Source organism: Anoplopoma fimbria, chromosome 4 (assembly GCF_027596085.1).
Source record: "Anoplopoma fimbria isolate UVic2021 breed Golden Eagle Sablefish chromosome 4, Afim_UVic_2022, whole genome shotgun sequence".
NCBI classification, from domain to species: domain Eukaryota; kingdom Metazoa; phylum Chordata; class Actinopteri; order Perciformes; family Anoplopomatidae; genus Anoplopoma; species Anoplopoma fimbria.
Genome location: NC_072452.1, coordinates 18,882,208 through 19,458,923, shown reverse-complemented (window position 1 = coordinate 19,458,923; position 576,716 = coordinate 18,882,208). Strand labels below are relative to the sequence as shown.

At 38.9% G+C, this 576,716-nt stretch overlaps 14 protein-coding genes and 1 pseudogene across 19 annotated transcripts; 11 read left to right on the top strand and 4 right to left on the bottom strand.

Annotated features, from left to right (window-relative positions):
* The first annotated feature begins 111,714 nt into the window (after positions 1-111,714).
* On the top strand, positions 111,715-114,244 carry hs3st1 (heparan sulfate (glucosamine) 3-O-sulfotransferase 1). The gene is made up of 2 exons (XM_054597863.1): positions 111,715-111,872; positions 112,629-114,244. Exon 2 carries the CDS (start codon positions 112,776-112,778, stop codon positions 113,688-113,690), a length of 915 nt encoding a protein of 304 aa, XP_054453838.1. The 5' UTR covers positions 111,715-111,872; positions 112,629-112,775; the 3' UTR covers positions 113,691-114,244.
* Positions 114,245-142,928: 28,684 nt separating this feature from the next.
* LOC129090161 (cytokine-dependent hematopoietic cell linker) lies at positions 142,929-153,971 on the top strand. Its single transcript, XM_054597700.1, has 17 exons — positions 142,929-143,080; positions 145,482-145,535; positions 147,614-147,767; positions 148,706-148,758; positions 148,856-148,898; positions 149,751-149,807; positions 149,888-149,922; positions 150,040-150,050; positions 150,140-150,214; positions 150,461-150,482; positions 150,668-150,692; positions 150,776-150,860; positions 150,945-150,961; positions 151,038-151,129; positions 151,748-151,825; positions 152,942-153,097; positions 153,185-153,971. The coding sequence occupies exons 2-17, from the start codon at positions 145,533-145,535 to the stop codon at positions 153,335-153,337; spliced, it is 1,059 nt and encodes a 352-aa protein (XP_054453675.1). The 5' UTR covers positions 142,929-143,080; positions 145,482-145,532; the 3' UTR covers positions 153,338-153,971.
* Positions 153,972-154,781: 810 nt separating this feature from the next.
* LOC129089745 (uncharacterized) lies at positions 154,782-160,242 on the bottom strand. The gene is made up of 2 exons (XM_054597103.1): positions 160,128-160,242; positions 154,782-159,705 (listed from the first exon to the last, which is right to left on the bottom strand). The coding sequence occupies exon 2, from the start codon at positions 159,608-159,610 to the stop codon at positions 157,160-157,162; it is 2,451 nt and encodes an 816-aa protein (XP_054453078.1). The 5' UTR covers positions 159,611-159,705; positions 160,128-160,242; the 3' UTR covers positions 154,782-157,159.
* A 3,372-nt stretch (positions 160,243-163,614) lies between these two features.
* On the top strand, positions 163,615-173,910 carry gsr (glutathione reductase). Of its 2 annotated transcripts, XM_054597104.1 has the most exons (13): positions 163,615-163,758; positions 164,161-164,362; positions 166,029-166,055; positions 166,162-166,250; positions 167,723-167,792; positions 167,995-168,142; positions 168,633-168,687; positions 168,769-168,868; positions 168,974-169,228; positions 170,218-170,329; positions 171,700-171,831; positions 171,964-172,097; positions 173,305-173,910. In XM_054597104.1, the coding sequence occupies exons 1-13, from the start codon at positions 163,703-163,705 to the stop codon at positions 173,452-173,454; spliced, it is 1,530 nt and encodes a 509-aa protein (XP_054453079.1). In that variant the 5' UTR covers positions 163,615-163,702; the 3' UTR covers positions 173,455-173,910. The 2 variants fall into 2 exon arrangements, with proteins under 2 accessions (XP_054453079.1, XP_054453080.1); XM_054597105.1 differs by lacking the exon at positions 163,615-163,758 and having other exon boundaries at positions 164,310-164,354.
* Positions 173,911-175,131: 1,221 nt separating this feature from the next.
* Positions 175,132-184,209, top strand: slc30a9 (solute carrier family 30 member 9). 2 transcript variants are annotated; one of them, XM_054597423.1, is made up of 19 exons: positions 175,132-175,229; positions 175,408-175,539; positions 175,627-175,815; positions 175,921-175,938; positions 176,034-176,081; positions 176,277-176,376; positions 176,645-176,737; positions 176,858-176,940; positions 177,699-177,757; positions 178,179-178,246; positions 179,593-179,751; positions 179,881-180,016; positions 180,099-180,138; positions 180,227-180,298; positions 181,063-181,170; positions 181,343-181,508; positions 181,642-181,771; positions 183,563-183,676; positions 183,828-184,209. In XM_054597423.1, the coding sequence occupies exons 2-19, from the start codon at positions 175,431-175,433 to the stop codon at positions 183,870-183,872; spliced, it is 1,737 nt and encodes a 578-aa protein (XP_054453398.1). In that variant the 5' UTR covers positions 175,132-175,229; positions 175,408-175,430; the 3' UTR covers positions 183,873-184,209. The 2 variants fall into 2 exon arrangements, with proteins under 2 accessions (XP_054453398.1, XP_054453399.1); XM_054597424.1 differs by lacking the exon at positions 175,921-175,938.
* Positions 184,210-188,160: 3,951 nt separating this feature from the next.
* grxcr1a (glutaredoxin and cysteine rich domain containing 1 a) lies at positions 188,161-191,742 on the bottom strand. Its single transcript, XM_054598101.1, has 4 exons — positions 191,344-191,742; positions 190,103-190,342; positions 189,948-190,013; positions 188,161-188,427 (listed from the first exon to the last, which is right to left on the bottom strand). Exons 1-4 carry the CDS (start codon positions 191,740-191,742, stop codon positions 188,248-188,250), a joined length of 885 nt encoding a protein of 294 aa, XP_054454076.1. The 3' UTR covers positions 188,161-188,247.
* An 8,733-nt stretch (positions 191,743-200,475) lies between these two features.
* On the top strand, positions 200,476-303,779 carry atp8a1 (ATPase phospholipid transporting 8A1). Of its 2 annotated transcripts, XM_054597203.1 has the most exons (37): positions 200,476-200,823; positions 216,828-216,942; positions 225,013-225,112; positions 226,757-226,855; positions 231,828-231,873; positions 232,093-232,133; positions 234,797-234,870; positions 236,327-236,396; positions 236,536-236,663; positions 237,673-237,784; positions 238,194-238,359; positions 241,469-241,596; positions 242,559-242,636; positions 242,721-242,809; positions 246,106-246,150; positions 248,876-248,948; positions 253,172-253,277; positions 255,374-255,456; positions 256,338-256,387; positions 256,752-256,821; positions 257,712-257,796; positions 259,345-259,484; positions 261,425-261,563; positions 264,330-264,394; positions 268,402-268,574; positions 270,929-271,112; positions 273,307-273,417; positions 279,380-279,454; positions 281,135-281,257; positions 285,587-285,665; positions 286,881-286,942; positions 287,212-287,268; positions 287,622-287,729; positions 296,193-296,281; positions 296,643-296,735; positions 298,578-298,669; positions 301,211-303,779. In XM_054597203.1, exons 1-37 carry the CDS (start codon positions 200,775-200,777, stop codon positions 301,306-301,308), a joined length of 3,495 nt encoding a protein of 1,164 aa, XP_054453178.1. In that variant the 5' UTR covers positions 200,476-200,774; the 3' UTR covers positions 301,309-303,779. The 2 variants fall into 2 exon arrangements, with proteins under 2 accessions (XP_054453178.1, XP_054453179.1); XM_054597204.1 differs by lacking the exon at positions 246,106-246,150.
* A 1,112-nt stretch (positions 303,780-304,891) lies between these two features.
* Positions 304,892-308,918, bottom strand: shisa3 (shisa family member 3). The gene is made up of 2 exons (XM_054597997.1): positions 308,286-308,918; positions 304,892-306,364 (listed from the first exon to the last, which is right to left on the bottom strand). The coding sequence occupies exons 1-2, from the start codon at positions 308,554-308,556 to the stop codon at positions 305,784-305,786; spliced, it is 852 nt and encodes a 283-aa protein (XP_054453972.1). The 5' UTR covers positions 308,557-308,918; the 3' UTR covers positions 304,892-305,783.
* A 1,972-nt stretch (positions 308,919-310,890) lies between these two features.
* LOC129090515 (BEN domain-containing protein 4) lies at positions 310,891-318,557 on the top strand. Its single transcript, XM_054598162.1, has 6 exons — positions 310,891-311,367; positions 314,372-314,968; positions 316,245-316,336; positions 316,519-316,545; positions 316,820-317,060; positions 318,325-318,557. The coding sequence occupies exons 1-6, from the start codon at positions 310,920-310,922 to the stop codon at positions 318,555-318,557; spliced, it is 1,638 nt and encodes a 545-aa protein (XP_054454137.1). The 5' UTR covers positions 310,891-310,919.
* Positions 318,558-322,140: 3,583 nt separating this feature from the next.
* Positions 322,141-334,256, top strand: LOC129090327 (rab11 family-interacting protein 1). Its single transcript, XM_054597944.1, is given in 7 exon segments — positions 322,141-322,520; positions 324,673-324,917; positions 324,920-325,204; positions 326,062-326,653; positions 327,311-329,749; positions 331,008-331,140; positions 332,990-334,256. Coding segments are annotated over 7 exon segments (4,335 nt in total). The 3' UTR covers positions 333,251-334,256.
* Positions 334,257-335,869: 1,613 nt separating this feature from the next.
* Positions 335,870-345,851, top strand: sfxn5b (sideroflexin 5b). The gene is made up of 14 exons (XM_054597356.1): positions 335,870-335,999; positions 338,947-339,015; positions 339,510-339,587; positions 339,810-339,836; positions 339,952-340,006; positions 340,113-340,138; positions 340,281-340,334; positions 340,632-340,688; positions 340,870-340,935; positions 341,360-341,450; positions 341,758-341,873; positions 342,111-342,196; positions 343,518-343,635; positions 343,974-345,851. The coding sequence occupies exons 1-14, from the start codon at positions 335,943-335,945 to the stop codon at positions 344,049-344,051; spliced, it is 978 nt and encodes a 325-aa protein (XP_054453331.1). The 5' UTR covers positions 335,870-335,942; the 3' UTR covers positions 344,052-345,851.
* Positions 345,852-346,837: 986 nt separating this feature from the next.
* smyd5 (SMYD family member 5) lies at positions 346,838-376,017 on the top strand. The gene is made up of 13 exons (XM_054597563.1): positions 346,838-346,999; positions 347,874-347,982; positions 348,997-349,136; positions 350,425-350,546; positions 350,653-350,722; positions 351,315-351,419; positions 371,156-371,218; positions 372,046-372,116; positions 372,216-372,322; positions 372,489-372,545; positions 372,651-372,745; positions 373,122-373,192; positions 374,080-376,017. Exons 1-13 carry the CDS (start codon positions 346,907-346,909, stop codon positions 374,228-374,230), a joined length of 1,254 nt encoding a protein of 417 aa, XP_054453538.1. The 5' UTR covers positions 346,838-346,906; the 3' UTR covers positions 374,231-376,017.
* Positions 376,018-376,356: 339 nt separating this feature from the next.
* On the top strand, positions 376,357-437,288 carry gfra4b (GDNF family receptor alpha 4b). Its single transcript, XM_054597129.1, has 10 exons — positions 376,357-376,633; positions 396,962-397,085; positions 398,242-398,432; positions 428,051-428,326; positions 428,647-428,727; positions 430,216-430,561; positions 431,309-431,418; positions 432,203-432,337; positions 435,371-435,537; positions 437,145-437,288. The coding sequence occupies exons 1-10, from the start codon at positions 376,357-376,359 to the stop codon at positions 437,286-437,288; spliced, it is 1,851 nt and encodes a 616-aa protein (XP_054453104.1).
* A 19,734-nt stretch (positions 437,289-457,022) lies between these two features.
* Positions 457,023-480,069, top strand: LOC129089862 (solute carrier family 4 member 11-like). 3 transcript variants are annotated; one of them, XM_054597254.1, is made up of 20 exons: positions 457,023-457,249; positions 466,980-467,030; positions 467,805-467,900; positions 468,268-468,302; positions 468,667-468,886; positions 469,005-469,086; positions 469,344-469,467; positions 469,954-470,163; positions 471,863-471,947; positions 472,123-472,248; positions 472,336-472,449; positions 472,702-472,834; positions 473,153-473,226; positions 474,165-474,432; positions 475,795-475,901; positions 476,252-476,417; positions 476,612-476,785; positions 477,641-477,836; positions 478,805-478,974; positions 479,358-480,069. In XM_054597254.1, the coding sequence occupies exons 1-20, from the start codon at positions 457,189-457,191 to the stop codon at positions 479,422-479,424; spliced, it is 2,559 nt and encodes an 852-aa protein (XP_054453229.1). In that variant the 5' UTR covers positions 457,023-457,188; the 3' UTR covers positions 479,425-480,069. The 3 variants fall into 3 exon arrangements, with proteins under 3 accessions (XP_054453229.1, XP_054453231.1, XP_054453230.1); XM_054597256.1 differs by lacking the exon at positions 457,023-457,249 and adding an exon at positions 460,703-460,778; XM_054597255.1 differs by lacking the exon at positions 457,023-457,249 and adding an exon at positions 462,134-462,339.
* A 1,388-nt stretch (positions 480,070-481,457) lies between these two features.
* Positions 481,458-576,329, bottom strand: LOC129089766 (ecto-NOX disulfide-thiol exchanger 2-like; annotated as a pseudogene).
* Positions 576,330-576,716: the final 387 nt, after the last annotated feature.

The following is a 576,716-nucleotide window of genomic DNA, read 5'->3' as shown; positions in this document are numbered from 1 at the left end:
AATGTGTAATAAATATTGATCATGTCTGATCCGATCAGGTTCGTCCCAAATACACTTGTGGATCAAAACGGTGCAGAAAATATCCCAAACTACAAACTCTGTGAACTGATTTCTTAATGTGAAGTAACAGCCCAAGGTTGATGTATAAAGAGACAAAAACTTATCGGGTGATTGTACACGTTATGTTCAAATTTGAGTACTTAAAAGATTTCTTGTCTGAGTTTCAAAGTTCAGTCTTGACCTCGGAAACACCAGTTGACTGAATAATGTCACCACAAGGTTCATTTAGTAGCAGTTACGTGTTCTGCTTGTAGTTGAGCAAATAGAGGCTGTCCTCTCTCAGCTGTGTGACGTAAATACGTTGCCACTAAACATCAGGACGAGGTTCTGGCAGATGATTGGGGCGTACAAAGCGTGTGACTACGTCGCTGGAGACTGTGGTTCTACCGAGAGTAAACATTGGTTTCTTTTAACCGTGAGGGTGATCTTTTTCCTAACTTTAACCAAGTAGATTATATTGCTTAAATTTAACCATACATTAACCAAAGGAGTGGCAGAGCAGAAAACCTCCATATGAATAATTTTGTAAGGAACTGAGTACATCTTCCAAAATACATCACATTCATATCTTCTGTGCCAAGCAGTTATGATTTCAATCAAGACAAATGTAGGACGTTTTGAAGAATTTTGAACATTCAGACCCTTTGCCAAGCGCAATAAGTCTGAATGAATCCTGATGACTCATTACACATGACAATAAACATCATGTCCTAAAACCCTGCTGACAACCACAGTCGTCCTCAGTCTGAAGACGGCGTATGATATTCATTAACCCACATCATGTTTTCCATATGCAGCGTTCGACTCTGTGATTCCACATCAAGCAAGCCTGTTTTAAGCACGAGACGTCATTAAAGTCACAATGTAGTCATCATGATTTACATCTGAAGAGCAGTCATGGTAGATATAACAAAAGCATAACTGACACATGCAAAAAAGGGCTGATTATCTCCTACATTAACCCTCCGTGTAACACTGAAACAAAAAAAAAGGCATTTCTCTTTTGGGTGTACATCAGAGAGGGAAATCAACCTTTCCCCACTCCATTCTGAGGTTATTTATCACCCCTGACGGTCGGGCGCCAGCCCACAGGAAGTGAAGCGTAAGTGCAACAGGAAGAGGAGAAGGTGGACGGTCTGATCCCCAGCATGTAAATCAAGATTATTTTTTTTTTATGAGCGCCGGCCACCCTGGAAGATGAAGTGCTCTTGTTGTGAGAGAAAACAGTGGAGCGGTACACATGTCATAACATTGACACCTCGGAGGGGGTCGGCTGGGATCCATCCTCAGGCCACGGCTCCCATGTGCCCTCTTGGCCTGAAACACCACCGACCAACCCCGCCTCCAAAACCCCTAAAAGTCATTCTTCTCTGCTCACACACTCTTACACCCCTCTTTTTCACTGTCCCCTGCTTTCTAACTCCAGATCTGCCTCGATCGGTTACCTACGACACATTTAAGAGCGGTGCCCGGCTTCTGTCCACCAAAACACTTTCTCAAACAATAAACAGAGGACCTAGGTGGTCCTGTCAGAGCTGCTGTCTTCATAGAATAACCAGCTACCACAAGAATCTCCTCCCCTGCACTCCATGGACGCCTTGCAAACTCGTACATGCACTCTGAACGTGTACTCAATTGTCAAAACCTCCTTTAGAGTGTTTGGCCACAAATGTCACAGCGCTAATGACTGCTAATTGGATTTAGTCCACACATTAGAGGAAGACACACTAACAAAATGTTACCCTGTATTAATTGTTAGGCACATTGCCAGAGGTCAGACCTGTCTCCTAGAAATGTTAATATGCTACAAATGTATTTTACCAGTTGTGTTTAGAGCAGGGCTGGGTTAACCGGAAAGGTGGCCCCAGGGCAAAAACTGTACAGTGGGCCCCTATTGACCCCCCTTTGTTCCTAAACTTGAATATTTACAATGTAAGAATACAGTAACATCAAATTAAATAATAAAACATGAGTTAGAGACAGGACTCTTCTTCTAGACAGAGCCTCAAGATTATGAGCAAATGCAGGAACTGAAAAAATACCCCTATACATTTTAGTTTATATTAATCAATTAAACAATTTAACTAATTGCCACACTGTGAACCGAAGGTCTATGGGGCTCCTGAGGGTCTGATGCCCATTTTGCTCTGTTGGTAATCTAGCTCTATTTACAAAATAAATGCACTTGCTGCTTGGATTATGTAGCATATGTATGTATTTATTTTTGAACAAAGAACTTTGGTTAGGTTTAGCAAAGAACAGGGTTTCCGTTAACGTGTTACGTGTTGCAAGTCACTGTTGACTTTTTCAATTTTAAACCATATACTAATAATAATATTAAATGATCATGACCTTAATCTCAACCAAATGCTTTGAGTTTCCTAAATATAACCCTGAATACATTTAATCATGTTTCAGTTACTACAAGCCGATATTGTACAGAAAGGGATTGAAAGACATCAGTGAATATTGTGAATATGTTCAGTATAAGGATTTTGTGACTCGCCAGATACATTAATTAAAAATATCTCCCCATTAAGTAGTCAAAAGACCAAAATAATTACATTATGTTTTCCTTAAAAATGTATTTGCTGTTGCAAACTGGTTGCATATAAACATAATTTGTACGAGACAAAGTTGCAGAAGTAAATGTCAGTTTGGAAAAACTTAACTTTTTGGTATTTTGTTTTTTCCGCTTCACAGGAATCCACTCGTCTCATACTGGTGCGCTGGATCACGTCAATAACATGCGTGTGTGTCGGTGGGAACACCTTGGTGTTTGTGTGGAAACAGTTTGTCACATCTCATTAGTTCAGGTCCACCCCTTTGCAAGGTGCTCACCGAGGTTACATCTACCCTCAGTGAGGCTCTGATACAAATATCACAGACGCACTTTATCCACTGACCTTTTCACTGTAGATTATTTGACGTTGTGTGATCGGAAATTTTAGTTTTCATCGCCACTTGCTGCGGAGCCGGTAAGATTTAGAGCTGTTGTGGCTGATCTAATTGCAAGAGCAACAGAAGTATTTTTGCAGGAAGCTCTGTGTTTACCTCGAGTGTGTGACAGGAGCCGAGGAGATGGCTGGCATAATGGGGTTTATTTACGTTCACACTCACTTACACTGCCCAGTGTCTGGCACTCTAACCAGGGGGACACATTCCTGCAGAGAGACGTCATTGGTGCCGCTGCACATAGAAACTGTGTTCACGGGCCACGGGGTCAGTGAATGACCAGGTCTTATGAGACTGCAGTTCAGATATGTAACAGGTTATATTAAATCAAAATCAAGCTAACGTTCAACTAGCCAGCTGCTAAATGAGCTGTGTTGTGATTGTAATGCTACACAGTGGTATCTGAGAAAGTAGAATAAACTGTGTGTTGAGAGAATAAATAGAGAGATTTATTTTATGACATGGACTGTTTCCAAAGGTCGACTCTATCTCAGAATTGGCCTTTCAAGATTAGGGCTGATTAAAAACAGTAGACGATGTTATGAGCAATTTTCAAACATGAAAGGCCAATTTTTATGAATTTGAAAAGAAATGGAATCATTAGCATCAGCATTGATGTGTTTCATCACACCACAGTGATGTTGTTTAGTCTAGAGGTATCAATATTTGCAGCCCTAAAAATAACCCTTTTATATAAAATTATTGATTAATAATGCAGATTCTTTTTTTGATTATTTGTCCAGTTGGTTTTCCTAAAAGACAAAAGGCAAGCAGCAAATTCTTACATTTTTGTCCCAAATAATGAATCTATTATCAAATTAGTTGCTCATCAATTTAACGTCCCCTGACAAATTCATTAATCCTTTAAGCTCTTTTTGTTGAATAAAGTTAAACAAATAAATGAAATGTAGAAGCTGTAATAAGTACAAGATATTGAGTTACTAAGCAAGAACAACAAAAAAAATTATTTAAGGATGAATCATTTCACTTTTACAAATACAAAAGGCTGAGGCACAAAGGTTTGACATATCACAACAATTCTGTTATTAAATTCAAATGTTAAGTATGGTAACGATAAGTACATGAGTCAATCTAATATTTCAAAGCATTTGTAAAATTAAAAAACTATTTAGTGATATCAAATGACAAATTACCATGTTATTTGCATGCGTAGTCTAAGAATATTTTGAGACGTCCCAGTAGTTTGAAATAGACTTGCACAGACGAGCAGTATTTGAATATGAAGCCACCAGTATATTTGGAGTCCCTGTATATTTATGCTGGACTGTTTAGCTTGGCATCTCTCCGCTGATAATTTATGACACATCTGGTGTCAATCTGCCATCACCTTCCTCATAAAAGGTCCCCAAATCATGAATATATTCTTTAGATGGCAAGAAATGCTCGTTATGAGCCGGGTCTTGATTTGTGGAGTCTATCTTTTTCACAGTTGACTGGATATTTGGGTACGAATCAATGTGCCTCAGAGCGAGTTAGTGAATTTATATACTCGGGAGTGTCTCCACGGCCGGAGAAACGGCCAAGTGTGGGACACATGCGGCACCACAACGGAAACCAGGGAAACGGCATTAATTGAGGAGGGGGGGGAATGAAAAACATCACATGTGAACTTCTTCTCCTGCAGTAATTCAGCATCATGAAATCCTAGACTTCCCCTTTCCATGCAGAAATATGTTGAGGCAAGTGCTAACCAACTCAGAGGCCACAAAACTGAAAATGAAACCCTCATTCGACAGCGTTTCTGATAAACTTCAAGGGACATTATTCTTGTCTGTGTTGCCAAAAAAGGTTACTTGTGTGATGTTATTTTCTTTAGAGCATTTAAAGTCTCAACACCTGAAAAATTACTGTCACAGCAGGAGAGATATATAAAGAGCAGTTTTATTCCCACTGCAGTCTACATGGTTAGTGTCAACACACTTCAAGGAAACAAAGACCATTTACTGGATTTTTCTTCTCTGCTTTTCTCTAACCTCCAGTCACAAATGCATTTTGAAAGCACATGAACAAACACTCCTCTACATGGATTACAAAAACAAAGAAAAGGAGTGAGCAAGTCAAGTGTTTTTCTTCCCATATCTTGCCATGTTGCTCTGGCACGGCCTAAGCTGGACTGTTATAACAACTCGCAGAAAGGTTTCAGTCAGAATATCCTCGATGGAAGCGACACGAGAGAGGAGGCTGGAAAAGAGGGCCGGTCAAGTGAATGTTTCATTATATCTAATGTTGCCTTCCCTGAAGCACTCTCCAAAGTAAGCGGGCTGCGTGAGCCGAGGGCTCGAAAAACGCTCAACCCCCTTGTGACCACTTGGAGCAAAGCAACTCCACACTTTCTCAAAACGAGAGCCTCTGCATGGATTATGTGTTTGAACACAGTGGTGCTTTTTATTTAACTGGATTTTTTCGCTCGCATGTTTGAAAGCTCAGGGTTTTCGCTCCCTGAGAAGGGGGGGTGGGCTTGACATGATTAGGAAAAGGGGCAATATATTTAAGGACGATAAACAGGCAAAGTGAAACAAATATTTTTACAAGGGACACTGCCATCATAAACGTATTTAAAGTGAATGTTTTGGAGATGAGTTGATAAGATTTTTGTGCTCTAGTTTTGTTAATTTTCATGGAAGAAGTCAATCAAACCTGCTAATGAGATAAAGCTAATTCCATAAATGTTAAAACAGAATTGGAAGACTACAGACGTAGTTCATGTGGGGGAAAAAAGTAAATTATTTGAATACATTTTTCACCAAAAATGTGTAAAGATGACACGAACAGTTGTAAAAGTCAGAGTGCTACTGCTTACTGATCCTCCCTCCAAAAAATCAAGACTGATCTTAATTGCCTCCATTATTTCCCTAAATGGTTAATGACAGTGATTTAATGCACACAGAGCTGTTTGAGTGAGTGTGTGTGTGTGTGTGTGTGTGTGTGTGTGTGTGTGTGTGTGTGTGTGTGTGTGTGTGTGTGCACCCGCTAACAGCCGTGTGTGTGTCGTGGTGCTCAGCCGGCAGCCGAGGCCTTTGCTTTGATTTCTCTGCTCCGGCATGTGCGAGGACTTAGCGGGCCGCGCTCCCAGACATCTGTTGAATATTAGGGGCAATAACAGCTGGGCGGACCTCAAACATGGTCACCCACTTCACCTCGCCGTGTCTCTGAGGATAACCCCAGCTGCCTCGCACTCCAGATGACAAGTGCCAGTTCACCGGCCCGCGGAGTTTTTCTGGGGCCGTGCCGATGGGCCATGCGCCATCGCTTCTAAGACAATCCATAAGAAAAAGCCTCTCCTCTTTCTGTCTCTGACTTTCCCTCTGACTTTCTCCCGCTGAGCATGGGAACAAAGTGGGTGGTATAAAGTGATTTCACCGTGATAACATCCCACCGTGTTTGATTTCCCATAATCTGTCGGCTTGTTGTTGAAATAAATTTTGGCTCTGCGGCGGTTGTCCGTCAAGCGCTCTCCCGTGGCTTTCCTCCTCCGAAAGATCGAGAAAAAGAACGAAGGAGGTCACTCATTCAGACAGATGTGGAGGTCACGCTTTTAGAAATTTACAAGAAATGTTCCTTCGAACTCCAGTAGCGCTTGTTTCACTAGATTCAAGAGTACATTCTTCCTCTTACAAATACCATTTTGTATTTATCAGCAATAAAAGGCAACATTGCTCAGGTCAATGCACTCACTGGTTCTTCACCTAAAGCCTCACTTGGTTATGGTGTGAGCATTAGCTTACCGTGGCTAACGTTAGCAAACACTGTGGATAACCTTTTAACTGGCATTACAGAGTCAGTTTGAAGACTTAATGACTTTTCTCCGCTTGTGGTTCTGTAACACTACATTTTAACGGATTGTGAGTAAAATTTGGAGGAAAATATCTTACGATACAGTCACTTTGTGACTACAACTTTGATTGATCTGTTATGATGAACATGATGGCTCATATACGCAGACATTAGGTAGATATTGTGTGTGCATTGTGTAACTGATGTTTGTGAATGATTTTGCTGTCTCTACTTACTGTCTCTGCATTTCCAATTGCCACTCAGTAGCATGGTTAGCTTCAAGGCGACATTAGTCACGAAAAGGATGAAACACATGTTAAAATATCTCTTATTAACCAAAGTCATCAGTTTTCTCCTAAAGGAAACCATGTAGGTCAGACTTTTTTGTCCAGATGACTCTTCAAATAAAGGTTTGCCAGTTGAACCAACTGTTAAAAATATAAATCAAGTCTTTACTAAGTCTAGATTCATACATCACTAAATTAAAAGTTTGCACTACATTTACTATTTGTTATGTAGAAATCAGTTTGTGCTAAATATTTACAATCACTAAATGCCTAATGTAAATGTTATAAATAACTAACTACCCAATTGAATGTCCTTGTTTTAGGATCAATAAAGTTATTTTCTATCATATCTATATAACTGACAAAGCTAATGTTAGCTTATTAATATATTGATGTGAGGTGTTAAAGAGGTAATGGCATAATTTTGTCATATCTGAGTTAATAAAAATGTTTCCCCAAATGACAAAAAATGCTATTAACACTTTACTTATGTAGGTTACATTAGCATACATTTATATCTCCCTCTCATTCTGAACCGAATAAATACTTTTATCTCTGAAACTCTTATTTCTCCCATAATGCATATGTGAACAAAACAAAGACATAACTACATTCAAAGGATTGGAATTAAAGTTTTGCCAAGCTGAAACATATTCTAAAACTGTAGTTTTGGTTGTTTGGCAACTATATATTGTTTCAGCTTGTGATGCTACAGTAACTTCATGTTTACATGATGGCGATACTGATGTTTTCTATCTATAATTTATACATAACAAAATTCTTTACTGACTAAGGCAAGTTTTGTTGGTGCAACCACAAGTTTGAAACTCGTAGTTACTTAAAACTTGAAAATGAATTATACACAAAAATAATAACGGATTTAAGAACAGCCGGTGCAACACAATCCTGACCTGCAGGTATGCAAGGTCAGACTTTTTCGAAAAAGTTACCTAGTTATTTAAACGTATTAATAATAACTAAATCAGTAATAGCATTCATATATAACTGCAGTCACTTGCTGGCGCACTGCTTCACTTGGTCCAACATTTTAAGGCTCTGCATTCTGGGTGTCGTTATGGAGTCACATTTTATGACCTTGTGATTAGTGTTTTTATGGCGGTAGGGAGGTCTGCAGATGGTCTATGTAAACTTGTCACACTGAGGGGCTCTTGTCAGGCGGTGAGGGAGAGAAGGAGAGCTCTGTTAAACCCACAGGAACATAAACAGAGACAGAGTGCCCTCTACTGGAGGCCTTTTCATTTTACACTGTGGATGATTATACATCACTGGTCGTCCAGGAGGGATTTTAACTGGCGTGATATTGTGAAAAGTTCAAATTTCTGTGAGTGTGATTGTAACAGAAGCACATCAGTGTTAAAGAAGTGGAGAAAACGTTATACTTTATCAATGAATAATATAAGCCCTTATTGATCCCCAGAGGAGAAATTCAGTTGTTGCCGCACAAAGAAAAAATTATTAAATAAATACAAACAAATTGAGAACATAAATGTGTAGTAAGAGGTATATATATATAAAGCAAAAAAAGAAGTAAAAATATAAATATAAGTGGTCCGATATCACTTATAGCAGCAAAGTCTGTAGTATATGACAACTGCATTTATATAACAGTATTGATCTTTTTTTTTATTAATAAGTAAAGTCCATATTAATATCGAAATATAATAGAAATATAATATAGAAGAGTATATAATGTAATAAAAACATAACATAATGTAGTATAAAATACAGTGTAAATAATTTTAAGTGTAAAAATTTGCCAAAAGCCCAAAGTTCATGTTAGAAATCAATAGTTTTGTTTGACCAACAGTTAAAAATGCTTAAATGTTTCAGTTTATTATCATAGAAAACGAAGAAAACCAAAACATATTTACATTTGAGAAGCTGAAACCAGTGACTTCTTTTGGCAATTGTGCTAAAAATCTGATGTTCACTATGAAAATTATTGATTAATCGTATCAGCTCTATATTTCCTCAACAGAAAGTAGTTACAATAATAACTGTTCACAGTGAGATTGGAAAAGTATTATGGGTGAACTAATCCATTAAGGTTAGATGCAGACATATTATTACTTTATTTTGTCTGAATTGTCTTCAAAACAATATATATCTTTGCAGAAATATGGAACATTTAGCCTTGACAGTAACTGCTTAAGTTATTGAAACTGTCATTATGTGAGGTGCATCCACTTATTAAAATGCACTGTGTAAAATAAAAAAGACTCCTCTGAATGTGTTCTCAGATCTGATGACTAGTTTTAAACAGCGCTGCTGGTATGACAGAGGTCCTGTTGTCTTGGAGACACTGATGACCCTTACATCCTGTTAAGAGTTTTACACATTATGTGTTAACCGTTTCACACATTCTTCAACTTTCAGGCTCGAGTTTCACACATTCGGTCTTTGTCTTTAACGAGAAGAAGAGCAACAAAGGAGAAGTGCTTTGACGTGGAAGTTAGACACTTGAATCACTTTATATTTTGTATTTTTTTTTAATATTGTCAATTGATTTCTTTTGTATGTTATTACACAATGACTTAGGGGCTCATATCCGTGTTGAACTTTTGACCAAAATTAGGTGCAGTTTTTTACTTTGTTCAACTGAAATCTTTGTAGTCGAGATGTATTATTATTTGTATATCCTCTTTTTTCACCTTTGTCTCATATCAGTTTTGTTGATTATTTGTATATCCTCTTTTTTCACCTTTGTCTCATATCAGTTTTGTTGATTTTTTAATTCTTAAAGCTGTCTCCACAAACTGCTGCACACAAAAAAATCAACAAAAACAAATGATGCTTGAGTACTTTTGTGCACTATTTAATCAAGAAAAAAAATCCAAGAACATTTCTCATTTTCAAAGACAATTTTAGGTTTTTGTCACTGTCCTATGGAAACCTTGTACCTCTAAAATTCTCTATAATTTCAGGAGATTCGAGATCCACTTTGTGCAAATCCATTTTAAATTAATCCACTGTTTTTTTTTTACACATTTTATTTTGGTTAAGAAATAGGACACTCAACCCATAAAGGAGCACCTTTTACCTGAAAAATTCAAAGCTCATTTTGGAAATACACTGGGCAGCAAAAATTACTGTATGAAGCAGCATTGGTTCATACTTTTTGCTATATTCCTGAATGTAATGCATTTAATTTATTTCTATTCAAAACTGAGACAATCAGCGCATTTTTTACGACTGCTGCCTCATTTATGAAAACAGTGTTTATACGAGTTCATAAAACTGTTAAAGCATTGATATGCTGAATCAAATTTCATTTCACAATTCATTACTCTCAGCTCCCGCTGTTTCACCTCGCAGCCCGAGCAAAACATGTCGATGAAGATGTAATGAAGTTTGAGGGACAGACGGGACGTGTAAAATGGAAAGTATGTAACAAGTAGCATGAAACTGCTCCATTGTGAGCTAGATGGGAGTGAAATACTTTTGTGGATGGGGCTTTCTCTAAATGACGCAGACACAAATGGTGGATTAATGGAACTTCAAACATGTTTTTCTTTGTAATGCATCATTATGAAGCAGTGAATCTGTCAGCGGGGGGAATCCGTGCGCTTTGGTCACCGAGCTGGTCCTGTAATTATTACAGAAGTCCTTTTACTGTGGGCGCAGGGACATATGGAGAAAAGATTGACCAAATAAAAGTCAGGCAGCAGGTGTTTTACTGCAGTTTTTGACCACTTTTACATGCACTTTTAGCATGTTAACTTCTTTTTGGTAAATTTTGATGAAAGTTTAGGTTACCGTGTTGAAAAATAATAATTTAATAGATTTGTTTTATGCTGCACCACAATTGCTAACCCTGAGATTTTAGTTCCACAATACCAAGGACTTTGAAGGAACAATTCAATATTTTGAGAATTATTCTTATTTGCTATCTGCTGAGAGATAGCTGCCGTTCGCAGGTCTGTATGAAGCTTAGCTCAGCATGAACACTGGAAACAGGAGCGAATAGTTAAAAGTTAACGTTGAGGCTTTACAGATGTTATGTGTTGGACTATCTTTGTGCTAAGAGCAGTAGTCTGCAACTTCACATTTTTACACTTAAAAAATCAATACATTTTTTATTTAGGGACCTTTAGAGGTTCTGGTGGGCGGATTTGTGACCTAAGAGAAGTTAGGCTAACTGTTTCCACTTCAAAAAGTATATATATATATGAAAAAGTATAAAAGAGTAAGGGCAACCATCTGCAAAGTCTCATCGAGTTCACTGAACTTTAGGATTTTCCGTTTAAGAGTAATTCATATTTTTAATCAAACACCTGTGTTAGCATTTACTTAAAAATACTAAATAACGAGTTTAGATAACTTGAAAGTTTGAAAGAAGAGAAACTTAAAAGCAAATGTTTAGTTGTATTGTCAAGAGTTTCTAGTTGTGACAGGATGTATTATCCCATGCACCACACTATTTAATAAATACAGTTGTTGCTAACAGTCTTATTGAACAATTGAACAATGAAACAACAGTTGTTGAAGTACGTTTCAAAGCTGTTTCCAGTCTTTATGCTAAACTAAGCTAACTGGCTGTAGCTTCATATTAAGCATACGGACGTGAGAGTAATATTGATTTTGTCAGCAAACTAAGCAGATTTCCCGAAATGTCAAACTTTTCCATTAAATTGTAAGGATAATTACAGTAGTTTGCATGTTGAAGATGAAGCAGCTTCTTTTGCACAGATCCAGGTTTTTACACAACCACAGTGCACGTCAAAATGTCTCCGTATTTAGAGAAGGTCAGATTATTCAGAAATCTGCCCATGTGCTTCTGTTTTCTGTCCGTTAACTGAGCCACTGTGGGATTTTCCTGAACTCACCAGCGATCCACCTCTGCCCATTTTGGCCACATCTGAGCTCGGCTTCCTCTGTTACCCACTAAATGCTTAAAAGAAACCTGTTGGGCTTGTCCAGCAGCTTTCAAGCTGCCAATCACAGCAGCAGCTCTCAATGTGCCCAAACTAATTAACGATGGCATTAGTCTCTGATAAATGCACATTTAAGAGCTTTGTTTCAAATGTCGCTGTCATGCCACTCTCATACATCCCCCCTCTCCCTTTTTACGATCACTCTCTGTGGTAGCCATCCCGTAAGAAAGACATCTTTAATTTGTTTGGATTCAGCTGGAAGGGAGGGATATTACATCTATATTTAACTCCGCGGTGCCTCCGCTTGGACAAGACGCCGGAGGTTAGCTTATTTTTTCAGGTGCTTGTACTTTGGAGAACGGTGAGCCACAACCTTGGAGATTTCCACTAAGCGAAGCCGATGCTCTCTCCAGAGCAAAGACTTCTGGGAAGGGCAGCGTGTGTGTCATCAGGGCTTTGGCGATAGATGATAATGATGCATCAATTAATCATGATATGGTCCGTCGATGGTGCAGGGCCGGAGAGAGTGTAGGACATGGACGATGGCAGGATTTATATAAACATGGACACATGTGGACTCCTGATTTACAGTGGCACATTAACACCTGTGAGGTCATCAAGTGCCCTGTCATTCACTCTAACTTTCATTCATTAAAATTGGTGTGTTACTCACACCTTTCTTGCTTCTGCTTCTACTTTGACAGGATGCCCTGCTCTTAATGGACAAATTAGCTGTTGCCCAAATGACAAACTGCAATATCACAGTATGGTCTCTGAAATGACTGAATTACAGAAAATAACATTTCCATTTTCCCAACATACGCCTTTCTTCTGCAGAACACATAAAGTTAACAATGATGCTAAATGACAACTCAGAGACCGCATATAAAGGTCAGAGGATAAGCAAAGAAACAAGAGTAGAAATCAAAGCAACCATAGACTGTTGTAAGAAGTGATCATAGTCATTGTGACGTCACACACTGGTTTGTGGTCTGCTGTTATGAAGCCTTGAGTTCGGCCTAGGCTATTCACCAGAATTGACAAGAGGTCAAGAGGTAAGTGACTAAAATGTTATGACCAAAAGAAATGGCAAAAATTACCCAAAAAATCTCTAAAATATATATATATATAAAACAAAAAAATGGCAGCAATAAAAAAAGTCCATGTTGTTCCCTGTAAACAGGTAAATCAATAAGGTCTAAATTTACCTTCAGAGGCCCTCTGTTGTTTCAATGAGGACTCGATAACTACAGTCTGGTTTGTGTCCACATGATGAATTATAAACTCCATTTACTCTTTTTTAGCTCCGTTTTGGTCTCTACCAACTCCTGCAGATAAAGATCTGGCTCTTCAGCTGCTAAATATGCAAATATAAATAGGGTTTCTAGAGCTTTTTCGCTTAAAATAGTTATCTGCTTTGGCTAAAGATGACGCTATGAGAGCGATGAGACTGAACTAAAACAGTAAGCTTGTAGCCGGACAGCTAAACAATGAGGTGAAACTTGTTATGAGGTTCTGGAAAGCCGAGAGGAGCTGCAGATTCAGATGATCATTTTCTTTAGGTTCATCATTGTGAATGACCCCTTGTCACATTGTCATTCTAAAAATATAGATCATAGCGCATTTTAAAGGTCATAGTTTTGTAAACATTTGATTAAATTTGAAACAACTCAGTTTTACAAGTTTTTAAGTTCCTTTACACACAGTACTACTGAACAGTACAGTGTAGACAGTGTACTTTGTAGTGTGTGTGTGAGTGTGTAGAGGAAACAAACTGCAAACACAACATTCGTGCTCAGAAAACTTTTCCTTAATTATGAATGAATAAAACCAATAAATACAAAATAATAATAGTTAAATGATTTATCAGTAAACCAAAAATGAGAATTACAATAGACTGCAGCCACACTTATCATTTCTTTCTGCCTTTCATTACTTCATCTGTGTTCCTCTGATATAAAAACAAACAGCGAGACCTTCCAAACAAACAGCGGTGCCACTCGACCCTCCACTCCTGCACTTTAGTAAACATCTGGGCACTCATAAAAGGTGTATGACAAGAGAAAAGCCAGACAAGCTTTCAATCTGTGTTACTTTTCTTGGTTTTTACCTTCCTAGACATATTGCCTGAGTGAGAGACAGAAATTAACAGAAGAAGACCTGATAAGGAAGGAAAGGAGGGACAGACAGTGATGTGACAAACGGAGAATGCAGAACACGGACAGACAGAAATAAAAGGTGAAACAGAGAAAGAGAGAGCGACAGCCGCGGTGTGGCAGCGTGTTTGTACAGCTGAACACAAGCTGAAGAAGCCCAGGCCCCTCTCTCACACTCCATTAGGCCCTAAGCTCCACGGAGTGCTGCACTCAACACATAAACAGCCTCCTGGAAAAGCTTTGGGATGTATGGGAGAGGCAGGGGGGACGCCAGGCTGGCCGGCAAGAAACAACAACTGCCTTTTCACATCAGCACAATGCCTCCAAATTACAGAGAGAGACAAGAGAAAAAGTCCAGAGGCCTCATCTGCCAAAGTTTCGTATGATTCGATTTCACACTTACAGCGTGAACCGAACTAAAGACAAAGATACAAATCTTTAAGGGAGATTAATTTACTAGATTTTCTGAGATCATATCTAAATCCAAACTCAAGAAGTCACTGTATTTCATGAATTTCAACATGTCAAATTTCTAAGAAAAATCCAAGAAAAAGAGCAATGTTTTTTTTTTTTGACATTTTCCATTGAAATCCAGGATAAAGTTAAATATTTGGACGTTGCAAGCGTCACAAATCTGGTGCATAAGAATTACAATCTGTATCGCCAAGTTTGGACTTTGTTTCCCAGACACAATGACAGCAATCCACTGGGAATGTAAAAAATATACCAAAAATATGTCTACAGATTGTTCATACTTTAGTATAAATGTGGATCTCTACTGACCACAATGTAAACCAAAGAAATGAGAAGGAGAAATGAAACAATCTTTCAATTGGAGCGGTGTTTCTGATACTCCCTCTCTTTTAGCTCTATTGTGGTCTCTACCAACTCCTGAGGGAATTATCAGGCTCTTTAACTGCTTTAAATGCTCCACTATGTTCACCAGCTATATCATGTATCTGTCTGCTGTCTGGTGCTGAGCAGGTGAAGCCCTGTCAGATTTTAGAGCTTTGTCCTGCGAGACCCTACGGATGAGAGAGTCAGGTGATAATTCCCCGTAGGTTCATTACTAGGACGGACCTCTTTCACAGCGTCACGTTATTTTCAAAGCAGCTACTTTAACTTTTTCATTCCAAAACTTTTTGGGTCATTTTACATCTTTATTTGATAGTCCATAGTGGACAGATTACAGGAAATGAGGGGAGAAATAGATTGGGAACGACATGCAACATAAGTACATGGCTGTACACAAACCACTGACGTAGTAGTGGTTCATGGTCGGCTCCTTAACCCGCGGCCAACAAGACACACCAACTTTTAACTGTTGGGAAAAAAAACATTTCAACATGACCGGAAATCCATCATGTATTATCACACACACACACACACACACACACACACACACACACACACACACACACACACACACACACACACACACACACACACACACAAACACACACATAAACACAGATACACTTTAGAAACTCAAGGAAGCACACACTTGACCTGAGTGGATACATGCCGTGTATGTGTAAACACAATAGTGTACTTATTGTATAAGCAAGCACACTCTACATTAATGCACACTCACAAACATGCCTCCTGTTGCAAACACTCACACATGTAACCCACCACAGTCCTGTCAAAGTGGCAGGCCGTGTAAACAATGTGAGCCGATGTAAACAAGCATCGTTTAAGACAAGATGTAGGTCGTTCAGGTTCAGGGAGCTGTGAAGTTTCAGGTCCAACCTGGCAACACATTTCAGGTTTTCAGCGTAACATCAGAGCCTCACTAGTGGGAAAGTTTTACACTGAATTTAAATCAATGTACAATACTCAACAAAGTGACTTAATAGTAATTTTGTCTGATTTGGAGAAAGTCACTCCACAGTGCCGGTTTAATTCATACGTTTTTAGGTTGTTGTTTTTTTTTATAGGCAGAGTTTAAGCGATTGTCTTCTAGTAGTTTTTTTGCCTGTATACAAAAATTGAGAGATTTACTGTACTTTTGACTTGTCATAAACTTACATTTTCTCTTCCTGTATGAATATTTACCAATGGTACAAACTGTGATGAGACCCAGAAGTCTGTAGTCTTCTTTTCTTCTTAGTCTGACGAATAATGATGTTTAGTGTTTGGTTTAAAATGATTGAAAACATTCTCTGATATCTGACTGGACTTTAATATCAAATCACTTCCTTACAAATGAGGTTATGAAAAAATTACAAAAAAATTAGCAAACCTTTGATATCATGAGGAGAACAATGTTAATTTGACACTTTTCCCATTTTCAAGGTTGCTGGCAATTTTGCTTCACCAAAAACGAAAGCAGTCCCGATGTTCTAGATCTCAAAATAATTAGTCACAATGACTATGATCACTTCTTACAACAGTCTATGGTTGCTTTGATTTCTACTCTTGTTTCTTTGCTTATCCTCTGACCTGTATATGCGGTCTGTGAGTTGTCATTTAGCATCATTGTTTTTCTTAACTTTATGTGTTCTGCAGAAGAAAGGCGTATGTTGGGAAAATGGAAATGCTATTTTCTGTAATTCAGTCATTTCAGAGACCATACTGTGATATTGCAGTTTGTCATTTGGGCAACAGCTACTTTGTCCATTAAGAGCAGGGCATCCTGTCACACTAAGTATATGTAGATTTTTCCTATCTATATTCATCTAAAAGTCCTTCATATGAAACAAGCACAACTCCTGTCCACACTGAGGTCATAATCTGCAACACAAACACACTAACACGGCTTCATTTTCAAGCGAAAAAATGTTGTGAATCCGTGTTTTAGATGAAGGATAAGCTTTCAAGTTTCAAGCCTTTGCAGGTTGATATTCAAAAGTACAAAAATAAATAGAAGCCAGTGGCTGCCTGGAAAGTGGACAAACGCATTGAAATTCTTTGGAAAATGCTCAGCACTAATATAAAGTTTATGTGATTTCTAGTAAATGAGCTAAAATATGCATAAACCCAGATGATCACTTTTACTGTGGGTATAATATTTCACGATCTTGTGCATTGATTCTTAGTCTGGTTGATCTCGAACCTACAGGAGCCGCGTTACAACTCAACCGACCGCCCCGCTCCTCCACCACAGATGAGCTCCCCTGCTTCTGGGTCAAGTGATGGGAGGGAGCAGATAAGTTTTGGGCCGGTGCAGGGAGAGACTAAACACTCGCAGAGGGGAATGTCATTGTTTTGGAGATCCTCAGGAAGGTTTTTATGTACTCAGCTGCTCTCTGGCTGCCGCGCAGCATCAGCGCTGGATCCCAGTTCCACGCCATTTACTGCTTTTCTGCATGATCAGGTCTACGCCACACACGCCGACATAAAACTGAGATTTTGATGGATGTCAGTCGGTCCAACGCTACTGCACTCTTAAGTCTCTTATGGCCTTTTTTTCTTTTGTGAATATTTATCCTTATTAGGAGATTCATTTTATGTGAAATAAAAACTGTTGTTGCATTTCTATTGCCAGATATAGACACATCCAAACTAGAAGAGAAAAGCATCATATTTGTGCAACCCCATAAGAACAAAGATTATTTAGTTATGAGGCAAAAATAATGCTCATTATTGTTTCAAATATTTGACAAATAATCTTGAAAGTGAACATGCTTCATACACAATGGACATTTGACCTCAACAAGATTCATTATGCATTTTTTTTCAAGCATGCTAGCGTCTTTTCCTCCAAGTATGGCAATCTCCATTTGCAGGTCAGTGTAGAATGAACTATTTAAACACCTTTTTTACAACTTACCGAATATATTGGAGATTAATCCTAATTATTTTGGTGATCCTGTTGCTTTTTCTAAAGCATCACCATGATGCTCATATTTGTGGCTTTGAGTGAAATTTTTCAACATCTATTCGATGGATTGCCAAGACAATAGTGAATATTTTAGTGTCTCCTTAACTTTTCATCATTTAGCCCAATAGGGCAATATCTGTAGAATTAATGACAGTCCCATCAGTCTCAGCTGTACTTTGTTATTAAGTGCTTGTTAGCAAATGTTATTATGTTAATAAGCTAAACTAAGATAATGAACATAGCAACATTAAACCTATTAAACATCAGCATGCTAGCATTGTCATGTGGCTGTAGACTCTCAAAAGCAAAGTAAAAACTGGGCTTTAGGTTTTTTCCTATTTTCTGACAATGTTAGTACCAAACAAAGTGATTAATTGAGAAAATAAATCAGCAGATTAACCGATAGTGGAAATAATTGTTAGTTGCAGCCCTATCCAAACTGTCATAGAAACTGCCACGAAAAATACAGCCCCCTTAGCAGTGGCAAAGAACAAAAAATTGTAATGAATTCTACCTAATCCTAGTGTTAAAAAAAAAAAAAAAAAAAAGGGAAACTTTCTCAGTGGCTTAAATACCGTCTTTTTTCATATGACCAAAGGATATCAAAAGGTGCCATCTTCCTTTCCCTAAAAGGCAGAGCAGGAGTAATCATGAGGAACAGGGTGACAATGGTTAGTTGTTAAAAATCACAAACAGACCAAGTGCTTCTTTCACCACAGTGGGTATCATATTTTAAAAGGCATTCCATTAGGAGCTGGCACCCTCTCAATCTCAATACACGCAAGGCACATCTGCTAAAAAACACATATCTATCACCGCATGGAGGCTTTCTATATACGGGACCCGCATTAACCCACCCAAAGAATATTGCCTGATTTGTTCTGGGTGTACGTGCAGGCGGAGGCAGTTGTACTTAGCAGTTTGAGTCAAACAATGGCTCCTTCACACTTTTCTCATGATGTAGCCTTTCTGATAAATGTTGTCCCTTTGCCACGGCGAATGCAGATATGTTTTAAAATGTGTGCTTAGCATGCGAGGTATGCGTACAGAAGCTCCTCCACTTGCAGTGTAAAGACACCTGAAACACACCTGCCCATGTTTTAGCCAATAAATCAATGAAATCCAACACAAAGAGATGTTTCAACTTCAGACATCAAGTGTCCTGATTGAAGCTATATGATGAAGATGTCAGTTACCCCGTTGACCCCTACATTCCCCCCCTCCCTTCTCTTCTCCTCAGGACGCCTCCACAACAAGAGTCCGGCACTTCCAACACCAGAGCCAGACATGTGATGTGCCACAGCACTGTGACGAGGGGAGCGTCGCTCAAGTGTGACGGCCAGAGAGATGACTGTTTTCCAGCGGCGTTGGTGGAGTTTTGTTTTTTTCAAACGAGGACCACACAGAAGAAGTGGCTCCTCGCCACCGGCCGACTGATGATTAAGCGAGACGTAGTGTATTTTCCTATGGCTCCATAAAAGACAAGCTGGGGGAGCCGTAAAAAAACGGTGCAGAAAGACAATCGTCTGGAAATAAATAAACCGGAGTGGGAATAGAGGGGCGAACACTTTGCTTCTCACCAATAAAAATCCCCAAACTGGCCACCGTCTGCATTTTTTTTGTGTGCTTATTTGTTCTAAATGCCTAAGCTTGTTCGTCATCCTTAGGTCACTAGAACTCAGCTTGAAAATGACCTACGAATAATTGCATTAATCCCTCCAGCCCCTGGGACTGAAATCAATGAGTAATAATACAAGGATTATGTTTAAAGGATAACAAGCTTTCCTTTAGATATCCCAGCGATGCTACAGTGTAGTGAGATATAATGCACCCCTATGAGCCAGCTCCTTCCAGTTCTTCTTCAGATTAATGGGCCGTGTTGGGAAAAGTGTGCAGCGAGGCATGGAGCATAAATAAGGTCTTTAAGTAGGCAGCCATGGCGGCTGTGGGCTCGGTGGACGGCTCTGTCTGCACACAGACAAAGACCGAGCTGTGATTTACTGGTCCTACATTACAGCTCGCCTCATACAGATAAAAGGGAGACGATAAGAATGCGGTCCGTGACTGCATGCGATCTTACAAAGTTACAGAAACCCGTGAGTGGTGTCAATGGAAAAGTTTCACCTCAAAGTCACAGGAGCACTTGGAGAAAGTTTTGATGCTTGTCCAGACAGTGTTTTCCTTTTTTGTTTTCTGCAGCTCACAACTAGAAACAGGGTCATGAATCCTGTAAAGTGGCTGCTTTACTAGTCGGATGATGAAAGCTGTCTGGGTCAGAGTTTGGCCTCAGATGTAACCCAATCTTAACCCGTATTTTTACTTTCATTTCAGTGCAGATGTTCAACTTAAACCAGCTGTAACGTTAAAAAAAAAAGAAAAAAAGGCACAACTTTCCCCCCAATACAACATACATTAACTCCCCTGCAACCGCAACTTTTGATCTTACCGTAGTAATCGCTGAAGAAGCGTTGCCTTGATATTATTATTAATTTATCATTTTTGGTTCATGAAAAATCTGACTCGGAAGAGGAAGGATATAAAGGACGTTAAAAATGAATGACTGGCCTTAAAATAAATCTTCTTTTGTTAATATTATGTTGAAAATAAATTCATCAGTTTGTCTCATCTTATTTGTCCTGAAATGCTAATATATATATTTTTTTTCTTAAATTAACAGTGATGAAACGTTATTTAACAACTGGCAAGTCACAAATGCTGACACTGAACATTTAAGTAAAATGTTCAAGTAGTTTTCTAACTTATGGTATTTATTTCTGTTTTTGAACTTTGTTGCTAGCTATTTGACAATAATAATTTATAGGACTAAGTTTGAATTTCATACTGTTAATTAAAAGAGTAAAGGTAAAAGTACATTTCTGATTCTACATTATTAACCGTCCAGACATTTTAGATGATGTGATGCAGCATATATCTCGAAGGAACTCCCAGAAAACTTTGAAGTCTGAACCAACTTTTCGTTTTTTTATAAATAGAGGGATAAAACTTTTCCATTTGGCAACGATATTTTACTAAATTAAATTAGGGACTTTTCATTCATATCTTGCAAAGAACTTTAACTTTTTTCTTTGCTTCCGTTAATTACATTTAAAACATCTCAAATCAATTCAACTTCTTCGATCACCTTGTGTTTCTTTTATATCTTGTTTTATTGCCTTTTTATAACTTTTATAAAACACTCAAATCGCCTTGCTGTTGAAAGTTGCTGCACACTTGCCTTGCTTCATTGTGATTATGCAAGACGCACAAATTGATTGTATACAGAGGCAACTTAGATGTAGATCACGGCCCAATACATATATACCAATATATATTATATTTGAGCTGTCGTCCACTCAGACAAGACAAGAACAAACAGTTAACCATAGTCGCAGCAAGAAAGACTTACATTATCCCACTGAGGAATAAGCGCCTTTAGTCTGTTAAAGCTGTTGAACAGAAGTCAATCCCAGTGACTTTTAGAAAACTGGACATAATCAGTTTATTTAGAGCTCATTTAAAGAAATGGTCCATTAGCACTCACCTCTGTCAACACTAAAACTCAATTGCACTTTAATGTCCTCAGTCCTTGCGTACCTGCATTTATTATGTTGCTTAATTTAATTTGTAATGCTTGTTTAAATTAGTGATAATGCAGCTCTTATTTCTATTTTAATATCCCTGATTTTATTGCTTTGTCTCGTATTATATGGCGCATGTTTTAAATAGTAGCCTACAATGTGGTACAATGTTGTCCAGTAAGATATTTTTTTCTTTTTTAACCAACATTAATATTCTTTTTTAATTAATTAATTATTGCTCTGCATGTTTGTAAAATCCGTTTTAGAGTGACTTTATAACATCTGTCCAGGGAATACAGATGAAAAATAGCCTCTTAACAAAGGGCGCCTTAACAGCAATGTTTATGAGTTTGCACCGTCTCTGTTAAATACACCAATAAATAAAGTGAATGTGGGAACCCTGAGATAATGTTTTGTTTATAGCGTTTCTTAACTGTGCCAATACGGGCAACACCAACTGCAAGAAAGTTATCGGGGGAGAAAATACAAAAGTTTTCTGGAAAAGACATTTCATCTGTGGTTATGTTTGTGACTCATCTTTCTGATGATCGGACACAAACAGAAACTCATGAGTGATTCCTCTGTGGATTCCCTAAGAAGAAGGTGGAGCACAGAGCAGTTAATTTAGCATTAAGAGCATTTCAAGTAACCTGAAACAGTGAGAGCAGATGTTTACAGCCTCAGCAGCTGGGTGCTGAATACTGCGGAGACGTTAAGAGGTGGAGGGTTGACTGTATTGTAACATACAGCTGTGGACAGGAGTTGATCCATGAATTTAAGGGCTGAACAGTGAATACCACCCACTGAATACCACACACAGCTGTGGTGTTGCTGGGGAAAGGCTGACGCACCAACATGCCTTCACCAGTGGAGTGATAACAGATGGACAGGTTGAGATACTGGAGTGAGAGCTCCTAATCCAGAGGTGTTATATGCTGGTGTTGAATTTACGTAACCTTTCACACAGCACAAGAAGAAGAAGAAGAAGAAGAAGAAGAAGAAGAAGAAGAAGAAGAAGAAGAAGAAGAAGAAGAAGAAGAAGAAGAAGAAGTCTTATCCCCTCTTCATATGGTAAAATATATCACTGCACTTATATGGAGCAGGTTTCTACACAAACATCATCAGCGCTGTGTGATGGCACAAAAACAGAAAGTCCTTCAATCAAATTGATCACAAGAGTATTGAAATGTTGACTGTGTACAGGGAGATGGTTAGCTTAGCTTAGCATAAAGAAGGAGGCCAGAGCTTCAAGATGTGAAATGGTCCCGCACATAACCGCTCTCAAAATCAAAACAAGCAAGATATAACTTGTGAATTAGATATAAGAGCTGCAGGTAGGTGGATTTAGTTGCCTTTGGACTGAGCAAGGCTAGCTGGTCCCACCCGTTTCCAGTCTTTGTGCTAAGCTAAGCTAACATGCTGCTAAATGTAGCAGCTTCATATTTGCCGTACAAACACAGTGGTAGCAACTCCCAGGAAAAAAACAGATTTCGCAAGATGTCAGACTATTTCTTTAAAAACTAAAGACCACTTTCTGTGCTTTTAGGTAAGTAAACCTTCTCCAGAGTGATATCCTGTGACACGCCCAGGGTATATCTGCTTATATTTAAGTAAAACATTGCTGTAATTCTTGGCTGTAAAACGCCAGAAATGAACCTGCTCTCCTACTCCGATTTCATTTTGAAGAGCGATGTCGAAGAATCAGTCATCGGCACCACAGAAGAAGAGATCTGCCAACTGAAAGAGGCCTTGATTTAGTAATCAACTGAAATAACAATGGAGGGCCAAACAGATCCCCTTGTTGATGGATCACTTTAGCGAGCGCCATGATAAATGAATACGCTGATGAATGCCGTTAAACTTTGCTGTGATCGGTTGCAGATCGACTCTGCTGTTACAAATGACCTCACTTTTCGAGGGGCAAATGTTATCTTTTCGAAAGTGGAATGCTTACAGTGCAGCAGCAGAGGAGAGCCTCTCCCGCTAACTGTGTTTTCTTTACAAAAGGCTTTGTTAGCAGAACGACTTGAGGTGAATTCTGATTGATTTTGTGATGAAACAGAATATTTTTGTAGATATGGAGAGACTGAAGGTACTGAATGGTTTGAAAAGCTGGTGTTCAGTTAAAAGCTGCAATGGTGAAGGCCTTGAATTTTTTTAATATGAGAAACAGAAGAAGACAAAAGGTCAAAAAAAGCCATAAAATATTCCCCTTGCCTTTGTTTTGTATCATCTTATTACAGGTACTCAACATTATCTTATCCTACAATGAAATAAATAAACAAATAAATCCAAATATGAATATAAATAAAAACAAACATAAAAAAGCATTATATTCGATGAAGCTGATGTACTTGCATGGTTTTTGGGGTTGTACCCATATTGTTGAATAAACTCATTGTAAGTAGTTTTGGATAATAATAAAAAAAAACAGCTAATTAAACGTAGTGTAATATTGTAATACGATCTACAGCTGCTATCTGATGATAAAAAACAAATGAATGTTGTTGTTTTAAATGTTAAAACATTAAAAGGAAATTAAGGCAAGTCCACGTTTTGAGGACAGTGATACATTATTGCATGTAAAGTTTTTTTATTACTTATTCATTCATGTTTAAACAGCATTTGGATGTTGTAGCTTGTTAAGTTGAAGCTTATTTCAACAAATTCCTATTCTTCATAGGACATTATACGTTTTATACCTTGTATACCGTTTGCTTGTTTCTTGTATAGCAATGATATGAGCTTTTTGTGTATAAACTATGAATATGTAATGGGGTGCAAGTATAAATTAAATGAAGATATTTAAGCATGTGAGTAAATATAATATAAATATTTACACTGTTGCATTTACAGTCCCGCTGTACAAAGGAAAGCTTTGTCCATCATTGGTACATTTAATAACAGAGTACAGAGTGTCCCTGGAAAACAAAAATATCTATCTGACGTCTTTTTTTTCTAGTGCAATAAAACACATGAATAAACTGCATTGACCTGCACTCTTCCGCAATGAATGTATTACTTGCTCCATTACTTGATGTATAATTTTTGTAACGTTATGACATTTGCTGTGATGTAATGTGATGTTTTTATTGTGTCTGGTGAGACTCAGATTTTACGGCCTTGGCTGGACAATAAACAGAAAGTCGTATTCTATTCTATTTGAGGCAGATAAAACACGAGGAGCATAAAATATGAAAATACATCCTTAGTCCCCTGTAATGTATTATATCTGTTCGCTCAACTTTATTCAGTCTTTAAACAACGTCACCTGTCAGCCCTCCTGTCAATGTGGATTGACAGAAATAGTACACATTACAGTGTGCACGTTGTTAAAAATGACCAAAATTGTTTTTTAAATTATCTTTTAATGTCGTAGACAAGAAGCACAGGATGAATATACAAAAGGTTCATTATAAGAGAAGCCAGGAGAGCATAGCAGTGAAGCCTGTCGTCTGTATGCAGACATTTATGATGCAGTTATGCTGAGCTGAAAGTCTTCCAACTGCTTTTTTACGTGTCTTCATGTATTTTTATGTCTGAGCCTATTTGGGAGCCTTATTTTCCCATTTGATGCAGTGTATATACTTTTAGAGAACGATGTTATAGTAGCAACATTAAATGTACACATATGAGATTGTTAATGGCCAGTAACTTGAAATACTTTAAAAGGGGAAATAAGAAAACTTGTGCAAGTTGGTATTTCTTTAATGGTTTACTCCCTGAATGGGTTTTTATAATTGGTTAAAGATCAGCACTGTGGCCTCCCTGATGATCATCACTGGTCTTTTTTAACTTGTTATCAGTTCTCTGGATTCAAAGAGATACACTATGGAGTTACATGAACTGTAAAAGAAGCACATTTTCTGGTAGGGATTAATTATAAGAAGATGTGTTGCAATACAAGTCTCTATTAGGTTCAAAGCACATGCAGTATTTTATAACTAAACCCACAGAGAGATTGTGCTTTAATCTTGTGGGCAGTGTACCCGAAATGTGTAATGTAGCCTCAAGAGGGGGCCAAGTACTCAGATTAGTGCTCACATGAAACCAGAGTGGGAAATTCACATTTTTCTTCATCCGATTCCAAAACCTACCACTCAATAAATTACATTAGACACCGTTTTTTAAATATTTGTTTGTTTGTTTTACCAGCAATTGGCTGGTGGTTGGTGGTTATTTACGACCCTGCATGAAACACAAAAAAACACAAAACAGTTTTTTCACATGGAATATAAAAATGTGTAGAGAGAGTCTGGAAAACAGTTTTTCATATATGCAGTTCTAGTTGTTGGAGATTTAACACTGTTTTCTGTGCTCATACTGTCTATAAACAAAAATATAGCTGGATGATTTGACAGACACTGCCAGGTGGACTTCATTCAATAATTTAGGAGGAAGGTACTTTTCCCAACAGTAGAGGGAGACATCAGCTGACAGCAGATTCAGTCAGTTTAAGAGACGAAGATCAAGTCAACATTAAAACTGAAAAAATGAATTGTTCTGTAGACACAGATCTGTTTGATTTAATGTGGAACCAATGCCTTATTATGTATTTGTATTGTGTGTTGTTCTGAATGATTTTTATTGAGCACTGGTTTCTTTTGAAAAATAAATCTTGATCTCAGTGACACAACTTGTTTAAATTAAGGATTAACTCTCTATTGATTATTCACAACTCAATATATCAACCTGAATCTGCTCCTGCAACTACTGGTACTACAAACACTACTACTACTACTACTACTATTGTTCTGTACCTCCAGTAATACATTTTTACTAACATTGAGACAACTACCAATACTAATAAAAGTGTATATTATGCTGCTACTGTACACAGCAACCACTACTACACATGCAGGTACTACGTCTACAACAACTAATATTAATAGTAGTTGCTAGTATTGCTGTTACTGCTACAACTGCTGAACTAATATGTATTCTCTTTATCACTAATGTGATGTGAGATTGGAGATAACATTGATTTTACGTTTTATTGTCACATAACTAACTAGCACTACTGCTATCATAGCGGCTATGGTGCTACACATTTTTGTACTGCTGCTGTACTATTGTTCTTTAACTTACTTGCCAATAATACTACTACAGTTATTGGTTGAACTACTTCTACTTTAAAGGGCATTACTTATTAAGATACAAGGTTTACAGCTCCCAAAACTATCAAACCAATGCTGATTACAGATCATAAAATGTAAATACTCATACATTTAAAGTAAAGATAAAAACAATATTCCATCCACAGGCAATGCTTATGAACCTTACAGATATTTCATAACAGCCTGGGCAGTAATAGTGATTTTAATTATACAAAATGCTTTTTTAAGCTCAGCAAAGACAGAACCGGCAGTGACGTCTGTTAATCTGAAATTAGAACGATAGGAGAGGGAGAGTGGTTTAATAGGTGATTAAATCTGACTCATGTGTAAATGTGTTACACGTCATCTCAGCCATCTCCATGTCACTCTGCGCTGTATCATTACACACTAATCACACAGAAATATCACAACAATGATCTAAAAAAAAAAAAACTACATTTGCTGTGAGTACTGATATATAAGTGGCAGAAACACTTGCCTCGTACGTAGGCAGACAGAAGTCCCTGTTCTGCATACAGATCAGATAAATGAGGGATCTGCAGATTAATACAAAGAGTTTAAGAACTAACCCCAAATGAGGTCGTCTCAAAGCCTCCTCACCACGGGACGCCGCGGGCAAAGAGTTGCCTGAAGTCGAGAGAGACGCAGAGTGGAGTTAAACAAAAATGTAACAGATTAAATTCACCTTGTAGAGTATAATATGGACCTTTTTTGGATTGAGATCTACTGACATTATAGATCATTGTTTATCTTCCGATTTGGTCACAAATTTTAATTATTATTACCTGTGCACTTAAACAGCATTTAATAAGAAGTGGATAACACTTATACATTTTATATTAAAACAATAAGCTATAATGTATATGTAAGTGCATGTACATTTTTAAAGGAATATTTTGACATTTTGGGATTTATGCTTATCCATTCCCCTTCCAAGAGTTAGGTGAGAATATTGATGCCACTCTCATATCTGTACGTTAGATATGAAGCTGAAGCCAGGAGACAGTCAGCTTAGCCTAGCACAAAGACTAGAAACAGGGGGAAACAGCCAGCCTGGCTCCAACCCCAAAAATAAAAACAAAATATGGAAACCAGGTCCCAAAAATCACTAATTAACACGTTCCATCTCATTGTTTTACCTGTGTAAAAAAAAGTGTAAAAACAGCAATTTGCAGATTTGGCAGGCAGTCATATGCCTGGCCGTGATCAGTTGCTAGGTAACCAGCGAATACATAGGACCGGCAATAACTTCTGTAAAACAGCAAATTGTCCTGTTCACACTTTTGTTTTGTACAGATTAAAGTAACTTGATATATAACGCGATAATCAGTTGAGCTTTAGATTACGATAGGGGGATTTTGTTGCTTTTGGAGTTTATTTACATTACATTTATTAATGGAGTGCCCAACTATTATAGTGTAGCTTCTCCTCTGAATCCACATGTATCCTCAACTGCTGTTTAAACAGATAAAGAATGATTGATAACACAATATGAAATAGCTGAAATCATAAACAATGAAGTATGATTACATACAATGTATTATAAAGTATTCATAACTGTTAATAAAATGTTATAAGTCATTCTGGGATGGGTTTAAATTTAAATACGATCCATAAATGTGTGGAAAACTAATTTAGACATGTTTGATTGTGGAAATAGTTTGACCACAAACAAGTAATTAGTCTGGGGAAAATTCACTTTTGTCTGAATGCGGGAATTTGCCACCTTTTTTTCATCAAACATCCAACTGGATATCTCTTCCTCACTATGTTCTGAAATTTTTAAGACCAAACAGTTAATTAACTGATAATGAAAATAATCAGGAGTTGCAGCCCAATCTGCTCGGCTTGCAACTACAACAGAGTATGCAATAAATAATTTATTAATCATTTAAAGACCAGTACTAGAGAAAGTCAAAATAAAGTGTTACCCTTATGACTTCTCCTAGTCAAAGAAACTGCAGTTACTGTACACTTAATAGTAATACATACAACAGTCTGGACACTGTTTTCAGTCAGTTAAATTGTTGGGAACCCAATTATTATCTGGCATCAACACTGTCGAGCACAAGCATGCCAAAAAAAAGTGTAAAAAGCTAAATTTTTGCTCATTTGATGATATAAATTTTACAGCCTCATCTTCTGTGCAAGTAATTAGTTTTAACATGCAAACACAGCTCCAGTGTTTCGACAGGGCGTTAATGTAACCAATGTAATTGCTGTATTTGCTGCTAAAAGCTCAACACAGGTACTTGTCTCTGTTTATTGGAAGCAACTTCAACGCTTGTGATTGATTTTGGCTGTCGGCTGCCAATTTCATCAATAAAAATGAGCATTTTCTCTGCATTTCCACATTACTCTGCTCTGTTCTACCTGCAGTGGCTGGACTCCAACAGAAAAAACGCAGAGCTTATCGGCACGTTCCTCCAGCTGCCTCCCAGTCAAGTACATATTCCTCAGCGCCAACAAACCATTTAGTTCTTTCCTCGAGTGACAATGTTCGTTTTTTTTCCCTCTGAGCTTCTATTGTTGTGATATGCAGCGAACAGATAAGTGAAACTTATTTGCATCACCACACTAGATATTTTTGATGGAGGGCCATTTCTCTTTTGTCTTCCGTCTCCAGGAGGATTAGGTTTCAAGGAATTTTTCGTGAAACACCATTTAAGCGCGGCTGATAAGACCTCCTTTGGAATGAGATAAGAGCCTATCCACACACATTATTGATCTTTTTCTGACCCGTTTGTGGAGGAAAAGCTGGAAGGGGTGAAGCACTTGTCAAACAGAGGGAACTTTACCCGGGAGAAATGAGGTGCTGATAGAGCTGAAGCTTATGTGAAAATACAGACGAGATAATAGATGGAAAAAGGTGAGAGGTACTATTTGTATCAAATGATTGTTAAACACTTATGGTGTACATGTGTGAGCTTTTTCCCCTTTTTTTAACAGCAACATTACTCTACAACTGAATCATTTTCATTATTGATTCATCTGCAGTTATTTCTAATTAATGATTTAATCATTTTGTTTATAAGGAGTCAGAATATATTTCAAAAATCCCAAAGGGGCATATTCAATTTTTTTATTTTATCCAACGAACAGTATTAAACCTGCAAATATATGCTTTATTATCATGAATGACAAATAAAAGCATCATATTTTGACATTTAACAAGCTGGAACCAGTGAATATTTTTCCTTTTTGGCATATTTCGCTTGAAAAGTAAGTAAAGCGATTACTTAATTCTCTGTAGATTCGACTTTTCAATAAATCTATTGCAACTTCACTGTGGCACATGATATATTTTAGCCAAGAAATGCAGATTTTGCAAAGATGTTTGTTTATTTATACATGAATCATTCTTACATTTATTTTGAATGCAAATTATTTACATAACTTAAGAATGCTATATTAAACAGTGACAACTATAACTTCAGTGCCCTCTGTTCATAACAGTTTCTGATCAGTTTGTGTCTCCATTGAAAAATATTTGGTATGATCGTTGCAGACACATATCAGAGTGTCTCCCCCAGCGAGCTTTTCTCCTTAAGCTACACACTCAGTCCTGCTTTCATACCATAAGCCTTAAAATATATAATAATCCAACATCTGTCGGACAAGTTAAGCTAAATTGCATGTGTCCCGAGCCCATCATAAGCATGCCTCCAGCTCGATGCACAAAACAATGAAATTGGCCCGTGGCGATTCGCTGAGGGGAAAAAAAGCGATGTCGTGGCACGCCAACAGTGCACCCTTGCTGCGTGCTAGATGGCAGACGCACAATGGGGGCTGATGCACATGACCTTCTGCTATCAGAGCAGACGTGCTCATTTATCACTCGCAACCTTGAATCATTGTTTTACTCAGCTTGAGCCCTTATGCTTCTGCTCACGCAAAAAATAGAATAGAGTGCATTTTGGTTTGAGGCAAGAACAGAGTCAGGAAGCAGAATGCCTCTCCCTCAGTTAAACCACCTCTGTTACTGAAATCCTCTCCGTGCACCATGTCCACAAAATGTGCTTCGATTTCTTTGCTCTTGCATCTTTTTTTAACGAGGAAACTTCACACCTAGGAGGCTCCCTTTCGCATTGTTTTGAGGAGATTTGGTTATTTATGATGCAGTAGGGTTACAGCTCATAAACCTAATGAGGATTCTTGGTTTGTGTGTGTGTGTTTTTTACTATCTGTGTGTGTGTGTGTGTGTGTGTCTGCCTGTGCACTGCTTCCCAGACAAAAGACTTGGAAGGGTCTTTAAAGGAACAAGCTGGCAGATCCCCCACTGTTTTACAGATCTGCCATAGAGTGGCAGAGCAAAGAGGAACAAAGCGGAGCTGATAGTGAGGACAGGCCAGTGGCATTCTGTATGAAGTAGATGGAAACAAGATTTGGTGTGTAGCAAGTAAAAAGGCCAAAGATACATTTGTAGGAATGGAGCCATATCATCCATGAGAGACAAGAGACACAGAAGCATTAAGTATATTTTTAGATCTTATTTAGTAAGAGTAATGGAAACTCAAAACTTTCTCAATTTTTTTTACTTTACCTGATAAATTTTGGATAAAGTAAACGCCACCTGCACTAATTCCATTAGTTAAACCATAATCAAATAATACTCATCACTTTGCTACCCTCTTAAAATGAAATACTGCTTTCGTTAATTATTTCCTGTTGCTTCATTCTCCATTTTTCCAGTACTTCAGTCAGGCAAATTAAACATTTCCTGCACCAGTGTTTCACATTAAAAGCCTCTGCCTTAGCTCAAAGGGCACATACCTTCTGGTCCTGGTAGACTTTTGATTTTAATCATGAGAGGAAGGTGTTGCATTTAATTGACTAACTTTTTGCAGATAGAAAACAAGCAGCAAAGAATTATTCAGGATAAAATTGTGATTAAGCTGAAAGTGCATTAAAAAAGAGACTTCTTTGGATCAACGATGGGTACTATTTATGTATATTATTTATCATTTAGAATACTTCATTTAGACATTTTCGACTATGAACACTTTGGAATTAATTAAAGAATTAGGTCACTGCTAGAATGTCTTGTCAAGTCTCAGCTGTGTCTGAAACTGCCCTTTGGCCTCACTAAAAACACACTGAAACCAAAATGAAACAGGCCAACATGGTAATCAATAACATCGTGGCTCGACATAACATCAACTGTGTTTTCTGTCCTGTTTTAATTCACAGGCCTTTGAGGAGTCTGACAGGCAGAGTGAGGCAAAGTTTAACAACTCAATGATTAATAGTGTAGCCTGTGAAAATGTATTTCAGTGTCAGCTGAGTGGACATAAAATGATTGCGCTGCCTCACTCTTTCGATTGCGACTGACAAAACAACGCACTTCAACCAATCACACCCACTTCCTGTATAACGCTCCAATTTGAGCACATGATTCCCTCAACCCCACAACAACTGGAAAATGCAGAAATGATATTCAAGGTTGCAGTTTGGCATGTAAAATGAAAAGGTTTAGTGTCTGGTGGGACAGGAGAGGCAGAACTGGGAGAAGGGAGAGAGAGAGGTGATGGATAGTCCAACTTCCTGCCGGAGAAAGGTTTGATTTATGGCCGTCCACGCGGCAAAACACACCAGCTGTGAGGGGAGATAAGTACCAATACAAAGAGCAAATTACTGTCTGTACTGTAATAATTAACCTCGGAGACCAGCACACACAGGAAGTACGGTTTCTCTTCCAAACAGCCTCATTTCCTCTATCTCACAACAAAAAAAAACACAAAAAAAGTCTCTTTTAGAGTGAATCCTTGTTTCAGCTCCAGGATTTAAGGCTTTTTTTATGGCTGCGTGAGCTGTTCCCAAAGATGAACGGGCAAATTACAAGCTGGAGTTATTTGAAAAGAGGGAGTCCATTGTGGGAAAGACTGTCAACACACTGCTGCCAAGCTCATCCCCCGCTGCAGAATGAGTATCCAAACAGTCTTCAGTGAGATATATGGAGTGGAATAATTGCTTGCCGCGCAGTAGGCAGGAAGGGATACAAATAAACCATCTTGTTAAGGTTTTGGACTCGTTGTTGTTGTTGGGCTTAAGTGTTTGTAAAAGTTGAGATCCAGCTGGAAGAGCTGGAGATGTGTTATGTAAAGGGTGAACACATGCTGCAAAAAAAGTTTACTTCTGTGTGATGACGTTGTAACCAAAATATTTGACCAGCCTGTAGAAAATACAAGTTTGAGCAGAAAAGCAGAAGGCATTCCACCTGCCTGAACCCACTCACCGTGAATGTACGTAATTATTCTTCATGCCTGGAGTTCTCAGTGGGTTTTAAACTCATAAGCCCCCCCGAGTCTCCAAACACTAAACTTAGTCTTTGATAACGTCTAATGACTGTGACGGTGAATTCCTCAACCATAATATTATTTGAACCCGAGCTGATTAGAAGCATGTGCCCGAGTGTTGGAGTGTCAGAACGATTTATGGGTCTCTCGCTGATGACCTTTCCACTCACTGTATACACTCGTGTCTTACATCACTCCGACGGACTCCCCGCCGAGAGCTCGCCTCAATTTTTCTACAACACAGCTCAGACACACACAGCTCAGTTACTTCCAGTTGTTTTGGTTTGAACGTATGCTAACAGAGAGTGTGTGTAGTTACATACCGATTCAAGAATGTATTATGTAACACGGAGAAAAATGTGCAATGAAAAGTCAATAACCTTTCCTACTGGGGAGGAAAACATGGCGCCTCCTTCCATTAAATCACAGAACTTCCACGTGTGATAGTAAGTATACCGTTTATCAAACCCTGTTAAATTCCTTCCTTGTACATACGGTAAAACAAGAGACATAATGAATCATGGATTAAACAGAACTTTAATGTTTCATTTTCTTTATTGAGACATTTGTTCATACATATAAATTTTCTTTATTTAATGTTTTATTATCTTTATTTAATGTTTTATTTTCTTTATTTAGTGTTTCATTTTCTTTATTTAATGTTTCATTTTCTTTATTGAGACATTTGTTCATACATATAAATAAATTTTATTATCTTTATTTAATGTTTTATTTTCTTTATTTAATGTTTCATTCTCAAATTTGCTTTATATATAAGGACAAAGATATGTACTGGGACGGGATATACGACAATCTTAATCAAGATGAAAAACATGGAAGTTACAGGTAAAGACACCTTGTAGAGTTTTTGTCCACAAATGGTGCTGTGGAGTAATGCACAAAGGTGCACATGCAGAGGAGCATGCAGACGGCCTATAAAAGTTCCTGCTGTTGGTTTCATGACCATAAATGTAATAATGTGGGACTCAAGGATATAGACCATGCGTTTTGGTGTGCAACAATGAATGTAAACAGATATCCTTCCCAGAGCACCTTTCAATTAATCTAACGAACACGAGGAAAATTTTGTTAACTTCACTTGAAATGTAATAACTATTAGTCACGAGAGAAACAGAATCAGAAACTAGAACTACAGCATCACAGTTGTTTGCCTCCGCCTATCAGTCATTGTTGCTTCCTGCTGCACAAATGTGAGGATTTGCTGCTGCTCTGTGGTTACTATTATTTTGGGTTTTGGTTGGACAAAATAAGCAACTTTAAGATTCTACATGGGCCTAAAATGTTGTAGACTAAAGACAAAAAAGTAATTGACTATCAAAAATGAGAATTATTTGCCGCCTTAATGTATTACAATTTAAATTTAAAATCTGACAACTGTATATGCGGGTACTCAAGTCCTCGTCATAAGCAGATACTGGCCTAACCAGTATCTACATAAAAAGTAGCAGATATCTCTGGGTAACAAAATAAAAACATAACATGTTGCGTCTGACATTTTCAGTATAAATTCCGCCATTTCAAGTCAATCCTGTTGTATTAATAATTTACAAGAAGAAAGTCATTAAATTCAAAAACGCAGCCAAGCAGGAGAATGGCTGTAGCACGTTGTACAATATACTTTTTATCACCAACAAACTGGAGAAAATAATTGAAGTAATAGATTTTGAATTGGATTTTCATAGCGGAACATGGCTTTGGCGATAAACACACCCCGTTTCATCAAAAATACTTTAAAATGGCAACAACAAAGGCATATTTCTGAAATGAGAGATTGTTTGGAGTGGTCGGCCGATGGAAGAAAAACAATGATTGCGAGACTATCTGGCTCTAACATATTGCCGGCTGAACCGCAGGGAGACGTGGACGTAAAACAGAGCCGCGTGCATATTGTGAAGCCGGATGTTTGAAGTGGCAAAGACCTCTCGCACTCGCTCTTAACGCCTGACCTTTACTGCAGCCCACCAACTGCTCCACGTAGACCCAGTTTCCGTCTGCGTTTATAGAGATAATCACCTCGCAAACATGTGTCCAAGCCTCAGCAGACGGCCTCTTTAGGATCACACCCGTGGCACTCACATGTGATGAATGATAGGCCTCATTTCACTTTATTAGCCCACCATGAGACTGGTAGGACAATTATTTATTTTTTTACTTATTCTTGTGTTTACTGTAGTTTTTCCCTCACCTCTGATTGGGCAGTGGGTGTGACTGTGGGAGCTGGTGGGGAGGGAGGCCGCTGTGCTCTTCATGCTGGTTTCCTCACAGTCCTCTCTTATTGATGAGGGCCTCTAAACAGCTGCCTTAGCAGGAGGGAAATAGAGTTCAGCGATGCCCCAGCAACTCTCAACAGCTTTCTATCAAGAAAAAAGAAACAAGGCAAATGGAGATAAAGGAAAGGCATTAAAACTAAAAATAGAGTCACGTCTTTTTCCCAATGTGAGGGAAAATTGTGTTTTAGTGCTGCATGGAGAACACTGCAGTGACAACGCATGAATACTGAGAAATATACAAGTGGTGTTACGGACATATATCAATACGGATCACCGTACTTGTAACGCAGATTAATTACACAGTTCAACGTTAACCAACGCATTGATAAATAAAGTTTTACTGACCATCGTTATCCGTCGATATAGAGTAAAATGTGCGATCGGGCATTTATGTTATTTGGTCACTGATCTTTGTTAATTTTACATGTAATCAAACAATCTGTGTGTAAATTGACAGAACGTTTGATCCATTCGGTTTTGGGCGAAGGTAAATTATAACGTTATCATGATGTGTCCACATGTAATCTCGTAAACTCTAGGTGAGAAACTTTAATAAATCCAGTTGTATGAAGGAGATGTTTTCACAACATCATAAATAGATATTAGAGATGAACTATGACCCGTTTATACTAGCTCTAAGCAGATTATAATACATCATTAAAACTGCTAATGAGAAAATTTGTTTTAATCTATTAAAAGACAAACCTTTATCATTTGAATTGTGAGTTTTTAATGACGGAAATAAACACAACAGGTAAAGTGAAAGTAACATTTAGAAAAATGTTTTTCCCAGGCTGCTGTAATCAAACAACAATATATATCAGCAGGATAGCAAGATCCGTGATACGATCAGAACCGTTAGTTCTATGATCCATTACACTAATAATATGAATAAAAAAAGTAATTGTTGCTAAACGTTCAGCTGTATGTTGATCCGAGGAGTTATTTCAGAGGGGCCGGCAGAAGTCGGAGCCTGTAACAGCACAACGGAGGCTCAGAGCAGAGATGTCCCTTTGTTTGTTTAAAGGGCAGGAGGATCGATGGCCTTGTTTTTTGAGGCATGGCTCTGACCTCTCGCGGTGGCACCTGTATCAATCACGGGCCGGCTCCGTTCTCTGCCTCACTGCTCGTCACATTTGTCTTTGGTGCTCGCGACCCGTGGAAGGAGGCTGTCTATCTACTCTCAAATGTCAGTCTTCACTTCATGCCGGCTGTCAGCCGACACCGAGCAATACATAAACAGCTTTAAAAAATGTGACGAGAACAACTCTCGAGGAGAAATTTATTGAAGGAAGAAATTGATTTTTTGAGAAAGATTTAAGTGTTTTGCTGTGAGACTGTGAAGCAAGCCCTGATAAAAATGAGAAGCCAGGCCTCACTTTGTTGAATAAATATGAAGTCATTTAATAATATTCTGACAGCTCTTTTAGCTGAAATTCAAAGGATCTCAAAAGGTACATTTATTCAGGTGTGGTATTGTTTCTGTTATCTTGGGAAATGCAGGAAATTCATTGGTTTTGTAGAATGAAAATTCAAGAATCACTTGTTCATATTGATCTGCAAGTCTTAATGAGGTTGGAACACCTGCAAATAAAAAACAGCTGACAGATGTTTGCATAAATGTTTCCATCTACTAAACTCAATTATACTCCAAAGTGATATTTTTTGACACATTCATTTCACTGGTTCAAAAGTCGCCTAAAAGGCAATTAAAGCACATTGACATTTTTTTGTTACATATTAGGAATTACAACCACATGGTTTAAAAGTATGAAATTGTTTTGTGGCTGAACAGAAATTTTGGGGGGGGATTAGTGTAAATTAACACATCGAAGACAGAAAGTTCCCTCCTAAAACTTTCTCACCCAACTCTCAGGCTGCAGCCGTTTTAAGGCTGTTGAATATGCATTACCATATGTAAGTGCCAGTTTCACAGACACGCCAGAGTCTAGACAAAATCGTCCAAGGGGGCATTTCGATGGAATTGCATGCTATTTTACCGCAGTAACAACCAGCTCTCTGTTTTGATGGATTGGACCAACATTAATCTGTATGTATGGCCGAGCCTTATGAGGCCACATTGTAATCACCCAGCCAGTTCTCAGCAAATCCAGGACTCCTGTCTTGTGTTGAAAGAGAGGGATGATTCCCATTATGGAGTAATTAGTCTTGTTGTCACCACCGGACCTTGACAGTGAAGCCACTTGGCGGGGCTCTAAAGGGATCGGGGTGTTTGCGACTGCTGAATCTCAATCAGTTTTGCCTTTACTTGCCAAGGATGAAGCCTTCAACTTTTCACTGCACAGCACAGACGTCATGGTTGACAGCTGTAACGAGTACTGTGAGCCAAAGTTTTCTGCTGTAGTGTCATTCTTATTATCTCTCTTGTGGTACTTTTTAACTTTTTTGGCATACCAGTACACTGCGAGAATTGTCGGCTGATTAACGCTTAAAGTTTGCAGCAGGTTGATGGAACTGGCAATTTGAACAGCTTTAATTTAGTTAGTCTTGTTATTATGTTCCTTAGTTTGATGACAGGATGCATCTGCTTTCATATATTATATTATATATTACTTGTAGGAACTGAACGTGTGCTCCTGAACGGTCCATCAGTCATGATAGTCTCAATATGTTTGACTGAATCTGGCAGGGATGAGGACATAATGAGCTTAGTTAAAGACTGTTGTTTTACATTAAAGAAACATTGAGATAAAAGTTCACTTTTTGTGTCTATGCCTTTATTGTTCAGTTCTTAGTCAATATATTAAAAAAACATTAACTGTTAGAGTTTTTATGAATCAATCTGGTTCCTGTTAAATGTTATAACCACTTTAACACAAAATCAAACACATGCTGGGATGTTGATCATTTTTTTGCTAGGCTAGATCAAGTGTTGAAAAATAAAAGAGATTGAACAGAGCTCATATTCATAAAAGGTGGTGCATAATTAAATATTGATCAGTTACCGTGGACATGTGAGGAATATTATCGTTGCCAAGAAATATTGTATTGAACAATAATCTTGTTATATCAAAGCATTATACAGCGTTACAATTAGACAAATGAATGCAGGAATAAATATTGCCAAGGCTAAAGAAGCCCCAACTACCTGGCTACCATTTTAGTGTCTTTAATGTAAAACGTAAACTAGAGTTCTATTATTAAGTTAGATAGGGCTCTACCCTGGAGTCTTTGTGCTTTCTCGCCTGGCAGGTTTCCATGAATCGTTGTGGTACCTGGACCGTGGTCGTGCCTCCTGCCGTGACCCGGCTAACACCCACTGCTACTTCCATTGTTACTATTAGTCACATTACTATTACTATTCCCTATATCATTATTATAATTCTACTATAGTCATTGCTGCTGTTATTATAAGTAGTCTTAATTTTTTCCTTCGTTACTCTGCTTACTACTCTTATTATATGAATAATTTGTCATATACATTGAATGTGTTGTTATGATGTTATGATGTTCATTCTGTACACATGACATCTTGCATTTCTGTCCATCCTGGGAGAAGGATCCCTCCTCTGTTGCTCTCCCATAGGTTTCTGCACTTAAGTTGATATAATGATATTGTAAGCAATCAGTTGCTTATTTACACATCCAGCAGTTACAGAGCAGCATGATTATTTATTTACAGTTGTGATTCTGTCCATCTGACAAATGTAAGTGCAATATTTTTAGCTCTGCTTTTGGTCTCCACCAACTCCTGAGGTAGGTATCTTTCTCTTTAGCTGCTAAATGCTCCACTATCTTTACCAGCTAGTTGTGAACTATGAATGCCTGTAGTTTGGTGCTAAGCAGGTAGTGTGCGGTGGTCTTTTTTAGAGTTCTTTCACGAAAAACAGCTGCCTGTTGATGTTAACAACACTGAGAGCAATGAGAGTGAACCAAAATAAAAAGTTGCAGGCTGGACAGATAATCAATGACTGAGATTCCCCATAAAGCTGTGTAAAGCTGAGGGGAGCTGCAGAGTCGGGTTAGAATTCTCTCATCACTACAATTGAACTCTTTCACATTGTTTTTTTTGTCTTTTTCACTTGAATTCACATATCCAATATATCGTAGTTATACGCTTCAATTCAGAATACACGTGAGATACATAATAAGAGCCAGTCTGTGGTCAAATCCATTAATTATACCATATACTAACAAAGGTGACTATAGCTCTTAGATAAAAGAAAATATTTTCTCTTAGAACGAGCCCCTAAAAAAAGACCGAAACCTCGTCCTCAAATCTCCAGGGTTCAAATCAGTCTGAGACCCTTGTCTTTTTATTCCAACCTCTCCAGTCTCTTTGTTCCGTGTCTGTCAAGTGACGGGAAAATGCCAGGAACTGACTCCTTTGTTTCACTTCTGCAGATGTATAATTGATATTGAACTTTTCCTTTCTTTTTATCAATTGGCAAAGTCTAATAAGAGAGCTCAAAATGAAACCCTCACTCAATGATGTAGCTTAATTAAATGATGTTGCTTTAAATTACAGTAACATTTTCTAAATTATCCCAATTGTACACATGTTTGCCTATATTTAAATTTCCATCTTCTTGTAGCTATTTTTGCAGTGTCAGTACATCTTAGAAGCTGCAGAATATCAAGGGAGAGTCGGGTCAATTATTTTCACAGCTCTTATTGAAGACTCCAGCTCTCGCCTGTAAATGGCTGTAATTGCCACATTTAAGGTGCAAAGTAATATTTGAGATTATGCCTCTCTGAGGATGAAGTCAATTTCCCTACAGGGTCGTCACAGAGTTGAGATAAGGATTTTTGCAGCGGGAATACTTTACAGCTAACGTACTGTAGTTTCTAGTTTCACCTCTGTAATTCTCGTATTGATTTCAACTTAATTATTCCCTTCCTATGAGACAAAATCCATCTGGTGCTTAATGAGAGCGCTTCATGTGCAAATGGGCTCTGAGACGGCCGTGTGAGTAGGGATTTCACATAAAACTGTAAATGTCTATGGAGAAGTTCCCAACAATGTTATCAAGAGGTAGAAAACTAACCAGAACTAGTGAGAGCTTATGCCAAAAATCAACACTGTTGTCTTTTCTGTGTGAAAACTCTGCACAAGTTGCAAAGGTAATTCATGTAAATTGTTATTATACAGCTTACTGTTAAATCCCGTATTGACATAGTTTCTTTGGTGGGCTTTTAACTAATTCCTAGTTTGGGAAACAGACGGTGTCAGTTCTTACTGCAAAATCTAAAGCTGGAGTCATATTCCCGCGTCTGCAAGTAAGCGAGGGTCCGCTAGCAGTGTTTCCCCTACTAAGTAAAAGCTTTTAAATAACAAAATAACGGGGGAATTGATGAATGGCCTTTATTTTTTCAATAAATCCAAGTGCACTAATACTCCCTGAACCAACCCCCTGTGCACAGCAGTCCCCTCAAAACAGCTAACCGAGCTTACCTAACCGAGTGAAGGGGAAACATTTCATCATGCGACGCTGTACGTGAAGGCTCTGTGCGGATGTACGGGTATCGCCAATTTGTTGTGACCGCAGAGACTTTCTGGACTTGTCTGCGTGGCAACTAAGATACAAGTGGTAGTGTAGGAATCTATTTCACACTTGTAGATGCTCCTGCCCCAAGCAGACAATATAAACTGAACTAAGACGCCTCTGTGCTGTCCTCAGCTGTCGTATCTGGTCTGTTTAGGCATATAACCTAGGCCGTACTTTGTCTTGTCTGGGTTCATCACTGCTGCTAGCTGCCATTTTTTGCTTTAATTCCGAGGGTTAGCTAGACAAAATGTGGCACGTCATAAACCAGTCTTGATCCAGGAGACAAAGTCAGATGCTCTAACTGGCTCTAAACTGAGACTCTGGCTTGATACTAATACTGCTGTCTTCACGCTTGTCTGAAGTAATATCTGTGTTTGCTGAGGGAGAAGATGAATGATAAAGAAATGAGCATCCAGGCGAAACACATAATTATTCAGTAAATGTAAACAAATATTTAAAAAGTTGTTCAACATATGTGGCAAAGCAATGGCGCAATGCTCATTTTTTTCCAGGATGAACTAAATCAAAGCTGTAGCATGCAGCAGTAATTGCAACTGAATGGCAGCGCAGCATAAAACACCTCCTTTGAGCTGATGTATTGTATTTCAACATATCACTCATTGTTGCAGCAGTTCTTTCTGCTGAAGCTGCTCGTTCTGTACAAAGCGTGGCGGCCTTGAGGTGACAGAAAGTGCTGACTTTTCCAGGCCATGTTTACTTGATCCTCATCAAAAAAGAAATCCAGCTGCACCGAAAAGTAGTCTAGCTTTTGACAGATATTTCATGGCCTAATCGACAAGTCACAAGCTCAGATTTAAGACTCTCCTTAAGCGTCTTAATGTCTCTCGAAAGAGAAAATAACTTCAAGATAACTAAAAAACAATGACGCCTGCTGGATGTCAGAATCAATACAGTTTGTTTCAACAAGTTGAAATGATTGTGTGGGGGTCATTGATTCCCAATAGGTGCAGAACTCACTACAGTTGCTCCTGGGTGTAGCCTTCACTTCTCTCTAATTGTCTCTCTAGCTGCTACTTGATAAGCATAGCCATCTGTCCTTTTGAATTAGCTTGGAAGTGCGTGTAGAAAAATGACACAAAAACATAAGCTTGTCACCCCAGAGACCATCCGCGTTAACACATCAACATGCCCATCAATAGTCCATTGGCAAACTCTCTTAGATCATTGACTTCACTGGTACGATGCAGCTGATGAAGACTGACAGTGGCTCGACACATCAATAGGTTTTTACTGGCCGTCAGCTCCAGTCAATAGAATATCGAAAGTGGGAAGATGTATTGTGCAGCGAATATGCTGCGAAAGCCGCATTAACACTGGAGCTGCTGGTCGGTGAAACTTTCTTTTCTCCAATATCAACTAAAGATCATTTTTGAGTTTGTTGAATGGAGCTTTGAAACGTTTTCATCAGCTTGAGTTAGAATCATGCGGAATTAATTCAACCCCAGTGAAAACTCTACAGTTACACAGTTGTCACATACTAGAGCATATTATAGCTGAAAGTGTGTTTTAACAGTAAATTAACTGCATTATCAGTGTTTGATCAGGGTTATGTAATAAAAGGAAATATGGGTATTTGTTTTCTTTCAAAGAGTTATAGCAGAAGATTGATATTACTCTCTTATGTGTGTTTAATATGGAGCTTGTTTAGTTAAGTGTGATGACTATTCTTACTGAATAGCAGCTCGTTGCAGTGACTTCCTGTCCGGTCTTGCTGTCACTGTGAGTTTGCCAGGGAAACAAATAAACTGTTTTTTAAAGTAGTTAAACCATACTCCCTCCAGGACAGAAATGTAAAATAATGTTTAACTATTCAAGTGAGTAAGGCAGGATTTGGTAGTTTGTGTCATTTTGTGGCTTCTCATTTTCATTACTATATAATGCCGAAAAGGTGAATTAGGTGATAAAAGACACATTCTTGCCATAACTTGGCTGAGAGACAGGACGAACTACACGTTGATACCTGACAAAACGCAGCTTACCGTCTTTCATTACCTGCGTGATGTCACCTGTAAACAATCCCCTGAAATATATTTTGCACATTTCTGCACAAAAAACCACAGAGTTCTTAAACTGTTCAGCTTGTTAATTTAAAACAGATATATAGATCAGTATTATAGTATTTTCATGTTTTTATAATAATTTGTTCTAATATATAATTAAACACTCAACTTTTTTAGTGCTTGCTTATATTTTAATGTTTTATTATGTTAACTGTTAGATATGTAAATAAACCAATACACCAAAGCAAACTCCTTGTATGCAAGAACCTATTTGGCAATAAACCGGATTCTGTTTCTGAAGAAAACAAAAGACAAGGAAGTTCCATGTCATTTGTCTTCCTCTGTGATACACTTTTTCTTTCCCGACGCCACTCATCTGTTGGGTTCAGCCATTATTGCGTTGACATCATGTAGTCTGAACTCTTTGTAAAGGGCAGTAGATGTTTGGTACTGGTAACGTGTGACAGACGTGATGAGCAGTGCAAGAATTAAAGAAGGCTGTCCAACAGACAAAAAGGTGATCAAAAACAACCTTAAAGGTGAAGCAAAGTCAACAAATAAAAGCCCAGGATCCCACAGAAATCTGGAACCGGTCAACAGAGACTGGTATTTAACCTTCTCCACCTCAACTAAACTGTAACCTACCATCTGCTCAGGTAATCACACACACAGGGGTTTATTAGACAGCTGAAAGCTTTAAAAGACTACACAACATTTAAAAAAAAACATTACTTAAAATACTTATATTACTAATGATATCCAAAGTAAACTGTGAACACACAAGCTTTAATAATACCAGCTGCTGTACAGCAAAGCACACTTGTTTCTGCCATTACTTAACGAGACAAACACACAATGTGGACATATAATAACTTTGTCCATCTAAAAAAATGAGAATTTTCTGACATGAAATTAATGATTTAACATTTAAACCCAATAAAACTGAGGCACAAGGTCTCACTAAAAAGGCAACATGCTGTAGCACTGCTCTGTACTGTATTTTGGCATGCTATAAATTAATGAGGCAAAATTTAATTAAAATAGCATCAGCAGCAAGAGAGGATTTACCAGATCGTTTTTCTTTCCCCACTCAAATATTTCTGCAGTTTGCTGCCTTTTAGTGTTCCTGTCTCCTTCAAAGCAGCTGCTTCTTTGTAGCGTTAATTGTGTCCCTCGCGTCTTACCGAGTCGTCCCTCTCTCGATCTCAGTGTTTTTGTGTGTGTGTGTGTGTGTGTTGTTCGTCTAATGCTCTTTTAATTATTGCTGGTTCCTCTGGATTTGATCTTTCATATATTAAAAGACAATTTACAGAGAATATAAATGCATTAAACAGGCACAGCTATTAATTTATTCACTTTATAAAGAGGAGAAGGGAGCATAAGCAAAGCTCTTTTTCTAGAGTGAAGTGTACATACAAAAGCAAAACTATTATCTTAAGAGTAATGTGCAAAAGGCTCCTTCAGTATGGAAACATAAAATCACCCTCCAGTTTCAACTTTGATTTTAGTTCAGATGTGCTGCTGGATACAGTATTTCTGAAGACACTGGAGCAGCCTGTTGGCACTTTATTAATAAAACAAAAAATTCACCTGATCACAGCCATTTCATCTTTAATAAGAGAGAAGAAGAAGGACAAGCTGGCACAGTGGAAGATAAAAGACAAAGACGAAAATGGGCCTCGTCACAGCAGGAAGCACAGGAAAGGTTCTAAGGGGGTGGAAGCGGGAAATGTGATGAGATGGTTCTCAAAAAAACAGAAGATGATCAAACCTGCAGCAAGTTCATGGAAGATTTTACTCTACGGTTATTGTTCCGTGGAGACGCCCAATGACCAATTGGTTTTTCTAAGGAGAACTGTTAGGACGAACAGGAAACGGGCGTTTTGCGTCTTTGGCAGCACACATGAGGGGGAAAAATCTGGATAAACTGATTTCAAAGACACCAAAGCAGCCTCCCTTTGGCATTAAAAATGTTGCCAAAACACAATGGACTCACTGATAACCACCATGGGTGATCCAAACACAAACATAGATGATCACCTCACCACTGAAACGAGACAAAGAACTGGAACCTGCCAAGTCTCCCTTGACGATTATGTTGATGTAAAACAAAACAAAAATGTAAATTATGATCGACTGTAAAAAAAAAAAATACGACAACACTTGTTAATGAAAAATTGGGACAAATCTACAGCATACAGTCTGGTTAAATATGAACTGAAAAAATCTTATTTGTGTGAGCAATTGTCCAACAGTAAGTTTGACCTTGATGTTAGTACAAGAAAAGACACAAAGGTCCAATAGAATCAGTGAAAACTGGATGAAACAAGGCTAGAAGTCTATTATTATGTTTTATTTAGTGTAGATACCATGATTGTAGATACCATGGTGATGGCTCTGTGAGGCTACTAAGGCACAGTGGTGCTTTGAGCTAAACGCTAACGTCAGCATGCCACCGTGCTTATGATAACAGCGCTAACAGACTTAGGTTTACCCGATATAACAATTACCATTTGAACAATGTTAGTTAAGCGTGTAAGCATGCTAAAACTACTAAATACAGGGGCAGTACAGCTGAGACTCATGATAACATCGTTAATATTTCAGGTATATCATTTTTCAATCCTTTATTTTATTATTAATTAATCATATACAGGTTTTAAATTAATATGAATAGTTGGAAATAGTTCTACCATATTTTTTCTGACATATTTCATGATTCTTTCCAACACAGAGATTTGACAACACTTCAAAATATAAATATCAGCAAAGTATGATCTAATTTTAAGTTTAACAACTAAGTGTCTGAAATACGTCCTGTTACAAACAAATTATCAAATTATATCTGACATTACTGCCATATTTAAGGGGTTCTATATTTTATAGAATGTGTGACCTTTTAGGTCATCTCTTGATCTATAACAGGAAATTATTTACCAGTTAGACTGAAGATGAACCACCAGCATGTAATACAACATAAAACAGTTAGTTATACCAAGTCTAAAGTGTTCAACCCATTCAAACTGTACAGATTTTTAGACTTTTAATAAAGTAGATATTTGTTGTATTTATTCAGCTATCCATCTATCTTTGTCCATTTAGACAACCAGTTTAGACTGGAGAAGCTTTATCTGCTTGTACTGGGATAATCCCAAAGAGAGTCTGGTTGTTTGAGCTCAGTGATAAACGCCCTACATCCAGATAGATGATCTTATATTGTGTCATATGACTGTAAATTACACCCGCTTTAAATTCTTTGTCCTTATTTTATTTCCTATTAAACCATTATCTGTCCCATGCAGTCCAAACCTGAAGTAGAAAACAGGAGAAGTTGCTCATCATGTGTGACTTTTGTCAAGGTGTCTCTGATTAAATGGTTAAAGAGCACAAAAGACAACCGCGCTGCATGCGTTCACCAGGTTTTAGAGGGATGTGCGAGGTTATATTACCGCTGTCAAGGTCAGCAGTTTGAAAGGCGACAAAGTGCATTATGCACACCTCCATTTGGCCCTTTCCCATGAGATCTGTGAAAATAAAATGACCTAACGTCTCAGATTGTGGCATTCATCAAAAATGCCCTTGTGCAGGCATTTATTCAAGCATTTACTCTCGGATGCATATTCGAAAAGGTCAAAAGGGGGATTTCCTTTTCTTTCTTTTTGTCTCTGTGGATGTGTTTAGGTGTCTGTTTTCCTTCAGTGATGAGAGCACAAACCTCGCTGTGATAGAGGGCAAAGTAAAGTGCGATTTTTCACTTAAAGCACTCAGACGGGCATTTTCTCTCTGTGGTGCAGAAGTTGTGTTCGCCCCTGTTTAGCTTATCATTCATGTAGAGCTGTTTCAGATAAAGGCATAAATCTCACAGCGGCACAGAGGCAACAAAACAAAACTGGAAGGTCACAAGAAAAGCATTTTAATGTTTAATGCACTCCTGACATTCCCTTTGTTAAGCTGCTTTTGACAGTTTTGAAAAGACTCCCATGCACACACATTCCTATTTCAAAAATCCACATTTAATTTTTAATACACATCTACATTTTTCAACCTGAAGGTCACTTGAATGGATTTCAATCCAAGCAAAAGACCTCCTCAGTCATACCAGTTAACATTTGACAGCTGATTTCCGATCTATTCAGTCCACGATTAGTATTTCTAATGTTCTGGTTTCTGCATAAAGGCTTTCAGATTTATGAAACGGGTGAACTTTTGTCTAATTTGTGGCAAATGTCTAGTCGATTCCATTTCCAGCTTTATTGAGTTTCGGTAGTGGACATCCTTCCCCAGCACTTTGCTCCTACTTGGATTTCAAACCAGTCGCTCATTCAACAGAAGCTGCGGTTCACAGGTTGTGGCCACACGCTGGGCGTCTTTGGTGCCCATGTGGCAGTGAAAGATCACTTTTTATTCTTCCACATCCAAGAAAAGAGACATTGTCCTGGATCTCAAATACTCTCAGGCTTCACATTTCTCACCATGGTGATAATGTGGTTAAACGTGGTCTTTATGCGTTTCCTTTGCTTATATAAAAGGAACTTGCTGTTTTAGATTTAAAGACCAGAACTCACCAAATTATTTTTTCCACTACCCAACTGTTGTTGTAAATGAAGGTGGAGTACAAAAGGAAAATATGAAGATGATGCAATTTTTAAAAAGAGTAATTCTTGGCAGGAGCACTCTCTCATGATACTGCACCCAAAAATGACATGTTGTTTAGTCCCGCACACACCAACGTTAACAAGAGAAGGCGTTTATTTTTAGAGGTACACATCACAATGTTTGGGAATAATTCATCTTTGCATTCTGTAAAACTTCAAAAACGCTCACTTATTCCCTCTCTTGCAGAGAGTAAGTTTAGAAGATTGAGATCAAACACATGTCGGTACAGTTAACATGAAGCTACAAGCTGTTGCTTAGCACAAAGACTGGAAACATCAGGAAACGAATAGTTTGGCTCTGACCAAAGGCAATGAAATCCACCTACCAGCAACTCTAAAGCTCACTAGTGAAGGTTGTAAATGAAGGTAGAGAGCGAAAGGGAAATATGTAGGTGATGCAATTTCAAATGAGTAATTTTTGGTAATGCCACCCAACATTCACTCTCCTTAAACAAGAGTAGATGCTCTTTTTATTATTATTCCTAGAGGTAAACAGCTGTCAAACTCCACATACGCAAGCAAACAACATATTGGCAGTCAGTGTCTATCTTCTTAAAGTACTTTCATTTAAAATCTTTTATATATCTTATTTGCTGCTACAGAATGGAGGACAAAAATTCTCCCAGTTTTTAATTACTAACAACAACAACTGTATTTATTTTCATACAGTATATGTGAAACAGACATGAATTCAATATTACTGCTACATGCTGCAGCTACATGTAATTTATAGTTTAAACAGCCATATGTTTGTTCAAATGAACATGAGCGATTTGGTTGAATAGTCAAAGATCAACAAACGTCATTAACTGCACAATTATCTTTCTGTTAATGTGTGATTGCAGACAGAACTTTACTGGACAGACCAGCTGAAACCATGACCATCAGCAACACCACAACAACTGAGCACTGGTGAACCTAAAAGTGAAGTTTGATTGAACTGATTAATAATAAATATGGACTTTAGAAGAGGTAGAACCATTATTAAGGCCCAACTCTTTTCTCTAGCTGGTTGATAGTCATTATGAAGCCCAATGGCAGATGAAACTGTTTTTACTATCCCAAATTATATTGTATTTGTATAATTGTATCCATAACTTTTGATTTTCATGCCTTTTATATGATTTTTTTATTGTTTTTTATTATTACTTTCATGTTTTCATCCCTACTGACATCGGCCCATTAACACAAGCAAACTGCTCAAATTCTAGCCAACATGTGAAAATCTGTCTTAATTATGAATCCGCCTCGAATGCTGTCTGAAGTTAGATCAACACTAGCTTCAGATCAACACTAGCTTCAGAGCACACAGCTAACTGCATATCTGGGGTTTGAGTCCACATCAGGATTCACCCATGGTCTGAGCGAGCCTCACTCGTCTCTTTTTACTTTGAATTGTTCAAGAAATGCCACAAAAGTTTCCATTTCAGTGCGGGAAATTAATCAAAGGATTTGTCTTCCAAAATATGAAAGAAGTTTAAAGAGCTAAATGAGTTATGTTTCAACCAACTGCCCAAGTTTCCAGTCATTTTCTTTTCTTCTTTTTTTTTACTCAAATATCCTCAAGTTGTCTCAGACAGGAAAACAAAACTTCTGTTTAGTTATTAGACTATGATTTTCAGTAAGCTCGAAATGAGTTTCTCGCTTTTTTTGTTTAGAGCATTTTTAAGCTTTTTGATTTCTTCATCAAGCCGTTCTGCAGCAGGGCTATTGTGTCAGCCGCCACTTACACAGACAAAACTTCACATCACCGCCCTTTCTTTTGCTCCTTTCAATCTCCCAGAATCTCCAACTGTCAGTCTTTCATTGTCCGCCTCTTGCCGTCACCGAAATGAGGCATTTAATGATCTCAAGGTGAATGATCACAGTATCTAAAGTGTGCTTTCCAATTGTACTGAAGACTTTTTATTGTAAATGTAATTTGCCAAAGATCCAAATGCCATTTTCTGGTGGGTGTATGTGAAATTGCTTCCTCTTTATTTTACAATGAATGTTTTCCCAAAGGGGCAGATTCGTCAATTTTGGGGGTTTGAATAGATGTATGCTATTAAGGCTGCAGCAGGTATTCATGTGCACGACACAATAGTCCACCATCATCACACAGAACAGAAAAGATGAGCCCACATAGAGCGTCATTCATCCTCCAACTGCTTTCTTTGAAAAGGTTAGACTTGAGAGATAAGAGGTGTGTAGATCGGTTGTTATTGTTATAAAGTGAGACAGTGTTTGTTATAGTTTTTCAAAAACTTGATGAAAAAAAACTTGGTTAAATTATTGTTGTTGTTGTCAGTATATTACATCAAAATTCTCTATGAACTATAACATGTATTTATCCTTATTTCAGTTATTTGTTGTGCTGCAGCCTGCAGTTAAGTTGAATACTGTTGAAAGAAAATCACACTCATCCTCCTAATATATTTCAAATACTTGCTTATTTAATATTTGCTGTTAATTTCATTTCAGCTCATTCATACCATATATGAACTATCACTGCCAATGATTGGCTTAATGTCCTCCAGCAACCACTTCTATATAAAGAAAAGAAAAGGATTCGCAGCACCCAATGTGATTGCGTATTCATTGTATAGGGGGGTTTAGCACTGGTCACAGTGATTATGTTCACCTCTTATAGAATGTGCGTCAGATAAACAGGGCATTCACAGGAAATGCTGCATGTAATCAACCTTAACTGTTTTTAATTAAATCACGGTTTGCAGTTCACTCCCCTACAGCTGTATCAGAGGTTTCTTTTTAGTGCAGCTCCTTCTAAAAGCAAAATATGAGGTGGCTTTCATAGTGAAGCAGACACAAGAAATACATTTTTCAGAGGTTAGCGATGACTTCAACCTTCCATCCATCCTTCTGCCTTTGCTGCACTGTAACCAGATTAAAATATGTCTCCTCTTCAGTTAAGCTAGTTGAATCTAGAAGTAACCCTTACTTTGCTGTTACCATGGTAACCCCACAGGTGTCCCCCAAATCAACCAGGCCTAAAATATTAAGATCACAACTTCAATGGACAGCTACTTATGTATAACTGTTTGAAGTCATGCTACATATATCATAGTATATACTTAAAGATTTCCATGTGGTTTAAATGTTTCATCAATAATTGTGAGATGCTGATCGAAGTCTTAGATGTTTACAATACTGTACATACAAGACATCCATCAGTATTTCTTTGGCTCAGTAGAGAGCGGGTCGTCTTTCAAACAGGGGATTGCTAGTTCGATCCCCGGCTCCGCTAATCAATGTCGATGTGTCCTTGAGTCTGTGACACTTAAATTAATTGGTATGAAAGATAGATCGTTCTGGTAGCCCCTGTCATCAGTGTATGAATGGGTTTGAATTGGTGAATGACATGGAAGACTAATCGTAATGCAAGTACAAGTCCTTTTCCCATTTACTAAGTGTTTTATCACTGCAACTTCAATATGTCAGCAATAAGCACCAAAAAAATGATAATAGAGACAGAAATAGAAAGAAATGACCATTTCAGTGGCCTCCATGAAGGCTGTGATGGGTGAAATTCTGCTAACGTTTTGGTTAAATGCTAGAGAATTATCAAATTTAATGCTGGATATTTTTCACTAAGACTGCTTAGTACTTGGAGAAATTGGACAAATCCAAGCTGAATGTGAATCCTGAGCAAGAATGAATACATTATCTCGACTGTAGACTATACGACGGTATTGCAGAACTCCGTTTCTCTCAGTGAAACACTCATCTTCTTATCCCACTAATTGGAGAATATGAGAAGGGGAAAATGTTTCCAAATGAAATTGCTCATTTGCAAGAAACAGGAAGAAAATTATTGAAGGAATTGCTTAAAAAGGTTAAACCATTATATCGTATTCTCATTACGTCTTTATAATGTATGCTGGAGAGAAAAAAAATAAATGTACTGGAAACATGTTCTCTGGAAGTTCTGCTCAGAATAAACCTAAACTACTTGAAGTTATATATGAGGCAGTGACACTGTTTATGAACTATAAATGGAGCACATTATACTTAAACTAAGAGATACCTCAGAGTTGACAAACTACTGTGAGCCTGCATAGGTCCATTTAATTCATATAGTGGAAGACTCAGACCCGGGAGAAATAATGCCAGCACAACTGATTTATTTGCTGGTTTTTTTGGACCTTTGGCAACAACTACAGCAGCATGTTGGCGCCATTGTAGATTTTTGACATTGTTGAGTTAAGCATAAACCCTTAAGTCTGAGGTTAAAAGGAGCTTCGGTCTAATAAAATCAAGAAAGAAAGCATCATGGTTGGTTTAACAATGGAGTACTATATTGTATGAATGGATTTGTGTTGGACAAGCAGTAAGGCTGGTGCCGAACACATCAAACTCTATTTTTACCTCTGTTATGAGTAGAATCCTGAAGGGGTAGAAAACACTGAATATGTTAAAAACATTAACAAATAGCTGTCATCTAGCGTCACGACAAGTCTGATCTTCGGTTGAATGCATAATACAAGACGGACTCCATAACTGATTGGTTTTTGACTGTGGGGACCTCGTACAGAATCCTAAAACAATTGCAGTGCAATTTACCCAACCTGAATGACTCACAATGCATGAGGCTGCTCTCTTATTTAAGGAAGCTGGAAATGATGGTGGAGTTATATTTAGCACGCAGGGCCCATTTTTCACTTCAGTGCTTCAGCATGGGGATACATATGGCTGCATTACTGTTTAGAAGTCTTTAATAAAACAGTCATGAATAAAGTCACAATATGATGTACTTAATATAACAACAATTCCTCCACTATCTGGACAGAAATAACAAGTTAAATACAAACACAAGTCTAACATGGTGCAGATGTTTAGAATCCTTAATTCTGTAGAAAAGTTGGGGACAGTATAAGAGAAAACAGGATGCAGACTGTATGCAAAGCAGGTTTAGTGCATGGAATTGAACACTTTATGGCCGCTACACTCGATTGTCACAAGATACATTGGCAATCAAGGGCTAACAGTGGAGACACCCCCTGCAATATCAATCTTGATTTGCACAAGATGTGTCCTCTACCTACTAAATTGTGTCCCCACTGGAGTGCATATTGTGTTAGCAACAACTAGGCAGGTGGATTTGTTTCTCACCTTTTCCACTTAATGGCATGTGAAGTAAGCCGATTCAATTCCCAGTGCCCACACCTAGCCGAGAACACGCACAGAAGGACAGTGCTAAAAGATTTATTATACAAGAGCGTCTATGTGAAAGTTTGCCGGTGGCTTGATGTAAAACATTTAAGGCAAACTGGCAGAAAGTACATACAAGGTGAAACAAAAGAGAATTGAGCTACAGTGTTTTTGGTTAAAATGTTGCAAAAATCTAAAGTTATGTTATTAAAAAAAGAGACTAAATCAACATATTACAGTATAATTTATGAACACTGACAGCTGGTGTGATAAATTAAATACCTTTGAAATTGTTTTCACAGCTGGAAAATCAGTTAACTGTGAACAGAAACATGTCACGCGTGTCAATCCCACCTAATTGGATCTCCATATATTAAGGAACTGATTGATTGGCTGCCAATCGAAACCGGACGTTTTTCAGCTGATAAACCATGACTGGTGATCGACTATTTTGACTCATGTATCAGATAACATTTACACACATGTGCGGCATGATACTTATACGTGCACACAACACAGACAGCAACGTCACAACCAGACAAAAAACACAACATCCATGAGGAAGTTCTTCAACATGAGTGAAGAAGACAGAAAGTTCACAGTTTGTCCAAACTAAGCCGTGAGGGAACAACCTTAACAACAACGTAATTAGATATTATATTGTAATTAATTCCCATACTGCTCAGAGTAACTGCAGTGAACAGGGTGTCTCTCTACCACAGTCCTGCTTATAACGAATAATCGGGAAATTTTAACAGAGGTTACGTTTACCTGCATTGTGGTGCATTCGAGCTCTACTCAGTAAAAATGACTAATGGCCAAATGTGAATTATAACGCTGTCATAATGACTTCAAATGTAATCTTGTAAAACTTACTTTTGGTTAAGAAAAACATGAATAAATACAGTGGTGTGAAGGAGATGATTTCACAACGATTTGAAATAGGTATAAGAGATAAATAATGCTCTGTTGAACTTCCTAGCACTAGCTCTAAGTAGCACTAGCTCTAAGTAGCTTAAATATTATTCAATTAAAACAATATTATAATAATTTGTTTCCTTATCATTTGACCACTATAGATGCCAATTACAAAGTAAAAAGCATTTTTGACTGTTTACGTTGACTTTGGGATGGTTGAAATTTTCTTTTCTTTTATGTTTTTGGGGAGGGGGTACTGTTTTGGGACGGTTGTGAACAAGAGGTTAGTCTGGAGCCTTGTCGTAATATTCATTACTTCTAGTTGTCTCTGCAAGTCTTAAAATTCTAAATAAACTGCTGTATTATAGATGTGGTAAAAAAAAAATGATGACGCAGTTTGCTTCACTTACTAATAATGGACTTTAAGAAGCATTTAACAGTCATTTATACTTCCCCTCCACACAAATCGAGGGGAGCCAGAGAAATGACAGCAGCGTCGGAAATGTGCTCTGTGATGATTAACAGTCCTCCTGATTCAAGCCGATGTCTATGCCACTGTGATGAACTCTCGGTTGCCATGTCTCATTATCCCCCAACCCGCTAATGGAAGGAAGAGACAAATAATTCATCTGCCCTGACGGTGACGTGGAGCGTAACAGGTCTCCTCGGGGGGACGCTGAACAGCTTGACAGTCGGAGGATGGAAGATGAGAAAACAAGATAATCCCAGCTGTCAAACACAGGTTAAGTTCAAACTGCTGTGTACGGTTCTTCTTATTAAATTTCTGAGTTATCAATATACGGTACACTTTTCACCTCCCAGTTTCAAAGTCATTCAGAAAATGGACAGAAAAAAGTACTTTGAGGGTCATCTTCAAGCTGAATTTGTCTTTTTAGGTGTCAACTATGCAACAGTCAACAGTCGTGTTTTTTTGTTGTTGTGTTTGAGTCACATTTTAATTCTGTATGTTGCAAATTGCTGAAATCTTAATGCTTTGTGGGCTTCGGAAGGAACAGCTGTTACCTGTGCAGCAGACAATGGTGGAACAAAATAAATAATAAACTGGAGGGAGATGCAGCAGCTCTCAAATTGGCTGAGGTACAGACACTTACATAAAGAGGGGGAAGTAATTGGAGAATAACTGAATAATTAGGAGTTCACACTTATACAACACTCACACAACACTCACAGATCACTGTGTTCTCAAATTACCAGTTAAACAAATAGAGACGGCTGTTTCTGTGTATCAAAATATGTTTATTTTATTTCATCTGCTTGAAAATTATTATTCAACACTTGACTGAGGGAGAGCTGCACTGAAACAATACTAGAAATAATCTCACTGGTTTCGGTTTAAACTATAAATATATCCTTTAAAGATGCTGGTGCAGCAAACCAAGCAAGTACAGAGTGAAACTGTATTCAGCTTACTTTCCAAAACACATTCAGATTCACAAAACTATACTTTTAAAAAAGTCTCCAAACTGCACTTCTGTCAAATGTCACCATAGAATAAGAAAGTATTCACCACTTAACTTAAAAGTGAAAGTCAAGAGAAATGCAGCCTCCAGACCTAACAAAGTCTTACTTATGTATTAACAAAGGCTGCATGTTGCTCAAGTTACAAAATATATTTACAGTATATATATAGTAATCTTTAGATCAAAGTGAGGATTTTTCAACTATATTCTAGAAAAACTCCACAGATTATTAAAAATATATAAATATTGAAAACATAGCTGGCTATCTCACTATCGTAGGATAGCTGAGCAGCACCCAGACATTTGGTAAATTATTCTATTTATTCAAATATACAACCACTTGTTATCACATGATGCATGGCTTCATAGTAACTACTCAGACTACTGGGAAAACTCCCTGAGATCCAGTTGAAAACGTCTGTGAACAAATCTGAGCATTTGAAGTTATAGTGATTCAGTCTTAGGTATGCTAGAAAATAACTAGATGTAGGACTTGTTTTCCACCCAGCGAGGTTTACGGAGCTGTTCGACTGAACCATGTGTAATTTATCTTTTACCAGATGTAAAGTATGATGCACACAGTAGCGATACACAAAAGAGCAGCTCAGTTTACAGATGGAAAAGAAGCCAATGTAATTCATTAGCTGTGTAATTAGACGAGAACAGAAAAGAGTTAGCTTTGATTCTCGCTGGCTGAACTTTTAAAGTAGGACTTGTTAATGCGGCTGGATGCGCCCACGTCACGTGTCAAACCTAAGCGGTTATTATATTTGTTCTTCTGAAGCAGCGCCGCGTGACTGGATAGGAGAAGGATGCACACGCTCTGTCACTAAAGTGCTTTTCTCTTTAGACTGTGAACGTTTCCACCGCTGAATGAGCTAATTTATTTTTACAGGCTAAAAGACAATTGCTTCCTGAGCTCAGCGTCATCTAGGTTGTTCTGCTGTGTGTGTGTTGTGTGTGTGTGTGTGTGTGTGTGTGTGTGTGTGTGTGTGTGTGTGTGTGTGTGTGTGTGTGTACACTTAATTTGCTTCAGTTTAAGATTGTGTGTAAAGGTATCTTTCTGTACATGAAAGCGTAAATTGAGGATAAAATGGTTATATTGAATTGTTGTACATAAGCAACACACCTGCGCAAATTCATTGGCAATCAATTGTTGGGCTGACGATGGTCGGTTGGGAAACTGAAACGTAACGCCTGAACCTAGTATGCAGTCCCCTGTCTTGGCAGTTGCACGGTGAATTTCATTTGTGAAATCAATGGTGCTTGAAGCTTGGTGATATTCATGCAAACTCATGGCTGTGTAAACTTAACAGACAGTAAAAGTAAACAGTTAATTTGAGGGAAGGAATTTTGTGTGTTTGCTTCCTGTCTCACGACTGACAGCAGAGGATGCTCCAAATGCCTTTAGAGCAGTTCATTCTCTGGCATATAAGGGTTTTTATATTAGAACTAGATGGTACAACACAATGTATATAACAACTTCCATTATGAACCCTCAGATTTTCCCCGATAACATAAAAGTCAGCACTGTCATCTGAGTTGGAAAGCTGATAGTGGTGACATTGACACAAACATCATTTTGCCGCTATAAATGCTGGTTTATGTCTCACCGTAATTGAGCTAAATTCACCTCGGAAGCTTTTACTTCAGCTTTCACAATCAGACAGGAGGAAAAAGAAAACTGATCCATCTCATAGGCATTGGTATCAACCACTGCAGGGATCTGTTCTGAGAGAATAAGCTCTGGAAACCCACTGCACACTTTGTGCTCAGCAGCAAACAGCAGGCAGACACAGTTAGAGACTAGCTGCTGAACAAAGTGGAGCATTTAGCTGCTAAAGAGTCAGATATTTCCCTCAGGAGTTGGTTGAGATCAAACAAAGAGCCAAAAAAACGTAGTATTGGAGTTGTAAGTTGCCAGAAAAGACCCTGGATTAATGATACCGTTGCTCCGTAAATGCTGGATGTGCAAATAAGTCACTGCTTGCTTGGACGTTAGTTGTATTAAATTAAAGAGTGATAATATAATAATGTTTTATTTCCAAGGGCAAAATAAATAGTTATTGCATGTTTAATATAAAAGCATACTTCTTTTAATTGTAGAGTGACATTAAAGTGTACTTTCCAAAGGCTGGAACCTAAGTGGAGAGGCTTTCTACTACGCGTATTAAATGATCAGGCTTTGAATCGCCTTGACCCTTTTAGATTTCCTTGTAGCCTTCCTTTTTTAAAAGGAAGAGGTATGAGGTGTTTCTACATGAGCGGTGCTCTAAATAGGGCACAGCGTGAGGCCTTTTAAGTTTTACCTCATCTGGATTATCAGGGGAGACTCACTACACATTGCTGCACAACATAAAAAAAAAGAAAAGAGAAAATGTGAAGCATGAACCTGGTTATTTGGATTTGGGACGGATGTTTGTAGACCTCGGGGTTTTAAAACCTCGGGGATAAAGAGACGAGGTTTGTCGTTTCCTCCCTGCGGTTCCGCTGCGTGCTCTGCTAGCTTTCATGCTAATTAAACCGCATGTAATTCACCTGATAATAATCGGTGAGAGGCGTTTAAGGAATAAAGCGGCATTATCTCTCCCCTGGGTGTAAGAAGAGATTTCCCGAAAAATATGAAGGGTAGTAGATGGCTGTCCTTATAAAAACACAACTGCAGGAAGAGATAAGAATGGATGTTAAGAGTGGCGGGGTGTAGGAGGAAGCTGTAATGAGACAAAGGAGAGGATGGGCGAGAAAATAAATTGCTGTGTTACCGTTATGTTGCTGATGAAGTTTTAATTCAATGCCATCTGAGAAAACTGCATCTGGAGCTGAAAGTACAGCTGTCTTGTCTCAATCTAATTATTCTCCAACGCCTGCCATATGTTATTAGATTTTTTTAACCTTTACTCAGCTTTTGTTTTTATTAAAACTAATGGATTTTTTTTTCTTTGCTGCTTCAACATCATTACAGCGTTAGTAGCAAGCTAACTCACATTCACAACTTGGAGTGGGGTAAGGTGCAAAACAAGTGGACATTATTTACAAAGAAGAATAAATTCAGTTTAAGTCATATTTAACTCATTTAAATGTGAATATCCTATTTTTTTTTTTATCATAATAGATGCATAATAGATGATATATAAACATTTGCATATTGTCAATGAAATTGAGAGACTGACCTTGCACAGAAGTTCATATGTGGAGCTCAAGTGATTGTGTGAATTATGAGTCTTATCCGGCAGAAAATGGCAGGACGCAAAGTGATCTTGTTATCAAGTCACAAAACCTCGGAGGTATAAGCAGGATGGTTGAGTCATCAACTGTGTGACTTGTACAGTTCATTTTTCCTTTCTTAACGACAGTTAATATTGTTTTCTTTTCACCATAACTGTATTCTTTGTTCAACGTCAACGTTTAGGGCCGATACTAAGCCAAACTTTAACCTTAATGGCGGTAAAAAGGTCGAAAAGATTTCTTTTGGAATTATGTAACTGGTTTTGAAACCAACTAATAATTATGGAGATCTTTGGCCATCTCGTGATCCAATACAGAACCGCTTTTATTGGCATCTTTTTTATTGTATATAATTTGTTGACTTGGGGACATTGAAGTTGAGCAACTGTCAGTGTAACGTCGTATTTGATAAATTTGATGTGAAAGTGAGTTTTGACAATTCTGATTATACACACTGTATAATGTTACAAAGTCTTCCCTGTATGGTATCGTAACGCGTGATTAAAGATAACTCCAATCCAAAATGGGTTTTGTTAAAATCAGGTGCAAAAGGAATATTCCACTGCATAGTAGGAACAACTGGGTTTTAAGATCCAGGAAACCTGTTCAGATTTTTTAAATAATGGTTATTATTTGAAAATATGTATATGTTTTTGTTTTTTTAAATATGGCTTTTATAGTTAATCCCTGACCAGTTATCTACACACACAGCAGTGTTTCAATACATTATGCATTACATGTACTAGACAATGTAAATAAATCTATTGCCTAATGCCTAAAATCGGTTTCAATTAGGCTCTATTCATCTGTAAGCATTACAGTGATGAATGTGTGTGCCATGAACTGGACAATGATCACGAGGCACATCTGCGCTGTGACTTCTTCAAACCCATATGGGAATGTCATTTGTTACACCTGACCGGAGCAGTTCAGTCGGTATCATCTGTAGCACAGACTGTGTGAACATTCAGGGATCGCCCGTCACTGACCTCATGGAAATAATGACCACAGCCTGTTTGATTTACAGCCGTCGCCACCCTGCTTTAGACTCAGGGTTGAGACATCGCCTGTCGATGTAGTTAGAATAAATAATAACGGCCTTGGCAGTTTTTTATTCCTTTGTTGTGACTTAATTTGCTGTATTTTGTAGGTGCACTGCAACATATCACAACTGAGCTGAATTATTTCTTCTACACACAATAACATGGATGAATCAATGACTGTAAGAAAAAAAAGGGATGAGGCAAAGTTTGCTCCATTTGTCACCAATTCATGTGAACAGATTTAAAAGTGGAATACAAAATTTAGAGCAACGAGACAAAAGACAACTGGAATGCAAATTACATAATTCTTCAAGTTGGTGATGCAATTCAAGGCCTGGATATTTTCCACTTGCTAATTTTTTTGGCGGAAAAGAAAATCTTTGTTTCTTCCAACCAATGACCAACAACAAACCGTCTTCACCATGCTGATCTTTGAGGAAACGTTGAAATCATAATGAATGAAGCTTCTGATCGAACTACTGTAACTTATTAGCTTTGGAAACCAAGATTACATTTTGCCAAATGTATTGATTAAATAAATGTGCAACAATAACTATCCTTAATCCTATAATCACTGATTTTTAATTGTTTTTTAAATGTCTAATTTGAGCCATTAGTTAAGTTAGAATTGTAAATTTCAAGCAAACAGGCCAGGCCCTGCAGAGGTGATGAACAAAATTGTTCCTTATTCAATTCAATTTATACAAGAAACAGAACAGATGTTACCTTTTTTCACACTGTTTTTTCATCAATTTAAAATCCCCTTGTTGTTAAACATTGCATGAAACACTGCCGGCTTCTCGTGGCTGGAAACTGATTTAGAGAAGAAACAGTAGTGAGGAAAAACTCCAGCTGGAGCTGATGTTTACTTTGCTGGGCTGTCTTTGGTGCATCCGTGACTTTGCAATAAACCAAGCACATATTGCTCTAAAGGTAAAAATAGAGAGAACATCTCTGAGGGATGCCGAGAGTAAAAAGAAAAAAGAAAACCAAATATTCTTTTAAGCTTGGAAACTCTGTCCAGATTCATGCTGATCTTTGACTGAAATATATATGAAATAGTTTCTTGGTTTTATTTCTGATGGTTTCAAAATGAAATGAAATGTTTACATTTGTAAGCTTGTGTTCCCATTTTTAAGGAAAAGTAAACAATACATTTTCATAAATATTTTCAAAAATTGTGAATCATTGCAACCATAAGAGGTCCTTGAGCATAAAAATGATCCGGCTGGTTGGTCAGTATTATCAAACATTAGTTGTGGACAGATGCAGACACACAACCAACTCATGAACATCATCTGACAGGCAACGCTGAGGGCTCAAAGCCCCACAGCAAGAGCATGTCAAGTGTCATGGTGAACCACACGGCAGGGCATTGCTTCTCCCACACAGTCACATCTCACTTTGAAGTGATCATAACCTGTAGGTAAATTCAAATTTTCAATTCAATTTATTTATACAGAAGTTATCACAAGCAACTTTTTATATAGAGGTAATTGTACTCTATAGTTAAGTCAACGCTTTTTACTTTGTTACGACGAAATAGTAAGTGCTTGTAAATTGCAAAGATCTATTTATTTGTATTTTGATAGTCAATTTGAAAGACAGCGTTATGTGGTTCATTTGAATTGAAGGAACTTTTGTGGCACTTTCTTAATGTAGGGGCTATTTTCAAGGTATTCCTAAACTTGATTGTGTAGTATAACATTAGGTGTCAAATCTTGCCTCCATGGCCTCCGGCATCTGTAGATATCTGGTGCTCCTGACAAGAATTTGCCCCCCATCTGATTCCCTCCAGCCCACCTCTGCAAACCTGCTGCAGAACTTGGCGTCGGAACTACAACACGAGCCCCAGTCAGTGAACTGTAGTTATTGATTGTTCAGGGACCACTGCAGGCGTGTGGTGGGTAATTGCATGATGGGCTTCTGTGCCTGCAGGGACGGACAGAGGCCAGAAGAGAAATGGTCACATTGTGTCCTTAATGAACACCAGCAGGACGCCTCACAACTTCGATAGCACAGAGCGGTGCAGTGGTAGACCTGGGCGCTTTGATGAGGGATTTAAAAAGGAGCTGTATTTAACATTCTGATCATTAATATAGAAGTGAACAACTGTTCCCTTTGTAATGGCTACCTGAGCAAAGAATGAAGTCACTCTCCCTCTATGCGAGTTGTCATCTAAGCTTCTCCCTGCTTTGTGTGACATGGTGCAGTAGACGGCACATGCTTTAAGTGCATTTTTTGTGCATGTGAGCGTGCCCCAGTTAGCTCCTGGCTGCTGCTCTGCACTGCTCTCACATTCTCGATTACAGCTTATAACGCCGTCTTGATCGACAGCAGTGTCGTGGAAGTAAAGCAACCATCCTCCTGTTCCCCGTAAGGTAAAACACTAAGCATTGTCAGCACTTTCGCCGTAGTTTGCACTGTTCGATCTGTTAGCTTTGAGACACCACCATGTTAAGAGCCAGTGAGAGGCAATCGAAGAGCTCCCATCTCTGATCTTTCACCTTTAAAGAGTCTCTCCTGAATGTTTATTAGACCGAATAAAATAATACAGGTTTAAATTTCAGTATGCAGTCAGACTTCAGACTTGGGTCCCTGCCTTCTGAGTGAGAAAGTTGATTTGATTTGTGATCAGTTGAGGATTTTGTTACTTGAGGCTGGCGGCATACTCCAAACGTAATTGAATTTGGCAACTTCTCAAAGGCTGTCAAATTGCTGTCAAATAACGGCACCGCAAGCATATGAGAGTATACTCACTGCGACTCGAGTCTGGTTTGTTTGGCAACGTCCACGCCGAAATGGAGGAGCTGGCAGTGAGAGGAGACGCAGTGGGAAACATGCAGCTCAGAGCAGAGTAGAGTGTTGAAATGTATGTACAACACAACCAGTCACATGATGCTGATGCCAAAACGCAGGCAATAATAAAGTACAGGGAGGCAGCGAAACTTGAGAAAATAGTCATCAAGTTGAACAAAAACCCTCCATTTCCTCACGCCAACACAGCAAGTTTCAAGAGGTAGTGAATCCAGCTGACAATCTGCCAAAGATGTATCTGTTAAATGAGCAAACAGTTTAGTGCAAAGGAATCAATGACACTTTGTTTGCTTCAGTCTTTATCTTTGTCTTAACGACATCTAGAAAAGGGAGACAAAAAGTAAGTTCTTTTTAAAAAAGTTTTTTTTTTTTCTGCTAAGGGAACACTTTCTGCACAGCTCAGGATTTCTCCCATAACCAGCAGATTAGCTTTTTCCGCTGGGTGATTTTTCTTTCATCTAATCTACTTTGAAGGAGAAAAGAGCCGAGGCAAACTGCCACCTCTGCATTGTCTCTGTAGATATGAGGGGTTTGTGGCCTTTGTCTCGTGGAAATGCTGAGGCCGGTTAATGAGTGTCTCCCCGCAGGCCGAAGGTGGCACGTCCCGTCTCAAGGACTGACCACTGTGAGGGAATAGTAGTTTATTTCAGACCTTGACATGGCTGTCATTAAACAAATCCAAAATGATGAAACACGATAAACTGAATTTCCTTTGAGGTACTAATGCTGGAAGATGGTTTAAAGTTGCTTGACTTCAAGTTTTTTTTTACAGATTTTGCTACTCCTGACCAAAATCCCATTAAAAACACAAATGGGTAGCATTACAAAACCCAGCCTCCTTATACTATGTTCATATCAAATTAATTTGTGTTAGCAAATACTTTCAATTTAGTAGGAAATATAATTCCTTCTAAATTACATTTTCAACATAACAAGAAAATGCTTTGATTGAAAGAATCTGCAAATATTCAGACTAAACTCGTGCAAATTGTTAAATGCCAAAAAACAACATATTATCAGACCAAGCTTTAGACAGCGCATATGTATAAAAACAAGGACTTTGTCTCTCTTTTTTTCATTGCTCTTAATGTACTTTGCAAAAAAACAGACTTAACAGGTAAGAACAATGACAAAAGGTAAAGAATAGACAGAACTATTAGATCCAGTCTATTGTCTGATATTCATGAAGTACGTGGTTTAACAAAAGCTCTGAGCTGCCACAACAAAAATCATGCTGTAGTTACCAGGAGAAGATATTTTAAGAAGATTGCAGGTATGTTTAATATACAGATTTTCTTGTCATAGTACTAAAAAAGAAAAACAGAATATTATTTAAAACAAAAGATTTTTGCTAAAGCAAATTAGTTGCATACGGACATCATTTTATTTATTTATTACTTTTAAAAAAGATGATTGAAAAAAATGAATGAATCCAATGAAAAACAGAGTGACCTCCTTTTTGACAAACGCTTGTTCCATTTTTTTCATCTCTATAATACCTCAAAGCTCCAAACACAAAGGCCATCCTGAACTCTTGTTTGTGCTCAGGAATATCATCATTTAGCATTGACCCCAACGATGCACACGCTCTGATGTCAGCGAACGAGACAGATGGACTCTGTGAGTGGGGGTTGTTTGAGAGAAGTAAACTAACCTGTGATTTGGGATTTGATGGTTGAAAGGATCTTTGGTTGAATCAGTCAGGAGAGAAGTTAACAGAGGCATGAACTGCATGAGCAATAAACTGGAAGAATGGGAGCAGTCGAGTACTCCCGTGTCCGACAGAAACCTTCAGAATTAAACTCGAACTGGCCGACTGTACTCCGTTTCATTTAAAAACTGAGGAACATTTGCTCTTCGTATACAGTTCCTGAACGTCCTCCTTTTTGTTGTCCCACTAATCCCTAAAAAGCTTGTTAAAAAGTATTTAATCCCTGATTTATAATGGAATTTCAGATACTAATCAGATTTACAAGCATATATCAAATTTATGGAGCATTTCCAAGAGGCATTAGACCAAATGTGAAGGGACATTTGCTCTGTAGACTTTTATTAATGTTTGTATATCTTGGTATTTATGTACAAATCATCTATGAATGCATGTTTAGTATTTGTTTAGTCGTGTCCAGATGGCGTTCTGAGACTGGCAGTTTGTTTGTACATTCTGTTGCTATGGAAACTCCTACTAGCAAAGATCCATAGCAGTTGGAGTTTAACTGACATTGTCAAATCTACCGTTTAGTCAGATCTGTGTCAAAGCAAATATTGACTATTGCGTCTCTCATCCACCCCTGTACTTGATTGTAATTGGAGATATCAGATTTGTTTTGTCATTGTTTTCCGTGCAGTCAGTGGCGTAGTTCACGATGGCCTTACTATTGTTTATGGTATGTCATCTGTTCCTGATTTGTCTCACCGTCAGTAACTTTGTTGAGCTTTGAATCCAAAACTATCTTCATCATTTTTTAAATTGCTTCCAGAAAAAACGTTAAAAAAACCCAATTCCGTCTTCAAAGTGTTTTTAGCTCGCTGAATAACTGCATCTACATGCAAAGTGAGGGATAGAAGAATTTCTTGTAATTCCTATTCCAAATATGTAATTGATAGTATAGTTTCACTCCTTACCACCAAAATAATCATAGCACCCATGGTCACAGAAAAAGTTTTGTGGCACGACATCTATAGTATAACATTGCTTTATAATGTGGATAAACCAAAATGTCAATGATTATTGCATTACTTTTACTTTTATGCATTTATGGAAAATCCCATGCAGCTGACATTTAACCTTTATGAGAGCTTAGATTCAGGCAGAAGCTAATGTACTGTACAATACATCTGAAAATGTTTCTAGGCAGTGTGCTGATATCTTTTGAAAAAGCAAATGAGGCGGAGTAAAAACCGTGTTAAAATGATATCGATGGAAGATCCAGCCCGCAGCCAAGAGAACATTATGAGCAGTTAAATGGTTTTGATAGATTCCCTCTCGCTCCATACCTCTTGTTTTACAGATTTCTGCAGGTGCACATGCACACATGCATGAACACAAGCCCGCTGGACCATTAACACACAAACACACACACACCTGAGAGTTTAAGCATGGCGCAGGAAGCTACATCATGCTTGTATTCAAAATGTGGCAGAAGTGAAACTAAACAACATGATTACATCAATAAGGACGAGAATGGACAATCCTGGCCTCAAACTAGAAACGGACACTTCGGCAGAACACAAACTTAAGACTCATCGATGCTTTCTTTCTTTTAAAGCAAATTTTCACAAAGGTCTTGAGTGACTGACAATTCCTGTTGATTATCTAGCTGTCCTGTGAATTTAGGTTCCTGAGATCGTGTTTATTTTCTTTGTGTACAGACCCAGAACAAAAGCCCCCATGATGAAATATTGGCTATAACGCTCTCACTGGTGATGTATCTGTTCTCATCATATGCGCTACCCTTGACACCTATATCTATGGATATTCTCTGACGGGAAAGCGTTGTGAAGGACCTCATAAATCACACGCAACATTTCCCAAAGGCACAAAGTTTGAGGCCTGTTAGGTAGACACCACGTTTTCCCTATGGCCCATGTTACAGTGCAAAACTTTGTCACAAACTTAGTAGTCCCCTTATTTAGAAAAAGTGACCTTTTTAAAAATGATGGATGCTTTGACATGAAAGTTTTAGTCGCATTTTCAGTTTTTTTGTACACCAAAGCTTTTTTATATATGACATAAATAATCTGTACAGTTTTTTTGTGATGATTTCTGTGTTGCTCTCTACAAAAAATGCACACACAGCATATCGGTAAGAGCTTCATGAGCTTCCATTTCACCATCTCTGAGAGCCAGAAGTTTCAGTGTCACACACAAAAATCCCTGCAGTGAAAGTTAATTATTGCCAGAAGGACTGAGCTCAGTGCACACCAAGCATTTGTTCTGCCTCTTCATCTCTGTCCAAAAAGCTCTGAGCCTCATGTCCTCACGGTACAGTTCTTTGTGACCAACAGACAGGAAGCGGCCATTTACTTAAAGGCAATGTCATCTTGCAGTCTCAAGGCAGTGGCACCTTCTTAGTTTGCAACGCCACGCCGAAAAATATTAAATTTGCTTGTAATTATAAATCAGAAAGAAAACAATGGCATCAAGATATGATAATCAGTTTTAATGTTTGTGTTTTTAAGTTGTGATTCATTTAAGTTGCTTTTCATCTGCACAAAAGGTTTCTGCTGTAAGATCTGCTGATCGCTGTACTTTTAAGTAAATGATCTTCGAATGATCGTCTGGTAATAGAAAGCAAAGAGAGCTTGAAAAATAAATAAAATAATTAGCTGGCGATTTTACACCAGAGTCCCCTCAAGTAATTGCATAAAAAAACAAAACTGTTAAAGAAAACCTGTTAAACTCAGAGCGGTTGCTTTAAACTCCACATTTGTGTGAGATTTTTCCCCTTTTTAATTAACCCTAAATATATTAAACACAAGCTCGGGGAAATTGTTTCATTTCAGCCATCTGCAATAAAGAAAACAAATTATCTCTAAGTAGGAAGGAAATTAAAATGTAAAACATGTCCCTCTTGTGCTGTGAGAGTTTTGACAGTATTTATCAATCTACTGTCTTCTGCAGACTGAACAATGTCTGTACCAGCAGCTGTGAGAAACCCTGGAGGCAAACCTCCATCATGACTGACTTACAGCACCTGTTCTGTTTGGGATGGACATTATTTGTCTAGAGAACAAGTTTATGCTCCACCAACAAGTCCTCGCACTCATTCATTCCATCATCACACCAAAACTGACACAACACTACGGTCAGAGTAACCCGAGGAGCAACAAACTTCTTCCCACAAGCTACTTTTTGCATAAGTTTATTCGGTTTCTCATTTATTCAAGCTGCCATCTGGTAAATCGCCATTTTCCAGCCACCACTTGGCCGCTGCAGAGATCGCGACCTTCATCCAAGAATCCCAACTGAATTCTGCGTGCACCAAACATACAGTGTGGCTTGTTTTTTGTGACCTGCTGTGAATGGATGGCATGAAGAGGAGGAGTACTCTTCACCTCATTATATGATCCATTTAAATAACCTGAGAGCAGATGCTCCGGGAGGCTGATTAAATGATGGCTGATGTCCTCAGCCAATGTGCTTCTCCCCCATGAGAAGACACCTGTGCCACTCTGAGTTGCAGCAGATACTCATATTTAATCCTCACTGGTTTAGTCTTCTGCATGGCTGTGGGTCGCTTTTAGGAGCTACGCTGGAGGGATGATGCAAGTTTCACAGTTTAAAAATGTACTTTGATGTCGTTTTCAGGGACAGTTCAAATTCTATAGCTTAAGTGAGAATTGGTCGATAATGTGTCTTTCTTATGGTCCTTTTTAGACCAAACGTGAATCGGATGCCGATAAAAACAAACCAAACAGTCCTCTTTGACAAATAAAATGGAGATTATAAAGAGAACAACCATCGTCGTCAAGGTAACGTAAAGAGAACCATACATTTCCAAATGCCTTAGTTTAAGTTTTACTACGGACAGTGTCAGAAATAACATGTCGATCTTTGAATAATGATTGAATAGTTCCAATTGACTATTGAATAGTATTTTTGCTTAAAATGCTCATCCATCTAAATACATGTGATAGTAATGACTTTCTCATCAGTAGAACTCTGTGTTCAGTGCCAGAACATTGCCATAGTAGCATGCTAACAATCTAAACTAAAATGATGAAGATTTTAAACATCATCAGCCCAGCAAACTCAAGTGGAATGAAAAAGATGATTGAGATTTACCAAGGCAGAGCACAAAACAGTAACACTGATGAATATAACTTGTTTTATTGCAATTATTTCAAACCCAAACACTAGTGTGACTTATATCTCTAATTAACCTTTTCATTCTGTCAGTTGATTTAAAGTGGTAGACAATATCACAGACTGTATATTCTGTTCCAGCTTGTTTGTACATATTTTATTTCCCAATATTTTAATATGTGTGGTATCTCTGGAAATTAAAGCAATGTTCTAAAAAAGTAGGGTTGAACAATGCTTGGATACACATCATTAGTGGTAAGAGGTTAAAGATACCAGTTTTAAAATTTAAAATGCATGTGTAGCAGAATTAATCGTTTAGAGAATAAATACAGCTCAGTCTGAGGCTTCTCTGTATGTGTGTAGTGGCTGGAAAGTTACAATATTTTGAGTGAAAACAATGAAAATATTCACTTACTGTTTCAAAACTATTAAACATTTTGATTTTCCCTGTTTGGGAAGAAAGCATCAAATCACATGAGAAAAAGAGTGAATCCGAGGGTTTAACATGAATACGCAGGATGATGAGCTTCACTCCAAAGAGACACATTAATAATAAAACTACATATCGGGAACGTAAGATCTTAAAAGCTTTGTGACACAGAGTGCTGTAGGAGTCACATCGCACGCGTTAACACTCAGCTTAAGTGATTAAAAAGCTGTTCCGTCTGTGTATCTCCCCAGCAACAGAACTCTCATGAAGGAGAATCTCATTATTGCTGCCATTATGTGACACCAAAGCAGATGCTTCTTTGAGGAAATTATTGCCATTTAGAAAACTGGTTTTAATGGATAGACTGTCATCACTTCAGAGCAACTCTTTGGAGCACGAGGGGAACAAGGCAGAGTGACAAACTCAATTAATCACACTCTGGCTTGTTCACCGCAGGCTCAAGATGGTGGCTTTGTACCTGGATGCTCATTATACTGTAGCTGGCTTTCTTGATGTATGGAACAGGAATGGCACACTCAATGTTTTGGGCTTTCTGTTTAGGGCTCGTCTATGTTCAGCCATTCATCATGTAAATTGACTCTCCCCACTTTGTTGTGCTGATTTGGTCTTTTTAAAAGCCATTTGTCATGTCATACCTGAGTCCCTTTAATAGCGTCTTCACGGAGGAACATTTTTAAAAAGCAGAGTGGGTTCAACAAATCATTAGGAACCAAACAATAACTACGTGTGTTCGCAGCTGATGAGAATGCGGTTTTACGGATGATTAATGTAAAGCTTTGCACAATGAAACAACCTTTATTATACCAGAAGACATGCCTTAATGGCTGTCTGCGTGTCTCAATTTATATTCCATTTCTTTTCCACTTTTCTTTTTTATTTTGTTCATTACAAAGCAGAGCAATGCACAAAATAAAGGATGCAGATTATTTATATATAGAGCTGAAACGGATAAAAAGAAAAGGAGGGAAAGTGGTTTAAAAAAAGGGAATGTGGCAAATATGAACAGCTTTTTGATACGTTTCATATCAAGTGTATTCTTACGAGAATATAACAAAGAACAACAATTCCCAATAAGGGTAATTAAGCAAGATACAGTAGTTAAAAGAAAAAAGAAAGAATAATAACTTATTTGAAAAGTTTCCTCCGTATTTCATACTTTTCATTTTCTAGGTCTATAAAAATCCTTCAAATGAGACAATTAGATACAGAAAGTGGCCGTCCATAATAAGGCTGTAACCACTGACAATATAAGTAGAAATTGTTAAAAAAAAATTAAAGAATTTAAACCACTGATTTACAATACTTATTTTAACGGATTATTCTTTCAATCTGCATGATTTTTGCCATCCATCAGACTTTTTCTTTCTTTCAGCCTCTCTGGTGCTTCTGCACCGCTGAGTTGATGTCAGAACCAGGCTGCTTTGCTCGCTCCCATTTGCTCCTGAAGCATTCAGAGAGCTCAGTGTGGATGTGAGACCCAGGTGTGACGGGCTCACAGCTGTGCGCCTGCATCTGCTGCCGCTGCGTGGACTCAAGAGGGCGGGAGGCTGCGCTCCACAACAGACACCGACAAACACGCTGCATTAGTGTCATCTGGCAGAGAGGGGGAAGCATCTTTCTCTGTCTCTATTAATAATCTACATGTGATGCACTTTATTCAATATTGCAACTATAATGCTTCCTCAGCTAAAACTCAAATTCCCTCATTACCCGGAAGACTTAACTTTAATTACTTAAGTCTTTTCAGTCCCCCTCCACTCAAATAACAAAAAGGAAAAATGTGTTTTGTCTTTTGTTATGTAATTTGGATATTTGCCCTTCACTTTGCAGATGTTCAAAATTAATCTGCAGAGGGGAGAACGTTTCCTTAAATCTCAGTTTAAGACATGCAAGTACGAGCAGAATTTTGTGATATCGTAATTGAAAGGTCCTTTTTTTCCTCTTCACATACACAATAAAGGAGGAGACAGATTGTGTGCACATAAACTTTTGAAGCTAGACATATTTGCATATTCACAGATTATGGCGTTAATGTCATTTTGCAATTTTTGGACGAGGGAATTTAACTTTTTTAGTGGAAAAAACATTTCCGACCCAAATTATTATTCAAAGCAGATTATTTTTTTAGTCGAGTTAAACTTCACGTTTGTTCCATCACATTATTTAAGATACAGTATATCATACAAATACTTAATTAAAAATACATTATGACATTTCTAGCTGTTTTTCGCCCAACAAAGAATACGTATAATCACGTTATTTTTTGAATTTGTACATTCAGATGCTTCAGACAAGAGTCACACTCTTTTTAAATGTTTAATGGCTGCAACAATATATCCTATGCAAAACTTGCATTATTATATGCAGATCTCATGGGATTTTTGCCCGACATGTTTAGCGTGAAAACTCAACGAGCACATTTATGCTATAGGGAGGAGCACGAGACATATGGCTCCAAGATGATTTGTTGTGTATCCGCTTTCTCATTTTAATGCCATTTTGTCCTCTGCATTCCATCTAGATATATTCTATTAGACTTTAGTCAGTGGTCTTCTGTACTGTTTAGGCTCTGGAAAGTAAAAAATGTCTCAGCCATACGGAGTGCAGCCTAATGTGGAGATGATCTGGCCTCTGTAAACCTGAGGCGATAAACCACAGCTACTCCTTCATGCAAAACCCTGGAGATCCCTGTCAGATTGGATTTGTATGAGACCATCAGACTGTAACATGAGAAAGGGAGCATCTTTTATGTGCATTATGTCCACAATAGGACTCAGATCTACCTTGTTCAAGCTATGGCGTTGGCACGGATCTTTTGCTCTGGTCCTAAATAATTAAAAGCACTTAGTGTGTCAGCGTCATTGGGGACTCTGTCCACACGTTTGACCTGCCTGATGGGGTCAAAAGAAGACAATGCAGGAGTCTCCTGGAATTAATGACAAATCTTTGTAAGAAATGTCTCCCAGGGCTGTTAGAGGAAAATAGCCAAGTTAGATTGTTTCCTTTTTTTTGTACTATTTTGGCAGGAGGCATCCAAACATTCATAAAAGCTAATCCCCGACAGACTGAATCTGTGTTTTTCCCTCACCATCTACACAGGTTAATCAAAAGGTCAGCTAACAAATAGTAGCTCGGCGAGATTTGTTTTTACATTGATGTGACCCTTAATCTCTGGATACAAGATAGAAGAGCTATCCAAGAAAGGAGACAGAAATGTGTGCAACATTGTGATTCAAAACAAGAATATTCCTTAGTGAATGATGAGTGGCATTCATGCATCATAAAGTACGGATCATTTAGGAGCCTAAACCATGTAAAGGGCCTTCCACACCACCAGGGAACAGATCAAGTCCATATCAAAGAAATATCAGAAATGATCTGCTTTTATCAGTAGCTTATTTGTGGCAGTCATGTTCTCAGATTGTATTGTAATGCAGTAATCATGTTCTACATAGTCTGCTAGAACTTTTGTATCTCATAAAGTTGGAAAGAAGTTGATTAAACATAAAAATTTAATTTAACAAACTTATTTATTTCCCTTATATTTCGCCGGTAGAAATAGACGCTAACTGACGTAGTTGCAGTACAAGATGGTGTTCAGGCACACATATATATCTATATATATAAATATACATATACAAATAAACGCCAGCTGGCAACATATTAAAACATCGAACAGCATGTTCCATATTTGTGATCGCGGGATGTTTAGTTTTTGCAGTGGTTGCAAAGCTGTTAAGAGTAAACACTGTGACCGGTGGTGTTATTTCATCAGTCAGTCAGTGACAGACTTAATCGTTTATAGGGCTGGCTCCCAATTTTGCTGCAGTTCAGCCAAAAGCAGACGTCTCTTTTCTTCCACTTTGACAGTTCTGGCAGAGGCTTTCTCCGTTACGATACAGCACTACCATATTGGTTTAATGCTGCTGTAGTAACATGACAGAAAAACAACCCTGCAAAGTTTGTTAGAAAATATTGTTTCCCATGAAGACATGATATCTGCACCATTAGAGTTTAGTCGAAAACTGGATAAAAAAAACTCTGTATGCAGGAAAAAAACCCTGGTACTTCCAGAAACATGGCTCCACCTGTTTCGTTTCTACGTGAAAACCTGTGGAGCTAACATCAACAGAGCTCATTAGCACAACATTAACTAGCGTTAGCTGCACAAGCTACGGGAGGTATACTGGATGTAAACACATGCTGCTTTTGCTTTTTAATGATTGTAACAGGGAATTTACTGGAACAGTGTTGCTCCTTATTTTCAGCTTGGTGCCAATTGGTTCTTATAAAACGGGTCAGGTTGGTTTGTGTATCAGAAATGAGACAGACAAAAGCGTTGACTGATGGCAAATTTGCATAGTAATTGGGGAGAGAGAGCCTTATTTCTAAAATCCCCTAAATTAAATGTTAAATTGTTGAAAACCAGACAGGAATGTACAGCAAATTAAATACTCGTCAAATGAAGGTACTTTCATCACAATGATGCAAAACTCCTCTAACCATCCCATTAATTAAGGAATCCTGTTTTTATGCCCCCCCGCTTACAATTGCCTTATAAATCCAGATAGCTACCTCTGTATATTTGGTTAACAGCTTTTAACCATCTCACAGGTATATATAATCACAACATTTAGTTCTCATGAGGGGAGAAGCTCTCTGTTGTCCCATCATACCGAGTGTCATGCTGATTCAGCACTATTAAGTGTAGATATGCAGACAGCAATCTGACCCACTCCATCCGCTCTAATGCTGGGGCCGTATCGATTCACTAAGCCGCTTGCGGATAGATTCTGTGCGATTTGTTGCTTGAAACCAATTTATGAGCCCCACCCTCCGCTGCTGAGGATAAGAGGAGGTTTTTCTGTGTTGCCGATTGGTTGATGTGGCTGAAGATTACCTTTCTCCTCGGAGTGCAGACCAAGAGTTGAGTGGCCTTTGGCAGTTCATTTTGAGGTGCAGACATGGGGCTTTAACTTGTTTTTGTTACTCTCAGCTGAAGAGGATGAAGAGAAATGTTGTTATCAGCACAGTTTTGTTTCCTGTGAAGTACTTTGATCTCGACCTTCACTCCACTCACCTCTTGATAGGAGAGAGGTCTGAGAAGATGAAGAGTGAAAATCTAACTCAAAATGCAGCCTTCACTGTCTGCAGCGATTCTCAACATGACCCTATGTCTGTTTCATGCAAGCTATCTTCCTTGATGCTTTGTGAAGAAATCGGAGCCGTTAATATGTTCTGGCAAATGACAGACAGCAGATGTGAGAGAAATTGGCGCCTGAAAATTAGTGACATGTTTTAGGGGCAAAACATCAAACATGCTGTATTGAAGAGGCTTCAAAGCTGTAGTTGTTTTGTCATTAGACGTGTAGTACTAGCTATTTGACACCTCCTTAGGGCACGATGTATTTTTAAACTGTTTATCATGGATGTAAATAAAATTTCAATCTGCATGTCCACAGCGGCGTGTATTCATGGATCATTTGAAACTTCTTTCACTCTTTGCTGCTGGCAAATCCTTATTTGACATTGAATTCGCCACTAATTCTCTTCCCAGAGTTAAAAACCAATTTCGCCATGCTTGTAATCCCTGTAGAATAGCCACACTACATATACAATAATCCCGGAATACAAGATGAAATATATCCATCCTCGGGTCTTTTCATTCACTGGAGCATGTCTGAAGAAGACACGCTGAAGCAATCATTAAGTTGTTTTGTGTCATGAAACATTCGGGCTGTATCGTGCTGGTCAGACAGGAGTTAAAGTCCACAGAAAGGTCATTTAAACCCATTTTTCCCCATCACAGTCACTGGGAATTAACCCGGGGCTTGAAATCAGCCTTTGAGCTTTGTGTACTTCAGGTGGATTAGGACTGCTTTCGGTCTTTGTTTCTATTTTTCATTAAAGCTTTTATAACTTTGTGATTCAGGTAAACAGCCACAACTGGGGGATTTTCTTTTCTGGCTTTGTTTTGTTCAGATTTTATTTTGCCTGAGGTCACGCAGTGTAAACTGAACCATCTCAACTGCATTTTAACTGAAAAACATTGCCACAGACCGAGTGGAAATAGTGCATGCCGCTCAGGTCCAAAGTCCCAGCATCCCCCATGTACATCTGTTCACGTCCAGCTGGGTCCACAGATTCATTCAGGCCCAACAGCAACTTTGTTTGCAGCACAATGTCCTCCCAATGTTAATGTGCCATGTTGTATATCAAACTCCAAGCGCCTGTGACATAAATTATAGACAGGTATATGTATATATTATTTGTTATAGTTCAGAGAGAAGGGAGGAAATGTAGGAAAGGTCTCAGTAGAATCTCTCAACAATACTTGTAGGTAACAAGAGCACAGATTCGAATAACCTTTTTCCATGCAGTTAAAAGTTAAATCTGTAAGAGGAAGTAGGAGGAGTTAGAGTGAAAAATGTGTTGGAAATGAGGCCCATGCTGCATGAATAAAAGGCAATTTTCTACCTTATAATTACCATTGGAAATTGCAGCCAATTTCTTTGTCATGTCTCCATCAGGCAATGCTATGCGCATTACTTGCATTTTAAAGAGTTCATTTCATTATAATGGTAATATGAGCCAACCCAATTTACTTTGAAATATGAGACTTGTACGAGCTTCCACTGAATATTTCTCTTTCAGTATTGTTAAATTTATCTGAAACAACATTATGGACAAAAGCACAATTTATATTGATAATATAATAATACAAATTTAGACAAACATCATTTAAATGAACAGTCTGCAGCCTCAATTATACCGTTTTCTTAGCTGTCAGGAATTCTTGGCTCATTGGAGTTATGTCATGTATGTGATATTGTATTGATCATCCACCTGAAACTTAATCATTTCTTCTAAGCCCAAGTCAAATTATGTAGCGTGTGCTGAAATGCAAGGCATTATCGATAAGTCACTAAAATGTTCCAATTTACAATGATACAGTAAATATTTATCCATCTTGTAAATTGGTAATTTTTTGAGAAGGCTACTCTCAATTACTCTTTTCAGTTACCGGAATAAATTGCGAAAATACATCTGTTGTACTGCCATGACATATTGACAGTTTCATTTCAACTGAACAAGAATAATTGATTACCAAGATGAACTCAAGGAACTCGTCTATTAGAGAATAAAATATTCATCGAACCGAATACAAAGTTCTCACATTAGTCATTTTTGATTTTCCATCAAAGAGAGAACTTCTCATTTACAGCTCCCTTCAGCTGCTTTCCTTTTCCTGAAACAAGTAATCACCTCCCAACAGCTTCTTAACAGTATTATCCTTTGGAAGGTAATTAGTATGATACTGTATTTATTTTAGGAAAACAATGTGTTCTAATGCAACGGCAGAGAAAGACAGGTTTAATGACCTCTAAAATCGTAAACGTATAAAACATATTGTGGGAAATAACGTCAAAGAATGAACCCATTCACACTCGCAAGCTATCACTCTCACAATAACAAGGCTAAACTTTTTGATGTTTTACGGCTACAATGTTTACCATGGTAAACACTTAAGTTTAGCCTGTCATCATTCTAACATTTACTAATTATCCCTAAACAAAGAACAGCTGAGGCTGATGGGATTTAGCGGTGTGGAAATGTCTCCATTCTTAGACTCATCAAGAAGCAGATTTTGAAGATTCTGTGTTGATATAGTTACGGAACAAGATCTGACGTTTGGAGATTCATTTCAGCGTTTGGCTGTCAATCCCTGCCGCGATTGGATTTCTCTCCTCTCCTTTGATCTCTGTGTTTCACCAAAGGCGGTTCTTAGCACCAGAGAGACAGGATTCAAACATTCGGCAGACCGCTAACTTGTTGCTCCCGCTACAGATATCAGCTGCTCTGTTGAATGAATGAATGCAAGTTGAAATTCAACCGTGTCGTTGGGCTGTCGGGAGACGCAGCGACTTAAACCAGGTAAGATTTGAAGAGCTGGGAGTAAGGAAAGGTCCTCTAGCCATAAGGCTTATCCATGCAGTTCTAAATGCCATAGACATTCAGGAAGTGCCCTGTTTTAGAGCTGCAGTGTGAAAACCTTATTTTTGAAGATTACAGAAGGATCTATGTTGTTCTTGTAATGTTTATATACTGATCTGATTTATACAGATAAGGGTGATAAACATTACATTACAGTCATTTGGCAGATGCTTTTATCCAAAGCGACTTACAATAAGTGTATTCAACATAGGTATTCAAGAGAACTACTAGTCACCAGAAGTCATAAGTGCATCTCCTTTCTTAAATAGCATCTAAAAGCATAAACCAGAGCAAAAGTATAGTGCAGAAACAAACTAATACGAATACAATAAGTGCAACAAACTAATATGAATACAATAAGTGCAGTGAACTGATACAAATACAATAAGTGCAACAAACTAATACGAATACAATAAGTGCTACGAGGAAGGCTCAGGGTAGTACTTCATGAAGAGGTGAGTTTTCAGCCTGCGCCTAAAGATGGGCAGCGACTCTGCTGTCCTGACGTCAGTGGGGAGTTCATTCCACCACTGAGGGGCCAGGACAGAAAAAAGCTGTGACCGGGTCGATCGCCTGCAGGGACCTCTGAGTGAAAAATATTTTTGCAAATATTTTAAATTAATTAAAGGATGGGAATATTTTTTACCTGATCATGGCACTAGACAAAAGGTTTGTGTATTCGTTTCCATCCTTCAAAACCAAAGCAATACACCTTAGGATTGGTCTAAAGGACAAGTCTGAGGACCATCAACACCAAGGGGTGAATATGGTCTAAAAAACAGACTTTACTACATGGACACACATCTGATGTTGAGTAAGATCCATTTTCAGCTTCATGCAGATGGTCTGCTGGCACAATCACAGTCACACGGATGGGGAAATTAAACTTCAATGGGATTCATCCACTTGGGACCATGAATGTTCCTACCAAATTAAATTTCCATTCAATGATTGAAGACATATTTCAGTATGACTAAAGTGGTGGACACCAATAGTTACCATAAACAAAAAACAACTATGATTTGACCAATTTATTGATGAACTGTAAACCTGTGATTAACCCAATTTTTCATTGACTCGCACTTTACAATTTGTTTACGAGAGTAATGACAATCTGAATTTTAAAGTAATTAGGATTCTCCAAATGAATGTTGCTGGACAATCAAAATCTTCACAAAAACCTACCTGGTCCAAAAATATCAGACTGCATTTATTCATGCTGTAAAGCCTAACCATCAGGACCAATTTATGTGCAACCTTTCAGCTGACAGTATGTCAGATAACATTTTACTTGCTGTTACAAGACTGTCGGAGAAATTTTCTGTTGGTGAGGTGAAGAGCATTTCAACAGTGATGAATTTATTCTGTCAAATATTTGACTTGTAACATTTACTTTTATTCGCTATTCTACTGTAAACACATCCTTGATGCCAGTAAGTATTTGCTATCAAAGGCACCACCCGGGGTGCCCTTAAAAGGTGCTAAGTGGGATTGTTTTTCAAAATTCAGGCTGTATCTCATGAGAATGCTCATCTAAAGTTCATCTAAGGGAAACATTTAAAAATACTCATCTGAGGAAGACTTAAAAGTTGACAGCAACTATTATTGCCCGACATGAGCGGATTACAAGATCCCAGGATGCTCGGATCAAAGCGCTGGCAGATAGAGATCAAGCGAGAAGCAGTTAGAGGCTTGGATCAGCCTACAGGACGTGCTGAGTGTTCGGCTTCTCCATAGCAATCAGTCAAGAAAGTATGTTTAGGAGCACTTAAGAAAGAGGGCTGCAACAGACGAGATTACAGTCTGAGAGGGTTTCAGACTCAAATATGAACCTTATCAACAATCTGTCATTTCCACAAATGTATCTACTAAGAACCCCCCCCCCCAAACATCGTGGCTGATGATGAGTTATTTTGACAACATGATTGTGATGCCTGCAGCCTTCATGAAACCGCACAAACAGGATTCGGAGGCCGGCTGACAGATTTGCAGGAGTTCAACCTTTACGAGTTAGTTTATACTTTCTTCGTCACAATGTCACCTTGTTGACTTGCTATTTCGTTCAGTCCCCAAATTCATAAAGTCCTCCAAATTAAAGCTGGGGTAAGCAGTACATTTTTGGCATCATTAGGCAAAAATTCCATAAGCAACTCTTGGCTCCGTTTACAGGCTTTAGTGTGATTTAGGTTAATCACATGTGAAAATAGCTCATTCCCACTATGAATATAGTGTTAATACTGTAAATATGAGATGAGACTGTGTACATTTTGACCATGGAGTGAACTTCTCTGAAGCAGCTCTCTCTGAGCTGAAAATGGAAAACAAGAAGAAATAGAACGGCAAATGAGAAGGAGTTTATTTTATTGCTACTTTAAGGAGGTCGCTTATTTCTTCTTGAGAAATGAAGAGATGAAAAAAATATATTTTTGGAGAGAGACACTGTTAAATCTTACCTGCTGAGGCACGAGGTGATAATAAATTGGCTGAAATGAGAATAATTCAATTGAGTTCATGAGTTCACTACCTAAAAAAAAAAATCTCATCCATCCCGATAATCTCATGGTTGTCAATTTTCTTATCTGATCTTTTGGTTTAGTTTGTGGTTCCAACTTCATAGCTGCCTGAAAAATCTGTAAAGCAGCGTTAAGAAAGAGACATGGGACAAGAGCAGAGGATGGTAATCGGAGAACCCACATCTTTCAGTCTCATTGGACCCGTTTGTGCGGGTGTGTGTTCCTGATAAGGGCCGCGTTGAAAGGTCCCGGCCGATCACTCCCACCAGCCTGCACAGCACTCCAGACACACACATACACATTCCCACAAAAAATAAACCTAAGCACACGCACGCACACACGCACGCACGCACGCCAACATACAAAACAAACACTCCGTTACATTCCAAAGCTGCTCTGACTGATATCCCTCGTCAACATTAGGCATCATTTTAATATGAAATGAACAAGGTGGTTTCACAGTAAAGTGATGATCCACTTTCCATTTGCACTTCTGCTTTGATAGAAAATAAAACATGGCCGACCAACATTCTGCAGTGCTTAGTGGGAATTTAAAATGATCTTACGCATCGAGTTTTTCTGACAGGCAAGAAGATCAAGCAGCATTTACTGACATTGCATGTAGATTTTAAAATATGTGACACGCCACACACGCCATTAAAAACATGAAACACAAATTCAATCCAAGGCGAGTGCTGCTTTGACACATCCTAAAAGCTTAAAGGCTAACTTCATTATTTTTCAACCTTATCTTCTCTTGTCTGTGTGTCTAACAGGGACAGCTCTTTTAAAACTGGTCCAGTATTGAGTGAGTACAGGCGGCAGTCGCCTAACAGAATCAATTTAAACATATCGAGCAATTTCACACCGTCAATTTCTAGTAAAAGTGCTTGTTTTTGCCACTGACAGGCTCAGATTGTTATTATGTGTCTGACAACATTATGGAAAGAACAGAGCAATAAAAAAATAATTGCTTGACATTTTTTTTTCTGCTGGTTATTGTGACTTGAGACGAGTGCAACGGGACACTGTTTTTTCCAGAGTTTGTTGTGTTGGAGTACAGAACGCGTAGCTTAGTGTTATGTAAATAAATAAATGTGCACGCTTCAGGAGATATCAGAACGAGACTTTGCCGAGCAAACAGACAGACCAGATAAAGTGAAAGGTAAAGAAAAGGTTTTATTTCATCTGTAGGGTCCTTTACATAATGTGTTAAGACAACTATAATAATCTGAGTGTGTCAGTAGCAAAAGAAAAGCACTGTTAGGAGACTGAAATGGACGGTGAACAACTGTAAGAAGTACATTGCAGTTCATTTAGCTACTGCTGTCTGAAGCATTCTCCTTCAATACTGGACCAATTTCAAAAGACGTCCTCACTTACAGACAAAAACATGAGAAAATAGGGACCAGGTGGTAAAATATCAAAGTTACCCATTAAATGCTGGAATATGAAAATGTGCTACATCTCTCCTCATGAAGAAATGAAAAAAGAGGTATGATATGCATTTACTCAGAAGTTTTTGGCAAAGGTGCTCCATATCCTTCCTTGGCCGTCAGGCAAGGATTAGTGCATAACAGGATCTCAGTTCTCAAAGCTTTCTCTCACACAAGTTAAATCTTCATGAGGAAAGCTGCAGATGATATAAACACAGGTTTGAGTTCAATTGTAATGGAAAAACAGTTATTAAATAGATTCATGTGCCACCACATTTTGTTTGATCATACAAACGGGCAGCTCAAGTATGATTCGGCAGTTCTAAATATTCTGCTACATCGACTCATCTCTTCATGCCAATAGCTCTTTAAAGGTCCACCGAGTGTGAATAATGCAGTTAGTGTGTGACACGGCAGATAAGACACAGTCTGCTTTGTAAAATAGGATAATTGAGCTAAAAGGCAACTATGTTAACATTTCATCAAAATGAATGCTGCAACTATGAATCATTTTCATCATAAAAGGAATCAAATTATATTTTTAATTGATTATTGATTCAGTCAGAAAAATAATGAAAAGTGCCTGACAGAATATCCACCAGCCCAAAGTGACGTGTGTTAAATAGTTTGTTTTGTCAGATCAACAAAAACACAAAGACGATGATTTATAGTGATAAAAAAAAAAAAGGCGAAAAAAAAATATTTTCATCCCAAGACATGACACAAGTGTGGCCCAAAAAAGCATTAGCTACTCTTCTTATCAATATGTCAGACCAGGGTAATGTTTCATCAGGAAATGATCATTATGATCCGATAATTATCAGTGAATTGCACTCTAAGCTTTACTTGTGTATTCTCAATTTTCTTACATGCATTGAACTTGCAAACATAAGCCATCTGTTTTTCCAAAGAAGAAAAAACCAACACTGAGAATGAACAGAAAATACTGTTTGACTTCCCATCTGGTCAATAGCTAGTGAGTTAGATAAGACCAGACAGAGATGCTGAAACAACACTATGGTAAGCAGTTAGAGAGGAAAAAAACATCGACAATCCACCGCCGTCGATCGAAAAACTCGGTCATTACTACTCTTTCTTTGTGAGGAATTATTTCCCATTGTCTGTCAGAGCTACCTTACTAGTGTTGAAAAACAAATTATGATTAAAAGGGTGTTGAAAGCTTACAGGAAAGTGTTCACATCTTCTTCACTGTTTTCTTACAAAAGGAAATGTGCTGAGTGACCTCTGGCATGACCTCATCAGTGGGACTACAGACATTGGCTTTTAAAAAAGGATGCAGAGAGATATCTTTCCATTTGTTTTCTCATCACCTTTTTTCCCCCTCACAGCACTAACTCTATACAGATTGACTTGTTTTTTAGCCGTAGGTGTAAGTAAACTAATTCAATTAGCAGAAAAACTTACCTCCACAGGCTTTAAAGTTACTGTCGAGCGAACACGAGATGAAGCCATTAAGGACACCTTGAAAACACTCTCCCTCCCACCCTGCGCTTGCTCTTAGTGCTCGGAGTATAAATAACACTGCGACTGTTATTTAATGGTTTACAGTCTGCCACCATGGTGATATGAGATACAATAATGTGCCAAAGGTGTTTCCATTAGTCAAGATGTATTGGTGGTGAAAAGCTTGATACACTGAGCCCACTTTACTTTGTCTGTGCAGTACCTTGACCCTGCATCGGAGGACACAGTCTGATATATAATGCAATCACTCAAAAATATCTGAAACAAATGAGAAAGCCATCACTCTCGAAGTCTGCGGATTTTCTAAAGCTCAGCTTGATATAATTCACCTTCTCCACTCATTTACAGAAGCTCTGTGGATGAATGGTTTTGAGCAGAATGCCATCAACAACTTGCAAGCTTTTAAAAGAAACATTTCAAAGTCGCAGCACAAATGAAATCCTTCAGTCTAAAAACTGTACCCGAGGAACAACGTTGTGTTTGACGTGAGGAAGCCGAGCTATGCACAGGATAGGTGTATTCGTAAACATCCTCTGGTGGACTCGAGCCATCAGCACTGAAAACAACACTTTCCAGTAACAATCGAAGAACTTTTGCCAACTTGTACTTATGGTATATAATCACAAAGAGGCTGAGCTGGAGAGCAACAGAGGGAAATTATGTTTACTGGCTGATATGAGCAAAGGAAATATGAGGAATGTTTAACAAAGGAAGTTTTATGATGCTTGGTCTAAATTCTTTAATGTATATAAAGAAAGAAACATAACAGGAAGTAAATATTCCTTTAATTTAAATTATGGAAATGCTACCTTATTTTTGTTTGTGCCCCGTAAATATATAGGGCACCTGTATAACAATATAACAAAGTACAAGTACTTGCATTTTTGCTACGTCATGTTCCTGATTAACTATTCATATATTCCTTCTTGTGTTGCATTATGTTATTAGTTTCAGGAATAAAAAGGATAACTAGGCTAGGCTGTGTATTGACAAGAATCAGTGGATACATGATGATTATGATACAGGGGTTATGATTGAATATATTGAGATGTATTGCATTATTTTAAATTTAATTTAAAATGTCATAGTATGAAGAACACAGCAACGTATAATGAGAAATAAAAGTTGACTAATGCAATCAGAGCCGTGGGATCTGCATTTGCATTCATCACAGTCCCTGTAACATCAAACATCATGCACTACTTTAAGAAGGCACACAGAACGTAGATATCTTTGCAAATTATAAAGTATTGACTTGGTTCATTTTTGCACGGAAATTATTAATTAATCATCGGTCTTCGAAGCCTACGGCTGAACCCAAAGAGGTATGAGGAGAGGAGAAGCGGATCACAGGCAGAGGCGTGTGTGCACTGTCCACACAAGGTGTAAAAAACAGGAATCGCAAACTCATCATAAAAAAATATCCTTTGAAAAAAACACGTGTTGGTGAGTGAGCGACAGGTAATGTACTGCTTCAATGACATCAGGCCGTGCTGCCTGATACCGAGGAGTTAAAGCACTCCTTCGGTCACAGCGGTCCCACAGGAACCGCGAGAGTCGAAGCGCCGGAGCCCGAGAAAACGGTGGGGACAATCACAGATTATGCTACTGTGACATGACAAAATAGGTATTGAGCATTAACTCAGACGTTAACTGATTGAAGTCTACTCATGTACAGGAAGGTGTAAATGATCAACCTGTGATAAATGAATAGTATTTTTTTTCCTTCTCTGAAAGCTAGTTAATGGCATACAGACTTGAAAATGAGGGTGCCATTAAAAAAAAAAAAAAAAAAAAAAGGTGTTGCATTATGACAGTTTCCCCAAAGTTAAAATGAAGACCTTTGAATTATGATGAATTATCACACCAAGATGTCTTCCACAACCACAAGGACCGAAGGAAATCTTTGAAATGTTGGATAAAAAAGAAAAAAGAAAAAGGTCCTTTTCAACTTTGTGTGATCTTTCTTCGAATCATTAGTGGGAGAAGAGAGGCAGTGACAAGGTGTTTCCGCTGCTTTAAAACCCTTTTTTATCCACTTCATGTCCACCTTGTCTCACTTTGCGGCCTTTCATTAATGAGTAGCGGTCACGGTACAACACTAAGTAATTACAGCAGGTGTTGTTTGGTCGACCTGTTTACTATAAAAAGAGATCACAGAGGAGGTGATGAAGAATATAATGAGAGGTCACCAAGATGTCTTCCTCAACCCCAGGAACATCAGAGATCTTTGAAAAAAGGTGTTATGCATTATGACAGCCTCCTAAAGATCAAATAAAGACCTTTGAATTATGATGAATTATTACAGCAAGATGTCTTCTTCAGGAATATATGAAATGTGTTGGGGTTTTTTTTCCAAGTTTGTGTGATCTTTGTTGGAATCATTAGCAGGTAAAGAACAGCACTGTTGAGGTGTTTCTGTTGCCTTCAAACTTATGCGTAAAGCGGTCAGGTACCACACGCGGTAATTACAGCAGGTGTTGTTTGTTCGACCTGTTTACTATAAAAAGATCACAGAGGATCTGATGATGAATATATTGTTGAGGTCTGTTTTAGATGTAAATTACCTGATTATGGCTGATCAAGTCAGGTCTATGCATGTGTATGTGAAGTTCTTTATGAAGCTCTGCATCATTTGATATCAATGTAATAGTATGGACTCGTTTTATGGTACCGTATTATCTGCCTGAGCACAAAGCTAATGGTGATGTACTTTCCAACATACATAAGTACTTAAGTGATGCCAAATGATATTTCTCATTTCTTACAGCGCATACCAGTCTTATCCTATTGTAGATTGTTTTTTATTTAAAATTATCTTGGCTCTAAAACATTTTTTTTATTATATTTACAGAAATGTGTTTCCTTTGCACTGTGTCTTTTGTCTGTTGATGTTTTATGTAAAGTGCTTTGAATTACCATGTTGCTGAAACGTGCTATATAAATAAACCTGCCCTGCCTGTGCCCTATTATTTTGGATTATTTTGGAGTTTTTCCTACATTGAAACACCAACGCTGTACTTGAAGGGAACTTGGAGGCATACGGCGACCCAACAGCACATTTCTGGCCAAAACAGGTTAATGTGGACATGGTGCACACTTAAAATGCCCAAACATAGCTTACTATCAATAATGAAATACTTTAATTGGTTAAGAATAGATATATGAATATGCATATTTTGATGGATCAAATGTATACTTCTAAAATCCTACAAAGGGATAAAAAAGGTTGTGTCATGAGCAGCATATTCCCTCTCTGACTGTTTACATTATAAAATGAGAAAAATATGTTTAAAAAGGTCACAGATCTCTGAAATGGAAGATTCTAGTGAAGCCTAATTTCAGAAATTAAAGAGAAGAAGCTCAAATTGGTGACAAATGGAAGAGCATTTGCTTCTCTAACTTCATGACAGCGAGTGAAAATGATAGCAGGCTTTTTATAGAACTGGCTTCTTGAATAATAAGTGGGTTGTAGGTAATTATTGGGATTGTCTTTTCGCAGCGTTTCATTATAGATTTTAGACTCACAGCGCTCTGTTCGAGGGCAAAGGCTAGACAGATCGGCCTAATAGTCACACACATTGTAAAAAGAACAGAAGTAGAACTAACTTTGAAACAAATTAAAAACACTTGGTTGTGTTCTACAGACCTTACAAAATCTTACTAAGGCTGTTTGTGTCATGAGCGGCACAATTAATCTTTAGTCGCACGTCATTTGTAGATACTTAAAACAGGTTTTTACACAGGTTACTGTTATTCATGTACCTCGAGTATGAGCACTAAAACAATGGAGGTTAAATGGAACTTGTATTCCCAGGTGCATTTAACGAGGTCAGCTGAGCACAGCACCAAAGCTTATTAAATTCATATTTTTGGGCACAGTTAGGGCTGCAAAATTGAATCTTAAGAAAACACACCTGGTGAGTCATTTCTGCAGAGGGTGACAGTTACAGGAAAAGCAAGTTCAGTGAAATGAGAAGTTTCTGTTTCATGTTGCTTTCTAACATTTATTAGTTTAGGTGTGTGTATATATATATATAAGGATAATGATTACAACATAAAGTGGCTCCAGCAGCAGTTTGTCTTCCAACAAAGAGACACAAGCTTTTATGCACAAACAGATGGCAGCATCCCAGGCGATGCACTGCAGAAGTACTGCAGCTTGTCTGCAACCTGTTTAGTGGCGTCTCTATAGGGAGACAAATGAGCATGTGTCATGCAATAGTCTCCATGTGGAGCTGTGACACGTTTATTGTGTTTATTTTTTAAGTATGTAACACAAACTGCCCATTTAAAGTTTTAAATACGACACATTGCACCAACTGAATTTAAATGGATCTATGATTGCAGCCGTTTACTCCAGCGTTGCATTTATACTGTGTGTAGCAGTGCAGCGTCTTGAATTTACAAAGTGGCACAAAATTATAACCTGCTTATAATTCTTGTAAATGTCAAAGCTGGTTACAATTGATCTTTAAATAATTTGGAGAGAAATGCAGAGGGACATGAGGGAAATGACAAAGACAGGGTTTTGCCCATATAAAAAAATGTATAGTAAAAATGTTTAAGAAAAAGGTGCATCTGTTTCTGCTGCTGGGCACTCTACCTAAATCTACACTAACCATCTTAAGGAAGTAAAAGGAAAGCTTCTGACAAAGCAATCTCAACCCAAGGTGACGGTATTAGCTTGTTCTGGAGCTTTCTATCTAAAATCACACTGTCGTCATCAAAGTCCACAGTGAAACACCAAACCTCAACTTTAATGCCAACAAGGACGTAGAGGTGAGAAGAATCATGGAAATCTACATTTACACTAGTTTTTCTCAAACTAGTAAATAGACCTTAAGTCGACGTTGTTCTGTCAGCTACAAACTAAGGAATGACCGGTCAACAAATTGGCAGGCAGATATGTGGAACAGTGAAGCCATTAAATATATTTTTCTTCAGAGAGTTTATTTTCACACTGTAAATCTTTAAATTAAGGGAGCAGTCTAGAAGAGAACAATATCTGTAATGTTTACTGTGAAGAGATTTAATTGCTATGTGTGTACAGCATAATCGCCTGAACCATGCTCATGAGATTCAGCTGTCAACTGGAAGTGTGAAATTCTATATTTGACGCTGTTATTCATTTCATAACATTACATACTTTTTGAGCCAGCATGAACGGAAATCTGAAGAAAGTCTGAAGTATAAAAATGCCAAAGACTTCTTCAAAGCTAAACTTCAATACCAACATGGAAGCAATTTATCGTCCAGCAACCACGGTTACCACACAGTTTGTTGGAAGTCTTTAAGTTTCCATGTTGCCCTTCTCACCCAGAGCTATTATGTGTAGACTGCTGGAGCTACTTTCACTGAGAGTCACAGTTGTCTTGTTGTTAACCATGTTGCTAACACTGTAACTGTAGGAACAGTGTAGTTTAACTCTGTTGTAATTGTCCACATCTATTCACAAAGGAAGATTTCAGCCAAACGGCTCAAAGTGTCCTTTGGTGGTCAGAAATTGCAAACATACTGAAATAGCTGAATTCAATAAAGGTTCTTTGTTTCCTTGGCCACAATGAAAGCAATCACAGAGTGTCTTTCAGCAGTCATACTGTTTTTTAGAGTTGAGAGGAAACTGCAGTTAAAAACACTTCAAAAGATTCAAAAGATCCAAACCCCAAATATTTGTGTCTGTCTTTTTTGGCTGATGGAAAACATATTTTCCTGTACATAGAGACATAGTCTAAACAGAGCGCAAACTGAAGATGGTTTTTTTTTTGTAAACATAAATGCAACACTCGCCAAATTAAACAAGTGCTGGGGGTTTTGAGGATTATGCAATTTGTGAGGAGTAGTTTCCTTTCATCTGGGTGATGAGAAAAGGCAGTAACTCTTAAACAATCTAATATCATTTGAGAGGAATATTTTACCTCATTACAGCAACACAAGATGGTCAAATCTTTTTCATCATATAGTGCATGGGTCTGTGTGACATGCGTCTCCAAGGATCCTTCTGCCAATGTAAACAGGGTATACAATCAAATGCAGTAAGAAGAACGAGTCTCTTCCAACATCAGCAGTTTGTCAGTTACGAGCAATTATTTTGAAAATGATCATTAATAAGAGGTCTTTGATATCTTATGAAATACAAAGCGTTTCATTAAGTTTTTCATGTGCTGTGTGATTTATGTCTGGATTTTGCAGCAAACAAATAAAACAGCTTTGAGCCATGACATTGTTCTATTGCAGGCGTTATTGTCTGGTCCGGTTTACTCTTTCGATCCCTTCGGAGAGATGTCATATTCCTAAAATCAGCCTGCAATTATTCCTGTGCTGTAAAAGTTTATAGTCTCTAACACGTCTTTAATCAGAGACGAGCGGTGCAGCTCGTAAAAAAACACAGTGTGCCCTCCTGTGCATAAAAGGGTCTGTTTTATATCAACACCCACAATAAACAGACGTATTATCACGCCTCCACAATATCCATAAAACGACTTGATTTAAAGCCAACGCCACTCATCCCTGACATGCCCCCATGGAAACACAGGTGATGGTCCGACATAGATATACATCCGCTGATGAGGACCTCTTATTTACATGGTTAGTGGTATCTTCTCTGCAGAAACAGCCTCCCGCTGTGAGCAAAATGCCTCCCTTGTGTTTGTGCAGCCTCATAAGCACATCTATCCAAAACACGGACGGTCTATCATCCCTTTATCTTCCAAGGGAGGAAACGGCTGCCTCTGCAGAGAAGTCTGAATTGCTCTGTAGTTATCCGGTTGCTCCTCAGCTCCTTACCCCCTCTCGCTGGGTAGTTTTTTTGATTTCAGATGTCTTTGTTGAACAACAGAAGACACGTTGAGCGCATAGGCGAGTCGCTCAGGGTACGTACTGCTTTTCATCTTGTTCACTCACACGCACAAATTTGTGGTGATCATTTCTGCAAGCGCGTAGATATATCCAAGTTCTAACAATGAGAACAATATGAAAAATGTCCCCTTTGTCTGCAGCTAGAATTATGGGTGTTTGTGTAAAATGCCTTCCCACTTTTCCTTGTATCCACTTACGTTTTATTCTTTTGTAACTATTCAAGGTCTCCGCTTATTTCTAGGGCTGGAAGATGCAACTGAAATCTGGTGCTGGGCAATATGGCCAAAACCCTCTAACACAAAATGATTCGCCTATGTTGATATACTCACACTTCTGGGTGAATTAATTACTTAATTAAGTGTTTTCAAATATAATTCAGAACTTTAGTGCAAAATGAAGATAAACATTTCAAGAAAAACTAAACAAATATTTCCAGCTATACAGTGACTTTGTCTACATGCATGCACAAATACAGAATATTCAGTTTAAGACAATAGTTTGATTTAACCGAGTTTGATCAGATTTTCTGAGATATTGGAGTTAATATGCGCTTGTTGTATCAATTTAAACAACGTCATTTATCAACATATTGTCATATATGACGTTATCACGATACGATTCCAACAAAAGACGATTTGCAATTTTTGGCTGCTTTGAAAGTTTAAATTAAAAAAAATAGTGGTTGTATATTCTAGATCTGGGCACAAAGAGGATCGATTGCAGGTCTCCTTTGACTGAAGAAGATTTGATAACACTTGGTTCTAGGTTATTCAGGTCTACACCTTAAATGTAAAGACTACTGATACCCGGGTCTATTGGATACCGAACAGCAGAGTGTGACTGTGTGGATCCCTCCTGGGTATTGCTGCGATAGCTCTTCTCTCTGGTATACAACACTCCCCCACTGTGAAATGATGCACCAGTTCAGCTTCTGATGAGGCTCTGTCTTAAATTAGCATGAACTGTCTTGCAGTTCCCTCCTCGAGCGAGGGATGTAACGCAATGGCAGGCAAAGTTTTGCTGTAAATGAGCAGGAAAATACCTTCGGCAAGAATGGATAGCCAATTTATTATTTCTTGGCCATTGCCCACCGAGTGCAGCACTAAGCAATAGCACATGTCATTATAAACCCCACTGCCAAGTGATTTCCCCTTGCGTCATGAGGACTTCTGGTGTGGAAGCCGTGAACAGATTCCACAGGTGCAGCACATGCGGAATGTGGAGCAGATAAAGTGTTTGCCTGGACATGCAAAAGCTGCAATTTGCACACGGCCAGCTGTTTTGTTGTTGTTTTGCTCCGGAGTGGTGCTTAGAGATCTGGAAAACCATTTCCCCTTTCAATTTTTCTGTATGCACTTATAATCAGAATCAGTCTCCATTTACTGTGGAAATCACTTCTTGAAAGAAAGACAGACTGAACGGTCAAAACAGGGGCTGATGATTGAAGATGATGGCGTTAGCGTTGAAGATGACGATAATAACAGTGAGGGTGGTGACTAAAGTAATTACTGACTGTGTTGGCAGATGAGACGAAAAGCAACTGTTGACAGTTCAGAGTGAGCCGTCAGCAAAATGAGTAAAGCTGATGTGATGCCCGTGGACGAGCCCTTAGCGGGAGCATCCATCCTGAATGCCTCGGCACTGCCGCCTCTCACAGAATAAAACAGGAGCGAGAGTAAAGGAACAATAACTCAGATTAAAAAAAAAAACAGAGTGGATTGAGGAAGGGATCACAAAGACTAAGAGTTTGAAGAGGAGAAAAAAATAAAAAAGATGACAAAAACACAGACTGACTGAGAAACCGAGCCACTCAGCCAAACACCACTGTGAAAAACCACCACTCTGCCAAAATCCTCCCTTTTGATCCTATTCCACATATTTCATCCGTCTATGAAACGATACTCGCCGGGCGTCCAACCCCCACCCTCCCCTGAGACAACTTTTCACAAATCCCTGGATGCTTGTGTGAAGGCTCGCACACCCCCCCTCTGTCTGAGCTGTGATTATTTGGCTGGGGCTCTGCCACATCAAAACCCCGGCCGGCTAAAGATTCCCCAGAGGAAAAAGCAGAAAGAGAGATCTGCACCACCACCCACCTATGCGGGGGCCAAAGATAGGAATAGACCAAATGGCCCACCCCACAGGATGCTGCCATCTGCTAGTGGACACCCCTCAAAAGACACCATCACAGGGTTTTTTTCTAAACAGCCGCGAGTCAACCCCAAACTGAGAAAAGTGAGGATTTTTTTTTTTTTTTTCCTCCCCGCAAAGTCCAATCCTGCTTCAGCAGCATGCTCTAATCTCTCAGATGAGGTGACCGGCCTGGCCTTATAGGGGACATATGGACCGTTTGAAGCAGAGCGGTTGTCATGCTCTGTGTGTGTCGGGGCTGATGAGGTCTGAACAAGGTCCTGAGGATTGCAAGATCAGGAGTTTTTAGAGAAGCAGTTTAAGGAGTCGAGTTGCTCTCCGGTTAACCTGCTATCTCTCGTGTCTGAACACTACGCTAATGCATTTTAATAATGTTAGGCTGCAGGAATGCCTTTCTAGTAAAAGGCATATTTTCCTTTTGTACTAGTTAGTTGAATATTTAGGTCCCCCGCTCTAATGATACTTCTAATGATCACAATACATTCTGTTGATCACCAGCTCTACATTCGTGCAGCAGCCTCTGCTCTTTATGTTTAATTCTGTTTGGGGTTTTCATAAGGAGAATATGAAATAATAAGAACTCCACAACCAGTGTGAACGAGCTGAGCGTCTCGCTTGAAATAAACAGCAACTGGTCAGAAACAATGCGTCATCCTCATTTACTTTGAATAGAAGAATCTCCCTAAAAGGCAGAGACGCATGTTAGGATTTGGGCGGGACAACTGATCGACGACTCAAGTCTTGGTGCTTTGGTGTTGACATTAAAAAGATAAAAGCCACGCACACTGTAGGATTTTAACATTTCCAATTATTTGCCATATCCTTCTAATCATTAAAAATGTTTTGCATGTTTGACGTTCCAGTCTGGAGTCCACTGCGAGTGAAAGATAATTTAATAATCCGAATATGAATCTGATTCTTTAACACTCAAAATGAGCACTAAAAAACATTAATTTAATTTAATTATTTTTCTTGAAGAAAATGCCAATCACAATTTTTGTGCAACTTAATAACATTTTCATTTAGCCATAAGCAGAGGAAATCAGCAAATATTGCCATCTGAGAAGTTTAGTGTGATAGAAGACGAAGAAAACAAGCAAATAGTTTGGGGAATTTTGCTTAAAAATGACTTAACGATTAACCCATTACCTAAATTACTGTCAGGTAATTGATTGATAGACTAATTGTTTCAGCTCTAGTCAAATTTAGAAAAACATCAGATGTGTTATACCGATCCCGCTGTGCGTTCGAGATCAAATTGGAGACGTAACAACTTAAAAGATGGGTCAGTTGTACTTGCTATCTTCCGATGTTTCTTCCAAAACATAAAACATATTTATATATTTATATCACAGAACAAGTTATATGTGTTTCTTTTTTAATCAAGTGAATCTTGGGTGAGATTTATCTTCACTCGTCTTCTCTTTTCATCTCATTCACACACAAGTGACAATAAGCTTAAATAATGAGGCACGTCCCGCTGGGCTCTGTTGCCAGATATCATCTCACCCTGCATTCACAGATTTTTTTTCACTTGTTAATATGGATTTATAGGAATAAGCAATTTGTTAATTTTAAACAAAGGGGAGATACAGTCGCGTGTGAACCATGGGATCGACAGTGTGATGAATTTCCAGAAAGTTTCCAGAAAACAAGTTTATATCTGAGCTTGCAGTAAATTATTGTCTGTAAATCTTTCTATCCAGAGGCATCACAATAAAACAGTAATATATAGTTTTCCTCTGGGCCAGACATTATTCGGCGAAGTCTTGTCAAATCATAGCAGCAGTGAGATTTCTGTGTCAAAGGGTTGTCTTCCAGGCACTTGAAAAAAATAATCAATTTTGACAGGGTAAATAAAAAAAAAAAGAAGAAAAAAAGAGAAATAGCTGACAGCTTTTCTGATGGATACATCAGCGACACGTTGGCAGAAGTGGGTAAACGTTGATTCAGCCAGGAATCACAGGCAATCATCTCATTCCTGCCTGTCATTCCTGTCGTCGTAAGCAATCCACTCTGTGGTAACAGTCTGTGTTTAACCCCACCGGGTGATCGAACGCTTCTCATTCAGAGCACTTGAAGAGGCCTCCTGGTGCAGAAGGGGATCAATACGGGGAACATTACATCTAATCAGGCGCTGATTACTTTCTCAACGTTGATTGCAATTGGCTAGCGTGTCATTTCGTTTTGTCAAGCGTGTTTGGGTGCCATAGATTTAAATGATCACCCAACAGACACTGACCTCTGCTTTTCCCCGAGAGCTCCGTCACTTTAACTCAGACAGATCACATGCAGCGTCACAGCCCACTGCTACTCGCTTTGTTAAAAATAACATGATTAGAGCAGGGCTTTTGTCATCTTGTTACGTCTGTGTGCTTAACAAAATACTCATGATACAGCAATGCAATTCCATCAAGAACGCTTGATGCAATACTTAATGTGTGGGGCTTTGGCTTTGACCTTAAAAAAGTGTTTTTATATATTCAGTCAAACAAGCATGTTGCTATTATCACTAATGTTCCGCATGGTGACAGACTTTTGCAGCTTTGTTTTCTTTTAATTTACTGACTGCAGTCAAGGTGAGGTCAGTAGTACATTCTTCTGTGGTGCAGTAATCACAATCTCTGCAGCTCTGAATCTCTAGAGAGAGGAATGTGAGATAATCCAACCACATACATAATGCATGCATGTTTTTACATGAAGTATTGTATCATAATGTATCCGCCACTAAAGAGACTACTGGCTCAGATAAGGTCTTTGACTTAGTAGATACACAAATATGAAACCACTGTTTTCTTTCAAAAACTGTGTTTATATGGTCAGATTTGGGGATATGATCATGTAAACAATGAATCACGTGTATATATATATATATATATATATATATATATATATATATTTCTAGCTTTCAGGCAAAAACTGTAGCTATGGGCGGCTGTGGCTCAGGAGATGAAGCGGGTCGTCCACTAATCAGACAGGTGACAGTTTGATCCCTGGCTCCTCCTGACCACATAATAGAATGTCCTTGGGAAAGACACTGAACTCCTGACAGGCAGGATTGTACCTCTTTCATTTCAAGTTGTTCAGTGCTTTTTCTATATGGTAGAAGCACTTTGTAGGTGCATTTCTACAGCGATACTCTTCTGACCACTTAAAACGCTGTTGACTACATGTCAGCACACACACATTCTTAGACTGATGGCAGAGGTTACCATGAATATAATGCCCATCCTAAACTAAGTCACATTCACACACCGATGGCCTTCGGGAGCAATTTGGTCAGTGTCAAATCAGTGTCTTGCCCAAGGACTCTTGGACATATAGGAGCCTCCCCATTAGTCATCATAACATGCATATGCTGGAATAACCAAAAACTGAGCAAAAACTGTAGTTATATATATATAAATCTAAATGATTAGACGATAAGTCAATGACAGTAAAATAAAATAGTCAGCTATTGTTTTTTCTTCAAAGCTGTTAAGTCTTTGTTTAAAGTCTAATGTAAATCTTAGTTTTGCTGTGGTGAGGTTAAAAAAAACAACAATAACACACTAGTAAATAATAAACGTTCATTCTAAAATGTTCTTTTAGGCAGAGTTCCAGGTTGCTCAGCAATACAGATCACTCTCAACTTAAAACAACAGCGTGGCTGTTACTACCGACTTGTGTAGAGAAACTTAGGAGGTTCCGATAATACTGATGTTTCGTAATAAAATGACATATACCCTGTTATTGGAATGCATCCGTATCATCCACCATGACCACAAATACTCAGAAAAAAAAAAATCTGATTATAACCAAGTAGTGCTTATGTAAACACTAAATTCTTGTCTTCCATTCTACACATTAACTACAAACATACCTTATGAAAAAACTACAGGTTGAGTTAAAACATGTCCACTCTTCTTCTAGTCTTTTGAAAATGTTCTTTGAGGTTTCTAAATTGTTTGAATATGCCTTTCCTCCTGAACTCTTCTGCACATACATGACAGCACAGCGAGCCTCCCATAATGAGACAGCAGACGTCGGCTGTGCGAGGACGTGATGAAATCCCGAGCTGGTTTTCTGCTGCGTTCAGACTTCACATCTCTGACCATGACTGTTTGATCTGGCATGTTTGCTCAGAGCCATCACATCTCGGCTCTGGTAGCAATTTCTGTAAATGATACAATTTCAACCTGTCACTTTGATCTTACAGAGAAGTCTGTCACTTGAGATTATGCAGTTCTCCACTGTGTGCATTTCATTTGGAAATACTCTTTTCTGATTAGATTGTGTTGCGTTTCTTAACCATATAATGCATTTAACTCCTGACTATTCATTTGAATTGTGTTTACAGACGTTCACTGAATATAGAAAGTATTTCCACCAATTCAACACATGCTTTTCAGCACAAAGTGTCAATTAAATTTCAAGTATTTGGGGAATAAAAGGGGTGCAGGTAAGTAAACAAGCACTTGTGAATTAACCTTGAAAAAAATTCAATAAAGCAAACATTGCAATAAAAACAGCAATAAGCTGTGAAAAGTTTGCTGGGAGCTTTCAAATTTATTGCGTTTTTCTCTCGCCTGCGGGTCAACCTTTCACGGTAACCTTTTCAACACTTTCCAGCAAATATTTTCTTTTCGACAAATCGTTGCGATAAACTCCTGCTGCCGCGTTCTGAAGTATAGCTGTTGGCAGTGCAGAGAGTTTGTGTCATCAGACGGAACAGAAGTCAAGGAAACAACTGTTTCCTGGCATGCCTGGACCTCAACTGGTTAGAGGGGTCCAATGATTTATTGCCAGCGCCCAGTTCACTCTGGGAACATGGGCAGTCCTCTTTATCTTGGGTGTGATTAAAAAAACAACCAAGAGTCACTGGTACCCCCGCCATTTATCTGTTTTTTTAGGGTCAAACTGAAATATAAATTCATTTTTATAAAAGGACTAGTAGTTTCTTTGAGTTTTTAAAGTCTGGTCATTTGTCAAAACATCTGGACGTATGAAAAAGACAGCCAACACTAGCTAAACCATTTCTCTTTTTAGACAGCTGAAGTCTTCATCACATCTGGGCTAATCTTTGTTCCACTAGATTCTGTGCAATCTTTTCTGTCTTTCATCTGCCTTTCTGAAATATCTTGGTTGTCTAAAAACATGTGCATCGTTCAGTCCTCTCTGTTATTACAGTTTTGTCTAAAAAAGTCGTGTCCCCTTAACTCACCGATGGACTTATGGATGATGGTGCTCATTAAAGGCTGTTAAAAACAGAAATATTGGATGAACAATATCAAATTGTTAAAAAAATATATTGTCATTAGTCGAGAAAACCCTGAAGCGACTCACCTTTTTTGAACGCAGGATAACAGAACGGCAGGTTGTAGACTTTAACAAACGTAACTACAAAACTTAATGTGACGGAAATTGAGGAAAGCGTGACGCAGAGCAGCAGGATTCATTTTTGTTTGCTAGTCCAACGCTCTGAGCTCTGGTGCCAAATGTTAGCAAAGGCGGCTAAAGTAGTTTTGAACCAGATGCTGGTACAACTTGCTCCATCGTTCAGTAGGATTGAGTCTGTCAGTGATGTCAGCAGCCATGCAGGATGTTAGAACTGAACTGTGACCAGGATGGACCCTTTTATTTCTTTATGTTTTCATTTCAGAGATGACAAAAGACACAAGATCGTGCATCAACCTTAAATGCAGACTGATCCGGGCATAGCCCTATCATCTGGAAACATGGAGTTAACCTCACAACAAACTGCTGAGAAAGACTCTGTTCCAAGGCTGGATTTTGAATTATTTGCGTCATCAAAATGTCGGCTCTCTATAAGAAAGTGACGACAGCTTAAATTGCTCACAGCTGAGGGTCAACGCTTTGAAAAAAAGTCATGTATTGACATTCATTTTCTACACAGTATGATGTGCACCAGTCAATAGTGAACCATAGAAGTTCACAGCACATCTTGAGTGACAAGTTGGGTCTAAAATGTCTAAAATTGCTTGGAAGGGGGACACCTAGCCAGAGGTCGTTTCCACATACACAATATGTCCAAAGACATTTGTCTTCTTTAAAAAAAAGAGAGAAAAATGCACAAAAGCTGAAGTTTGAATGTAGTTTTCTTCCAGAAAAGGTCATTTTCATTTTTAGATATATTTCTTTAATTTAATGCAAAAAGAGAAGCATTAGAGATTGAGGTGTAGTGGATGAAATCATGCTTAAGGCACTTTTTTTCACCCCGCAAACCACTTAAGAATGTTTGTAACACACAATCAATACAGGAATAAAAAAACAACCCCCATCAACCAAACACTCAAATGAAGCAGCCATTTCATATGCATTGGTCGTGTTTAGGAGTCAGGTAGGGGCCCCCGTGGTAGAGCAACAATATCACCGAGCCAGCTCTCATTAATTGGAACCACCAGCTCCCCAAGCTATCCCATTACACCAGCCAGGTCGGGGTCGCCAGGTCAGAGTATAAGAAAACTCCCATGTGTAATTTATGGCGCTCTTACCTCAGATAATCCATACATATAAGCTGTGGGGTTATGAAGCTGCGGACCCCCTACCCATCTGCAGCCAATTTGGCCGTTGCACAATGCTGCTTAAATCACACAAAAGCTCCCAGACGTCGCTGACTGAACTATACAGGAGGCAGAAGAGTCCTTTTTCATTTGAATTCCCTCCGCATTTTCCTTCCTAGTAGATTTAAGGCGAAAAAAAGAGACTGTGGGCATTAACTAACTGAACTAGTGATCCTCCGTAAAAGCCCACACCCTCCGTTTTTCCTCCCACAGCAGTAAATTGCAAAGGAATGTGCCCCCAGCACCAGATCAATAAAGCTTCTTTGCAATTTAACAAGAACAGATGTTAGCAATCCTACTAGGTATGCCTTGCTACATTTTAAGTGAGATAACCATGAACGTTTGTGCCGGTGTTTCAGGAAGGCTTCTTCTGTAACCAGCCCGTTAGCTCGGGCATCAAACGTGTGATCCCCTCTATCTGTGAGATTATGAACGCTTAATCACTGTGAAGATTTACCTTATCAGAAATCACATTTCTTCACACAGTTTAATTCATTAGGACAAACTCTGGGAGTTGGAGTAGGGTGGCTCTGAAGATAAAAACAGCTGATTGGTACAAGTGAACAGAGATGCCTGTTGGCTGTTTTCCAGCTGCGTTAACATCTTATCATCTGAAAATCATCTTTAAAAAAGAGGAGCACTGCTCGGCGTGAGGGCGGGGGAACTTTCATCTACGCGTTCGTTGAGTTGTGATGGTTTCTCATCATCGTCATTATTACTTGGTAACAGCAGGCGAATTAAGTGAGAAACAACACTGCAGAAGGATGTTCAGGATTTCCTTTTCATCACAGTTTTTGCCATGTTACCCTTGATTTCCATTAACATTCAATAGTCTGTATGGTAAAACCTACACTAGCTATGTATTTTTGCGAGGACGTGGCTCTCCTTTTTGCAAAACGAAAGCCATCTCTGAGACATTTTGCAACACAAATGTTTGCAGTATTGTAGGGATGTCGGGATGAACCGGTTTTACCATTACAGTGGGAACAATTTCATAACTGTAAGAAGAATTGAAGAAGCTACGATATCTACGGTGTCCTGAATCATGCCTTGTTTACCTTTGAAAACAAGACTTGCACGACATTGATGCATTTAACTTTAAAATCTAGCTCACAAAAATGAGGGTAAATATTCCTGCAGCTTTCATTTCTCAATATATATATATTGCAGAAAATTGTAGGGGTACTCCTTTTAATTGTAACAATTTTGTAACCATTAGAGTGTTTTTTACCTCACGAGGAATTAAGTCTTTCAGTGGTCTGTTTTGTGAAAGTTGATATCACTTTCCCCATCTTATAAAAAAAACATTCCCAAGCTGCAGCCATTTAAATAAAGTATCCTACATTATTGAATACTAACACAGTAAATCTCAAATCATGTTAGGAAGCTTATGTATAACACAAGTGCAGCTCTGAGATATCTGAAGAGGCTCCAAGGGGTGGAACAGTAATTCAATTAGACGCAATGAAAAGCACACAGCATCCCTCACAGGGACTGCTGGATGCCTTCCATCCATTGTTCTACACTTTATTAGATCCAGTTGTTGTAAATTAGATTCTTGCTCAGTGGATTCAAATCATGCGCACTGAGAATGTTGAATTTTTTCTGCAAAAAAGGTCAGCAGCCATCCTTCCACCAGTGACCTCACTGAGGGGCAGGTTTGTTGTGGGATCGGATCAGAATTGGCATGCAGTACTGCAGAGAACATATTGAAGTTAGTGTGTAAACACTATCATGTGAGGTGAGACAGAGGAATGGGCTCACTGAGCCAGGTCTGACAGCATTATCCTGGCTATTGGTAACAGTGGAGGGGACTATGTAAACAGCTTTCTCTCCCAGATGCCGATAAATCCAGAGCCATTACAGGCAGGAGAGAAGCATCGGTTTGCATGCTAACAGCAAGTTTCTATAGAGAAGCTCACGCACACACACACAAACGCTCTCATGTATGCATACACATGCATGCGCACACCATATGCACAAACACACACACACACACACAAATTGTGGGACAGAACAAACAAAGTACAGATATCTGCTTCTGTTGCTAGGATACCAGTTCTGCCGGCTCCTAAGTAAGTCAGGGTGGCGGAGATGGCTGTGAAAAATTAACACAAGCTGAGGTAACAAAGTAAAAGTAATTTCCAACTTAATTCAAAGGGAAACCACTTCGGTTCAGCTGGTTTCAGTTCAAAAAAGGATGAGTTTTTCCAAGTCAGTGACCAATGTGAACATTGAAGCAGGTTTTAAGACATCAGTGATCTGAGTTAGATAGATCAAGTCTACTTAAGTTACAATTGTGAGGCAAAAGTGAGAAATCTGTCTTTCAGGAACACATTTAGCAGAAACAGAGAGGATTTTTGGAACTAAAAAGACTGGATTTTGGCATGGAAGTGCATTAGAATGGATCACTAAATGGCTCATTTACTTAAGTAGCTGGACCACAGTATAGAAATAGTCCATTACAAGTTAAAGACAGAAGAATTAGCAACAAAATATATATATCAAAAGTATTTATATTGAGAGTAGCCACTGTCAGCTTCATATTGTTATATGTTGTTATATATTGTTGGATCGTTATCATTTATGTATTTATATGTAAGCAGTAGTGCTTTAATGTTGCAAAATGGCGCCAATCGTAACTACTTCATATGCATAAATCTGTGACAATGGAAAAACTCAAGTACCACAAATTTGTTTTTAAGAACAGTACTCGAGTATATACTTAGTAGTACTTAGGTACTTTCCATCACTGGAAAATAAGGAGTGATTACAGGAAGCAGACCAAGTTCCAATGTTGATTAGAGCTGCAACTATTAATCGATTAGCTATCAACTACTTTGATAATTAGTTCATCTGTTTGAGCATCTTTTTTTAAAGACTAAAAAGTAAATATGTGCGTATTTCATCTTTTATGTTCATATTTCTGGTTTCTTCACTCTTCTGTGTCAGTAAACCGAATATCTTTGATTTGTAGACAAAACAAGACATTTGAAGACGTCATCTTGGGCTTTGGGAAAAAACGTATCAACATTTTTCAGCATTTTCTGACATTCTATAGACCAAAAAACTAAACATGAATGTTCAAAACTGTGAGTCATCTTTAAATGGAGACGTGGTGGTTGTGGTTGCGTACTCGACATGTAAAGTACAGCAATGCAAACTGCACTGGTACACTGAGGAAATACACTCCTTCTCTCTTGCCGTGTCTGCTGTGACCCCATGTGCTTCCTCCCCATACCTCCATTGTCGTACTGTTATTGAGCAATTATGGACATTGATTTTCTCTCTCTTCTCAACACACCTCTGTATGACAGCTGGCCTTTGTAAGTGGCCTCACTGGACTCTAACTGTTGCCCTCTGTGGCCGCGCTATTTGCTCTAAGATTTGGCCAATTCCACTCTATTCCAGCCACGTCGCCTCGAGGTGTACAGTAAAGCTCTATAAAAATAGCATAACTTCTCATCCTGTGTGTGTGTGTTTTCATACATAATCCACATCGCATTCAAAATTCATCTTTTTGCGACTTTGCCACAGAAAACACGTTTTTGTTTTTTATTGCTGACATTTCCACTTATCCCCTAAAAATTTCAACCCACCTACGTCCCATCACTTCAAACGACAACACGTCAAGAACTTTATTATTCAGAGCCGCTTCACCTTCAGCTGTTCGCAGGATCCTTTTCAGTTATCAATCAAAATGCCACACTGACTGACATGTTTGACAATCCAAGGCTATAATTCATCTTTGCACAGTCTGCCAAGCTGCTTTCATGCACAGAAAAAAAAGAAGCTTTTTGTTTCATTCAGGCGTTATGTTTTGAAACTGTGAGCCGAGTCAAAACACATCATACGAACATAGTTTGTGTTGACGCCGGTAGCCAGAGGCTTGCTGTATCACTCATGTTATGCAAACAGCAATTAGACGTCCCTTTCTGTTGTTCTGTGTCTTTTCTTCTCTTCATACACTTCCCTCCTACATCACAACATATCGATGCATTTTAGCACAAATTGCAACACAGTGAACTGAACCTCCAGCTCTGGCAGTTCCAACCAAGTGAGCTACTCGGCAAGAACAAACAGCAAGAATGAACATTGCAATTGACAGACTGAGACACAGGCCATTAGCACAAAGCAGTGTGAAACAGCTTGATACCATTACTATAAAGTGGAGGAGTTTTAACAAAGCAAGCAAGCCCAAAATACTGCTTCTCTCATTGTTTGAATTTTAAACTTTCCACACGATCATTACGGGTCAGTACTGTGTTAGTTTAAGTAATTTTTAAGCATAATGGTCACCCCATTACTTGTCAAACATAATTACTTAAGTTATTAAGCAGAAATATGAAAGAATGGATGGATGGAAGAAAGGACTGATTAGCTAAGGAATGCACATGTGAAGTGATAGAAATTCAAAGCAGAAGAGAGTTACATAACAGCAATCCACCTGATATGCAGCAGCAGGCAAAGACACGTCAGCTATGTAGCAGATCATTATTGCCTTACACTATTATATTTTTTTATTATTCAAAACAATACAGGCCCACTATCTTGTTTCCCGTGAAAGGTGATTCAGCCTTGATATGCATCAGATAACCATCAGCACATAAATAAAGTGGTTCCACAGTAAGCTCAGTGTGTAATTATGATATGAGGAGTAATAAAGCAAGCTGTCACATACTACTATGTTATCTTGGGTGGATTTTTTCCTACACTGCTTAGCTGTAAGTGCGTGCGTAATTCAAAAACATGGGCCTACGTGAGCCGCACCTCATGCCAAGTTACCCATGCCTCGGGCTGGGCGATATGGCTGAAATCAATACCAATATTATTACAAATATCATTCCAAAATCAATATTTACAATGCAATGGTATTTGTCCATAATCTTTTGATAATAATCACACGCCTGTTCAGGGCAATCGACTGTCACGCTGACAAAACTCTTCACGAATGAATAACAGAATAATTCACTATGTGGATTTTTCTTATGATTAGCTTTGTTGGTTCTTATAATAACATGCCATGATTGAATTTGAATAATAGTTTTACACTTTAGACCTTACAAACTGACATGGGTTGAACACAGGAGGGCTCTACGGCAGGATGTTAACACCGACCAGCACATCATTGGTGTTAATCTAACAAGCATCAGTGATATTTGTGAGGAGAGGTGCCTCAAAGCATATAAAAAAGACAATACCCACCCCAGCCACATTCTGTTCCCCAACCAGCCATCCAACAAGAGATACCGAAGTACCCGCTATCTTACCACCAGACTTTAGGGCAGCTTCTTTCCTCACGCTGTAATGCTACTATACTTATCCTCAACCCTCAAGGTATAACATAGCTTTGCATTTTTTTGGTGTGTTTCTCTTATTTAGCAAAATGGGACTATACATTTTGTTGCACATAACTCAAACCTTGAACCTTAATTAATGTACCTTTAACTTATAGAAGTATAATAATCAATAATGTTACAATAAAGTATGAAAAACTCTGGCTCTTTGTTGCCAATACTTCTTTTATTCTGAAATTCTGAGTACAGGCCTTTCAGTGTAAAGGTTTATTTCCACACTAAATGATTTTCATAGTACTGCCCTCACTTCATATTGCCCAACCCTACCATGAAACTAGTATTATATGCAGGATATGGTGAATATGAGCAAGATAACAGTTACATCTGTACAGCCAGAAGCCTTCACAGTGCATCACACACACACACACACACACACACACACACACACACACACACACACACACACACACACACACACACACACACACACACACACACACACACACACACACACACACACACACACAGTACTTGGCTCTATTTCAACACATTGCAAATCCAAAGGCAAATGGCATGAAAGCAGCAAACGTATCTCAGCGCTTACCTGTGTTAGGTAAGAGCGGGCGGGGTATAAGCGTCAGGGAAACTCCACCTTGGCACCATGACGGGGCCATGGCAGGTACCAGGTGAGCTTGATTAGTTGCAGGAGATGAAAACGGTGGGCGGGGCCTCGGTGATTTGAATACACAGACACTGATGATACCACAGCAGTGCGCGTCCACACATCTTTCTTTTCTAGTGATCTATTTGACATGCACGACATGTCAACAGTGCTCATTAAATATGTATACAACGAAAATCACGCAAGTAAAAACACAATGATCCAAGACATAAAATACTGCAAGGAAAAATATACGGATGAAATATTATATATATATATATATATATATATATATATATATATATATATATATATATATATATATATATATATATATATATATATATGAAATATAAACATAATATAAATTTGTTTTAATGTGTATACAATAATTGAAAAATAAATAAACTGAATGTAAACATGAATGTAGTTAATGCATATGCAAAATGAAAAGAAATTACTATATTTAGCATATGCAAAATGAAAATAAATTACGTATAAAGAGATGTAAACAAGTGATTAAAAAAGTAAATAAAGTATAAGAAAGTATATAAAGGTAAAGTGAGCAATACCACAGTGTAGAAATACTACGATTAAAAGTCATGCGTTCAAACTTTATTTGTAAAGGTACAAGGGTATGGCATCAAAATATACTTAAGTACCAAAAGTAAAAGCAATCATTAGGCTAAATAATGTTCTTTGATTATTATTACTTTTATTTTCCAGCTGGTAAAGGTGAGGATAATTGTAACTACTTAGTATACTTTATTTATTTATTAGAGATCAATGTTTTTTTAAATAATCTATATATAATATAATATTTTGTTATTATATTTTATATAATTAATCTGAACATGCAAAGTAACTAAAGGTAAACAAAACATGTAATGGAGTGAAAAAGTACAATATTGGCTTCTAAAATGTATTGAAGTAGAAGCATTCAGTGTCAGAAAATGGAAACATTCAAGTAGGCTACAAGTACTTCAAAATTGTATCTAATTACATTACATGAGTAAATGTACTGAGCTGCTTTCCTCCACTGAATAACTGATATAAAACGAGGAAAATAAAAGCATGAACTAAGTGTCGAGTAGCAACAACACAATGTCTAAACTATAAAACTATTAAGAGTAATGTGGATAGGCCAATTTACAAACCTGCCTTGAACACATTTTCAGGCTAATTATCATTTTGATATGTCCTTAGATGACCTTTATTTCTCCTCAGATGACCTCATGACATCATTATCTGAGATGCTGGTAGAAGGACAACACACACAGCTAATTATTTTTAATTTGGTCCACATTTTTTTCCATCTTTTCACTGTCTGCTTCGCACACATCATGACTGGTATTTTCCCGATCACACACCTTTAAAGAGGCCTGTGTTTTTACAGCAGATGAGTCCTCCCAATGTAACCATATTTGTGATTATCTGTGTCTACTGTTGTTGCAATATTTATATATAAGGTTTACTACTATCTAGTATGCCAGAAAAAAAGTATTTCCCCATACATAGTACGTCAATCATGCAGTTTGCCAAAAACACTAGGATGTTCGACTACAACCTGTGCCAATTTGTAGTGTGAAAGCCAGGATGCGTTTCTGCTTATTCTGTCCCACAATCCTTAGCACAGCACATATGTGAGCAAGTAGAATGTCCCGATACATACTGCATGCAACAGTATGTACTTTGGGAAGGCAGCTGCAGTATGTACTAAAAGTTTTTTTTTAAAGCAATTTGGATGGCAGCTCAGGTTTATATTTCAGACAGATGGTGTTTCATTCAAGTTTTATGGAATATTTACACTTATATTACACTTATATATACACTTATATATTAACTACAAAAATGTGCAGTTTCAACACACAACAATGAACAGGAAAAAGAGAAGAAAATACTACAGACAGGTCAATTTATATTGATTATAAGGGTAGACTGGGTATAATGGCTTTGGGTACAAATTCCCGCAGCCTGTCCAGTCTGTGTTTGCATGAACAGCACTGAACAGAAGGGGTTCTCTTTACAGTATTATAAAACTCAGGGGCTTTTATATTCATATTAAATGAAACAAACACAGTAAATAAATCACATAGCAGACCGTATTCAATTTGCTCACCATGGTGCCATTTTAGATTTTAAAGGGAGCCACTTCAAGTGTGTGTGCTTTCATCCATGCTGCTATTTTCGCTGTTTGTCAGACAGCAACTAACTGTGTTGTGGCTGCTGATGGTCAAAGCCTCTCATGAGAGTAATAAAAAACATTCATAATCATATGTTGTCGTTGTTTTCCACATTTTTTCCACACAGATGGGTTTCTTGAAGCCACCTCAACATCTGACTCTTGAATTCAACATCTGGTCTGTGTTCAACCTGACAGGTCAGCTCAAGTTTTCAGGTATTTACAGTGTAAATAAAACCACCTGAACACACTTTTACAAGAGCCTTAAATCTACCTTAAACTCATCCCCAAATACTAAATTTCCTTTTGAGAGGACTAGAGTTTGTTTCAGTTTCCTTCCCAACATTTATTTACTCTAAAGCCACTGTTAGTTTCAGTTGGATTATTAAAATTCATAGCAAAATATTGCGATATTGTCTTGCCAAAATGAACAAGGTGTTATTCTATTCAAAAGTTATTTTTTGTTGTGAGTACAAACCTTCATCCTGAAACTTTTAATTGAGACAGCACATTCTCCCGGGTCAAAGATTTTTATTTTAATGAACACATAACATGCTCAGAACTTGATATGAAATAGAAAATGCTTTCACTGCTTTCAGTACCACCAGATGCCCAGATGCAGGACCTGCTATTTGAATTTTCCTTTTCTTGTGATTGGGGAGACTTTTCAAATGCACTCAAGTGGATTTTTCCAAAACATTTTTCACACGAAACAGCAGCTAATCCTTCTTTTCATACACTTGAAAACGTACTTTTTGAATAGAAAGAGCCGGCTGATTCAGACCTCTTAGTAAACCTTGGTCTGACTTTGAGATGAGAGGGGAAGCATAAATACCAGAAAAAAAAACATGAAAGAAGATGAAAAAAATAAATTTAAAAGGTGCAAACACGCGCAACACTCACATTCACATACAAACACATCCAGCTCCCTTTTTTTAAGGTGTAGATGGGGGTAAGGGCTGATTGCAATGTAGTAAAATATTTCAGCTGCAGCTGTGTCAGAAGTTTCTCCACTAATCTCCTGAGTTGGAGTTCTTTTGAGTGGGAAACTACATATCTGTGTCTGAGACCTGTCACACAGCGACGCATCACAGGATGATCAAAAAACCCTTCGGCAAGCTTTTCTTGTTGTCTGAGAGATGGGGCTCTTTTGAGAAACGAGGGATGGGGGGAGGCAGGGGGAGGCATTGGAGGGAGGGCTTGGAGGAAGAGGAGCAAAGAGAGTGGGGAGCAGGGTTAATCCCACGCTGTCATTATCCTCACTTCTTAGCCACAGTCTGCGAGCTCTCCCCGTAATGAAGGCCATTTCCAAGGATTTGCACCTGGCACAGATGCCATATTCTGCAGTAATTACCGATACAGAGAGATGCCTCTTACCTTTAGCCTTTCTGCGGGGTTATAAATAGTAATCCCTCGTCATTCTGCAGAACTGTGAACCCGCACAATATGCAGCATCTTCTGCACTTCAGCTCCTGACTGAAAATGATGTTTACTGCTACAGAACAACGGCTTCCTCTCCGCCTTTGTGCATAAACGTCAACAAACAGAAGATGTTTGTTTCAACTCGTTTTATGATCTATTTGTTTAATTGTTAATGATTTGCCTGAGGAGATGAAATAATAAATGCAAACACAGTGTTATCCAATAAATAAAGTCAACCCGAGCGAAGACACTCAGGAAAAAGAGCTTTGCATGAAAGCTATGATTATGTTTATCAAAAATGCTTGTCAGAGACAGCAAACTGAATCTACAGTTAATAAGATAATATTTATGCTGATCACGTCAAACACTTCAGTTCCCAGAGAAAAAGGTGAAAAGAGAAACACTCCCGTTTCCCGTGCTCCTCCACTGGTGCTTTCCCATGACTTTACGTCACTGTGCGTGCCCGGGCATGGTGATCGTGTTTCACGCATTATGATGCACCAACTGATGCATAATGACAACACTAGAAAGGAAGTCATTGAACGTGACACAGCACAGTGAGCATCAGTTTTACTCACTTTCCTTTTGTTTGTTGCGTCAGTTGGGACTTTATTTCATCAGTTAGTGTTAGTGTTCGTGTTCTTCAGTTTGCATGCTACTGGTTTGGCAGATTTCTGGAAAAAGACAGTGTGATCTTAATAACTTTATCCTAAACACCAGCTGACGTATTTCATCTGTAACTCTTATTCCTGTCGACTCAGCTCAACCGGCCAGACACCCAGACTGGTGCTTTAGTTTTAGGAGATAGGTCTGGCTCTCTCATAAAAGTAACAACAAAAGTTAATGGCACAACATTCCTACTAAACATATCGGCAATAAGTTTATTGCCAAAGTAGTTTGAAGATATGTCCAAGTCGAACAAAGTCCAGAAATGATCATATTGTAGTTGTAATGTTTTCGTGAATTCATGAATGTGGTTTGCTTTGTCTTGTTCTTTTGGTTTTTTTTTGGTCAATTGTCTTTCTGTACGGTGCAGTACTGATAATTGTATATTCATTTTTTCTTTAATCTGTCCCTGTTGTTTTGTATTTATGGTGATGTATGTAACTTTTCCCTGGACTTTATAAACATCCAACTTTTTCCAGCACTGGTTCTAGTCTCAGTATTGCAAATTGGTTGTGTATGAGCATAAATTAGTATTATACAGAGTGTCTGGGTGGCACTTTGAGCACAGGTGTTCTTGAGCAAGAAACAAAGTGCTGAGCAGCTGCAGGGTCGCTAGGTTGTTGTTTCCTAAAACGAAGAATTAAACGGCACAAAGTTATCTGATCACAAAACCAGAATAAAAGGGATCTTTGATCTCCATGGGATGAACCTGGTTAAAAATAGGCTAATTAACTGATACATATTAAAACATCTGTTATTACCGCTACAAGATTTAAGCCTGGGAACAGTCACTTCTGAGTTGAACCAATCTGGCCACATGTATTGATGATAACACGACTTGAGAACAGATGCCACATTCATCATTGTGAATTGTTTCATGATAGTTTCCATGTGCTCATTCTTTGCCCAGTTTATTCAAGGATGATTTTATATTCCTGCTACAGAACAGCCCACTTAATTACATCCACAGTACAAAAGCCCTACAAAGATTGATAAACTTTTTGACCAAACAGTCCCAGCTCAAGTGGTTTTTATTGGAGCTATATGCTAAATGCTAAGCTCAGTAGCTGTTATGATTTCAGCCAAAGCATTTTAAACACTTCTCTTCTATGTTGGCATGAAAGTTCAACTTGACCTTTGAAAAAGTGAATTGACTAAACTATCTCAACTAAAGGTCCACTTGCTAGCTTTTTTCAAGAGCTTTCAACAGTATCACGATCTTCATCAGCTGATGGACTTTGCTCAGTTTTCATGGAGATACAAGCTTAAAAAATAAAACATTACCTTTAAGTATAAAGGTAAAGGTGTTTTCCTTTTACGAAATCAGTTGAAGGAAATAAGTTGTTTTCTTCTTACTAATTATTTCACAGTTAGCAGTATTCAACTTCCATTATCTTTGTGTTGAAACTGGCTTCATCTGCCAACTTTTGCAGGAAAACAAAGTTAAACAATTGTGTTTTTTAAAAAAAATTGTAAATTTTTGAGAAACTTTACGCAACAAAGAAAACAATTGAATCTGCAGATGTTTGTTTGTAAATCTATTTGAGAAACTTTTTTGACTTTGTTATTGTGTAAGAAGTGTAAGAATAACTGTTGTTCCTCCTCAAGTGTTTAGCATGACAAAGAAGCATACTGTATTGAATATTCATGAATAAAAATGAGAAAAATAACCGAATGAGCATCACAAGAAATTCAAATTTCCGACTCAAGATTATTAATTTGGAGAATAGAAGGCGAACAATTATACCGTTTGTAGCCTGAAGGTGTAGCTACTCGTTGAATAGAAAATTAATAATAAGAAAGTAGATGGAAAACGAGAATATGAAGTGGAAAAGAAAGGCTGATGTTACACCAGTAAAGCCTGCAGGATTGTCAAAGCTTTACCTCTGTGTCCATAAAAGAAATGTATCAGCGATTCTTTCCTGAATAGAAATATTTGAGGCACAAAGTCGTCCATGCGTGGCTTTGTGTGTATTTATGTGTTAGACAGCAATAAATTCAAACTAAATATGATCACAGCTCGGTTTCTAATAAGAGGAAGTTGGTCATGAATAAGAGAATAACAGCAGTTTAGAATATCCTCAAAAACATATGAGTAGTGGGATTAAACATGTTGTTGTGTGAGTTTGTGAAACGTACATTTAACACACGTTTTCAGTTCTTACAGTATTTTCCCAAGACGGATTAGTATCAGAGCTGTGACACACACACAGCAGGCATATCGTTTATGTACCCATAACAATCTGCATAGACATTTGGAATCTGTTAAACCTGCCAGAGCCAGGTTAAACCTGTTTTTAATGATGAACACAGCACCAAAGAACATATTTTCAAGCGTGCTGATCACTGTAAGATTTGTCTGTTTGGGTGATACACTTAATTATTCTGTCAAGTCGTTAAACCATGTGTTTAGTAAGAAGGAGTCTTTAAGCACTCTAAAGATGAAACATGCAGTAGATGTGACACCCATTAAAGCACCGAGGAGCTATTTTCTGTTATTTATTTCCTCCTGTTTAGAGCTGAGGGTGAGGGAAGTGGCTGAGGTGGCGCTGAGGGTATTTATGGTCTGTGAATACGTACTATTGTCATGTTAATGCAGTCGGACGCTTCTGATGATCCTCAAAGCGGGGTTATATTGTACGAGCCGGCTCCACGACTCCGCTGAATTTACATTTCTCCAGGAGACACGAGGGCAGAATGTGAGGATTACTAAACTGCATCTAAAAATCAATGTGGGGGTGAAACTCATGGCCGAATCAGCATAAGTAAAGAGCACGCGTTTGCTTTCTTATCTGCAGGAAAGGATGTATTTAAGAAGTGGGGTTGAACTTTTGCACTGGCCACAAACATCCTGCTTCTTGCACACGTTGAGCGTTGCTTTAATGTGTGTACTGGTCTTCACTTAAATCACTTCACATCATCAATTATTTTGCAGAGATGGGCAAAATCTCATTGACATCCATATTTAATTAGAGAAACCCTTAAGTCTTCCATGCTTTAAGCTTTATATCAGCATGGGAAACAGACTATACTTCACTCTCAGGCCGATTGCAGCTAAAATGTAGTATTCACTTGAACACAGCATGAATGTGAACAAATGTACTCACCACAAACTTGTATCTCACGTCACTGATGTGACACTGACTCATGGACTCCGTGGAGTCACTTAAACTGGCTCATGCTTAGTGTACATACAAATTTGTGACTCAGAGGAAATTGCGAAACACATAAGTGCTTTATGTTCAACAGCAGTAAATCTGCACTTTGGATATAACCTGCTTTTGCTAGAAGCATTCGGACGTCTCCACTTAAAAATAAAAATGTTTTTTAAAAATGCAGCTTAACAGGTGGTGAGATTTGGCAACTTGGACTCTGTGACTACCCGCAGATGCACTTGTACTGTGGACAAAAGAGGGGAAGAATGCCAGGGATGAATAACTGGTCTGTCTCTTTCATTGATTTCCCCTGAAAGCAGAGCGAAGGGAGGACTCCTGGAGGCTCCGCTGAAAAGACTTTTTCAACCCCAAATCCTGGGAAGGCGCAGGCTCTCTATGGGCGACAAATTTCTACAAAGAGCAAGTCAGACTGCTTGATTTGAATATGTTGGGCTTCTCGGTAAATAGTCTCTAATCTGAGCTACGGTTAACAAAAGATCTCCCAGTCATTTTCTGCTGCTCTATATCAAGCGATCACATCATGCTGTTGTTCTTTTCTCCACTTTCTTTCTGTCTTTCTGTCTCTGTTCTCGTAGTAATTTGCCTCTGCACTATACTTTTGCTCTGGTTTATGCTTTAAGATGCTTGTTTAAGAAAGGAGATGCACTTATGACTTCTAGTGACTAGCAGTTCTCTTGAATACCTACGTTGAATACACTTCCTGTAAGTCGCTTTGGATAAAAGCGTCTGCTAAATGACTGTAATGTAATGTAATGTAATGTCTTTGGTCACATCTCTACACCACACACACCACCTCCTCCTCCTCACACCAACCCTACCAGCAGCGTTTGCTCTGACAAATACCATAACATTATAACAACGTGAGTCACAGGAGGGGGCGTGGTCGTGCAGACGTAATGTAGGCGTCAGCATCTGACCCCCCCCACCACCTAAAGAAAAACTAAGCCTTGAGGACGGTCAGTGTCGGAAGCAGAACTCAGCAGAGGCGCTCAGGTGAAGCTGTCTCTGCGCTTGGATGAGACCGGAGGGACCATAGGGAGGGACGGGCAGAGCTGGAAGCACCGGAGCTCCGAGCTGGGTGCACGAAATGAAACCGGTGTCGAGTCGAGAGGCTTTGAGTTAAGAAAAAGGTAAGAGATCAGCGGGACTTGGTGGGATTCTCGGTCAGGAAGCAGAGCAGACAAAACTAAGACTGTCATTTTCAACACACACTGAACAAAAACATGACAGTGGCCGGAAAAACAGACGCTATATTTTGTATTTATATTGTATATGTATATATAGATATATTATATTATCATCGTCCAGCCTTTAAATATGCAATAATCACCACACCTGCGTCTTTCCTGTAGGCTGTAAATATCTCCGAGCTCTGATTCAGTCTTGAATACGCATTAACTAAAGTAAATATTAACATTATGTATCACGTTTAATAATTCAATATAATAAAGCAGTAGTTCAGAGATTCAACCCAGATAAACTCAGTTTCTGTACAGTAAGAAAGACAGTTTTTCAAGGTGATCTGTGTTTTTATGCTATAAATGCATTGGATGTGTTGTTCTAGTTTTATAAATGACAAGTAAAACATGTTTGTTTCTAAGGACACGAAGCAAAGATAATTATTAAATTAACATTTTTTTCTTATTTAAAACGTTCATTATTTATTGTTTTTTGTCTTGCAGATATTGCTGGGTGGAGTTTAAAGTTTAATCACCTCAATATATTTTTTATTGTGCAAATGTTGGTCCCTTTGAGTCATAACACTGTGACGATCAGAGGTTGTTTGTATGTGTGGGATGGATTGTGTATTTTCCAGAAGTGTTTTTGTCCCTCTGCCAGATGTTTTCCAGGTATTTTCTAATCACAGCTGTTTTTCTCCTTTGCAGTTACTGCTGCTGGCAGAGAAGAGGCATTTTTTTTTTTTTTTTGCTTTTTCAATTGGACCATTGTGCTCAGGCAGCTGCTCTTTCAATGTGGGATACAGTTTTGGTGCTTTCGCCAGGCTGAAATCCTCCAGGGTCAGGACCTCCCTCATGGCAGCCGTACTCCTCGGGCTGCTGCTCTTTGCGATGCAGTCTCCCCCCATCCCCTCCAGGCCCATGGCCGATGAGGGGCCACCTATACCTCCCACCTCGTCGCCCGCCGACAACGCCACCGGCCACCCGAACGGCACCCTCCAGCAGCTTCCTCAGATCATAATCATTGGCGTGAGGAAGGGGGGCACGCGGGCACTGATAGAGATGCTCAGTCTGCACAGTGCGGTGGCGGCGGCTCAGAACGAGGTGCACTTCTTCGACTGGGAGAGCCACTTTCAGAAGGGCTTGCCTTGGTATCTCAGCCAGATGCCGTACGCCTTCCCCGACCAGCTGACGGTAGAGAAGACGCCGGCCTACTTCACCTCCAGCAAAGTCCCCAAACGCATCCACCAGGTGAACCCTGACATCAAGCTGCTGCTCATCCTCAGAGACCCCACGGAGCGGGTGCTGTCGGACTACACCCAGGTCTTCTACAACCGCCTCCAGAAGCACAAGCTCTTCCAACCCATCGAGTCCGTTCTGGTGAAGGACGGCGAGATCAACCTGGGATACAAGGCTCTCAATCGAAGCCTGTACTATGTTCACATGCAGAACTGGCTGCGGTACTTCCCGCTGGAGAGCATCCACGTGGTGGACGGGGACGAGTTGATCAGGGACCCCTTCCCCGAGATGAAAAAGGTGGAGCGATTCTTAAAGCTGGAGCCCCAGATAAACGCTTCAAATTTCTACTTCAATAAAACAAAGGGATTTTACTGTTTGAGGGACCACGGGCGAGAACGGTGTTTACACGACTCCAAGGGCAGGGCTCACCCTCACGTGGCGCCCGCCATCCTGCAGAAACTCTACCAGTTCTTTCACGAACCCAACAAGAAGTTCTTTGAGCTGGTGGGCCGAACGTTCAACTGGAAATGAACGTCTGAGTCTCGTGGTTTGGCGTAGAGCCGCTTGGGGGATAATCTGTTTCCCTCACTAACAATGTAAATGAAGAGAAAACACTAATGTAAATTTAAACCAGGTCTATTTTTGTACTAGTATGTTTGTTACAGGAGTATGATCGAGCCAAATATCAGGGCGGACTGGTGCATGTTTGTTTTTGTTTTTCCTAGTCACACATGCATTTTCACTGTGTACTGTTATAAAAACTCACTACTGTTCAAAGACGTACAATGACATTCAGACTTTAGACTGCGCCAGTTAATGTATTGCATAAAGATAAGTACCAGGCAGTTTAATATTGTCATACCCTCACGTTCTGCTTCATATACTATGACACTATTGACGTCTAACTGCATTAAATGCTCTGAAGGACCTTTACCTGCTGCTATGATTTTCTCAGTCACGGGCCAGTTTTTCATTTTTTGTTCCTCAAAATGTTTCTTTATGTAAGACTTAAGATATAAAAATGCTCTGGGCATATCATATATTTGCCGATCATTGCGGTGTACTGTAAATAGTTTTTTCAAAAAGTGAAGAATTAATACTGTAATAAAGATGTATTTTATTTTTAGCACGTCTGATGTTTTTTTTTTTCTTCTTCTTTGATTATCTATTTTTATTCATCCATTATGTATCTGTCTGCTTTTGCAGTATGTCCTCAGATCTTTACAAGCAAAGAAGACTTGAGTCATGATTTCCGCTCAGTTAACAGGCATGAGCATGTGTCTGTGTATAGGCTGCACCCATCTCTGTGGATTACTGGAACACACTGTTTTCTGAATGCATTTACATTTATTGACAAGTTGTTTTGAACATACGTGCTGTTACATAAATCAACTGTCTTGAACTTCCTGTTTACTCCTCACCCTCTGTCAGCCTGGTGTCGACCACTACGAAATATTTGAAACAAATAGTTGAGCTGCTGGGAAGCTGGCTTAACTCCCGTCCTCCAACCACAAATACTTGCTTTACTGTGGGTTTTTTAAACAAATATTTAGAGTAACTTTTACTATGATAAATTAGGATACGGGCATTGAGAGTGGGCAGATAGGTAAAGTCAGATTCAAGCACAATCCGAACCATGAGAAATCAAAAGATGAAGTTGTTTATGCCCAAGGGCGCGATCTTCTTACTCAGTTTTTTTTTTTTAGAGAGGGATTATTTATTCAAATCTTATTGCTACTTTGAAAACATCAGCAGCACCGTCTCAAAGACATTAAGCTCCAAAAAAAAAAACCTACAGTGGCTGTTTCATATTTGAATGTGGCCTAGATTAACTCGGGGGGCTTACTGGGACTCTGCAGACAAGATGTTAACCTCATTGCCCCTTAAATGCAGACCAAAGCAATATTTCTTTCTTTCTGTCTCTCTTGTTCTTTTTGCCCTCAGAGAGCAGGAATGCTTTTCCTTGATCTGCCTGCAGTTAGTTAGTTTTTAATAGTGACAGTGTTGAGTAAGACTATCAACGACCATAAGCAGAACAGGTTTGGCTGCAGGCACGTGAAAGGTTGATATCTGCTGTAAGATTATCGGAAGGCTGCTTGCATCATTTGGATTGTGCAGCGATAACACACAACTGGCATGTTCTGCCTTTTGGTGCTGCTTTGAAGGCGTCAGGTCTCCAGATCAGAGCCGTCACATCTGGAGGAACTCAGAAAATGCAGTTTTCTTCACTTCAAATCAAGTATACAGAGAGGCAGCGTGGACGTCACGTTTTCTCTGGGTCGAACAAGGTCTGATGCAATTTCCAGTAAACCTGTTCTAATCTCAACACCAAATACTGCAAGGTCACTTATTTGAAGAGGAAGAGGAAGTAAACATACTTTGGAATAATGTTAGGCTTTAGAACTAGTGCTGGAAAGTACCTAAGTACTTTTTGTTGGGTACAGTTTTGAGGTATTTGTACTTTACTTTCTGCTTCTTTATTACTTCACCTACCTAAATTAATCAGTAGCCAAGGCCTCTTATTGTTTCTATTGTCTATGAGTTGTGATCAGATCTACTAAAGAGACATTTATGCACAATAAACGACAAAAATATGATCCCAGATTTTTCCAGCAGAACTTTATAAACTCCATCTTGAGTTACAGATTGCTGCTTTTAAAGTCTACCAAACACTTTGCAATACAAAGGCTGGATTTGAATCTCTGAAAAGTTATCACTGGAACAACTGTTTAATCTTTCATCGCAAGAAACCAGCAGGCGTTCTTCTTTTAAATGTCACTGGCCAATTTTAAATGTAAAGAATACATTTACATTTGATACTTTAAGTAAATTTCGCTACAACTACACTTATTTCACTTTAAGTAGGATTTTGAATGCAGTACATTTACTTGTAATTAGGTATTAGTACTTTTACTTAGTAAAGCTCTGCAAGCAAGTCACTAGCTATTGTTCGTGTACAGTTTGTGCCGGAGCTGGAAATGTTTTGTACAGTCCGGTTTTAGAGCCTTTTTGTTTAAAACTGCTGCAACACAGATGAACGAAAGACAAAAAATGCCATAAAACCAAACAACATAAAAGTTGAATGAAGCTGAAAAGCTCTGTTTGATACTGCAAAGTCGGGTTGGTTCGTCACTATGACCGGTCAAATATTATGATCCAATGTTAATAGAAAAATATTGATTATATATATCTTTTGAAATCAAAAGGGGATAAAGATGTTCTTGGAAATAATATGAAGCCTAAGCTCAAGCTTGTGCAGGTTTTCCGAGACGAAACATAGATCCTTCAGCGAGGACACATCTTCTCTGCTCTCTCTGTTTCTGTCTCTAGTTTTCTGGCTGTCTCTCTGCGCTCCACTTACACACTACTCACCATCAGAGTAGCATCTATTAAGAGTTCATGAACGCCCCATTAGTCTAGTCAGCTGTGCAGCCCTCGAATGTTTTACAGTCACAGATTTCCCTTAACATCTCCTAATTAATCTCAGCCACATAATTAATTTGCCTCCTCGCCCCACATGCAGTAGGAGCGGTAAACCGGGGCTACAACCAGAATTAATGGACTTGCCTTCCTCCCGGGCCCCATGCCCGCTATGCCTCCCTCCAACTTAGCTGTAACACTATTTGCTGAGGAACTTTCTGGACTAACTTGGAGCCAGACTGCCACCCACCCCCATCCTGCTGCCAGGGCCTCAGGAGCCGTTCTTGAAGGGCCCTGCTTCCCTTCAAACCACAATCAGCCAGTCTTGGGTCTTTTTTTTCAAAGGATGATGTGATTCGATGGAGCACAGCCCCTTCTGCAGTCACAGAGGCTGCAGCTCGCTTTAATTGGAATAGATTGTTCGTCCACTCAATGTGTGAAGCCCGGCAGAAATAACACATGCACCCACTCTTATTGAATTGAATTTAACTCTCCTTCTTTTGCATGCAAACAAAGAAATAGGATTGCATGCACGCACACACACAGTGTTTGCTTGTTAGTCGAGCCTTTACATTTCAGTCATAGAGGTGGGCGTCCAAATGTTCTAAAGATATACACCCAGTTATATTTAAATAACCTTCACAGTTACTGCTATTCTGAATTTCCAAAATCCTCAAGGACTCTTCTAACAAGCTGGAGGAAAAAATATGCCAACAGTTGCTTGATAAAGACAATTTCCAGCTTCTCAAGTTGTACAATCTTATCCGTAATATTACTGCATATAAATGATGCTTTCCAATATTGTCATAAAATGATTAATATTTTCCATGTGTTTCTACAAAAACAGCAAGGATACATGACATTTAAAGCTACATGGATTACAAATACCATCGGTTTTATTATCCTGCAAAACTGAGAATTTTCTTCCATTCAGATGGTTAGAAGAGTTTTTGGAAAAGAGGGATTTTGGAAAAACCTTCACAACAGCAGTGAGTTTTTGCTCGATGACCTTCAGGGTTTTTCAGATATTGCAGCGTAATCATTTTTTAAGGGAATTCAGGGGGCTACTATGTTGGCCCACTTAAATCTGTAGGCAGGGTTTGTAAAAGGAAAACATATTGGACATCGCCTACAGTGTGCCTAAATTTTGGATGAATTACTTTTTCATGGTACGGTAAAGGATTTTCTGTGTCCCTTACATTTTCAGTCAAGTATATCTGGTCGGCATCTGGTTTATCACACCACAAAGGCACTGAATGACACTCTAGGTGTCACCCACAGCTATAAAAGACCAAACAGACGAGAATAACAGATCACACTTTTGTACTGCATTTTGCAGGAAGCTTTTTATTCAATGTAGACATGCACTCCAACCCAGAGATGCTTTACGATGCAGCTAACCTTGAAACAAGGACATACCAGGCAAATAAAAAGATATTCAGAAACCTGTACGTCTTATCTGCAGCCCTGACAAGCATCTTTGATTAAATCAGACAAAAGAGAATGTATCATTAAATCAAAGTGCTGGTTTCCAAAAGGCGAACTGAATTTTTTTGAATTGCAGGTGGTTTTGAGTAGCTTTGGTCTTGGCTGAGTCTCACCATTAAGAGGTGTATTCATGACAACATCTAAAGGCTTTTGAATCTGAATAAAGGTGCGTCCGATAATGAACAGCTGGCAAACCATTCCAACCTGTTATGATCAAAAGTCACCATGGTCACCATATTTACTGTGGGCTAAACATATACGAAAGTTAGCCGTACTTTCATTTAATCATTTTACAGAGCCAAAGATAAATGTATCTCGATAGTGTTTGTGTTAATGCTCTGTTTTATTGAGCTGTGTAGCAGCTACGACTACCTTCCACCTTACTGGACGTTAGCTAGGCGCTAGTTATTGTTGCTACTGCTGTCAAGACTACAACTTGAATTCAAAGGTTTATTTTTACACAATTGGTCCTTGATTTCAGACAGATATTGGAAGTTTAAATTAAGGTTCTCATTTCTATCGATTTCTCTCCTGTCACAGGCTGTAGTTAGCTAGTTAAGCTAATTAAACTAACATTAGTTTCATGAGTTGGTGGAAAAAGATGAAGCCAGCTGACTTGTTAATCAAAGGGAATCTTTAATATTATGTAATTATGTTGAACTGTGTTACTACATTGTCTACTATACTATATTATTTGCATATTTTCGTAATCATAGGAGAAATTGCCGCTATTAACCACACCAACTCCCTCTACCTTCTAACTTTGTTTTTAATCGCTCATGTTCAGTTCATAGTTTTACTTCTTTTTGTATACTAGCTGTATAGCCAATACCTCATTTAATTATTTACTTGTCCTATGTCCTTATGGTGCTGCATCACCTGAATTGAATCAATAAAAGCTTATCTTATCTTATGTTTGACTTGGAAAACAAAACAAAGAGTCATTAGGCAAAGTTGTAAGAGACAAGAAAGGATCTTCTAAGGTAACTAAGTGTGGTACTGTTCTATAGACTAGTGACACTAGTCTATAGTACAATAGGTAGTAAGCCTGTTAGCCTGACTAATGATTGAATTTGAAGTACTATAAACACACAGTCAGTTCTATTCCTTACACTTTTGTTTTTGTATTTCTGGAGTTAGAAAGACTAATAACAAAAACATCCACCCCTCCAAAATTGAAAATTTGCTACTTCCTCTTTGCTTGATAGTATTTATTAATTATCCAATAAACAAAAAGTTGACTATGTTTCATATGATGCTCTCAGTTTGACAGATTGACTGAAAGCTGACAAACACATTTTAAATAACCAGTGGAAGATGGTAACTACATTTACTCAAGTCCTATAGGTACTTCTTTAATTTAGTTAGGGTTTTTTTAATACTCCTGGTCCTTCAGCTGTCAAGAAATGTGAAGGATTTCCAGACCCTTCCCATTTCCCCATGCACAAACAGAAAGCAGTAGATGGTAGTAGATGACGACATCACAGTGAATAAATTGGATCACTGCAATTAAATACCACATCACATGACTCAAAGTTATGCTTCTCTCTCGTACGATCACACAAATCATCAATTTCCCTCCATGCTTATTATATCTATGAGCTTTTTCATTTTGCAGCTTGACGTTGCAACAAATAATGTCCAACATATTAGATCAGAAAAAAATTGGATTTTACCTCTGAGTGGACTGCTTCCTCAATCCTGTTTACCCTTTCAGAGCTAATGGAACGTAAATATGTGTCATTAGGCGGGAGGGCCCGAGCTGTACTGTATGATGTATACACACATATTTCCCATCATTCCTTCATCTCTGCCCAGGTCTACATGTACTGCTGCTGTGCGAGCTGTGCTCTGTTATCAGTCATTTCCTGGCATGGCCTCCCCTGGCAGAGGAGTAAGCCTCCATGGCCAATGATAACTCCCACTGCTAACAGACACCTCTGCATGGGTGAAGCATGACTGGGCCCACAGATAGCTCTCACTCCCTCTGTGAGTGTGTAAGCAAACTTGCGTGTGTGTGTGTGTGTGTGTGTGTGTGTGTGAGTGTGACATGCATGCTGGGTTTATGACTTGCTTTGTGTTTTTCTGTGCTTGTGTGTATGTGCAAACGTGGAATTCTGCATCTGTCCATGCAAGCACATTGTGTTTGGGATTATATGTTTTCATAGGCAGCATATGGATTTTGATGCAGAGCAGCAGGATTTTCAAAACATCGAGCTCCAGACCCAGACCCTCCCCAAAGAGTGAAAACCCAAGAATAGCTCTGAATGGGTTCTGTTACTTTTAAACAGTCCCATTTGACGTCACTGATGAGCTTATTCAGCTGCTTCTAACACTTGAGTTATATTGCAGCAGGACTCTGCTTGTAAGAGAACATTGTCTCTTTTGCCAAAAAGACATAAAAAACATTGGTTCTGCAGACACACAACAAATGTTCTCCGTGTACAATCTGCACATGGTTTGAATTAAAGCTAAACGTCATGTGCAGATCACTCGAGTATCACGTTACAACATAACAGAGTTTCGTCTGTGTCTGTGTATGTTGTCTTGATTAAAATGAGTAGAGCTGCCGCATATTGAAACCATGTGTTGGCTCGTCCCCTGGTGTAGTGGTGTCATGCTGCTTGCACACTCCTGTTCCAGGTCAATGGAAAACGAAACACAAATTAATGATATTCTAATTAAGCTGAGGGTCCTTCTTAAGGGCTGGGACGGGGCCCCCTGGTGCACCACCTATCAGAGTGATATAATATTTTGCTTGTTTGTATCAGAGCCTCTGTGTGAGATCACCATATCTTGTTGGAAAAGCCAATTACAGAGAAGAAAGTCAAAAATGAGGCAAAACAACCGTAAAATGATTCAAAAACAACTACAAAGAGACTCAAACAGGCCACAAAATGACACAAAGAACTACAAAAACACACAAAATGACCACAAAGTAATGCAATATAAATACAAAAATGACCACAAAATGATTACAAAGAGACACAAAATGATTACAAAGAGACGCAAAACATCCACAAAGAGACAAAAGACAAAACAAAATTCCAGTCTGAGGGTCTTGCTCTTACAGTATGTAGAAGGCGTTGGGAGGACTGTTGGCTGTAGGCTTTTAAGAGTTACAAATCTCATCTATTTATTGATATGATTTCATATAAGAATATTTGAAGGTGTTTATTTGGCATTCATTTATGACTGTACAAATATTTTAACTAGCAATAGTGTGCAGCTTATTATTGCCAAGCCAGCACTTTAAATGTGAGTCTTACTGTGTGAATCTCATATCTAAAAATGTGCCCCAGTTCAAAAAAATTTAAACCCTGGATTGAGTGTCAGTGATTACAGAAACACAGTTGAATGCATTGAAGAAAAGTTTTTTTTTACACATAGAGACTAATTTGATTTGACATTCAGCACACTTCAAATATCTCTCCATATAATCTCCTCATAACACTCCAGTAACACTTATCACAGGAATTGCTCTCCTCCAAGTTTTTTTTAATACTGTTTTTATTTTTTACTCAAGCATTTCACAAACGTATCTCATATCCCCAAATGTCAACCCAAAGAGAATAGAAAACAGGTGGTAAGTGTGCTTGCTGCGTAAAGACAAAATTACATTCAATCAGTGTTCCCAGGGAGGGGAATTTCCCTCTGCCTTTTTGCCAAGTGCTGCAAATAAAGGTAGGAAAATCAATCGGTTGTTTCATGATTGACCAAATCCCTTCACCCATGAGTCCTGAAATCCAATGACCTGCACGGCTGATGTATTGCTTCTCACCTGGTGAATGATAATGCGATCTATCCACTAATTGAAACATGGCCATTTAAAGTCCCTTCTCATTCTGTTTTGTTCTCTCTTTTTTGTTATCAGCTGAGAAGTCACAGCCACAAATTCACACCTATCTTGTTTTTGTTTTTTTGAAATTTTGTTGGTTTTATACTCTGGTACTGAAGAGGCAAACTTAACTGTATTTGTTTACAGTTAAATAAATGTGAAACTCATAAACTTGAGCTATTCAGTTATATTCAGCATGGGTATGCTTACATCTTCCTGATTGGACATTGAAATATATTCAAGGGAACATTCAAAGTATGTAGCTTTTTTTTTTTTTAAATAGCTGAAATATTAAAGCAACTACTGAATGGATTGCCATGAAATTTTACACAGCATTTTAGGATACACAGAGGATGAATCCCAATAACGTAAGTGATCCTTGAGGTTGAAATTTACTTTTGTTTATGACCAAATACCTGCAAAATAAATGACATTTCAGCCTCACCTGTAGTTAAATTGTGCTGAAATGTCAACCATACACTGTATAACATGTCTCAATATTCAGGAAAGATAAAGTGTGTATTTAACATTTCTTTTTTCCATCTTTGCTCACTCTCCGCTAACATAACATCTCATATTATGACCTTTCTGTTTTTCTAAATTCTCACACAAATTATGTCATACTGTGAAACACATCTCTTTACACTTCTATGGTCACAATCCATCCTGATATAAGTTGCAAATACCTTTATTGCAACACCAACCTCAAGCCACAATTACTACAACTGCATAAATCTAACATTTTATTTTTCTTCACAGTGGGGGTTACGTCCGCACAGAGCCGCTAGTCTGGCTTTAGACTCTCAGTCTTGTTTCAGGACAAGACTGCAGACTGTGCACATCTAAAAAAAAAAACTCCAGGCTTCCAGTACAGTATTGACTAATTTATGAAGTTATTTTAGATCAAAACTTTTCTCTGTTAAATTAAATTGTTGCAGTTGATATAGTAAAATGACCCACATGTGGATTACTCTGTAAATAGAAATTAAGCACGTACCTGTATTAAAATTAAATAAAAATATACTAAACATAAGAATATGATTGTTAGAGTTTATTGATCACTCATCAAACTCCTCTGTGACTCTCAGCTTCAGGCCTGACAGATTTTTCACCACAGCAGAAATGAAACACTGACATTATGTTGTTCCCATTGTCGGTCAGGGTTTTTTGATCCGGCACGCTTTTCCTTATGAAATTCAGAATCGCCAATCATCCAGAGAGATTCAATCAGATATTTTCAACCGCTGACCTTGGTCACAGAACATAAAGGCAGCGCGTTAATACCATGAATACTAAATGTGTCTCTCATAGCTATAGAAACGTAATGCTGCATCTATGAAGGATCTTCCACGTAACAGAATCTCCCTATTTCTTACATTCCCTTTTGAAGTCGGAGAAGGAATATACAACACCAGCTGAAACCTTGGTTTGCCATCCTCCAATCTGGCAGATCAAACACTCTCACCAACAATCCTGAGGAGCCTCTCAGAACACTTTCTCACACATCTGTTGACGTTTTTCAGGTGCTCCCCCGCCTCCCCGGCAAGAACAAGTTTGAGCATTAAAAGTCCCCCAGAGAGACGTGAAAGGAGAAAAAACAAAAACAAGGACATTGATCTGGTTGTGTAACACGGTGCAGTTTGCCATAGGTCAATGAAATCCCATCAGCTTTTTCCCCTTTTGGTCAATAACCATTTGAAGAGGCTCTGCAGACATTGTCTTCCCTCAGCCCTCAGCCGCTTGCATTCATCTTCAGCCAGATTGCAACAGGAAGGATTGAGGAAATACAAAAACACTTGATGAGCACGGCACACTCCAGAGAAATAAGACAGCAGAGTGTATTTCCTGCTGCACTCTTCTGTTTTTTTGTGTTGAAATCTGGATTCTGAAATACCACCATGATCATTTTGATCTCTTAAAGAATAAGTACACAACAAAGCCCTTTTTCCCAAGTTGACGCTGTTAACTGCAGCCTCAACATGGGATCCTCACTACTTTGCATTTGTTTATGTATTGTTGCTCCCTCTAGTGGTTTCTTGAGTCCCCTTGGACTTAAAGTTAAAAATATATCAATGATAATAAAATGATCTTCTTCTAATTGGTCTTCAAATCATTTACTTTATCAAATAACCAAAAATACTCAATTTAAAGTCCAGCATTTATCAAGAAGTAGTGTTTTGATACTATACATGACATTAGTGGAGTATTATTACTGATGCACAGCGTTGGGCAATATGACCAAAGTAATTGTACGTTGAATATATCTGGTTGCATTTGACCTACATAAACAGGATTTTTTGCATCGATGTGATGACATACATGTATCTATTTCACTGGATTAGCAAAAAACGGACACTGATCTGGTTAATTTATCTGCCTACGGTTACCCTGAATCTTAAATTTACTGCATAGCGATATATTTATATCAATATCATAATATAAGATTATATTCACTTTTATACTTTTTATCATCCCAATACTGATGCATAAATGTGTAAAAAAGCATTTTAATGTTATAGCTGCTCGAGGTGACGTTAGTTTTAATTACCTTATTCAAAGGCTTCATGTTTATACTAAAACAGGTTTTTCTCTGCAAAATCTTCATCCTCAAAGTAGCTTTAACTATAGCTAGTAGAAGAATCTAGTAGGCTAAGAAGTACAAAATTTCCCTCTAAAATGTGAAACTATTAAAAAAAACCTAACTAAATTAAAGAAGTACCTATAGGACTTGAGTAAATGTAGTTACCATCTTCCACTGGTTATTTAAAATGTGTTTGTCAGCTTTCAGTCAATCTGTCAAACTGAGAGCATCATATGAAACATAGTCAACTTTTTGTTTATTGGATAATTAATAAATACTATCAAGCAAAGAGGAAGTAGCAAAGTATATTTCAGTCACCAGGATACGGTACGCTTCTCCAGCCTCCATTTTGAAGGTGGTTCTCATAGTTCAACGTGTAAGACAATGAGACTGTTTTGCATATTACCTTGGCAACTGACGTTTTTATCATTAGGCCGTTGTTCCGAATTTCCTTAATAGCAGTTTCATTCTAACCCAGACATTTGGTATGGAAATGTGACTCCTCCCTGCTTTGACAAAACAAGGCTCTCAGCAGAAAGGATTTTGTTTCTGACTCAAAAACAAGACCTGAATTAACATATCAAGAAGCTGGAAAAAAAAAGATATTCAAAACATCTTCCCAGTAGATGTCTAGGATGGCTGGTTATATTGGGAGTTGTTGTCGTAATATGATGTATTTCTGTGATTTCTGTGTGTTTTTTGTTTGTCATAAATTCAGCTTCTTATGTTTATGGCACAAACTGTAATTATTTGTCATCATTTCCATATATATAAAGAAAAAACACCCTCAAAAAAAACCTCATCTTGCAGAAAGCAGATTGTAACAATCTGACATGTGGCTGCATGCAAAATGTGTTTACACTTCCATCACTGCAGGTTGAAATAAACCTGTAACATAAACATAAACAGACGTTCCAGAAAACTCTGTGTCGTTTTTACGTTAAAGTTGTCAAAGAAGGTCACTGTGTCTGTTTTTTTTTTTTATTTAGAGGCGCAGACGACAAGAAGTGGAGCTGGGGTTGCTGCTGGTGTGTGATAGCAGTGTGTGGGGGCTCCAGGGGGTGCATTAGCCGCTGTCTGGCGTCTGAGAGGGTGAAGGGGAAGTGGGAGAGAGGCTTAATGTCTGTCTACTTCTATTTCCCTCTTAATTTCACACACTGTTGAGTCAGCCTATTGACTGACTGCTTATGGTGATGCTGGCGGTCCACCAACACTGCAGAGGAGGCAGTGCATATAACTCCTGCTCACTGCTCCATTTCACCATATAGGCCCCTCCGCTTATTTAATAAGGCCCATTCTTGTCCATGCGTGTGTGTGTGTGTGTGTGTGTGTGTGTGTGTGTGTGTGTGTGTGTGTGTGTGTGTGTGTGTGTGTGTGTGTGTGTGTGTGTGTGTGTGTGTAACCTGCCTTCTACATGGGAGTGTGTTCATGGTGCACTTATCAGGTTGTAGTTGTGGGCGTCCCCGCAAGACTGCGTGCAACATTTTAGTGTCGGAGACGAGAAGAGAGTGATCCTACATGCACTCTGAAGGCTCTTAGCACCTTTGTGTCCCATGTGTGCTCAGCCTTCAAATCAATACTCTTTTACTCTCTTTTTTTCCCAAAACTTTTTTAGATTTCACACAGAGAGTGTCCAGAACACAGAAGATAAAAGAAACTACCCACTGAAAAGCCTCATTATCTATAAAATAATAAACTTCAACGTCTCCAGTCTAAGCCATTCTAGGTAGCCGGATTATAGGTTCAGCAAAGGCTGCTGTATGTTATTATTGAAAGGGAAATTCTTATTCTTATAATTGTGCCCATTCTGGTTCAATCTTACCACCATCTCCATTGTAAAGTTTCTCCAGCAGAAAGACTCTCCAAATGACAAACACTTGTTTCTGTGTCCAGATACAAAAATTCAGAAAGTGTCCCTCTGGATTAGCTAAATGCAAAGGGACCCAAAACCTGTCTATTTAGGTGCATTAAAAGTGGCCATCAAAGTTAAATTACTCATAATTTATATTCTGTAGTTAACGCAGGATATAAATAATTTTTGGACCCTGTTTGAATTACACATATTATGTTTGTAAATTCAAAAGATAGTAATAAAGTTGTATTTTTTGTGGACTCTTATTAGGAAGAGAAAGTGTACATCCTGGTACGAATAACACAGTAGCTCCATTGAAAGACGTTTAGACAAAATGGGAATTTCTTGACGTGGAAATTATCTTTTAAATTAGGAAACATCACGTGTTATTCTTGGAAAAATTCAAACAGGATAAAAAAAATATTTGTCTCTCGCCATTGACCACCTAACTTACCTTACCTTACCTACCTTAGTTCTTTCCGTAAATAAACCTCTTACCGAACACCGATTGTCTGTGTGCATGGGGCAAGTAAGAGTGATACCTGGCATTTAAAGAGTTCAGAGGGTGGTGTCTTTTCTGTCTTCTTTCTAAAACAAAAAACATAACAGCAATTGTGAGGAGTGGATAAAAAAACAGCAATTTGATCTGCTCTGATGTAAACTGTAAACATTAACGGGCTTGGCTAACTAGCAGTAGTAACAGAGCATTGCTTCGGAGCACATCGATAAATAACTTTGCTATTTTAGTTTGTGGGGTTACAGGTTAAAAAAAGCCCAGTTCAAGACAAGCGTCTTCAACTGTGTAGTATTTTGCCAATATGTAGAAGCTGGTTCTGGATGCTATCAAGAGTAACGTTATCCGTGCTCTCCTGCTATTTATTAGATTTAGGAAAGTTTACATTCCCAAGACAACATTACCTAACCTTACTGCTTGTATGTAGCTAGCAAGTGCATATTTAAGATTCTTGTTTTGAAAAAAACTCTGCTGGAAACACAAGCTGCTTTTGTGTACATCAGTCTGAGATCATTAAAAATGTACTTTGGTAATGGGAACGCCATTAATGTTTAAACTGCTGATGTGCCGTGTTTGAATGGAGAGCTTGACTTAGCAATAGTTGCTAAGGGCCATGGAGAACAGCTAGCAATCAGTTGGTTATTGGTTTCTTGTTTTTCCCTCTTAATTTCCAGATAAGACAATCAATTAAACAAATCTTCTCTCATTTGCTACTACTTTTAATCACTAAAATTGTCAGCCAGTTACAGCTTTACATGTGTCCAGCGAGGATAAGTAGATCCATAAGAAGCTACAACAGCTAATCCAGGGGGCTAATTTATGTATTTACTTTTTGTGTGACTCAGAGAAAAGCATTCGAAATTATTCATGTGACACTGAAGTTTATAATGGAAAGCTTTAGGAGTTGATTCCCCAGATAAACAATGTTTTGCCAGACTTGCGTTCCCGAATCTCTACATGATGAAAAATAAGACCTGGGGTTAAGCATACTATCTGTAGATGTCAACAAAACAGAAATTACATGCAATCCAGGTCAGCACAGAGCCATAATGTTGTAAAAATTGGTTTTCTTCGAATGCTGTGAATCTTATCCCCTTCAATCTGCAAGCTAATCTTTTCTTCAAATCACAGGAAAGTTGCTTGAACAATTCTTGGGAAGAAGATTCAATAAAACACATCAGACAGTAAATCAGGTCTGTCTGCAGTGGAGCAGCAACGTATACCGAAATTGGTCTGCTTTTCTAGGTCACAGGAACGAATAAGGTAAATCACCAGCTTGTAATCTGGCTGCTGTCACCTTGTTCCACGACTAAAGGCTTCTTATCAGCGGCGACAGTGCCGGAGCCATTTTGTTTGCAGGGTGTAAATAACGTTACATTGGTCGTGAGGCGAGATAAGGTGTTTCGTGAAATGTGAGCCACCTTAACAAAATTTTGACAGGTAGCTGATATTCCTTGGGAGTTAATGTGGTTTCGAGGGAGGAGAACATAAGAAATGAGATACGGGAAAATGTGCAGAAGCTGTGAGATATCAGAGCTAAATGGGGCTGTGCATTTTCCCTGATGATGCTGAGGGTGTATTGTGTGAACAGCAGGGCATCATTACTGTTTCACATGGTAATATGTGTAATTTAACAAGACTATTATCAGCAGAGAAGAAAGGAGAAAAGAGTGGTTTTCACATGTTTGGAGGTAAAGTTCCCTTCATTTGTCCTCTCCCCTCTCTTCACAAATAAACCCCTGGTGTTACAGTCTCTGTGAAGGAAGCTTCTAGCAATAGCCTTTCTTTAACAGGAGAGAGAGAGAGCCACGTCTGCCACCGTGATTTGTTATTCAGTGAACCGCATCTCTGGAGAAATGGATTTACTGGTGTGCCCTCTGCAGAGGAATAAAGGTCGGCCCCTACCTCGGAGATGCCATTTGCCGCGCGATGCAATTGTTAATACGCAGCTTTGAGAAAAAGCGGGCGGAAAAACATTCATACCCATTTGGAATTCCAGTGATGAAGAGAGATGAAAAGAGGGAGGTGGAGGGATTAGGAGGGCAGAGGCAGAGCCGGTCTTGTGGTTTCTTTCTCTCTGAGCGGTGCTCCACTGTTTCTTACACTTGCTGCTACAACCTTCTGCTGCTTTGGGGGAGAAATGTCACAACTATAGCTGCAGTCGACACGCAAACATTCCTGTTAGCTCGCATAGCTTGTAGGAACATTTTTCACCTTTGACCCTGAGAATATGTGAGGCATCACAGTGAGAGTGAAGGTGTGTTTGTTTTTACACCTGGCTGGGCTACACCTTTATTTGCATGTAAAGTACATATGGCGTGCTGCATATTGTTGAAAAGGTATATTTGACTGAGATATTACTGAGGCTTTCTTTACAAATGAAAATGACCACCAAATACACACTGAACAAACCAACCTATTATGAGCTATGAAGTATGAATAATGTGGGTGTTAATGTTAAGCTGAAAAAAACCAAAGAGACCAATCACTGAAGCTTCTTCAAATTAAAACCTAAACAAGTCCTTTCTGACAGCTCCCATTATTGCAGAAAATAAGCTCTGTGACAAACAAACGTTTATGATGTTTACACATTTTGTTTGGGAAGATAATCTCCACAAATGAACACCACTTTTATGTTTTATGAAGAGTAAATGTGATTGCAGGAAGTAAAAACCTAACATTAGGCTTTAAATTAACTACACCATTGTAGTATCACGGCTTACTGACATTTAGTTGTCTGATTTAGCCACTACATTTTACACATTTACTACATTTTAATGTAGAACAAATCGTTTATATCGCTTAAGCTTGTTTTGTTAACCACAAAAATATAATTGAGGCATCTATTACCAAAAACATATTTAAAGAAACCCATGACTTTGAGCCAAAAGAACCGGACGTGCAAAACTAATTTCTGGGTTTTAGGACTCATTCCTGCAGCACTGCTTAACACTACTCTGCATGTGAGTGTGATTGGACTGACTAATGTGCACACTTCCTTTAACAAACAAGGGTGCCTTTCCCCGCCCCGCACAATAGATATGATGATCTAAAACAAAAGCAAAACCGTGGCGAAAAATGAAAGACAATCCAGATTTCTTAACGCTAGTCCATATCTCAAATGAGCTCCTATTTCTATGACTATTTACTGAGCTTTATAGATGCTTTTTACTTTTGGACAGAGCCAGGCTAGCTGTTTCATCCTGCTTTTTCAGTGTTTATGCTAAGCTATGCTAACTGTCTGCCAGCTTTAGCTTAATATTTAACAACATTTACTGAGTACTGACATGAAAATAAATTCAATCTTCCCATCTGTTTCTCTGGTAGAAGAAGTATATTTTAACAAAATGTTGACGCATTCCCTCTAATCCAAGCAGGAATAAGAATAAAAGCTCCCCGATGTCTCAGTTTGATGTAATAATTTCATCGCCTTGCTCAGAGCGGTTTCGAATATGTAGGACAGAGTTTTCGTAAGGAAAACTTCTCGATGCTGTCAGCTTCAAAAACTTGTTCTTCTTCAGCTTGTCATGTGCAGATGAAGCCATTGTAGCACTGCCAATGTTTTTTATATGATTGCTGCTCTTTTTCCTTCAGTCCCAAGAGGGGACAGTTGGGGAACTCGTGAAGTATTAATCCAGGAGCAATGTAAAGTGCAGGGAGTTAATGTTTCTAAAAATCGTACGAAAGAAACATCAATTTCATTTGAGCATTGAGCAAAATACCCAGTTCTGTCATCAGATTCCTTTTTAAGAGTCTGTATCTGTGCTGTAATTTAAGCATCTCCTCACGCTCCTTTTCTGCTTTGGTCCATAAATTTTCCCTCCCACTCCTCCTCCTCTCTTCACTGAAGTATTTCCCTCGAGGAGAAGGTGGCTTAAACCTGATCGATCTCATTGTTTGCTGTCCTCAAGACGTTACCTATCCTCAATGACAGGAAGTTGTATTCTCTCCGTGCTGCATCGTACGTGACCTAAAGAGCTTTGAGAAATTCATAAATCAGGCTGGATGGTTTGTAAAGTTTGGGGTTTTTAAAATGTCCTGCTGCAGACTCTGATACTACTATTGGTGCTTTATCATATTATGGTCCATCCGTTTATTTTATTTGAACATTATACATTAAAGGAATAGTTAAAGATTTGGTCTTATATCCTTAAACATTTTATAATAATAATAATTTAGCTTAGCATAAAGACTGTAAACAGAGGGAAACCGCTAGCCTGACTTACTGCGGAGGTAACAATATCTGCTTATAAGCAAACCTCAACTTTTTAGACACTAAACAAATTAACACACAAAATATAATGTGTTGTTGGCAGATGGATTTGCTGGTTTGCTGTTCCCCTGTTTACAGTTTTTTTGCTAAACTTTGCTAAACTAAGCTAAGCCAAGCTAACTGTCTGCTGGTTGAGTTATCTGTTAACAATCATCTCATCTAACTGATTTTATGTTCTATTGTCCTATAAAACTGGGAACCACGTAATTATGTTTTCAGTAAGATAAATACAAAAACTTTTTTTTTTTTTTTAAATCTGGATTATGCAGAGTGTTGCACTTTTTAGGAAACACTTTAGGCCTGGGAGATTTATTTTTGCCTGCTTTTTGGTGGACAATTTATAAGAAAATGTGCAGATAAACAATTCGTATTTGAAGGTATTCAGAATCATATTTCATAATTGATCTTTCTCTTTTGTTTTTTGTTTGTGTTATAATCTTAAATATCTTTATTTTATGTTTTTCCCTTTTTTGATCTATAATGTCTTTGAGTGTGTCCACATAAGCCACTTTCACTCTTGAAGCCAAATAATGTCATGGCTAAAATTCATTTAAGAGGAACATGTCTTTGAGTCAATGAAATGTTTGTTTTCAGGTAGAACTTCTCCAGCATAAAAGAAAATATTTTCACTGAGTCCTTTCATAGTAAAATGCCCACAGCGACTGTTAGAATTAAGACTTGTGATCAGTGACCTGGTAATATAATCAGACAGGTCAGTCACAGCTTTTTTACATCCTCAGCTTGTGAATAGAAACACAAGAGGCTTCGGCGAACAAAATAACTGAAACACTGCAACCTTTCCAATTTAGAGGCACTAGACCTGAAATACCAAACCTGCCTCAAAATCTGTGTCTTTGTGTATGTGTGTGTGAATGTTTGTGTGTGCTTTACTCGGGGGAAGGAAAGCCTCATCTTGCCACAGCAGACAAGTTCAAAGATGTTCTCTTTTCCTAAAGGTGGAGGAGTCTCACAGTTGCTCCTCTTCAAAGACGATAAAAACAAAGTTTGTGGACCAAACTCTCTTAATAAAACATTTTAGTTTTTGGTACTGGATCACCTGGGACCATAGTTGTTTTCTTATCACACCGAGAGAGCAATTAAAGAACAGAAAAAGTATAACTAATACTTTAACCACCGACATGGTGCCCCTATTCTCTCTTCTTGCATGCATGTGTGTTTTTATAAAATGGCTGTTGATCTTTCAGTTGTTAAAAGATAAATACAAGCTTTTATTCTTTTGTTATATTTTCCACCTTGATATTCCACAATACCTTTTTAATAATCAGGTAATTCCACCTCAAAATCTAATAACAAATTGTTACTGAATACATTTATTGAGTCCACCAGAAACATTATAGATTTATGATTGCTGGCACCACCAAGTGGTGACTGCAAAAACACAAACATCTCATTTACTACACAATGGGAGTAAGTAAACACAACTCAAGTATAACTGTAATACTGTGAGTTAAAGAATCAGTGGTTCAGCTGGTTAAGTTTACATCAAGATTTAAAGGAGCCAAAAATACTGATCCAGAACTCAGAGTTTGTGAGATATTTTGGTCAACCTCATGAGAAGTTGTCTACTGTATGCATTGTTTTACATTTCCTCTAAGACTTCCTCTGTAAACTACAACAACCTACAATCAATCTTACTACATACAACATGAAAAATACAAAGAAATGTAGATAAACGAGCAGGATAAGAACGTGTTTGATCACAGTACTGTTCACAGCATCGACCTCCACCACGTTACGAAAGAAGACCACAGCTCGGATAATTAAATGCAGCCCCTTTTATAATGTTGCTGCACTTTTATGAACATTTTTGATTTGAACTAAATAGAGCTGAGTTTAATAAAACATACAGGAAAAGGATGTTGCTTTCAGTTTCTCAGAAAACAAATTCAGGAAATAAATTGTTTAAATATCCTAAAAAAAGGAGACTTTATTAGTTAGTTGGTTAGATAATCTTTTATTTAATAGATATGTTGATATTCTACATTGTTGTATTGTTAACGAATCCCACAAAAAGACCAAAACCAACGATTGCTGAGTATTGTTTTTGTATAATTCCTCCATACTATAGAGCTGTTGTACCATGTGTTGTTTTTTTTATTAATGATAGACATCGGCAATGTAGAGAAACCAACATTCACTGTCCTACCAATAATGATCAATAATGAGTATGTGTTATTCAGCAGCTGAAAATAGACCTCAACAAATGCATTCTTCACTGCTGCTTAAATAACTTGTGCTAAAAAACTACAAAGCTGTTTAAGGAAATATTTGCTTTAAAAAAAAAAAAAGTATAAATTTGTGAGCTGTCTTTAAAAGTGTTCAGTAGGAGCAAATAAGCTCGGGGTTGAGAACCACAGACAATGTGGGGGAGTCAAAGTATATTATTGAGAAACACACTAACATGTGGGTCTTTTTTTAAATAGTGTCAAACTCAACCTTTAAACAGGAAGTCTCATTGAGATTACCATCATTTCGTGTACAGGAAACATACTCGAAACTAAAAAAAACTTTTTAAAAGATTAAGAAGCAAAATTCAAACATAATTCACAAACACAAGTGAAAACATGAGAAGAAACAGTTACAAGTGGCATTTAGAAGGTGTGAATATCATGTTTTGTTTTTTTTATTCAATCTATTAGTAAGGATTAAAGTATGTTAGACTCCCTCTGCACATTATTACCAATTTTGCACTTTATTTAAAATATATTATATGTTTTCTCCATACTGTTGCTATTATTGTCTACTCTGTACGTGCACGTTTGTCTGGGTTTTACTTTTTGTCCTCTTAAAGGGTATTTTTGAGAGTTTTTCTTAATCTGATACAATTGTCTAGGGATGAAGGGTGTGACAACCTTCATCCTTAGACAATTGATTGGATGAAGGGTCTCATACGTTGAACGGATTGTGACCTTAGATTACGATATTGGATTATATGAACAAAACTAACTTTACTTAGCTTGACTCAGATTGGACATGTGCTCCATCTAAGGTAAAGAAGGTCATACAGGGTATAGGAATAGGTTTTTAATAAGCCTCGACAGGACCTGCTGGTTCCATTATTATGTCAACAACACATCAGGTGAGCATTCTCAGTATATTGTCATCCATTATTTGCATGGACGGCACATCTCCAGTAAGCAGCCGTGTTAAATAGCATTCCCTAATTGCAGTCTTTGGATCTCACATAGTTTGCAGAGGATCTCATGATGGTTTTCACTCTCACACTGGGATCAAGTCATTAAACCCAATCGCACAGTCAATTAACTTCCACCCTCTGCCCCGTTGTGTCCTTTAAACCACTTGAACCTGGGCAGAGCACATTGAGATCCATGGATTATATGAATGGAGTGGCTGTCTAGCTCAGACACTGTAAGGCAATGAGGATGAAATAGGCTGCACCTGCTCGAAGCTAATGGGGATGGATTGTGCCGGGGGGTGATGTAGAGCCACATTTACTGGAAGCCCGCAGCCGGAGTGAGGACCTGAACTGTGAGCCTGCTGAACTACGTCAGCAACAGGCAGACTGATGCCTGCACTCCAAACAGGCCATTACACATGTGACCGGAGCAGAGGTGGCCGGAAAGTAAGGACCGGGATTCAAATGTCGAGAGGTTCCAGTAATTAGACTTGACCGTGCTGCTGCTCATCCATTATTCCTGGTCCCAGTGTTGCTCATTTGGAATTGCCAGAGAAATGCCTTGCTCCCCACTTAGTATAGTGTACGCGTGTGTGCGTGTGTACGCTTACCTGCATGCACACAATATTTGAGTAGCTCTTTTTAAAAGTCAGCCCCTTAACTAACTAATTGTTATGGTCCAGAAGGTAAAAGTCATGGGACCGCTCTAGTTTCCGCAAAGTTTTCTAAAGTTGTGACTCATCTTGGCTTTTTGTACCAGAGTCTGCAGCCTCTTCTCATTCCCAGTGCGTCAAATACCTACAATTTGTCACGTCCCAATGTGACGGCATGACCATTGTAAGCAATTTGTCTGTCCTCCCTTGTTTGTCTCTCTCTCCGTGTCTAGTTTCATCTGTGTGTGCTGCCGTGCAGGGCGTTGTCTCCCTTCCTCGTTCTCCAGACTCCCAGCTCGGCTCATCAAGCTCACCTGTCTGCAGTCAGCTCATCAAGCTCACCTGTCTGCAGTCAGCTCATCAAGCACACCTGTCTGCAGTCAGCTCATCAAGCACACCTGTCTGCAATCAGCTCATCAAGCACACCTGTCTGCAATCAGCTCATCAAGCACACCTGTCTCTCTTCAGCTCAGCCGTGTTGTCTCTACCAAACTATGTATTGTTAATTCTTAGTGTTTGCTTCCTTCTGTTCTAACCTGTTTTAGGATCACCACTTTACTGCATACCAGCTTCTCCTTGCTGCTTTTCATGCTTCACCTCATTATCTGCACACGCCAGCTTCAGCTCTGCCGTCATCATTCCTCTTTAGTTTATCAGTTTCATGTCCTCATCCTTTGTGGCAATAAGAGTTTTTGTTTTTTTACTCCACCAACATGTCTGTGTCCAACGCTTGGGTCAGACTCATGTTCATAACAGACCCACTGCCACAGCCAATTTTTATCTAATTATAATTTATTATTATGATTATGCTCCTTTTTACATTTTATGTTCAGTATATACCAATCCTACCCAGTTATTTTTATTTATTCTTCTCCTCTCACAAAGGTTAATAAGCAGCGCTGAAGCCAGATATTTTGAACTTTAAAGTTATGTTATTTAAATTGTATTTGTTGAAATGTTTTCATTTGGTTAAATTTTCATGAATATACTTTATTCAAGTAATTTGTAGTATGGCTGTCTAAATGCCACCTTCTCCACATCATGGTGGGGACAAACTGACAACTTAACAGAGTTTGTGTTGGCCTTGAAGTAGTAAAATCGGTGTAGTTTGAGTCAAAATACTTGAATCATTCTATAAAATACCCAACACATATTTGTTTTTAGGTAACAGAATGTAACAGAATGTTAGCAAGAGCCCTGTACTGTATCAAAGTATCTAATTGACTTACATATAATTGTAAATAACTAATAGAATTCATTAAGAACAGATTAATGTGCTGCTTTTAATTAAGTAATGGAAAAGACTGCTGATAACTCCGAGCAAAGCAAGCGTCCTCTAAATGCCAAATCAAACTAGCTTTTATTAAAAGAACAGAAGGAGCCATTTTTTTTGGCTCTTAGCGATTCAATAGACAGCAGATGCTTTGATCTTTGTAATTTTCTGTGAGTTTGAATTTGACGAATACTGTGTTTACTTGTTTTACACACGCTGATGGTATCTGTGTTTCTCACCACAGGCAGATGGAGCATTGATGAGAGCTGCACGCCAGTGAGCCACCACATTAAAAAGGAAATGAATGCATGAGGTACGATTCTTGGGAAATAAATTTTAATCAGACTTTTTGTTGCATAGATGCCTGTGTAGAAAAACTATGTTCAGGAAATGATATCAAGATGTTTCTTGTGAACATGTGGGTGGTTCTGTGTCTTGAATTGTATCTAATATAGATGGTAAATCTGAATAACAAAATCAGAAACTACCTGCAACTAATCCCATTAAGTCTTTAATTCACTGTATATCATGGTGAGAGAAACGATGACCAGCTGCTGAAACATGTTGCATGTAGCTCATACATGTATTTAGATGTATTGCTTTTAAAAATAAGCATTGAACATCATAAGTTATTCAAATCTGGCATTGCTTTAAACTTTAGTCTCTTTTCCTTTTGAATTAAACTCTTGCTCAGGTTTAACACGTTTTGGAGTCAATGCTGTAAATGCCCCTATTATGCAAACACTTAAGATCAAATAAATTTGACTTCACAGTCAGGTCTGTAAGTCTTTTATCATTGTTTTCAAATGTTACATTTTTCCCAATACTGTAAGACGAAATACCAGCACTAACGACATTCCCATCAGCCTCAGCATAATTGGTGTTTAGTGCTAAATCGCGAATGTTAGCATGCTATCACGCTAAACCTTAGAGGTCAATGTTAGGTTAATTCGAGATGAGCCAGTCCTGCGCAGAATCGATCACCGGTGATCGCCTCACAATGCATGTCGGTTAGATTTGTGTCCGACTTGAGCCCGACTTGCTCTGACGCCATGAACACGTGGGCAACGATAACCTCACAAGAGCGAGGCGGCCGCAGGTTTTAGAGCCAGGCATCGCAGTTGCTCTCCACAGACTGCATGACCCCGAGCATGATGGGAAACACCTGGCTGTTTCCTGATCAAAGAGCTGATTGGCTCTTAGTTTTGACAACAAACACCACGTTTTGTAGAAAATTCTTATTTTCTGTGTAATTGTAAGATTTGACACTAGAGCCACACTGACTTGGCTAGTGGACTCATGTTGTGCAATGATGTGGCTGATAATAATAATAATAATAATAATAATAATAATAATAATAATAATAATAATAATAATATTTAAGGTTATTTATTTAGTATCTGTAAATAAAGATATTTATTGAGAAAGCCTAATTCCATCTTGTTGAACTTGAAAAAAAATTCAGTCAGAGAACAGGAATGTGTGAAGTCCATAGATTAACGATTGTGAAACATCAGAAACCATTTTAAAAGGAGAGCACAAATGTCACTAGACACGCTATGACACGCCATATAACCCAAACGTAGTCTGCAAACTACAGGTAGCCTACAAATGTAACCAACAGGATGTAAACATTTCAATGATTTCCTGTGTTTTCATTGAAACTGAATTGAAGGTGGCTGAAAACTTGACTGCAGTTTTTTTTCAACGCCCAATGCTGCTGCCGCCTGCTCTCGTCCATTTCCGAGGCAAGGCGCAGTAAATTTAACCAAGTAGTTGATGCCTAAACTCAGTTTCCTGTGAAGAAAGTTTATTTACAAAAGATCGTATGCATGTTATGAGTGGAAATTGACACGTGTTGCTGGACTTTCGTAGGATAACGCACGAAAAATTAGGAAAAACTTTTCCTTAGATATCAAACAAACTTTTGTATGAGGATGCGTCTACCTGCTAAACAACAGCATGTTAGTATTGTCAATGTGAGCATGTTGTGAGCAAAGCCTGTGCTGAGCTGCTAGCAGTGCTGCAGACTCTTTTTTTTTTCTTGTATATGCAGATGACAGTCATTAAAAACTGTTACACTGCAAGCACCCACACATTTTTGAGAACCAAAATGTTGAATCTCATCTCTCAGCATGTGAGTCTTTTAGTGGATGCACATTGGGTCATTTTAATAACGTAAACAAGACAATAAACTCCTCCACATTAGCTTTACTAGCTTGCATTATTGGTTTGAAATAAGATGCTGGGCTGCTGATGATTTGATGTTTCCTCTGAGTGGGCTGAAGCGCAGCTCCTAGCCTGCTAACGATCCGCTCTCAGCTCATCATTAGCCCCGGCTCCTCTCATTCAAGGCACACATCTTCCTGAGACTCCACACCACAGCAGGGGGAATGACTGGGATAAATAAGGAATAATCAAGGAAACGTTCTGGCTGCGAGTTGACCTGAATATGGGGTTCCTTGCCGTCATGGAGGCTCCGCCGACACACTGCTACCATTATAATGAACGGACTGAGAGCGAGAGAGAGAGAGCTACAGTACCATCACACTAATGCTCAGGGAAGAGGAGGACGCTCCTTTGTGGTTCAGTTCATGCTGAGGCTTGTTTCAGTGCAACTTTTGCATGCTGTGACGGCTACCTCCTATATTTGGAGCAGCATCATTTGCCAGACAAACAAAGATGAATCTTTGTTTTTATAAACTCATGAATAACAATGGTCAGCAGTTGTGGTTGCTTGCAGAGGACTGGTTCTCAAAAATAACACATCCTCATTCACAGTCACAGCTGACTGAGTCTGTATGCAGCAAATATGAAAGACACAAAGAACAAAGAACAATGTAGGGGAGAAAAAAAAAGATTGTGTTAGCGTGAGGCTTCGAACGGCAGCACACAAACAGAGACACAGGTGTAATTATAATGAATCATTTGATGTTTAAAAAAAGTCAAATGGTACATTTTTGCATTTGAAAGGGTTCTCATGTGGCTGAACATCATCAGTATGCCTCCTCTGCCTATAAAAAGTTGTTCTCTTTCTTTTAAACCTCCCAATGTTCATTTTAAGTTCACTGAGCCATGACACATTGCTGCAGTATCAGATCAGGTATCTTCTTCCATGAGGATAATATTTCATGTACAGGACATTCGTTTTCTAGTCAACTTCAGCGGTGAGCCACCGACGGTCTCTGTCCATCCATCATCACCTGACCTTCAGCTCTGTGCCCTGACGGCCGCCCGGGGCACGACGAGAGTGACTAATGTCGTCTCGACCGCCACCTCCCCGCACCAAAGGCCCCTGATATCCGTCCAGTATTATCCGACCCTGGCGTCTACAGATTTCTATCACTGCTCCCAGCTTTAATTATTCACGCTGCTGCATCACACTCTCACCAGACGGGCCGGACTGCTTGCCCTCTCCCTCTCTCTCTGATCTTATCTATCTGGCTGTATGACACTATAGTCATCTTTCTCTTTTTATACTGGAGATTAGAAAAGACAACTGCTGGGCTTGAAAGCCTGCTGGTGACCAACGAAAGTATACAGTCTATAATTAAGCCAAGACAAGTGTGACTGTGTAAGTTTAGGGTTCAGAAGTGGAGAGTACACAATGAAGTCAGCTAAAAGCAAAAACCACATCCTAAAATTATGCCCTGTCTTTATATTTAGCGTTTGGATAAATGTTATGACACATTCTGGTGAAACTACTTATTATGCCTGCCATAATAAAGATTTTAGTCAAACAGTTAAGAAAGGTTTTGTAAATGTACACTTCAACCGAAGTGCTTAGAAGGTCAAACAGCGTCTGAAACTTTTTCCCTGTGACTGTTTTTTAATTATCCACACTGATACTGTCATCACTTTTCATATGTCAAAAGGATTATGAATGCATTTGATGAAAGTTATTTGTCTGAAAGTGTGATCAGTTATGGTAATATTTGAACAATTATCAAGCTTCAACCTCCTCTGAGTGCTGACTTTTCACCCCACTTTTGCTTATCATAAACTGTCCTGGAATCACTTTTTGTTTCATTTCTATATTGAATTTGCACCTTTTTTTTCGGTTGCCTCTAATCCTGTTACAATTACACCGGAAATATTATAGCTTCAAACTTGTTCTCCCAGAGTTTGAGACATAAGTTCTACGTGGCTCTGTTGAGACAAAAATTATTCATATTAAAAACCTAGATAATTCTTTGGTAGGAAACGTCTACCCACATTCTTAACATCACTTTGTGGTTCTTCTGTGTACAGGCGGGCCTCCTGATTCTGACTACCTCTGCAGCTGTTCTTAATATCGGGCTTAATGTGGTTAGTCATGATCACATGCATGCTTCCTGTGGAGCTGGGAATCTACCATCATAACTTTAACTGCAGTGAAATGCCTGTGAATGCATGAAGGAGGATGAAACACACCCTCACATGCACACACCTCACCCATATTCAACCTCTGTGTTCCTCACCCCCCACCAGGCTGGGACCACGGATCTTATTTCTTTGTGACAGGTCCAGGACAGAGGAGGGGAGGTCGGTTCATTTTTTGGCTGCTGGAAGGAGGACGAGGAGGGGGGGGTTTGAGGACACAGGAAGAGCTGCCAGATTGACAGGCCGATGGGGCTGTCGCTCGGGGCCAAGGTGTAGAGATGTTCAGGGAGTTGGCGTTTGTGGCTCAAAAGATAAGCATCAGTGAGAATATGAGAGGCTAGATGGTAATCTTTCACAGGAAGTCAGGCTATACCGTTGCAGAAGAAACCACAGGAGAGAGGCTGACCTTGTGCGCCTGTGCTCAGCTGCATCGCCTTTTTTTGGAGGAGGCCGGGCCGCCAACCCCCACTTCAGACAGGAAGAGTTTGTGTGCTGATCAAAGAGAAGTCGCCCCTCAACTTGTGAATGATCGCTGCACCATGGCAGCATGAATAACCAAAAATGTTTTAGCAGTTTGAGAGTTGCTGCACAACATTTATCACGGCCTTCAGTGATTTTAGTTTAAATGACACTTAAAACTGCTTTAAAATATTGATCCTCACTCAATCTAAAGTTCTGTAGAGCTGAATTGTTCAATCTCTCTAGATTTTTTATTTAATTACACATAATAATTAACATCGTTATTGTTATGTATTGATATTCATTGGGGTTCACAAATATATAAGTAAAATATATTTGTTTTGCCTCCGTAAGAAAAAACTAAACTTGAGTTTTGCTTAGTAGCTCTGCCATCGGTTCTATTGGTTATGATAGTAGTAATAATACTCACCAAGCTAATTGTGGCATTCTTGGAATGTGGTGACATTGTTTAAAAACAGGTGAGATTGGTCATGAGCAGTTAAGTGAAACTTATTTGGAGAGCAGCACAAGCGGCGAAATTATGACCTAAAATCTGTCTAACGGCAGCTTACTGACCGACTTTCTGGTTCAACATTGACTTAGAGTTCAGTTATGGTTCTACTTTGAGGGACTTTCAGCAAAAGTACAGGTTAACAACACGATCGTCTGAATGCTCAAGTCTGTTGACCTATTTTCCGCTATGACGCCGTGTTCCGAGATTTCAGCATTATACAGGTGACCACAATGTTACCACCACAAATGTAGACGACTGGAGCTAGAAATCTAAAAACAATGTTACAACAGACAAGAGATTTCCTTTAGCCGTGTTATCTTTGACCTGAGCGACCCAAAAAAGTTATTCACTTCCCTTAGGGTTAGAAAGTGAGTTTTGCAAATAATGGTTACAGCATCCGGATTTTTATCAAGATACCACCCATGTAATTTCCTGGACAAGCAGCCAGGTTTTAAATAAAACTGAGTAATGCTCACCCCTAAATATATCTCTACCTACTGTCAGTGTGCCCTGTACACGGGCCAATAAAACCCAGCTTCACGGCCGGTGTTCAAATATTCTCAGCATGATTCAGCAGATTTTTCTGCCTCATTTCAGCTGTTATATGACAACTATTAATAATAGAGTTTAATGCCTCTCACTGTCAGAAATGGGGTTAATCTGTTAACCAGCCTGCTGGTACTAATCCATGTTGTAACTGGACATTTATAAGAGTCCTTAAAGTATAGCTGAAGTGGCAGTAGACTCTCCATTAAGTGTTTATGCTATTTACTTTAAGTATTACACTAAAGTGAAATATCACTTTGAAATGGCATGAATAGAATTTAGTAATTTGGGTTCACCTTCTTCTTCTGTTTGATATAAAAATGATGATCTGATGGAAAGAGTAAATGTCACCTTGCTTCCTTTTGCACTTGACAGAGCAAATGTTGAAATGTCACCATGTTCCTGCTCAAATTAGGTGAGAAATACCCGTAGCACTGGCAGATTAATTTAACCTAGTCCCAGACCATTTACAAAAGGTCTGGGAGTGGTTTTCAGATGTGTGTTGCATGAAGAAAATATCTCACACTGCACCACAAAAGCTAACAACGCCAAGGCTGAAGCTCTTCATCAAACCTTCAATACCTTTTCATATATATTAGAAGTTTGATGCAGAAATGTATTGTCAAGACACATTTAAAAAAACATAATACCCATATCATAAACAATGTTTCCGCAAATACTCTGAAATCAGGGCATAGGTGCAGAAGACGAAGCCCTCCACAAAGAAACCTTTCACTGTCTAAAACAAGTGAAGACCTCGGGTTATAGGCCAGTTTTTCACCACACAGGAAGTCATTTTGGGTTACTGCAGTGGGCTGCTTAACTCCGACAGTCAGACTTGAAGCAGCCCAGGGTTTTTCTGAAGGTGTGTTGCGAGGGAAATAAAAACTGCAGACTCTTTCTGGAACCAAATACATTTAACCAAATAGCCCAAAATTTGCCGGACACCCACTGTGGCAGGTGTGCTTGTTGTACAAGTCTTCTGAAAAAGGTAAGTAACTGCTGAATTTGTGAGTTCGTAGAAAAGCTGTTTAAAGTCGCTCTGCTGTAAAAATAGATGAAAAGTAATGGGCTATAAAGACGAGACAAGCTTTGAAACGCAATATTTCCTGCTTTGATTAAAATTCAACAAGTCTTAATTTGGTCTAAGATTTTTTGTAATTTATGAAGGGCAGGGGTGATCTCATTTTATAAGGAAATGGGGTGTGTGAATTAAGTGTTGGGGAGACGCTTAGTCACAGCGCTTTTACAAAAAAAAGGAGCAAACTCATCGTTATAGTTGCACATAACACTGATTATACATTTAAACTATCTTGTATTCACTTTAAATAATAGCTTTTACAGCTTTACAACAAAAAATGTCTCGTAGTTAAAATAAGGCGCTGCATGTTTACTGCAAAAGAACCACACTTATGTTGTTAATTTTAGAACCTAAATATTTGCACAAAAACTGAACACATCTGGTCGTGGCTTTTTTTTAAAGAACTGTTCAACAGCAACAAGAATGTTGTGTTCCAGTTTGGTTTCTGTTGATATTGTTTCCCTCCTCACACTGAGCTCTTCCTCGCTCTCTGCAGTTGATACTTTCTTGATGCCCGTAAAAAAGCCAGGTCACAAATCCTTAAGTCGTCTGGTGGTATGAGTTGCCACAAATCCTCTGCACCCAATTTCCATGGGGCAGAAGTTTATTCTCCAGACTAACCGCTCAACCTCAGACGCTAGCTCCAAGTATCTAATCTGCTTTCCTTTTCGGACGTCTCCTCCAACACCACTTCTCATGGCCCAGTAAGCTCTGCAAAGTAGACAGCCTGCCCCGCTGAGTGTTGGACCACACTGCCAAATCCAATACTGAGTTTGATTCTCCCTTTTGGGACTGTGAGTTGGTAGCCTGTAATGTCTCCTGGCATTATCACAATCCCTAAGCCTCGCTTCTATTTTGGTTTAGGTTTCCTTCCTGCTTCCTGTTTTGTTTTCCTTCACAGCCAAAAGGATTCAAAGATAAAAACCTGTCAATCAAGGAGTGATTGATTGGTGCTGACCCTTTGGTTATCTCTCTCTTCTTGCCTATTTTGGTGGAAACATGATTTTAAAAATGATAATATATCTTAAAAAGTGTGACAAAGACCCACATCAGTTTCAGTCCTCTTTTTGCCATCCAGATTCAGATCACAACAACGTCTCTCCTTCTGGCTCTGTGATATTCATGACACTGTTGAGCACAAAAAGGTCTGGCACTTTGTTAGCACTATCCAAAAATAACACAATATATGTCTGAAACCAGCCCTGCTGATGAACACTCAGACACTTCTAATAAATACCAAGGTGCTACCTGCTTAAATTAAGTGAAACATTTAATAATGTTGCTCTGTATGCATCTTAGTACTGTCATTTTTATTTACAAATAATAGTGGTACTTGTGAAAGCTTTAACTGAATTTGTTGTGTAATATGTAACATAGTTTGCAGATAGAGCGACTTTTTTTCTGCACTATGCTGATGACACCAGACTTTACCTCTTGGCAAGCAATATAATATTATATAGAATTATTCTTGTTTTAATTGGCCGCTCTGCTCTGTGTATGTGAAACTATGTATATTTTGCTGAACAGCAGTCACTGTGACCACAAGTGACACACGAGATGGTGGTGTTAAGTAATGTCAGTCACACTGCTTTATCTCCCCAAACATTAGCAACCGTAAGCTACTTTTCAAAACCTCAGACTTTTCTTGTATTTTTTTGTGTTTATTAAACACCCTTATATTTTGAAAGAGGAACTCTGTGTTATTTTTCCTTTCAATTGTCTTTCTTTCTTCTTTCTTTCTTTCTTTCTTTCTTTCTTTCTTTCTTTCTTTCTTTCTTTCTTTCTTTCTTTCTTTCTTTCTTTCTGTCAAAGTCTCACTTTAAGTACTGGGTGATATATATAAATACATACTATAAAAAAATTGACAAAACTATAATAATCACTACAAATAGAACAAACTAATCCGTATATCTTTAGGGATGTTATTATTTAATTATATAGTTATTATAAATAAATTGATTATATTTAAGGTTTACATATTTTAAAAGTAATAAATAGTGTTTTCCAAGTATATTATCATTATATATATATATATATATTAAGTGATTTCATGAAAAGCTGTAAAAGCGAAAGCCTGATTAAAAAATGAATGTAAATATTTTGTTTCAGGGAAGTTTTTTAGTGTTTACCTTAAATCAGAATTTACTGCTGTTCTACTTAATATAGAGACATACATGATGTTGCAAAGAATAATCAAATATATCAGATCATACCATGTTCTTTTGCATGTGTAACTGTTGAGGAGGAAATATCCAAGGACACATTCTTTAGCAGAACACCAAACTAATGATGTTTTTCATTTTTGTTTCAGGCCCTCGTTAGCTGCAGAGAGAGAGGGAACAGCCATGCGTCTGCTGTTATAATGGTGAGTTATGGCGCCCGACCCGTATCACAGCGTTTCCCCGATGGTTCCACATGAATGTTCCCAGGAGAAGCTTTGAGAGCCTGCAGCCCCCCTGTGTGATTACCTTTTAGCACGGAAATGAGGAAAGAATGAGACTGCTCTGTTAGTGCTCAGCAAAAAGATCAGCAATGTGGATTAGGATTAATAACGTTTGTCTTGCATTCATATTCCTTTTGAAGTTAAATTATTAAAAATATTTAAATGTATTTAGTTTTACTAATAAAAACTATAATCTACTCTCAAATTAATGAAAGCCCAAAAGATTTATAATTAATTAATGTCATTTGAGGGAGTCATTTGAATACATCTATAAAAAAGAGGAAACAACATTATTATCCTAATGTTTAATTGTGGTTATGAATGCTTTATGTGCATATTTACTGTAAACAGTGACATTGATAACAGTAATGAAACACAGTAACAGACTGTGTTAGCTGTTCTATTTTTGGGAAACCTGCCATCATGTTCTGATGCTTTTTATGATGTACTTTCTATACGTCGTTGGCTAATGATGCTATTTTAGAAATGCAGCACAGAGAAACTGCACAAGGTGTGAAATGTTTTCTTTGAGATCATGTTTCTGGTTTTAGGCTTCCAAAATCACATGAACTCTTCTCAGGTTGTCCCTTTCACCCCTCTGTCTTTACCATGATGGTGCTCATCACAAATGGAAATTAAGGAAGTCATTAACGCAGTAATGCTAATACTGCAGAGTCTGTACTGGGTTTAAAGAGGATGATGACAGCTTTCCCTTGTAGTTGATTAGATCCCTGTAGCCACCTGAAGACTGCAAGTGTGCCTCTTACATCTGCAGCCTCTAAACAGAGAGATGAGTTTGACATGTTCAGCACACTTTTCCTCAATGCGAGTCAACAAGGGCTGAGGCATATTTTAATTAAATTGTTTGTGGAAAGTTATATGTTGGCTTAACTGGAAAATAAACATTATAATACGATATCATAATGAATTAACCTGCAACAGAGGACAGTATGCTTAAAATGCAGGTATAGGCGCGCCTGTAGTTATACCACATGTAGTCTGAGTCAGCGGATTTAGAATTTGGGTATAAGCCTGCCATTGGCCGCAAATTCATCGTGGCATTCTCCTCTCCTTCTGCTATCTGAACTATCTATTTTTGAGGCTGCCTACTCTGCATCCTGGGCTTAGCGCCTCCCTAGACGATGTGATCGGTTTAAATAAATATAAACAACTCACAGCGTTTTCCCCACTATAGCAGAATGATAAGACCTTTCTTTAGCGCTGACATAGAGCTGTGAAGATCGGTCTGGCTATGCGAGATTACAGCACATGCCATATAACAACAATGTCCCGGATACGATTATAGCCGTGGGACTTTTTTTGCATGTCATACCAACCCAATTTGTCCTCTCTAAAATAAAAGTAAAAAACGCAATATTATATATATATATATATATATATATATATATACAGTCACATTGCCTCCATTAATTAACAGAAACATTTTTTATTTTAACCAGATCGGCTATAAATGTGTGCATGTTAGTGTCTGGCTGTACAGAGTGAAGCTTTAAAAAGGAAATCCCTCAGAGGGTTGTGTTGCTACACCTTATTATAACTTCCTGTGCTTATCAGTGCTGTGTAAAATCTAACACTGTCGGCTCACAATATTTTACTGTGTGATGGTTGATGTAATGAGCGAGACACAAAAGTGAACAGGTTTACTGATTTCATTTTGTTATACCAGATTAGTATACTTGTTTCCAGTAAATCAATGGATGCAGAATGAGATTATCATATTGTTATTGTTATGACTTCTGGTGACTAGTAGTTCTCTTGAATACCTATGTTGAATACACTTACTGTAAGTCGCTTTGGATAAAAGCGTCTGCTAAATGACTGTAATGTAATGTAATGTATCAAAGGCATTCTTTCTTGTATTAAATCTTGGTGACACACACACAATTTCTAACAGCTCTGTGTTACAAGACCAAGATAGAGCTTGTCTATCGTACACTTAGTATCTCCAATTTCAAGAAACTGCTATTTCTTTCCCACAGGATCGCAACAGGACAGGCATGAACAGAAATGAAAGATACCGCCACTATAAAAATGTGGAGGAGCATGAGTACGACGTGGTGGATGACCAGGCGGAAGTGATTCGTGTGCACATACTTCCTGCAAGACCCATAAATGAAGAGAGAGAGTATGCAGGTAGAGAAGAAAAATCAATGACTTGTTATTCTCATACACATTCACCGTGCTCTAAAAAAAAAGCGTGGCTGTAGTGTCATTCAGTCCTCACAAATGTCTAGTTTAAGTTTTGTTTTGTAACCTTGAACTGTCAAAACAGAGAATGTCGTCTTCGTGAGCTCAGTGGGTTGAGTAATTCTGTCAGTGTGTAGGAGTGAATCTGACCTTTTATATTTGCCACCACACTTCTTACTCTCATCATTCCTGTCTGCCTTAAAAGTATTAAAATATAGCAACTAAATAGTTCATAAACCTATATCCAAAAACCTAAGAATGAACTCAAAGTCTTAGTGTTTGCATTGCGACACAATGAGAGAGAGTTTATTTCACTTTTCTACAAAGAAAAGCTCTGGTGAACATAATTAGAGTGAAGCTGAATGAAGTGAAATAACAGCTCCACCATAAAGTGTGCTGAGAATGAAAGCAGTGTGTATCTGAGAGAGCGAGAGAGCGAGAGAGAGAGAGCTCAAGCTGAGTGATCATGATCTGCCGGTGGGTCTCCAGGGCCATCTGTTGGCTGAGGCAGACTGCGGGAGATTACAATTATCCAGCAGCCAAAGGGGGGGAGAAGGAGAGGGAAGCCTGTAGAGTGAATAGACTCCCTTTACTCTCCTGCGTGGATGTGGCCCACAGCCAGGGGCCTCGCAGCTGCACGTCTACAACTTCACACCGAACATGGCTTTTAAATTTTGTTCACACTCCGAGTGTTTTCTCCATCTGTAATCAATACACAGTCTGCTGCTGCTGTGAGCCGCTGGGACCGGCAGCGACCGAGTTACAACAATGATACAAACTCATTTGAAGTGTCTGCTAACACTGGAACTACTGAAAGTACTAAAACTACTGCCATTACTGTCACTGATAAGAGAGAGGGCATCTCAACTTCTTTTGCTTTTAAGACAGGGTTCTCCCAAGGTCATCGTCGGCTCAGAGCCTCTCATCACCCTGCACTGTAAGCTTTCTGTTATGATTTATACAGATTAATGCTCCGTTACAACTGTGCTGCTGTAAATGTCTGCTTATACTCTGTGTGCTCTCTTCTTCATCAGGGTAACTTCAACATCCTCCCAAGAGAAATCCCACCTACTTCAGGTAAAGTGACATCATCTGAAGTTTGATGAGATACAGACATTTCTTGGATCCAGTAAAGTGTAGCTTAGTGTGGCTGATATTAGCTGATGTTGGCAACTTTATGACTTTTTTGCTACTTGGCGACCGGCTGCTGCTCAGCAAAAGCTACACAGGGTCACTTAAACCGCATTATTTAAGATTTAATATTAAATCAAATGGCTCTCTAGGATGTAAAAGGTCGCTCATAGAACTGAAAACACTGAAAACAGACACAAAACCACCTCTGCAGAGCTTTTCAGTCTCTTTTAGCTCATTGTATTGTTTGTATTGTGTTCTTACTGCATGGCTTGGACTGTTTTTCAAGAAAATAGCTCTGATTTAATCCCCTGTACACTACAAGAGGCAGACTGTTAAATTGGCAACTATAGCTAATGAACATAGTCAAGCACCCACCAGCTAAAGATCCAGATATTTGTCGCAGTTCAGGGTATCTGCACACGTTTTTTTTTTAAAAATCTCATTTAATGTTTTTAATACCTTTTGGAATGTGTGTTTGTAATGAAAATCAACAAAATGTCGAATCAAAGTTTTTTAAAGGGGTTAAATTTGATATTCAGAGCATTAATAAAGCACCTTTCCAACAGTGTTTCAGATCCTGACCTTGATAGTTTTAGGAGCATGTTATACTTCAGTTGATGGCTTTTGAGTCAGCTGATGCATTCAATGTTTCAATTTAAATTAAACTTTAGCTCTTGCAGTTTACGGAAAAAGGTAAAATTTCCCCATGAGATAAAGTACCAGAACTCAAATTATACTTCAAAGCACCATTTAAGTACTTTACATTATTTCTCTCTGATATTTCATTTTTCTTAGTCAGCAGACCTGCAATAAATAGAGACCTGAAGCCCGGCAGAAGAAAGATCAAATCAGGTAAGACAATTTAATGAACTTTTTTTTCACCGTCCTCTGGCCCCAGAAGCATCTCACACATTCACATGTTGCTCTTACAGATAAGAAGTTCACACCTGTGCTGCCAGGAGAGCAGGTAAACACCTCACCATACATACAGTACATATTGTTGACTCTGTTTCTGTGTCAAAAAACTGTGTTTAATGCAAATCATAAAAGAGGTGATGATTTTTCTCTCTTTCTAATGTCACAGCGCCCACGCAGGTAATTTGCTCCGTTACTATTCAAGTAATTCATTGTTGGGTTTAAATGAGTTGTGAATGGATTTGCAGCTGAAGTCTGTGTACTTCCAGGCGATCTCCATCACCTCCAAAAGAGATAATGAATCACCTGCCTGGTCTGACTATAGGCGAATCCTGCAGGAGAGCGTGAGAAACAGTTTTTACCATCACTTGTTTTATTTTTTCGTAGTTGACTTTGACCCTGTGTGACCTCGTTCCTATGTGTGAATGGTGGAAAGTGAAGGGAAGTCCTCTACGTTTACAGTTTGCACAGTGTGGCAGTGACGCCATCTGCTGGTTAGAAACATAATCACAGAAGAATAACGTTGGTCAAGCATATTTTGATTGATGTTTAAATAATAATATTTAAATAATGCCTTTTTTTCATTTAAGTGGACAGAGAGCAACTAAAAAAGTAAGTAGTCAAACATGCTGCATTACTACAAGTAAAGTTTCAGATTCCAGCACTTTAAGCTATGCTATTTTAATTATAATTATGTGAATTATATTTTATTCTGCACAATTAAACTTACCTGACTAGAAACGACTCCTTAACTATCTGTTTTTTTAATCTAATTGTCCTTTTAACACTTCTAATAGGTGGAATTACGTTCACATATCAAAGGTAAGAGCTAAATAAGAGTGAATGTAACATTTTTTGGTTAAAAAACGTCTTGCCAGTGGTAAACATGTTGAATGTGTTTTTAGGTCTACAGCGTGCTGAGAGTGTTTCATCCCTGCATACCAATCTAAGACATTCTCTGGATTTGGAAACTCATAATTTAGAAACAAGGTGTGTGTTTCATCTCTCAGGCATTTCCGGGCAATTATGTTGTGTTAGGTCATGTTTGATTTGTTCTTTTGTTCCTTTATTTAGGTCACAACAAAACCTAGGTAAGTAGTGTTATAAATCATTGGTATTATTATATAGTTATTGAATAAATGAGTCAACACTAACGTCTATTTAAAGAAAGGGTGCCATCAAAACGTCATCATGAGTGGCCTCAGACCAAAGAAGACTGTGACCAACATGACTTTGTTCCAAAGGAAAAGCCTCAACAGGTAAACTCGCTGCTACTTAATACAGTAAATAAATAGTCTATTACTCAATAAACTCTATAATATTCAGTGGTGGATTTTAACTAAGTATATTATCTCAAATACTTAAGCACAACTTTGGTATTGTGCTTTCTATTTTATGGTACTTTTTTACTTTAACTCTATATTTTGAAGACAAACTGTTTTCTACTCTACATTTATTTGACTGATTCAGTTCCTTGAAGCTGATTTAGTTTTTTCAGATTTAGATAATTAATATGAAACATGAGTCAACTATTCAAATGATGATGTATTGTTATAGGTTACACAACCCAGAAATATAAAAAATAATTAAAAATTAGCCTCATCTGTAGCAGCTGCAACACTAAAGCGATGTACTTATTAATGCATAGCTAATTATAATCCGCTGATGTAATATATATTTTACTTTATTTTATGAAAAGGGCTATTCTGCATACTTTTACTTTTGGTGCTTTAAGTATATTTTGATGCTAATATTTTTCTTGAGATTAAGATTATAAAATGCAGGACTTTTACTTGTAACAGTGTATTTTAAGCTTACTACTTTTACTTGAGTAAAGAATCTGAGTTCTTCTTCCTCCATCTACTAATGTTTGGCAGACGTACAGTGAAGAAGACTGGTATGTTGGGGCTTGTTCTCGAGCTGATGCCGAGCACGCCTTGCACCTGGTGAACAAGGTAATGTTTCTCCTCTTTGTTTCAACAATACACGTATTGTATTTTCTTACTTTCCACAAGGAGAATGATAATAAAACCAACATTAAAGCAATAGTAACAGACACTTTCTAGCTTTCCATAATCTTTTGCTAGCTACAGTGGTTTTCTACTTGAGAGGCCCAAAATCAAAGACACTGGATCCAGTATTTCAAACCAATATTTCTGTCCATTACAACATTACCATCGGCAATATGTTTTATGTATGAATCTAAACTGGGTTGCTTTTTTGCGAGTACAGATAGATATCTTTATTGCGTAACTCCAAATGTCTTCCCATGTCTCCTCATCAATAGTCACAGTTCCTTCTCCGACACACCTTGAATCCTTTGTGTAGAAGTAGTATACATGCCACTCATTACATCGTAAAATCCACTATGAGACACCTTCCCTGGCTGTAGAAACAGCATTCCTCACTCTAGGTGATCTTGAACTGTCGTACACATTGTAATTATTATCTTTTTAAACGATATGAGATTGTTATCTAAATTTAATCCACCCATTTGATTACACATTTCTTATCCCATTGCCGGAAGCCAGAATCCAACATTCCAACAAGTTATGGTGGGAAATGTGGAGGTTTATTTAAATCTCCCTTCAAGACGGCGGGTTGATTGCCATGCCTTGAGAGCATTGATTGTTATCGGATTGGCACAATTATCTCTTAAAAAATAGTAATTCTACATTTTGATAATGATGATTCAATATTGCCAAATAGAGAAAGTTTTGTTATTTTTACGCATTCAGATATTGACCTCAAGTCTGCACATGTATACTTTGATATTTGACAAATCTAAGCCTCCCATTGAACCTGGCTGCTGCTGTACTGTCATTTTAAATATAGGTCTGTATTCAATATGAATGAACTGAGCCACCTATTCTAACCTTTTGAGACCCTATTTGAATCACTTGAATGGGATAAACTAATCTAAATAACCGTGCATTTGTATTATTGCTATTCTTCTAACCAGGAAACAGGAAGACACAGTATCTCCTCTAATATGAGATTAAAATATATATATATATATCTTAAAACATCTAAAGTTTAACTACTTTTGTTTCCCACATAAACCCCTTTAGGACGGAGCCTTTTTGGTACGAGACTGCTCCGTCAACACCAACAGGGAGCCCTTGGTGTTGGTTGTGTATCACGAGAAGAAGGTTTACAATATAAAAATCAGATTCATTGAGACCTCCGGAAAGTACGCCCTGGGAACGGGACAACGATCAAATGATGTGAGTGGCCTTATATCTCAAAAATACATTTAATCAAGCGCTCTCTTTGTTATATTTACTGAAATCTCACATCTTATTTCTCCTCAGATGTTTGACTCTGTCGCAGATATCATCAAGATTCACACCATATTCCCAATATTACTCATCAGCGGGAGAACCATGCCCGGAGGCAAATGTCCAGATAACTGTGTGCTGACTTATCCCTTAACAAAAAGGGATGTTAACCAGCTGCTGCAATAAACTGTGAAACATCCCAGCAAAGAAAATCTGACATGGAAACTTCAGCTCAGCCAAGAAATCTTTAGGACCTCCAAGACGTTAATAATTATTTTTTTAAATGTTAATAAAAACACACTGGATTGACATAATATATTTACTGTGTGTAGAGTAATACATAAAACCCAGAGCCGCTTCAGAGCATTTACCACCTATTTTCATTAATTTGTGAATATTTAAAAAGCCAGTATGTAACCATGCTTGTTTTTCTATGTCATAAGCACATTTTTCTGGTAATATTTTCCACTATTATTAAGAATACATTTATGCCCCAGTGGCCTTGCTCTTTATTTTGACCTGATTCAGATAAAAGCTATGAGCTCATGCTGTACCTATCCGTGCAATAACCGGCTGGGTCTCCTGTCAAGCTTGACTCAACACAATATGTGAACCACACTCCAACACATCTCCAACATTCATTTCTTGGCAATGTACATTAGTTACACAGAGTATAATCTTCAGAAAAGTTCACCACAAACACCATCTGGTTGGAACCCAAAACACCCACTCAAGGACATGATAAGCGTGTTGGGTAAAAGCTGTCTGAGTATGCAAAAATTGTGAAAAGTGTTTGCTTGTGCCAATAAAAAAAATGTCTGCACCCTTAAAAAAGAATTTCATTATCAATTCATCTGTTGCTTATTTTATTTTCATTATGTTTTGTTTTTTTTCATGTACCAACAGTCCAAAAACACAATGATAATCACTTTAATGGCACAACACAGAGAGAAGCACAAACTCTCATGTGACAAACTGGAAGCAGAAACTATTTGCCATTTTTGATTGATAACGTTTAAAGTATTGATCGACTAACTAAATAGTTTAATGAATTTTTCTCTGATCGTGAGATTTTGGCTTCGAGTTCCAAATTATGACTCAATCCGTCAACATTGTTGGAAAGTGGTGGAAAGTTTAGGTAAGTTCATTTTCTCACGTACTGTACTTAGGAAGGCTACAGTTTAGAGGTACTTCCATTTTGTGTTAACCTTCTTAATACTTCTACTCTTTGAAATTTTAGTGGTTTACTCCCCTTCATTTATTTTGACATATTTAATTAGGTTTCATCTTAACATAATAAGATTATTAATACAAAATATAAATCAACTAATAAATCATTTTATATTATTTTAGGGTAAGCTACCCAGCAGTGTATTAAGTAAATAAAATAAGCCCCACCTTTCCAAGCTACAACATTAAAGTGATTTATACATCGATCAGTGTCTCTACACATTTTCCATTTAAAATTCCCTCTTTTTAAATTTGACATATAGTACAGATAACTAGATGTTAATTATGCAAAATAAATGGTTGGTACGGTGCTTTTCCTCCTGCATGGGGTCTATAAATAGGCAGACGCTATTAGCACCCAGGTAAAACAGAAAGGACCTTAAGTCAACACCAGGTCAAGGCTTCATGTACTTTTTCACAACAAGGACTTTAACTGAGTGTTTCCTCTACCAATGCGTTGAACAGAAGGGAATAGAGAATACAAATTGTGATCACGTTTTAATAGAAAAAAGAGGAGTTACATAATTGTTATTATAAAAGCATGGAATACGATAATAAACAAAAAGAGTAAACCAAAATTAGCTTGAGCACAAATGAGAGGTGAATGGAAGGCAAAGTAAAACATTCAGAGGGAGCTGTCACGCCCTTAAACACCTTTAAAATAATAATAATATATATTTATATAACAAACAATAAAGTACGTCAGCTTCTGACTCCGCAGTGTTCAGAAAGTAAAAGCACAACATAACTGCTTTCGCTGAAGAGGCTGTGGAACGTCAACCATTCCCTCTACGGAGTATTAACAACAACTATCACATTTTATATTTATAGGTATGTACACAATAAAATCTGTGGGTGATCAAAACGTATATACAGAATAGAAACTGGGCAACCAAAACCTATTAACTGATAGGTCTAGCACCTCATACATCATGGTTACTGATGATAAACACACACATGTCGTAATGCCGTCACAAGAGGAGAAACAGTTCTGCAGAGCATCAGGAAAGAAGATTGTGTCCTTTTGATGGTCTTAACAGGTGAACCACAGTCACTTAGTATGTACATAAAAACAAATAAACAGTAATAAACCAGTTGGGGGATGCTTTCATCGGTTCCATTTTGCACCAGTGTTTAAGGAGCTGCAAAGGAGGCTTCACATGGAAGTCGCATGGCACAAGGAGTAAATATGATCCAAGATGGCGCTAACACTTGCTTCAAATAAGTTAATCACAAAATATCTCTTACAAATAGAAAATTCATGATAAAAAACAAATGTGATAAGAATAACAAAAAACAGAGTCTGAAAACGTGAATAAAAATGCAGAATGCTTCTTACAGACTTCACTTTTCTTCTCAATCTGGACCATAAGGAGTAGTCATAATTACAGCCGTTCGCTCTGGCCTCACAGCCTAACAGACGTCAAGACTCGTGGTGCATTCAGGCACTCCTCGTCAACTGGTAAAGTCAGAAACATTAAGGTTTTATCATCGAGAAAAAGGCCAGCGGAGTGGTAAATACTGGAGAGAAACTGGGGCACATTCTAAGTTTACAGTACAACTGAAACATTTCACCTCACACGACACATGAAGGACGACTGGCAAACATAACGCCCGTTTCTCTGCAACACCCAGTGATTAAAAACACATCCAAACCGGTAACAAGAACAAAGAGTAGTGTGTCTATGCCCAGCTTTCATTATTTACAACTTATAGTGTTTTTTTGGTTTTTTTCCCAATGGTCCAGTTCACTTGGATGAATTTACTGTGACTGTTGACCAAATAAATACGACACGGTCACGCAATATTTCCCCAAATTTCAGAGATTGTGAAGAGTGCCTGAATGCACCACTACACTACACTACACTGACCCATACTGAATAAACATGATGACACTGGCTGTGATCTCTAAGGGACCCGGTTTTCTCAGGCCAAATATGGAGGAGCTTTTTTGCCTTATTGTTGTATCGTGTTAAATTGGCTTTTTGGATGCAACTGAATTGTCAACACAACTTCATCAAAGTAAACAAAAGAAAGAAAAAGTGCTTGGTCCGTATACGAAGACTGGAAACCGATTTGTTTTCTTTGCCTCGGACAGTTCTCTTAATATGAGCATTTAAAAAGAGAAACATGGACATTCATACTTGAATAAGACATTTTTTCATTGTATATTATTTGTGCTAAATGTTGCACGAGGCTTTACCCAAAATTAATCTCACATAATTGGGTTTCAAAACTTTCTGCATTACTTAATGTCGATTTTTTTGGGGAGATGTGCATGTTCTGTATCTTCATGACATTGTTTGGACTCTAAGTGGGTTCTCACACAAAGGTTTCATTGTCTCAGGTTGTATCTTAGAGGAGCCAGATAAAAAGCAAAACACTACTGATGAAAACTAAAAAAGAAATAAATACAGTATGTTATGCTTTTAAAGTAAACAGCATGCATTTATGCCTCAACTCTGACAGATCTACTGGTCTCCCAAACATCTGTTAACAGTACTTAACATCTGTGTATTCGTGACTGAAATCTACTAAAGCAGATGTTCCATGACGACTCAAAGCAGTCAAACGCATTGCACTTGAATATTCCACATTCCATGCCTTTAAACAACATACGTGTAACACAATGATAATCACATGTCCATTGTTTTGTTTTTTTAAATCTTACGCTCCGTAATATTTTCTCTTTCTTTAAGTCAACATCTCCCCCGTTGTAATACTCGTTATTTTCTCATAAACTAACACTTCTGTACAGTGATACATCGTCTGATGAATTCATGGAAAGACGCCGACCGTGCAGCCCATCACCTCGTACTTCTGCCCCATCACTTTGCTCAGCCTCATTTTTAAGATTTGGCACTTTGGGGCCACCTCGGACTCCCCCTTGTCCGCCACAGTGTCTGCTCTCGGGCCCTGGACGGAGGCCCGGGGCTTCGGGTGATTGAGCACCACCACGGGCTGGTAGGGGCCCGGCCGCTTCACCAGCTGGTCCACCTTCAGCGGCATCGGGTAAATGACCGCGCAGTCAGTTAGAGCGCCGATAGGCACCCGAGTCTTGTATTTGGATATCCTAAGTTTCAGCGCCTTCTTGTTTTTTTTCCACAGGCCCACTTGAACCCGTTTCAGAGAGACAGTCAGGAACTTTGAGATGTCGTGCTCACTCTTTGCCATTTGCTGTAGAGGCTCCGCAGCCACGTGCGCAGCAATTTTGGAAACAGATTCCTCATCTGTTGAAGATTTTAAAACGTGCGTTTTCTTATCGTCCGTTTTCGTAGTGCCATTTTGTTTCTCCTTGATGTGGTTTTGGGTCAGTGCAGAAGGGTGCTGAACACCTCTATCCTCCACTTTGATAGTCTCGCTGGTGATCAGCTCTGTGGATAAAAGCTTGTGGATGATGGATGCTTCTTTTGTGGCCACCTGAGCGCAGGGCCTCAGCGCCTCCTCCGCCCGCTCTGCCACCGTGATGTGATCTTGAGTTGTGCCACCAGGACTGTTGCTTTTATCCATCACTATGCCTCGCAGAGCCATGACCAGCGGTTGCATGGAGCCTTGGACGTCCTCCGGTTGTTGACTCAGTGAAAACACAGAGGAGATGACGGGGAAACCCTCTGGCTCCAGCGTGTCCCCGTCTCCTGCTCTCTCATTGGATCTGACTGCCTGGGACCAAGCCGACATCTTTGGACCTTTGCGGTTGGAGAGCACAAACGCTTTGACCGGCGAGGACTCATTTAGACTTCTGGGGATCGAAAAAGACGGACTTAAAACTTTATCCTTACAAACTAGAACCGCCGGAGGTCTCACTTGGGCAGATGCAGCCAAGAGGGCGCTCAAGGAAGGAGAGGAAGAACTTTGCGGGTTCAATCCCACCGGCTCTTTCTTTATTTGTGGAGAGGCGTCGTTCTTGAGGCGGGTCTCTCCGGGTTCCAGCTTAACAGCCACCGAAACATCTTGAGGAGAGATTTTTGCGTCGCTTGCCCTCCTGGATGAGATATTCCTGGAATGCTCTTGAATTAAATTCTTCCTCTCGTCCACGGCTCTCTGAGAAACACATGCTCCCATGTTCTCCGGATGCAGGCCGCTCGTCGACCTTTGGCCGACCCGGTTGCAGATAACAGAAGACAGAGCGGCGTTGTGGTTCACCGGTTCACCCTGCGTCACTTTGATCCCACCGTTTCCTTCTCTTACGTGATTGATGATGCTTTTGGGAACCTTGTTTGGAACGACCGTGTGACTCTCCAAGTTGATTATCTCGTGCGATGCTCTTTTGAATCCAGCTTTTTCTTTGTTTGGTTGATTTGGGAGGTTTTTGGAAATGTTCCCTTGAAAAACAGCAGGACGCTCCACGTTCACAGTCTTTGTTTCACACTGTTTCCTGTTCACTGTGCACATCCCCATGCTCATGGACTTGACTGTGTTCTGGTGGTTTAACGAGGATGAGAAAGACTTTCCCAGTGCACTGTTTTGAGAGACTGTGGTCCTCGTCTCTTTTATCACGGACTCGTTCTCTTGTTGAGAGACGAGCCTCAGCTTCAGCTCCTTCGTCCCGTTGACAGTCTTCACCTCCACGAGCTCGACCAAACAGCCGGCGGGGATCGTTACTTCCTCTGGGAGGGAAACCGTCAGAGCCCTGTTGTGATGAATGAGTCCATTCCAAGGGTTCAAAAGATCCGCGTTACCGTTAGCGCCGTTTGATACGTCCGAGTCCAGTGTTTTCCCTCTTAGTTCATCTTTACCCTGCCTGACTGCAGGCGTGCTCGAGGCGGGCACCGTCACTCGAACAGCTGGTCGGAGTGACGCTGGATCAGCAGTGGGCACACTTGATAAGGCACTGGAGACGGGAGCGTGTGGACTTTTGGTCGTTCCAGGCTTAGCCGGTCCTTGACTTATGTTTTTATTATGCAAACGATCAATGTGCTTAACAAGGCACAACCTCCTCATGTAGCCCTGCCCACAGTGAGGACATTTAAAGGGGTACGTGGAGCTGTGCTGCTTCATGTGAGCGTTCAGCTCCGCCTCGCTGAATGACACCTTGTTGCAGTAGAAGCAGTAATACCTCGTCCCTCTGTGCTCCAGCATGTGCCTCTTCAGCTCTGCAGCGTCCTTAGAGGAAAAGCCACACTTCTGACAGTACTTCACGTTGGAGGAGCCCAGAACCCGATCCAGGACCAGACTGGGGTGTCCCCCGTTCACAGAGGACAGCATGCTCTGATAGCTGACAGGATTCATGATGAGGTGTGAGGTCCGCTGGTCAACTGGCAGCAGGTCCCACCAAAACCACTACCTGCAGGCATACAGGGGGGGCAGCACCAGACGTCTTCCCACTGTGGAAATGAAACAGGAAGGAAAAGACAATAAATCACAGAGAAATCACAGACCCCATACCCCCCCACCCTCATATGAAGGGTTTGATTTCAGCCTGCAGCCGTCTGATTGAAAGCAACACACACACACACACACACACACATATATACACACACACACACACACACACACACACACACACAAACACACACACACACACACACACACACACACACACACACACATACACACACACACACATCACTAAGTGGCTGTTTTGGTTTTTTTCCCCTCTGCTGCTGCTGTTCGAGGCTATCCTCCTCTGAAACACAAGGGAGGAAAAAAAGGCCCAAATCACACCACAACAAGGGGGGGTCGCACCGACGACGGGCCGCTTTACAGCCGTCTGTGTCGCGACAGAGTCAACCCTCCCACAACGTACCGTAAAGCAGAGCGTTGTTTTGATCTGCTGTGTGTTTTGAAATCAACAAATCCTCCCCGTGGACGTGATATTAGACGTTTTGTCAACGGGACCAACCGAGCCGCTTCGCGTTAGCTTCTCGTTAGCTACCTGTGGCTAGCTGACACACTTCCGGAAAAAGGTTGTGCTCGCCTTCAAAATAAAAGTGGAGAATACAAATCAGAGTTTTCAGGATTAATACTCCCTATATGTTTTATTTGGACTTTTTGGGGAATTATTTACGACATGTCAAAACAAGTTTGGACACACCTTCTCATTAAATGTTTTTTCTTTATTTCAATTTTTTTTTACTATATATTTAATTTGTTATTTTTTTTGGCTGAGTGCATATTTATAAAATATATTCGGTGCATGCTGTTATTCAATGTTTTAATATTATTTACGACGTACAGTACCAGTCAAAAGTTTGGACACACCTTCTCATTCAATGGTTTTTCTTTATTTATTTTTTTTATTTTTTTCTACATTGTAGATTAATATTGAAGACATCCAAACTATGAAGGAACACATATGGAATTATGTGGTAAACAAACAAATGCTCAACAAACCAGAATATGTTTTATATTTTAGATTCTTCAAAGTAGTTGAATGAGAAGGTGTGTCCAAACTTTTGACTGGTACTGTAAATATCTTCAGGTAAAATAAAACTGCTTTTATTATTGTTAATTGCACTTCGCATATACATTTGTTACATTTATTTACTCTTCCTGTTTTCATATTTACATTACATGCATTTATATTGTCATATTATCGTGCATACGTTTGTTATTGCACAATTAGTTACTTCCCTGTCTTGTGTCTTGATCTGTAGTCGTCTTTGTACCTTGTTATTTGTTGTGTATCTTAATTCATTCATTCTTCTGTTTGCATTGGGACCACGGAAACACAATTTCGTTCCTTTACATACTGCTTTTGCACTGCATATATATGGATGACAATTAAATTCTCTTATATCTTATCTTATCTCTCTATATTATTTATGTATGTATGTTTGTATCTATGTATGTATGCATTTATGTAGATAGATAGATAGATAGATAGATAGATAGATAGATAGATAGATAGATAGATAGATAGATAGATAGATAGATAGATAGATAGATAGATAGATAGATAGATAGTTGGCTTATAGCACCCCTTCTGTTTTACTCTAATAGGCTGGGCCTGTTGGTGTACTGAGGCACTGAATGATTTATCAAAGGGATCCTCAGTCACTGCTGTCAGGATCAGTGCCAGGTGGAAACTCAGTCTGCAATAGAGCATATCAGATTGCATGCTATTAGAAGCTCGTACTGTTTTTGTTGATGGGCTGTGGCGGGGTTTTTGTGGTGTCTCACTCTTTACTTTTTCTCGTACGCTCAATGTCAGATCAAGATAACTGCTAACACTTTCACACACCACAGCAACAAATACTCTTCCTGTGATCTGTCTTAAAATATAGTGTATTAATAACAAATCGTTTTTGCATTAACTCCTTCAATCGATACCGTAAGCGCAATGAAATATCCGCCAGTAAAAATCCAATATTTCATAAATCCATTAGTTAAACAAGCATGAACATGTAAACAAAAGCAAAACCTAATTAAAATGGCTCTGTCTGCAGTCTCTCATCCACTGCTGCTTTGTTTACACAAGCACAGCACGCACGATCGTCCAGAAGCCTTTTTACACAAACAAGCTAAAACAAAAACTGTCTGTCTGAAGTCTGTTTATTTTAGTTTGTTCTTGTAAACTTCCCTGCTGGCTGAGACAAAGCAGACATGAACACAGAGGACAATAGGAATGACTGATACTATATGTTCTTTATTATAGATTATTATCATTTATAAACTTCACTCATGAATGTGATTCATTTTATTAACATTTTTAATTTGTTTCCAAACGAGTTATTAATGACTTTACATAGTGACATTCTGTTGTAAACATTACTGTCTCTGCTCTAGAAACAATATTTTGTTATATCTAAATTATAAATGTTGTGAATTAAATATATGTTTTTAAAAGCAATCATTTAGTAGAAGTACAGGGGTATTACTCATTTTAGTAATCAAATTTTAAAGATGACTATCCCTAGATAAAGGACACCATAGATCTCCGACCTCCGACCTCCTTGGAAAGGGAGGGATGAACAGAGTGGTGCGGCTGTGGCGTAGTGGAGAGCAAGGTAGTTCTCCAATCAGAGGGTCGGTGGTTCGATACCCGGCTTCAGCAGTCGATGTGTCCTTGGGCAAGACACTTTACCCCAAGTTGCTCCCAAAGGCTTGCCATCGGTGTGGACTGGATGTTGCATGAATGTTAGTTAGAGTCTGATGGTGGCACCTTGCATGGTAGCCTGTCATCAGTGTGTGAATGGGTGAATGATATGTAATATACTACTGATTGTAAGTCGCTTTGGATAAAAGCGTCTGCTAAATGACTGTAATGTAATGTAATGTGTGTGTGTTGCTTACAATCTGCAACCTCACCACTAGATGCCACTAAATCTCACACACTGTTATTTTTAAGATAAAATAAGATAATCCTTTATTAGTCCCGCAGCGGGGAAATTTACAGGATTACAGCAGCATAGGTTATAGTGCAAACAAGAGACATAGTAAAAGAAAAACAAGATAAAAAAAAACTATAATAAATAAGCAATAAAAACAGTAAAGAATCCACAATAACTGAAATATTATATATACAGACAGAAAACTATTATAACTATAATTGCACAGTGTATTTATATTGTATAAACAAGGGAACTTTAGCCTAAAATACAGAACCAGTCAAAAGTTTGGACACACCTTCTCATTCAACTACTTTGAAGAATCTAAAATATAAAACATATTCTGGTTTGTTGAGCATTTGTTTGTTTACCACATAATTCCATATGTGTTCCTTCATAGTTTGGATGTCTTCAATATTATACAATGTAGAAAAAAATAAAAAAGAAAGAAAGAAAAACCATTGAATGAGAAGGTGTGTCCAAACTTTTGACTGGTACTGTATATACATACATACATATATATATATATATATGTGGTATTGCCTGTTTTACCTAACTCAAAAATCACTGGGTACTTTAACCAAATATATTTTTTAATTATTTAAAATCCAATTAACTTTTAACAGTTTTTATGAACGGAATATGATTTAGTTTGATGACAGTGTCAAAAACAGAAAAAAAAAAAAAAAAAAAAAGACCTTGTTTGGTTTACAGGATATCGCGATACTAGACGACGTCATTAAAAATACAGACCAAAAAACCATTGAATGAGAAGGTGTGTCCAAACTTTTGACTGGTTCTGTAATTACATTTTCTCCACTAAGTTCAGTTAATTTACTCCTTGTATGTGTCAAACACTTACTTTGCAATCAACTGTATTCTGACTGTGAGGAGAGTGAAGTTTTATTGTGAAAGCTGTGGTCGGAAGTTTACGTTTTTCTTTTCCTTTACAGCTGGCGGATCATGTGCAGCGTAGAGGCTATTCATGAAGGAATGCTGCGCAGATCTCCTCTATGTCCTGTGGTCATTTACACGTCCCCTATGATAAACCATGCTGCTTATGAGGCTCAGAAAGCTGCTCCCTACTGTGTCACTGGCTCTACCCAGGTGAGTAACAAAGTACATCTCCATTAAGGGCTGTCTTGGCTTACATAATTTAATAATAAAGTATTTAAACATATAAGAGTTGCATGAGTGTGTGAGTGCCTGTTGTTGCAGCCCAGCTCATGTGAGGCTCACCATGACTATTGTGAAAATACTTTCTGGGATTTACACACCATTGTTGCAATTCATAATGACACAGCAGTGGCTTTCACTTGACCCTCCCATTCACACGCACACACACACACACACACACACACACACACACACACACACACACACACACACACACACACACATAAGCGCGCCCCCGAGCTTCCTGGTTATGGCACTATCAACCAGTCTAACCCGGACGCGCGCCCCGTCCTGGTTCATCCTCGGAGCGCGTCTCTTCTCGTCCTTTCCCAGGCACGGAGCGCTCATCCGCCGCAGCAGCATGGCCTCAGACCCGGCGGCCACGGAGACCACCACCACCACCACCACCACCACCACCCGGTTCGACCTTCTGGTGATCGGCGGCGGGTCCGGTGGTCTGGCCGGTGCTCGGAGGGCGTCGGAGCTCGGAGCGGCCACCGCGGTGATCGAGAGCCACAAACTCGGAGGTACCTGCGTGAGTAACAAAAAACAACAAAAAACAACAAACAAAACAACAAACACTGTGTGTGTGTGTGTGTGTGTGTGTGTGTGTGTGTGTGTGTGTGTGTGTGTGTGTGTGTGTGTGTGTGTGTGTGCCGTCCTGGTACCAGTCAAAAGTTTATAGAGACATAGTAAAAGAAAAACAAGATAAAAAAAAACCAAGTATTATAAATAAGCAATAAAAACAGTAAAGAATCCACAATAACTGAAATATTATATATACAGACAGAAAACTATTATAACTATAATTGCACAGTGTATTTATATTGTATAAACAAGGGAACTTTAGCCTAAAATACAGAACCAGTCAAAAGTTTGGACACACCTTCTCATTCAACTACTTTGAAGAATGTAAAATATAAAACATATTCTGGTTTGTTGAGCATTTGTTTGTTTACCACATAATTCCATATGTGTTCCTTCATAGTGTGTGTGTGTGTGTGTGTGTGTGTGTGTGTGTGTGTGTGTGTGTGTGTGTGTGTGTGTGTGTGTGTGTGTGTGTGTGTGTGTGTGTGTGAGAGTGTGTGTGCTGCAGCTTTTCACACACAGGTTCACTGCGAAGCCTCCGGACTCCTTTTGTGGAGTTGGAAACACAAAACACAAAACAGCCATTGAATACAACTTTTGGACAATGTCTTAACGTGTATGTTTTAAAAGGGTTAACCGTGGTGAAAGAAACAAAAAAACACCACACATTGGTTCTGTCATTGAATACAAATAGTCATTAAAGCTGTAAGCTTTGAGGCATGTGTTTATACACAAGGGCTTCATGCAGATTTACTTATTATTATTATTATTATTATTATTATGAGGCTATTGTAATAGAAGGCTTTCCACATTGTAAGTGGTCACATTATTGTGTTCACCCACTTCTTTGATTTTTCATTTGGTATACATTACCAGTCAAAAGTTTGGACACACCTTCTCATTTAATGTTTTTTCTTTATTTTTATTTTCATTCTTTTCTACATTGTAGATTAATATTGAAGACATCCAAACTATGAAGGAACACATATGGAATTATGTGGTAAACAAACAAATGCTCAACAAACCAGAATATGTTTTATATTTTACATTCTTCAAAGTAGTTGAATGAGAAGGTGTGTCCAAACTTTTGACTGGTACTGTACATAAGGGCTTCATGCAGCTTTACTTATTATTATTATTATTATTATTATTATTATTATTATTATTATTATTACTTGTAATGGAAGGCTTTCCACATTGTAAGTGGTCACATTATTGTGTTCACCCACTTCCTTTATTTTTCATTTGATATAGACGGGAAGTTGATATTACAACACATTGCTGCAGTTGTGTCCTAAACCACATTCTGATTGCACAAGGCGACACAGTTGGTCCTGTTAGTTTCCAAATTTTAGTAATAATTAGTAGATACAAACAAACCATATAACAAGGGACTGTAGTATGATTCAATCTAGCCAAACGAAAGTCGGGAACCTACTACTTTTTGTTCATATTCATTTAATCATTAATGGACTTCCAGTTGCATCATAATCATATCATGATGATATGGTGCCGTGTTATTGTTTGGAAAAACTATATTAAGCATTTGAATTTTGGCAGGCGGTTTCATCGAGCTGGCGTTGAACTATTTTCTCTGTTTGAATGTTTTTCAGGTCAATGTTGGCTGTGTCCCGAAGAAGGTACACTTTTCTTTCTACTCTTGTTGCAATAGGCCGAGTTTTAACTCTGAGACATAATCTTTTTTGATCAAAAATTTACTAGATGTCTAACCCGTTGCCTTCACAGGTTATGTGGAATGCAGCAGTTCATGCTGAGTATCTCCACGATCACAGCGATTACGGCTTTGACGTTGGAAATGTTCGTTTCAGTTGGGAGTAAGTTACAGTGTCTTTTTTTTTTTTCACCTTGCTTTGTGCAACTACAATGAGCTCTTATGAAACAGGCAGTGATTGTTCCTGTAACAAAGAGGATGTCCATTTCACAGCACAAGTCTCAGTCTGTCGTTGTCCTTTGTTGCTTCCCTTCAGCCCACTTCTGTGTGTTTGTGAGTAATTTATGTCAAGTCATGGTGATATTCAAAGATAAGCCTCTGGAAGGCGTGGCTGCCCGCAACACAAGGAAACATTAGCAAAGGGACACAAAACACTAACGTCCCTCAGGGCTAGAAGTTCAGTTAAGGTTTGCCTGCATGTGTTCATCTAAAGGTGTGTCCAACTGTCAAGACATTGTTGAAAAAGTTCATGTTAAAATACAAGAAACATGTTCAATGTAACAGAATCTTTTCATACAGCACATCGTCTTTAATGTTTTAACTTTTTTGAAACTATGTCTGAATGTTTCAACTTTACAGCAGGCTGTAGTTTGTGATGTTGTGTTGGGTTGTTCGTGTTATTTTGTCCTTTCCATGTATGTTGCAGCAACAGGAGACCATAGTTTTCATAAAATATTTAAATCCCATCAGATTACCAATATTTTCATACGACTCAAATTATACAAGGTATATTTTTGTAGTCTCCACTAGCTGTAACATAAGAAATGAGTTATCAGTGGCATATTAAGTATAAAGAAGTACTCTTAGTGTTTACTTGTTTAGCCACACAAAGTCATAACATTTTTGCAAATGGCAACAGAAGTATTTTAGTACAACACAACTGTTTATGATAATGGAGTGTCTGTTTGTACCCGCGTGAGAATAGTCAGCTGTTTGACTTTCTTTACTCGGCCAAGTTGAATTATGCAAAAGTTAGCTAGCCGAAAGGCTTCTGGCAGAGAGATCTTGTAGTAGTAATGTAGCAAAAGTATTAGTATTAGTATGAAGAGCAATGAAGTATGTGTAGGGAGTAGGTTTGTGGTAGATGAATAGGTCAAACTCAGGATTTTCACCTAGGTTTGAGTCTCATGAGAAGTCTATTTCAAGACTCTATAGCCTTATTATTTTCTGTTTTTGTTATTTTTACAATACAATAGAGATTGTTAGAAAGTTTTAATGTCAAACCTTTATCTAAACTCCCCACTGTAATTTTTTTACTGTAGTAATCTAGAATAGTTTCATGCCAGTATTGTATACCTTCCTCATAATATAAGTGAACCTACTGTATCTCTGTCCGGGTTATAAACTTAACGTGTATTTTGGAGCATATTCAACCGTGTGAAATGCTTGTTTGAAAGGCTGTTGTTCTCAGCATTTATTTGAGTGTATGCTCTATTTATTTTGATTTATGATTTTTAAGAAGTGTTTGAGTTCGATTATCATCTGACCGTAAGTCTGTCTTGAATGAATGTGGGTTTAACAAACAAACAAACAAACAAACAACCTCTTATCTTGGATCGTTTTCTGTGTTTGCAGAGCTCTCAAGGCCAAAAGGGACGCTTATGTCAGTCACCTAAACCGCATTTATCGCAACAACCTTGACAAAGTAAGTTCACATTTATATCTTCTATATTATTTCAGTGTGTCTGTTGTTCTTCCCTATTTATACAGCTATATTTACTTCAGGTTAACATAATGACTGAAAGGTTTTCACTGGATTAATAATTATTTGACTTGTTTTGTTTGTTTATGTCGTTCTAAAGAAGAAAGTTATTGCAGGAGAAATAATGACATCTGATCCATTACAGGCTAAAGTCCAAACTATTCTAGGCCATGCCAGGTTTACAAATGATCCTGAGCCGACTGTGGAGGTCAATGGAAGAAAATATACAGCGCCTCACATCCTCATCACCACCGGAGGGCAGCCTACCGTTTTGACTGATAATGACGTTCCAGGTAGGACTTAATGTGCTCAGGTTTTACCTGGAACAGTTTATTTAATCCAGGGGTCGGCAACCTTTCTGATATGAAGTGCCATTTTTTTGATTTTCTTGTTATTCAGTGTTCCATTTCAACATTAAGTTTAAGTTGAATTTAAGTTTATTTGACACCAAATAAAATTCCACCAGGTCACAAGGCATCATGCATATCAACATTAAAAAATAACCAAACATTTTTCCCATAATCAGGAGTCAGGACAGGAGTGTAAAAGAACAATTAAAACTACTGTAAATAACTGTCCGCATAACTGCCAATAGTGTACTTTAAATAAAAGAATAACGTTTTCCCGAACACTAGTGTGCCATTGGTTAAGTTATCAATTGACAACGGCGTACCTAAGGATGCCTACCCATGATTTAATCCATTAGTTAACAAGAGGAGTTTTATAAAAAAAATTGAATACAAATAACATTGTGCAAAATATTGTGTTTATTTGTAATTTCAGGGGGAAGTCTGGGCATAACCAGTGATGGCTTTTTTGATCTTGAAACTCTGCCAAAGTAAGCTAACGTATAATCTCTTTAGTGTTCATACCACGTGTAAAGTTTGTGCATATAATAAAGTTTTGTTATCCCCAACAGGCGCACTGTGATTGTGGGTGCAGGATATATTGCAGTGGAGATGGCGGGCATCCTGTCCACCCTCGGGTCCAAAACATCCCTCATTATTCGACAGACGGGAGTAAGAAACCCACAGAATCACAACTTAATACTTAAATTATGATTTTCAAACTGTGTGAAATAATGCAAATACATGTAACTCCATGTTCTCAAACTCTTTTTGTAGGTTTTGAGGAACTTCGACAGCTTCATAAGCACAAACTGCACCAAAGAGCTGCAAAACTCTGGTGTGGATCTGTGGAAGAACTCTCAGGTGAAGTCTGTGTGTAAAACGGAAAGAGGACTGGAGGTGACGCTCGTCACCAAAGACCCAGAGAAGAAGAACGACGAGGAGAAGATCAGCACCATAGAGGAAGTGGACTGCCTTCTCTGGGCCATCGGCAGGCAGCCCAACACTTCTGGACTGAACATCGGCGCCATGGTAACAGTCTGTTTATGATGTAAACAGGATGCTGCACAGAAATGTGCAGAGGAAACAACATCTTAGCTCAGAGGGGAAATAGACAGATTTAACTGAACATCTTTATCGTCCTTATTGAGGGACGATGCATTTTTTGCAGCTGGAAACGCATGCAACACCCCAGAATAAAATGGTAAAGGTACATTTAAAACAGAAGACTACCTCTTATCATTATCTGTCTGCAAAGGGAATTAATTAGTGTTTGCCGTAGTTTTTCCTTATCACCCTTATTTAACTGCATAACTGTCCTCTTAGATTAAAGCAGCACTGCAGATCATTATGAAGTGTTTGTTTTATTAACGTACAGCTTTGTGAAATAACTGAAGTCAATGACACACTATATCGTCTCTTAATGTCACAGCTGTTTTATATAATAAGAGCCCAAAATAAACCAGGCATGGGAACACCTTAAATCGTCAATTAGGGATAATCCGGGAGCAAGACTAGACAACAGTCACTGAGCAGTCTTTGTTATGTTGTTTGTGAGAGGTGAAGAGTGAAATGCTTTGTAGCCCAGTTTTAACAGATTATATTACAGTTTGTTTACCTTCTATTTAAGGTACTTAAACATCCAGTAACATTGGGAATGTGTGCCATCACAATTTCAATTGAAAGGAAAGTTTCTTGTATTTAGAAAGCATGAAACTAAATGAAGTAAAAACAGAAAATGATGTGCTCTGTCATTGTCATTTTAGTTAATATTCATACCTGGTTTAAGAGAGAGGGCAGAGATTTGTCTTTGTTGAAATTTAAAAAACCAAGTTAAACAGTAATCTGTTGCTCCTGCTCTGTGTATTCTGGTTTATATTTAATGCTCAGAGTCTCCACAGTAGGATGAGTTGCTGTTGTTTCTTGCTGTAGACGGAAACAAAACTTTGTTGCTCACATTTTATTTTAAAGCTTAAGCTTATTTATAATAATTGCATAATAGTATTTCTCTCTGTTTGCAGGGTGTGGATACGGATGAGAGAGGACATATTGTTGTGGATGAGTTTCAGAACACCAGCAGACCGGGGATCTACGCTGTCGGGGACGTTTGTGGCAAAGCTCTTCTCACACCTGGTAGGAAGTTGCACTAACAAGTCAAATCATTTTGCAGACGTTGAAAACTACACAGTCGTGATTACATTCTTGCTTGGCCAGTGTGGTCTTTGAAAGGCTGATAGACTAAAGGCTTCAGTAGGGTTTGGTTGGCATGTTGAATATCTCTACATTTGTTTTTTATGCAGAAAAGGTATTTTAGTATCCGTTCACAGGAGACATATTAAGACGTCTTCAGTTGAACTTCAGGAGTTAAGGTCACTTTGTTTGAGCAGGTGAGGACTCTAATTCTATTTAGTGTCTATTAGACGAAAGACCTGCTTTAGATAAAATCACATTTAAACAAAAGGGGCTCAAAGTAACTGCACTGGAATTGTCAGAAAATGTCCTCGCCCATTAAAATTCTGTTATGGTTTTGAGTGAGAATATCATATATATGTGATGATTACAGGAAGCAAATGTTTTTGTCAGGTTGCCCTGTTAACAAGCTCTTGGTGTAACTTCTAAAAAAAGAAAAGGTGCAAAAACACGACAAAGAGAGCTTTTCAGCTGCAGATCAGGTTCAACAAAACGTGGTGGTGTGGTTGAACTTCCGAAAAGACATTCAGACAAAGATTTGAGTTCTAAAAACTAAACCTATTGTCTTTAAACAAGGCTTTAGGGAGCAGAAATAACTGATCATATCTAGTTACTGTTTACTTCTCCCTGCTTCATGCACTGTTGAAGTAGGTGCAGTGCCGCCCGACCACTTCGCTCTGCTGCCTCGGGGCGACTGGTTTCCCCGTCGCTCAGAGGTCCCTGCGGCCGATCCACCCGGTCACAGCTTTTTTCTGTCCTGGCCCCTCAGTGGTGGAATGAACTCCCCACTGACGTCAGGACAGCAGAGTCGCTGCCCATCTTTAGGCGCAGGCTGAAAACTCACCTCTTCAAGAAGTACTACCCTGAGCCTTCCTCGTAGCACTTATTGTATTCGTATTAGTTGTTGCACTTACTGTATTCGTATCAGTTCGCTGCACTTATTGAATTCGTATTCGTTTACTGCACTTATCCTATTCGTAGTAGTTTGTAGCACTTATTATATTCGTATTAGTCTGTTGCAATTATTGTTTTCGTAGTAATTTGCCTCTGCACTGTACTTTTGCTCTGGTTTATGCTTTAAGATGCTTGTTTAAGAAAGGAGATGCACTTATGACTTCTGGTGACTAGTAGTTCTCTTGAATACCTATGTTGAATACACTTCCTGTAAGTCGCTTTGGATAAAAGCGTCTGCTAAATGACTGTAATGTAATGTAATGTAATACTCGTTTTTCTGCTTTCAGAATGAAGCGTTTTACCTGAAATGTTTTCTTAGCACATGTACTGATGTTGTGTTGTGTTGTGTGTCGGGGCAGTTGCCATAGCTGCAGGCAGAAAGCTGGCACACAGACTGTTTGAGGGCAAGAAGGACTCCAAGTTGGACTACTCCACTATCCCCACCGTGGTGTTCAGCCACCCCCCCATCGGGACGGTGGGCCTCACAGAAGGTGAGCAGTAGTTTCACTATCAAACTTAAACTTTCACATGATTTACAATGCCTGTATGTCCAGTGTTTTTCATCCTTTGTAGTACTCATGAGGACAAGAATTCAAAATGCTTAATTTTTGTTACTGTCCCAGAGGAGGCCATTAAATCTAGAGGAAAGGAGAACGTGAAGATCTACAAGACGTCTTTCACTCCGATGTATCACGCCATCACGAGCCGGAAGAGTCAGTGCATCATGAAGCTGGTGTGTGAAGGCAAAGAGGAGAAGGTAGGAGTCATCTGTTATTTACAGGTGGTGAAAAAATATAAACAATACTTTTAGAGATAAGGAGTTATTTATTTAAGTCATTCAAATAATTGTAACGGTTATGATTGGTATTAATCAAAACACAATTAACTCATTGTTTCTTCAGGTACACGTCGTTCAGACTTATCTCATATGAAAATCTGAAAACTGCTTAAAACTTAAAAGTTGTACCTGTGAATTCATTATTGAGGGATTAGTACTCTAAACGATTTCAACAAGAAAAACACATGACTTCATCCTTAGGTTATGTCTGGTTAAAAACCTTATTCAAGACAATTAAATAAATATGACCTACTGCATTATGAAAACACACCTACTGGTATCAGAACACTTTACTTCATCAGTGACTCAATGAACACATGCTAATTAGTCTAAGTGAACCAGGTACCAGCAAGCACACATTAGACTCTTCAAAGAATGTCAAATCATGTGGAAAAAATAAAAGTAACAGCTATTAATAGGTTTAATTGTTGTTGTTTGGTGTACTTGTTTTCTCTCATAAGCAGCCAGACGTAGACAAGTTGAGTCCGAGTTTGAAGTATGACTTCACCTGCAAATGGGAAATGCAGAGGCTTCTGTCTCCGTGCACCAATCCTGTAATCATGCAGAGAGGGATCCATCTATTATGTTTAAATTATTGGGTGTGTCTCTTGCCTTTCTCTAAAGACGGATTACCTCTCCTGCTCTGACTATGTTGAAATCACAATGTTTTCTCCACCTTCACATGCTGTTTAAGCCACAGCTGACGTCAACATGTTACACACCCAATCTCTGCAGATTCTTTTCATTTGGGAATTCTTTGAAGTCATTTTATTGAAGTAGAAGTAGAAGAGGCAGGTTAAGGAAAACGCTTAACACTAAATTCTAATGCATAAGATAAGTGGGGAAATTTGCAGGATTACAGCAGCAGGGTGGATAGTGCAAACAAAAAAATTAGAGACATAATTAAAAAAAAAAAAAAGATCAAAACAAGTATAATAAATAAGTTAAAAAACATTAAAAAAACAACAATAACTCAAATATTATATAAACAGACAGAATTATTTTTAATATTGCACAGATTTAACCTTTATGTTTGTGACTTTATTTTTTTTATTTTTTGTCTCTTTTAAACACCAACTTCTGCAGTGATTTTCAGAGGCTGACGTGTCTCTTTGTTTTTCCTCAGGTGGTGGGTCTGCACATGCAGGGTCTGGGCTGTGACGAGATGCTGCAAGGCTTCGCCGTGGCCATCAAAATGGGTGCTACCAAAGCAGACTTCGACAAGACTATCGCCATCCACCCCACCTCGTCCGAGGAGTTTGTCACAATGCGTTAATCCCGATACGACCAGCAACCCAGACAAGCACACCAGGACAGAGTCGCTCATCAACTTGACTACTTGCTTTCTAAAACGACATACTTACATTTTCTTTCATTTAAGTTATATTACTCGTGCGCAGTGTTTCATCTTTTTTAAACTTCTTCCTAAATGGACCAAGACCGAGTTATGGCTTCCTAAAACTGTACTGTGGGTCTTGATTATTGATTGATTATTCTGGGTTCCATTTTTAATGATTGTGAAATGAATGAATGGATCTGCAGGTATTGTTGTCAAGTGATTGCATGGGTAATCAAAAAAAGACCTTTCCTAGTGTATGTGTTTGATTTGTTAGTCAATTGTCAGATGAATATTACAAACACTGCTAGGCACATATTTACTTCTTATGCAAGGCCATAACATATCTACTGTACTGTTCTAAAGTTTCAATAAACACACAGGTTTTTTTCTTAACTGTTGTGATTCTCTCTCTTCATTATGTGACTATGAGTGTTTATTTTTTTATTTTGGTGTTGAGTTTCATCACTCTTCCCCACCAGTGCCCTTCCCTGTTTGTGTTTACAGTTGGCTTTGGTTGAGTAATGAATGAAGTTCTGTACATGTTTAGACAGAGGGAGCTGCAATCCTTCTCATACCTAAGAGGGACTCTCTAGCACACACTTTCTTCACAAAAAAAGCAGAATGATTACCCTGCTATGTACTACCCAGAAGTTACGTGACACGAACTGTACATTCATACTGTCCAGATGCAATAGCGTGGTGGATCTATTTCCCTTTTCTGTCTTTATATTGTACTCGTATACAGATAAAAAGATGATTGTATTTTTTACTACATTTCTTTGACAACCAAAGTTATTAGATGCTTAACAGTTTATGATTTCCACATTCAAAACACATAATATAAACATATAACTAAGATTAAACTTCCTAGCACGATGTAAAGTAATTCAAATGTACTCCATGTCAACCATTTACACAAGAATAAATGTATGTTTAGATGTTAATAAATCAATAATATTTGATAGATATAATACTACCCTGACAGAGTCCATTCTGCTGCATAAGGATGAGTATTTTTACTTTTGGTACTTATTGTGGATTTTGCTGACAACACTTAAGTACTATTACAACAATAAGATTTACAGTGTTGTATATATACATATACAGTACCAGTCAAAAGTTTGGACACACCTTCTCATTCAACTACTTTGAAGAATCTAAAATATAAAACATATTCTGGTTTGTTGAGCATTTGTTTGTTTACCACATAATTCCATATGTGTTCCTTCATAGTTTGGATGTCTTCAATATTAATCTACAATGTAGAAAAGAATAAAAATAAAAATAAAAATAAAGAAAAACCATTGAATGAGAAGGTGTGTCCAAACTTTTGACTGGTACTGTATATATATATATATATTATGGTATTGCCTGTTTTACCTGACTTAACAATCACTGGGTACTTTAACCAAATATTTTTTTAAATTATTTAAAATCCAATTAACTTTGAACAGTTTTTTATGAACAGAATATAATTTAGTTTGATGACAGTGTCAAAAACAGAACTGAAAAAAATAAATGACCTTGTTTGTTTTTACAGAATATCGCGATACTAGACGACGTCACTAAAATAAAACCACACTCTCGCGAGAACGAAGTCGTCGACGTCACCGCTGCGTCACAGGTCACGTCCACAGCGGCGTTACAGTCAGGTTGACCATAGATTCTCAAAATGGATCCAGATTATGCAGAACAAACTTCACAATAAAAAGGTAATGGCTGTTTTAAAAACCCACCTCCTCTCTACATGAACGCGCTGCTCGGTCACGTCGCTTATAGCCACGCTGACGTGACGCGTGCATTGAATGTTGCTGTGTCTTTGCCTTAATCTGTCTGATTTGCGCTAAGCTAACATGCTAACACAACAGTGACTGTGTGACATTTGTGCAGAGAGTTCCTGCACGTCAGAGAGGATGTTCCCCGGCCTGGCCCACAGACCATGGCACGTCTTCTTCAGGGTCTCCTTGCAGGGCAGGGCTCCCTTCTCCCAGAGGTCTCCCAGGCTCCCCCAGCTGTGCACCGGTGAGGACTGGTGTAACTCATCCCACCATGGCTGACTGTGCAGTAGAAGACTTAACACATGTTGTCATGCTTTGTGTTGTTGCACAGGAGGCGTGAATGGCTTGTGGTTCAGCCTTCCAGACTGCCGTGTTGCCTCTTCAGGGCTGCTGGGTAAAGTGCAGTACTACTCTACCTCTGGCAGCAGTGATGATGGTCCCCCAAAACCAGCACCTGGTGATGCTCCATCAGCAGAAAACGTCCTGTCTGCTGCAGCAAAAGCCACCCCAGCTACAGCAGGTGATGTTTCAGAAATACTGCAGTAGTCGTTGTACATTCGTATTCACGATTTGTCCTTGTTCTAACTGTTAAAACTGTCGTTATTGCACGCCTTCACACCCTCAGCACCGGGAAATGTTGCTGGTAAGTTGAGATGTGTAGGACAATTCAATATTCCCTCCCTGTCATTTCTTTCTCAGTTTACATCTTTGATTCCATTTAAATGTTTGCTCTCGTAGGTCCATTATCTCAGGGGCTGACAAAAGCTGAGACAATCCAAGTGAAAGGTACTGAACAATATTTGTGCATGCCTCACGTGAATCAGATTCTTTATGCAAGACTCGTTGCCTTACTCTCGATTCACTTTGTATGTTTAGCATCTTCAGAATGTGGATGTGATTTGTGTCCTGCATAAGAATGAGGACTAGTGAATGTATGGATGAAAACCCTGTGTCATAGTTTCCTTCTGTTGTAACATGCAGTTCGGGCAGTCCTGAAGAAAAGGGAATATGGAGCCAAGTACACTCAGAACAACTTTATCACAGCAGTCAGAGCCATGAACGAGTTCTGCCTCAAACCAAGGTAACTCCTGATCCCCACACTGACTGTGTTTCATTTATTTGATATATGCAACACTAAACTGCATGTCTCCATGGCGAGGCTGAATTATTACTGAATGCTCCTCTGTTCTTTGTAGACATGTTCAGGGCTAGCTGAGATCTGAGATACATTCCTTTGAGTTAATAAGTAAACATGCTGTGTTAATGAAATGATATAAGACTGCCTAACACTGTTTAACTCAGGTCTTCCCGAATCTTTTTCTTTCCCCCTTCCCATTATGTGTTCACAGTGATCTGGAAAATCTTCGAAAGATCAGAAGACGCAGCCCCCACGACGACACAGAGGCGTTCACTGTCTTTCTGCGGTCAGACGTGGAGGCCAAGTTAGTTATACACCCTTTAGCTTTCGAGATATTAACAATACAACTCTATATGTCTTCCAACAAATTATCAAATCACTGACTGTTGATTTTTATTTATTTTTTTATCTCTGTGACAATTAGAGCGCTGGAGGTTTGGGGAAGCCAAGAGGCTCTAGCCCGAGAGAGAAATCTCAGGAAAGAAGTGGAGAGAGAGTACCAAGAGAGTAAGTTTTTATTTTTCCCTGGCTGGTTGTGAATCTTTGTGAACATGCAGTAATACCCAATATTTTGTCTCAATGCAAAAGTTCAACATTTTGCGGAATTCGTCTTTTCCCTTTCTGCCACAGAGTTTGATGAGAAGATCAATAACACTTTCATATTATATAACAGCCGGTCTGCTTAGCAGGAAGTCTGGAAACAGCCAGCCTGAGTTCACTAATAAACAAATGTAATATCTTGTTCCCATTCAGATAAATAGATAGATATCTTTATTTGTCGTGTCATGCACAAATAGTGCCCAACCCTCATGGGTTTATAAGACACCAAAAATACAGCTGCAGTGGACACACATTTCATTAAGTTACATTCAATTACAAAATTACAGGTTGCTTCACTGCTAGATCCTAAACAAAACATTCTGCTTTTTCTAGCGACTATTTTTTGTCAGGTGCCGGACTATTTCTTGGCTCTGAGTAGTTTCTACACAAACAGCTCAGTTAAGTCACTGCTTGCTGACAAAAAATAGTCCCACACATCACCTCCTTTATAACATGATAATGACTGAGCTATCGTGGTGCTGGTAGGCAGATTTTGTCATTTTGAACAGAACCAGGCTAACTGATTCCCCCTTCTTTCAATGTTAAAACTGAGCCCAATTCAGTCAATGTGTGAATATTTGTACAAATTGTTTCACAGCTGTTATTAATTATTTGGTCTGTTTGACGTTTTCTTTTATTTGTGTCTCTTGTTTGTTGGACTCCAGATATTTTTCGTAATCAACAGCTGTTGAAGGAATACAAAGACTTTTGGGGAAACACTAAGGTGAGCCTCTCATCTTGTTTGATTAGATGATCAATTCTTTGCGTCATGTTTTATATGTGAAAGAGAAAGTAATGTGGCTATTAGTGGTGTATTAATGTGACCTTTGTCTTTGTAACAGAGGTCACTGCGTCTTTGTGTCCGTTTCATTTTCTGTTGTCGTTCATGAAGTGCCCTTCTTTAGTGAACAGTGATGTTTTTTGAATGACTATACTATACTGCTCTACAGCCTCTCTTGTGCTTCATTGTATATTCTGTACTCTGCTGGTTTGTTTTTCCAGAGTAATCCCACAGTATTCATGCAATAACATCAACTGTATCATTTTGTCATGTAATCAACAGAGCTGTAAATTCCCATTCATGTATTTGATAAATCAATGGCCAGTTGTGAAATTTCACTTTGCTTTCTCTTTGTACCACGAAGCCCCGATCAGGCCCGAGGGCGACTTTCCTACAAGGGCCGGGGAAGGTGGTCATGGTCGCTATTTGCATGTAAGTTTTGATTCTCTCGGCCTGGTTTCTGACTGCTGATGGGTTTTTGTTGGGATGTTGTTCTGTACTTGAGAGGGATGCCATGGTGAGGACATTTTCACCCATTGCAAAATCCTCAAACCTTGTTGCCGGTCAACTCTCCTCACTCTTGTCACCTGATAAGTGAAATCTGTCTATTGTGTCTCCGCTGCTGTATGGAGCAGACTTTAGTTTATAATTGTAGCACTCTAAGAATTGATAACCCAGTTAGTGTTTTACAAATTAGAGTTTTTTTATTTGATAAACGTGGGGGCTGATATGTGGAAAAGAACTTTATGGATTTTATTGTTTTTTTGGGGTGTTGTTAAATTATAATACTGCCTAACACTGACTACAGCGTGACGTCTTGAACTCAGTGACTTTACTAAGCTGTAGCACAAACAGTGGGAGGTAATGGATTAGAGATGAACCATAAGTCTGCTCTCAACAGGGTTACTACGTTCAGTTTGTCGGGTGAATATCTGAGCGAACATTTGGAAAAATGAACAAAAATACGTACTACATTTGAGATGTTTTGTTCTAAAAAATACCCTGCACTGTAGAGTTTTTTGCACTTATTAGTAAAGACTTGAAATCTGAATTGGCAACTGCATGGGCTCTTGTCTCACATGTCCTGTAGCCAATTCGATTAGGATGATTGTGTTAGAGGACGTGCAGTCACATGAATTCTTTACTTCACTTAGTTTGGACTCACGAGATTCAAAAGTTATGTCCCAAATAGAGGAGAGGTCTAATTAAAGTGTAAATTCTGTGTTTCAGGAGCAGCAAAACAGAAAAAGTTAAAATACTTTGCAATAAGCAGAAAATATTTGAGCATGGGAAAATGGAAGTAATTGTATGTTTTTATTCAGTTTAACTTTAATCTCCAGCCAATTTCATTTGCCTACACTATTATCAGTCAGCTAACTATGGTTTTGTTTCCAGCTTCCTGATTAATATGTAGACCACCTCAGTCAGAGCTGCTGTAAACCATTAAATTATCTATTAGATTCTAAACAGATTATAATAAATCATCTCTTTAAAATCCCTTCTTAAAACTTTATTTATTCATTAAAATGTTTCACTTTGTTCCTATTGTATCGGTTTCATCGTTTCATCTTTTGTGCTATTTTCTCAGTGTTTGAATTTTACCGTAGTGTTTCTTGCTTTTTTTGCGCCTTATTGTTTTATTTATTTGCTTTGTCTGTCAGAACACTTTGTAAACTCTGTTTTTAAAGGTTCTTTAAAATGTAAAGTTATTATTATTTACAATTTTATTGCCTTTTGAGTGCTTTATCTAATTTTCTTTTTCTTTTTTTTTTTCTCAGCAACGGGCTGAATTTCTTCTTCAAGCTCCTGGCTTGGGTCTACACTGGATCAGCCAGCATGTTCTCCGAGGCCATCCACTCTCTGGCCGACACCTGCAACCAGGCCCTCCTCGCCCTGGGAATCAGCCAGTCTGTCCGCAACCCTGACGCCGGCCACCCGTAAGCACCACCGTAACGTTATAACACCGACAAAACTATGGTGGCTTAAATGTTGTTGAAGGGAGAAAACTAGTCCTGGTTGTGTTAAAATGACCGTCAGCTGTAATAGAGACCCTTCGTCTTGTCCAGGTACGGCTTCACCAACATGCGCTACATCGCCTCCCTCATCAGTGGAGTGGGTATCTTTATGATGGGAGCAGGCCTCTCCTGGTACCATGGCATCATGGGATTGCTGCACCCAGCGCCCATGGAGTCTTTGTTATGGGTGAGTGTCTGTTTTGACCCATTTATGTAATATCAGATATATAAAGGATAACGATCCAACACGTCACGTTTCTGTGTTACAGGCTTACTGTATTTTGGCGGGCTCTCTGGTGTCTGAAGGAGGTAGTTATATAAAAAATGAAACTTTGATTACATTTAAAAATGACGTAGCTTTTTGTACTGAAACATGTCTTTGTATATTTTTTCCCAGCCACGTTACTAGTAGCTGTCAATGAGATAAAGAGGAGCGCCCAACTACATGAAGTATCATTTTATGAATATGGTATGTACAACGGAAATTTCATTAATTATAATGACAAATAATTGATGATGCACCTGGCTTTACAATGAATCTGTCGAGGTCAGACAACAGTATCTACCTAAAACTGCAGGTAACATGTCCTTAAGATAAAGGTGAGGCAAATTAATTCTGATTTAAGTGAATTTGATGAAATCACATACGACCGTGTTTTGTGTTAGACTGTGACTCCAAAGTTGCAAAGTTTAAATTGTAATGTGTTTTCAAATCCACATAAACTGTATGCTCTCTCTAGTAACCAGAGGAATTGCTCGAGGTTTTGATCTGAGCAAACGTGAGGTCAGGCACATCTTGGATTGGGTTTTATCTACCAGTAAATAGCCAAACTTCACAAATGTTTCTCAAGGCGTTTCACAATCTGTTTAACATTAGACACCCTCTGTCCTTAGACCCCTGCTTTGGATCAGGAAAAGCTCCCCTGAAATAAAACAAGTTAAAAAAAAATGGAAGAAACTCTCCTTGGAAGGAAAGACTTGCAATAAATGTCTTGTGCGCAGAATAAACAAATGTAATGAAATTACTGTTTAGAAAATCAGGATGAATGATCCTTGCCCCAGGATCAGTTTAATAAGGAGCAGTCTTACCTCTCTAGTTGAATGAAACCAGCTGTTTTCTGTCATTGCACACAGACTGTGTCATTCAAGTTTATTTGCTTATGGTGAAGGAAAGAAGGAAAATCCAAAACTCAAAGTGTAAGCGGGGTCTTGTGTTGTTTTTAATGTGTGCAGTAATGCAGAGTCGCGACCCCAGTACCAACGTGGTGCTGCTGGAGGACGCTGCCGCTGTGTTAGGAGTCATCATGGCTGCCGGCTGCATGGGGCTCACCTCACTCACAGGTAAACACAGAGGCATGGAGACACTGTTGGATTATTGGAGTCATTCAGTTTCAATCTATTCTATTGTGCTAAGTCTCTGCTGTCAGTGTTGGCAATGCTCTAGATTCCTAAAGTTTAACAGATACTCTTTCTTTTTCTCCTCCTTTGTCCCTCTCTCCCCGTGGCGTCCCAGGTAACCCTTACTACGACAGCCTGGGCTCTCTCGGCGTGGGCACATTGCTGGGCTCCGTCTCCGCCTTCCTCATCTACACTAACACGGAGGCTCTGCTGGGTCGCTCCATACAGCCCGAGCGTGTACAGAAGCTCACCGAGTTCCTGGAGAACGACCCTGCAGTGAGGTCAGCTAATGAACACACGCGCACACTTCCACGGCTGTAAAACACGAACCGGTTATAGAATCATTCATGGGAATCCCCCAAAATACAATGTTTTGTTGTCTGACTACGTTAATATTTATTTTATTTTGAGCAGGGCCATCCACGATGTGAAGGCCACTGATCTGGGAATGAGCAAAGTGCGCTTCAAGGCTGAGGTTGACTTTGATGGCCGAGTGGTGACACGGTCGTATCTGGAAAAACAAGACATTGACCAAATCCTCAATGTAAGTTATTTTCACTCCTTTTGGTATTAATATTTTCTTCATGTGTTACATTACATTACATTACAGTCATTTAGCAGATGCTTTTATCCAAAGCGACTTACAGGAAGTGTTTTCAACATAGGTATTCAAGAGAACTACTAGTCACCAGAAGTCATAAGTGCATCTCCTTTCTTAAACAAGCATCTTAAAGCATAAACCAGAGCAAAAGCATAGTGCAGAGGCAAATTACTACGAAAACAATAATTGCAACAGACTAATACGAATATAATAAGTGCTACAAACTACTACGAATAGGATAAGTGCAGTAAACGAATACGAATACAATAAGTGCAGTGAACTGATACGAATACAGTAAGTGCAACAACTAATATGAATACAATAAGTGCTACGAGGAAGGCTCAGGGTAGTACTTCTTGAAGAGGTGAGTTTTCAGCCTGCGCCTAAAGATGGGCAGCGACTCTGCTGTCCTGACGTCAGTGGGGAGTTCATTCCACCACTGAGGGGCCAGGACAGAAAAAAGCTGTGACCGGGTGGATCGCCCGCAGGGACCTCTGAGCGACGGGCAACCAGTCGCCCCGAGGCAGCAGAGCGAAGTGGTCGGGCGGGGGTGTAGGGCTTGACCAAGGCCTGGAGATAGGAAGGAGCTGTTCCTTTCACTGCCCTGTAGGCTAGCACCAGAGTCTTAAACTGGATGCGAGCTCTTACAGGGAGCCAGTGTAGAGAACGGAGAAGGGAAGTTGTGTGAGAGAACTTGGGGCGATTGAACACCAGACGTGCTGCAGCTTTCTGGACGAGCTCCAGGGTCTGATGGCCGACGCCGGGGCTCCAGCAAGTAGTGAGTTGCAGTAGTCCAGGCGGGAGATGACCAGAGCCTGGATGAGCACCTGCGCCGTCTCCTCAGTGAGGAAGGGGCGAATCCTCCTGATGTTGTAGAGGAGGAATCTGCAGGAGCGTGTGACCGATGCAATGTTTGCTGAGAACGACAGTTGGTCGTCCAGGGTCACACCCAGATTCCTCACAGTCCGAGTTGGCGTCACCACGGCATCATCAATGGTGATGGACAGGTCTCGGTGCGGGCAGCCCTTCCCCGGGAGTTCTTTAAAGCAGCATCCCTTTTCTTTAATATTTCTGCTTTAAATCTTGATCTCAACTTTTCAATACTGTGATGTATGGCAGGCAATAAATGTGTCTTTAGAACTGCATTATGAAGCCTTCTGTATCTGCTTATTGTTGACAACCGTCAAAGATTTTTCAGACATTAAAGGACGATTCAAGTTTTTTTTTTCTACAGAGTGAACAAAATGTTTAATGTGGAAGCTCGGATGCACATCACACAAGTAAACGTTTTAACATTACAGCCCTTCCACTGCAGCTAACACAGCTACTTTTAATAACAGAAACTGATCATTTACGGGACGTTTTAGGTTAAACTTCAGTGATTTCCAGTTTCCTTTTGCTAATTGTTGGTTCCCTGCTCCCATTCTGACACATTTGAAGAAGTATTTATTAAAAACATGCATTGTTTTACTTACAGTATACACAGTACTACTATAGCGGGTCACATAGGTACTCTCCGTATGATCTTGCAGCATGCAGACGTTTATAAGTCCAAAGATTTAGATTTCTCTTGCAACAGGAATCTGGAAGAACCAGAACTTGATTTCATGAATTTGTCACTCTTAAAATATGTGATATATTTTTGTCTTCTGCTGTATCCAACATGCTAATCTACATTGCTTATCTTTATCTTCACTTACTTATTTAAGTGTGTGTGCTTTTGTGTTTCTGCAGGAAATCCAGCTGGTGAAGACCCCCGAGGAGCTGGAGAGCTTCATGCTGAAACACGGGGAGAACATCATAGACACTCTGGGGGCCGAGGTGGACCGCTTGGAGAAAGAACTCAAGGTTATTGAACATTAAACTTGTCCTAATTGTACAACAAACCTAGAAACTCCAGTTTCTACTACTTCAGGATGGTATTATTATATTTATTTACTGGGATTAATCCGAACAGCAAAGACAGACTTGTATGTAACCTCGTTTTGTTCCTCTGCAGCATCGTAACCCGGAGGTTCGTCATGTAGACTTGGAGATACTATAATGGCGGACGGGTCTCCGCTGAGGGAACATCCTAGTGTAAAAAGAAGAGGAAAAAAGACGAAGGGATGGCCAAGCCTGCCTCCGCTATCTGCCTCCTATCCTGACCACCATAAAACAAACCTCAGTCTCCGCACAACTCATCAAGTCTTACTGTAGAATAGTCCACAACTGTAGTGGAGGACAGCGTTTGGGCAAAGATCATGCTTTCTCTTATTTGCTTGAACTTCAGTTAGCTGAGATCCACTTTGACATTCAAGTGTGAGTGTTTCTGGCTGAAGACTAAGAACTGTCATTAGTCGCCTGAAATCGTAAGAGAAATATAAACCTCTGGTCACATACATATATGACAGTTTGGTCTTGTGGTTGTTTTGAACTCACATTCCTGCATGAATGTGTTTGGGTTCCTTTGAAAACATGACAACAACAAAATCAGCAAACAGGACCAGTATCATTTACTAGACGTGTACTTTACTTTAATGTGATGCTTGAACCACAGTGACAGGTTTCCTCCGTTAGTGCAAAGGAAACCTGAGAGCTACATATTCAAAACAGATTTAACTGCTAGTCAATATTAGATGTTTTTTTTCTTCTTTTATTGTAAAAACGGAGGAACCGAAGACGGCACGATGCTGCTGCAGGTCCTCTTATAAGAGTTTATGAGAAATAGATTTTATTGCACTGACAGGGTAAAAAAAAAAAAGCAAATTAAAAGGTTTTATTAAGACTTTTCATTTGATTGTATGCTGGAGTTTAACAGTGAATGAAGGTTAAATACAGTTGCACTTATTCAGAATCAGCTTATGCAAAAAAATAGATATTAGAAAACAGGGTGTTGTCATGTTAAATATATCCCTGCGATATTATGAAGACCAGTTGAAAGTCTAACTAACAAATGTACTAGTTAACCATTTATTTGACATGTTGCTCTTTATTCAAAGTGGCATCCCTCTCTTTCACTTCACATTTCTCTCTCTGTCAGCTTCACACTCCAAACTTTGATATTCTCCAAATTTAGTACCTTTGTCTCGTGAGGTTTGGCAGCTGATCAGCAGGTGACTGATGGTACTGATCCAAAGATGAAAAACAGGATGGTTTTCAAGCCCCCGGTGTAAATAAGATGTCCATGATAATGACTGGACCAGCCCCGTCTCAAAACAGGTTTTTAATCAGTCAGGATGTCAGCCTGTACAGTGTGTGTATCAAATGATCAAATGATCAAGTGAATTATCTCTTCCTTGGTGTTTCTGCTGAATAATCAGTGTCAAACTGAGCTTTTTTTTTGGTTTTACATTCTACATTTCCTTTAGTCAGCCACAGCTGGAGCACTGCTGCCTGTTTAACATGTTAAATGCTTCAGGAGGAGTTGGGGGGGCGGGGTGGGGAGCGGAGTTATTTGGGAGGTTAAGATATATATTTTTGAAGGTGTTAATAGTGTAATAATATGTTCCCGGTCGGTTGTAACAATGTTGCCGCTGCTGAAGGAGTTGGAATAAATTTGAAATAATTTATTAAATTATTTTTGCTTTTTTTTTTCCTTTTCTGTTCTTGTGGTCTGATTTCATGTTCAAAACTGCTTCATGTGAAGTCTGTGAGCAACACTTACTGAGGACAATAAACCCCCAAAGAAGGACTCCTGGATGCACCTAAAAGCACCTGGAACAATAAAGAGGAATATGTCTCCATCCTTTCTTCCAGATTGAAGACCTGTTTCCTGTTGAAAGCTCAGATGGTTGACTGGAATGTTAACTCGAGTCCATTAGATGGTGCAGTTGTGTGGAGGAGAGGGAGGAGGGAGGAGGGGGCAGCAGGCTGCACGCTGACGTCAATAAAAACATCATTTCCAAGCAGTCTGCGCATTGACCGACCGTTCAAAACATTACGCACAGCGCCGCGGCCGGACTCGACTACTCGACTGAAATAATCCGTGTTGGAGCCCGGAGAGCGGAGACAATGCGGACAAAACGCCACTGCAGGTTTTTAAGACCATTCAATGTTGTCTTTAACATTTTTTTTTTGGGTGTTGCGCTCGTATCGTATCGGTGTCATGTCTCATCATATATCATCCCCAAGTCACTTGTGCCAGAGCCGCTGCCCATCTTGTTTCCTCTTCATGTCTCCCCTCCGCAGAGAAAAGAAAAGGGGGTCGATTGTGCACGTTGATTAAACAGAAAAAAAAAAAAAAGAAAGAAGATTTTGGCTCATTATTAGATATAAAAAAACCAAGATGCTTGGAGACGCGCCTGTCTGGAGATCACCAAAACACATCCAGCCCTCCTGCAGCCTCCTGCACACCACACCGTCTCTCTCACTGTCATTCATTGGTGGATTTAAAGCAAATGTTTCTGTTTTTTGGGGATAATATTCGATGCATCCTGTCTTAATATGTTCGTCCCCGGCAGCCCCACAGAAGGGGGCGCAGTAAACCTGCACAGTTGGGGTCTCAGATTTTCATCCATGTAACCTCCTCCTCCTCCTCCTCCTCCCTCCTTCATCACCACAAGCCTGCGGTTATAAAATCCCAAAAAAACCCCCCCATTACTCTTCGGTGCGGAATTGAATTAAAGAAATGAGATTTCGTGCAGCAATGTAATCATCTCCCATTAGCCATGCAGAAAAAACTCATCAACCCTTTTTTCTTTTTGGCTTTTACGCACCGTTTGTTTGTTTGTTTGTTTCCTATTTTTTTTTTTTTTTTTTTCTCCTAAATAATCGATTTTCTTGCTGTTTCAATCACAGGTGCAGGAGCATCTAGAAGGAGCCAGGTAGTGTTTGATGGCAGCAAAGGTCTTCCTCATCATCATCCTCATCATCATGAACATCACACTGCTCTACGCTTTTAGCCTCTTTACAGTGCTGCCTTGTCTAATCATGTTCAAGCAGCATTGTACAGGGCTATGACAGCATAGAGAGCTGGGCTGCTCGGGCGATGCGTTTCTCCTTCTCCGACCCTTTGGATGGCAGCCAACAAATGACATCATCTGTAAAAAAAAAACAACAACAACTAAATGGCGAGGATTGCATGTGAGGATTGTTGTCGAAAGAGTGATTTGTATTGATTGTCATGCTCATGTCGTCAAAAACTGGAATGCATTTTTAAGGTTGAAGAAAACTGGAGCACATAGAGTTCTCTTTGGGTTGAATTATTCAATGCAAAGCTAAATCCCTTTGCAGCCAATACATTATTGAACCAATTAGTCACAATGCATTGTGCTGCTTCTGGATTAACCCATCTGTACTCTGAGCTAGGCATCCCGGTTATTCCTATGAAAATCTTTGAAAAAAACCTACTGCTGTTCTGTATATATTTCCAGATTTGTTTTAGACTCTAACCGTCTTGATGAAAATGTTCATTTTGCAGCAGGATAACAAAGGTTTTTAACAGGAGAGGCAAAAACTCTGTCTTTCTTCTGAAAAAGGTCGTTGTTTGGGAACTATGAGTGTACCGACCTTGAACAAGACACTTTTTTCATTATCGATTAATCTATAAAATCTCCAGGAAAAACGTTCTTTAAGTGCCCCAAATGTGACATCTTCAAATGCCTTTTTTGTCCAACAATCAATTGGGGAAATTCAGTTTACTATCACAAACAAGAGACAAAGAAAATCAGCAAATTCTCACAGTTGAGAAACTGAAACTGGATTATTTTTGCTTGAAAAATGTCTTCAACTATTAATCTATCAACAGAATAGTTGCCTTTTTTTCAATTAATTTATTGTTTCAGCTCTTATGTAGCACCAGAAATATATTGTGTACTATTAAAAAAGTTTGAACATGTTTGATTCCCTTGATTTATTTGTAGTTCAATTTGTCTTTTTCATTCTTTCCTATAAATAATCAGTTGACAGTATATTATACCTCATACACCAAAAACTAATCTCAAAGTTTTATATGAGGTTTAAATGATGTTTGGTGCTCCATCGTGAGAAAAGGTCAAGTTTCACGCCCTCTACCGGCTGAGAATTGAGCCCTTTTACTTTCCCTCTGTGTCCTGTGTCTCCTCCATCCTTAACTCTGTCTGATATTGGATTAGTAAAGAAAGCATTGTTGATGAAGGAGCCTCCTCACCCACTGAATAACAAGCTTAAGTTTACCTCAGGTAAAACTAGTTCACGGCTCCTTGGTGGGCAGACGTGTTTACAGAAACCTATCAATAAGAATTATGCAATAAGCTCATAAAAAATGAACACATTCTTGTCATGAATTATAGAGATTTACCAGACCAACAACACCAGATCCACAAATTCACATGTTTTATTACAAATGTTTCTCTAGTAACAATGGCCATGGAGGAAGAGTCCTGCTGTGTTTCATCTCACTGCCTGTGTTACAGTTGAATGTCCTGCGTAAAGGATGTTGGGTCAGGCACGTAACATCCTCAGTGGCTGCAGCTCACGCAGGGCTGCAGGCCGTTCTCGTTGCAGGAAGTGCACTTGAGGGCTTTGAAGGAATCCGTGAAGCAGTTGCGAAACACGGACATCTTGCTGCCATGGCACATTGGGCACGGGATGAAGGCGTAGCCCCCACAGGTCTGGCACGTCTGGGGCTGCTGTACCCTCTAGATACATGGAGAGATACATATTTACTTTCCAATAAGATAGCCAACATTTGATACTGACACCATAAATATCTACAATCCTTGTGAAAAAAAAAAGGACTGGTTTCTTTTTCTTCCTAAAGCCCACATTTTTGGAGATACAACATGTTAAATGAGCTTAATTTGGAACAAATGACTTAAAACTTTAAAGGATTCACCACTACATTAGCCAAGCTTAGCATAAAGACTGGAAAGGTTAAAACACTTAGTCTGACTCTGTCCAAAGTTAGAAAAATCCATGTACCAACACCTCTAAAGCTCACTCATCAACACAACATACATCATTTGTATTATTTGTACAAAAAAGAATCGTAAAAACAATAAGTGGTGGTTTCAGGAGAAGTAATGTAACAGAATATTTATTTGCCGAGTACAGGAGAGACTCCAAGGTCACTGCCCTAAACAAAAGACTGGCACATATGCTGTTTTTACGTCTTATCATTTATATGATAACTAGGAGCAACCTAGTCGCTATAACAGTTCACGTCATATTCATGGTTGTAATCTGAGTAGACGATATTGGTAATTTCAAATAGTGTAGTATCTTGCAAATTGCAAATTTCCCCGCTGCGGGACTAATAAAGGATTATCTTATCTTATCTTATCTTATCTCAAACTTGGTTAAAAAAATAAATGGCTGCAAAGGCACCATTGCTGCTATTTTCTTTAAATCCAAAACAGTCAACATCAATGATTCATCTGTATTAAAAGGATCAATCTTCTCATCTAACTATCGGCAAGAAAGTATATTTCCCAAAATGTGTAACTATACCTCTAATCCCAACTTCCTTTCCAAAAACTCTGCAGATGTCAACACAATAAACACAATAAAGCCACGTTGCAGGCCAGTTCTGTACTGATTAGTCTATGCGTGACCTTTCAGAGCTGCATGTTGTTTTATTAATAGCCCGCAGTGACTGGAAAGCAAGACTTAAATGTCATAACACTGCTTTGTATTCGCTTATGAAGAGTCTTGTTGTGTCCAAATTACAAAAGAAGCCTGAGAAAATGCCAGTGCTTGTGGGACAGACGTGTCTGCAGCTCCGTGAGAAACAGAAGTACCTTACACAATCTTACTTTGTAACGACGAGCGATGTGCTACGCGTTGGTGTGTTCGGACAAATGTGTTGGAGGGCAGAATCAATAACACACCCTCCATTATTGATGGCCACTTATTGATGTGCATGCATCTTTCACATTGCAGTTTGCTCATGATTTTTTGATGACACAACTGGTGAAGGGGGAAATAAATGCTCCTGTTTGCACAGTGTTCATCACAGCGACTTTGGGCGAACACAAAGCGTTAATTCATAATGACTTTATGATTAACTTATGCTTTAACATATGTGCTACAAGTGAAACACGGGATCAATTCAAGACCTCGTGTCAAATCAAGATGTTGACTTATCCTAAATCCCAGGAAAATCATCTATTTTACTTCCATCAATTATTCATTTCCAGGGCAAACACTGAAAACCAACCTCGATTTTTGTCAGAAGATCTTGAAGCTCTCCTGATTCGTTCATGCCTAGTATTTTCTCAGCACCCTGAAAACATGATAAAATATTTAATGAGCTCGGTGTGTGAATGTACAAGATATTGACCTCAGATGTCATAAGCAAGAATTAGAGCTGACCCCAAGGTAGTGTCCGTCAATGAACACAACAGGTAACGAGGGAAGTTCTCCCACACGTCTGCACCGCTCCTCCAGCTCCTTCCCATACTCGATGTCCAGGGCGATGTTTTTCTCCACAAACTTCACCCTGTGGTTCTGGAAGATCTTCCGGACCAGCTCGCAGCGCTCAAATGTTGTCCTCACCACACGGAAACTCGTAGTGTAGATCACTATTCGCCCAAATTCAAGAGATAACTCCATCTAAGAGGAGATAAAAATCCTAAGTGTTAGTTTTTTATTTCAAAAGGATCAAATTAACCATGTAGAGGTTGAAACATGCCTCACAGCTGATAATAAAGATTTTTAACTTCAGGATATGTTCTTCAGATATAGTTGTGTGAAAAGTTGTGGCCAATAATCAACAACAACTTTCTAACTGCCTAAATGCCAAACAGAAAGGATAAACACCAGACTAGGGGATATTTTTATCGGATGGTAACCCAAAAGTTGCTCATAATAATGACTTATAATAAGACTCTTTGTAAAAATGTTTTGAACCCAGTCGTGATCCTAGGCTCTTCTTAAAGAGAACTCTTCAAGGTTTAGTATCAAAAAGTCAGAATTAGTCAAAATAACACCGAACCATTATCTTAAGCACAAATATACAAATTTTCATTTTAAAAAAGGTTAAAAAAAAGAAGATTTTAGTGTTGTGTTTTGTATGCAGCCCTGTTACAATTTAAGCAACTATTGTCATCTTAAAATGCTTCACATTATCAAGGATTGTGAGACTGTGTGCTTTAAAATGATGTACAGTTTGACAAGGTGAAGCCAGGATTTCACCAAAGGAGATCCCAAATATGGCAACCAATCCCCTCCTAGACGCTGTTTGATCACCAAATACCACTAAGCAGAGAAACGGCCTCTTCGATATGACCCTCCACGTCACCTTTGCATCAGCACACGAGCCGAAAAGAGTTACCTCAGAATACAAGAACACGTCTTCCTGCAGGATACGAGAAAGTGCCTTGAATTCATTAACCTGATTAGTTTCTCTTGAAACACTTAACGAAATGCATCATTAATCTTTAATTGGTCTGTGAGCTTGTCCTCTATTGTGAGCTTGTATCCCAGACTTACACCTCCAAGTAGCTCCTACCTGTAACTAGACTTGAGGACGGACACTATTGGGAACTGGTGGTTTTATATTTTAGATTGTATCAAACAATAAGATGAACCTGGGCCCTGTCAGATGTACTTACACTGTTGGAATTGGGAAGGTTTTCAAACAGCGTCTGACCTGCGCTGACTTTGTGCTTGACCCCTCTCACAGTCCCATTTTTACTGAGTATGTTGACCCTCTTGGTGGTGAACGTCCAGTCCTTGGTGGCCCCCGCGTACATGAGCAGCTCGTCCGGCTCGCACTCGCTGTCGTCCAGCTCGGAGCCCAGGTATCCATAAAAGTGTCCTTCTCCACTGGTAGAAGGGGTGCTGGCCCGTTCTGCGTCAGAGCTGCTGGTACAGTCTGAATCCAGGGAGTCTGAAAGCCCCTCATCCTTGAACATCTCCTTCAGCACCCGGCCGCTGTTCCCTGAAGCCACGCGGAACCTCACCCGCTTCTGTGGCTTCTCCTGCCCAGCCATCAGCATCGTCCCCTCCATTGTAAACCTCCTGCCACATTACATGGTCCACGACGCCGCTGTGTAGCTCCTCACTGCTCATTCGGAGGTAGACGAGCAGCTCGGACTAGTTTGTCCCACATGGATTACTACCACTTAATCCTCACTGTTTGAACAGGTCTAAAAACGACTGAGAGCCCGTAAGCTGCCTTACAGTCAGACTCACACAGCCGGTAAATAATACATGCATCTCTACCATGGCAACCCAGCAAGCTTATCTCAAGTAAAATGATAGTTGTCTTTGAATTATTCATTACAGTTTACACAGTTTTCACCAAAGCTTTGACAGAAGACTTTTAATGGCCTGACTTTGTGTGCTTTAATCAAACAAACAAAAATGTTTTCCCTCTTGGGATCAAATGACACCCGACACTGAGAGGCAACAGCAGCTTCTGCATCAGTTACATGATTCACTACAGTTATGATAGTAATTTATTTAAAACAAAGACAGTGTTTTAAGAGCTTTACTGCTGAAAACAATGCACCTGTTGGTCAGGTGGTCTGCCATTTTTGTTTAGACTGAACTATTTCAACAGCTTGATGGATTGATATGCAATTTAAGCAAGAAATCCCTGGCTCCTCAGATAATGAATCCTAATCACTTTAACGATACCCTGGGTTTTTATCTACATGTAGCGACTAAACACTTAAAAAACTAACAGTATTCCCATCAGCCTCAGCAGAAGGCTACTTTGTGTTCAGTCAGTGCTAGCTAAATTAAACCATTCTAACTTGTAAACTAGCATGTAAGTGTGTTAAAACTATCGAAACGAACTATTAGCGTGTAAGCTAACCAGTTGTGCTTCTGTTTAATCTTAGTTAACTTATAGTTTAGTTCAGCAAACATTATACTAATATTAGCATTGTCATTGCGAGCATGTAAGCATGCTGACATTAGCTTTTAGCTCAAAGAACCGCTGTGCCCTCAGTCTCACAAAGCTGCTAGCATTCATGTTCTGTGTCTCAATTTGCATACTTCTGTACTTACACTTGCCAATACAATGACAAGTATGGCAAAATGCAGTACACTATGAGTACCCAGAAGGTGTACTCATACATGGATGGATGTATAAAGAGAGCTGGATACAGTGTTGGAGGCGGCGCCCCCTTCATTCTTATGAATGTTGCTCATTGTTGCGTTTTTCGCTGAGTTGCAGAAGTTTCTTTCTTAATGTTAGTCAAGGGAAAAAAGTTTTAGGCCCAATGGCATCACCTGACGGACCCAATAATTGTTTTTCCAAAAAATTACTTTGGAAGCCCAGCACTCTTCCTGGGGGCTTGCTCTCACCGGTTCTCACTCCCAACAGTTGCCATCTTTGTCATCACAGTAGCATTAGAATTGTATCATACAGTTATGCGCAAAGACGAGAGGCAATGTGTTTCGTGTTTGTAGCAAAACGCCAATTTACTCCTGTCCATGATTTGGGCACTACAAACGATTCATCATCATTTCCAGAACATTACAACAGCCCTGTACGACTTGAAACAACACTAACCTGTCGAAATTCAAGCAATACGTAAGTATAAGTACATAGTGTACACAGTGCCAACTTGCTGCTTTTATGTTTTCCTAGATTTTTGACAATTTATACATTTTAAGTGATTTTATGACAAATTAATTTGAGCCTAAAATTAGATCAAATAATTTGCAAATTTAGTAAAACCTAAGCAAATGGATTTTAGTTTTGAAGTGCAGGTTCCTCATTTGCTCTGAAAACTGTTATATTGTAGAATCCTTTTTCATTGTGACATCTTAACTGTCTTTATTGTTATTTGCTATGTAATGTAAAGTTATAAAGTAAAGTCAAAGTTACAGTGACATCTTTCAAACACAATTGGATATTTATTCACAGCTTACTGCCTTACACCCAAAGTGGGAGTGCAGGTGTTCACTGGGCATCCACACAGAGCAGAACATATAATATGTCACAGTGACACAATACAGCATCGTGTCCATAGAGACGCCTCGGCCAGTGTTTTTTTATGTCACAGGTGATGAAGCAGCTCCCTGGAGATGTGAGGCTTCAGCTCATAGTGGTGACAGCGCCACTCTGTTTGAGTGGTGCAGTTTGGCCCCTGAGGTAGGAGATGCACACACACAAACACACACAAACCACACACACACACACACACACACACAACCACACACAAACAGCATATCACCACCTGTTTGTGTCACTCACATCGTGCTGATCGTGAAAGAAAATCCCTCTGTGTCAATCTGACAATCTGCGATTCAGTGACATCCTGAGATTCTGATTCTGACTCTGGTTCCAGGTCTTATTGATCTCATAAGGACGTCACAACAACTATTACGATATGGCCTGTAAAGGCTCGTTGTATATTATTGCTCCTGATAGCCAGTACTAGATACCATTAGGTTGTCTAGACTTTGAAATGACCGCCTGAGGAGCTGAGGGTGGCTAAATCACTTATTTTTCTAAATCTCTCTGTTTTTTCTTCTGTTCAATTTAATGATAGAGTCCGTTACTTCAGTCTTCAACAGCCCTCAAACTCACCGATGGCTGATCGTTGTGTTTACTTATGCAGAGCGGTAAAGCTAAAGGTGCTCAGTGGAGTTTTCTTTATTAGTTTTCTTGTAAACAAGCAACGTTTCTGTTTAAAATCAATGTTACTCACCAGAAAGCATTGTGTGTGTATCCTTGAGGTCTAAACATATTGAGTGCATTTACTTCCCAAGAAAATATTCAGAAAGTCAAACATATTGAACATTTTGACCCTAGACCTTTTAAATCCATGTGCAGTCCTCTTCTGCGCTGCATTTCTGCTGCATTTTTTTTGCATTTTCTTGGTGCCTGTAGATAAGTGGATTAGTGTGAAACAGGAGTATGTTGGCAGGAATATATTATGTGAGTATCTGCATCCTTGCGCGGGATCCACCCAAAAAACATTGCTCAATAGCACTATGAGGGTATCTTTAAATCACACACACACACACACATACACACGTAAAAACACACACCGGGCTGTTGAAAGGGAATAAGTGAGTTTTTAGATAAGAATGTACATATATAATACTTCAAACATTTACCATGAAGGTTGCTTATAGTAAAACATTTTCACCTTCATAAAAGGCAAATAAATAAAATATAATAAAATAATATTTTTTGTGCATAGAACAAGATTAAAATGAAAGATGCTGAATACTAAATGATTGTATTGCATTGTTTTATATTATTTTATATTATATTATATTATTTTATATACATTGCATTATATTATATTATATTATATTATATTATATTATATTATGTTATATTATATTATATTATATTATATTATATAGCCCTGGTGATAGGTTTTGACTTTGGCAGTCAATGTGTGAATAAAGCTGCTTATATGACTCTGCCTGCCAGTTGAACATACTGTTCTTATAATTGGAATAAATTACTCATGGTCTTAACATATCATTTATATTTGAATTATTTTTTTTCACATCATTGAAAAGCAGTATCTCAATCATCCCTCCCCCATACAGTTTCAGTTTAAACCTCTTAGGCTGTTTTATTCCAGAATAAGACTTTACAGTAGATGAATTAAGATAAGACACTATGTGAAAACAAGTGTACCATGTTGTTTAGACCTCCTGTAAAGACAGGACGGGACATGCTTATCTAGAGTTCAATGAAAAACACACCCATGCCATGTTGAGCCAGGCAGCCATTTTATCTCATTTCAGCACATTTAGACAAGAGACCACTGAGATGGTGATATAGTCTATTCAACCTGAAGAGCTTATCTCTCAGCCCTCCTCATCAGTAGCTAATGTAGCCTCACCACCCACCTCCACTGCTATTAAAAAAAAAAGCAATTTGAAAAGATTAATACTGTAACGCTCTTTAATTTCACTGCTGTCCGCTGGCTCGGCTGTGACTGAGTGGAAGAAGTCAAACGGTGCAGAGTGATAAATGGTTTTAATCTTGTGCAGATGAATAAACAGATGTATTCATGGATTGCCAGCATGATTTTTATGGTAACTTCATAATATGACAGATTTTTCAGTTGGTGTAATAAAGCAGAAACAGACTGATCTCCACATCTAGAGAAAGCGGTATTTAATGCAACGCTCACCTCTTATGGACGATGAAATGTGTCTCTGTGCAGGTTTGACAAGATCTGCATACGTTAATCGACTATTGTGAACAGGGTTTCAGGGAAAATGACTCTGCAGGGACTCGCCATTTATGATTGGTTGGCCATCACACCACCTCACCGTCGTTGACTACGGATCAGCGTCCACAAGGGGGCAGAGTGCAATTCAATTACAGCAAAATGTCAAGCTGCCCAATCGTTCCCTCCAGAGCTGTAGGCGAGGAATGAAGGATGCAGCTGCATGCCCTAATGGCTGCATCCGCCAGCTCAGTTTGATCAGTCTTAAGAGAAGGAGCAATGATTGATGATAAAATCAATAACACAATCCTTCAACCCGAGTGAGCAGGATTAATGTAACCTGAAGAGATTGAGACACAATTTTCAGGGTAATGATCTAGAAACTGAAAATTAATTTGCAGCCATGGGTGAAATTAACACATTTTTTTTTTTGGAGAATATCAAAGCAATTCTTGAGTCAAAAAGCACTGAAAAGGAGAAATGGTCTTGTCCTGTCTTCATTTTCTAGCTTAAGTGCTGTGGTGAGCATAAAAGACCAAATTAATGTGTCCATAAAATACAATTAATGCATGAATCACGCTGTTTTAATCAAGATTTTACTTTTTAAAATGCTAAATCACTTCAAATTGTTAGGACCAAAGCATCAAGGTTACACTCACGAGAAGTTTAACAATAGCACTTTCCAGTATGGGAAATAGCCGGTATTTAATCCTCTATAGTCAACTGGATACCCTTTTAAAAGCATCTGGGATAGGATCCAGTAAGCTGGTGCAGGATTTAAGCTGCATTACTTCTTTCTTTAGTATTTCCTCTATCAACAGCAGCGAAGTGGCTCAAAGTATTTTCCTGCAGAGGCAGAAGGGCTCCCAGACAGCAGCTTACAAACATCATCATTTATTATTCAGACAGACTTTTCTCTGAAGGACACGGCAAACTTGCCATAGTTTGATGTAGAGAAGGTGACCGTGAGGGTGTTCAAGGCCGGTTGATGAGGCTGTTTGCAGCTTAGAGGAGGTTCAAGGACCATGCTCATTATCGTATTTTCAGACTGTTTTGATTGATTGAAGTTATGAGCCAGACTTTACTTCGATGAGCCCTTTTGAACATGAGGCTACAAACCAATGTGGAGACACAGCTCACTCCCTGTTTCTGCCTCATTGCTGCCAATTTAATGATTCATTACAATTTATACATTTACAGGACTGTCAGGACAATCCATCCAATAGTTGTTGAGATATTTCACAAAAAAAACAACAACAAGTAATCAAGTAGTTGTAACAAGTAGTACATCAAGGAAATACAATTTGTATTGATACATAAAAAAGAGAATTGCCATCCAAACCCTGAGTTAAAAAATTGGTCTGATGATGGCAGTTAATTGGGATTTTGTACTGACCTAAATATGTTTCTGCATTTCTGGAACTGATCTCAATCAGTTATTCCAGTTATCAATAGCTATTTCAAGCTTTGGAAAAAAGATCAAATGAAAAGGACTTGATTGTAGAGTTACGTCACTGGTATATTTTGTGCTGGATCTTTTATTTGCATTTCAATCACAACCTGCCAAAATGTATATTTACTCTGCAATAGCGTATCAAAGTGAAATCTTTTTAGGTCATTGTGATAAAGATTAAAAAATAAATAATAAACTGATAAAACCATGCTGTTTTTAATTGACACAGATTTTGACAGTGGTAGAAATTGCTACGGCTTGTTGAATGACTCATTGTTTGGACTGGATCTGCTGTAAAATACAAAAACCAGCACACACACACACAGACACATAATCGAAGAGGCAGGCTTTCTTGTCACTGTTGCTTAGCAACCGTGGGAGCTGTACCAACCAAATCCCCGTGGTGGCAAGCTGATGCTGAATTAGGTGGAGTGGGAGAAAGAAAGGAAATCTTTGGGAAAGATGTGTCTCTAGCAGGCACAGGAGGAGGCGTAGATGTTCAGGTGTTCATTTCTTATTTTTGGATCCTGAGTTCTTATGTAACTCAATATCTCTGTGTTTTTGTTTTGGCTTTTTCTGGCTGTGGAGAATAGGACTGACTGTTGAATTTAACAGAAAATAACATATTTTTATTATTTTTATTGACATACCTGAATCTTAAGATGTTGAATCTTATTTTTTTTAAAGAGATGTGAACTCAAGAATCTACACTGCTCATACAGGAAGCATAATCTCATTTCCCTCTAATCCCCACAACAGTAAATGCATTTACATTTTACAGGGAGAATAGATCTAAATAGTGGACTAAATCACTCCCAATGAAGTTTCATATTATATGAAAATATGCAAGTTTGGCAGCAATAACTACAATTAAAAAAAAAACATTCATATAAGCAGGATATTCAGCATTTAAAAAATACTGCCTGTGCAATGAGACAACTAGTGTGTCTGTAACACTGCAGTTCTCTCAGGCAACTGCAGTGGTGCTGCTGCTGCACAAATGCTGTCTCTGGTGTGATTTGCATTTCGACTGCAGTGACAATGAGAACACACTTTGATTGACTGTACAGCCAGGCAGACGCAGCAGAGACGGCGTTGTTGCAGCTTTTTTCTTTTTATTTGCAGTTATTGTTTGTGTTATGTGTCCTTATTTTGAGGGTCTGTGTTAGAACAGATTTGTGACAGGAGACTGACACACTGATGATGGATTTAAAGGAGGCTGTAAAATGTCCACCTGGATTAGATCCTATGCTGAGTTTGTCTCTGGACAATAATCACATAATAACACGGTGACTGATACAAGTGTTTGCTTACAACTGCTTTTATTCCATCATTGTGGTCCGTAGCTGTCCAGGATTTTATTTTTGACATGTTCATGGGTTTAGTTTCCCTGTTTATGGACAGGAATAATCCCTTGATTAGTTTGTCTTATGAGAGAAATTGCTGTGCAATGTTTTAGTTTTTGTCTCAGTCACATGGCCTGTCAAAGTGTCCATCTAGATGAAACTGAACAGCATATTTAAAAAAAAGTCCAGTGCTCAAAGTGAGGAACTGGAATTGGAAATTTTTGTGGTTCCCCCATGAACAAAAGTCAGGTGATTCCTGGATGTATTGATGACAGGCTGGGTGGGTGATGGGTGTATTATTTTTCCATTTTTAATGGCTAGTGAAGTTCAACTGTGTCCAGTTGTGTCCGGTTGCTAAACAGTTGATGAAATCTCCACTCTCCATACTTCTTGCATACAGATGTAGTATGATTAACGATATCAATCTTATTGCCATACTCTTCACTCTTTAATTATGAAGTTAAACCAGATGGCTCTCCAATATCCTTAATGATGATTGGCTATCCGCCTGGTCGTAGTAGGGATCTTTATACTTTGACTGTATTTTTAAATGTGTATTGTTTTCTATTCTTTTGTATGGAAGTACAATATCATTTTGAGGACTCCAAGAATGAAGAATAAAAAGCCTTATATTACATGTGTATGGTGCCATTCTGCTGTGTTGTAATAGGTTTATTTATCTTTAAAATAAAAAAATGTAAATACAGAAATATAAGAAACTTTAAGGCACTCTAATGCTAGTGACTAAAGTAGATACAAATAGTTGAGAAACAAAATAGTAAATGAAAACCATTCCAACATATATTTCAATACAATAGTTATAATAGTTTCTGTATAATATTTCAGTTACTGTGGTTTCTTTATTGTTCTTTACTGTTTTTTTTTTTTATTGCTCATTTGCTTATTTATAATACTTATTTTGATCTTGTTTTTTTTTATTTACTATGTCTCTTGTTTGCACTATCCTCTCTGCTGCTGTAATCCTGTAAATTTCCCCTCTGCAGGACCAATAAAGGATTACCTTATCTTATCTTATGTCTGGACATGGCATTGCATTACGCCACATACTTTATATTTCCAAAATATTGGACTGTTCTTTTAATAAATTAGTCTGATGCTCTGCAGTCTGGTTTGTGGTTAAACTGCACAGAGCCTTCCTTGTTAATAACTAAAAGACAAAAACAAGGTAAGAAAGTAAAGGGTATTCATCAACCAAATAGGGATTCATTGTTATCATGAATCCCTATATTCAGTTTCAATTCAGTTTATTTTGTAAAGCCCAGAATCACAAATTTGCCTCAGAGGGCTTTATATGGTTGTTCATGTGTCAGGGGGGGTCATTTGCTGACAGTGCAATTACTATTAATACATTAATAAAGAGAATTTAAACAAAAACAAGGGAGGATTGTGATCAGCAAACTCCCACCCAGTGTACTATTGTTATGTCTTCAAGCTGTGAACAACATCTACTGCAGAGGGGGGAGGCGTCCACACCAACGAACCATCTGTGGGCCGATGTTAAATACGTATCCGTGTCATAATCATTATTCACCCTCCAGATTATATCCCATCACTTTATCTTGTTTTATATCCCCGTAAAAATACATTTTTATACACATATACGGCCTAAACCGCAGTGAAATCAGAGTTGTTATGCTCATGCACACCCCTCCCACTGCGGGTGATTGTGGTACGGTCCATAATGTGAAGCGGCACCGTCCCCCTCAAGTCAGTTTATGGTAAACCCATGTCCACTGCTGCGTTACGGAGGAAGGCTATCGTCTTTATAGTCAGACGTGTGAACGGGGATGCTGGGGGATCCATGAAGCCGGGGGCTCCTGGACATGGTTCCGTCACTACCGGACAATGAGTGTCACAACTCGGCTGCATTTTATTATTAAACAGTAAAGACGGCTTCTTCAGTTGAATTCTAGCCGTTTTTTTTTTTTTTTTTTTAAATTCTTTGACGGTTGGGAAGAAGCAACCGCCGCAGCCAGAGGGAGCAGAACTAAGAAGCCGCGGCCGCTTGACAGGTGCCGTCGACCCCGGGGGCTCTCTCTGTGTGTGTGTGTGGGGGGAGAGAGATGCCGCCCGTCCGGAGAACTATGTCGGATCTTCGTACCCGGTCGGAGGGTATGTAAAACCCGGTCCACGGCGGTGTCATTGTTACCGAAAAGCAGGTCAACCGGTAACAGTTGACGTTAGAGATCTGGAAGCGCAGAACAGGGGTCAGGGAAACCCCGGGGGGCCTTGAGAGTTTACTGAGGAAACCCCGGGGGGCCTTGAGAGTTTACTGAAGGAGTGTCCCAAACAGGGGTCAAGGAAACCCCGGGGGGCCTGTGCCCCAAACAGGGGTCAAGGAAACCCCGTGGGCCTTGAGAGTTTACTGAAGGAGTCTACAGGCAAATTGCTTAAAGAATACAACTTTTTCCAATAAAAAAGAGTCTGCTGTCATTTCTATTATGCATATAAAACATGGAGAAATGTCCTAGACATATGATGTATCTGTTAGGTTAGTCTGCATGAAGCCTCTTCTGCGTTAAATGAAACTAACATACCTGACTTGACCCAGCAAACCTAGCACCCATCCAGACTGGGACCCCCCCTCTCTCCCTCCCTATCTTTGTCCTGCCCAACACTAAAGTACCATTATCTGAGAAAGCAGGACAAATGATAAGGACTACTGCAGTTGATGCATAGTGAGTCTTGCAGCACAATACCAAGTCTTGTACAGTAGCGTGGGTCTGATAATACAGCCATTGTAATTCAACTGGGACCCTCACTCCCTCACTGCACCAGTAGCTTTCCACTGCACCTCAGGTGTGTTTGCCAGGGAGAGAGGATGCGGATACATACGCATTACTCAAGTCATTTGAATGCTCTATTTGTTTACGTTAAGGCCCCTAAAGGCTGCTTTAGTATCTTTGGGTGTTAATGTTTGATTGTTTATCCAGGAGAGCACATAGAGGCTTATTACTGGCTGCAGATGCACTGTCCTGTAGGTTTCCCCCCCCATCGCTTATTTGTGGCTCTTCCTGACCTCTGACCTCTCTGGACTGGGGCTGAAGTCATCTGCAGGGATCGATACCATATTGTATTGTTATTATTTATGATACTTACTGCAGTTTGTGTTTCTCCTCGTCGCACATGGGATCGCTTTGGTTTGATTTATGATTGTAGATTCAGACTAATATCTTTATCTGAGTTACTGCTGTTGAGAGTAGTTTGTTGGATGCATACCTAATATGTGCTTCTCATTAAAGCTATTAATAAAACGTCTATGATAATGCAGCGGGCCTTCTCATTTACCATCAGTAGTGCAGTTTCATTTTCTGAGTCTGTGGGGGTAATCATGTGATCCTGGAGACACTTACTGTAGTGTGAACTATGATAGCGGTTTTGAGTATTTTGCAACGTGTGTGTCTCCGTCAGTCTGTAGAAAGATTTTGTCGCAGTAGCACCACAACCGTAGATGTAGTTTCACAACTTTACAGCCCTTCAGTTGAGATCAGAGATGGGTGTGGTCTGAGCATGGACGCAGGAAGAAGGGGGCAGTAAGTGTGGAAGGGATCGTTAGTAGTCCTGTGTTTATGTTTACCTTTATTCAGTATGTCTGCGTATGTGCTTGTAACTTGAGAGCAACTTACTTGGCCATTAAAGTTGATTCCGGCTTTTGGTCCCTGGCCCGATTTGGAGACGCAGCTGGTGTGATGTCATCGCAAGATGGTCTCTAGTTCAGTATGTGTTTACACAGGAAGTATTTCTGTCCTAGGTAGCTAAGACTGTGGGAAATGCATTTCTTGATATCATTAACATTTGTACACTGCAAAGTAGACAGTGGACAGGTCATCATATTGACGCAGAATGAACAATATTGGTAGAAATATTGTCCTAAATGACCATTATTGCTTATCAAAGATCGTTCTAACTCATAAATGATTATTTCCGATACAAGCAAAAATCGTGCCGGCAAGTGAAAATAGGTAATAACTGACTCTGTATTCATAAACAGATGGCCTTGATGTTACCATTTCTATTTCTTCCAATCATAAAAAAATACAGCAATGATTTAATAGATGTCATTAAAAACCGATTTCTGTGCTGTTTTAAAATTCCACCTAAGTGCTGGTCATTTTAAAGCAATTGTCATCCTTTGCAACGCATAAAAAAATAAAGTGATATACCACTAGGGCCCCGTGCATCCTACTGGAACAAATCTAAATAATTCAATTCTAGTATAGATTCCATAGAAAAGTGTTGACCAATGTGGCTCCTGCAGTCACCAGATCAAACAGATGAATTATGCATCAGCTATCACTGTCACCCCCAACCCCCAACTACCACGCACAATACCTTTTTTTAGGTTACAAAGAGCAACCAATTTTGCTGTTTTTCACCTGACTCCCCATAGCACTAAGGATACACTATCACCCTCTTTCTTCAGTGAAGACAGTATCACGTTTCTTTTGCAACCATCTTCCTGAATGTAGGATTTGATCAGCTCCTGTACCGAGCCAGGTCGACAACCTATTATGCTGCTCCAACACCAACATCTCCAGCCCTCATGGCTCCATATCTAGTGAGGTATTTTGCTCAATCACGCCTCTGTTCCGCAACATTTCTTTTCGGCTGCTTTTATGGGAGCCTAAGCACACTCCCCACCCTTCAGTTTTATTTTTTAATCACCACACTGCATCAGGCAGACTTCCATCTAGAAAGGGCAGCCCCTCTGCCAGGCTTACAACCTAATCCATCAGCGGCCTGTCCGTCAGCTCTCCTTCCCGCACACTCCCGAGTCTGGCCCACCACGTGCCGCTCCTCTCCTTGTCACTCTCCTCCGCTGTGCTGTGGAAACATCCGGCATCGCTGCCAGCCTGTGCCTGGATGTGTTGCCAAAATAATCTTATCTAGGACACTTGGGGTACAGGTGACGTCATCAGCTATCAGCGTATTTAATGTTGGATCCTGGCTTGACAGGCAGGCACCTTTTAGACGTTGATCTTTTCAATACAAATTTCCATGATAGGCGGCAAGGTGCTTAATACCTGCTTCCACTGTCTAGATGGGATATTTGACTGACTGAATCCACGCAAGTTAAGATTAAAGAAATGGCAAAGAGCATCCTGTTTGCCGTCTTAGCTTGCATGCCTATCTGCAGACGGACCAAATCCTCTCTCACAATTGATACTTACGGGGGAGACGGGCAGGTAAGCCCGTCCTGTGACGATGAATCTATCAAAACACCAAATGCTTGTCTCTTTGCGTCAGCTGATTCACATGATAGACGGTGCTCTTCAGCATCTGGTTGCCCCAAATAGTAGTTGTGAAAGACACAAAGTAGTCTGCTTCTTCTTTAAGCATTATATCTCTACCTTTCTGTCATTCTCAGGGATTTTTTTTTCATGTGTGAGAGAAGCAGGATGTTCCCCCCCCCCCCGTAGCATTTCAATAACACCAGCTAAGCCTCGGTCTGTGTGAATAGTGGGAACAGCATGGGGAGGGAGACTGGAGGGGGATAGACTGCTCCCTTCTGAAGGGATAGAGAGCTGCCCATGTGCCTGGCGGATCACTGGCTGATAATAATGTGGCACAAAAGCCCAACACGCCACCAAATCCTCTGTCTGGGGCCGCTGGTGTGTCATATCAAGTCCCCTCAGGCCTCTCCACTCTATGTGTCGGAATGGGACAGCTCCTCCGCTGTAGTTTTCACTTAATGTCCTGCCTTCATCACTTACAGTCTCGTATGTGTTTCTTCAGGTGTACTTTCCCCACATCAATGGCTCTCCAATGTCTGCAGAGCAAGTGGATGTGGTGGGTGATGAGGGGGGAGATGTGAAAATGCTCATGTGCATATGTCCAGACAGAGACGGATGTAGAGACGCAGAACCTGCTGTAATGTTTGCACATGTACGTCTTCCTATTGACATAAAGCCTATGAGCTGATGAGTGAGATCTTTACAGACAGTGTCACGAGGATTGTCCGTTAAGAAACCGCATTCTCCAATTTAGGGTCGCAACTAAGGATTATCCTTATTTTAACTTAATCTGGGGATTGTTTGTTTGATTGAATGAATAATTGTGGAGCTCCATGGAGGTTATGGGTTACAGACAGAAATGCAACATCCCTCGTTTGCGTTGGCTAAGGACCTTTGAAACATGTGCTTCCTAATCTCTTTCTCTCCTTATTCATTTCTGTTGCTTAGGCAATAAAGGCATACAATGCCCCCCCACATTATAATGATAAAGATAAAAACAACAATTGTTTAATAGAAAAAAAAATATGAAAAGAAATAGGAGATGTGCCCATTACGTGTCCGACATCAATTATATCTGACAAAGGTGGCATCTTCAAATTTCTTATTATGCCAGAACCGAAAAATATTCAATATTCAGCAGGAAGTCTTTACTTTGAGAGGCTGGAACCAGATAATATTTACATTTTTTGCTTGATTAAACAGCTTTTGAGATTAAATGATAATCAAAATTGTTGCAGGATAATTTTCTGTTGCTCAATTCATCAATTTATTTTTCCGGTTCTAACAAAATGTATTGCTGTACTGGACAGATAAATGATCTTCCTAGGGTCTGCAGAGAGCGTCATAAATAGTAACAATGTTAGGGCTCTGTGGTTCTTTTGCTGTTAATTATAGAACGATTTTGTCTATGTGCTATAAAATGACAGTCTTTCTTCTTTTTACATCTAAAAAATGTGAATATCGTTGCAGTTATTAAGCTAGAAAAGGGAAATAAACTCTGACAATTGAAGTATCTTTTGCTGCTTTTACGACCGGAAAAAAGCAGTCTCACACCATCTAGTCACATTTACAGTCCTGACATACGTTCCTTTTTTATAATAATAATTTGGCTATTGTGAATCAGTCTACAAAAATAGTGAGAACATTTAAAAGAAACTTCAGACTATAGTTGTGCAGCCATGAACTTATTTACTGTTATGCCTTAATGTCCTGAATGGGGCAAGAGTCCTTAAACTATCAATTTTCTATGATTTATTAGAGCCTCTGATCTGCAGGTCAGCAGGAAATTTCTCAGATTGAACCTTATTTATGAGTCACTGAAAACCTGCCCTGTGAACAACCACGTAGGGAGATAAATCCTCCATTATCCTCACTCAGTCATCAGCTCATAAGATCTACAGTAGCTCTGTTCTCACCTCCTGTTCTCAAACACTAAATAATTAATGAAAGCAGCATTAGACAGTGTGAAAGAGGCCCTAAAATGTATCCGCAATCATATATATATTTTTCCGCTGGTGCCTTGCTTTTAGCCTGGCTGTGTTTGTCTTTGTGATGCACACACATATGAACAGCCGGGAAAAGCAGCGAGCCTCCACTATCAGGAGTTAGTCAATATGATCCTGTCACAGCGGGGTGACAAGGTCAGATGGAAATGTGTCGGCAGGCGCTCCACAGGGAAGCGACACCGTCAATGGCTGGGAAGATAAAACTCCTGCTGCCCTTGACCTCAAGATCTCAAGCTTTTTATGGCCTCGTTCCTGTATCAAAACTTTATGTCCAAATAGGCCACAGTGCTGCTTCCACTAAAAATACACATTCAGGACTTCCACATTTCACAGCAGTATTTACTGTGTAATAGGGCACCCTTATTGAGATAACGGTCTTAAGATGATACTTGAGAGTTTCTTGTTCTTGACATTAGTGGACATCAGGTGGACATTAGTGATCTGGGACTAATGTAAAGGCAAAGTCTACTCAGCAGGTACAATAGAAAGTTTAATCTCCATTTCTGTGCGTGTTACTTCTTTACATCTCACCTACTCAGTAAGCCTTTACTGTTTGACATATTCTTGAGATGATTGTGCAAAAAAACCAATAACGTTCCATCTCTTTCATTAATGCATTCATAAAAGAGATGGAACGTTATCGTTTTTTTTCACTGCATTAAAGCATTAGTGTAATTGATCCAGTTATAAATAGATACTGTCTGAAAACATTAATGCTGTTGTAGACCGACGCCTGAATCAATGATAGACCAGGATGTCGTCCAGTTGGTTATTTCCTCTCAAGAGCTGAGAGGGTTATAGTCTGTGTTGTGCACATGAGTTACTTCCTCTGTTGTTCTGGGCGGGCCACTTCTTTCTTGTTAAACTAGCACATGATTGTGTCACATCAGGTCATTGAGCATCACTGAAACACTGGGATGGATTCATTGTCATTGCTCAGCCATTTTGATATTACAGCTATTTTAACAAAATAAATTACAGAAATGAGTAAGGAACTTATGATTATTTGTCCTTATTAAATATCCAAATACTGAGTTTTGTTTGACTTTCCTACCAAGAACAGCTGCACATTGCACCCTCGTGCAAAATAGGCCAAACTAGTGAAGCTAGTTCAGTTTGAATTTATTTGACAGAAGAAACAAATAGAGAACCACCACCGTAGTTAAGGTATGTTCAAGTGTAGGCAACTAAAGTACTTGGTCAAGGCTAGATAGCTTTCATAGTCACGGAAACAATTTTTGACTGTTTGTAGAGGGAAATAAGCTGATCTCCACAACCTTACTTTCCCTTTCACAATAAGAATGTCCCATGATTTTCTGCTCTGACAGTTAACATAAACATGACTAAGCAGTGTGAATAAAACAGCCGGTTACGTCATTCATCTTCAGGAGATTTTTGGTAAACCTGTCAGACAGGGGACAACTTCCCTGTTATCTCAAACAATCCATCTGGCCATAAACCAGAGACAGAAAAAAACAAACAATTGTCACATACCATCGTGGCCTGTTGTTTCCTGTTGGTTTTACAACTAAGAAGCTGTGCAGCACGAAGCGGTTGATAGCAATGTTGATTTACACAGTGAATGGAAATCCTCTAAATGCTCAAAATGTGTGTTCTGGAAATTAAAAACATTACGGCTGTTTACGAAATCACTGCCTTCTGGCTATATAGTGGACTCTATAGTGAGTTCACCTTTGTGTAGTGCTGCGCAAATCTATAGTGAGAATTATTATGTGCGACATCAAAGACATAGTTAACGGTGCAGAGAAAGTGACCTGAGTATTGTCCAAAAAGTGCCTTTTCCTTTTGCAGAGGAGCTCAATATATAGTCCTCTACATCGTCCTCTACAGTGAATTCCCTGGAGAGTGAGTAGGTAGTAGTGAATGAGTGAATCATTTGGGACACAGTGTGGGTTTCAGGTTCTTACAGTGGTTACAGTACATTTGTAAACTGAATACAGGAACAAGAAGGGCCCAGGTGATTTCAGGTGCCACAGTTTCTAAACAGATTTTAACCCTCAAACTTAGTCAGGATGCATAATGATACCTGATTGAAACTTAGGATCTTTTTCATTGTTGGAAGTTTCACTGATGAATCTTTTTTGTCCATTATACGTCAGAACATAGTAGATAATCACAGCTGTCTATAGTTCAGACATTAGTTAATCATCTCAACTAACTGTATGAAACAGAGAAAGGTGGCAAAGCCTCACATTTGCAGATGTCACAGCGTGACCGTCAGTTTGTTGGTCAGTCCACCACTTTGGTATCTCAACAGCTATTGGAGCCACTGCCATGAAATGTTATACAGATACTCACAGCCCTCTAAGGTTGAACGCTTTGGACTTTGATGACACTGTTTATTTTGGTCTAGCAACAGAAGAAATATCTGAACCATTATTGTAGAGATTGCTTTTAAAGTTGCTACTTCTGATAACTTTGGTGATCCTTTAACTTTTCATTTAGTGTCTTGCTGATGTTAAAATGTAGCTCAAGTACAGCCTCACAGAGCCGCTAGCATAGCATTAGACTCTTAGTTTGGCTGCTTGATGAATAACCTTAATGATGGATTGATTTAGTTTTTTTTTGCTATGTTTTGATTTATAGATTCATTTACACTTTCCCCAGCACTGCTGAGGTTGTCTCTCCAACAGCTGTGGAGGAACCTCAAGCAAAAGTAAAAAAATGCAACAGTAGCTTGAACTCAGGCATAACGCTGACACAACACGATAACTGGCATTCACAAGGTCTATTTCCTGTTTCAGATCTTTGACTTGTGCGCCATAAGCCCTTCCCTTTTACCATTCATAAAGTCGCACACAGTGGAAAGGTTTCTGCCCCTGTAGATCCCTTGCTGAGCTAATCCAGGCCATCCCTGTGATGTCACAGCGAGCCCCAGCTGCCCATGTTGTCCCTGGACTGTCAGTCCCACCGTAACCCGCCTGAGCCTTTGAGGAGCCAGGCGGTGACAGGCAGGGAGGGGGATTAATTCTGCAGCTGCCCTGTTGTCTTTGGTTATGAGTGATGGTTACAGCGTTGTGATCTGATAAGGGACTTATGGATGTTACCGTTGCTTAAAATCGAGGCAATATCTTTATGCCCCTCCAGCTCTTTCCCCCCCAATTCACAAATGGTTTCATCTCTGGGACTTTGACTCCCATGAGTAGACTGTGACTGCTCTGTCTACTGAAAGTCTTATCCGGCATAAATTAATCATGAACACATCTTTCTTTGGTGATGAGCGGATATGAATGGCACATTAGGCTCAGTGGGTTGAAAAATCCCAAACGCCCCGGGGGTTTGGAACTAATTTGACCCTAATAACAATGGTAGATACACCCTCACCTTCTTTTTATGACTTGTTACATGGTGGTCTATGTGTGTAAAACATTTCTACAGGAGACAAGTAACTCGTCATTCCTCTGGATTGTCCGTCTGATGCAGTTTTTCTTCACGAAGCCTCTTGACTGTGGCTTGGCTGCCATTCATTTGTTCTTGTTAGATCAATGTCAGTAGCCCCAAGCTGCCTGCCCCCGCCCACCCTGGCATTATTGAACGAATCGGGTGGGAGCTTAGTTGTGGCCAGGTCACGTGGCGCCTCATCTCCACTTTATTGACCAGCCTACAACTCTCCCAGGCTCATTAGTGCTTGTTCAGTATCTCAACAGTTAGATTGGACTCTGCCTGGACCTATTTCTGGAAGAACAAAAAGCTTTTTATTTTTTTTTACAATTTAATTTGCCTCCAGATGGATGTTAGAGCCCCGGTGATTCACTCATGGGCCCCTCTGAAGAATCTCAAGGCTTAGTCATGGAGCCAACTGACTCATCACTGTGTAATCATAGACATAGTAGGTGACCGAGGAAGTTGTAAAATGCTGCCAGCGTGTGACATGATATCTCTTAAGATTTGTTCTAAAGGCTCTATTTGAGGTCAAACATGAACAGCCGGAATAAGATACGGTTGCTCAAAAATATATCAATTATATCAACCTCCTATTTTGAAAACAAGGATTAGTGTTATTACTGTGACAATAGGGAGCCGATATAATTATCAGATAAGTATTTTAAACTATCGGCCAGTTGTTTGTTGTGATCTTTAATATCTAACCCCGAGTGTTATGAGGTGCTGTGCTCGGTCATACGATTGAGTATCAAGTCATTATTGTTCCTGTCGTTGCTGCTATCAAATGCATTTAATCTTGTTTGTGTTGACAGTCATGGCAGCAATAATATCCCACCCCCACCGCTTCTGCCTGACCTGAGCAAAAATAATTACCACTCAGGATATCATAAATCTGTAGAGGATGGTTTTGTCTTTAACCTGTTTTATTTCTGAACATTATATTAGCATTAGTATATTATAATATTAGTAGCGACGGAAAATACAGTATTTGTTATCAGATTTAAGTGTAATCAAGTGTGTTAAAATTGGGTGTTTCTGTTTAACTATATTGTAATTGTAGTTATTAAGAGACTAAGCTGACCAGGCGCAGATATACACAAATTAGCATCGATGAAAACATTTTGCTGGTCAGATTGACATCATTTAAGTATCTTAAAAAAATCTCTCAGGTATCAGCGATGTTTTTTTCCATGCCCAATGGTTGCAGAGAGTCTCTGTAACCCACAACACTCAGCGAGGAATAAAAAGACAGACCGGGGGAAGACCAGCTCGCCTTGGCCAATGCCAAGCACGCTGGGCCGAGTTTTTCCCACTGGGCTCCGTCTCCAAAATACGTGCCCCCTTGTGACTATTGTTCCACCCGTCTGTCTGTTGGCCGGCACAAGCAATAATCCCGACATCTGGCCTGCTTCCAAACTCATTACGACACTTGATGGCATTGATCCTTCCTCTGGAGGCTTCCCCTCCAGAGCTGCATGCTTCTACTCTTTACTTCCGCTGAGCTTTATTTGGCTCCTTGGTACTCTTTTCTCTCTTGTCTTTCAATGCCTCTTACATTGTTTTTGTACCGCCAGCTAGTATGGGTAATATGCCGGCCCCGTTAACAGATGAAAGGAGTTGTTATGAAGCTTAATATAACACAGATTAAGAGGCATGTTCCCAGTGAGTATCCCAGTATCTCCTTCTTGCTCTCTTTATTGATGTCAGGGTAGTTGAGCCGTGACATGCCTGCAGTTAATGAAATTAGTGCTTAGAAAATGCACAGTGTCCACCGGGGAATATTAAGAGCAGTTCCCATCGGGACATCTGTGGTAGTGGCTGAGTACATTACCCACACAGTGTGGTGTGAGCTAGAGAAATGAGCTGGATATGGGGGGAGGTAGTGAATGGCTATTTTCATTATGGAAACTCCTTCACCTCTCACCCCCAGACTCTTGGACTGGGGTGTTGCTACTTTTAAAATTGGTGGAGGCCACAGTTACAGTCAGGGTGCACGTGAATGTCGAACTGGTTTCTATTGTTACTTTTGGTACATGAACTGTAACAGCTGTGTATTTTGACCTCAAACTGTGCTGATATGAGTTGTTACTGTAAAACGATTCATCAAACTGAAACAGTGGAATAGACTATTAGACCTGTGTTTCTCTGGCAACTCCTCAAGCCCAGCTGATCACTTTCTGGCTTTAGCTTTACTTTTGCTCTTCTAATCCAATCAAAGTGTTTAATATGGAGCCTTTAATTGGATCCTGTGTGTGAGAATAGTAGCTGTAGAGGAGATCAGGTAGCTTTTGGAGGGTTGAGAGGCAAAACTCCTACTGGTCAAAAGACAAATTTGACATAAAAATACATACATATGTGTTTAATAAGGCATACTCAACAGGAAAAAAGTGATGAAAACAAGTCCAGTATGGGACAAATATGTGCACTGTCACAACCTTGGTCTATTCCTATCTATTTAATGCCCCATTTATTCACTTAAACTGCTGCCTTGTAAAATTTAGAAAAAGACAAAGAATAAAGCGTTGTTAATAGTGCTATATATGAGGGTTGTAACTGTAAACCAGTATCACATTATACCTCGGTATTTAAATTGACATCCGGCTGTGTACATTTGCTTATCTAAAAAAATTGACATAAGTGAGTGTTTGTGTAAGTTAAAGGTCAGCCAGGAGAAGTCTGGCTGTGCTGTTTTGCACCTAAAGTATGTTGATTGTTAATAATCATAGGACATTATCTTAAAAACTCAGTGCTTATCTTATTTTTCTTTTAGTTGTTCATTTAACATGCTAGTCCTGCTAACATGTAAACTAACACGCTTCAGTTCATAGAACATGTTCTGATCTCAATCCTATTATTGTAACAGAAGATGATGATAACATAATAATGTATTGCTATACGCCGTGATACTGTAAAACTCTGATCTTTCCTGTGATGGTCATCCTACAATGACAATCTTATGCCGTATCAACCCTACAATGTATTCACACCTTTGTTTGTAACCAAACCAGCATGCTATACAAATACATAATACTTGTATGTTCAACATAATCCAACAGGTTGTGTTGTGTGCAGCTTTTATTTAAACTCTGTGTGGAACCCCTTGTGTCAAAGCTGCTCGAAGGACAGAGCAAAAAGTAAGTTAAGCAGTAGCAGTACCAGCTGCAACTGGTGCATTGCAGCACCTGGCCCACCACAGCACACAGGCTCCTGCTGCGAGCGCTCGTTCAGAGCACAGAGACCCAACATCAATCACAGCCGCTCAGCCGGCTCCTCTGGCCTGCTATTTCACACAGGCCTTATGCTGCAGTCACCAGCTACGCCAGCCCCCTGTTTCCATTTGTCATTGTAGACACTAATTCTATGATCGCCCAAGCTCCTTAAAGATTGACTTTGTTAGCTTCCTTTGTTTGCCGGCTTTGTTCCTTTTGATGTGCCAGCTGCGTGGCGCTTTGATATGTAATTATTACCATTCGAGGAGCCCATCACTTAAACACTGGTCATATATTACTGCTGCTGCTGCAAAAAAAGATGAGAATCTAACTCAAAATTGAAATCCAGATTTTCTCTGAGACATTGTATGCCTTCATTAGACGGTGTACAGTAGAGGTGGACACAAACCTGTGATGTTATGATTCATGGCGGTTTTCTGTGACATTGATACTATATTTGTGTTGACATTACAGATGGTCTCACAACTCATGGTGTTATTCTCCGGTGCTTCAACGATGGCACAATATCGCTCGCAGAATTTCTGCTGTACTTAAATTGTCAAATTATAAACCTAAAAATGCCTTAAATGCACGGACATAGTTCTGTTACCTATAGATAATAATACATGACAAAATAATGGGATTATGTAGCTCTGTCCTCTTCCAGTCCAGACTCAGTGAGGCAGCATGCCCTTTGAGTAATGTCCTTTCCCTCACCTTTACTCAGGGCTGTTACTCATTCCCAACCACCTGTCTTCCTGTGTCACCAGGTGAGCTCTTGGGGGCAAATCCTGTTTTAATTTCAGATAAAAGAGGCTAGGCCTAGAGGCAAGAGTAGGGAAGTAACCTCCTCTCAAGGAGGGACCTCATACCAACATGGTGATGTAGGATCAGTGGATCAACTCTTCAGGAATACTAAGTGCTGCTGTGGTTACACCCGGCCATTACATTTCACATCTTGTCCTAATATGAAACACCCGTTACAATGTGTGCACGTTTCAGAGCAGTGTTTATTAAATTGATTTTAGTGTCTCACTATCTTGCATGCACTCTAAAATTAAAAAAAACAACAACATCTGTGTTACTTTCTAGACCGCCCTCTTCTAACACAAAAAATAGAACTGTTATTTACTACAAGGACTCACTAGTTGACTACATCATATTGAGGACGCCATGCATTGAGCCTATATTGGTCCTTTTAAACAGTACAAGTGATAATCAAAGGCGTCATGGCAGGAAGTCTCCCTACTCAGGCACGAGGCACCACTCTTTAATCTTCCGCCTGGATCCACACACCCTTTTGCCACCACGCTAATCCAATAAACCTCCTACGCTGATCTGACATCTTGCGTAACAGGACTGGGATAACCTACCCATGTTTCCCCCTAAGTGACCACATGACTACAGGGGACCAGTTATTTTTAGCCCCAGAGGCGCATGCTAAGGAGAGAAATGGTAGATGATGGTGGTGGGGGGGTGGGGAGAGAGTTTTGGCAGTCACTCCTCCGGTTATCCTCAATGTGACGCCGAAGTGGATCATTAAAATAACAAGACCTGTAATTTAAGATACAGGTTTTGTGTAACATGAGGGAGAAAGTGGCGAGAGTAAAGGTAAGAATGAAGAGGGGAAGTGAGGGCAGAGAAAGTTACACATTTGACTTTGAAGTATTGTGGCAGCCTTTTGTTTCCTCTTCACATGACTTGAAAAAACACTGTAGGCAGAGGGATGGCACGCAGGTTGCACCTGTGGCATATCCGGTATGGGGCTCTGGTTACAGGACCTCATGACTCTGCCTTTTCTTGTTGTTGTTGATGTTTCACGCAGCCAGCTTCCCTCACTTGTGTCCTCCTCCCTCCATGCCTCAGAATGATCCTCCTTTCCTTTTTTTAAACTCCAGGATTTGTCTGTAGTTGAGGAAGCTATGCTATTCCTGCCCTTACCTCATGACCTCAAACACCACCACTACTACTGTATGCTAGGGAAGGCCGTGCAGCAGCCACCGGATCACATGCATGCAACTTGAGAGTCCGAGGACTGTTGACTTAAGTGCTTTACTGTAGTGCTTGATTAGCAGTGCTGAGGCCACTAATCTAGACCTCTACATTAAAACACAAGGGTAGGGAAATGTGAACCTCAGGAATCTTGATTTGATGACTATTTCTAAGCTTACCATTAAGATGATCCCTGATTCCAGCTCTCGAGTGGGCCATCAGTTTGGCAGAACATTTGTTTTCCGGCATGACCACTGACACAGAAGTTAAGGACAAAAACAGTCGTAAACATGTACTGCAGAAACTACAACATGCATCGAGTACAAACTAGTAATTATCCACATCATTGATTCATTATTTGATTATGAAATTTCTGTAAATACTATAAAAAAAGTCTAAGAACAGTGTCTTGTTCTGTTCGACCAATGGTCCAAGACCCAAACACATTCAGCCCACTATTATATATAAGAAATTAAAGCACTAAATCATTCCATTTGAGTAGCTGCAGGGTTAACATTTAAAGCCTTTCATTACCTTTATTTACCTGAAATGGCATTTAGTAAAGTACAGATTTCCGAGGGATGATCAAAAGAAGACAGGCCTAAACAGGGCATAAGGAGGAAGTCATGCATCTTTTTATAGATAAGGTAAACTGGATGTACAGATTGGAAAGTCCTTGTACATATTTGTCCTTCTTTGCGAGTCACTCTCTGTCCAACATTGAGATCCTTTTGTGTGTTTACTATTTGCTGTCCTGCACTGCAGTAAGCAGCTTCGAGCCAGAGGCTTGAGATATTCCCGCAAAATCCCCAGACATCTTTTTTTCATGACGCAGCACCTGTCTCCAGCACAGAACGCATGCATGTTAACTGTCCAGTGATGCTATTTTAGACCGTGCCTACTGAGGCAAAGTAAGACACACACATTTGTGTGTGGTTTAAAAAAAATACATAAACATCCCTGTTACCCACGTACAGCCCTCATTTGATGTGTCGATAAAGCCTACTTTGCTCCATCCCACTTTGTTGAACCTAGTGGGAGCAGAGCAGTGCCGACTCTAGCAAAGATGTCGAGAAAAAGAGAGTTAACAACCAAAGAAGAGGGTTTGTTGATTTTATTTCAGCAGTGGCCTCTGGCAATTAAACATTTGTTATTTTCATTTAATGGTCAAGAAGGCGGAATATTTGAGTAAGGAAGGAATGAGTTCTGTAAGCTGTACTTTTATTTTGAGTGGCACTGGGTATCAGTGTCAATAATGACATAGTGTCAGTAATATACAAATAAATATTCAAAAGTACAGATGGATCAAAGCCTTGCCTTATCAGTACCTCTAGTATACTGTAAATATATGACACCACATTACTGTAGCTGATCCTCATCTTGACAGGAAATTCCCATCTCTAAAAGTTGTCAGAAGCTTTTGCTGGAATGTCACTTACGTAATCGGACGATGGACATTTCCTGAATGCTCGGGGCATGTCGCAATCATCTATGACAAAGGCTTTTAGCTTTGGCCAGGGTTTAAACATGCACATCCAAATTGAGGAAGATGCTAGTCTCCTAAAACAGACAAAATGTTGCTTTCTTTCATAAAGTGGATGTATGTTGCTTTGCCTTTAACATAAAGCAGATCTTTCCCTCTGTTATTATACAACAGGGGTTTTTCTCCAAGCTGTCCTTTCACTGTGGAGGTGGTAATGAGAGATGTATTGTCAGTGACATGTCATTTTGAAATCCCACTGTTATCTTTTCAAAAGCGCCTTCTCACTCCATTAAGATAATAATTTGAGCAATACACTGTTATTAGATTTAGATTATTGCTCCTGATCTTTGTATCATACGGAGAATTACAAAAGTCTCTATGTATTGCGTAGGCTGCAGTGATTGTGGGCTACTACAATGACTAATACATCCTTGTGTACTTATATGTGCATCATATACAATATAATAGAAGTGTTGTTATGTAGTTGGACACTCTTTTCAAAAGTGTTACTATGAGACATTTTACAAGGCCAACATCCATCACAGCACCAATAACGTATGTATGTAAGGCCTCGAAAGAGTCACGGTCGACTGCAGTCTCTGTAGTTTTCACTCTCCGCTGAAATCGTTGACTTACCTTTCACAGACTCCAAAAACGTCCTTTTGGGATTTTTTGAGGTGCACCAACTTAAACACTTGAAAGCACCTTTTCATCTCACTTTTTGTATTTGTGCTCAAGGCAGATTTCGTTTCTTATAGGATGTCTTTTTCTTTCTCCCACGCTGCAGGTTATGCAAAGACGGAGGACACTTCAGAAAAGACGTCCTTGGCTGACCAAGAAGACGCCCGACTGATATACCTCAACCTGCCGCAGTTCACCAAGTTTTGCAACAATCGAGTCAGGTAAGGAGATATTGATTTTTTGGGGATTTGCATTGAATATGATGAGAAATATTTAATTAACCCCTTATTGCCTGAATTTATTTACAATTATACAATGTGTTTTTGCTGTCATGCAGATGCTAAATTAAGTGGCGATTGTTAATTTCAATATAGCACATACAATAGATATACATTTTGGTATGAGGCAAATTCGCGATTAATTTGAAGAGCGACAATAGTCTACAAGGGGTTAAGAGCTATTGTATGACGTTATTAATTTGATTTTAGTGTAGCACCGTAACCAAGAGGGAAATGTTGGTGCAAGCTCGGGTGCTGTCAATAGACCTACAAAACAGCTGTGACCCTTTTCTGGGGTCTAACATGTAGCATTACCACTTCTTGGGTGGTGGGAACTTAATACTCGGGTAGTAGTAATGCTTCACTACATTAACCCTGGAGTGCCACCCAAGCAGTGGTATTGCTAAAGGGATGTAGGACTGTGGTGGTCTGTTTGATACCCCTTCAAAGTAAAATGCATAGCTGCTTGTCGTCTTGTACGCCTCCTTTACTATGCATTAAACAGGGCATAGTGTTGCTTTTTATTCTGTGCCGGGAAACCAAATGTTGTCTGTAGGTCTGCTACACTATGTCCACTTACCTCCAGAGTTTAAGTCTACACGGACTAGTTTTACCTACTAAGCTGAGGAAGCGTGAAACTCGGAAGAAATATTTAATGTATCCTCTGTGGGATTCACAACAGAAGATGAAGACCATGATGAACATGAAGATATTATTGTTTAGGTATAATGTTCAGCTCATGAGTTTAGTCCTCTGTCTTTGTTTGCTGTGGAAATAAGGCTTTATATCGCTCACACAAACGTTGTCTTCTATCACTTATCGTTCAGCATTTACAGTGTGATTATGTAAGGTGCTTTGGAGATGCTTTCCCCCATGTCACTTGAAATTAAATTGCATCCCAGCTGCTATAAAATTCACACTCAAAGTTGTTTTCTCTCAAGGATTATTGCTGTTTGTGCTATTTTTTGACTTGGCAATGGCAACCCAGAGGCCATCAGCACTTTTAAGTTTTCATGGTGACCCGCAGCACAACTTGCCACTTTGCCTTTAACCCCACATTAACCTTCGGAGTCACAAGTAAAACAGTTGAATTAAAGCATGCCTAGACTGTGTGGCTGCTACTTAAATGTCAGCCTGGGGAGAATGTCCTGATAGCAAGCGAGCTTGACAATTCAGAATCCATTTAAAGCATCCATTTGAGCATATGTTGAGAACATTTTGTCACAAAGAGAAACGATGTATGATACTTTGAAGACTCTACTCTGCCCTTCTCCGGTGAGACTTGTAAGTAGGATATATTTTACCCTAAAAACTTTGTATTCAACCTTAAGATGACTTTTCAATACAAGCCCAGTAGTTAAAACCGTAGACAGAGCAGTGATTTTGATGTGAGGAGTCACTACTGAAGTGCAACAACAGAAAGTGCTGTTCTACAGGTACCATGGCACCATAAGCCGTATGATATTTCATTGGTACCTCCAAGATTTCTATCTCCAGTGGCATCGTAGTCCAGATGAACCACACTGGCCCCTTTTATCCTGTTGTTCCTGTTGGAGGAGTGCAGTGCTTTAGCATTAAAGGTCAGGCTTGTTGGGTCACGCCGTCCTCTGTCAGGGAATATTACTGTTAGCATTCATGCTGCATGAGCAACTTGAGATATGTATGTGCTTACACAGACACAGCTATAAAATGAAGTGGAATAATAAATGAACAATGCTGCTTGTGGTTATGCCATTTGTTAGGTCAGCTTCATGAATTGGCATGATAAATAACATACGCAAGAAACGGCAAGTTTATTTTTTAATTACTCAACTGTAAGAAAATAGATGCAATAGAAGTCCACTTACTTTAGCAGTTAAGCTTTTTTAGTAGTTAGTTATGTAGTATTCCTAGTGTCACCTATCATTGTTTGAGTTTAATATGTGGTTTGGTTATTAATTATTAACAGACCCAGGCCAATGGGCATTTGTAATCGAGACTTAGCAATATTAACATGTTTGGATTGTAGCGACCAACTGTCAGAATGACATCACCGCCCACATGTCAAGAGTTCATTCACGTTTCCCACGGATAATTGATGGTTGCATCATATTTCCTCAGGGACGTTTAAGTAGTATGACCTTTTCTGTGGAAGGGCACCTCTGCATATTTAAAAAAAAAAAAAAAAAAAAAAAAAGAAAGTTTATTACATTTCTGTGTCCTTACTGGAGGCGCTCATTAATTCAGCAGGCGACCTGCATCGCTGAAAAATCCAGGAAAATATCACATCCTTACCCTTTCGGCTGAAGCTCATGCTGTTAACACACTAACACTTTGGTCAACATGAGGCAGATAAAATGTTCAAGGTTAAATCAAGGCTGATCTGAAGTATGACTAAAGCTATGCACCTCCCCGTTTAATCATATTCAGAATCACTTGGTTTCTATATGACTGACATTTAATCCAATACTGATACTGTAAATTAAAAGCAGGTCTAGTGATGAACCGGTATAAAGATAAGAGTGTTTTTTAGCATACTTATTAGAGATACAAATGTCAACAGCCTTTCTCTAAGTACATAAGTGAACTGGATGGCAGCTTGCATGTTAATGCTCGTTCAAACCGCCTTTGTTTCAGACCCAGCACTTTTGGATCCGACTGTAATGAATCCAAGTTGTGTCTTGTCAAACGATTTCTGAGCTTAAGTGCTGCTGTATTATTTGAACAGTGACGTGTATAGCTTGCAGTGGGTCTTTGTTGAACATTTCTAAAGGCCTAGTGTTTTTGAATTGAATATGTGCCCAAAAAATTCACCTCAAGCCCTGAAGGCCCATCAGTATTTAAACTGTTTTAAAGATCAACTTTGTTAAAGAGGATTGGTTGCTGTCTCATAGAGACGTGTAGAAACACTTACAGGAGCCGCATCTGTGATAAATGGTGAGTCTAATCTTAGGAGCAGCTCTCACAGGTTTCTTTGCTTCCACTTGCTCTCATTCTACCTCTGCAGCGTCACAGATACCTGCAGAATATGTCACAGCTCACCATCACACAGATACACACATATGTGACTCCTGCCTCATATAACAGAAAAGGGGCCGTGTTCTCTCTTATATGCATGAGGATTGTTGTCGATTGTTTATTCAGCTGAACCAGCTACTGGCAAGTCTGGTTGTAATGTAGAAGTGATTAATTGCTTGTTGACAACTCATCCAATGGCAAACAGGAGGGGCTGAACAAACCATTTATCCATGAAATGCTTTAATTGCACGTCTTGTGTGGAGAACAAGGGACAATTGTGACATGCATAGACACAGACAGACGTGGACACAAACACACAATGCGCACATTGACTACAAAAAATGTTGTATAGTTGTCTGAGTAATAGAGTACCTCATTTTACTTACTCACCTAACCACATGACCATCTTCATCAACTTTCTCTGTGTCTGTTTATCATTAAACTGAACTTGAATATATATTTAACTGGTGATGCAATACTACTTGTATTCAAAGTTACAACTTCAATAGCAGCACATCTAAAACGATATTAAACAAGAGATCATTCATCCATACAGGATTTTGGCCCCGCCAGCTGTTTGACTTTATGCCAGTTCTGTCCACAGATGTTGTTTGATAACTAAATGTGCTGGACAAGGAGAGGCCTATATCATCATTCTTTACGCCAAGTCAGACATTATCTAACCAGCAGTCCGACCAGACAATCACCATATATATATTCTTTGTAGATTTCGATCCATGCAAAGTTGATAATAAACCAAAACTCTGGTTCATAAAAAGGATTCTGCAAATGAATTGTCTGAATTTGTTTATAAATCCTTCAGTGGCTAGCTGACGGCCTTGGCTGATTTGGCTATCTCTTTTGTGGTTGAATATATGCTGGTGAGCTTTTCCGCCTCAGCAGTGGACTGTGTAACACGTTTGCAACAAGCCATTAGTTTTAACACTTTTTTTTTGTTTGTTAGCACATTATTTAATACATTTTTGTGGACATGAAAGTTCAATCCGGGAAGTTTTTGATGTTGAATTTTTTTTAATTTACAAATGATAAAAGATCATCAATTTATCGTTTAAATCTTAAGTCATGTTTTCTGTTGCATAAAACAAGTAAACGATTTCAGCTTCCCCAAATGAAATGACTATGATTTGCTGTGAAGTTGACCTTTTTTAAAATGCTTCCCTCATAGAAGACCCCATTGCATAATAAATCAAGCGCTGCCTAAACCAACAGCCAGCCACCAGACGGAACATGCAATAAAAATATTTCTGTGATAAATAATCAAGATTTCAATATTGAAAAACCAATCATTATTATTATTCATGATCAAAAATACTGATAAGCCTCTTAAATATGTGGAAACTCCAACCCATAAGTCAAGTGCTACTGCATTAAGTGTTTTTTATTGTGATAAGTGCTTACACAAAAATAAACAATTCCCCAATTACAAAATGTGAAACTATATTTTGATTAAAATCAAAGTGCATTGCAGCAGTAAAACAACTTAAACCAAACTACGTGACTTTTTTTTTAACCTTACATTTGAGCTGAATGAAAGAATAAATAACGTTGAAATGTGAAACTAACACAGAGATCTATGCAGCGAGTTTCTAACTTATTCACTGTGATAGTTTTCATCTGGCAACAGCTGGCTAACATTTGTTTCTATCCGTGGCCCCTGGCAGCCCGTTTAGAGTCTCCCATGGCCTGAGGGTGGGTCATGAACCAGTCATTTAAACAACATCATTTTCTGTCGATACCAATCATGGAAGTTTTGCAAGTCATGATGCAGAACATCCTCATCACCTGTTAATCTGGATCTCTGTCAGTGAGCGGTATGGAGGAGGTGATTCCCTCATGTCGTCTTGATCCTCAGGCTACTGCCAGGAAATAAAATGTAAGATCCATAATCATCCATTAAGCAGAGTGTTGGATGAGATCTTTATCTTGCCCTGCCTCAGTGGAGGAAGGAAGATAGTGTACAGGAGTAACTAGAGAATAGGACCCACCGTGCTTTAGAGTACTACCTCATGAGATCAGAGGGATGGATAGAAGAAAGAGAGACAAGATGACCGATGCAATGAAATAGAGAAATGATGCAGCCAGGGCCTTTAGGCTAACACTGCAGCTTCACCAGCAAATATTTCTGTGTATTTCGGTTTATTGTCTGAAACAGAAGAGAACAAACCAAACCTGAACTCGGACCATGTTGCTGCCGTTAGTGAAACTGTTTAATGACACTCTGTGACACAGGGATTGTAGCTGAAGGTGCCTGGTGCACAATTCGTTAATGATTGATCTGAAATGCAGTAAATCATATATGCTGATTTTAGTTATTTTATCTTATCTTTTGCATTTTCTTTGATGCATTAGTTTTCTCCAGTTATTCAGGCTGGATCTAAAACCTGTCAAAAAAAAGTTACATTAATAAAAACAACGATGCTCTTTTTATGGCAGTACTATATAGCGGTCAGTCAGTGCGGCCCAGAGTTGAATCCATATGTGGTGAAATGGTGTTTTCAGCTATCCTGTAAAGAAAACTGTAGCCATTTATTTACACTGAACTATAGACTGTTCTCTTCTCCACAGCTTTTAATCAATCAATATTATGAGATTCTTATATTCTTATATTAATTTGGTTTCAAACTAAACTTTCATTTTACAAAACTACTCTGTACCTTTTCCCCTATCTTATTTTATAACTATCTTAGTAACTTCTCTCTGCCTTTAAAGCACTCTGTATGACCTCTCTGTATGATAAGGTGCTATATAGATAAACTTCCGTTGTCTTGCTTATCTCGAGGGATAAACTGAAGCTGTAACTATGAATTACCTTAACAGGCTCTATCTCTCTGATATCCAGTGGGGTTACATGTACTACATATAATTGCACTCATGGTGTTGTTGTTTGCTTTGGATGATGTTTGCCAGGTTGAATGCTACTGTACTTAAACTGTGACTTTACTGAACATTAAAATGATTTACTCATATTTACATCAGAATTAATAGAGAAAAGAAAACCAGATCACCAACTTTGTTTTCCTGAAATGTGTTTTGGAAATTACAAAAATGCTGCAAATGCTAATAATAGCCTTAGAGGAGTATGCATTATGTCTCACACACAAACACAAACAGACACACACACTCTCTCACTGACACACAAAACGACTCACATACTGTATCTTTGTTTGCTTTAACATATTTTACTTCCTGGTATTTGTATATCTCTCTCAACTTTGCATTGGCTTTCCTGTTTATGATGGAAAACTTTGAACTTCCTCTTATGATGATAAACTGATAAACACATTTTATGATATCGAACAATCCAGTTTCAATACTGCTTCCATGTAATGTGATAGCTGCCTGTACATGGATGTGTTTAAATGACCGAACCTAGCATTCATTTCTTGTGTTACAAGGATCTGTCATTAACACCCAAATAGGTTCAAATCAAGGGCATGGGTTTGTCTTTTAAAATGATAACATAAAGATTACTACACATCACAGTACATATTTGTATTCTCTAAAAACTATGGTAGACTGGGAGGATATCAATTTTAAAAGCAACTAAATGCACAAAATATACATACTGCAGAATTGAAATGTTTTACTTTGAAAACAATCCATCTGAATTTATTTGTTTTGAATGTATTCTTAATTTCAAGTTGTGCATTTTTAAGATAAAGTGGCTCAAATTGGATTGTGGACATTTTGACACCAAAAATGATGAAGAGAAAATATGTAGTCCTGACCATTTTGCCAGCGAGGATAAGCAATCGAGTCTGAATGGAATCGATCAAAGAAAGAAGTTCAGATCAGTGACTGGAAACCTTGCACACTTGAACTTTCCTTCTGAATTTGTGAACCTGAAGAGTTGAAAAGTTTTTGAAAATGTTTAAAGGAGATGAGGGAATATAATCTTTGCTGCCATTTCAATATATTTATTTAACACGGCTCAGTAAATCTCTCTGAAACGATGTAGCTCTACAGATGAACTGGAGATCTTTTCACAGAAACTGAAATAACTAGATTAGACTGAGGACTGGACTTTGTTGAATCAACAAAGCTGACCCTTTCTTGACCCTTGTGCTGACGAGGCTCTTAATCAGCCTCCTCTGTGAGTCTGGTACTACACTGTACTGCTGTCAGAACAATGCCTCCCTCTTACTCACTCCCTCTATCCCTCTCGCTCACTTTGGACAGCTCCACAGTACCAGGCGGTCAGGATGACAGTGAATGTTTTTTATTTATTTTTTTATTACATTTTTTATCAATTCAATGCTGCCTCCTTTTCCCCCATAACTTTGCATTGCGCTCGTGGACGTGCTACAAGTGAAAAATGCTGCAAACGTGCCAGTCAAACATGATTCAGCCTAACAGGAGTGTAACAGTGATATCACTGATGTTTACTGCCATATGCTTAACCCCCTTTAGAAGAGTTGGAGGCTGCACTCTCTGGTATTGAGCTTGTATGTTTGTGACGGCTTTCGTGTGTGCGTGAGCAAGCAAATCCTTGCCAGTGGCATGGCATATATGTACTCCCAAAGTAGCTGCTCTGACTGGCCCTTTAACACAGCTGTAAATCAGACTGCCGGTAGCCTGACTCTCAGGCTGTTGAAGGCTCCACCAGCCTCAACATACCACCGTCACCGCCAGCTCCCTCTTACTCCACCCAAAACCAAACCCCACTGCAGCACAAGCAGCATAGCTCATATCTGCCAGGAGCTCTTTGCACCCCCTCTACCAGCTCCCTTCTTACTCCCAATTATTCTTTCTGATTATTGACTCCACCGGTCTTTGCTGTTCATCACACGTTCCTCTCTCTACAGCAGAAAGGACTTCTTGAACGGGTGGGGAAAGGTGTTAATTGTATGAGATATATCATTTGTTACATCTAACCATTTGTCTCTTTTTCTCATCTCTCTCTCTCTCTCTCTCTCTCTCTCTCTCTCTCTCTCTCTCTCTCTCTCTCTCGCTCCCTCACCCACGGCCATGTTCGCTGCCTGGTGCCGTCTTCAGCACAGCCAAATACAATGTCCTCACCTTCCTCCCCCGGTTCCTCTACTCCCAGTTCAGGCGGGCAGCCAATGCCTTCTTTCTCTTCATTGCACTGTTGCAGGTAAGGTATGGTGTTGCTGTGCTCCTGTGACATAGATTTACAGACACAAATAACTGTTAAACTACCGTATAATGTTAAATCACTGCTCTTCTCATCAGTGTGTCAGTTTTTTTTTTTTTTTTTTTTTTTTTACTGTTCGCTACGACCTAGACACAATCACCAAAGGTCATGGCTGTAATTCCATATACACACAGTGCTCTCACAAAAACACACACACACACACACACACACACACACACACACACACACACACACACACACACACAGGCGCAGTTCTTTATATATCTTGATAATGAATAATACATGTAATATGTCTTACTCCTTTAAAGGGAAAGTAGATTCGCTTGCAGGCTTAAGGCGCTATAATGTATATTACGGGCCTCGGAAATGCATGAGGTGCCATGGACTGTTCCTTCACTGTTACCCTTACTGCTACACTGCAGTAAAGAACTGCACTGTGCTTTACTTGGTGTGACATGGGACTTGGGCAACACGCTTAAATAGTCCAACTGATGTGGAGCCACGATTAGCATTATCTTTGTTTAAGAAATGAGAGAGCAGAGAGCAGAGAGCAGAGAGCAGCTTTTTATTTGCTCTGCTTGCGTTTTGATCACTGCCCAACAATAGCCACAGATCATAGTAGTACTGGTTCTGTTTTAATTAAGGTACTAAACAGAACAAAGACAAAATACAATGTCCTAAACGTCCTCCCCCGAACTGCTTTGAGGAAGTCTGCAGTGGTTTGCCTGCATACTGTAAATCATTAATCCCTTTTATGAGCACTTAAAGCCTCAACCAACACAATTACTACATGATTAAAAGGAGTCAAAATTCATGTCCCAGTTGTTCAAAGTTTCGTAGAAAAGATTAAATAAAGAGAGAGGGAAGACTGCATTGAACTGAGATTCTGTCTTTACCTATATATGTTGACAGACTACCCGTTAATGAGAGCTTTGAGGACAGGATAGGGCTCTATCCTGTGACCTTGAAGTAGCTGCTTTGAATAACAGCCAGTGTGAATCTTCATTACCTGCCCTGTCGATGTTGTGACCTTGAATAAAACATCTATGCACAAAAGGGAGACAGGAGATCTATTCCCTTCAAGTTTCCTTCCAGCTGCATAACTTTGACGATCTCCTGTGGCCCTCGCTGGGCTTTAATTACGCTGGTGTTTCACTGTTAATAGCTAAATCATTAACAGTCAGTGGTTAGACGAGCATTTTAATTGTACTAAGGAAGTTGTCTGTGATGGATAAACCTAATTTTAAAATAGGAGTTTGCATTTATTTTGGAAATTAAGCTGTAAAATTCTGGCTACAAAATGTGTGATGTTGATGGAGATTCATAGGCCTATTGGTGACACCAGCAACTGTGTGTCTGTCTTAAGATAATTATTAATAACCATGTTTATAGTGCAAATTAGCTTCAAGACCATTCATTAAATTCAGGTAAAACAATAGTGTGTAGAGAAGGTAAAACTTTAACTGTGGGCCGCGGAAATCCTATAAAGAGGCGCGCAAATGTATCAGGCAGGGTGGGTGGCTTTGGGGCAGGGGTTGGTGGAAGTTTTGAGCCATGAAAGTACGTTGAAATTGTTGTTTGCCTTTGCAATATTTTTATTTTCTTTTAAAATGTCTCTTTTAGCAAATCCCAGATGTGTCTCCCACTGGACGCTGGACAACGCTGGTGCCGCTGCTTTTCATCCTGGTGGTGGCTGCTGTCAAGGAGTTCATTGAGGATCTGGTAAGACAAACCTCAGATATAATTCAATACTAGTTCTGGTGTTTGTTTTCACCCTGTCAAAACCCTGAGAAAAAGTTGTACTTGTATTGTACTTTAAAACAATACAGGGAATGTTCAGATTAGTTTTCCAGCTTCAATATGTACAGTATGATATATCCTCTTACAAAAGGGTTTGTCATAGGATGTTATCTTGAACCTGACATTACCTGAGAGCCGTTATCTGGTCTAGAAAAACGTCATTACTGCAGTAATTTAGACACGTACACATCAGCGTGATCCCTCAGTCAGCAGCTATAAAAAGGCATTCAAATTTTTTTGGAAGGTTCAATTTTGCATAAAGTTTAAAGCAACTTTTGCGTCACACCTTTCACATGGTGGTCCTTAACGAATGCAGACAGTATGGAGACAAATATATGGCCATATGTATTAGAATTTAATAAAAATAGTGTTTGTAAATTCTCATTTTGTCTGTGCAATATAAATAATATTTTATCCATATATTCCTTTAATATTCTAAACAGCAAAACACTGTTAACAATACCTATCAAAAGACTATACCTTTTTATTTGTATACTTTATCTACATTGTCAAATACATAAAGTAAAATCTTAATTCTGTGAAAATGTTTCATGTTACCTTATGATAAAGTAGATCAATAGCTCTCTTAACTTGAAGAGACTCGTCCTGTTTGGGCTCTTGTTTTGTCTACAGTATGTCATATATGTCGTAAACATGTATGGTTATGCATCCGACCACAGCAGGATACTCCCCAACATATAGACTCACCATCAGACTTACACATGCATACTAACACATTCACTTCAGAGGTCACAGCTGTGCCTACTGCACCCACAGTACTCATTGAGTCAATTAACCTAGATACTGAATGCTCATGCACAAAGACAGTACTAACAAAACAAAACAACTGTCTGCCCTCGAGCAAGTCAGAACTCTTGAACAGATACTGGAGAAAAAGGTCATGCGACCTATTTAATATGAAATGTTGATTTCACTATTTTGTTTTGTTTTAATCTTTTTGTTGTATGAATTCTTGTTTGCTGGGAAAGTTAAAGGCTTCAAAATATATGTGTGTGATGGTGTTGGCGAGTAATTCACTCAAGTCCTTCTGAACTAAGTGAGGGAATGTTGCATTGTACTCTATTGCAGTGACCCTGCAATGCGATCCTCTATGCAGGTCCCCGTGGACAGTTACTCTATACTATTAGCCTCCATCTAGCACTGAGGGGACCAGCGCAGCACTTTCTCGCTCGGCCTGTTGTGAAAAACATGGGAATGGAGTGGTGATGACTCTGTGTTTATGGTGAAGGTCACCTGCAGACACACACACACACACACACACACACACACACACACACACACACGTCTGTTCCCTGCACTGCGCTGTCCCTCACAGGTTGACCTGACAGGGCAACATCGACCCCTAACTTCATGAATCATGCACTATGGACACACACTGCACAGCACATATCTTACCTTGTTGCTGGCTGTCTTGGCTGCAGAGGACTCGGGCTGTTGGTTCTGAGTAGTTGAACTATGTTTCAGCTTAAAATGCTTCTGTAAACACTGTTAACCACAATGGTGTGCGATGCACTTTTACATAGTAACATTTATGTCACTCTGTAATTTTTCCAGCCAAACAGAAATGGGGAAAAAAAGCTGTTGAAAGACCAACAGCTTTTTGGTGGTTAAAGGTACTATATACAAGATTATAAGCATTTGTATTGCTTCACAACGGCTCTTAATGTGATGATGGCTGAGCTGGTGTCTCGCAGCTAACAGTTTCAACAGTGCCAACAGTGCTAATTACGGCAAAAGTGCTGACAGAGTTAACAGTGTTTACCTGGTTGAATGGTGCTGTAGGGACCACCGTCGTAACTGATCTGTACATGCAGTATGAGCACAGTGCAGACCGGCATCTGTGAGCTAGCAAGTGGGGCAAACTCATGTACACTAGAAGCATGTACAACAAACACCCGCACTGCTCAGGTAGAAATGTCTCCACTAACTCTATATTCATGCTCTGAGCCCTGTGTTTTACCACATTCAAACCCCCTTCACTACTGCATCACATCGGTTGAAGCCATATTAGCAGGTGAATGAAGGTAACAATGCAGATGCTCCACCCCTTCATCTTTTGCTGCTTTCAGATTTCCCCCCCTTTAGCTGAAGTCTTCAGAGGCCTGATTCTGCAGTATTTACGCATAACCTCTGCATGCTACACACATCATCTCAATACAGTACATCTTCTTTTCTCTTGGGACAGAAGGAGCGAGAGAGGAATAGGTAGAGAGAGAGAATATGAGAGGTGGGGAAATGCAGGATAGGTTGTGGAGTAACGTATATAAATACAGATTCACTCCTACTACACTTTTATGAATTGAGGTGGGTCTGTACAATGGACTGTATATAAGAAGTGGACGTTCTCATCATGACGTCACCCACAGCTAGTGCATGCACCGCCGTTACCAAAGAACCAGCAAATGAACATCACACTGTATTGAAAAAGACGTGAAACTATCGATTGAAACCATAAACTCGTGTTTACAATGTTTACTGAGGTAATAAATCAAGTAGAAGTACAGTCATTTTGTCATAGACTTCCATAGAATCTGACTTTTTGCAACCAGACAAGTCGCCCCCCTGCTGGTCAGTAGAGAGAATGCAAGTTTTAAGACACTTCTGTCGGCTTCACTCGGCAGAACCGGAGGTTGCCAATTGTTATTTACAGGACAGAACAGTTAGTGTGGATGAATGAAAATAGCTGACACCTCTTGCACAGGTGATGTTCAATAAGCATTGTGAAGATCTCTACTAGCAAACTTTTTTGTCTTACATCCAGCAGCTCGTAAAAGACAGACACAGCCAGCAGATTCATGAGACACCACAGCATGTCGCAGGGATATTAAAACAGATTTGATTTAGTCGGGTGGTGGACGAAGGAGAGGAGAAGAGTTGAAGTATAAGAAACACACTAAAATATAAGATCAGAGAGAAGGACTTGAACAAGTGGGTCGAACAAAAGCGCAAGAGAGCAGATATCAGTTTATATGAAGCTTTAAGTGGTTGTTGTTGTTCAGAGGGACTATATATAATATAGGTTTTGCTATGACTGGGTTATAGCAGCTGTAGTATAACACGGATGCATTTTGGACTATAAGGTTGCTCGCTTTGGTCCACAGGTCATTGGAGAAATCTGGCTAAGGAGAGAGAATTTCCTCCATAAGCAGCCGTGTATTGATGCAACAAACCTTCAGCTGCTCTAAGTTCTCAGTCAGCAGCAATAACTCTTTTATCCCCTCCTGATATGTACAGTACAGTGAGCCAAATTACCCAAGTTAGCTTTTAATTGAATTAGAATTAGACCAAATTAGAATGGATCTTCAAAGCAAACAGATTATTAGCGGGTACATGAGTGGAATTGTCCTCTCCTCACTAATCAAGTACAGCACATGTTGCTTTGAGGAGCCACATTGTGAAACACAGTGATTATTTCTGTGAGACGGACTCAGCAACACATTATTACTCAGCGTGATGCTAGTTGACAAGCTGTCCCTTGGAATCAGTTGTTGAAGTCACAGCTGATTGCGTGACTGTTCAGCAGACAAGACAGACATGAGGGGAAGTAATCCTGCTGATTGGTATTGTGATGCAGTCACAAACGGCACATATAGGAAAGTTTGTTAAGTTTGTATGTCGATGCTACTTCAATGTCAAAGCTGCACAATGTGACAAACTTTCCATCACAGCTTTAATCACACTTCTTCCTCCTACTGGACAGTCATGTTACGCTTAATGAGTAGATGGAAAGAAATAATCTCACAACAAGGTCCATTTAGGTCGAGAAGATGGGGTTTGACCCGTTGTCATGGAATTGTAGATGTTCAAATTTCCTTTTTTTTTGAGCACTTAAAGGTGTTCTTGTCCACAGTGGCACTTAATCTGAAGTGCCATGGCAAAAAAAGCAGATTTTGGACACTGCTTTTTGCACATTGTATTTACTGTTGATGTGCAAAGTTTCAATTCATCAGATCTTCTTCAGACACAAACAGCATAAAAAACAATCACATTATACAGACGCACATCTCAAAATGATGAACAGGTGACCAAACTCAAAGGCCTGACTATTTATCATATTGTTTTACATTCCAAATGTTAACAACTGTGATAGATAACCACTTTATTTTAGGTTCATTTGTTTTCTGATCCATGTTTGCCTGGAGTTACAGTTTATGATCAGTTTGGTCATCTGTTTTAGATCATGTGGCCATCATTTCATCATTTTTAGATCTAGATACTGTGTGTATATAAACACACACATCTATGTATATGAATTAATGCTGTATTCCTCTGTGGGAGATCTGATTGATCAACAGATTTTACAGCCACAGGAAGAAAAGACCACTGCAGATTTTACAATTAGCAATAATGTCTCTGCTCGGTCCAGTGCCTGCTGGATAGGCTTACTGTTTATTCTCTGTGTTAGCCGTTACAAAGGTTTGAGTTAATCATCAACATTACCAAGATTATTGGATTCTTATTTGGACCGCGAGGGCAAAAACTCTGTGCCGTCATGGTACTGTTTGGGGGAGTTGGACATTGGCATTACTCAAATGCCATACTGCATAATATGAGTCTGTGTCTATGTCTGTGTAGTCCAAGTGAGTATATTCACATAAACTCCACAGTTAGTGCAAATGTGTAATCTCTCTTCACCTTGTAACTGAAGACTGAATCGCTCTCCCTCTCTCTCACTGTAGCTATTCAGAGGTGCTATAAAGCGTCAGCCTCTTCAGGCCATTTCCTCCTGTTCAATCTGAGAAATTGAGGCTTTTGTAATCCAGGATAGTTTGTCTATCAATTAGTTTCTTTTTTTCTCCCTTATTTGTTTGTCGTGACTTTTTAATGAATGTAAATTCAGAGGATAATATGTTTGTTCTTTTCTTCCTTACAGAAACGCCACAATGCTGACGGTGTTGTCAACAAAAAGGAATGTCAAGGTACGGAAAACCATTTCTTCAGTTTTTTGAATAGGAAAGCCAATGAGTTGATGGTTTTGCTAAAAAAACATACTATTGTATTTTGTGTCGAAGTGTTTACACTGTCAACCAGCAAGTAAGCCTTAAAACCCTGACGTTTGCATTGTACTATGGCTCTTTTTTTACTTCCTCCTTCTCTCTCGCTGTAACTTCCTCCATGACTCTCATTTCTCACCACAGTACTGAGGAACGGTGCCTGGGAGATCGTGCACTGGGAGAAGGTATGTCATTACAAGTCCTTTCCACCAGCTCACATTCCATTCAACTGGTGCAGATTTTGCCATCTTTGGTGCTGTTGTCAATTAGAGAAATCTCTCACATTCTGCACACACACACACACACACACACACACACACACACACACACACACACACACACACACACACACACACACACACACACACACACACACACACACACACACAGGCGTTCACCCCCCTGACCCCTTTAGTATCCGGTCGCTAATTAATCCAGTGCTTCCATGTGGATGGTCATTAGAAGGCAATGCTGCAGGACAAAGAGAGGCCTCCTCTGTTCCCTCATAATGAAACTGTTTGGCTCACTGTGACTGGAACATTTTCTGTAAAAGCAGTTAAAACACCAGGGAGCACATAAAAGAGTTAGATTTAGATTGTTTGGTAATTTGTAATACTTCCTCATCCATTAAAGGGTACATTCAGAATGTAGCAGTGCAATAAAAGATTAATCTCTCTTTTTGCACTTGTGGAAACGAGACAGACAAGATATAATGATTGATTTATTACTCAAAGTATTTGTTGATTTGTTCTTAATAATTAAATTAACAGCAGGAGATATATTGTCTGTGTGAACATGGTGCCATCTCCAATCCTAGTCTAATAATTTCACATTATTATCACAGCAATAGAAATGTAATATATTAAGATGAGACGAAAATGACCAGCAAAGAGATGGTAGTGTTATCCGCAGGTAAATCAATTACATCACATATTTGCTTGATAAATGTTGAAGGGTGGTGTTAAAGAAGTACACAAGACAAGATGAAATGAAAGTTAAATGACTATTAAATCGATATTTCCTGCATCAAAGTGATGTGATGGCACTGCGTGTTTCTGTGACTAAGATATTGCCTAACAAAGTATTTGATTTACGCATTAACTCGGTTCATGCAGGGAGAAAACACTGCGTTTCTTGCTGGTATGTGACCGCCCCTCCCCTTTATACACACAGAAATCCTCTCTAAAATGGAGAGCTTTAAATAATTGATGCGTTTTACATCTTCATCATGCATATTGTAAAAGCAGCTTCTCTCACAAATTTCAGTTTGGTCTCCAAACTCTTTAAACTCGTAACTTTTTTCAGGGCAGCTTGAATGAGGCCAAAATTATCTCTTGTTTTTTTTGTCTATTTTTTTCGCCAAATATACCCAGGTCACATTTTTGTTCATACTGTAGTAGACAATATATTTGAGTATTGCTAATTTATTCTTGTTTTCTCATAATTAGATGTGTTGCCTTGTTGTTATTTTTTTCATATGGTAATTCTGATTTGACTGACATGTTAAACCTGAAAAGTTGTAGACAGTTCCCATTTAAATTCCCATCTTATTCACCGTGACAAAATAAATGATACTGTCATTCTCTATTAATCTTTAACGTTGTAACTAATCAGTGTTTTGGTTGCTGCGTCGATTGATAATTCATTTACTTTTTTTAAAATTTATTTACAACATTGGTGGCCAAAAAATACGTTCAATTATGAATGCAACAAACATTTTTTGCAGCCACGAGGAACTTGTTCGGTGAAATGCATGGTTCATTTCAGTTTTTTTAGGGTTGAAAATATTGATAAATACAGTTTCCTTTCCTCCTGAAGAAGAATGCACTTGTTATGCAAAGTTTAGTAATAATAGAAGGAAGACTCCAGCTGTTTCTGTACTCTGTTTACTGCTTTAATGTCCTTTTCCTTTTTTATTCACCGGCTGTGCATTTTTCTCCTGATGTGGAACTCATGTTCTTTATTGTTTTTTAGGCATTGCACAGCAGTAACCAGTTTATTTTCACAGGTTGAAGTTGGCAATATTGTAAGAGTAAATTGCAGAGATTTCGTTCCTGCGGATTCTGTCATTTTGTCATCCAGGTATAGGAGTCCAACCTGCTGCCAAACTCTGTGGAATTTCTCCCTTCCTTCTTCTTCTTGCTCTCCCTCGGCTCTCCCTAAAGAAGTGATGGTTAAATAATAAATAGAGCCAATATAAAGGGGGCTATTGATTTTTAATTGTGATGTAAATTATGTTTAGTAATGCATAACTTAAAGTGCCAAGTAAAGCGATGTGAGACCTTTGTATCAAGTTGTGACAGCCATCACTTCTCTAGGTGGGACAGTGGTAATGTGACATTGGATTAGGACCATGTCAACATACCTACCTCCTTCACCTTTTCAAAAAACACATTTGGATTTTTTTAGATTCTTTTTTTTATATAAATTCTTCACAATGTATTTTAAGATTTTTCTAAAAATGCACACACAAAAAAAAAAATCTTCTACGGGCAAGATTTCAAACACAATTTCCCACGTTTTTTTTCAGAATATGATTTTAAATGTAACACGTTTGAGTAACTGTATTATCAACTTTACCGTCTCATGTTTTTCTAAATGGTTTTGTGAAAAGGGGAACAGATGACCAACCGGCTCCGTCTGATCATAGATGACTGATCATTGTGCTCTTCTCATTTCTCTCTTCCCTTTATGTGTTTGCTTATTGTCTGTGTATTATTTAATCCTCTCCATCCCTCCCCTTCTTTTCTTTTTTTTACCTCATCTTCTCCTCTCCTGCCCCTCTGTGCGAAAACAACTGCCACACCTCCTCTCTCGCCTCCTGCTGGTGCGTGGTTGGTAATATCAGGTGGCTGTTGGGGAAGTAGTCAGAGCTGCAAATGGGGATCACCTCCCGGCTGACCTCGTCATACTGTCGTCCAGGTCAGAAAAACAAGCATCACTACCAACAAAACAGCGATGGGAGAGAAAGGGGCTGTGTGTACCAGCTGGGACGAGACATTTTAGCACCTCTCTCACTCCTGACACAAAAGGGAAATAGTTTAGCTGACACACTTAAGGAAGAAAAGGGCCTTTTGATTATTCTGGCAACAATCAGATATTGTCACAGTGCCACAGTCGATATCTTTTTTCTACTTTTCCTCTCCATTATGGTTTGGCAGCCATAATAGTGGCCGCTTATACAGTCATTTTATAATGTGGTATTTTGTCTTGCACCATAACTCGTCCAGTAGACCTTTTTCAATGTTTGGCTGACACATCTAATGCTACTCAGAGTGAATGGAGACATCATGTATTACATACAGCACAGGAGCACATGCTCCTTCTATGACCTATGTTGTTATTGGGTGTGTATTTATTTTTGCCCTCTGCATGGCTTGTTTGGCACCCTGAATGCAACAATTTCATTTAATGAGTCAGTTTGCATGCAGTCACATTCCAAGATGTGACATTGAAAAACATCTTTGTATTCTAGTTTTGCTCACATGTTACCACCATTGAATCGAGCCTATGCGTAGTTCACTAATTCACAATCAGTATTAAAGCAGTATTTCGCTCTTTTATGAATAACTCCCAAGTATAAGTATTCACTTCCCGGCCATCTCCTTCCATGAAGCAAAGCTCTCATGTAATGTCTAAAAGCAGCTGATTCCAAACCTCTCATTGCTTGTGGTTGGGCATCAGTGCCGGGATATCTTTTTTGATTTTCCCTTCCACCCCGTGCGTGTGTGTGTGTGTGTGTGTTTGGACCGGCCTTCAGTGTGAATACATCACTCCATAAAAAGAGTAGCTAACCAGCGACCCAGCTCACCTCCAGCAGCGGCATGCTCTCTCTCTCTGTCCCCGTGCCCAGAGTCTGTCAGAGGTCCATTTGTCTGCTCTGATTGTTGTGCTCGGCATGCCTGCCCGCTCAGATATCCCTACCCTGTGTGTGTTTCCTCCCTCTCCTACCCCCTGTCCCTTTGCAGTGTATTTAAGAAAGTTAAGCTCTGTTACATCTGTCTTAAGGACATTGACTGTACGTTAAGTGGGGTAACGTCCACTCAGTAAAACTTTGCAGTTTTATTTGGCCTTTATGCTGATATGCAGCATCTTTGTTTGCAGAGATCTAGTCATATATTATGCTTCTGTTGAAGACCCTTTTTTAATAATCATATTTAGTTTATAGATAATTGAGACTTTAAAATTGACATTGAAAGTGAAAAGTTAATATTAGTAAATTATCATTACCCCTTTTGCTTATTGGTTTATAATATATAATTATAATCATATAAATGAATGAACAGTTGAGGTTAGAAATACTGTAATGTATGAATGAATAGCAGTTGTCATATGATTTTACTACTACAAGTCTCTATATCCTCTCCTTCCACTACAGTGAACCACAGGGTATGTGCTACATCGAAACATCTAACCTGGATGGAGAAACAAACCTGAAAATCAGACAGGTGATTGTCTTATTTTAATTATTTCTTTATACAAGTTACTGTCCATACAATGAGATCTTCTGCAAGTCTTCAAAAGAAATTGATAAAACCAGCAACAATGGAAACCACTGCTGTAACGTTGCTGTAACGACATCCACAGGGTCTCCAGATGACCGCAGACATAAAGGACATCGACAGCCTGATGCGTCTCTCCGGTCGGATGGAGTGTGAAAGCCCAAACCGCCATCTGTATGAGTTTGTTGGAAACCTCCGTCTGGATGGACACAGGTGGGCTCAGTTGTGGAGCTCCATGCCCGACTCGCTGCCCCTCTTACCAACTTAATAGCCCATTAGCCGGGAGCAGAGCCAGTATCAGTGCATTATGAGGTTTTAGGGATTATTTAATCTTTCTCCTGAATAAATGGAAGCACCTGCGTCAGTTAAATTTAATTAGATATTTGTTTGGAGGCTTTGCCATTGTAGAGAAAATGCAATTTGTGCTGTATGCCTGCTTTTATGATATCATGGCTTGATTCTAGGAGTTTGGGACAATAAAGCTCTCCTGAATAAGCATTGTTACCAGGAGCTATACTTAGCTTTTGGTGGGTGTATAGTTTGATGGGCTGTTTTCCATTATGATGGAAATATTAGTAAAGTAAAGACTTTTATCCATTATTCAGTTTTATCAGCTCTCAACTTAAGACATCACACCCTTTAAGGCTTGGATGCATTTTAGTATAAACACCACTGTTACATCTCGTTTCAGGACCAACTGTTTACAATATAAAGTGCATGCACATGTATTATCTGATTTATAAGTGAGAGTTTATTTACTTGTTGATGAAATTTAATTAATTTGAAGTAGGGGCCAATTTAATACTGACTGTGTTTTATGAATATTTATGTGAAAAAGTCTTTCATAGCACCTCAAAACTCTTATATTCTAGTTTGTGTTGTTATGTAATGTCCTTGTGATAGACCTGTCAGGAAAGCTTATTCAGTGTTGTAATATTGATTCATTGTCATTGTTAGTATTGATAAGGAATCGGACTCGCTCATGTAAAACCAGTGATTGATTGTCAGGTCAAACCTCATTGATTTAGGGTGATATTGTAAAGGCTTGAAGTGGAGTGTTTTAAACAAATGTCTTTAGATTCAAAATATAATAATAGATTGTTTAATGAGTCAGCCATTACTGTCAACCCCAAAAATATTTTACCAACTTGTTAGAAACTGTGTTAGCCTGTTATTCTGTAAGTATCCATAATGTACTCATGACTGATGTTTCTTACTACAGCACGATGCCACTGAGTCCAGACCAGATCCTACTGAGAGGAGCCCAGCTGAGGAACACCCAGTGGGTGCATGGTGTGGTGGTCTACACTGGACATGACACAAAGCTCATGCAGGTAAAGAATATTGCCCCAATATTTTTTTTTACAGTTACAAATCAAAAGCTCAGTCTATTGAACTGGTAAAGTAATAATGACATTTTTTTAAAACATATTTCATAGTTTTGTTTTTTTATTAAATGTGCTGTTTTACTGTTTTATTCAACCAAATCTGTTTACCAACACATAACATACAGTATTTAAAACATGTCAGACTGCATGTATGTCACCAAACCTCATTGTTTTTTGATCTTAATTTGGATCTTCAGACATCTCATGCTCTTTAGCAGCTTGTTACAAATGTCTAGTTACCCTGATGGTGTTTTATCTTGCCCTTCTTGTCAGAGGCACAGTTAGAGAGCATCACATTTGGTCATACTTCTTCATTTTTCGGTTTACCACAACTATCTTTTCCTGTGTTACCCAGAATTCCACTCGGCCTCCTCTGAAGCTGTCCAACGTGGAGCGTATCACCAACTTTCAGATCCTTGTGCTCTTTGGCTGCCTGCTGGCCATCTCTCTGGTCTGCTCCATTGGCCAAACCATCTGGAAGTACCAGTACGGCAATGATGCCTGGTACATGGATCTCAACTGTAAGAGTCCCAACAGCCCACGCTGCTCCTCTTATTCCACATATTTTGTCTCACTTGTCCATATCAGCTTATTTCTTTGTCATTTTAAGTTCCTAAATGCTGGTATGTGTTGTGTCGTTTTTATGTTGCCTCAGTTAAACTATGTTTCGCAATACAAGTGAAATATGTGGCAATGTGGGAATAAGTGAATTCCCTGTTAACTGAGAAAAGACAGCTGTGACATGCATAGATGTGTTGTGAATGAGTTTGAGTGAAAAAAAGAAATGGTTGAATATCACTGCGCTGCTGTACTTTTTTGTTCCTTTCTAATGTTCTGTTTGATTTTGTTGTTTTCTTTGTTGTCGTTTTTTTAACAGCTCCAGGTAACAACCATTTAAAAGCCTTGGCCATCCGTGAATGACCTTCCCTTACTAACCCTTTACTGAAGCTCTGCCTTTGCTAAGCAAATGAAGCCCCCTACCCTCGCCCCCTATATGGTTGCCCTACTTTGTATGGGCCCATGCCATGGACAAGCACATACCAGGGATCCAACAATAGGTTTTTCCCCTCCAGCTCTCTTATACTTTCGTCTAGTTATTTTCAGTGCCTGATGCACACAGTGTCTCACTTTTCCTCCATTTTTTTTTGTGCCACGTTAAACACTTTGCAGTTCCCAAGCTTCAGACCCTCATCTTGTGTATATATATATATATATATATATATATATATATTTCCCCCCCTCAATTCTTTACAATAAATGAATAGCAGCATTTACTTTGACTGCCAGGGAGATGAGGTTGTACTCAGGAAGCTTTTCATAGCCAGAAGCTTATACGTGTTTATTGCTCAACACAACATGCTGTGCCACCCAAGGGGCATGAGCTGACATTTTCTAAATGCCTCTGCCGCCTTCTTACATTGTGTGAATTTTCAAAGGACAGAGAGAGAGAGAGAGAGAGGGGGGGAGGGAGGGAGGGGAAGCTGTGAAAACCCATTTAGTTTTTTACATGTGTTCTCAAGCCCTTATAGAAAACTGTAAGCTACCATTACACACATTAACACAACACAAAAAAAAAAGCTCTTTTTCCACGGCAGGTGGTCTGTTGTGATGAAGCTCTGAACCTAGTATGCAAAGTGATTATCGTGACACTCTGGCCATTACTCTGTTCCCCGATAGGCCTTTGTAGGAGAGGTTGTGCCCTGGTCAATCTAAGCTTGCACTACGACTTACACTGTCCCTTTTTAGGAAAATGTTGCATTGGCTTCCATTGGTTTTGAAAGGGTTTCAACATTTTGCCGTCAGTGGCACAAAAGCCCACATCTAAAACGCCCTATATCACTCTGATAAGGGGAGTGTAAGTCATAAGGCAGACGTCCATCTTGAGACTGATTGTACTTCCATAAGGAGTAGTTGAGACTCTGTCCAGTGCACATTATCCAACCAGTGACAAAAGAGAGAGGTGGGGAGATTGTCAAATTTTTAACATTCTGTTTACTTACATGACTGTATTTTCCTAAATTATTGTAATTTCACTCACTTACCAACATTCGGAAGTTAAATGCAGACAGGAACAGAAGAGTCTACGATAGCCCGCTACGCTCCACACAGGCTTGTATCTCACAGAGGCTCGCGATTATGCATGCCTGGTGAGTAATCCGTGTGACTTTGACCCGCTGCAGAGTGCTGACACAGGTCGTCCCCGGCATTAAGCCTATACATTCTGACAACTTAACTTAATGCAGATTGAGCGCAAAAAATTGTAATTTGTTATGCATTCATGCCACCTGCTACTGTTTACTCAGTCAGTTTCTGTAGGTAGCTGTGCATTTATCACCATATCATTGACTTTCTGCTGACTGTCTCTGTTAGTAAACTGCTGATGTCTTATCTGACGGCATGATAATGTGTTTTTATTTTTTTTTGTCCTTCTTCTGCTTTTGGCATCATGTCGAGGAGGTGTGGTCTTCTCACTGTAATGTACATGTGCCACACCAAACAAAATACAGTTTTTCTCCGAATAGTTCAACCCCAACAATTTCTTTTTACTCCAGCTCCTGCAACAACTTCCTTTGAATTAATCATAAAATATATTTTTATTTTGCTTGATTAGAACATCTTATATTCATATTGCTCCTACATTACAGTGACATATTTAAGATAAGGCATCTAGTCTACTTTTGCACTTGTGTGACTGGTGCATGTCCTGGTTTGTTATGGTTTGATTTGGATTTTTTTCAAATGACTCTCTACTGATCCAACACAGAATCCCTGTCTCACCTGATAGCAGAAAAATTGCTCAGCATCACAAAACAAGCTGGCTACTAGAAATGAGTGACATGCGGTGATGTAGTGATCATCATTAACTCCCAAACGTTTTCGCTGGCATAATCCACCCCCTCTTTTCCACTCCTTGTTGGTTGAGAATGTGCTATGGACTGAATCTCCCTCCTTTGTCTTGAGAGCATCCAATACGTTTGTCTTCCTCCCCACTTCTGAAAAAAAAGTATCCCCTCCTATATGTGTTGTTGTAGCAGTAGCTTCCATTCTGCCATCCAGTTTTTTGCTTTGCAATCGTTCTTTCATGGGGAAGGGCTGTCACTCTCAACCGCAATGCTAAGATCAAGGCTTGGGTTAAGGAAGGTAACATTTGCAACCTCCTGCAAGCTGAGGAAAGGTAAATCACATCCCTCCTGTTTTCATGTTTGGTGTCAGTGGGGTTACATGTTGATCCTTGCCAATTGTTTGGGGCTTTCGGGGGGGGGACCAGCATCATTTTGCATAGTGCTTTGTGGAATTCATTGCCTGGATCATGCTGGATGCCAAGGCTGCTGCTGTGACACTAATGACATTCAAGATACTTCAGTCCCCGTTCGCTACTTTGAATCCTTGGGACATTAAATTGGACTGTTAATCGGTTGAGTCGTAAGAGGATGAGGTTGGGTGGAAGAAATGGTTAATTCCAGCTAATGCACGACGTTAGCCCAAAACATCCTCTGGATTGGGATAAAATTGATCATTGGCTGGAAGTAGCTTTGGGCATTTTCATTAAACTAACGTGTATTTATGAACCAGCACTGATGAGCCTCCTTTGTATCACTTCCTTTTGTCCAAAACTCGTCCCTTAATTAGATGGCGGGGCGGCTAACTTTGGCCTCAACTTCCTCACCTTCATCATCCTCTTCAACAACCTGATCCCCATCAGTCTCCTGGTCACACTGGAGGTTATCAAGTTCATCCAAGCCTTCTTCATCAACTGGGTGAGTTAAGCAATGTTGGCAACTAAACTAACTGATAGATGCAGTATTTCCTAATCGGGTTGACTTCAAAGAGGAAATGAACTTTGTCATGTACCTGCTAAACACCAAATCGAAATCCTATAAAGTTAGCGGCTAACTTATGAACATAGTGAAGCATTTAAGCGGATAAACAGCCAAATAGTTTTGTAAGGAGCTGGTAGAGACCAAAACAGAGCTAAAAGAAGAGTAAATATTGAACTTAAATTTGTCAGGTTCTTACAAACACAACTCCAAATCGATGCTGATGTTGCCCTGTGTCCGCTCGATGTGTGAAGAAGCCCACTGTTTGCTCTTCCATTTACCATATCACCTTTCTAAGGTGTTTATAGCCTGATGCATTTCCCCCAAGTAGACAAAAAACGATTTTTAAGGTTTAAGAACCGGGTGTCAACATTGATGTATCAAAGTCAAATGTTGAACAAGTAACATAGCTAGCATAATTTGCATAACATTTTTATGAAAACACAACATGTATTGAAATCTGTTAAAACCACTGCGAAGCAGAAAAACTGAGAAACCTTACTGACGTGAAATATCTGAGAGAGCACCTAGAATATTTTGTTCCTATATGTTTAGCAACTGGGTCAACCCCACCAAATATCTCCGCTTACGAAACGTACTGTTTCTTTTTTGGCCTGAAGTTATTCTGAGCCCCTTTTATTCATTAAATTTTAAAATGAAAATCCTAGCAAGGAATTTTTAGCAACATTTATGGCAGCTCTCAGTTGGCCTCTATTTCCGCAGCCCCAGTTGGTTCAGTATTTTATGGAGAGGAAAAAAGACTGAGTGGACTGAGTGTTTATTTTTTTGAGAGAGGGGGGATTTTTTATTTCACTGCTGCTCTGAGGTTTAATTTGTATTGTTACCAAAGATGTTTTGTCTTTAGAGAATGTACTCTTACAGTTCTTTGTTATTGCTTTCAGGACACTGATATGCTTTATGAGCCCACAAACACACCTGCCATGGCTCGCACCTCCAACCTGAATGAAGAACTCGGACAGGTAAACTATGCAGCTCAAATGATACTTAATCTTTTTCTGCTAATGCTCATCTAAAAGGTATATCTCTGACTCTACCCAAAACAGGTGAAATACATTTTCACTGACAAGACGGGGACCCTGACCTGCAACGTGATGCAGTTCAAGAAGTGCACCATCGCTGGCGTGGCCTACGGGTAACGTTCAGCTTCCTTTGTTGATTTTCCCTGCTCCCCTCTTTGCATCCTCCGTTACCTTCCCCCATCACCTTCATTAAATGCCGAGTGGGCATCACAGTACAGCTGGCGTCTCTCTCTCCTCCCTCGCCTTCTCATTAGCAGCTGCATCGGTGCTCCTCTCAACGTAAACTATAAATAAAAGGCAGACGGACATCTGCAAGCAAAAGCACTTTACTCCCTACCTCATAGGCTTATGTATATTGTTTGTCGTGTTTTTGAAAACTGGCAATACTTTTTACTTTTTTCCCTACAATGTCCAAAGTTTGACACAAGTCAGACACAAGATTATTTGTAGTTTACAGTATCTTCTTGTAAATGTAGGGATTTAGTCAAAAATTCGCTGCCCACATGAATTACCATTTTTCCCTCCGCTCCACTGACATAAAAGCATATTCTATTATATTTTAACATTTCATTAAATGAGCACTTACTGTTATTTCCCCTGAATATACTCTCATTTCATTTGAATGCATAGATAATTAGCCTCAGTGGATGCAAAACAAGTGGGAGAGCAGATCTTCACAGACCCAAAGCAAGTGCAGGCGTGACGGTACATGTTTAATACCATTAGGATTCAATTAAGTAGTATAGGAGTTTTCTGTACCAAAGCTCTCATTATGATATGATGTCTTGCCCCAACGTCTCATTGTCGATCCCCGGGTAGCAAACATAAAGTCTATTTAGGTAGTGATCATGTTCATGTTCATGTTCATGATGTGATACCTAAAGGATCATTGCTGATATCTACATATTTAAACTATTGCTGATTAAAGGCACTGGTTTCCCTTTTGGGATGTTTTGGTTTCGAGGATGTCCTTTTTTTCTGGTTATATAAGTTGGTCAAGCCTGCTGGTCATCAGGGACGGACACTCCTCCCTGAAAAGGCTGAAGTTTGGCAGCAGTCTCTCTCTCCTTCATCCCAAGTAGAGATGTTTTCCTTTGATTCTCTGAAACGAGGACTCCCTCTTATGCAACTGATAAATATGGATGAGTGTTTCATAGCAGGAGAGAAAAAAAGCAGGTTCTAATGAGGCGAGGCTGTTTTGACGATGCTATCGTTTGGCCTGCTCCTCTTCCGCTTCGAGGTTACAAAAATAAGAGTTGGGAGGGTTAGAATCTAAAACTGCAGGTTATTGTTTTGTATTTCTAATTCACTAGACAATAACGATGTGACCTGAGAGTTTAATTTAATCCGTTTTTATTGAGTTCATGACACCACACACATAAATGGCAATCTGTGTTTTAGAGCCTAAAATTATTGAAGAAGTGCTGCTCCAAATAAATGATCTGTTCTCTCATTTACCATGCTGCGGAACGGGGGTTGATGTTACTACATCATCGTTAAAAGTTCTTAATTAAGTTTGGGCTTTTACAGTTTATACGTAATATATATTTAATGATATAAACACATAATGAATTAATGATTCGCATTTTCCCAACAGTGAAAGGCCTTTAATCTGTTTGCACATTGTTATAAACAGTGGAGTTTGAAGACTGGTACTTCCTTCCTGTCGTAACAGTAGATGTCTTAGATGACTGCATTCAGTCTGCTTGTCTATCATGAAAGATGGATGAAAGTAGTTGTGCAGCAATTTGATTCTCTATATTCTCTGTGTTGAGAGAGTAACATGTCTCTAAGTCTGGAAATAAAATACTTAAATGCTTCTTCAACACATTTTAAATTCACTTTTTGTACAAGGACAGATTTCAGAATATATGACTTCACTTCAGAATCTAGTCGTATGTTCTTGTGCAGAAAATTTGAGTAAAAATTAGGATTTAATATTTCATATTTTAATACAGATGCACATGAATAGCACCTACTCTGTGGCGTGACTTGTAATTTGGTGCCAGCACACACCATAAATGAAGTTCTGCTGTAATTAATAAAGCCACCCCCAAGGGTGTAGCCATTAATTATTTCCACTGGATTGGAGTCCAAATCTCAAGGAGAGATACTGTTTAGGCTAGAAAAGCTCCCAGAATCCTCCTGGGTGTTATTAGATGGTGTTGAGTGAGGGCATGTCGGTTTTAAATGTACTAAACTGACAAAAAAAAGGCAAATATGTTTTGATTTTCTTTTAAAGGCTTTGGAAGATGCGTGACTGTAAAGGTTAACCCAGTTGACATTTACATTTCATACAGTTGTTGCACTTGTCTAATACTGAACATTAGCCCTCGTGCAGACGGATTGGTTTGTTAATGCAGATATCCACAATGTTGCCCTTCTGAAGGTGCAAGAGTGAACAGGCTCACAGCATGAATCAAACCGAGTCGGAATCAAACATGGAGAGCCGTAATGTTCAGTGGAGCATGTCGTCTGGTCGGCTCCACTCTCCACAGTTAACAAAACGCTGCACTGCAGTTAGTCTGCCAGAGCAGAGATGTCAAAATAATTTGTAGCCTCATTTTGGAGCAGTGTGCACTCTGACCACATTTAGTTTCAAACATTGTTGTTTTCATGGCTGCGTTCTTTGGTGGCCTTTGAAATATTCACAGGGTGCTCACATTCAGCTACAGTCCCTGCTGCTGCCTGATGACGATGAACGAGAGCAAAAGACTTCTAACTATAAGAACATTATTTTCATTCACTTGCTCCAACCTTGCAAAGTGAAACCTTAACAAAAAACACAGAGCATTTTTTTTTATTATTTACTTTCGCAAATTTAAGACTTAATAATCTTAAAGAATTATCAAATTGTCCTCCTTTCCGAAATCAGTCATCATTTTTTTGCTTATTATTATTATTATTACTGTTGCTCAGATTTAGCAACTATAACCTGCCAGCACCACTGGTATATAATATGCTATTAAAGACAAATGTATTTTGCGTAATTCGTAAAAAACAAAATTGTAAAAACAATGTGCTGGAATATTTTTCTGCTACATTCACCGAGGTTTAAACCCTTTGTTTTTTTTTGTACAATTAAACAAACAATATGTAACAATGTTATGTGTTCATAACTGAGCTGTAGAGATGTTTTTTAACATTTGAATAGAGTCAGATTAGCCGTTTCCCCGTCTTTGCGCTAAGCTAACCAGCTCCTAGCATACAGACATGAGAGTAGTATCATCCACAAATGAAAAGAGAGCCTGCTGTAATCACTGCTCACAAACTGTAACACCTCAGCCATCATACTCTAACACCTGCCAACCCATAACCAAACCCATCTTTAATCCAATCCTGGCGTCTGCACATTCCCATAACATGTTAACAATAGACTTTGTAAACAAGGTAATTCTTTCTCCAACAGCCACGTCCCTGAGGCTGAGGAGGGTAGTTTTGCAGAGGAAGACTGGTAAGATGACTGGGTGTGAAATAGTGATCGTATACATTCTCTCTCCTCGCTTCTGTGATGTAGTAGTGCTGCCTTGCCTTGTGGATATCGTGACTTTTCAATCAGTACCTTAGTATGTGTTAATACCGTTGTTTTTCTTTGTGCGTTGAGTACTCTCTGGACGTGTTGTATGTGATTCACTGTGCATATCCGTTGATGTGAAACAACGGCCTGAAACAAATGTTCTGTCATATGTTGACAGTGCTGGAATTCATATTGAATTCTGGGTGGTGATGTTTTGTGGCTTCGCAACAGGCACTCGTACATTCAGCAGGTTTGAACGACCAAGCCTTTAGTGTCTGTTGTGTTGAGGCTGAAGCTGTGCAGCACATTCTCCTTTTCCCCCGACATCAAACTCACTTAGGAGGTGGTAGATACACTCCTACTTATTTTCTCTCTCTCTCACTCACTCACTCACTCACTCACTCACACACACACACACACACTCACACACACACACACACACACACACACACACACACACACACACACACACACACACACACACAAACACACACACACAGTCCTTCTGAGATCCATCTGCTACATTGTTGAGATCTGCAGTAACAGCATGGGTGTGTCTCATCCATTTTGCATGGGGGTTTGTTAACGCCTATTATGCCAAATTGTTGAATCTTGCTGCTTTAAAGAAAGTTGCCGGCTTCCACCAGGGCATGTCTCTTTTTGCTGCTTTTTTTTTCTCACTGAAACCACTGAGTTAGAGGATTTATTTGTACACAAAATAGAATGCAGGAACAAGGAGGAATGAATGCTTGATGATAGATGTATAACAAAAAACCCAAAATAAAAGCAGCACCGGATAGGTCTTCATCTCATTGTTCTCTTTTTAAATGGAGGTTAATTTAAAATCCAAGCCTATCTGTGTATTTTTTGTTTCCAGGACAGCATGTGTGTCAAAGGTTTGATCAGGAACCGGTCTCCGGCTATTGACTGTGAACAGCCAGCACCCTTGTTTCCATAGTGACAGGAACTCTGTGTGCTGGCAGATAATCAATAACCTCCACACCCAACCCCGTGCCTCAGACATTTCATCAAGACAATCGACAATACTGCTGCACTAGAGAAAAGCTTAGGGCTTCCTGTCCAAGGGTTAGAAACAGTAATAATGACTCCATAGATTTTCATTTCAAGGTACTGTAGTTGTTCACTCTCTGCAGAATCTTTTTTTTTTATTTCACATGAATTCATGAGGCTTTATAAATGTATAAATATATCTCAAACATGTATCTTAATAAAGCCTGCGAGTGTGATGCATTTCCATTACCTCCAGTGCATCTGCGTAGGTGTAATGCAGTATTGACTCCAGCCCGGCTGTTTGATGGCTTCGCTGGGTTTTCCCCATATTTCTTTTTCCGCCAAAACCTCAATTTGCGGTGCAGTAGATGGGAGTTTTGCTGTTTTGGCTCTTAGGAATCGTAACATTGTATCCTGTGGGATTAGAAATACTTATTGGTTGCTAATGGCAGCCTCAGTAACATTTCTATCAAGCCCCAGTGCCACGGACAAAGCTGCTGTCTACCTGATCTATACGGCTCCATTTATCACAGAATAATGAATTGATCCCTGCTGGACAGCCAGAGAGAGGCTGGTAGCTACATACAAAATCACCATTTTCATTTTTATCAAATGAAAATGTCTTCTCTGCAATCCTAGATATCGTGCTTTTGCAGTTCAGCATGTTTTTTCTGTTGATTATGAAAGATTGTACTATTATTTTTTTCTTTTGCTATATACCTAATGGAATGAAATATATTGATCTGTTTTGCATCTTGCCACTAACAAAATGCATTTGGGGTACAAGTATGAGAGACTCATTGTGCTTCCAGTAATTTCTTAGGGTTTTGCTTTGATTAGTTTGTGAGTAATATATCTTCATTTAGCTGATTCTGACAGCATGGACTAAATCACCACACATTAATATTGTACATCACGTTGCTTAAGCCCAGGGGACCTGCATTTGCATTCTGTCTGCATTGCATTTGATACTTTTTCTTAACAAATGTCAATACTGTCACAAAGCACTGGTTGTGTCAGAACCAGTTCCCAGATCTGTTTTGTGCATCCAGTCTCAGCAAACATTAGTTTTATATAGAGCTGAAAGGATCCGTTGATTAATTGGTCATTTGATCAACAGAGAATTATTTGGCAACTATTTTGATAATCAATAAAGAGTTTCCTTCATGCTAAATATCAACTGGTTCAAGCTTTTGATTTGATGTTTTTCTTATTATATATTTAAGTTTGGGTTTGGGTTTTTTTGGTCAGATCAAACAAGCAGTTTGAGTACATGTCCAAATAGGCGGACTAATCGACAGTGATTATAATTGTTAGTTGCAGTTTTAGTAGCAGTTGTTCTTTAGGTTGTGGCAAGAATACTGTGTTTTAAATGTGATGGAAATCATAGTGTGTCCTATGCAGTCTAACTTTTGCTGTTGGTACATAAGTAAATCTTTCGTCACGCTTATCGTTGTCATTATTTGTCAATTGTTAGTAGAAAGTTGTACTTTCATGTGAACTCCTTCTGTCATAAGCGTTGTTGTCAGAATATGCTCTGATGATGATGCAAACTGATTATAAGTGCTTTCCTAATCAATGACAACATGTTCTAGTATGGCTGTCAGTGGGAGTATTACAGTGTGTTCTGTCTTTCTCTTCTTCTTTCCAGCCACAGCACACACTCATCCGAGGAGGAGGGATTTAATGACCTGAGCTTACTGGAAAACCTCCAAAGTAATCACGTAAGTAATGTCAGGGTTCCCCGCCGCTCGCCTGCAGTGACGGCTGCTGTTTAGGACAAAACTAAGAATTTTGAATCTATTTGTACGTGGTTGTATGAGTTTTTCTTGCCATTATAAGTGGATACAATGAAGTGGTAAACTGGTGAGAAGGTTACAATGTTTCATGGCGTGTTTTTGGGTTGTTTTGTTTGGACCAAAATGTTGACCGACAAATTGACTGAATTCACTTTAATATTACATTACATTACATTACATCATTTAGCAGACGCTTTTATCCAAAGCGACTTACAGGAAGTGTATTCAACATAGGTATTCAAGAGAACTACTAGTCACCAGAAGTCATAAGTGCATCTCCTTTCTTAAACAAGCATCTTAAAGCATAAACCAGAGCAAAAGTACAGTGCAGAGGCAAATTACTACGAATACAATAATTGCAACAGACTAATACGAATATAATAAGTGCTACAAACTACTACGAATAGGATAAGTGCAGTAAACGAATATCCGTTTAATTAAACTCTTGCTGAGGGATTGATAACTATCTAGTACTCAGGACATTCTAAACACAGGTAGGGAAACAACGTAACTCGCTCGTTGCGAAAGGATGAAGACCTGCTCATTTGCTTATTCACTGTAGGGAACTGAACTGCGGTAGTGTGATTGCATTAGTGTGAACTTATGGATATGAAGATTGCCCAAAAAGTACATAAGAAAATCAAATATTTAGTAGTTATGCCTTTGTCTCAAAATATGGACTCGTTCACAGGACTCCAGAGGGAGCAGTAAAGGCCACCTGTGGTAACGAAATGGGTGAAAACTGTGATTGATCGTCTGGTTGAGTCACTCAGCTGCAGAACAGCGTGGGGGAGGCAGAATGTCACATCTAATTACGTAGAGCAGCACCGCCCAGGGAAAGTAGTAATCCCACTGTGATGTTTGCTTTGTTATGACAGCAGAATCTCTCCACACATTGAGTTTGTCTAGGATCTGCTTTAGTTCCTTATTGATAGCCCCGCGTCCACTGCTAATTATAGTGCAGAACCAACCGCTGTTTAGAAACCACAGTCGCTCTGAATCTCCGGTAATGATTTGGCTTACGATCTATCCATTGTGTTGTATACGCTCCAATGATTTGTTGATGGCGGATGTGTTAGCACTTTTATGAGTCATAGTTTTTCCCTCTCCTCGTCACCTTTTATTATCTGACAAGACTCCTCTAATGATGCTGACATGTATTTTGAAGGTTTTGAATTTGATTGCAGGTTAACTCTCAACAGTGGCAGCCGCTACCTAAAGGAATATCTTTTGAAATGCGCTTATTTGCTCGATGATATGATCGGTCCACTTTAATGTTTGTTTGGTAAACATAAAGCTACAGCCAGCAGCTGCTAAATACTAAAAACGGGAAGAAACAGCTAACTGGCTGCTGGCTGTAGCTTCATATTTACTTCGCTGACGTGTGGGTGCTATTCATCTTCTCATCAGCATGAGAAAGATTCAGAATGTCCCACTATCTTTTGAATCTACAAGAGAAACCTTAACCTTCAGGCCGTCAGTGCTTCCCCCTCTCTCGTCTGACGCATAGATGTTAAATGAAACGATACATTTCATTTAACACCTTATGCTCTCACAGTTCAAACACTTTGTCCTCATGGCCATCACCATGCTTCTTACTTAAACATTACTAATCCTTATCATTAACAACACTTTTGCGTCGCTGCAGGCTATTTGTAGGAGTAGTGTTGATACAGTGTTGAGGGGGATGGCAGACTAGAGGAGAGGGAAATTAACAGTGCTGACGAAAATAAACATCCCCTCTGGTGCTTTTCATGTTCTCTTGAGTCACTGGACATGTTCTCCGCCCGCGGAGCCTCGGCAGCCTTCGTGGGTGTTTGTTTGCTCGTTCGCTCATCTGGGGCGCTCTGCTTCATTTCTCTCTTGACCCTTCAACTTTTTCCACACTGGCCACGTCTGAAGTGATGAGTGTCCGTCACTGCTGTCGTGACACAGATTACCCAGGAGTCAGTGGGGGCGGTAGCTGGCAGCGCAGTATTAGCTGTCACTTCTAATTGTGCCGTCAGAGCAAAGCTCACAATGTGCCCTGTACTCTCTGCCACCCTGGATAGCAAACACACGTTTATAGGTCTATGCTTGTGAGGACCCTCATTGACATAATGCTTCCCTCGGCTTAGACTATAAACCTACCCTCAAAGGAATATTTGACACATTTGGAAATATCTTAACTTGAATTCTTGCTGTTAGTTAGAAAATAAATAAATACCAGTCTCATATTTGTCCATTTCATATAAAGTTGGAGCCAAGAGATGGTAGTTTAGCTTAGCATAAGAGAAGCAGCAAACCTGGCTTTGTCCAAGGGGGAAAAAAATACCTGCCTACCAGCAGCTCTGTATATCTATATAAACTGGACTGTTCATTGGCTCAGTGACTTCGGGAGTCTTGTCTTAGCCGTTAAGTTGCCAGGCAAAAAAAAGCTATGCCCAACCCCATCACAACCAAAACTTCATATTAACCAAAACCCTGTTACCAGGTTTAAAACCTCAAACAGCCCAATGTTGTTTCTTTCCAATAAATGTCCTTACTCAGTGTCTAAAACTCCACTGGCTCCTCACAAAGATATAAATATAAGAGCCCCCACACACATGCACACACACTGACATGTCCTTCAGAGGATACCTGTCAACCCAGACCAGATTAGCATGCTGCTAGGAGGCAGAGGGGCTCTCACAGCCACCTGGACTGTAATAGACTCTGTGTACTTTCATTTACAAGAGGCCCTTTGATTTGCCCTCCCCCCTCCTTTCATTTTTTTCCTTTGTTCCCTGTAAAACGTCTCTCATCAGAGTTGCCATGGTCAACAGAAAGCGCAAATTTAACAAAGCCGTGTGTGTACAGAGCTTTATGTTGAGAAGGGAGGAGAACAGCAGATGTTTTTGTGTAATAAGCAGTCAGCAACGCACAGCAGGGCATGTTTTGTTACATCTGCTGTAGTGTCTCTTTGTTACCGTAGGTTCATTGGTTGTTTGTAAGGTTGCTAGATAATATCTTCATCCTATTCTGCTATTGAACTCATTTTTTAACAACCATCCGCCACTTGATAACGATTTACTGTATGATTCAGGCCCGGCGTAGCCCTGAAGGTAGCTGATATCTCTGCCTCACTGACTAGAAGCTGGTGGTCCTGCAGCCTCAGACAGGAGCCTCAGCAGATGCCTGTCCGAGTGTAGCCCTCGGCTTGTTAGTCATACGTTTCCCCTCATTAATGTAGAATGCCCTCAGTTTATAGGGTAGGCCTGATTTCATTAACTAGAAGAAGTTTGTATTGCATGCACATGCACACACCATTAGTGCGGCCGGACCTGACTAGAGAATACTGGTGCCACATATGTGTTTCAGACACAAACAAACCCAAAGTTGTTTTTTTTCACTACTGAACGTCAGAGCAACATATTTGTTACAGAGAAGTGAGGTTTAAGTCATTCATATGAGTTTTGAAATGTTGTTTTTATCGAATTAACAACAAATTCACGAGTGGACAAAAGCCAAATCAGTTATTTAAACAGTTGTGCTTCGTAAAAAGTGAAATATGTTGTTGCCCAATCTGTTAAGCTGTTCTCTCCTTTTCTACTAATAATTAAATATTGATTTCTGGTCAACAATTTGTAGTTGCTATTTTTTCTGGTGCGTATCTCCACCAGCCGTGTGTCCCACCAGCCTGATGGACAACACTAATGATGACATGGCATGTTTAATGGTCATACAGCTTTACATTTCATGCATTTGTGGTTTGGTTCTCTGCAACAGTAAATATAAATGATTGACTGTAAAGAAAGTCAGTATTTAGCTAAACATTGTTTCCAAACAGTTCTTAATGTTTGATTTGTTGCCTACTTGCTGTTCTAGATTGGTTGAACTGAACCGTCCTGATTTAGCAAACATCACGCCATAAGAAAACACAATTCAAATGTTAATGAAGAGAAGTCGACTGTAAACACGGCTACACACTCAACGCAATCAATAACTGTCTGTCGTGGCAGGTTGTGTTTGTCATCTCATCAGAGTGTGTCAAACTGTGCACTCTCTGTCTTTGCTCTCTCTTCCTTCACTGTCATCGGTGTCTTTCTAGTTGTTTTGTTTCTGTTTTGTTGTGACATGTTTTATTAAAGAACATTAAAAGTCAAAGATGCCCTTTCTACTTTCTGTAGCCTACAGCTGCTGTCATCCTGGAGTTCATGACCATGATGGCCATCTGTCACACTGCAGTCCCTGAGCGCATAGATGGAAAAATAACCTACCAGGCTGCATCCCCAGGTAGCTCACACCTTCATCAACACAGCTAGTGGAATACAGATTCTGGATTTACAGTGTGCTGCCCTGGTATTATTCCGTTATATGATGTGTGTGTGTGTACGCATTATAATTTCGGACCTTTTTTATTGCCCAGACTTTGTCTAGTGTCAGGGGGCTCAAAAGAGAAAAACAAAAAACATTAATAATATCAGGATGGCAAACAAGTCATCCTGTGTGATTCTTTAGGAGCTCATGATCATGACTAGATATTTTGGAAGCACATCATCAAAAGGGCTTCTTAAGTCCAAACTTGTACATTTTAGTTTGGGACACTGAACATTACAACGTGTTAGTTGCATCGTTGTTCAGTTACTGTCAGACCGGTTCCAAACTTACCACCCTTTGCCACCTATAGGAAAGGAATATAGTAGCATCAGGCTAGACATTGAGATGTAAAAATGATAGATTCTGCACTTTACCATTGTAGTAACCACTGCAGTGGACATACTCACTAGTCCAGAACTTACTATTTTAACAATAAAGTACAGATACATTTATTATATTAATGATAGCCAGGATAGTTATGAATATATTTAGCAAAAACAATCAAGTTAGGACCCCCACCCTCTGCTAATCGATGGACACAATGACTCACTGTCAGCTTAGTATTCATCCTAATATTTTTAAAAAGCATTGCTCCAAGAAGGAAAACTTTCATTTTGGGCATTGAAAATAGAAAATAAATGTAGCACTCGCAACGCTCATTGTCTTCAGGTGGCAAAAGTATCGACTCTGCAGAAACGCCTACTTTCCTTGCCTGAAGATGGTGCTCAGCATCACAAACTGCTGCAGCTGTTTCTTGCTGCTAGTCGGCACAAGTTGAACTGAAAATGAATTTGCAAGTGCTGCGGGTGATACTGCCTGGACCTGGTTCCAGGTGCTCTCCATCAGCGAGGCTGTGCCCTTAGATATTTAATTTTCCATCTAGTGACCTTTGTGTCTTTGCAACTGGAACAAACCACTACAGCCTCCAGGTAGCAGTATTTCATAAAGACATTTATATAATCATCAGTGCAGAAGAGAGCTAAGAATCCTATTATAAAATAAAATATCCTGTTTACAGAATGCGTGGTGAATGGCCCTCTGTCTATCACATTCACAGCAGTGATGAAACACCCACCAATCAAGAAAACATGCCCTTAAACGTGATTCTTTTTAACTCCACAAAACCACTGCAATTAGATGAAAAGAAAATGAACTACTGAGACTCTAAAAATGTTGTGCCTTTTTGTATTTTTACAAGAATGACTGCAGCTTAAAGCGTTTGCTCAATGGTTTACCCTCTTAGACACAGTGGTTGCCCCTAACAGCACTATGTAAATTGCCTGAAAATAAGGACCATCCTAATGAACTCTGAGCTTAAAGGATCAAAGCCGTGATTCAAATATAAACTAATATGTAGCTCTCATGGGGAAAACATTAATAACACAGAAGCTTATGTTATTGCCAATTTGATTGACAAGCCTTTCGGTTTATTAACAAACACTAAGCTGCAACTAAATGAGAGGTGTTTCCTGATGTTTCAGACTACCAGTTATGTTAGTAGACACAGAAGTAAAACCCTATATTCAGTTCAATATTCAGTTCATAACACATAATGGACACATATGTATTTGCTAAAGGTGTTTCATAATAACTGTATTAGGCAATGCTGATGCTTTTACATCTCACATTTTGCTCTTGATAAAAGAGATGACCTTTTTTTTTGCCTGATTGCTTAAAAACAATCATGGTCCCATGGAGCTTTGGGGTTTGAAGCAAAGCGGGGAGTCGCTGCAGAGAGAAGGGTAGTTAAGTGAACTGTAAAAAACAAGCAGAGAGCTTTTTCTCGCCCTGCAGCATCCTCATGCAAGCTGTAGCATCAGCTACCTGATCCACAGCTCTCAGTCACTGGCCTCGTTGTGAAAATGTGACGATGAACTAGTTTCTACGTACAAAATGTGAACATGGTTTTATAATTAATGTCAGGTTTAAGTTCCAGGTTTTCTTGAGACAGCACTGTTTTTTTTTTATCTGTGTTTATCTGTAACACATTTCTTATTTTTTTTGCTTTCAAGATGAAGGAGCTCTGGTGAGAGCAGCACAAAGCCTTGGCTTTGTGTTTTCTGGTAGAACCCCGGACAGCGTCATTGTGGAAATGGTAAGTTGGACAAGACGTTTTGTGAAAGGCGTGCAAGCTATTGTACTGATGAATGGATCCACTACACTACCACACATTTACTGGTACCCTGCAAGAGTTTTGACCTTTTTTTGTGGTTATTTATCAAAGGAATGGTTAAAAAGTTTGGAAATACGCTCGTTTTCTCTATAAGCGATACATAAGCATATGTAAGGTTAAGTGACAGTGGCATGAGCGGATTCATGCATGTGTACTGTACAGACATGAGTGATGTTGAGCTACTCCTTTAACCACATTGCACATCCCAATTCTATTTTATGAAGTTGTGGTGTCTCTTCAATCTGTAGAAATATATCTTTTGCAGTTACTTCATCATTCATTTTCTTTATTTGGCAGTCCTTGGATTTAACTGCTATAATACCAAAGAGAACTCAGCCTTTATATCCAGAGCTGAGGCAGAGTGTGTCCTCTCTAAAGCCCGGGTCACTCATCCTGTTGTCCCTTTAATTGGCTAACCTGAAGATTGCACTCTAATAGGCGGAGGCAGAAAGGCCAAAACCATTTTCAAATGATGTTTTCCTCTGCTGAGGACATCTTGTCTCCAAGACGTTTGTCCAATTTCTTAACCTTTATTAGGCCTTCTAAAGCTCTCTGCATCTATTTAATCACTCTGTCTTGTGCTTCGAGGTCTCAACAATTAAGGAAGTTAATTGAATTTTACCTTGTTATTCTCCCGCCACCAGCAGCTCAATGCTGGCAACTGATAAACACATTTAAAGTCAAATTAAGGCTGTTTTGAGGAGGGTGGCTTGAGCTACTTAAGATAAGTTGTCTCTCAGAAGACGTCTGGTGGAGATTTGTCATTTTGCAGGACGTTAACAAGTCTGTCTCTTTGGATTTAGCCTGGAACAGAGGAGAAGTACGAACTACTTCATGTGCTGGAGTTTACAAGGTAAGCTACTGATAACAGCATTATTATTTTAATTGGTTATTATGTGTACTGGTTATTATGTTTTGTACTGTAATTTGTTGGTAATAGATATATAATAAGTACATGCATTATTATATTTGCTCTATGAACCTCAATAGCATTGTATTATATTAGAGTTCATCATCTTCCTGTGTCCCTTATGATTTGCACTAATTGGTTGTGTTACCAGGTGTGATGTCTTGTTAAAGCCACCTCTGTGATTTCTACTTTTAGCAGACATATGCTTGTACTTGATAATTTGCTATAGCGACTGTACCACCTTGTAATGTGATTTCTCTCACTTGCTTTCTCTCCTGATTACATTTCTTTCCTTTTTCTCTCACAGCACGAGGAAGAGGATGTCAGTCATCATGCGCACCCCATCTGGGAAGATCCGCCTCTACTGCAAAGGAGCTGTGAGTGTCTGTCTCTCTCCATGGCAACGCATGACAGCTCGTCACCATCATCGCAGCACACACACACAGTGTTGAATGCTCTCCTCCCTTTATTGCCTCTCGCTCTTGTCAGGATATTTCTTTTTCAATGAGCAGCAGCAGCATAAAGCGAGATCGCCATAATTCACATATGTATCTCCGCAAATTACAGGTTAGACAAAGATAATATTTCACAGGAAGGCAGTCCGCTACCAAACCAGCCTCATTCCACAGTCACATAAGTACATTCAGTAGAAAATGATTGGGGAACATGTTTTTCTAAATTATACTATGAGTTAGCCTTGTAAGGCTTTTCTTAACGTTTTTGTTGTTTCAGTTCAAGAGCTTCACAAAGACATGAAAAAACATATATATATAAATACCAAACACATGTTGACATTTTCCTTATTTTTCTCAATGCAGGATTTTTGCTTATGTTTCTTTTTTCCTATTTGTTTTTATTTTCATTTGGCACTATTTTTGTTTTGTGATAATATCGACAAGGATATTTGTTAAATGCACAAAAAAGCTATTGGCAGGATTAGTACTAATGTTTGATTTTAGTTGATGCTAAACTCCTGAATGATTGGGCTTTCTAAGGTTACTGACAAGATAATTTATCCATTACAGGATCCAGATACATTTGTAATAGGTTTATTAATTCCCCTGTAAGTAACTGCTTTTCAAGCGTATGATAACTTCAGTACGAAAAGCTTTTTGGGCGAATCGGAGTAGAAACACAAAGGGCAACAGACAACCGAAAGGGCTGGATTTGTCCTGAGAACACCTTTTTGTGCAGCAGCCCAAGTCCAGGAGGTTCCTTTCTTTCCACTCTGGGTGTCAATAACCAATGCGTGTTTGTTTCCCTTCAGGACACAGTGATCTATGACCGCTTGGCAGACAGCTCTAGGTACAAAGAGATCACATTGAAGCACCTGGAACAGTTTGCCACCGAGGGTGAGTGGACAAACATTGCCCCCTGTCTGCCAATAGAAAAACATCTCTTAGGATGCCTCAAATCTAAGTGCTTGCAGCATTTCTGTCTGGTCATCATCACCACTTGATCATCACAAGCTGCAGCAGAAGAAGTAGTTTTTCTTTCCCTTAGAGCTTATCCTCATGCGTCATTACTTGATGAACAGTCACTTCTTATACGAGTCTGTTGAAGTTTTATTAATCTAACGCAGTGGAGCTGAAAGAAACTGCATCAGAGACTCTCCTTTAAGTTCTGTGTTCATACTGCCCCCTTGTGAGACACCAGCAAAATGATGTCATTTGGAATATTTGATGTGGTCTAAATATAGCTTTAGTGACAGATTGTGAAGATCCTCAGTCACTGTCATTTGGAGAGGCATGAATAAAATATAACATCCTTTATCCTTCTGACAAGAAGAATGACCTATTAATAAAGACATATTTGATCTTTCTTGAATTTAATTTGCATTGAAAGACAGTCTTAATTCTATTCAGATATTTTAACTTCCAACTAAAACCACAATTACTAATATGATACACTCCACAGACATTATATTAATGTTATTAAATCCAGGTATTTATCTGGCTTAGAATACAAGTCATATATATAATCCTAGGTGGGTGGGTAATAAGTCTCCCTCAAAAATAGTATCAAATGCCATATCATTTCAAAATGGCCAGAAATGTAAAGAAAAGCTTAAGGAGGTATTTTTGTAAAGTGTGGTTGTGTGAGGTACTTATCCATAATCAGTGCATTACCTCCAGTCATTGGCTGTGGGCACGCCCCCTCAGAGAAACAGACTAATGTACCAGAACGAGTGCACAGTAATGTACTGCTGTGGACGGACACGTCGGCTAAATTTAAGTTAGCTACCTGAAAAATCCATATAAGTTTTAAGTGTTAAGTTTTGCAGCTGTCCTCTTCCACAGCTATCTCTAACCCTAATGAAAAGCCGTCATTGGAAACTGGCAGGCACTTTAAAATAATTCTTGGCTGGCGATTACCATTACCATCTGTCAGTCAAATTCTTGCCAAAAGAAGAGCGAAAAACATCATTCCCATAAAGAAAAGCATTAATTGTCATTCTTTGTTCTTCTGTCAATGAATAAATACTCTCTAGTTCTGATAAAACTCACCTCCTAGCTAACCTCTTCAGGAGCGGCCATTGTTGTTAATAATGAACAGTAGCCTCTCTGTGTCGTCTCGTACAGACCTAAGCCACGCCTGTAGCTGCCAGTATCTCCTCACATTACGCTGATTGGTTGTTGTTCTGGCTTACCGCTCACAAACGCATTCAAGAATACTGACAAGATGCATTTTCATGTAATATGTGATGCTGCAATTCTTGGATGATCTCATGATATCGTGAGAATCCAGGTCCCGTCCACAGCAGTACATTACTTTGCTCCTGTGCTTGTACTCATGTCTGCCTCTCCAAACTTTGGGCGTGCTGACTGACATCTTCTGTAGGTGATGCACTGACTATGGGCGTTTTGGACCAGGTGTTGATGCTGTTTTTCCTCTTCCAGGGCTTCGCACTCTGTGCTTTGCAGTGGCAGACGTCAGTGAGTCGTCCTATCAGCACTGGCTGGAGATCCACCACAGAGCCTGCACCTCCCTGCAGAACAGATCCCTGAAACTGGAGGAGAGCTATGAGCTGATAGAAAAGGTTTGCATTTTGAAAAAAAAAGATGTTTTTGTGTGGTTTTCGGTTCCTGATGCCACGAGTTCCTGTTATGTTCCCTAAAGTAGTCCTGCCATCACATATTTCATTGTTAAATGTGAGTGAGAGGAAATCTTTCTTTATCTGGTTACATTTACTTAATGTACAAGGTTTCATTCAAAACAGTTTTTTGATAGGCGTCTATTCGTTTGCAGAAAAATCATCCTGGGCATAAACTCAAGGCCTCCTGTGTAACGAATGGGGGTCATTGCAATTGCACCTGGAAAAGTGAAAAAAAGTAACCAAAAAAATGTTTGTGTGAGTGATATTCGTGGTTTCACTAGCAGGTAGATTTGGTTTTCTGTGAGGTTGGTCTGTGTGGAAAGCTAGTCAAACACAGGAAGCCACAGTCGTAAATCAACCACTTGGCGTGTTCTTCATGGCTGCCCAAAACAAATGGAGGCAATAAATCAAGAAATAAACATAAAAGCTTTCGGAGGGAAAAATGTAATGTGCATTGCTTAATGGGCAGAGTGTGGCACCGACGCTGCCAAGGTTTGGGGTTCACTGCTGTTCAAGGCCACCCATGTTAATAAACTACACTCAGCAACGCCACAAGGGGGCACAATGGAGTCGCAGTGAAACTTAAGAGACATTCCAACACTGTGTGAGATCAGTCATCTGTAGTTACTCCTTCATCGCCTCACAAACAAAATGCTCCAGTGTTATTACTTATTGTGTAAGAAAATGTTAAGATGTGATAAACTGCATATTATTCAGCCTTGATAGGAGCTAGTTAGTGATCTTTTATTATTGCGTTCTGAATTTCCTAATCTCATATTACTATAGTGTGTTCCAGAGTGCGTACGTGAAAAGTAAACGGTTCCAGGCTTTGCAGAAACATTTATTCTGAACTTTACTTATTGGTTTAAGCTTGAATTCATTATTTCTGGACGACTTGCACTTCAGCTTAACCAACTGCTCCTAAAGACCATCAGGAGGCCAGTGTTAAATGCAACAGATTAATAGTCTCCTACACTGCAGCCTCATTTTGCAGAGTTATAACTTCTCCTATTCTTAAACATAAGGGGCAGAGTAGGAAAGCACTGAGTCTCCAAAGCGTCTAGTGAATTCAGAGGTTAAAAGACCCTCAGATTATCGCTCTACAATCTACCGGTGTTTGGCTTTTCACTGGTGTTACGGTCCCGCCCTAGCTTGGGGGTTGAAATCCTGATCCAAGAGGTTCTTGTATCACAATCCACAAAGAGTGCCTGGAACAACAGAACAATTCACATGAAACCTGGAAATGAGGACTCATCAGCTGTAGTGATGTTCTTCCCCAGGCACAGGTTTACCATGCTGTGTGGTTAAAAAAAAAAAAAAAAAAAAAAAAAAAAAAAAGAAGTGATTAGAGAGGACGGAGCTACAGATGTATAGGCAGCAGGGCTCAGGTCACAACTTAAAGAGCTTCCCCTGCCTTTCCTCTGCCGCTGGCTCCTGGCTCCAATCAACCTCTGGGTCTGTCAAACCTATGGCCCTGTGATGGTACCATATGAGCTCACAACCAGCTCCTAACTACCACCAAGGTTCCTGGGAAAAATTTCTTGTGGGAGAGATCGTGTCTGCAGATGTACACACACACACACACACACACACACACACACACACACACACACACACACACACACACACTCACACTCACACACACGCACACACGCACACACACACACGCACACAGGCACAGTAACTGATCCAAAACCTCTCAGGCCTGTGGTGGTTTTTCTGGGTGATAAACAAGAGCAGCTGATGAAGGGAAAACCACGTCTGAGTGAGTGACACAATCCTGGCCCACATGTTTCTCTGACACATGACGTTGTAAAGGCCTTCCTCTGTTGGGACCGCCACTTGCTGACTTTTTTTCTGTCTTTTTCTCTTTTCTGGTGTAGAACCTGCAGCTGCTCGGGGCCACAGCGATAGAGGACAAGCTCCAGGATAAAGTTCCTGAGACCATTGAGACTTTAATGAAGGCGGACATCAAGATCTGGATCCTGACAGGGGACAAACAGGAAACAGCCATTAACATTGGTAAGAATCAGGCATGCAAAGTTAGGAGACTTTTTTTAGTCTCTAGTATGCTCCAAAAACATGTCATATAATACAACTTAGCTAAATGATCATTAGACCCCTCCTGCCACCTAAATGCCCTCTTCTTTTAAACCCCACACCTCCAGTCGGTAAAGCAGGCTGAAATTCTCAAATGCTAAACCTAGATTTAGTCCTCGTGATCAGTAAACTGTGCTTCATGTGTAAAATTGGTGGTGTGGCCCTTTAACGTATGGTGCTGCCCCTTTAATGTAAAATCTTTTGCATTAAAGACCGCCTGCACCACCATACTCCCATTAATATTTGTGCACCACAACATGCCCTGCTTGAGCACACTCGGTCTCACACCAAGTGGAAAGTCACTGGTGAACCTGATCTGCGTTGCGATGAATAGCACGCCAGCCTCTTACAGGTACTCGTTCTACACCCAGCAAGACAAACTACTGACAAGCTGAATGCTTCTCTGTCACACATATCAAGCAAAAGCATCTGTCGCAGAATGCCAGATGATGTATGAGCTCACTGCACTGACGTGAAATAAATAACATCGCATATGTACACAAGGCGGCAGCTCTCAGGTATCTGGTTCCTCCAGAGGTTTTTTAGCCTCGCAGATGTTATCAGAGTGGTGAATGAGTGAAAATGTCTGGTCCGCTAGTTTCAGTTCAGTTTCCATAAATTGCTGCTGGTTTTGGAGTTCTTATACTACAAACGGATCTACCATGAATACAGCAAATATTTAAACACGGAGCCCAGAAAAATAGATATGAAAAGTACCTCCGTTTGTGGCTAAACCTACCACTGTGGCCGGACTGAATCAGCCCTTTGTGCCCACCGTGCCCAGATGTGAGGGAGCCCCGCAGAAGCACATGCTCACTAGAAGTATTTTTACAGGACCGCTGTTTAACTATGTTGCTCTGTAAAATCTCTGCTCAATATTGACTTTGTTTTTTTACTATTTTCCTCTCTGAAAGACGATCCCCATTGCCAGGGTTAATTGTGCAGGTTTCGCCACATTTGACTGATGAATTTGGCCCATTACATTTAGGTGTTTCAAGGTGGCCTGAACCACCCAAATGCCACACTTGGCACAGGATTTTGGGCTTAAATGCAGTGGAGGTCACTTATTTTCACAAATTAACAGTATTTAAACACAGCAGATCCGTTAGAGATGAAGCTGTAAAGACTGTCATTGTTTCAGTTTTGATCCTAGTACCTAGTAACGCTCATGACTTAATAAGGTACAGTAAGTGCTGGCCGCCTGAGGAAAGAGCCATGTTTGTTCTGGGACACGCTCCCAGTGCTGTTTGTTGTTTGTTGAGGGGATTTAAAACGTACGCAATGCCAAGGACAGGTCAGAACCAGAATTCAATGAAAGGAAAGTACCTGCTCTTCAGTTTTTGGGGAAATACAAATACACACACTTTGATGAAGGTATTGCAAATAAAAGCACATAAACAATGAGCAAAGACACACAACCCCTTATCTCTCTACAGAAATATACCGTCCCAACTTCTTCACTATTCACCCTCATTATTATCAGGTCCCCATTCTTTCTTCTCCCCAAAATTTAGAGTTCCTTCTGTAGCTAAACATTTTATCTATACTTTTAATGTCGCTCCCGTTGCAACAATTGAGATTACTGTGACTCGAGTGTCCCTGTTACACATTCCTCGAGTCCTGTGGGACCGGTGTTGACTTCCGCCTGAGATGGAGAAAGGCCAGGAATCCAACTTTCTCTGGTGAAATAGAAAAAAGGGCAGTATGGCCGCAGCCAAATGAGCTTAAGGTAAACACATTAAGCGGAAGGGCTGTGGCAGGAACTGAAAAGGGGGGAAGGGAGTGGGGACAGTATTGAGATAGGGAGACATTTTCCTCACATTGGCAAATTTCTGGACGTTTGCACCTTTGCACTTAAGAAAACAATCTGCCAGACCCAGACCCCGACTGTGTTTGGTTTTGACTCTGGAGGTGAAACCCTCTCATTTCCTCATGCAAGGCCCCCTCTGTGTGTACTGTGTGTGCATTATTGTGTTTGACTGTGGCTGTTTTTGTGTGTTTTGTGCATGATACTATCTAAGCTTCACTCACAGAAAATGCCACCCATGTATTCACAAAACATTGGCTTTGTGGTAACCCCCTTAAAGAAACTAAAATCTCTTTCCAGACAGAAGCAAAGTGTTGAAGCCCACAAATATTCGTGTGGTTATGCCACAGATGGCAGCCTTTTCACACTGCCACGGTTTTAAACTGAAGGCTTCGTTCTTGGTCTGTGAGACATTTCTGTTTTCCCCGATGGGAGGCTCCCTCTACCACCTTGCTGGTGACCCTGAGCATCTGTCCCAGCCAAGAGCTGCGGGGAACGCTCCCCAGAGAGCCATGTTTGGTAACTCAGAGTTGTAACTGCCTGTTAAAACAGGAAACTGACAAACTCTAGTAAACCAAACTCATTAGTCATGTCCCGAGACACAGGCTCTGAACTGTAACATTTTAATTGGTGTCCCCTAAACTGTCACCACATATTGTAGTGCCCCTTTATTGTTTTCTTCTTTTATTAAAATGTTTTCTTTTATATATTTTGTGTGTGTAGATAAATTGAAGCTAAAGGGGGTTATTTAATCTAAAGTAAAGTACAATTTGATGTAGTAATATAATTAATTTAAGTGTTTCCTTCCTACCTCCATGCTGACTTTCCAGTCTTTTCAAGTCTTGTAATTACATTTTCTTGTTTTTCTGTTTTTTTTGCAGGACATTCCTGCAAACTACTGACCAAGAACATGGGCATGCTCGTGATCAATGAAGACACTCTTGATGTGAGTTTTTTTTACATTTTGCTTATCCACACAAAACCTTCCTTGCATACAGAACTGAAAAAAAAACTCACCAAAGAGCATAAAGCTCACTATTGCTTCACAAAGTGTTGTACTCAGACCGTTTGTTTTTCTAAGCTGCACACCCTTTTTTTTTATTGGGTTAGTCATTTAATCAATCCTTTTCCAAGGCTAAAAGCAAAGCATGCATGTATCTTCCAGTGTTTTCAGAACAGCAAACTATCATACAAATACATAATAATGAATCGAAAGTAATTCCCAAGTCCTCTTTCTGTTTTTGCTACATTAGCAGCAAAGACTAATAATTAATCAATACAAATAAGAAATGTAATCTATCATTTATTAATGTTTTGACAGATTTTAATTAGAATTTACTTTGAGCAGTTCAGTGGTTTTGATCGCGAGAGAAAAATATGACAATAATCCCCTGATCTCATCACTCAACCCCTGTGAAAAAAGACTGTTTCGAACCTGATAGGTTGAAGCCACAGGGAGCTTTCCACACTCCGAGCCACCACACATCACAAATCTGCCATCTTTAAGACACCCAGCAGAGAAGTCTGTTGACCCCCCGGCAGGAGAGCCTTGTCTGTTGTTTCTGAGATTGAAAAGGGCAAGTCCCTGCACCTCCAGCAGGAGAAAGCTAAGCAGAGGAGGCCACAGATGGAGGAGAAACCCCAACTGGGTTTAGTTTGTCGGACAGGAACGAAGGAATGGTGAGAAGAAGTTGGCGAGGGAGGGGAGAGCAGCGGGGGGGGCCGGGGGGGGGTGATGATGGACGGCCTTCACTCTGTCAACCAGTCGTTAAGCGTGATAAATGGAGTTGAGGTAGAAATTTGGGCTCGGTGCATTCATAAAGCACGAGGACCGGCGCTTTGAAATGTCAGCTCTCATTCCCCTGTGGTTGAACAGATGCTTACATAAGGCAGTTTGTTAGAACGTGAAGGGAGAGACCTCTCCCCCCAGACTGAGGAGCCACAGTGAGCGGAGGTCCGGGCAGCGGGGCTGGTAGCTCTGAGTGCGAAAGAGAGTTACTGGACCATGTCTTCCCTCCTTGCCGTGTTTAGAAATGTTTATCAAAGGGAGGACGAAGTTTTCGACATCCTCTGCACTAAATCTTACTAGAAGTGAAATTCCCAAAGTGAAACCTGGTCTCAAAGGTAGGATTAGGTCATTTTGAGCAGATTTGTGTTCCAGTCGGGGTGTTTAATCATGTCACGAGCTAACAGCGCTTATTTAGCGTTAGTATATTAATCTTTATGAAGTACAGTCACAGATAGATGAGGTCCATTATTTTCATTTTTCTATAGAAAATGTTATTCGTCTGTGTTTTGGTTATTAAAAAACGCTAAAAAACAGATCAGAAAATCGACAATATTAAAGTCCAAGGGAAAGTTTGATTGGAAAAACATGATATATAACGCAAACGCTCACTCAGGTGTCCTCTCCGTGAGCTTCAGGTCATTAAAGTGACAGACAAGCATGCGTCCACACACTTCTAACTGAGGTGGACGGTCCCCTTTGTGGGTGGCTCCCAGTCTAAGACCGATGATGACATTACATCCATACAAACGTCCAGATTCCACATCACGAGTGTCACGTCCTGTTGGCTGTACCACTCAAGGGTCTATATCAACAATAGAGCTCAGTCTTTATGAGAAGCTCTTGTGGATTTTCTGAATGGACAGCACATACCCATTCCAAAGCCAAACACAAGCTAGTCACATAGGCTAAACTGCTCATTATAGCCATAACAAAGAGGCTTTAGGAGGAGACATGTGGCATTAGCGCTAAAATTCCTCGGCGGAAATTAGGGGAGAAATGGCCGCCCTACTTGAGGGAAATTGTAAACTTTTCTTATCGCGCTGTGTGATGAAGAGGTTGGGCCCCAAACAAAGTGAATTCTTTCTCATGCATACAGTATACTGGCTTATACAAAGCACACACACACACACACACACACACACACACACACACACACACACACACACACACATACACATACATGCACTCACACTGAGATGTCATCTAAAATCACTCTGTTAACTGAGATGGAGAGGATTTTTTTTTGCTTTTGGGTTGAATACAGACATCACAACCTGACCTGTGCTTCTCTCTGACACACACACACACACACACACACACACACACACACACACACACACACACACACACACACACACACACACACACACACACACACACGCCTGCCTGCCCGCCCACTGCTCACCATCTCATGCTGTGTTACAGACCCCATCAGGGATGGTTAAGTCCTCGCAGCTGCTTTCTGCTTCCATCCTCTTGCTCAGTTTCTCTCCTCTGTTAATCCATCATCTCCTTCTCTGCGTGTCTCTCACTCTCCTCCTCTCGCTTTGTGAAACGTAAAGCCCCTTTCTCCAAATATTTCCTTTAAGCTGGGGTTTCAGAGTTTTGTTATGCCAAGCGAACGCTGCCTGGTCCCCCTGGTACAATCTGACTGCTCTGACATCTCTGACCTCAACACCAGGCTGGACCCCTCCCTGCGTCAGTGCTGCTAAAGGCTACCATTTTTTAATGATTACAGCTGTTTGCAAGCATCTGCGTGACACATTATGTTTGATACCTTGCATTGTGTCATTGCTTTGTATCTGCCAAGTGAAGTCTTACTTCCATTTAACTGTTTGCACCTGTACAACTCTACCACAGCACCATTAAGGACATCATGTTATTGCAAGAACTTCTATGCCAGGTTTTTTGTAGTAGTCCTATAGTTTTTAACCTTTTTTTAAATTGAAAATATACATGTATTACATCTACCTCATAAAATGGTTACACACAGAAATTGGTTTCATTTAGTGATGGCTTCACCATCTGTGGGGAAGATGATTGAATGATTAATACAATGATGATCTCACCCCTCCATCCATCCAGTCCACATGTCCCTGTACCAGGACAGTAAATCCTCTTGTCAGTCTCACATTTAAGGCTTTTCATCATCACTCAACATCATAGCTGTATATGCTGTACAAGCAAACAGGATCCATTCTCAGAATTCGTCTATTTTATCGAGGTCTGAGTGTTATAAGCATGGGAATCATAATAAATATCTAAAATATAAAGAGCAGCTGCTCTGCAGCAGTTTGGGATTGCAAGAAGATTTGAAGAAGAGACTAGATGGACATTAACAGTCTTAATATGAATGCCACTGGTGCCTTAATGCATTCATTTTCATTGTTAGACTTGAAAAAATGCATCATACAAACGGAGAGGAAGACTTTTCTTGTATGTCCTGACTACAGTTTATTAAATATTAAATCGTATAGAAGATAACAGGAGGGGGATCTTACTGTAGTTCAATATCAATCACTCTTGTTCTCCATGCATCTCATCCCTTAGATTAGTAAATCATCATATGCAAATTTAAAAGAGTTACAACTAACAAAATCATTCAAGTAAAGTTTCTTTATTTTCTCAAAACGTATCATAAAAACTTCTTAACCCAGACATTTCTTTGGAGCAGAAAAAGATGTAAAGAAGTAAAATAACATATGCAATTATTTCTGTAATGATCTATTAACATGTTGCTAATGAAGCACAGGATATCTTTTATTTTTATATATATATATATATATTTGTTTTCTTATACTCAATCATTTGTGTTCTGTCATCCGTAAAACCTCACTTCACAAACATTATGAATCTGTTTTTCATAGATTTTTATGTGCCAATAATTAATTAAGCCTGGATAACAGATGGTATTATTACAATAAATGTATGATTATTTATTTTTTTAACAAATTGACAAATGCTTTTTACATATATATTAAAAGAAAATCTATATAAATGAATTAATCATAATCAGCTTGCACAGTAAATTCTTGAAACCAATCCAGCAGGACAAAACTAGCTAACATTGTCTAATAATAGTGCATAACACCATAGGCTTGAGATTATAATGACTAATTACACTAATTAAACTAACGTTCAAGACTTGTTTTTCCTTCACACAGAGAACAAGGGAAACGCTCAGCCACCACTGTGGAATGCTGGGAGATGCCCTCTACAAGGAGAACGACTTTGCTCTCATTATTGACGGGAAGACTCTCAAGTACGCCCTCACATTCGGAGTGCGACAGTACTTCCTGGACCTCGCCCTGTCCTGTAAAGCTGTCATATGCTGCAGGTAAGATTTACTCCTGAAACAATAAAATGAACCAGAGATAATAAATTCCCCGGACCAAAATGAAAGACGATGTTCTTACTGCCAAGACTTTATGTACCGAATCTGTTTCTGCTCTTGAAAAAAACTGCACAAAATGTGTTTGAATACTTTACAGTACAGCACGAAACCCTGAAGGTTTAGTCATTTTCAAGTATCCACTTTTCTGCAGCAGATCAAAACATAGAGATGGAATAGAAATTCTTAAATTTGACACTTTTTACGATGCAATAAACTTGTGTATTTTGTCAGACCAATAGCCCCAAACCAAAAGATGATTTTACAACATTATAAAACAGAGAAAAGAAGCAAATCCTCACAAATGAGAAGCTGAAATTGAGTAATGTTTTGTTTTTTTTACCTAAAAATGACTTAAATTGAATTAGAATGGTGGTGGTGGAACTGAAGTGTTATGTGTTTGCCACAAAAGTCATCGGGTATTTTATGGCAGCGGTTCAAAAAGCGTGATAGTTATAAATTTAAATGGCAACTTTCAACGTTATGCAGGTACACTGTTGACCTGCTCAGGCCACATAAATAATAGGAAGTACTTAAGTACTCAAGCAACCATGACGAGGTCTGGGGCCAGAAATCAGCACCATGTTTTCAGAACAACAGCAACCTTATAACTCTGCGGATTACGTAAAACCTTATTTTTTTCTTTCCGTCACCACTACCTGCCTTTTCCTTGAGCACACTCTTCGGGCACTAAGAGAAACCAGGAGATGAATGAGGCCTCTTAAACCACGGAGAACATAAACATTAACAATTTCACAGCTTAAGACAGACATGCAGTTTACGACATCATCTCTGGAGACTTTCTGTGCTGCACACAACCCCTGGTACACTAAGAAGAAGCTCCTGTGTCAGAGGCTACAGGCTTTGCTGTCAGTGAGGGCATAAAGTAAAGTTTGAAGTCTCGTAAAGGAAGAGTTATATGATGTGTCACAACCATCACCTATTGATTGGCTTTATTTAATAGACCCGGTAAGAAAGCTCTTACAGGGTCTCTTCTGGAGGAGGGAGAAAAGGCAGTGGACAGGGGGAATGCATCTCACAGAATACAACAAATAGTCTTTATAGTGCGAGGGCCCAGTTCCCCATGTTGTCCTTGTCACTGCCAACTTAACTGTTTGAACATATCTTTAAAGTTTTCCTATTTTATTTGAATAAACAAAGTAGATTTTACCAGCATTAAAGTGCAAATTTAATGTCAAAGTGAAAAAAAGATCTCTACAAAGTTACCTGAATGAATTATGAATTATAAAAATGCTAAATAAATGCACAAATGTTCACTCCCCGTATCACGACAAACCACTGTCTCCACTGTTGCAGTTGATTGGTTTTAGGAGTCACATAATTAGTTCAATGGAGATCAACCGTGTGTAGTCGAGGGTTTGCAATTGACTGTAGTGTAAATACACCTGTATGCCGCAGGTACGACTTCAGGTGGGTCAGTATGGTGACATAAAACAAAGAAACATTTCAAGCAACTCGGCCAAATGGGGATTTAAAAGTACTTGTCAAGGGTTGGATACAAAAAACGTCACTGAATATCCTTTTGAGTAGTGTTAAATCAGAGAACGGGACATCTGTCAAGCTGCCGAGAGCTGGCTGTCCCCAAAAAGTGAGTAGCAGACCAGTGATGGAGGTCATCCTGACTAATGACAACTGTGAAGGAGTTACAAGCTTCACAGGCTGAGATTGGAGACTTTGCATACAACAACAGCTGCTTGGGTGCTTCACTAGTTCTCATTTGCCTCGTCCAACCAGCAGGAGTTAGTCAGCAGCAACAGTGACACAATCCCTCACTGGCTTCCCACCATCAAACAATGCTTATTATGTGACACCCCAGTCAAGTCAGAAGCACTGCAAGCCATTTCTACCCTTTGTCACCAAGGCACCTGCTCTTCTGTAATTATTAAAGAAATATTCAGCACAAAATACCCCTATGTTTATTTTTAGGGTGTTCACACAGTCTGCATGCCTCAGCCTACTATTCTACAAAGTTAAGGGAGAGCGTTGGGTTTTGCCAAGTGCTGATCTCAAGAATAGATATTATTTTATGCACACCCAAATTATACTGCCCAATACTGGGAAAAAAGGAAATAGAATTTCCTGGACAAGACGTTTTTGACTGATATGTAACCTAGCGTCGGCTCTCCATTATAATTCATATGTCTTGCTTTGTCCTGTGCACTGCATACTGTAGAACCAATTTGACCATGACTGGCACATTAATTGCACTTTCTGATGCACACAAACCAATTTCTAGTCACCCGTTGTGTAACATTCCCTGTGCTTATTCTTCCTTTTAGAGTATCTCCTCTTCAGAAGTCAGAGGTGGTGGAGATGGTAAAGAAACAAGTGAAGGTGATCACGCTGGCCATCGGCGACGGTGCTAACGACGTGGGAATGATCCAGACGGCTCACGTCGGTGTGGGAATCTCAGGCAACGAGGGTCTGCAAGCAGCAAACTCCTCCGACTACTCTATTGCCCAGGTGAGCACAGTGGCCTAAACCGAGTGAGAGAAACACAACATATTGATTTAAGTACGTTCAACTTTGTTCTCATGTTGCACAGAGTACAAGGAAATGCAGCTGTTTCCTCATTAGTATTTGGGGATGGAAGACATAAGTATACAAATATATTTATGACATAAGTAGGACCTTTTCCAGTTATTAATGATTTAATATGCAGACATTTGCTTTAACTGTATGAAGTAGCTTTGACAGCTTTGTGTAACTTTGCCTTGATGCTGTTGCTTCTGTCAAAAAAATGATGTCAATGCACCTCAGTCACACAGTTTGATTGATTATAACTGTTAATAATATTCAGTCAAGATTTAAGACAATCTTCAGAACTTATTTAAAATCAAAAACTGTAAAATGAAAACCTTAGGAAAGTTATTTTCACTTTTTTCAAAAATACTCCCACACTTACACCTACATACCTAAGCTTGAGTACGTACATCAAATGAAAACCCTTCAACGAGAAGGCAAGATGTGACACTTTTTCAGTGTTAAAACATGCTTTGACCTTGATTTTAAAAAAGATGTCTGCTTTTAAGCTGCAGGTGCATGTCACTAATTTGGCAGCTATGCACTGACATTCATGCCCGTTTCTATCCTCTAAAAGTCAGCTTCCACAAAGTGTCTATCCTGTCATTGTCATCTCAAGTGTTACATGTGTAAGGGATAGCTTGGCAAATTGTTCAGAATAACAATAGCTCATATGTCTGCTAGGGCATTAGCTTATACAGTGGAGTAGTAACACCTGTAAAACAGGCACCTGGTGACACCTAACACCCAACCTAACTGTACAGAAACAGATCGCGGCAAAATGCTACTTAATTACATTCTTATATCCAAGTAAACCAGTTTGTCTGAAACTCTGCATCGATATCAGACACCCGTAGGCAACAAAAGCCATGGAGTTCCTGTATCATGGCTCCGTTTCTACACCGCACGCCGCTCAGTACATCGTGTTTCTATTACAGCCACAGGGCTTGAGAGTATGTGAAACCAAGAGTTGACTAAAACACAGTACGCTCTCTGTGCTTCAGTGTGCAATTACCATTCAAGAGAATCGGGTCGGTCTTAAGTGCCCCCTTCAATCTGCATGACACGCAAAAGTGTATGTCTTTCAAAGACAGGTGGCCTCTTATAATCCATTTAAGTTTTGTCCCAGCATCAAATTGAATTAAAACTCCGGACTTCCACTGGTGTTTTCCATATATTGGCGTAACGGAACATTAACCGTAGTTTGCAAACTGAAATCAATCCTTGGAAGTTATTTAACTTGCTTTGCTATTCCTTTACTTATATATTAATGTTCTGGAGTATCAGATGAGCTCCTTGCTGCTGTTGATTATAAGTGAGTACGTTTCTAAGATTTAATACTTGAAAGCTTATCTTAAGTTATCTGTTGAAGCGGAGAGTGAAGAGGCTTTAGGGCCGAGGCACCTCTGCTCTCCATCTGTCATCAGCTCAGGTTTTGTGTTAACTGATGTTGGATCGACCATCTGAGGGGTCAGACAAGCTGGGGGCCGCCACTGTGCTGTCATTTAACCAAAGAATACTGTGGTAATGCTGACAGACGAGAAGGCCTTCAAATAAACAACATTGTGTTTGCTCAAAAATCATCCTACCTCATACTCTGGTTTCGGAGACATTCAAAGAACGTTTTTTTTTCTTTGTTAGATGGCAATATAATGCTGTATAGATTGTGAGCTTTTTCTTAGTCATTCACTGGCAACTAAGATGAAACACTCAAAGTTCTGCTCCAATGTAAGCATGATTGTCAGCCAACAATTGCACTGAAGTTGCAAGTTCTCCACGGCCCCTAAATGGTATTGTAATTATAAAGCCATTTAACTATTACGCTGAGCCTTTGGAGTCCAATACCCCCATGTGAACTCCTCCATTTTCAGCAACCCAAAGTGTGATCTTACAATCTTTTACTCGACATTTCTGGAATGTGTCAGTGAGAGTCTTTGGCCACAAAGTCTCATCAGTCCTCTCTGCTGTGGGATGAGAAAACCCTGCTGCTGTCTTTAATCTTGAAGTTCCTGTAAGTGCTTCAGTGTTCAAGCACTGATCTCTGATTAAGAGGAACCATTAGACAGTGAACTGTACACAGACCTTTGCCTTTCATTCATCTTGTCGTTTTTTTCCTCCATTTCCTCCCACACAGTTCAAATACTTGAAGAATCTGCTACTCGTCCACGGAGCCTGGAATTACAACCGTGTAGCCAAGTGTATCCTGTACTGCTTCTACAAGAATATTGTCCTCTACATCATTGAGGTAAGGAGCTCTCAAGGCTGAGAAGCACGCAATGAATCTCATCTGAATGCAGAGCATTGAGATTTTTTTCCACATGGCATGATTAGGTGTAAAGGCAAAGATTCCTTGTTAGAGTTTCCATGTTTGTATTTCTGTTGACTGGACCTTCACATTACCTGCCAGTTGGTGCTGCTCCTGGGCGAATAGTTTGAGTTTTGACGTACCTAGACAGACTATACACAAACAAACAGGCACACTCACAGACACAGACACACACAGACACACACACACACACACACACACACACACACACACACACACACACACACACACACACACACACACACTCGGTAATGAAGGGAAAACTACACCAAATTAACTGGATGTCTGCCTTTTAGAAACCCATGCCAGTGTTAGGATCCTTAGAGTATTAAACCACTTGGATCATCTGAATAATTCTGAAGCCATCTCATTAGCAATTCTGACCATTTATTTTTTCTGCCCTGGGATTATTAAGATATTCACTTCACATTTTGGTAAAAGCAGATGCAGACGGATATGTAATTCCTATTAACAAGCGGGTAATAATACATTATTATCACAGCATTTCTTATTGGAATATTCAGAATCCCTTTGTTTAATTGTTTTATAGTGTTACGGTTGAACGAAATCCTCAAGGTTTAAAAAAACTATATGTTGTCAAGTGTTCTCATGTTGCAGATCTCATGATTTGACATTAAACAACAGGACCACTATAGTAGAATTTTGTCAAGATAAAGTTAAGATGATGAATTAAAGCATTGCATTTTTGATCCGCCTTGTGAATATTAACGTTTTACTGTATTGATGATAAAGAAATATCCGTACGAGTGTCTGTTCATAGCCACCCAGCTCCACTGTATTTTTATATCAATGGATAACGGTTCGGAAGTTTCACACGTATGTTGCTCCCAACATCGGTCTACTGGTTTGCGGTAGGTTTGATGGCATTTGACACACACCAGACCCAGTACTGATTGCAAGTTCAGAGCTATAACGAAGAATGACCAGACAGGTTAAGTGCTTCCTATCAGCAGCAGCTTTATCATTGGGAGTGCTCCGATGTTTTGATCTACCGGCCGTGCACTTGTCTGACAGAAGCGAAAACTTTTGTTTCTGCATCTTTGCATCAAAAAGTCTAAATCAGAAATCAGCACTGCGTTTGACCGAAACTACACATCAGGAAGTTTTAATATAGGTACACTGCTGTACTGTATGTTATATAATACTCTTGTGTGCTCATAGGAATATAATATGCTCTCATGAAAAGTTAAATGCAGTGTATTTCCTCCAGTACTTAGTTTGTAAATAATGTAGGAACTTTATCGACAACAACGTAGAGATTCTCTTTGCTTTTACCAAACAGAAAAAAAAATAAAACAAGACAAGTTAGGACATGCATAAATAACAGAACATGAGAGAGACCAGAACAAAAGAAAAATAAATTACTCAGGCATTTGAAAAAGTCCCCCCCCCCCCCTCTATACTTATGTTGCTTGAGGGGGCCCAGTAGCCTTAGAGAGCAAGTGATTTACACACTTCCTCTGCATCTGCGCTGGGAAAAGGGGACAATTTGGAGAGTGCTCCCTGGCCCTGCTATGTGGTAAAAAAGGATCAGATAGGTTTTTAAAATATCATCACCACATAACCTATCATGGAAATATGAGCACTCGAAAATTCTCTTCTGTTCATCCTCTTTCTGTGACACTTGACCTCTGATCTCATTTCAGTTTATATACCATGGAGAATCAGTAGACTACCTTTTACATTCCAGCCTGTCTGCTTCTGGCTTATTGTGACCTGAAGTTAAAGAGGGCAGGCGGTCTCTATCCAGGTTAGAACGGCAGTTATAGGAACTGAAACAGTTTGATCATGCTACCCTTTTCCAGATAAGGTAAAATACCAGCTGCAGAAGCAGATCCAAAGTTTTATTCAATTGCAGCTAATTTAATTTTCTGTCAGCAAAAACATTACATCAGATCTTTTCATTTTCATCCCTGTTTTTGAATCCTAATGCATATATTACATCAATCCAAGCCTGTGCAAACTCCTCTTTTATTCTCATTATTACTCTTTGCCCTTCATTTGAACCGTAACTTGATCTTTAAGCTACAATCACATCAATACCTATTCAAAATCCCTCTAAACATTTTTTTATCCTTTTTTTTTTGTGTATGACCCACCACAGCTACTCTTTGAAACACACCAGGTCCCTTTTCAAAGCATTTATTGTCCTACAATTGTAACATAGCATCTATAGTTCTGTCTGCAGGGCGAGCCTTTTCTCCAGCACACCTTTTGTTGCTCTCTGAAAACATAACTCCCCCTCCCCCCCCGTGCTACGCTCCTTCAGGGGATCCAAGTAGATAATAGGACATTTTCTTCACTTTGTAGGCTGCTTCAATATTTCAAATGTCCCTGTTTTGTAAGACCCTGACATCTAACACAGCAGCAACCCCCGGGGTAGGAGTAAAAGCCGCATTTGTTGCGCTAATAGGTTTACTTTTGAGCTTGCATGTTTTTCTCGTCGACTCCCGGGCTACCTTGCAAGAAGAGAACCAAGGATGTCGACGGGGCAACATTGTCTGATACAGTTTGTGTTAGAATTGAAATACCAGGACTGGGAGACTCTGTGTTTAAGCCTCTTTTCGTCTCCCTCTCTTTCCACTGGGTCTTTGGATCTTTTTAAGAGACATAGAGTAGGAGGGTGAAGGATTCTACCACTATTGTGAAAGACGTGAATACGAGCTCAACTTAGTCTGAGCCTCTTGGAACAGTTGTAGGATCATTCAGGATTTTCTGTGATTCTCTGAGGGTTAATTGTGAGTCAGAAAGTAAGGCTGTCTCTCCAGTGGATGATTGACTGACAGCTGGAACGGCTTCACAGTGTTTCCTTTGGCTTTCCTCATGCTGTTGATTATGGTTTGCATTCCTATTCCCTAATCAGTTAGAGAACAGTTTAACCATTGATCATGCTTGAAACATGTCTATCTAATCGTAAAAGGCTGTTATAAATACAAAAACATTTATTAAAAATGCTGCCCAGTGCATGACGAACTTTAAGCATATCTCCTATTTGCATCTTTGCTACAAATTACACCGTTAACTAAAAAACAGGAGTGAAAAGAACTGAATTCAGACACATCCAAGCTCAGAGACCTTTCCAAAGGAAGCCATAGCAACTTCATTCAAATGACCCATCCAGCTGGCCACTCGTGTTTGATTGACACTCTGCCAGGGTGCTACAGAGGGGGCTGATGGACAAGTGGCATTTATGAGGCAATTACATGAAAGCTCATTCAGTGCGGCCCAGTGTAGTTAGAGGCGGCTCAGAGTTGCAGAGCAAAGCTTTGCCGACCATTGCGCGCTGAATGAAACCACAAAGGACGTGCCCGGCATTGTAAGGCTGCCTGTGTTTGTAGCTCCACATATTTCCAGCATATTTATCAGCTCCTTCTTTATGTCCCTCTTCATTCTTTGCTTGCTTTGTGTATGAATTCTATTAGCAGTCCCGCAGTACTAAGCTTAAGGGTATCAGGACTCACATTGTTGAGGACAAATGTCATGCTCCCCCCACCCCTCCAACTCCATAGCCACTTCTAGACCAGGCCTGCAGAGCTGTGGAGCCGCCTTGGAATCAGTGATTTTTGATTTGCTTATGAATATGCAAGAAGTCTTCTTATCGGCTAGCCGCCGCCCAATCCCCCTTTTCTCAACTGCCGCTACCCTCCATTACTGTTTTTCATGATGTGCAGTCGGGGAGAGAGGCCAGCCACACCCCTCCGCTGAGTGGCACTCAATGAGGAGAAGAAAGGGGGAAGAAAAATCCTGCCTGGTACTTCTCCTAATGAGCGAATCAATGCATCTGTCCCTCAAGAGATGGGAGTGGGAGAAAAAGAGAGAAGCTATTGGGACCCCGAGGACCAGGCCAAAACACTCACACAGAGGCAGTTTCCACATGCTATGAATAGGAGCCTTTTTAACTTTGCACAACAATATATCAGCCCAGAGCCTCTCATTGGGCAGAGCCGTAATTAATTCAGCAGTTTGACCTACTCGCTAGCTTCTCGTTACCGTTGCGTGAGCCGCTCTAATGGTTGAACCTGCCTCATGGCTTGGGCTTCAGCTACACATAACCCATAGCAACGGCAGCTCAAATGTTTTTTCAGCAAGCCAGGACTCAAAATCACCTAAAACTATTCTTGCGCTGCCAATAGTTGTACTGTATACCTCCTGATTCTCATGGTTTCAGGGCCACATGGTCCCAGATTGGAGAGAACATCCCATGTGAATTTGAAATGAGGCCCCCACGAATGAAAGAAACAACATCATGGTAGAGTGCACCTGATGGAGAGGAAGGCTGGATCTGTGATGGGTGGGTGTGGCAGAGAGGGGCAGGGTCTAGGGGCGCACACATAAACACAGGCCTCGTCTATAGGCACCCACCCCCGCCACCTCACCAGACATTTGTTTTCATGCATATGCTTACACGAGTAAATGGGAAGGGCCAGTGGCAGATTGGTAGTGGTCGTGTAGAGAGTGGTAGCGGGCTGGTGGGGCCCTGAAATAGGCTTTGTCCCAATCTGAGAATTTGTAGCAGTTCATGCCTTCATAATGAAGTTAAATGAAGCGAGGAAATGCTTGGTTGGCCATGGCCAAAACACAGCACCCCCGATGTTCCCCAGACAGAGCTGGCGTGAGCAAGAGCTGGTTCTGGACCACGAAGTGTCAAACTTTGATTCACTGTCGGCATACAAGCAATTTTCAGATTGCACGTGCAGTTTTTCTTCAGAATGTGTCAGGCAAATCTGCTTTAGAAAAATAAAGAAATGAATGCCTGACATTTTTCCTACTAGATACTGTATTTCAACTTCTCTTCTTGCACGCTAATATAGTTCATTAACTTTACCTGGCTCCTGTCCTGATCTTAGAGCCATTGTTTTGTTTATACAAGTATGACTAGTCAAGATACGTGATAAGCCTCATCTCCACCCAGCATATGGTTTATATTACCTCTGTCTCCCTTTCCTGACACTATATATCACAGTCTCCATCATTCACAGTCCCACAGCCCTGACGCTGCCCCCATAACTAACCTCCTCTGTCACCCACTTGTCTTCAGATGGATCAAGGAGGGAAATAGAGGGCTTGATAAATGTTTGTAGGTGATCCCGTGATGAATCAAGTCTGCAAATTGCATCGTGGAGGTGGCATCTGGTGGTCTAGGCTTTCCCACTGTCACTTTATTTTTTCTGTTTTCTTCTGTTGTGGCCTCTTTCTGCCTTCCCTGAGCTTGAAACCTGTACTAACTTAGACTAATGACATGTTGATCACAGGGCAGCACTTCAAACAAAACCAGATTTGTTCTATCATCATTTTAGTTTAGTTTAGTTTTTTTCAAATTGACACAAATCATTTCCTTTTTCTACTTTACTTAACTCGCATAACAAAACATTATTGCAAGATGCATCTTCCATTCAATGATTGTAAAGATGTATAAGCAGGAGCTTTTCACTCTTTGATATTTTTCATATTATAAGACCCTGCCGTCTCTTTCTGAAGTCTCTGTTGTCATAAGAGAGTGAAGAATGTAGTGTGACGGAATAATGGATTGTGAGTCTGAAGACACAGTCTCAATTCTGATAATGGTAACCACTAACCCTCACTATCACTAATGGAAAGCATATACTGAAAGGGCAATTAGAAAGACTACAGTGATGTGGTGTTTTCTAGATTGAGTGAAGCCTGCAGTATCAAATTCATGACCAAGTGACATACTGATTAAAATGACAGTATTGAGAGAGTAAGATGTGAGTAAACCATCATTGTCATCTTTATTTGTTAATGAGAATGATGAACTCTTTGATTTAATCTGTATTTTAGATCTGTGATCATTGCTTTCTGTTCTTATTTTCAATATCTATGTGATTTTTGTCTCCCTTAGATCTGGTTTGCGTTCGTCAACGGCTTCTCAGGCCAAATCCTATTTGAACGCTGGTGCATCGGCTTGTACAACGTGGTGAGTGTTAATAAAGTTAACTTTCTGAAGAGCCCACTTTACTCTTTTACCCCGCCGCACTTTGACGTAGAACTGATTTGCCACAGTGCCCCAAAACTGATCCCTTTATTGCGTGACCATGTCATCAACGTCTTTAAAAAATTCTCCATTATTTATGACCTGTTGTCAAGTCCATATTCCCTCAGTGCTCTTAAATATGTACTGAATAAGAAAGAACAACAGCTTTGCTTGCCCCAAAGAGTGTAGTTAACAAGGACAGCACGTTTGAATGATAAAAAGAATATGAGGAATGGAGCAGCAACTGAGCAGGCTGCCGATGTAGGGGTGTCCCGCAGGGCTTTATAATGGGACCACTCCTAATGAACTCATATTTCATATCTGTCATGAATTAAGTAGAAGTAAAACATGTGCATTGGCAAGTCTGATCTTTAATACCATGCCGCAAAACCCACAAGGAGATGATATGTAACTTTAAACAGTTTATTTAAAATCAACTCAATTAAATAAACAAAAATTAATGAGAGAAGTGTTCCGTTGAATTTTTGATCGGCCTCAAATGGAAGTAATTTTATGAAGGGGCAAACTGTCAAGTGAGAAAGATATTTCCCACAGCCCTGCCTCTTGCATTTTTCAATAATAAACCACCACCTTAGATCCAGTACTGTATCCTGGGGCTGGGAAGAGGGTTCAGTCTTTCACTTCATCCACAAACTGAGGGAATTCCTACGGCTCAGTGGGAGTTTGTCAGAAGCAGTGGGCTGAATCCGCCCCTCAATGGAGATCTTCCTGGGCCTGGCTCTGAATAAGAAAGGAGCCCACTGGAGCATGTCCTGTGGCCTGCTGGTCCTGCAGACCGAGGGCTGCAGACTCCCATTCCAGATGGGGTTTCAGGGAACTCACACCAACTGACCCACTGAGCCCCCCAGCCACACAATACCATCACTCCTCTCTCAGCAGCTGCTATGCAGAGCAACATTACAACACCACTAAGAAATTACACTTTAGCCAGGCTTAAATACCTGCTTCTTAGTCAAGAGCATCGCAGATGTTTATTGGAGATGGGTTTTACATATGAACAGACTTGGAGCATGACAAATCAAAATCAAAAAACCCCGAAGGGTTTTAAGGTCAATGATTTTCAGTAATGTGATAAAGAATGGAGAAAGTGGAGGACAAAATGAGGCAAATTCTTCTATAAATGCAACATATTGAGATGATGGCAATGATGAAGACAGGCATCTGCCATAAGTAGCAATTAGATATTAGATCCAACAATTTACAATCTGCATACGTTTATGAATTTTGGGAAGTTTGTAAAGTGATTTCGGCTTTTGGTTGCATATATATTTTTTATTTAATACCTTTAATATATAAATGTTTGTTTGGTCAGATGTGTGTGCATTTGGACCTTTTGAGATGAGATTGTATTGTCAGACATACTGTTCCAAAGATTAAGATTTAATTTCTATGCTAAACAACGTTTTAGACGAGAGGTATTTGGATGATTTCACTTCTGACGTCAGAACAATAAAATAGGTGATCGTTTGTGTTTGTTTCATTTCTTGGATATTTAATTATATATTTAATATTGGATATTTGGATATATTTATTTCTGTTAAAATAATCTGATTTTATCTCAAATTTACCACTGATGTTTCTCTGTGTGTTTTTCTAATTCAGATCTTCACTGCTCTGCCTCCTCTCACTCTGGGAATATTTGAGCGCTCCTGCAGGAAAGAGAATATGCTGAAATACCCAGAACTCTACAAAACCTCCCAGAATGCTATGGGCTTTAATACAAAGGTAATACTAGTTTCTATCACTTTTTCTTTAATTGCACATACCTGTATTTAACTACTATTGGAAGACTTTTTATTCTCACTTTGGTCTTTCTGTTGTCTTGTCTTTATTTGTTGTGTTGTCTTGAGTACACTCCTTTTAAAGTCTTTTCTGGTCCCTGTTCTGCTCTTTGCAGCTCCAGTAACATTTCTTGATAAGAAGTTTTTCCAAATCTAGTGAATATTGTAAGCAAATATTCGTTGATTATTAGGTTTTTTTCACTACTTGGATACTGAATCACCTCTGGAAGATGATTTTATGTTCAACTCCTAAAAGGGGAGCATTGTTACCCTCCATTTTGTTAATTTCATACAGCTCAACTGGTATTAAGTGTCACCAAACAAATCTGGTAATTTTCCATTGTATCTTTTAATTTGTGTTCCACCACACAAATGAAAAGGTCAAATGTTCCATCCCTTACAACCAATTAACATCAAATTAATGAACGAGATGTTCCTGTCGTGTTGTTGTTCAGGACTGATGCGTCTCTCGTCACAGTGGCCTGGCAGCTGTAGTCAGCGGGTCTCTAGTCGTAGACGGGTCTGGCCTGGCTTGACCTATTCTGTCTGGTTGCAAGGGCTGTCCGTTAGCTTTCCCCTGCTGGTAATGAAGATGTCTCCTCCTTTCTCCATGCTGAGCCAGAGCCCCAGAGCCTCCTCACAGGCGTGGTGACCTGGTTAGCACAGCATGGAGGTGGATTAGAGTCGGATTGGCCATGGCGGGCAGGGGCAGGAAAGGTCAGATAGGTTGTGGGATGCAGCAGAAAGAATCGTGGAAAGGAGGGAATAGAGAGAGCGTGTTGTCATTGTGTGATGGCGTTTGTTGCGGAAAATTATGCAATTTGTTTAAGTGAGGGAGTTGTTTGTTCTGAGAGCAAAGCTGTCAGATTGAGTTTAACCCGTCCAGGACCACACTGACTGTGTCATGAATGCATCTTAAGTTTTACTGAGCAAGCACTACTTCTATTATAAGTGACAGGGAGAGAGAGAGAGAGAGAGAGAGAGAGAGAGAGAGAGCTGCAACGATAAGTCGTTTCATTTATTAGTCAACTGACAGAAAATGAGTTGGCATCTATTTGAAAGTCAAATGTTTTTGGTTTTGTTTAGTTTTTGGGTAATGCTTCACAGCAAACATCCAGAACATTCTCTGAATCGAGCTTCTCAACTGTGAGGATTTTTTCCTTTCAATGCTTTTTAGGATAGTTAAATGTTTTTTGACTGTTGGACCAATAACACAAGCAATTTTAATATATCATCCTGGTCTGCCTGAAATTCTCACAAAGGTATTGTAAATGTAAATGGACACACTCTAGGTCATAAGGAAAGCTAATTGAAATAAATCCACTACTTGTTATGGCCTTGATTGTTTTTCAGAATTAAAGTTACTCCGAGGAACTTTTAACTGGTCATTAAACAGTCTGAACTAAATACCGATGCCTCTAAAAGACCTACCTGCTGGAGGGGAGGGAGGCATGAAAAAAACAAAACAAGAATGTAGGTTTTTCTAAAGGGATTCTGGTGCCCAGAACACTAACACTTTGGTCCACAAGGACCGCCAAAGTTTACAGAAAATGAAAGGTCCTCATTGTAGCTTTAAATATAGTCAAAACAGACACACTAATCACAAAATGGATGATGTTTTTTGTCAGTAGATAAGTTGTTTCATTTATTATTCTTTAGTATTCATTAATTTATTCCATCAATTATACAGTAGAGCACAGAGATATCTGTCCTCACAACTGCTGATTTAAACGTCCAACATTTAGTTAATAGGGTGTTATAGGGTGGATTTCCCTCCATTAACTTTTTGGAAGTCTTTTGAAGACTGCCAAAAAAGGGTCACAAAAGTATGCGTCTGATAGTTAGAAGTAAATGAACCTCATTTTTGTTTGGGCCACATTTTCCAAGACCCATAAATGATGACTCGGCCAGGTCAGCAGGTTGTTTTCACTGGCTCGTCCACGCTTTTCCCCAGATATTTTCCTTGCAGCTGGCCCGAGGCGAGGCGAGAAAATCCAGCAGGAATTTGGCCCCTTGAAGCCTGTCTTTCTGCACGCCTGGCTCTTTTGTACACAACAGATACTGTCTTTGTGAATTAAAGCTGTTTGTGTTGAGGTGAGAGAAGGGAGTGACTGAGGGGTGTTAGAGACTCGAGGCGTGGCTTCAACTGTGCTGCCTGTTCACTTTTAATTACATATACCTGATACATGAGTCACGCTAATAAAACAGGCTCCACTTCGTGTGGTCGTCATTACGGTAGTTTACCAGCAACTATCACCTCTTAAACAGCACTTTTCTTTGATTTCTTCCCTCCTCTTTCACTTCCTACTTCACTGGTTCAAAAATAAACGTGAAGGGGAAATATTGGGCTCAATATTAATTACCGGCATTCGTGCTTTTTTTTTTTTCTATTTGGCAATTAGGACTTCCACAAAGGGCAGAATCTTTACAGGACAGACCGGGCATTCATTCATAGGCAATCCCTAGAAACTTGCTTGGATAAAAGGGAAAGAAAGAGCGCAGGATGGCTGGAGGGGTGAAATGGAGGATCCCACTGTGACAAATGATTCTGAACATTTATTGATTTCATTAGCATTCATTATTGTGGAGGGGAAACTAGGGCTTGTTTGCACCCCACAGTGTTTGGGAAAGGGAAAGTCGAGGAGGAGGGTGGAAGGGAGCAGACCGTGTCAATGGGAGACTAATTGGCATAAACATGATGTGATTGTAACGTTAGTGATAATTTAGCCCACATTTGACCACAGCGGCAGAGGGGTGGGGGTGGTTTCAGCCAGCCCTCGCTCAGTGTATTGGGTTTTGTGTACACAGTGAGAGGGTGAGGTAATCCTGGGTTGGAGGGGTGGGGGTGGGGGGGGGGAGGCTGCTATGGGACTTTGTTTGGTCGATAGGAAAGGTGAGGAGGTCGTGCCACGGAGGCCAAGGTGTATTACAAAGACTCATAGTCTAGAACAAGACTCTTCCTTTCACTGTACCCTGTCCGGCTTTACTCCTCTTCTCCTCCTCTTCCACCATTTTGTGAATAACCCTCCACTGTAAAGCATTACTAGTAGTTATTCTAAAGTAACTCCAACGTGCGGAAGTCCCAAGAAGTTTTGACTTTCAGGGTGTCCAATGTGTCTCGAATAAGCCGTGTTTTGTGTTTAACTGACAGATTTGCTGAAGTTGTTGAAAAGAGCGTTTGAGAAAGCGGCCTCTTACTTGCTGTCTGCCAAGAACCGATGATTAAAAAGAGGCCAAAGATTAAAATGTGATGTTTTTTTTCTGTTTTTATTTTTCCTCTGTCAGCCGTTTACTCTCCGGGTTTGATGAATTTTCAGCTCTCACAAGTAACACCGCCGTCTGGGTCAGCACAGGGAGGAAAAGGGGGCACAAATGTGGAACGTTTTTTGGCAGAATAGATTTCACGGCTGTTTCATGCTACATCGCCCGTTAGTGTTACGTTTGGCTCTGGCGTTGCATAAAGTAAATTTGAAACAAGGTGGTTTTGAGGTGGGAGTATTGATTTAAACGACTCATCCAAAGTCTGCATGCTTGCGTACACAGACACACACACAGATTGCGGTCCACACCACGATTTTCCAGGCCCTTAATAATTACCATGAAAACAGCTTAATCTCTGTCAGGCCTGTCAGTCTCCCTGTGTGTACTCCTACACTGATTTCTGCTTGTTTAAACTCTCCTGTCATTTATTTCTACACTAAGTTAAATTTCTCACATGAGAGCGCCAAAGCCTAATGAAATGTAATGAGAGGAAAACCTCACACTAGAAGCACGTATATTATGTTGTGTAATGTTCTATTTGTCGAGGCGACGACCGTTATTTCACCGTTTCGTACGCTCACTCCTTCCGTCTGTGATTTTTGTTTAATATGCTGATAAAACCTAGAAGTTAAAACCTGCACACTGACGTTGTCTACTTGCCTTTCACTGCTCGTACACACACTCAGCAGCCTCTCTCTTCCCCCATAACACACACAGAGGATATACAACGTGTCTGTCAGCGGGGTGGCCATTCAGCGTGGAGGCCCCGACAAAACCGCCACTTAGCCTAGCGCTGAGCTGGCACAAAGGGCCCAGGTCAGGGGTCACTTGGAAGGCTGGAGCTCCCCACACCCTTTTCTCATGCTTTTCTTTTTTTCCCTCTCTGTCTCCCTCTCTCTTCTTTGAATCTCCTGCCGCCTCCAACCCCCACCAACCCCTCTCGCCCTCCTCCTCCTCCTCCTCCCTGCCTTCCATCCCCTCTCCGTCCTTCTCCCCTCCCTATTTTTTGCAGGTCTTCTGGGCCCATTGTCTGAACGGCCTCTTCCACTCCGTCATCCTCTTCTGGTTCCCCCTTAAAGCCTTCCAGCATGGTAAGTAGCTCCTAGAGAGTCCGCCGCGGCTCTCTCGGTGGACTCGGGGTATGAAGAGGGAGGACAGTCAAACACACATACTTTGTCTTAATTAGTTCTCTCTTCAGCCGCCCAGTCATGAATTGCAAACATGTGTGTGCTCCGGGGAGAGCGACACACAATAACAAGCGTACATTCATGTTAGCACCAGTTCATACACGCACACTGTGCTGAAATGATTTCGCACACAGTTATTCGCACTTACTTAATTTTTATGAACACACCACTGAGATTCAAACGCTCCATGTGATTGTCCAGTGCAGACAGTGATGCTTTTAATCCAAATAGACAATGATCAGTCTTTTTCTGTCTGCAATTCATTTAGAATTTGATGCACGACAACTTTATTTATCCAGATAAGGTTGCACATTAAGATGCAAGGTTTCTATGTGCGAGCGCAGAGAGAATGGGGATCTTGTGGCTTCAGTCTTTGCTGGCCAGAGCAGAGGACCACACAAGCTTGTGCCTGCTCTCCACACAAAGGCGCCGAGCCCCTTCACTCTGACTGACAGGCTGTCAGCAAAGCCTCAGCGCTCACAAGACATGTGACCAGCCGGAAGTAAAAGGAAAGGGAGCCTCTCTTTCTTTCTTTACTGGCAGCGGTTGCACACTGCTGGTATTTTAGCCTCAGCCCAAACCCACGTGGGCAGTTTGAAGCAACATGTCTGTCTAATTTGCAGTTAATTTCTGTTTTATTCATTTAGGGAATACTTCGAACTCCTGTTTTAGGAAAGTCTTCTCAGCAGATTGGATTTAATGGCAGAATAAATAAACGTTTTTTTCATGGTCTTTCTATTTTAGCCGTCATTTCTGACCATGATTAATGCACACCAATTCACCGTTTCACTGTTACTGATGGATCGTCATAGAAACACTCTTTCCTTATGGTTGCGAAAGACAGAATTAACATTCCAGCCTCTCTTAAAGGGCGGTAATGGAAGCAGCATTTGACTGTGGTTTTCACTTTCCCATGTCCATTTTTATATATGAGCCTCTAAAAAAAGACCAAGAAAGAAAACCACCAAAGTTCACACCGAGATGTACTAAAAAGTAATATCCTTCGTGCTGTCGGCTTGTTTACTCTTTGGATCACCTAATGGAGATCTGTATGAAACCCAAGGGCCGAAAAGAGACAGCTTTGGCCCTAAAAGCTTCTGTTGTTGATTGCCTTCACAGATACAGTGTTTGGCAACGGAAGAACTCCAGACTATCTCCTCTTAGGCAACATGGTTTACACAGTAAGTGCACCGATCTTCTTGACAGGCAGTGTTTTTGCTTTGTTAAATGGTTCAGGTGCCTGAGCCAAGTGTTATCCAATTTCTGTGAATAAACATCAGATGGACTTCATTTTTCTTCTGTCTTTCCTTTTTGTCTGCTAATCATTTCCATTTTTGAATTCTCTTCAAAATGTTAAAAAATATATATATTTTCGATGCACTTCCTGTGACCGATTGTAGGTATAGAAGAGGGATTTGGTTTGATGTCACATTGATTTATGTCTCCCCAGTTTGTGGTCATCACAGTTTGTCTTAAAGCCGGCCTTGAGACCTCCTCCTGGACCATGGTAGGTGGATGGCTCTGTCCTCTCTCTCTCTAAGGTTCTGCTATCTCTTTCCAGTTCCTGCATTTTATTTGACCATCGGTACTTGTGACATATTTAACATCCTCCTCTTATCTCCAAGTCTCTTTATGGCTTGTTTCCCTCTGAGCTTGTAACTGTAAACCATGAAATGACATGTGCCGTATGGTAACTCCCTCAAGTTGCTGGAAGCCACTCAATGTGAACTTTTATACCCAAATTGAAAAAAATAGCAATGAACAAGACAGTATAATGTATAACAATGATGGTCCTTTCCAGAAAATTAAGAGCCTAAACCATTTCTGTATCCTTGTTTTCCTCTGATTCTCCACCAACAGTTCAGTCACATCGCCATCTGGGGAAGCATCGGCCTGTGGGTGGTGTTTTTCATTATCTACTCCTCCCTGTGGCCCCTCATCCCTCTGGCTCCCGACATGTCAGGAGAGGTGAGCGCACACATGCTAGCATGTAATCATACACATGCTTACACATCTACACTAGAGGTTGATATTATTTTGGGACTCCCTCTCCTCTTGCTACTCTTGCTCCCTGTGCAGTCAGTATGTGTGGGGCAGGCAGGAGTTAATAACATGTAGACACACACCTTTACATTCTTGTATATAGATACTGATTATAAAAAGTTTTGTATAAAATACATAGCTTTGGAAAGAAACATTATACTTGGAATAATATTTTCTCTTATTCATTTCAGATATGTAAATTCTGTTTTCTTCATATTAACATTCAATTGAATATACAAAGTTACAAAAAGTTTGTGTATACTGCCAAGAAAATTGCAATCCGTGCCGCTCTAGTTTTGTTATATAAATATGCAGTTCCTATATGAATACCCAAAGGAACGGAGGGACTTGTTTACTCTGTCACCGTATTGGGACATGACAGGAGTTTTTTTTTAGTGGGAGCCGGATGGGACAGGAGTGAAAACACAAACACTCTCTTTCTCACATCAACAACTTCCTCTGGTACTAAAGAAACTGCTGATAGAGTCGTCCATCACTGACAGACCTGCAGTGCCTCATAACTCATTCTGCTGCAGACACACGCTGGTGGGAAATTTTTAACTTGACACAGGTCTTTGTAAGCAGAGCCAGAGGCGTGTAAACTGTCAAATCTCTGGCTTGTGTTGCATAATGACTTAATTGGGCCAATTAGCCCAATGTTTGTGTTAGTTTGCCCTCCCTCGACTCCGAGTATCCACAAGTGACACTGCAGCAGTGAAGCAGTCTGGAGGCTAGGAAAAGAGATGTGGGGATGTATTTGGTTTACACAAAAATCTTCCCATCAAATTAAGTCGAAAATGCACTTTAATGTTCATCAAATTAAAAAAAAAACCGATCAGATTAAAAAAAGGCCCCTCATTTTTTACACTGTTTACTTGTTTGAGTTGTTATTTGCATGTGAAAGAGACTACTGTCTCACTGGGTCACCACAGGTGGTCAATGACAGCCTATTAACCACAGGTGACATTTCCCAGTGCATTCTGGGGTGGAGAATGAGGCATCTTTTCATTAGGGAACAAGAACACAGCAGGAGGCTATTCAAAGAAAAAGGCTGGCACCACACAGCATGCAGTAGAAGAATATCTGTCTCTCTGGGATTCGGTTAGTGTGTGTCCTGTTTGAGATAGCGCTTCTGGCATTTGTGGATTCAGTGAATGTGTAGATTGTAACACAGTTCGTTACAGAGCTATTCGATCATTTCCGGGAGTTCAAAACTTTACACCAGTTTTGGCCGTCAGATGTCATATTGGATGGGAAACTCCAAATGTCAGAGATAATTGTGAGATGATTTAGAACAGACTCTTGAATACGCCTGAATGGCAGCTCACTAGAAAGATCTTTTAATTGGGACATTTTGCGTGCATTGTTGAGGTGGAATCTTTTGTTTTTCAAAACATGTTACAGCGTAATATTTACAATGCTGAATGCAAATGGATCCTTATGTAAAAGAAAAGAAGGTCTGTTGATACAAACCTAATTAGGAACATGTTGTCTCATGATGAATAAATACAGTGTCTTTGTGATGATCAGGTTCATTACCTTTACCTACAGGAACAGGGCAGACGAGGCTTCTGTTGTTGTGCTCATATGGCTATTTAAAGCAAAAAAATGATGTTTTGGAAAATTCACATTTACTGTATCCTTCTTCTCAACTAACTCTCTGCTTGATAGCTAAATTCCATCCCATGATGTTGAACTATTCATTTGTCGTAAATGTCCTTACTTCTGGTCAGATCTGCTGGTTGGACGACTAGTAGAAACCTTTTTTGCATGAGATTTCAGCGAGAAGAGGTCAAGGACTGAAGACAAAATGTATACATTTATAACTCATTCTAAGTTAGTAGTTAACAGTATTTTGTAGCATTTTAAGTCAACAACAGCTGGGCACTTGTATGTGCGTGACGCAATAAATAGATCAAACTAACTCCACACACTCGCACAGAGGCGATGGGTTTTTTGGCTTCTCTCTCTCTCCCCTGTTCATAAAGCCTGGTGCTTTCATCCATGCCCTGCAGCACTTGACTGAAGACAGTAATGGTGTCCTGTGGGTAGCTGGTAACCCTACGCCCCTGCCCCAACTCCAGTATGCCAGTTCATCATCAAACAGGGACGCATCTCTCCGAAACCCGAGAAGGCATCAGAGACCTTGTAGCCTCTGAAGAGCTGGATTATTCTCAACCTTGCTGCAGCCTCACATATTTCCACCACATCCTTCCTCGATGTGTGCTTAAATTTTCAAATATACTTTTTATGCGTTCTGTCCTTTCCATCAATTTTCTTTCACTCCCTCTTTTTTTTTTTTTACTTTTTTGCATCAGCTTTTTCCTCTTTGTTCTCTTTTTGTTCACCTTCCCTTTCACCCTGCCAGTCGAAAAAACCGCCCGAGGGCCAACAACATAACAGACACCAGAACTCTTTTCTCCTCCTGTTTCTGCTCTCACTCACTACCCGGCTCACCGCCTTAAACAAGAGACGTTGAGCAGCGCTCCGCTGAATGTGAACACATTCATCAACGTCAGGCTTAATATTCTTTGGACGATTGACAAGACAGGTGCAGGATCCATCTTTGGAAAAGAAAACACTGAAACAGCTAGTACGCTTTTCACAGGTACTCCCAAAATTGGCTCATCCCGTTTGCACCTCATAAAAGTCTGACACGGATATCAAAAGAAAATGTGAGATTATTCTGTTCCATCCATGTAATCTGCAACACTAAACGGCTTAGCTTCACCTCAGGAGGTGTCTCTCTGGCTCTGTCACACTGACCTGCTGTCTGCTGTCTTGCATCTGCTTTCAACACAGCTGCCTTTTGTACAGTTTATCCCCTCGCTTCTCACACACACTTTTTGCTATTTTCCAATTTTTGCATCGAGCTGCTGTTGAGCGACTCTCAAACGGACTCAAGTACTTGTCATCAGCACAGGGATGGATCAGCACATCTCACACAGTTTCTGCTCAGTGATAGAAACATTTTCTCAGAAAGGAATCATTTTAGATGATGTTTGATGCCGTGCATCGTGCCAGGAATACACTCAGGACTATCTGTGCCAGTCTGTGACATATTGAAGAGATTAAGGGCAGGAATGAAAACTTTGGTTAACATTGGGAGATAGGGAATGTCCTTGACGTAGGCATTCCCTGCAAACTAGTGATACAATTATTAATAAGAGCTTTGATACCATTTTGGAGCTTTACCTAGCTAGATTTTAATTGTTCAGTTTGTTCATTTGTTCAGTAAAATTGAGTGAGAACACAGACTTTATTTATCTGAATAATGCGCTGGAGGAAACCTGGTCGTACGGGTTAAGTTTCAAAATGATTAGATCCTCAGGTTCTGTGTTTCTTGTCATGAAGCCACACAATTAAAAAGTCTCACACATTCTTTTACTGCTTTGGTAGACCGCTCGATAAAGGATCATAGGAGTGTTTTGCACATTTAAGTCCATTGCCCTCCAGGCCGTATCTGGTTTGGAAATCAACTTAAAGAGAAACTTGAGTCAAGTAATCCATCAAAGTTAACATTCAGACATCGTTCCTTTTCAGTCAAGTATGACTGTTGTTGTGTGCAATGTACCTGAAAGGGCAGGTTGATTTGAAAACAGGTGATTAATTCACACGCTCCAACATGCAAGATTTGAATTTTCTGCCAAAATGTACCCGATTTGCAGGCAGAACTATTCTTCTTTTAGGGATCTTTTGGGATGTTCCTGATATTTAAACTTTTGAAAGCTACTACTGCTGTTGACTTAGTCCATCAGTGGTACTTGTGGATTCCTGTTGGTCCGTCTTTAAGACTCACGAGTGTGACGTCTGTGAGGTTTTGTTAAACTCTTGTTCCCAGATCTGTTCGTCCTCCCTCTGCTAATGATTGATAAACACCACAACACATGGCTGTTGTTATAACTGACCATGGTGTACAGAGTTAGTGAGAAGAACAGTTTTAATCTGCTGAACACACACTGTAAATCACGTGTGGGTAGTCGTGGCTGTGAGACTGCTGACTTACAAGTGTTTATGTAAGGAATTTCTTTTTCTCTGTTTTTCTAGTCGTTGTCTTGCTGTCTTTGTGGGGCGACACGCAGAGAGCATAGAGTGGATGAAGGACCCAGCTGAGAAAGTCATTGTTGACTTTAAACATTGACCTCTTTTTGGGGTGGTTATTGGCTGGTTTGTCTCTCCTGATGACATTTGGGGGATTTGTGGATTTGCCTTATCCAAGAACGTCTGCCCTTTTGCTCTGTTTGTTTGTTTTCTTTCTTGGTCTTTTCATGCTTTTTCTTTGACTGGGCATGCTTCTTTTTGTCATCCTCAGTCGTCTGGTTCTTCTATACTGTGCTGTGTTGGCTACCTATTTATTCATGAGAAGTGTTAACTTTGTATTAACAAGAAAGTCTGTTGAGGGGTTGGAACCCCATTTTGCCAAACGTTTAGTTTCATCTTCAATTTCCCTCCTCTCCTTGAAGCCAACATGCACAGTGTTGTCTGGTTAAACCAGCTGAATTCAGCCAATTGGATAATCAACATGGATAGACTCAGACCAAAGTAAAGTCTGAGACATGATTCTACTTAGTCTAACCCTTCTACTCTCAGTCTACATAATAAAAAGTGTTGTACAAAGAAGCCCTGTGCATTCAGGATGCTAGGGTTTGAATATAAGTCGATCTTGTATGTCATACAGCTGCTAGAGTTTAATGAAGAGGTTCATTTGTCTTACTTGCTGAATCAGGATCTAACTGTAGACCTGTGAGGTGAATAGTGGAGTAGTTGATTACCTTAATTTACATTTAACATGACAATGACATGCATTAACATAACTCAATCTGCTGAGACTACAGGCTTTTCTTAAACATGATCAGCCAGGTGTTAGATTCCCCTGATCAAGTCTTCCTGGAAAAGGAAGCCTCAAACACTTGGTCTGTTTTGTTTTTTCACCTTCCACAAATTTCCCTAAAATGTAGGATCTTGATCATGATTGATTCCCCCCCAAAGAATAGCCTGTTCAAAACTCATATTGATGCTGTACCTTGAAGCTGCAAAGTCTGGTGTGTTGCCTACTGAGCAGCTTGACTAGAGCAGTTGGGGGATAAGTATCTTGGTTAAGGGCATTTCTCAAACCACGTTTGTTGTTTAGAGACGTTTATTTCAGCTCTATTTGGTAGTTGACGGTGTAGAAATGGACGGAAAGGGGGGAGAAGGAGAGAGGGAGAGAGAGAGAGTTTTATGGTGTGTACTTTATTCATTGGTCTACCAGGACACTCCAGAAACCGTTCTCTCTAACCTCTTGACCACCACTTCATCCCTAACTACTGACCACCGTTTGGAACCGAGTAGAAATAACAAGAAACATACATCTTAAAGCAGCATATAAGTCAATTTGCATTTTGTGTGTGCACATGTTTACACACGATTGCTTCGTCTAGCCTTGCGTCTAGTCCGTCTGTCTGCATGTGTGTGTGTGGCCATAAGGGGGGTCAGCGGCCTGTCAAAACACACCGCCCCATGCCAGCGGACACTACTGTCTGTCCAGCCAGACAAGTTTATTAGTTTGTCCTAAAAATACAGCCCCACTCCTTGGACCTTTCTCACCCCGTCCAGCTCCCAGGGGCCCCCTGGTATGAGGCATCGCTAGCATCCAACAACTCTGCTGGCCCCGCTTGTAGTCCAGATGCCTGAAGAAAAAACATTTGTTGATTGTAATTGGCCAGATTTGTTTTGGTTTAGAAACTGTGATTTCAAATTGAAGAACTAACAGTGAATGAATGCAGTTTATTTAGGTTTAGTTTTTACTTCATTGCTGTCTCACGATTAGTGTAGGTTTTACTGTTATAATGAGTTATTATACCACATTATATTACCAACATTTTCGAATTTCATGATAAACTATACATCATTTGTGGCCCCAAGCTATGTGCAGCAATATAAATATGGTTTATATAGTGGCCTTGTTAAACACTGAGATGGTTTATTTTTTGAGCTAAAATGCCGAGTATGCATTGCAGGTTTATTTTCAAAAGGCTCTCAAGACAGCTTAAATGCAGCCATTAAAATGCATGATACACTGGATGAAAACGAAAATAATTAAACGGGCTTGCGTAAAAAAAAAAAAAGCAGTACATTTTTCCACCAGGGCCGCACAATTTCCCAAATTGACATGAAAATATCCTGTGCTTCAACGCAATTTTCCCCTCATCTCATACATTTTCAGCCTCCCGGGTGACACAGAAAAGCTCCATTCATTCAGGTCCCATGTCAAACTGTAGGAAAAAGACATTTTTGATTTCCTGTCATTTGGGACTTCCTCTCCCCCCGGTGTTTTGTCAGACATCAAAGTCAATTTGCAGGTAATGGCTAACAGATTAGCTAATTTGAGCAAACCTGAGCACTTTGATAGTTTTGACACTGATCTGTGTGTGCATGTGTGTGTGTGTGTGTGTGTGTGTGTGTGTGTGTGCATCAGAAGGGCCCTGCCTGTGTCACATTACAGGAAGGACGCTGACGAGGGGCCCCAGCAGTTTAAACAAGTGGCGCATTACAATGCAAGGAGCGCGAGTTTTGCACTTCGACGTGTAATGACAGATAGTTTCAGTGCAGCCGGCCAGAACAAACATTGTTTCACCCCCACAAGGCGATCCACCGTCTCCGCTCCGTTTTGGACCCAAAACAACCTCCTGACACGGCCACCTCTTCATGATTCTTTTTTTTTTTTCAATTTAAATCATCAGAGGCGCCTGTCTGCTACTAATGAAGCCTATTTTTCTTACAAATGACGGAGTACGGAGGAGAAGCATTTTCTTCAAATGCCTGACTTGTTTTTAGATCACATCCAAACGTGTTTTTCTTCCAGCAAGATAAATGAGTCTCTGTGAGGATCACAGCTGTCTCATCTGTAGATTTATTTTGCTCCTGAGCTCAATGTGAACATTTGTTCCACGCTGCGTTAAAAATAAAACATCAGCTCTTTGTTTATAATTCAGAAGAGTTACGTGACAGCAAAGAAATCATCTCTGTCTGTGAACTTTTAGTCAACCTTTCTGTTGCAATGTTTTGGGGCTGAGGTGCCCTTTTGATAGTCAACCTCCTACCCAATAAGTTCTTACAGAATAGTTCAGTCGGCGACGTCTTTGGTTTCAGATTTTTCTTAATTTGCTTTTGAAACTTTAGGTCCCACAACTTATGATTCTTTTCAATTTTGATTGATCTGTTTATTAATCTCTCGATAGATCGTTTGGTCAATAAAACGTCAGAAAAGGTGAACAGGACTAAGAGTGTACAGTCATGCTAGCTGCTCTGAGAGGATGATACTGACTTAAATATCTGTATTTGGTATCGGTGACAATGGGCCGCTATTGTGTTCGATACCATTATTTTAATAAATAGCAATTCAGCACATTTATATCTATGTATTCATTTCTTATACTTTTGATTTACAGAGTTAATCAAGCCAGGTGATGCCCTACATATAAAATAATGATTCCAGTCACTTCCTCACAGTAGGTTACACAGCTTCTAAATTACACGCTGACACCGTACTGGTGTATGTATTGGCCTACAGGCCCACCAAAGCCCCGGTGTCGTTATCAGGACTAAAAATGTCGGACCGGTGCATCCCTATCTGTAACTCAGCGGTTACATATAAAATCTTGGAACCCACCATCTATCGTCTAACAATTTAGATTGAAATTAGCTTGTAAACTGGCCACTTGTGGAAAAATCCGGTCTTGCATGTCGTCTCTCAACTCCAACTCTATTCTCGCATCTCAAGTTACTAATCGGACTTTAAACAAGGCGCAGCGCACGGAAAAGGACGTACCCTGACTACACCAGAACCCCAGATATGTAGACCCTCACTCCAAAGTCTTAAACTCTGATAATTACAGCTTTTAAGCTCCATCCACACCCTCTAACACAGGGTGACTGTTGTATTGAATGTATCATTAGAAGCACCTCCGATGACGCTGCTGTGTCTCCTGTGTCATATTGACAGCAGCTCTCAACACGGCAAAACAGTTGAGCTGTTTTTGCTGTGAAAGAGATACCACTGTCGAAATACTTCACAGGCACTTCCTCCGCCCCGAAGGGCTGAGAGGTGAAGGAGATCCACACAACAACATGGCATCATTTAGTCACAGAGGATTAATCCACTTTGAGCAAGTTTCTTTGGACCCATCTCCTCTTTATTTCCACAATATAAGTGTTTGTTCTGGGCTGCCTTTGTCATGTATGTTTTTTTATTATGTGCCACTCCAGAGGAAGATAATGGCTGTTCTTTATCAGGTGTTTTTTTCTTTTAAAGAGCTCTTCTTTTCATCTGATCAGGTGTTGAACTCTGTATTGTCTACAGTGACCCGAGAGTAAGTGTATATATATGTGTGTGTGTGTGTGTGACAGGCGGAGATGATGTTCAGTTCGGGGGTCTTCTGGATGGGCCTGGTCTTCATCCCAATCACCTCGCTGGTCTTTGACGTGGCCTACAAAGTGTAAGTCTTCTCTTCTCTTCTCATCATCACTCCAATACACATCCCGTACAGGACATTCCTCCAGAATCTCTCCTATCTCCTGAAGACATTCTTGCACCCAAATTTTTTTTTGCGACAGACTTCCAATGAAATCTAGCTTTTCCATATTATGAATACTCCATGGGAAATGTCTGCGTCTGCCCCGGGGTCTGGTTGACATCAGCCCTCAGCAGATTCAAGGTGTCAGAAGCAATTTGCAAAGCTAGAAGTTATTTTTACTGATGTATTCAAACCAGTATGGGGTATTTTAATATCAGTCTATGAAAGTTCTATGATGTAAAACATCTGTCACATTATGATTTTGTTGTAATTATTGTTACAGGGTGAAGAAGGTGTGTTTCAAGACCCTGGTGGATGAAGTGCAGGAGCTTGAGGCTTTGTCCAAAGACCCTGGAGCAGTGGTGCATGGGAAGAGGTACAGATACACATCACTGCACTGCTTTTATCTTTGCTTTAGGGTTTTAAATTTACATTTTACATTTATAGATGTAATGTTTTTTTCCAAGTGAGAAAAAAATACATTTTTCCTTGTGAAGTGAAGTGTTAATCAAAGCTTACACCTGATCCACATCTAGCAAATCTTCAACTTTATCTAATCATTTACGTGGTTTTATTCCCAAGACATTTAGTCCACATTCATGTCACAGTTATTCAAATTATGAGTTTTTGACTTGTAAATAGGGTTATGACTGGGAAATTGGACTTCCCTGAAAACCTTGATATATCCTATTAGGCGCTTTATATCAAAATGCCCCAAACAAACATGGAATCCTCATGTCAGCCAAATACTGTTGTTTGAGGTAAATAAATCAAAATTTAATGGACATAGTGTTATATTACAAATTGTTAATGCACAAGTTTCTACCTGACTAACTCTGTAATCATACTGTATTGTCCGATGTTGTTAATATGGGAATCTGTCCCAACTTGTCCTATTACGGCTTAAATGCAACATTTTCCTCACCTGCTCGAAACCAAACTTTCTGTATAATATATCTCTTTTGTTAGGTTTCTAAGCAAATCACTATATAGACTTAATGTTTCAACACATATTAAACAAAACCTTGTGCAAATTGCTCATGTCTCAATGAAAATAAACTGGAGTGAATTTTGCATTGAACCAATTCAGTGGGTTTTCCACATGACGTTTACTAATACGCCATAAACGGTTCTTCTCATCGCTTTTGCCGCATTGCCCACAACGGCCTGAGGATTACAAAGGGAGAGCTACTCAGTTATGAATGACATAATAAATGGAGAATATATACTGTCTCTCTGTATATATCATCTTATGGCCCAACCCTATCAGGGCTACACAGTTGTTGCCTTGGCAATTATTCTTTTGTTACACAAAATGTAAAGCATTTTTTTAGAAATTCTCAAGATGAACTCAGAGGAAGAATCATCTGTGAACTCCCAAACCCCTCAAAATTTCACAAAAATACTCACGGCTCCGCTGCCAACAGTATTCCTATGTGGAAGAGAGAAATCCTCAAATTGCTGCTAAATTGCAGGAGTAATGTCAGTAATCATGTCATAATAGTAGATCTTTTTTTTCTCCCCAAATAGTAAATGTCTCATTTTAGAGCTCCTATATTAAAGCCATATATTATAAGAACGCATTAGTTGGACCGGGTCTGCTCTGCTCTCTGGGGCCTGAGGCCTGCAGCAGGAATCAACATGGAGCAGATCAGTGTGAGATCTCCTGCTGGCTGAAAAAGATCCTCGAGTCTGGCCACTGTCCCAGACCCAGCAGGCTGCAGACACACACACACACACACACACACACACACACACACACACACACACACACACGCACACATATACACACAGGCACACACACGCACATATACACACACAGCCTTACAGAAACAAACATCTAGAGATACAAACACACAGATACATGGATATTTAGGATATATGCACGTAGGAGGGACCCGTATAGATACATTTACACACATGATGGTTTGAAATATTTCACGCACACAAACACACTTTGTTCTTCGTCCTGCGTCTGCAGATCTTTGTCTCCTTTACATGGTGGTTTGTACCAGCAGGTAGAGCAGTTGGCAGGTTCATCCACTGTGGAGGACACAAGCTTGATGTATGGCTCATTAAATCTGCCTGTGGTGCTCAGCATGCTGCTAACGCCCTGCCTTTCTCTCTCTCTCTCTGTGTGTGTGTGTGTGTGTGTGTGTGTGTGTGTGTGTGTGTGTGTGTGTGTGTGTGTGTGTGTGTGTGTGTGTTTTGTGTTTAGTTTGACGGAGAGGGCCCAGCTCCTGAAGAACGTCTTCAAGAAGAGCACAGTCAGTTTGTACCGGTCTGAGTCCATGCAGCAGAACCTGCTCCGTGAGTTACACTATATTTCTTTGTGTTCTTTCTTTCTCTCTTTTTATCTCTCTTATTTATTTCCCTGCTCAACGTGCCTTAAGATGGAGGCGTGAGGACGTTAACTCTTACCCCAAAGAACACTTTCAGTTTATCCAGGTTAGATTTATCTGCCTCCAAATATGTTCTCTCGTCAGGGGAACAGATCGAGCATCATTACTCTTCGTCTGACGCCTTCTGTATCTCTCAAACCTTTGTCTCACCCTTCGTCTGCGGGAGGCAGTAAGGCTCATCCCACCTCGCTTCATAAATACTCTGCTTTAACCAGACGCAGGAAACACACGTCAGTAACTGTGTCTGCAGAGAGCGCCACAGTTCACTGTGTCTTAACCTCCACAAACTGCTCATATGAGCCATTAAATGAGTTAGTTGCATGGGAGTTAGATACATGAATACATTTGAAAGAACTGGAAATCAAATCCCACTAGTTTTTTAATCATCTGAAAAGTATTCAACATTCCATTTTGTCTCATTTAAATCACAATTTTGTTAATTTTCCTTTGTGTATTATTATTTTTTACAAAACCCCCTCTGTTTAATTTTCTTGTATGTTTTTTGGGGGATAAGATAAAATCAAACACTAAAGTAACTTAATGTATTTCCCGACTGGAAAGCTGTTTCTTTTTTATATAGAACTAGGCTGTTTGTAAAAATCTTTTTGAGATTGGTGCTACATGTCCAGAGAAAACAGAGAAAAAGGGTTGTGGTATTCCTTTTTGCTCAAAAGGTAGAAAAGCTACAACACCCAGAATGCACTGGGCTTGTACAGTGATAAACTCAGTGCTGTGCAATTCAAGCAAGAATTTCTGTCCAAAACAAAATTACACCTCCTAAGAAATAATTAACAAATCATCTATGATGCACGATTAAATATAAATGACTTTAGGAAAATTCAGATAGGCTTAGTTTTATTTTAAATTTAAGTACTATTTTATGGTAATTATTCAGCTGAAAGTTAATTATTGACACAGGCAGCTACTACTTCAATGTCTCGTTTTAAATATTGATGTATACAGTAAGAAAGACGTTTCTACTACTAAGTGTATAGTAAGGTGTCAAAGTAGCAGCAAATCTCAGGCGTTACATCTCCAGTGGTTCTCTGAGCATGGGTTTGGTGTTGAGTTTATTCTTCTCTGTTTGGTTTCTGTCCTGTGTCTCATCAGTTTATTTTTTTGTTTGTCTCATAGGTGGGGATGAGACCGTTGTTGTGTGATACCTTTTTTTAATTTCCTTCTTCAAACCTCACCCCGTTTAAAACTCCTCTAGCTCCCTGATAGTCGCCTCTCTCCCTCTTTTGGTTTTGGTTGTTGGCTTCCTGTCCTCCCCCCCGTGTGCCTCGTGTGTCCTGACTTGAGTTCAGTAGAGCCAGATAACAATGAAATGATGAAATGTTGCGCTGTTATTCCCCCACAATGCACTCATCTCAGCGGGGTCCTTTGAACTTCCCCGCTGGCCTCCAGGTAGTGACCGAGTCATTTGACACCTGAAGGTGAGTCAGGGGTCAAAGGTCAGAAAGGAACCCTGTAGGAAAGTTTAGGCTGTAGATCCCAGAGCTGCTGTTGTACTTTAGAGAAACCCTTTGGGGGTGCTGTGATTACCTTTTGTGTATTATTAACATCAGATTATTTATTTTGAATAATAGTTTGACATTTTGGGAATATTGTTATTTGATTTTTAGCTGATAATTAGAAGATCGTTACCATTCTCATGTCTTTGCACTAAGTATGAAACTACAGTTTGTGCCACTTATGTATTAAAGTTAGCGTTACATAACATAAGTGTCCATTTCTGTGGAAATACATTTTGCGCTTATTGTTAAAAGACATTTTTAACTTGTTTCACTAGCTGTGACTCAGACTCTGATAGGAAACTGTTGCAACTTTGGAAGCGGGGTTAAAAATCTTTTCTATCATGAGGCAGATTTTATTTCATCCAGATGGTCAAGAGACTTTGAGTATCATGGAAATATCTTCAGAACAGCGATAAGTCTTAAAGAGATGCATTCTTTAATGATGCTGGGAGATTCTCTTTCTTACTCGAATACAACACTTAAACCTTCTTAGCACAAGCGGGCGTTAGCTACAGCTACTTAGCTTAGCTTAGCATAAAGACTGAAAACTGTTAGCCTGGTTCTGTCTCTTGCCCCAAGCAAAGACATAGCCTCACATATATAAGCCTGCATAAGACCCACATTGTTGTTTCACACAATCAAGACTTTGTTACCTTTGGACGGAGCCAGGCTAGCTGTTTTCTTCTGTTTCCAGTCTCTGTGCTATGCTACGCTAACAGACTTCTGGCGTGAGAGTAGTATTGGTCTTCTAGGCAAAAAAAGCTAATAATCATATTTCCCGAAATGCTGAACTATTGTTTTAAGTTTATGTTTTTTAATTGTTCATTCTGTTTATTAAGTTGTTTTAAGTGTGTTTTTTTTATGTGTTATGAGTTCTTTTTATTACATGAACCACTGATGTTCATAGTTTTAACTGCTTCGACCCTTTTCAGATGGCTACGCCTTCTCTCAAGACGAGAACGGAGTGGTGTCTCAGTCCGATGTCATCAGAGCGTACGACACCACCAAACAGAGGACCAACGAGTGGTGAGCCGCCGGCCTTCTGGTCGGCCAATCCGGAGCCACGACAGCCGTTTCTACTGGCGGGGGGGAAAGAGGAGGTGCGAACGTGTGCCTCCAGCACTGAGGGGGATATTTGGACATGAATAGAAAACGGACAGAGGAGTGTGTCTTTGAGAAAGGGGGGGAAAAAAACAAACAAGGAACAGTAGAAATTGTGTTCACTATCAGCTGTAGTTGTGTGTCCAGCAGACATGATGAGCACTGTGCTTTCTTAGCAGTCTGTGGTCTGAAGTTCTTCACTGTTCTCGCTCAGTTGAAAATCATTTCATTATATCAAAATCATACTCCTAAACACTGTTCTTATAGAAGTTAAAACACTGGACGATGATTAGTTCTAGAGGATTTGGTCTTGTGAAAGATTGCCAAAGAGCAGTCGTATATACAATCTTCTCCAAGTACTAGTGAATTCGGAAAACTTTAAACCAAATGTAATCACACTCCTGAGTGTATTCCAGCACTAAACGGACCACTTCAGAGCAGACATTGTAATATTTGTGTTTTCTTTTTGCACTTAATGAAGCATCTATTGTGTAAAGCCTTACATTTGCTCATGCCTTCATCCTCGTTTCTTTTAAAACACATTTGTTTCTTTTCAGTTGCATTTTTTTTTTAAAAGTATGTAGATTTTGTGCCTGGTTTTATTTATTTATTTGTCCTTTATAATTCTTTAAGAAGTTGCCTCCTGCAACTCGAGCGTAGTCCTGTTTCTACCGTTTTTTACAGCAGAAGCATTGCTTGCGACAAATAATTGCATTCCACACATCACTCCTGTCTCAACAATCACAACGGTGCCTACCTAGAACTTTTCCCTCACAGAAGAAGAAGACAGCCAAGTATAGTTTTTAGCCAGCTAGCTTAGACCAGTGCTCCACACACACATCAACTGAATACAAAATCACTGTCTCCCCACCACAGTATTGCACTCGTACAATGTGAAAACTACAGAGTGCCTTGTGGCACGTGTTCAAACTAAGATTTGTTCCTGCGGAGGTGAGCTGGAGGCTCTCTGATGGTCTGGTTTGAGCTCACAGTGGTGACGGGGTTTCCCTCGAAATGGAGATTTTATCCTTCTAACATAAGTGCCATTAGCTTAAGGGGGAGAGAAATATTAGCCAGGAAAACTCCACGACAATATCAAAACTACTTTGTCTCTATAGTTATTTTGTGGATTTGTATTTTTATATTGGAGATGTATGACTTTTGCATTGACTGGCTTTGTAATGAACTGTCTGTAACTTTTAGTTTTTTTTTTCTTCCTCTGACAAACTGGCAGGATAGAATAGATCGAATGAGGAAACTGAGCTTTCTTAAACGTCTTGTTATTATTAATATTAATATTGTTACAGCTTGATTTATTTATAATTGACTACTTAATGTCTGTGTGATTGCTTTCTTCTCCCTATGGGAGATCAGATCTCTGACGGTGTGTGTGAGTGTGTGTCTGTCAGTTTATTGCCTGCATGTGCATGTGCTGTATGTGTGTGTATGTGTGTGTGTCACCTCTACTGTGGATAACGTCATGTATGCATTGCATGTCTGTGTCCTCTATGTGAGATTGGGAGTTTCTGGCGTCTCCCAGTTTGTTTCTTTTGTCGTGTGTGTGTGCGCGAGTATGAATGTTTATGTGTGGCTTGCTCCAGTTGTCCGTCTGCACGACTCCAGGTATAGATATGTTGTACTGCTGTGTGCTGATGCATGGCCCGTATGGGAGTGTGTGTGTGTGTGTGTGTTAGTGTGCAGGATGACTGTGTGTGTGTGTGTGTGTGTGTGTGTGTGTGTGTGTGTGTGTGTGTGTGTGTGTGTGTGTGTGTGTGTGTGTGTGTGTGTGTGTGATATCAAACTCTCGACCTCGACTGTGAGAGTTTCTGATGCTCAGCTCGCTTCGACAGGAGATGTTGCCCAATGCACTCGATGTACCGTTCCAGTAGTGGATATCTGGTATTATCTGGTTTCAGCATATGATTTAACTTGAGTGTAAATGTTTGTAACTTGTATTCTTCATGCCGTGTACCTCTGCTTTACAGGAAAGCTCTTTACTGAGGGTTAATGACTCTTTTTCTCTGCCGGTCTTTTAGTGTAAAAAAAAAACTTGATTGGGCGTCATCTTGTCAAAAGTTTCCAAACCGCTGAATGTGTATGTAGACTATTGCTTTCTTTTTCCAGAAAACATAAAACACACGTTGTTGTCTGTGAAAGTCGTGGGCTGCATGAATGGATAACACAAAGTGTTCTCTGAAATGTTTAACTGTACTACTTTTGATTCTCCCTCAAGTGTTGATCACTTTACAAAAGAGAAAAAAACGCACCTTTAACTTTACTTGGATATTTGTTTCTTTTCCGTCATTTTGTTCGATGATTGTTCTGCATGTTGGGACTGCAAACTTATAAGTGTTGTCTTTTACTGCCATGAAGGACTACTGAAATAAACTTTACAATCATGGAGGAACGATGTGAGCGACTGCTTTTTCTTCGGTGTATCTGGAGGTTTGTTATCAATGTGCCGTCGTGTGATGGTGTGTGACAACATGCGGTACATTGAGAACATAATCAGTAAAAGGAGGGAAGAACAAATCTGCCTGGCAGGCAAACCTTTTATAGACCAAACAATAAATCATGAAATAAATCATCAGATAAGTCAATATTAATAGGCACAATGAGTCGGATTTCCTAAAATAATGTTTATAAATGATTTAAAAATAATCTCTCAATCATCACCTATGTATTAGGTGTGTGACAGTGTCTGTGTTTGGGAAGTTTCTGGGCGTCAACCTCCATAAACGCGTAGCAGCCAGGTGAAATATTGTTAGCACAAATAAATCGTGGTGAAACGCTAAGCTATAACCTGGTTAAAAAACAAGAATGAAAATGGTTTCATCTGCTGGCGAGTTTGAATACATTGCTGGAATGGCAGACTCCGCCACTTATAACAAAAACCACTATAAAGAGAGGGAATAAGGAAAATAAATATGCCAACTGGCTATTGCTGAAAAAATGCTGAGAAATTCTGTCATCGAAAAACATGGTTTGATTTCACAACTGTTATTGATCTTATTATCACAGTCACTCAAATGTATGATTGATTTTGTTATGAGAGATTTGTTTTCAGAAGTTTAGGACCCAGAAAAAGGTTTGATTTAAATGAAATCTGTGAGACAGAATAAAGTAAAAGCCTTCAGTGTGAGCAGTAATAATCAGGACCCTAACTTATAAAATAAACTGGAACAAGACATGAAAGATTCTACCTATCCGAAAGATTTAGGAAAGTGTCAGCAAAACTTGTTCACAACTTGTATTTTTTCTTTTTATTAGCAGAGTGTGGAATGTGAGAACTGAAGCCTGAGCCGACAGCTGTGAGTATAAACAAGCCTTGAATAAATCAAAAGTAAAATCTGCCAAGTAAGTTGTATTTTGGGATCTAACAGTTGGCTGATAACAGCGCAGACTTTAACGCTGTCAGACTGCACCGTTTTATCGCCAAGTCTATTTCACAGTCAGATAACCGGAGAACAGGAAAGTCTTTGTCGAGGTTTTTGCTTCACCTGTTGGTGCAACCTAAACCTCTATTTCTGGGGCGAGTTGTTTTTAACACTGTGACCATGCCATGCTCATTGAACACTGACAATGACTGATCTCAGCGCTGCATTCCTGCTGTGAAGTCTGGCGCAAGAGTGAGCGACAGGTAGTGAGCCGCTGTGCAGACCCGACCGCTCCGGTTTCCTTTTTAGTCTGAGTGATGATGAGGCTTCTTTCAGAGCACAAACAAAATGTAATTTAACAGACATTAGTGCACAACAGGGTACTGAGAGACAACATTTTATTCACTGTGAATTAGGGAATCAATATGACAACCCTGCTCTGGGTACAATGCCTGTACAACATCTTATAAAAGTCCACATTTCCTCCAAAATATACTGTCCTCTGTGTGTCAGGTCCACCCTTCACTTAGAGGTCATTGCGATTGTCAAAAAAAAACAATATTTCCCTGGTTTCCAACATCTATTTCTAATAATGTAACAGAGCTCAGAGTGACAGTGTTGGTGCTGTTTGTCTGTGCAGTATTTCAGTTATCAGAGGAAGGTTTGTGATTAAGAGTTTAGTCTGTATTTTGAGCTGTCACCTTGAAGAACAACCTGTAAAAAAAATAAAATGTAAGGCCAGTGAGGACTGTTTACAATATAAGATAAAAGTGCAGAAGTTTTGACACTGTTGTTGCCTCTAACAGGTCTGCTGAGCTCTGATGTGTGCTGTGATGCAGAAGAGGGAAACGCCTCAGGCCGTGCAGCTTTGTCGTACTTTATCCCTCGTCTTCCTGTGGCGCTCTCTGTGTCCGTTCAGACGGCCTGGGCCTTCCACCCAAACACCACCAGCTGCGATTCAGTGTGTTTGTCCTCGCCAGTTCACATCCAACCATCTAGATATCTTGTAATCCCTCTCTGATCCGTGTCAGCTCTGTCCGAAGTCGGCGAAGCCCTTGGCCGCTGAGAAGGCGTCTGGCTGCAGGGGGAAGAAGTACTGCTGTGGCAGGAGGAAGCCCTGAGAGGCCATGGAGGGCTGGTGGAGCTGCAGCTGGGTGTGGTTGGGGGGCAGATGGTGCTGCATGCCTCCTGACATGGGTGCAGGTGGGGATGTGTAAGGGGGAGGTGGAGGTGGAGGCAGAGTCTGAGGGGTATGAGTGGGGGTGGAGGCCGACGAGGAGACGGTGGCGGACACCAGGCAGCCGTGCTGCTGCTGCTGCCCCGGACCTCCGAGAGAATACCTCCGCATGGAGCTGCCTCCTCCGGCCGAGCTGGAGCTGGTGGTGGCCGTGCTGGACTGTCGCGACGGGGCCCGGAGGCTCGGGGGGGCGGAGGTGAGGATCATGGGGATGGTTTCGCCCTGGCAGCTACGCAGGGAGAAGCGAATGGGCTGCTGGGTCGGCTGCTTGGGCCGCAGGCAGGTGCAGCAGTAGACGGCCACCAGGGAGCCGACCACGACGAAGGCCACGAAGATGCTGCCCACCATGAGGAAGGGCACGTAGATGGGCTCTGAGGGGGGGGAGACACCGGAGGGTTAGGATCAATAATGAGGAAGCACCTTCATGTGACAGAAAGCTGCAGGTTATTAATACGTATCTACATGTAAGAAAACAATAAACATAGTTAGTGTTCTGATTATCTTTTTTCACTGCCCTGGAGACCAAAAATAACTCATTTAAAGGATGAAAAGTGTTCAGAGAAACTGAATAAATCAAAGATATTGTATATTTTTTCTTACATTTTTACTTTAACTCCACTATTTAACATTGACAAGCACTATATAAACATTTAGTTAATGTTTTATGACATGTTTTATAAGATTACAACTGTGTCTTACTATATTTTCATTTATTACATATATAACAGCCTCCACTTATGGATGCTCACAGGAAGAATTATAGTTTTTCACAAATACATTGAGTACCACTTTTATCTGATTACAACTACATAAACTGCTTATAAATCCTAAATAAAGTTGTTAAAGTTAAGTTTTACCTTGTCGGTGACTAAAAGCTACAGCCTTCACTGATGTTTATGGCGACTAAAATTGTGAATCTTAACATTAAAGTTATTTCTTTAAAGTCTTTTACATTATTAATAACAAAACCTAAGGGACACATTCCTGCTGGAAAACACAAACAGCTCAGGTTACACTCTGTGAAACCCGTTTGCAATTTGGGAGGAAATCAGCGAATGTTTATTTATTTTGATAGGAAAAAAAATTAGGAAATTGTGAGCACACAGTCCGTTCAGTTAAGCCTCCATAGCTTATCAGTTCGGGAAATTTAAAGAAAACTCGGAAGAAAAATAAAACGTTGAGGGGTTAAAGTGACCTTTTATTAAAGATTTAACAATTCACAGAGGGTTGATGTAACACTCTGAGCCTGTTGGAGGTTTAATGAACTTTAAGTTAACTTTAAATTAGTTGCTGTCTCAATCAGTTGTGATAACTTTGGTCGGTAAATCCAAAGTCAAAGGGAATTTTATGTTTGGCAACACAATAAGCCGGCTTGTGTGAGAAGGTTTTGAAAACATTCCTGCATTCTGATCCAGATTATCGTTTGTTTTGTGAGTTTTGTGCTTATTTCTGCTCAAAGATTTGTAAAGAGTTAGTTTTAAAGAACATTAGTTGAGTGACTGACAGGCTGCGTCATCACAAACTCCTCAAGTTCTTCTTTAAACTGATAACAATCTGTAGTGAGTTCAGGTCAAATGAAGCCACAGGAGCTGAGAATTAAAAAAAGGTGTTGGAAACTGGACACTTAGTTTGATTAATGCTGGAAAAACATGAAAACCTTAAAACACAATAACTGAGAATATAAAAGGTGGCAAAAGTAAAACTTCTCAGTCTTGTAAAACAGTCCATATACTTCTAAGAAAAGGTTTTTTTCCTGAACCTTTACAATCCAACACACTTTAACATGTTGTGTTGAATAACAAATATTATCCTTTATTGTCCCACAGAACAGACACTTTTTTCTGTGTATTGTTTGAGTAGCCGAACCAAACATTTAGCATAGTTTTTACATTTCTCATCATTTCTTATGACAGCAGTCTGTCTGGTCTGGTGGTTGCAAACTAAAGTGTCCTTGGGCAAGGCACTGAAACCTGCTTTACTCTGTGTTTATTGATGCTGTTCAGATGACCTCTGACCTTCCAGTAGAAACTAACCCCATCAATCAGAAGCAATAAAAGTTAGACTAAACATCTGCATGCATCTTATTGCAATTGTTTACTTAATTTAACACATTGGTTAAATTGATAAAACACTCAAATCATGAATCTATTCGTGTTTGTACCAACTTATTTCAGCTTTGGACTACTTTGTGAAGTTTCCCCTGAAGGCTAAACCTTCTGTAAATGCACGAGAGAAGCATATTATGAGAGAAGCATATTTAAGTCAGTAAAGTTTCAATCCCACTAAACTTACGTGCTGCAAACTCGGTGTTGTCCACCTCCCGGTCGTTGGTGCACACGCCCTGGTCCAGCCGTGCGTCCGCGGCCGCGCAGCAGTAGCGCAGCGAGCACGAGCCGCAGCACACGGTGGCGTCCGCGGTGTCAAAGTCCTCCGGACACTGGAAGCCATCGTGGTAATTCCCATTGACGTCCAGCCAGCCGTGGCAGTACTCCCCCTGCGCGTCCGAGATCCGCAGATTCCAGGTCAGGTATCCCAGGAACAGGCAGTTCAGCAGGCGCACCATCCCGGCACGCCGCTGGGGTTCACGGGTCCCTGCGTCCTGCGGGCTTCGGGCTTCGGGCTCCCGGCCACCGGGTGTGTCGGTCCCCGGGGTTAGAGGCTCTGCATTGAGATGAATCCACCGAGAGAGAGAGAAAAGCTGGAGATGTGAGCTTATGTCACCGGCATCCTTCCACCATCCGAGCCGCTCGGTGCCAAAAGTTCCCAAATTGCAAAGTGAGAAAAAGAAAATCCTCTATTGAACTTTTTTTGTATCTTTAATAAACTTCTCCAGACATCCTCAGTGACTCTCTCCTCATCCAGACGTCCAGAAGCAGAAGTTGTGTGTCCTCCTCTCTGTGTCCTCCTCCTCACTGTGTCCTCCTCTCTGTGTCCTCCTCACTGTGTCCTCCTCTCTGTGTCCTCCTCCTCTCTGTGTCCTCCTCCTCCTCTCTGTGTCCTCCTCTCTGTGTCCTCCTCCTCACTGGAGACTTGCTGCTTTTGTGACTCTGGCTGTGCATGCGCGCACGTAACCCCCCTTCCCATTAACCAGACGTGCGCGTACACGTGGTGGTAGTGGTCTCAGTGGTGATAACCATGAAGGTGCCCAAATAACATGTATAAATCACCTTTACGAGCTTAATGCATGAGAGGAGAACCACAGGGCAGCAGCTGTTCTGGATTAAGATCTACTTGGAGTTTGTATTAATCATCAACAAAGCAAATGTATTTAATGTAAAAACATAAATAACAACAGAGGGGAACGTTTAAAGTCAGACCATATGTTAAAAACCTTTGCAAAGGTTTAGATACCAGAGATGTTCTTCTGAAACTGACTTTAGGGCAGTTTTTGGACACCGTTGCTCTTGTACTGTTGTTACATAAAGTTTTACATTTTTATTTTTGAGCATTTATAATGTTTAAACTTGTATTTATGGGTTGTGTTTATTATACTTGTCCAGGCACTACAGGTGAAAATGAGCCCTTTTAGTTAACTCACTCTTTTTGATTGAAGAGATTATAGTCAAAATAAAGAAATTAGACCAAACTAAACATTTTGTGGCTATTCAAGCCTCTGTTCAGCAAAAAAACAACTAATACAGGCTCATTAAAATGCATGTTAACAGATTCATGGCTAATTCAAGGAGAGGTAAACACTTAAGGAAGTTAAAACTTCTGCAGAATGGTGTTGTTGACACTGCATTCAGAGCTCCATTATTGTCTGAAAATATGACTATCTGATTTAATAATTCACGATAATCACCATCTAAAGTGTATGGAATCAGCCTATCAATACTTTATTCAGCCCACTCCTTTATATAGGCCTATATATGTTTCATAATGAACAATACAGACAGGTATAGTTACAGTATTGACTAAGCACTATGTGTTTATATATTACGAAGAGGCTAAAACTACCGAGATGTCTGGCCTGTTGTAATTCAGAACATGTTAATTAGCAGCAGGTCTTTCCATTCCTCCATTAAGTACATCTTTTGTAGTCCATTGATGTGGCGCCCCCATGTGTTGCTGCAAACTTTTAGGCCTGCGGGCATCCAGACAGCTGCTGAGGTAAAATGATTATCAAACATGAGGTCAATTCAGATTTGAATGAGAGACAGCTGGACTTTTCACTTTACTAACTATACTAAAAAAAAACTTAAATAAGGACCCCTAGAATAAAAAAAAAACTGGACCAAAAGGTTATAAAATCATCAATCAAACTGGACACTTAGTTTGATTAATGCTGGAAAAACATGAAAACCTTAAAACACAATAACTGAGAATATAAAAGGTGGCAAAAGTAAAACTTTTCAGTTCATATACTTCTAAGTAATTATTATTATTATTATTATTATTATCATTTTAGCAGTTTATTTTATTCAGTTGTTTTGCTACAATTAAAGCAACAGTTTTGAATATTTTAACAACCAGGTGGAGTGTTTTCTGGTGGGCTGCTCCTGTCCAGATGTCTGGCTGTGGATGGCCTTTCATCATCTCATCCTGTTTATTCTCTGAGCTCAGCAGCAAAATGGCCTCTGTGCCTTTTTCATTTGTACAATTTCGTTCTGCGTTTTTCTTTTTTCTTTTTTTTTTTCCATTTCCATTTCCAGATTGTACAAATGCCACAGCGCCCCGTTGTTCTCTGCGTGGATGGCGGCTACAAAGGAGGCAGCACCGGCGCACAAGTCCCGCCTGCATTTCCCTCCGGGGGAGGCTCAGTGTCGGCGCTCCCGACTGGGGATTGGAGCTTCTGCTTGTCAGTAAGTGAGCCCACCCTTCACGGTGTGTACGAGGAGGGGGAACCGAGCCAGACAGTGACGGATCGGATCCCCAAAAGCACTGGCACACCGGCGAGCCACGACACCGACCCGGAGCCCGTCCGGGATGGAGGGAGAGATGCAGCCCGCAGACGAAGGGCCCTGTGCCCCGAAGATGTGCAGACAACCACGGGGTCCGTACAGCAGCCTGAAGACCTTCCAGAGCAAGCGCTCGGCGGGCAAGTCGCGCTTGGACAGGTCCGCCGTGGTCGAGGTGCCTCTGTTTGGAGACGGGCATCACTTCACTTTCCATCCCGAGCAGCCTCATCGTTTCCAGCCCCATCATCATCATCACCACCACCACCACCAGCAGCACCATCGTCTGCAGCAGCTCCACCACACCAGCGTCGCCATCAGCAGCAGTCAGCAGCAGCATCGTTTCCCATGTGAGGCCAGGCCCAGCAGCAGGGTCCCGACATCCACCGCAGCATCTCCTGGTACCCAGCAGCGGCGCGCCAGCAGCGGCGGAGCGGAGCCCAGGTTGTCCCCAGACTGCACCTACGGCATCAGCTCAGGTGGGTTTCAAAACTTGTTCAGAGTGTTGAGAGTTACTCCTGGTCATGTGTGGAGGTGTGCTCCATCACTGAAGATACTTTTATTCATTTGGATTTGGGATGTTGAGACTTTTTTCTGAGCTTCACATCCTCAGATTTCCTGATATCTGGTGTATATTTAGAGTTTTTGCTGCCCAGAGATCTGAGCATACAGCCTCTATAGAGTCAATAAACTTGAATGGAACACAAAACAATATGCCATTATTAATGTATTAATATTCAAAGCAAGCATCTCCTTTGTTCACATGTACGTCATGTTTTTGTTCCCATTTCTTCCTTTTTTTCTCCCTGTCAGCAGTGATTGATTTGCTGCTGTAATGAGAGCAGTCATGATTGAATCTCCAGTGTGCATGTGCTAAAAATGACATTGGGTAATTGTCTCTCTGTGTGTGTGTGTGTGTGTGTGTGTGTGTGTGTGTGTGTGTGTGTGTGTGTGTGTGTGTGTGTGTGTGTGTGCGTGTGTGTGTTTACTTGTATGTGTGTGTGTGTGTGTGCAAGAAGGGCCCTCTCAATCTCCGGTTGAAACACATTGTTCCGTGCTAATTTTCCTCCTCAGCTGCGGTTCATTAGTGGGATGTTCAGGCTCAGGAAGAAATGTGTTCCCGTGTGGAGGGCGGGTCCATGGGAGCCAACATTTAGATGAAAGCAATGAACCTAATCCTGCCAGTTACGAAATTAAACATTACATCTCGTCCTCCCAATCAGATATTAATCTCTTTATAACCGCTGGAAGCAGAGGCTCAGTTAGCTGGTTGTTATTGTTGCTTTACAGAAAATCCAGTGTTCAGTCCGAGCTCAGGTTGCACTGTATTAACTCACCTACGTGAGAATTGGCAAATGTGTGCGTGAAGTATCACAGGTTTGATCTTAAATTAGGCATCTTTAACCCACTTCAACCTATAAGTGAGCAGAATAACAGACTCTATGTAAGTGTAAAGCCCAGATTTCAGTCTTGATGACCCATTGTTTTCATCCCCTCTGGCATACACATGGTCCTGATTTCACTTATGAAACAACCACACAAAAGCATATTATCCCTGCTCATATAACACGAGATGCACCATCCAATCCCAGCTAAACTAGTCTTGCATTCTTACTGATAATGACACGTCAAAGTGCTCTCTATCTGCACGATGGGAGGAACTTAACGTCCCTCTCATGGCTGAAAAGAAAAATAAGAAAAACTTGAGGCCCTTCTCAAGAAGAGAGGCGTCGGAGACCCCTGGACTCAGCAATCAGTTCGACACACAATAACAGAAATTGCATTGAAAAGCCGTTCCCAAAGAGTTGTGATTAAAATAAATGGGGCTCATAAATTTGCCTCTGCCGAGCGTGGTGTTTTTTAATGAAATTTTATGAGGCTCTCAGCTCACAGTGCCACAGAACTGGTTAGAGAAGAGAGTAGGGTGGGGGGTGGGGGAGAGTGGGGGGGATGCAGGGTGAAGGCGAATGATATCAGATACATCTCGACGAGTAAACAGAGACGGCACGCATATTAATAAATGCGACACATCTGCGCCAGGCTGATAGATATGTCTGAGCGAGTGGCAACGCAGCAGTGGCAGCCCAGAACTCATTTTGTCTGTGTGTATATTTGTGTGTGTGTGTGTGTGTGTGAGTGTGAGAGGACACTGGACTCATAATCATTACATGGAGGTATGTGTGAGATCATCTCATTGAGACGTGCCCAGACTACCAGGGAAACTGTACGCCGAGGCTTGTTTTCTGGACAATAGCTCCGTGCTGATTTTCTTTGCTCGGCTGGGTTTGGTCACAGCAGAAACTGTGACTTTAGAGTTTATTGACATCTGAATAAATCAGCATAATCAAGCTGACATTTCTATGAGTAGAGGGGCCTTCTGTATGTGGAGAGATTTGCCACAAAAAGAGAGAAAAGGGAGGCGGAAAAGAACCAGATCCAGAGAAATACAAAACAGAGAATCACTCACAATGTTTCCATAAGTGTATCTGCTGCTTTCCTGTTATGTTTCAGCAGTACTACACTAAAGTACTTCACTTTTGAGGTACTTCTGTCTGCTTCCACTACATTTCAGAGGTAAACGTTCTTACACCCCTACCAAATTTTTTGACAGCTTAGTTTACTGGATACTTTCCAGACTAGATTTTACACACACAAAAAAAAACCCACAATTTGAGCTTAAAAAATAGAAAGCATCCATTAAAATAAATCTAGTGGTTCCCAAGTAGTTTGGCTTTTAACGGCCTGCGATTAAGACATATCTGGCTGGGGCAGTTTCTCACATTTCAGATGTCTTGTCAGTAGATCCACATTCATTGCAATATAAAAGATTCAAAAGTTTTCAAGGCCTAAAGAGCTAACCTAAAAGTAACCTGATGAAGGTCTACGTACCGATACGCTGTGACTGAATATACCTATATGAGACTATATAGGACAGTGTGCGGGAGCTTTTTTGTTCTATATTGTCTACATTAGGTATTCTTCTACGTACCTGTTGTCCTACTGGTGTGCAAAAGTTTTGCTCTTTTTAAGGCCTAAAGAGGTCAAATTATCCAGCATTTCACAATAAAAGCAAATATTTGAAAACTGTTCATAATATGAATGTAGATTTGAACCACAGTACTACAATGAATTGCTGCTCATGTATCATGATGTAACTGTCACAGAGGCCGAATGTTAGCCAGCAAAGAAAAGGTCCATTTAGTAGCTGTTCGGAAGCTTTTGAAATTCATAACATGGTCTTCATCAGCAGATTGAGTTTGCTTGATTGTCATGGAACTGTAGATGTTGACTTCTGCCTCAAAAGTTTGTTCTATGGCAATAAAGGCTCCAGAACAGCTGCTAAATGGACAGTGGGGAGATTATTTTGTCAACTGCTGTTTCCAAGGTCAAAAATGAACCTTGACCCTCAGAGTTATCCGTCTCTGAACACAACAGATCAGTGATTGTAGAGTGATGACTCTTGATTCTTCCTCTCTGCCGCAGAAAACCGTCTGATCCTGGACGCCTTCGCCCAGCAGTGCAGCCGAGTCCTCAGCCTCCTCAACAACGGCCGCCTCCTGGAGCCCCCCTCCTCCTCCTCTTCATCCTCCACCTTCACGTCCAACATCAAGCTGGAGGGCGGGCCAGGGGAGGTACAGGGGCTTCACTGCTCCTCGCTGGGGACGTCCAAACCCGAAGAGAGCTCTTCCACCACGGACCCAGAAGAGGAGGCCAAACAAAGCCATTTGAACCAACAGCAGACCTCCGCCGTTCTCCGCATCTTCACGGACTCCCTACAGAACTATCTGCTCTCAGGGCCTCAGCAGCAGCAGCAGCAGCAGCAACATCTGTCTGCCGGTCTGGACGATGAGCAGTGTGTGTCAGCAGAGCCCGGCTCAGGGGTTTCTCCTCCGAGACACAACCTGGGCGGCTGGGGCTCGCCGACTCCGTCAGAGTCGTACGGCCACCCGTCGTCCACGCTGCCCGAGGAGGATGAGGAGGAGGAGAACTGCTGTCCACGCTGCCTGGAGCTGGAGCAGGAGGTGCTGTCTCTGCAGCAGGAGAACGAGGAGCTACGCAACAAGCTGGAGAACGTCCCAGGTGAAGTAATGAAAACCGTGACTTTACAGGGTTTGAGGGTTTTGGTGACAAATTAAAATAAAAGGTTTTATTCTTCCAGAATTTCTTTACGTGTCCAGAGAGATAATGGAGGGATGAACTCTTTTCTTCAAAAATATATTAGTGTCAGGGCAGATTTTGTGATTTTGGGGCCTCAAACTCATGGGTTCTCTGTTGTACCTTATTGTTACTTTTTCGTTTTATAAAAATGTTGGTATTGGCAGCGGTAGAGGAAGTACTCAGATCTTTTATTTAAGTAAAATACCACACTGTTAAAAGTAAGAGTTCTGCTGGATAGTTTAATCCAGGGCTGGAGACTCGACTTGACTCAAGATGGAAAATGCTGAGGAGACTTGGTGACCTATGAATATTGAAAAATGCAGCAGGGTGTAGTTTCTATTTTGGAGTATTCATGGAGCCAACATGATGAATAATTAATTAGATAACGAGGATGCATGTTGCGTCCTCATAACCTGATGCACAGTTTCAGTTGCAGCTGCTGGCACCACAGAAAAAAACTCTTAAGGTCATATTTAAAATTTGACTTTTATTTTTATGAAGATATTTTATGTTCATACACTTATGACTCTGACTTAAAGCAGCTCGGGTTTTATCTGTGATAATGCTTCATAGTTTATTTGTCTTTTAGATATTTCAGTCTAAACCAAAGTGGTGGATCAGCATTACCAACCCCAGAGCACAACGACTAACTGGGCTAGAATTTGTGATAGAATTATGAATGCATTTGAATAACAAAACAGCGAAATAGATTTTGTGTCGATTACTCAACTAATAGTTTCATTTCTACTAATTTATTGAAGCATCTTTCTTAATATGTCACCTGTCTGTGTACATCAGTTAAAATAGTTTTATATGAAAATATTCTCAGAAAATGTTCAACTTATTTCTGCATCTTTTATTTATTCTGCTGCATCAATCAATATCAAGCACACACATCCATGTATTTTATTATCATAAGACCTCAATGACTTAAGTTTTTGTGTGTCATCAGTTTCAGAAAGCCTCATGTTCTCTCTTTAAATGCATCACAGAGTTTTAATAGCTTATATCTATTTTTATTCACTTTTCTGCTCTCCCCAAAGCATTCTGAGCTCCCCAGTGGCACCTTAACCTAATTTGCACTAAAACAGATAACTTTATCTGCACATTGCTGGATTAATGTTTTTAGATTAATCACCAGATGGGTCGTAATTTCGACAATGTTTTTTTTTTAATTCTGTTCACGTGTTTCATACAGTTCCCTGTCAAAATGTCCTCGACTACTTCAAGACTGTTCTTGAGTTTAACAACCAGCTGGTCCAGCCGATGCCGGAGGAGCAGCTCACCGAGGTGAGGATTCACTCTGCTCTACATTATTCCCAACTATTTTAAGAATGTGTGATCAGTAGCATATGTTAAGCTGTGAAAATATGAGATCACTTCCATCCCAGAAAAGTAACTTTGTCATTGTGTTAATTGTGCCATTAAGTTGTGTGAAAAAATTGTATTTAAAGAAAACTCTGTCTCCGCAGGAAGAAGAACGGCAAACAGTCTTTGAGGTCTGTGTTTTTTAATGAATACAATGTTTTTATGAACATGAAGAATAAAAAATTCAGTGTATATTTGTTTATTTATTTGTCTGCGAAAACAAGACGTGTTGTCAAATAAGTTAAATTGACACTAGATGATGGTGTACACTCTTAAAGAAGGTTAAAGGTCCATATCAAAGAGGACAAAACTTTAGCTAGTGTTGTCAAATTTGGAATAAAAGTAAATTACCATGTGAGGCTGCACTCCTTCTGACTATTAAATCCATCCTCCTCTTCCCTGCAGGGCAGCAAACAACTGCTGGAGAACTATCCTCTCTTCATCTCCAATAAGCAGTGGGACGAAGCCGTCAACTCCTCCAAGAAAGACGGCAGGCGGCTGCTGCGCTACCTGATTCGCTTCGTCTTCACCACAGACGAGCTCAAGTTCTCCTGCGGTTTGGGCAAAAGGAAGCGTTCGGTCCACTCAGGAGATCCAGGCCTGGAGAGACGGCCGCTCAACCCCGTCAAAGTCAGCTGCCTCAGAGGTACACGGCACTGGAACCAGTCTGTCAACTTAGACGAGTGTTTGCATTACAATTGTTTCTGCTCAATTTAAGTGATGCATTGTTATTGAAACGCTGGGAATTGAAACACTAGTAGAGCTCCTACGGTTGTCCTACAGCCAGAAGCTCTGGCAAATGTCATATCAAATATTTATAAAATGTTAGTGTTGTTTGAATGATGTAGTGCCATGTTGATGAGAGAACTAAATATTTTACAGCCCATGTTTCAGACTTGAAAAGCACCACTAGGTATCAAGTGAAATCATTATTTATGGGCTCATAACAATATGAAACTGAGGGTTCACATGAAAAGCAAACGTGGACCAAATCAGAATTTTTTTGGTTCACATATGGATCAACTTATCATTTTATTCGGTCTCAGATCTGATACATTCATGGTCACAATTTTATAACCTGATTTCCAGTCCGATTCAACCCATTTCTACTTAAACTGTCTCAGGATTTCTTATTTTAAACCTGCAATAACTGTTTTCTTTTCAGCCCCTTGGGGTCAGCAGAAACAAGTTGTGCTCACGACATTGACATATCATCACCTTTTAAGTTGATATGTTAAATTTGTTGGCAAACAGTTGCTTACTTACACATCCAGCAGTTCTGGAGACACATAATCATTTATTCAGAGTTGTGTTTGTGTCCACCTGATGTGTCTGGCTCTTTAGTTTCTGAATGCTGTACTATGTTCACCAGCTAACCGTGTCAGTCTGCTGTTAGGCAGCATACTGTCAGTTGTTAAAGCTTTTTCTCTGAAAATAGCTTCCTGCTGCGGCTTAAAACAACACTATGAAAGCGGAGAGAGTGAACCAAACAGTAAAGTTGAGGGCCAGTGAGCTAAACAATGAGCTGAAACTCAGATTCAGGTGATAAATATCTATAGTTCTATAGTTTCACTTTGTCATTTCCTACATTTGTATCATAAAATAACAGATTATAACTACTTAAAGGGCAGATCAGATGTGTTTTCACCACATACACAAAGTTTCAGCATCAATACCTTTTTAATGTGATTGGATATCGAATATACTTATGATTTAATTTAAGTCCCATTATCATGGTTTGTGTACAGAAAAGGTCAATAATTGTAGGACAGTGAAGTTTTTCATTACATTACAAATACAAAACAAAACTCACCCTGGAAACCTCCTTTCTGTCGTACTGTCAATCACAGTCAGTTACGGTTTGTTTTGACATTTTCTAATCTCTTTTTGATTGAAACTCTCCTCGCCAGAGTTCATCCGGATGCACTGTGCCTCAAACCCAGACTGGTGGATGCCGTCAGAGGAGCAGATCAACAAGGTGTTCAGCGATGCCGTCGGTCACGCTCGTCAGGGCCGGGCGGTCGGTACGTTCCTGGGCAGCAGCGGCAGCAGCACCAGCAGCCTCTACATGGACGGCTTTGATGGACATCTGTCCCAGGACGAGCTGTATCTGAAAGGCTGCCAGAACGGCCAGTCGGACTGAAGTCGAAGGAGAAGTTAGAGACAAATGCCGTAAATGTAGCCGTACAACAACATATCCCAAAACGCTGACCTTAACCTGTCACTTTACGGGGTGAAGAAAACATTCCAGATGACGTTTATCATTCAGAATATAACTGCAGTCCCTTTGAATAGTTTGTAGCTCTTCTGCCATTTTTATACCTAAAGTTTTGTTTAGTCAAAATTTGAATCTTAAGATCTTTTAAAATGTTTGAATTTTAGTCTTCCACTTGCTACTTTTTCTATGGTTTTATGTTTTTTTAGCAGTTTTGTCACTATCAATGGAATATTTCTGTTTCTTCTGTTTTGGGTTTTGGGGGTTTTGAGTCCCAGTGATTTCTTTCCCAATTGACATGCATACGTTAATTCATCATGAAGCTATATGTGTTAATGTTTCCCATGTTAGAGACTTATCGTATCCATCACTGACACTGCGTCCTTCATCACATCACAGAAAGTAGCATCTAATAATTTTCCACCAAATTCTGCGTCATTGGTGAAGCACCTTTACTTGCAACCCTTCAACAGGAGTGCCTCTGAGAAAGTCGTGTTTTGTTACTTGTAGTCTTGCACTTTGCATCCCCATTTGTTTTTCTTAATTCAAATCAATTCTTATGTGTTAAGTTTTAAAAAGAGAAGTGCATAAAACTCTCCATTGAGCTTAAATTCAGCTTCCCTTGGGTTGAAAGAAGTTTTGGTCAAGGCTGATTTCAGGATATGCAATTGAAAAAAAAGAGACGTGCGTCATATTGCAGAAATCCTAACATCTGCAAAGGTTAAAAGAGGTCTCCTAAATTTGTTTAAAATGCTGTAAATGTCAGCGATATATAATGCTGGTGAGGGTATGCTAATGATTAAAATGCAGATTTGCATAAAAAAAACCCACAGTGGAGTGAAATCAAGAAGACAGTTTCTATTTAATGATCATTTTTGCACTTTCTTTGCTATGTCAGATTATTTTATTCATCTTGACGCAAAAAGTCTTCAACTGCCTGGTAGATTCATGCTTTTTCTACCATCATTATTTTTTTTTCCTCAGTGAGAAGACTTTTTTTACGCAGGATGAATGAATGTTGCCATATAATAATATAATAATGCCTTAAACTTGATTCAAGACCTCCACAGTATAAAGTGTTGAAGCTTTTATGTGTTATCAGTCATGTCATCACAATGTGGGTTGTCGCTGTCTTCTTCATAATGACAGAGAATATCCACGTCTATAATAATTATCTGTTGACCCAAGTGGAAGAAAAAACGAGCACTTCTTTCTTATTTGCACTTTTATGCATCTCGTTGTGGCTGAAGCTGCCCGACACTGAGGAGTCCTTAGAATTTAACCACTTTTATTCTTTGACTTTGTATTTATTCTATTTGGTACTCGATCACTTCACTTCACGACACCTTTTTCTACGTTTTGAATGTACCAGATTTATTAGGTCAGTTTGCCACGTCGACAGTGCTGTGTAAATGTGTAATATAAAGTACAGTATTGTGTGAGGTGTTCCTGAAATACCGCGTCTCTCTCATAAAAAGCCAAGTAGGAAAGTGCCACAGAAACCTTGAACAGTCGGATTCTGTCGTTGTGTTGTTGTTCTGGATGTGAGCGTTTATTTGTATTTACTCCCTCAAAGTGGCTGTTATCAACACTGTGAAACATCAGTAGGATTTTTACAAATCTAATAGCTTCTGTTGTTTTTTATTTATAATAAATAAAACAAGCACTGAAGCTGAAAGCTTACACTGGAGATGATCTTTCTATTTTCTGTTATAACTGTAATGCAATTTGTCAAAATTGTTATTATTCTAGACTTTTTTTTTTCTGAAAGATATAAGAGGAAGGGAAGTTTTTATTTACAGTGCAGTTTTATTTTCAGATTGTGATATATATATATAGGAATATTATTACTGAGGTATTCATATTTTAATATTATATTGGGTGGAGAAGGAGCTCATTTTATTTCTGTAACAGCACCGCATTATATTTATTACATTCAAAGCAGCTAGTAAGTAAAGCTGTCAGATAATGTTGTGGAGTAGCATAAAAAGAAAGTACCAGTAGTAAAGTACCAGTGCATCAAAACTGTACTTACGAGTACTTAAGTAAATGTACTTAGTTACTCTCCTCTGTTTGTTAGACAGCGCCTGCAAGGGATTCTACAGAAATTCGCCAAATCCAACTAAACAAGTGGAATTAGCAAATACCAAATTTAAGGTAAACAAAACATGATGCAAATATGTTTAACAAATATATAGAAAAATATAGAAATATATATTCTTCAGTTTTGAACCCGTAAGTGAAGGTGGGAGCTGCGGTCACACTAAAGACCCCCAGCTGTCACAAAAAAATGTTGTCGACTCTCCCTAAAGCAAAAAAACAAAAACTACTTTTTCACAAAGCTTAGCCTATAAATACAATTAGCCAAATGGATTTAAGTGGATTTAAACTAGCAGCTGCCTCAGTGTTACTGCAGACAGTTCATTGGATCAGATGGAGGCTGATGTGGTTTATTAGTTTAGAAAGAAATAACAGGATATGACTGCATCACCTCCACCTGACAGTCTTCAATATGTTTTTGTAGTTGATGCTCTCCTTTGTGCCAATTCTTCTCATCCTGAACTGTCACTGATCTCCACCAGGTGGCGCTGTAGCTGCAAGAAAGACAGAAACCTGATGAAGTTCATCAATAAAAGATGGTCTCCAGACAATATCGATTAAGGGCTGTACTGTAATTTGAAGTGAATGTACAAGTCTACCCACGAGGGGTAGAGCACCTAAATGTGCATAAACAATACAATGATTGCTCAGCCTTACTGGTGTATTAATGCTTGATAAAAAAAATCTATTTTAATTAATTAATCAGCTTTCATTTTTCAATCAATTTAATAGTTCTATTCATTTGTCTTTATGTGGTTTTCATGTTGCCTCTTTATTTTTGCCCCCACCAATCCACCACGTGGGACGTTGATCCAGAGGTTTGGTTGGAAACAATCATTCTCCAAAACAAAGATTTTGACAGATTTTGTTTTTTCCTTCCACACACTTGACTGACTTCATCTCCTGCTGTTTATGCTGCTGAATCCCCGTCCTCTCCACGTGTCCCCCCCTCTCTGCTGACAGCAGCCTGTGTCTGGTACAGCGTTTGGGTGTTTCTCTTTAACTCTGCGGCATCTCTCTGGCTGTATGCGGGCCTGCTGCTCTGGAGGAGGGCGGGTCGCGAGCGCAACCAGCAGATCCCCGGACAGTGAACTGACTGATGCGACATGTAGGAGAGCTGTTTTGGGGGGAGTGGGAGTGATTCCAGCACACTGTGGTTTGCATTGATTGGATTTAGGAGAGCTTCTAGCTGGAGGCAGGCCCTGCTATGCTGCTGTCTGCACACTGACCTCGGGTAAACCCTCTGAGGACTTTGGAGATATTCTGCAGAGGTGGTGTGTTTTTCTCCCTTTTTGCGCAGCGCGTAAACTTGGCGCATCACCAAAAGGTTGGATGATCTCCAAATGAACTGCCGGGACTGAGTGAGGACTACGACTAACAAAGGACACAGAGGCAGCTCGTTGTTGCAAAGATGATGTCACTTATAGATCTGGACGATGATCAGCGATGGGTGCCCACTCATGTGAACATCACCGTCCTCCGAGCCAGAGGGTTGCGCACCAAGGGCAAGCACGGCAGCCGATACCTCTACACCAGCATCCAGGTGGGGAAGGAGAAGTACACCACCGGGCTGGTGGAGAAGGCGGAGGTGCCCGAGTGGAACGAGGAGTGCTGCTTCGAGCTGCTCCCCGGGATCCTGGAGGAGGGAGGCCGGGGAGACTACCCCCCTCTGAGCGGAGACCTGGTCCTCACGGTCATGCACCGGGTCCTGATAGGACTGGACGTGTTCCTCGGGCAGACCATCATTCCTCTGGATAAGATATTTCAGGAGGGGATGTGTCCTCGAGATGAGTATGTTGTGTTTCTATAATAATAATAATAATAATAATAATAATAATAATAATAATGAAGGCTGCATGATAAACCATGTCAGTCCACTGCTCACACAGGAGACAGAAGAGATGTGGGATGTTGTTGTGTGTGTCAGACAGAGCCCATGGTTGAAAAAAGTACTCATAGACATTTTACTGAAGTAAAAGTAGCAATACAACAGTGTAGACATACTCTGTTACAAGAAAAAGTCTTGCATTCAAGATCTTTCTTAAGAAATAGCATATACTTTAAGTACCAAAAGTACATATGCAGAATGGAACCTTCCAGATTCATATTACTGGATAGTTATTAGTGATGCATTAATGCATAATCCTGATGGTAAATGGTTCATTTCAACTACTTTAGACTGAGTAATTTAATACATCATGATGTTTTATTTGATTTGATTTATTATTAGTAATCGAAATCAGAGTAACAAGTAACTAAAGCTGTAAAATACATGTAGTGGATTACACAATATTGACTTCTACAATGTAGTGGTGTAGAAGTAGCCTAAAATGAAATTACTCAGGTAATGTACAAGTACCAAAAAACTGTAATTAAGTATTTGAGTAAATGTATTTACATTTATTCCACCACTATTGTTAGGTTATTTAGTAAACTGTGCAGGCAAATGACAAGCAGCTTTAGTTCTTAATTTAAATGATATTATTATGATATATAATTAATCCAGTATTTTATTATTGGTTTAGTTTTCTCCCCTCACCTGCTTTGATGATCTCTGCATTGTGATTATCCACCGTGGTGTTTTTACAACCCAAACAACACAGCAGCTGATAAAAGAGAGGGTGAGAGTTGAACAATGAAATGAGATTTGTTTTTTTGCAAAGACGACAGAAAACTGCTGAAGCTTGAACCCTAAATGCATACAGGCTCATTAAATGCGGGGCTTCTAGTCTGAGGCGGTTCCCACAATGCACTGCAAATCAACAAGATGAGATGCAGTTTCCAAAGTGGAACAAGTGATTCTAGCCAGAAAGCCACCATCTTTAATGCACATCCTCCATATATAGTACTAAACCATCTAGTTTACTGTTTACACAGAAGGTAGAAGAGATGTGTCATGCTTTTTTGTCAGACTGGGACACATTAAATCAACCTAAAGCACCAAAAGTAAAAGCACTCATTATGCAGAATGGAAGTTTTAGAATCATATCTTTGATGTGACTGGATTATAATTAGTGATGCAATAATGTGAGCATCACTTTAATGTTGGAGGTGATAAAGGTGGGGATAGTTTCATCATCTTTTGGAAATCTGTCAAAGTGGATTGGTGAACTTGGTATCAATGCACTGATATAAATAGAACAAGGATGTGAGGAGGAGTGACAGATTCTCTTCTGTTTTGAGAACTGCAGGGAAGGGGAAATATAAAAAAACAAAAAAAACATTTTGGGACGTGCCCATGATAATTAACTATGATTGAAAATGTGTAGTTTTGTTCTGTGCTTTGTGGTTTAGGTTCCCAAAGTGAGTTAGGATGTGAATTCAGTTCACATACTTATTTTACTCTACTAGTGCATCTTGAAAATAGCTTTGAGTCTCTTGTATTTTGCCTGATTGTGAGTTTTTGACAGGTGACGCAACGGGACTGACCACTAATATGTGAAACATCTCAACTAAAGCAATACAGCACATCTGGCTTTAATTGTGGGCTCTCCGCCCTCTCTACGCTCAGTGAAACTCACTGAATTCCTGCTGTTAGTTTTGGCTCTACAACACTTTCTCTGGTCCACTCAAAGGATTTAGGAGGCAGGAACAGAGGGAGGATTTCATTGGTTGACTCTTGATACAGTATTGTCTCTTACAGGCACATACCTCGAGGATTTTTGGGTTGTGATTTCCTTCTCCGAGGCTAGTAAAAACAGTTTGTTGTCAAAGATTATGAGTACAATCCCCCGAGCAGTATTTCCAGATTATGTAATATTTGGAAAGCTTTGCCAAAAGGAAATCAATGTTTTTTGCTGCTGCTTGTTTTGTCACAGGGAATGGCCAGATTACACATTCAACCTCTGATTTTTGCTTTATAAAGATAGCAGCACGCTTCAGTAACGTGTTTATAAAAAGCAGTGATATAAGACCAACTGTCCCTTTTCTTTTGTGGCTCCAGATGGTTCAAGCTCAACTCTAAGGCGGGCAGAAAGGAGAAGGAACGTGGTGAACTTCAGGTTACAGTTCAGTTTACTCGCAACAACATGACGGCCAGCATGTTCGACCTCACCATAAAGGACAAACCTCGCTCTGCCTTTGGTAAGCTCAAGGACCGCGTCACAGGGAGGAAGAGGGGGGACATGGAGTCGTCCTCGGCCATCGTGCCGGGCCGCTACGCCGCCCTGTCGGGAAACCTGGGACAACCTTTGGAGAGGAGGGGGGCGGAGGGCCGGCAGAGCAACGAGATGTGGAGATAGCTGAAGAGAAGAGGAGCAAGGTGAAAGATTTCTTCAAAGGGAGGCTGCGCAAGTCGTCCGACACCAGGTCATGCTCGTCCCTGGCCTCAGAGAGCAGTGTGTCCTCGATGGCCAGTGATAACCCCGGGCCTCCGCCCAGCCTGGATCTGATGTCGGACCCTCCCAGCTCTCCCATCTACACTAGCAAAGTGAGGGTGGACACCCATTACGGAGAGACAGATTTAGCTAAAAAAGGTAGGCCTTGGCTTTATTTACATGTGCCTGACACGAAGGCTGGTGACTGTTTTCATTGAGGCCTGCTGATAAATCACATTCCCATAGTGTTTCAAGGCAAACGTGGGCCACCTCTGTGGAAAGTAGGACAACCTTTACAAACATCATTAAAAAACTAGAAATAAAGCATTAATCTTCAGGGATAATTTGCAGGCGGATTATTCCACATGTTCAATATTTAATGAGCATGGCAAGTATTTTAGGCCCTTATATTATTAAACCAATCACGAAACAAGAGGGTCATGATCTAGGTAGCTTATCACCTCTAATGAGCAATGAAATCTAGCTAGCAACCACATTAAAGTAGCTAAGGGTCGGCAGAAGATGTCTAGACTGGCTGCCTGCACAAGAAACAAAAGGAGAGGGAGAGACCTCGTAATGACTTACAGTATAATATATTTCTATACTTTTCCCTGGTGGTCTGAATAAGTTGCCAAATGTGTCTATAGTTGCTTTTTAGAAATATAGTAGCTAAGAGGGTCTGAAAAGGTCCTAAATCTAGCAAAAATGTTGCTTAAAGTGTAACACTGGCTGGATGTGTAATAAGCAAATGTTTGCCAGCATGTTGGCTTAAACAGCGTCAAACATATATGATAGGGTCATGTTGTGTTAAAGCACTACCCCAAAGTGGTTTGGTTACAGTTGTTACTGCTTTAAGGCAAATAGTATGAAAGGAAACTGAAAGCAAGAAATTGATTATCATCTTCCTGAATAGAGAGATCTAATAACTTTTTGCAGATTTACATCTGATTGCATAAATAAACGTTGAAATGTTTTATTTTGGTTTTCGTAACGCAGTTCTTCTTTCCCTCCGTCAGTGCTCACCAGCCAGCACACCACAAAGGTTCTCACACACAAGCGAGCCTTCAGCGATGAAGCCAGTAAGATCACGACGGCCTTCCCTCGACCAAATCTTGCAGTGGAGTCTCTGAAAGGTCAAACCATGACTCAGTCCAAGTCTTCTTTGTGTATAAATGGCAGCCACGTCTACGACTCCGAGCCGTCGACTCCAAGGTGCTCAGGAGCCCATCAGTCCAAGCTGGTCCTGCTGGAGAAGTGCTCCCCGCTGTCTCGATCCCTGCAGAACCTCACCAAGGACAGAGGTTCCTCTGCAGAGGGCCGACGTTGGTCCTTCGACAAGACGAAGAAAGAGGAAAAGGAGGAAGGAAAGGAAGCTCAGGCATCGTCTCCTCCAAATCAGCAAGGGGGTCGCCCTGGGCAGGCGGAGATGCCGGTTGTCTCGTCTGCTGCCGTTTCACCCGACAAAGGGAGGAAGCTAAGAAAGACGTTATTCTCTGGAGGGAGGAGTGATTCTTTGCCGGCTAAGTCGGACCTGAACCAGGCTGGTTCGACATCTGAGGGGAAGCTCAGAGGCTGGTTTGGCTCCGGTGAATCCCAGAACAAGCCAAGGTGAGTCGGGGTCTGCTTACAGACTTTCCTCTGGGCTCCACAGGGTTTTATTAATGCACTTTATATTGAGGCACAAGGGAGTTCTGCATTCAGCCGGATGTGCTGAGTCCAGTGTTTGCTCTGCTCCATGCTCATCAGAAAATCTGATAGATTTACTTCATAGTATACTCCATATTACGACCATGCTGTGTCATCATCTCATACTATATTTTCCCTCAAATGGCACTCAAGCATTTCCATTATCTTGATCAACGTGTGTCTACGTTTCTCTCTATCAAAACTGCAACATCACGGTGGTTTAGAAAAATTGCAAGGTTGCAGGAAGGATGTGAAGAAAAATCATTCCACGTTGTGCGAGCTCACCCAGCTGATAAGCTGCCAGCGCAGATGGTCTTGAATGGCTACAATGCATTTTATTTATTTTTGCTTGATTATTTTGCAAAATGTGCTCTGCTTTTTTTTAATTAAGTTACTGTTTTCATAATTCTTTCATTTGGCCCGTTTATATCTACTGATGTTAGTGGAGTTTTTAAGGTAACCGAAATGTCACCTAACTTTTTGGTTGTCTTCTCTGTTTGTGTAAGAAAGATGTTCCCCATTTGGTAAGGTGGCACATCATTAACTAAGAGGACTATTGTGCCCTATTTTCCTCTACAGGCTGGAAGTTTCTCCTAAGGTAGAAAGCAGCTCAGACGTTCCCCCTCCCCTCCCTCCTCGCTCCCCCGTACCCTCTCAGTGCTCACCTCCCTCTGCCTCCCCCTCCGGCCATGTCTCACCTGACGATTGCAATCACACCAATCCCTTCACCCACTCTCCCTCTCCCACCTCCACCCCGATCTCCCCCTCCAACCCTTTCCCCTCATATATGCAGCGCAACCCCTTTTTTGAGGATCTCATAGCAGAAGAGTCTCAGAGGTCCCCACCTTTTGGCTCCTCACCCTTTCATTACACCACTCTGCCCTCCCAACCCTGCGCTCCCAGCCCTGCTCATGATGTTAAAGCTACAAATATGGCTTACATAAAGCGGGAGCGCCCCAGGCCGGTAGCTAGACAGGTATCACTACCTGCGTTATTACCCAAAGCAGCTACACCTAACCCCTCCGCCCCTCGCTCCATGTCAGAGAGTGCAGGAGAGTCGGACGACTCGTTTGACGCCTTTGCCTCCAGCAGGCTTAACTCACCTAAAAGGAGTCTTCCTCAGAAGCAGCTGAGAACCAGTCCAACTTCATCTAATAGACCAAGTTATCTTCCAGTTAATAACAGCACAAATAATAATGCACAAGAGCTGCAAACATGCGAGGAGGAGCCTCCACCTTTGCCTCCACGGAAACTGTTACGAACTTCGGTGAACGAGATTTACTCTCATGGCTGGCTGCACAGAGGTCAAGAGCTGGCCGTCCATAAAGAAGCCTACCTGCTCTCGCAGACGGGCGTGGCCTCGCTGCAGCGTGGAAGAGAGGGAGAAAGCAAAAGAAACAGTGTATCTCCAGACCCTCACAGCTGCAGCGAGACCTCCGACTCCCTCAGCGTTCCCTCTCAGCCATGCACAAATGTTACTTCACCTGGATTCGTGTCAGAAGAAAAGCTCAAAAAGTTCAAATATGAACCTCTGGAGGATCAAACCGACCACTGGGGAGGGATGTTGTTTGAGCAGGACTTGTATGGACGCATGTGCAGAGGAAACTACGGACAACCCAAAGTAAATCGTTTATCGTTGAGCGCTGAAGAAACTGCTGGAAATAAGATCACATCTATGAACTCAGGACCTAAAATATGTCTTAATAGTGAGACATATGTTGCAGATATTTTGAATATGCCACTTACTACTTCCTCAAAGTCAGATGCAAAAGCACTTGATGTTACAACCTCTCCAGCAGAGGAGGCGGAGTCTTATCCACCTGAAACCACATGCATCAACAATAATGTGTCCTTCTCATTTACCTTAGAGGATCTGAACATGAATGTGAATAACTCAGACTTTGATTTCATAGATTCAGATGGCTCTTCTCAGTCAGAGGTAGTTGACGCTCTCAAAGGCATCAAGAGTTTTGGTGGGACTTTTCCACAACAGACAGAAGCTTCACAGATAGCTGCTTACCATGTAGAGACAGCGACCATGCCTGAGGATGTGTTCACCTTAAAGGACACCTACATACCTGAGATGAACTCTTCCTTTGAAATACCTGCTTCCTCTAACAAACTGTACAAAGTCTCTCCAGTTTGCAAAGAAAACTGTGAACTAGATAATGTGGCGTCGAATTGTTCCTCTGGGGTGAACAGTAGAGAGATCGCTGCTTTCTCGTCACAAAATCAAACATCTGATGCAGCCAATTTTGGAACTGAAACCAGTGAAGTTTTATCAAGAAGTTTAGGGGATTTAAAAAAGACACAAAATGACTTTGACGGTAATGGAAATCCACAAACTAAAACAGGCTCACTAAACCAGAAGGAGACATTTCCTGGTGTGGTGAGTGCACGTTTCAGACCAAAAGGAGTCTCCCGACAGAACAGCAGCGGCAGCCTGAGCAACCACAGCAAAGGTGGAGACGGAGAATTCGAACAGTTCTTGTCCCTCGTTCAAAACATTTCAGAAGTCAGCGAAGGACCTTTGTCATACGCGCCCTCCAAATCAGCTCTTTCGTCCTTAATGGCACTAGTAGATAACACCACATATCCCGATGGTCCCAACACTACATCACTGATATCTTCAAAAGACGACACAACAGTATCAGGGAAACCCTCTGATATCACTTTTGAAGACCTTCACGCTCAGGTAGCACCAAACTCCAGAACCCCATCAAAGTCAAAGATTGGGCAATCTTTGCAGGAACAATCATCCTCCTCCATCCCGCACGCAATCTCCCTGTCAGCTGACGCTCAGGCTGCGCTCCACCCTACCCCTGTCTGTTGCCCCTCCATACATACCTCAAGCATGGGGCCCAGCACCGCTCTGGCTCTTGCCCCCTACACCTCCTCCTCCTCTACCTCCTCCTACTCCACCACCTCCACCACTGACCGGCCCCTGGTCGATGCACGGCACTCACTTTTGCCTGAGGAGACTCAGCCAGCTAGCAGCCTGCCCCGTCAGGAGAGCAGGTGAGAATCCTCACACTAGGATTTGACATGTGTAGCTGTAGTAGATCTCCACATTCACTACCAAAACACGTAATGGTTTTTATTTTGTTGCTCTGGTTGCTTTGTTTACTGTTGGCCCGGCTTGATGTTGAATGCTTTTTTATAAGTTATGTTTTTACATCCAACATGGTTGGATGATACCTGCTGCCTTGTTCTTGGCTTTGCTTCATATTTATGTTATTCATCTCATTATTCAGCGTCTTGTCAGCTTTTGTACGTGTGATGCTTTTCTTACACTTTGTTCTGCCCTAAATTCAGTTACTTTTGCTGCTATTTTGACCACCTGATACACCATGTCCAGATATCTAGAAGTACTACTCTTTGTATTTTCCTTATATTATATCACTAGAATTTGTCATCTTGTTCAGAGGTTATGTTGAAGAATTGTGATTGCAGACGTTTTGCTCAAAAGCAGCAGAAATAGAGGGCAATACTTATAATAAGTGTATTCTTAGGAATTACTAGAGGACAGTCAGAAGTGGCAATCCTGGCTAGAGAGGATAAAATGTTTCAGGGCATTCAGAGTTAGAACGGACATGCATTCGTCCAAGGAAATAAATAATTACTGGTTTATGTTGTTGATGTATGGACAGTCTTTTTGTTTATACTATATTTACAACAGATACAGGTGAGAAAACGTCATATTTAGAATATTTGTGCTTTTATCATGTTTGTTGGTTTAGAAACAAACGGACAAATGACCATAGAGTTACTTAATTATGACTTTAATTATATAATTCTTCACTTTAATTATCCACTTTTAGAGTGCATCAACAATAAAAGAAACAAGAGAAACTTCTTTCTAATGCGATATCAAAGTGGCTTTGATTCTAGTTTTTATTCTAATTTCTCTTTCTAAACATTCCCTTGCTGTTGTTGTTCTTGTTGCTGTTGTTGCTGTTGTTGTGGTTGTATAAGTCAACCCTGTGTTTCCCCCAAGATAATACCTTGTCACTTGCATTTTAGCAGATTTCCTGTTTAAACTTGACTGATATGGCTGCAGTTTTTAATGCTCAAATAAGTTTTTCCTCCATATTGCTCACTGCTTCTTCACAGAGTCCTTTAGATTTTCTGATCTGCTTTGAAGTGTGTGTTACTTTCAAAAATAACTGAAATACAGTAACTTACCATCACTTGACCACACAAGATTAGTCATGTCATGCACTTCATAGTGAACATACTGTGTTGAAATACGAGTGCTGACCTCTTTACTTTGCAGAACTCATCCAGTGAAGCCGTTGACCTCCAGTCAATCGGAGAAGAAGGACGGTCGTTCTGTTCTGGAGAAGCTGAAATCAACCATCAACCCTGGACGCTGCGCCCAGCAGGTCGCTGCAGAACCTGAGAGTCCGGTACAGTGAAACAAAAACACAACTACACCTTTTAAAATCTTCCATATACAGTATAAAAATAATATATAACTCTACAGACACACCTAGTCTTACTAATGCGGCTAGAATATACAATTTTTATGCTTTCTTGCAATATTTCAAACTTAACTGAAAAAACACATTTTGCATCAGATTCATGTATTGCCCATATTCTTGGTTGTGGATGTGCATGCAGTTTGCAGACCTTGTGATTGAGTATTATGACTGCCATGAAGGAAATAAGTCACACATGACGGTGTGCAGCTGCAAACTACCGGCTCCCTTTTAGACTGAGGTTACTTTTAACACGAGGGAGATAAATGCTGATCCCATTAATTCTTTGGCCCAGTTAAGAGTTTTCAGGTCGTAAAAAACAAGGTTTCCAGCCTTCCTCAGTAAGACGTTGGTCTGTTTCTGTAACAGTATGTCAAAGAATAAGGTGATTCTGATGCTGTCAGGGGAAAATCAATAGCAGGTCAGTTTAACCTGAAAATAAACAAAAGTGTAAAGCTGTTTACCACCTTTAACTATTGTACTTCCTAAGATATGAACTGTTTTTTCTTTTAAGGGGATCTCTATTACACATTCCTGTAATTGTGTCTGATGGGATTTAAACTGCAGTGGGAAATTATAGATCACAGCCCTCAGTGTTATTGTTTTATAGGATAACACAACAAAACTGTGTTCCTACAGTAATTTCTTGATTTGAGCTGGTGTGCAGACTACCATTACAGTTTGTCATGTCACGTATCAATAAATGGCAATCAGGCTCTAAAAAATCACAGTCAATTTTTAAGATATAGCCTGTGTGAGTGTCACTTTGTGCAAACAGCAGAATAATTAAATTATTAACATGTCATACTAAATCACAGAAAGCCATTAGGTCCACAGACTATTTCACGCTTCTGTGAGCTTTTATTAACAGTAGCAATCGATGTTAACAATCACACTGCGGGACGGGAGCATAGACGACTTCATGTTTCCTGTGACTTACTTCATATGTTACCCTCTGCAAAACCACAAGATATGCCATAATAAGCCATTTAATATCCATTTAATAGTAATAAACCAGTTATTTTAATCACAGTTTTAGGTTAAAGGAAAAGTTTGAGATTTTGAGAAATAAGCTTATTTGCTTTCATGCAGAGTTAGATGAGAAAATGTATACGACCCAGTATGTTTTATATGAAACCACAGCCAAGAGACAGTTAGCTTTGTTTAGTGTAACTTAGCATAAATGCTATAAACAGAACTCTCTCCAACTGTACAAAAACTGAAGTGTACCTTTGGATCGAAGCAGGTTTCCTCCTGCTTCCATCTTTATGCTAAGATAGCTGTCTCTTGGCTGTAGCTTCATATTGAATGGACGGATATGAGAGTGGTATTGTTCTTCCTCTTGGCTAGACAGTGGATACGCATATTTCACTAAATGACAAACTATTCCTTAAACTGTGACATTTTACAGCCAGGTTTGCACACATAAACAAGATACGGCTTGCAGAATCAGTAATCTCTTTTAAATTACTTCTTAAAACTCATTTTTACAGACTTATTTTTTATTATTTGTAGTTTGTTCTTATTGTATTTATGTGTTTTATCGTTTCAGCTATTGTTGACACTGTTTCATCGGTGTTTAAATTCGATCCTATTTTGTTTTGCTTTTGTTTGGCTTTCTGTTGTTATATTGCCCTGCTTCTACTTTTCTTTGTCCGTCAAAGCACTTTGTAAAATCTGTTGTAAAAGGTGCTATATAAATAAAAGTTATTGTTATTAATATATACACTCATGCATCTATAATGCATCCATACTGTTCCGGTTCCCTCTCCTGTAGGAGGTGCCAGTGGACAACTCGGCCCAGTACCAGCACCTGACCAACATGGAGCTGATCTCGCTGCTGCTGCAGCAGGAGATGGACATGCAGAAGCAGGAGGCGGCCTCCGAGCGGCAGGCGGCGCAGCTTCACAAATGTGAGACGGAGCTGAAGAAGGTCAAGTTACAGGTTCGAGACCTGGAGGACTACATAGATAATCTCTTACTGCGGATCATGGAGCAGACACCAACGCTGCTTCAAGTTCGGAATAGACACAAGTGACGACAGTGTGAGTGTGTGTGCTGCACATGACGTATGATCCTGCAGAATACTGTTTCCTCCAGAGTGGGTGCAAAAAAACGGTTATTATTTAAGATTGGGAATCGCTATTCTAGAGACAGTGACATTCAAACTGATGCTCCACGAAATCTGATCTCACAAACACCCAGGTTTTTCTCACTGCTAATACTGCCTTGTTGACGTAGACACAATATTACCCAACATGCATGCTGGTTACTATCCCAATTTGGCACGAACAGAAAACTGAATAAATACGAGCTTCCATCAAAACAAAATGATAATTTTACTCATGCTTTGTAGAATAATTAAAGGTAGTCAGCTGTTGTCAATTTAAACTTTAATCTCACTGCTTTCACACATGCATAAAATAATATACAGGCTTGAGAAAATAATTTTCACTTTGTGGATTAAAGAAGTTCCTCTGTCAAAATATGCTGTTAGCTCAAGTAACTTTGAAATTACAGCTGTTAAAGTGCAAATAATGTCATGTTGACACAAGGTTTTCATCTCAAACTGTTTCATGAAAAGCCAAGGTTAACTTGAGGTAAGTGCATATTTTCAAATAGAATTTAAGAAACTCTACAAAAAAGAAGCAAGATCTCATAAAATGTGAATACTTTAAAAAGAGACGTTTCTGCATTAACATCTTTCTATGATAGGCAAAAAACAATATTCACGTTTGAGCTTGAAAAGACTAAAAACGATGAAGACTCATTATTTGTGTTTTGTTTCTTTGTTTTCATTTAAAAAAAAATGTTGTTAATATATTGTTATTTTTTTTCCCTTCTGAATTTTGTGTTTGTTGAAATACTAACATTTTACTGTAGAAATAACAGCATCAATGCAATAGATAAGATTATTATAAGTTATTTCTATAAAATACTTTTGTGATGATAATATATTATCTAATGCCACTCTAGTACCACTGTAGCTACTTGCAATGCTTTACATGACCGCAGTACTGTACTGTATGAAAATAAAATACACCTGAGCCACAGTTTCTGTTTCCTGTGTTGTTGTTTTTTCTCTGATCAGACAGAAACTAAACATCCTGCACAATGATGATGAGTATGTATGATAAGCTCTGCACTGCTCATGTCTGTCCACTAGAGGGCGCTCCTAACACAGTTTGGGTGGAGACCTGCTGGTTCAGCGTGGACCTTGTCCTCGGCTACTCAAAGAGATTTTAATCAATCTGATTCATTAGAGATAATATTGCTGTCGATTGAGTCCATTGCATTTATAACACATGCTGACAGGCCGTCCTTGCACTGTGGGCCACTCTGCTTCACTGGTCTCCCTCTCAGCTTTGATTTCAGTGAAATGCTGGTTTACATTGCTTTCTACTCTGGAGCTGAACATAACATATAGGCTGTTTGAAACGTTACCTGTTTAGACTGAGCAGTCTACTCTCAGAAAAGAGGTTGATCTGCATAGTTACATTGAAATAATTATCAAGATGTAAAAATAGAAAAGTTGCCTCCAGATCCTCCTCTTTAGTAAAAACAGCAATACCACTGTAGAAATACTCTGTTACAAGTAAAAGTACTGCATTCAAAATCTTGCTTCAGTAAAATTACATATAAGTATTACCATCAAAGTAGAATATATATAATTTTACTGGATTATAATTAGTGATGCATTAGTGTGTAAGTATCACTTAAATGTTGCAGCTGGTAAGAGTGAAGCTAATTTTAATTACTCTAAAAAAATTATTTGGTAGATATCTGGGTAGAAACCTATAGAAATATATCATAATGTTTTAGTTGATTGCTATGTTGTATTGATAATTTCATATGTATAAACCCAAGTAATGTACAAGTACCTCAAAATTGATCTTCAGTGCAGTAAATGTAAATGTACTTGGTCTTTTCCACCACTGAAACACAATTCCATAGGGATGAGGTTATACATGTTTTAAACCACACACAGAGCAAGCTTCCATGTTATTTTTTAAGTTTTCTTTAGTGGTTTAGATGTCATGGATAAAATGTTAGATATGATTAAGGTTCACACTATGATGAATATTGTGAATATTTCAGATTTATATAAATTATATTAAACTTAATACAACACGAAGTCAAAAATATGTTTTACAATGCAGTACAAATATAAGTTATTGCAATCTTTGTTTTCAACCCACATGTGTATTTTCTTATATTATTGTATATATCCTCTCTTTAGCTATATTTTAATATATGCACAAATAAAGAACTCATTTGATATCCTTGAGTGAATTTAAAAAGAAGCAGCGTCTTGCCCTCGATTACACTTAATGACAAGAACATAATGAAAGTGTCCAGTGTGAAGACTAATATGTCTTTTATTTCTGCTCCAGGTTATTTATTCTCTTTATTATCCTGATCGATACTCTGGTCCAAACACACCCTCCTCTTCTTCACATAATGATTAATCGACTCAACCTTCACACCTATGGGTGCATCAAACTGTTATCTCTCCCAAGATCAATCCGACCGGTTATGCAATAGCTTTCACCTTATCGATTATTTTGGGATGTGTAGTCATGCGGCGCAACTTTGCCAGCGTGAAGGCAAAGGAGAGGACTACACATCCCGACAGACTGTGCTCACTAGTTTCACACGCTGCATGTAGTTCTCTCCACTTGAGAATCCGTTCATGATTCACTTCATTAATAAATGAATAGTTCTCTGTCATGGCGGAGTCTGCAGCCTGTCCTGCCTTCCAGCTCGGGAGACCCCGGTATGATCAGGTAAGACTTCTCTATCTTAATCATGCATTAATTAGATTTTGTTTTTCCAAGCTCTCGGGTGTAAAAAATAAATAAATAAAAAAACAGCCCCATCCTCCTCTTCCTCTTCATCCTCCTCCTCCTCCGGATGCTCACACTTTGTAGCGGAAAGTTGGCTTTGATCTGCGGTGCTTGGTTTCTTTTTTATAAACCTGCAACAACTTTGAAATGAGAATGAACTTGTGAGTTTGAATGGATCCGTTTTGAGTTTTTATTATAGTTGCACTCGCTGTTTATCATCTGCACTGACAGACCCCCCCCCTCTCCCTCTGCCTCGCTGCTGCTCAGTGATTATATCACTGTTAGGGTCTGCAGACACACACAGGGAGACCCAGTGCAGTTTATCACGATGAGTATGTAGAGATGTTTGTTTTTCCCTGTTTTCCTTTTTTATTTTAAGGCTTTAAGATGGATATTTCTGGTACAATCTCCACATTTTTCTGATCCAAATCACACTTCAACACCCTTTAAGTTTTTTTTTTATTTCTCCAGGATTCTCTTTGCACATGGATTTTGGCCTCACATGTGATCTAGATTAATGGACTGGCCTTCCTTATCTGAAGCCCATTACTCAATTTTCCGTCCTCACTTCAGAGATGAATTTGCATCGGTCAGCCCTGGAAGATAATGTGACCTTCACGTCGGCTTATTAACGGAGGGAGCTGGCCACATTTGCATGTCTAAGGTCTTCTTTATTCAGAGCCCTTTATTAGACAGCACCTTCAAGAAAATGATTCACCATCCATAAACAGATTGTGAAAATGAGTTTCTAAACTTTTTGATCTGCTGTTGTTTCGACTGATATGAGCTATTAATGCAACTCTTATGTTAAACTCCAAAATGCAGGATGTCAACATGTAAAAAGTATTACTGAAATGCACAAGAGATGAGAGGAAAACAGCTGATCTTAAATGTTGAGCCTACTGGGCACAGGGCCAGGGGTGAATGGCCTTCTGTGCCTGAGCCTCCGTTTGAAGAGACTGTTAACATTTATTGCGGAAAAGACTATAATGACTACAAAGAGACACAAAACAACTGCAAAACAATCAGAAAGCAACACAAAATGGTCCCACGAGATGCAAAACGACCACTTAGAATGACTACAAATTGACACAAAATGACCTCAAGAGATTACATTGTTTTGTGTCTCTTTCAGTCTGGGGGTCTTGTTCTTATTGAGGGACAATATAACACAGGATATGGCGTGGTATACAGAAATAATACTTAATTTACACCCTTTGTCTCATGTTAATTACTTCTTCTTTTTTTGCGATCACCATCTTTTTAAGGAAGAGAGTACTTAACTCTTGGTTTCCGGCTCCTATGTCTGCTGCTTTTTTCTAATAGGGAGCTGCACATAAAACCTTTTTATTTTCCCATCTGAAACCTGAAGTGAATGTCGGGTTGATAAAGGTGCTGTAACACTTTCAGTTCCTTGCGTCAAAGCAGTTAGAAGTAGGCCAGTGTTTGAATCAGCATCGCTCAGTTTGTCTGAGCTTTCCGCCGCGCTCCGTCTCTGCCAGCCTTGTTGTGTACTCTCCGGGGAGCTGAAGCTCATGCATAATTAAAGCGGGCTCCTCGCATGGATCCTCAGTCTACCCCTCTCTTACAAAACAGCACTGCAGCACATATGGCCTGTCAGAGGAGGAGACATGTGAATGACATCGGCAGAAAATTCCAGGGTTACAGTACAGCTGAGATGGTTTATTCACAGTCTTTAGGAGGACTGGGTGTTGTTTCCAGTCATCTCAATTAGGACTCAATGCTGAACAGATAATTAAAATCCAGAAGGGGTTTGTTCCACTGTCTTTCCACTGTGTTTTCTGCCCTTCATAACTGATAAATGTCTCCGAGGGAATCTGATTGAAGCTGCCATGTTTGTGCCCATCTGGTTTGCCAAAGAGACTCTTGGCATAAATTGCTGTTGGGCCTTTTCAGACTGTTGGCACTCACAGTTAGCGATTGGCATGCTGATGAAGACAGTGAAGGGAACAGAAAACAGGGCACTTGACCAACAGCTCCAAGCCTCACTGGGAAGAATGTGTGTGGTAAATGTAAACTTACTCAGATTGTAAGTACATTTACTTAAAAGTTTTTCTCAAAAGCCACATTTTACTTTTACATCTCAGTTGTATCTTGTAAGATTAGAGCGGAGACTTTGTCACCCATTTTATTACTTTTGATAATTGGTTGTGTTTTGTTTTGGTATTTTAACAGTTCAGTTTTCCTGACGGCGGCATTTCAAAGTATTTGCTTAATAATTTCTCATTAACATAGCAGAGATTTGTTCGTTTGCGCATTCTTGACCTTTGGTAACAAAATGCTGAAAAGAGTCAAAGGTCCTTTTACTAATGAAAGCTGTCAGCTGCATCTCATGGCCTTCATTTAGTGAACAGAGAAACAAAGGATTCATAGTCCAGCATGGCAATTCAAACATACAGAAATATTTGTATCAGCTCAGAAATTCATTAATCTGCTTTCGGGCAAAGGTTTTTTGTTTGTTTTTAGCCAACAGTAAATATGAAGCTACTACAAGCAGCAGGTTAGCTTAGCTTAGCTTAGCTTAGCACAGTTATTGGAAACAGGGGGAAACAGCTAGCGTGGCTCTGTCTGTGTTGAATTGGGGTAATTTGAATACATGACCACTGAAATGTATTTTCTATTGTTAGATAGTGTATTTCTGAAATTCTGCCTACAGCCCTGTTTATATATAAAACAATAAACTGTGTGACAGTAATAATAAATGTGTCATTAAAGCATAAATTAAAGCAAAGTGAGCAGTGATAAATCCTCTCAGACTGCAGAGGATTTGTGAAATGATCCGTTCACAGATGGGAGGATGATCAGCTGTTGTGTATCTATAGTGTGCTTTCATTCAGAGTTAACTTTGTGCTACTGTCTCCTTTAGGGTTCATTCTTCGGTCGACTGAGACACTTCATAGACATCATTGACCCGAGCACCCTGTTCGTGTCCGAGGTAACAAAAAAGAAAACTGTTAAAACTGTTGATGCGTTGCAGTAAGATGTTTAAGCTTCCATCCATCAGAATAACATAGACTGTCACGGAACAAATTATCAGATTTCTAATATAGATTCTCTTGTTTTGTCAACATTAAACATTTGTTGAGCTGAATTAATTGATCGTTTGAACATTTCTATTCACGATTAATCATTACTTTTTGAAAAAGAAAGATAAAGTTTGCTGTTTCCACCCTCTCTAATGTCACAGTTTTCTGATTTAGTCCGTCTTATAGTTTATGATAGTGAATTTAAATTTTGTTGGGAATTTTGATCAAGATGCCATGTTGGGCTTTTAAACTATTTTCTGACATTTAAAACAACAAAGAATTGAACCATAAATTGACAAAGCATTTGACCCTAAATATTTGCGAACTTTCTCAATAGGTTACAAAACACTTCAAAACATTAATGCATTCCCGGTCTAATACAGCCCCATGTTTCTTTCTTTAGAAACGATTGAAAGAATGCATGAATCTTCTTGATGACTATAAACATGGAGAGCTTCCACCTGGAGTCTCTGATCTACAGGTGAGTTTTTATCGACGTTGATGTGATGCTATTCAGAGTATGTTGCAGTATAATATGATAAACAAAGTACACATTACAAAGTATCTAGCGACAGTTGGCTGAACAAAGTCCTGGCTGGAGCAAAACACACAATTATCATAAAAAAGTAATTAACTTGTCCTAACCAGATGTGAAAAAAGTTAAATATAAACCTAAAGAATCCTTCTTTGCTTACCTTTGCAGCTGTGGGAAGCCCAGAAGATCAAGCAGGTAAGTGATTCATCGGTGGATACTTGTAAATCGACTCAGGTTATCTGCACCTCCATACATTAAAGCCTCCGGGCTCCTGGCAGCATGACGATGATGCCATGCTCTCTGCACGCAGGCCATCATTCATCCTGACACAGGAGAGAAGATCTTCATGCCATTTCGAATGTCAGGTACGACCTCAGATGAAGATCTTTGCAAACGTCGTTGAACTTACTTCCATTTTTGTCCTCATTTTATTTTATTTTTTTCACTGAACATCATTTCTTCGCTGTGCAGGTTATGTACCATTTGGAACACCAATTGTAAGTCTCATATAAACAAAATCATACATTTAACATCATGGCTGTGCAGATATCCATTTACATGGTGAATGGACAAAGATGAAATGAGACTTTGGACTTATTTTGCCCCGAAAATAAGCTCTTATTCCCTGGTCTCATCTAGGTCATTGGCCTTCTTCTTCCAAATCAGACTGTGGTGTCCACCATTATATGGCAGGTACTGTAAAAACATTAAACCATATCATTTATTGTACATTTTGAACATGCAGTGCTTTCCCATCTGTTACTCGCTGGAATAAGGACATTAGTGTTTGCTTCTTTCTGTCGCTTTTTAAAGCAATATTTAAACCTGTAAATATCTATCTGTCTATCTTTCTTTTCACTCGTCCTGTCCTTTGTTTCCCTTCCTTTCTCTTTTTTGTCCTACCCTTTCCTTCTTTCCTTCATTCTCTCCCTCCATCCTCCTTCTTCCTTTCCTTTTTTCATCCCTTATTCCCTTCCTTCTTTCCTACAGTGGCTGAACCAGAGTCACAATGCCTGTGTGAATTATGCAAACCGCAACGCCACAAAGGTGGGAACTATTTCCTCTGGATATTCAGATCTTTTATGGTTTTATATAGTAGAATATCACGTAAAGTGTTTTTTGAAAGACCATCCTTTGACATTAAATCCCAATATAAAATACAAAAGGCCACTATAAAGAGTAAACATGTATAAAGCTGTGACATAATATGTCTTTTCTCCCTCCTCAGCCAACGCCAACATCCAAGTTTCTTCAAGGCTATGTCGGCGCTGTGACTAGCGCTGTTTCTATCGCAGTGAGTGGGTTTCCTATTCAATGACTTTAACATCCTCTTTCAGGATACTATAATGTTTTCTTTGTGAATTTTACCTTCACATGAGTGCTGAATATTTAAGTCATGAGCTGCTTTGCTTGTGCAGCATACAGAAGAAGTTGAAATGATGTTTTTGGCTGTTTTTTATACAAAGTATCATTAGAGGTCTTTGTCATACTTGTAATATTTATCTTTTGGAATAGTATAAGCTGTACAGTTCTAGAGCTAATGCAATGTTTAGCTACGGTAAATAAGGATTTTTAATAACACTATTAGTAATGCAAATAGTACCGCTTTAAATTGAATTAATTTGAGTTGGTTTTGATAGAAGATTTCTTTAATATTAACCTGATGTTTCTTATCGGATGTAGCTTTTTCTTTTTCAAAGTGTTTTTATATTTACTAGGTCGGGTTGAATGTGCTGATTCAGAAGGCCAACAAGCTGAGTCCTTCCACCAGAATGATAATTCAGAGACTGGTCCCCTTTCCAGCTGTAGGTACGTTAAATCCAGTTATCATTATTTGGCCCTCTGGTGGTCGGAGTCAAAACATCTGACCGATGTTGCGCTCTAATTTTCTTCTACTGTGTTACAAATGAGACAATTATGTCATCTAAAATCAGAGCTTGTAAATTGTAGGAATGTCATTTATGTTGTTAATAAATAAATGTAATATTTATTTGACCAACGTTTTTAAATGTTTTTAGGGTATTTCTACAAAAAATTCTGAAGGAATTCCTTCTAGCATATGTTCTTGTGGAAAAGTATGAAATCATAAAAGCTGCCTTTCTCATCCCGTCCTCAGCCAGTGCAAACATCTGTAACGTGGGCCTGATGAGACACAATGAGCTGTCTGAAGGAATCGATGTGCTGGACAACAACGGGAACGTGGTGGGATCCTCCAAAATTGCTGCAAGACATGTGAGTGTTTATTTTTCTATTGCATTCTCAGGAAATTGTTTTTCGACTGCACTGAATGTGTTTTTACCCTTACTGTTACCTACTGTGATGGCAGCTGATGATTGGAAAAATGCATAATTTCCTGCTCAGTTCCTGTCACTCAGCACACATCTGATCCCATAAAAGAGAAAATTAAATCCAACTCATTGCAGTATTTGAAATGAAGCGTGTGCACAATGTTCTCGTCTTTTTCCCCAGGCGATCATGGAGACCGCCTTCACACGTGTGGTCCTCCCGATGCCGATCTTTGTCCTGCCCCCCATCATCATGTCCTACCTCGAGAGGTTTGTATAGAAGTGTATAGGAGTCATTTGCTTTAAAGATAACTAGGTTATGTAACATAGTAATCTGTAAAGTAACATTTACTTTCTATGTTGATTAAACAACAGATTATTTTCACAATTAATGGATTGGTCAAAAATATGAAAAATGTGCATCACATTCTTTTTTTAAATGTCTTGTTTTGTCCAAATCCAAACAAAGTAGTGTCTACTATCATGAAAGACTAAGACAACCAGAAAATATTCACAATTGAGGAATTTGAACAAGCGATTTTTGTTTTCCATTTTTGCTTCAAAAATGACTTAGAAAACTTACCTAAAAAGGTTATAATTTACTGTTAGTAAATTTAAAAAAAGAAAAGCAATTTATTATGCTACATTAATCAGAGATTATTCAGATAGAAAACTAATCAATGGTTCTCAACCTTTCTGGTAACCAACCAATCAGTCATCTTTATATTCATTTTAGAAACCTGAATAGTAGCTGTAAAAAAAAAGCTTAAAAGCAAAGCAAACATTATTTTATTTTTTTCTGTGGTTCTTACATTTTGCGAACCCCTCAGATTGATCTTCTGACACCTTGTGGGGATCCCGGTCCCCAGTTTGGGAACTAGTGGCCAACGTGATTAAATGTTCTTTAAAAACAGGAGGAACTCTGGCCCTGAACTCATTCTGCCTTTTCAGCAAATGTGGTGTTTTATAAAGGCAGTTGTTTGCCCTGAAAAGGCAAAACTCAGAACATAGTGAGTTTAAACCAGAATCTGACTGCATGCAAGTAAGTGAAACTTCAAAACTAAAATACATATATGCTAAACCCATGATCTTCTAAACGTCATCCTATCTTTGTTGTTGGTTATTGCTCTCTGTCTTTAAAGGGCTGTATTGTCTGTTTGATTCTGGTCTAAAAATAATCCCCATGTTTTTCTCTGTTTATCGAGCTAGAGCCGACATATGTTGTGCCCCAAAGTGCTTCTCATGTATTCATTCAGTAGTAGGCCACAATCAGAGGAGATGAAAAGAAAAAAGAACAATATGTAATAATACACAAAAAGAGGACCTAACAAAAGCAGACTTTCTGTCTCTATTAATTAAATAAATAAGGAAACATAAATTGCCCTCAGACTCATTAAACCTAGAACTGTATATTTCACACAGACAGATTAACCTCACACCCACTAATTTAGGAAAATAGCTTCCCCTCCGAATTCTGCACGTGTCTTTTGTCCGTCTCCAAAAATAACTCCTGGCTTTGCAGTAGTCATCTGGGATCGATCCACACCGCAGGCTCACGTTTTCCCTTTCTTCACTAACTTTACTTGTATAGGATGCGATTCCTGCAGAGCAACCGCCGGTTGTTGCTGCCCATCCACAGCCTCGTGTGCCTGGTTACCTTCGGCCTCTCGCTGCCCCTGGCCATCAGCCTGTTCCCCCAGATGTCTCAGGTACGGCGAAAAAACATGTCGCTTCAACCGCTCCCACTGCTAATTCGAGGCCAGATGGCTGAAAAAAAAGGAGCAGCTGGGGAGAAAAATTTGAATTACACATACACCACTTGACATGCACAGCTCCGGCCCACAAGCTTTTGTTCCCCTCTTATTCCAGATGTATTTTCCCACCGAGTAATTAAAAGTCAAAATGATTTCCAAAGCTTAAAGACAAAGCGATGTAGAACTACAATTTTGTGCTTTTTTTTTTTTTTTTTTTCCCGACACGGAAGAACCTTAGTTTGTATAAGATTTCCCTTTTGTGATTCCCGACACGGAAGAACTTTAGTTTGTAGATTGAGGTGTCTTGCCTCGAGCCGGAGATCGCCATGGCAACAGATTGCAAAGTGGTGACCTACAATAAGGGTTTATGATGGATGCCGTGGTGAGGAAGAGGAGAGCACGAGGACAGGGGGGTGAGGACGGAAATGAGGCGGCATAGTGAATATCTGTCAGGGAGAAACTAGTGGGGTTCCTCCTCCACATGTTTAATCACAGCAGAGCCTGTAGATCATCAGTACTAACACAGGGTTGATTTTTAATTCCACGGTTCTCAAGATCACAGCAATTATTGGGCCAAGGTTTGAAAAGAAAAAGCTCTGTATGTATAAATGATGATATATTGACTGTGAAATCAGTTTTTTAGTATTAGTGAAATGATTTTTATACTTACAAAGCAGTGTTTCCCACCCGATGACAAGGGTTTATAAATACAGTTTGAACCTGCAATAACTGACTTTTTCTGGCTTTTAGACTAACTGGAGCCTGTTTGTCTGATGAGAGCAGTGAGAGTGAACGAAAACTATAAATTTGAAAACAAACACAGTGAGGGTGGCTTGACAGCTTGTTTGTCCACAGGTTAGACACCGTAAGTTTATCAGCTAACATTTGATTTATCTTTATTTTAAACTTTTTTATATTGTGATCCATAAAAAAACTAAGTTATATCTGCGTTTGACTGTTGGTCACCAGTTGCATTAATACAAGTATCATTTTTTAGAGGCTGGAAGAGGTGAACTATTCTTGTGTTTCACAAGAAAAAATCAAAAATAAGGGATAAGTCTAAAAAGAAAAAAAAAGAAATATAATTTCATTACACTGAAATGTTAATTCTATTATTTATCCTACATTTTGTGACCCCCAGATTATTAACATTGTCCTTAATCTACAATTCTGCATCTCTTTCTGAGTTTGTTTCAGAGACATCTGTCAGAGCATGATGATCAATACTGAATTTCTTCAGATAACAATAAACAAAACATCATTAACTTCCGTAAATAAACACATTATATACATAAAGATTTCTGACAAGGATCCTTAAAATTAGGGAAAATAAAAAACATTTGACCATCAAAAAAATCATCACTGCCCTCTGTTGGACAAAAGTCAGAGCAAACATATTGGAAACGATCTTTGGCTTTTCTGTACTACCATTTCTTCTCAAAATATGCTGATCCTGATATATCTACAATAAGCTGATACCAGCTGATATATATCTGGTGAGGGCTCTAGTCTGTTGTGTTGTGATAGAGACGGTCGACAAAATGAGCTTTGAGGGAAAGCTTCCCCTACAGTGTATTTTTGACCCGTGGGAAACACTGCACTAGATAAAACATTTCTTTTTATCATGTGAAGGAAGAGAAACTCTGCATTAACCTGCAGCTGACCTTATGAAATATTCTGTATACTGAGGATTCCCTCATTCGAGTACTGAATTACTACGTAACAATACTGCCGGTGTGAAGCCCCTCCGTCAGTGGCCGTACTGTAGATGTCTATGGGACAATGTGGAGACTGTACTGTAGATGTATAATAGTTTACACACTGTTCATCACACAACAGGTATTTTTACCTCAATAATGTGAAACAACATACAGAATTTTACTCTCTGGACATTTTGTTTCCTACAATAACCAAACGCTGAACAATGACTTTGTTTCCTAACTTGTTGGAAGGACTCCACTACTGACTGTTTCTGTAACCACTACTGTATTCCTAATGCTTTACTTTGTACAATACTTTACATTTAAAAGTATTAGAAATATACAATGCTACTTATAATGAACTTTTTAACAATTTGTATAATAATTCTACTTCAAGTTTATTAAATGTTTGCTAGCCAAACAATGTAAAACATTTATCTATATTATCTGAAAATTATATAATAAATACTATCTACCTATTTACTGTTTTTTGGTTGAAAACTTTATTTCCAGACATTTCAGTGTACCTAATGTTTAGTGTTATATTGTATTATGGCTTTCAACAAGGGCCATCATGGTTTACTGTTTTCAACATTGACATTATTTAATTTCTTTTGCCTTTTAAACTGTCCCTCATTCTATTATTATGACTTTACTGTTTTGCACTTTATCGGACAATGTGCTTTTCAGATCTGTTATGATACGTCAGTTGATTAACAGAAAATTAATCTAAAACTATTAATAGACAAATCTTAAAAGTATTTTTTCACCTTGAAGTAATGTCCCCTTGGGTTTCAGAAAATGTTCACCATTTTCTAAAATTAAATTAAGCAATTAATCAAGAAAATAATCAACGGATTAATAAATAATACTTTTCCGCACCCTTTTTAGTATTTTTAAGATGCCAGTTGTGACCAAAAGTAATGATTTTTATGTATTCATGTAATAATAAGGGATTTAATCAATTCTAGATACTTTTCTGCTTAATAATCACATTTGTTACTTACTGCACTTACCCTATTCGTAGTAGTTTGTAGCACTTATTATATTCGTATTAGTCTGTTGCAATTATTGTTTTCGTAGTAATTTGCCTCTGCACTATACTTTTGCTCTGGCTTATGCTTTAAGATGCTTGTTTAAGAAAGGAGATGCACTTATGACTTCTGGTGACTAGTAGTTCTCTTGAATACCTATGTTGAATACACTTATTGTAAGTCGCTTTGGATAAAAGCGTCTGCTAAATGACTGTAATGTAATGTAATGTAATTTGTTAATATTTATTGGATATCATAAATATATTTCTGACAGTTTAGGAGCTAGTGATCATAAATGCACTCTGTTATTTCTATTTCAGCTCACATAATAGTTTCACTGAAGCTTCACCTACAATAAATCAAATAGCTTCCAGTGTTGAGCCGTGAGGGACCTGCAGTTCACGGGTTCACCGCCAGAGGTCGCTGCTGCGCCGATGCGGAGATAAGACGTCAGCGTGGGACAGGGGTGAAAGGGAAAAGGTCGACGGAAACATGGCTGCTCCCGTGGATGACATGTTTTCCTTCTGCGTGGACGCCGGCAGAGCCTCCAGCTGCGTGGATGTTCGATTTATAAACAATGTTAAGGTAAGGCGGGGTTAGAGTTGGATGCACTGGAGATATAAAGACACATCTGGAGCTTAAAGCAGCCCTGATGCGGGGATGTGGAGGACGCATGTCGGCTGTCAGTGCGCATCACAGCCGGGCAGAGCAGAGCATGATGGGCTGCCTGAGTCCTAGAGGAGCCGGACGAGTTCATGCAACCATTTCTGAGCAGATCTGATGATGATATATCAATAGTGTCCATATTTACTGTGATCATTACAACCCAAAGTGTGCAGGATGAGGAGCTGCAGCCACCACGTTGCTCCTAAAGTAAACTTGTTGTGGGGTGGTGTGCATGGAGCAAGTAACTCCATGTGTCTTTGTACCCAGACCTGATGGATGTGAGGGGTTAACAGCGAGCTCACCAAGCAGGAAGAAACCACTTCATTCAATTTAGCTTGAGTTTTAATGTTTTTTTTTTTGTAGTTTTGAGAAATGTAGTTTTGCAGCTGATTCAAATCAGCATAAACCAATCTATATGTCAGTGGCATTGAAATTTAGCAGGTGGTGTGCAAAATCACATTATTTATTCAGTGCTGTTTACTGTAATTCCTGCTGTTAAGAAATCCATTCAACGATGCATAATGCATATTCTTACAGGGTCGAAGGAATATTAAAAAGCCTTTAAACCTGTGATAGTATGAGGATAAGAGCAAAGCAAATAAACATAATATTTCTGTGAGGATTTGTTTTCTCTGCCTAGGTGCTAATGAGTTGAAATGTAAAGTTCTACATCTGTTAGTGCATTTCTATCTGTGATACTTCAGAGGAAGAGATTCAGCTGTAGGTGGGTTTAAATGAAGCAAAGAAAAAATTGGTGCACAACAGTAATATTTGTTTGTTTTTCACGTTTCAGGGCAAGGGTCTCTTTGCCAAAAAGAGCATCAAGAAGGGAGACGCCATTTTTCTTGAGCGGCCTCTGGTCTCCGCTCAGTTCCAGTGGAATGCTTTGTATAAATACAGAGGTGAGATGTCGACTGTACTTTAACACACACAACAACGTGCTGGTCAGCTGTGCAAATATTAGACATCCTAAATCAGAAACAGGTTTATTGACAAGTAGGTTTTCTTACATTCATGGAATTTGCCTTGGTGCATTTTATAAACATTCATTCATTCATTGATCCGCGCTGAACCCACGCTGACACGGGGAGAACATGCAAACTCCACACAGAAGGCTGTCTAGCCTGGGAAATGAACCCTGACCCCTCTTGCTGTGAGGCATATATTATCAACAGAGTAGATAAAATAAAAGATCAAAGCAAGCAAGTAAGTAACAGTCAAACGGATAAATAAAATGACATAAAAATATATACAATAAATCTGTTTGAAAAAACGAATAGCTGCAAAGATTTTTTTGCAGGAATGTGCACAACATTTTTCAAGAAATGTTTGTTCAGAGTTATATAGAGGCTAAAGAATATGGTCAATTATGGATGGAGATTATTATCCAAATGTCCAAAGAAGATGTGGGGACTTTGCGTTAATGTAATGTCTCTATGGGGAGGAATGGGAGTTGTCCCGGGCCTTGGTGTTGAGGTCAGCTGCAGATGGGAAGAAACGGTTGTAGCCAATCATGTTCTCTGCAGAGTGTAAGATACATTTACATGTACAGAGAGCTACTTCCTAGACTTTTTCTTTTTTGTTTGTGGGATTTTGTCATCATTCGAGAGCCGACAGACATGGGGCATGTGCCTTTGCATTCAGGCTATTGTTGCAGCTCTACATCCTGGACTTTTGAACTGCATCTTGCTTTAAATAACACGTAATGAGGCTGATGTTGCATAATTATATCCAGAAATCTACATTGACAGTCCAAACAGGGACAACAAAAACATGTTTTTTTTTGTTTACCAGACTTTGCAAATACTGGATTAAATTAGGTTTTAGGAGGAGTTTGATCTAGGATGAAACTTTAATATCTTAAACCAAGATGATCCGCTCATCTGCTCTAATCTTGCACTGTTTTTCTTTCGTAGCCTGCGAGTACTGCTTACGTGCTCTGGAGACCGCAGAGGAGAATGCGAGGAGACTCAGCGGCATCCCTGGACTCAGCCTTCCTCACCCTGAGCTCTGCCGTGTTCGACCAGAGCTGCACCAGGCCTGCCCTCACTGCCAGGTCAGTCAGAACAGGACATGTACATTTTACTGATGATGGCTTCTGTAAAGGTTGTCATTTGTATCTCACAGAGGAAGAAGAAAATACTCTGAAAAAGTGTTCAGATCAGTAAACACAAGAAACATATTGATTTGAAGCCGGCTGTTCTTCCGACTGTTTGGCGCCATCACTAGCTGATCGATTTAAGAGGCCAGTGTTGGTACTATGGATCAGAAAGCCACTTTATTATGTTTTTATTTACCAAAGTGAAATCTCAGACAACTGTTTATCCTTGGTGGTTTCTTTGTTTCTGCATTATTACATATCTGTGTAGGCCACATACAAACAGACACATTTTAACTGCAGGAAAGTTTTTTTGAATTTAAGTGAGTAGTAATATATCCAATTATATTAATAACTTAAGTATTGGCTACAGTTACAAAGTGCTTCAAAAAGACACAGTACAATTAAACCCTAATAATTAGGATAAGAATAACAAACACTTAAATAAATAAAATGAAAAAGAACAAATGCAGTAAAAGCAGAGAATTAAACTAAGAGAAATTAAGAGAAATTTAAACATGTAAAATTGTTATACCTTATTCCTTCTCAAGTATAACTTGCTCTGTTTGAAGCTCTATAAACTCCATTTTTAAAAAAGCAATAAGATGTCCCATATTTAGTCTATTTTCTGTGGGAATACAATACTTACTCTACTTTAAATAAGCTTTATTGGCATGACAGATCACAAACATTTATTACCAAAGCAGTACAGAAAATTCTTGCCAATAAATAAACAAACATGCAAAATATTTTATTTAGTCTTTCCTGATATATAGACACTTATAGTGGGTAAAAAAAGCAATGTCCTATTCATTAATAAAGTTACTATAGACACTGCATTGAGGTGATATGCTCTCTAGACATTCGTCCTTGGAGTCGTTGAAAACCATTGATTTGAAAAATGCACTCTTTGTACAGAATCTGTAGAGAAAAATACAATCAGAAAATGTGGAGGTTTGTCCAGTCACCGCTATTGTAGCTGCAAATCACAATACTTTTCTGAGGCCATTTATAAACTACAACCAATTTACTGATTAAAGTGACCTCGCACTATAGTTGCTGCTAGGCGATGAAGATCTGGGGTATCCTGGGCTGTATGGCAGGGAAAACGTCCAAAGTATATTAAGTGTTTAATGCACTTCTTAAATATTTCCGTACCTGTCTCATGAAATAATTTGCATACATTTTTTGATCGTTTTCAGTGTTTGTTTTTTTTTGATCGGTAAAAAACTGTCTTCCTCTGTAGGTGATGTACTGTAGCAGCGAGTGTCGACAAGCTGCAGCAGATCAGTACCATCGAGTTCTGTGTCTGGGTTCCTCCCAGGACGATCCGGACCATCCCATCAACAAGCTCAAAGATACATGGAGGTGAGAGAGCGTTTTATTCATATTTTCATTGTAAACCCTCTTTGAGTGCACTGATTTTCAATTAAAAAAATGTACTTCACTCAAAGATGATTTATCTTCTCCTCAGGAGTATGCATTACCCCCCAGAGACCTCCAGCATCATGCTTATGGCCAGAATGGTAGCTGCTGTCAAACAAGTGAGTCTCTGATTAGTTTTATCTCCTAAATTGTTGGGTATAAATAATTTGGGGTTCAATTTATTCTGGCGTGTACTAATCATATTATAAACACAATACAAACACCTTTCCAGAACAGGACTTATCATACGGCATGTAATTTAGATTTTTATCGCCCACTCCCCATCATTTTTTGAAGGGTTGTTAAACCTTGCTTGAAATAAACTTTTTCATGACTAATACGGACGTCCTTATAAAGAAAGCTGGATGTAAAAATTTATTTTTGGAAGGTGATAAGCTGAGAGGACTTTTTTTAATAGACTTAGCACTCATGGACGTCAGGCTTCATGAGACTCACACTAAACATAATGTGATGCACATATTCATTTGAAATCTTTAGAGCTGCTCTAATCAATATCTTTATATAAGCAATGGAAAACTGTTGCTTGTAGTGATGAACACAAAAACCTCTGCAGTTCCCCTTTGTTCTACATCTTTTTACCATCTTGAAGATCATTGCTTTGTCATCTTGACAACTTTGCCTTCATATGCAGAATACTAAAAATGAAATAATACATATTTGTTATTAATTTTTATTGGTTATGTCATACAGGCCAAAAACAAAGCACACTGGCAGAAGCTGTTTTCCCACTTCTGCAGCCGGACTGGTAATGAGGAAGAGGAGATCGCCCATAAGCTCCTGGGAGATAAATTCAGAGTAAGTTACCCTCATATTAGGAGGGGATGCAAAAATCTATACTATGTTAGTAAAATGTCATAAAAAGATGTAATCAAAAAGTCATAGTAAAGTATTTCCTAGGTAATATCATAGTATTGTATGTCATGTAAAAAGTCATAGTATAGTATGTCATAAAATATGTCACAATATACAAAATCATCAGTCGTAAAGACTGTCATAGCATTGTTTGTCCTAGTTAGTCATTAAATAGTTGTATTAAAAAAAGGAATAAAAATATGATAACAAGTATAGTATGTCATAATAGTCAGTGTAGTATGTCACAAAATGTTATAGTATATCATAAAAAATGTATAGCCTGTCGAAAAAAGTCATAAAAGATTCATAGTATAGCATGTCGAAAAAATGTATTAAAAAGTCATAATATAGCCTGTCGAAAAAAGTCATAGTATAGCCTGTCGAAAAAAGTCATAAAAAAGTCATAGTATAGCCTGTCGAAAAAAGTCATAAAAAATTCATAGTATAGCCTGTCGAAAAGAATCATACTATAGCATGTCGAAAAAATTTATTAAAAGTCATAGTATAGCCTGTCGAAAAAATGTATTAAAAGTCATAGTATAGCCTGTCGAAAAAAGTCATAAAAAATTCATAGTATAGCCTTTCGAAAAAATGTATTAAAAAGTCATAGTATAGCCTGTCGAAAAAAGTCATAGTATAGCCTGTCGAAAAAAGTCATAAAAAAGTCATAGTATAGCCTGTCGAAAAAAGTCATAGTATAGCCTGTCGAAAAAAAGTCATAAAAAAGTCATAGTATAGCCTGTCGAAAAAAGTCATAAAAAATTCATAGTATAGCCTGTCGAAAAAAAGTCATAGTATAGCCTGTCGAAAAAATGTATTAAAAAGTCATAGTATAGCCTGTCGAAAAAATGTATTAAAAAGTCATAGTATAGCCTGTCGAAAAAAGTCATAAAAAAGTCATAGTATAGCATGTCGAAAAAATGTCGAAAAAATTTAAAAGTCATAGTATAGCCTGTCGAAAAAAGTCATAAAAAATTCATAGTATAGCCTGTCGAAAAAAAGTCATAGTATAGCCTGTCGAAAAAAGTCATAGTATAGCATGTCGAAAAAAGTCATAAAAAAGTCATAGTATAGCCTGTCGAAAAAAAGTCATAAAAAATTCATAGTATAGCCTGTCGAAAAAATGTAAAAAAGTCATAATATAGCCTGTCGAAAAAAGTCATAGTATAGCCTGTCGAAAAAAGTCATAAATAAAAAAAAGTCATTCATAGTATAGCCTGTCGAAAAAATGTCATAAAAAATTCATAGTATAGCATGTCGAAAAAATGTATTAAAAAGTCATAGTATAGCCTGTCGAAAAAAGTCATAGTATAGCATGTCGAAAAAAAGTCATAGTATAGCCTGTCGAAAAAAGTCATAAAAAATTAATAGTATAGCATGTCGAAAAAATGTATTAAAAAGTCATAATATAGCCTGTCGAAAAAAGTCATAGTATAGCCTGTCGAAAAAAAATTCATAGTATAGCCTTTTCGAAAAAATTTATTAAAAAGTCATAGTATAGCCTGTCGAAAAAATAAAAAGTCATCATAAAAAATTAATAGTATAGCCTGTCGAAAAAAGTCATAAAAAAGTCATAGTATAGCCTGTCGAAAAAATGTCATAAAAAAGTCATAGTATAGCCTGTCGAAAAAAGTCATAAAAAATTCATAGTATAGCCTGTCGAAAAAATGTATTAAAAAGTCATAGTATAGCCTGTCGAAAAAAGTCATAGTATAGCCTGTCGAAAAAATTTATTAAAAAGTCATAGTATAGCCTGTCGAAAAAAGTCATAGTATAGCCTTTCGAAAAAAAAATCATAGTATAGCCTGTCGAAAAAATGTCATAAAAAGTATAGTATAGCCTGTCGAAAAAATTTATTAAAAAGTCATAGTATAGCCTGTCGAAAAAAGTCATGAAAAATTCATAGTATAGCCTGTCGAAAAAATGTATTAAAAAGTCATAGTATAGCCTGTCGAAAAAATCATAAAAAAGTATAGCATGTATAAAAAATCATATTAAAAAGTCATAGTATAGCCTGTCGAAAAAAGTCATAAAAAAGTCATAGTATAGCCTGTCGAAAAAAGTCATGAAAAATTAATAGTATAGCATGTCGAAAAAATGTATTAAAAAGTCATAGTATAGCCTGTCGAAAAAAGTCATAAAAAAGTCATAGTATAGCCTGTCGAAAAAAGTCATAAAAAATTCATAGTATAGCCTGTCGAAAAAAGTCATAAAAATATAGCATGTCGAAAAAATGTATTAAAAAAGTCATAGTATAGCCTGTCGAAAAAAGTCATAAAAAATTCATAGTATAGCCTGTCGAAAAAATGTATTAAAAAGTCATAGTATAGCCTGTCGAAAAAAGTCATAAAAAATTCATAGTATAGCCTGTCGAAAAAATGTATTAAAAAAATCATAGTATAGCCTGTCGAAAAAAAAAAGTCATAGTAAGCATGTCGAAAAAAATTAAAAAGTCATAGTATAGCCTGTCGAAAAAAGTCATAAAAAAGTCATAGTATAGCCTGTCGAAAAAAGTCATAGTATAGCCTGTCGAAAAAAGTCATAAAAAAGTCATAGTATAGCCTGTCGAAAAAAGTCATAAAAAAGTCATAGTATAGCCTGTCGAAAAAAGTCATAAAAAAGTCATAGTATAGCCTGTCGAAAAAAGTCATAAAAAATTCATAGTATAGCCTGTCGAAAAAATGTATTAAAAAGTCATAGTATAGCCTGTCGAAAAAAGTCATAAAAAAGTCATAGTATAGCCTGTCGAAAAAAGTCATAAAAAAGTCATAGTATAGCATGTCGAAAAAAATGAATCATAGTATAGCATGTCGAAAAAAATATAAAAAAAGTCATAGTATAGCCTGTCGAAAAAAGTCATAAAAAATTCATAGTATAGCCTGTCGAAAAAAAAAAAGTCATAGTATAGCCTGTCGAAAAAAGTCATAAAAAATTCATAGTATAGCCTGTCGAAAAAATGTATTAAAAAGTCATAGTATAGCCTGTCGAAAAAAGTCATAGTATAGCCTGTCGAAAAAATTTATTAAAAAGTCATAGTATAGCCTGTCGAAAAAAGTCATAAAAAAGTCATAGTATAGCCTGTCGAAAAAAAGTCATAGTATAGCCTGTCGAAAAAAGTCATAAAAAAAAAGTCATAAAAAAGTCATAGTATAGCCTGTCGAAAAGAATCATACTATAGCATGTCGAAAAAATGTATTAAAAGTCATAGTATAGCCTGTCGAAAAAAGTCATAAAAAATTCATAGTATAGCCTGTCGAAAAAAAAGTCATGTATTAAAAAGTCATAAAAAATTCATAGTATAGCCTGTCGAAAAAATGTATTAAAAAGTCATAGTATAGCCTGTCGAAAAATAAAAAAAAGTCATAGTATAGCCTGTCGAAAAAAGTCATAAAAAAGTCATAGCCTGTCGAAAAAAGTCATAAAAAATTCATAGTATAGCCTGTCGAAAAAATTCATTAAAAAGTAATAGTATAGCCTGTCGAAAAAAGTCATAAAAAAGTCATAGTATAGCCTGTCGAAAAAAGTCATAGTATAGCCTGTCGAAAAAAGTCATAAAAAATTCATAGTATAGCCTGTCGAAAAAAATCATAGTATAGCATGTCGAAAAAAATGTATTAAAAAAGTCATAGTATAGCCTGTCGAAAAAATTTATTAAAAAGTCATAGTATAGCCTGTCGAAAAAAGTCATAAAAAAGTCATAGTATAGCCTGTCGAAAAAAAGTCATAGTATAAGTCAAAAAAGTATGAAAAATTCATAGTATAGCCTGTCGAAAAAAGTCATAAAAAAAAAGTCATAGTATAGCCTGTCGAAAAAAGTCATAAAAAATTCATAGTATAGCCTGTCGAAAAAAGTCATAAAAGCCTGTCGAAAAATTTATCATAGTATAGCCTGTCGAAAAAAGTCATAAAAAAGTATAGTATAGCCTGTCGAAAAAATTAAAAAGTCATAGTATAGCCTGTCGAAAAAATTTATTAAAAAGTCATAGTATAGCCTGTCGAAAAAAGTCATAAAAAAGTCATAGTATAGCCTGTCTGTCGAAAAAGTCATAAAAAATTCATAGTATAGCCTGTCGAAAAAATGTATTAAAAAGTCATAGTATAGCCTGTCGAAAAAAGTCATAGTAAAGCCATAGTAAAGCCTTTCGATTAAAAAAGTCATAGTATAGCCTGTCGAAAAAAGTCATAAAAAAGTCATAGTATAGCCTGTCGAAAAAAGTCATAGTATAGCCTGTCGAAAAAAGTCATAAAAAAGTGATAGTATAGCCTGTCGAAAAAAGTCATAAAAAAGTCATAGTATAGCCTGTCGAAAAAAGTCATAAAAAAGTCATAGTATAGCCTGTCGAAAAAAGTCATAAAAAATTCATAGTATAGCCTGTCGAAAAAATGTATTAAAAAGTCATAGTATAGCCTGTCGAAAAAAGTCATAAAAAATTCATAGTATAGCCTGTCGAAAAAATTTATTAAAAAGTCATAGTATAGCCTGTCGAAAAAAGTCATAGTATAAAAAAAGTCATAGTATAGCCTGTCGAAAAAAGTCATAAAAAATTCATAGTATAGCCTGTCGAAAAAATGTATTAAAAAGTCATAGTATAGCCTGTCGAAAAAAGTCATAAAAAAGTCATAGTATAGCCTGTCGAAAAAAGTCATGAAAAATTAATAGTATAGCATGTCGAAAAAATTTATTAAAAAGTCATAGTATAGCCTGTCGAAAAAAGTCATAAAAAATCATAGTATAGCCTGTCGAAAAAAGTCATAAAAAAGTCATAGTATAGCATGTCGAAAAAAAGTCATAGTATAGACTGTCGAAAAAAGTCATAAAAAAGTCATAGTATAGCCTGTCGAAAAAAGTCATGAAAAATTAATAGTATAGCATGTCGAAAAAATTTATTAAAAAGTCATAGTATAGCCTGTCGAAAAAAGTCATAAAAAATTAATAGTATAGCCTGTCGAAAAAAGTCATAAAAAAGTCATAGTATAGCCTGTCGAAAAAAGTCATAAAAAAGTCATAGTATAGACTGTCGAAAAAAGTCATGAAAAATTAATAGTATAGCATGTCGAAAAAATGTATTAAAAAGTCATAGTATAGCCTGTCGAAAAAAGTCATAAAAAAGTCATAGTATAGCCTGTCGAAAAAAAAGTCATAGTATAGCCTGTCGAAAAAATGTATTAAAAAGTCATAGTATAGCCTGTCGAAAAAAGTCATAAAAAAGTCATAGTATAGCCTGTCGAAAAAATATTAAAAAGTCATAGTATAGCCTGTCGAAAAATAGTATAGCCTGTCGAAAAAAGTCATAGTATAGCCTGTCGAAAAAATTTATTAAAAAGTCATAGTATAGCCTGTCGAAAAAAGTCATAAAAAAGTCATAGTATAGCCTGTCGAAAAAAGTCATAAAAAATTCATAGTATAGCCTGTCGAAAAAAAAAGTCATAAAAAAAAAAGTCATAGTATAGCCTGTCGAAAAAAGTCATAGTATAGCCTGTCGAAAAAAGTCATAAAAAAGTCATAGTATAGCCTGTCGAAAAAAGTCATAAAAAATTCATAGTATAGCCTGTCGAAAAAATGTATTAAAAAAGTCATAGTATAGCCTGTCGAAAAAAGTCATAGTATAGCCTGTCGAAAAATAATCATAGTATAGCCTGTCGAAAAAAGTCATAAAAAATTCATAGTATAGCCTGTCGAAAAAATGTATTAAAAAGTCATAGTATAGCCTGTCGAAAAAAGTCATAAAAAAGTCATAGTATAGCCTGTCGAAAAAAAAAAATCATAGTATAGCCTGTCGAAAAAAGTCATAGTATAGCCTGTCGAAAAAATTTATTAAAAAGTCATAGTATAGCCTGTCGAAAAAAGTCATAAAAAATTCATAGTATAGCCTGTCGAAAAAAGTCATAAAAAAGTCATAGTATAAAAAAGTCATAGTATAGCCTGTCGAAAAAAGTCATAAAAAAGTCATAGTATAGCCTGTCGAAAAAAGTCATAAAAAAAAAGTCATAGTATAGCCTGTCGAAAAAAGTCATAAAAAATCATAGTATAGCCTGTCGAAAAAATGTATTAAAAAGTCATAGTATAGCATGTCGAAAAAAAGTCATGAAAAATTAATAGTATAGCCTGTCGAAAAAAGTCATAGTATAGCCTGTCGAAAAAAAGTCATAAAAAGTCATAGTATAGCCTGTCGAAAAAAGTCATAAAAAAGTCATAGTATAGCCTGTCGAAAAAGTCATATAGTATAGCCTGTCGAAAAAAATAGTATAGCCTGTCGAAAAAAGTCATAGTATAGCCTAGTGTCGAAAAAAGTCATTAAAAAGTCATAGTATAGCCTGTCGAAAAAAAAAAGTCATAGTATAGCCTGTCGAAAAAATGTCATAGTATAGCCTGTCGAAAAAAGTCATAAAAAATTCATAGTATAGCCTGTCGAAAAAAATGTATTAAAAAGTCATAGTATAGCCTGTCGAAAAAAATTCATAGTATAGCCTGTCGAAAAAAGTCATAAAAAATTCATAGTATAGCCTGTCGAAAAGAATCATACTATAGCATGTCGAAAAAATGTATTAAAAGTCATAGTATAGCCTGTCGAAAAAAGTCATAGTATAGCCTGTCGAAAAAATTTATTAAAAAGTCATAGTATAGCCTGTCGAAAAAAGTCATAAAAAAAATGTAATAAAAAAGTCATAGTATAGCCTGTCGAAAAAATAAAAAATTCATAGTATATTAAAAAATCATAGTATAGCCTGTCGAAAAAATGTCATAAAAAAGTCATAGTATAGCCTGTCGAAAAAAGTCATAAAAAAGTCATAGTATAGCATGTCGAAAAAAGTCAAAAAAAGTCATAGTATAGCCTGTCGAAAAAAAATTCATAAAAAAGTCATAGTATAGCCTGTCGAAAAAAGTCATAAAAAGTCATAGTATAGCCTGTCGAAAAAAGTCATAAAAAAGTCATAGTATAGCCTGTCGAAAAAAGTCATAAAAAAGTCATAGTATAGCCTGTCGAAAAAAAGTCATAGTATAGCCTGTCGAAAAAAGTCATAGTATAGCCTCATAAAAAAGTCATAGTATAGCCTGTCGAAAAAAGTCATAAAAAAGTCATAGTATAGCCTGTCGAAAAAATGTATTAAAAAGTCATAGTATAGCCTGTCGAAAAAAGTCATAAAAAATTCATAGTATAGCCTGTCGAAAAAATGTATTAAAAAGTCATAGTATAGCCTGTCGAAAAAAGTCATAAAAAATCATAGTATAGCCTGTCGAAAAAATGTATTAAAAAATTCATAGTATAGCCTGTCGAAAAAATTAAAAAGTCATAAAAAAGTCATAGTATAGCCTGTCGAAAAAATGTATTAAAAAGTCATAGTATAGCCTGTCGAAAAAAGTCATAAAAAAGTCATAGTATAGCCTGTCGAAAAAAGTCATAAAAAATTAATAGTATAGCATGTCGAAAAAATTTATTAAAAAGTCATAGTATAGCCTGTCGAAAAAAGTCATTAAAAAATTATAGTATAGCCTGTCGAAAAAAGTCATAAAAAAAAAAGTCATAGTATAGCCTGTCGAAAAAAATCATAATAGTATAGAAAAAAAGTCATAAAAAAGTCATAGTATAGCCTAAAAAAGTCATAAAAATTAATAGTATAGCATGTCGAAAAAATGTATTAAAAAGTCATAGTATAGCCTGTCGAAAAAAGTCATTAAAAATTAATAGTATAGCCTGTCGAAAAAATGTCATAAAAAAGTCATAGTATAGCCTGTCGAAAAAAGTCATAAAAAATTAATAGTATAGCCTGTCGAAAAAATGTATTAAAAAGTCATAGTATAGCCTGTCGAAAAAAGTCATGAAAAAAGTCATAGTATAGCATGTCGAAAAAATGTATTAAAAAGTCATAGTATAGCCTGTCGAAAAAAGTCATAAAAAAGTCATAGTATAGCCTGTCGAAAAAAGTCATAGTATAGCCTGTCGAAAAAATGTATTAAAAAGTCAAATTTTGTCGAAAAAATCATAAAAAAGTCATAGTATAGCCTCATAGTATAGCCTGTCGAAAAAAGTCATAAAAAAGTCATAGTATAGCCTTTCGAAAAAATGTATTAAAAAGTCATAGTATAGCCTGTCGAAAAAAGTCATAGTATAGCCTGTCGAAAAAATTTTATAAAAAATCATAAAAAAAGTCATAGTATAGCCTGTCGAAAAAAGTATAGTCATAAAAAAGTCATAGTATAGCCTGTCGAAAAAATTCATTAAAAAGTCATAGTATAGCCTGTCGAAAAAAGTCATAAAAAAGTCATAGTATAGCCTGTCGAAAAAAGTCATAAAAAAGTATAGTATAGCCTGTCGAAAAAAGTCATAAAAAAGTCATAGTATAGTCTGTCGAAAAAAGTCATAGTATAGCCTGTTGAAAAAAGTCATAAAAAAGTGATAGTATAGCCTGTCGAAAAAAGTCATAAAAAATTCATAGTATAGCCTGTCGAAAAAATGTATTAAAAAGTCATAGTATAGCCTGTCGAAAAAAGTCATAGTATAGCCTGTCGAAAAAAAGTCATAGTATAGCCTGTCGAAAAAATTCATAGTATAGCCTGTCGAAAAAATTTATAAAAAGTCATAGTATAGCCTGTCGAAAAAAGTCATAAAAAATTCATAGTATAGCCTGTCGAAAAAAGAATCATAGTATAGCATGTCGAAAAAATAGCATGTCGAAAAAATGTTAAAAGTCATAGTATAGCCTGTCGAAAAAAGTCATAAAAATTCATAGTATAGCCTGTCGAAAAAATGTATTAAAAAGTCATAGTATAGCCTGTCGAAAAAAATCATAAAAAGTATAGCCTGTCGAAAAATGTAAAAAAAAGTCATAGTATAGCCTGTCGAAAAAAGTCATAAAAAATTCATAGTATAGCCTGTCGAAAAAATGTATTAAAAAGTCATAGTATAGCCTGTCGAAAAAAGTCATAAAAAAGTCATAGTATAGCCTGTCGAAAAAAAGCCTGTCATAGTATAGCCTGTCGAAAAAATAGTCATAAAAAATGTCATAAAAAAGTCATAGTATAGCCTGTCGAAAAAAGTCATAAAAAAGTCATAGTATAGCCTGTCGAAAAAAGTCATAAAAAAGTATAGTATAGCCTGTCGAAAAAATGTATTAAAAAGTCATAGTATAGCCTGTCGAAAAAATAGTCATAAAAAATTCATAGTATAGCCTGTCGAAAAAAATGTCATTAAAAAGTCATAGTATAGCCTGTCGAAAAAAGTCATAGTATAGCCTGTCGAAAAAAGTCATAAAAAATTCATAGTATAGCCTGTCGAAAAAAGTATTAAAAAGTCATAGTATAGCCTGTCGAAAAAAGTCATAAAAAAGTCATAGTATAGCCTGTCGAAAAAATCATAAAAAATTCATAGTATAGCCTGTCGAAAAAAGTCATTAAAAAAATCATAGTATAGCATGTCGAAAAAATTTATTAAAAAGTCATAGTATAGCCTGTCGAAAAAAGTCATAGTAAAAAAAAAAAAGTCATAGTATAGCCTGTCGAAAAAAGTCATAAAAAAGTCATAGTATAGCCTGTCGAAAAGTCATAAAAAAGTCATAGTATAGCCTGTCGAAAAAAGTCATGAAAAATTAATAGTATAGCATGTCGAAAAAATGTATTAAAAAGTCATAGTATAGCCTGTCGAAAAAAGTCATAAAAAAGTCATAGTATAGCCTGTCGAAAAAAGTCATAAAAAATTGATAGTATAGCCTGTCGAAAAAATGTATTAAAAAATCATAGTATAGCCTGTCATAGTATAGCCTAAAGTCATAAAAAAGTCATAGTATAGCCTGTCGAAAAAAAGTCATAAAAAATCATAGTATAGCCTGTCGAAAATTAAAAAGTCATAGTATAGCCTGTCGAAAAAAGTCATAGTATAGCCTGTCGAAAAAATGCATTAAAAAGTCATAGTATAGCCTGTATAGCCTGTCGAAAAAAGTCATAGTATAGCCTGTCGAAAAAATTTATTAAAAAGTCATAGTATAGCCTGTCGAAAAAAGTCATAAAAAAGTCATAGTATAGCCTGTCGAAAAAATTTATTAAAAAGTCATAGTATAGCCTGTCGAAAAAAGTCATAAAAAAGTCATAGTATAGCCTGTCGAAAAAAGTCATAGTATAGCCTGTCGAAAAAATGTATTAAAAAGTCATAGTATAGCCTGTCGAAAAAAGTCATAAAAAAGTCATAGTATAGCCTGTCGAAAAAAAATTCATAGTATAGCCTGTCGAAAAAAAGTCAGCCTGTCGAAAAAAGTCATAGTATAGCCTGTCGAAAAAAGTCATAGTATAGCCTGTCGAAAAAAGTCAAAAAAAAAAGTCATAGTATAGCCTGTCGAAAAAATGTATTAAAAAGTCATAGTATAGCCTGTCGAAAAAAGTCATAGTATAGCCTGTCGAAAAAAGTCATAGTATAGCCTGTCGAAAAAAGTCATAAAAAATTCATAGTATAGCCTGTCGAAAAAATTTATTAAAAAGTCATAGTATAGCCTGTCGAAAAAAGTCATAAAAAATTCATAGTATAGCCTGTCGAAAAAAAATCATAAAAAGTATAGTATGTCGAAAAAAAAGTCATAAAAAAGTCATAGTATAGCCTGTCGAAAAAAATCATAAAAATTAATAGTATAGCATGTCGAAAAAATGTATTAAAAAGTCATAGTATAGCCTGTCGAAAAAAGTCATTAAAAATTCATAGTATAGCCTGTCGAAAAAAAAAAGTCATAAAAAAGTCATAGTATAGCCTGTCGAAAAAAAAAAGTCATAAAAAAAAAAGTCATAGTATAGCCTGTCGAAAAAAGTCATAAAAAAGTCATAGTATAGCCTGTCGAAAAAAGTCATAGTATAGCCTGTCGAAAAAAGTCATAAAAAGTCATAGTATAGCCTGTCGAAAAAAGTCAAAAAAGTCATAGTATAGCCTGTCGAAAAAATGTATTAAAAAGTCATAGTATAGCCTGTCGAAAAAAGTCATAAAAAAGTCATAGTATAGCCTGTCGAAAAAAAAAAAAAATCATAGTATAGCCTGTCGAAAAAAATGTATTAAAAAGTCATAGTATAGCCTGTCGAAAAAATGTATTAAAAAAGTCATAGTATAGCCTGTCGAAAAAATGTATTAAAAAATTCATAGTATAGCCTGTCGAAAAAATGAATCATACTATAGTATAGTCGAAAAAATGTATTAAAAAGTCATAGTATAGCCTGTCGAAAAAAGTCATAAAAAATTCATAGTATAGCCTGTCGAAAAAATGTATTAAAAAGTCATAGTATAGCCTGTCGAAAAAAGTCATAAAAAAAAATAGTATAGCCTCATAAAAAAGTCATAAAATAGTATAGCATGTCGAAAAAATGTATTAAAAAGTCATAGTATAGCCTGTCGAAAAAAGTCATAAAAAATTCATAGTATAGCCTGTCGAAAAAATGTATTAAAAAGTCATAGTATAGCCTGTCGAAAAAAGTCATAGTATAGCATGTCGAAAAAATAAAAAAGTCATAGTATAGCCTGTCGAAAAAAGTCATAATAGCCTGTCGAAAAAAGTCATAAAAAATTCATAGTATAGCCTGTCGAAAAAATGTATTAAAAAGTCATAGTATAGCCTGTCGAAAAAAAGTCATAGTATAGCCTGTCGAAAAAAGTCATAGTATAGCATGTCGAAAAAATGTATTAAAAAGTCATAATATAGCCTGTCGAAAAAAGTCATAATAGTCATAGTATAGCCTGTCGAAAAAATCATAAAAAAGTCATAGTATAGCCTGTCGAAAAAAGTCATAAAAAAGTCATAGTATAGCCTGTCATAAAAAATCATATAGCCTGTCGAAAAGAATCATACTATAGCATGTCGAAAAAATGTATTAAAAGTCATAGTATAGCCTGTCGAAAAAAGTCATGCAAAATTCATAGTATAGCCTTTCGAAAAAATGTATTAAAAAGTCATAGTATAGCCTGTCGAAAAAAGTATAGCCTGTCGAAAAAATAAAAAAGTCATAGTATAGCCTGTCGAAAAAAGTCATAAAAAAGTCATAGTATAGCCTGTCGAAAAAAGTCATAAAAAATTCATAGTATAGCCTGTCGAAAAAATGTATTAAAAAAGTCATAGTATAGCCTGTCGAAAAATAGTATCATCGAAAAAAGTCATAAAATCAGTATAGTCGAAAAAATAAAAAATCATAGTATAGCCTGTCGAAAAAAGTCATAAAAAAGTCATAGTATAGCCTGTCGAAAAAAGTCATAAAAAATTCATAGTATAGCCTGTCGAAAAAATGTATTAAAAAGTCATAGTATAGCCTGTCGAAAAAATATTAAAAAATTCATAGTATAGCCTGTCGAAAAAATCATAGTATAGCATGTCGAAAAAATGTCATAAAAAATTCATAGTATAGCCTGTCGAAAAAATCATAGTATTAAAAAGTCATAGTATAGCCTGTCGAAAAAAGTCATTAAAAATTATAGTATAGCCTGTCGAAAAAAGTCATAAAAAAGTCATAGTATAGCATGTCGAAAAAATAGTCATAGTATAGCCTGTCGAAAAAAGTCATAAAAAAGTCATAGTATAGCCTGTCGAAAAAAAATTCATTAAAAAAGTCATAGTATAGCCTGTCGAAAAAAGTCATAAAAAAGTCATAGTATAGCCTGTCGAAAAAATCATAGTATATAGCCTGTCGAAAAAAGTCATAGTCATAAAAAAAAGTCATAGTATAGCCTGTCGAAAAAAGTCATTAAAAAAATTTATTCATAGTATAGCCTGTCGAAAAAAGTCATTAAAAAGTCATAGTATAGCCTGTCGAAAAAAGTCATTAAAAAGTCATAGTATAGCCTGTCGAAAAAAGTCATAAAAAAGTCATAGTATAGCCTGTCGAAAAAAGTCATAAAAAATTAAAAAAAGTATAGTATAGCCTGTCGAAAAAATGTATTAAAAAGTCATAGTATAGCCTGTCGAAAAAAGTCATAAAAAAGTCATAGTATAGCCTGTCGAAAAGTCATAGTATAGCCTGTCGAAAAAAATTTATTAAAAAGTCATAGTATAGCCTGTCGAAAAAAAAAGTCATAGTATAGCCTGTCGAAAAAATGTATTAAAAAGTCATAGTATAGCCTGTCGAAAAAAGTCATAGTATAGCCTGTCGAAAAAATGCATTAAAAAGTCATAGTATAGCCTGTCGAAAAATAAAAAAGTCATAGTATAAAAAAAAGTATAGTATAGTATAGCCTGTCGAAAAAAGTCATAAAAAAGTCATAGTATAGCCTGTCGAAAAAGTAAAAAATCATAGTATAGCCTGTCGAAAAAAGTCATAGTATAGCCTGTCGAAAAAAGTCATAAAAAAGTCATAGTATAGCCTGTCGAAAAAAGTCATAAAAATTCATAGTATAGCCTGTTGAAAAAATGTATTAAAAAGTCATAGTATAGCCTGTCGAAAAAAGTCATAAAAAAAAGTCATAGTATAGCCTGTCGAAAAAAATAAAAAATCATAGTATAGCCTGTCGAAAAAATGTATAAAAAAGTCATAGTATAGCCTGTCGAAAAAATGTATTAAAAAGTCATAGTATAGCCTGTCGAAAAATTCATAAAAAATTCATAGTATAGCCTGTCGAAAAGAATCATACTATAGCATGTCGAAAAAATGTATTAAAAGTCATAGTATAGCCTGTCGAAAAAAGTCATAAAAAATTCATAGTATAGCCTGTCGAAAAAATGTAAAAAAAGTCATAAAAAAAAATTCATAGTATAGCCTGTCGAAAAAAAGTCATAAAAAAGTCATAGTATAGCCTGTCGAAAAAAGTCATAGTATAGCCTGTCGAAAAAAGTCATAGTATAGCCTGTCGAAAAAATCATAAAAAAGTCATAGTATAGCCTGTCGAAAAAAAAGTCATAAAAAAAAATAAAAAAGTCATAGTATAGCCTGTCGAAAAAAATCATAAAAAATTAATAGTATAGACTGTCGAAAAAATGTATTAAAAGTCATAGTATAGCCTGTCGAAAAAAGTCATAAAATATAGTATAGCCTGTCGAAAAAATTTATTAAAAAGTCATAGTATAGCCTGTCGAAAAAAAAAAGTCATAGTATAGCCTGTCGAAAAATCATAAAAAAGTCAAAAAAAAAAAAGTAAAAAAAGTCATAGTATAGCCTGTCGAAAAAAGTCATAAAAAATTCATAGTATAGCCTGTCGAAAAAATGTCATAGTATTAAAAAGTCATAGTATAGCCTGTCGAAAAAATCATAAAAAAGTCATAGCATAAAAAATGTATTAAAAAAGTCATAGTATAGCCTGTCGAAAAAAGTCATAAAAAATCATAGTATAGCCTGTCGAAAAAATAAAAAAGTCATAGTATAGCCTGTCGAAAAAATCATTAAAAAGTCATAGTATAGCCTGTCGAAAAAATGTATTAAAAGTCATAAAAAAAAAGTCATAGTATAGCCTGTCGAAAAAAAAAAGTTATAAAAAAGTCATAGTATAGCCTGTCGAAAAAAATCATAAAAAATTCATAGTATAGCCTGTCGAAAAAATTTATTAAAAAGTCATAGTATAGCCTGTCGAAAAAAGTCATAAAAATTATAGTATAGCCTGTCGAAAAAAAAAAGTCATAAAAAAAAAAGTCATAGTATAGCCTGTCGAAAAAAGTCATAAAAATTATAGTATAGCATAAAAAAAAAGTCATAGTATAGCCTGTAAAAAGTCATAGTATAGCCTGTCGAAAAAAGTCATAAAAAATCATAGTATAGCCTGTCGAAAAAAGTCATAAAAAAGTCATAGTATAGCCTGTCGAAAAAAGTCATAAAAAATTCATAGTATAGCCTGTCGAAAAAAAAAAGTCATAGTCATAAAAAATTAATAGTATAGCATGTCGAAAAAAAGTCATAGTATTAAAAAGTCATAGTATAGCCTGTCGAAAAATAAAAAAGTCATAGTATAGCCTGTCGTAAAAAAGTCATAGTATAGCCTGTCGAAAAAAGTCATTAAAAAGTCATAGTATAGCCTGTCGAAAAAAGTCATAAAAAAGTCATAGTATAGCCTGTCGAAAAAATGTCATTAAAAAGTCATAGTATAGCCTGTCGTCATTAAAAAAAAGTCATAGTATAGCCTGTCGAAAAAATCATATTAAAAAGTCATAGTATAGCCTGTCGAAAAAAGTCATAAAAAAGTCATAGTATAGCCTGTCGAAAAAAATTAAAAAGTATTAAAAAGTCATAGTATAGCCTGTCGAAAAAATAGTCATAAAAAAGTCATAGTATAGCCTGTCGAAAAAAGTCATAGTATAGCCTGTCGAAAAAAGTCATAGTATAGCCTGTCGAAAAAAAAAAAGTCATAAAAAAAAATCATAGTATAGCCTGTCGAAAAAATTAAAAAGTCATATTATAGCCTGTCGAAAAAATGTCATAAAAAGTATAGTAGCCTGTCGAAAAAAGTCATAAAAAAGTCATAGTATAGCCTGTCGAAAAAAAGTCATAAAAAATTCATAGTATAGCCTGTCGAAAAAAAGTCATAAAAAAGTCATAGTATAGCCTGTCGAAAAAATGTATTAAAAAGTCATAGTATAGCCTGTCGAAAAAATTAAAAAATTCATAGTATAGCCTGTCGAAAAAATCATACTATAGCATGTCGAAAAAATGTATTAAAAAATTCATAGTATAGCCTGTCGAAAAAAGTCATAAAAAATTCATAGTATAGCCTGTCGAAAAAAAGTCATAGTATAGCCTGTCGAAAAAAGTCATAAAAAATTCATAGTATAGCCTGTCGAAAAAATAGTATTAAAAAAGTCATAGTATAGCCTGTCGAAAAAATCATAGTATAGCCTGTCGAAAAAATGTCATAAAAAATCATAGTATAGCCTGTCGAAAAAAGTCATAAAAAAGTCATAGTATAGCCTGTCGAAAAAATGTCATCAAAAAAAGTCATAGTATAGCCTGTCGAAAAAATGTATTAAAAAGTCATAGTATAGCCTGTCGAAAAAATAGTCATAGTATAGCCTGTCGAAAAAAAGTCATAGTATAGCCTGTCGAAAAAAGTCATAGTATAGCCTGTCGAAAAAAGTCATAAAAAATTCATAGTATAGCCTGTCGAAAAAATGTATTAAAAAGTCATAGTATAGCCTGTCGAAAAAAGTCATAAAAAATTCATAGTATAGCCTGTCGAAAAAATGTATTAAAAAGTCATAGTATAGCCTGTCGAAAAAAGTCATAGTATAGCATGTCGAAAAAAAGTCATAGTATAGCCTGTCGAAAAAAGTCATGAAAAATTAATAGTATAGCATGTCGAAAAAATGTATTAAAAAGTCATAGTATAGCCTGTCGAAAAAATTTATAGTATAGCCTGTCGAAAAAATAAAAAAGTCATAGTATAGCCTGTCGAAAAAAATTATTAAAAAGTCATAATATAGCCTGTCGAAAAAAGTCATAGTATAGCCTGTCGAAAAGTCATAAAAAAGTCATAGTATAGCCTGTCGAAAAAATCATACTATAAAAAGTCATAAAAGCCTTAAAAGTCATAGTATAGCCTGTCGAAAAAATAGTCATAAAAAATTCATAGTATAGCCTGTCGAAAAAATCATATTAAAAAGTCATAGTATAGCCTGTCGAAAAAAAATCATAAAAAATTCATAGTATAGCCTGTCGAAAAAATGTATTAAAAAGTCATAGTATAGCCTGTCGAAAAAAGTCATAGTATAGCCTGTCGAAAAAAGTCATAAAAAATTCATAGTATAGCCTGTCGAAAAATTCATAAAAAATTCATAGTATAGCCTGTCGAAAAGAATCATACTATAGCATGTCGAAAAAATGTATTAAAAGTCATAGTATAGCCTGTCGAAAAAATAAAAAATTCATAGTATAGCATAAAAAAAAGTCATAGTATAGCCTGTCGAAAAAATGTTATCATAAAATAGTCATGTCGAAAAAAGTCATAAAAAAGTCATAGTATAGCCTGTCGAAAAAATGTAATAAAAAAGTCATAGTATAGCCTGTCGAAAAAATAGTCATAAAAAATTCATAGTATAGCCTGTCGAAAAAATGTATTAAAAAGTCATAGTATAGCCTGTCGAAAAAAGTCATAGTGTAGCATGTCGAAAAAATGTATTAAAAAGTCATAGTATAGCCTGTCGAAAAAAGTCATAAAAAATTCATAGTATAGCCTGTCGAAAAAATGTATTAAAAAGTCATAGTATAGCCTGTCGAAAAGAAAAGAATCATACTATAGCATGTCGAAAAAATGTATTAAAAGTCATAGTATAGCCTGTCGAAAAAAGTCATAAAAAATTCATAGTATAGCCTGTCGAAAAAATTTATTAAAAAGTCATAGTATAGCCTGTCGAAAAAAGTCATAGTATAGCATGTCGAAAAAAGTCATCATAGTATAGCCTGTCGAAAAAATCATAGTCAAAAAAAGTCATAGTATAGCCTGTCGAAAAAAGTCATAAAAATTCATAGTATAGCCTGTCGAAAAAATAGTATAGCCTAAAAAGTCATAGTATAGCCTGTCGAAAAAATGTATTAAAAAATCATAGTATAGCCTGTCGAAAAGTCATAAAATGTCTATAGCCTGTCGAAAAAAATGTATTAAAAAGTCATAGTATAGCCTGTCGAAAAAAGTCATAAAAAAGTCATAGTATAGCCTGTCGAAAAAAGTCATAAAAAATTCATAGTATAGCCTGTCGAAAAAAAGTCATAAAAAATCATAAAAAGTATAGCCTGTCGAAAAAATGTATTAAAAAGTCATAGTATAGCCTGTCGAAAAAAGTCATGAAAAATTAATAGTATAGCATGTCGAAAAAATGTATTAAAAAGTCATAGTATAGCCTGTCGAAAAAAAGTCATAAAAAATTCATAGTATAGCATGTCGAAAAAATGTATTAAGTCATAGTATAGCCTGTCGAAAAAAGTCATAGTATAGCCTGTCGAAAAAAAAAAATTCATAGTATAGCCTGTCGAAAAAATGTATTAAAAAGTCATAGTATAGCCTGTCGAAAAATCATAAAAAAGTCATAGTATAGCCTGTCGAAAAAAGTCATAAAAATTCATAGTATAGCACGTTTAAAAAATTCATAGTATAGCATGTCGGAAGCAGTCATAGTATATCTTGTTGAAAATAGTCATACTATAGCATGTCGAAAGAATTCATAAAAAATATAATGTAGAACGTCCAAAGAAATCATAGTACAGCATGTCCAAAAAAAATACATAGTATAGCAATAAAATAAGTCAAATGTGTTTTAGTTCTTTATTGTCATGAGTACAACAAATACAAAGCAGTCGTTGGCGATGATAATCTTGGATCTCAGGCTCCCTCCAACAATTCTCACAAAAGAAAATAATTTTTTTTGCTGCTTGACAGCAGCAGGTAGGACAGTTGTGAATGTGTTGATTCTGGTCCTTGATATTTCTGATTGCGTTCTTTCTACATCTGGCTATGGTAGTACTCCATGCAGAGCAACTCCAACCTGGTGATGTGCTGAGAAATTTTCACAACCCCCACTAATGTCTGTGCAACTGCCATACTGGGTGGTGATGCTGCCAGTCCGAATACTCTCAATAGTGCACCTGTAGAAGTTGCAGAGAGTCCAGGTTGAACCTCCTCAGCCTACAGAGGAAGAAGAGCCGCTGTCTTAGTAATGGTGTCTGTGTGTTGTGAGCCGGTCAGGTCCTTGACATTTTCAAGTTCTTTATTGACATGAGCACAACAAATACAAAGAAGCAGTCTTTGGCAATGATTATCTTGGATCTCAGGCTCCCTCCAACTATGCTCACTCAATATGTATAAAAGAAGGAAATAATGCAAGTAAAAAAGGAATCTAAGACCAAATATTGCACAAAGTTAAAATATAGGGATAACATATACCACATTTAAGATAAAGAACAGTCATAGCACAATGACAAACTGTGATAAAACAAAAATGTAGCAGAGATGTATGCGTAATGAATCGCTGGGTGTAGAGGTCCTCCATGGAGGGCAACCCCAACCTGGTGATGTGCTGAGCAGTTTTCTCCATGCTCTGTCCCCAATGGTGATGCTGCCGGTCTGAATATTCTCAATGGTGCACCTGTAGAAGTTGCAGAGAGTCCAGGTTGAACCTCCTCAGCCTATGGAGAAAGAGAAGCCGTTGTCTCGCTGTCTTAGGAATGGTGTGTGTGTGTGTTGCGACCCGGTCAGGTCTCGAGGAAACTGCAGTTGCTGAATCTGTCCACCATAGTTCAGTTGATTTGAAACCTGTCATAGTATAAAAAGGCATATTAGATTTCATAAAATGTGTATCATGATTTATAGCATGTCAAATGAGTCATAAAAAGTCAGAATATAGCACGTTGAATCAAGTCATAGTGATAATAAAAAAGTGATGAAAAAGTCATAGTATAGCCTGAAAAAAATAATAATAGTAGAGCATTTAGAAAAAAGTCACGTTATAAGTATAGTATGCCAGTATAAATAAGTCAAAAGTAAAAAAGTCGTTGGACAACATGCGATAAAAATGTAATAAAAGCCATAGTATAGAATGTCATAAAAATGTAGTAGCATAGTACAGTCTGTCAGTTCAAAGACAATGTCATGCTCCAATGCTAATTGCAATCATTTATGGCTCAATAAGCAAAGCGTGACAGTGTAACTCCCTCCTGAAAGAGGTTTAATTCCCACTGTGGCTGTCTATGCTGATGAGTGTTTTTTTATGTTGTATAAAATGTAATTTTATTCCCTCTGACATTGTTTCTGTAGGGGCAGCTGGCTTTGCTACAGAGCCTTTTTAAAGCAGCACTTCATGATGATCATCTTAGTCGGGTAAGGAAGAATGTTTCAAATGCATCCACTGCATGTTTCTCCATGTTTTCCCATATGTCTTATCAAATCCTTTACAGCTCTAGTGTCTAACAATTATTTTGATCTCAGTAAATCAAGTAAATCATTTCTTGTTAAATGAATAGTCAGACTTTTCGGTAAAACACTTTCTTGCCAAGAGTTCTATAAGACATCTTTCTCATATCATGAAGCTACAGCCTGCAGCTGGTTTGCTTAGTTTAGACTTGAAATGTCTGGTAATCAGCTCTAGGCTCCACCACATCTAAAACTCAGGCATATAATCCCACATTAAACAGCTGATTAGCGCCTCAGTGATGTGGGTTTTTTGTTTTTAACTTTTGGACAAAGCCATTCTGACTGTCCATGGATACAGTATACTAAGCTAACCGACGCCTGGCTTTGGCTTCATATTAACTGCAAACTAAAAAAAGGTATTCACTATACTGTCACAGAAGACTTAAGAAAGCCATCAAATGTTCTTATTTGAGAATCTTGAAAGAAAGAACAGTTAACAACTAATCAATTATAAATAAAAATTGCAGATCAATTTAGTGTTATAATGCAGCTGTAGTACATTCAATTTTGAAGGACAGGTGATATCAGCAGTTCATACTGAAGGTATTGTAGGGAACCTTGTTTGAGATATGTTATTGACCTCGGTGTGAAACCCAAATTCATGTTTCTATGCTGATTTAACTGGAAAGTGAATGCACAAAGAGTTCATTTCTACCGCTCAAGATGCTGAAACTGACCTTTTTAGTATTAAGTGTTTAACAACATAGATCAGTAAAGACATGATTGTATTGCAGTGGTTTGTCCCTGAGGGTTTCCGCTCTCTGTTTGCTCTTGTGGGAACCAACGGACAAGGCATCGGCACAAGGTAAAGAGCGCCTCTCTTGTCCTTCCCTTTTTAACTCTGGATCTCAGTTTGGCTCAAGTAATATTCTCTTCTTGTGCTCTATTTTTTTTTTCTGCTCAGCTCTTTGAGTCAGTGGGTTCATGCCTGTGATGCAATTGAGCTTCCTGCCCAGCAGAAGGAGCAATTGGACTCTTTTATCGACCAGCTATACAAGGACATCGAGAAAGGTCACAGTTTTAACTCTCTGTCTTGCAGTATATTAATTTGTCTCATTTTAGCAGATTTAATTATCATCTGTGTTGTCCCAATGCCATTGCTGTGATTATGATGTAATCTGTGTTCAGATCTCAACAAAGGCCAGAAATTGACATCACTTGTCTCTTCTCTCTATAGAAACGGGAGACTTCTTAAACTGTGAGGGCTCTGGACTGTTTCTGCTTCAAAGCTCATGTAAGTGCAGATGATCTCTATGTTATGACTGCTGTCACTTCAGTTCAAAGACCCTGATACACTGTTCGATGACCCCCCTTTTCTTTTTTTTTTTTTTTGTTGCAGGTAACCACAGCTGCATACCCAACGCAGAGGCGTCCTTCCCCGACAACAATTTCCTGCTTCAGCTCACTGCCCTTAGTGACATCAACCCAGGAGAGGTCAGCTGACACGTCTGGGTTTGGAGTGATAAATTCTGGCCCGGGATAGGCGGCGCAAAAACATCCCTCTCTAGCTTTGTGTGCTCCCTTGTCAGCTGGTATTAGAAGGCTGAGACTTTGAGGATTGGAGTTGGTTTGTCAAGCTGTCAGAAAGATTGAGAAGCCTTGCATCTGCATGGCACAGTAATGTCACAAGAGCGCTTTGTGTAATATTCCTCCAGTAGAAAGATGGAAGGACACGGCGACTTCCTGCATGAGGGGAAAAACATGACAAAAACCTGCATTATATCTGTCATTTGAAAAATATCAGCAATGTGTTTGTGAGACTTAACTGGAATTGCTAATTGTTCAACTGTGTTTTTGCTTCGATTCTCAGGAGATCTGCATCAGTTACTTGGACTGCTGTCAGCGGGACCGAAGCCGTCATAGCAGACACAAAGTTCTGAGGTAAGAATCTGTAGTCCTTCAGACGATTCACTTGACCAGGGTCATAGTGTTACGCGGTCAATTGGATCAATAAAAAGCCTCCCAATAATGGGGAAGGGATGCTCGGGGTCGGATGGCTACTCATTAGTCACGTCTATTTATAGAGGAAATTTAAAAACAACAAATCTTGTACAAAGGGATATTGAACAGGAATCCTCAAATAATAATACACAATTAGTGGCAAACTATTCCAAAGTTTAGTGACACAACTTAAAATGCTCAACCACCTTTTGGTTTTTAAACTGGGTGCTTTGAATGGAGAGCAGTGATTGGTCACCAACTCAGGGGTTGGGAGGTGGAATAGCGGAGTCGTAACCAGGTGCAAGACCACCCATCGCTTTAAAAAACGAAATAATCTTAAAACCAATTGTGTATTTCACTGGTAGCTAGTGCGAAGAGGCCAGCCTAGGGCAGATATGATCTCTTTGTGGTACCTGTGAGGAGTCCTGGTGCTGCATTTTGAACAACCTGCAGGCAAGAAAGGGCTAACTGACTCATTCCTGCATAGACAGAGTTGCGGTAGTCGAGGCGTTGTGAGGAAATAACATGTCATCAATCCAACACCCCAACACTCAGTGGGGCAAGTTTTTTTCTAGCATTCTCAGCCTTGAGAAGGTGCAGATACAATCCAGGATGTTGGTGTAAATGAATGCTGGCAGCTATATTCATGAGCCTCCATATCACACCCACTGAATGTAAAGTATTAAATGCACCACGAGTATTTAACACTCGTTTTTTTTTCTGTTGCGAAGCACAAGATTTTCTGAACAGCAGTGTTAAATGTTTGATTATTTCAGCTCTTGTTAGAAGTGCAACAATGTGACTGTCTGGACTATTTTCTTTCCCAGGGAGAACTACCTGTTTGTCTGCTCGTGTCCGAAGTGCATCTCCCAGATGGATGAGCTGGATGTGACATCAGAGGAGGAAGAGGAGGAAGAAGGCGAGGCAGAAGGGGAAACGGAGGGGGATGAGATGGAGGATGAGATGACAGATGTCTGACGAAAGACTTGCCCATATTGTTCTCAGTCGTTCCCTTTTCCTGCCATCACGCTAAGCAACCATGAAGCCCTGAGGAATGGAGACCAGTTCAGACCACGATCTGCATTTCACCAGAACTGTCAAAATGTAATATTACCACCAAATTTCACCCATTCTTTGTCTTGTTTTGGAGATCAGCCACAGAAAAAATGTATTTCAGTATTAGGACAGTGATTTTTTTTTTTTTGCTGTACTTCAGCACACTGGGGGGTTTGAAATAAAGCGAAGACCATGACTATCAACTTTCAGGGTATGTGGGTGAACAGTTAAGGACTGATAGAGCTGACATCTCTAAAAAAAAAATCCCTATATGTGGATGTAAACACCTTTTTAAATCTACATTAATTAAAAAATATTCTGGCAACTTGGTGGCAGCAATGGCAGTTAAAATATATGACATAGCGTCTTATTAAATAGTTAGCAGACACCCATTGAACATCTTCTGCTCTACAGCGGTTACATTTCTCACCTTGATGTAGTGATGTTCAAATGTACTCCAGTACACTATGACATCACCGGGTTTTGTTACAAATGCATCAGAGCATATTTCTGACTACACCTCGCAGTCAATGGTGAAACAAAATTTAAACTGGAGAGGGCAAGTAAACTGCTTTTATCTTTTTTTAACGTCTGCCTGCTGCTGCTGAATATGCCACTGATTAGAATGGTGAGAATGAATCACAACAATGAGTTGAAAGGCTCTAAAAGACTGAGTGGAACTGCAGCCGATGATGATTATTCTCTGTAGGTTCGTCACTTTGAGTGGTAATACACAGTCCTCTAATCCATTGTTAATATATGATTAGAGCACTTTTATATTACAGCTGAAAGAAAGTCAGTACTTTATCCTCTGAAATTGAGTTATTTGTTCAAATGTTCCACATCATTCAATGTGCTGGAGAACAGAGTTGAAATAAAACTGTCCTAATACTTATTGCACTGCGTCTGACCTCCAGGTCCACTAAATCAAACTCGGAAGAACTGTTATCTCTTAAACAAGGCAAAGTGATTAAGCCAAGGTCAATTGATTCTCAGGTGTTTTTCTCCACATGAAAAGTTTCTCACATGACTATGCATTATTGTATTGAAGAGGCTTTTTATTTGTGTTCCGTTGTAATTACAGTCTTGTCGTATGGGAGACAAGACTGTGATCTATAGTTTGGTTTTCATACCATGATCTATGGGGTTAAGTTAAACCTTCCCTAATGTATTATGGAGACCTTGAGTTGAAAATTGCTTTGTCAGTAACTGTTTACCCTTTGTTGAGGACCGTATTTCAAACCGCAGATCCACATGAGTGGAACTGCTGCTGCCCACACATGAATCAATATTACAACCATGACTGTAATCACAAATCCCAATATTTGTCAGTTACTCAACAAAGATTGGAAAAATAGAATGAGTAATCAATTTTTTTTTTTTTTAAAGTTGGCATTCAGTGCAGTGGCACAGGAGGATGTGCAAGTCATACATGTATGATTTAAATATAACCGCAGCAAACAGGAGCCTAGCAGTTGTCATTTTTACTACTGTGGCATAAACCATTTAAATTGGATGTGTGTTGAGTCATTTATCTGGTTTACACACCTCTTTCCGTTGCTACAGGAGACTGTATAAGTAAAATATTTGTTCACCCTTTGCATAATAACCACAAATCGTTTCTCAAATGGTCTTCCTCAAGGGGTTTTACCATTGCATTATGGCTCTCTCTCTAGACAGTCTTTTGCTTTAGGCCCTTTTAACATACATATATACACACATCTCATATCATTAATTAGTAAATGGATTAAATGAAGGATTCTACTGCTGATGCATGCCAATCAATCGCTGAGAACACTGACTTTAAGTGCAATCCAATTAGTGCCAGCAGATACTGGATAAGAATACATTTACAATAAAAGTGTCTCCACTCATCTATGGTTGACATTTCTCCATTAACCTTCTCAGTTTACTTTACTCCAGTCCCCAGTTGTAGCTGCACTTGCATCACATGCTAATTCACCCAGAATGCACAAAAGACGAATTGGGGTGGGTGGGAGGGGGAGAACACATTATGAACATGAAAGGGTGCACACCTGGGACCCAGCATGGCGGGAGGCTGGACCTCTGGACCCATCCTCCACTTGGGGCTCCCCCACCGTCTTCGGCTGTCATCCTCTGCCAGAATCACTGCAGGAGCTCTCCAACTTTTGGGAACGTGGACAGCAAGCTGCAGGGGTCGAGCTCGGGCGGGCACATGTACAGGCCTCCACATCGCGAAGCACGGCCTGTTTCAAGTCAGGGACAAGGAGAGGTCAAAAAGAAAAACCGCCTTGAGAGAAGTGGGCTTGATAGAGGCTCATTTGAGGACTGAGGGGGTGGGAAGTGAGGCAAGTGTTTGAGGAAAGGAAAAGGGAAGTGAGGAGGGTGGGGTGCGGGGGATTTATTACTATGCAGAGAAAGAGTCCTTTATTCTGACAAACCAAGTTCTGATCTAAAAGTGGCATATTACTGTCATTGTCATATTATGCAGATGGAGGAGGGAGAGCACTTGACTAGAGATAAAAGATATCACATTTTATCATTATGTTACTGTCAATGTTATGTGCAGGAAATATGCAGTCTTACCTATTGCATTGCTGTATCATTGTTTTTCTGTTAAACCTCTCAGCCTAATGTTCTGTTCACATCGAACTAAAAGCAGATTATACGTTGGCTGTGATTACATACGAGTACACTGTGTTTGCTGCCTTATTTATGCCTGGATGACTCAATTTTGAGTGCTGACAGAGCAGCTACAATTTAAGTATAGCCTATAGCACTGATCCATTCGAACTACATTCAGAAAACAAGTTGTTTACTTGCCCTCTTGCAGGCAGACCTGACAAAGCAGGGATTCAGACTTTATACCACTCTACATTACAATGTGGTTATTTTCGCACCCTTTTTATACATTTATTGCACTTAAATCACAGCAAAATCTGTTTATTTTGGGTTCATACCACTGTTGTAAATCAGCAGATGTTATCCTTGGTAATACAGTAAATACAGTTCGGTGATATTCACCGAGCGCCTCTGGATATAGATATTATGAACCTAGACACGACGGAAGCAAAAGTGGTTATTTAGGCGATGGTTGAGGAAACGTTGGTATCTACATGTAGGGAGGCTCCCCCTCTCCTCTCCGTTATCTAGCGTGGGTGACGCGAATCAACACCAATGATCATGCAGTTAAACTTGAGCGATATAAAGCGTGATTAATAATAGCCGTATCCACAAGAGTCATGAGTGTCCGCACAGCCAAAGTGACGTCACATCATCAGACACGGCCATTTGCGGGGGTTCATTGCAGCAGGTTTTCGCCTGTCAGTACAAAGCCAACATTTTCTAACACGGACCACGATGGTCGGAGAAAATGGAGAACTTTGGGGAGCTTTGAAAATGTCTGTTTGCTTCGAGGAGAAACATGCATGGAATAAAAATTAAAAAAAAGAAGTTGCCTTCGCAGAATTCACAGCTCATGTATAATGAGCGGAAAGTATAACGAGGCTTAGCACCAGGTGTAAATTCGCTTTGCGTTTGCTGTGAAACCATCATGAGATGCTCCTTCAGTTGTGCTCAAAACATCTATTCAGTTGAATGTAAGATGATTGGGATCTTTGGGGAAAGGCAGGATAGATGTGGAATGACTCAAATGATAATTGCAGGCTAGACAAAATGTGACCACCTTACAGCTGACTTCATGCAACTAACTTTTCCCATTAATTGTTGTATCGCCTCTTGAAAAAATAGTGAAACATACCTTTAACAATCTCCAAGAGCAAGATGATCTTTCCAAAGTCTTGTAAGGTCCAACCAACAGTCCATAACCTGTTTTTACAGAAAACAAAGGGAAAGAGTAAATCTTCATGTTACAGAAGCTAAATCCAGAGAGCAGTTAAGAATTTATAATGAAGCCGTGACTTTCATTTATTTTCAACAGACTACTCGATTAATTGTTTCAGCTCTATACACTGACAAATCTTAGGAGGATCTTTTTAACCCCATCTTCATCTATTAGATGTAATCAGATTGCGGATAACTTTTCCAATTTAAATATCAATGTTTTTCTTCATTTTTACAGGTTGCTTTCTGTCGTCAAATGAATAGGCTTCATAATTTATTCTGATGAGTTTAACAATTTGCAGCAACCTGATGTTTATTAATCTGCCAAGGTGAAAGGTGGACTGTGTTGTTATGACTACTAGTGTGAAACTTGTCCTAACTATTTCACAATGCATGCTCGAAGGGGGGCAAACTATGAAATCGAAGCTGGTTTTTAGACCCAAGCAAACTGACTGCTTGAAACCAGAGCCCCATATGGAAACAATCTCCAACCTACATTAGCGCTGTCCAAATCAGTTACCACAACGCATACCATTGCTACCTTGGAGGGCTACTCCAGAACAACAGTGATGAACGACTGCTTCATGTGAAATCAGCCGACCTGAAGTAAGGGTATTGCCCTTTAGCTCACCCTGCATAAAAATAAACATGAGCAAGAAATACAGTTTGAGAACACAAACATGGCTGCTGAGTGACCTGCTGGTTTTGATCAATGTTTGAGATTTCTGTGGTTCAGTTCTGCTGAAATAATTTCCTCTGTAAAAAAATCAAATTGGTACAAATTGTCAACAGTACCGAACAGAAAACATTGTGAGCTGCCCAGTAACATCACATTCATCTTCAGGAAGAAATGTTTAAGACCTCAGTGGCGTCATATAAATCATTCAGCGTGACCTGAGCCAGTGGAATGGAACATGAAGAATTGAGCTGTGAATCACACAAACAGAGGCTTTAGCATCTGAAATGTTACAACAGGATCTACACTAGCACTAACACTGTTTTTGAAGGGGGACTCTCAAGAGATATATGCTATGTTTGAAACCTGAAGTGTTTCTGTGGACATATTCTCTCTTTTGTAAAAACACAGCTTTTAAAAAAACCCAAAACAAATCTTTTCTGCAAACAGGAAAACTTTGAAAGCGTGGGGATGCATCTGTTTTTGACTATTCTAGCGGCCCTGGGTCATTTGTACGGTCCATCACTTTGGTCCAGACTGAGATATCTCAAATAGGGATTGCCCTAACATTTGGTACAGGCAATCATGGTCCCATGAGGATAAAGCCTAATGATTTTGGTAAATCTCTGACTTTTCGTCTAGTGCCACCAGCAGGTCAAAGGCTTGTATCCTTTTAAGAATGGTAGATGCATACAACATTTTGTACAGACATTTAAGTTCCCCTGAGGATATATCCAACTGACTTGGTTGATCCCCTGACTTTTCCTTTAACACCACCATGAGGTTGAGGTTTAACTAGTGGATGGATTGCCATGCAATTTGGTACACACATTCATGTCCCTCTCTATCTTTTGTTATTCCCTCACTTTTCCCCATTCTTCCTACTTTATGACCGAATAGCTGCAAAACTAATATCAAATAACTAACTTTTATCAGCCACAGCTGAACTGTGAGTTTAGTGCTAATGAGCAAATACTAGCATGTTGGGAAGCATGGATAACGCCAGAGAAATTTCAGCACATAAACGAATGAATCTCTACAAATCTTTTAACTGGAGTGACTACACTGTAAGTCATCATCACTAACTTATTCAGTAGCTTTTAACAACAGAGCTCTACTAACAGGTGACAAGAACGGCTCAACCGTGAAAAACAGTGCGTTTCTTCCTTATTAAAAACAGAAAGAGACAAAAGACCACAAAACAGAAACAATCATATTCTTATAAGCTCTGATGGGTTCATTTTCCGACATTCGCACTGAAGTGCATTTGAACAATCATGTGACTGCTTAGCTTAGAAAAAAGAAATAAACAAACTACACTAACTGATTTGAATAAGTAAATCAATTTGTAATTTCCACCTCTACAAACACTTCAGCCTAACATAGCTGTAAACGTGGCTGTAGAAGTCTTTAAGTGATTTTCTGCAAAGTGGACAAAGATTGGCAGACATGGAAGCAAACATCATTGTTGACTCTAGATATACTGAGCTGATTAGTTCTAGTATTATACGTCTGATTTCCTTTTTGAAAGTTTTTCCAAGCACAACTAAGGAGCTGTAGGTTTTTCCATTTTTGCATGGGCAGTTAAGTTTTTGTTCTTTTCTTTCCCTCCCTCGGTAGCGGTTTGAGACTTCCGGGACGTGTGCATTTCATTTTTGCAAACCTATCAGTTTGAGGCTTGGACAATTAAAGTAAGACCATTGTGCAATATGTGAAAGAGGTCAACTGTGATCAACTGCAAATGCCTAGATGAATTCTTTCTAAGGTCAAGCCAGACATTCCCACTGAGACCAAACATGGTCTGACTCATGTAGTGCAAATGAGGCATTTGAAACACTTTGGCTATTCAGCTTTATCGCTTGCTATCTCATTTTCACATCTCTTGCGGGACATTCAACACATCCTTGCAGCATGAGATTAATGCTTTATTTTGGCCGTGGCATTTCAAAGTCCGGGCCGCGTAAAGAAGCAACTGTATCCAATTATGTGAGACTTAGTCTTTCTAGTCAAAATCATAAGCATGCTAGCAAGATAGCTTTGCTAGATAAGACACTTTTCAATATCAAGAGGAACTCTCACTCCCTGTGGGCAGCTGGTTGATGGACTGTTCATCATGCAAAACATCACATGCATCAACCACATACAATAGAAATATTTTCATATCCAAAAAAAAAAAAAAAAAAAAAGAGTAGAGACTATTTTGTTTTAGTTTTAAAGTGTGAGAAAATTCTACAAAATAATTATCATAAATAAAACAAAGAAAATCATATTTGATAAGCCTGAACAATTAAATATTTGGTATTTTTCCTTGAAATGGTTGTATAAAAATCGTAATATAATCATTTTTCAGTCCATTTACTAATCAGTTAATCATTTCAGTTGTATTTTTAAAGTCATGAACAAAAGATGCAGAATCTATAAATATTGACCAGAATGACAGGAAATGTTATGCTTTCGGCTTTCACATATTGATCATTGACCCCTGCTTTGTGGGCCCCGTGAGAATTTTGTCTTGCAATCAATCTCTGATGAAAATGCCTGCAGGTGGCAGGAGCCTCCATGAAGGCTTTGAAGATTTATGGTCTCCATACTTAAATTCAGAGGAAAATTATCCTTCATCTGCAAATTTCAACGCTCCATCCCAAATGAAATGGGCTGCGTGTGAAAGTGAGCCCCCTCCCTATCCCCCCCTCCACCATATACCCTGAGGACACACTTTGACCAGCATGGGGAGAGGAACGGAAGTCCATGCATAATGCTTTGTGTGGTTATTTGAATTCCTAACAATTTCCATTGATTACACATAAAAAGAACACATAGGAGCCTTGGTTTCACAAGGCGCCTTCATTATGCTCTCAGCGTGAGGTAACCCAGTGAGCATTTTCTTCATACATGTAGGCTACTATCTCCACATTTGTAATTTCTGACTGATGCAATTGAATAATAAAAACCTTCATCCACTCAAAAACAACATTTAATATGCAAAGGTTGGCCTTTTGGTTACTTTCAGTGTAGTTTATTATCAAATATTATGGACAAATAAATAATTAGCTGACTTTATTGCACTTCTTAAGCCATGAGCTATGGCAGAAGAAGATATTCTTAGTCATCAATATCACCTCAGGACATCATCTAATTACTAAGCAGCGTCGTGGCTGGAACAAACAATAAGCATATTATCTAGCTCTGGCTTCCTATTACATCCAACATCTGTTCATGAAATGAACACATAAAACATTTAAATGGGAACGTTTTCACAGCACACAAAAGGATCACCCATGTGCCACAAACTACCCAGAATTTCCCAGACGACTCGGTATTTAATTTCATAAACCAAATCCTCCACAGAGAAGTCCGGCCCAGCGCTGTATGATGCAGTGAATGCCTTGTTCCCCAGTTAGACGTGCCTCTGAAGGCCCCAGTTGTCTGAGACTGAACTGTTCAAAAAAGTTTCATGAATGAGCTTAGAGGTGCAAAATCCATCAAGACAGAAAGTTGGATCCAAGCACAAGCTGGAAATGTGATTAAGGCCTGAACCTCTGTGGTAGGGGATCCACCCAACAAATCCCATACCCAACACCGTATTTCTGCCGTGGTTCCTCAGGAGACATTTAGCATTTTGTTTACATAAACCCGTTTAGTGTGACATGGGATGAAGGCCCCTGAAGTGACAGATGTTTCTCTTTAATGTGATGGAAAGTATTTTTTTTATTTATTTATTTCTCGTGGAGGGAGGGACGGTACTTTCTGGGGTTGACTGAGAGATGCTCAGGTTGCTTCGGGCTGTTTTAAATCCCGGGCTGATCCATTCTCTCTCTCTTTTTCTGTGTTGATATGGAAGACAGCTTCTCTGTTTAAGAGAGCAAATAAAAAAATTCTCTCCTCCTTTAGCACGACAGAGTCCACAAGTTGTGAAAATGGCGACTTGTTTTTTTTTTTTTTTTTTTTTCTTTTTAATACTTGGGAGTTAAGGGTCATTATAGCCTAAAGCAACATGCCCTAAAAATGAAATTGTTTCACATACTAAGTAAAAGAGGGACCACTTGGCTTCTTTGCAAAAAAAACTCTAATAAGCACTCTGAAATCGGTTTTGGGTTCATAAGAGTAATTTCTTCTTAAACTTAATTGCTTCTGGGATTTGTGAAAACACTTTTTAGCTATTAAAGTGCCTCGAACGAAAAATGCCTCGCTCCATGTCTCAGATTACTTTCCATCTTCAAACTGCAAGAATTGAATCAAAGATTTTGCAACACTGTAGAGTTTGTCCAATTGTAATGGCAGGGCTCGAGCATTGTGGAGGAAGAGAACAAAAACAAAGGCCTCTCTCATGAAGCTGGCAGTCTGTTTGTGTGGCTGGTTGAAGAGTCTTCAGACACCAGAGGGAAATCCACCAGACCTTCAAAGGGACAGCGCAGCGGGCATGTTGGCAGACTGCTGGTTTGGACAGCTTGCATACCTTAACACAGCTCCAGTTAACAGACCAGCACACATAAACGCAGCATCACCCACTATTATGGATGAGATCGCGATGTACAGGCCAACATATCTAGATTTACACCAGTGATTTCCAACCAGGGGGACTTGTACTTCAGGGGTTACTTCAGCATTTGCCATGGAGCATGTGGAAAAATTGCAGAGTTTGAAAAAGAAAGAAAGCTGTAAGACTTAATACTGTTATAAAGAAAGCGTGTAATAACTTGCAACAAGCAGAGATGTCAGAAAAGTAGGTTGAAAAAGCTAAAAGGAGTGGATAGGGTTGATATAGTTATAAAACATTTTTTTAGAGTTGGTAAAAAAGCTACAGTAGAAGGTAAATGGTTGATATAGTTATCTAAAACTATTTCATACAGAGTGAAAAGGTTATAGGAGCAAATAAATGGTTTAAATCGTCATCAAACTATTGTATTTGTGGTGGAAAAGCTAAAAGTAGCTAATAAATGGTTGAAATGTTTTGCTAAAACACAATGAAACATTTCAAATAGTAAGCTAAAAAATGTATAATTGGTTAAAAGGCTTAAAGTAGTTGATACATTGTTAAATAGAAAGCTAAAAGTATTATAAAACTGTTCAAATAGTTAGTTAACAAAATGTAATAGATAAAAAGTTTAAATGAAAAGCTTCTGCTGCTCCACATGTTGAATGCAAACTTACCAAACTCAACACTGATATTTGAAATGTATAAAAACAGATTGTAACAATATCAAGAGGATCAGTTAAGTCAAATAAAATCCAGTTTAAAGTTACTTATAGCATATAGACTTTAGCGTATAAGGCAGATATTTATCTCAGGCACATGTGCATTAATAAACGTGTATACCCCAATTTTTTTTCCATACAGGCACACAAACACACACTCACACACAGGAAGCCACTGAATTATAGATGCAGAAACAGGAAATTCCTCCCTTTACCCTCTGTCACTCAGACCCCGACCTTGCACTAAATCAATTAGTAGTGCTGCAGGCAATCAGAGGACCTCCTCAGAGACTCTATGAATGTACCCTTAATTCATGATGGCCTCTTGGACCCCTCTCCACAGACACTACCTGATGGGTGGCCACCGCTCCTGTTCATACAAACAGGACAGTCATTTCACGCTGCGCAAATCAGAGAGCAGTAGGGGTGAGATCGTTTTGCTTTCCTTCGCTGTGCTGCATCCTGCCCATAAAGGGTCCGCTCCTGTGTGGTCAGGAGGGTCTCGTTCCACTCGGTGAACACTGTGAAAGTCCCTGTCTGTGTCCTTTTTGTCTTTTATAGTGCTGCTTCAAGGCAAGGGCTGATATAAAAAAAATAAAAAGATTTATGGTGTGATTAACCTGGCTGAAATTACCAAGATATATAATGTTGATCATTATTAAAGCCTAAGTGTAATTAAAGGTAAAATCTCCATTATCTTTATTTTATAAGTGGCTAGTGAATTAATCGATTAATGAATACGTATCAAAAACTAATAAACCATTTGTTAGTTATTAATCAAGGAAAAATGCCAATGTGTGCTGTTTCCAGTTTAACACATGAGAGGATATGCTGCTTTTTATATACGGACACCAACCAGTGGTCAATAAAAAATCAATACATAAGTACCTGTGAACTATCTTCTCTGTGCTTTGTTCTGCATAAGGCCTTCAAAAGGGTGTTTCCAATGCAATGGTCCGCACCAGGTTCCATCAATTCCAGCCCTCTTTTCTGTCCTTCCGTAACTGTGTGCCTTCAGGGAGTCTTTGGTCTTCCTATATATATATAGTAAGACTTGCACCACCAAAGTTTTATACAGTCCATCTTTGTTCCTCTTGAGATGGTGTTGGAGCGTCAGGTCTTTCTTATTCTGCCAAACGACTAAGGATTCTGAGTCTGTTCTTCGACCACTTTAAAAACTTGTACAAAACTGCATTTTCCCCCAAATATGTAATACTGCCAATCAAATAAAAGTTATCAAAATGTTTACAAAAAAAAACGTCATTAAAAATAAATGTCCACCTAACATTATTTTACAAACACTCATGACCATAGGCTCCACAAGACTACACTGCACAGGGAATTATTTAGGTCTGTCTCTTATTTACATATTCAAATCAACTACACTGCAACATGAAAAGTATATCAATTTTTGGCAAATAGCACACAAAAGCTCTGTTACATTCACATATTGCGGGGTTTCAAGTCTTCCATACACTGCTCTAAACTTATTTCTGGGCTGTCTTGGCGTTTCCGTTTGGGAACCTGACACTTACTTGAGCTTACAGCCATTCAGCGTTTATCAGCAGGATCAATGCAGCATCTGTGTCTTTCTCCCCATGAGAGTCTGTGGGATGTAATCCCTCTCCAGCCAAGTGGATCCTGAATCTTCCCATTCAGTCTCGCTCCCCTGAGATCACGGAGGCACATTTCCCATGGACCTGAATAACTGCGTTCTATGTGCGCAATGTATCGCAGGGACGATTGTACAATACTAATGCATACGTCTCAGATTACCTTGCCTCATCTTTAAGAGTGGATGCATTTCTTGGGATAGTGATACCAAAGTATTAACATTTTATGACCCCCTTCATTCTCCTGTAGCTTCTCACACTTGTACCTCATACAGTAGGGAAATAGATCGAAGCTCGGACCATACTAAATTCTGTGGTTTTCTGCGCTTAGCTGTAACATGGCAATGATTTCCCTTGGTCATATTTCTCTGACTAACATCAATGTGTTTGTGAGATGAGCAAATCGCCAGGGACTTACACATCGTACGGGGTTATAAACAGAGTTATGTTCTGGGAAATTAACCCAATTACAACATGAGAATTAATAAAGCAAATAAGCAATTTCGATCAATCAATTTAATATGTCAAACAAGCTTGATTAAACTGCAAGCGTATCTCGCATAAGCTCATTACCGGAAATGCCCATACACACAAAAATACAAAAAAGGCCGAGGATGTACTCAGCAAATCGTGTTGTCACATTTCACTCTGTAAAGCTTTATGTTGACTTATTAACGCTTCCTATGAACAAAAACAGTTCATTAGCCAAACACACTGTAGGAGCAAACCAGAGTCCAAATGGAAGCAGAAGTTAATTACTCGCTGTCCCAACCGGCTGGTTTAGAGTAGTGAGGAGTCAAAACAATCAATAAAATATGTTTTCTAAAAGTGTGTAACCATGAGCGCTACTTGAGCATACAGTCATAAATTAGGACAAAGAATATTAGTCTGATGGGTCCAGTAGTATCAAAGATTAGCCGTGGATGCACGCACACTGTCACACACACAAACCAGGACAAATTGCATGATCTCCTGGCAGGGATGATAACACATGTGGTAAAAGGCTAACGATTGATTTTCCAAGTAAAAAAAAGTGTTTTTGATTTTTGCTTTTATGTAATTTGCTTAAGAAACTTGGCTGAAGATTTATGTTTATTAAATTTTCTCATGAACATTTATTTTTACCCGGTACACTCATCAACCTTCTTTCGATTCTCAACAGCATAATGAGACCAATCTTCATCTAAGCTAATGGCTATTACATAATTATCTCAATCAGCGTTGATTGTACCTCCACTTTAGCAGCACTTCTATAAAGCATCTCAGGTGAAGGTGAAAAGAATCCCTGGAAATGTTATGAATTTGTCCTTTTACTGGTTTAAAAATATCAAGGTTTCTTAAAGGTGTAGTACGTAGTTACATTGACAGTTGATGTTTGTAACCAGAGCAATCAAAATTCTACCTTCTCTCCGGATTAAAGAGCGAGTGAGACTGCAGCATTGGTCTAGCTAGCTAGAGAGTGAATGAAGAGGGGGACCGTCGTTATTGAGAACAAAGCTGTGAATCTGAAGATTTACATTTATTTATATTTATATTTTTCAGATTGTTTTTCAGTGGTTATGTTCCAGGCAGCAACCTCCAGTTCTGCCGATTGAAACCGATGCGGAAGTGTCTTAAAACTTGCATTCTCTCTCCAGCAGGGGGCGACTCCTCCGGTTGCAAAAGGTCTGATTGTATGTAAGTCTCTAAGAAAATGATCCTACTTCTCACTTGATTTATTAACTCAGTAAACATTGTGAACATGAGTTTATGGTCTCAATCGTTAGTATCCAGTCTTTTATAATACAGCAAGATGTTCATTTTGGAAATGATGGTCCCATTTAGAGTCAAATGGACCATAAAACGGAGTACGCTTTAGGTCGGGTTTACTGTTATTTGATGTGCGCACACTTCTAGTGAGTCATGGGTGATTACTGAGAGGGATTATGCTATAGTCTATACAGTTTTGTTTTTTTAATTGTTGCATATTATACCTTCAAACTTAAACTGTAATAACTGCATCTAACCACTGAGCAGTCAAATCCTATCAGGTAAGGCTTCAAAGAAAGTTAAATATGTATATGAACAAAGCCTTAGCTGAGCACTTAAACTCACTGCTATGACGTCTTGTCCAATCCACGATTTGTCTTTGCTGGACAATTAACAATTGTCATTACTCTTTACTTTAAAATTCAACATACTCCAATATTAATTTCCCTATGGGCACTCCTTTATTACCTTGAACACATTGAGTTTTAAACAGTAGAAATATGTAGTTGACATTAAGAAATCTAGTAAGAATGTGCTCCTGCATGTATTTCATTTGCCGATGCAGCACCTCACTAGATTAACACTTTTCGATTATTCATTCTCCATGAAGGATTAGACGGTGAATTTGTGATAGATACAAGCAAGTAGATTTTTTGTTCTAACAATTCTCATTTATCAAGAAGCAGTGTCCGGTCTCTGCAGCTTTCACTGTGTCTGGACATGACATGATATCCAATAATCATAATGGCAAAAAAAATCAATACTTTGAATAGGCCATGTTATACAAGACTATTATGCATATGGCCCTCTTAGTACGTCGATATGATACACACTACATGTACACTCAGCCGATTACATCTTTTAAAATTGCTGCTATATAACAGAGGCCAGATGTATAAAACTGTGTAGATTCACAAGTAAAACTACGTTCACGCACTAAAAAAATATACATTACATTATATTATATAAATACAAGAGTGTGTGTGCACATGGTTGCTTTATAAATCTTTTTGGAAAACTTCTAAAATGTCAAATAGTTAAGCTTGTTCCATTGGAGTGATTTCTATGAGATCTGGGGCTCACTAGTTGGAGCAGTTATTTATTAAAGCAGAGGAGATGAAACCTCCAGCAGATTGCCTTATTATTTATAATGCTCGCTGTGCATTATGTGATAGGTTTTACAATGACAGCTTATGAGAGCACCGCAGTGAGGTGAATAAAGTTAAAATTACAACACAACTTCTATTGACCGTTCATATATTTAGAAGCTGTATTAGTTTAGAGTATTTAGGATGATGTATGCAAGTTATACGGTATGTGCAGTAAATGTATTGCTGTTCGTTAATTTATATGCTTAATTTTACTTTTACTTGACTGCAAGTCTGTTGGACTGCTGGCTGAATAACATGCAAACTTACATACAGTGGGATATAACTAATGTTTAATTTTCATTTCTTTGTCTAAAGACAAAGAAATTATGATATATCAATGTTTTCAAATATCGATGATATTGGATCGGGATTATTGAATGTATATAATGATCCAGATCAATAAATGGTTACACACGCAGTACTAAATCTGACGAATGCCCGGTATCAACAATACCCAGAGTTTACCAAGAATGAGTATCGGAGAAAAAAAGACATTTGTGAATCCCTAATCTGAATCACATTTGAGATATCCCTCTGCCATAACCTTCATCTCTAATTCATGAAGTAATGCGATACACGGCACACAACATGGAGTTTATCATAGAGCATGGTACTGTGCAATATTCATGCAAACCTCAGGCCAGTATAAGCAATCCAAGGCACTGTGGAAAACCCGTACTGTAGATCAGAATACTACATGATTTGTAGGATCACGTCTCTTTGCCTCAGGGCCAAAACAGTGAATCACAGCTTCATATGGTTTAAACTACAGGAAATGATGTTCACATATGGAGACTATCAAATAATCAGCCCCTTTGTACTTTTAACTCATAATACATTTATGTGTTAAACATGAAACTTCACAACTTCTTCTCAACTAACGACAAACAGCTGCTTAACAATTAACATTACCATACTAACAGGGGGAAAAAACACATCAAAATGACACCTTGCAAACCACCGTGTGAATTTTAACAGTCGCATCTATCCGCACTGCCAAACAGCTAATTTCATGAATAGCTACTTGGATGGAAGCGGGTCTCATTACACATTGCATATTCATTTTCTTGCTGAAGACAGGCAGCACGACTTCAACAACTCACTCTGCAGCCTATTTAATAAAGACACAAGGTAAATTGCTACTTCAGCTTGTTTGAAGAGAAATGAAAGTGATGATGACTTCAAAGACTGAGATTGAATACATTGTGGAAATTGTGTTAAACGCCTATGGAAGCTATAAAACTATAAACTGTGTGTTTATGTAGAAAAAAAAGAAAAAAAAGAAACTGGCACTTTTGTACCCTTACATATATTGCATGTATGTTTTGTAGGTGTTCGACAAGCCATTGACAAGTGGAAATAATAATATCAATACTGTATCTGTTAGAAAGCTTGTGAGTTAACAGCCAAAGTAATAGGTTTCCACTTAAGCCTCCAAGAAATAACACTGCAGCTGAGCTGTTTGCTTTACAACCAACATGGAAAACAGCACTGACTCCCCTTTTGACCCTTGCCCCTCACCAGATTTTGCCTTCTAATTTGGCTAATTGGTTTTTTTCCCCAGGGGACGCACATACACAACTGGCATGGGCAACATCAATGTACCGGTGTCGGGGTCAGGTCAGTCTTAAAGCACGGTTCATGGCAAACACATGCGATTAGAATGAGCTCTATCTTTCACTGTCATACCATCGATACATTTTTAAGGCTGCATGTTGACTGCTTTTTATAGAGTTTTCATAACAACACAGACCTCTAAAGGGAGAAGGGGGCGGTCTACATATCACTCAGGTTTTCAAGCTGTCCATCTCCCACAACAGAATCACTTTATTTTCACTGCTTCCGACACAGCTCTGTGGGCTTTCACTCCAGCTCTTTTATTTTTATGCAAATGCCTGTTTATGTTATAGTTTATAAACCAACATTTCTAAGCTTACACACATATACATGCTGCTTGAGCGGTGCAGGCAGTGTAGACTTTGATAAAGAATGTTAAGATGGTCGATCAGCTCAAACCACTTTTGTCTGATTGGGTGTAATTATCAGCCTGGTCTCTGAGGCTGTTAGCTGTGCTAACCAATCTGCTGTAATTTCCTAAACATGATTACTTCATTAACCCTAAGGCCAAGATCTACAGCCAACTTGAGCCCAGCGTGGAAAAAAAGGAAGCCCTCTCAATTCTTTTGAATGGAGCCAGTAGTATCATATTTCATAGTATCATAGATTGCTGTGCAGCATCTGATAGACCTTTAAATGCATTAATCTATTACTCCAACTGGATTCACTGGATTGTATTTGTCTTGATTCTAACTGATTGACAAGCTGCAGCCATACACTGTATATGAGAAGTGGAAAAAGTCCCCGTGACGTAACCAATTGGTTTGTGTGATGCCCTTTTAAGGCCTCAAGATCAACATTTCGCCTTCTTCATCTTCGTTTTTTGCTGGTCATCTTGGTCTTTTGCAACAAGGCTTGACATAAGAGGTTGGAGCTAAGTTCAATCTAACACAAAATAAGAAATTTTTAGGCGACCAATATGTTACAATTAACCGTCATGAACTGAAAACACACTGTGAAATGTTTAAGTTTTAAGTTAATAACACGGACGTTCCCAGACCGGACAATGCTGGGGTAGCAACCTGTCAATCAAAAGGTAGCCCGCCCTTAAGCATACACTCCTTTTATTGCTGTTTTACTCTAAATGGGACCATAATTTACTAAATAAACATCATGCTTTATTGAAAAGTTGAAACAAGCAATTGAGACCATAAACTTATGTTTGCAATGTTTACTAAGGTAATTAATGAAGTTAGAGGTGGGGTCATTTTCTCATAGACTTCTATACAATCTGACTTCATTTTGCAACCAGAGGAGTCGCCCCCTGATGGCCTTTAAAAAGAATGCAAGTTAAAGGCACATCTGCATTGGCTTCATTTTTCAGAACTGGAGGTTGCCACTTGGCTGCAACTAACTGTGGCTACGTATCAAACTCACAGCATGAGGGCTTGATGAGTCCAGATGCTTCCTAATATCCAAGACCTGACTTGGCTACATCCAAATTACATTCAGTCTAACTGGGTCCAATAATGTCCTGTTGTCCTGCCACAGGTATTGATCTTTGGGTCACATTTAATTCCTAAGTGGTTCCGCTCTGATCATTCTGTGCATCATAATGATAGAAGCAATACAGAGCATTTTTTTTTGCAATATACAAAAGTATTTTGTCAGACATTGTGCTCCTTTCAAAAACTTTTCTAGAGGTATTTTGCTAGACAGCATTCCAACAGTGAAACAAATGGTCATGATTTGAGCATTCAGAGTCCACTGTTCCAAAAGTATTTCAACTTCGAGCGGAATACACTTCAATTTGGTTTTCAATTGTAGCATCGCTTCCCACGAACATCTGCTCGGTGCTTCTAGCTCAGAAAGACGTGTGCGGTATACAGCAGGAAGTGTCATAGAAATAGACCAAGTAGCCATTTATAAAGACACCAAAATCTGCACACATTCTTGCAAACACCGACACGTATTTTGGTTTGTGCACACACATTCAAAAACCCCAGGAGGATGAATTATGGATCTTAAAACACAGAGCTGTTGATCCAGGTGCCATCTGATTATTTTTGGCCACCAGGAGTGTCAGGAAATTAGTGATAGATGTTCAAGGATAACCTTATCACCCCCTTAAACCTACCACAGAGATAGATTGCCCCTGCTGCTGCAACAAAAAGAAGTGTCATGAATTTAACATCTGGCAGTGTCAGTGTTACCTGATCTTCTTGCTCTTTTTCTAAGTCACTACTAATCTTTAATTACGTGAGTGATAATAGCTGAACCCTGAGGGGAAAGAAAGGGGAATACACTGCAATTGAGCTGAAAATAAGGAACAGATGCATCTGTCCTAAATTCAGCTGTTAAAGAAAGGATGGATTGGTGGGAAAAAAACCAACACACACCTTTGTGACTGCTTTGGTGTCTTCACTGTGCTTGTTATTAGAACCCTATTAAGATAACTTTTTGAACAGTTGCTTGATTAATTCAGTAGCGTCCTCTCTTTTCCTCTCCGTGTATACGTCTGTTCATGCATATTTGCGTGCGTGTCTGTTTGCGCCTGTGACTGTGTGGTCCAAATTAGGTTTAAGTCACAACTAGGCATCCGCAGAGAAATAACATAACCTTCCACGCAGTATGCATGAGACACACCATCTGTTGTGTTGAGGGGTAACAGAGTCACCGTCTGTGCAAATGCCCGCCATGCAGTCTTGCACGGTTTGAGCACTGCTCTGTTTGGCATGGCACTGGCTGTGAAACACCCTTCTCAGTACGCCGTGTCTGCATGCACCCAAACTTTACTACATGTTTAACAAATACTGGAGTCCCTGTTCATCAAATACTGGTGATGACAAGGTAGATTTCCTCCCCTGGCATTTAAAAAGAGACTCTTCTGCCAATATTGGCTGGCCTGCAGACATTAAAGCTTTATTAACCAGATCAAGCCTCTTCAAATATTGAAGAACGAGACATGACACTTCTGGTGCAGAGAAAAAAGTTCTTCCAAGTTGTTTCAAGTGTGTCCTATATTGGTCTACTGAATTGGAAGAAAGAGAGAGAGAGAGGAAGTATCCCAGGGGTTCACACAGAACAGGAACCACTCTGTTCGCAATCAAGTATAGACATGACGTCACTGTCCTGGGAGCAGAATGTAAGGCCTGCTTCTTAGTAGACGGTGTGAATGTTTGAAGGTGTAGAAAGAAGTCCTGAAACACATGTGACAAGAACCATTACTGCTCACTGCAACACAAACTCCTGTCTCCACTTCCCCCCCACCTTTCTTCCTTAGAAGGAGAGTTATTTTCTTGTGTTTGTCTGCTGGGCCAACACAGATATTTAAAAAATGTTGACATAAATAAGAGAACAAAATATATAAGCTTTGCAAGGATTATTTCTTGCTGCAGACTTTCCAGTTGTGTCAGATGATTGACAGTAGTTGAAGTGTAACTCAATGCACACCCTGAAACAACATTTATCATCTTCCCAGTGAAGAAACAGCATTAAAACGATGAAGGCTTTATGTTTACTCTGATGGATTAGCCGGCCTGGGAAATGTTAAAAGTCTGTGAAACTGTTTTACCACGCTACGCACGAATGAATGGCAGCTAAAATATTCTGAAAGAAGGACAGCAAAGCTCTGATTTCTCAAATGATGGTAATAAGTAAAGAAGAGAAACAATTAAGACAACTAATTAAAACTAGAATTATCGCCTCAAGGTTGTATGCCTAATACAAAAAGACACCAATCAAGTTACAGTTTAATTCCACTGTCTGTCCAAAATGTCACCACTTCATCATTTTGTACTATTAGAATTTGTTCAAAATTGTCATAATTCATGAATAAATTCATGAGTTATGACTAAAAAACGTGTTCTGTGGGGTCACAGTGACATTTGACCACCAAAATCTAATCAGCTCCTTGAGTCCAAGTGCATGTTTGAGCCAGATTTAAAGAAATGTAATAAAAATGAATTCATTATAACTAATTGATGGCTTACTTCCATTTAGCTGTTCAGAGTTCTGATATTGTGCATGTGAGATCACTGGCTTGGCTTACTGAGACACTTTAATGGAACAGAGCCTTTTGGTTAATGTTATAAACTGAACCTCTACCTTTCCTACTACACCAAGTCAAAATGTCTGAATAAAGGTTACAGGGCATTTGGTGACCTCATGTTAAGTCAAGCCTTATGAGGAACTAAATTAGGTTCAATCAGCCAAAATAAATGGAAACACCTGTGATGTGGTGTGTCAGAGCTCTAAAACCTCCACGGACAAAATCCCCCAAACTAACAAAAACTAAATATGCATGCATCAAATGGGACACTCTTCTTTGAAGCTAAAAGGGAAATGAGGCCGCTATGCTCTTTGGTTTGTCATGCGGAAGATAGAAGTCTCCAATTTGGCAGAGAGCAAAGCTGTAAAATGCCTCCAACAAATACTTACAAAGCCCCTCTTCATCACCCCAGTTCTGGCACTTTGACATAGCAGTGATGATAGGTAACTAATGATGATAACTAATCCCTCATTAATGTCGTGTCGTGTACCATGTGCTGCGGCTCACTAAGATAGGAAATCAATGTACCTTTGCCTGAAGCAAGAACTGAGAGCTGTCCATCTCCCATGTTTAAACAGCCCGTACTCTCCATCGTGAATGATTGTTAGTGAAGTAAGAGATCCTGAACCTATTGACAGTAACTCAATACCCCCTAGGGCAAAAAAATGTTTTATGAGCAGGGGCTTTGGTTTAAGAGATTGATCTGTGCCACATACCTGCTGGAGGAATCACAGCCCAGGTGATGCAGATCACATTAGGTTGGTGTTTGTAATTTGTGGATAAGATAACTAAACCCCTCTGCATTCCCAATCCACTGGGATGGAGCCAAAGACTTAAATGGTTCAGAAGAAAATAAACATTTTCTCTCTAATTCTCCCTAAACCGTTGATAGGGCTTTTTCATTCTTGCAACATTTAATGTTGATTTGAATTACAAATGCAGATGCACACTGCAAATATGTACTTTACCCGAAGCTCCCTAAGGCACTGAGTCGCTCTTTAAAGATTCAAAAAGCATTTTCAGCGTCCATCTTCCCCACATTTAAGCACTAATTCCCAATGGAGATGGTAATATATTGTTCCAAATATTCTCATTGCAAGCTTGTTAGGGAGTTAAAATTACAATCATTGAGGCGTAAAGACATTTTACAGTTACAGTCTTTCCAATTTGAGGCCTAAGCTGAAAAAAAAAAAAAAAAAAAAAAAAAAAAGAGAAACTTTAAACAACTGAGGCTCTGGAAATGCGTAATATGCCAGCTCGTGTAATTCCAGTGAAGCATGATATCAGAGCAGCCATGAATGGCAGTAAAGATAACACCAGCAGGCTGAAATGGCTCTTCAGAGGTCTTCATTCGGTCTTTGGTACACAACTGGATCATCCTTTTGGACCCCTCTTGTTGCTTTACAGACACTGACACACATAGAGTAAAGCACACACACTGAGCATGGTTGTTCCAACATGGTGACCCCTTGTTATCTGCTCCACGCCAGCTTTGTTTGCATGGATCATCTGGAAACTCCATTTGTTGTTGCCGGTTAGAAGACGCACTAAAAAGGGGGTGAGTCAACAAACTCCAATGCACATCCCGGCCCGCTGATGTTCTCTTCAAGAGCTTCTGAACCATAAAATGAACAGATGGTGCGAAAGTTGAATTCTTAGAGCTGAAGAATCAATAACTGTCGGTTTCAAAACAGTGAACAGCTCTGAAAATGGAGCCGTGCAGCTCTGGTATTCGTAGTGACCAGGAACTGGATCCACCTCTCTGTGGGGGCCAAAAGTTTTTGCTTTTCAAAGGAACTCAAGGGAAAAACCTTAAACAGCTGAGGATAAAAGAAGCTACTTTTTTTATACAAAACATATTTGGAAACTTTCACCGACACCACAGGCTGTCCACCTGACTTTCTGGTAGCAGTCTTTCCCTCCTGTTAACATTAGAAATGTGTTCATTGTTATAATTTAATAGAGGCTAAGAGTCAATATGGCCAATTTCGCTGGCTCGCCATCTAAAGCTATCCGACTTGGGAAGGAAGCCACAAGAAAGGACTGCCTGTCTGTCTGCATTTTATTGTATAACAAATTGGAGATGTGCTGTCGACATGTATTTGGACTATGAGCACTCAAACTTTGTGCACAGGAAACCAGAAATGAAAAAGGTTTCTGTCTGAGAGTGTCCTGAATCTGCCTCTTCTGGGAGTTTCTTGTATCAATATTAATCTTTTGTTTGATTTTCTGGGAGACCTGAAAGACTTCTGCTGGCGCAGTCATCACCTTCACAACGGAACGGTTATAGGCTACATAGGCGGCTGTGGCACATGAGGTAGAGCGCTTGACCCGCAACCACAAGGTCAGTGGCTCAAACCCCTTTACAGGCAACATGCCGAGGTGTCCTTGAGCGAGACACCCAACCCCAAAATTGCTCCCCGGGCGCTTCATTGTAGCCCACTGCTCCTCCGGGATGGGTCAAATGCAGAGAACCGAATTTCCCCATTGTGGGACTAATAAAGGCTTAATTATTATTATTATTGATCATGAAGACGTAGATCTCACATGTACGCTTTTAACACATTTGAATCAGAAGAGTGACATTTCACAACAGAAGCAAAACAAATGATTAAACGAGACCAGACTGGATCATTAAGCTATCCCAAATGTAAACACAAATGCAACCTAAAATAAAATAGGATAAAATAGGGTTTTCAACACTTTAGCTCAAACTGCCAACTCACTTTCCTTTATAAGCTCTCTGCAACAAAAATCACACTTCATATTATATCAGCAAAACTCAATGACAATTCCAGCACAAACAGCCCTCACTCTCTCCCTCCCTCTTGGCAGTGGTTCTTCCCGGCAGCAGTCAGCATCTCTCCAGCAGCGGACTCAAGGACTTGAGCTTCCACCTCGACGCGCAACAGAAGGCTCTCCCTCACGATAGCGGACCTCACAGCGCAAAGAACAACTTGTGTTAAACCTTGAGCTGATGATAAGGGAATAAATTACACAAATTATGAAATGGCAAGTCAATAGAAAACCCTCATGAAAACCAGATCAAATGCTTTAGGCTATACTACAGTTTTTTTGTGATATTATATAAAATCTTTAGGATGAAACATCAAATCAAATGGAATGTGAAATGGAGCGAAATAATATATAATATAATAAATAATATTATTTTAGACTCTGTTAATGTTATTACCATAAATTGAAGAAGTATTAAGATCTTTTAAAAGAAAAAGCTTAATTAAAAATTCTGATTATTTGTATTGCCTCCACATGTCTCTCAACATAGTGAGACGTGAATCAGTGCTAACAGTGCAAACAATGACAACAGCGCTGACAGAGCTAACGGCGTTTACCTGGGGGGGAACCGGAGGGTGGCTGCTACACTTCTGCAACTACGCTGTCAGCTGTAACTGTTTAAGTAAAAGTAGAAATACCACAGTGAAGAAATACTCTTCATAAGTTACTCTTTACAATTAAAGACCTGCATTTAACATTTTAAGTAAATGTGCAAACCTATTAACATCAAAAAACACCTAAAGTACCTAGTAAAATCACTCATTATGCAGAATGGCCCATTTCCGAATAATTGGATACTATATCATTATATTATAATGAATATTGATGCATTAATGTGTTCATTACTTTAATGTAAAGAATGGGTTGATTTCAATAATTTTATATACTGCTAGCTTGTGAATTTTCCCCTTGTCTAAACCTTTAATAACAAATCATATTTTTAATTGTTGATTGTGTTTTGCAAAGTTACTAATAACTAAAGTTAACAAATAAATGTAGTGGAGTAAAAGGCAGGACAGTTCCTCCTGAGATGTAGTGGAGTAGAAGTATAAAGCAGCAGAAAATGGAAATACTTAAGTAAAGTACAAGTACCTCACAAATGTATTAAGTACAGCACTTGAATAAATGTACTTAGTTACTTTCCACAACTGGCTATAACATTATAAAATATACCACAAAGCAGGTTAAGATCACTATAAATAATAAATGAGTGCCAATACGGTTTATGTGCTGTTTGAACCTCATGTCTCTTTAGTAGCAGACTGTTTAATGTCATTTCCAGCACAGACAGCCCTCACTCTCTCCCTCCCTCTTGGCAGTGGTTCTTCCCGGCAGCAGTCAGCATCTCTCCAGCAGCGACTCAAGGACTTGAGCTTCCACCTCGACTCGCAACAGAAGGCTCTCCTCCCGACAGCGGACCTCACAGCAAAGGACAACTTTCCCTCCTTACGCATGGCTCTGGCTTTGCGCAAAACGTGCGACTGTAGTAGCAACGTCTTGGAAGAAACCGGTGGGATTTTAAGAAAATAAAAGACACATCGACAAGAAACTGGAAAAAAAAAAAGATTTGAGGATTTGTTTTCAAGACATTAATCTCCCTGTGCCAATAATGATCTCTGCGCGCATTACAGGATATCATCTTGTCGCCGTGTAGTCAGAGAGCTGAAGGCTGCGTGGAGGTCTTTATCTGAATTCCCATTTCACACAGAGATGGATCTGTGGGGATTTTATCTGTTTCATCTCATAACTTTAGGTAAGTGAAGACTTGTCTTTGAAAGAAATGAATAAATGTAACAAATGTTGGAATTGTGTGGCTTCATCAGCGGAAGAAAATAATCCAACCTGCTCCCTAACTAGTTTCATTAATCTCATCCAATTAGTTAAATAGAAGGACTTTATCGGTCGTTTCTTCCATTCATCTTTTGAAGAAGAGAGAAATAACGTAAAAAAAAACCCGCACTTTGTATAATTTAATGATTGTATAATTTAAGAACATGATTTTCCTTTGGGAGATCAGCTGGGTTGTACAGCATGTGTTTATGTGTGTGCGTACTTGAATGTGTGCACGTATGTGTGTGTGCGCACATAAAAACGCTCCTTTATTCCCCCATGGGGTCAGTGTGTTGATTATATGTTTGCCCTTCTTGGTTATGCATATTTACTCACTGCAGAATCCCATGTCCACATTTTAGGTATGCTACATTGTGTCAGAAAATATTGATCATCTATTCAATACCTTTTCACCCATACACCTCATTATATGTGTACTTACTATATGGATTCAAAGTTTCATGTGACACTTGCGTTATTGTTTAATCTAGTACACCCTATAATAGTCAACATCCCCAGCACTACATCAGTCATTGCAGTGTCACTGAGCTACCTCCTCTCCATGGAATTGAGCAAATCTGGAATATTGATTTTTGTTGCAACACTCCACAGTCTTAAGAGAGGAGAGCTGCCTGTTGTTGGCTCACACTGTCTCTTTGTCACCATACACAAATGTGTCAATCTCAATCCTACTGCGATGGTCCTAACTGATATAATTATACCCACACTAATGGTCATGGCACCAGCGATGATCATTCTCCTTTTAATTACTATACTTCTAAACAAAGGCAGGAATATGCTTTATTCATAAATATCCTATTCGGAGGTCTCAATTAGAGGAATGAATGGCGTAAGAAATGCTGAATGGAAACGAATGCAGTTTGCTTTTTGAATCAGCTTTTCTCTCCGTAATGCCATTTGACGGTCACATTTATTTGGTTATGATTTGGCTGGTAATGGCTGATTAGAGACAGAAGGGGACAGTTTTGTTCTCCAGCCATATGCCTGGAAACAACTCAAGTCTCTTGTGCGTGTTTTTACAAACCTGCATATTTAAATGTTGCAATAAATACAGCAGTATTTCTCTACTCAAGATAAATTACTGAGAAACCCGATGCTGATTCTAGGCGGTTTAGCCATCTGCTCAAATCAATTAGCCAACACCAAACTGCAAAAGGTCAGAAACTGTTTGGATGACTGAACCTATTAATGTGGCATTCTGGGCAGTTTCTGTGACTTCCAATCTCCACAATTTTCCAGAGAGAGCTGGGGGGAAAAAAAGCAAACATCATGAACCTTATTTCTCAGCTGGGGGTAGTGGATATTTGAGGGCTTGGCATTGTTGGACCATTTCTTGGCTTTTGCTGCCTGTCTTTGTTGGGTAAAAATCTTTTTGCAACATTTAAACATTTTCTGTTTGGTTATTTGAGGTCACTTTTTACTTTTCGAACACAGAGCCAGACAATGTTAAAGTTTCTTTTTCAGAAGAAATGCACAATAATCTTGAATTGTATCTCTATCTATCTTTATCTATTTGCAAGTATCCAAGACAATTAGGCATTGTGAGGCCTTTGTCAATGCAGATGCCAAAATTGTAAAACGGTTACATATGTGTCATCAATTTTATTTTCAAAATAATGTCAAAAGAATCCTTGTAATAAATACGTAAGGGCTGAGGTGATTTTTTTTTCAAGAAAAAAATGCTAAATATTCACTGTTACTACTGCTGAACTGAATATCTTTTGACTTTTGACTGTTCTGTCTGACATTTGAAGATGTCATCTTAGGTTTGGAAATTGTGATGTGTATTTGCTCACATTTTGTGGGCAAAAGGTTTTGTCTATTCAATTTATAAAGGACGAGATTACAGTCCTAATTTTCCATCAATGCAAATCAACCAATATTTCTATAACAAGCTTGGTTTAGTAAAGCTTGCTCATTAGATATGTGATCCATGTTGGTCTAAGATATGACATGAACCTCTAGAGTGATGATCATCAGGTCCTGACAAAGACATTAATCTAGCAGAAGGTCAGTATATACATTCAGAGGAGTTGGAACAAACTGGATCACTGTGGCCCCCGCCGTTATGAAAAATAAAAATGAATCCCAGGCAAGTAGTTGTCTGTCCCAAGCTTTGATCTTATCAGAATGATAAATGTGCACCGGGACTCACTTTGACAGATCCACACAGAGGCTCGAAATTATATAGACTTAAGCACAAAGTCTTTTCTTTTTTTTTAGATAAGCATTTTCCTGCTGTATCAACTAAAAATGGTTGAAAGGGCACAAACCTCACATGGTGACCATTTCATATCAAGTGTCAATTATAATGCAAGGTGAGTGCATTTGATATTAATGGGTCAAACTGACCGCCAGAGGAGTGATCTCTAGTGGCACTCAAACTGGTAGAGGTCGCAGGGAAAAACCAGTAGCAGCTAACACAGATATGCAAATTGGGTATTAACTCTTCTAATAATTTACATTTTTCTGATGAAGGCCTGCCATAGATTTTTAGTTTGTCTTCTGATTTTTTTGTACTTTAAACTCCTTTCTCAATCAGAGCTGCTTTATAACTGCAACAGAGACCAGTTTCATCCTACCATCAAGCTATATTTTTTGATTTAATGGTTTTGACATTGTGGGATATGACCTGCGTCTTTAATGGAGACAGATAAGTACTGCCAAGCATGCTATTACCTAGCATATTGGCTGGCCTCTTGCAGGGGATTTGTCATGAATCTCATTTGAAGCAGGCAGTAGCCATGGCGGATATGCAGCCATTCACAAGCGCATGCTGTATTCAGGTGCGACAGATAGGTCAGTCATTCTGGTCCCAGTAAAATACTGGCATTACTGGTCTGAGGAGATAGTGTGACCTTGACTATGGGGGTTACACCACAACATTAATACCACTTTTACCGCATTTATGAGACACAATGTATTTGAACCTTCATACCTGCTGTTGGTCAGGGTTAAATACTTGGTTGTAGCTGTGCCCAAACTAATAGCATTTCATTGCATTTTTTAAATTAATTTGTCACCTTATCAAACGTTAATAAAAAACACTGACTTTCTGGTCCTATTTAGATATTTTTTGGATTGAGAAGAGCAAAAATTCTGTCTGACATTGCTAGAAAAAAAATGGTTTCATCATTGTTTTATTGGCCCAAATAAGTTCCAAGAGAGGAACTGATACTTTACTTTCTTTATTTATGTAGAACTGTGTCCTGGAACATACTATATAATTTGGACTGATTGTAGGGAAAAGTAGCCTGGCTCCAGACCTCATCGCCATCCACAACATCGGTGTGTTCAGGCATTTAAACGAATGAATTAAAGCGAAACGGCAACTGTGTCTGATTATCAGGCAAAGGAAAATGCAGTACTCAATTGGTACTGTGCACATTGTCCAATTAATTTCTAGCACAGCCCACTCAGTGGTAAGCTGTTCAGCTTGACAAAAAGGTAAAAGCAGTCAAACCTGCAAATATGTAATATAAGGATCGTTTACTTTTGATTGTTAAAGAATAAGGACAAAAGGTACAGTATGTACTAAGTGGGACAATTGAACAATGAATATTCAAATCTTTGGCATTTCTGTACTGACAATTCTTGTGATGTCTCCGCCAACATTTACCAATTTATCTGCATTAAGAACTCGTTTTTAAAGTATTCCCTACCTTAAGTACTATCATATACTGAAGTAAAACAGGCGAGGAAACAAAGGAAACATTTTATGGATTCTGGCATAAATAATAGCTGCAATAATGACTTAATGCATCTTTCCTAATGGAAATAAAACTCTTTAAGGATATGAGTTTTCCATCTAAAGCCTGTCAATATATGTGAGTTACGTTCACTCACTGGCAGAGCTGGGGGTTAAAAGCTTTAGAGACACAATGGCTGTAACACTTTTCCTGTGTGCTACCTCTGTTCTCCTGCCATCGTCAGAGGCCTTCAAAGTGGCTTCGTGTTTTAATAGTGAGGTTTCAAAATCTGCTGTTGACCTGGAACATTGACATTCATCTGATGTCAGTCAGTCGTACGGCTCGGGCCTTTAATGGTGACAGTATTCAATTTCTTACATAATCATCTGCCTATAAAATGAAACTATAATAACTTTAAACAGTACATAAAGTTTGGAATAAAGGCTGCTCGCAGTTGAACGGTTGTAAAGACTGAGGAAAGCAGTGACATTGTCGAGGCCTGCTGGGGGAGGGTTAAAGCCAAAGATGCAGCATTGATTAGGCGTGATGAATGTGGGTGAAAAATAAATTAGTCTGAGTGTGAAGTCCTAATCCATTATTGCAGTCGAGTGCCTCCAGTTATATCACTGTTAACTCATTACTGAATGTGTTTACATTTTGAGATTTATGTGATTGAAGGCACTCTGTTAGGACAAAATGACCAACAACAAGTAATGGGGAGACACAGAATACGACTCCTGTCTATTTCCCATTTATATTTCATGTCTTAGGAGGCTTAGTGGCTTAGTTTGCCAATTAGTGGCTTAGTTTGCCAATAAAAATAAGACAGACTCTAATTGGGAGTTACAATAGATGGTAAAAAGCTATAAAAGCCTCATTGTCGACCATTCCTATTAATACATTTACATTATCTTGTCCGACTGTCTTTATGTTGGACAAGAGAATGTAAAATGTACAACAAAATATGGCCCTCTGAGATCAACTGCTTCAGCAATTTCATTTTCGTATTTTCACATATCATTAATGTATCATAAGTTTCTGATCCCAGACTATTAACCTTTTATTAGGTACAAAATGCCCATGTGAAGTAAAATCTGAGATTTGTTTCTAAATATGTACATGTTAAAAAATAAGTGCTGTAAACATGGGAAAAGTCATGTGAAGGTAGCACTGAATTGAGGATTAACAATGTTTAACTGTTTCTCATCATTTTTGTGTTTAGGATTTTTTGGTGCGGACCTGAAATTAGGCTTGATGATGCACTGAAGCCATCATTAGCAAAGCTCCTCCTCTCCATAAAAAACTAGATTGGATTAGGGCCGGGCAATATGATCTAAAATTGAAATTGCCGGATTACAAAATTAAAAGGGATACTCTACTCAAAACATTAGGTCCAAACCACTACAGCATGAATGTTAACATTCTGCAAAAGAAGCACAAAGCAGTGAGATGGCCAACAAGAAGTAGCGGTTATTCTGTACGTATGTAACCAACCAATTTTCCTATAAATTCATTTTTGTGACTCTAGACTCGGGTCCCAGTGGACAGGTTTTTTTTTTAAGTTACTTTTTAAAAAGGATCAAACTCGATGCATTAGATCCTACATTACCAACAATGCAACTTCATTGTCTACAATTGAGTCAGATGTTTGGGTGTGTCACAATAATGACTAGTGGTGTAACAGACCACTGTCGATCAGCGACTCTGATCTGTGATACGATCCGAACCGTGAGCTTTATGATCCATTCCACTACTAATAATGACTGATCTAGCTCAAGTTTTTTTTAACTCCAAATACCTAGATTTTCCCTGTGGAGCCACAAAAGGCACATATGCCATAGTGATCCCCAATACCTGTAAAGGAGATCTTGGTGTGTAAAATGATATTGTGATTGGTCCCAGGAAACCTGTGCTACTAATGTGTGTATAATGATACTGTAGGCCACTTTAGAACATTAAATGGCACATTGGGGTTACCAAAAATACGTACATGGTTTATTAATATATAAATGCAATGTACAAGCAATGCCTTACACTGGCCCATAGTCCCTGATTAGCATCTTTCTTTCATTTGATTTGTCTTCTAAAGCGTTAAAACATAAGAAAAAACTCAAGACGCAGTGGCTTGTTTTAACAAAAATTCTTCTTGTAACTTTGTAAGATTAAGTTGGGCCATGGGACTGAAACCACTGACAACCGTCTTGGCAAGAGAACCCCGGTGTGGTTAAAGCTGGATGAACAATCAAGCTCCTGGGGAGATGCTTTATGTTCGGAGAAAAACTTGACACTTTGTGGTCTTAAATCAATCTACCAAACAGTACATTTTGTTTTGTTTGATTAAAATGTGTTCTGTGAACTGCTGAGAAAGCAGTTAGTTTCCACCTAGACCAGTTGCATTTTGGGATGAAGTAAAAAACACTGCGAACGGCTAGTCTATAAAAAGATGATGCTGTTCAGTTCCTTGGAGATGTCTCAGGATTAAGTCAATTACACATCTCGGATGGACACGCTATACTATTTATTCTTGATTTCATGCAGTATCTGCTTGCACAAAACACCCTTCCCCCTTTCTTTTGGCTGTCGCAACATGACCCTCAATTATCCTGTTTCTGGTCAGTGTCCGAGCTCTCAGGTCTGATTCTCTGCTAAATATAAGATGATGCCCTCTGTTATACTAGTAGGCTTTGTTGAAAGGTAAGACAGGGAGAGACTTCAAACCGATTGTCTAACTGTCACTCACATGAAAGAAAATAAGTACAACTGGTCATTATCTAAACTCAAGTGACAGTGATATATTCACAGAATGTTTTTTTTTCCTTTAATCTGCATAGCACACTGGATTTAGAACTGCCGCTGATGACCAAGTTTAAAGCAAGAAGGTGAAAATGACACAGTATTTGTATAAGTAGGGCTCCTGATCAGACTAAAAGCAGCATCTCCCATTCCATTAGGCCTGTTAGGAAATTCGGAAAATGTTTCTGAGGTCACGGACATACAGTGGCCTCTAAGGGCCAAACAGAGGCTCATTAACTTGGAGCCTGTCGGTGGTTATCCAGAGAGCAAGACTGTTCCAGACAAGAAGGCACAGCCCCATTGTGACACAATTTCAAATGAGGGGCTTAAACTCCACTTCCAGGCCTCTTGTTGTATTTCTGGGACACTTCTAAATCTATTTGGGGTGAGTAAAGTTTCATGAAGATAGATGGGACAAATTTTGGAAGAGTACATGCGACAAAGGTGCAAGGACATATTTTCCAGTCTCCCTCCTCTAGTTAGCGGAGTGTGAAATTAGTATTTTCATTGCCCACAAGGCCTGCAATACGGCCAGTGACTGAGTAAGCATACTTTTCTTTACTCAGATTTTAAATATATTTTTTTAGATGGACAAACAGCAGCGTGTCATCAGCAATAAGCTTGAAACAACACTGCAGCTTTCTAGACATTGGTGATTCAGCGACGTAGTCCTCTTAAAAATGATAAAACGAGCAGATGAGGACTTTTTTTACGTGTAAATAATGGTGCTCTCTCTCTTATTCGGATGTAATAACCTTCAGTCAATGTTGAACTTCTTTTTGATTAATATAATGACTTTTCTGTTTCCTCTCTGACTTGCTGGCATTAATAACCACAGGGATCAGACAGTGAAGTGAACTTTTGATGCTTTCTTATTTTCCTGCGGTGAAGAGCTACTGTTTCCCACAGTGGTCAGCTTTTTGGCCAGACTTGTACAGCAGTATATCGTAATCACTATTTACCGCTTAAATAAAAGTATGAAAGTTTTGTTATGATTTCCCCAAGTCTCTAACCTCACTTATTTTTGCCATTAACATTGAACGGAAAGTTGTTTGAGTCCTAAAGTGGTGTGAGCCAAAAACTGGAAAAACAGGGTGAGAAAAAGTTTATAAACCAAACTCAAGGCCAACAAATGAGCTTAGACAACAGTACTGGCAAATGATGGATGCAGCATCCTTGTATCATTGTGAACTCAACACAGGTTTTATCACAGGCATGATGAATGAGCTCACTAACTGCGCTTTTGGATATCTGTAGCTGTGCATATGTACTCTATGCCATATTATTGTTATTATTTGATTAAAATAATGGAAACTTTATGGTATTTAATTATGTTTCACTGTTTACATGCACAGGCAAGTGAATTACACTGCAGTTCAGCCAGTAAATGGAATAGTTTCTTATCAGCGTTCCCAGACTACACCATATACCAGCAGAGCTACGGCACCAAGCAGTTTTTCACTGAAATTAATTCGGCATCTTTATGCCTAGGAGGAGCTCTTCAGTTAATCAAATCAGAGAAATCAGCTTGTGGCCTCATCCTAGCCACAATAAAAAAAAGGGATGACTGGAAATGCTTGTTTGCACGATACAAATTCAATTATTGTCTAAACGAGGAATAGTATTAGAAATTGAAATATTATAACGTCCAAGCAATCCATGAAACATCTCAGGCCGCATGTCCTTACTCTAAAAACACGTCACTTTTGCTATGTCCCCTAGGAGTACCGTCGTAACTACCGTAGAGCCTGCCAGGAGAAGAGACATCCGATCTCATCTCAGAGAAAATTATGTTGAGGCTCCCTGAGGTGATAAAATCATGCCATAACTGATTTTGCAAAGTATATTTCATTATTCAGAAGAAAAATCCACCACCACTCTCACATAGAAATAACTAATTATAGGAAAGTTTATTAATACTGATAAGAGCACCATGTTTTATCAGGGCTTCATCAATTGTGTTCACAACCACAGTTGCATTACCATAAAGTTTCCATGTTGCAGTTGCAACATGTTCAAGCTTTTTCCTATTTGTCATTTATTCAATTATTTTTATATTTATTTACTGTTCCAAAAATGCAGTCTAGTGGCTTATAGTTAAGCACTTACAAGAAGGTCCTGGGTTCAAATCCTGGACCTAGTTTGCATGTTCTCCCTTCACTTCTGCACTTGACAATAAATTTCCCCCAGATATGACTATGACCTATCCAGAGCTTCTTTGCCTAAGTGGTTAGAAGATGGATGGATGGATGGATGGCTATCGTTCGATTGAAATGCTATAAATTTGGTCTTTGTGTATCACCATCCTTAATAGAATTAATTATAATAAATGTAGATTGACATGAAAAGGAGAGGGATCCTTGGCATGAATTTCTTCTTTCTCAAAGTTTTGAGAGATTTGCAGCCCACAGGCAAACTAACACCTACAATGTGAAGTGATACTCATGTGGCATTACACCACAAGTGTCCTTTGAGGTTTTTGTAGCAGAAATAAAGCTTTGTTAAGTCCGGGTTTGTAGCAAAAGCTGGCTTTAGATGAAATTTTAGAATTTCTTACAGCCAGTGTCGGTGAGAGAGCTTCTTGGTGAATGCACCTTTTATATTTAACATAGATACAAGACTTGTTGGATTGACTTTTGACTGGAATGTCCGTTATTTCAAGCAGCTCATTCATCTGATCAGTAAAAAGGACTGCAGAGCGTCTTAAGAATTTGCTTTGGCCCGGATATTCAATACATATTTGTGTCCGGTACATTTTGTTCCACCAAGCAACCTCCAGAGCTGATTAGTCAACTTGCTTTGCTGTATAACCTTGTAATGTGGAGATGATATAGGTTGGAAGGTTGTCTGCTCGATTCCTCCAGTATTCAAGGAAAGGAAACATGCCATTACCAAGGCAGCAGACAGGAACCGGCTGGAGGGCACCTGTCTGTGTGAGCTGCAGTGGATTTACAACATCTGCTCGGTGCAGCAGAGAATGCCACCTCCGTTCACCACTACTCGATTAATTATTTCAGACACAGGGAGTGAAGCAGCCAACAAATTGCCAATTGTGTGCACTGAAGATTCCCATCTCACTTTCATCTTAATGACACCAATACTGAATCTCAGGAAGATAAGTTTTTCAATCTTTGTTTAGTTGTCAGGATTATTCGGTGTCTTCAACATTTGTTAGAACTTGAGGCCCAAACTCACTGTAAACTATAATTGGCATGGCTCATTTGAACATCCCAGGACTAGCAGTATTTCAGGAAAACGTTGCTACAAATATTATATTTTGTATATTATAATAAACGTTAGGCTTTTTGTATCACTTTGTTGGAATTGATGAGACTACAAAAACACAGTTGTACAGTGGTGTCACTGGGTGAAGCTCCTCTTACCTCATAAACAATCTTAAATAGTAAAGTACAGCCACCGTCCTGCAGAGAGCACACGTTTTTTGTCTGCCATAAAACTACAAATGGAATTTACGTGACAGCTGCTGTGACCTACCACGGCGGACATTTGTCATTTTAACTAGTTAAAGCGACAGTATTATTATGATTACCACTATTCATTTATAATGCATTTCTTAAATCAAATATCATGCGATGGAGAAAAATCCTTAGCTTTTGATTTAATTTAGCTCTTTCTAAAAAGGTTTACCAGCTGCAGAAAAAACAGCTATGGTCGTTGGAAACTCATTTGACGTTCTAAAAATCGTAAATCGCAAAAATAGTTTGACGTGCATCATGTCACTTTTTGTGTGTTTGCCCATTTAAAACAAAAGGTTAACTTCAGAACACACATGTTCAGTGTGTTTGCAAGCTTCTTATCTGAACATCATTGGATAATACCAAGCCTTCTTATGTTAACATGTGGTTGGAAACTAAGTTGAGCATGTTCTACATCCACAACGTTCTTGGACACAGCAGTACTTCATACGTCTAATTAACGGCCAGTCTGTGACGAGAAGTTGGCCCCACTTGTAAAGGCCTTTGACTCCGTCACCACTTGGTCGATCCAAATCCCTTCCCATCTCCATGCCTTGTTAGTTCCTAATTAATTGGATCAAGACAATGCCACTATGCGTCTGACGGCTCCATGTGGGTGATAACTGTGAAACCAGAGCCACATTCCCATAGATATGCCTCTGGAGAAGAATCACTCCATATTAGGTCCATTGACTCTCTGCCACACAAGTCCTGGGGGATTCAACACTGCTGCTGTGATAAGGAGCAGGAAGACCCTGCTTTGAAAGCTGCAATGGGTTTTGAAGTTATTTTCTTTGGTGCTGTGTCATGATGTATATACAGTACATCTTCACAATGGTTACCATGACGGAAAAACATATCAACATTAACAGTATGTGTTCAAAAGATTTTCATGAAACGTGACATGTTTTGACATTTTTTCTGCAATACCCATTTAATGTATTGAAATATAATAGTTGATTTATTGTTTGTGACAGAGCCAGCCATTGTCAAGCTGGATTCAAATTGCCTTCACACACATATTGGATCCACATGAAACAATGCTTTTTAATTGAAGCTCATTGATATCAGCCTCTCTGGTCACTCTTTTTACGTCGTATCACAGCTGTATTAAGTTACTGCTAATGAACAACCTAGTGGTTAACTTCAAAAACAAGTGTTTGATTGGCGAAATGAGGGGTGGCTTTTATTGTGAAGGAATATGTCACATTTGTCACAGTGGTTAGCCAAAACCGCCAATGTTTTTTTTAAAACGTGTCTACAATGGTAGTTCTCATGTCTTTGTTTGACAGTGGAATTTAAATTTTTGCAAGGGAGTGATGAAGCAAAAATGCACAGCCACAGTGAGCTGATGGATGAAGGGTTAACTCCTCAGTAAGTTAACTTGTTGTGTTGAAACTACCCACACTGTGCATGCAGCATGAATATAGAGTGCGGTTATTAGATTCAATTATTGACTGACTTCTTTATCAAAACAATGCAAATTTGTTTGGCTGCACTGTTAACAGATAAGATCTTCTGTACATTTCACACCAATTTAGCATTATTTAAAAGCTTAAAGGTAGTCCTTAACACTAATTAGAACAACTTATATTCAATTCATCTTATATGTCAATTAACTAAATTTGAATCCACTGTAAAATGAAAGGAACAAAACTTTTTATAAAGATGAAATCTAATTAAAATGGAGGTTTTGTTGACATCCTGTGTGTAATGAGCAATGAGCAATTTTATAGATAGGCCTAAATACTGTCTGATGGCCTAATAAGCCAAATTAAGAAATATGGGACCAGTTGCTCACCGGTTAAGAAAGATTTGACAGGATTAAGGGTCTGGGGATGTAATGGATGTTTCTTTAGCCAATGCTCAATAATTGTGCAAAAAGAGAAGTCAAGGAGTTCTTGGGAGCATTATTTGTTCGGGATGTTGATCCATTGCCTCACAGTTCCACAGTTGCCGCACACATTCATGTCTTTCTAACCTGGGAGTAACACCTGTTTGAGGTTACGGAAACAACATGTGGTGATGTTGTGCAAAAGAAAAGGTCATGTAATAGCTGATGTTGTTCTCTTCAAGTCATTACAAGGCCACAAGACTATTCAAGCCTAGCCTTAGAAGACAGAGGTCGTTTCTGGATTTATATCTCGCTGTAAGAATCTCTTGCATGCTGTTGGAAGGTTACGCAGAGGGACAAGACAAAGGATTTCACACGGGGACTAACACTTCTTGGACTAATTCTAATCTACAGTGCATGTCTATGTCTCTCGGTGAAACTACTTTAGACATATTATTTTATGGTATTTCTTGAAATTATAACAGCGCAACCTTTTGTGAAATGACACCCCCGTATGTCAGTTTGACATTTTCAAGTGTGAACATTGTACATTTAGAAAAAATGTAATTACTATTCCCAGGTCATCTATAGGGTTTTAGTTCCTCCATTTTTATCTTAAGACATTCAGTCTAGCCATCCTTGAGGCTGGACTTTCAGGGGCGTAGTCTATTTTTGATCAAGCAGGTTAATCACATTAATGTGCTAATATACATTCATTTTTAAACAGATTAAAACACCAGGAATCCTTGAACAGGCAGCTGTGGGGTGACATACATTGCATTCAGTATGAGCCAGCCTTGACAGTCTTGGTATTCAGGGACAAAGGAAAGTAAGGAAAACAATCTATGTGATTATCATACAAATGGCAATGCAGCACACAACAAAACCGAACCATGTAACCTACTGCTGTTGAATAACTGCACAGGCTTCTCCCAAGTACATTAGCCACTGAAATGTCTTGTAACAACAACAAAAAAAGAGGTTAAATCCCTACTATTCTTCTTTTCCCCCCATTGTCTTTCCTTCCTTGTTCCTTACGTTCATTTAATTCATATAGGAGAAGCACATTAGATGTGGGACTACACTATGTGTGTTGGACACACTGATATAAAACGGCTATGACGATTTAATCTCTGGTTGTCACCATTTACAAAGACTCCAGTCTGCACTGTAGTTCCATACACTTTTCTGCTACACCCTAAATTACACTAAAATTCATTGAATAATCGCCAAAGTTAAGTTTCAGTTTAAACTCTCTTTCCATTTGCATGTTCCTCTTTTTCCACCATACCAGTGTGTCCTCATCTCTCTTTCATTTTCTTTCCTTTTTTTCTCTCTATCCGTTATTTTTTTACCGCAGTTGGTTGAATGACATTAAAAGTTGATATAATTTAAAAAAATGTCCTTCCCTGATAGAAGAGCCAGTTCACCAAAGCAGCATCAAACTCACATCAGACCTTGGTCAGCTGGTTCTCGAAGTTACTTTCCCCCCTCTGACTTTCGATTTCAAATGATAACTTCATTGATGGTTGAAACACAGGGGTGTCCCAAACTGAATACATTCATGTTGCATAATACAGTTTCCTCAGTTTTCTAGCCTTTCTCCGCTGTTAGCCGTGCAAATCAAAATCTAAGTTCTACATTGGATACCTAAATCAGCAGTTTCCAACTGATTTGTGTTAATTTAGTAAGACAAACGCACAAAACGTAAAAAAAAAATGTTTTCACTCTCCATTTTGTGAAGCATCAATGTAGGCGGGCGTTAGCTTTATCAAGTGTTAGCCCGGCTTAATTGATCCATCACAAAATGAAGATAAAACAGAAGGGAGGTATTTCCATCAATTACAATTGTTTTTATAGTGCATTTGCCTCTGCACTTCAAGCTGCTGTATTGTTCCCTGCTTCCGGCACTTTTCAAAAGTTTACTCCAGAGCATACCTCCATGTTCCAGAGGCAAAGGAGATGGAGTATAATATCCTGTAAGTCATAACGTGAGCCAAACAAAGCGCAGCATTGAGTGGCTTACTGTCTCCACAGAAACGTTGACGCAGTCGTGCGTCATTACATGGCCTAACATAGACCATCATATCACAGACATGACTATTAAATCCGTTGTTACTATTATTATAATCTATTTTAATTGATTTAATTGACTCGTTGCTGCAGCTCTAGTCTGTTGTTCTGCATGATTCAACCAGAGAGTTTCATATCCATCTGTGACTTGAAGGGCTCCAACTGTGAGTCAGCTAACATTGTCCATAGAGACAATGAACGAATGAAGAGAGAATGAATGGGAGCTTTACTTCAAGAAGGAGGGGCACTCCTCCAACCTTGAAACTTCATTACTACTGGTATAGGGTAAAGGAAAGAAAGCAGACAACTCCACAAAAACAAAGCCACCCTACTCTATAAACAGTATTCAAATCCCTTTAAATGTTGGAGGCTGTTTAATATATGTCTGCAAGTACTTTAGAGCAGTTCTGGCAAACTACTGATGCATAAAAGCTTGTCATATTAATTGGTCATTTTAGAAATACACTTGTTAGTCCGTTTCTAAACAGTTTAGTTTACACTTTACCATTACTTTCACAGAGACACAGCAAACATGGTTGATGAAGTCTCTTATTAAATTATACTTTAACCTAAGTCATGTTTGGCTGTACAAGCTTTAATCCAGGCAGCCTGTCTGACTGAGTAACGATGAATTTCAGAGATGAAATTAATGAGGACATTGTTATGGTTTATTGCCAGTGGAAGTTAAATTGAAGTGACTGAAAAAGAAAATTACAATCATTTCATGCACAGCATTACTTTTGTTCTACTCACTGTGACAGAAATGTCTAATGGGTTTCTGTCTGAATAATGGATAACGGTTTCAGTGAGACTCTGCGTTTCTGTTTACAATTAACAGCGAATAGAGGATGAAGCTGTAGAAGTTAGTGTCAAAAACAATGTTTACCAGAAGATTTCAATCGGATAAACATGACAGAGAGAGAGAGACTGCAATTAGGAATGTCAAAATACCAATACCAATGAAATTCCACAATGTAAGATACTAAAGTAAAAAACAAAAGTAAAACAATAAAGCCCATGCACTTCAACATACACTTATTTATTACCAACGGTAGAAAGGAAGTTTAAGAGATCAGAATTCCCTCTCCGTTATCTATTTTATATTACTGTGAAAACATCATCAAGCAACTGTATAGTTTCCCGCCAAAAAATACATTTTACAAGATACATTTTGACACATCATGACGTTAGAGTTTACTCTCCCAAAATACAAATGAAAGCATCATTATGTTAGTCAATGGCACCTCCTGTAAACGTTAACTAACTCTAGTCCAGCCGACTTCAACACAAATGAGTTATTCTCAATTGTTCCATTATCAGGAAAACATAGGGTGAGTCCCCTCGATGCGTCTGCCGTTAACTGCATCCAAAACACATTGTCTATCATCAGTAGAAATCGTAGAAAAAGTCAATAATTGGCGGTTAATGTTGATATTGCAGCAGGTCACCACAAATAAATCACTACATAGAAAATTCCATTTCATTTTATATTTGGACGAATAAGAACAGAACATTCAATAACACTGAAAAAGTACATCATATTGTGCAATTAAAATGCACATAAATCATGAACAGACACGTTAGCAGAGCTTACAACCATGCAAGGCCACATGCTATGTTATGAATCATCCTGTGACATGCTAATGAGGAGAGGCTTCACTGTGATCGTGTATTCCTACTTTTTTTTTTTAAGACGGCTCAACACCTCAGCATCTGACTGCAAATTTCATCTATCACCAATAGTGTTGTAAGCATGACTGACAGCTCTGAAGGTGACACATAGGTCTCCAGGTTTCATCCTTGAGTAATAACTTGCACATTTCCTTTTTGATCATATTCAAAAGTCCCACTATGACTAACCCACTGAAGCACTAACAGTTGACCAGAAAATGCTTGTTTAGCAATTGCTGGTGTCAAACTTGGCACTCCAAATTCCCTTTTAGTGTCTGTTATCCCTTTGTGACCTTTCATCTGAGTCTTTCAAACAATGAATCACAAAGAGGAATTGTAACTGAGCCACTGCAGACCACTGTTGTAGTCCCACGGGTCGTGCATGATTGACAGAGTCCTGTGCGCTGGAGTCTATCTTAATAGGCTAACATCTGCTCACGCTGACCCACATTTCACATTTTGTCATCTTAATGTTGACTCTGGGTGAATGATAATTTCCCTGCACTGATATTCTTGTATAAAGTGGGTTCAGTGTACGTGTGAAGACGCTAGTTACGGATCATGGAGGCAAATGGAGAGACAAAGTCGACCTGAGATGTAAAGGCAGTGCTGCTTCATAAAGGCCATGCAATACACAGAGATAATTTACAGCTGAAACAGACTAGACAAATGTTTCACATCACCGGTGTAGTGTGCATCTCGACCCATAAAATTGAAAAAGACAGCAAAAGCCATTAGATTTATTACCTTTAAAAAAAAAAACCACACACACACTATGAAAATTGGGGTGTTGCAACCCTTTATCGCAGTGGCAAGGAGGCAATCAGCTGAAAAGCCCCATCTCAAGATTCATGTGCGAGTTCCTCTCATCACGGATGCTTCTGCGGTATTACAACACAACAGACAGGTCTGGAGGACTGGAGGCATGCTGGGAGTCTGAGCAACACAGAGGACTCTGCTGTTAAAGAGGTCTCGTCAGTAAAAGTGCCCATCAATCATCGTATTGGAATGTGTGGCCCCTCCCCACTCTTGTAATGACTCTTGAGTGACGGCAACAGCTGGCAGGTATTATGGTCTTGCCACAACATTAGACCCGACAGAAGGTTAACACTTAATCACTTTAAGGCAGCGCTGCTACTGTTCTGTAAATATTCTCCATCTTATTTGAGTGGGCGCTTGGAAAAAGGCCACAAGGCTCACTATTGTTCTTCTCTGAAGGACCAGCAGTGAAGTTTCACTTTAACCCATCAGGTTCAGTTTTTGCACTGTGTTTGAAACCCTGTATTTGAGTAGACCCATCATTTGTATGCTCTGTTTGGCTGGCACTAGTCCTGCTCAGTGGTGGAGACAGCCAGCCAGCACTTTTACACTGAGGAGAAAAAACATGATGTGTCACGCTCTCCCTCTCTGCAAGCAAAGGACGATATGCTGATAAGTTAATTGCAACCATTACATACCAATAGCCGAGGCACTCATAATGTCACAATTTCTAAGTGAAGATAAAGCAGTATTTGTTGTGTGACATTGAGACTGAACTTGACAGGCCTTCACACCGACATACAAATTGGCCTGCACACGCACACACACACACACACACACACACACACACACACACACACACACACACACACACACACACACACACACACACAGAGACAGACAGACAGACAGGACAGACAGACAGACAGACAGACAGGGATCTTCACTCATTCGCTCCTAAATAAACGCAGCCTTTAATATCTGGTTAAATGAATTTAATTGAACTTTTTCCGACTATGTGTGTGCCTGTTCAAGGCGGGACTGCTTCTCTGTATGAAAGGATGAGTGGGAGAGGAGGCGGCACATCTGTGTGAAAAGGACAGCCAGCAGGACAGAATGGGTGCAAGGTTTTGATAACATGTTCGCCCCAAACACCGGGACATTTCTAAATAAAAAAAAAAAAAAAATAGCTTGCAGAAGTTAGCAGCTAACCTACAGCGACCAAGAATGGCACTGAATTTGGGGCACAACAAGCTCCTTACCCAGTGAGCAGAGTTACTGCTTAGGATGCTTGTCTCTGCCCAATGTGTATTTTTTTACGTCAAACTAGCACCAACGCTGTTGTGTTAAACGTCTTGCCTCTTTTTCATCACACACTGGGAGGAGCAATTTTGCTCCCCGGGCGCTTCATTGCAGCCCACTGCTCCTCCGGGATGGGTTAAATGCAGAGAAATAATTTCCCCATTGTGGGACTAATAAAAGGATTGATTAATATGTCGTGGTTGTTTGGTTCAGTCTGAAAAAGCTAAGCCGGAGGTAACGGCCAATCAACTTTGAGACTGTATAGCTGAATCTCTGTGTGAAAGGGGCCAATGGTTCTGTATCAAAGCCGGCAGTGTGCTGGGGAGCGCATCGCCTTTCTGAAAAGTTCAGAGCTTTTCGGCTAGTGGTGCTCGAAGTGGCCGCACAAAAAAGTGTGAGTGTTTAGCAATGGACACTCAATAATTTGAAAGTCACCGTTATGAACAACGGTTTGAAGCTTCCAACTATTTGGTACAGTCCTATGAGCCAACAATATTCCAACAAGGGATGTATACAGAGGAGACACTGGGAGTGAGACAGCCAGTTAATCTTTATTTCTCAACATTTTAATCTTTTCCTCAACATTAATTGGTTCCCCAACGTTAATTGGTTCAAGATTCAAAAATATGAATATTTTCTTAGACATCTTAATATTATACTGAATATCTTTGTTCTGTTCTTGTGTTTCCGACGAATTGTCATAGGAATTATTCACTATTTTCTGACATTTTATAGACTAAACAATCAAGAAAATTATCTGCAGCTTAATCGATAAAGAAAAAAACAGTTGGAGCAATAATCTCTGTAAAGAAGAGTTGAATTTAGAAACTTAGAAGAAGTTACTGGTTTATGAATTATTATTATTATTATTATATTCTGTGATAATAAGGAAGGCCTGTGTGCAGACACTTTTAGCATTTTTTATTTACTCACTTGAACTGAAAGAGATGTTCTTAACTGTCGCCACTTGATATTAATGTAACTGTCTTGTCCTACTGCATGTGCATGTGTTTTCCCCAGTTGGGAGAACATTTTTTTCTTTGTCTGTGTAGTTGAGATGTGCTACGAGGAACTGTGGTGAACAACAGTGAGTCTACTCCAACAGAGTCTTTGCCCTGTGGTCTTTCTTGGACAGGAACAAATCACGCTGTGGGTTTGTTGTAAGGTTGTTTTTATGTGTCAGCAGGTGGGTGATGTTGTGCCAAACTGAATGTTTCCCACTTGGCCCCAGACTATTTCAGCCTGTCAGTGATATAAGCTTCAGGTTGGTTCAGAGAGCTTTTAGAAACCAACTGAGGAGCGATTGAGGCTTTTGTAGTACACGAACACAAACATCGTTTGAGGAGGTTGCTTCTGTTTCACTTTAGAAAGAAAATAACAGAGAAAAGAAAACTATGTGGTGACGGCTGCGATTTTTAGTCAGCCTCTCTTCAAGTTAGGTTGAATTTCAATGTTTTCACCAGTGCAACATCCGTTTTTTAATAAATCTTGGAGCGATTGGTTTTAGCAAGAGCTGGCATTTCTAATGTTTCCTTTTGAGCAGTGTTTAGCAACCTGGATGCATTAAACTCATGTAGGGTGTTTAATGTGTATTTGTTGTCTCAGATTAATGAAATGTGTTTTCACAGATATAATTCCCATTTAAGCTGTGGTGAAAAGAGCCAAAAAGAACATTGACATATTTTCTCAAAATTCATTTTGGATGAGATCCAGGTAGCTCAGCAAAACAATTCACTCACAACTCAACTCTGAATTAATCTCATAATATTTACATTATGGGGCATACTGCAAGAAGGCTTAAACATTATTTTAATTTCTATTTAGAACCAATAAACACCTAAATTTGTATTTTAAAAAACAACATTTTCTTAATTTGTTTTCCCTTACATTGCCAAAAGAGTGAAAATTGGTAGAATCTTGTTTTGAGTGGAATATCCCTTTTAATTTTGTAATACCGTGATTAAATACCATGGCTGCAAAACCCCCCCAAAATACTGTGATATAAATTTGAGGTCACATGGCCCTCCTCTATTGTACGTACATATATCTGTGTCCTTCACTGGTCTATAGGTAATTCAATTAAAATAAATAAGTCAAGAAGAACCACAGTTTCATGGGATCCTCCTGCGGCACCAGAGCAGTAATCCTCTGATAAATACACCTGCATCTGTAGCTTTTTACTGCACACACACATATTAATTTATCACACATGCACCTGTAAATCATCAGACAGCGATAATCATCATCAAACACCAAATAGGCAATGATGCTGATTTGATGATAGTGATTTAGTTTATAGCACTCCTGTTGAAATGAGTTTACAAAGTGCTTCGCAAACACGTAAATAAAATTATGTAGGCTAACGATGGAAAAGACAACAATAAAATCAATAAAGTTGAGCACACAAAAGCAATTAAAAGTTTAGAAATGTGCCTTTGGCAATGTATTACAGGTGAAACAGACTCAAAGAGGTCCCAATATTCAATTCCACTCTAATCAGCCTGTTATTAAAAAAAAAAAAACATCAGTATGTCGGCTTAAATCGATATACGGTGATATGAGACTAGATAACGTCTTAGATTTTGGATTTCGTAATGTTGTAGTGTTGTCTTTTCCTGGCCATAAAGGCTGCATTACAGTAAAGCAATGTCATTTTCAGAACTTCTTGACCTTCTTACCAGACTGTTCTAGATATTCTGTCATTATTAATTATAATTAAAAAAATATCATTGATTTAATATATATATATATGTTTGTGTCTCTATGGAACGCTTGTCAGTACACGACTTTGATCCGGACTGAAATATCTCAACAACTATTAGATTAATTGCTATGAAAATTTGTGCAGACATTCCTGTTGCCCAGAGGATGAATCCTTATGACTAGCGATCCCCTGACGTTTCATCTAGAAGCACCAGAAGGTCTTGTTTTACTGATCCTGTTAAATATCTCAATGTGTGAGTGAAATGTTTCAATGACTATTGGATGGATTGCCATTTGGTAGAGAAACTCATTTCCCTCTCAGGATTAAATGTCAATCTAGTGATCCCCTGATCTATTGCCACCATCTGCTCAGTATTTTAATTTGTCCAATACTTAATAACAAATACCTGCTAAACTAATCACATTCCAATCAGCCTCAGCTGAACTTTGTGTTTAGTGCGAATGAGCCAATACTATTTAGAACATGCGTCATTTGCATTTAAAGTAGGCTAATCAGTTATTTCCTTGTGAGCTCTTAATGACACTAAAGAACATAAATATATAGATCAGAGGCATAAAAGTCTCCAGAATTTGATTTCCCCATGTGGTTCCTGTTTATGCTGAAAAATCGCCAAAACTGTCCAATCAACAAGCTGTCAGTCAGTATAACATTATATATACTATTCTTGGTTCTTTGGAGAGTCTGTTTGAAGCGGAATCAGACCAAAACTAAAGTTCAACAACATATCATGTTTTTCCCCAACAGGTGTGAAAGCACCCTTTAACTGAACACCTGAGTCCTGTCAAAGCTGTCGCTGATAAGAGATTGATTAATGTCATGAATCACTTAATGCTCCTTTAAATCCCAAACCTCTTAACCACATACCTCCCTACCTTTGCAAAGGTTCTCATTTATGAACTAAAGCTCAAACTGGTTTTCAAAATGGACAATTTAACGAGAACACACACACACAACACACACACACACACACACACACACACACACACACACACACACACACACAGACACAGACACACACACACACACACACAGACACACACACACACACACAGATTCTAGGTGTTAATAGCCAGCTCAGACTGAAATAGGTGCTCACTTGATCAGCGATTCAAGTCACGAATAACAACCGCCATCTTCAGTGTGTTCACATATAATCTTTTGTTTACAAATCGCTCCTTCCAGACAGCAGCTGTTGCATTATGGGATCAATTTATACGTTTGTGGGGACTTTTCTGCACAGAGAGAATGTGAAATTCAAGAATAAAATTGAAAAATAACACACAGGAAAGAGAAAGGCACTTTTGAAAAGAAAACATTCCTGTGTTAATACATAGTGAAAACATGGCAACATCATGTTCCTGCCTTGAGTCATGGAGAGAGATTAATAATGAGCGCATTTGTCATTCCGACTACAAGACGCAAGCGCATGCAACATAATTAACAAGGCAGCGGAGGGAGTTAACGCTGTGACATTGGGTTTATTATCAATTCATTGCAGTGGATTTAGAGTAGCAGGCGTATGCAATATTGTTTGTTTTTGTGAGCCGAGTGCCTGGTAATGCTTGGAACTGGCTGAAATTATGTACAGTTGATATTAACTGAAATGTCACTTATTCACTTATGCAGCGTTTGTTTGCATGTTTGGAGATGGGGAAATCAGGGGGAGTTTAGGCTCAGCTTCCTATTTATTGGAGGGCCATATTCTCTCCGGCCAAAGCTCCTCCTAGGAAAAGCAACTGATTAAGACGAGGGTGGTGGTGAAGGTGGAGGAATGTGGTTAATATTCAGGACCTGATATCTGAGAGACGTGAGACGTCATTTACAGGAATACAAGTTTTCAGTGCATTAAAAAGACTGCTCAATCAAATGGGATTAAGTGTGTGTATGTGTGAATGTGATTCTGTGGCGTTCTCTGTGTGCAGTTTTACCTCTGAATTAAAATTGTAATCCTTAAGATTTCCATCCTGGTTGATTTGACAACACCCTTGGTTACTGGTGGTAACAGCAAGTTCAGTTCGATACGTCCTATAGCTGTTCTTTCTTGTTCTGTTACTCCCTGCATTCTGTAAAAGACCATTATCTTTTTGAAGGACGCATTTTTGATGAACAGCCACAGTCAGTGGTAACTTTGGTGACTATGACATTGTTCATTCTGCGTCTGCTTCACAATAAAAGCCGACCCGGCTGGAAGCTTCTGCTATGAAACAGCAGCAGTCAGAACATTTTTGGTTTGAATTAGCAATAAAGCAGCTCTGATACAACTGTGGCAGAGCCAACAGCCAACAATGAGGCTGATACCAATGAGAAAACAATTAAAAGAGTAACGGTGATTACATTAATGTAGCCTTGTTTCCAGTATATCTACTATAGAGAGGTCAACATAAATAGTATAAAAAAGGTTTAATTTAATGAAAATCTTTCGGATAATGACTTAAATGTTGTGATGGACATGTACAGAGAAAGAATAGGAAGGTTACAGAATTCATGATTTAGTCTTATGGTCAATATGTATTATAAACCTTTTGTTCTGTACTATAGTTGTGTACCCTAATAAACTTCATGAAAACATTTCCTTGCTCCAAAAATGAAGGAGTTGATCTAAGTTATATGGTAGGATGTTGATTCACAGGCTAATATATTTGGCCTATTTAAGCTAGCCACTGGAATAGTTTAAGTAGCAAAACTCCCTGTTTGATTCAAGCAGCCATAGATGAGCGATCAAGTGATGACTAACTGACTTCTTCAATGATCAATTACCATCTTTATAATACAAACTCTCTCACTTCAGAATCCTTCATGCCCCTGATCGTCCCTCCATCAACAGAGCATCCTCTGTTGGAGTTTCTTACTGCCTGCATTTGATGGTATTTTCTGCCTTGTGCTTTAGGTACTGTGTATTGCATACTTGAAGTGATATATATGTATATGTGGGTAATCAGGTTCAGAAAAATAAGTTTTCCCCTCACCTGCAAGTCACTTTGTTTGTCTTCCACTTCTAACCACTTTGTAGAAATGTATCAAACTGTAAACACTGAGACAGTTAATGTGTTTAGTTACCTAAATCTGTTCACTATTTTTAATTTAGTAATAGCTTTTTTAAAATAGTATTTTCTTAATATAAGAAAAACTGTCATGGTGGCAGGTGACCTGAATTTTTTATCTGCAAAAGCCAACATGTACCTGTATTTGGCAGGTGGCAGTTGCTAATTTGGTTCACTGTGGGTAATGATCACGATTTTTGGCTTTTCTGACAGCTGCATATCGATTCATTGCCAATAAAATCCTTTAATGTAGGCTTCTCTGACTGAGCGATTGTTGCTGAGATTGTTTGATAATGTGACAACTGTTTTTGTCTTATGAGTTCGAAGTAAATCATTAATATGGCATATATGTCATTTTCTCTTAGTGCAGGTTGAAAATTGCCTCTGTTGGAAAAAGGATCAACTGATTTAGAAAAAAAAAAAATAGGTACATCTACCACATATCTAAAATAGTATGATTGAAGTGCTTCTCTTTTCAATACTTTGAAGTTAAATTACTGTGCTCTTCTAGGTCTTTGTGCACTCTTTGTTTGATGTCTAACATGAAGTATGAGTGGAGCTGACGTTGCTTTATTTTGAATGCAGATGGATATTTTGCAGTCTCATTTTGCCAAATTCAATCTACTCTGCTTTGATATCTGAAATGGCTAATTTTGTCCCATAAAAGCAAATGACGTGAGTATCAGACAGCAACAATTTATCACAGAAAAATACAGGCTACATCTCAGCAATAATGACACTGGAAGAACTTTTTATTTTCACTTATGCCAGTAACTTTAATGTTGAGCTCCTAGAACTAAAGCAAACTATGTAAATAGGACACAAAAGGACACATTACTTTCACAATAGGATGAACTTCACTTTTCTATCAAAGTCAAAGTGTTATACTTCACAAGCTTAATGTGACCAGCAGGAGCTCAATAAAGAAAAAGCCAAATTTAATATTCTTTGGATTTTCATTAAAGTGTGTCACTTCTAACCCTTTACATTTTAATGACTTTTCATAAGTGAATTAAAATGCTGAAGCATATTTACCAGTCTATACATGTCTTTCTCCTCTCAAAAACCTTTTTTGGCTCAAAAGGATACACAAACTAGAAAAGAGTAGTTTTTAAAGAAAATATATGTGATTAAGGCTTTTTTTACTGCGTAATTGCTTGATAAGAATGGGAAGTATAGGTGGCAAATGGAACATTAACTGAAGAAAGACTAGTAGTGTTACAAGTACAAGACTCGTGACCAAAAACATATGTTAAATATGTAGAACTTCGGCATTAAATGTTGAACTTGGCAAGACCTGCAACCAAAAAAGTAAGTGAAATCCTGGTGAACATAGTGGGGATTGAGAGGCAGATGTTGAGATTTTGAGTAGAAACTTGGCAGAAACACAACTCCAAATTAATTATAATGCTGCTCTGTTACTACTGGAATTGTAAATGAGCAACTGTTTTCTAACAAGTTCACCATATAAACTTAAAAGCTCATAAATCAATGTTTTATTGTTGTAAAAGTTGTTACTATAATTTCTTAAATGATCACGACATTCGAAAGTTTGAGTTTTCTAGCTGAAAGTATGCAGAAGTAGCAGCCAAAAAACATATAAAATGGATTGAGTCGTTTTACCCAACTTCCTTTATATTGTTGTCGGAGGCTTCTCACTTTAAAGTGGGGCTGCTAGTTTTAATCCAACTATCAAGATCTTTTCCAGATCTTGTAGTTACCAGCCGCCATCCTGACCAACAGCACTGTTGAGGAAGCATAGTGCCATCCTCTAGTTCCCCCTCAGGTAAACAGTGTTAGCTCTCTCAGAACATTCGCCTTCGTTTGCACTGTTCACGCTGTTAGCACCGTTGGCTATGAGTCACCGTCTCGCAGTCTACACGTTGAGAGCTGTTTAGAGGCACTCAAAATGCTGACAATCTCGGATCATGCACCTTTAAAGAGCACTGAAACAAAGGTGATACCCATTAAGTGCACCAATTAATTACAATTTTCCTCCACAGCCTCACTGCTTAGGTATATAGGAGTTCGGGTTACATTCCAGCTGACTTCATTAAGTTTCATTTTCCATTTTATCTCTCCTGAAGTGGACCATTAAGTCGGTGCGTAAGGGTAACTGATCAGCTAATCTGCCAGTGATTTATGTGGCAGGGAAACTGAGGACTTAACTCAGCCTCAGAACACATTGATTACTGACATGGTTAATTGGCTAAACCCACTGGTACATAGAGACGGGCTTATTGGAAATGTCAAATCAAGCGGCTCATTTGCATTCATGATGTATGGTGTCTATTCCAGCTTCTGCCCAGGCAGCACAAACTGCCACACATAGCAGGACGGGGCTGGGATCTCTGCCTTGAATTTGCAACAGACCATCTGGCCTTGGGTCGGACGTTGGCGTTGGTTACTTATTTATTTATTTTTTCCCAGCTGACATGTGCTGCATAGAGGATGAGAGCTTCAATAACTCCTGATGTGAGTTAGACACAATTTACCTGTGGGGTTTGAGTAAAGATTCACCTTTAAAAAAGGCACATGATATTGATGGAATGTTGTTGAAAAAGCGGAAAATATGTTGATTTATTGCTGTGTTTGTGTGATTTGAAGATCAAAACAGTAGCTGAGACAATTTTCCCAAGAAATACCTTGAATGTGAGCAGATGAAAGCAGCATGAAATGGAATGATTTAACATCAAAACCACATGAGGGTAGAAAACTGAGGTGGTACGAGTTTAAAGTGTTTGAATAATGGGCTCTTCCTGGCTTATTGTGGGTCATGCTTAGGAATATGTTTTTAGAGTAACCTGAGAACACAAATGTAAACAAAAAACAACATACTTTTAATTCTACAGAAAACTTTTGAGTAGCAAAAGCACCATGACGTTTTCTGAATTAATTGGAAATACGTATAAGAAGTAAAACATCCTGTAAAACAAGATGTAAACATGTCATGTTTAACAAACACTAATTGACAGCGTGGCTACACAGAAAATTGCTTTCCTTTCCCTTTTTTCCCAGTAACGGTATAATTTAAAAAAAAGCCTACAAAGAGAGCAAGAGAGGAGAGACTCAAAAGAAGAGTGGCAGCTCTTTTTTTTATTCTCCATCTCCCCAGCAATTTACTCCAGCAAAGGCCTGTATTTTATTTGGCTTATGAACTCTATGACAAAAACTTCTGCAATGTAAATTGTATACTTCTATTTGTTTACATTTTTACACCTGGGGTCAACATCTTGATGAGTACAATTATGTTTTAGTAAGAGCTCCTATTGCTGCATATTACTGTTACCAGCTGGTTGCAATAGAGTCGTTTCTTATTCATCCATCAGTCCACTTCATGTTCTGGGTTATTACAGAAATATTCAGCATTAGCGGAAATCAAAACACACAGCATGCTCGTCAACATTTAACCAAAAGCACAATCTTTCCCTGCCTTAACCAAAGCGCTTTTGTTGCCTAAACCTAACAACAGACAGGACTCAGGATGTAAACCCAGTGTCTATATGAGTAGAGAGCTTTATTCACTCAAACAAACATGGCCTGTGACAACTTGACACAAAATCAAGACACACGGCAGGATATGAAAGCCACAGCAGTTAATCAAATTTAAATTCAATATTAATATGCGTCCATGTGTCGGCTGTTTGCGAGATACTAGATCAAAGAGCCATAACATCATATAATGCCGTCGTAATGCATTTCCTTTTCTCATCCCCCATAACTTTACTAACAAGTATGTTACAACTACCAGTTCAGTTAGTATAGACATGACTTAACATAAATTTCAGTTTTCTCTTTATACCACATGTTCCCCCAAAGTATTTATCCTGCCATCAAAGCCCAGCGATGCACGAGAAAACCAGTAGCTCCCATCTCACCAGCTGTTATGTTGGCTCACCGAGACCGAGTTCGTTAAACTGACATGGTACTTGGCTTTTCACCATAGCAACATATGAATGTATCCAAGGGTCTCTCACTCGTTCTCTGTACATTCTGTACTTGATACACACACACACACACACACATATTCAAGTTTTCTGGCGTGCTGAATAGACTAGCAGATGAACTGAAGGGGTCAAACCACTCGAGATAAGAAGAATCACTGAGAACACGGTTTAGCATTTGTATACGTCTGACACTCAAATACATTCAGCTTGCATTGAAAATCCATGGTTTCATAACTTGCGAGAAGTTAGTGAAAAAATAGTCCCTGAAATTCAGCCTGCAGGCCTAGTTGTGAGATAATGCATAGTCACGAAGCATTTTGAGCCAAGTTATTATCAATTTAATAGAGGTTATTGTTTAAGATGATATGATTACACAGCTCATACAAACACTGTTTTCATAGAGTTAAGGTTAAAAAAGAAATCTTGATAAAAAGAAAAATGAGCGTGGAGAAAATAATGCACCACAGACAAATCAGTTGATCTGCTTTATACAATAGTCTGTTTTTAAATGCAAAGAGAGAGGACTGTATTCATTCCTTTCTCCAAACTTTTAACTATATCAAGACTCACTTTCTTCTCCTTGTGAAATATTTGGTTAAATAGTTTTGACTTAATGGGTGTGAAGGGCTTTTCTTTATTCTACTTTACAAACCACTAGCTAAGGCAGCTGTGGCTCAGGAGGTAGAACCGGTAGTCCATGGGGTTGGTGGTTGGGTCCCCAGCTCCTCCTGTCCACAAGACACTGAACCCTAAATTACCCCCGATGGTCAGGCCAGCACCTTGCATGGTAGCTCACTACCATCAGTGTGTGAGTGTATGTGAATGGTTGATTGAGAGGCAAATTGTAAAGCCATTTGGATAAAAACGCTATGTAAATGCAGCCACTTATTATTTATCAGCTCATTTTACTTCCTAATTTTTCTAATTAGCACTAAATACAAAGTACATTTGATGGGAATGTCTTTAGTTTTACATGTCTATGGTATTCTGGTAATAAACACGTACAAACGCTGACCTGATGGAAAAAACATAAATGTAAATTGTTGGTACTACATAAAAGTCAGGGTATCACGAAAGACACAAGGATTCCTCCTCTGGGGACAATGAATGTCTAAATTCCATGGCAATTCACCCAGTAGTTGCTGGGTTTATCTTTGTGTAGAACAAAGAGGTGGACAGACAGATAGACATTGCCATCGCTAGAGCTACTCTGCTACTGTGCCTAAAACCATGAAATACAAACTAAACAGTAAATCTTTCATGCCTGGCCCTTATCCTGAAAATAGTGGACTGAAGACAGTCCATCACACATAATATGTTGGATTCCCTTCCCGAGTTTCACCAAAGTTAAGATGCATGATCTCAAGTTGTTATGAGAGGAGTGCTATAATACCCTGAGCCTTCCTCGTAGCACTTATTGCATTCGTATCAGTTCGCTGCACTTATTGTATTCGTATTCGTTTACTGCACTTATCCTATTCGTAGTAGTTTGTAGCACTTATTGTATTCGTCTGTTGCAATTATTGTTTTCGTAGTATTTTGCCTCTGCACAATACTTTTGCTCTGGTTTATGCTTTAAGATGCTTGTTTAAGAAAAGAGATGCACTTATGACTTCTGGTGACTAGTAGTTCTCTTGAATACCTATGTTGAATACACTTCCTGTAAGTCGCTTTGGATAAAAGCGTCTGCTAAATGACTGTAATGTAATGTAATGATACTTGCAAGACAGTCGCAACTGTGCAATCACGGATTATCAGATTTACACAATAAGCCACCCAGCTGATTTAACTTAATGCTTAAAATCCCCATACAACACTTTCTGCTCTCTTCCTGTCTTATTTGTGCCAGACTTCAGCAGACTTCTCCTTAATTCTTTATTTTCCGTCTCATCATTACACCTCAACTGCCATCTCAAATCCCCCTCATATTTCTGCTTTCTGTTATGCTCTGATTTTCTCTCTCACAGCTCTGTTGGAGGTAATACTGGCCGGCAGAGACTGCTTGGTCGCTGGAGATTCATGCTCGAGCGACGAGACTTGTAGTCCACGTCTGCGCACTTTGCGTCAGTGTGTGGCGGGCAATGGCAGCGTGAAGCTGGGGCCCGGGGCCAGGAGCCAGTGTGCCAACGCAGTGTCCGCCCTGCTGTCCAGCCCCTTGCATGGCTGCCAGTGTAAACGGGGCATGAAGAAGGAGAAGAACTGCTTGAGCATCTACTGGAGCCTTCATCAGTCCATCATACATGGTCAGTGCATACGGAGTAGCAGCTGTCTATACTGCAAAAAAAACTTGAATTTTGTACAAGTCAATGTGTATAAATTAGAACTTTTGTTTTATTCTCATTTAGTAGCTGAAGAACCAAAAGTTGTTAAAATAATACAGATGACAAATGAAGAAAAAGGCAGACTTTTATCTGTGTATAAATGATCATTTAGTCGACTGGAGTCTCAAGGGGTTAAAACAAATACATAACATGAGATAATTATGGTTTCATATAGTTTGTGAATGAATTCAATGAGTTGTGATGATCCAACCTTCACACCAATGTTTCTATTATTCTTTCAGGGCTCAACCTGGTGGAGAGTTATCCCTACGAGACGGTGCATAGGGATTACGACTATGTCCGCTTGGCCTCTATTACAGCTGGCAAGTTCACTGACCTTCATTAAGTTTCACCTTATTTTATACAATTTTACCCTTTGAGGAACTTCTGTTCGAGCACGAATGCATGACTCGACTGTAATTCCCCTGGAAGCAAGCCCAAAGCACATAGAGGTCCCTTCTGTTTTTAAGGCACAGTTACACAAATATTTCATTTATCTGAACACATTTCCAGCATCCAGAATGATATTGTTGGATGGCATCCTTATTCATTTGCATGACTGTCAATGAATATTGATGCAGGCCCTTTTCTAAACAACTAACTTATAATAATAGAATATCCTCAAATCCTAAATTGTTTCTTATAGCCGTCGGCTCAAAGAAAATGCAATCTCATAGAATTAAAACATACACAAACTCTGAAAAGCATATTAAATCTTGTGGATATAAATATTACAAACCCAGTTATAAATTACAACAACATAACTAGATATGCTTTTTTTGTTTATATGTGAAAGGTTTACTTAAGGTAAACCTTTCAAGCAAGGAAAATAACATTAAGTTCGGTTAAAATAAAGGTAAGGGAACATAAATGTTTTAACGTAATTATATATATTTTTGTTCATGGCTATAACTTGCACTACAGGATTTCTTTGCATATGCAAGCTATATATCCATCTACCAATCTGACCAGAACCCCCATCAATGTTACAAAACTATAAACACACTGCAGAAAATAAACTGATGACTCATTCCTGAAGCTCAAACAGGTCAGCCTGTTGCTCATTTCCCAGGCATTATGGATACAAAAGGTCCATTCAGAAGTTGCCACACGGAGGACCAGGGTTCACTCTCCCACCAAACATGACTATTCATAAATTCAGGCCTGCTTTATTCACTGCAGCAATAAAAGGACAGGAAGTTGTCTTGATGTTCTCGTTTGCAGGTCACATAGCACTAGCTTGACTCAAGTTACATATGTCAACGGATCTGATTTTCAAGATACAGACATCACTCAGCAGAATACCACAATGCAGTCTGTACTTCTGAAAATTGTCAAATAGTAGGATAACAGTTGACGTAGGCAGCCATCATGATATGTTTGATCAGTAGGGTGTAGTGACGTGGCCCTGGTTCTGTGCTAGCATTAGAATAATGCAAAGAAGCCCACTGGGTCATACTTGTGTCCTTATTTTCATTTTCTAGAAGTCAGTCTCTTTTTCAAAGCATAGAAATAGAAACCACACTCCTCTCCTAATAATCAATTTATTGTTCTGTTCCTGAGGAAATGAGCCTCCTTTGTTTATTCAGAGACACTTCCACTTTGAAGCTGATCTTTAATTCCAAGATACCGATCTCAACACTTAACCTCTAACAAAACAAGAAACATCTCAGCATGTTGAATTAATAAACTGAGTACATACCACAGGTCACTTAAGCGCTTAATCACATAAACAGAAAAGCTTTTTTGCTCTGTCTGTATTATTTCCCACTGATATCCACGCTCGTCTTTGACCTTACTTCTATCCACAGACTCAGATGTTGGCATGACAACTGTGAATCGCTGCCTGGATGCGGCCAAGGCTTGCAACGTGGACGACTTGTGCCAGAAGCTCCGCACAGAATATGTCTCAGCTTGCATCAAACCCACAGCCAAGTCCGGCCTGTGCAACCGGCCCAAATGCAATAAGGCTCTGCGCAGGTTCTTTGACCGCGTCCCCGCCGACTACACGCACGAACTGCTCTTCTGCCCGTGTACGGACAAAGCATGCGCGGAGCGTCGAAGGCAGACCATTGTACCCAGTTGCTCTTATGAAAGCGCGGAAAAACCCAACTGCATTACACAGATGAGGATCTGCAACGCCGACTATGTGTGCAGGTTAGAAAGAACACTTTTAATTGGCTCCCATTTGTTTCAAACGCAGTCTTTATCTCATGTCTATAAACGATATTAAAGTTATTTCTCATTTAGCAATTTAGTCTCTTATGTGTACGATAACATATTGCTGCAATATAATAATAATCCCCAGTTTTGTTGGCCTTAATTAACTAATTACTTTCTCAAAGTATCCCAAATCAGCAAAGCCAATGTTTAACTACTCCCAGTGTATATAAGTACTCCATGGATATAGGTATTAAATATACGCACCATACATATTTGGACTAGTGCTGTTTTTGAAACCAAATAAACAGCCAACCAATCAACAAAACGGCCCACTGTTTTACCCTAAAGCTTTCTACCACCATTGGTTAGAACCCCCCAGAGAGCCTCTTGGAATAACACATTAAATATTTAGCACAGATAAAGAGCCAGATGGATCAGAGTTATCGCTCATTGCTATCTCTGGTCATGGCCATTATTTTTCACAGCCCCATTACACTCAGAGGGCTTTACTAACGATCCCAGGTCTGGTGGATGAAATATATTACTCTTTCTATCACTTTCACATTACAGTCCAATGCTTTCAGTCTTCGCCACGTCCAACAATATTTCTTAATGTCAGAGGGGGCAAAAGTTAGAGCAGAAATAATGTATATTAAAAAAAAGGAACCAGCAAACTTTCTTTGATATAACAATAGAGGGAGGGTTCATGTTGTTGCTAACTAGTGCCGTTTGCTTTTCTAGGTCTCGCATGGCACAGTTCCAGTATGACTGCGAACCCTCCGAAACGTCTGCCAATGGCTGCAAGCAAGGGAACTATGGAGCCTGTCTCCTCGCCTACACAGGGCTCATAGGTAGGTGTACACCTGAGAGATGATGCACAGAGCGGAAACACTTATAAAGTAAAGGGAAAAATGAAATGAACAGATGGAAAAAGAAAGAGATTTAAAAGGAAGTTATGCACCATATGCTGTGTTGGAGAAGGAAAGGGACAAACTGTGCAGCACCAAAGAGGCAGGAATGAGTGAAAGCTGGCTAGAGTGACTGGGAGGATACAATTAAACTTCTAATTCTAAACCACAAGACAAAAGTTCAACAGCATTAAGATAAAGGAGCATAAAAATAAATCTCACAACACAGAGGCTCTTTACACAATGTGAGGTGTGTTTTATAATGGTCCGTAAAAGAAAAAAGAACATCCACTTATTTTCCTCACTCTGGAGAGAGAAGCTAACCTAATGCATTTCAAGAACCTCAAATGGTGCCCCTCAGCACAAACACAAACTTGGCATTTTCATTCCTGTGTTGTATTTATTAAAGCACTTGAAATCCCACCTCCACTGTGTCGAAGGGGAAAAAACAGCCACAGAAAAAGAAATCTCAACACCAGAGATCATGACTGTGACCTAAAAAAAGAGAAAACTGGAGTACATTCACCAGACTCTCTCTATTGTATCAGACGAGTCAGTGCCAGTCCAATAGAACAGCATTAGAATAGTATTAACCCTGTGCATCAGGTCAGTATAGGCAATACAGGTTCCATTAGTGTCAGATAATAGAGCATTACGGTGCAACAACTCCAAAGGAGAATGAATATTTAATACTGATTGAGGCCTGGTGCGCTCTCTCTCTCTGCAGGAAGCACAATAACTCCAAACTATGTCGACAACTCAACGTCCAGTGTGGCTCCGTGGTGCTCCTGCTCGGCCAGCGGGAGCCGGAGAGAAGACTGTGATCATTTCCTGGGATTCTTCAATGACAACATCTGTCTCCGTGAGTGTACTGGAACGTACCAACACAGGTTTTTGGGGTAGGGGTTGTGTTTGTTTAGGGGTATTGGAGGTAAATATGTGACTGCTATTTTAGTGTCCTGATTATCAGTTCAGGGGAAAAAGCTGTTATGTTTCAGTTACTGACCATTCAAAAAAGTCTCGACAGGAAAACTAGATCATCAGCATTGAGATACCAAATATTTCAAATTGTACTGTAAAATACAGTTTTTATTCAGCTCCAAGGACACAAACTGCATCATGAGATTCCTGCCATTTATACGTTTGTCTAAAGTCAGAATTGCATTTATATAGTATTTTACAGTCTATTCAGATCACAAATGTTATCACACTATCACACAGTTATATTTTACAATTCAGTATTTAATTACAACTTGCATGTGTGTCATCCTAGTTGTCAGTTACCTTTGAATCGCATGAATGACCTAACGACATACACATACTGCATCATGTTTCAGTTTGTTTGGGGCCAAAGCCCATGCACAGGGGAAAAAAGAGTGGACGCACCTATTTATCTCACGAGTACTGCTACTTTGCGATTAAAAAAAATGATTTGTTTTGAAATTTAGCAAAAGGAAAGCTGATTAATGTTAGCTCTTAGCAGCCGATGGGCTGCACAGTCTTCCTTGGCTGACAGAACAGTAGTTGCAATGAGTTGTGATGATTCGTTCAAGCTTTATTTAGTAAAAAATTGTTCTGGGCCGAGGTAAATTATAACCTTATCGTGAAGTGTTCAAATGTAATCTTGCAAAATTTAAGTTGAATGAACTTGAATAAATACAGTTGTTTGAAGGATATGTTTTCACAGCAATATAATAAAGATATTAGAGGGAGTTATGACCCGTTTAACTTCTTAACATTAGCTCTAAGCAGCTCATAATACATAATTAAAACAAGGAATTATTCAAACAAAGCATATATTTATATACAAATATAATCATGCATTTATTATCATCTGAAGTGTGATTTTTATGCAAATAACCCAGTTAGCCAAGCTTAGCATAAAGACTGGAATCTAATGGAAACAGCTAGACTGGCTTGATCCAAAAGTAACAAAATCCACCTACCAGAATCCCTTATACTAATTTATTAACAATATATATTTTATATGTTTAATCCATACAAAACCAAAGTGCACAATGGGATAAATTGCAGTTTAACAGGACGGTTATGTGACCATTTCTTGGCCAGGAGTTGTAATAAATGTCAAACTGTTCCTTTAAGCCCAATTTTGTGCCATTTATAGATGTTGTCCAGACTAGAAATATGAGGCATCAAGCTGCTTTTTGTGTTTAAGCCTTAGATTACATAACCTGAGATGAAAAAGTAAGCATATGGTCGCTTTCAGTATTTCAGTGTGAATACAGCAGAGCGTTGGACTATTAACAAGGATTTTAAAGAAAATCCCATCACAGTAGAGCTGAAACAAGTACTGTTCCACAAATACCTCAGGTGCTTGTTTGGATTTCTATGGTTTCACATCATTTCCCTACACAGCCAGAGTAATTTAATTATGACACGAAATACAGAAACTGTGTTCCCTAATCAGAATAATTTGCACTCATAACAACGGCAACAGGGGATAAAGTTGATATGAAAATAAAAAGTAAATAAGTTCAGTGATAGACAGGACAAAGCCGCTGGGATGCAGCGAGACAGATGTTTCCCAGCATGCTCAAACAGCAGCAGAGTGAGATGTATGTCGATTTAACAGCATGCCCTCTATCTCACTCTCTCTTAGTGTGTCTCGCTGTTTCTCCCCGTTTACTCACTCACTTTATCTTCTCTTGATATTAATCATTTGCTTCATGCTGTTTCCTTGGTATTTCCACCAGGGTGTTCAGTCACTTCTTAGTGAATTATAAGTTAGATGGCTCTTTGATTGTTAGTTCATTGTCTAATTATTGAATCTCCTGCTCTTTTTTTAAACAATTGAACAAAGTTAGAGAGCTAACTCGTAAAAACTTCAGAAAATGCTGATTATTGTTGACAGTAATTCCTCTGTTTTAACCCTTAACTGCGTTGGTATTGACAGCCATTCCTTCATACCTGGGGTCCTTACTGACTTATCATTAAAGCTACTAATAAACATAATATTGCTTCTAAATTGTTTAGAAGGTACTATTAATATTGACTGATGTCACTGGATGCAACGTCAGGCAAACAGCAAAGTCATAACAAATTTGGTCAGGGTTCAAAATTCACTTTTTGGTCTACCAAAAAGAAAACAGAACAAATCTTCCGGGTCTCTGGTGAAAAAGAAACAGTCTGGAGCCTTGTATACAAGACAAATAAGAAAAAAACAACAAAAAACAATCTGGCAATTGGCATAAACGTGATCAGAGAATCTCTAAAAGTTATATCCGTGTCTCAAAACTGTGACACGATCTGGACCATGAGTTTTGAGATCCGTTACAGCCCTAGTGTAAAATCAGCCTTAATCCAGTTACTCAACATGAATGTCTTGTAGTTTATTGCGTCTTCAGCCTTGTTTCCTGATGCTCATTCTCTCTTTTCCATGTCTATTATGACCTCTGCTCTGGAGTGTGAATAATTAATGGTCCCTATAATTGACCTCAGCGAGCACATATCCATCATTGACACACAATGAGTATCTTTGCTTGGTGTGTGCGGCGAGATGAATCTTTGGCCGGTCTTTCCTCGAGCGCCCGGCGCAGAAAAGATACAGAGAGAGGTCTCAGAGTTGTTTGGCCAGTGCCAACGGTCTACGAGTTAATGAGGTCGATGTGGAGAGGCAGGTGCAGTTTGGATAGGCTACTTGAAGAGAATACTGAGTATTTTCTGTTTTCTTTTTTTCCTCTCTCTCGCCTCTGCTGACCAAATCCAAACTAGCTCTGGCCCAGCAAACCCCTATCATGAAAAATGTACAGTTCAGAACCCGAGGCATCTGTCATGATTTAATTAGACATGAGTGGAACTTGTACAGAAAGAAAGATGTTGCGGAAGTTTGATGACTGTCGTTATGTTTTTTAAATTGCTATGTCAATTGTTTCAGGGAATGCCCTTATGGCGTTTGGAAGTGAATCAGACCAGCAGCCGACTGTCAGCCAGTCCAGTACTCCCAGTCCCAGCCACAGCAGCAGAGAAAACAGCAGCACCACATCTCAACCAGACACCATAGAAACTATGAAGAACATTCTGGATACAATAATACCAACACAGGTTTGCAGCTATTATTGTCTCTATGGTTGGATTTATTATGTGATGATTATATTTTTTTCAAATTACTTATGATGGACTTCTGTTTGAAGGATTTGACAATTCCAGTGTAAATTGATGTTTTTTTTCTATTTTCTTCTGTCATTTTTTCTCTGTGTTCCTAATAGTGGCACGAGCTGTTGTCTGCCATTGTGTCTTTTTTCATAATACTACTTAACCTGCTGAACTTCCAACTCACATTGGGCTATGCTGAAATTCCCATACTGCCGATATTGATTTTAATAAAATAAACGATATAGCTGGGGAGAAAGACGCATAATGTGTAGACAGTGAGCACCATCTAACACAAGGGCAGGCTGAGATCAACCAATAAGTTTAACCTACTGGTAGTAGCTGCCCTCGTACAGTCTCACCACATTTGACTGTCACGTTTATATTTTGCTGCCTTTGCAAAAGCCCCGTTGATTGAGGGTCCACAGCTCACCGCGGTGGAGTTTTGATCTGGCTGCAGTTTGTGGATGAGTCGGTAGCAGACTTCTTAGCCCAAAAGTCAAAATTTATTGAAAAAAGATACATGTTATCATTTCCATATTCATAACATATCTTTATCAAACAAAATATTCTGTCTTCAATCCATGTTTGCTGGCGTTTAGCCTTTAATAACAACATTTTCATGCAAGCACCTATATTAACCTTAGCCTCACTAAGATTTGCACGTCCAATACACAAATACATTAGGGCTGGTCGATAATATAACGTGATAATTTAGCTGCTTTCAATGGGATCATATTGTGACAAATCATATATCAAGATATCATCATACATGATTACGTTGTCTAAATTGATAATAACAAGCACAATATAACTTGAATTTCTCCAAAAATCTGAAATGAATAGGAATTCTGCATTTGGGAATACCCACGTGTAGTCAAAGCAAACTATGGTCTTACTCTGATTACTCTAGATTTGTGTGTATTCATGAAAACATAATCAGTGCAGAGCTGGAAGTACTACTTCTCTACAAGTTCCACTTAAGAAGGTTATGTTTGCTTTGCAAAATAAAATAAAAAATTCAGTACTTTTCATTTGACAAGTATTAAATTCACAGAGTATACAATAGGTAATGTATTTATTGAATTACCATAAAACATGCTATATCGTGATATATATATATATCAGTCTCGATATATGAATGACCTAAATCAGGATAAAAGATGTTGGTCAAATCGCCCAGCCCTTGTACACATTCATAGGAACAGTGAGGTTCATCCTTGGCACTTTAACGACCACCTATGTACAGCAGGCAATGATTCTTCAAGGTCCAATGTGTATAGCCATGTTTCTCGGCCAAGACGTGGCAAGAGTTTATGACTATGTTCGTCTAATCTTACACAGAGACCATCTCATAAAACACAAACATTGTGTAGTCAGACTGTTACCTTTGCCCTGTTTTTAATCCTGACCTTCAGCACTGAAATTAACCCTGACACAAATTATCCCCCGCCTGCTTTTCCACAGTGAGTTATGATAATAACCCACTTTAATATTAGCAGATGATCGAGATTGGACTATCCAAAAAACTAAAATGATCTCCTTTCTCTCCCTGCCAGGCCCTGGGAAATGAACTACTAGTGGGCCAGTCCACCCTTTCATCCAACAGCCTCTCAAACTCTGCTTCACCTCCCAGCTTATTGCTTCAAGCTGCCTTCAGCCTTCTGTTGTTGCTCCTTCATCTGCTCAACAATGGACACTAAAGACTGCAGGGGAGCGTGCTGAAGACCTTCCTAGTACCAAGCAGATGGGAGGACCAGTCGGTTCGGAAGGGAAAAAAAATGGACCGTGCGGCGTTACTGCTCCAACTAAACATGTACAGCGATTCTGTTTCTCTATTTTTGTGTCTAAGTGGTCCAGTTCCCCCTGCCAGTGTTTCTCACTCAGACTGTGGGAGACCTCTGCAGACCGAGGCCAGTCTGTACATTTGTACATTGTTGTTGCGATCAAATCAAGTCGAAATGAAGTCAGAGTGTCGCTTTTGTGGAATAACGCAGCTCTCAGCTATCCAACTGTATCCATTTTCAAGAGTTATTATGAAAATATACTGCAGATATGTATGATACAAATACATGAAGTATTTCAGTACCCTTGGAGATTTGTAATGTCAACAGAAGCTCTTATTTGAATTAGTGTAAGGTAAATTGGTTGGGGTAAACAAGTGAAGTGTGTGTCTTCTCTGTTCTCTGCACAAAAGAAATGATAGGAAAGCTTTTGGAGTATATGGGGCTATGTTACCGATCTGTTGAAGTGACTGAAAGAGAAACATTATTTCTGATAAATACAGGAATTGTGGAGAGACAGACAGACTGAATAGAGCTCCTTTTGCTCAGACATCAAGGACATATACTATGGTTCTTACATGTCCAGCAGCACTGTCTAGAAACCATGTGGCAAACGGAGTACACAAGATAAACCTTAACATGAATCGTCCTCTCCATCAAGACTGCTGCCCTTTATCAAACTATCCCACACCACTTCATCTTTTATTGCTAAAGCCACAGTAGGCGTTCATAGAAGTAGTTCTGGATCTCCATCAGCAAAGACAAGCTCTCGGACTAGAAAAAAGGACATAATCAGAAAAGCAGAAACTTTCTTACCTGTAGCTGCTGTACTATGTGTTTGTGAGCGTAATACCCTTTTATTTCTCACTGTGTCCGTGAACATTGCTGTGGGGCTCTGACTGTTGTGTACCAGAGAGGGAAGTGAATGATTTGACTTATTGAGCGACGCCAACTCCAGTACAGAGCTCATTGGAAATTAGACAGTTATGAATGACTCCGTATTTTTCTGTTGTGGGAACGTGCCAGTGATTTCTGAACAGGACCAGAGGTGCTGCAAATAAAAGTTCTCAAATCATTATGTTTACACGTTTAGCATCATTCAACCTTTTTTCTTAAATGCCAAATGCTTTGTTTGGTGCGGCTGAAGTACGTTGTGTGAAGGGACAGAAGCAATTCAACCTAAACTAACACTCATAATACTTCCACAGTACTCTGTAGTCATTATTTGAAATGAGAATATAACTGGATTTACAGCATAATCCAGTTATTTATGACTGAAGATCTTCTCTCAAACTGATCCGTCACACTAAAAGTTTATCAGCCGCTTCCCTTCAAAACTACTGAACTTGTATCCTGCTTTTTTGGACCTCAAATCAAGTTGCTTAAGGCCAATAGAATCTAAATTCAACCCTTAGAGCCTTACAGCGGAATCATTATGAGCATTACTTACTCTGCAGAAAAGACAGTAGGGGCGGCAAAAACTAAACTGGAATTATTGGAGTGGCACCAAGACTGTGCAAGAAAGAGTTGTCAGTTTCACTTGTTTCTGCTTACACTCAGAAGGAAAAGTGATGACTTTAAGTGGCTAATTTCTGCTGACAATCACCCTTAACCCTCCACTGTTTACATTTTGCCTTTTGTTTGCTGGAAACAAACAACTAACAGGTACTCGAGTCCAGATAAGTGGATCCTGATTGTAGCACAGGATGAAGTAATTATCTTCTTGTTAGTGTTGTTAAATGTGAGGTAGAAACTAACAGTGCTGTCATGGATCATGACTCTGTGTCAGATGAGGAAAAGAAAAAAATACTGCAAGCGAGCAAATGAAACATTATAAAAATGACAGTTGAAATACAAACTAACAAAAAAGACGCAAAATGCTTAAAGGACAAGTGAAAATGCTAACTTTTCACAGCATTCCCTTACAGGTTTGATTAAATGTACTTTAAAGAGCGGTTTCATATACAAAATAAAAGCAGTGTGTTGAGCTAAATGCTAAAGTCAGCATGCTAACACGTCGCATGACACTCATATCAGCAAGAGCGGTCACTTTCAAAATAAGAGCAGGAAATAAGAGTAATGCATTTTCATTTTGGGTGTGCAGCGTTAGTTCACTATCATCTCTTATCCGGGATGACCCATGATACAATTTGCCAAACTGGAGGTTTGATCCCCCTGAAATCTTGTCCCTCAAATTATAACCAAAGATTTTAAAAATCCTGCAAAGAAAACTTTATGGAACTGATTAAATATACAAACAAGAAGGAATTTGAATTTAAGAAACAACTATTTAATTCAGAATTTTTCCTAACCTTGGGTATAACATGCGCATTTTAGTAAACACTAAATACATTCAATACTTACATTTAGCAACTTGACAAGTACATTTAATAAAAATACTGAAAATGTCAAAACACAATCCGACCAGCGTTACCATTTTTTTAAGTCATGACTAAACCATTTGTGTGTAATCAAATACAGTTTTCAGAAGAAAAAATAAATAAATTATTTCAGGTATGTTAGGTAGGTTATGAGTTGATAATAAGACTTCTAGAAAAACATCCAGAATAGAGCTGAGTGTATTTCCAAACATTAAAGAGATATTGCACACTTAAACTAAACGCTACGACTCTACTATGATGAAAAGATACAATGCAGGTTAATATTGACATTTCTTACCAAATTTATGAAAAATCTGCTGCTTCATCTGCAAGAAATGTTCCACACTCTGGCCAGGAGGTGACCCTGAGAAACTCCTGCCTCACACATCCACGCCCCCACCCTCCACTTAAGTGAAGCTTTTTCAGTACCAATGTAGCCATATATACATGTATATATCTTAATCTGACACACCCACCATAAACTTCACCACTCACTGGGTATTTCATGGTTGGATGCTAGTATGACATGATATTGCAAGGTGTAGGTAGTCAAATATTTATGCTGAGCTCCAGGGGTCTGTTTTAGATTTAATATGATTTAGTGTTTAGGTTCATCCATGACCTTGTTTGAAGTAAAACAACTGATGTAGCTTTGACGCAAAGATGGCTCACCGCTTATTTAGGTCATCAGCACTAAATGGAGGAACTGGCTGGCCAGGTAAGATATCATGACACACACAAAAAAAAAAAATATGCTGTTCATGCTTCTTCTTTTGCTTCGTTTCTTTCTAATATGCCTTTGTATTTCTCTATAAATTTAATATGTCATGGACTATGGCTGGGATTTATCCACCCCCATCACCTTTGCCCTTCCATTCACTGTTTCTACCTAATAATGGCTTTGAATGCAACACCGATCAATAGCAACTATCAAATGTTGCTCTAGGGTGTTGCCATTTACCACTGGATCATTTTACCAACAACATATCAACAAACTTTCACAACTCATATTTTCAAACACCATGCAGCTCCTCGTTTTTTTGCATCTCTTGTGTTTGCATAGAATAATTGAAATTGATTCCTCCCACTAATTGCTGTAAACCCTGCATCAAAGTACAGGCAGGGCTCGTGACATGTGTCAACTTAATTGTCTCACTGCTTTCCTCTCAAACATAATGACTTGTTAGTAGCAGCAACATGATTTCATTCCCAATGGAAAGCGTGATTAAAACTCACTGCAAACCCAAACAAAAGCTATTCAATGTTGCCTCTTAGAATAAGACAAAATGTACTAGAGAAATGAGTAATGGTGATTATTAAATAGCAGAGCAACAGGAGGTTTTGAACTGCTCACTCCAAGTGTTCTGCTGAAGCGAAACAATTGGATGTTACTGTGACATCTCTTATTAGAACGTCAATTTTAATTGTTTTTTATGTGGAGGACTGTGACATTTTCCATGAAAAAATTAAATACAGCATGTTTTTAGACCTTTATTCTACTCTAAGCTAATCATTTTTCAATAATATAAACAAACAAATCATGCATTAGATTATAACATTTAAAAAATAATAATCATGTCAAATTGTATCTACATATTTTGCCTCTGTTTTGGAGGCTGTAATCCCCAGACAGGGGCTCCTGTACTCAGTATGGTTTTTAATCAGTGTATCTCAGTAGTAATGATTTATTATAATAAAAATACTGTGATAGGCATCACTGTGTTTCCCCTGTCAGATTCCACTGCTGTCCGGCCCTCACAACGAGGCAAATCTAATGCAAAGTCATTATTACTCTACAGTGTGACATTTATAATCCAAAATGGATATCTTGGTTTAAATTTAGTAGTAGAAATGGTGCTCTGGATGTTTTGTTTAAAGGAGACTTCTCTTGGGGAAAATATTTAATCATGACTAGAGATTTTACCTGCGATAACCATAAAACCCCCTCGCAATCTTCTCCTAGCTCAATTCATAGTTTGTAGAAGTGTCTCCATGAGTTGAAAAACAGCATTGCATATTTTGTTGCAGAGTACACTCCTCCAGATGTACGAGTAGGTTCACGTTTGTCTGCTCACATCTGTATCTGTATGCAAGCCTGTGTGTTCATGCGTATGCGTGTGAAGCATGTAGGCGTATATATGCAGACATCTGTTTGTGTCTGTAATCTGTGTGTCCATGCATATCTGTGTCTTTGTTCGTTTGCATGAATGCACATGCACAAATTTGTCTAGTAAAGGTGATTTATTAATTTTTTTGCCTTTCATCTTATTGTTTGTTTTCTGACAGGTAAAAAAAAAAGACTCTGTGTTCCTACAGTAATATACATGTACATGTTTTTTGAGCGTACAAATGGACAATTGCATGTGAGCATCTAGACTTAAATCTCACCGTGTATGAATTGTGGCTACAGTTGCCAGCAGCTGTACTGTAAAAGATGCCGTCATGTCCCCAAGCGGGAGAGTGTCAGAGTGGGAGCAGCTGGAGAGTAATGACTGCCCACTATTCACCAATCGTTCACTGGCCTTTACCCCCCGTGGACCCCGAACAGGGCCTCACGGGAGCTCTCTAGATTGGTACTTTAGTTCTCCCTGTGGAGACCATTTTCAGAGCAAATACCCCTCCCCCCAGAGGCACTTCCACAATTACGGCCACAACGCTTCATAGTGAGCTGGTTAGGCCAGCATCCAAATGTATTACGTACTAAATGTAATTCTGACAACCGGATCAATGCACACTATTCACTCAGTGTCTATTTATGTTTTGGTCACCATTAACTTATGGAGGGAAATATTTCAGACTTTAGCTCCTCGATGTTCAGGAGCAAGTTCGGTTATTGTGCCTGTTTGCATGTTTGTGCTGAGCGGATTACGTACAGTGGGTTTAGCAGAGGTTTTTTATGCCGAAAAGAGCTTCCTACGCGACTGGAAACAAGTTTGATGTGAACAATGAAACCAAGGCAGTAAAGTTGCAGACTGTAAAACCAAACAGTGAGCTGAAAGACATTCAAATGTTGGGTGATAATTATCTGGATTCATCACTACTAGCAAGACCTTTCATATTGCATGTAGTCATTTGGTCAATTGAAAAGCAAAATTTGATCAGAGCAGCTTTATTCATGCCATAGTTGCCATTTGCAAATACTGTAGAAAGATGGAATGTTTTTCAAATTTGACATTGAACTAGAGCTGCAACTAAGAACCCATTTTATTATTTGATTAATATTCCAATTAAAAGACAAGTAGTGTGCTTCTACAAAAAAAAATTGAAAGCAAATACATTGATATTGGGGATTCAGCCATGCACTGAGAATGAAAGGGACGTTTTTGTTTAGAAGTCACTTTCTGACTAATGGCATTCAAAATTCCAAAAAGTCCATAACTATAAGTTGCATACTTTAAGTTGTATACTCCAGTGTCCCTCACAAATATGATGTCTCTGCAAATGTGTGTCCGTTGAATGATGGTAAAATTCTTTGTCAACTATTTTATTTATTTATTTATTTTTATTATTTTTTTAATAATCGATAAGTTGTTGCAGACTTACATTGCACTTTAAAAAACACTGTCACTGAACATAATTCAAGGTTCTGCAGGATTGTCCATGGACAACATAAGGATTTGGCTAGCCTTGAAATACCTCAGAAATAAAGCATCCAATGTCTGCTCCTACCTATAAGAGTGTGAACATTTGAGAATTTGCACCTTTTGATAACAGTCTGAAGTTAAGACGGAGAGTACGACTGGTTGTCAATAATATTTTGGTGGAACATAATAACATATAGACTGCAGGCATACAGTGGGTACGGAAAGTATTCAGACCCCTTTAAATTTTTCACTCTTTGTTTCATTGCAGCCATTTGCTAAAATCGAAAAAGTTAATTAATGTACACTCAGCAACCCATCTTGACAGAAAAAAACAGAAATGTAGAAATTGTTGCAAATTTATTAAAAAAGAAAAACTGAAATATCACATGGTCATAAGTATTCAGACCCTTTGCTGTGACACTCATATTTAACTCACATGCTGTCCATTTCTTCTGATCCTCCTTGAGATGGTTCTACTCCTTCATTGGAGTCCAGCTGTGTTTAATTAAACTGATTGGACTTGATTAGGAAAGGCACACACCTGTCTATATAAGACCTTACAGCTCACAGTGCATGTCAGAACAAATGAGAATCATGAGGTCGAAGGAACTGCCCAAGGAGCTCAGAGACAGAATTGTGGCAAGGCACAGATCTGGCCAAGGTTACAAAATAATTTCTGCAGCACTCAAGGTTCCTAAGAGCACAGTGGCCTCCATAATCCTTAAATGGAAGAAGTATGGGATGACCAGAACTCTTCCTAGACCTGGCCGTCCAGCCAAACTGAGCAATCGTGGGAGAAGAGCCTTGGTGAGAGAGGTAAAGAAGAACCCAAAGATCACTGTGGCTGAGCTCCAGAGATGCAGTAGGGAGATGGGAGAAAGTTCCACAAAGTCAACTATCACTGCAGCCCTCCACCAGTCGGGGCTTTATGGCAGAGTGGCCCGACGGAAGCCTCTCCTCAGTGCAAGTTTGCCAAAAAACACATGGAGGACTCCCAAACTATGAGAAATAAGATTCTCTGGTCTGATGAGACCAAGATTGAACTTTTGGCGTTAATTCTAAGCGGTATGTGTGGAGAAAACCAGGCACTGCTCATCACCTGCCCAATACAATCCCAACAGTGAAACATGGTGGTGGCAGCATCATGCTATGGGGGTGTTTTTCAGCTGCAGGGACAGGACGACTGGTTGCAATTGAAGGAAAGATGAATGCGGCCAAGTACAGAGATATCCTGGAAGAAAACCTCCTCCAGAGTGCTCAGGACCTCAGACTGGGCCGAAGGTTCACCTTCCAACAAGACAATGACCCGAAGCACACAGCTAAAATAACAAAGGAGTGGCTTCGGAACAAGTCTGTGACCATTCTTGACTGGCCCAGCCAGAGCCCTGACCTAAACCCAATTGAGCATCTCTGGAGAGACCTGAAAATGGCTGTCCACCAACGTTCACCATCCAACCTGACAGAACTGGAGAGGATCTGCAAGGAAGAATGGCAGAGGATCCCCAAATCCAGGTGTGAGAAACTTGTTGCATCATTCCCAAGAAGACTCATGGCTGTACTAGCTCAAAAGGGTGCTTCTACTCAATACTGAGCAAAGGGTCTGAATACTTATGACCATGTGATATTTCAGTTTTTAAATTTGCAAAAATTTCTACATTTCTGTTTTTTTCTGTCAAGATGGGTTGCTGAGTGTAAAAATTTCTTTTAATTTCAAAGAGTGTTTTTTTTTCTGTCAAGATGGGTTTGCTGAACATTAATGTTTCTAAAATTATGATATTTGGAAAAAAAAATCGGAAAACTTTTTCTTAGATTTTAGCAAATGGCTGCAATGAAACAAAGAGTGAAAAATTTAAAGGGGTCTGAATACTTTCCATGTACCCACTGTATGTGTGCCTGTACTGTAGACAAGCATCTCAAAATATCAGGAGGTACCTCCAGTCCTGTACAGCTTAACTTCATGGTATTTTTTTACAGTTTCTAAAATTATGATATTTGGAAACTGTAAAAAATCGGAAAACATTGAGGTACAAATAGAGGGTGTAAACTTAGAAAGGGTATATGAAAACAAATTTCTAGGGGTAATCATTGACACAAAATTTGCTGGAAACCTCATATAAAACACATACAAACCAAACTATCAAGAAGCATCTCAGTCCTGTGCAAAGCCAAGCACTGGATTCAAGGTCCACCACACACGCACAACGAAAAAGAGCTTTTGTATCAGCATCTACGGAGTTAAATTGTGGAATAAGTTAAGTGTGGAAGTACAGAAAAGCCAAAGCATAAGACAGTTCAAAAACAAATATAAAGACACACTGACCTCACCTCCAGTCCGGTACAGCTTCTTCATTTATTCTGCCTTTCACTGAATAAAATATATAGTGCTACATTTATCTGAATGTGCAGCTACTGCTAAAACAAAAGGCATGGTTTCTTTCTGATATTCTTAATTATTCGCCTTACAACAGAAGCGGGAAGTACCAACCACTCATCCTAGAGCTGGGCAATATATTGATATCACGATATTGTCATATTGTAAAAGGCATAGGTGTTGTCTTTTCCTGGTTTTAAAGGCTGCATTACAGTTAAGTGATGATATTTTCTGAACTTACCAGACTGCTCTAACTTTTCTCTTATTTACCTTTACCCACTTAGTCATTACTGATACATATTTAGGAAAAATCTCATTTTGTAAACATTTTGTTAAAGCACCAATGTTCAAAAACATCATATTTGATTTTCTCCATAGCCCTATCCCATCCCCCCATGAAATAAAATCGATACCCCTGATAGTGTGATAATACAGTGCAGAGACAAACTACAGATAAGCCAACTGGCAGCTCTGTGCTTCTTCTAACCCCTTTTGACATTTCAAAAATGCCATCCCCAATCATCCCGTGGCTTAAAACATGTCCCACCACCACGAAGTCACTGCTGCCCTATAATCTCTACAGGACAGCTGCTTTACATAAGGGAAGTATTGGATAAGACCAGAATTTAAAAAAGTAAATAAGATTTAATATATAGACACGTCAGTCTGCATTTTAAAAACCAGACATTCATTATCCCAAAAATATTAAAGCAATTCAAAATAGACTGTTAAGGAAGTGAGGTGAATAAATTAATTGCAAGTTAACAAGTATCAGATATCTTAATAATAATCAAACGATGAAAATGTTTATTCCAAACAGCATCACTGATTTATAAGCAATATAAATCTAGGTGTTAAATCTAGTGAATTGAGAGTCTCATACTTTACATTGCATTTTTGTCATTAAACTTTCTGCTTCTGCCTTCACCCAGAGTGGCTTCCAGTGAGTCAATGTGCGTGCAGCTGGGGACCTCAAGCACAGAAATTCAGTGCACAAAATATCAGAAACTCATCGACCTTCTGTGGAGTTACACCTACAATACTCATGGCCATGCTTCAATTATACTGAGAAGGGTTTTTTGCATTTTCCTCCACTCCTCATGAGTGACTTAAGTAGATTTAATGATATTCAATTAACCAGGGATCACAGGTTTCACCTGGCCCTGGTAGGAAATATAACCTGTTCACCTGTGCATGGTTGCTTCAAAGTTTAGTACTTAATATTCAGTGAGTAAAACATCATGTTTAGAATGAACTTTTCTAGCTTTTCAGCATCAACCTTGCAGCTAAGGCCAAGAAAAACAAAACAGGTAACACTTTTGCAATTCTTGTGATTGCTTCCTGTTAGAGCTCAATATATTAACTGATGGCCCTACAGTTGAATTTCACATTTCCTCTCTTTTGACTGTAATGGAGAATATGGAGAAAGGTTGTATAATTAGAAAACCTGAGTGAAGTTGAAGTGCAATAATTGAATGAAACTCTTAATCCTTTTTTTTTTTTTCCTGGGGGATTTAAATGGAGAGTACTATGTTTTCAGTTTGAAAGGAAACAGAGGCAACAGAAGCTTGGCCTCTAGTGCAATTAACTGGGTGACCTGGTGTTGAAACAAAAAATAGGGCAATGTGGCTAAATTACACACAAAGCCAGGTAGATTTCCAGACTAACATCAATTAAAGCTCTTTATTACAAAGTTTGTGCAAAGGGTCTTGGATGTGATTAATCATCCAGCATATGGTTAGACCTTACATAGACACACATGTTGAAACCGGTCAGTAATGCTGCCTGTCTGCATGTTTGTGCTGAACCGATTACGAACAATGGGTTTATCAGAACTTTGTTGCCGCAAAAACAGCTGCATGCTACTAAAAACCAGTTTCATGAAAGCGTTGAGACTGAACCAAAGCAGGGAAGTTGCAGACTGTAGAACCAAACAATGAGGTGAAATACATTAAAATGGTAGGTGATACATTTCTGGGTTTATCAGTACGAGCAACACCTTGCACATCGCATGTAGTCATTTGGTGATTTTGAAGAGAAAAAAAAAAATTGACCAGATCAGCTTTTATCAAGCCATGAAAAATATTTAAGTAAATAAATTGAAATGAGGATGTAGCTATGCACTGAAAATAAAAAGGGAAATGTTACTAATACATATTTGATCAGATATTACTCAAGTTTCTGTCAGATCAATAAAGGCTTCACTTTCTGACTCAGGTCTTGAAAGATTTCCCAAACTAGTTATACTTCCGTGTCTCTCCCACCTCATTTCAGCTACTTAGTGTGAGCTAAATCTGCTGTCTCTGCAAATTTGTGTCCGTTGAATGAGGGTGAAATTCGTTGCCAACTATTTCTATAATCGATTAGAAAACATTCAACCCAGTCTCATTCCCAGTTCGTCAAATAACGAGGCTTTGTCACAACCCCTGACAACTGATAACGAATGATGAATAAGGCACCCTTTAGCGTCTGTATGAGACACGCCGGGCTTTCAACTAAGTCCAATATAAACTTATCTGCAGCAATATCAGACACTCACAGCAACCACTCCAGTCGTCCATGTACTAAAGCCGCTTAGGGAGGAGGTCGGGTGGATGGATGGGTCAAACAAAGGACTTAAAACACCACATTACACAGTTTGCATAAGTCCACAGATGCATATATGCCACATTCAAATTAAGCCCAAATAAAAAGTACATTCCCGATGATTTAAAGTCCTGACCTTGCGCAGATTTGCTTTGAGATCTTTTGAGTCTGGTTTCTGCTCTACTGCTGAATGAGACATTCTGAAGGCAACAGGCTGGTGGGTTGAGTGTATGAGGATGTCAGTTCACATCCACCTCTGATGCCGCCGTGCCCTCACTCAGTCACTATCATTGTACTAAAGTTGTTCGGACTAGAACAAGCAGCAATTTGGCCCCGAAGAAGAAGTCTCTGCATGGGCAAAGATTTGGGCCAGAGGTTGGCATGCTCTCTTTCTGTCTCTCCCTTTCCTACAGACATCCACCAACTGCTGAACAACTTTTCCACAGATTGGGTTCCAGATGTAAGACAAGCCAACACCTGCCCTTTGGAAGCATGTCACCTTATCCAGTCAGCCTTAATAAAACCACCTTTGCATTCTTTCTCTTTGGCTAAAAACAACACAAGGAGTGAATATCATCTCAGGCTTTCATGTGCAATGATTTGGAGATGCTGTTTATTTCATTGTTTAGTATTTTCCTCATTATTACATTCCAAAGATGTGTAAAAACACATCAGATTTGCCAAGATATCAAAATGAGTGGTTGAGTAAGTAATGATTTGTTTCCCCTCATATTTTTCCAGTCTAAATCTACAATTATAAGCCTAACAAATCTTTTCAAAAAAGTTTCAGTTTATTATCATGATAAAGTAAAAAAACAACACTTTTTTTGAGAAGCTGAAAGCAGAGACTGTCTTTTCTTTATATTACCACGGGGTTTAAGCTGAAGTATGTCAGAAATGATAACCAGTGTGAAGGGAGCAATTAGCAATCAAAACACAAAACATGGAAACCAGTAGAAGTTCTGACAATCAACCCCACTTACTGGTCTTTATGGCATTCAGCACCACTTTTAGCCACAATCATTATTCAGTGTGAAGGCAACAGTCTTATTTACACTTATTTTTCCATCATGAAAAGGGAGGAAAAAGAACAGTGAAGAGGTTTGTAAAGAGATGTGTAGTTTGTGCAGCTCTTCTGAGAAACAGTTAGTTTGAGAGCCTCTGAACTGGGGTTATACTGCCTCCAAATGCACAGGATGAGCAGTGCAGCACTTTAAAAACTCAAAACATAAAAGACCTTCTCACATTTCAGAATTGCTGTTTACAATACAGACACATCAGTTTCTCTGACACTAAAATCAAGCTATTGCTCTTGGTGCAGTGAGAGTTTTGACAGTTCTGTTATTCAGAGCTTTAAAAGCATCCGGCAGAAACTGAGGCTGCCATGGCAACCCTGGGGGACACACATGAGAGTCTACACAGGTGCAAACATAATTACAAAGCAATGTCAAGTTGCATCCAGTATAAGGAGGAATGCCATTAGAAAACGGCAATTTTTATATATTAAGTTACCTTTAGACTTACTTATGCATTTTGCAAACAGAATGAAATGAAAACCTAAAGAATAAGAAAGCTCCTTTTCATGATGAAAATATGAAATGTAAAGAAGAGTTGGCAAAGGGAATAAACAGTGCACATTTCACAAACATTATTGTGTAATACTTGGCAATTATGAAATGACCAGGGAAGGAAAAATATTTTTTTCTAAGCTTCTGTGCCAGACACTAGATACTGTGTGAATGTAATGTTTTAAAGTGTGTTTTATATGCATTTATAATCACAGAGGTGGAGTTAAATCCATTTTTTTTAAACTCTATTTGCCATTATTGCCTTTGATTTTGGCATTGTGACATTTCTCACTAATTTCTGATGTTTTAAAGACTTAACAATTAATCAAAGGTATTCCATTCAATAACAACTATTAACATTTGATTTAGTTAAATTCATTGACTTTCTTTTACATAATTCAATATTCTTATTGTCCTTAAATGCTGTATCTTTTACTGCAAGAGTTTTCTGATGGGAAATCAAAGCCTCAATATAAAGCTATTAATGAAAACCAAAAAAACTTTTTTGAAAATATTTTCCTTTGTATGTTTTAAAAAAGACATTTTTCCTGTGCCGATGTGAGGGAAGGACAGAGGACGTCGCATGTGTACAGATTGTAAAGCTCTCTGAGGCAAATTTGTAATTTGTGATTCTGGGCTATACAAAATAAACTGAATTGAATTGAATTGAAGTCAGTCGCACAGCGAAAACTACCTGTATCCAAGTTCCCTCTGTTACCTCATTAGTGCTGCCTCGCTGCCTCAGGCCCGCTCAACCAGAAAATATGTCACCTATCTGTGTCATTATGTCCCCATTTCTGTGAAACTAACAATTCACGTCGAGCTGTGGTCTATTATCCTGTTCAAACTAGACTGCTGGAGACAGAGCAGTAACATCTCTGGCAGGGTCAAATGAATCCAGGGTCACTGATTACCTAATTGTTGCTCATTAACTCCAAAGCACCAGTGACCTCTTCATAACACTCTTCCTTATCAGAAAGCCTAAGGCTTCATCCAATCAAACAGCACACAAAATGTGTTTTGGCTTTAAATGTAGAAGCTGAGGCAACACATTTCAAGATCCTGCTGATGCCCTATGATTATGTGATGGGCTTTAATCAGAAACAATTACATACACGCAAAGTACATGTATTTTTTACACCCCGTCTCAACTCTGAAATGTTTCATCCAATTGATCTGAGGATCATGAGTACGTCATTTTCACAACCAACCAGCAGAGTTCTCAGCTCAAGTGGGTTGGAATACCAATCGGATACCGTTGATCTAAATATAACCACGGACACTCACTGATGAAGCAAAAAGAAATAGTGGAATAAGATTTTTTTTTTTGTCGATTAGTCGTTCTTCTTATTTATTGCTGGATGATTTATTTCTAAGAACCATATGAGCACATCTCTCATTTATTTGTGGAGAAACTCACTTTACAGATCCTTTGATAAAATCCTAATTTATTCAACCAATCCATTCGTTGATAAAATCATACGAGGGTTTGTCATCTAACAAATTCTTCGGTCACAGCCCTAGACGCTTCTATTCCTTTAGGTCACATTTTCACTATTAAGTATACATACAACTGCATAGAATATTAATTACTTAAAATATGAGATGATTAAAAATGGCAATTTTATTTTCAGTCTCAGCAACCAAAAGCGGATGCCTGGTTATGCCTGGCAACCCCTTATATAAATTGGTGTTGAGCCTTGCGTTCCATCAATTAGTATCTGATTTCACAGAAATAAAGCCCACATGAGATGCTTTTTAGGCTCTACTTTTTAATTAGCAACAGATAAATGCTTTTGACTCTTTCAGTCCATAAAGAATTCATAAACAGTTACTGATTGGTTCGGGATACACTCAAACAAACTGCTCCCAAATTTAAACCATTGACTGGACTGAAAACAAATAAAACAAAACCAAAATAAAATCATACAACTAAAACGATATTAAACACAAACAAAACACTTAAAATGATCTCTGCGCATTCCACTTAAGGCACATTTCAACACACGATACAGATGTAGCACCTGCTGTACATAGTAAAGTTTTCATTCCTTTTGTGTATTTTTATCTGTATATTGTTGTTATTGTGTTTGTTGTTCGCTGCTGCTGGCTGGAATTTCGTTGCATCACTACAATGACAATTAAAACCTCTTTATCTTTATCTATCTTTATGGTTTGCTGCATAGATGAACTGTGCAAATTGCAGACAACAAATATCCTCCTGCAAAAAATTATACTGAAACCAGAGGTCATGTCAGGCCTAAATGCAAATCCACTGCAAACAACAGGTGCTGTGAAAACAAGCCACACAAACACCTCTATGAGCAAGCATCTGACCACCAAACAGTACCGGTGACGTCATCAGACTGCGCCTATAGAACAGGGTCTTACCTTTGGAAGAACCGATCAGTCGAGTCCTTTGAAGTTCGCCGCCAGGCCTGCGGTGACGTCACAGAATCATGGAACGTTCCACTCGTTCAAAAAGATTAAGAGCGTTGCCATAACAACATGGAATATGAAACAGCAGAAACTAAGCAATCTGATGTTTTATTGATCAGAAACATGTCAAAAACAATCACACGTAGGTATCAGGGGTGTGTTAAGTAACAAGGCCTGTTCCACTTGTGTGCAGGTAGATCCTATTAAACTCCTTACAACCTGTTTAAAATCCAAAATGGCGCGCAACTTCTTCCTCTCTCACCTATTGGACAGTCTGACGTCACTCAGTGCTGCCCCTGGTGGCCGGAAGCTATTTAGCAGCAATCAATCAATATCTGCTGTACTTGGGGAAATTGGCAAAAAATGTAGTTGGTATTAAATAACTGACTTTAAAATAAACATACAAGTATTTTTCTTAATAGAAAAAAAGGATCACTGTGGCCTGGACATATAGTCACAGTTTTAGCTTGATTAAAGGTACTGATATTAATGTTCTTAGTTTCAAATTCACAAATACATTTTCTGTATGTAAAACCGGGCCCCTTCCTCACCACAGTGGAAATAAATACATTTCAACTGACAGCACATTGTGTAGCAAAACCCCCTACAAACATGCCAGGTCAATGAGAAAAAAACTGCCTGTATTGATTCATGTCAGATATTGCTGATGTTTTATGATAATAAAGGTTGGTGGAACATTTCTACTAGAAAAATGTAATGCTTATCCTGGAACAATCAGATACAGATTTACTATTTTTAAGGACCTGGTTTATTATGTTGGAAGCTCGTCAATACAGTGAAATATAGTCTTAAGTTTAGAGTTTGCTTTGCTGCAAAATTCTACCAAAAATAGTACAGTAGTACATAGTAATCTTTGGCCTCGCTTATAAATAAATAAAGAGGATCTTGGTACTATCTGTAACAATACCACTGCGAGACACATTAACCTACTGGCATTACACACTTTATACTCCCTCTGCATATTACTTTTCTAAACTGCCATGGTAGCAATCATATTCAGAAAAATACATAAAGCAATCATGTGCTTTGGAAATATTGTGTGGAAAACACAGAGAGAGATTCAGTGTTCTGTTTCAACATCCACACTAGTGAACTCAAATGCAACTTTAATGACATAATCCTTAACTAAGATTTAAAAAAGAGTCCACTGCCAATTAATTATATAAGGAGTGTGCTAGTTATCATGTGACAGGCAGAACTGTATGAAGCCAGGCCATTTCAATTACCACAGACAGATTAAATTAATATCTGTCCCATTGAATATCTCATCAGATATGGTTGTCTGGTTAGATTGCACAGAGATCATGCGGGGATACTTGCTCTTTAAATATCCAGCAGGATAGAGATTGAAAGTTTGAAATGTATGTTCAGAATGAGAATCCCCAGAACTGATTGTGTGAGGCTGCAGAGGATGGCACTATTGAACAAAACGGTCTTTCTCAGTGTTAAAACAGCCATTTCACAATAAGTCATGACAATGAATGGCACTTAAATTCCTAAACTTATGTGATGCAACTAACTGTCATGACAGCGGAAGTCATATCAACTGTCACGGTATGTTACTTTACATTACATAGGTTTATTACTGTTAAAATATATGAAATGCTTGTATTTCATGCATCAGGGTAATAAACAAGAAGCATATTTTCTGAGACGTGGGATTTAATTATAAAATACTCAGAGAACTAACATTACAATATGTAAACATTGTGTTCAGCCTTTCTCTTATGTTAATAGGAGTACAATGGACTGTTGTTATTGTTATTGTAATCATGCATCATTAAACATGTACCTTTACGTTTTTGTTCTGTTTTTTCCCCTTTGCTTTATTAGCAACCGACAGATGGATTGCCTTATCATGAAGAGCCTTCATGATAATCCCTTAGATGATATTCTTATGCTATTAATAACATTCACATTATTCTCAGCTGTACTTTGTGTTCAGTGCTAATTAGCAAATATAGGCATGAAACTAAGGTGGTGAAGATGGTAAACATTATACCTTCTTAACAGGATCTTGGCATTGTCATTGTGAGCATGTAAGCATGCTGAAATTAGCACTGCGATGCAAGCATGGCTGTCTACTCTTAATCTTGTTATTCAATTCAGTCAAGTTTGCAAAAGGTCTCTTCAATGGCTTGAATTCTCTTTGTTTCACTTTTCTGTGATAATTTCAAGCGCCACAGTATTTGCCTTGCTAACCCAATTAATTTTACATACCTGCCTATCCATCGTTCAGCCTTTTTCCTCATCATTCGAAGGTTGCCAATCATACGCTCAGCAGTAGCTGGTGTTCGGTGTCCTAGAAGCCTTCTGCACATCATCTTATTTCTTGATCATCTATGTCTGGTGTGGTTTGTGTTAATGCCTCCTGTAATAGAGCTTATGACGGTTTGTGATTCTCTTGGTCTTTTTGCAGGACTTTCTGAGGTGTTCTTTGCTTTCACATACACCTTGAGGTGTAAATAATATCTTGCCACTTAAAAGTGTTGTTTTTGCTGTTTGCATTCAAAGTAATTTAGTTGTAATATGGATGGGGATACGAACAGCAGGAACAAAATCTGATAACTTGGCTTGAAAGACTTCTCTAGGTGCCATTTGAATAATGTTCACCCCTTTTTTATTTAACAAGTTTAAGCAATCACTTAATAGATTTTTTATGTAAGTGTTAGTTCACTCTGTTGAAAAACCTGTGTTCTCACACTGTGAGGTGCGCAAAGAAATGAGGGATAAAAATGAGAATCAGGAAGAAAAAAAAAAAAACTGATAATTGAAACACTTTTACTTCTGAAAAAACTTCTTACACTTGCCATTTGGGCAGCAGAAGGATTCAGTTGAGCGGAAAAGAGATATTGTGCAATGGGAATACATTCACTCTGATGCATGCGATGCTTGTCTGCGGAAGCTGACACAATAAGTGACAGATTACATACGGACGTAAATGATTGCTGTAAATCCCTGTGAAGAAAAATCTGTGTGAAATGATGTATCGCACCTCGATGTTACTTCAGGATGGAAAAGAGATGTTAAAGTCGAGCTAATTAAATCCTATCTTGCAAAAATATTCATAAATAAAATGTAAAGGAAATTATCTCTTATTCGTCAATATTTTTTTCCCCAGTAGGAAATTTGCCTTGGACATCAATGTCTGAAGAAAAAACAATTACAGCAAAAAAAAACAATTACAGTGAAAAAGACAAAAAATACATCACTTTATCAATTAAACATGCCCATCTACATCAGAGAAAAAGTGCAAAACATAGTTCAGTATAGATCAGTGATCAACGACAAGAAGGACAGATACAGTACACACATATTTTAGCCTAGGTGGTGTTCAGGGTTAAATTAAATAAAATACATAAAATTCACTTGATAGCACACGTTTCATACATGAGTCATCCTTCAAAACGTTTCCCTTGAGGCTGTATTATATGAGCCCTCTCAAGAGAACGCCATCTTTATTTCAAAATCAACCTCAACTGGAAGATGCATCACTATGTTAAACAACCATTTATGTGCAATAAAATATGCCCTATGTTAAAGCTCACAGGGTTTGTTTCCTTATCATTAAAGCATTTGCTTATTGCCTCTCTGCTGGGTTTTTAAGACTCTCCTCTGCCAATGAATCACCGACATTAAAACACAACAAAACAGCTGATAGAGACAAAAGTGTGGACTTTTGGATCTGTAAACCCTTTTGACTTCCCACTGAAGTCAGACAACATGTCATAGGAACTAGTTCTTTGAAAGCATAACACATTCTTCTCTGCTTGAATGACCTCACAAGAACTGCTTGTGTAACATGTGGCACAACATTATTCTGTATGTGAGTGTATGCATACTCTATATGTGCAAAACCACAATTCAGTGGCTGTGGAATCACAGAATAATAGTTTCCTTTAAAAGCAGGGTTGGTTATCTTCCATAAAATATTTTTGATTCTGACAGTAATCAATGAATCAAATGCTCTGACAAAGAAAAAGAAACAATCGGTAACTGTGGCTGACGCAGGACTTTTTCATTCAGCCCTGGATGTAATGATTATATGTTCTACCTGCCTACATGTATTCTGCCTGTGCATTCATTTCTCACCACAGGAATCGTCCACAAGCTGCTAGCTTAACAGCTGTGAGTATCAAAAATAGCCATGTTCATTGTTAACATTCATAATGATATTTTTTCAGGGACAGGCTTCAGAAAGAGGCCTGAAGGGAAAAGCTGTCAGTGTAGATGACTTTGTGACTTGGCGACTGTTGCTAGTGCTGCTAGCTACTTTCATTTGAAAGGAGTTGGCAACACTGGACTGGGTTTTACTGGTTGAATGATTTTTAAAAATCTAACATACTCTCGCTATTTTCTCAAGATTACCAACCCTGCATTTAAGTCAAGTTAAAACGTGCCTCTGTAGAGGTCCCTGGATTGAGCCCTTTGAATAGCATGAATATTGCATGACTCATACAGGTGAACACTGTGGCTGCATTCATGGTTTAGCATAACAGTTAAGTGGTGAATGTTTCACAGGAGAGCTGCATTAAAATATCAAAGAATCCCAGCCGGGGTTAAAAATAGTTTCCTCACACCTTCCTCCCCTATCTCCTCTCCTCCCCCTTCTCTTTGTCTCTTCTTTCCCCCAAAACCCACCTTCACCTTCCGCATTACCTTCTGCACATAAAGTCAGCCTCACTGTGATTGGCAGGGAGGACATTCAGGTGTTAGTCATTGGTCGTGACCCATTCCCATCTACCTGAGGGCCTGACTGCAAGACCATTCATGCTGCAACTCTCAGGAAACACATTTTGCAATCTCAATTTCACCACCGTATTCAAAATTTAACAGAGTTTGGACTGCATAGCAAGAAAACCTTGGTATATGAAGATCAAAAAGGAGGCTGAGGAGATGCCAGGAGTCACCGTGAATCGATTTTCCGAAGGTAAGGGTCATAGACCTGAGTCAAAATAGTTGTGAATGATCATAATGGTTGTGAGCATCAGATGGGATGATTGTACCGGCTTTTTTTCAATCGTATGAGTATATTTAAGGGAATATTAATAATTGCGTTGCCATTGTGGACCGGTCTGTGGTCTATTATTCAGAATTTTATAATCTTATTATGAGTAATACATTTTATTTAATCCTAATAGTCTTACTGTTGACTTGATACACGTGTTAGGAAATAATGGCCTTGTCATCTAGAATGTGCATCGCTCTGCACGCATTTTCCATTATGCTTGTTTGGAAAGATACACAGTGAACACTGTCAATAGTAGACGTGATGACCTTTAATGGATGAAGGTCACAGTGTGAGCGCGATGAGCAGCAGATCAATATAAATTCAATCAGAGATGAACGGAAACAACACAGAAAAGTGTTTGTATCGGACTAAAGGTCTACTTGTTGCATCACTTCTATGTCCTGTATTGAATTTTTAAAAGTCAAAAACACTTATTTTTATGTCTGACAAATGCAAACAGGAGTGAGTCAAGTTAAGCTGGCTGATCATACCGATATTTCCACATTTATTGAATGAGAATAAAAAGGAATATAAACATTTTGAGGCTGCATCTTATGTTTTATTTGAGGGAGAATAAACTCTAGTTATTACAGAGTTTATGGCTCTTCAGTATGAATAATAATCTCACTGCACAGTCTTTCCACACATGTTCACATATTTAATGTTTGACTGCAAAATTGATCGCTGTAACCTTTGCTGTGCAATTTGTTACATATTTATAGCTCTGAGTCAGTAAAATCAACAGATTCATTCAGCAGCTCTTCTATGTCGCCCAGTTCTGAATCATCAACCACTTTGGACCTTTTTTTATTATATATATTTTCTGGTATTGTTTTGAGGCTTTTTATAACCAACAATGTGAATGTGAAGCGTGTGTTTTATGTTTTGTGGTCCTCTGTAACGCCCCACAGGTGTGTTTCCCTCAGTTCTGGCCCTCAGGTGCTCCCTGAGTTTGATTAATGTTTCACAGCGGATTAAGCCAAACTCATTGTGCACCCGCAATGACCCCTTTGACCACAGAACATTAGTTTATTAATGCAGCATTTCATTGCTTTCCTGGCCTCTTTGTTAGTGCTCTGGTCACTGTTTGACTTATTGCTACGCCAGCGATGAAAGTCCACAATACAAACTGAATGAAAAGTGTAGTCTGGTTTTATTTTAAGTGGTGAATAAACTCCATAATCTGATTTCTTTATCTGATTAATTAGACTTTATGTGTAGTTAAAAGAAAGTACACAATATATAAAGGTTCTGCTCTAGTTTGTGGAGTAATTTATGATCAGGGCTGAAGCCAGGACACAAAAGTGGCTTTTTAAGCTTAAATAAGCAACACGATATCATTCCAACCCGTCACATACTGACGCTTTGTCGTACCCCTTTGGGTCATATACTATCGCACCGGGTAACCCAGCACATGGTCGCAGTATACACGTGGTTAATGTTGTGAATTCAAACAACAACAAAAAATGCCTGGGTTTAGGCAGCCAACCACTTAGTTACCTTTATGAAAAGCATCACATAAAATAATTACTTGAATTTAGTAAAACTTGAAAAACACAACATAAGTGCAGAAAACATGTAACTTTAAAATACCTCAACAAGACTTTTGGACACAACAGCACTCTTGTTTGTTTTGTTCTCATCTTTAAAGCATTTGCAATAATCCAACCGGTAGATAAAAGCGTCCTCCAACAAACCACGGTGCACTTTGGAGTGGGAAAACTTTAAATTATGTTCAACTGACCTCTTTCAACCAGAAAGCCACTTTTATCCAGCTTAGACTCTGATGTATGTGACCTTCAAAGTGCATATACAAAATGAAAAACACAGTTTCTTCTTATTAAATCCTTAACTGAGTCAGCAGTCAGGTCCCGTTTGGTGCCATGCAGTTTTTGAAAAGCAGACTGTGCTGCCATCTCATGGCAGTGAACGTTATAGTGATGCCTGCTAACCCTTTGTCCCAATTGATTTACCCCTATAATCAATTTTTTTTAATATCTGGTGACTTAGTTTATGCTTTTATTCTACCCTGCAACCCCTATGCTGCCAATTTAAAAGAGTATGTACAGTTTTCAAGGCTTGTAATATCTAGAAAAATACAAGCAGGTATAATGTGAGTAATTGCATCACCAGCTTATACAAGGACTGTTTGTTTTGAATGCAAAATTGTTTCCCAGCATTAGGGCATTTACTCTGGCAGAGGTCATTTTGATTTTGGTCTGTTCTGTAGCTTATAATAACATTCAACCATGGCAACTAAATGTATCCCCAAATTGTCTTCCTACGTGTGCTTGAGTCAAAAGAAATAAGTGTAGTTTGTCCTTCAGGCTGAGCAGACAGTCTTCTGTGGTCAAACTCGATAAAAAAACAACAACATCACAGTCTGCGTAAACAAGTGACTTGTGTCACGTTGCCTCCATCAGTTCAGCTTTATTCAGTCAAATCATCTCTTATGAGAATTTTCAGGACAGCCGTTCAGACAGCTGTTTACATACAAAAAAAATGTATGCACATGTTAAACTACAGTGTGTTTACCATCTGTCTGGTCTTTTTTATAAAATGTTCTCCCATCTGGAAGAAATAAATTAATAAAATGATAATGATGGAAACACAGTTTTTGAGTAGATTTAAACGAATGAATGAAAAACTAATCAGGAAATAACAGTTGGTGAATGAATAACTCTGAATCTAGAATTATGTAATAGATAATAACAGACCAGACTGCTTTATATTATGGTAAGCTGAATTATTTATTTTAGATATCTTTGTTGACTACTTACTTAATGAACCATGAACAGCACATAGCTGTTCTTATCTGACTATTTGACTAACTAATAATTCTTTCTTCCGTTTCTACTTTCTGATTGTTACCAAATCCTGTGTTATGAAACACAAGTCAAATTACCTTTCATCTGTGAGTAACATGATATACCTTTTTCAAGTTTCCTGGTCAGCAGGTCAGACAGTGAGTTTATAGTTTAACAGGTCGAGGAAGTGTGTCTTTAGTTTGAGCTCTTTTTCTTACAATGTACTTTCAGCAGGTCTGTTTGTGTCCGTTATTGCATCTGGTTTGAGCAACTTCATAGTCGATCTTTAACAAAAGTTTGCAGATTTGCCTCCTCACTTTCTACCTTTAAAATGATTGTGGAGATAATTGTAGTTAAAGGTAACCCGTAGAGTTTTTGACCACTAGTAGCGCCCTGAACAATGTTTTAAGAGTGGGTCACCTCTTTCTTAACATCTTGATGTTAATGCACACATAAGGCCCTACATAGTTCTTCAGGGGGGGCTTCATGCAATTCCGCTGATTGACAATAGGGGGCAGTAACCTGTCATAAAACGTAGCAATGTGCTAACATTGGCAAGAGAGAAGAACACCGGAAGCTAATGGAAACAATGCAGGTTTTTAGATTCTTCCCAAAAATCTGCTCTGGTAATGTTTCATAAGGTAGGAAATGTTTTCAACAGGTTTACTAGGCCCAAAGGACACATAATACACGATATGAAACTATGAATTTAAACATCATTTAGATTGTTTAGAAAATACATTTCCACAGGGTCCCTTAAGCAGTTTGGTTATTGGTGCATGTAATGAAGCTGTTTTAAGTGTTTGAATACTTGAACAGAGTTATCGTTGGTAAATGTGACGTGATAGGTTTCTTTGTCTTTAATTGTGTCCTTAACACCACTACGTGTAAGATCTGAATGTTCCAACCTTGGTGTCCACGGGGCACAGAGAGGAATTTAGCTGAAAGTAATAATTTTTACAAACAGAAACACGTCATAAAAATGATCTAAAGCAAAAATATGAGAGTCTATAAAAACTCTACACGTGGATTTTGAAGTGATATCAAAATAAGTAGGACAAACACTTAAGATTCCCTTCTTTAACATTAGCTGGCTGTCTTTTCCCCCCAGTATATCTTTAAGCCTAAAGACATACTTAATATCTTTAGTTAACATCATAACACACAATTACAAAATGTTTTTCTCACCTTTTCTCTCTCATTGTCACCATTTGAATGAATCTCCTCACCACCAGAAATCATTCAGTTAAAACATAAAACTGACACATATTTGTAACCAATACTCTCAAAGGAAACCCGACCTGATCCAAACATCAAGACCACAAAATATAAATGAACAAACATGAAAAAAGAAAAAGGTGGAGTTTATCATTTTATATAATCTAACTAACTTTTCATTGACTCAGTACAGATGCTGTACTTTCATCCTACCAGTTACTCACACACCATAAACAGGACATTTGTTCGGTCATTAAGCATTATGTATCGTGTTTTAACAGAAGCTTAAAATACAAAGGCACTGACATAAAGCTTAGTGTGTCCAAACCCTGTTAAGTTAACTGGTTGGCGAACTTTCTTATATGGAAATATAAAGTCAAATCATAAGAATAAGAGCCAGAAACCTGTAACACCAAAACACAAAACATAGTTTTGTATTAATTTCCACTTACTATATTCGGATTAGTCTGTTGCAATTATTGTTTTCGTAGTAACTTGCCTCTGCATTATACTTTTGCTCTGGTTTATGCTTTGAGATGCTTGTTTAAGAAAGGAGATGCACTTATGACTTCTGGTGACTAGTAGTTCTCTTGAATACCTATGTTGAATACACTTCCTGTAAGTCGCTTTGGATAAAAGTGTCTGCTAAATGACTGTAATGTAATGTAAATGTAATGTAAAAGGCACAAGGACCCAGCAGAAAATAAACACGCCCTCACCCTCCCTGCTCTGGCTTCCTTCCCTCCCACTTCCTCCCTCAAACCCATGTGCTGCTGGAGGAGAGGCATGTGTGTGTGTGTGTGTGTGTGTGAGTGTGTGTGTGTGTGTGTGTGTTAATGAAAGATATTGAGAGGGGGATCACGGGTGAGTGCAGGGTGTTTGGGAGCAGAGAGAAGGATGATGGGTTGACCTTTTGGAGAGCGTCTCACCTTTAAAACCTGGAGAACATGGAAGCCAAAAAGGTCCTCCATTTTGTGCCATCTGGTAAGTTTTTAGAGGGGTGGAGCGGGGTGAGAAGGTCTTTCATGGTGCAACCTGAGCCTACTGTGTCAAACACGTGGAGAAAGCCTCTCTATAGTGTGAGTGTGTTTGTGTGTTTCCTGATAGCATCTAGAGAACAGTAATGAGTTTTGAATATCATATGTAGTGCAGGCTTTCATCTTTAGATGGATTATCATTTTATAATCTTCTATTATCTTTTATTCACCTGCTTCTTTGGGTGCTATTACACTTCTGTCTTTGTATTCCTAATATTACACCCAGAGAATATGAGCAAATGGCTTTTATTGCCGGGAAAGTCAAAAGGATATGGGTCAATATTTACAGTATGGCAATAAATGGCATATTTATCTGTCATAATAGGTTTTTACAGCAGACCTGCAAATACTTTTTATGCTCTAACACTTCTACTGCATCACAACTGTGAAGGAAATCGTTCCAGAAAAGTTCTTCCATTGATTTAAAATAACTTATTAGGCCAAACTTTCTGCTGTTGTATTAAGTGGGAAAGTCTAAAATGTGATACTGCTATAGTGTCATATAGTCCACTCTCCCAGTTGACTTCTTTGCTTTTATCATGCAACACAAAAGCTTCAAAACAATTATTCAACAGGAAGTGTTCTATTTTGATAAACCGGCAATCTCTCGAGTATTTTTTTCCAGTAAACATTAATGGGTTCAGCTTCTCCAAAGTGAGGATGTGCTGCTTTTCTTTGTCTTATGTGACAGCAAACTGAGCATGTTTGGGTTTTGGAATGTTGCTCAGACAAAGCCAGCCGTTTAAATAAGTTTTAACATGTTTTAAACCAGACTTTTCAATCAACGGTTTGAGAAGATAATTGGCAGATTATTCAATGATAAAAAGTAGTTGCAGCCCTACAACAAGTAAAAATGTATGTTCACTTCAGTTCCATTAAAGGGTTAAAAGGCCCTACTTGTATTTTCTCAGGTCAAGGATTAAGAAGATTATCTTTCAGAAAAATGTCTAATATTCTAATCTGGCCTTCCCACTCTTGTTGAAGACATTCTCTGCTTAAAGTTGATGATAATGTGATACAATTGGGATTAAAAAAGGAACTGTACCAAACCTACAGCATCACCACCCTTTGCTTCTGTTATCTACAGACTTAAGACTGTTTTGCAGCCTTTATCTCATCCACTTAACTTTTCAACTAAAAAACCCCTTCAGTCTCCCAGAGGATTAATGTCAAACATCTCACATACTTCTTTGATGTCTAAATGAGAAGTAAACCCAGATGTGTACTTTGGTTAGTGAAGTACAACTTGTCAGTGTTTGTCCAGTGGTCGTGTCCGTTGTGCTGCTTAACCAAACATCAAGTCGTCTTTATCATCGGCCTCATAGGTGTTGGAGTGGAATGAGCTGTAGTTCATCCTTCCTGTTTGCTTTATTTCAATATGAATGTGTACATTGTGACCTACAAAGTACACACTGTTCATGGCACAGCCGCCCGCACCAACCGTGTTTAATTTACGTTTTACTACGAGCGCTGAGTCCTCTCTGCCGCGATGGTTTGACCTTGTGCAGTTCAGCACAGAGTTCTCAGTTTTGTAGCTCTTGTTTCAAAGACCCAACATTCTTCTGTTTCCTATTCCTCAAGGTCATCCTCTAGATAGCAAGATGGCAGGGGTTAATACAAAATATCTAAGGCGTTAAATCAGCCTTGTTTTTTCCAGTGAGACAGAGAAATCAAAACAGACAGACATCAAATCATCGGCATTAAGCGGTGGTTTGGTTTGTCAGACCAAACATTTTATATTTTAAAGTTCTGAGAAAATATAGCATGGCAGAACTGGTGGTTTTGAAAAAAAAAAGTAATGAATATGTTCATATATGTTGTCTGACACATATATTAAATTACAGAAACATGATTTAATAAACATTCTGTTTCTAAATCGCGCTGAAACAGCAATCAGTGTGTCCACATTTGAGCAAAGCAATTAATCCCTTGTGTGAGATCAAGAAAAGGAGGACGAGGGATAAGTGAATATATTGTCAAGTATACCGGTTTTGATAATCATAATATTTAAAAAAGGAAATATTGACATAATGTTAACAATAATCACTTATGATAATATTGATACAAAATACACAATTAACAAAGTAAAAAAGTTTCAGTTGACAAATTCTTTATAGAGATCGCAATAATATTGTCGTCATGAATTGATCGACCACAATTACGTAACCATAACAATGGTTTCTTTGCCAACTGGAATCCAAACACACACCTCTGATCCGTTAGCTTGCTCTACTGCTAGCTGTTACCACCCAAGAGAAGAGCTGTTTTATGTGAGGGTTAGGCTCAGCTAGTCACCACAAATCACGTTACATCACTGTAAACACCAACGAGTTCAATATGTGGTATCAGAAATATTTTACAGGAAGAGAAAGGACAGATTTTTATATTTAAAAAATGACTTAACAAGCAGTATAATCACCACGGGGACAAAGGATAAGAGCTTTTGTAAATAACATCAAAACCTGTATTGTAATAGGTCACAAACAGGATAAGAAGACTATTTTAAGGAGCATTGTCAATGTCAAAGGCTTGACTTACACTTCTGTCACTGCCGATGTCAACAGACTGCAGAGTAATCACGAGGAAGTCAGTGTGCAACAGGAAACCCACAGGCATGAGCCATCGTAACACACGCCTGAAAAAACCCTGCAAAGCAAATCTTCTCTGATAAACTTTTAATGTAGCTGTCTGTACTGCATAAACAATGATGGACGGATGAGACACTCTCCTGTCAATTCTTAGTTGCGTTTCTGTCTTCAAACCAATTTCACTGTTGGAGCTGATGAGAAACGTGTGTGTCATTACTGTTTAGTTAAAGCCAGTTCTCTACTCTTGATCATGCTGATGAGACATTGTGGGATAAACTTGACCTTTATCTTCATGAGACGAGACAGTAAACGTCTCAACCAGGCAGACTAAATCTAAATCATCCTCTGGTACAAACAGCTCGTTTTAGGAGCTTCGAGGCCCCCTGTTGTCCGGCCAGACTCCTGTGAAGTAGAGGGAGGCCTGGGAATGGTCTGTCTAATCTGCTTTGAGATATGGCCTTGCTTAGGAGCCCCCCCGGAGCCAATCAGCGCCTCAGGCAAGGAAAAGCTCATCTGTACAGCTACAGCAGCTTCTCACAGACACATGACCGCTTAATACAAACATCAGACACAGCTGGTGTCAGATTTTTGTTGTAACCGATAACGAAGGTGTCTTTTTTTCAGTTTTCTTAGCATGTGTCCTTTTTTTCCACTTTCCTCCTTAACTGACATCCACTTTCTATGCCCAGAATTTATTAAATATGTCACGCTATTTTAAAAGGTCTGAGTGTGCGTCACTCTGGCAAGAATGATTCAACAAGATCAGATAATTACATTTCAGTGTATGTGATGGGAGCAGCTGAAAAGGTCGAGGCCTGCTGGTGAACATGGATTGTTTTTGTCACTGTTGAAGTGAGAGCTGTTGCACACGGGTCAGACGTAACAGGGTCCGTCAACATGGAGTCCAGTTTCACACAATTCTATCACAATGTGCTTGTCAGTTTGTGTATGAAAAAATAATGGCTGTGCCACAAAGGGATTTCGGCGCTTTAATATTAAAGATGTTATGGTGTTGGTGTGCTTTGGTTTATTTAGGCGCTGATCATGAACCCTCAATGTTCCTGGTTTGAGTCTGGTAGAGGCTTTTGTTGCATTGTGTTTCCCGTCTCTCTCCTATTATTTCCTGCCATTTCTTCAATGTTGGCTCTCGACTCAGGGCATAAAATATATATTAAAAATGTGGTGTTGTGATTCCATGTCACATGCAATCCACAGAAACCTTTTACTAGACCAGAAAACATGGATTTTCTTTATTTTGTAAGTAATAAAATTGAATTGTCCTCCATTATGGTCTTAATGCTTTTAAAGCCTTCCTCACATTGCCAGAGAAAAACAAGGGTCCTTAATGGTAACTACAGAAGACAGGTCTTGAAAAAAACTTTCGGATTCTGCATTCAATCTCAGACTATAACCTGGAACCTATTTTTCTCATGTTTTTGTGTCTAAGTGACTAATGGGGACAACTTTTGAAATTGGTAATGTAATCATTTGAAGCAAATCCTCATCGTCATTGTGCGTCCACTAAAAGTGCTTGTTTTTGCCACTGACAGGCTCAGATTGTTATTTGAAGTGGAAAAGACTCTTCAGAGGAATATAACGCTACCTGCTCAACACCAAACAGCTGATTGACAAAGTTAGCCGCTAGCTTGTGAACATAATGGAGCATTTAGCAGCCAAAGATTCAGACATTTTAGTCAGGAGTTGGTGGAAACCAAATCATATCTAAAAGGGAGTGAATCTGCACTGACAGTAATCATTTAGCTAAAAACACGACTTCAATTGAATGAAAAATTTGCACCCGATCTGTTGATGTGTAAATTAGTGACATTTAGCAATGTTAATATAAGGTGTTTATAAATCAACAGTTTATATTTAATATGACTCTTAAACTTCCATTATGTGTTGGACGATTGCAAGTCAATATAAACAATAATGAAACATTTTATTATAAAATACTGAGCATGAATAATGAAGTAAATATTTGTCTTTTCTCCTACAGAGGCTCCGTCCACCGGGAGGTCCAAGAATGGATATGTTTTCCAAGGGATGGGTGCGTAGATGCAGTATTACATGTTTTTATGTTCTTTTGTTGCGTTCTTATATCTGCACAATATGATTTGCTTTGCAAGCACAGAGAAAGTAAATCAGCATACGAGGGAGTATACAGTGATTTTTCACATGTAAACTTATTGCTACAGCTATTTATGCTAATGCAAATACTGCTCACTGATGACCCATTTCACATGCTGGTGAGCACAGCCGCTCGTGTGTTGAGAGGTTAATTAATGGGTGAATAATGAGGCAGATGATCTCTGAGCCAAGGATGGGAAGTGGGAAGAACCATAGCTCAAAGCTGTGCTCATGACGGGTTAAGGTTAACTCTCTTATTCTGTCTGGCTGTTTCTTTCTCCCCTCATAAAAGCTTGTGTTTCGAGATGCCATATTTATCTTCTATACAATTAAGGAATTTACGAGGGGCTGCTTTTGTTATATTGCTGCATGTCTGGTTTAAGTTTTTTATTTTTTTTATTGGGTCCGTCTCTCTCCCTCTTGCTGTGTACTCGTCAACAGATGGCAGAGGGCTGGAAGCGAAGCATTAATTGTCCCTTAGTGGAGACATTGTTAATGTGGCCGGCGTTGCATTTTAAGCCCGTTTCAAATAACAAGTTTTATCTCACTGTTTGGTTCGTCTATGAAATGCCCTTTATTATAATTAAATTGTAAATTCTTACATACAAACGGTGTAACATCACAGCACAGCAGCGAGCTCTGTTAAAATGACTCCTGTTCTCGACTGTGACCACTTATGTTTTTAATCCAACAGAGCTGCAGGATGGGGAACAGGAGGATTGTGGGGAAGATTCACCCGTCACTCACAAGGATCTCATCTATGACACCCAGATCGACATCAGTGTTTCAGGTTTGTGCGTGTTATAATAAGAACAAAAATTTAGTCTGTGGTGTGATTTGTTCTAAGATTATAATTAGAGAGAACAAATGCCTCCATTATTCAACAATACAGATTAATAAATCATCCCAGTGCCATGACGTTACATTAAAAGCTACCCTTGTGACTTTATTGCATGAGAATATCTTGCAGGTTCTGCATTTAGGAACATCATGTGTGCCAGCTCTGATTACCAGAGTCATAATACCTGGGTGAAAGTTCATGGACATGAACTGGCAGCTAGTGCTTCCCTATTAACTATTAATAATAGGGAGACGTTTTAGTTATTTGGAAGTAAGGCTGAGGAAGTGTGTTAAATTTTGTTTTTTATTATTTGCAGATCCTGGGTTTGGGCTTTTGAACACAACAAGAAAAGTAAGATTTCCTTTGACCAGTCCCCCTCTCTTTGTTCTGTCATAATCATTACTGCAGAATTACAAAGGAAAAAGCAGCATTTTTTTTGTTTCTTCTACACATATTACCTCTGAATATACAGCCAAGAAAAGATTGTTTTACCAACTGTCCCTTTTGAAGCTAAAATCTCAAATGTCATCTGACGCTTGATGTTTTAAACTAACTGAGAACTGTTAAAGCAGTGAGTTAGGTGGGAATGTTTGGATTGACTTGCTGTTTTTGCGATATGCAGCCAGCAAAATCACAAAAAATAACCTTTCACCTATTTGCACTGTGACATTATTACATCATCAATTAATTTCCCCTTGTCCTTGGCTCACACTAGTATGTGAAGCCAATGAACTTCCAGGAGGAAGTGCGCGCCCACAGAGACCTGGACAGCTTCCTGGCCCAGGCGAGCATCCTTTTGGATGAGGAAGCTGCAACTGTGGACGAAGTCCTGAGGCGAATGCTGGCTCACGTGGTCGAGGACGGCCACGGGAGCTGCGATGCGGACGAGGTCATGAACTCGCTGTTCACGGATGCGGGAGGGAAGGAGTTTAACGGTGGGCAAAATATATCAAAAGCATTTTGAGATGAAATGTTTGCCTCAGAGGACGCTTGACATATCCGCTTTAAAGCTCTTTTTGGTTTGTTCATTGAAATGTTGTTGTGTTCCCACAGTTCACCTTCTGTCAGAGACCCTTCAGGGTGTGACTGCTACTCCCACTGGCATTCGTTACCAGCAGTCCTGGCTTTGTATACTGTGAGTTCATCTGCAATAATATTTACGCCACAGGGTGCTATTGTGACTAATTCCTCCAGCCTGCAGCTCGGTGAATATTGTGGACAGTTGCTGAGACTTTACAGGGACAACAACACAACAACAAAAATGTTTTCATTGGAAAAGTCATTTTCTTTTGGTTTCAGTAGTGGGGCTCTAATTTACACCTGCCAATACAGAATTCTGCACAATTCAATCGTTTCTACACCACTGATGCGAAATGAATTATTTCAATTTAGCTCCAATGTGAGGAGCCTGCAGAGACGGCATGTCTGCATCGCCCGTCTGGAGAGGCCACAGAACTGGGGAGTCAACTGCTGCGAGGCCCGATATGTCATCCTCATCCTGGCCCCTCCTCGAACGGTAAGGACCAGTTCTCAGTTCCTCTTTTCAAAACTGGTGGCTTACAGCAATTATTTTTAATGGTATATCCACTGTTTATGAGGAAGAGGTGTTGGAAATGAACCCATTTCAGACTCTTTAACAAGAATACGTGCAGGTTTTCCCAGCTTTCCATGATAGTAAACTGATGATCTTTGGATTTTATTGACAGACAAGAAATAAGAAGACGTCCTCTTGGGTGCTGACAAACTGATATTTTATATCTAGGAAATTATATTTTACACCCTAATCAGGTGCATTCAGAAAAGCCACACAGATTTGGTTTGACTTTTGGATCTGGCTGCTGACCTTTTTTTATATGTCGACTTAATCCTCATTCTTCAGATCACATTCCTACCACCAAATGTTAGACAATTATCCGTCTATGGGATTGTAAAACTCAAAAGCTGTGTTCAAGTAGTTATTTATGGTCAAATTTAAAGAGTTGCTTTCTCATTACCCTTTCAGAAAAGCACCAAGACGGCCATTGAGCTCGGAAGAACATTTGCCACGATGTTCTCAGACATTTCCTTCAGACAGAAGCTTCTGGAGGCCAAAACCCAGGAGGATTTTAAACAGGAGCTGGTACAACAGCGACAGCAGCTCGCCGTTGTCACTGAGAAGGCGGTCGTGGAGGAAGTGGAGGACTCAGACCCACGTAGAGGGAAACCACTCAAGGTGTGAAAGAAGAGCAAAGCAGGAGATGTGAAACATAAAGACACATATTGGGCCTTTGCTGCAATCAGTGCAGAAACACATAATTGAAATAATAAGAATATCCACCTGACAAACATGGGTTAAGGATGTTGTATAACTTCAGAACAATGATGCCAGGAGAGAAAGTAATTTACAACGATACGGAAACATAACCCTCCCTAACAAGGAGTTGTTACTCATAAAACTAACATTTATATTCTCTACCGCGTGCTTTCCCTCGCTCCATCAAGGCACATAAAGATGTGAGGCAGTAAAGTAGTTGAGCCAGATTATCTGATTATCCTGTTTCCACACTCTATCAGCCAGGCCCGATGAACGAGAAGCAGCTGGGCAACAAACTGACAAAAGCTGCCAAGTCTTCCGTGGCTCTGGCAGCACAATGTGTGCGGCTCCATTTAGTGATAAAGTACGTCGTTATGTCCAGTGTTTAAATTAAGGGGAAATGTGTGTGCTCAGCAGGAGGGAGGAGGAGGAGAGGGAACACCCAGATACTGCCTGGAGAGAAAGCACGTAGCGGGGTTGTAAAAAGAACAAGAGAGAACAAACAACAGGTTGAGGCTTCACCTGATGTCCTGAAATCTGCATTTAAATGCAGGTTGTTGGTGCCAAACCAGCCTTTAAGCTGTTCTGCGGTTCCAAAGTTGTCTAAAAGAAAACAAGCAGTTATGAACACTCAGGTGGGCCAGTATCTCGTTCTTATACAAATATAAGTGTTTCTAAGAATGTGTTATGTAAAACATTATCCAGCCAGCAAATGTACTTAAATGTAAGCATTTCCTAATGAATTTTCTCTCTTTATGAAATGTTTTATCATCGTCTCTCACTCACAAAAGTGAGACCACTGTGTCAGTGAAAAGGGGTCTAGACGCAGAAAAAAAAAACTCCCTCAACACAAATACATGCAAGTGAACATTCCTCAGTAGTGGGGGAAGTATTTAGATCCTTTACTGAAGTAAAAGTACTAATACCACACTGTAAAAATACTGTCTCGCATAGAAAATGTTATAATGTTCTCAAAGTATTAAAAGTAAAAGTACTCAATGCAGAAAATGTCCCCTGTGACAGTCATGCTATTATACAGTACCAATCAAAAGTTTGGACACACCTTCTCATTCAATGGTTTTTCTTTATTTTTATTTTTATTCTTTTCTACATTGTAGATTAATATTGAAGAAATCCAAACTATGAAGGAACACATATGGAATTATGTGGTAAACAAACAAATGCTCAACAAACCAGAATATGTTTTATATTTTAGATTCTTCAAAGTAGTTGAATGAGAAGGTGTGTCCAAACTTTTGACTGGTACTGTATATCACTAGGTAGATCATTTAAAAATAATAAATGGAAAAGCAGCAAATCGTCACATTTGTGAAGCTGAAACCATGACATGATTTTGTCTAAAAGATGACTAAACAATCAAAATAGCTGAAAATTGATACTGATATATTTCTACTGTTTATATCTTGACAGACAAAATGATTTCTCACATTATAAACCATTGTGCAGGGTTTTGACATCTGATAAGCCTTCAAACTGATGGATGAATTATTCAAAACATATTTCACCTTCTAAGTAGACAAAGTATTGTTTACTGAAATATAATTCTTCACACTGACTGACGTGTCAAAATGACAAAATTCTGTATTTTTCTTCACAGTTCAAAGAATTCTTTAAGGTCGGGAAAGGTGTTTATGACGACCTGCGTCGCCGACTCCCCCTCTACCCCTCAGACTTCACAGATGGTATTAATACGTTTTTGTTATACTTCCTTCTAAGTTGGAATAACATATCTATTTAAACTAATTACCTTTGCTACAAAATCACGAGATGTCTTTTGTTAAAAGTCTTGCTCTTTGAAGATATCTTCACATTTTGGCTGTTTATGATCTATAATAAGCCTTTAAATAATCCATCAAGGTATGACTGGGAAGGACCGCTGTCTGCTGAAGTACACCACCACGGCTATTTTCCTCTACATTGCTATTCTGCTGCCTGCTATCGCCTTCGGTTCACTGAACGACGAAAGCACAAGAGGAGAGATAGGTATGGACTCCTGTCGACATCCTATAAAACCGTTAGCTGTTTAATCTGAAGCATAAAAACTAAGTGAAGGTTTTGTTGTCTTGACAGATGTTCAGAAGACCATTGTTGGTCAGAGCATCGGAGGAGTGATTTATTCTTTGTTTGCTGGATCACCACTCGTCATTCCACTGACCACTGCGCCACTGGCCATCTTCATAAGTGGTGCGTATTGTGTCCTACTCATTAAACAGGTGAATTAATCTGTTGAAAACATCAACCGCAAAAAAATTAACGGACAAACTCTTCACCATACTGTATATTACATTCAGCAAATGCATTGCAATTCAAGCATGAACCTGAACATCAGGCAGCTTCAAACAACCAAGTTGGTAGCCAAGTAACTAGACAGTTAAAGTGAAAATGTTATTAATTATAATGTGTTAAAATTGTGTCTTTATGTCTGTTTTTTTTCAGTCATCAGGGGAATCTGCGACGACTACGAGCTGGACTTCGATTCTTTCTACGCCTGCATCGGTTTATGGAACAGCCTGTTCCTCATCCTCGGAGGCTTGTTCAATGTCAGCCTGTTTATGAAACTCTTCAAACGGTGAATACACAACGCCCGCATTTGTTACCGTGACACATCACAGACAGAAGCTCCATACTTGTAATATATGTAGCTAGCCGTGTGGCCATGAACTGAGGTGAGGCCACTGATAAGAGAGGAGGCATCTGTTGTGACTTCCTCTTTTCAGACACAATTATTAATTTAGTTAAATGTGCACTCTCGCTATCTGGGTCAATATTTCGTCTTGAATGGACTATTATGACTGTGTCGAATTAAAAAACATTTTGATAAAACATGAATGATCACACTATGCTTTCTTTTTTTTTTTTTTTTTTTTTTACATGTGTTATCTCCCAGCTCAACAGAGGAAGTCATTGCATTGTTCATCTCCATAGCGTTTGTCGGGGATGCGGTGAAAGGCACCGTCAAAAGTAAGTCAAGCCAAGGTCAGACTGCATTAAACATGTTCTGGATGCCTAAACGCCTGCATATCATTTGTTAGGGGTAATGTAGCCTGGCAAATATACGTATCAATCATGGAGGGAAAGCAAGCATGTAATCAAACAGGCCCCTGTTTGTTGTGGAAAAACAGACAACTCCATAATGTGAATATAATATAATGTAGTGTTTCAAACAGCTTCTATTTATATCTTTTTTCACAAGGGTTTGTCTGAACGGACATAATGTATGACCATCTGATTCTTTACAGCTTTACGCTTTACGCCTCAGGCTGTGGTTTTCTCTTCAACTACATTAAACTGACCAGAGCTTCAATACAATGCAATGCTTGATTGTGCTTGAAAGGCTAGAAATATACTGAGAAAAAATACATCATGTGGAATTGTTCCGATAAATGTGTCTCCAATGAGTCTTGTTCTTGCGGCAGCATGTTTTTGACACCTTAACAAAGCTTCTTTGTATAACAAGAAACTTCTTGTTTTTGAAACTTTTCATGTTATAACAAATCAAATAATCAAATTTGGACAGGAAACGCCTCTATTTTTAAACATTTAATCAATAAAACAAACTTTTCTTGTTATACCATGAGATGTTGGTATGATTTTAAACCATACTTATTATGACGTAAAAAAGATTGGGTAAAAATATCACCATATTGGCAGCAATACCCCCCATATTCAAATCTGAATTAATTTGAACAAATAGCAAAACTAACAGGCACACAGGGGAAATTGGCAAATTGTTATTTATGCTGTCACAAACAAGTGTTTTTTTTCATAAAAATATCGCCTTTGTGTAAAAGAATCTTGTAGAAATAAGGAAACGTTATTATGAGCAATACGCTGCATCAAGATTGTCCCCGGTGTCATCCGTTTTTTTCTTTCTTTCCTCTTTCCCCCTCTCTTCCTAGTTTTTCAACACTTCTACCATGGGCCAACACTGGCAACCACAAACAGCACGTTGGTGCTTGAGCAGATTAAAGAGATCTTGGAGAAGACGATGAACCAGACGGGAAACATGCTCGATCATCATAATGAGACGGTGTCACTGATGGGACACTCAGAGATCTTCTTGCCCGAGTCTCTGGTGTTGACAACGAGAGAAAGGCCCATCCTCTGTCTGCTGCTCATGTTGGGGACTCTGTGGCTGGGTTACGCACTCTACCTCATCAAGAAGAGGTATGTCTACATACTGGACCATTTAATCTAATTGTTTAGAATATATACACTGCAAGAAGTGGCACATTAATATAACCCTACAATTTTTAAACAATTTTACATGCAGGACTTACACATGTACTGGAGTATATTGTACATTGTCGAGTGTTACTTTTACTTAAAGGTCCCATATTGTAAAAAGTCAGATTTCCATGTTTTTTGATTGTTAAACAGGTCTAGGCGCAAAATAAATACTGTGAACGTATCAAAACGCTCAGTTCACGCAGAAATGCAGACAACTCGTATTCAGATACTGCGCCTTTAAACTAGCCGTCAGGACTTCGTAAAGTTGTGATGTCACACAGTCACCAGTAAAAGTGGCACCTAACTATGTGTTATCGACACACGCAGCTTCCACGGCTGCAGTGATGCTGTGACAGCAAAAGATGCGGAAGATCGGAAAGCCCTGACCAATCAGAGCGGACGGGGTTTAGCGGGAGGGGGGGCTTAAAGAGACAAGCGATAAAAATAGAGCGTTTAAACATAGAGTGAACACAGATAGACTGACAGACAGAATGAGGAAAATAAAGTGAGTTTAAGTATTAGTGCTATATACAAGATTGGGAGCATTTCTTTTGCGGTTCTCAAATGACAATGGCTGAGCCGGCGGCTGGCAGCTAACGTGCGCTAACATTCACTAAAGGAACGCACGGGCGGCCCGGCTATGTCAACAAAGCAAGGAGAAGCTTAGATAACAACACACACAGAGAGAAAGAGCGACTTCATTCTCTGCTCAAGTAGACACTACTCCACCATATCTTCACATCGCAAATAGTTGTTTGATGCTATATTAAAGCTCTGAATGTTGCATAGTGCACCTTTAAAAGATGTTAACATGTCCAAGTAGAAACCCAAAATACAAGTATGAACTTGAAATGAACATGATTTGTCTCATTTAAATAAATGATCTGACTGCTAGAAATATGAAGTGGCATAAATGGAAGTACCTAAGTACATTGAATTATTAAATCTGTATTTATGCATGTGATTAGTGACTCTCCACCGCTGTAGCTGAATCTATTGGCACATAGTTATAAAGCTGGGAGAACATGAAAAAGAGAGAAACAGTAAATCCCAGGAGTCTGGCAGAAGGTTACAATGATTTTCAGCCTTCAGGTGTAATGGTGTAATAGAGGAGGTAGATAAATGGGTGTATTTCCAATTCTGACTCCCGGGACGTCATTGCTCCCCCAAACTTTCACTACTTGACATGAATTACTTTTCCAGTAACCACTGTAAGATATACAGATGTAAAACTTGCGGTATTTATCACATCAGAGTTGCATGATGTTGAAATATGCATCTTCTCTTTTCCCCCCACAGCCCGTATCTGAATGACAGAATCAGGGAGGTGGTGTCTGACTGCGCTCTGCCGATCTCCGTGGTGATAGTCTCCTTCATTGGCTCCTACCTTTTCCTTGACATACAGCGTGAGTACAGATCTCTCAAATGAAAGAACTTATAGAAGAGTACCCTTGAGACTTAAAGTCACAACCTTGGCACAGAACGCCTTTCACTGTTCATAAATCCTCTGTTGGAGGCGAAAAAAAAGGAACATATTTGCTTTGAGAGAGCTTTCAAACCAGTGGGGGTTCTGAGTCAATGTGGGTCAAAGACACTGGGTTGAAAGTTACTTAGAAAACAAAGCTTACTGGCATTAAAGCTCACTATTCAGGCATTTCTATTTATTATGTCATCATTGTTTTACCTTGCAAATGTGATAAAACTCTACTTGCGATATTTGATCTAATGTCTTCTATTACTCTTATGTTCCTATTAGTTCCTGTGTTCAGTGTCCACGATGGCCCCATCTTCAACTTCCCTCCATTTAATAAGCTGTCAGGAATGAACACACTGAGCGCGGCCGGGCTGGGTTTCCTCCTCGCATTGCTCATCTTCATCGACCAGAACATCGTCATCTCACTCACACATGTACCAGAACACAAGTAAGGGGTTTAATTACCGAAACCATGACAACGAATGTAACATGACGTGTATATGTGTACTATGTGCTATGATGTACCTTCTGTGATATATAAAGGTTATATTGTAATGCTGCTGTCTTTTATTGACAAACCACCTGACACTTGTGTGTGTGTGTGTGTGTGTGTGTGTGTGTGTGTGTGAACGTCTGTACCAGGTTGCTAAAAGGCACAGCGTTCCACTGGGACTTAATGCTGACTGGCTTCATCAACATCCTCATGTCCTGTCTGGGGTTGCCATGGATGCACGCTGCCTTCCCACATTCCTCCCTGCACGCCCGTCAGCTGGCCAAAGTGGAACAGCACGTAGAGAACGGACACCTCTACACGACGTGAGTAAAGTTAAGACAAGGACAGAAACCAAGCGGCGCTCTGAAAGACATCCAGAGTGAAAACACCAGCATGTCTGAACCCTTTTTAACTTTCAGTTTGAAGGTGGTGTCGGTTCAAACGCTGACAAAAATGATTCAATAGTTATTCAGTGAATGTATTTAAAAAAAGTTTGTGATACTTCTGCATTATTCATCTCAAAACTGGTTGTAAAATATTAAATGGACCTTGAGATTGTTTGGTCAAAAGGAATATAGCTCAAACATGTTTTTTTTCATTATTATTTCAGTGTGCAAACCCTGAACATTTCCTTCCGTTATTTATCTATTTTCTATCAGAGTAGTCTTTTGATGTAATGGTAGAATAAATGGTGGAATGCATTAGAAAATAAAAAAGCAGTTAAACTTAAAATATTATAAACAAAAATAGTAATAATTAACTTTTAGAAATATAAAAATTAAAGCTTGATCACATTTTAACACTGCAATGTTAACATGCATTATATTTGGTCACATACTGCATGTAGATTGGAAATGTATTAATAATTCCCAGTTTCTTTTAAGATATTCGAGTTAAATCATTGTCTTTTAGTTTAAAAAACCCCAGAGGGGTCACACGATGATAACAAAGAAAAACATAAATTTCAATTTAGGACATTGTTTCTATTTCTTCTGAAATACTGAATACCTTCATCTGTTAAGGGCCCCTAATGATAAAATCATTCTGAAGTTGACAATTACACATGTTATTAGGAGTTACTAAAAGCTGTTAATTTAGAACTGACATGTTATCTAGTCGGGTAAGAAGTGTTGATTGGTATATTAAAAGCGATGTTTCTCTGCCCTTGTGTCAAACAGTATTGTCAGTGTGAAGGAGACTCGTCTGACCTCTCTGGTAGCCAACATCCTGATCGGCCTGTCTGCCTTCATGCTGCCCATTCCTCTGCAGTGGATCCCAAAGCCCGTCCTCTACGGCCTCTTCCTCTACATCGCGGCCACTTCTCTTGATGGGAACCAGATGGTGGACCGCATGGCCCTGCTGCTAAAGGAACAGGTGAGCAGGGAAGGACACTGTGGTTTGATTGCTTGATCTGTTTGTTTTCCCTGTTAATCCATTAAACTGGCCGCTGGCACCCAACGGTGGATGTTTGAAAAGTTTGGTATCCAGATATTCAGTGGGCAGAGAAAGTTTAGGGTTAACTTTCATACCACTATGAACTATCCTGTTCAGTTTCTTGTTTTTATGACAAAACATGAAAAAACTGTAGTTATCATATGATGGGCCATGTTACTATGACAAACTACTTCCACATGGAAAGTTGGAACTAAACTAACTGTAACGATAGGGGGTTACACTTCTGTTTGTCGTTATGACGAGAAATGTTTCCCATCTTAACGAAACATGAGTCTGTGAAATAACTAGAAGGTTTCATAATATAAACAACATATCATGTACATTATGTTGTTATATTTATAAACATTTCTTGTATTATTTGATAATAATAACATGAAAAAATATCTTAATATAACATGGAACATGGGGGCGGCTGTGGCGTAGTGGAGAGCAAGGTATGATCTCACCATACCTTCTGATCTCCAATCAGAGGGTCGGTGGTTCGATACCCAGCTTCGGCAGTCGATGTGTCCTTGGGCAAGACACTTAACCCCAAGTTGCTCCCGAAGGCTTGCCATCGGTGTGGACTGGATGTTGCATGAATGTTAGTTAGAGTCTGATGGTGGCACCTTGCATGGTAGCCTGTCATCAGTGTGTGAATGGGTGAATGATATGTAATATACTACTGATTGTAAGTCGCTTTGGATAAAAGCGTCTGCTAAATGACTGTAATGTAAATGTAATGTAATGGAAAACCACCAGATTTTTCATTTGTTCTGCAACAACAGTATTTACATAAACATATTGCCTGCCATGGCTTTTAGCCAATCCACTTTTATATTAGCAAAACAAAATATGTGATTTAAAACAGCGTTATAACCACATCATACTCTCTCTTCTTTGTCCAGACCTCCTACCCCCCCACTCACTACATTCGCCGTGTGCCTCAGAGGAAGGTCCACTTCTTCACGGCGCTGCAGATGATCCAGCTGATCATCCTGTGTGCGTTCGGGATGTATCCTCTGCCTTACATGAAGATGGTCTTCCCCCTTCTGATGATCCTGCTGGTCCCTGTCAGGTGAGACGACCCAGGCCAACAGGGGGCAGAGCGGGGCCGTGGAAAACCAACACAGTGCACGTCTGCTTTGATTTGACATGAGGCTGAGATTCATGCTGAGCTGTTTTTAAAGGGGCGATCCACAGATTTTACACATGAGGATCAGTTTACTAGTAAAAACAGATGGGTAAAGTCTTCAGTGGCTCTGGAGGGAGCTTTCTAAAGTCTGAGAAAATGCTGAAATCATTGGGGTTTTCTTGAAGACTGCATATTTTTAGCCTTAAAAACTGAGGGCGTGGTGTTTGAAAGACTTTTGTAATGCAAAAATTGTCTGAATTCATGTTCAGATACTATTTCCATAGAACAGATGTAACTGTACAGTGTTTCTCTGTGTTTTATCTCAGGACCAGCCTGCTTCCCCGAGTCATCGATGCCAAGTACCTGGACATCATGGACGCCCAGCACATGTAGAACGAGAGAGCACACCTAATGAAAGGATTCACTTTCTCCAGCTGGAGAGAGAAACAGACTCAGAACTAAACAAAATGCATTTGGACTTCAAGATGTGGATGCGAGTACTCTGCTGGTGACTGGACGACCATTTACACCCCGATAAGCTTTCTCATTGTTCATCACACATTTACCATCAACGTAGCTGATTTACTTTAAATATGTACTATTACTGCATCTTTATTTCACTTCACAATATAATTCTGAAGGAGTTTCTTTTGATGTGCTTTCACAAACGCATCATGTTTTGTAATAGAGAGCTGCTTGTTCTGTGCCCTACTTGGGTTTAAAGTTTGATGTGGATGAGAGGATTTCAGCGTTTTCTCACTGTAGAATATCCATCACCATTTAACGAAGTGAAGAAGATTTTCTCAAAAGTTAAAACATGCAAAGTGAAGTGTCACCTAATGTTGCTAAAGCTTTAATCAAAACCAAACACTGAAGTCGGATATCACAAGATATGTGTTACAGCTCTTTAAATGTAAAAAAACGTCTGCTTTCATTCTGAGGAGGCATGTAAGGAGATAAAGTATGTTACTATGAAGGTAATTTGTTCTGTGCATTGTAATGTTTGGATTAAATAAAACCGTTGTTACACAAATAAATACCTTTAAAAGGAACTGATTCAAGAGTTTTTCATTAAACTGAACCACCTCAATATTAAAAGCTAAATACTTAACTGATGCAGTCACAGGAGAGAACCTTCTCAAATATCATCACATACCTTATTGAGTCGAGGGGACTTAGTTGTCTGATTGTTGAATTTCTCCAATAGATGGCAGTAGAGGCTCATCTTCAGGATGGATTGAGATCAGGCTTGGATGGTGATGGATGAATACTTACCAGTATATTGCAACAAAAAAAATGAGGCAGATTCATATCGTCCAGTATAAGAAACTAGGACATTTACCAAAAGTTCACCACTTCTCGAGGTTTTGTCACATTATTCTATTTCATCTGTTTTAAGACACATTTTTAAGCCAACAAACCACCTGATGCTCTAATTTTAAATGCAATCTTCTGCCTTTGATGTGCTCAAAATTGTTTTTCCACCACTTCATCACACATGTTTTTCAGACATGTATTAACTGTTTGTATTGAGTGCCTTGAATACATTTGCAGGGGAAAATCCAACTGTTTTGTTTGCGCCCCTCTGCCAAACAAAAGGAGGGTCATTTTCACATTGTGCTGCAATGAAGCAGGGAACACAATTATCATCTGTGCGTATACGCGGCCGCAACTATAATAATGAATGCAGCAGAAGAAAAGAGTTGGTTGCAATTCACATTCAGTAATTTGGTATTAAATTGCGCAAAGAAAATAACCTTTCTTTGTTGAATAAACCAGAAGGTGCCGTGTGAATGTCGTCTGATAGACAATGTGCTTATTTTTCTTGATTTATATAAAAGAAATGGTGTGATCATAACATGCTCATTTTATCATCTGCAGCATTTTTGGGTCCCACTCTGGGTTTGATTACTATTTTTGCTGATTACTCTCATTGTTTGTTTGAGAACTATGTAGGAGCCTAATTCAACACTGAGAGATGTGTAAACAAACTTCATGTAGCCCTTTAGTCTGGTCTGCCAGTGCGCTGAGCCAACTGCGGGCTCGAGTATAAAAATCCGACCATCTCTGTGACTCAGCTGAGATAGGGACTTTTACTTCCCATGAGGAAACGAGAACCGAGAGAAGAGAGTGAAAGATGACTTGGCTATCACCATAGAAATACATCCACTTCTTGGTCATCATAGAGATGCCACAAATTAATTTACCATCACAAAAACCTGTATATTTATCTGTCTGCCACCCACACAGAACAACCCTTTCTGATCTGAGATCTGTGCTGAATAATTTTTGCTCTCGTCTTTGCAGTTGGAGCCCAACATCTCCATTAGCTGCGGGCTTCCTCCACATTTCTATCGTGTTTTCTGTGTACCTGTGCTGCCTTGCCTACCTGTGTGGTCACTTCCGTGTCCCAGAGGCGTCACCGGCTACGAACTCTTGATGTCCTGGAAGCCGCAGAAGTTCCAGCGTTTCTCCAGACTGGCTCCTACGCCGGTCAGATCCTGTCTGAAGGTGCAGGGCAGCCGAGAAATAAGAGCCTCCACCTAACTGGTGTTAATCTGCAGAAACAAACACACACACACACACACACACGCATCTGTCACATAAAACTACTTTCTCACCCAAATTAACACAGACAATCTCACACATTATCTTACACCTCTTCATTTTCCTTATGCTTACACGCTCACACTTTTTTACTTAATTCAGATGAAAAGGGCAAACATCATGACAATATGAGCTACATGACAGGGATTACACTGGATCACACCGCCCGCGTGGCCGAGGAGAAGCAGGAAGGCAGAGGTGACATAAGAGACAGAAATCCACTGTACAAGCTGCTGAAGACGACCCGCTGTGTCTTGCATTAATAACAAGGATGTTCGAGCCCGGTGCTGATGTCAGGATGCATTAAGGCCCATCATGGAGATAGGACTGGTGTATCATTACAGACAATGGAGCTGTGTGTGTGGAGCCGGTAGATAAGCAGAGAGGATTGGGCTTGTTGACGGGCAGTCCAGCTGGTGGTATTGACAAAATGCTGTGGGCTGCTTGATGTGCAGTCAGTGTGGAAACAACAGATACAACAGGCAAACAGCCACACACAGACTTTAGCAAAATCTCACACCTCGCAACACAACCCTGTGCAATGCAAGCCAAACATCGTCACACATGTTTTTGAGCAATAGTTTGACATTTTGGAAAATTAGCTAATTTGTTTTTCTTGCAAGTGTGTTAGATCAGAACATTAATATCACCCATGTTTGTAAGATAAATATGAAGCTTGAGCCAAGAGACGGTTATTTTAGCTTAGCAAAAGACTGGAAACAGGGGGAAAAGCTAACAAAACTAATAGCTCCAAAAGTAATAACAAAGTGATTGCCAGCACCTTTAAAGCTCACTAATTAACAATCTTCATTCTACTTCTCATCTAACTCTCTGCAAAAAGCATAGTTCCTAAATGGTTGAACTATTCTTGACACGTTCTGTTCCTTGAAAACTTTTCTAAGAATAAATATATATTTAGGATCTAGAACCCAACATTTGTATGTGTATGCTAATGTTTCCTTTTCCCTGCTGGTTAAAAGTTTCAAGTGTGCTGCACATATAACAACACCTAAAAGTGTTGTCACAGTGTACTGACACCCTGAGTACACCTCTACATCACTGTAGCAAGGTGAGAAATAATGATACTGAAATAAGTTTTTAACCTATTTTTTCACCTTATTATTTGTTTCAAGTTTGAAATAAACTTGTCTAGGAAGTTTAAACCTCCCGTCAAGTAATTTACGAAAATAAAAAGTATCACTAACATTTGCTGTTTACAGCTTTTTAAATGTGAGGATTTGCTGGCTATCTCTGGTTTAGATGATTCTAAATGGGTTCTGAGAAGTTTGTTGGACAAAACAAGCAATTGGAAGTTAGCACTCTGTATTCTGGGAAATAGTTTTGGGCATGTTTAGCTATTTTCTGACATTGTAAAGACCACATTTTTAATCAGTTGATCAAAAAGTAATAGACAGACTACTACAAACTATTACAAATAGAGGGTGATTCTGCCTTTAGAAGTACAATCACCTTATTTCACATCATATCTCTTTGTAAGTAAAGATATAAGAAGGAAGACCAGCTTTCTTTAATATTACACCTTGTTGGATGAGTTCCTGGTGAGAAACCAATTACTTTTATTATTAAAATCAAAAGAAGTCACTTTACCTACATTATATAAACTGGAATTCTCATCATGAAGGAGCCAGTCAGAGGCAGTGAGAATGAGCAGCAGGAGGTAATGAGAGCACATTTAGAAATCAAGAACGGTCTAAGAGATTTGACGACAAAGCTCCGCTGAGTTATAAACCAGGAATAAGCTCAAATGTGTCGCCGCTGTTCGGAAAAATCAGGCTGACTAACAGCCTAAACTGGCAGAGGCAGGCAGCAGCAGGCGGGACGCAGGACATGAATATATTCATCAATAAGTTGTGCAAGTGGGGATGTGTGATAAAATTAGGAAGGGATAACGGCAACACGACAGAAACAGAGAGGCTCTACTGGAGCAAAGAAAACATTAAGCTACATATTGAGGTTCAAGTTTTAATGAGGTCTAAAATCAAGATTTTTACCACAAGGAAGTTCAGCAGTGCTTAGTTCTGCGTCAGAAGAAAACAGCTAAACCTGCCACCCTGATACAAAAACAACTGTGGCTTTACTCAGCTGTTGGGATTAGTTGATGTTGTTTAATCAGGCAACTCTCAGTGTGACTGTGTAATTAGCACAAAGCTCCTATCTGTTCATGTCACAAAAATATCTGTATTTCTAACAGTATTTGGTTTAAACCTGCAGTGATCTAGCAGTCTAGTCAACCTTTTTTTCTTAATTGAATTATTTTCTACTGCCAAATACATACATATAAAAGTTTAGATGCCAACAAAATAACATAACATTTTAACCATCTAACTAAATGAATTAAAGAGTCAAATATGATGTGTATTTCAATTTCCCCATCAAAAAACAGGAAAACTAGAACCATTGTGTTTCTCTGGAAACAATTAAAGTTGCAGTTAACCTTCATGTCTGTCCAAAATGTCATCACTCCATAATTTTATCCTATTAGACATTTGTGTGAAAATATCATAATTAGCATATGAGTTATTGAGTTATGACCCTAAATATTTTTTATGAGGTGACAGTGATCTAGACCTTCGATCACTAAATTCTAATCAGTTCATTTTTGAGTCCAAGTGGATGATATCACGTTCACAACAAAGGACCGTTTGGGCCGACGTACGGATAATCCGAAAACATTATGTACATGTGTAAAAACAGGTTAAAAAATACGCCTGTGGAACAACAGTCAAGCTTTATTCTTCACTGCACAACTAATCTGGTGAAAAATTATCAAATGGAAAGAGCCCCGATTGTCTCAATTTATACACCTCCGTGTTTTTAGCCTATAACCTCGGTTAGTAACAGGTGTATCAGCGTGAAGCAGTGCAGCTTTAGATTGATGTGCCTGTGTGAACAACCTTTGCTGAGATAAACAAAAGTCTAAAAAAATCTCACAGTAATTGATGGCTCTCACCTGCACTTACTGCTTGTTTGCATGCCAGGAGACTAAAATGGCACAGCAGGACCCTGGCATACAGCAGGCCCATATGTCAGCCCTGCAGGGAAATTTAATCTGTGTCACGATGTCTAGGATACTGTATATGTGTGCGTGTGTGTGTGTGTGTGTATTACCTTGGTGTCCAGACAGTGCAGGTAGGAACAGATGTACTCGATGCTGGCTCCAAACGGGTGCACATGCAGGAAGGTTGAAATGATCCCTGAGGAGGAACAAACAGGTCGAGCAGACATGTTAATTAAACTGTCACAATCAACGATGTACCTCGTCACAAGGCTCCAGCCTTTCAATTTCTGGCGCTCGCAAAACATGACTTTTAAACCACGAACCACAGCAGAACACTCCAGAAATCAGTTTGTATTATCCTCCCTCCTCTTGCCTGACTGAAAACAAGGAAGGAGGCATCAAGTGGCTTTTGTCAGACTCCTCACACTGTTAAGAGGTTCTTGCATATTGTGGCTCCAGATTAGAGGGAGTGTTTGATGATGGCTTAAATGCCGTTGTCTCTCATCAAAGCCGCGTGCTACTGAAACCCTCCCTGAACACAATGCAGCAACATAAGGCTGCTGAAGACAACAAAACTTCTAAGAAAACCAGCTGCGATTTGGGTGGTGGGACACAGATGATTTGACCTGAATGTGCAAAACATGCAAACTAGGAGAGCTAGGCTGAAGTCCAGTCCTTCTATACATCACAACAAGAGGAATTTGAGGGACTGTTCCTGATTTATTACAACTTGTGTCGTTTTTGGCCAACATTGTACATAACTGATGAGATCTTGGACCAAATCATGAAGGTTTTGGTTCAAGTTTGATATCTCTCTGTTAGTCAATAAGCAATAAGCATTGATATGATTGAGAAAATTACAAGAGAGAGAAAAAACCCCCAAAACTAGCAGATATTATGTGCTGTTGAATGCTGAAGGATAGTGATGGTGAAGTGTCTATTTTTGTATTTATGACCAACTTTCATCAAAAATCATATTATGTTGTTGTTGTTGTTGTGACAGGGAATGATAAGGAAAAACCCCAGCACAGACATCACCAAGTTCAAGGCAATAACTTCAAAAAGTTAAATAATAATGATTAATCTTTTTAATTCATATTGTTTCCTCATGGCCTGATGTCTTTTAGCAATGTTGCCACATCTCATAAACTAAGCTGCATGGTCAAAGGTACCATTGAGGACATCGTGGTTATGTCCTCAATACATTTTTTGGAAATTAAAGGCTAATTGTATTATTTAAACATTTTAAATTATCAATGTTTTCAGGAAAACTACATAAATATAAATGAAAGGAATATCTCCCCTTCCCTGGCAGTGTTTTTAAGGAATTTAAGCAACATTTAGACCACAATGTTGGGAGATAAAATGTAATTGAACAGTAAAACCAACAAATAAGCTTAAGGCCTCTTTAACAGCTCTAGATCTTATCCTGGCTACAAGAGAGAGCCACTGTCTGAAGAACTGAGAGATCTGATGGGGATATAAACACCGAGCAGGTAAGAAATATACCGAGCAGCTGAACCATGTAGTGCCTTAAAAAACCAATAGATGGATTTTGAAGGGACTTCTCTGTTGAATGGGAAGCCAATTAAGTGACTGAAGTATTGGAGTAATGTCATGATGTATTCTTGTACGGGTAATAAGTCCGGTGGCTGACGAGTTGAATTATCTCTATTGAATGTTTGAAAGGGCAGTAATCTAATCTGTTGAAAATGAAAGCATGAAACAGTTTCACTGAATCAATTTGAGATATGTATCTTTTTAGTTTTGATATATTTCTCAGCTGGTAGAATAATTATCTTGTAATATTTGACATGTGATTTTCAAAGTTAAAGTGAGAGTTCAGGATGACATCCAGGTTTCAGCTCCGCTAACTGGCTTTAAGGCTACTCAAATCATCTTTTCATACAATTATGCAGCACAAAGTGATTTACAGAGCAAGATTAAAACAGCATAGACAAAATTAAGCAAAAAAAATAAAATAGAAGACTTAAAAATACAACAAGAACATTAAATGTTAAATAAAACAAAAAACAACACTAAAACAGATAGAAAAAGTATGGAAGCCAATGTTTTAGACTTAAAAAGCAATGTGTAAAGGTAAGAAGTCATTTTCTGCTGCTGCTTTTGGACCAACAAGGATAATTTCAGTCGTATTTGTGTTTAGCTGTGAGAAAAGTTTTTTTGCAATCCGATAACCAATGCTCGTGATGCATTTTATAAAGTTGTCACTTGGGCTCAGGTCAATGGGAGAAAGTCAGATGAATGACAGGATATGTGATGGTTCTTTATGATATTACTTAGTGGGATAATGTATAGATTAAAAAGTAGTGGACCAAGGATTGGCCCTTGTGGGACTCCAGAGATAACATACTGATTTAGAATTGTGGATGTACAGAACAATAACTGTATTTGAGCTCATTTGTCAATGAGGTCGTTGTGTGAGAGTGGTTAACCAGTACATTATTTGTTATATATTGTTAAAAAGGTAAAGATAGTATAAATCCAATGCTGTGTTAAAAATCCTGAGACTTTGTCCTGAGAGAAAACTGCAAACTCATAATTTTGGGTTGAAAAGGCAACGGATTTGATTTCTTGGGTTAATCAGTCTATCAAAATGAGGTAAAAGAAAGAAGCAATTTATTGGCAAAATAATTAAGAACCGAGCTTTAATAAAACAGAATTATACTTTCACAGTGCATAACAGATGATTCAAAAAGTGTTTTCAGAAGCACAATAAGTGTTTCATTCTTATTGAAAAAAAACAACTTATCTAAAAAGGCCTTTGCAGCTGAACAATACAAACAAAAACTATCATCTTTTATATTTTTTCTTATTTTTCTCCAGATTACACAACCGTGCTCATCTACATTCACTGGTTGGGGGGAGAAAAAAAGGCAAGGAGATTCAACGCTTTGTTTCCTGATGAAACGTTTTCCTTCAGGAGCCGAGTGTCCCTTTTTCCCCCTGCGGTGCTCACTTTAACTCAGCATCAAACAAGACATCAAGAGGAGTGATTCGGACATGAGAAGGTGCCAGCATCTTTAATATTACCCACTTCGGCCTCAGCACACAGCCAGAGTGGGCATGAACAAGGGGACAAGCCCCGTTGACTACTTAACTACCTGCTATGAGACAGTATATGCACATATTTACTGCACTGGAGGAACAGTAGAACTGGACCCAAATGGACAGATACAGAAAGAACTTGAGGTAAAAATCTATGGCACAATTTGCATTTCCTTTTTACTCCCTAACAAGACGCAGCAAGTTTTATCTTTCATGCTTTGAGCCAACGGATGTGCTTGACAATTAATGTGTGAAAATGCAGCGTGCTGGAAAACAAGCAGCAAAATAGGACGAGGCTTTGTTTACTTCTATAAATAATGCAGTTTATAACACACTAGGGAGATAGATGTCGGCCATATTTCCCATTATCATAAAGTCATATTGTGTTATATAATCCAATGATTAAAGTCGTCTCTATCTCTCTTCATATCTTCCTCCTCTCTCGCTCTAATGGCTATGTATTATGCATAGTTTTTACGTCAAAGCGACTGAAGCAAATCAGAGGAATCCGGCTGCTATAGAGGTGGCATTGATGGTGCATGTTGAGGTTATGTTATTCAAGGGATGGACAATAAGAACAAGTGAACAACGCATTACAATATTATGCAATCCAATTCAAGAGCTATGTTATATGTACTGTATTACGTACTCCCTTTGTGAAACTAATTATGTTACATTGCTGTTGAGGCCATCATTTTTGCGGCCATAATTGTTTGTATTGTGGAATGAATTTCTTTATATTGAAAGATATCCCTGTTATCTGGTACAAACCCTGTTATTGTTTTGGTGACACGATGCCCTAATAGAAAATTGTGCTTAGCTCAATTTCAAACACTAATTCATTACCATGTAAAAGCACAATTCATAATTGCATTGCACCATCATCTTACAGGACCATTAAAATACTAAAATGGCACAAAATTGGCAACAATAAGGCATAATAAATTATAGAGCAGGTCTTGCAGGTCAGTTGTTAGGAGTGGCATACTTATATACTGTTTACCACAACCCCAAACAGGATGTACTGCTGCACACATCTTACTAAATTAACGATCAAGTATGCCACTACCCGCAGACTTTTTACACTGACGTACACTGAAGCAATATGTCTACTCTGAATTTTAACATTGCAGCCAATTAATTTAAACCGTCTGCCTCGTAGCCTGCCGCGACTGTTCGTAGCAGCATACTAACATTTGCTAATCAATGAACAGCTGGGGCGATGGTTTTGCAGGTATTTCTTTCAAAATAAAGTAGAAACCAAGTTGATTTTTAACCTGATGATGGTGCTAGAGCGAACAATCATGGATTCACAAAGTCATTAGGTTTAACTCTCTGGGTACCATGAATATCTGTACCAAACTTCATGGCAATCCATGATAGTTGCGATATTTCAATCTACAACAAAGCAGTGACTGACTGTCATTGCCCTGAGCCAAACCATGGCTAAAACTGCCAAAACTGCGGATTTCACTGTGAATAAATAATTATAAAACAACTAAAATGTGGGTCAAAAGCACAATCAAGCACCTGCCATAGTTAAGAGTCTCAAACTGCGTTAATAAAAGATGAAAACTGTCTGTTGTGATGTTTATAACTTTACTCCTAATCCTATTCATGTGTCAGTCAACAGGTATACGTTTGTCTGGACATGCAGCTTTCATGTAATTAATGTAATGTATGAATAATTGTTATGCCATATTGTGGAGTTGTGGTTAAAGAGTACATTTCTACCTCACATTTGAGGGTGTTTTAGTGAGCATGCAAAAAGTTTTGCACTATAAGCAGATGCAAAAAAAGAGGAAATAAACACAAAATAATCACCATAAAAATAAGGACAAAACAACAAGATGAAGGAGTGAAAGAATGAAGCCAGTAGCTAAAGTTCTGATAAAGGGGAAAAACAAAACAAGACAGAGGGAGTGCTCACGATGCTAATGATCAAGCTGTTGTTTTCTGTGAACCTGTGACAGCCTGATATACAGAAGTGAGGATGGAGGAGGATATCTGGATGTGTGCATGTGGCAGGAAAAGACATTTAAGTATTAATGAGTGAAGTTTGTAAAATGAGAATCGTGGGGGCAGGAAGGTGGCTTTCTCTCCAGAGTCTAGTCTAATCAGGACACGGTGGCCTTGTCTTCATGTTCTGGTTTAATGTGAGAGTGTGTGTGCAGGTATGGATTTGAGTGTGCACATTTACTCTGTATTTGAACTGTGTACTGGTCCTTCATTTCACTAACCCAGTTGTGTCTGGTCGATTTAGTCGGTGACAAGTAAAGGCCCTGTGAAGGTTGGCTCGTTATCATGTTTCCTGTCAGTGGAGGAGTTACAGGAGGGGAGGAGAGGAGGTGAAATAAGTAAAAATAAAAAGGGGAAGACAAATATTTGGCTTGTAGTAGTGAGAGCTCAGGGTTTTTTTCCCCATTTACACTGACTTGATTAGCACTCTGTTCGCTTGCTCTGTCATCTTGCTTTAAAGTCCCCAGCTAGAGTCAATTAGAAAAATGAGAGGAAACGTCAATGAGAAACAAATCACCCACTAATGCAATCAGACAATCTCCCCATCCCTCTCTGACTCCCTCAGAAACACACACGCACGCACACGCACACGCACACACACACACACACACACACACACACACACACACACACACACACACACACAGCAGCATGAACAAGACCTAGTCTTAGCTGGGCTTTTTCTGTTCAAGTTTCAGAGCCAAAGTCAGATAAAGAAAAGTCTCAGTAAACCCAGTGTATAAAAATAAACAAAAAAACAAGTGGTCTTCTGCTTTGCGGTGCTGTGTGAAAAGATTTATTTAATCATAGTTGCATCACCACAGAACACATGCACTCAAAAAATACCTTCTAAGTGCATTTGAATGGACACACGCCGTTTAAGATGACACACTGTCAATGACATACTGTTAAAACTGATTAAAGTAGCTTCTCTTGGTTACAGGCGGCGATAACGTGACAACAGCACTGACAGGTGTAGGATGAAAGATGACATCTTGAGAGTAGAGGAGACGAGGGGACTGATATGGTAACGGCATTATCAAGCAGATACACAGTATTAGGAGGTAATACAGCGCTGACAGCTACGATTCAGCATAAATGCGCACGGTGAATGAATATGTAATCTACCATCCAATGTAAACACTGCACTCAACTGTCACATTGTGTGAGAGGAGCTGATGTCCCATACAATATGCTGACATAATGTATTGTTTTAGTGTATATATTTCTCCATCCACTGTATTTCAAGAGGAATCTGCTCAGGTTCTTTATGGTTGTTAAATAAATTCACACATATGAGTACAAACTGGCTACTTTTTTTTTTCTCCTCACTCAAGCCTTTTTTTTCTATATTCTAATATTTATGCTGCTTCAATCGTCTTTATTTTCCAACAGGGACTGATATTTATGATTGGGAGTATATTCCTTTATAACATAATGAGACAGGTCGAGTCACAGAGACCTGATCTAATGTAGATCCAGTAATACTTAGAGACAGCAGGAATCAGTGGATCGGCGAAGGTAAACTGCCTGAAAATTAAATCCCATAAAACAAACCTGCATTGTGAATACATTTTCGAGGGAAACATATTTTGCTGTGGATTACGTTTGCTTTAGCTATATCACAAATAAGTTTCAAAGGAGTCTGTGGATGTTTGCCTAGCGATAAGGTTTGTGTGGGCGTGGACACAGGAGACTGCTGTTCATGTCCTTCGTGAACAAAATCATTTTTGTTGCCTAAACATTATGTTGCATTTTAATGCGTTTCAATTTTGTCATTTAAAACAAAACCATCATGTTTTTTTACTAAATCAAGTAGTATTGTAGCATTTTTTGTTTTTGTTTTGTTTGTTAAACAGGTGTTTTCAAACTGTTTCAAACTGTGACGGTTCGGTCTAGAAGATAATATGTTTCCACAACATAGAAATGTAATGTTATTGGTGACGGGCTCAGAAAACTGATGAGATACATATTTGATACAGAGAACATTTATGATAAGGATCCATTATATGTGATTATTAAAGCATTGTGACTGAGTAAAGCATACAGCCTCTTTATGTTTCTCAGTGCACTCTGATGGACAAGCTACAGCGCTGACATATCTTTTAATTCAGGCTCTAAATATGAGTACCAACTTTAACCACACAGCCTGTTGGTTGGAATGATGCTTAAGTGGACAGGATGTAAACACTTGTACCTTTTCAGTGGATATGGGATAGTAGGAGTGTTTGCTGTGGTCATACTCACTGGGATTGTGCTGTTTTTATAGGGGCTGATCCGAGTGTGGTTGTCGTGGTGAAAGATGAGGCAGTGCTGCATTGGAGTGAGTGGGGATGTGGGCTCTACATGTGTAGTCAAGGTTACTTGCTGGTAAACAAGAGGTTGGGGAGTGTGATGAAGCTGCAGCTCGTCAAGCTCTATGTGAAGCACAACATTCGTATTCCTCTCCTCCCTGCTGACCGACGCTGCTCATGTTGCTACTTGTGAGTCTCTCGCTGACAAAGGGGTCTTGGAAAGTTGAAATGCTGCTGTCTTTTCCAAACCTTGCTGTCTCCACCAGCTGGGACCAGCTTCACCTCTCCTATATATATCACTCTCAGCTTTTATTTACTTCCCTTAGTATTTGTTGTCAATCCACAAGAATAGAAATAACAAATAATATAAAATCACAGAGTGAAGGCCTTATTTACACATCAGAACTTGTAATAATGTCAGTTATAGTAAATTATTTATAGCTTTAGCAAAGATGGTGCTATGCCTTTCTTGCCAGCTACATGCAACTTTTATAACCTGCCTTCCTTACTTCTATATACCTGGTGAACTGACTTTTTGTCCATTTTTGTTAAAGCTACTAGCGGGGCTCACAAAGGTCCGTCAAACATGAGCACCCAGTTTAATAAATATGAACTTTTGGTGCAGTGTTTACCACCCAGGGTGAGATAGTATGAAAAAAAAGAAAGAACATGAAGCACAATTATGCGTGCAAAACCTGTTTGCAACAATGTGAAAGAAGCTTAAGTCCAGAAGGAGGATTTTTCTCCAGAGACATTAAAGAGCTTGTACAGATTTGTCATGCGATTGTACAGAAATAGTCAAACATTAGATGCTGTCATCTCCTTAACATCACCTGAGGACGATGTCCTCTTCACTGAGGTCTAGATGATGAAGTATCTCTGCTGCTAAACAGCTCTGCTTATATACAGAGATAATCCTCCAGAGGACAGGGAGTGCTGCATATGAAAGAAGGGAAAAGAAATCTTCACCAGCAGAACTAGTGGAACAGCTAGAGTTGCTAGAGCAAAAATATAGTCCCTGTAAATATATAGTCCCTGCAAAAATATAGTCCCATGCAGAGAGAAAAACATAATTTCCTGTAAAACTGTAGTCTATTACCGACCGGGAGACGTACCCGCATAGTTACTGACATACACAGAGATGTAACTAACACTTAAGTTTACAGGTCCATAATTTAAGAATAAATTCCTCATAATTTCCTTGAAATAACTATTGTTATAACCTGGTTATAAAGCCAAGAAAAAGACAGGGTCCTTTGATTTTCTTGACAGCTGTTCATCCAAACAACTTCACTGTATTTGGATGTATTGCTTAGGACCCAAGGAAGAGCCTCATGCATAGATCAGTCTCAGTGAGAAGAGGGCACATCGAAAAGAGAAAAGCTAATTCACACAGTTTAAATATCTGCAGTTGAGCGACCTTCCATCAGCTCACAGCAAACCGACTTCAGCAGCTCTGTGAATCAAAAAGATGACACAAGAGCTAACAGCAAACCAGCAGAGTCATCAGGCACCACTTGACAGGACCATTTGAGTATTATAATTATCCAATTACATAGCTGATTGAACTCGAAGCTCAATGTCATATACGACCTGTTCACTGTTCACCACGCTGAGTCAAAACAGGCCAGCAAGAGGAGGAGGAGCTCACCTGCTATCAAATACTATCTTTGTTGTATGTCAATAGGTGACCTGCAAAAAAACCGACATCTTTTTATAAATGTTGAGTAGAGACACAGTGAATTTTTACTAGACGGTTCAGGACAGTTTGGCTCTTTTCACAGCTTTTGTTTGGTTCTAAAATTCAAGGACAGTTGTAAAACAGCAACAAACTGCATTTTAGCTACTCTGTATTATCACAGTCTTTTCCTGTCAGCGTATGAGCAGCCTCATTAGAGTTGTTCATCTCTTATGTCTATTACTCAAGGGCACCTTGATGGTAAACACAGGAGGCGACACTCTCTTTATTTCATATTCAAGTTTCTAATCTCAGTTACCTTCTGTTCTGGCTTTTCTAAAAACCCATCTCCTATTTTTATGAGGTGACATCATCATTCAGCCTCAAAAGAATGAACTGGAGGACATGGCAGTGATGGCAACGATCGTAACCGGGGGTAATTTTCCTTAAGATATGCAAACATTTTCCGCTTCAGAACTACATACTGTTAAAATAAATCTCATTTGGGTGTAAAAGTTCAGTGGAGGATTTTATTTGCCCTCATCTGCCTTCTCCCACACAGGGAACGGTTACAGGCTGTATCTTGATTTGAGTCCGAAATTGGGAGTGAAATCTTAAAAGTTCAAAATATATCCAGTTGAAATTTCTCACAGGAAACATTACGACTTCTTTGACTAAGTGGGTTTCCCTTTTAACATTTAAGTCATGTTAATTTATAACACTTTTAACAAAATCAAACCCAATTTTTGAATGTATTCATAGTTTCCCTTTTTTTCAGCAAAAAAAAGCCGCTCCGCTGTCCTAACTGTCTGCAGTATTTTGTTATAAACATGTACACTCAGAGTAATCAGCATTCCTCAGGTGAAATCTAGTTTAGGGAATCAAGTTTCCCAAATAACTTTTCCTGTTTACGGTAACCAGGATATTGATATATATGACATTTAAGAAATCAGTTTATTTGAGAAAGCCAACTGTTACCTGGTTACTTTAGTGCATGTTAATGCTTTAAACTAGCATCTCAGTTAACTGTTCTTCCTCCCACAGCCAAATTAATACAACAAAAAGCTACTGCGAATGCAAATCAATAATTTCCTACTTCACATTAAAAGCATTCAACTGGCAAAACACGAGGAAGCATTTATTGTGCAGCAGCGGTTAGTGATGACCACAATCGTTCATCAATCAAAATGTGTCAAAACAAAACAGGTCAACTGTCATTGCATGATGGAAAAAAGATTTCTTGAATAAAACAGAAAAACAAGAACAGGACTGAAATCTTCAGGACTAGCTTCATAGGCAACCTTTGACATGTTTCTGATTTCAGTCTATATCTATCTTTATCTGTTCCTTTATTTTGAAGCCTGAATCTTAAATTATTGGTTAAAGCATAGTGTTCTGGTCTTTTAGGTACTTGAGATGATCTGCCCTTTTTAATGTGTAAAGTCATGGGTTATACCAAAGGTCTTGATTACTTGTTGATTATCAATGCCTTCAAGGGGAGCTTTCATCTGTTGTGCTTGGTTGATTCATAGACAAATCATTAAATACCACTTTAAATGCACCAAAATCTTCACTTAAATAAAGCCAGTGTTGAATTATTTTCCCAATATGCAACATTCGTCATGCACTGAAAGTCATTTTGAAGTAATTTCTTTCTAACTAGACCACAAATGAGGCTCGCTTATTTTAAAAGATTCATTAGCACCATTTGCACAAACACATGAACACAAATGTTTCCCTCAACTTAGCATGTGCGTGTTTTCTTCTGACCTGTAGTGAGTGTGTAGTCTGCAGGTTGCACAGTCCTGACCTGAGGTCACGGATTTGGTTCTTCAACTGCTGTTTGTCTTTTACATTCTTCTCAAGCTCTTCCTCTCACTCCTTCAACTAGTCCTTCATTCTCAGAAGTTGCTAAACATGAAGAAGAAGGAAAAGAAGAAGGAGGAAAAGAAGAAAGAAAATAGGAAAAAGGAAAAGAAGACAAAGAAGGAAAAGGAAAAGAAAAAGAGGGAGGAAAAAAGAAGTAGGAGAAGAAGAAGGAAAAGAAGAAGAAGAAGGATGAAGAAGGAAATAGGAAGAAGGAAAGTAAAAAGGAGACAAAGAAGAACAAGAAGAATAAGAAGGAGGACAAAGAGGAGAAGGAAATAGGAAGAAGGAAAAGAAAAAGGAAAAGAAAAAGAAGAAGAAGAAGAAGAAGAAGAAGAAGAAAAAGAAGAAGAATAATAATAATAATAATAATAATAATAAGAAGAAGAAAAAGAAGAAGACAAAGAAGGAAAAGAAAAAGAAGAAGGAAAAGATGGAGAAAAAGAAGAAGAAGAAGAAGAAGAAGAAGAAGAAGAAGAAGAAGAAGAAGAAGAAGAAGAAGAAGAAGAAGAGACAGCCATTAATGCTTATTGTATCCATGTTTCACCAGCTGCTCTTTGACAGAAGGAGAATAAGTTCTTCTGATGCAGGGTCCCAAACTTAACTTCGGTGAATCAAAAGGTAAAAATTCCTGTTGGGAGATATTCAAAATAAGGACTCCCTCATCAGCTCCTCCTTTTACTGTGATGCTGAATCATTCATTGGTTACACTGGTGCTGTGCAGTGTGTGTCAAGTGAGGTGAACACTGGTCTGAAGTCAGGGACAGATTCAGACGGGCCTGCCCTTATTGAGCTCATCTGCATATCTGAGACCTCGTTCATACAGAGTATTCAAATATGTTGTCTGAATATGCTGTCCAGATAACGAATGATGTGAAACATATATATATTAACGCTGAGTTATTAAAAAAAATCAAAGTCTAACCCGTCTCAAGTTCACGTGGACATTTTCTTGAGTTAGGTTTCTTTTGAAATTTAGTTTTTTTTGTGTCACAGGAAAACCTTTGATGTTTGAGTTGTAGTTGAGAAGTATTTGCTAAGTTTATACTATTTGATTTGACTAATTTATTCACACTGTGCATATCTATATGATATGTTTACAGGATGTCAGGCTAACAAGCAGAAACCCTTATCAAGTAAACAAACATATTACCCTTTGCATGTTAATGTAACAGCACATGTTGTAATTGGACTATAATTGAACCTGTCATCTTGTTGACATACAACCTCAACCGCAACAATTTCCTGATGTAAATATAAGGCCATAATCCAGATGACATATTTAGATCAAAATATATTGTCTTCAGTGTCATATAGAAGAACATTGTATATCCAATTGGTGGACAAACATTTGCATTAATTGCCTCTGATTTGCTTGATTCGTCAATTGACAATGTAAACAAACATCCTATTGATATCTTACATTATCATTTCCCGTATGCAGATAAGACAAAGAGGGAACTTAAAAAGTGTAAATTAAAGCGTGGTGTAAACACAATAGAAAGATGATACTACTTAACACATTATTAGATGTACACCCAAAAGCAGAACACTATTTAGAGGCTTGAATTAAAACACTGACTGGGTGCATAATGTGTTATAATTTACACTTGGTGCTGCTCTACATGACAAACAATAGACTGTGGTTGCACTATGCAGCATTGGAAAAACAACAGTTAACCTCTCAGAGAGAGAAATAATCTTAGAAATGTTAACGCTTGAGCTTTTACCATCATTCAGATGAAGGAAAAGATAAGATATGTATATTTTTACATGTATAAAAAAGGCTCTAGCTGACAATATAAATGTCTTTTAGACATGTCTTTTTAGGTTTCAAAGTGAACATCAATTCTTAAGGTTATTACGATGCACTTTGTCAAATGATATGGAAGTGGAGAAAAGATCCTCTGCCTTGAGAACAATATTTCTATCGCTTAAGGAAGAGTAACTGCAAGCTGGGGCTATTTGACAACACAGCAGGTGATCAGAGAAGTGGATTGCCGCCTGAGGAAGTGTTTTCCTTTTTTTTCATGTGGATAACTAAATGTTCCCGAGGGTAATATTCTTTCAAAATAGCCTAAAGATGTGGTTCTCAGTGCTGGTCCCCGAGACACAAAGACTTACTGCTTTTTCTTTGTTTTAGCCATTTAAAGGTTGTATTCTCTGTCTAAATGCCAAACTCTGACATAATGGAGAGGTGTGAATGTAAAAATATGAATTACTGAAGCAGTGCAGTAGACTCTGTCTCACCTCACTGCATTGTAAAAATAAATAATTAACTGTACAAATAAGCAACATTATAGATCTTATTAGAAAGTATGTAAAAAATGAATCTGATGAGAATTCAGATTCAGATTCTTATATGAAGATATTTAATGTACTTGCATAATTTATGACAAAGAAAGAAATGTTGCAAGCTCACAAATGTTTCAGATCATATAAAATGGAGAAAAGCAGCAAATCCTCACTTCGGAGAGGATTTGAACCAGAAAATGAACAGCAACCATCAACGCCACCTTCTGAGAACAGAGCAACCAGAACCTACATGAAATGTTTGGGAAAAAATGAGTTTAAACTCATTTTAAGTCCTAAAACTCCTGGAAAAATAATACGACCAGCCTTACACACAGGTATTTTAACTTAATCTGTCTGATCACAGTTCAGCTCCTCAGGACTGTGTTGGAGTCCGCATACCGTCGTCTCACTCTATTGTTAGTGTGTTGCATCTGTTAGTGCGGGACAATTAACACCTTGATTGTCCTTATTGGTACGTGGCGTTAAGTGACCTCACTAATATTTCCCCTTAGCTAGACGGAGGTGTGACAGAATGCGTGAAATCACCTGTGTGGTTGAACAGGGCCTTTAAATACACCTGGAAGCAGCCAAGCCTGGTGTGTAGCATACATGAATCAGTGCACGCGTTGTACATCTGAGAGTGAAGCGGGCTGGGTCTATATTATGTGGACAGTCTATAGTCTACTGTATGTGCATAATAGTGTCGCCACATTGTACATTTGGTATAAAAAGATGTATCTAAAATACATTTTAGTTTCAATTCTATTTAGTTGAGTACAGTTGTGTATCTGTATTTCTTGCAGCCGTTGAGTCATCATCCTGGCCCTAAGGTGCCTGACAGGCTTCTTGCTAAAACCCAAAGTTAACAAAAACACAGAGGGAGCATCCCGATGTTAAAAGTTTCATGGCCTTATGTAACCATAATTCTGACCCCTGAAATCTTTGATATCTTAACTTGACAAACTTAACTTCTGAACTACCTGCAAAGGGAACATATTGTTCCTCATCGTGAACATTTTCAGCTTAATTTAAACATTATCAGTAAAAAGAGAGTTTTCTGTAACAAGTACTATATATCTGTCCCTCTACTGGACGGAAAGCTTCAAGAAGTCATTCGTTAATGGGAGCTGCTTAAATACTCGTTTAACAGTGCAATGACAAAAGCGACAATGTTGATACACACAGATTTCTCTGAAAGCCTTTGCCTCGGCTTTTTTCTGTGCCATCACGTAATTTTGCAATGTTATCTCTCCTGAAGATGACCTGCAGTATCTGTGAGCACAGGCTGATCTGATCGTTGAATCGCTGATAACTAACAGTTGTGATAAGAACAAAGCTGATATGATTTATTCTAAAAAAGTCCTTCTGATAAGTTTGCAAAATCAGGAACAAAACAGGAATGCCAGGATTAAAGCTGCTTTATCAGCAGTGAACATTTAACTCCTGCTCATTGGAACCACACAGAAAGAGGTTTGTTTTTGTTCTCCAGTCATGGTACCTCCTGTGTGGCTGCAATGGGGCTTTTGTTTTGCTCCTTCTTTTTCTGATTAGTAAATAATGTGACTGAGCCAGGACATTTAACTGTTTTCAATACAAAGCGGCTTGTTTCAAGAGTGCACTGGAATCAAACGACAGTCGAGTGTTTCTTCTGTGATTATTCTGATTGTAAGGAAATGCTCAAAACAGAAAATACATCTTGTTTGCTGTTCTTTTCGGAGAAAAAAAGACTTAAGTGCAATATTAAACAGCTTGTTCATGTGGGTATTTCTTGCAGCGAAGAGGTTCTGAATGTATTGATGACATTTATTCTATTTGGTTTAATGTTATCCGATAATATACTGCTCATTTTAAACTTATTGCTCGTGTCAAAACGACTGAGTGGGGGAATCATGAATCACAGGAAACATCTACTGAGATGATACAGTTGAATAATTACTTGAGAAAAAAACGTCTTCCTTTCCAATCCAGTCCATCTTTGGATAAATGTCATTTTAGTATTTAAGAGTCAGATTTGCATGATTTGATTGTCTTTTGCATTCATTATTATACTTTCTTATTTTCCTTCCTGATGTATCTCTACTATGTTTCTATAGGACACCCTACCTTCTGCATGCCCTGCAGAGCCTGCTGCAGGAAGCTGAGCTGCTGTGAGTGTGTGTTCTCCTCGTTCCTGTAGGCGTCCAGCTGGCAGTGCAGCGAGTCGTTATCCTCCTTTATGGCTTCTTCTTGGGAAACACCTACGGATTCATACGGTACACAAACACACACAATGACACATCATTAGACGGCCCAGCAAAGGATTTAATCGCTCTAGTTTCTGTCCAAGCGTTATTGTTCTCTCCCTGTAGGTCTCCAAGTGAGGCCTCTACAAGAACAGAGTAACTGATGCTTGAAATTACAAGCCCTCGTTATATATTCATGAATGCTAGTAACACTCACAGAAAAAGAACATACCTGACTTCAGTCAAATGTGAGATTGATTTTCACAAATATTCCGCCGTTTATAGCCAAATGGAAGCTTCTGTCAGCCTTTCATAATGAAACACACATATTCATGACTTTATATTGTAAATAACTTTATTCTTTAACCTCGTAAAAAAAAGCATTAAAATGCCATGATTTTTTAAAAATGCTGCCATGACATTAATTCTGTTTACTCTAAATAAAAGGGTGGAGAACCTCCCCAGAGACTTTTAGACAAAGAATGCAGAGTATGAGAGCGTTAAAGAAATTATGTTCCCATGAAGGCACTAAAATACAATCCCTTTTGAAAAATGGAAAAAGTCCCTTTTATCTTTAAAGAGGCTTTAGACTTCAATGGGATTCTCCTTTTTCTCCTATTAAATTTCCTGAAGAAATTTAATTCACACTGACCTCAGTTCGACTGAAAGCAGAAAAAAACTGATTTATTGATTTAGATTTGAAATCCACTGCTAATATGTAATAATAAATAACCCCCCCTAAAAAGTCAGGACACTAACAAATCGATGCTTTAGAATGTAATATGGTGCCATCCCTGGAGTAATATCCTACAATTGGCAAAGGGTTGGCTCCTACATTGTGTACAGGACATGATTGATTGATTCATTTCATGGTTAAGATTATGTATCAAATGATCAGGTTTAAAATGACTACCTATTAATAATCATGTCTGTTTCAGGCAAATCTTGTAATATCTATTTCAAGATGCATGTTGCGCTGGTGACCTTACCAGCTAACTTAATAAAAGTTAAAAGAACTACTAGCCTTGGACCACTCAGGAGCAAACAGACTGACCATCATGCATCTGTGTGCAGGTAGAAACAGTTTCATGGTCGACATTAGGGCCAGCTCACAACCTTTATAGAGTTTCTTTCTGATTCAAACGGCGTTAAAGGCTATGTGGAAAGCCATCCGTCAAAGTGCGACGGGGGGGACGTGGTATCGTTCAAACACGAGGATTATGGGGGTTTGTGAAGCTGCTTGACTTGAATATACTGGCGCCTTAAAGCTTTTTTTTAACAGAGCTACATTTAAAATAAACACAATTACATCATAGAAGTCTGAGCTTTCCATCTGCTGCTTGAATCAAATTTACTGCCTGGTGAAAACACAGTCTTTCCCATAATCTATTTCTCCATATGTTGTGCGGCTCAAAATGCTTGATGTGTCCCTGATGTCCACCTGTAGCACACAAACACTTAGTTTGAAGTTCTATCCTGATTTTAGCCTTTTTGTGTTTTATTCTCTTTGATGCCAATGTCAGCATAAGTAACGTTTTCATTATACTTTCTTTTATAACAAGGTTTTTCCTCTCTCAACTCTTTGCCTTTTCACTTTATTTTCCTGTTTTTCCTGTCACAACTTTTAAATCAGCGGACCACTTGTGGGTTTGCCGGGGTGTGAATCAAAATCTGCAAAGATGCACAGTTTGAATAAATGCATATTTCATGAACTTCAGTTTGTTTTATTTTAAGGCAATTTCCACCAGAACAAAAGTGACAAGAATATAAGTGAGTTGTGTGTGAATAAGGCTCATTCTTTCCAGCACTGCAATAAACTAAACTGCAAAATACACTGCAGTACAATTCCACAGCTCAATCCTTCAGATGGTGTAGAGAGGGATGTATGAACATCACTCACATTCCTTGTTATTAATCAAATTATTTCAAATGTGAGCCCTCATGCTGTAATGACAGTCAAATCAAAAAGACTGAAAATAATATGATGTCTAATATTTCATCCAGAATGGTGCTGAAATGATGACATAGATTAGACGGTAACAATATCCTGAATTGTGTTCAATTTCACCTCTATGATTAACATGTGAATCACATTAACACATCACAGTGTCTGATGTTCGTATAATGTTATATGTATATGTGTCTTTATGTGTTAAGAAATACTTAGTTAGAAACGTGTTTTTATTCTTCTCAAGCTAACTGTGGAAACATGATTGATTCCAAATTAATGATAACATAAAGATGGATATGGAGAGCCCAGCTTGTGTGCAAACGTGTGTTTTCTCCCTGCAGTATTCAGTGAGGCATAGATGATGGGCTGAGGATAGTATTGATCATCAACTCTAATTAACTTGCTGCCCAAGGTAAGCCAGCAGTTTGGCCGGATTCTGTCCAATTTCCCCTGTGTTTGCTCCAAATGTTATCAACACCAACAAACACATGCACCTGTAGGCATGCATGCACACACATACACACCACTCTGGGAGAATAACAAGAGTTCATTCTCCCATTAATCTGTGTGCAGTGACAGGAAAACCTCACCATAACTTGAGTCGTGAGATGTCTTTTTCAGCTTCTTTCTGCTTATGTGTCCGTGTGCACGCTGTGTTCTGTATACCCAGCTACATAATTTATCAAATTCCACAAAGTACGCCCCCAATATGACACATTTTTATTAGAGGAAGCTTCAGCATGATAGCCTTATTCCCTGTTTAATTTCACAGGGTTTTTTTTGTTGGTCGCATATCAGATTTATCATTGCAGAGATTCACTGCAGTATTAATAACAAAGCATCTCCCAATATGAAGCCTAAAGGGCACGACTTTCCCTCAGAAAAGACATTTCAAAAGATTAGCTCTATTTCCTGTTCTGCACAGCTTTTTATCTGTTATTGTGTTGCCATTTCTCTGTTTGTGGGTGTGATTAAGGATTCAATGATTTGTTTTTATGATTTCCAGGGGCTCCTTTGTGGGCACTTCTAATGCAATTTTTTGTGCAACCAATTTGATTGACCCCACTTTGTCTACAATTACTATACTAATAGATTTTCCAGGATTACTTTCATGAACACATTAAAAGAGAGACCAATACTGCGCTCCACAGAGGTGAATCAAATGATAGTGTGAGCTAATGTTTACCTCCACCTTCTAAGGCCATAACATCCTTTAAAACCAAAGCAAAAAACCTGAAATGCAGCTGAGGCTGATTAGTTTTGCCAATACATCCAACAGAAGCCAAATTCATTCACAAGTGTAGGCACACATTCTGCTGTCCTTTTTCAGCCAGAACCAGTTTATTGAAAAACTGTGTTTTGATTATACAGTTCTTTCACACATTAAAAAAAATATATTTTTGAGTGTGGTGTTGATGGTCACAATCAATAAAGGAGCAACTGACATTTATTCAAAAGTAAAGTGGATGGTGTTGCGAGAGCTGCACTCACAGCTTTGCTTGCTATTTATGTTTTAAAATAAAAAAAAAAATGGGAATTGTATCCAAAATTAACATTATGCTGGCTGTCCTCAGCGCTGTGTTAGAAGTTTGTTACAACAACATTTTTTTGACACAATTTTTTTTATGTTGCAGTCATTGTGCGTGTTTCTAATCTTCTGCAAAACACAAAAACAGGAGCAACTAAATATCTGCATTGTGAATCTGCTATGCAAAACAAACACCCACCCACACACACACACACACACACACACACACCACACACACACACACACACACACACACACACACACACACACACACACACACACACACACACACACAGCCAACTTCAGTGTCTACTGGCTTTCAGCTCAAGGTTACCAGGGGCCAGACATGCAAACATGTAGCCTTCGAATAAACTCACACACCTGGACTGCATGGTGTGAATGACACCATCCTACACTCATACAGGCTTATGCTGCATTAGTCGAAGATGGGAAGCGGCAACAGGGTAACGCCTCACCCCCTGAAACTCACATTTGAGCCACCAAGGAGTGAAAAATCTGGACCCCTGCAGCATTTATTAGGTTAATCTAGATAAAATCATTTTTATAATGTGAAATTCACTTTTCCAGTGCTCTGACAAGGTTAGTCAGGTACATTTTAACCTGCAGAGAGATAATTTTGTCCTGCTGACCTCCTACCTTACTATAATTGGGTGGTAAACACTAAACACACACACCAGGCAGTACACACACATACACACAGGAAGAGCGTGCATCTGTTCTATTATCACATTGGAGGGCACAAAGTCTTTCTTCCCTGGTTAATGCAGTGTGAAAGTATAGGACAGATAAAAGGCAGCGGGATTAAAACAGGCTATTGAGCATGTTAAAGAACTAGAGATCAAAGAGCACCGTAATCCGTCATGAATCTGACATCTTGCTGTTAACACCAAGAACCCCCTAAAATGCATTAATAGAATGCTCCAAAGTAGTCGTGAATAATACATTATGTTCTGCATACAACTACTTAAAATAAAACATTACAATTCAGACATTTTCTAAGCAAACTCAACAAAAAACACAATATGTAACAACTGAAATGGCGGTTGGATCTGTTTTCCTCCAACGATCTTCTTTCAATTTGTCCACTTCAGTTTCCTGTGCAATGTCAAAGGTCAGGGGAAACTGCTAACAGGCTTTACCTCAGTGAGAGCAAGAACGGACGTGACATTCTGTCTGTGCAGATGATTTCCTCCGCAGCAGAAGCCTCTGCCCTTACATCATACGATGACTGATTCTCCATGGTTTTCAATACATTAAGCCTTTCAGCAAACTAGCAAATTATGTTTTCTTGTCATCCCATTTGACAAAGTGTCTGTGACATTTAAAACTGTGAAAATAGTCTTTATCACATATTATTAACCTTTAACATAATGTTGTCACCCGGGATTTTCTTTTTTGTCCTAGGCTGATGGTCTCATTTAAGCAAAATTCTAAAGTCAGCATGCTAATATGCTCACAAGGACAATGCTAACATAGTAATGTTTAGCAGGTACAGCGCATTAGCATGCTAACATTTGCTGATAAGCAGGAAACACTAAGTACAAGTAACACAACTGCTAACTATATGAGAATGCCGTTGTCATTGTCATTTCACTTAGAATTTTGGACAAATAAACATTTTTAACATGATGATGTTACTGTACTTGAACAGTAAAATGATTACAAGAGTTACTACAACTCATGCTCCAGGGACCACAAATGTCTGCACCAAGTTTCATGGCAATTGATCACAAAGTTGTCAAAAACAAAGCTGTGGATCAACTGACAGTGACATTGCTGCTATTGCCGCTCTAGGGATGGAAATGTCAGTAAAAAAAACTGTTACTGTTTTGTTAATGTAATGCACACTCTGGTTTGCATTATTTCTTCATCTTTGTAAAGTGTCATTGAGCATCATACAAGTGCCTTACAAATACTTTAAATGCACTGTATTCAAGAACCTAATCTTCAATTTCCCACTTATTGTAAGAAGAATAGATCTTACTCTGTAGAAATTGCTGTTAATTCAAATAATAAAGCATACATATAAAAAATAGTGAAAGGGAATAAACGAAGAGAAATAACTTCGTTAGAGACTTATTGGATTTTGATTTGCTTCATTTGAGCAACTAAGAAAAAATCAACTATAAATTGTATCACCCATGATGTTGAAACAGAGTTATAGCCGTTATTCTGCTGCAGTCAGCCTGGTGTACAGATGGCGAGGCACTTTGTCTTATTACAGATACAGTGACGGAAACAACACCCAGCCTGACTCAGGCACCGAGAATAATTCAGGTGCTGATTTACACTTAGGTTGAACACAAGAGGCTCTTCAACACAGCAGCAGCAGTAACAAACCTCAGGATGTGAACAAACACTCACCTGGCGTGTTAAAAAACCTCTGATGCAAAGACAACTGTCAGCACACTGGGAAGCCAACAACAAAGTGTAGAGGCATGGTGCTCCGCCTTACAGCAAATCGATATTTGTGGGTTAAAGTGTAAAGTGTGATTAATGTATCAACACTGTAATGTGGACAGCTCCCAGCAGCGGTTCTGAATACTTGTTAATTTCATGATCTATTTCTGGAAAACGTATTAGCATTTACATAGATCTGCCGAACATGAATATTCACAAAGAATAAGGTCTCATTGACATTCAGCAGAGAAAATGCTTCAGCAATGTGCTGTGACAAAGCTTGATCTGCAATGACGTGCGTTGTCTGTGTGTGGATATAACACATTACACGGAGCGCTTCTGTGAGTGCATGTGTGTTTGTGTGTGTTTGTGTGTGTGAAATATCTGGTTGTAGATTAAACCTCAAACTCAACACTTTCTACATTCTGGCTTTAGGAGATTTTCAGCAGATCAAAACTTCACCAATCATGTCTACGCCTAACTCTGTACTATAAAAAACTACACAGAATCCATTCAACACGAATCTTCCCCATAATTAACGTGGTGTTTGTCTGACAGTTAATAATAATGAAAAATCACAAAGCCCTGTCAGTTTCTGAAAAGAGGATAAGATGGATAACCTCAATTTCATCCCCAAACATGCAACAATGCACTTATTTTCCTGTCTTTCTATATATGACAGCAAGACGCAAGTGGCGAGTCAGTTTTCAGCAGCAGAGGCATTAAAACTAACACTTAGTCACCTGCTCATCGAAGCCCCCAAAGACCAAAACCTTATCAAGGAGCACCTGGTATTAACATTTATGAACTTGCTTTCTGTTGTCTTTGCAATTACATCTGATCATCGGGTCTTTTCATTTACACTTTTTATTTATAAACATTCTTGTTATCTTCATTCTGCCTGAAAATGTGAAAATGTGACAAGCTTATTCCCGATAATATTTTCTCCAGTTTTTTAAGATATTTTAATCTAGCATCTGAAAAACTATGACACATTTGTATGGACATAATCCCCATAGTCCAATTCAAAATTATTTATTTTAAATATAAATATTTGTAAGTGAAACTATAGACTTATATTTTTGGTTAGGTCAGCATTTGTCACTCCTCACTTTTACTGTATAATTGGTTACTATTATTGTCACTTATTATCGTGCTGTGCATTAAAAGCTCTTTTTATTTTGCTTCTCCACTTTGTGATGAGCCTGGGTCAGATATGCGAGCAAAATATCTTAAAACTAAAGTTTTTAAAAAGGCTGCTGAAGATGTCTGGAGGTTTGTCATTTCTTGGTTTTAAAATCTGGTTCAATTGAATTTGTAATAGAATATCCCTGCACTAATCCATGCAATCTTAACTGATCACAAGAATAGAGCTCCCAGGAAAAACAAATGTCCTCCTTCCGAAGTCCATCAGGGTTCAATTTTAGGCCCTTGCTGTTAATTCTTCTTCTCTGCTATTAAAAAAACACTTTGGAAAAAGCCATGAGCACCGTTTATCTTTGTTTTACTTAACTGCAAAAGGTTCAAGAACAAAAAGTGTTGATTTGCTATAAATCTCCTTACTAAAACTACAAACAGCTACATACGTACGTGTAGATGCAGCTATGAAAATGAAGAAAAATGTAAAATACCAACCTTGTCCTGCAGGCACCAGATGTCCAGGTTCTTCCTGCTGAGCTTTGGAGAAATGGTCCCACGCCTTTTGTTTGGAAGCAGCGTGGAATACAGACACGATCTCCTCAACTGAGGGAGAAATGTGTAGATGTAGGGATGAGTGAAAGAGAGAGGTGGAACATATACATATACAAACAAATAGCATGACAGGGGTCCCATTGGAACTAATTTAAGTGCATTTTTTAATTATTGATACCATCATAAAAAAGACCACATGTTGTAAACACCTTCAGTCTCAAAATATATCTCCAAATAAAAAAATCTTGTCTCGATCAGTTTTTTATGTGTTGGCTTTTGATGATATTATAACAGCAAAGTTCTTACTTTGAAAAGTTGCCTAGACAGGTGCGTAGGATCAAAAACTCTTGACTTTGAAGAAACTATGTGTGGGATTCCTTGGTTCTTAAAAGTTTAATGATATGATATAATTTATAAAGGGGTGAGTTATTAATGCACCGTGCGGAGAAGCAAACCGGTTGCACTGTGTTGTTGTTCTATGCTTCTAACCATCTACAGACATAAAGATACCAGTTCTCCTCAACTATTAGCTTTTACACACCAAAAATGTAAACTCTGTCCCACTTATTATCTCAAATGGTGCAATTATGAGAGACACAGAAATGTTTGTTTTGGTTTGAAATAAGTTCTAATCAGGCGGCGCCCTACGGTTCTGCTGAGTGAAGCCAATGCAGTGTTGTCTTAAATCCTGCATTCTCTCTACTGACTAGCAGGAAGCGACTCCTCCGGTTACATAAAGAAAGTCAGATTTTACTGAAGTGTATGAGAAAATGACCGTACTTTTCACTTGATTTATGACCTCAGTATACATTGTAAACATGAGTTTATGGTCTAAATCTCTAGTTTAAAGTCTTCTTCAATACAGCGTGATGTTCATTCAGTAAATTATGGCCCCTTTTAGAGTCAAATAGACCCTATATGTATAGTATGCTTTATGGCGGGCTTACTGTTATTGACAGGTTGCTGCTGCTATCAGAGCCGTATCCCGGGTACCTACTTCCCTCCTCCGCATTCAAAATACGCTAATTTCCGTTCATCGGTTAAAAAACAACATGGCGACGGACGTATTCCAAGATGGCAACAGCGAATTTGCCAAACTCAAGGCTTCATAACGGCCGTCCACAAACCAATGGGTGACGTCATGATGACTACTTCCACTTCGTATATACAGTTCATGGTTCTAATAGAAAGGCCCACTAGAGATCCCTAGTTTCTTAGGAAAAATGCTAAGAGCTAAAACTGGCCACTGTCCTTCATTTATCGGAAGACAATGTTTCAGATAAAAAACATAATCTGGGATTAATTACTTTTAATGTGGAACATTATTAAATCATTTTCACATTTATTTCCTAATATTGTGTACTGTAACTTGATGGGACCATCAATGAAAACATTAGCAGCATCTTCTGGCCCCAAAATACATTTTATATCTTGTAGCAGTCTAAATTTGCAATTCTATGGAGTGAAGAGGGCCTAAAATTGGAAATAGGATGTTGTTCCTCGAGTGCAAATTGCATGAAAGCTTGCTTGAGTTTTTGGATAGAGCAGATGGTGGGTTGACTCAAAAGCAAATAAAAAACAAAACCCAACAAAACTCTTCCCTAAGGCAAGGTAAGAAACTTTTAACCAAAGAAGCAGCATCCTCTGTGTGACACAAAGCAATAGGGTTTACAGGAAACCTGGTTCTAATTTTGAGAGTCATTTGAGAAATAGGACATAATGTTCAAAATGTTTACCAGCCAAACATTAAATGACATTGCAGTTGGGAGCCATGAAGTCACAGTCGTCTCACATTGGCAAATGTGCATTTGATTAGTATGGTTTGTCATACAACAAACAGCCCACATCGATTGTTGTTTGCTCAGAGGAGAAAAATGCAGCTCAGATCAGACAGAAGAATCGTATCGTAAAACATCCATCCATCCATCCATCCATTTTCCGTAACCTACTTATCCAATTAAGGGTCGCAGGGGTGCTGGAGCCGATCTCAGCTGTCAATGGGCGAAGGCAGGGTTCACCCTGGACAGGTCGCCAGTCTGTCGCAGGGCTGACATATAGAGACAAACAACCACTCACACTCACATCCACACCTACGGGCAATTTAGAGTCTTCAATGCACCTAAGCTGCATGTCTTTGGACTGTGGGAGGAAGCCGGAGAACCCGGAGAGAACCCACGCTGACACAGGGAGAACATGCAAACTCCACACAGAAGGTTGTCCAGCCCGGGAATTGAAACCCGGGCCCCTCTTGCTGTGAGGGACAGTGCTAACCACTACACCACCGTGCAGCCACATCGTAAAAGATGAGTTTAGATATTTAAGACTTATTTGAGATAGGCCTGTTTAAGGCATTTATGTCCTATTATCTAACACAACCTGCATGGTGGCAATGTGGTAGACCAAAAGAAATTAAAATAATACCTACATTTATACCCTCATTTAATTTCTTATCATTTCAGTTATTTAAGTAGCAAAACTGTTTTCAGCATGAAAGTTATTTTAAAGAAAGAACTGTTTGAAAGAGGTAACTAATCACTCACCTGTAGCAAATGTCTTTTGTGATTCCTGTAAAAGGCCAGTATGTATCAATCAAGAATTCTAAACACTTAGGAATTCATAAGATGCCAAGATAAACAATTTATTTATGGTTTTTTTTGCTGACTGGCTGCCTTCCTTCCTCCTCTGGAGAGACCATTGTGGCACTTTGGAGGCTATCTTGTTAGACTAGAGCGGGAGACAGTGAACTCAGCATTTCATCTGAATAGATTACCTCCATCACTCAATGCAATAACATTATAAAAAACCAACAAGCTTGCTGTAGAACTCCATGCATCGTGCCACTCTATCCTGACTACTATTGATGTTCAGGGTTAGAACTGCATTCGCTCTGGGCTAGATTGTGGTGTATTGATATTACCGTTTCCCTCCAAGGCCTTCAACGTTTATGTTATGGCTGTATAGAGAGGTTCTTATATTGGACACTACATTTAAGCCTCAGAAAAAATGTGTGCATATAAGTGTATGTGTGAATTACAGTGGGTGTTGACATTAATAATATATTTATTCCCAAATTACTTGGTTACAGTTTCATAGGTCAATGGGGAATGGTGGACCAGAGCAAAATACTGCTTTGTTTTCATAATCACTGGCGTATATGTTCAGTGTATTCACATGTATTTCATAAAAAAATAATCTAAATGTGTGTTTAAATACAAGCACATGATGTGTTTTCCTAGGCTACAGCTATATGGTAGATATATGAAAGTAAGTATGTATTTATTAATATGGTATTGTTATGACCGGTGCTAAATCCCTGATATCACTTTAATACTACATTTAAAATAAGATAATCCAGCATTGACATTATCAGAATTTATGGTAAGCCTATTTACATTATTACTTTGTCTCTCTACCCAACAGGCTTCAAGTGGCCAAAATATTGGCAGAAAATAATAAAATCCAATTGCAACAAATTGAATAAAATGCAGATTCCCGTGTATTTATCCACAATATGCTGCCCCGGCCATTTCTCTTACGGTTCCAAAAACACTTATTACACACAGTATTGAGGTTTAGTGCTAGTAGCGTTTTAAACAATAAATTATATTTGGTAATGTTACGATGGTTGGATAGTTATGAGGAGCCATCTACACCAAGAGGCACTACAAAGTTATTAAACATGTCATCTTACCATCCGATCGCAGCATGTTAACGGCTAAACTGCTGCGATCGGATGGTTTTATAGTTCCACATCTATAAGCCATCAGTGACTGGTAGAGGTACATTATGAAAATGGTCTGAAATAACTTTGTAGTGCCGCTTGGTGTAGATGGCTCCGCTATGAGGACAACTGCTGGTCGGACTCGGCAAATAAAATCTCATGTCGACAGTTTAAAAAAAAAAATAAAATACTCTCACTGCCAGGAGGGTAGACAAAGGTCTGCACAAAGTTGAAATTCATTAATATTAGTTAATCTTGAGAGCTCATTAAACCAATCTGTCTGTCTGTTAGCTGGCTAACTATTCTGTTCTTGATTTAATTCATTATTATTATTTCTTTTTTTTAGTATTCCATGGTTCAATATGCAGTGCGGACCTGTGTGTACCCATTCTGCCAGTGAGAATAATAACAAAAACACTCTTAATGTGCTTTTTGTACACCAACCAGCTGGTCTCAAACTGCTTACAGCTCCTCACATCTCCAAAAATAGTCAGTGTTAATTTCCAAATAGGTGTAATTTAGTTAACTAACATTCATTGGGAATCCAAATGGAAACTTTCTTGCCTGTGAAACTATTAAACTTACTAACTGTGCTTTTTAAAGTTTTAATCCTTTTTTGGGGGGGTTGTAAAGGATGATAAGCTGGCGACGCTAAGCAAAGTATTTGCACTTCCGCTCTTAAATGAAAGTGAGAATACTAAATGACGCAATGCAGAAGCACCCTAGTACATGCAAAGAGTCAAAGGCTAAGGCTCAATACAATGCTAGCGCCCAACCCTATGGTGAGATGTGTCTTGGTCTTGGCAGCCAAACATAGAGCACCCTTTCTTCGATGGCAGAAGTATGGGTGAAAATCTGAGACAACAGAGGAAGAGGATGCTCTAATTTGGCCTTTTCCTCCTCCTCTCTGGAAGCACTGAGTGGTGAAACAAGCCCCCAGGAGACCTCACCTATGTTTAGATGGAAGGCAGTCAAGCCTAGCAGGCCGTGTCAGAAAACTAGCTGTGGTCAGGGACACGACAGCATGTGGTAGTAGCAACTCTCCTGATCAGGTTTTTCCTTTTCCCCGCTAACAGGGACACAACGATACGGTCTCGTATTCACTGACCAGTTAGCAGAAACAGGTGCGAAATGGGAAGACAGCACTTTTTTAAATGGAGGAATGTCTTAGAAGCAATGGCAGGTCCAAGAAAGACTAAAAGTGGTGCCAATATATAAAACTCCTCTGATTGACAATACTTGTTTGTTGTGATTTTGGGGCAGGAAATGCTGTCAAATAACCAAGTAAATCCATCTCTGCCACCTGTTAAGTGATGTAGGTGATCCATAACATTCAGTTACATTTTAAGGGATTACACACAACATTTGCACGAAGCTAGTCTTTGCAAAAAATGTGCATGACCACCAAACAGGGTATACATGTATAAATTACACAATAGTATGCAACCCAGGATGTACATTGGATGCAGCTGCATTCTGATGACATTTCCATAGCGGATTAAAAGTTTTACTGGATCACATGTGTTGTTGCTATTGTATTCGGTAAACTGAGAGGCAATAGGCGTTTTTGCTTTAACTTATCATTATGAATTAAATGTTGATTGCACAATGTAATGGATATAGAATAAATACACTATTAGTGTTTAGTTTGGTTCCTTATAAGCATCCCTGTCACTATGAAATTATGTCTGCCACAGAGTATGATCTCTTGGAAGGAAGGAAGTCAACCATTGATCAACCAAACCAGGGAAAGGATAGCTTTTGTTTTCCCCCACTAGCTATCTAAAACCATCTCCTGGTGACAGACGATGAATCACCATAGTAATTTGTATTGTAATATAACTTTGTTGCTGGAAAAATCTATTGGCCAAAAGAAAAAAAACAAAGAAGGCAAAGATAAATTGTCTGTTCCCACTTGTAAAAAAAATAAAATAAAATCAAGGGGACAATGTCAAGAGCTTTTCAATGAAGGTAATTCTCCTCAAGGTGACAGAAGTGATAATGCCTTTAATAATGTGTCCTTGGATGGCAGGCTCTGACAAAAGCAGAGCCGGGTAAATATGGATGTGTGTTTTGTTCACAAGTGTGGTGTGTAAAACTGCCTCATGGGAGACAAATCTCAGTGTTGACATTTGTATGGGAGGATGTACGGCGAGCGAAAGACAAATTCATGAAAAGAAATGAGGGTCTGTATGGATCATTGTGTTGGATGTGGATGGCCTCTAATGAGAGAGAAACACATAAAGAAAGAGAATGAGGGTAACTGACGGAGAGAGATAGTTACAAACAATGAGAGAGGCAGAGAAAGAGAAAGTCCTAGGAGGTTGTAACCCACTGCAATCAGCGCTTTTGAAACCTGTACGATGGATGTAAGTATCAATATAAGCAAGCCGATCAATATTCATCCGGGATTTCAGGGGACAGATCCTCTATTGTTGTTATCTGCCATTCAACCAACCATTCATAGTTTGGTCATGTTACACATGTTGTATACGTTGTAATGCATCAGATAAAATGGAAAGACGAGGGTAGTGGTGCATGAAGATGACAACCTGAAGGAATGCAAGGGATACAAGGTAGAGGGACAAACTTTAAATTCTCAAACATTTCTTATGTTTAGAACAACTTTATCATGTCTTATGTAATAATAATGAGTGCTTTGTACTTATATTGTACAGTAAAATAAGAGGGTTTTGTATGTTGTATGGATTGTAAAGTCCCTTGAGGCAAATTGTTATTTGTGATATTATGCAAAATAAATATCAAATGACCGGACTTCTTATCGTCAGAGTCAGTTTCTTCCTGGAAGGAGTTTTTGTTTTGTTTTTAATTGGCCCAAACCAATTAGTAGTGAGCTGATGTATCTGTCCTACTGACATCATTTCCAGTTGACTTCGAGGTTGTTTAGCAGTTTACTTAATGTCTCAGGTTAATCAAAGAGTCATGTTGATTTACAGACAGATTGATCTCATCCACGGCTTTTTGCAATTTCTCTCTTATAAGTGTTGTGGGTGTGGCTCACTGTGAAGAGTCATTTTTGTTAACAAAAAGGTTGGCAGTTCAATCCCTGCCTTCTACTGTGTGCATGTCAAAGTGTACTTGAGCAAGACACCAAACCCCAAAGCTTCCCCCCCTATTGTTTTAAATGGGATCAATGCAGTGATTGAATTTCTATCTACCTATCGTATCCTATCGTATCCTATTGTATCTTATCGTATCTAGTAAGCCTTTACAAGTTTAGTTATACTTTTAATTCCATTGTAACACGTAAAGTATTCCTCGCTTTCTTTCTGTGTGTGAGTGTGAGTGTGTGAAAAGTGTGAAAGAGAGAGAGAGAGGAAGTATGTTGTTAAGTGTATGTGTGAAAATGTGTGGGTTAGAGCATATTTATGTCATGGTATTTCTCTCCAGCTATTTGAGCATTTGATATGCCGTGTACAGAGCGGTGACCTGTGATAACACGGCAGACTGCAAAGTGTCATGGGAATCACTTCAGCGTAGCGTGGTCAATTGCACCTGTTACCCATGTATAGCAATAACTGAATCGTAAATTCTGAAGGATGGAGCGCTATTCTCCTGGGGATGTGACATAGGATAAATAGTTTACCGAGAGCATGTATGTGTGATTGAGAGGGACACGCTCAACGAGCTTACACGCTCTTTAACCTGTGAACTCACTGGTAAAATCCTGTTTCTGTGACTGGTGGCCAATTTTCCATGTGAAGATGACACAATTTGCCAACACATTTTGGCCTTAATTACAACTCAAGTGGGAACAAAAGCAACCACAACTCTGAACAGGGGCGGCTGTGGCGTAGTGGAGAGCAAAGTAGTTCTCCAATCAGAGGGTCGGTGGTTCGATACCCGGCTTCGGCAGTCGATGTGTCCTTGGGCAAGACACTTAACCCCAAGTTGCTCCCGAAGGCTTGCCATCGGTGTGGACTGGATGTTGCATGAATGTTAGTTAGAGTCTGATGGTGGCACCTTGCATGGTAGCCCTGTCATCAGTGTGCGAATGGGTGAATGATATGTAATATACTACTGATTGTAAGTCGCTTTGGATAAAAGCGTCTGCTAAATGACTGTAATGTAATGTAATGTAATGAATAGTGTCCAATAAGCAAGCCTTGGTCACGGTGTTCATAGCCAGCGTTAGATTGGAGATTAAAAATCCCACTTCACTAATAATCACAAAGGAAACATTTATTGGTAAATAGAAAACTTCCTCTCTGAATATACTGTATTTCTGTGACTCCCAGACGGATATTCAATGTGTTCATTTCTAAGTTTGCTTGACTCACAGTATGTCAAATTCTGGACAGAGCTTCATGACATGTGTCCCGAGTTTCACCTTTAAACACAAGCATGAACTGTGGAGGCATAAAAGCTGCATCAGTTGAAATCAAAGATCCTTTTATTTTGTCCCAAATGGCTCGGCCTGCTCAAATCAAATTTCAAAGGCTTGCTTATTAATGTGTCACCAGTAACTTCAGTGTGATCTTTTTTTTCTCATTTTGATCTGTCTTTTAGTGTTGTGGTGCTACATTTATGCAATAATTGCATCTCCTGTTGAGGGAAACAAATTGTTTTTGTGTTTTAATGACCTTAAATAAGTAGAAAAGTATTTGTTTGTTTCTTCTTTGCTTTTTTAAAATCACAGCTTGACTTTTTTCGACCCATGTTACATTAAATTAAATTAAACTTTGATTTTCTCGTATGTCTCCAAGGTGAGCCAAGAATAAAATTATTTTTTAAAAGTCTTGATGAATTGAAGGAAATGTTTTACAACAGCAAAACTATATTTAAAACATCTTAGGCTCACTTCTTCCTAAACACATGCATCCTCACTAAAACAACACTTTGGGGTCGCACAGACAAATAGCATGCCTCCCTTTCATATATACAATACATACATGTTCTACAAAAGTGTACTACAATACAAGTAAGTGAATTGTATTTAAGCATGCACTGTGCAGCTGACCGGCAGGACTCACATTGAGCCAGTATGGTGGCCATCGCAGTCTTGAACTTCTCTTCCACCTCCTTCTCATGCTGACTCTTCTCGCTCGTCAGGCGGCGGATGTGTGCCGTTGGAGGACTGGATCATGGAGTAGAAGTTGTTGGCGTACCTGCGCCTCACTTCACCTCGATCCAGCCAGTTCGACCGCTTCAGGAAACATATTGTCATGTAGGGAAGAAGGGAGGAGAGGAGGTGGAGAGAGCCAGAGTCTGGGTCAATATGAGCATGGTGAAATAAAAAGAAAAATTTCCATCAGTGGATTTGCTGTCATCTGGGCAGAGGTGAAGGAGAGAGGAGTCTACATTAGAACGGTTGAGAAAAGTGGGCGGAAAGTAGAAAGAGGAAAGGAGGGAAAGAAATCAATACCACAGAAGTATAATAACAGAACAGCATGTGCCAACTAAAATCTTGTCTGGCCAAAAAGGTACAGAAGTAGAGAGTAATGGTGATCAGGATCAAATAAAAGCTGCCTCTGCAGATTTGCTCTGAACAATTTGATGCTGAGAGACATGCAGGGGGGCAACAAGTTCAACCCGAATAAGAAAAAGATTTCATATGTACGCATGAGAACAGAAGAGAAGTACAAAAAACCATCTCAAGTGCTGAAATTCAATTTAATTAATGTTTGTGCAGTATTTTTAAAGTTTGTGCAAGCTGTCGTAGCAACATCTATTGGAGATGGGTGCTGGGTGTCTCCAGGTCGCACATACGAGTGTCTGAGAGGAAATAATGAGGACATGATGATGACGAAATGAAAATAACTTCAAGAACTTGCTGTCGTCTCGGGATGAAATGCAAAGAAAATTGTCATATCTATACACTGAACATAAAAGAGCAGGAGGTTAAATAAGAAGAACGGCGGCCGGGTTAAATCAATCAGCTCCAGTCTTTCCTATAAATATCTTTGGTAAACAACCCTCGCAGAATGAATTCAGAGGAGGTGAGCACGGTGTTGTACAGTTTAGCTGCTGTATACAAAGATCAGCTTGTTTAGCAGTACTCTTTATTGATTTCTATTGTTGTTATTCCGCTTTGGTCGTCCCGTCCTCTGCTGCCTCGCTGGGCTGCTTACAAGTCAGAGGAGCATATGAGGGAATACACTCCCACACATAGACGCCAATATACATCATGCAGTTTTACATTTATTTAGGGGAGACTCTGAAGATAAAGAGGCTAAAAAAACAAAATAAAAAATAAAAAATGTAACTAATATAGGTCACCATGAAACTTCTACAGTTGATTAATTAAATGATGGCAGATATTTTGAATATTAGAAGTTTAAAATATGCTAATGAGACATTATCTTTTTAAATGTGTTCTAAATCGTATTCGTTTTCAGAATACCTGAATATTGGACGAAGCCAGGTTCAAATTTCTTGTGTCTTTTATTTTTTTTTACATATTAGAGTCACAGGTTTTTACAGAGGAAACCTCATTTTATCAAAAAAAACATAATAACAAACCCCTCAGTAAAACCCTTCAGAATATAGATATGAATGGAAAGTTTGATGTATGTGACGAAACTGAAGTGTAGATTTCTGTCTTTAAATATATAGGTAAACATTTTTAGATATTGGATATAACCATCAAACTTACCTCAATGATTACATGTTATGTTTGAATATTTAAATGAGGCCTTATCTAATGCAACTTTTGGTGAATTTAGGAGAAATCTAGAGACGCAAATACACAAAGTGCAGTAAAATAAACATCAAAATGTGTAGGTTGGATGCTTTCTTTCCACTAGTCCGAAGAGGACATGTTATGGAAGCAAAATAGCCCAAAATCTCTACACTTACCGGGGCATGAAAAACAATGTTTTTGCCTCTCGTGTCTCGTCTCAAGCCAATTTCTGCAGATATTCTCTCTCTCTCTCTCTCTCTCACTTTTACACACACACACACACACACACACACACACACACACACACACACACACACACACACACACACACACACACACACACACACACACACACACACACACACACACACACAAACACACACAAAAAACACACAAACACACACACAAAATCACACACACACACACACACACACAAACACAGTGGATCCATCAGACAGCATGCATGAATGATGAAATATCACAGCAACAGATATTGAATCAAGGTGTTGTCTCATGAATCCCTGAGGTGTCCCTGTTTGTTTATAGGCAAACTCTGGTTTCATAATACACGGCTCCCTGCAGCGGCATTATTAATAGACAATCTGGAGGAATATTAGCGGTATTCAATCACTGACAACAGCCAGAGGCCATATAGATTCAGATTTTAGTTTAATGGGTCTTTAGCTGAGGCTTTACCTGAGCATAAATACACAAATTTAAAATATAAGAACGTCTTACCTTGGTATATTAGAAATAAATACCCCATTAGAACACTTCTCGCCTCTTTGTTTTTCTACGTTTCTCTTTTTATCCTCAAGTCAGAGTTATTCTGACAGAAACAGATGTGATAGTGACTTAAAACTTGTAGAACATTATCCAGAACATAACAATTTTTCCCAGACATTGAGTAAACAAACAGCTCAGTGAACAGCTTTAAGAAAAAGACCGAAACATCGCAGTAAATTGTAAAGCAATTCAACAGCAATATAATCATCCTGTGAGATCATCCACTGACTTTTCTCAATTAATTTTGTTCTGCCATGCGATTACTTCTTTATTTAAACAGATTTGAATATATATTGTGAATTCAACAATAACGTTAAAGTAAATGGAAAGGAAGTTAAAGAAAAAAAAAAAGACCTTTCCTTAGCAAACCTGAAAAAATGGGCAATTTGTAGATTAGCAGATAACTCAGCTTTTTGAATAAAGAAAAGAAAAAAAGATCAACACTCCTCAACTAGTGGATCTCTTTAGCTATTTTAGCTTTAATGTTACAGTAAAGAGGGAGGGAAAGGTCAGAAATGTCACTGAGAATCAACAAAGAATCTCTTGCCACCAATGTTTGATTACATTAAGAATTTAAAATGTTCTTATATAATCACATCCCAGAGGCTCCTTCAGCCCACCCTCCCCTTATATGTGCTCTGAACGTTGATGGGAACTGTACTCAACCACGCAGGGCATTTGAATATTTTAAATTACAGTACAACTCCTTGCAGTCAAGGCATATGATTAACAAGTATGGAGTCACTTTAAATTCACAGTGGGAGGCAGAAGTATAAGACACTTAAATGAGAAAAAGTGTGCAGACACTGAAATGTCAAGTGCGTTTAAATAACTGTCACTGCTGGCTTTAAATAAATTTAGAATCAGCTTAAACATGTTTTCATCCCTTCACGGGAGTCCATATTTGCATGCTCTGCACAAGGTTACATTTTGAACTGGTAAATATTTGAGTTATTTCAATTATAGCTGAAAGGATTAGATGATTATAAAAATTGTCAAGTAGCAGCCGTCCCTCAGTCTACACAAAATGTTCTGAGCATAGCATTGACGGAAGGTCATCAGCCCAATACACAATCACTGTAGTTATGAATGTAAAAAGAAGAAAATTGACAGATGTTTTTTTAATTTAAAACAGAAGCGTATCTGTGTCAGAGTACAGCCATGCTAGTGGCTTTGTGAGGCTGTACTAAGGCAGAGCAGAACTTTGAGCTAAAGGCTAATGTCTCAATGCTAATCAGAATCAGAATCAGCTTTATTGGCCATGTATGCGTATTGATACAAGCTATTTGACTCTGATTTCTCCCGCTCACTAGTACACAGAAACAGACAAATAAACAAAAAAAAACAAGGAGATCAAAAAAGAGAAAACAAAGGATAAGGATAAATATTTAACGATTATGCACACATGAAATATAAATGCAAAAGTATATATACGAACGTAGAACACAAAAAACAATGACAATGTTTTGCTTAAATGGCAAATGGACTGTACTTGTATAGCGCTTTTCTAGTCTTCCGACCATTCAAAGCGCTTTAACACTACATGTCATAATTCACCTTTAAATGCTTACAATTATAATAGCAACATGCTATCAGGTATACTGTTGATCATGTTCATCTTAACTGAGCGTGTTAGCATGCTAACATTTGCAGAGTAGCAAAAAACACAAAGTGCAGCTGAGGCTGATATTCATTCTTTGCAAGAATTTAGTCTAAACCAAAGTATTGGACAAATTACAATATTGACCTGATGGTGGCGCTATCTGAAAAGTCAGGGGATCTCAGTTATTACAATTCATCTTGAGGGGTACATGAGGTTCTGTAGCAAAAGTCATTGCAATCTTTCGAGGAGTTAAGTGATGTATCGACTGACTGACATGTTTGTCTACCAACCTTTGATCTTGTCTCCCAGCTTTCTGCACTCGTGCTCCGAGTAGAGGACGATGGGAGGAGGGGAGGGCGGCAGGAGGCGATCCTCCTCTATTTTGCACCGGTGCCTCTCCTCTCTGGCCAACATGCGCTGGCGGCACTCCCACTCATAGAGGACGTCTCTGGCCTGGGCGAAGTCCACGTGGAGACGGCCGGTGTCTTTCCTGTCCATGCTGGAGCCCAAACGGATACGGTAACCTATGGGAGAAGAAGGAGAGGTTTGAGAGGAGATAATTAAAAACTAGAATAACTGCCTCACGGTTGTACGACTCTGCCAACCAGTCATGTTGCAGTTTACACACGTCTGTCCAAAATCCTTTCTTCATTTATCCTATTAACCTCATTTGTGTGAGATTGTCATAAGTAGCTAATTAATTCTTGAATTATGGCCAAAAACATGTTTTGTGAGGTCAGTGACATTTGACCACCAAAATCTAATCAGTTCAACCTTGGGTCCAAGTTGATGTTTGTGTCAAATTTGAAGAAATTTGTTAAAGGCATTCCTGAGATATCGCTCTCACAAGAACGAGAGCATCAAAAAGGTGAGATCTGGGGAAAAAAGATGGACGTAGAGATAAAGAGAAAAACAGAGGACATGAAAGATAGCTGAGACATTTCATTGATTGGATGCGAGTCGCAACAGGGTGAAATATCAATTCCTATCAACACCTACTGCAATTCAGATGTACAGTAAATAGAAAGAGATAAGCACAGACAGAATAACAAGCACAGTCAGGCAGATATACACAGATAGGAAGACAAAAGGCACACACACACACACACACACACACACACACACACACACACACACACACACACACACACACACACACACACACACACACACACAGACCCAAGGTGTGTGTTCAAAGTAAAATTGATCAGCTTGTCCTCATTTCCCTTCAGATAGAAGGTAACAACCTGATCACATCCTCTTTGTTCTCACCATGTGTCCTGTTATTGCAGCTGCTCTCCAGGTGTGTAGACCGATACCTGGACAGACAGAAGCTGAACGAGTCACTTGAGCTTTTTATCCTGCATGTACACACGAGTGTGAGCCACTAATTACGGTGGTAGCCTTGGATCACCCCACTGCCTCCCACCTGACACTCAAAGCTCATTCCACTGCCTGTGTGTGGGTGTGGAGTGCAATCACATTTGTTTTGTTAATTGATTGGCCTGAATGATTTCTGGGAAAGAAATGGGTGTTAACAGTGCAGTGTAAACTCAGAAACTAGGAAACAAGCTCAGAAAGCTCTGGGCCTTTTCCTCCAAATGCAAATGAACATACACTCTCATCGCAGGAAAACGAAGATGAAGTTGGATGTCGGAGCGAGCAGAAGAAAAGAGTTTGGGGTTGTGTCTAGAGTCTGCTCCCCTTGCTCAAGGCTCTCGGTGTGCTTCAATATTTCATAAGGGGAGACCTCTGTGTGCCGAGGCTGCTGTAGAAGTGTGTGCGTGTGTGTGTGTGTGTCTGAGTGTATTTTGGGAGAAGAGACCAGAGTGTGACCGAAAGTAGTATTTATGAGAAAGCTACACAGGTCTGTCATCTGGCTAATATATGGACTTATAGCTCCAGTATAACTGTAGGGAAGAGGTAGATGAAATCACACCGCCAAGCATGCACATGCACACACACACACACACACACACACACACACACACACACACACACACACACACACACACACACACACACACACACACACACACACACACACACACACACACACACACACATTAAATAATGCAGAGGGTATTATTGCAGTGGCTGGTCTTTTAAATTAGCTCTGTGAGGAGGGAATATATGGCCAGCAAAGAAAGATTTAAGGCATCTGTGCAGGAGGAGCTGCTGGATGGAGACAAAAATAAAAACAAAAACAGGCATAAGCTTGTTTCACATGACAAACAAGAGAGGACGCTTTCTTTAAAGTAGCTGTTAAAACAGCGTCCCATCCGCAGGAGGGTTTTGAGGATTTTAAATATGAGCAAGCGGTGATGTGACCCTGAAACAAACTGATGAAAGCTGGTGACACTGTGAGCCGAGCCGCATAGAGCTCAGTCAATAACTGGAGAAACTGTTAGACTAATTGGAAGTCAAGTTAAGACACTGTTTAACATAAACTGATATCTTATATGTAAATTGACATCATGGTTTTCACATTATGAAGATTATGTGACTCTGACTGCATGAACATGGTGGTGGTGGGGTTTAACATTGTCAGGGCCTCCATTTATAGCAGAGAACAGACTGGTCTCATCCAGCATTCAAAGCTATACCGAAGAAAATAATGTGCAGTAATTCTTAGATATCCCATCAAATTATTCTGATGTTATCTTGAACGAGAAAATATAAAGACCACAAAAGCCCAAACTGGGTGGGTAGAAGAGGAGGTGGATGGGTTCAACAAACAACGATCTTTCAGCCAAGAGACCACTGTTCCCAATGTGAAACGAGGAGTCAGCGTTGATTTCTTTGTTGCATAACTTGAGTACTTAAGTAACGGCAATTCATTAGTTATTTAAACACAAACTAGAATGTTTTCCTAAACCTAACTAAGTATTTGACGATCTAATCCTAGACCTAACCAAGTAGTTTTGTTGCCTAAACCTAAATAAGTTTCCTGTGAAGAAAAAAGTGTATTTCGAAAAGACTGCATGTAATTAGCAGACACATGTTGCTTGCTTTCGTAGAAATACTGCAAAAAAATAAGGGGTAACTTTTTCGTAAAAGGATACGTTGCATTTAGGATACGTTGCAAAGAAACAGTTATTATTTGATCAAATGTTGTATTCAGACTGAAAGTAAAGAACATTTTACAACCTGTAGAAATCGCTCAAAAGAATTCTGGATAATTGGGATGGAGACGCATTAATGCAAGTTTCAAGTTGAGTGAAAAATATCCTTTATAACTGTAATTATTGAACATATAAAAGACATGTGGGGAAAAAGAAGCCTGGTGAGTACTGAGTGTCTGTAAGCTGTCACACAAATGCCTCCTGCAAGTTTCTGATGGAGATTGTTTAGTTGTCGTGAAGCCATCTCCGCTGTGAGCCTTCTGCTCGTTGCAAAATGCTGCTCTCCATCACAGAAAATGAAAGGATGTAAACACCGTGATAACGGGGCTGTAGTCTCCGATTCTGTAATAAGACAAGGTGAATTAGAGGATAACTGGATGTAAATTTGACTTTTAGAGCACCGTTGCTCCATATCAAAAAAATTTATGGAAGAAAGTAAACACATTAACTGTGGAGAATGTAGGTAAGGGATCAAATTAATTTAAGGGTCAAAAATGAATTTTGACCCTTAAATGCAGCTAACTTACTTAATCGAGGATTTATGTGCAGAAAAAAAAGTCCATAAAGACCATAAAATATATGAGGCAACACTGAGCAAAAGAGAAAGACAACCCTGCAGTTGCATCTATTCAATATAATCATATAGTTATACCAGTAAGCAACCGATGTAGAAAATACAACTAAGATTACATACAATTAGAGATGCACGAATGATAAATATACAAAATAAATGAGCCAATTAGTTTTTTCTTATTCTGGCTTCCACGCCTGCACAACTATTGTTCTCTTCAACTAAATATCCAGTGTTGTTCACTTACAAACAATTTGTATGGAGTCCATCTATCTGTCCATCCATCCCCCAAATCTATTTATCCATCTGTCAAACGTTCCCAGGTGAATGTGGGACGTGTGAGAATTGTAGCGCTGAATGATGGATATCAGCCCTTTCATTTCCATCAGAGTAAAGGTTAACGGCTCATCATTCTTCCTCCACCTGAGGTGAAGGAGAGCCAGGGCACTGAGAGCAGTGGACTGGCAATATAAGCGGTCTCTACAGATTCAATATTGTCCATGCGGGTAAGAACGAACGCTCCTATCCTCTGACCTTTACACCCAATGTAAACCAATATATACCTTAAAAAAAAGTTGGAAGTTTGTTAGAGTTTCCATTGCACAGCAGTGAGGATCTGGCATAAAAACCACAAGCTACATGTGTGACAGATAGCTAACCTGACATAAAACGTTCCGTCTGTAATAAAAGACATAATCAAATACCACACAGGATGGTAGGTTTTACATGAGTACCTACAGAAACGGGGGGGAAAAAAGAGTTTACATTGGTTTTTAAAGTGAATACATCTTACCAGAGAGGAGGAGAGCCTTGTCCACAGTGAACTCCTCTGCAAATCGGATATGGCAGAAGTTTTTCTTGCTTTTTCTGATGGCGGCAATTTCCGCACACTGTCCACAAAACCTCCACGATGAGCGTCTCTGTGACATTCCTGGGCAGACCGCCCACAAATACCGTCTTACACCTTGGAGGGCGTTTCCTCATGGCCGGAGGCTGAAGGTCTGTCAAACATGGAGAAGAGGAAAAAAAAGAGACGAAATGATTTCGATTGAAGGTGCAACTGTATTCCCAACCCAACAGTTGGTTGATCACTCATTCAGTGAATCTACAACATCAGTTTTAAGACATCAATTAATCATGAAAGACATCAGAATATTTTAGGGGTATTTTGAGTAAAGCCATATGAATTCAGTCTGCTTTCCAATTTCAGTCCAGCTCAGTGGGCTGGGTTTGCTTTGTATTGCTTCCAATAAAGTCAATGTATCCTTTCACCTGTATCTAACATGAGGTCAACAATCTGCCCTCAAAGATCTTCTGTAGGTTGTGACATGCTCTCAATTTCTTTTTCCAGTCAATAAATCAGCAACCTATGAATACAAAAAATGTTCTGCACTTCTAACTTCTCAAACTTCCACTGTTCATACATTACTTACTCAAATTGCTTTCTGTGCTTAGCCTCAAACTGACATTTCTTCAGTAGTAGAACTGCAAAGTTCAAGCAATGTTGCACTTGTTTGCCTTTTCTAGTTCAATACAAACTCTAAAATAGTTTTAGGATTAGTTGGAGTAAAAGAAAAAGCCTTGTGAAAACATAAAAGTTTTAGTATTTGGCTGAAACTGCAGCGGTAATCATGAATATTTCTCTTCTCTCCCTCAGACAGTCAAGAACACTTTTATACATTATATATAATAACACTGAAACATGGCCATCAAATGCATAAATCCTAAGTGCTTTAAAATAACTACATTTAAGCCACATTATCCAAATGAACACCGAATGATGAATATTCTACCTTTAAAAGCAACTTCCAGGTGCAGCCTAACAGATTGCACCTAAGGAACACAAACTACTATTACTTACTTCATCAGAAGAACCTTAAAGTTTGATCTTATATGGATTGGTTGCCAATGAAGGGAAAATAAAACTGGCCTCATATGGTCACATTCTTGAGTTTATTCTTGCTGGTGCATTCTGAACGAAGACTTTTAGTACCAGCATTCAACAGACCTGACAACAAAACAATACCATAACCAAGTCTGAATGAAACAAAAACGTGCTTTAGGGTCTCTACATCAGCCATGGATGGAAAGAAATGAATTTAGCTGTGCTGTGTAGGTGAGAAAAGATGTTCTTGGTGATTTCATGCACGATTCAGAGGGTTGAATCAAACGCAACACCAAGATTCATGGCGTCTTCTCAGTTAAATAAGAACTTAGGAACAGGAAATGACGTGACATCCAATTTGACATCAAATTTACTAATTTGTGGACACTAGGTATATATCTAAAAGGCTCGCCAATCACATCTAATCACCTGCAACCTTCTGAGCCTTTATTCTTTTATAAGCAGGGTAAAGGTCGACCCTTTTCAGCAGTTCAGGGCGTCCAATTATCAACAAAACCAGATCTCTGCTCACTACAATAACAAGCCAGCCAGTCAGTGAAGTAAGCCTTCCTCTTACAGGGTAATGATGGGATGTACAGTAAAGGAAATATTTTTATGTTACGATAGCATGACGGGGATATAATAATAAGCACCAACATGGAACAATATGCTTGAATCATTTTTATATTACAGAGATAATCAGGTCACGCCGTCCCTAGCATGAAAATCAAATCCTTCTGTCCGGAGAGAGGCTGATCCTTATGTGTCGATCGTTTGAAGCATGAAGGACGTTGCTGACTGAACAAAGATAAATGTTGACTGATCTTATCTCAGAAAGAGCAGGCTTTCCATGGATTATATGAGTGACTGGTTTGGACTGCAAAAGGCAAACTAAGAAACTAATTGATTGAAAATCTGGGCTTGACTGTGAGCACTGTTATCTAAACTAGAAAAGATGGTATGAAGCACAACTCAAGTTTGGAGTTATTTAGTTTTCCCTCATTGATATAAATGTGATGTACAGAATATTAGAACAAACTCTCTGTATAACACACAGCAATTCAACAGCAGCAAAAACTGCAACCTCAGAAATAATCATAAAATTTGGTGAACAACTCTCAAAAAATGTTTCAACAAAAATGAACTTTACAACCATCCTGAAGATAAAAAATGATAGCAGGCTTGTTGTATTCAAATGCATTAGTTTTAGCTATGTCTACCTAATAAACCAGAGTGCATTTTTCAGTAAGAAATGACAGATATTGATTGAATGTCTTCGTAAAATCTGATAACTAAAATAAAGTTTAAGATTGGTCTAAAGGGAAAAAAAACAACCCAGTCTCCAGAAAAGAATGTTGGCACTGTACGTTTCTGCAAATCAAGCGATGCATTGAATGTTGACGTTATAAAACAAAACTCTGTTTCATATCACGTTTGCAGCGACACACAAAGCTACGTGATTAACATTGTGAAACGATTGGTTAGATTTAGGCAACAAAACTACTTGGTTAAGGTTGGAAAATACATTATGGTTTGTGTTAAAATAATAATGTAACAATGTAACAATCATAACAATGTATCGACCGTAAATGACATCCTCTGTTAGGGGACTTTCTCACTTAACATTACGCAAAATGCATAAAATCAACGCTTACTTTTGGTTTTAAAAGGGGCATGAACAGTGGTCTCCTGTCCAGAGTGTGTTCTCACACTCTTAGCTGACTTTCTTGCTCGTTATACTATACTTGTTATTACATTATGTAACTTTCAATAACAGTCACTCGATTTAGAACGTCACCTGCTCTGACGGAATGCAAAAATGTCCACATACACACGTCTGTATCCCTGGTTTGCAAAATACATTTTTAGTGACATTTGCAGGCTTCCACGCAGAACAAATTGGACAGTAGTTACGTGAAAATTACCTCAAGCAGAGCTGAAATGTATGACTCATTCATGTACACTTTGAGCTGCTGAAACCACTTTCCCATGGCTATGAAGTTGTGGCCTAAATCATACGACTTTCCCTCAATCACCTCCTAAATGAAAAAAATACAGTGCACTTTTCATTCAGGACTCAAAAGGTTGGACATGAAATTTCTAAATAATGGGCCCAAGAGGAGCCGTTATCCCGTCCTGTAGCTTTAGTGCTGGAGAGCCTGTAGCGAAGTTATAGTAAAACACATCACAGGTACTTTATGGCTCCGGCCCTCCTCATGTCACAGCTTGCTCTGGCACACGGCCCAAGTGCCTTCGTCCCCCGACCTTGGCGATGATGATGCCATTAAAAGTGGAACATGCACCTACTCACTGCTGCTCCGTCACTCGCATACTCAATGCCAGGAAACCCATTTAGACACACACAAACACACACACCAGCACTTAGGACAGCACCAAGATGATAGTTTCCCTGGCTTTGCTTTGCAGTCTGCTAAAACATGCAGCTCTTCATTGCACGATTCAGCATTAAATTGCAATTTCTGGCAGAGTTCTGCTGATGAGCGAGGAGGACAATATAAAGGACAACAAGGCAACAGTCTGACATTTAGCTGACATCCTTGCTTCATAAAAGCATAAAAACACTTTTATTCCCAGACACACTAAAGATGTGACTGCATTACCAAATGTTTGGCTTTGAAAGAAGGATGAAATCCATACTGGGGACTATTTTAGAAATGTAGGCACGTAGACAGGAGGCTTCTGAAGGGCATCTTTGGTATTTAACTTGAGGGTAATTACAGACAGAGAAGCCTGACATCGATGAAAAACGGATGGAAAAAGAAGAGCCGGAGGAACTGATGACCATTAAAGACACTCACAAAGTAATTCCCTGAGGCAAGGGATGAGATGTAGGTCTCTTCAGCATTAAAGCATTAAAGGGTCAGAAAATGGGTTTGTTTCTGTGTGTATGGGAGTCATGAAAAAGAAGATAGAGACAACGTTTTTAATATCTGACTTTTTTTTGTGTTAGGAGAAGAGGAAATAACAAAAAACAAAACCTAAGGCTACTGGAGAGGATGCTGCCTACAAATTACATTTATTAACATTATTGTAAAGTGAAATTAAAATCAACTTTTGTGCATTAAAGGAGTAGGTACTCTCCTCCCTAGACTCTCTATGGTCCCAAAAAGAGTTCAATCACATCACTGCAAACAGACTACGACGGAGGCCAAATGAAAGACAGCAAAAAAGAAGGTTTTGTTGGATTTACATTAGTCCTTGAATGGACATTTGGAAAGGAAAGACATTTGAATAAAGCTGCATAGGGATATTCAGAAAGTTATTTGGATGTTATATACATTTTTTTACTGTCTATCAATGGTTTAGGTCATAAAAGCCAAATGATTGTGATGCATTTTGCAGATTTTGCTGGTATATGTGCTTTTAAATTTTATATCTGTATGTTTTGGACCATTGTTTGGACACAACAAGCTATTTTTTACCCAAATATTTCTGACATTTTCACCTCGCAAAGCAAGAGTAAACAAAGGATTAGATAAAAGGGCCATCCACAATCATGCCTACACTCATTCGGATCATTGAACAGAAGTAGTACTAGATAAGCAGACATCCTAAAGCAGGGCCATCTTTTTGAACATGGACACAAAACTGAGAAATAAAATCTTGTCATGTCTCATCCTGTCTCCAAAGTAACGTTTTCCATATGTTATCAGTTATCATGATTTCCTTTTCTATTTTGTATGACTTACCTCTCCTATTGTTTCAGGTCAGTTCACTTCCTGCCTTTGTGTGTTTTTCTGCCACAGTGATTGTTTGCACCCCCCCTAAATGATCCCACTTATGTCTAAGCACCTACACCTCCCCAGTGTGCTTAAACCCTGTGTTCACCTGTCACTGTGGCAGTTTGTCTTATGCCTCCATCTCAATCCCTTCCAGCGATTTCCTAGTCTAAAGTTCCTACTTTTTGTGATCTCTGTTTTTCCTTAACCACGTTTTTTACTGGATCCGTGCCTGATTTGTTTGCCTGTTCTGACTGCCTACCCATGTACCCAAACTCTGTTTTATCTACACCTTATCCTGTTTCCTGGTCGTTTCATTGAGTCCTTGTTTTTTCGTGGTTCACCAGTCATAAAAAACCTTCAAAAATTGCTTTAATTACGGGAGTTTTGGTGGATAAATAATCTAAAACCCCTTTGTCCTACATGAACGAGGAACAAAGCTTGATCCATTTTCTGTAAACCTAGCGGCTTTATAACTTCTAGATATAACCTATTCCTGCCATTTTTGCCATTTATTGGTCTGATCTGTTAAATGAATGATTGCTTTTCAACTGTTGGAAATGTATAGAATGATTGACTTTATGGTTCTACGTGATTCCACTCTGGACGTGATTGCATTAATCTGTTAACTTACCCTAACGGGTTACTTTGGTATTTTTCAACCTTGACACTATTTTCTCATGTTTTGTGTCTAGCGACTAATGGGGACAACACTTTTAAATTGGTCCGGTATCGACGGAGAACGCTTCAGATAACAGCCGATAAACGGGCTGCAATGTCATCATACTTATCGGGCCACTCCGCCCCGTCAATGTACGTCCACTAAAAGTGCTTGTTTTTGCCGCTGACAGGCTCAGATTGTTATTTTAAGAGTCTGACAACATTATGGAAAAAATAGAGACATACAACGTTTTTCTTTACCTTTCGCTTGATCCGGTCTGTCTGTTTTTGTGTCAAACCAAGTTTTGCTCTGAAAAGTTTCGTTCTGAAATCCTGCATTACATCCACTTTGTTAAAATCTGCTAAATAGCCATTACATTGAAAATATTTTAGATAACACTAAAATACCCCTTCTGGTTTCCAAAACAACACATTTTGACACAATACGAGCACTCCTCTGTCCATCTCCATTTCCACCGATGTCTGAAGGCAAGTTAGTCACATAAAACAATAAGACCTGTAAACAGACGCTGATGTGTATAATCGGCAAACTCAGACTTTAAATGTGCAAGATTCGAGATTGGGAACATTTCTATTGCTTCTCAACATGTCGACGGCTGAGCAGGCGGCTCATAGCTAACAGCGCTTACAGTGCAAACTACAGCGTAAGTGCTGACAAAGCTAACAGTGTTTACCTGAAGGGGAACCGGAAAGTGGAAGCTACACTTCCCCAACGAAGCAGTTAATCGGGACAGTGTCATCAGCTGCAACCGCTGTATGAAAGCAGTGCAGAGCAGCGGCCGAGAGCTAACCAATGGGGCGCGCTCACATGCACTGACATGCACTAATAGCACGCTCACTGTCCCAGCTATGTCCACAAAGCAAGTAGAAGCTCTTACAACAACAGGGACAGAGACTTCATTTTCTGATCAGGTAGACATTACTTCACTTTACATTTACATAAAAATAGTTGTTTGCTGCTTTTTTAATGTTCAGAGTGTCAAACACAGCTAATTTAAGGCGCTAAGTGTAATGACAATGTGTTAATGACAATGCTGCTACCAACATAAGTTTATAACACCAAAGAGGAATCAAGTATTTGACTAAATTTCGCATTTTCACCTTGATTTAGATTTTCAGAAACATTTAGAAAAGATACAAACATGAAAGGATCTGGATTTCGGTATATAGGTGAGATGACCCCTGATGTCATCTGGGTTTCCCTTTTACTAACCTGTGTCTCACTTTACCCTGAGGCCGACTGATTGTTGTTATCTGGATCAGTCGTTAGCAGCAGGTTACTGCTGTAGCTCTTTCACTCTTTCTGCTTCTCCCTTAAGGTATCCGCTCTGGTTTGGTTTTGCTATGTTGTCTAAGTTTAACTTCATATTCCGCTATAAAGATGCACATTTTCCACTTATGCACCTCACAAACTACTGAAACCACTGATTCCTACAGCACTATAAAGATGCAGATATGAATAAAGCTTGATAGACAGAGAGATACTGAGTTTCAGTGCTGGTCAGTTTAAGGTCAATGAGGAGGAAGCTGCATGTGCTGTCTCAGGTGGCGTAGCTGGGGGTCCTGCTTCCTGTGATAGCTGCCATATGCAACCTGCTGCCCTCTAACCACATCACACACACATGCACACTCACAAACACACACAGCTAACTCCTGCTGGACACACAACAAATACCTGAGGAAATAGAGCGCTGACTCACAATCATCCTCTAACTTCACACACAGTTCAAAGCAACATTTCTGTCCACTCCCCCATTTTTTTCACAAACAAACACCTTATGATGCTCCTTTTTAAAGAATACATTTAAAGAAAGATGCATGTCAGCTATCTATTGTGGCTCCCTGGGTTGTCCCCCTGTGGTGGAGCTTAATCCCGCTCTGACCCCCTCTGAAGAACCCCAGAGGCTTCAATTACAGCGGAAACCTACCAGTGAGCCAAGAAGGCTGTGCTCAGTTCTGGGTGAACGTCTTCCCATCTGTTCAAATAAATTGCAGCATTAAAATCCTACTCTGAAATTCTGTTATTTAGATGGCACTTGCCCTTTTTCTTTTTTAAAAATGCCCGCTACTGAGGAATGTCCTCTTATTGGTTTTAAGAGACAGTTTTGACAGCCTCTTGGTCTATTGTAGAAAGCGACAGCGGCATCTTTGAAAAGGGAAAAAATGCTTCTCTTTCATGTTGGAAGTAAATTGGCTTCCTCTGAAGACTAACCTTTTGACTTCACTCTCGTCTATGGCGCTCTTCTTGCCTTAAAGGTGACATGGCAATAATCTACCAAATGGGATTAGAAAGAAGGAAAGCCCTCAGTTTGAGAGTGAAGAAGGAAAAATTGTGATTCATTTCTGCAAACATATAATTTTAATAACTGGTGCAACATGTTTTATGGATTCACTCATAAATACCATTCAAAAAAATGATAAAGCCATTCAAATGTGGTAAAAAAACAAAACATCTCTCCTTTGGTTGATAATGATCATCGTATTCTAATGGCAATGAGGGATATTGCATTAGTAACAAATAATTTCCTCAATTATACACGGATACTTCTATTTTAAAAGGACTTAGAAATAAAGTGGTCAGTGAATTGGGAAAAGCAAAAAAAAAAAACTCTCAGGGATAAAAAGCTCATCTCCAGATATATCAATAGACTCACTAAATGAGAGCCTAATCAGACAAAATAAATAACTCGATTGAAGGTAAATGGAGTGATGAGTTCTGATGGCATGGTAATTGCAAAGGCACTTAATGCCTATTTCGTCCAATCAGTGGAAGAACTGGCAGCAAACTTTAAACAGATAGAGCTATCAGACGCCTAATGACACAGCGAATTCAAAGTAAAATAACACTAAGCTACGCGTTCTATTCTCAAAGACAACTAACTTTGAATACACCGACACTCCTCTATCCAACCCTCGATCACATTTCTACCGTTGTCTTCCAGCAACAAACTTTTACACAATAACAAACAAACCGAATCAAACAAAAGAGGAGTAGGGTACATTCCATAATGTTGTCAGACACATATAATAACAATCTGAGCCTGTCAGTGGCAAAAAATAAGCACTTCTAGTGGACGTACATTGACGGTGCAGAATTGCCCAATATGTATGATTACATTACTGCCCGTTTAGCGGCCGGCGGTTGAAGCGTCCTCCCTCAATACTCGACCAATTGTTGTCCCTCTTAGTCACTTACACACAAAAACAGGGGAAAATAGCGTTGAAAATACCTTAGAAACCCTTTAAAAGCCTACACAAATGTGGAATACCCTGCAATTAGAAATAAAAACCTTAAAAGATTTTGAAGCTTTTCGTACTAAGGCAAGACTGTGGCTTAAACAAAGGCAAAGCTGTGAACACAGAGAAACATGGGTTTATAGTGCATGAATCACTGTTTCAGTCAATGATGTTTTATTTCCTGTCTGTAGTGGATGTTTGTAGCAGTTGTTTGCTTATGTCTGTTTAATTGATCCTGTATTATGCCTGTATTAGATTATTGTATTATACGATTGTATTTCTTAAAAGCCTTACAAGGGACAAGGTCTGACAATTGGCTACCACTAAAATTCCTATATACACTGCATTGGTTGCAGGTAATTTAACAATGCCTACATTTAAAAAAATGTAACCAAATTTTCTTTTTGGGGTTTAAAATCTCTTTTCCGAGTGAGTCCCGACCAAGACGGCAGCATAAAAGTTGCACACATGAAAGCACAAATAAAAGACTTAAAAGCAAAACTACAAAAAGTCATAAAAACGTCACATGAAAGAGACTTTTGCATGAACCAATGAATAAGCAGTGTCGTTCAATAACAGAGCAAGTTCATTGAATGGTAAAATAGTCCTTAATTCTGTTTTGGAAATCTTGAATGTTTTAAAATAATCTTTATACAAGTGTCTCTGTAGCTCGAACCAAGATGAAAGTGCAAAAACGTTGAAAGTACTTTCACCAAAGACGTTGTTGCTTCGAGGAATGACGTACATAATTTGTCCGCATGACCGAAGGTTGCAGCTACTGTTTCAGGCGTCAGAAGAGAACGTAGTTACAAAGTGAGCAATGAAAATACCATTCATACCCTGTCAAATTACTAAAATAATAAAGGGAAGAAAATTACTAGACATAGACAGATGGTGTGAGAGAAAATGTGAGCGAGAATGAGGCTGTTGCAGTTTATATCTCAAAGATGTGTGAAGATGCTGCTGTGATGGAGGGAAGGGTTAAAGTGATAGATTCCGTTCAAGCAGCTTAATGTGCGCCCCACATTATATCTTAACACAACACTGGGTGGATGCTTTTATCCAAAGTGCTTTACAAATGGCATGAGTGCTTAAATTTTATGTACGAGAGGCCCATAGGAGATGGAGTCCTTCACCTTAACAGTGTACGTGGCATCCGTACCCGCTGAGCTGCATACAATATGAACTCCTGTTTATGATTCTTTTTTAAAAAATATTCTTCAGCTTCTTTGCTGTTTTTTTACATCTTTTGTCATGACACACACAAAAAAGAGGTTGAAGTCAAGGCTTGAATTGAAAAAACACGGCTCTTTGGGAAATTTCTCAGAATGGGAACAGTAACCAGAGTCCAATAAAATGACTGCTTATGGCAGGTCCTTTAGTTGTTACGTTAACAGTCGAGTCCTCATTCAACCTCAGGAATAAAATGAACTCCTTATAAGATACACTGATTTCAATGTGTTTCATCTCTGATCTAGCGCGTAAAGGCCTAAAGGTGTGGAGGAAATGTTAATTAATTAATTAATTGTGTGTGATAAACCTTTCTGTCTGCATTAAACCATGACAGTGAGGCTTTATACAAAGGGTGAAAATGGAAGTCAACCACCCAAGGTATCAAAGGCAGACTCCCACGCTGGTTGTAGAGAGAAGCTCCCACTAATAGTCTCGGTGGAAAATTGATGTCTTCTCCATTTGACATGTGAGGCTGCCTTGAAACAGCCTCCAGACAGACAGTTTTCTCTAACGGAAGAGGGAGAGTTCCTCCCAGAGGGAGTGGACACTAGAATCACGGTTAATTATTTAAAGGATGCAAGTGTGAAGGAAATGTTTTAGTTTCAGGGGCTCATTATTACCGTTAATCCTCTAACATTAATGCATCTTGTTTTAACAACTGAAAAATTCTTGTGAAAGCATTTTTTCGTGTTTATTTGCATGTGAATATCAAACAAATGTCTTAAAACAGTGACTTTATTACATAAATGATAAACATTACATAAAAAACTGCATTATAACATTTATATTAAAGTCCTTTTAGAATACGTTCTGTAGGACTTTAGTGTGGATGTCATTTTAATCAAGTAAGAAAGTGTGTTCTATAGTTATGACCCTTAAATCTTACTAAAAATGCCAACATTTTCTGACTCCAAGCTCATCAAACACTGAGGCTTCAAACTAGAGGTAGTCCACTGACGTCAGTTTTGGACGACTCAGGGAGAGCTTGTCAATATTCGCTCGTAAGACGTATTGTGGCTTTTCAAAATAAACCTCTGTCGTCACAGGAAGTTAGGTTTAGAAAATACTGGTTAAAGTTAACTTGACTTACTAACGACGCACTGTGACTATCGAGTGACGACTAACAAATTAATAGCATGACAAAAAAGCTCAATGTTGACTTTGGAAGCTTGTGTTTCTTTGTCCCATCCGTAGCTTACTGTTTGGAAGATTTCCCACTTTGAGAAGCACTTATTTGGAAAACATTTATATAATATTGTAAGATATTAAGTTTCCATATGGATGATACCCAGATGGGGATGTAAATTAGACATCTGACAAATCAAGGGACTCCATTGCACTGATGTCAAATACCATAAACCCCATATTGTCATGAAGCAGTCCTTATACTGCCTTTGCAACATTACCCACAATGGCCCTATAAAGAGATGAAGAGGCGAAATAACCTCATATAAATGGTATAGAGAAATCATCTTACAGCATATATTGTCATATCACGTAATCCTATTTAGACGCTTAGTGGGCAAATGTTTTGAAATATGAAATAATACATTTGAGCTGCATCTGCACATAAATTGCAGTGGCATTGTATGAAAGGGTGAAGGCGGATTGGTCCTGTTGTCACAGAGGAAATGCCCCCCGTGGGAGCCGTCCCAGAACCACAACTGAGTATAGGAACAGTGTTCAGTCCCTACTCCACTCCTATGTTGCTCAGTTTTATATGATATTGGCTGTTTAACTTTTGTTGACCTGCTGTTTCACAAGCAACGCCGACATGTTCTACTGGTTCAGGCAGGGAGCTCGCTTGCTTTTGCAATAATAAGAAAAACTCTCCTTTTATTCCTACAGAACACAGTGGAAAGATTATCACAATTACCATAAACCACCTATAAAAGCCAACAGGAGGGAGATACAGTAGCTATAAGTAATAATGACATTTTAACAATTCCGTTTTGAGAGCAGGGACTTATTGTTTTTTCTTATTTTCATACTTAATTTTGTGACGGTTCAAGGATATGGTTTCCCATAAGCCTCCATTGTTTTTATATCCTGATGCACAATTAATTGCACATTAAAAATGTCCATATATATGTGTGTGCAAAAGGGAGTGTGTGTTTGTACATATACATATGCAACAGTCAGAGCCTGACAGAGACCTTTTGACCTGGAAGTAGTCTCTGGAAGACTCAGAGGTGATCAGTTAATTAAGAGGATTTGACCCCTTAAACGCGAGGTGGGAGAAGAGGAAATGCAGTATATGATAGAGAGAGAGAGAGAGAGAGAGAGAGAGAGAGAGAGAGAGAGAGCTATAAGTGTATAGAGTATACGGAGCGATAGAGCGAGCAGGTGAAGAGCGATAAGGGCGAGTTGAGCTGAGACGAGGACAGAGTCCGTCACCTCTTTGGCCCGGCATATTGGAGACAGCAGCACTGTGTTCTGTGCTCACAGAGGTCACTCCTCCAATTATACATTCACAGGCATCACACAAGTGCACGCCGGCATGCATATACACACACCTTAACACCGACTCTAATCCCTCTCCTCCCCCTCCTTTCCTGATGAAACGTGAATGCAAATCAGCTACGCTCTGCTGGCTAAGAATTACTAAAGGTGACATTAAGGGAGAATACTCCCTTCTTCTTTATTGTCACATAATGTCTGGCTGTGTGGTGCATAGGTGTGCATCCGTAGCCCGAGTGTGATGACAGAGATGAGTCATAAATAATGCACCCTACTGCATCCGTAAATAAAACATGCTCCAGGCTCACTGATGACGGGTCAGCTTGCAGCTACTGCTCTGCTTATATCTCTAACAACAGGCAGCGGTGACTTACTATGACACTTACTGGGGTTGGGAGGAAGCAGAGTGCAGCTCTTGCAGTGGAAGATCTCCCTGACAACGGGTGTATCCTGGGAGAGAGGCAGGGTTGTCAGGCCCATGCCGGGCATCATGGGATTTATGGGGGTAATGCCAGTCATCAGCCCGAGACCGGGGTCAAAATCTGCAGTCGGGAGAGAAGCGTGGATGAGAATACACAGCAAGTGACGCGGCAGCAGCAGTGACACACGCAGTGCACACACTTTAAAAAATAAGCTTTTGTCTCCTAACTGCAATTCAGTCACAGCTAACCTTTACTGTGACATCATTAGAGCACAAGCTGGCTGCTTCATGTCGCATTTTACATTGTGTACCTCCTCCATGAACGCGGAGCAACACTTCTGTCAACAGTGGTGACACACAAGCAGTTTATAAATAACTGAATATATCAGCCACTCATGAATAAATCATCTGAAGAAAAACATGAATATTTAAACTATTTTTACTTGGTGTCTTGTCTTTTTTCCCGTTATTCCTCTATCTCTCTCTCTCTCTCTCTCTCTCTCCTGGTGTCTGTCTGCCTTTCTTGAAATCTCTTTCTCTCACTTGTAAACTTCTCCATTAGACACTCTTTCACCTGCCCTCTACCTCCCCCCTCTCCCCCTCTTTAGTCTTTGAATTGTGACCTGTAACATCACAAAGAAATTTCAGAAAAACTAACCCAACATATTCCCAGATACTGATTTAGACTCTAACTCGGCACACAAATGCACATCCGTACTCTTGCACAAATTCTGATATGGAAATACGTTGCCCTCTCCCATGAGTCCCCACTGCACCTGTAGCACACACCGACAGAAAAAGGATGTCATTGTGTGCATGCCAAGTCTCCATCCCCATGAGAAAGAAAAACTTGACTGAGACAAAACTGAAATGAAAGCACAACAAAACACATGCAATGTTCGCCCAAGAGGACTGGCACAGGAGGTTTTTCTTTTTCTGTGGAAGTCAACAGAGAAAGAGGAATCTAGTTTGATTATGCAGTAGAGCGTAAAGTTGAAAAAAAAAAAAGAGTTAGCGGCGACACCATGCTGCGGAACTAAACGCCATGAAGATGAAGAGCTGCGATACAGTGATGGTTCTTCTGGCTTTCTCTCATCTGCTGTTGATGACCGCGGCATCCGTCTTTAGCCAGGTGAGAGACGGGGAGGAGGCAGGTAATAATGAAAACACCGCTCGGATGGCAGAGCGATGAATGACTTCTTCTGGTGAGGTGGAGGAGAGGAAGATGGATAACACGGAGGGAGAGAGAAAAGTGAAGCAGTAAAAAAAAAAGAAACAGAGCCATAAAATCTGATCCAATTATTACCACGGCATGCCGGGATGTACTGTTTTCCATTTAAACTCTATCTCTACTCTGTATCTGTCTGGGGTGGTCGCAGACGTCGTATTCATATCTGTATTTGTTGTAGAAAAACAATAGCTGGCTGCTGTATAGCAAGCCTGTTATGCAATGTATCCTTTTCACAATATCAATGTTTTGTCTTGTGGGTTTGATTTCGTTTGGCAGCCGCCTCTCATACTAGAGTATCAGCTTGTCTAATCAGCACAAGGACGCACAATAAATAAGACTTTTCAAGAGTCTGCGCTTTCAATGGCAATATGATGCAACAGAAAGGTAACTAAGGAAGAAAGAATACATTATATATTCACTGCACTTCACTTTACTCTAATAGATAATTTATAGCTCAATCATGCTGAAAATAAATTAATTTAAAAGAAACTACATGTCTGCAGGGTTGGAAAAGCTAAGGCTGTACTCAATGAAAATCATCTCAGTCGACTCAAAGTGAGGTTGAAGTTTACGTCAACGTGACGCCCTGTGAGTCGCCAGTTTTTGCCCAAATCCATTTGTTCAGAAATGTGACAAGAGTGGGATTCCAATAGTTTATAGCATTATTTGGTTGACAGTTTTACGACTGACTAACAAGGCAACCCTGAAGAATACTGTACAATGAACAACATATTTGAATTCGGAAATATCCTGATTGTCCAGATTTGTATGTGGTGCTACACTCACACTGCAGTTGAAATTGTTTAAAATAATATTTATTTCCTCTCATTATGACTCGATGTATTCTAATCAGTAAAAAAAAAAAGGCAAATAGATTTCTGTTGTGTGGACTCTTTCGTATTATAGTATTACAAATCAGTTCTGTCTGCACACTTAGACCTGATTTAATTCTTACTAGTTACTAATTGTTGGTCATTGCAGTTTGGCAGAGCTGGTCGTTAGCACTGAAGACAGAGACACAACTATAGAAAAATAGTCATAGGAAAGCCTCAAATCAGTCAAAACTCAAAGGCACCTTCCTTCACAGATATGTGTTGAAACCATGAGGGAGAAGAGCGGGTAAGAAAATGGACACAGACGTTATTGTTACTCTGCACACGTATGACTTTTCACCGTCACTGACAGTTCATGCTGGTGGGGGACATGGGTAACATCCTGAATGGATATGACCAGTCGTCTGAAAATGTGAGATATGAGCAGCATTTATAAACTGAGCATGAAGACCTGTTCACCCGTGTGTCGTGTCTATGTATTTATTTCATTAATATAAAGATCATGAGTGTCCATTTTCTGACAAATTGTGATCCTGTGTGTGCTGGCATTTTTTGTACTTTCTGCACAAAGGATTAAATAAAACTCTTTCTGAGGAAAACATCAAGATCAGATAAAAAGTCATCTCCAGGGTTACATCCCGGCTTCACCTGCTTCCAGCACTCTGAACTCAGGTCAGTACACTACTTTCAGCAGACATGATCTGACTGCTCAGGGCTGAGTAACTCTGTGTTTATGTGCTTCCTTCTGCACCTGCCGATCTCCTTATTTTTACTTTGTTTATCTGTTTTGCTCCATTTGCTTTGCCATGTTAATCCTATCAGACTCCGATCTGATATTCTTTTAAACAAGCAAATAAAATCAGCAGGAAAAGCTGTTTATTTGTTCTGTTGTGTTCACAATTTAAATGTTGATTGAGGGCAAATCAAGAGTAAGAACTAATCTGATTAGGAGCATGGCCGACTCCCCTCAAATGAAACCCTTGTGGGTTTGTGTTTAATATTTGTTGTGGAACATTTTTTTAAAAATAACACTTTTTTTTAAACCACTTAATCCAATGAAAAGAAATACAAAAGTTCACTGATGTGTCAATATTATAATTATAAACAAGTCTAGTATAAGACGTGGTACAAATATTATCAGTAAAATGGCACCTGAAGTGAATCTAAAACTGTTTAATTTGTTAAACAATTGTGGTGATGAAGCCGATTGGATTTCTGGGCATATTTTGGTGGTTATAACTGTTTTTTATTGTAACTTCTTGTTGCACATCTCACACACTGTGAAATTCAACAGAAAGAAAAAAGGATATACCAACGTGATCCATCAAGCAAACTTTAAGTTGAGGTCCATCAGAATAAAAGAGTAGAACGAAGAACAGCCAGTAAACACACTGTCAGATCATACGATCAAAATACAGAATAGAAGACAACTTTTCTTCACGCACAGTGGTCTCAGTTTAATGTAACATCTCTGAGACATTTCAGGCTTGGCTCTCATTTTCTCCCAAATAGAAAATGTCACTTTCTTGGGGAAACTTTATATACTGTGTGATATGAGGGAGTCTCAGTCCAAAGCCGAAAAACTGACAAACTGACACAACGCCACGATAGCTAATTTAGAGCTTTGGTCAACCAAAGACGGGGCTGCGTCAGATATCTGACAGTTTTCAAGACCAAAATCCAGCTGATTGTAAAAAGACATGAAATGATGCAAAATAAACTGTCAAGCTAGCATGCTATCTCTGAAACACACAAATACCCTAAACTCACTTTGTAAAAATGACATTTAATGTATTTTTCTTTTCCCTGTCACCAAACAGCTTCACAATCTCCTCTTCCTCCTCTTCCTGTGAGTTTCTTGATTCATATGAGTCCCAAAGTGGCCAAAGTGTGTTTATGTTTTGCTACATTTTCAATAAATGAGAGTTGCATTTGTTATTTCTAGCCATGCTAGCGCGCGTCGCTGAAAGTACGTCAAGATTAGCTGGTCAGACGATCAACCACTTTGGTCCAGACTGCAATATCGCAACAACAATTTGATGGATTGACATAAACATTTGATGCAGACATTCATGGTACCCAGAGGAAGAAGCCTAACGACGTCGGTGATTGCTTCACTTTCCACCTAGCACCATCATCAGGTAAAAAAGTTTAATCTGTCTATTGTGACAAAAAACCTTTTCAATAATCTGATTACTCCTTAATGATGTAAGTATTTATAGTTGTAATCATTACCATGATGTTTATCAATTTCACAGCATTCACCTGAAACAACAGTCCTATTTTTCTACACCCATCAACCTACACACCGACATCCTAACATGTGCAGAGAGCAGCAGCAGCAGAGACGTCTGTGATGATATTTGATTTTCTGTCTCTACTTCCAGGGGATTTTCAGCTGCTCCGGCTCTCTTATCACTATGGCAACAATGGCGCTTCAGGCTGGAAGCCATGTTTTATGTTTCATCACTAACGATGACCTAGTGTTTGAGTGGTTTTCGGTGCAAAAGGGGTTTGTAGTGAGAAACTCCTCCAAGACCAAGAGATCATGAAAGTGCCCTTAAACAAAAACATCAAGAGAAACCTTCTAGTTCTCCGACCGCCCACGCAAGGCCGCCAGTCTCTGTGTCTGTTTATCTCTGATCTCATTTTCTCCCGCTCACTGTTTTGTTTCGTGCTATATCCATTTCTCTGTGCACTCCTTCATTACTGTATATGCCGCTGCTTTAAAGCATTTACACACACAGAGTGCATCCTCATCCTGGTACTTTATTTCTAATGTAAAATCTTTCCTGGAGGTTAAATGTAACTGAATATCAGCCTGCCTGTGGGTGAGAGGCAGAGACATGAAATTAAAATGAAAAAGGATAAATTTGACTACACTAAGCTCCCGGCTATCACCGTTGTACTCCCTTTTCTGCCTTGACACAACCTCCCCTCCCTCTCTCCTTCCTGAAACTGTGATTTCCACAGTAAATGTTCCCGCTCAGCAGAGTCAGCGATGGGTGGCGGTCGTAGAGACACGGACAGCAGCTGTGAGGCATGTTGGGTAATATGGGTAATATCTTCTGATGAACAGACAGGCCTTAGCCTCCTGGAACTTGGCCTTTTACTCACCTTGCCAACTGTCTCCCAATCTGCATCTCGATTTCCCTCCTAATCTTTCCCAGATATCTCTCCAAAACCCATCAATCTCAATTAACCATAAAGAATTCCTCATTTGCTCTGCATAGATTGTACCTGTTAAACTCTTTATGAACCACAATTTTCATCATTAATTTTTATACTATTCATTTTCCCCTGACTTTACCTCAGAGGATATTAGCCTCTGTCAGTCTCTCGCTGATGGCTGCAGTAGATCAAATCACAGAGTATGAGCATATGTGTGTATGAGGGTGTGTTCGTGTATAACTATAGTGTGTGTAGCGAACACAGCAGAGAAAACCACGGGAGACTCTCCTCCTCCTGTGAGGCTTTTTGTTCATACAAAATTGCAAAAAAACAAAGTGAATCATGTCTCTCTCTGTGTGTGTGTGTGTGTGTGTGTGTGTGTGTGTGTGTGTGTGTGTGTGTGTGTGTGTGTGTGTGTGTGTGTGTGTGTGTGTGTGTGTGTGTGTGTGTGTGTAAGAAAATTGGTATTTCCACGTGTGAGGGCATTGAATATATGTGTTTGTTTGTGCAACAGAGAGAAAGAGAAAGTAAATTCATCCACAAATCTTCCTTATGAGCAGCTGCCTTGTGGCCTCCACCCAATAACCGTTCTAATCAACGTCCAAACCAGCCAATCAATGCCATATTGCTTGTAATATAAACATCTATTTCTATGAAGACACCCTATCATAATTGCCCTTGTGGTCCTGGAGTGCTGTAGGTAAACAGAATGCCATTTCACAGCAAATGTCTTGTGGAGATACATATACTATTCATTATTTAAGCATTACAACAACTGCAGCATAAGGATCTGCCTGCATGAAAAACACTTAATCCCCTCTAGCTGACCTCTGACCTCACTAGGAGGTAGGGCAAGTGAGTATTTATTTAGTGTTCTGAAGATCTATGCATACAGCTCATCTTACAGGAAAGATGAGCTGTATTACAAGTGGCTCACATTGAGATTGTTGTTACACCACTTGTAAGGCACATCTAAGACATCTGACGTTCAATGTTATGTTGGCCTTGAATGAGTCAGTTAACAGCATCATATAGAGGCTTTAACCAGCCAGGAAGAGCTGCTCTCTGTACTCATTTAGGCTGAGATAGCAGACATATGTATGTTTTTTTATTATTGAATGATGATTTATTTTGTGGTTTTATCATGTATATCTGATTCTCTATTTTTTTTTTCATTGCTATGGGCCCTCTTGTGAGTCTTGAATAAAGGTGGAATTGAATTTCACATCTGCAGACAATGTACTTCCTGTACTTTGTATTACGGGACATTGCTTCGGCCCACAAGTTAACAGGGATATTCTGAACAGCATTGCACAATATAAAGAGTTATCTACACACTTCAGAAAGCCACATTTAAAACATTTCAAGGCCTATTTGATGTTTTTGGAGAATTTAATTTAAGTTAAAAGACAAACAATGCTGGAAAACAGGCCTATTACTGATAGAGCATAACTAACTACAGTGGCGATACCTATGAATGGGCTTCATAAGAAAACAAAAGGCACAAAGAAAATAAGTTTTATGAGGCATGAAATCAAATTAGGTTTGGGTTTAAAGCTGGCAGCAAGAGTATTATTTAACAAACCCCCTTTTTAATATGAAAATGTACTTCAAGGGTAAATAATCACGAATTAGTTAACAGTGTAATTCATTCACACTACAAAGTTCTCCCACCAGCAGTTAGTGTCTGTTTAACACTCTGTTGCTACGAGCAACCCCTGCTGGCAATGTTCCAGTTCCAACAGTTGGGAGATGGGGAATGATTCATTCAAAGTGGTCGTCCATGACAGTTATGGCAGTCTCTAGCCAAAATATAATTTATTGCCAGGCATTATTTTGTATAGTTATCTGTCAAATGATAAAAAATGATACTTCTTTGTGTTATTATCATTTAACTTTGATATTGTTGTTCCATCACTATAACTTTAACTCTTTGTCTTATTCTTTCTTTAGCCACACGTCCCATAGCTCCTTCTTACTCCACATACAAACCTGTCATGGATCACTTAACTTACATACATATTAATGCCTCATTCAAACATGCACACATTTAGTTGACACATATCCTACTTAATCCAATATCTACTCCGGGGTTCTTATCATATTATCACATACATCATTGTAACTGCCTTATGTTACTGTCCATTACTTCTTCTGTGTGCACTTGTTATCTCTTTTTTTCCACGTTATTTTACGAATGTAGGATGTTTGCTATAAGGGCTGTGCAATATGTCGTCATTGTCAGAAGGTGTGTATGGGCAAACGGTAACGTGTAGGTTTTGTGTTGTTGTATGATTTTTATCTTCAGGATGGGATCCAATAAAAAGTATTTACTACCTAATATCATCTAGCCAAAAGTCTACCAGAAGCTGACATCACAAAAAGCCCATTGGATGAGCTTTTACAGGGTCTTGCTCTCTAGATGGCTTTTTTTAATAGCTTTGTATAGAGTCCCTGTATGTTGGTGTTAACATGTTTCCGAACATGTGCTGGTGAGGACAGACAGCACCACTGCGGTGTACCATATAGACAACCAGGGTGGAACACGGCCACTATGCTGTCTCCAAGTGACAAAGGTGCTACTGACAGGGGCGTGGGTTGACTTCCTATAAGACTAGTCCACATCCTGGGTGTAGCAAACGGGGAGGTGACATTTGAAATCAGGACAGGGCTTCTCCTGGGAGACTGGCGGTTATTCCCAGATGTACTGACCCGAATCTGGGTTCGATACGGGGTAGCCCATGTTAATCTTTTGCATCAATGGAGAAAAGCCTTTGCCTGGAATGGTATTCCCTCATGGGTCAGAGAGGGGCAGTTTGGGGCTAGATGCTCTGTCACAAGAATGGCCAACTGGCTTGTTATATGTTTTCCCCCCTCTCCCTCTGATTCCTCAAGTCCTCCAGAGGATCAAGGATAGTCATTGCATAGTTCTGCTGGATGCTCCATACCAGTCAGAAAGGCCGTGGCTTCCAGCCGTGATTCACCTGATACAGGGTCATCTGTGGCAACTGCAGTCCCGAGGTCACCTTCTGTTGCAGGTAGACGGGCAGATTAGGCATTAAACCCAATTACCCTGTGCCTGTGGGTCTTGATGCAACAGAGTCCGTCTCTCAACACTAAGACGAGACAGTCACAAGACATTGAGCAGTGCAAGAACTCCATCTACTCCAATTACTCCCTGAGGTAGAGAACCTTTTCATACTGGAGTTTGGGCATGAATGTTGACCCAGTAGCCTTTTTCCTGCCGCTTGTCTTTTGCTTCCTGTAGTTTCAGTTGAACCAAGTACAACTATGGTTTATGAGCATTTCATGGCTTCACATTGGGGCTGCATCTTTTAGTGTTTCAGTTTTTGAAGGGTGCCCGAACTTGTGGGCACCAAGACTTGCCTCTTGTATTGAAGCCTCTCACTAAGGCCCCATATGAGCCCACTGCTTGCACACTTGAAAGGTCGGTCTTTCAAGAAAGCTTTTGTTCTGTCTCGGCTAGACGAGTTGGAGAGCCGTGACATCTTTCTGGTAGTAATAGTTGTCACTTTGACCTAACCCTGTCTTTTTGCCAAAAAGTGTACTCAGTCTATGAGTCATGTACTAAAGGTCGGTCAGTTTCAACCCTCTTCGTCCTCACAGGCAGAACAGGAGGAGAAGCTCAACCTGTGCCCAGTTAGGGCACTGCAAGCCTATGTAATTCACAATCAGCCTCTAAGGAAGTCTCCTTCACAGCTTTTATTCTGCTAAGGAAGGCAAAGGGCAATGCCCACCCCATCCACAGCCCGTTCACCCTGCTGCCATCTGGCAAGCGATACAGAAGTATCAACTGCCGTATCACCAGACATCAGAGCAGCTTCTTTCTTCAGGGTGTTGTACTCCTAAATTCAGCCTCCATTCTCCACCACGTAATATAGTTTTGCTTTTTATGTGCTTTTATTATGTAGCAAATGGGTCTACAAATCGCATTTTGTTGGGCAACCCTGTGTTGTACAATGACAAATAAATGAATCCTGTAACCTTGCGAGACTGAGGTAACTTAGCAGCATTTGTTACATTGGGTGGTTGATGTAATTTCCAATACTTATGTGGAACAGGGGTTTTCAGTTCCTGCAGGGATGCGAGCCAACTCAATCAGAAGTGTAGCTACTTCATTGGCTGCATTGAAGGGACTTCATTGTGCTGCCAAATCCCGGTCTACACCATTAAAATTTGCAACATTTTAATGAGTTAGTGAGACCTGTTCAACACCAGTAAGCACTGCTATTCTGATGTCTGTGGCTATGTGAATTTCAGACAATTCAATCCTATCAAGACTGTAGTAGCAGTCATCCTTTTGTCTCACAGATCCATAGTTACATGGGAGAGTCTGAAAACAAAGATATTTCACTGCTGAAGGTCAACATCAGTATACTCAGGCCTGTTTGTGGCATTATCGACGGGTTAAGACAATAAATTGTTGGCAAGGTTGACCAGAGGACAGAGGAATACATGGATGTAATCAGTACAGAAACATTGAAAACCCTGCCTTAATCTTTCTTCAGAGGACAATGTGAGTTATGAGTCCTAAAGTCTCTTGAAAACTCTTGGAGAAAAAAAAGCTAAATTATATCCATGAGATAAAGTGTCTTAGACATGGCTGCCAGAGTGAATAAATCCTGCCAGATTTAGAGATGAGAGTGTCTGTGTGTCTGTGATAATAAGTGGTAGCTTGTAAGGTTGTAAGGTCAAAAAGAGAGAGAGAGAGAGAGAGAGAGAGAGAGAGAGAATGTGAGAGAGAGAGTAAGAAAGAGACCGAAACAGCGAGATAGACGTAATCATATTTGCCAGAGAGGGGGGAGATGGAGGAGAACCATTTTTATGGCTATTCAACGGCACTCGGCTGTCATCATAGTTTCGGTGTGTGACTCGGTGAAATAACAAGCTCCATTCACCAACCTTGACCATATAGATATCTAGAGAAGAAAACACTTCTCACCTTTATGGTCAACACAACTCAAACTGAATAAAAAGTTTACCTGACTGAATTCAACAACATCGATGTTGGCATGGTTTTACATGTGCTGATGGTGTGACAGGCCTACAGTGTTTGTAAGGTAAAACATGGTGATACAAAAAGATGATTCAGCCCCTTTCTTCACCAATTGGTGACACATATGATGGTTTGTTTTGACCTTTACTTGTTATACCACTGACAAGTTTCATCAGATTCAGACGACTGGCATTATGGACAGGCACACAAACAACCATACAAACTGATACAGACTGTTCCCAAGTCTGTCTCCTGCTACCACATCGGAAAGAAAACAGTATAATTCTAAAAATAAGATGGCTATGTTACGGATTGACAAATGACTCATGGAAAATGACAAATGATAATGTTGAATTAAATAAAATCAAGGCGTTTTTTTCATTTTGACAAAGTGATGACACTTTTTAGTTAGTTTATTCAATCTGTCATATTATCTGTCCAAACCAGTGATACTTTAATAACAATAATTGTCTTTATTTATACAGCACTTATCTTAAAGTAGAATTGACAAAGTGCTTCACAGACTATTGATGCAGCTGTCTGGTCAGCTCTGATTAAGTCATAGAGGATGAAATGCAGGGACTCTTAAATCGAAGGAAAAACACTTTTTTTTCTTCATACCAGCAAATTATATTGATTTTGTCTTTGTTTGCTAAGTATAAAGTCTAATATTTGTTTAGCCTGGCCTAGATTTACTCTTTCAACAACCCCAAAGCTTTCAAATGTAAATGTACACCGTGTTTTTCAAGTGTTTAGGAATATAAAAATGTCACATTGTGGAATAATGAGCAGTTAGCTGCCGTACAGTATTGGAGGTATATACTTGACCCACTCAAGCATTCAGCTCCTCAAAAGTCTTGTCAATGTTGCCGGGTTTAAAAGGCACTACACAGTTGTGGTCCACCAACACAGATGCTCAGATGCCAATTATTTTGCCTGATTAGAGGTTTTCTGAGGACTGAGTAGGCCTGTACAGACTGTGCTTGATTGACACCTCCCTCACTCTCATAAGCTTTGTAGCAACTGCCGGAGCGGGACAAATTACATTATGCAGTCTGGTGACTTCACATTACTTCTGCATAACTCTTCCCACCTTCAATCTGAGAAGTCTAATCAGCCATCAACCCGACGAAGTGAAAACACCTGTGTGGGTGTGCAGGGCCTTTGAAATCTTTGATTACTCACAACCATAACCCAAACTATATTTGTATACTGCTACCGATATTGATTTTGGAGAGTATAAAATAACAATATATCAGCTAATAGTATTTTAAATAAAAGAAACAAACCATATTGATATGGATCTCTAAGATGTGTTTACTTAGTGGGTCATGTCAAGAATTATGGATCCATGAGATATTATATATTTTTCTCTCTGATGTAATGATGGCTAGCTTACTAGCTAGCAGGATACAACATTTCAGTAAGACAGTTTTGGAGCTGTATTTTTACTCCATTAGCCTGTTTGTCTTTAGCCTGTGTATACGTCTAAGCTAGACTTGGAACATCTTTCTGCACTGAACGCCCAAAGACGAAACTCATATTCATCCTCTCACCTAACACAAAGTGTGACAACAAACAGTATCCATTTGAGTATCCATTTAAAAATGATGACCAACCTCTTCATAAATCACACACAAGCACACACACTGTTTAGTTGGAAAGTGATGGAGACCTGCCACGTTTTCTCTAGTTTAGAGTCAATACAGAGCAGGATTCATTTAGTCATGATGGAGACTGGATAGTCTATCCATCTTGATTTTCCAAAGACCATGAAACATAACATGTGACTGAGTGTGTGCATCTTTTTTTGCTTGCGTCATTTCATGCTCTCTGCCTTGTGTGTGTGTGTGTGTGTGTGTGTGTGTGTGTGTGTGTGTGTGTGTGTGTGTGTGTGTGTGTGTGTGTGTGTGTGTGTGTGTGAGGCTCAGGGGGAATACATGCATTTGCGTGTGCTGAGTATGTTCAGAGTGGCTCTAAAGGTTCAGAGCAGACAGACCATAAAAGTGAACTGAAGCTATGGATTATGGATGGAGTGCAGCAGAGGTCAGGTTTACGGCTCGGAGGCTTCCTTTCAGCTGCCTGTTTAAGTGCAGGCAGAACAGGGCCAGTGGACGCACAGACGTAACTCTGACTGCACTTAGCAGTCAACTATGATTGTCCAGAGATTTCCGCTTCATAAATGGTTAAAGGAGAGAGACAGACAGAGATGGTAGGAGTGGAGTATACGAAAAAAGGAACCGGTAGGATTACTTCAAAGAGAATGATTTGATCCTGTCTGACAAAGTGTTCGTTAGTCTGTCTGCAGATGAATACTGAGCTCCGCTGAGAAAAAGTACCTCACTGATTTCCTGACAAGCATAGAGATCATATGATTGGGTTCCGTTCTGAACGGAAATATGTGTGATAAAAGAAATAAAAATGCTCTCACAAAAACGAGTTATAGCTGAAAAGATTATTCTGCAGTATAAGCGGTTAAAACTAAAGGTGTTTAAAAAAGAGCTGAGTCCAATTTCTCATTATATAACAAACATGATCTAAACTTTAGCTTCTAAGGATTAAGACAGAGGTACTGTTGTTTTATTCTGTTACTTCTTTCAATTTATATGGATTCGGTTTGCAGCACAACCCAATTTATCAAATGTACTGTTTGAATTTTGCAGAGCGAGCGAGTGAAGGCGAAAAACTGTGAAGAACTCCGCTCTCTAAAAACTGAATGAGCAGCGTGTGCTCTAATGTGGCTGTGGGTTACAGCGGCTGACTCAGCTGTAATGAGACATTAATGAAGATGTTGGGTAATTTGGGAGGGAGAGAGAGAGGGAGGGAAGGAGGGAGGGACAGAGGTAGGGAGGGGGAATAGGGGAGGAGAAAGGAGGAAGGAGGAGGCAAAGGTAGGGAAGCACCAGCTGCTATTCCAGATGATCCATGAGGGGAGCCACAGCTGTCCTCTTCACCCGACCCTCCTCCCTCTCCATCTCTGTCTCCTCCCTTCTGTCCTCTACACACCACCCTTCAGACACTGCTTCAGCAAAACGACTTTAATGAAGATGTATCACCTCAGCCCAGGCCGTATCCATTGTTTGCCACACAGATCAAATCCCTCCAAACACCTCTGCCTCTCGGCGCGTGGGCAAAGAGTGTTTCCCTCCATCTCCATCACAGACAGCTCCACCACTCCGTCGGTAATGTTTATGATACTCTTGAAAGGAGAGCTGGCAGAGGCTGTTCTGAGTGTGAGAGCAGTAAAAAACACAAATATAATTCACTAGGGGAACCACCATAGTAAAGGGTGGCAACTTCCAAAGCCATTTATCTTAAAGTGGCCCTATTATGCTTTTCCACTTTTTCCCTCTTTAGTGTGTTATATATATTTTTGTACATGTAAAAGGTCTGTAGAGTATAAAACCTGAAGTCCACGCCTAAAAGGAGTTACCCTCCCCCTCAGAAGCTCCTGAGCTGCCTGAAACGGCTCCATTGAATTATCTCCTTAACTTCGTTAACTTTATGGGGTCATAATGTTACGGAAGTGACGTAAAACTCCTTCCGGCTAGTTTGGCCCTCAAGCAACAAAAGCGAGAGACGGAGCTGAAGCTCCAGCAGAAGAGTTTTTTTAAATGAGAAACGTTGACCAAACACAACAGAGCGGGGTAGCTGACCAATCAGGGCAGTATTTGCTTTCTGGAGGGAGGAGCAAACGCTACAACGGAGCATTTCAGAGAGAGGGTGAGAAGAGGTGCTGCAGGACAGCCAGGATGAGAAAAAACAAGGCGGATTATGAGCAATAACGCATGTAAACATGTTGTAAGTGTAACTTGAGATAAAAATATGCACCCGGAAAAAAGCATAATAGGGCCTGTTTAAATATGGATACTACTGACAATCAAATGCATGTATGTGAACACACTAATATAAAGCATGTACTTAGTATGAAAAATAAGGCAGAAAAAACCTCCACAAAAGGAGAGAGAAAAAATACTTTTCACAGATGGAGAAGGAAACCCAGGAGCCTAACTTTATGTTAAGTGGATTCGGTAAGCTTGAATGTAATGCGCTCAATGCAGAATACTTACAATGAAGTGCTCTCTGAGGTTGTAATGACATTGGAAAAATAATAAACAGATGGGCACCCGCGCCAACGCTTCATTAATCTTAAAGCGCTGTGCTTTAAAATATTTAGCCAGTGTTCTGGATAACACTGTTAATGAAGTGGTACAACTCTGTGTTGGCTGAGCACAGTTTATTTGAATGAGATGTTGTGTGCCTTTCAGGGACTTATCAATGACAGAGTTCTCTGATTGGTGTTTATTATGATTATGAGTTGTTTCCATGTTAAATCCAAGAGTTTTAACCTCCTTGAATTGTATTTTTTTATAACCTTTAACCTTATTGCAACATGAGAAAAACTGATATTGTGGAAGAATCTGTCTAACTCTGACAGAATGCTGTCACAATTAATAAGTCAACTATAATGTCAGCTCCTCTGCGAATATTTTTGTGAGTGCATTTGAGTGTTGCTTACATATTCATGGAGTCATAACTCATCTCCAGAGTCAGCTCACTGTATCTATTTTAATTGGATTGATCTCAATTGCCAGCACAAACTAACACGGGACCCTCGACAAGGATTTGGGTTCCATCATCAAATCACTACATAGCCCTAATACCAACTAACCAAGCAATCTCATTATTCATCTATAATGCACAAAGAAACAGAATCAATTCAAAAAAATGCTGTAAAAGGGACAGTTTAAAGTTCTTAATGAGATTCTTCTCATCTTCTGCTTCTTCTGAGGTTAAACTAAAATGACTGCGTTGCGGTTGTATACCTCCGCAAACCTATACAGTTGCAGATTAAATCCATGTCTGTCTAGAATCATATGGTTTATGTAGTAAAGACTTTGAAGTAATTCAATAAAAGGTATTATGTGTATTTTTTGGCAGAAATTAAAGTTTGTAGTCATTTTGTTGACATGTATGAATTCAGTGAAACCAAAGAGCTTGTGGTGGTGGACTCCCAGAGGAACAGGAGGTCCTGGATCCTGGTTATCATCCATGGAAGGGAAGTGAAAAGGGTGGACTCAAAAGTACCTTGGCTTCCAAATCAATGAAAAACTGGACTGGACTAACACCACTGAATCGCTATTCAGGAGTGGACAGAGCACTGTTCTTCCTGAGGAGCATCAGATCCTTCAGTGTGTGCAACAGGCTCCTGCAGATCTTTAACAGTCTTTATTAGCCAGTGCTCTGTTGATGAGATGGTGTGCTGGGGTGGCGACATCAAGGCTTGGAGGTCAGCATCTGTCAGGTTGGTCCTGGACAGTGTGGAGGCAGTGGCGGTGAGGGCAACGAAGCACAAAATCAAAGCCTTCATGGATAACCCTTTGTAACCCTTAGTTCTGACCAAATGTGAGATATGGTCACAGCTCTCCCTTCTGTTTCCAAGCTATGGCATTTGAAAAATGGCCATGAAAGTGTTTTTACAGTTTTTTTCTTTGACCTTTTGGATACATCCTATGAGAAAATTGTGTGAAATATTGTCATAATTAGCGAGGAATTATTGAGTTTATTTTGTGAGGTCAAAGTGACCTTGACCATCAAATTCTAATCAGTTCATCTTTGAGTCCAAGTGAACGTTTGTGACAAATTTCAAGAAACAGCTGTTTCGGGGGCGGATGCATCAAAGACCCTCCTACATTCACAGTCATAATATAAGCAACCATTCATGCCAGTTGGATGAATAAATGAATAGCCAGCAAAATACTTTGCATACAACATGTCAGCTAATAGGAACTAAACAAAAATCCCCATTTAATATCATAAAATGGGCGACAGACTTCGCTCTCTAATAACGTTTAATGATGGACTTGATACAGAAACGTATCAGTGGATTCATTATAAGAAGCAGAGATGAGCATCCCCCGGGGTTAAGGATGGTCGTTCAATGACAAAATAAGTTTTAAAATCCACTAGTGGTGCAGCCTTGTTAGAGAGCAAGAGACAGCCTCCTTCCTCTCTATTGTAACATTTGTAACTCACCACTGTTAGTTACCTTTTGTGTGAATGATGACAAGCCATTGTTAACTGATAGATGAAGCCGTTGCGTAATGAGGATTAATAGTGATTTAATGTACGTTTCGTTCATGTGGTAATGAACCAACACATGTTCAAGTGAGAGGCAGTGTTCATGTCTGAGCTGCATAAACATGGACGCTTATCAAACGAGTCCCAGAAGACGCGGCTGGCAAGCAAGCAAGACACAGGCGGACCGAGAGATGCAATGCTAGGCTCTGTTAGCAGGACAGACAGACTTGAGATCGGCACAGTGCAAGCTAGCTCATCAACTTAATTTTACTATTATTTGATGACATAAAACCATGAATGTATTTAAGAATATCCATGCATCAAAATGTGAGACTAGGAGAGCACACAAGTTTATCAGATTGCTCTTCTAGCAAATCACTCTCATGGCGTAAACATTGACAGTTGCTTCAACACAAGTTGAAGTTGAAGTTGGGGCCGTTGCATAATTTGCGTTGCCACAAGGCCCAAAGGCAGGCAATTAGTTCACTTGTGCCTCAGGTCGGCTCTGGTTACTGCTTCTCTTGTCCTGTGGGAATATTTGACTCCTTGTACATGACATATTGATAAAGTTAATTAAGTTATGGGACCTTGTGGTTTGGAGAGTCGAGGATTTAGTTTATTCAGAGTCTCCTATTATTCATATTTAATAATTTACTTTTTTAATTATTGCTTTCAAATATGGGTCAGAATAACTGCAACTCTCCTTGTGACACTATGCAAATTAATGTAGAAGAGTTAAAAAGTCTATTTATGAAAGCAATTTGAGAGAGAGATAATTTTTCTCACACAAAATACTATTATATATTATATAACATATATATATAAACATCTCCTCTAAATTAAAGGCTTTTTTTTTAGTGTGGTGCACCAAACAACACACAGTTCAGTTGTGATATGTTGCCTGTTGTTAGTCTGAAACTGCCTGTTAAACACAGACCATTTTGCAGATTATACTTTTTTTGTTAAATTGCAAACATAACATTAACCTGAGAATTCTATTCTTCTTTCAATAAAGTGAGCTGCCTCTTCTTGGTGATGCAACACTATGGAGAAGAACTTAAACCACCATCTTGTGTACTGAACTTTATGTTTTTTGCTAAAATAACTTTTGATATTGATTGTTTTTGTGTTATTGTGCTGTAACAGTGCATCTGTGTTTTCAGGGCATAGACGTGTCGGCCGACTGAGTCACACTCTTCAACCACAGAAGTCTGCTCATGCCTCAGTTGAGGTTGTGAACCGTAGTTCACAGGAAACCAGGCCTAGGAGGGATTATAGGGATGTTGACGTTTTTATATATCTTGACTTTAAGCGAGCTAGGTTATACAGAAGGGATCAGCAAGCAGGAACATTATCTTCTCCTAAACCCCTCTGTTGTAAACTTGGCACATTTCATATGCCAACACACATTGTCACGCACGCACAGGCACTAGTTAAACACACTCTAAGCACTAAGCATACAGGATGAACCAGAGCCCGCACACACACACACACACACACACACACACACACACACACACACACACACACACACACACACACACACACACACACACACACACACACTACATGCTGGAACATTGTCAGCTTCTGACCCCATGCGACCTGACCAAAGCAGGCACTAGTTAAACATCATAACTCTAAGCTCTATTTCTAAGCATACAGGATGAACCCTCTGATATGTGTCATGCATGTGAACAGTTTGACATGTTAGGAATGAACTGTAATTCCTTTTCTTGCAGAAAGTAAGACGAGAGGATTGTTACCACTATCATATCTGTCTGTTAAATATAAGGCTCCAGCCAGTTAGCTTAGCTCAGTGCAAAGACTGGCAACAGGGGGACACAGCTAGCCTCCAAAACTAGCCAAGCAAAACTAGCCAAGCATCATGTTATTATTCCTTCGGTATAGGCGTACAGAAACCAAAGTGTATAAAATACATATTTATTTGTGGTTTTACAGGGTGTTTTGTGCAAGACAATTTCTTTGGTAGGGTCAGTAAGTCTCATTGCTTCAGAATCACTGCTCATGGCCAAGAAATAGTCCCGCAGTGAGTTTTATAGATGCTAGTAAGCGGGTTCTGTTACCTCTGGACAGAGCCAGGCTAGCTGTTTCCCACTGCTTTCAGTCGTTACTACAGTGTGCATGTATGTGCTCAGCCAATCAGGATGAATTTATTCAAGCCCATGGGGGCAGGATAGGATTAGTAACTCTTTGGTGAGTTGTGAGTCAGCGAGGATACTCCTTGAAGGGGTTACCACACATACTGTAAACCTCCTGAGCTCCAGCTGGACTCTGTACAGTCAGACAAGGATGACTTACCGCCCCCACAGGCCCCCAAACAGGAATAAAAACACACACATGTCGTCGTACCCCGGCCACATTTGGCATTTTCAAAGCAGGGAAATGAGCTAAGAGCACATCCTTAATTCTAACTGCCTGGGGGAGTAGATAAAGAGGAGGCGAAGCTCCAGACATTCAAACATTGACGCATCGGGAGCTGCCCAGTGCGATGAGTACAGCTTCTCCAGTGCTGATGCTCACCTACTTGCTCAAGGGCACTTTGAGGGCAGCGGAGGGGGAGGAAACACTGTTACTCATATATCCTCCTACACATATTTTCTTTTCCAGTCAGTCTGTGGATTCAAGGCATCCTCCAAAAATGGTTTTGAAACCTTTAGGTTTGCTGTTTCTCCCACCTCTAAAAACATGTAGGCAGCTTCTAACCACGACGTCAACTTAAATCTAGAAAAAAAAAGATGAGCTGTGGGATATAAATTCCCACAACAATATATTCACTGTGCAATATGCCACACTTTTTTTTGGCATGGCACCGTGTTTGGCAGCATGTAGCATGTTTTCTGTGGTACCTGGCATGAGCTGCTGTCCAGTTATGCTTAGCGGAGGCATCCCCAGGTTGCTCATGGCTGTTGCCCAGGCTCTGTGGTCTGACACAGGCATCGTCATGGAGTAAGAAGCCATGGTGTGATTTAAAAAAAAATGGATCATTATTCAGGATTGATTTAGATGGGTTAAGGGAAAGTCTAAGGTCAAAACCAGAACTACGCATAAGGCCTCAAATCCCTGGCTTTCTTTTATGATAAATCTTTTACCTTATTGACATGAGTGCTTTGTGATCTCCAGCCTACTTTCAATTCTGTCACGGGAGCGAGTGGATGTGAGTACACTGTGACCCCGCTTTCAGTTTGACTTTTACAACACTGTCATCTATATTCCTCTTCATGAAGTTGTTTGTTCAACTACCACACAGAGGTTCAACAGTCTGGTCTCTTGGTACTTCCTGTCTCAGTGACCTATGACCTCTGCTCAAAAGGTCGCGGCTGCTCCGACTGACAATGCTGACACACACAAAGACGAGCACACAGACGCTCTGTACTCCTTGCCTTGAGTTTTGTTCAGAACATCTGGTCGAAAAAAGGACAGCCATAACTGCTTAAAGTGACATTTTGGACTTTATCTAAGTTAAAGCTATATAAGTAAAAATTCTTTAACTTTTACTTCTACTAATAAACTTAAGAATAAAAGCTCTTCATCCCGCCATTTACATGGAAGATTCCATCAAACTGTTAAATTGGTTACGAGTATATCCTAAATGTTGTCTGATGTGACGTTTTGAAGTATCTTTAGAATATATAACTTTTCCCTGTGAATAATATGTATAATTCATAAAAGGTTAGTTTTAACTAAGTATTTGCATTTGATTTTAACATTTGATAGAATGTCACCTAACTTTTTATTTTTTCATTTTTTGTGTATTGGCTTGGTCATTGTCTGAACTTGTCAACGTGGTACTACAATCTCTGGTTTGCTTTTCCTTTTGTTTTCATTTTGCCAATTCATGTCATGTAATCCCTAATTTGTATTAAAATATGATAGATTGTTGGTGTTTCTTATGTTAATTGTTGCTGGAGATATTAAGGATGGTGCGCAACTGACATGTTTTTGCAGATATATAAAGAAAATAATAATGTATGAATGGAGCAGTTGCTTTGTCTCTGACTGGCTACTCCTGATCTGATCATACATGTGATTAATCATGTGATTGAGCTGAGACTGAAAGCTGTTTTTGTATTTCACTCCCACACTTCAGTTTGAATAGTAGAAAGTTTTTTTTTTATAAATGTGTTTTATTCCTAACACTCAACTTTTTTACGCCTCAGTTGACCCTTTATGTTTGCAATTCTTAGAAGTTTGATAAATAAAAGACCTGAGCAAAGATCAACTTGACACATGGTACACCAGGGCATAAAGCAGTATACATACAACATTGCCTCAAGTACAAATGCAAACCTCATTTCTGAGGCATAAAATCACTTAAAATTCTCCAACCGACCACTACAAACGTACATATCAGCTGCCACAGTAAACCTCAGGCTCATGGTTCTCTGCCAAGTCCTGAGTCTTTCATAGAAAAGCAAACATATTCAGATCCCCACAGATAAAAAACCCTGCAGTTAAGTCAACAGTAACACATCGCACATCCACCGGCGGGTGATTCTCGATCTGGAGTTCATTTCACAGCTCTGAGTGCTCTTGCTAGTTGAGCTCTCGCTGGCAGACCTGTAAATTAGCGAGCGGCAGCTGCTGTCGGCTGAGCCACAAGCCTGTCTTTCTCTTCCCTGACACTTAGTTTAACTGTGTTAATACAAACCGGCGCTAAACAGCACTGAGACTTTACACTTAAAAAATGTTTTTCACAATGCTTAGTTTACTTGTACTCACAATGTGTGTGTGTCCCTGGCCTGTTCATGTGTGGGGTTGTTTTTAAAGCAACACACTGGGATAAGAAATTTCACTATCGAGCTGACAGAACGACAGCTTCTTGTGCTTCTTCTCTAAAAATATGCTGGAAAGATGTTTACAAACCAAACAGCCAGATGTTTTCCATATTACTGTAGATACAATATAGTGTAATTATGACATTTCAAAGTGTATTTATTTATTTATTAATTATTAAGCCTGTGTTTTGTAAAAAGGCTTTGCCAAAGAGGAAATCATCAGCACCAGCGTGTTTGTCATATAGCAACAAGGACTGCTTTACATTGCCTTTCATTCTGCTAATTAATATTCTTCGAAATTCCACTAACACAACAACAGCGTCCCTGCTCAGACCCACTCATTAAAAGTTGTCTTTATGTTGCCATGGAGAGGCCCGATAACAGATTTGTCATCGTGTTGTTGCTCCAGTCGGGAACATGTTAATGTTCCCGACGGGAGCTTCATGGGCCTGTTAACTGCTTACAAGCCTATTAGCTGTGCTGTTGACTGGGTGGCAGTACACTCGGGGAAGAGATAATACAGTGGGAGGAACATAAAGGTTTACTACACGACCATGACCCTTTTAACGCCAGTTTACAACACATGAGTGTTAATGGTCTGCATGAAAACTAATGCAGGGTTTAACAATAAGCTGCCTACTGTCCTGCTGTTAGTGAAAATGCTGATTTGAACTGGAAAAGATATCAGAAATTAGCCCAGTTGGTCATGTGCCAAGAAATAGTTTCCTGACTACTATAGCGTTTCTCACCCTGTGACGCTGCTATCGGCCCACTCTCCGCTTTCTGACGTCTTTTTAACAAACTAGATTGCGAGCCAGCTCAGAGTTAGTCAGAGAGGAGTGTGGTGAGTGGGGGCTGCTACTTTGGAGTATAAAGCAAGGAAAAACATCAGTTACACATTAAATGGAAGGATGAATCAATCACCACAAGGTTTGGACAATTCGTCAGCAATAAGGTACTCTGAGTTGCCACATACAAAAGCCAACAATGGCAACAAATGTAAAACAAATGTTGCCAGTAACACATGCAGCAAGCCCGAGTAGTTGTAGAGAGGCTAATGGACAACTCTTTAACTCTTTATGCCTTTTTTAACTATTTTACACAAAACCACAACATTATTTATATGAAGTGTATACAGGCATTTTCTGGAGCAACTCCCATATCCCATATAAGACCATCCATTATCACATGACCAAAGTTTCATACTTGGTGTGACACTTAATTAGATATTGATGAAACCTCATTACAACTGAAGTATCTTACAAACCTCATTACAAACCAGACAACTCAATTATATTCCGCAATTTTGAGATGAGGTTTACAGTTAAAAAAGCCAATAAGTAAACCTACAGTTAGGATTACTTGTCAGCCTTGTCCTCCCTCTTTGATGAGTTTATTAACCAGTGTGGTGTTGATCTTATCTGTGCCCAAATGTATACTTATTAAAAGGAGTAATTACATTTTCATTCCAGCCTATTAAATTAACCACAAGTCAATCAAAGTTTTATTTGTGTCCTCATAAAACATATAAGAGTTCTTAGATGAAATATGGATTTGTTTTCAAATATGGTCTATTCTACATTTGTATAAATCTTCACATAGTGACACTGTCATTTAGTTTTCTTGAATTTAAGTGGATCTACTTTACTAGTTGTTTAAGATTTTATTTTTAACTGTATTTTTAGTACTTAATTACTGTATATTTATAAAAAAAAAAAGAATTCTAGGAAACTATTCTAAGAAAACCGTAGCCCTTTTGTAACAGAGCCGGTAAAATTGCACAAAGTGCACCAAATGCAGATCCAGCTCATTAAAACAAAGGCAAACAGAGACAACACACGGATCCAATCTTTACAATCCTACAAAATGTTTTATAATACACCAGCACAGTCATCTTTAAAAGAGTTTATCTGAATCTATCTGAGGTTATTTGATTCGTCAGATATTTGCCTTCCATTTCATCATGCTCACATCATCCGTCAGAAACAATAGACAGCCGCAGGAACGTGGAAACACCAATTCACCTAAAGAGCTACCTTCTCTGTGAAGCTGTGAGTCTCATTAACAGAGTCACAGTTGAAAGCCCTTTACTTTAAAGCTGGTGGTTCAAGAGGAGATTGTCATATAAGAGTCAAGGACAAAGTTTGATAGCTGCTGATAATGAGTCAGAATTCATTAGCGAGAGGCATCTGGGACAATTTCCTTCAATTCAACATGTGGTCCCATGCTGTTCCACACAATTATTTCTGAGAGTCGTGGATGATTGATTTAGTGCTAAGTTGCGGAGAGGGTGAGCGGAAATTGAGTCACATTGACTTAACTCAGCAGAAGTAATACAGAAGCTGATTGAAGTAAGAAAACACCTTGAAATTAATGAAGTCCACATAGAAACAAGTCAACTTTTGACTTCCATACTTTAATGTTTGTCCTGGTGCCACTATTTTGCATGAGCTTAATGTTCTGGAATAAACCAAAAATATATTAACATACCAGCAAAACAGTCATGTAGAAAATATCTGCAAAATATTGTATCTTTTTTTTTTTTACCCAAGATTATGTTTGATACTGAAAATACATTATATGCAAACTGTCTCTGCTGGTTGCCATGGCGTCATCAGTCACTGCATCCGTTCTATTTGTGTAGTGATTCAACAAACACAATATAATGTGCTAATTGGTAACATTTAGAGTTGCTTTTCCCACTCTTTTAATGCTAAGCTAGGCTAATCATCTGCAGGATGTGGCTCCATATTTACCAAATGAGAGTTGTATTGATCTTCATATCTAACTCAGTAGAGAACACAGTGGGTGTTAGAAAGTATTCGAGTAACAAGACCTCTGTAGCTCGCTCCTCATTTATGTTTTCGGCCAACACACCCGATATCTCTGATTCAACTGTTGGCGGTTGAGTTGCATTGTGGGTAATGTAGGCACCAGGTTTTAACAAGAAAGACAAATCTGTGAGATGAAAAAAAGGTGATATCTCCGATTATGCTGCAACAATTATGATACTGTATTTTGTAACTGTCAATCCTGAGGATGAGTGAAATGCTAAAGCGGTGAAGACAATGTGAGGTCAAAACCAGTGAAACTTTATAACCAATATGCTCAACTAAATGAACGCTTCTTCAAATTACTCTTCCTCCTTACTTCTTCCTCTGCCAAAGAACGCTTGAAGAGCCTTTTTTGTTATCGCTGACTTGAGAATTGAACATGAATATAGACATGCAGTTCAGAGCACATGTGTAATGATTAATGGGGCGCTATCCCTGTGTCTGTAGTTATAATGCAAATCTAATTAGGCAAACACACATTTTTCAGCACTTTTTTAGACTTACATCTTGCTGTGTCGAATATTGTAAAGTGTCAAATCATGAGCTGACTTGCTTGTATTCAATGATATGTGAGCCAAGTCAGCAGTATTTTAGCCTACTATCACAGTTATGTATTGTTTTGCTAATGAAATAAGTTCACTGAGAAAAACAAATTATTCTCCTCACACTGGTTTCTGGGGTCTAATGGGTCAATTTGTGGTTCGCCTGCAGTGGTAAAAGAACTTCTGACAGTATATTACATTTGATTTCTCCGCTGCCTCTGATCAGGAAATTTAATTTCCATTTTAGAGTGTACCGTTCGCCATACAGTACTTTCTGTCAATTTGGTCTGAAGCCCACAGCCAATTTCTGTCAATCCTCTGACATTTTCTTTGCACTGTGGTAGCCAACAGCCAGCGGAGGGTTCATTACTTATTTCAAATACAGTTAAAGCAACAGGTTGGAACCTTCTGAAACAGTATTCATTTTTTTATTCTTACGTCTTTATGCTCACAGCTGAGTGTTTGAACTTACATTCTTAAATGAAGCTGCAGCTCAAGATTCAACATTTTAAAATCCTCCTTTCATCTGTTAGCTTCCCTCGTGGTAGGCACATATAATACGGCAAATTAATGCAGGATTATTGCTTTTAACAAGGTGTCCCTAATATTTTGCATATGTTGTCTATTATGTTTAAATCTATTATTTTTTTTTTTTTTTTAATAATTGATATTGACAGCCTTCTGGACCTTCTGAAGGGAGTCTGTCTGGTTGAAATGAATTTGTCGATGGGAAGTTGATTCCCCCTGTGCCCCCGAGTCACGAGCTTGTGAACGCTGAGGATTGATTTCAGACCAAGGCTTTACTGATCTCCTGGACTCTCCTGATTGGCCTTTAGCTCCACTAAACGCTCCCTCAGGGGGTTGGGGCTGATGGGAAATGAAGCCATTTTAAGGCCTATTGGCTGTAAAACTCCCAGCCGAGAGAGAAGCCCGGGACCATTTCGTTCACAATGTGCAAGCTTTCAATAGCAAACCACTATTGCCTGGAGAGGGGTGGAAAAGTGGGACAAGTTCGACTGAGATGGGGAGAGAGAAAGAAAGAAGGAAGCCGCTGAAAGAAGTATAATAAATCCAAAATAACATTATCTGTCTTGGCTCTCTTGGATCTCTTTGAATTTACATAAAACAATTGCATAACCTTATTTTATATCCAAAATACAAATAAAAGGAAGAAATTGCACAGTTTGTCACATAATTCATCATATACTGGATACTAACATTAATTGTGGTTGGGGGGGTTATAGCACTGTATGCAGTATTAGTTAGTGGAGGTATGATGTATGTAAGGCAACATCTGATCATTTACATGGTAAGAGCAACCTCACAGGCATCAAGTGAATCCTTAATCATGAAAACACACAGCACGCACAATAAAATGCATGGATTGCAAAACTGCCTTCTAGTAGTGAATGGCCTTCTGACCTTACTGAGAGAGTGTGTGTGTGTGTGTGTGTATGTCTTTATGTATCCTCCTCACCTACAAACATCATCAGCACAACCAGGCAAGTGAAACTACGTCAGCACAAAACCTGGATCATCCCAAACAAGAGCAATCTATCATATATTTAACCAGAGCCAGCATGGAGTGTGTCCACGTGAAAATAACTGTGATGAAAGAGTGAACACTTATATTTTACTTGGTCGGGCTGACCAGGTGTATTAATGGCACTTTTGGTGACCTTTTTTAGCATGTTTTAATTTTATTTATTTTGTATCCATCAAAGAGAAAAACAATCTGCCCTCATTCTGCCCTCTCGCATCTGTTTGTTCTTATATATACCCACAATCACACATGCTCTGCAGAGAAACACAGATAGAGCGACCTTCTCTGGTACGTTAGAAGACGAAAACACTGTTCAAAACTGATGCATTCAAGTCAACTCTGATAACCTAGTCTGATGTTTGTTCTTAACACAAAACCAACACTGTCCATCTTGGAGACTAAACTCTTAAAATACGTTACTAGCAAGCACGTAAGGAGCCTAGCTTCAGGATAGCTTTAAATTAACTTTAGAATATAGCCGGGATGTCGAGATTAGCATGCAGTACAAAGCTAGTGGAAGAAAAAAATATATATATACTGAAAAATGTAGGCAATGAACATCATGTGATGGCAATAAGTTTCCCAAAAATGTAATACACCATTGCTATATAGGTGCATAAGAACACAATAGTTTGTTGAGCTGATGAATGCATGGACACACACAGGAAAAGTAAGCACACACACAGCTGCTGTTACACATCATTCTAAATATCCTTGTCAATCAAACATTAAGCTTTTTCCCCTGGTGCATACACATGCACAAATACAGACACAACTTTGTTAATATTTGATAGCTTCCCTTTTCCACTGCTTTGATGTGTTACTTACAGCACACAAAAACCAGTGGGGGTCAAATAATTAGAGCGGTGTTGTGTAAGACCTCCAATTTATCTTTATATGAAGAGCTTGGCTGTGCATAAGCACGAAAAAATAAAACACTATCAAAAGAAGAAGACAAAGAGCATGAAGACAATGACTTTCATGGAAACTATCTCAGGATCTCAGTGTGAAAACCCACTTCTCGAGGTCAACCCCCATCAGATGTTTCATTGCAATATGACTTTAAGATTAAGACTGTCTGTCTGTGTTATATGTGGAGTGCAGGTATCACTGCAACCACCAGACTTATGAAACAGGGATTCATTGCATTTGCATGCACAACATGCACAATATAGTTGTGTGACGCATCTGCTCCAAAACTGTTTCAAATTCAAACTTCAACAGTGTGATAAATATTAAATCAAGAAAATTGGTATCTGTGTGAGATAACTGGATCTGTGTTGACCGTCCACTGACATATTTCTATGTGAACAAAAATTCAGCAACAAAGAATAATCTTCTAAAAGGAAAAGTTTTCTACTTGTGAATTATCTTCTGCTGTGTCTTTTCTTTTGAGATGACAGAGTAAGTTATGGTTCTTTTTCCATTTTATTACAATGAACGTCTCTTTTTTCATGAGAGTTCAAAAGGCAGACATATAAGATGAAAGTATCCTTATGTTTTTTTGAAGTGCATTGTTAAGACCCTTTTGTGGTTGTAAACTGGCCTATTTTTGAATCAGAGGTCATTTTTTGATGAGTGGAACACAAATGATCTTTTTTTTGTGTTGAGGGCAGCATTTGTTCGGACGCTGAAGCAGGACTTTTCTTTTCAATGGCCTGAGGAGGCAAAGAGGGCGCAGATACTTAGATTCCCTGGTTGTTTGTGCGTATGCATGTGTGTGTGAGTAAGAAAGAAAGAGAGACGTAATAGAGACAGGGAAAGAAAAGCTTTCAATATAAATCTCATCCAGCTCATTATGAGGTTTGAGTTGGACACGATTGATTGATCCATTCTCCCTCTGCCCTTGAGGTCTATGCTGCCAGCAAATGTGTCTTCATCCCCTACAATTAATCTAATAAGCCTTAATAAAAGCGTCCATTACAGAGGCATTGGCATAGACAGGCAGAGGCAGAATGTTTACTGATGAATAATCAAACACGGAAAATACTGATTGGTCTGCTGATCCAAACAACCTCCAAAGCTGCCACATCACATGTATTCTGACAGTGAGCTACTTCTTATCAGTTCCCTGTCAATCAAAGCGGGCGCTCAGCCTGTAAACTAGGGATATTCATCTTAATCATTGACAGACAGCCAATGGTTTGCAAATGTACTCATAAGTAGGCATAAATACCACACTCTATCCTCAGCATATGCTGCATACATTCACATATATTACTATTTAGTTGAACAGCAATGGTGACTCACTTTCTACCACAAACCTTCCAACACAAGCAGTTATTAAAAACACAAACTGACCAGAATGATAATCAATGCTACTCTGTAAGAAAAAAACTGCCATAGCTTATGGGGGGTTATATTCACTTTACTTCCTCACTGTTATGGATAAGCTAAAACAAAATTTCAGGCATTGTGAACATTGGGGAAAAGGAAATTCTGCTATTTTCATTCTCTATTTTGCCTGTGGTGAGTCATAACGCTGAGGCAAGTACAGTAGCATACCTTCAGAAATTCAGCAAGAAAAACGAGAGCCTGGAGACACCACCTACGACTGCATTTAATGTTGAATATGCTGCAGACATAAATGTCTCTTTTTTAAACAAACAAACTAAATAGGAAGAACATTATTCAGGGGATATAAATGTCTCTTTTTTAAACAAACAAACTAAATAGGAAGAACACTATTCAGGGGATATAAATGTCTCTTTTTTAAACAAACAAACTAAATAGGAAGAACATTATTCAGGGACCTGTAAGCAGCTGTGTTTTGGGACTATCTTCAGGTTACTTGACGTTTCATTTTACCATATTTTTAGCTACCAGAAATAACTTGTTTTCTGCCTGTGGTCCAGTCTCCATTCTGACAACAGAACGTGCTAAGCCAGCTCTCTAACCACCAGACATAAACGGGACTCCATGTGGACAGTAGCTCAGTGAGGGAGATAACATGCTTGGATTGACTTAAAGCATGTCTTGGGCAGCAGGAGCCTAGAGATTAGAGAAGTGGACTTGTGAGTGAATGCAACTTCTTTGAATTTATCAGTGTGAAAAGTGTGCAGTGAAGTTCCAAAATGTGGGCATATCTCAGCAAACTTTCCTGGTTGAATTAAATAATTAAAGTAAAGATAAACAACTTTTATCTTGTGATTCTCTATTAGACAGATAATATATATTTTCCCGCACAGTTTAAGGCCCAGTGAAGTAGCAGTTAATGCATCTTTACAACCTACAAGCTAACAGTAAACTGTTACTGATTGCTATGGCAACGGAATGTTCAACTGTGCATAAGTTTATCATTTCATTTCAGTGGTTCTTTAAAGGCCCAGTGTGTAAGCTTTAGTGGCATCTAGTGGTGTGTTGCAGATTATTATTCTTACTGGAAACAAATGTAAAATGTCAATAAAATAAATAACACTTCTGAATTTATAAAGAAAGAAGAACACAGACATTTGTCAGTATCAGTCATTCCTCCTGTCTTTTGTAGAGCATTGGCTTTTTACTTGCAAATATTTGATTGCAGTAACAGTTACAAGCAAAGTTGAGGTCAACTCGAGGATCCTTCGCTTCACCCGGCTCACCTGACGACAGCGGCCTCACTGCTTGCGCTTTGTGCATCTGTCAGTGTCTATGTGCGAGTGTAGTTGAAGGAGCTCAGCCCGACAGAAAGAGCAGAGCAAATGCTCGCCACAGTTTGATAATAAATGACATCAAAACAATATAAAATACTAAGAAAAACACCAGTAAAGTTGGATTAGGGTTAATTTAGCAGCGGAGCCTGTTTAATAACGGGTTTCCGAACACATCAATAATCTTCAGATAATATAAAACGCAAAAAAAAGACACGCTTCATAAGTAGATATAAATAGCCTTTTCTAAGCTAACAAAAACACTGAAATTCTTAGTTTCAGGTGATTACCGTATTTTCCGCACTATAGGGCGCACTGGATTATAAGGCGCACTGTCAATGAATGGTCTATTTTCGATCTTTTTTCATATATAAGGCGCACCGGACTATAAGGCGCATTAAGCGAAACAAAACAGTCAGTCAGTCAAACTTCCTCCACTTCCGTACCATTGATTCATTAACGTTGAATTCTCCCGCAGCTGCTCTATTCCCATGTTCTACTGCGTGACTGACAGCCTTGAGTTTGAACGGGAGCTAGAGGGAGCTAGAGGAGCCGTCCCGGTAGAATCCCGGTGACCGGAGCACCCGGATGGAAATAGGTTGGTTTTTTTTTTAAATTCAATAACTTTATTGAGACATTTGTTCATACATATAAAACACAATATATTTATATATATAAATGTATATATTTAAATTTTCAAGTTCTTATTTTTAAGATCTTAAGTTGATGCCACGAAGGCTGCAATATCATCTATTATCTTTATTTAATGTTTTATTTTCTTTATTTAATGTTTTATTTTCTTTATTTAATGTTTCATTATCTTTACATTCTCTTTATTTAATGTTTTATTCTCTTTATTTAATGTTTTAATATCTTTATTTAATGTTTTATTCTATTTATTTAATGTTTTATTCTCTTTATTTAATTTTTATTCTCTTTATTTAATCTTTTATTTTCTTTATTTAATGTTTTATTCTCTTTATTTAATTAATGTTTCATTATCTTTATTTAATGTTTCATTTTCTTTATTTAATGTTTCATTCTCTTTATTTAATGTTTTATTATCTTTATTTAATGTTTCGTGTTTGTCACAGTAGCGGTTCAGTGACGTAACGTCATGATGTTTTCACGGATGTTTCACTGGACGGCTCATCCTCCTGTATACCGGTGTGCCGGATTACCGGTGTTTTTCACGGTACCGGTACCGGTGGACCGGCCGGCTCAACCTCCTCTAGCTAGCAGAGCTAGAGGAGGTTGAGCCGCCCGGGAGCTAGATGAACCGTCCCGGTAGAATCCCGGTGACCGGGAAATAGGTTCCGGCGATCACCGCGCATTGCATGCTGGGTAGATATTTTATTTTTTTTTTTTTAAATTCAATAACTTTATTGAGACATTTGTTCATACATATAAAACACAATATATTTATATATATATATGTATATATTTAAATTTTCAAGTTCTTATTTTTAAGATCTTAAGTTGATGCCACGAAGGCTGCAATATCATCTATTATCTTTATTTAATGTTTTATTCTCTTTATTTAATTTTTCATTCTCTTTATTTAATGTTTTGATATCTTTATTTAATGTTTTATTCTCTTTATTTAATGTTTCATTCTCTTTATTTAATCTTTTATTTTCTTTATTTAATGTTTTATTCTCTTTATTTAATTAATGTTTCATTATCTTTATTTAATGTTTCATTTTCTTTATTTAATGTTTCATTATCTTTATTTAATTTTTCATTCTCTTTATTTAATGTTTTATCATCTTTATTTAATGTTTCGTGTTTGTCACAGTAGCGGTTCAGTGACGTAACGTTGATGTTTTCACGGATGTTTCACTGGAATCCTCCTGTATACCGGTGTGCCGGATTACCGGTGTTTTTCACGGTACCGGTGGACCGGCTATGGCTCAACCTCCTCTAGCTAGCAGAGCTAGAGGAGGTTGAGCACCGGGAAACTAGAGGAGCCGTCCCGGTAGAATCCCGGTGACCGGAGCACCCGGATGGAAATAGGTTCACTGTCGTTTTTTGAGAAAATTAAAGGCTTTTAAGTGCGCCTTATAGTGCGGAAAATACGGTATACACTGATTAAAACATAGTAATCAATATTGTTTTCCATTGCTGACAATTAATCCTCATAAATGTTACACACTGTTCCTTTAAACTGAGTGGACAAACACTTGAGCTAAGTGCTCTTTCCTTATTTGAAACCAGCTGAATGGAGGTGAAAGCTGCGTGAACCCTTCCTGATTTCACAAGCTAAATCTTTTTAAATCATGGAGAGATGAAGGTGAGGGTGTTAAGAGAGGTGCTCAGCCCTCTCAACAATCAAGACATGGGTTAAGGACAACAGGGTGATATTTAATTTCAGATGAAGTGCTTGTAATTTAGATTATTTCATTACATTACATTACAGTCATTTAGCAGACGCTTTTATCCAAAGCGACTTACAGTCAGTAGTATATTACATATCATTCACCCATTCACACACTGATGACAGGCTACCATGCAAGGTGCCACCATCAGACTCTAACTAACATTCATGCAACATCCAGTCCACACCGATGGCAAGCCTTCGGGAGCATCTTGGGGTTAAGTGTCTTGCCCAAGGCCACATCGACTGCCAAAGCCGGGTATCGAACCACCGACCCTCTGATTGGAGAACTACCTTGCTCTCCACTATGCCACAGCAGCCCCATTTCATAGACCGATAAGGCAGACCAACTTATTCTGCACACCTGTCCATCAGGTGTGTATTTCTACTGCGTCTTAGAAGTGTCTTCATTGGCTGAATCACAACTGACCAGTGAAAACTTTAAATACTCTCATTATCGCCCGCTGAGTGCGGGTGCAGGAGATCTTTGCATATAGTGGCGCATTCCCAAACTTGTACGTGATCATCGGGTCACAGAGGTGTTTGGTAATTTAGTGGAGGAGCTCTGAGGTCCTGGAGCTGGTCAGTATCTAACCCAACATAAACATAACACAAAGCAGTAGCAGTCACAGGAAGAGCAGGCTGGTTAGCAAAGACAGCCACTTCCTTCTCCAGTCGCTCAAAGCTAATTTCCCCTCCTGTCCTCCTGGGACAAACTGGGATTATGAGCTGTTCCTGTTGACTAGCCATGGTGGCTCTGTCAGCATCCGGCAGTGATTGCGTGTGAGCGTGTGTTTTCTCTAAACAACACACACTGGAAACAAAGATAAGTGTCACTAGTTACACATCGCCTGAATATAGTGCACTTTATTGTCTCCATACGGTCATCAATCATTGAATCAGACATCCATAGGCAGACAAACACACACGTATCCTTAATTCATAGCAGCTTTAGTTTGTTTGACTTGACTTGAACCCCTCAGGTGGGCTTCTCCCATTTGTTTTCCTTTCATTCTCCTGATATAAAAATGATGGACAAGCAAAAATGGATTTATTTATAGTCAATAAAAGACTCCTTCAACTCATCTCTCAAGATTGGACTCTAAGCATATGGTAGGCTGCATCAAATACTAATCTAATTCTGCAAGAGAGCAATAAAAATTGGTTTTACTATACCTATTAAATATGTCACAGCTCAGTATGAGAAGATATTGAATGAACAATGATAGGCACATTGGTAATTACTATAGCAAGAACTTCATAGGCCTCCCCTTGAAGAAGTAATTGGAAAAAGTTCCTGTTGTGTATTCGTAATCGGGGTGAAATATTCAGAAGCACAATGTCAGCAGGAAGTATGGCTCATATTTTAGATTAATAAAACAAAACACACATTAAATCATGTAAATTCAACTATATGTGATCCAAATCTCAAACTGTGCAATATGAATTGGATTTTTTTAGTAGGTATAACTTAATTAAAGAAGGCAGCTTAATGGTTCACTCATGTGATTCATCTGGCTCATGTATTATACAGTGAGTCAGAATATGACTTGAGGATTCATCACAGCGATGTGATGTGTGCTGGACGATGCATTCAATGACATTCAGCCCTCCTGCTCAACAGCCAGTCAGTCAAAAAGACAAAGAAAACCCGTTATGGCGGGGAAAAAAACCAGAAGCCTGAAAGAGACAAAACAAACTTTTAACAGGCACAATAAAGATGAAGTCAAAAGAATAACGGCTGTCAAAAAATAATATCTGCCATAGCGGGCTGTCAGTCAAAACAATCCCTCAGAGACGTGCTACAGAGAACATGCTCTACCTCCATCTTGTCACTCATACAAATACAACTCTTCAGAGGGAAAAACAACAAAGACAAAAAAGCCTGAATAAGCTGTTGATTCTGGGTTAGGTGGCAGACATAACATAACGGTAGAACAGGTAAGAAGAATGGTCAAAGCCCCACTTGTAACACACTGAGTTTTACAATGAAAGGAAAACAAAGACGTTAAAACATGAACATATTTTTTCTCACTCATGTTTCAGTGCTTTTGTTTTTGAATGTCTTCAAACCATCCTCAAGAAACAAGAAAATGAAAGGAGGGTATTCCCAAACTTTTCAAGCCTCAATTGCTGCGTCTTCCTAGACTCGAATACAAAAAGGATTTAATGACTTGTGGGAATACTGTATATGTGAGATATGAACAGAGAAAAATTACCTCAGTCAGGTTAATGGATTCATGTTGATTTTCATGTTACAAGAAGGAGACAAAGGCATTATTACGAAAGTCTGTTCAGCCTAGTCAGGGACTTTTTAATGGAAGAAAGTGAATTGGGATACTCTACCTGCTTTTACACATCATTTCAGAATATGTTTGAACTTTAATGTGACACACAATGGCCTACATTAATCAAACGCTACACATTGACCAGTAAATATCCTCTCCTCCTTCTTAAGTGGGTGTCTTGGGAGAGGAGCAGTAGCTGAGATGTGGGCGTATGGTCAGAGATATTTATCTATACCATCTCTCTTTGTTCCCCCTCTTCCCTCTCTCACTCTAGTACGCACTCTCTGGCTTCCCGTTTGAAGACTTCTCTTCAAACACATGCCATTTGATTCAGGAAAGGCCAGTGCTTTTAAAGTCGTGTAATTATGGCTCCCTCATTCTTGTGTCTGAAAATAAACAACAAGAAGTCTCTGAGAGGAACAAATAAACATGCATGCGAGTAGATGATGGGTGTGTTACATACATATTCTGCATGCAGGTCTTCATCTTAGAACTTGAGGCTGACTTGAGTTTTTTTTTAAATTTATTTATTTTTACACAAACCCACCACACTGCTGCAGAGAAAGCCAAATGTGCTTTAAGATCAGGGCCGAGTTAAACATTAATGCTCTTTTCTTCATCAATCTCTCTCTATCAGTGAGACTACTCCATCACTACATACCAACTCCCAGTTGTCATTAAGATGGATGACTGCTAATAGTTCATTCCAGAACAAATGGCGATACAGGGGCTGAGCATAATTTATTCTCTCTCTCTTCACTCTCTGCTCCAAATTAACTTTAATAAAACAACACCGCTTTACCAGCAAGCCTTAATCACTTAACTGAGCAAGCAAACTTAATTTGTAGAGCACTTTTCTAAACAAAAGTAAAGAATTGCACAAAGGTGAAATGGGAGAAAATGATCTTAATGAGGAGAGAAGTCAAAATTCGCTACACAACAACGGCCAGGAGGTGAAGTACAATCTTAACACCTGGTACACCCTTGGCTTGGAATGAGTGTATGATCTAAATTAAGTTTTTGTTAAAAGCCTTGCTGCAGAGCTCTGTACCAGTTGGAGTCAAGATAAAGAAGATTTGCTAACCGAGGAAAGGCCTTTATTGATACATCTTATTTAAATTAAATTCTCATAATATTCCAGACATCTGTCAGCCTTTAAATCTTGCCCAATTTAGCTCAGTCGAAGTGGTGCAGTCAAGGTGCAAGACAGCTTTTGAGACCGTGATAGCATCGTATCCATGGAAGATGCAGTCACAAAACATTAAAAGGTGTGTAGTTGAGATCAAAATGAAGGGCAGAGTTTGTAGATGGCTGGTGTGATCAGTAGGAGATATTGCATTGGGATTTGGTAAATGGGCAGGCAATTTGGACATCCTCTTCCTCTGACAGCATTGAACCTGACCCCACATGTAATTTTCTAACTAGCACATATTGTAATTGGGCAATGCAAGACCTATGACCACAGTGGAATAGTTTAAAATCCGACCAGAAAATGCACCCAAATATGCTCAGACACACAAAATGATCCAACATTTAAAGGCTTAAATATCAAAAGAGTAAAGTTTTTCTTGGAAAAACACATTTGACATCTAATTTGACAATCATGTCACAAATGAGTTGCATACATTTAGAGTTTCATTAGATGGGGACCTGTTTAAGCAATGAACATGAGTTTGTTTCTTAATCATTAATATAAAGGTATTATTTCCGTGTGAAAGCCTTTCATGGAGGTTTGCCTTTGCAAAAGAAAGCGAGCCCCGTTTCATCAGAACCTTTCAACAGTTTAATCAAACATGAGACCGAGCAAATAAAAGAGTCATTATTGTACCCAGTGCGGTTGAATTCACTGAGTAAGCAGACATAAGAAATGTAAAATCAATTGTCGAGATAAAGATGATAATTTCTGTGAAAGAGGTGTGCAGAGAGACGAAGACCTTGCATTGTCTTGTAATTGTGCGCGGCCAACTGTGACTGTAAGACATATTCTTGCCCTGGTTGTCTACATATGAAATATAATGTAACTTTGACTGTGATTAAATACATATCTGAGTTTCAGGTCCCTGCGATTTGTATTTTGATGTGGAACTAGAACTAATGGTTGCAAAAAAAGTTCATCCATCAATGTAAAACACTGTGGCGTGGAAAATGGTCAACATAATGGAAAGTAAAGTGCAGTCCAAATATATAAGGAGAGTGGTTATTTTTTTGTTGTGTTGGCTCGATACTCCAGTGCATTGGATTGGATATGAAACAATGGCTATGATGTTTTCGCTTGACCATTTGACAGATGAGTTGGTTGGCTTGTATTGACTTAGATCAGCTTCTGTTGTTGTTCTAAACCTTTGTGTTTCCATCACTCTGGTATAAGTTGAGCTGTCTCTCAGCCATCCTGGTGAGTTGACTTGATCTTCTTGACAGGTGTAAATTAGGTTTTCATCACTATCCCAACTCTTCTAACGTTGTACAAAACAGCTGGCTTTAAGGCACCTAATGTTTTAGCCCTGCAGGATTTATTATTTCTTGAGAGCAGCAGTAAACAGTAAGCGTCACACCTTAAATCTTCTCTCGACCTTTTGCCAAGTTAACTTTGTACGAGGCAAAAAGCCGACACACCTGTCTGAGAAATATTCGAGCAGCCAATCATACCATGACCATTGGCGCCCTAAAATTGGAGTAGATGTGCTTGTCAGCTACGGTGAATTTAAGCAGAGAGTTGTCACTTCATCTTAAGTCTCTGTTTAGTTTAAAATCCAAAGTGACAGAGTTTAGTATATGCAATTTGTGGTACATTGGGTGCAACATGGACAATAGTCCTTTATCACAGAAATGTAGCCTTTCAGACTAATTGTGAAACTAATATATCAACAGTTCAAAATAGAACAAAGCACAAACAAAAATGGGTGATAGTTGTTAGGATATCTACTACAGGTTTTCAATGTATGGTAGATGCAAATAATTATAGTGTTTGACATAAACAAATAATGTCCCATTAGTCAACAGAATGCTTGAAATACTCTCTAATAATTGAAGTTGTTGCCTCTCAATCCTCTCTACGTCAGCACCCATAATGTTTTTTAAGAGTGAATGTCACCACGCTAATTGTCTGAATTTCAAGCAGTTACGGATCAATTCTATATTTGCACATATGCCTGGCATTAGGGCATCTTGCCTGCAGTGTCTGTTGAGTTATGTATGGCAAGAGAGTATGAGCAAAATAAAATAAAATCCACAAACATGACAACACACAGCTTATATCAGGCAACAACAAATGCACATCCAGATGCTACAATGCTTATTTAACACAGTGAAAAAAGGCCAGAAGCCTTTCCTTCAAGGGTGAAAAACCAGTTGTGAATGTGCATGTACATTTATGCTTCAGTGGTTGCTGAAATGCTCTTGCAAGAGTCTAACTGTGGAAAGGAAGACCTTCTGTCTCTTGTTTCTCCTGCAGACAAACAGACTGAGCTGTCATTAAGGCAGGCTAGAAAACAAAAGTTTAGACATATTCGATTAAACTTCTGTATAGAACCAACAATTTTCGTTTTTGTGCAGCAGTTCACGCTTGTGTTTCTTGTAACTCTAACCCTTTGTCAGCAGGGTGGCTTAGAGAGTGGAAACACTGTCCTACAGGTGGAGGAACAAGGTTCAAGACACCGTGTCAGTAAGTAGCAATTCTGCTTCAGTGTACATGAAAAATACAGTGAATCTACTACCTCTACGGACCTAGAAAGTAAACAAAATATTTTCCCATTGGGCTCATGATGTATAACATGATCAAGGCCAGAACAGGGCTGTATTCCTGACTGGCTCAACATTTTAAGGGGAATTCAGTTTGGGGTATTACGCTTTAAGTGTGAGCAAAAAAACATTAAGCCAAAAAAAACATTTTCATTAGAGTTGGATTATCCACAAAGTCAGACTCTGCATAGTCAAAGTCAGAAAATTCCTTGTGAAAAGCCTCAATCAATTTGGTGGGATATTGCTTCATCAAAGGCGAGAGCAATATAAATCACCTTTTATCAGTTGTCAGTGGAGAAAGGCAAGGTACCCAGAGAAGTGAAATCAGCTGGAGTATTCCCCGTCTTTTAATGTCAAACTTGAAGGTAACAATGCTGATTGATGTCGAAAGCAAGACCTTGGGAGAAAGTTACTTTGACTTTGGTGATCATCATGTTTCACCGCGCAACTTTACAAGGAAACATGGCAACACTACAGACTCAATGTCTATTTGATCCATTCGCCACAGATGTGTCTATCTCCGGGTTATCCAGCTCCCAGGAGTTCGCAGGGAAAGGCAAAAAAATAGATAAGAGAGATTGGATCCTGACTAAGATATTGATTCACTACAACATTCACTGTATCCCGATCGAACACCTGGCATATCCAGAGCTCCCACATATGTGTTAATACAAGATGTGTCGGGGCTCAATTAGTAGTCATAGAACTGCATCCCTCCCCGGTCACATAAAGCATGTAAAAGACAGATCTGTGCATTTTACAGACACCTCCATCAGTTAGGCACTGTGGACTGCAGAGGGTGTTGCCATGTATTGAATCCCACCACAATGGCTCC

What these genes read in the sequence shown, in the direction of transcription:
- atp8a1 (XM_054597203.1), top strand. Translation starts at nt 200,775, where the DNA reads ATGCCGCCCGTCCGGAGAACTATGTCGGATCTTCGTACCCGGTCGGAG. An exon ending in AGATCGTGCACTGGGAGAAG is followed by an intron (nt 232,134 to 234,796) that starts GTATGTCATTAC and finishes TGGTAATATCAG; the next exon opens with GTGGCTGTTGGGGAAGTAGT. An exon ending in CTCCGTCTGGATGGACACAG is followed by an intron (nt 236,664 to 237,672) that starts GTGGGCTCAGTT and finishes TTCTTACTACAG; the next exon opens with CACGATGCCACTGAGTCCAG.
- shisa3 (XM_054597997.1), bottom strand. Translation starts at nt 308,556, where the DNA reads ATGGTGCGCCTGCTGAACTGCCTGTTCCTGGGATACCTGACCTGGAAT. An exon ending in CAACACCGAGTTTGCAGCAC is followed by an intron (nt 306,365 to 308,285) that starts GTAAGTTTAGTG and finishes CCCCCCCCTCAG; the next exon opens with AGCCCATCTACGTGCCCTTC.
- gsr (XM_054597104.1), top strand. Translation starts at nt 163,703, where the DNA reads ATGCTGCTTATGAGGCTCAGAAAGCTGCTCCCTACTGTGTCACTGGCT. An exon ending in GACTGATAATGACGTTCCAG is followed by an intron (nt 168,143 to 168,632) that starts GTAGGACTTAAT and finishes TTGTAATTTCAG; the next exon opens with GGGGAAGTCTGGGCATAACC. An exon ending in GATCTTGAAACTCTGCCAAA is followed by an intron (nt 168,688 to 168,768) that starts GTAAGCTAACGT and finishes TATCCCCAACAG; the next exon opens with GCGCACTGTGATTGTGGGTG.
- gfra4b (XM_054597129.1), top strand. Translation starts at nt 376,357, where the DNA reads ATGGCGGGAGGCTGGACCTCTGGACCCATCCTCCACTTGGGGCTCCCC. An exon ending in TCATCAGTCCATCATACATG is followed by an intron (nt 428,327 to 428,646) that starts GTCAGTGCATAC and finishes TTATTCTTTCAG; the next exon opens with GGCTCAACCTGGTGGAGAGT. An exon ending in ATACAATAATACCAACACAG is followed by an intron (nt 435,538 to 437,144) that starts GTTTGCAGCTAT and finishes TCTCCCTGCCAG; the next exon opens with GCCCTGGGAAATGAACTACT.
- slc30a9 (XM_054597423.1), top strand. Translation starts at nt 175,431, where the DNA reads ATGTTCCCCGGCCTGGCCCACAGACCATGGCACGTCTTCTTCAGGGTC. An exon ending in AACCCTGACGCCGGCCACCC is followed by an intron (nt 179,752 to 179,880) that starts GTAAGCACCACC and finishes CGTCTTGTCCAG; the next exon opens with GTACGGCTTCACCAACATGC. An exon ending in CCATGGAGTCTTTGTTATGG is followed by an intron (nt 180,017 to 180,098) that starts GTGAGTGTCTGT and finishes TCTGTGTTACAG; the next exon opens with GCTTACTGTATTTTGGCGGG.
- hs3st1 (XM_054597863.1), top strand. Translation starts at nt 112,776, where the DNA reads ATGGCAGCCGTACTCCTCGGGCTGCTGCTCTTTGCGATGCAGTCTCCC.
- smyd5 (XM_054597563.1), top strand. Translation starts at nt 346,907, where the DNA reads ATGGCTGCTCCCGTGGATGACATGTTTTCCTTCTGCGTGGACGCCGGC. An exon ending in AGGCCTGCCCTCACTGCCAG is followed by an intron (nt 349,137 to 350,424) that starts GTCAGTCAGAAC and finishes CTTCCTCTGTAG; the next exon opens with GTGATGTACTGTAGCAGCGA. An exon ending in AGCAGACACAAAGTTCTGAG is followed by an intron (nt 373,193 to 374,079) that starts GTAAGAATCTGT and finishes TTTCTTTCCCAG; the next exon opens with GGAGAACTACCTGTTTGTCT.
- LOC129090515 (XM_054598162.1), top strand. Translation starts at nt 310,920, where the DNA reads ATGGAGGGAGAGATGCAGCCCGCAGACGAAGGGCCCTGTGCCCCGAAG. An exon ending in CAAGCTGGAGAACGTCCCAG is followed by an intron (nt 314,969 to 316,244) that starts GTGAAGTAATGA and finishes TGTTTCATACAG; the next exon opens with TTCCCTGTCAAAATGTCCTC. An exon ending in AACGGCAAACAGTCTTTGAG is followed by an intron (nt 316,546 to 316,819) that starts GTCTGTGTTTTT and finishes TCTTCCCTGCAG; the next exon opens with GGCAGCAAACAACTGCTGGA.
- LOC129089745 (XM_054597103.1), bottom strand. Translation starts at nt 159,610, where the DNA reads ATGAATCCTGTCAGCTATCAGAGCATGCTGTCCTCTGTGAACGGGGGA.
- sfxn5b (XM_054597356.1), top strand. Translation starts at nt 335,943, where the DNA reads ATGGCGGAGTCTGCAGCCTGTCCTGCCTTCCAGCTCGGGAGACCCCGG. An exon ending in GCACCCTGTTCGTGTCCGAG is followed by an intron (nt 339,016 to 339,509) that starts GTAACAAAAAAG and finishes TTCTTTCTTTAG; the next exon opens with AAACGATTGAAAGAATGCAT. An exon ending in CAAACCGCAACGCCACAAAG is followed by an intron (nt 340,689 to 340,869) that starts GTGGGAACTATT and finishes CTCCCTCCTCAG; the next exon opens with CCAACGCCAACATCCAAGTT.
- LOC129089862 (XM_054597254.1), top strand. Translation starts at nt 457,189, where the DNA reads ATGAAGATCAAAAAGGAGGCTGAGGAGATGCCAGGAGTCACCGTGAAT. An exon ending in AAGCACAAGAGGAGAGATAG is followed by an intron (nt 472,249 to 472,335) that starts GTATGGACTCCT and finishes TTGTCTTGACAG; the next exon opens with ATGTTCAGAAGACCATTGTT. An exon ending in CCTTTTCCTTGACATACAGC is followed by an intron (nt 475,902 to 476,251) that starts GTGAGTACAGAT and finishes TGTTCCTATTAG; the next exon opens with TTCCTGTGTTCAGTGTCCAC.
- LOC129090161 (XM_054597700.1), top strand. An exon ending in GGCGAATCCTGCAGGAGAGC is followed by an intron (nt 150,215 to 150,460) that starts GTGAGAAACAGT and finishes TTTTCATTTAAG; the next exon opens with TGGACAGAGAGCAACTAAAA. An exon ending in CGGGACAACGATCAAATGAT is followed by an intron (nt 153,098 to 153,184) that starts GTGAGTGGCCTT and finishes ATTTCTCCTCAG; the next exon opens with ATGTTTGACTCTGTCGCAGA.
- grxcr1a (XM_054598101.1), bottom strand. Translation starts at nt 191,742, where the DNA reads ATGGAGGGGACGATGCTGATGGCTGGGCAGGAGAAGCCACAGAAGCGG. An exon ending in TTGACGGACACTACCTTGGG is followed by an intron (nt 190,014 to 190,102) that starts GTCAGCTCTAAT and finishes TCATGTTTTCAG; the next exon opens with GGTGCTGAGAAAATACTAGG. An exon ending in ATCTTCTGACAAAAATCGAG is followed by an intron (nt 188,428 to 189,947) that starts GTTGGTTTTCAG and finishes CCATGTATCTAG; the next exon opens with AGGGTACAGCAGCCCCAGAC.